The sequence below is a fragment of the Symphodus melops genome (assembly GCF_947650265.1).
Source record: "Symphodus melops genome assembly, chromosome: 20".
In the NCBI taxonomy this organism is placed as follows: Eukaryota; Metazoa; Chordata; class Actinopteri; order Labriformes; family Labridae; genus Symphodus; species Symphodus melops.
Genome location: NC_136710.1, coordinates 8058311 through 8635026, shown reverse-complemented (window position 1 = coordinate 8635026; position 576716 = coordinate 8058311). Strand labels below are relative to the sequence as shown.

The 576716-nt window shown below is 40.7% G+C and overlaps 6 protein-coding genes across 29 annotated transcripts; 1 reads left to right on the top strand and 5 right to left on the bottom strand.

The window, feature by feature from the left end:
• Positions 1 to 62212: 62212 nt before the first annotated feature.
• caap1 (caspase activity and apoptosis inhibitor 1) lies at positions 62213 to 65742 on the bottom strand. 2 transcript variants are annotated; one of them, XM_079371866.1, is made up of 6 exons: positions 65509 to 65742; positions 64214 to 64405; positions 63362 to 63446; positions 63210 to 63267; positions 63029 to 63096; positions 62213 to 62916 (listed from the first exon to the last, which is right to left on the bottom strand). In XM_079371866.1, exons 1-6 carry the CDS (start codon positions 65611 to 65613, stop codon positions 62411 to 62413), a joined length of 1014 nt encoding a protein of 337 aa, XP_079227992.1. In that variant the 5' UTR covers positions 65614 to 65742; the 3' UTR covers positions 62213 to 62410. The 2 variants fall into 2 exon arrangements, with proteins under 2 accessions (XP_079227992.1, XP_079227993.1); XM_079371867.1 differs by having other exon boundaries at positions 64214 to 64408; positions 65509 to 65739.
• Positions 65743 to 97669: 31927 nt separating this feature from the next.
• On the bottom strand, positions 97670 to 270681 carry LOC306841547 (phospholipid-transporting ATPase ABCA1). Its single transcript, XM_079371493.1, has 51 exons — positions 270292 to 270681; positions 268987 to 269111; positions 239029 to 239158; positions 235139 to 235232; positions 234448 to 234589; positions 234180 to 234307; positions 231598 to 231725; positions 230634 to 230831; positions 226891 to 226977; positions 226582 to 226777; positions 218931 to 219070; positions 217741 to 217857; positions 215200 to 215397; positions 212597 to 212802; positions 212144 to 212320; positions 204092 to 204314; positions 199422 to 199643; positions 195520 to 195724; positions 195109 to 195225; positions 194499 to 194670; positions 192632 to 192763; positions 191867 to 192006; positions 190961 to 191098; positions 184176 to 184390; positions 181683 to 181761; positions 178881 to 179083; positions 176250 to 176334; positions 175241 to 175348; positions 175048 to 175080; positions 174313 to 174452; positions 170214 to 170341; positions 166360 to 166458; positions 165472 to 165661; positions 155473 to 155567; positions 154738 to 154843; positions 150262 to 150336; positions 146900 to 147069; positions 142979 to 143156; positions 141468 to 141583; positions 140458 to 140602; positions 134402 to 134525; positions 133050 to 133179; positions 132341 to 132461; positions 127167 to 127229; positions 125609 to 125715; positions 122778 to 122919; positions 121713 to 121847; positions 119426 to 119529; positions 118197 to 118289; positions 106602 to 106845; positions 97670 to 100136 (listed from the first exon to the last, which is right to left on the bottom strand). The coding sequence occupies exons 3-51, from the start codon at positions 239092 to 239094 to the stop codon at positions 100011 to 100013; spliced, it is 6780 nt and encodes a 2259-aa protein (XP_079227619.1). The 5' UTR covers positions 239095 to 239158; positions 268987 to 269111; positions 270292 to 270681; the 3' UTR covers positions 97670 to 100010.
• A 3192-nt stretch (positions 270682 to 273873) lies between these two features.
• On the bottom strand, positions 273874 to 498871 carry LOC306841548 (adhesion G protein-coupled receptor L3). 8 transcript variants are annotated; one of them, XM_079371495.1, is made up of 27 exons: positions 498745 to 498871; positions 497485 to 497568; positions 496599 to 496655; positions 496420 to 496485; positions 463758 to 463833; positions 431106 to 431285; positions 405526 to 405739; positions 375774 to 375883; positions 361609 to 361622; positions 357560 to 358370; positions 342168 to 342524; positions 338663 to 338766; positions 335371 to 335556; positions 333330 to 333368; positions 324600 to 324783; positions 319735 to 319857; positions 318487 to 318692; positions 315861 to 316037; positions 305044 to 305253; positions 302656 to 302876; positions 296083 to 296149; positions 293784 to 293875; positions 286233 to 286401; positions 285704 to 285829; positions 283685 to 283781; positions 279693 to 279818; positions 273874 to 276978 (listed from the first exon to the last, which is right to left on the bottom strand). In XM_079371495.1, exons 6-27 carry the CDS (start codon positions 431158 to 431160, stop codon positions 276029 to 276031), a joined length of 4638 nt encoding a protein of 1545 aa, XP_079227621.1. In that variant the 5' UTR covers positions 431161 to 431285; positions 463758 to 463833; positions 496420 to 496485; positions 496599 to 496655; positions 497485 to 497568; positions 498745 to 498871; the 3' UTR covers positions 273874 to 276028. The 8 variants fall into 8 exon arrangements, with proteins under 8 accessions (XP_079227621.1, XP_079227622.1, XP_079227623.1 ...); XM_079371496.1 differs by lacking the exon at positions 361609 to 361622 and adding an exon at positions 278251 to 278268 and having other exon boundaries at positions 357560 to 358360; XM_079371497.1 differs by lacking the exon at positions 279693 to 279818.
• Positions 498872 to 503830: 4959 nt separating this feature from the next.
• Positions 503831 to 547608, top strand: mpdz (multiple PDZ domain crumbs cell polarity complex component). 16 transcript variants are annotated; one of them, XM_079371486.1, is made up of 49 exons: positions 503831 to 504091; positions 506424 to 506502; positions 508878 to 509044; positions 511795 to 511956; positions 512607 to 512746; positions 512977 to 513190; positions 513959 to 514081; positions 514193 to 514393; positions 514915 to 515008; positions 515689 to 515777; positions 516116 to 516356; positions 517888 to 517974; positions 518212 to 518291; positions 518424 to 518570; positions 518848 to 519024; positions 519469 to 519654; positions 519769 to 519978; positions 520907 to 521065; positions 521373 to 521525; positions 523739 to 524029; positions 525170 to 525281; positions 526135 to 526333; positions 527420 to 527458; positions 528878 to 529009; positions 529388 to 529468; positions 529697 to 529874; positions 530094 to 530204; positions 532450 to 532542; positions 533748 to 533813; positions 534066 to 534137; positions 534850 to 535048; positions 535887 to 536083; positions 536201 to 536292; positions 537286 to 537364; positions 537699 to 537764; positions 538416 to 538511; positions 538594 to 538668; positions 538781 to 538961; positions 539088 to 539233; positions 539854 to 539937; positions 540680 to 540873; positions 542696 to 542843; positions 542922 to 543008; positions 543099 to 543180; positions 543268 to 543431; positions 544688 to 544792; positions 545054 to 545148; positions 546033 to 546156; positions 546240 to 547608. In XM_079371486.1, the coding sequence occupies exons 2-49, from the start codon at positions 506487 to 506489 to the stop codon at positions 546384 to 546386; spliced, it is 6381 nt and encodes a 2126-aa protein (XP_079227612.1). In that variant the 5' UTR covers positions 503831 to 504091; positions 506424 to 506486; the 3' UTR covers positions 546387 to 547608. The 16 variants fall into 16 exon arrangements, with proteins under 16 accessions (XP_079227612.1, XP_079227605.1, XP_079227611.1 ...); XM_079371485.1 differs by having other exon boundaries at positions 503832 to 504091; positions 519466 to 519654; positions 533751 to 533813; XM_079371491.1 differs by having other exon boundaries at positions 503832 to 504091; positions 519466 to 519654; positions 538868 to 538961.
• A 15523-nt stretch (positions 547609 to 563131) lies between these two features.
• Positions 563132 to 568391, bottom strand: lurap1l (leucine rich adaptor protein 1 like). The gene is made up of 2 exons (XM_079371712.1): positions 567169 to 568391; positions 563132 to 564644 (listed from the first exon to the last, which is right to left on the bottom strand). The coding sequence occupies exons 1-2, from the start codon at positions 567385 to 567387 to the stop codon at positions 564255 to 564257; spliced, it is 609 nt and encodes a 202-aa protein (XP_079227838.1). The 5' UTR covers positions 567388 to 568391; the 3' UTR covers positions 563132 to 564254.
• An 88-nt stretch (positions 568392 to 568479) lies between these two features.
• LOC306841747 (5,6-dihydroxyindole-2-carboxylic acid oxidase-like) lies at positions 568480 to 573676 on the bottom strand. The gene is made up of 7 exons (XM_079371710.1): positions 572219 to 573676; positions 571436 to 571755; positions 570538 to 570742; positions 569930 to 570097; positions 569653 to 569832; positions 569143 to 569289; positions 568480 to 569058 (listed from the first exon to the last, which is right to left on the bottom strand). The coding sequence occupies exons 1-7, from the start codon at positions 572571 to 572573 to the stop codon at positions 568871 to 568873; spliced, it is 1563 nt and encodes a 520-aa protein (XP_079227836.1). The 5' UTR covers positions 572574 to 573676; the 3' UTR covers positions 568480 to 568870.
• Positions 573677 to 576716: the final 3040 nt, after the last annotated feature.

Below are 576716 nucleotides of genomic sequence, written 5' to 3'. Positions count from 1 at the left end.
CTTACTGAAAAAGCCCAAAACTTAAAAGATTTTTTTCAAGACCGTACCTTCTCTAAACTTTGTTTCACGACTCACCAAGCCGAATCCATCATCAACCCTGTAAATAGAATAAAAAAATAAAAGGGAGGCAAAGTCAAACTTCTTGTAATAAACTATCAATGATGATTATATAACTCCCTGATATGTCTTGACATGCCATGTGTTCGTTTCCTTCCTCATACCTCCTGATGACCCCGACTCTATTTATGGTAAATATGATGTGATCTGATCTGACTGAGTCTCTGCAGTGGCAATCTCACAGTTAGTAGTGTCACTTATTTCCGAACACAAGAGACCGAGGCTGCCAGCTCTCGCTTCAATCTGATAATTGCCCTGCCCCAAAGATGTGCAATTACAGCACATCATAATTAATATCCTGCTTTCAGGAAATGATTCAACTTTTGTCCTCTCGCTGGCTTTTTTTCTCCTCTCAGTGTACAATTAAAACTGCCACCTGAGGAAACGCGAACGCACAATTACGACAGACATAAAGGAGTGGTCATCATGGGTCAGTGTAATTTCAATACTCATCACAGGTGATAGGTAATATGGTACAAGCTGTCTTGTGGAGTTAGGCCGGCTGTCATCATGTTTGATGTCTTTGCCATCTGATGTTAGAAACAGCACCGGGAGGAAGCCAAACACAGCCATCGTCAGATGAACTCTGGGTAACCTGAACAATTCTGAGGCTTTGTTTGATGGCACTGTTACTATGTGTCTAACAGTACATTTATGCAGTGTCAGGACAACAAAAAACAAAGCATAATACACACTTTATGCTTCTATTTCTTTCATGATTCCTATTTTTTTTTTCTTAATTCAATTCAATAAATCGCCCTCATCTTTTTAGAAGTTGGAAGAGAAATTAGATCTATCCTGGTGGTAAATGCAGAATAATTATCATTATTATATGTTCTAACATGTACTTGGTGATGCATGTGACACTTATCACTCTGTCTTATATAGTAAGGCAGGGTAGTCCTCTTTTCAAATAGGGTGTGTCATTCATTGGCATCCATTTACTGATTATGCTCTTCTAGTAATATTAGCATCATCTGTTGCAGAACTTCTTCAATTCGGAGAGGGATTGTCCCAGACATGCTCTGATAACTGCTTACATATCCCTCCAGTTGTAGGTCAGAATCTCCAAAGACAGAAGCACTGAGGGAATGTTACTTTCAAAGTCATGCTTTTCAAAAATGAACAACTCGGACACGCTGGTGGCGCAGCAGTGGCGCGCGGCCCATGTACTGAGGCTCAGTCCTCGCGCGGGTGGCCTGTGGCCCCATGTCTCTCCCCACTCTCTCTCCCTGATTTCCGCCTCTATCCACTTTCCTCTCTATAATAAAGGCATAAAGGCCAAAAATAAATCTTAAAAATAAAAATAAAAAAAAGAACAATTCTGCCTTCAAGGCTTCTTGTTGTATGTTTATATTTTCATTTTAAGGATGAATACTGTTCTCTAGATTCAGGTTAACATTCTAAAGTAATATAACATATTAAATTCTTTGGGACTGTCTGACCAAAGAATCAGAACATCTGCAGGTACTTAGCTGGCAATGAAATGAAACAGACAAGCATATGTTCTTATTTGCAAAACGTAGCACTGTTGACGACTTCTTCTCATTGACAACTGTTCTAATCTGTTTGTTAACATATGAACAAACTCAGAATTTAAACGTCAGACAAGACGACCTCCCAGCTGTCTGCCAAACCCCAAAATACATTCAATGTAAAATAGATTTTTTTGTGAATTTAAATTCAAAGGTTTAATTGATATCAAAATTCATTAGAACTGGGAAGTGATGAAGGGCAAACATTGCCTTCATGCTAAGCAGATTTACAATGTTTATGTCATGCATTAAACATGCGGCTCATATGCAAAGTCAATGATCTGACTCTAGCTTCACATAGCCATCCTTTAATTGCTGCTTTATTAATATAATATATATGCTGACACTATTTTACAATTCTGCTCACAAACATCAACATCAAAGATAGTTAAGCATCTACCATGCATGACAAAAATCAAATAAAACACATTATTCTGTTTTATTTTGAACTGGCTTACTCATTGATTTTTTTTTACTAGAATCAATCAATCATGCATTAACATTAGTCAAGGACGGGATCACACCCGCACTTACTCCAGCACGAGGAAATAGGTTGCAGCTGCTTCGGAGGCCAAATCAAACAGAGCTGAACACAAACAGGCGGTGCCCCTTCAGTGTCACTGCCCGTAACTCCGGACATTAATGCTGTGTCATCCTGAGAAGTCAAATAATAAAACATAAGTGATGGAGACAAGGATGAGTAATGATCCATAGAATGAAGGGAGCTTCTATGTGCATATGTGTGTTCATTTGGTTGGGTGATAGGAGTTCAGCACATCATTTATTCAATGACTCACTTGTTCTCCGCAGATTGGGTATAATTATACAAGCCTCTGTTCTAAGCATCAACACCGACTTTTCTGTGTGTCATTTGGTGAAATCGGTGAATATAAACCTGGTTTACTGACGGACGGGGGGATGGGGAGGTGTCGGGGCAATTCAGCCAATTTTAGGTTGAGAGCTCTTTAAAAAACAAAGTGCAACAACTACCTGAACCTTCACTTTTTGACTATGAGATTTGCAGTTTTTTTTTTTTCTTAATCAGATGCTTTGCCATTCTAGCTCAGGTCTAAAGCCCCGCCACAAATGATTAGAGGAATGAGCTGTGCTCACAGCAAGGTAGGTACAGCGTGGAACACATAGGGAATGCAAAGTCAATATAATTATGTGCAAAAAGGATCAACAAAATAACCACAAGTTTTAATTAGAAAAAAAAAACAAAAAACAAGATCCATTGCAGTTCTACAATCTTTGTAAAGAATCCTAAAACTATTGTACAAGGGGATACCATGTTGGTGTCACTTTCTGCCTCACTGATTCTGCTAAGTAAACACATGTATGAAGGTACAGTATAACTGGGGATAAATAGAAAGCCATGATGAACATGTCGGTCAAATCCTGGAGCCTTGAGTATTGTTCCAACTCCTAACCAAAGGGAAACTATCAGGTGTTATGTATTCAGCAGTTATTTATTTTATTTTTCAGTATAAACGGAAACTGCTAATATGTCAAACTGAAATGCATTATCTGGAAAAACACTTGCACTAACTGATAGCTATCAGGGCCCATTTTCCTTGGTTTGAAAGGATATGGGCTTTAGTGATTTGATGTGTTTTCAAAAGAAGGAAGAGAGAGAAGGAAATGTGAAAACAGTCAAGGTGCTTTTGGTTAGGGCTAAGGTTCCATCTACCACCATTACATATGAGTAGAACTTTTTACATGAATTACGTTTAGAGTATAAAAATAACAGTGTAGCAACCAATGCCAAGGCAAGTACCGCTGCTCTGATCTCTAGTTCTGACAGTGTTTAGGGAGCCAAACCATTCAGAAAGAGTTTATGTTTTAGGGGGGGGGAAATGGTTTCCTTTTCTCAAACTATGACTGTTTTCTTCACTCTAATTGATTTTCAATTATTCTTTAGTTTAGTTTGAATAATAAAAAATACAAATCTAAAGATGTTCCAGTTGTAACTGTTGGTCCAACCAAACCAAACAGGACATCAGGACTTGTTGTGAACATGTTTTGCATTTGTTGAGCATTTCATGGACGACCTGGTTGCATGAATTATCTGATGCATCACTGATGAAAATATGTGTGGGCTGTACTTTTGACCTCACAAGTAGTCACCACTATAGTTGGCAGCATGAGTAAGATAAATCAGCTGGTTTCAGAACCTCAAATGTTTGTGCCACCAGGTGTTGTTTGTACTCATTCCACAGAATACACAGACAGATCTTGGACTCCGTTTAAAAGCATATCGCACTGAAAAGACTCTGCAGCTTCAGTAATTGGGCCTTACCTCACACCTCTATGAGACTTCACCATCTGGATAAGAAGGCACATGCTGTCCTGTCAGCAAACTCAGGTGTGACCTCCATCTTTGCCAAGCTACTTTTGATGTTATCTCGTGTCCCCTATTAGAAAGTTTCTTTTTTTTCTTTCCCCCAATTCAGACAACTTGATGTAACTTTACCTCCAACTCCTCTTGGCCTAGAATCAAGGTAAGGGGCTTGTAAAAATAGTAACAAGGTTTGACTTCCCCAAGTGGCATTCAAAGGCCAATAGGTGTTTGGACAGACTTTACAGTAGAGATGGAATGGGCTCTTGTCCTATAGTGAATACTTGTAACTCTTCTGAACTAGAGCAATCTAGCAAAGCATTAGCCACTATGTTGAGCATAAATAAATGTAACGACCATTTTTTAAGATTCAGCAGAAAGCTGATTATGATGAATGTTTTTTTTAATTGTATTATTCAAAAATACTTAGAGAAACAGTAATACCCTGCGTACAATCTGTGTACAAATAGATTTCTTCTGCTTTCTTTTTCAGGCTGAACAGTTTCTAAAGACTATACAGGCTTCTTTCAGACTCTGTGGCTTGTCTTTTCCATGCTGGCATGGCTCCATCCGGCCCAGATCAGCCATTCCATCGGATTATCATTGACAGGATGTCTGGACCTGCTGAGTGAGGCACTTTCCCTCCTGATTCTTGATCTGACATTGGGACGGACAACAAACAACTCTTTTCTGCAGGGAGCGCAGCGTTCCATAATCCATACTGACCTTCCCTGGCTGCAATTCAGTTTTATTTTTAGGCAGGCGGAGGAGGAGAAACCGTAGCTTGTGTTGTAAGTTCACAGAGCGCTGAACCTACTTTCCTAGCAAAGCTCCACCTCACTGCTGATTTTCTTTTAAAAGATATTGAAAGATAGCTGATTTTGTTCCTTGAAGCACCAACTTAAGTTTTCTTTGTGACTGAAAAGAACATTGATTTCCTTTTCACATAAGAATACTCTAAAGGAAGTCACATCAGGTTGTAGGCTAATGGATGACACACTTCATACCTGTAGGTAAAGTCATAGAATCGCAGGGCGACTCATGATATAACACAAACCCACCCCTAAGTCATGAATGTCTCCTGTCAAACCAGGCATACACCGTGTGATTTCAGGCAGATTTAAACCTGTTTTGTGACTGGTACAACTAATTTTCAAAATGGGTGAAATGATTATACGTCCTAACTCATGCAGTGTACACAAGACATAAGCTCAGACCACTGAATAATAAACCACCCTGATCATTTTTTTATGCACGTTCAAAATTTTGGTCATGCAACTTGCACACTTGCACAGTAACAGCAGAGCCATGAGCAAATTCTCAAATGCTAGGCCTTTTTTCCCCTGATTAAACCTGCACAAACTGACAGACAGCATCCCAAATCACCATGGCAACAGAAGACATGCCTGTGTAATTGTCTTTCCCGTCGGATCATTAAAGAAACGTCAGGAAATATCTGGAGCCCTCCAGTTGACAGGGAACATTTGTTCTGATTTTGCTGCTAGTAGCTTGTATCAGTGATGCTTGGTGTGTGTGTGTGTGTGTGTGTGTGTGTGTGTGAGAGAGAGACAGAGTGTTTGCCAGAGTGTGTCCTCGAGTTGTGCACAAGGGACGACTAATCACAATATCTATTCACAATTTTCAATGCACCAAACCCGGTTGAACTTGTGCGGTGTGTGTCCTTAACGACAATCGCGTTGTACAATGGGAACACAGATGATGAGCCTTGGTTGCACATCCTAAACACTTTAGTCATACAGTGTGAGCTGACGTTCCACCAATCATGTTGAAGTACCATTAGCTAAAGAAAACAGAAGGCTACTTGGCCTTTCAGAGTGACTGACTATTTTTTACCTATACATTTTGTCTTCTTCTTTGGGGTTTTTGAACCCCAGGGACCAATTTGTCAGTGGAGAGCCGATCATAGGCAAGAGCTCCCTATCCACAGAGATATACGAACCTATCCAGCATGCCTACGTCTCAATACATGGAACGCTTCAAACATAGAACACAACACGACAAAGCTAATCCATTCTTTACTTAGTTAGTTCATTTACCCATCAAACATTGTTTTCCTGTCTTGGATGAACACATTTTTCTCCTGACACTCCGTTCAATCTTCCCACTTGTGGCTACATTCATCTTCAAACTGAAGCTAATCTATTGAAACTAAAAAGATATTCCTCATCATACAGCCTCCTGATGTGGAGAAGGACAATTGGAAATGTTTTGGCTTAATCTCCTCAGTTTCTTTGGATGACACAATAGTTAAAAAGGCATGCAGTGTTAATGGATATGGCTGTTTTTTTTGTTTGTGTTGTTTTTTTAATGAAGCTCTTTAATTATTACAAGGATTCCTCCGCTATTTGCATACCTTGGTGGCACATCAGGGATTGTGCCTGCAGCAAATTAAATGAAATTCGTGACAAAGATAGTTTGGGGATTCATATTTTGGAATGGTAATATCATAATAAGTAGATAAGGAAAAAAAGGGTAACTTTACCTCAGTACAATAGTTCTATTGCTGCCGCAGTGTGTGTGTGTGTGTGTGTGTGTGTGTGTGTGTGTGTGTGTGTGTGTGTGTGTGTGTGTGTGTGTGTGTGTGTTAATAAGAGTGTGTCAGTGCACTTTCAAGTCTAAGAGAGTAGAAAGTACAGAAGCAAGAAGCGCAGAACAGAGGGAGTAAATGTTAAAATTACCATATTGATGGATGTTACAAAATAGGGGCTTCGTCTTTTTTCATCAGAATTTCAATGAAGCATAATCATAGTGGTCATTTTCTTTGCTATTTGCATAGTTCCCAGAATTATTCAATTTTTAGGTCATTTTGTCAACAAATGATGACTGAAAAAAAAAAAAAGGTGGGTCATGATGACGTGCCACAAACTGCCACTTGCTGCCGAACATCTAAAGTTCTGAACACTCCAGGTGAAAATCTTTCAACTGCTAAGTGACGATTAAAAAAATAAAGAAAAATCATAATCGCATGTTTAACAAGTCACTTTAAGGTCATGAAGGTAGCCAAGCACTACTTGTGACTCAGATGCCGAAAGCATAACATTACATGATGGTTTCAGTGTGAACAATCAGACAGTTACAAACTGCATCAACTAATGAAGACTCCACACTTTGGAAAATGAAAATATTGTGCCTGAATATTTCTTTAATGTGTTTCTGGCATGACAACTGCATTTGATTAAACAATGGCTTTGAATTGTAATGCAAGGTAATGACCAAAAAAAGAGGGCCATTTTACTCACACTATCTAGGTACTGATTTGGACAACTTTAATTGTTTTGGTTCTTGACTAAAACTTTGTGTCAAAAATAAAGGAATTATCTGCTTTCTAAATGGTATAGTTGAAGATCCAAAGGGCCACGAGTCAGAGTTGAATTTGGGGGAACAAGGACTCTGTCTCTGTATGCTGACCATCTGCTTTACTACAAAGCTAATACACTCAGATTGAATGTGAGGGGTTCATTAAGCACTGCTTAATCCTGTTTCTGTTTGATATATCTTTAAGGAACTTAAACATGCTCATGAGCTATGTTTTTTCTTTTATCAGATCCAGACTAGGTAGGTGGATTCTAGAATCAATCCACAAAGGGGTTGAGGGACTGAAGAGTTTCCAAATCACAGGCCTGTGGGCATGATCACAGCAGAAATAACAACATCAATGTTTTTTTTGGTTCAATTCATGTTTCATAAAAACTATACGGGGTGATTTGGTGAATAACTTTTTGGGTACTAAAGCTAAGAGCTATGCATAATTAGGTTTATTCAACTGACAGGAGGACTCTCTTTGTTTTTGTTTTTTTATCCTTAATGGCTTTTAACCATTATTTGGATCGAACAGTGGAGTAGGAAATTGGGAGTCCGCCTGCTTGGGGGACGAAGTAAGATGTCATATAAGATCAGACCTCTTGAAACAAATTGACTTGACACTAAGCTATCATATACTGCACCAATAAACAACTTGTGTTGTCTTAGTATTCTGGATTTGGTTACTTCCTGTCAAAGATGCAACATTCTTTGTGTAATCGTCATAGATTTCACACCCAAGATTCTGTCACTGGGGTATTTGTTTGAATAAAAATATTCAGTTTTGCCAAGTGTTTAACCTGGCAGCCTTTGATGTTTTCCATTAAACAGTGCTATAGATACCCTCATCTTTGTGTTTGCATAAACTGTCCGTGGAAAGGCTGCTGCAGGTTGCTCGCTAATGTCTCCATAGCAACACCTTGTCATCTGTGTTTAAGTCAGTCTGTGTAGCAGTCGTGTCACAGGGAAATACAGCCTCAGTACCCATCACAAAGTGACAGTGCAATTTACTTTACTCCCTAATCCTGTTTTCCCCTCAAAGCAGCATCAGCACCCTGCATTACAAACAGGAAACTAAGACCATACCCTCTGAAACTTGGTATCTTTTTTAAGTCTGAATGTACACTTTGTTTTTTTGACTGTAAACATAAAGGTGGTGAATTGTCAAAAAGATAGAATGGAGAGTATTTACAGGAGCAATTTCTCCAAATGTATAAAGCACTTGCAGCCAAGAGGCCTTTTTTTTAAATCCATAACACCCTCGCCATAACAAATAGATGAGATTGTTGTCATGGTCTTATATCTTCACACTGACAGCTCGTCCAAACAGGGCAAAGTGAATCTACATAATATATCAATATGCTGCAAAGCTTCAGGAAGGCTCAGGAGATCAATACTTAGCTGCAGGTATTGACAGGACTTTAAATGGTGGCTTCACACAGTGTGCAAACTCTGGAAACATTTTTTTTTTTAACAGTTCACCCATTATCCTGTTGCTGGTTTATTTCAAAACCACAGGCCGATTCATCCAAGGGAGTGAAGTTGGTGGCATAAATGGAGCAAGTTTTGAAGAGTAAAATGTATCTACAAGGCTGTTGCACAAATTGTTTATCCAAGCACTCAGTGGCTGAAATCAAACATGCATTATCAAGAACGTTCTAAATATCCATAATGAAGCATGACTTTAGTGTCTTAAGGATTAAACAACGTGGCAGTGGATGTGATGGCAATCTGGCCAAGCAGTCCAACAGTTCACTAAAAACATATTAAGCATAATTTAATACAGGAATAATACCAGTTTAGCACAACTTGGATATGACTTTCGTAGATCTGTCATTTAGTCATTCAGTTATCAAAGTGGATACATTTACTGCATAGATCGAGACCATTGGTTCCCAACATGGGGTCCCAGCTAGGGGTGTTAAAGTTGATCTTCTACGATGCAGGGACAGAACAAAATCAATGCCGACCAGGGTTGGAAATTAGCATCTGCCACCCACCAAATGCAGGCATTTAGTGCTGTGTCTGAGAATTTGTACAACCTGCCACCCATGGTGGCTTGTAAGCAAAAGTAATGTAGGAATGAATTTTGCCCATGCTAGTTGTTGAACACAAAGTTTTATGTTGACAAAGTTGCCCAATCGTGTACTTACTTAAAAAGGCTGTACAGTCAGTATGCAATACAACGAATGGTAAAACAATGACTTCCAATTGAAAGCCTCTTTTATGGAGCAGTTGATGTGTTGTGATGTCAGTGATGCTTCTTTAGATGTTGCCTGCCTTGATGATGTATTTTCTGACAGTATTCAGTACAGTATTTTCTTCCGATAAAGAGACCTTTTCTGGAGAATTTAACTTTCTTTTTTGTTTCTATTTCAGCGCCCCCCTGTGGTCAAAGGGGAGGGATTGAGAAGTTTTAATCCTGCCCAGTACATGTGGAAGTTTTTTTTTTTTTTTCTTTGTTTTTGTCTGACCCCAAAACATCTCTCATTCATCTTTACATTAAAAGTCTAACCTGCAACTCACAATTAATATATTTAGGTTGAAAATATTAAAAAAAGAAGGAAAAAAAAAAAGGTGTTTCAGCAACAGGCTGTTAATCATTTCATTTGACAGCAACCCTGTGGCAGTGCTGACAGGCTCATAGGATAACTACCTAGAAAGAATCCATCTTCTCTTTGATGGTTGCTTTTGTAGGTTGTAGAGAGGCATCAGTATTACATTCAGTCTATCTCATTACCAAGTTTATACTCCTTTTCAATATGGCTGTTTTCAATTTTAATTGAATTTCTTCTATTATCTGTCAACTGTCAAATTAATTATTGGTGGCAACACTATGCTGTTTGAATTGAATGAGAAATGTGTTAACAACATGAAGCACAATTCCTACCTGTTGTTTACCCATTTTTTTTATTCTCCCCTTAAAAAAAAAAAAAAAAATCAAAGCATGTTTGCATCTTGTTTGCTTTTGCCTTAAACAAAATACTCATGGGTAAGGGTCTGCTGGGATGACCTTAACTTCCACAGTTAAGATTATCACCACGTAATTAATGTTTATGTCATGCAAATGAACACAATAGATGAATCAATGAATTCAAAAAGAGCTGTGTTTGTTTACCCCAACAGCTTTAATTATGTGCAGACTCTGTACACACACCCACCCTGTATCTCAGCCCCAAACCTTAAACTACATGAAAGCTTTCAGCAGTTTCATTTCATTTTGACTTTTCCCTATCTGTTTTGTTGGATGTCCCAGCATGAAGCAGTCCCCGCAGAGCATGATGGGAAAACAAGAAGAGAGAGAAAAAAAAAAAAAAAACATCTTGGGCTGACATGAAAAGGCGATGAGGAGGGAGGAGGAATGTCTCCATCTATAAACGGCGTCTCACACGGTGAGAGCCTCCAGGTATTCCTCTCTGCACTTAAAAAAGCCCAAAACTGACGACTTCTCCCTTTTGCTGCACATGATGCGCGTGTTGCGAGCATCTAAGCACAGGCGTTTTAGGAGAAGTCAACGAGATGCCCAATGGATTCCTGTTGAACCGGCGGCAGCAAAGGCGGTGCTGAAGTGCTCGGGGAATATGGGCTAAGTGGGCTGTGAATGGTGGGAACTGTTTGGAAGTGGAATCTGGCAGGTTGGCGCTGCTATTTGCATATATCTGGATAGTTACAAATGTATAAAAGTTGGAGTCATTGAGAGTATTACAGTCACTTCTATAAACCTGCATGGCTGATCAAAGTTTATGAGGGTAAGCCTTGTCTCTTCTTTTCAGTAAGGGCTCTATTAAAAGCCACAAAACGCTTTAACACTTCCTTTTAGTACTCATTAGCAGAGATTGCTAAAGAAAGTCAAATGCTTCAAGGACTTAGTCTGTTTCACTTTTAGAGCAAGGCATTAACAAAATGCCTTGATCATCCTGATCAATCATCTATTCGTATGCTCTCTGTATTATCGCAATCTAAATTTCTGTTTGATATTCATTAACATTGGGGGGGGGGAACTATAAAAGTAATCAAATCTTCATTTGACAAGATGTAATTTTAGAGCCCCTTTAAGAGACTTGGCTTCATATGGGGCATGATCTTGTTAAGGTTGTTTTAGCAATTTATTTACCAGTTAATTGACTCTCAGCACTTTACGATAATAAACACACAAATTGGTACCTGCCCAGCACCACTCAGCAAACAGAAAGATTGATAGTAATTAGACTTAGAAAATGTTATTTTTCCCGGAGGGCAATTCCGTTCCCAAGTCCACCCAGACCATGCATACTTTCATTAGCAAGTGAACATAAAAAAATATCTGCTGCTGAGCCAGAAATAACCCTCAGAAGTTGGTGGAGACCGAGCGGAGGTTAAAGTATCGAGGATGTTGAACTTGCCAAAATTGACCCTCCAACGGAATGCTTATGTTGCTTTAATGCAACGATAGCTTGGTGCAATGACTGCGGAGTCATTATAAATGGCTTCATGATCATGTGGCCAAATAAACTAACAGAGCTGTGCCTTGACAGTGAAGAACCTTCCTGTCAAAGTGCTTTACACTATGTATCTACAATCATGCGTTCACACACACATTCAAATATCAATAAAGAGCCATAACACATTATTTGAGCAATATGATTAACAATCTTGCCCAAGGAGCAGGGGATCAAACCACCAATCTTGGCGACCCGCACTGCCTCCAGGACAAAACTGCAAGTTCTGAGTTCTTACAACGCACTCATTGTCATTGATCCTCTTTGATAGAGCTTTAAATTTAATAGACTTACCGCACATCTTTCAACTGAGTTATTGCGCAATGATGGTTCAAAAGTCTCTTAAATCTTCCGCCCATACTTTTATTAATTTTAATGGTCGGAATGAACCATCAGTGTTGTGTACAGTCAGTGACTTTTGTGATCGAGAGTATAGCTCTAGCTTTAAACTGCCTGCGGCTACTGCTGTGATTATGGGTCCACATAGGGGTAACAGTTGGGTCCTCGATTCCCCCCAGTGCTACAGTCATCAAAAAAGCCTGGCCTTATTCTGCCATATCCATCTCCCATGTATGTGAAAGCTCTTAATTGATGGATGAGGGCGTTATGGGAAATGGCAGGAGTCGTTATGCTGGTGATTTTCCCTTAAATGTATCCGCCACTTGGCTCGTTGAAGAAGGATGAACGGTAACTTTCTTGGACCTTGAGCAGGCGGAGAGACATGTGGGCCGGTGCTGCCGCATCGGCAGGAGGTGAAGAACGTGATGGGTGGATGATTGATAGATGCTTAAAATGGAAGAGGGACACCTACCTTCTCTCTCATCATGCCTGTAGCCACAGTGTCTTTAATTTGGCTGAAATCAGGATGGGTCTAATGAAAAAGGACTGTGCTCTTTTCCTCGTCTTTATAGGCTTTCTCTATCTCTGCATGCCTCTGTCCCTCCTTGTTACTCGCACCCCACCACTCTCTCTGCAGACCATTTCTCTATTGACAAAGTATACTAATGAAATGTCACCTCTGACAGCTGGCCGAGGCGATTGATGTGCCAGAACTTTTTTCACTTTATTTTTTCCTTTCCCCGCACTCTCTTCCTCACAGTTTCTCCATCGATTGTTTGCCTCTCATCCATTTCACAAACCAAGAAATTACGTTTTTGCCCATTCCCATTTATTACACTGACTCATTGCATTGGATTAGAATTATCATTATATGTCGTGGATGCAAGCATGGTGTGCCATGCCATAATTGACATCGTCGTGTAGGAATGAGGCTGCTTTGAAAAGCTTTAATAAGCAGCGAGCCAAGACAACGCTAAAACAATCAAACACAAGCAGCGGTCCTAACAAGCACAACACCAACGTATACTCGGTGACATCTACTATCACGATTGCTGGAGAACCATCCTGAAAATGTGTGTTCAAAACAAAAGGGTACAGTTTCACCATTATAATACTGTTACCATCAACCTCTTTCACTCTCCATATCTGCACTGGGATTGGTCATTTTTTCCACAAACGCAGAGATCGGAAACCAAGGTAAAATGCCAAAGGCCAAGAATGTTGTAGTGGAAGTGTAATGTTCACCAAAGCTAGCTAAAGGTAGAAAGTTGCACTCCCTCCATGCACTAAACGATAAGACCAAATCAATCGTCTTACACCCTAAAATCAGAGTACATTTGAGGAAAAAGACATTAGGAGACAATATGATTGTAATTTCGACTTCATAACCAACATAATTAATGCTAAAGATGCTTAAAAGCTTTAAAGTGTATTAGAAAACACAGCTACGTTGATGAATTGCTCCCTTTTCAGACTTAATGTTGACATGACAGTCATTGATGCTCAGCATGGGGCGCATTCATCGACTCAAACTGCGTGTAAGCCATAAAGGGAGCCTGCCAAACCAGCCGCCTCCCACCTGCTCATGACTAAAAATTAAATGCAAACTATCTTCAAACATACCAAGACTGCATGAACTCATGAAAAAGGCACACATATTTTTTGGGGGGGAGAATACATAATTCAACATGCCTCCCCTGGAAACCAGCACACCAGTCCCCAGGATTTGGACACACCAGTGCACAAGTCCAGAGAAAAGGCTGTCCCCTCTTCGTCTGCTTGGGGCATACGCAGCTAGGAAACAGTATGACTGTGTGACACTTGAGAATTGCTTTGCATTGCATGCTGAGTTGCATCTCAAGGTGAAGAAAGACGCATTTTTTTCTGCTTCAAAAAATCTTTCTCAAACATGTGAATGTGAGCCATATGGTGGTATTGTATTTACCACACTTTCTAATAATGTGAAAGGAATTAACTACCGGTAAGTGAATACAATGGAGTCAGGCCTTTTGTAACATAATGTATCAAACCTAGGTTATACTGTATGTCAAATTTAACTTATTTTGAACTGAAAATGGAGTCTGTTTTAAGAGAAATAAAATGAGACAATCAGCTGGGAGCTAAATTGGCATTCCCCGGTTAATAATATTTCACTGTGGTCCAACATTCAGAGTGAGTCATTTACAGTGTAAGGCCCTACATTTTCAATTATCACCGCCTTTAAATAGCCGTCTCTTTTAATTAGAAACCATTGTTCAGTAGGGTTCCTAACAGGAAACACAGCACACATACACCAACAGGCTCTATACAGCGTGTACTCCAACCTTCACATTATATTAAAGAGAGGCTGGGTGATATGGACCTAAAATCAGATCTTGATATATATATATTTTTTTTTTCTGAATGGCATAACTTAACATACAACACAAATGACAAAAAACAAATTTGGGTCTGAGTCAAATCCACATTCTGGTACTTTCCAGATGTCACATAGGCACTGTTATTAACAAGCAGATGCACAACAGCATGTACATGCCAAATCACAATATTAAATGACGATTCTCGTTAAATAAAACAAAATACACTTTCTTTCTCCATATTTCTACATATAGCTGTGTTTTTTGTTTTACAGGCGTTTTTTCCAGCTTTGCTCGGAGAGAGAAAGAGGCAGAGCAGAGTGAAGAGAGACAGACGGAGAGGTGAAAAAGGGAAACCGGCAGCTTCACGAAACAAATTATTTTAACACAATATAATACTATCATGACAACAACGATATAGTCTTACCTGATCTTGTTAGAAAATGTAAATTAATATAAAATCTTTAAATCGCCCAGCCCTATATTTAAGGAACAGGATAGAAAAACACATAGTTTCCAAATCCAGAGTTAGGATTAAATGGTTTTAAATAAAAAAAACAACTCTGAATTTCATCTCCAGAAACAGCCATTGTCCTCTGACGTAGTGGTTGACACTTCTGCTACTTCCTACTGTAGCTAATACTATCATCCACTATATGGCATGAAGTTAAAGAGGACATTTTATCCCTCTTTTTCACCTTTTCAAACAGTCCCCTGTGGTCTAAATGAAAAATCTCTGCTGTGCTTTGGTCGAAATATAACATGAATCGAGCACCAGAGAAGGTTTTTGACCCTGTATAAACCAGCTCTCTCGGAACGCTCCGTTTTGGTGCGTGTCTCTTTAAATACAATGAGATCCCCTGAGATAAAAATGTTTTGCTCTAGGCTGAGGGTGGAATACATGGGAGGAGAACTTGGGGAGAGGAGGTTTTTTTTTTTTGTTTCAACCAGAATCCAACTTGTGATGTCATAAGTTGAGAACATTTTTAACTGAGCACTTTTCGCTTTATTGTAATACTTATGCAGACCACAAACAAAGGACTAGATGGACTTATTTCAAATTGTGTGGATCGATAGACCCTCAAGTAAAAGTGGATCCATATGTCATTTGAGCGCCTGAGCTCCCTTTAATAAGCAGCACATCAGGAAAAAATGGCCGCCATGTGAATAAAGACCATTTTCCCCTGCTTTGTAGGTTATAAACTCAGAGTGTAAGCTTGACTGCTATTATATAGTCATACAACAAAAGTCAAGGTCAGGCTTAGAAATAAAAGACATCAGGCAAATGCTGTGTATTCAACACAACTTAATAAGTGAGCATGGACAATCGATAATGTTGTACCTGCAGCCACTCATAAGGATGGGGGCGTCTGTTGATGTTCAGGTCTGATGCTTGCTTTGTGCCCTGAGTTTTTTTTCTCTGTGACTTTTATTTAACCTTGGAGGGATGCTTTGATTTCACAAATAATGTATAATCAAATCAATCAATTTTTCCTCGACTCTTTTTACTGCTGCACATTCATTATCTTCACATACGCCAAATAATGTTGATTCTGAAAAGGAACAATGTCTTCTGTATTCTCCTCCTGTAGTCTGTTCAACATCAGAGATTTATGTCTTAAATGATCTGTTAAGACACATTGCAAATGACATTGCTCTCGCTTTGACAATTCTGCTAATTCAATCCAAAATTTCTATATCATTTCTGTTTCCTGGATTGATTTTTTTTCACCTTCTCTCGGAGGTTTAAAGAAATTTCCCTTCACCAGGGACATTGCTTCCCTTGGATATCTGACTTCATTAAGCGGAAGCGTTTGAAGCCCATAGGAGCCCCGGCAGTCATGTTGATGTCGTCAGAATGGATTGTGATATTTACACAGCGCCTGACAACAAGGCAGAGTAATGTAGTCAAGACACAGCCGGCTGATGTGTGTGACCTTTCAGACATGAACACATTTACACAGCAGAGTTATGTTAAAGTGCCCAAACACACTTTCAATCTAACACAAACAGAGATAAGTGTTTTGGAACGATTCAACACACAAAGACTTTTCATGCTTTAGCTACTTTAGATTATGATTCTCTAAAATCAAATCCCATCAAAAATACCTGTTTAAGTCAACATACGTTCTAATGTGGTAGATTCAGAGATTACATTTTGCTGAGTCAACCAAAACCAGAAAGAGTCTGCGGACCGATGGTAAAAGCTCTTTTATTTGCGGTACTTTGGTATCATGTTTGCAGTAATAGATGTGCAGAACTTGTAGGACAAGAATAACAAAAATAGAGTATCATTTTTTGTAGATTTTTTTTTTTCTTAGTTGTATTTACAATGTTTTTATTTTATTTTTTTCTACTCCCTCATGTTTGTATGGCTCTTCTGTTTACTTTTTTCGGTAAAGCTGACTGTGAGACATGTACAACATCTCCAATGTACCTGTACTGTCCTGTACCTTAACATCTTATCTTATCGATAACGAACTGGCGTTCGATTTAGAAATGAATGGGAAAACTCGACAGCAGCAGCGAGCAGTGTTTTGTTTGTTTTGTTCGGTCCCCCAAAAGAGAGAAAGCAGCACAGTGTGCAGCGAGCTCTGGTTTCTGAGTTCAGAAACTGTCGCTACGACTAAAGAAAAGATCGAATACAGCAGATGAAAACATGCGAGAAACACAAAATCAAAAAAAAAAAAAAACACAGGCACAAATTCCACGTTAAGATAAAGGCAGTCATTACCATCAACAAGGACTTTCACCAAGAGAAGATAGACCTTGGAGAATGCCAATTTAACTACTTTTCTTATGATGACAATGGGTGCAGCCATAAGTTGTGTTTGCGACCATTTTTAAAAAAACAAAATACTTTGTCCTGAGTTCAGCAAATGCTCGACTCAGCCTCAGCTGTTTTAGCCCTCTCAACGGAAATAAGTTCAACTTTTGATCACCACCACGTTTGTCAAAAGCCCTTTCAGACTGTTTTTTTTGACAAAGGTGCTGTAATTAAGCTCAAACATAATGTTTCTGTACATTCATATTGATTCTGCAATCTACTGATTGTCTATTGACGTCTAAGTCTGAATTCACATTGCGTTTCGACGTTGCGGAAGCATGGCACAGGCAGGATTATGCACGTATACACACGAGGCTGCGCTCCCCCGCTCGCTCCAATGATACTCTCTCACCTCTGTTACCACCACGTTGAGACGGAAGACAAAACATCACAGGGGTGTAAATATCACGCTTAAAACGAAAGTCTGAGTGAGGTCACTTTTCACTCACCGAGCCAGCGAAATCAAGACAGGACAGGGCTCCTGATATCGATTCTTTCTACAAAAATGGTGGAGAAGAAGAAACTAATCTGACTCTCCTCTTTAAGGGTACAAGCTTCAGGTCTCGAGATGTGAACCTAGGATTCCTTTCCAAAGATGCCATGTGCTCCTTGTGCTAAAACAATACACAAAGGAAAACAATAAGCACTCGGAGCTATTTAAAAACCGACCTAACGTCACCATCCAGGGAAGTGGAGTTAACTTTGGTATCCTAGCAACAGTAAACAATAGAAAGGGCACTGCCAGCGCGAAAACACCCACTAACGGACACATGGCCCTAGGTGTAAGCACAGAAGTACATTACAAAAGGGAAGAGGATAGAAGATCATGGTTTTGGGTCAAAGTGAAAAAAAAAAAAGAAGAAGAAAGGAGGTTACCTTCATTTTTAATGCTAAGAGAAACCATAGTCATTATCATGCTTGAACGATTCTCCATTTTATCACAATTCTAATCCAAAAAGCATGAAGTTAATGTTACTGTCAGGGCAGAGGGCTGTCATGTTGATGAAAGCGGTCATTCACTGTCACCATTTGACATTATCGTGGGCATCTCAAGCATTTTGTCTGAGCGCTGCACAGCCTGTCAAACATGTGGAGCCCACTATGTGGATTTAGGTGAGTAAATACTTCCGAGAAGGAACCCACTCCTTCAGGTTGGACAGATATGCTAGCACTGAGCAGGCAGAAGGGCTAGCTTATGAGTATAAATGTCAGGAAAGATGAGCTCCCTCTTCCTGCAGTGCAGTCAGTCCCTTCAGAAGCGGAGGAAAACAGAGGAGGAAACACTGCTACGCTTTCATCCTTCACTGTTTCCTTAGTTCACAAACGGCTCCCTCCCTCTTTAATTTATGTTGTTTGCATTTAGCGCTAGGTGCTACACAATAATAATGACATTTTTTTTTTATTATTATTATTGTTTAGTCTCTTTGGCTCTCTCAAAGCGGAGATCACAGGCACATCCTTGGGCTACAGACGGATTACTGTGTAGTGAGACAGCACACGGCAGACATCACATTAAAACACAGACACCTCCAAGGATGTTATTTGCTTGATTTGTTTCTCAGATGGAAACATACAAAGGCAAGGAGCAATGAAAAAAAAAAAGGGGAAAAAAAGTAGAATATAATAAAAGAATCCTCTTTGCTGGGATTTGATTTCTGAGAGGGAAAGGAGGTGTGTGTGTGTGTGTGTGTGTGTGTGTGTGTGTGTGTGTGTGTGTGTGTGGTGCCCCTGAGTGACTTTTTGACAGCTGTTTGTTTTTGAAGAAGCGCCGGGGTTTAATTTATTTATTTCCCTGACAGATTGTGGATATGCAAAGCGTCTTTGCTCCCTTTGCTCTCTGTACGGAAAATTCCTTGAGCCCTCTTTGTTATTCATTGTTTGAACAACAGCAAGACATGGTGTGCAATGTTAACAAACACTTCCTGTCTTCAATGTAGAGACTCTTTAAGGACAAATCTGCCGGAGGGTATATCAAACAGCCCCCCCCCCCCCTCTCTTATTTAAAGTATAATATCATGAGGGCTAATAAAGTGAGTTAATGCGACCTGTGCAAACCACGCCCACCTTTTTATTGCTGCTTAAAAATGAACCGCTTCAGTTGATTTTCCAGGCTTCAAAGTCAATTTGGCGTGGTAATTGAAGGAGATGAAACTGCACAATGGAGTCGAGGGAGCGTGTTGATGAGAATTGATGACTGAATTCGGTGTCTGTAGATTTCTGGAGCAACGAAAAACAGCACAGCGTCACGGGTTATGTCGGAGAGAAGAAGTGAGACCTTCATGGCTGTGTCAGACGTCACACACTGTAGCAGCCCATGTCCACAGGTCCCATTTAAGCATGACGTGTACTTCGGGCCTGTGTCTTTGAGAAGCATGTCTCTCAATAACAGAAAGGTAAAAACTGAATTTTCCGTTATTTTTGGGATAAATGATGTCATGGAAAAACTAACCCTGATGAAAATGACTTTCTTTTCATCAACACCTTTTTTGAGACTTCAGTCAAAACGCCTCCAATTATGATGTGATTTTTGTGTTCATGCTGTTCCCTCCTTCCGCCTGACTGGGAGGAGTGGAGTCAAACGCCACTCTCTCGCTCGCAAAAACCTTGGAGCTGCAATGCATGATGGGATACATTTCTTGGATACTGACCATTGGTTGTACACCAACACCTTGTAACTGACTGTACAGGGTGCAACCATGCTCACTCACCCACTCACTATAATGTATCGTGAGGGATCTGGGATACAGCCTATGTCTCATAAGTTTAGCTGTTGATCCCGTTTTAATAACGTTCATCCTTTTTGTGTCACATATGAAAAAAGTTGCCCCGTGCATTGTGGGAATTTTCAGTTGAGGCTCCAAATTTAGTTCAGCTTCAGTACTAAGTGTCCTGGACCCCCCCCCCCCCCCCCCCCCCTTTTTTTTTTTTTTTTTTTTACAGTTATCTAATAGGCTAAGAAAGCTAATAATGGTGTTCAAAGTGAAGTGAGGCAGTGCTGCAGCTCCTGCTGGTGTGTAATCTTCTCAATATTTAACTCCTTTCCAAGTTACACCCTCGATCTGTCAAACATCTCAATAGAAGCTAAATACTTGAAAGGGGAGTCGTGTTGCTCTGTGAAAATGTTACAAGCTTGCACAGGCTGATGGGAGGCTTTGACTGTATGAACTATATTTACTGTGATCCTCTCCACAGACAGCCTTTATCTGCCAGAGGCTTTATCAATACAGCCATGACTTTTATTAATTTCAGGGCTCCACTGAGGCATTGATCAGAGCGTCTATCTCTGCTATGATCTCATTTCAGGCTGTAATGTGAAACTAAAGGGTCAATAAAGACGTCATTTGAATGTGGATATCGGGTGGTGTTGGTGGTTGGAGAGACGGAAAATGCATCTCTAAGACGAGCATCTCTGGTTTCACTTGCATGTAATTTCAGATGTTATCACAGGGAAGGTTGGAGGTATTTATTTATCATGGACCAGTCCCTTTGGAAGGTCGTATTTTCCTTCCAGTGTTTTATCACACCTTATTCATAATGTTAAAAATCAGTTTTCTTTGTATTTTTTTTTAACCCATTTTAATGTCTAAAATCCATTCTTATATTGAGTTTGATTTTCCTGTTCACACTTGAATATTTAAAAAACAAAATTGAATTCCTGGATCCACCACAAAAAAAAAAGCAGCGACTGTTTGAGCGTTTGTAGAATCACTTTGCCCATACATGCGCTGTAAGTGTCGAACAACAAAGTCGGCCCATCATTATCAATAAATTCATAGTTTAAAGAACCAATAGTGGCATCCCAGTAAATGCTGCATATCTTTGCTTAACATGAAGCACCATGTAGAAGCACTAGCAGCAGAGCGGACGAGATGGTCCAGATTGAACAGTCGACATGAGAATGAATGCTGCCTGTTAAAATCAGAGACTGTAAAAATACGGTTCAGGTGGCATTATGGCCAGATGGGTGGGACTGTATTAAAACGTGAACACTGGAGCAAACTCAATAAAGTATATTATTACTGCATCTTTCTAGTAGATGGTGCTTTTATCAAATGTGTTCAAATTGGAACAAGTTTGAGAATGGGTGGTGCTAAGACTACGATATTCCCTTTTTTCCGGGCCATGCAGAGAGTATTAAACAGTTTAAATAGCTGCTAACTGTTGGAGCGACTTCAATACCCTGCCTAAATCAGAGGCGTATCAGAGCTTATCATATAAACGGTCGTAAATGTATAATAAAAAACAGGGTATTACATCTATTTTTATCTGTGGTTGCTTCAGGTAACAGAAGTTTGATTTATATGGTTGACTTTCACCTGACAAAGAGAGGTGTTGTTTGCTTGTTTTCACATCGGAACCTCCCACACATGGACGTAAACTTTAATTTCCTGCCTAAAGTAGATTTCATTCTTCTTTGCCATGTCACTGTGAACTCCTATTCTACGGAGAGAAAGATTACAGAAAAAAGGAGAAAGTGCACAAAAGCGGCAGACGAAAGTGATTCGCTCAATATTAACCCCACGGCGGATTGATATCACCGCCTCTGTTCGTCTTTGTTATCAACACGACGCAGCATCACATCGGAGAACAAACCTCCGAAAAATATTCCGGGAAAAGAACAGCATTATGTGCGATAACGTTGTAGTGCCCTTTACTCGCAGATAGGGTTTATAATGAGGTAAAAAGGGGGAAACGTCGGATTAATAATACATGGGTCATTTGTAAATCAATGGAGGGGCATCAGGCCAGTGAATAGGCTCGAGGATTTATTCTGATTACAGAATGGCAATAAAGGGCCATTTACAACCTGAATGGGACAGCTAGTAATTAAGAAGCCTGCCTTAAAACAAAGGGAGAAGGACTTCAGTGGGAGTACGCCGTTAACTCCAGGGAGAACCTCTGCATGTTAATGGCCATGCTGTATTTCACCTGCAGTTTGGTGGACAAGACCAAGAAAGGCCAGTGCTCCAGGAAAATGTGCAGTAGCCATCCATCTTATTATGATATTTGGACCGCACTGCAGTATAACAGCACGGGCCTGCATGAGCTTTGCTGCATTGTGAGGTGAAGTTTATCAGAAAGTAAATGAACGGAGACAAAGGGGACACTGATTTTTTTTGTGATGACCTACCGGTTATAATTTAGCACCCCTAGCTTAAAAATGATCCCAGCGCGTTGTCAAAGTGCAGCAGTTTTATACCAATCATGACTCTATCCTCGGGTTACTCTAATTAACTTCCACTTTAGTGTACCAGATTGCAAATACACCAACATATTGACTACATTAGTGTCAATCTGATTTTATCCCCTTGACAGCATGATAGATTAAGTGCTGGTGGCTGCACTCAGCCACCACTTTAATTGGTTTGTCTAAATGTTTTATGAAATCAAGATAAAATTCAATCAATCCCCCAAAACTGCTGATTCATCCTAAAACAGCAGGAGGACATTTTGATTTATATCAGTAGCCAAGGGTGCCGCAAAGGTGATATGTGCCCCAGTCGCAGCAGCTCAAGGTTAAGCAGTGCGAGCAGTGTGTTTTTTTTATGACGTGGGGTGGGGGGGGACCAACGCCCACACACCAGGACAAGGAGAAGCCTGTGGATTATATAGCAGGACATACTGCTGCTACAAGCATGCGGCACAAGGAGTTTTACAGTCACAACATGATGGCTGAGACGTCGAGAAGACAGAACGGGCAAAGTGATCAATTTCATACACGGCGCTGAAATCGACTGTGCTCGCCAGATGAAGCATTTCACAATCTGTTCATTTGTTTTACCATCTGACTTTGAATGGAAATCAATGGTCATTAAGCTTTACCAACCAATATTTGTTTTCTTTAGTTTTCTGCTTGGTTTGGCAACTGTATATGCAATATTGTCCCCAGCATTGATCATGTCATAAATTATCGTATATGTTCAACTTTTCAATTGAATTCAGTGGGAAAAAGTACACGTGTAAAACTTAATGATTATCCATTTGGATTGTTCATTCTCAATACTCTCTACGTCTAAGATTCTGTGTAAAAATGCCACCAATGAATTCATCACCACACTTCACAGTGTCTCCAAACCTACAGTGCATTAGCGCAAGTAAAATGCTTTGTTTTGTCAGGAAATCTTGTTGTGCCATCTGTGCAAGTCGACTAATTCCCTTACCAAAAATTAAGTTTTCAAAAAGGACACTGGATTCAGTTCATCGCATACCGTGTCTCCAATCCCAAGAGTCTACATCCATGATAACTGCCCTCTGAGGCACAGTTACGCTTTGAATGAGTTGCTATGTGCTTAATAAGATGCTAATAAAAGTGAATGCTAACAAGGGGTTATTTAGCTGATGTAGTGAAAACCTTTTTGAAGACCTTTGTCGTGTTGTGGTATGGTCACAAAGGATTTAGCTCGAAACACAAAGTGTACCTAACGGGACGGCCATTATGAAGGTTTTCGTTACAACCCTGAAGTGCTGGTTCGAATAGGAAATGCCATCAGATCAAAAGAGCCAGGTTGTTTTATGCTTAGGAGAGAATAAATGGCTTGGGGTTAATGATGGTCTAGCGGTTTAGATCAAGCGACATGTATGGAGGCTAGTCGTCCAACCAGAGGGCCGAGGTTCTTTCCCAATCTCTCCCGATTTCCTACTCTATCCACTGTCCTACCTGAATAATCAATAAACCTTAAAAAAATAAATAATAATAATAATAACTGGCTCAATCCATTTGTATGGCAATACAGAAAAGTCATGTTGGTGCTACATAAAACAACAGGCTATGTGAGCTGTTTTTTTTAGCCACATCACCATAGCCCAGATTCCATCAACTGTCTATGAAGACGTCACTGAGTTGTGCAATATAAAGGATCTTTAAAAGGAGCACAGTGACAGGGAGGAGGTGCAGATATTTGGTAAAGTCGGGACTCATGTTGAGAAGAAGACAAAAAGTAAGACACGGCAGATGTTTCAATGATCGCTGTGGGGAACTTCCTCCATCACGTTGAAACTCTCTCTGTCTTTGCTTGACTTGATGTTCAGATATTAATTAATCAATAAAAACCAGTGATGCCAATCAGTTTAAAAAATTAAATCAAGCCTAATAGTCAGAGTGAAGGACGTCGCAGGGCGTGGGCCCACCTGAAGCACGCCAAGCTGCCACGTTTGTGTCGTATGCAAATCAAAACGGACAGTTTTCTCCTTTCCTTTCATGACTAATCTACAATAAAAGTCAGTCTGATAGGCTATCACCATCAGTAGTCAGGAGAACTGCACACAGCGACAGGTGACGTCGCTGTGTGCCGTCACAGAGAGCCCGGCATGAGGCTCAGATGTGACGCGCGGAGGGAAACAACGTGAGCCAAAACTATCAACCTCCTCATGATTATGTCAAATATCCTCTGGAAAACTCTTAAAACTTCGATTCGAGTTTTTTAATCTACCTTTGACTTTTCTTCTCCAACTCATATTTTGATTGATGGGGATTCAAGTCCTGGACGATAGCAGGGGACACATTTTACATCTACGCTGACATTTACATTTGATATCTTGTATAATATTATCAGCGTGCTTTCTTTTGCCTGGGTCATTTTGTTTTATTAGGACAAAAGTAAATGAAAAAAAGACCTGGATGAATAACCACTACCATTGTGGTTGATTTAAAGTCTGCAGTGTGAGTAATCAAAGATTCCACTGATTATTTCGCTTCCATTTACGTTGCACAACAACACCAGCCTGCATTGAAAACGTAGCCCGAGAAAAGCTCTGTTTTGTCTTGATGTGATATTCAGTGCGAAACTCTAATTATGCTTTAATGGATTTGGTAATTGCAGATAAATTGCCTATTTTGAATGAGCATTGATGTTTTTATTCAAATGAGATTGATTTCTAATTAAAAGCTAACTGAGCATAAATCAAGAAATGCTCTTGTATTGGAAGCAGGCAAGAATAAAGCATCCACTTTTGTCTCATATCTGCTCATTTTGCAGGTCGGCCCTGTAATAGGAAGCTTCGCCGTGTGTTTGCAGCTGTGCTTCGCCACATGCGTGTATAGATATTTCTCCACAGTGTGACATATGCTATCTGGGATGTCAGATGAAATGATAGGACGGCTGAAATGCAAAAGCCATTTCCCCCTGCTTGTTCCATTGTGCAGCTCAGCCATGTTGCTCGCCTATTGTATGGCTTCTCCCAAGTTATCTGTCAGGCCTAGCAAGTACCCTATTATTTTCTCCCATTTGACTGTCCCCTCTGCCTCTGTGCAACACTTCCGTTCGTGCCATGTGATCAATCGGATTCTTTTGACATCCAGCGAACAGTATCTGGTGATCTGTAATGGCGGTAATGTTTCCTGTCAAAAAAATGGTCCGAGGAAATAGTGGGTGTGTGAGAAAGAAGAGAGAGAGAGAGAGAGAGAGAGAGAGAGAGAGAGAGAGAGAGAGAGAGAGAGAGAGAGAGAGAGAGAGTGACTAAGAGAGGATAAAGAAAAAGGGAGACAACCCTTTATGGGAGATATCACCGAAGTCAGAAGCACATTTTATTGTTGTTTCATCCTCTGCCTCCTCCAAATATCTGCAGTCTTGTCCCATTTCTTTTTTTGAAACATCTGTGAGTAAGACAGAAAGCCAATCACAGAACTTACTGTAGCTGTGTGTGAGTGAGATTGTTCTTTGCAAACTTGAAGGTAAGAGACAGAAGAAGCCAAGAGAAGGAAATGTATAATTCAGCTCCTGCTGTCACTCTATACTGCCCATCCTTTTCACTCCATACAATGCTTCGACGCATCCTTAGCCTTAGACTTTGTGTAAGGCCTCCCACTTCGGTTTCTAGAAATCCATTTTCCAATTGAAAGAACAAAAACGACCCCATTAATTTGGCTGATTTCCATCTCTACCATATCTACTTTGCTTAAGAGAAGCCGAAACTGCTTGCATACAAAAACAACATCACCCTCTGCATTGGTAAGCTTTTGTATTGTCGTGACTGGGTGCATACAGTACGTCTCCTCTAAAGTGTTGTATTATCAGCTGAACGCAGAGGCAAACATCTCTTCCTGTGGCGCATTCTGCTACCTGTGTGGTGAGAAAGCAGGCTGTATAATAAGTCCAGGCTGCATTGGAAATGTTACATTCACTGCATCGGCGCTTGTCACAATAGCAACAGTTGGACGAGGAATTACGGGAGATTGACTATAAGCGAGCAAACATAAACATAGCTGCAACATTCCTAATAATAAAACAAACTACCTCCGAACACGGCATAAAAAAACTTCCTTGTGTGCCGGCTCGCCTCGGAGTGAATCTCACCAGCAGCTATAATGATGTTTTGTGCTGCAGGGTAGTAAAACTCGGCGTGACAATAAAGCACCTGGTGGAAATTTGAATGTATTTCATTATGTCTACTGGAAACACCACATCCTCTTAAGGAAAAAAAATATCATCCAAATACACAGAGCAAACAAGCTTAATCTGAATTTATAAAGAACGGACTGTTGTGTGAAGGATTGACTTCTTGGATAAAAACAGAGAATCATCAATCCAACCTGGTCACCTCTGCTGTCCTGATATATCTGGAATCATTCCGCTAGTAGTTTTGGTTTTAAGGCCTGCAACGTTGTCTTTTTTTTAGTGCAGTTTTCGCAACACTGATCGGCTTTTAACAGCAGTAGGCAACTATTTCCTGGGGGGAAAAAAAGAAAAAGAAGAAAAGAAAACGTTTTGAGTTACCCAGGCTCTCTTTCGTGAGTCTAATAAAGCAGACAAAAAACGGTTCTGAGCATAGTCGAGCGTTTCGTAAGCTAATAAGCTAAGTTGATTAAAATTAATCTTAAAAAAAAAAGTTAATAATTTTAGAGATTGAACTATTTCTTTAAAAGGTTGGTGTGGCAGCTAGTAGCAAACATTACTCACACATTAGGAGCTGGTGAATTGGATTGGTACTGTTTACAGGTGCGTATTAACAGTGGCGTTTCTAGAGTCTGTTGGGGCCCCGGGCAAGAAATAATTGGGGGCCCTACAACCCGTATTTATCACCATTATGTCTGCCAGTGTCCCGACGCTTACTCCTCTTCCTCTTTTTTCTTTTCTCTCTTATAGACAGATAATTCATCTTTTTTTTTATGCTTGACTTTCATTGACTAACTTTGGTTTGAGAGTGAGTGCTGTCACATGGGGCCAACTTTTTGAGGCCCATTTTGAGCAGCTGCTGTGGTTTAAAGTTCGTCAGGTGCCCCCCCCCCACCGGTCCGGTCCCCCAGGAAGTTGCCTTGCCTTGCCTGTTGACAAGCAGAATACTGCCCATGTTAAACATAATTAAACATGACTCACTCTGGTATAATTCTAGTTATTCAATGGAACCATACGGCACAGAGGAATAAGCACTATGAGGCTTTTCAAAAGTGTTAAACAGTTTTAACTCACTTTCTTCGACTCAACTTATTTTTAGATTCTAAAAACTAGGAGGAGTTTCCTTTTAGGTATCTTTTTAGAGCAAGATGGGGTTTTTTTTTTCTCTCTCTCAAGTATGTCACAGGCTTCTCTCCATCATGTTGTGAACGCAGACATATGAGGATATGAGACTATCACACATGCCGTGGACCCTGGAAATGATGTGAGCTAGTCTATGCAGGAGGAAAAGCAGTGAGTTTATCACTTCGTTTACAGTGCAGAAAAAAACACACACACACAGCCACCTCGCCTATCAAGCCCATAAGAATTCAATCAGCAAAAAAAAAAAAAACCCTCAGCAATCTAAAAAGGAAAGAGACGAACATTGCAGCAAGAGAGAAGAAGTATTTTTGGACTGTGGAGGCAAATAATGAAGCTGCAAGCAATCAGAACCAAGCGGGAAATGGCTCGTTTCTTTCTGAGCGGGTTTAATCCTCAATCAGCCAGTCTCAATTTCCCCACTGGTGTGTTTATATCCATCAGATTTGTGAAATGTATTGAAGGTAAACAAACAAAACTACAGCGACAGTCGAGAGAAACTTGTGAAAAATGTGTCATATAAGTAAAATGCAGACATTTTCAATGTCCCCCCCCCCCCCCCCCCCCCCGCCGCATCAAACTCTCCTGTAACCCTCTCTCTTCCACAATGACAGACGAACATTATATCCAAATTGGATCTGGGCGATGCGAGCCTCGTCTGCATCTGGCTCCAAGAGACGCGCACACTCTGAGGCGGTTGATCATTTGTGGAAGGCACCGAAAATTGCGCTGTCATGGTCGAAAAACGCTGAGAGATTAATATGGGGCGCATTGCGCTGCCATCATCTTGCTTTCATTATCAAGTAACAAGCGCTGGAGAGAGAGAGAGAGTGAGAGCGAGAGGAAGAAACAGCTCTAATGCCCAACCTGAGATGCAAGTGTGACATTATGTTGACAATTCAGTGTGTGGATACTGTTTAGACAGACATAGGCATATCAATGCGAACCATTACTGTCTCTAGCAGATTGGCTTAGCTTTGTGCTGAGGTGTAATTGCGCAGCTGTCTGGCATTAGTCCTCCCAAACAAATTGGCCCGGGTAAGACTGCCTCTAAAATGTACCAGTGAGGATATCGTGTGTACGCTTCCACACATTCTCGTCCTGCTTAGCTTTTAACTTATTTGACAGTGATTATCAAAGCATGAACTGGCAGATTTATTCTTCGTGAAATGTGTTTTTTTTAAACAAATAAAGTCAGAATGGTTCTTGCTGACGAGGTGCAGACTCGCGTTGGCACTTCAGGAAGTCAATCAATGTGTGAAGTTGGCTCTACGTCCTAATATGAGTTTAGGTGTTCTGTGTGCAAACGTCCACTGAGATGCGAGGCATGGTAGTGTTAACCTGTTCCCGGTTACATGATACAGAGTAGGGATGGTGTGGTTTTATGTTGAATCTTTTTTTTGGTGCAGATATCTGTCAAATATAAGCAATCTAGCCATTTAATATTAAAGATACCACCATTCCCTTTTGCAATGATTTGAAGGATAAACATTTGAATTTTGACGGGGAGAAACGTGTTTTTAAAGTCAGGAAGACGTGAAAACTCGACGATATATTGAAGTTTGACTCAGATAATTGGCTGACGTCAAAAACGAACTGTTGATAACTCAAACTGAATTACAAGTCATAATGCCAAATGTGGATATCTTCATAGAGTTTTAGGTCACATTGTATTTATGATATGTAAATCACATTCAGGTTATTGTAAATGTTTTTCTTTTCCATTTTGGATGTTAGTATATTTGGATATCCTGAACTGAATTTACGAGTCATATTTCAAATGTGAACATCTGTAATAGATTTTTTAAAGTTACAATGTTGACATTTACAATTACATTATTTTATTCTGATTGGGGTTTTTTTCTGTCATTTTGGAACTATTGGAACTCAAACTAATATTTTAACTAATAACAACTGGATTAGTAATAACTGAAATTTGACCTTTCCACAGAGTTGATCTTTTGTAGGAAGAAAAAAAAAACCCATTGTACAGTTACAGGAGAACAAGTCAGTTTTAGTTTCAGCTCATAAAACTTGATGTTAATACCCCTGGTAATCAGCACATCCTGGATTAGAGAGGGAAGAGGGGAGAAGGGGAGAGAAGGTGAAGGAAGAGGGAAGAAGGGGAATCTAACTTTTGAGGAACTAACAAGGAAGTAAATATCAGTTAGCCATGAGTTAATAATAATTAACTTACGCCATCATCATGAGAAAACAAATGAGAAATGAATGAGGAAAAAAAAACTATGGTTGAACGTGACTTAATGGGAAAGAATGGGCAGAGTATCTTGGGAACAAATGAGGAACCACTTGTTAACCATGAGTCAATGGTGGTTACTAAGTATGTTTTAGGTACATAAGTAAGTGATAAGGAATTAATGATTAACTAAAGATAAGTAAGTTATGAATTAGGAGAGGTAAGTAAAAATAAGTGAAGAGTAAATCATGATTAAGTGCCATTTAAAAGTTTCAGAGGACTCTTCAGAACATTTTTGCTTTAGGTGAGTTTAGAAGTAACTCAGACAACAATTTAAAAGCCCAATCATCTTGTGTTCTGTCAGACTCAGGGGATAACACATAATCCCTGGACCTCTTGAGGTCTCCTGGTTGATGTAGGGGTCGTGCAGGTCAGAGACATAGCGAGGTGCCTGCCCATGCAAGGCTTTATAAAAATTAAAACCTCAGAAAGATTTTATTAGTATTTCCAACATCTGGAGGAGGGATGTTCAACAAGTTGTCACCGACAACCTGGGTTTGATTTGTGTTGGTGCCCATGGATGTCCCATTAAAGTGTCATCGAGCAAAACACGTGTCCACATACAGTAGGTCATAAAATAACACGATGCCATTTAAAGATACTGTAACTCTAAAATAGCTTGGCTGTATCTGAGATGTTTAATTTAATAAGCCAATCAGTTTAAACTTCAGCTAGTAGCCTACTAACCTCATGATTTTAAAGACTTCATGACTCGGAACATTTTTAAAGGGAATAAAGGTAAGTCACTGTAGTGGGTATACAATATTTTCACATTGATACGATGAAAATGGCAGTCTACAGTATGTCTGCTCATAATGCTTGATTCTTAGAGACCAGATGATCAGTGTGTAGTCAGAGTGTGCTAGTCACTGTAGGCAATGGAGAATGGGAAATGATCAAATGGGTTTCTATGACAACTTCAAGTCATCAGTCTTTCAACAAACAAACATGATTAAGCCCTCCCATAAAGTCAGTGGAAAGGATCCTCTCTTTTTATGAATGGACCTTAAAAAAAGAAAAAGAAAAAAATCAAAGTCTGCTAAAGCCGGACAAAAAATAAAAGTGTAGTCTTTGAGAGAAAACGAGACTTTTGTCACTTTTTGATTGGGAATGGCTTTCCATATAAAACAGCAATGAAACGATTTTCCCCTTTGCACTCATAGTCATTACTTGACACACGTTTGTCAGATACAACTCTGAATCACCAGTCAACTGTACATAGTAATCTAGAGTCGGACCTCATGCCTGGATATGAATTAAAACATGCCATTGAAGTCTCACAAAATCTTCTTTTTGAACTATTAAGTTAAAATCCACAATCCTGCAGTGGAATGACACTATCGCGTTGTAAAACTGCACATACAAGAATTTAGAGTCTTCCGAACCTTGACATGCCTGTGTGTTGTTCGTTCTTGCATGCTGCAGCGACCACAGTGTTATAACATGTATGCCGTTTCATCAGGAAATATCTTCTATCTCTGTGACTTCTCAGCCTGGCTCTTACTCACTGGACTGGGCAGTTGGAGAGTGCTTAGTGAAGCGCAGTGAGATGTAAATTCAGAATCTCACTTTTAAAATAGCTTGGAGCATTAAGAATCGGCCAAACTGCTCCCAGAAAACTTTTATCCCAACCTGGTGACGGAAAATCTTTCCTCTGCACTCCTTCGAACGCTTCCAGTGTATAGTCTAAGACGAACAATCGATAGTGAACTGAATCTGGCCACGTTACAGCCTCCATCTTGGATTTAAATGTTTCTCTTCCCACCGTAGACCCCTAACATGAAACATAAATCACAGTGACAGACGTAATGAACATGACCTAGTGAAACTGGAAACAATACAGCACTATTAGCCATTTAGGAATCCATGGTGTCCATCCATCCACTGAGACCACCATTATTCCTCCATCAATGTCATTCAGCGACGTCGCCTCGATTGTGAACTGTCTCAGAATGATGACTGAAGTCTAACTATCATTTAATGATACCTCATCCTATTAAATTAACTCCACAATATCACATTATGATGTGAAAAAGGACATTCTCTTTTGCCCTATTGCTTAATTTCATCACGTGTGCCCTATTCCCTCACCTGTGTCTTACAGGGGTTATATTGCACGCCAGTTAATTGAGTGATTAAATATGTTTAATATCTCTGCATGCGTGGGGGGGACAGCCATATAAATACTTTAATAACAGAGCTGACTCTCTGTTTTCAAGGTCAAGCATGTCGCACAGACCTCTGTCTGCTCCTTAAATATTTCATCACTTTGAAATGAAAAATAGTACATCCAATTTAAACATAACTGCAAGTCATTCTGAGAGGCTTTTAGATGCGCTGTTTACACTTGAAGCAGGGCTGAGCTTTGAGTTGACTGTCTTTCTGTATCACATTTAGATTATTGGTTTGTTTGTCCTCTTCTAAACCCTGAGAAATAGAGATGTGACTTATCACCATTAATGTGTCTAAAGGATGGGCTTATTCTAAAGTAAACAAGGTAAAAAAAAAAAAAGTTTACTGGTTGTATACAGAATCAGCCAACTTCGATTAGTAGAAAAGAGGGAAAAAAAGTTTAAAATTTGCTGTCATTTTGTTTCTTTGGGATTAAGTAACCACTGTTTGATCACCGGAAGTACATGGAATAGTGTCGGACAAATACATTACTCATCTCTAAATTCCCTGTTTTACTATAAAGACTGGAGGCAACGGTTTACTTTTGAAAGGTGAAATGATCTAAAATAAAATATACACTCGACTTAGGCTACTGGATGAAAAAAAAGGACTCATTCAACTTTAAAAAGGGAAATACTGTATGCTCTTCATAACATGATATTCCCAGAATTAGAATCTGATTAAGTATTTCAGTCTGATCCAAAAATGCATTTCACATGTTCATACATGGAGGGGATAAAGTGTCCATCAATCAATGAATTCCTGAGTATAGACAACCCAAAGGGCAGCATGTTGCAGTTAACGTGAGACAGTTAACATTTGTTTTCATGCAGTTTGTTTCATTACCGTTTACTTGGTAATGCCCGAGGGTCTTACTCAGACCATGTCTTTATCCATAAGATTGTAGTGCTTTAGAAAAGGTCCCTGCTCTTAATGGTAGAACAGAGTCGAAGGCAATAAAAATGTGTCCGGATGACACAAAGTAAACATCATTTAACAGAATGTTGATCGACAAGTCTTCATCGTTGCCAAAAGATCATTGAGAGGATTTCCTTATATTGAAGAATGTGAACTCATAACAGAGGACGTGGCATATTTAAAGTCACAGAGCCCTCTCCTCTTGGGAACATGAATGTGTGTTATAGTTAAACTGGTTAGATGGGTATCCCTCTTGTGGTTGTTGAGACATTTAACACTGAATTGTCACTTCTGACACCACAAAGCTAGCATAGCGAGAAAAACCAAACAAACAAACAAACAGTCTGCTTGATTCAATAACAAATATATGAAATGCTAGGTCAAGAATCAATCCTTCCTTCTTCCCCAACGTGCCGTCACTGAAAGTCATGCTAAGGTTAACCTTGGCTAACATTAACACTGATCAGGCCGCAGCCTCCCTCCACAAGGGGTGCCGGCCCCCGCTGTCCAATCTCCATGACCATGCTCACCTCGGTGCCGTTCGATCATCCGTAGAGTGAAGACCCCTGTGTTAAACATTAATTATTTCAAAGGCCGGGGCTCATTTGACTAATCAGCAGTTATGGGACTCGGGGGCGCAGCAGCTTGAGTGGCAAATGCCAATATCCACTCTGTCGGCAGGAGGCGAAGGGGGGGGGGTGACTATGGATCAACTCGCCAATATGGACGAACTAATCCATCATTTTGTCAGCCACTGTCCGAAGGGTGAAACACATGTTTTGCCGATGAGATAAAGCAGAAACGTTGGTGAGAAAGGGTCAACAAGCTACACCTCCCTGATGAATGCATGACCATGCTAACAACGGCCACTTACTGCTTTTAATTACAACAAAGGAGTAGGCAGAGGTGGGGGAGCTGTACCTGTTAGCGTCACTACTTACATCGCACAAAAGCCTTTTATGTCCGAAAAAAACGTGTCCAAAAGGAGTTTGAATTTGTATAATTTGCTTGAGAATTAACAGAAAAAAATCAAGCAAAGGCCACTTGCTAGCATCATCATATCATATTGCTCTTAAGCGCACCTATCGAAACAGTCCAGACTCGCTTGGTTATTAAAATCTCTGGACCCTGATCTCATCTTCAAACTGATCGTGTACATGTTGAACCCTGTTGAATCAAAGTGCCAAAGAAACGCACACAAGTGGCCGTATCTCAATAGTGCATAAATTATATCCCTCTTTCCTAAAAATGCACTCAATTCTATTCCAGCTTCCCACGCTATACAGGCACAGCCTTTACAGAGAGCTTTTAACCGATTGCATTATTTAAAAAGCCACCCCAACGCACAAAAGCAATTTGGTAGAATAGCAGCCCGTAAAATATAGCTTTCAGTATTCAGTCGTGGGCACAAATGGTTTGTCTGTCATCATCACTTTTTTTTCCCCCGTGTGACTGCTTCTGTCCTCTTGTCAGACATGCCACTGCCGCCCCCAAACCCACAGCAAAGAGCGTCATAAGTGTTAGTGCCGCACTACAATGCAATTGATCTCCCATCAGGTGCACTTGAACCCTCTACTCCCCCCACCTCACCCCCCCCCCCCCCCCCCAAATTCATGGAGTGTTTTCTAGGCCGCTCTCCCATTTAGTTTCAGGGAATGAATTCACAGCGAGCAGTGGGAGCTGAAAGTGGCCAAAGACTTCATTATGCTCCCAAAACTCGATGAGAAAAAAACCTTGGAACATGAAAAAGCTGGAACACGTTTCGGTTTTGGAAAAGAAACCAGACCTAAAGGTGGGGGAGAGAAAAACAAGTCTGCCTCCAACTCATCTGGTAGAAAAATGGGGGGGAAAAAAGAAGGAACACTATGCACCTTATTAGAATGCTGAAACAGTCTAACCTTCAGAGTTTCTGGGTTTAAGCATGGCTTCTTGCTCCGTCACAAAGTGGCAAATTAAATCAGGTCTGAGCAGTGACACACCGTGAGAGACAAGTTCAATATGTATGATTTATCTACTTAGACAAATGAAATCACTGTCAGCTTATTCTAGCGAAAAGGTTTCAATGTCTCCTCCTTGGGAACAAATGCAATTTGTATCAAATTTGATTTCCTCAAAACTTTTTTGTTTTTTTTCCTCCTTCCCCCAGTGGCCCATGGGAAAAGCAGTAAAGGGTAAACTCGTAGTTTGTTTCATGCAGGAGAGCAGAAATAGGGAAGGATTCGCAGCTGCTATTGATCTGTAAAAGAGCGGGTCCTCAGTCTTTGTTACTTTTATGAAGGCTGCTTAAGGTCAATGGGAAGTAAGTTATGTATATTTAAATCAATATTGTTCATGTCTAAGTATAAAGAAAGAAGCTGTACAGTACTTAGAGTCACTCTGCTCATCAGAAGCAATGCAGTACCTTTACTCTACTCAGCTCTCCGTTGCAGGGGGCGCTCAACCAATACATGATAAGTTATACACTGAATAGTAGTCAGTACATCATATGGCCTTAAATAAGCTTGAATAATGGGAAAATCCATATATGCATGACACAGCTGTACAGATTCTAGCACAGAATTGCAAAATATTTGTAGTGATATATATGAGAGCAACAGCTACCAAATGGACTTCAAGCTAAGGTTGTTTTGCCAAAAATAGTTAAAAAAAACCCTAAAAAATAAACCCAGATAAAAGATATAACGCTGATGAGTGTTGGCTATGTATCCAAACGTTTGTATAATACTGCAGCAAAGCATAATACTTTATGATAAATGCAGTTTTAATGTGAGATACTACAACAACAAAAAAAGGAGCACTTGGTAATCGTTGTGGTATAATTTCTCGCCACAGGCAACCAAACTAAAAGTTTAGAAAGTGCTGACGGTGGGGGTTTGTTTTGGAGCAGCCAACACTTCTTAGTTTCCAAAATGAAAGCATGCGACGCTCTGGATCCAAACAGCCTTTTTTTTCGGAGCTTCTTAAATGTAGTCAGCCTTGAGAAAGGGGATACAAGCTCAAGCTGAGGTAAATGCTTTGAAATCTGTAATTTTAGAATGGTTTGTTGATATCTGTGCAACCGTCAACTGCGGGCACCGAGCTCTTAAAATTACTTACTGACCTTTCCTTCACATGTTGAATTATACAAGCATTTATCCAGCCACATTGAAGGGAGCGAAAAGAGAAGACCTAACAGATATAATGGCTGATATTTAAGTGCATTTTCCCATTTATCTTCAGCTCAACCAGCCTATTTAGGTCGCCGGGTGTCATCATTTCCTGAATAGCACCCTCACCCTCAGCACCGGTCTGAATGATAACAATGAAAAATGTGCTTACTCTACTTCTGCAATCACCATCACCTCCAAATCCATAGTCATTTTCTCAAAAAAAGAAAAAAAGAAAAAAGAAGGGATCCGCATAAGCTAAGCAAGTGATTTATGAACTTGTTCACACAGTTTAAATACAGAAACCACAGAGAGGAAGTCCAATAATCCATTTATATCATCAGTATATGTCTTGGAGGAAATCTTCTGTCATGGGCTCCTGAATATTTGAAGAAACCCAAACCCTAAACCTAACACCAGGGTTATAGAACTCGTTTCTCAATAATCTAATACAAAACCAGTGAGTTGTACATTAAATTAGCCTTTTATATAAATACACTTGAATCTTTTATCTAAGAAATATGTACATGTGGTTAGAAGGAATATCTGTGTGGTCTGAGTGACTGAAAATGAGGGACAACCGTTGTTGTTTTCATCAAGCAAAACACAAATATAAAGAATAAGACGTACTCCAGGCTTGTCAGCACCACCTACAGAGCAGGCAAAAAAAAAAAGAATAAATGTCACACACAAAAATGCAACATAAATATACAACAGGGTAGCATCTGAGGCTCAGCAGTGAGACAGTGAGACGCAAGGACGGCCCTGTGGAGGACGCTGCCAGGAAAAAGGCAGCGTATACATCCACCACCTGTTCACACAGGGAGCCACAGACGTCCTGGCAGCACATCCGAAGTTTAGTCACCAAAAGGTAAATCCGAAGCAGCTGAGAGGAGCAACCGGTCCTCAAAAAGTACTCGACAGTATGAATTCATCTCGTCGCTAAAGGTAGGAGATTATAAATGGGGGTTGGAAGTAGCTTGAGCAGCTGAAATGGAGTTTCCAAATCATAAAAGAATTCTGTTCTCAGAAATCAAAATACCGTCTGTATTTTTTTTTTTTTCAAATAATCCCACTGCTATTAAAAAAAAAAAAAGTGAAACATAATCCAAGCCTGTGTTTCATGGTTCTTCATGATTAATTAAGGTGCCATTCCTAATGTATTCATTTTCATTATTAACTAAAATCCATTAAATACTGACATGGCAGATTGTTTAAAGGCTGTTTTCATGAGCCAGAAATGAATACAACTGATGCTTATTTTATGTATGTCTCATGATCATGCTACAGAGAGAATTGATAGAATGCTTGCAAACAATGCTGAGGCATGTTGTTCGGTTTACAGAGTAATGCTGATTTGCCTCAAGTTCTGCAACTTTTTTTTTTTTTTTTTTCTTGTCCAAATCGTGCAACAATATATTTGGAAAGGCAAGGACTGTGATGTAACGCCAAGTGTGGAACCAGGATTTTTTTTAGTTCGCAAAGAGCGTCTTTCAGTTTGTCCTGTTAGTCGCTTTTTGTTCTCTCACGACAAGGCTCGGGATGAGAGGTATAGAGTCGAGGAATATAGACTGCCAATCTAGCTGTCAGAGTCAGCGAGCTCCAGATCTCATCTGTAAGCAGCAGCTGGCTGAAGGGGCCGACTCTGAAGCGAAGATAAGAAACGGTGTGAACTTAATCCCCTCAAATGGAGCTTCCATGTAGCCTCAGGAAGTCAGAACAAGCACCCATACCCACAACTCTGTCTGTACGGGATCACTCTGCTGTATAGTTGAATCTTTCATGAGGCTTCTTTCCAGTAAATGCCTGACACAAAGTGCTGTAAACAAAACGCTAGGAGAAAGCTCCCGGTCTAATCACAATTAGGGATATAATTGCTTGCTGGTGAGTATTTGCAAAACAGCCAAGTAATGATTTCCTTTGTATCTGTGGGGGAAAAAAACAACAAAATAAAGCAACAGAAGACGAGCGAGGCAGCAGTTTCCATGGGACCACAGGTCTTTAGAAAGAAAATGTCCTCAAGATATTATTTATTTCCATTGCCTAGAGCTAATTAATTTCATAGAATATATTTACAGTGCAAGTATTCTCACTGACATTTAACACTATGTCACGTTGCACTTTGTTAGCTGAAAACCAAAGGTCTAGAAATGCACACCGTAGACTGGAGGAATAAGGAGTCCCTTGCACCTTATCAGAAGGTAGAATTTGAAATAGTAGAAGACATTTACGCACGTTTGTTTCTCCTCGAACACACAGGTTTTGAAAAAAAAAATAATAATCTAAATCCTTATGAATGTCAAAAGATTTGTTTCTGGTTTCGACTCTAATGCGAGCGTAGAAGTGAACATTTCCTCATCCAGCCCCCAACACTGGCGACATGGTGTTTTTAATGCCATACAACTTGATCCATAAACACGCAGAATTGATGCAAATAGAGCTACTTAACACAACCCAGTTCTTTAAAGTTGAGGGTTATCATGGACACGGTGATAATCACTCTACGTCAAATGTGGTAATGAGAAAGAATTTTATCCATTTGAGTCTCATACCAGTTTTTGCAGTTTCCTGAAGGAGTAAGGACGCTCCATTTACTGCAGCGTAAGTCAGGATTGAACAACTTTAAAAGTGCTTTTACAGGTGCATGTCATTGTAGCTGTGAGTAAAAGTACAACAAAAAAAAACAAAAAAATCCGACTCCTATCTGAGATGCAAAAGCGTTCACATACTTATAAAACTTCCTCCTGGGTTGCAGCTTAATGCGTGCAAAGGTTTATTTGCAGATAATTAAAATTACTTGACAAGTCAGAACAATTAAATCCGTAATGGGCAGTTAATGGATAATCTGCCTGTTGTGGCACCTTGAAAACTCAACTCAATACTCGGTATATAATTAAGACTTAAGTTAGATTAATAATTGCTCTGAGCTTCCACTGCATGCAAGGCTGAATTCATTGCCAGGCATGGAGATAATACTTCATTATCCATTCATCTACTCATCATTAAGCCTTATAGTATCTCGCTTAATACACTGTTTATGCCTGTAGGTGGAATTACGAACACATACTGTAAAGTAGACATCAATGAGTCCTCTAAGGGGTTTCTCTCTGTGGATTAAGCAAACTGAAACATTCAGGGACCTGTGAACAAGTGTGACATATTCACCCCCGCCGGGACTGCTTACATGAAACATAAGCACTGACACTTCCAGGGATCTCATGCCAACAAATCAGCTTGGGAATATCTGTAGCACAGAAGTCTACTCTAACCACGGGAAAGAGACAAGACCACTTTGAATTGCTTCAGAAGTTAACGCCAAAGAAGGGCATCATGGTCTTTCAAAACCAGGACCAAACAGGGCCAACGGACGGCTGGGACTCGGCTGGTAGAGTCGGTCTTCTGTCAAATGGACGGTCGGGGCGTCATTCCCCCACTCCTGCAGCCACATGTCCGATGTGTCCTTGGGCGACACACTTTGAACGCCAAGTTGCTCCTGCTGCTTCGTCCGGCGGACTATGAATGTTGATGAATGGGATTAGCTACTTCTGATGGTTGTAACCTCTGCCCTCAGTTTGTGAATGGGTATGTGTGAACTGCATTATGAAAGCACTTTGATTAGTCAGAAGACTAGAGAAGAACGACTCAAACTCAAGATATTACAATCTGCATCAAAACCTTCCTTTGAGACCATACATCATCCTTCAATATGTATTTACCAAATCCACAGAGATTAATGCTAAACATATTGGTATATTGGTTTGTAATAGATATTTAAGGTAAGTGGTTTCATATAGCACAAAACTATATCGTATATCCTAAATACTAATCCATCAGCAAGGCTTCAAGTTGGTTATCAGAACATACACGTAGCTCATCAGAGACTCCTTAATACGACAACCTTTATATATTATTCAACAAATGATTCCATCTGATGTCTAATTAACAAGAGTGTCTTTCCCCCCCCCCCATTGTTAAACTGTCATTTTTTAGAATGCGGCCCATCTTTCACCTACATAAAGCCAAGCCAGAGGCGTGTCAATATAGTTGCCAATCTCTTGGCTGCCGACGCAGGTAGATGGAAGTTGTAAATCACTAAAGGCAACCTGTAAATTTCCTTATATTGCTAGGTGGAACATAAAAAGGAAACGATAGAGCTGTGACCACGTGGCGACAGGCGGCGATGAGAGAACGCTAGAAAGCAGCTGATGCCAAAGTCAGACTGCGCACTAAATAACCTCATTCCGAAATGAAAACAAACTAGAACACGCAGTTTAAAAAGTGAACACAGTAAGTTATGATAAGCAGATTGGAATCGTGTCCTCAAGGATTAAAATGACCTAAGAAAAGCTCAGAGAAATTTCACTCTGACATCACAGCTCAATACTAATGTTAATACTTTAATGCTGCAGCTGATAAATTAAAAGTATGGATCACGAGCATGGGAGATGGATGAGAGATACCCCGACAGCAGGCCTCAATACCTCCACGGGTTTCCTGACAGAATATCAAAGCTGCCTCAAGGCAAAATGCAACAGGGTTATCTTAACAGCACAATTGCCAAAGAATCTACTTTTTCTGTTATGTGCGAGGAATCGACAAACCTTTTTGTTCCCCCTGGACAATGTGTCGTTTCAGTGTAAGCTGTGTCTTTTAAAAGCAATATATAGTTGAACATTTTTGGAGCGTTTGGCTCTGAATGACTTTGCAATAACAATGCACACCAACAGGTAAGTCTCACATTTCAATAGCAGAGAAATGAACTATTACTCGCTCTTTTCTATACAAACGATAACTGGAATTTATTCCACATAGACGGATTAACAAACAGAAAGAGGCAGAGAGATATTTCTTCTTCTTTTTTTTTTTTTTTGGGGGGGGGGGGGGGCATTTCAAATGTATTTTAAAGACGCCGCTGATGTATGTAAATGAATGCATTCTCACTCATTTTTGTGCATCTGAAGGGGCAGACAGGCTGTGGCTTTGGAAAGACAGAAGCAGTGGCATCGTTGTGAATTCCTATACTGCCCCCTGTTGGCGGTACATAGACGTACACATTGGTGCACAGAAGAAAGCCCACAGTGCTTCTAGAAAATGGCTGGCTGCAGGGATGGAGAAAAAAGTAGCTTCGGCACACATGTTGCTGGATATGTTGTACTTCACAATGTAAATACAAGCCTTTAACATGTCTGTGCATTTTTTTTTTTAACCTTTTAAGTATATTTTTTATCTACTTTGTTCACATTCTAAAGCAACAGAGTCGACGTTTGTGTTTGCCCTTTTGAGATGAACACAAACAGCCGCAGGCTTTGCTTTATTTTAAAGACATGGTGTAATGTTGGGACAAATCTGGTCCTCTGAAACACAGATGGTGTGTTGGGGAGTTTTCATTTTATGTGCTCCATTGTTGCGTATACTGGCTGAGCATAGTGGATAAATCAAACCAATGGCCTGGGAAGAGTCCTGGTCAGCCGCAGTGGGAGAGAGGGAGGAAGGAGGCAGGAACGATGGAAAATGAACTGCTGTCTTTCACAGCACAAATCCAACATTATGGGAAAGCAGTGAAGTGGCACTATAGTGTGACAGCGCCTTGTTAGTAACTTTAGCTTAAGAACTACCAGAACTGCCGCATTTGGCTCCTTTAGGGAGAGGAAGAAAGACAGGGAAGTGAATTAAAAAAGACAAATGGCGTGCAGGAGGAGAAAGAGAAGTGGATGGGAGTGAAAGGAGAGAAGGAGGAGACGGAGGAGAGAGACTCTGCCATGGATCACCAGTCCTCTCTAGTTCAAGGAAAGTTCATTGGAAGACTTGCTCGGATTCATGTCATCTGTTTAGCTGTTCATTGGTCCCTGGGGGACATCTTTCCGCCTCTACAGTCTGTTCAACTTGACAAAAGGTCGGCAGCCTTATCAGATCTCCAGCAGCCAGGAACAGGTTCTCGGCCAAGTTACATACTTCAAATGAAATTCACAATATCAATTATGGATCTCTCCCAGTTAGGACAAAAGCGCTTTGTCACTGGCATAGAGGCATATGACGGTTTGGAGCTTTAGAAGAATAAACAAGCTATTCATTTGGCAGACAGTAACGGTAGCCTCATTACTTACAGTGAGCAAGTGGGCATGCAGAATAGCATAACAAAAAAAATGCTCCTTCTGTCTTTGTCCAGATGACTGAAAAGCAGGAAGAAGAAAAAAAAAGAAAAAAAAGAGGAGTCATATGTAATTGCAACAACAAATGCCAGAGTGGCAAATGGCTGTTGTCAAATGGAGACAGTTTTTCGACGAGTAAGGAGAGGAATTAGGAGGAAGACAGTTGAGAGACTGGAGGGAGAAAGTATCAGCAAGTTTCATTCATTCCTTCATCCGTTTGGGTTGTCACTGAAAGATTCGAAGTGATAGACGCGAGGGCAAATCTGCTGCTTTTACACGCGACGGACAGAAGTATCAAACACTTTGTGAAATGTCTCATGTTTTAGTTAATGACCGTCACGCAGGCTACGCTAAAAGTTAATCAGTAGTTTGAGATGAATTGGCTGTGTTAGCTTTTAAAGAACGCTCCAATGTGAAACCTTTATCTGGAAACGTTAAAATGAGTCATGAGGCTAATGACTTTTATGAAAAGAGAATATTCAAACCACAAAAAAACTAAATAATTCATTCTTTGAATGAAACAAGGATCTGACAACATGGTAGTCTTTAGGTGGTTAGAATACTGCAGTGAGTTGGTACCAAACTCTCCATTTTAGCTAGCTAGCTAGCTAGCTAGATAGATACTTTATTGATCCCGAGGGAGATTCTTAGCAAGGCGGCGTCTTTCACAGTCTCGTCTTCATAGCCATTTTTTATTATTTTTTTTACTTTAAGCATGCAACTTTTTTTCGCGTTAGTTTACTCTGAGCTCCTGCAACAAAAGGCCTGCGTGATATGAGAACACGCGATTTGTGCTCACGATGTTCAGTATTCAATACCTGTGTTTGGAGACGTCGGCCTTCCTGAATCAAAAATCCTTCTTTTTCGTCACTGCATTTCCACCGATTTCGAGAGAGCTCACACCATGGCTTCATCTGATTACGTGACAAAGATGTTAAAGGATGTCCAACATACTCAGGCCTCCATTCATATATGTATGCATATCCATGTATATGCATACTGAGTAATGAGAAAGCATGGCTTCTTGATGGAAATCTTGTGATAAATCAAGACTTTTGCGATGTTTTCATTACAGGCTTTCCAGACCTTGGTAGATTGGAACACACTAAAATGTGTCTTTAATAATCAATAAAAAATATATTGCATATTAGAAAATATTGATGACTAAGCCGAGGCCAAACGATAAAACTTGCTGAGTCTCGGTCTGTCTGTCATCCATTGTGCAAAAATGTTATCTTTCTTTCTCCGTCTACAATAATATTCAAGAAAAATGAACAATATGGTTCCACGACTTAAAACTAATTCATTTTAGTGCTGTCACAAGCCTACAAAGGCAGAGCACCACTGGTTTAATGTGAAAGATCAAATCCGGATAACAATGGAATTTAAAATGTCCTCTGCAGAATTACCATTTTACAGTAGGAGTAGAAGAAGTCAACTTTTTTTTTTTAGGTGCAAGTGTTCCACAAACCAACCTGTCAAGCACTGACAGATAGAAATAGGAATCAGGCCACCTCTTTTTAAAATGGAGCCCCAACGAAAAAACAAAAACAAAGTTGTCAGAGAGCAAAAACAGAGGTAAAGCCAGGAAGAAGAAAATTACTTTCCGTTTTCTGAAAACACACCTTTAAAAAAAACTCCTTCCAGAATGAAGACTTTCAGAAACTCTGTTTAAGTTTTTTTTTTATGTGGATATAGATATGAATGTGTTTCTAAAAAATATGTATGATGTGATTACAGACAGCTGTAGACACTGTCTTTACCATTTTTAAAAGCTACCTGAAGGGAGGCAAACCAGTCTGAGGAAGCATTAACGTTAAGTTATTACAGTCAGTTGTCAGTGTTAATGCTTTGGAATCTTCCATGTATTTACCATAATCTTTGTCCTTCAAATTGCCTCTGTGTAAATGATGCCATACAAGTAGATGTGTTCTTTTCTGCTCTGCCACTACCCACCTTACCCATCCCAGTGCTGACCACCTACCTGCATACAAACGCTGTGTGTACACTTTCCTCCCCCTTACATTGTGCTGCCCGATCAGTGAAATAATCCAAACTCAGAGTCCTGGTCAAACTGACTTTAAAAGAACAGCTTCAAACCACAACTCCAGAAAAGGGAATTACCATCACTTATGTTTGCTTTTAAATGGCAAAATACCTTCTCATGTGCTGCGCCTCACTTTTACCTATGAGGCCACATTACTTTGCAAGACTTTCCTTTTTTTTTCTTCTTCTTCTTCTTTTTTTTTTGGAGTGGGCACATGTGTCATCTCAGGAGAGGAAGAGAAGGTGCAGTGCAGCAATAATTGCTTCCCAACTGATGGATGGCTTCACAATGAGTACAGAATGTTTTCTTGTCTCAGTAACATGGATCACCTCTGTTCACCAAAATCCAAAAAAGCATTTATTGTGTGTTGTGAGCTTCACAAAATTGGAATGAAAGATTTATTGTTATTAAAACCGTAGTGAGTCATAACTCAGTGTCAGAACATAAAACCTGGAGCCTTGAGTCCTTAAAAAACTCAGTTTCACAACATTAGACTTCTTGTTAAAGTCATGTTGGCCATTTGATGGAGAGTTGCACCACCTTCATAGATAAAACAATTCTCTATTTTTCTGGAGGCTTTGAGGCTTTTTCTATGTTAATGCACAGGTTGAGGAGCGCAGCGCGAGCTGACCTGGAAATCAGAGTTTTCATCTTAGAAATGAAACCAAAACTCTCTGTGGTCTCATTAAGACCCGGCTTCTGTCAATCATGGCGCCGTCAAGCCCACACAAAGACCCACTTTTCCAGCTGCAGCTCATAAAATTAGCAAGAAAAACTAGATTTGACACAAACGGCATGAACGGGCTATATATTACTACTGGGACACCTCCGACTACTTCACTTTTTTTTTGTTTATCAAAATCAAGACGACTTACCAGTGTAAATACTACAGGCTGCAGAAAATATAGTGTTGTATATGTTAGGCAGTGACGAGTTGACAGAAATCAGCTCCTATCACACCAGAATAATCCTTTATGGGAATTTTCTGGATGCACCTCCCTCGTCACTCAAAGAACTGCAGGTTTTACTTCCTGAGGGAGGTTTTTACTTCCCCCTGCACAGTTCAACACGTGTAAGACGTGATGAGGAATATAGAGATGATTTGTAGGCATTCCTTTCAAGGTAAATCCTATTCAAAAAGTAGACTGTCATACGTTGTTCTTTTTCCCCCCAGCTGCTGTGTTTTGGATATCACGTCAAGATTTCTGCATGTCTTCGACCTGGAGCCTTTTAATACCACAAAGCAAAAACTAAACTCATACATTATTCCTGTATTTAACAAACTCACAATGGTGGATTACATTAATGTCTATAGCATGGTGTTGCTAAGCCTTGGCTGTCTCAAGAAATTCAATAGCATAATATTCAGCATGGATACACACATACACACACACACACACACACACACACACAGAGGACTACAAACATAAATATACCTCCTGGTTGAGTCAAATGAAAAATGAAAGCTGTTGAAATTAGCCTCCACGTTCGTTTTATTACTCGGCTTAAACCGTGCTTCAATGTGATTAAAATAACAGCAACGGCAGAGAAAGGCAGTGATAATAAAGCACGAGGTTGTGTGCATGTATCATAATGCTTCATTTAGGCACTAATTCAAATTGAAAAACAATATAGGCTCATACCGGTGACATGATTTGCTCACGCTTGTTTTCAGCAAAGGCTTTGCTTCGAGCTGAGAACCTCTTAATTTGAGGCGCTGGGTCACTTTGCATATTTCGAACAAAAACAACATAATATTGTTGACAAAAGACAAACACAAAGCAGGGCGACTCAAGTTTATTTTTATTTCAAGGCGCTCTCTAACAAACGCCGTGGAAACAACAAATTTGTTGAAACTACTTCACTTAAAAGAAATCAAATATTTTTTTCCATCAACTAATTTCACGTATGCGCCCCTGAAAATATCGAGATAATGTCAGTGGGAGACCCTGTCCCTGTCAGATTGGATGGGGGAGGTCGGGGTTGTTAAAATAACAATGCGGAAGTACAGTAGCAGACAAAGTCACTGGGTCTGCTATACGATGCTGTAATGACAATCCCCCCCCCCTCCCCATTGGCATGTATGTGTAATTCGAAAACAAAACCATGAGCGCGAGTGACAGAACACACATACCAGATAAGATCAACAAATAGACAAGAGGTAGCGCTTGTCCAATATGGGCGCAAAGTCCGCTAAACTAAGCGAGTTGCATAGCATAGTTTGTTCGCTCAAAATACTTTGATGTTATATTTGATCTGTGACAAACTGCTTTTCACTTCAGTTTGACAACATGGCTTTTTCAATCTTCACAAGTGGCCAGAGAACGTAGATAAGACTTACCTGTACCTTTAGCCACAGTCTTTCAAGTCTAACACACATACGGTAGCATGTCAAATGTAAGCGGTAAAGTGTTAGCTAAGCATTCAGTTGCCCGTACAGTAGTTTTAACTTTTGATGGTGTTGAACGTTGTCATTAGAGTCAGGTCTTCTGATAATAGTTTAGTGTAGCATTAGCCATCGTCACTACATCACATCAGTCAAGTGAGCGTTCAACCGCTGGTCAGACCTCCATTGAAAACTTCGGAGCTCATCTCCCTACTCGTCTTACTTTTTTACTTTTGGTTGCCTTCAAGCTTGTCTTTATTGCACGATTCATGGCGGGCCATAAAGGCCATTACAGAGCAGTTTAAAGTGACAAAGGATGTAATGTGAACAAGAAGCAGGGAGGCCATTATCACTGTCTAGGGCCAAGCTGTGGTGCCAAGTCCAGCTGGTACCCGCAGCCCCCCGGCAGTGCCCCCACAGTCGAGGAGTGTCCGCTGAGTAACACTTAGGTCTCACAAGTGTCCTGGAGTACCGCTGAACACCATCAGGATTTAATGAGGTGACAGTGCATTGTATCAAAAGCTGGTGGGGGGTCTACTGCTGCCTTCCACTCTCCCCTCATTAAAACCCTTTTAATGGGCTCAGAGGAGGGCAAACCTCCTCTAACTGGCATAACGGTTGTTCAGGCTGTCAAAGAAAATTATTTTTGTTTAAGGACAAACTTGCCATTCAGCACTGAAATATTGATTCGAGGAACTTCAAGGTTGTTGCTATCTGGCAGTACTTTTAATGGATCCGTGTCTCTTGGGCTGATGGCTTCTGGGAACCCAAATAAATAAGATAGAATACAGACTTCCATTTAACATCAAGCAGGTTGACTCAAAGAAGGCACTGATAACATTGCTGACTTTCCATCATCACTTCCAGACACACATTTATCTAAATATAAAAGATGAAGACAAAACAGAAAGACTCAAGTGACAACTGGTTGGTGAATTGGTGACATTCATCAGACAGGGTTGTGCTGGCTTCATCTATGAACAGATAAGATCAACCAAATGATATCACATGTTCAGCAAATATTCTCAAGTTTGTGTTTATTAAGAGCCTTGCATTATTTAAATTGACACCTCCAAAGTAAGCCTAAAGCCAGTCAGGATAAATATGTCCTCCGTTCAGTGTGACAGAGTACGGAAACCAAACACTGGACAAAGAGGGTTGTTTTTTTTTCTTCCTATTTGGTCTCAACTAAAATTAATTACATCATTAAAACAATTTTGCATTCTAGAGAAGGGCAAACGGCTTCTCTCGGATAAATTTGCAATCTATTTGGTAGTTTTGGTATCATAGTAACGTAGAAATGGGAGATGGTAGCTGATGGAAAAGACAGGACCAAATGACCCCTTTATTAGTATGACAGTATTTGCTTGGTTAATGAGTGCAGATTCTTAAAAGCAGAGAATAGGCCAGTGTGATTAACATAAAATGAGATTTCCTCTTCCAGGCAGGCATGGTCACATCCTTATCAAGGTTTGACATAGTGTTGAGTATTCATAAACTGGGTTGAATATTAATATACACAATTTAAAAATGTCTTATGATGATGGGAATAAATAACTGTAGCCACTGAATTAAAGGAGTAATATGTCATACTGACATCCAGCGTTTTAAATAGGTATTGCATTTTAAAATTCAAGACATTAGAGAGAGCTTTCTCCCTCTCAGAGAGAAGCTTCACTGTCTCTCATTGTACAGCTTAGTAGAAATTTGCTGAGGCAAAGGTCGGGTAGAATCAGTTAAATCCGAACCAGTTTGCTTACCGATAGACTTGCTTCAGTCTATCGCTGCAACTCCTGTTGGTTTGTTGTTTGCAAGGCAAGTCGAGGGGCTAGTGTTGTAGTCAAGACAACACTAACCAAGACAAAGACATATCCAAGACCAGAGAGCGCTCCGAGGCCGAGACAAGACCAAGACCAAGACCAAGGCAGGACGAGACAGAGACGAAAGCAAAAGTACCTCTGAAAAATCATCATCTCGTGTTCAGCTGGCCTGTCAGTCAGTTGTACATGTACAGTAACACCAGGAAGGTTGAAGCTGTAACCAAGCGATAAAAATCTAAATATGAATAAATTGATTCAATTGCTCTTTTAGAAATTGAGGCATTTTCCTTCAGATCAGTAAGGACGTGGAAATAGCCTTTCAGTGGGAGCCTTGGGGGGATTGCAGTGAATTGCGTAGTAAACTGTCTGACAACAACTTTTCTCTTACTTCATTCAAACTGTCCCTTAAAGCCCCGTTTCCACTGAGCCGTCTGGTCTAGTTCAGTACAGTTTGGTAAATTATCGATATTGTAAAACCTTTGCGTTTCCACTAAACGTACCCTTATATGGTAAGCTTGCGAGTGTAAGCCAGAGGAGATTGCCGCATTAGCTATGTAGCAGCTGTAGCCTGCTATTAATTAAGCTAAATGATCAAGAAGAACAGGGACTCAGGAAACAAAGGATCCTTTAGGATGAGATTGGTACCCATGGCACCCCAACAAAAGTAAGGACACCCAAATTTTGGGGGTGGTAACGTCAATAAACTGGGCTTTAGTTGTTGACACCATGGCAAAATAAGCCACCTCTTCCAAGTCCATTCTGAGATTCCATTACATTTCTATATAGGTGATTTTATGTGGCCAGAATGTAACACCATGTTCCCTTCAGATGATAAAATTGGAATGGATTAGCAAATACAGACGAGGTAGTCCTAACCTAAGACCCTTCAAAGCCCTTGCTAAGGAGTTACGTGTCACAATCACTTGTAATACATAGTGTTGTAGATTGATGTGGCGCGGCAGAAAATGGAGCCTCTACTGTCAAGTGACCTCTGGACAGTTCTAACAATAAATGCTGAGAAGGCAAAGACTTTGATTGGATATACGCTGCCATTACAATTTCTGTCACTCTAAAATGAAAAACTTCAAGAGGACGACCTCCATTGTAGCGATTCCAGTGACAGTGAAGGACACTTTAAACCAGTGCTAATCTTTTAAAAAAGTAATATGTGAATCGCTCTCCCGCAGACTGCCAGAGTTTGCAGAATGGACTGACATTCAGACAGCCTTGTCAAAAGTCGGGTAACAAAGTTAAGGGATGAAGTTTTTGTTTCTTTTCTCTCTTCCTATTTATCATGTGTCGCGCTCAGTGAAATTGAGAGACGAACCTGAAATCCCTGAATGATTTTCGCACCGAGGCACTTTCTGTGATGTGAGGGGAAGCTATAACTCTTCAAAACAGCAGTTATCCTCGGCAATCTATAAACATACATCATCCGGTAACAACACATTCATCATTGAGTGGCGAGAAAAGAGCTGAGGAAGGGAAGGTTTGCGTAATACCTCTGATTAAATCTCGGGAAAGCGGCACGAAAGTTACATTCTCAAGCAAAATCATTTGTTCTTGGCAAATTAGTGTGGGCAGGTGCTATTATTCTCGCATGAACTCTGGCTTTGGGAAAGAAACTCATCTTTTCAGAAATGGGAGAGTGAAAATCACTGTGAAGTTATTCAATCACTACCAAGTGATTCAAGTAAAATTACCTTTTTGCTTTGTATGCAACTACTGAGCAGCAGTGTGGTTGGCATTTAGAAGAGTGACAGAGACTGTCACAAAGAAGCCGTTCTGGTCCAAAGCAGACAGGCGCATGAGATACTGAAAACTTACGGGACTCAGCGTTGCTGCAACATTTCACTTTTAAAGCGTCATTTACCGCTCCCGAATAACAAATGACCTTTTGTTCTTATTGCGAGGACGAAATGCCACCGCCCCCCGGCTTCTCCTTTAAACGTGTCAAGTTTCCACCAACGACAACCTCGGTGTGTTTAACTGACCCTCTCGTGCAAAAGCGTTCCCGAATGCTGCCGCGACATGAATAAATAAGCAAACATACGCTCATCTCGTGCCCCCCTCACACGGCGTACAGTTCTGAACTCAATTTCACACTCCACTGCCTTCTCAGACAATTTAGACAGGCTGATGCCAGCAGCAGAAAGTGAAGAGACAATGCATTTATTTATCGACTTTTTGGCAGAAGGCAGGATTTGTCAGACTGTGTGTGTGTGTGTGTGTGTGTGTGTGTTTCAGAGGAGGCAAAGTATGCCTGTGTGTGTGCTCATGTGCCCATGCTACTATATATGACAGAGACACATCGGAGGGTGGCAAGAGAAATGTGATTCAGCCCTGAAGAGACGCAGAGAGAGCGTGCCGGAGAGGAAGAGCGAGACAACAGGCATAATCCAGGGGAATTGTTTTTCTTAGTCACTCATCCGGTGTTCGTCCCAGCACTCCCCGCAACGTGTCTGAGGAGGACATGAAACGCTCCACGTCCACCGAGAGACTGACTTCACCCTGAGAATGCAGACTAAATCAGAATGGCTGCCATGAAGTTCAAATACAAGTAGGGAAAGAGTCACAACTTGTCGTTGTAAACGCTGGGCAGGAATGTAGGTTCCAGCTGCACAGAGATGATCCTGATAAAGGCCACAAGCAGAAATACTTCAGTCTAATAAAGTTGGTAAAGTTGCTCTTCATACGACAGATGTTACTGGAACCTTTTGACCTCTTAAAGCACAGCACTTTTTTTTTTTTTTTTTTTTGCAAAAGCAAGACAAAGAAACTGCACAGATATTTTCTTCACAGCTCTCTCTCCAAAAAACAAAAACAAAACAAAAAAAAACCAGAATAAAGTTCAACTTGACCGAGTAGGATATGTCAACAAGGATATCATGAATTAGTCAATCAACAACACCATCATGAGCACAGCATTGTGCAACATTTAGCAAAGTTGCAGTGGCAGAAAAAAAACGTCCCTGTGGGCGGGGGGGGGGGGGGGGGGGGGTCCCGGGGGTCCCGGCTCACGTGATGGTCTGTGATCTCACGTGCTTCAGGAGAAGACGGACACAAACGGAGACTGACAATCAACTCCCTGTAGAAATGCTCACAGTCAAACAGGCTTTCTATTCTTCAATGAGGAGAGGAGGTGAAATGGTACCTCATGTTTACTCACTAGATAAAGTTATGACGAGCTAGCATGCTATGCTTCACTTTCTAGTTTTGCCTGTGCTGGTCCGACAAAGAAAGAACTGATGCGATCAAACTGATTTTAAATCCTCTATCTCCCCGTTCAAGATTGGAGCCGCCAAAGTGAGCTGAGAAATGTGTATATATAGCGTACGCTTACATTGGCATAGCTTTAAAGGTTGGGTTTTCTGAAAGTTAGCGAAATGATATGTCACAAGAGGCCGTCTGAAGTGATGTGTGTGTAGTCGAGCTTCTGTGCCGACACTCCAGCTGGTTTCTAAATAAAGGGGCCGAGCTGACCAGGATCTCCTTCTATATTTACGGTTGACCTCATTCAACCTCCCGTTCAAAACAGACGAGCTCTGTTCAAGTTCAACTCTGCTGCTTCAGTTTTCACCGCACACATTCTTTGCATGTCCTTCAACACCAAGTGAGCGCAATGCTGAAAAGCTGGCCTATCTCTCGTAACCATGAAGAACAAAAAAAACCAACACAGTTTTGTCCAGGTGCATTCTGGGACATGAAGGATCAAGTGATTTTAAACTATTCCTTATTTAGTATTAATCTTTCTGAGGACTACTTTTACGTCTCCGTTTCTACAACATGTTCACATGGGTTGATTTGTGTCCAGATTATTTTATTTTATTTATTTATTTAGTTATTTATTTTAAGTTAAGTATTCTGTTGAAGTGTTTGTGCATGTAAACATCATATCCTGATTTCAGAAACCAGGAAGAGACCTTATCCGGATTTTATAAAATAATAATAATAAATAAAAAATTTTAAAAAAGCCAAAACAAACATTTATTATAACACTCAATAATAATAGTTATTATTCTTAACACTTATTTCTTTTTTAAACTTTTCTCACAAATCAAAATTCCGGCAGCTGAAACTTTACATCTTAGGCGCCTGCACAAAGAAGATGAAATCCGGATTTATCCTGTATATGAAGACGTGAACAACCAGGTTTCTCTGTGAGCATGTTAAAGCCATTGCCTGAATATGATCTAAACCAGTATATGGCTCATAACCGAGACAATCAAGTGCATGTAAACACAGTCACTGTAAGTTAATGCAATGCAAAAAAAAAAAAAAGTGGAGTAGCCCTTTAAACCAAGAGGAATAATTCCACAGTATGGCACCATGGAATAAGATCAGTATTTAAACAGAAAGAGAAGCTTAGAAGAAAAGGAGAGAATGCTTTCTGTTGGGATTTAAAGCAATGAGACCATTACCCGACTGCCTCTTTCCACTCACTCTGTCAGCCTCTTTGTGCACAGGGGGGGAAAAAACAAAAAAAAAGCAGCCTGGGCTCCTCTTAAAACACTTATTTAAGTCCTTCTTTTTGTATCAGTTGCACACACTTCGCAAAGTGACGTCAAGGACGAAACCTTTAAGCTGGCAGGAGGAAAATAGACTGCCTTGCCGAAAAAGAAACTCTGCATGGAAATCATTCAAAGCACAGCCGGTATAAAATATCTGCGTGAGTAGAAGTGTGTGTGTGTGTGTGTGGAGGGGGGTTCAGGTTCACTGAGCAGTTCTTTATCACAAAGACTTTGGGTAATTGACTCCGACGTATCAAATAAACTTCCTCTAAAACTCACAAGTAAGCAGGTATGACATTCTAATGGGCTTCTTCATTAAGTCTTTCAGCAGGGAGTAATGTGTTTGAAATTAATGTGACATTTTCGACTCCAAAGAGTTTCAGTCTTCGGTTATTTCCCTGCGCCTAATACTCGCCGCTGGTCTAATTTATTCACAGTTGTGATCTAATACAAAGCCGTGTTTTTCTAAGCTGCTGGATTCCGACATCTGACACCGAACAAACACGCACATGTGCGCTCGTATCAGCGCGCGGGCGGGATGGGGGGGGGGGGAGCAACAGAGAGCCGATGGGAAATATACAGGTATCTGGTTTGAGCAGAGATTTCACCCTGCACGAGGAGTCACGGGGTCAAATCCTCTTTCAGGCAGTGAATGAGACGTTCTAAGAGCGCGCGTGTGTGCAGTTTGTGCATAGATATTCTTCAATAGTGTGAGGATTAGCGAACAATTTATACGAAATATGCAGAAACTGACAGGACTGCACTTTCTTCAGATGTTAAAGTTCGGATAATACAAAAAAGCTCAATGAATGAAATATCTAAGGACCAGCGAAACGGCGTCGTTTTGTGTTATTAATGGTACTTGAAGTTACAAAAGTGAAAGCGAAGAATGTAGAGCATTCTTAGGTACAAGAAAAGTGGTTTTCAAAAATGCCTGCAGAAAAGGATGAACATCCTCTTTCACTGCAATATGAAGGGGTTGTCTTCCCCAGTTGAGTTTTATCCAACACTCTGCACTATTATCATCATTTCCCACTAAGCAGAAGCTCCCCAGATACTCCCCAGAGAGCGGCATTGAGCTGTACTGGCGCCTTTGCCACGTTACCATGGAAACAATCCCACGGCATGGCCCATTACAGACGCAGACACTTACACATCATTTTAGGAGGGGGGGGGGGGGGGGCTTTCTGGGGAAGATTTCGCCCCGAAATGTGAACACAGCAATAAACCTGGACTTTGTGTAACCTCTGCAAGAGTGGAAGAGGAAAAGTTGTCCGTACAGCTAATTAATTCTTGCTCAATATGAAAAGAACATTTGTTTGTTTTTTTCTTGAAGGAGTACATTTTAAAAAAAAAAAAACGATAAGAAAAGCTCGTCTTTGAAGACAAAACAAAAAAAACGTGTTGCATAATAAAAGTAGAACTGTAATTAACACCGAAGCGTTGGATCGTTTCATCAAGCCAAGATTGAAAATAACAAACAACCCCCCCCCCTCCCCTCCTCAGCCCATCGCCTCAGCGTCCGTGTCCTCCATCACCTAAATGAGGACCTTGATGAGGTTAAGTACAACAGTGGCCTCGTCCCCAATTGTCTCCCATGCTCAGCTGTGGGGAGCCATTATATCTGGAGGCCTGCTCTCCTTTTGATTAAGTCACGTTTTATTATGCCATCTCTGCACCCGCGTAATGAGTCTGCTGTAAGGATGATAAAGCTTTGATAGATCATCCAACATGGCTGTTAGGACTTCCAAGCGGTCTTAAATACATTTAAAGCAGCGGATGGGGCTCACGCTTGATGTTGGAAAGTTGTTTGTTACCTCATAATCATCAGTTGTGGTTGGGTGGGTGGGTGGGGTGGGGGGGGACAAATCAAGTGTGAGCACATTTTAGACATAAAGACAGCAGATAGCAAACCTACCTTGATCAGACATGTACTCAATCATAAGTTGGGTTTTTGAACACAGTCATCACTCACATGTGAGACACTGATTGCTCTATTATGACATATCATTACCGATGTGACTAATGAGTCCCCGAGGAACAGGCTGGGGTGAGGTTATCAATATCGAGCAGCTCTATAATAGGTGGACCTTTGCTATGAATACCGGATGATTCATGATGGATCTTTGGGATTTTACCGTGTTGATTTTTGGAGTGACTCATCACTTCCGTATGACCTTTAATTGTGCAAAAGTGATAGTCGATTCATCTTTGTCGGGAAAATGGTAATATGGCTCTATTTTGAAGTCTTAAGGGCCGCTGCGTTTGCCTTTTACTGATGAGTTTGGGTCGCACCGGATTTGGAAAAAAAAAAAAAAAAAAGTGGCGAGGGAATGTTGATGAATGTTGGACTCACTTCTGACTCACCTTGATTAATTCTGCAGAGATCGTTAATAGGACTGAACTATTTTCGCCTCTGACAAACAAATAGTTCATTTCCTCTGCTCATGACGAGCAGCGAGGCACACATTCATTTGACTTTGACATTTCTGCTCATCAACATGGCAACAGATAGCCGGCGTCTCATTTGTAACCATAGCAGATGAAAGAAACATCCCTCGGCAGTGCATTATTTTTGAAAAGGGCATCGCAAAAAAACAACGTGCAGCCACACACATGAAAAGCCAACTTACCTCCGAACTCGGGCAGCGAACGAGTTGGAGCCAGTCCAGAAGCGTCAGGCACTCGGACATGAAGATAAACAGCCACCTCTTCTCCTCCCAGCATGTGGACTCCTTTAACCAGCAGGCCCAGCGACATCTGCTCCTGCTGAGGAACGTACCAGAAAGGACGTTTTAACATCTGTCCTCAACACACTTATTGAATCTGGGCTGGCTATAACGTTACAGATGTAGAGACTGAACTTTCGAAGGAAAAACTTTAGAGGTTGATTTATTAAAGTAGAAAAACAGAAATCACTATTCAAATGAAAAAAGTAGCCAGAGAAGGGCACATGTAGGAAGTACCAGCCAACTAGTCCACCATTGATTTCTGAGTAGAACAAACTGTTCTCCATACTGACCTTATGTAAGAGTCAAACACTTTTAAAGTAAAACTACATTATGTGACAAATGTGTTAAAAATTGGAAATACTTTATATTGTAAGGGGGAAAAGATGTGTCAAAGAGACATCAACAATAGGGTTTATTTTTTCTTTGTCTAACTTTCTCAATAAGGAAAATGATTATTTCACAATTAAATCAGCTCATTGAGTTACATGGAGAAAGTCTGGAACAAACACAGATAACCGCCTTGAAGGAGTACAGATGCTCGGTCTTTTTTTTTTTGTTCTTTTTCTTCACTTTGTTTTTCACTGTTGAGTACATATGAAGAAATAAGACAAAGACGTAGATGTACATTCACTATGATTTGCTTTTTGGTCTCGCGTACGTAAAGTTGAGAGATATTTTCTTGCACTTTTGGTTGGCTTGGTAAATTTGGGATCTGTTATCCAACTTATTGTTCCAAATTAAAGATGAATGTTTTGTTGAAAGCGGGAAAAAAAAAAAAAAAAAAAAAAAAAGTCATGTAGCAGCTCATAAGAACGTGTTGAATGTACCAACACAAATGTTTACAGTTAAAGAACCGTTGAACACAATTGCATGACGGGTCTCAGATACTAAAAGGAAGATGGACTTGAGCTTGTGTAGTTCTTTTCTGACCTTCTGATGACTCAAAACGCTTTAAGACTTCAGGTCACACCTTCACATTCACACAGCGATGCCCGCTGTGGAAAGAGTCCATCAGTATTAGCTAATCCCATTCATACACATTGAAATACATGAAGCCGCTGCAGCAACGTGGGGTTAGATGTCCTGCACAAGGGAACATCGGACATGTGGCTGCAGTTGTTAGGGATCGAACCTTCCAGTTGAGTCGCTGAGTCAAAGCTTCCTGCCTGCTATAATTGGTATTTTTTGGAGTTTCATTCATTTTTCTTGCTTTTTCATTCGTTAGACATTGATTCCAGTCAAACATTGATTGGCTCTTTACTTGGCCCATGCCACACGCCTTAACCAAGTTTAATGAGGACTACAGTAGTTTGTCGTTTTCCCTAAATCCTGCTGACAATCATACACATGAACCAATAGACTTGAGAGCCGATATCCTCCTTGGGAGAGGTCGTAATAAAGAGAGGAGGAGAAATGCCTGAAATTACACTTGAAAGACAAAGATCACTTCTGACTGTACAGTAAAATAGCTTTTAAATTGCGAAATCACTTTCTCCACACATTCTATTATTATCACAGCAAGGTATAAAAACAGCCAGCTATGGGAAGCATAATGCAGACACAGGCTGTTTGATTATACGCTGTCAAGAAGTGAAACTGAAATAGCACCGAATGACGAAGAGGAGAGTATGGATGCTGTGAGTTGAAGTGGAAATGTGGGGGTAAGCTTTTGTTTGGCTCTGTTTATTGGTCTATGACTCATCCCTATTGTGGAATCATTTGAGCGTTTTTCAGCAACAACAATCTTATCTTTCCGAGTCGCTGGCGCTTATAGGAGTCCAGACATTATCAAGGATATGGAAAGAATCATTAAGGCTGTCAGCTCTCAATCTCAAAGTTGTAAAGCGCCATTTAAAGCCGTTACTGTCACACTATTAAAAAAAAACTAGAGAGGGTTGAGAGGCTAATTTTGACTCTTATTTATACTAGGCTTTACCTCAGAGGACTCCATGCTGCAATGGAGTTAAAAGAAGAGACAAGGCCAAAAACCCCCGACTGAAAGAAAGACAGAAACTCACCAAGCAATATACTCCTCTCTTGACATTCCTTTTGACAATTACTTATGTAACACAATTGCTTGCCAGCTGATGGTGGGAAGCAATCTGACAGTTTTATCACAACTTTGACAAAAGTAATTTACTCGGCTCAGTCCTTCTGTGCTTCTGAGGGAAATAAATCATCCAAATAAAAATAAATAAAGGGCACCCCAGCAGGATTTGACAGTTCAATGTCTTCCAACCTCGGCACAAATGGTGTAGTCTTCACCTAGCATCATAAAAGTGCGAGTTAGCTGTGATCCATCATCCATCGACGGGACGCTTTCGGTGGTCCATAGCTGTTCATAGGACAGCTGGGACTATAACCGTGCAGCTGTTTCAAGCTCAGCTTCACAGAGAAGTGTGATTAGTTTAAGAAACTGGGTTCAGCACGGCTTAGAAGCTTATTCACAGGACAGGGTTTCTTCCACTGCCGTATACTCAGACGTGTTCATAACAGACAGATTTGTTACTGTCAGATGGTCTTACAGTGTTTCAAAAAATATAGCTCATATTAAAAAAAGTTTAAAGGCCTGTGGCACACAGAAATAATGTTTTTTTAACCTCCATATTTCCAGTTCGAGGCAGGATATGATACATAGTCTGGAATATGTCACGTATGGAGGTGGGGTCACGAAAGCCTTTTTAGAGATTTTATACAACTTAATTATTTTGAGTGTTTGCCTTTTTGGATTTATAATCTGAAACTCTCATAATTATCTTGGACGTCATCGTCCACAATGCTTGAAGGACAGTTCAGTCTTTGCATACGATTACAGATTAGGTTGAGCAATCTGCATATTTATTTCAGTGGGAATCGTTCATGTTTGCTAATTGAAGATTAACCATAGATTGCATGGATGTTTAAAAGCCACACAACACTCCATTAGCTGTCGGATGTATTCTCTTCAGGCTTTCAAACACAATGTGTGCGCGAGAAAGCACAGATACCGTGAGGGTTGAGCTTGTTGATCGTGTTGCAGTTGCAGTCCCGTCAGGACTTGGCTTTGATGCAATGTTGTGATATTTGATTTGATTATGCTGATTTGATTGTGCGAGGTCATCCATCCCTGCCTGATGTCTCCGATATCCTTCAAAAGCATTTTGCTTTATTGGCTCGCTGGTCTACACGCCAGAATCTCAATGCTTGTTTGATGGTATTAATGCACCATTTAAATGCAGACCCCGGAGCCGAGGGGAGGGGGAAACCCATGCAGGGAGAGAGCATGCATTGAATATGAAAGTCAGATGTCAGAGGAGTCAGTGAAGGGGAGGAATTTTCTCAGAATGTAGAAACTACACAGGAGTGGAATATTAAATGTTTGAATCTCTTTTCGGGGTTTTGTAGTGCGACGAAACGAAAGGAGCTCTTCTCTCCCAAAAAACCCCCAAAACCTTACAATCATCCATTTCACATTTGATAAAAAGGATTCTGCCAAACTCGGCCCACTTTGACAAAAACGGCAAGCGTTTATGCGCCAGAATGAAGTGAATAGTGAACAGATGTACTGCGCATCTGCGACGATAAAAAAAAATATATATAAATCTTTTTGAATTGAAATTTAAAGTCCAAAATGCGTACGGCAAAAACCACAATTTAAATTATGTGCAAAACAAAGAATAAATCATTTTTATTTCGCCACCGTTTCTCAACTCACTCCCTCTTTTAAATACAATCAAGACGTGTAAGTGCTAACATTCTCCACCATGCCCAAAATGGCTTGCGCTCATTAGAATTGCAAATGCAGGAGAGAACATTTTAATCAAAACAAAACTAAATCTATCATTAAACATCTCGACTGTGTTTAGAAAAACACTGTCTCAAAGTTAAAGAAAATGAAATGTGTCCAATGAGTCATTGCTTGGGGAAATCAATTCATTTAGTCATACAGAGGTGCTAAGTTATTTATTGCCTGTCAGCGTGAGCTGTTAGTTCAATTTAATTTGTTGCAGCAGAAGGAACAGAGACACTGGAGAAGAAATTTAAGCGAACAACTTTATTTATGCGAAACAGGATGTGTTCTTAGAATAATGGCATCCACATTTTTCACCAGCAATTTTTTGTCCCCGCGGTGATTCCCTGTGGTACCAAAGTAAAATGGGACTGACAGTTTATATTTCTTCATAATTCCTTGTGCTTCTACCGCATCTCTTATCATTTCCATTAGCTAGTAGGAACAAAGTCTGCACCTGAAGAAAATGCAGCCCAAATCTCAAACTCGGCCAACTACAGCACATGTGAGCGGTACCACATAATTCCCCCTGACCTTTAGCATTTCAAGCATGCTAGACTATTAGGCATACAGATCAGTTGAGCTTACATCAATGGTCCGAAACCTCAGTTAGCAAAGTGACTACATGCATGTAAGCTTAACGAATGTTTTCCACTTACATACTTCCATCGTGCATAACAAGGACTATATTATTTTTGGAAATGTGGAAGACTTGCTTGTTGGAGAAAGTTTCACTTTTCTTTGGGGAACTTGGATGATGGTTAAAAAAAAAAAAAAAAAAAACTATTTGCAAACCATTCAGTAATGGCTGAACTTGTTCACACAACATTATTCTGTTAAGACTTAGAGCGAGACGATCCAAGATTGACCAAAAAAATAAAAAATCCTCTTTTGTGTGAGCTTTTAGGAATTGCTAAAAATAAACACCCATGTTTGTGCTCGCACTTTTTTAAATTTGTTTTGGTAATTGAAGAAAGACTGTGAAAAGAACACAAACACACCAAAATTGAGCAGCAGTACAAAAACATCCAACTCTTATCTCCAGTGTTTGAAGCAACAGCCAGTTTAAAAGAAACTAATTTACTATTACTTCACGTGAAATAGCTAACAACTGCATGAGAATACTCTCACATGTCCGTCACTTTGGATAAAAGTGTCTGCTAAGGAAATTGTAGAATTGTCTTCCAGAAACATTTACGTTCAAGACTTAAGCACTCGGGGTCGGTTTAAATAAAATAAAGATCAACAGACAATAACAGGAAGAGTTCAACATTACATTAAAGGAATCTTTAGCACTCAAATCACGTTTTTTGACAAAGTGTTATTTAAATTATTTACGAGATGACTGGGAACAACTTTGAGAATAATGATAGGTGTGGCTTTTACTCAGACAGAGGTTGCGTTTGTGACGATAATGGCGATGCCACTCATGGAGCGGCAAACCTAAAGATCTTAATGCAAGTATCATCTCATCTCTGTCGCTCCACGTTCAGCCCACTCGTTTTAAAGTCTGCTTTAAAAGCCTTTTATCTGCTCACACCAAATTGTAATCGGTGTACTAATAGCACTAAAATGACACTGATGAATACTCACCAATTACAGATGCCAAGAGCACTTCAGAATGCTTGTATCCTTTTAAACTAAAGTGGATATTTTCTTTCTTCAAGTCATCAACGAGTGCAAAGACACCCGTCCATAAATACATGGTGAATGATGCAGTTCACCCTCCCCAGCCTCTTTCCTCCCATATAATAACCCTTTTCCATGTAAATACACAGGAGCAGACTGGCTTTTCATCCTGCATGTCATTGTCTCCTTTAGGGTAATGGGAGAAATGGCTGTTTCCTTCTGCATCTGAAAGTAATGGCAGACAAAGAGACAGTGTGCAGTTTATCGAGGCACAAAGCCAGGCCTGAATAAAGTATAGAAAATAAGTCTCACGATATAAAGCGGAGGAATATGTTGGAACATCAAACAAGTGTACAAAGCAACATTCTTCTATTTATTTTTTTTTATTTTTTTTAAGTCCGTTTTAGATTTAATACATGTTTTGAGGGTTTTTCTCTGAATACAATGGAAATTAATTATTTCTTTCTTTCAAGAAATCCATTTTAAACTGAATTTTAAGATGCCATAATGTGTTTTTTCAATGCATTCAGCCTCACGAGTCTAAAAGTGCTGTGGAGAGCAGCACTGCAGGTGTGTCTCGAGCAGATGACAGCAGAGAAGAGCTGCTGGGACCATCTCACTGAGAACTTCCACAACCACGTTGCAGCCCACCTTTAAACTCATCCTTGACTTTCCTGTTGCCTTGACTTTTTTTTTTCTTTTTTTTGATTGTGATGTGAGAAAATTAATCCTCACATTCTGTCCTCTGCCTTCATTAGAAACATCACAGAGGATCACCGGCGGTGTCATTTGGCAGGTAAACACTGCCATCTAGTGACCAGAGAGAAAAATACATCTTTAAAGATCAGTGTGTATTTTTGAGCTCAGACAGGATTCATTCTGTAGATAGAGGTCAATCCTTTAGTGTTTAATATGCACTCACCATTGAGCACAGTCATTCCAATATGGAGCGGTTACATAACGCGGTTTGAGTGGCACTCTCGTCAAACAACAAATATCACACAGAAACAGTCAGAAGTCGCCATTTCAAACAAAAACTACGAATATTTTCAGGTGGGACAAAATTGAAACGCACATAAAAGAACGGTTTCTACACAGTTTTTGTCACAACGGGCTTTTTCCCGTCACTCGCTTTCATCAGCGCCTTTATGGCCCTCGCCCTCATTTCCAACTCCAGAAGCTCCAGCTGCTGAATTGATGGCTGACTTGCTGCCGTCGCACGACCTGAAACAGAACCACTTTGAACAGGCGAGCTCACGTCGACAGGCTGCGGAGGTGCAGCCGCTTCGACGGCCTCTTTATTGGACGCGGGTGAAAACGCTAAAATCTCGCTGACGCTTTTGTCTATGTCGCTCTGGATGTCTTTCTTCGCTGCCGTCGGTTTGGCGCCTGCGAGGGGTTCGGGGTTTGCCCGATCGGGTTTAACAGCTGGGTCAGCGTTTACAGCCTGGTCGGCATCTTTGCGGTTGCTGTCCGCTGCTTTGGCGGCGCCGTCCGCGGCTTTCGCGACGTGCTCCTCTTTGGGTCCCTCGATGTCGCTGTCGTAAGTGTCTGCGTTTATGCTCAGGACGTCACTCTCCTCGCCCGACACGCCCTCTGTAAAAAAAGACAATCACACGAAGACGTTTAAAAAGATGCATCACATCTGTTTTTGAAGTATCTGATTTTAACAGCTTATGGAAGTGTTTGGTGTATTACTGATAATGACCTTGCTTAGGGTCCTCAGTTTTTGCAGTTTCCTTGACACACGACGTAGAATCAACAATATTATCTTGCCTTGTCGGGGGGGAAAAAAAGAAATCAACAAATAAAAATGTGTGGGATGACAACATGCTGGTTACTTTGAATCTGAAGTGACATCTTGAATAAATCACCGCCTGTTCACTCACTGGCTTTCCATGCTCTCTTCTGCATTCCTGTCTCCATTTCCACATGTCATTTCTTCCCCTAGACACAAATAAAGAGTTTTCAGTGGATGAATGAGTGGATTATTTTTCCTTATGTTCGAATATACTGAGAACAGAGAGTCAAATAGTCTTACCTGATAAGATCTGGAGCAGATTCGCGTCTGTGATCGGCTCCAGTTGCTCCCGGCACAGCTTCTTCATTTCCTCTAAACTACAGTCCTGTGAAGGATCATTCGTTTAGATGTGTTCTTGGACTATCAGGTACTGAAATAGCCTCTGAAGGAAAACAGCAGATTGGTAAAAAAAAAAAAAAAATCTGTAGCTTTACATGTTTTGTTACGAAAACAACACTCGCTCTCTCGTCGGTGAGGACACGCGTCGGTTTTAACATGTTTGACATTTCCACTGCACCGATCCATAGCTTGGTCACAGCTATAGATAAAGCAGAGCACCTAGTGTGGACAACTATTGTCTGCCAACCTCAAAGAAAAGTTGGATATAGAAAAGTAAAAGGTGACTTTAAAAAAAAAATTTAAAAAAATGAAATGAACTAAAACACTGTTAATATAGGCAACCGCGGTAAAGAAACAAAAAATAATAATAATGATGAAGGAACAAACCTGCTCATGAAATGATCACAATTACTCAAGGTGCTTTCTCATCCAGAGCTGGTGCTGCTTGTTACACCGTCGACAGTACAAAATATGGCCACGCGTGTTGGAAGACAACACTTGGCAAAGCAAAATATGTGCTTCTTAAAACCACAAACTGGAGGTAAAAATGACGGCACAGAGGAAACTCCTTTCAGTCATTTATGGACTCGAGAGTTTATTTATGGACGTCTAAAAGCGGCATCTCAAATGTTGTGAAAGGAAACTCACACCTCAGTACGACTTTCCCTTTTTTGCAACAAAATGTAAGAAACACTTATGAAGAGAAAACTCTTTCAGATCAAGATTCAAGTGTGTCCAATAGAACACGTTTACCTTGAGTTCATCTGGCAGCATTTTCCGGAGTTTCTTGTCCCCCAGCACACGGAAACACTGCTCCAGCATCTCCTGCCTGTCGCTGACAAAGGCAGTGATGGGCTTGAACTGCAGGCTGAGGTCAAGTCCCCCGTCCTCGATGTCGCTGCCGATCCTGTCCAAGTCTGGGTCAGCGAGCTCATCCTTCAGTTCCTGCTGGAGGAAAAACGGCGTGTGAAAAAGAGAAAACGTGCGACTTGTGAAGAATCAAACCCCGCAACGTCAACTATGTTAAGCTATACAGACTTAAGTCATCTTTTTTTTAAATATATTTTACAGCCTAGTAAGAGTTAGCTCGTGACAACACTTAAAGAACTGGAAGGAAAACATCTTAAACGTGCATTAAAATGACTAAATCAAACTTAGTGACTGCACAAAATAAAAGTGCAGCAACGACTGATCATGCAGGTGTAGTTTTTTTTATCATCACAGCACCCCTGGGTGGGGTTTTGAGGGCACGTAAGGGCTGTGCCCAACACAGGCAGAACAAACTGTGATTTTTAAAACGCAGGATAATTATACAGAGTCCATTTGGATCAGGCAAGTCCAACAGGATGATAAGCACATTATCTTCCAACTTTGAGGTTATAAAGTTTTTTCATTTTTATTTCTTACTTTAATGTAGGATTATATATTTTTTACATAGTTTCTCTGCAATCTTTTTTTTTTAAAATTGTTTTATTTTTTTTCCACTCTTTGGCATAATGCTTTTGATGTCATGTGTGACGCACTCTGCATTACCTTGTTACAATGTGCTTTATAAATAAATGTGCATTGACTTTAACTTAACACTCTTCTTCTTAGCAGGAAGAAAAGGTATAAGGTATAAGGTAAAACAAACCTGCAAAAAGAATAAATAAACTAAGACAGACTCACAGAGAATAAGGAAGTCTGGCACTGATCATGACATTGTAAGCTCCAACAATTATCCAGACTCCTTTCCTACCCACTATGGATGACAGTATTTTAATTACATGCAGGACTTTTAACACATCTGTCTTGTTCTCAGAACCAGAAGAGTTTGATATGAAACGATAATTCCTGCTTGTAAATTGCTTTGAGTTAGAATTAAAACAAACGGTGTTATTGTGTCGCAGCTTTAATTTAGAGGCGACACTAACTTAACGTTTCCGGTCTAATGTTGTTGGACTAAACCGTTCACCCTCAGTGTTGTGTAAACAGTTCTTCATGTCGTATTAAACGGCTCTCTGAGCTTTTCCACATGGCTAGCTGTGTTTTTAGCCTCGTTAGCTCACCTGCGCGTTTGAGTCCGCACTTCTGCGTTTCGCGTTGTCATGTCGCTCTTCACTTTGTGAGTGTTTCCTCTTCTTTTCAGAGCTACTTGACTTCTTTTTCAGCATGTTTTTAAATAACGACACAGTCTCCTTTTTGACACAGATAGGCGCTTGTTGAGAGCTGCTTTCCCTAGCCGGGCCTGAAGTTGAAAGTCGCGGGTAAATTGTGTCATAGGGAAGCGACGCATCTTTGAAGTCTCATTTGTTGGTGACTGTCACCAAGAGCATAGGGGTGGTACTGCATCTTTTTTTTCCTCTTTTTTTTAAACATCAGTGAGAAGGAATAATACTCCCTAATTTGAAGCAACATATGCCTTATACTGTTAAATTAATTATATAAGTCAACATTATGTTTCCTTATTTGCGCCTTCGGTTCATCAGCATCATTTAACCTTTTTCATTTTCAAATGTCCAACATTTATTTTGAATTGCATATTGTCAAGGTTGCATTGAAAATGTTCTACAGTGATTGCCAGAATTATTAAATGGGTATATTTAGCCTCTAAATTGCCACAGTCTCCGTTTCCAGGCACAGCAACAGACCTTCAGTGTTGTGCTATATCACTTTCTGGGAATCTTCTTGCAGCATAAGTCCCAGGTTTTGCGAATGCACCTTTCACTCACACTGAGAGCTGCCATTCCTGTGACCTCTCGAGCTGTTGATGGAAGTGCAAATACATTCAAACTGTATCCCATTATCATTTTACACTTCAAAGCTAGCTGGGATTACCAGTGACAGTCAATCAAAAGTCCTCTTCCTGTATTTCACACAGTCTTGCCATCTCCCAGTTTCCATCTGCTTTGCCATTTCTTCAAATACAGCTGTATCGGATTCATTACTGCAGCAACCTTCAAACCTACAGCGGCTGCTTATTTACATCATTCAGGTTTCACATTTAAAATTGGACAGGAATGTATGCCTGTTTCAAAGGAATTTACAACAGAGTTTGGGTTTGCATGATAATGAATCATAGGTCACATATGTTTTTGAGTCAGGCTGCACAATAACAATGCAAATAGAAGTATGAAAATGGATTTTGAACACATAATTATTTGGACAATGGACACCTGCGGAAATCTTAAAAAAAAAAAAAAACAATAACAAAAAAGAAATCGGTTAATGTAAATAGTTTGGCTGACTCCACAGAAATAATAAACAGAGACTGAGAGATGACGTTATATTTCCTTTATCATTACAACTAAAAGCTTAAAAGGGGATAAATTAAACTAGTTCAGATATAAATCATGTCTGCAGCACAACAAAAAGATATACCGGTAATACTTTTCAGATCCTGCCTAACAGTCATTAAGTTTACACACAAGACAAGATTATACAACAAAACATCCCATCTGGAGCACATTTCCCCTATAAACAACTCTGCTGCCCTCCTTATTACCACCCAGGTAGCCATGCATTTTCTTTAGCTGGACCAGGGACACAGGTCTCAATGTGGTGACGACACAAACAAGCTGTAAATCACACTAATTGGCTTCCCCGCCTTTCTGTGAAATAAGATGGGGGCCAATGCGATGGCTGCCCAGGCGCCATGGCGACAGCTGTCTCCACATAATGCAGGTTGTTATCCTGATGCCATCCGCCAAATTATGCAGGGGATATGGTGGAGGGTGGGCATCGATCACAGTCCCGTCACAATGTGTTTTCTTTGCAACATCTGCTCCCATGTGTCGGGATATCGCCTCGTTAAAAAGGGCAACGATGAAGCTGGCAAAGTTGCATTTGGAAGCCACGAAAAGGAAAAACAACAACACTCTCTCACAAATGAGTGTGTTAATTCTGAGGACGACAGCCAGCTCTAGAAAAAGTATGTTGCAGAGTTTTGTGACAAGATAAATCTTTTCCCGTCAGCATATTATTGCATTACTGAATTGGACAGAGCTCATATAAATGGTTTCATATGCTCAGTCTTCAAAGTGTCTACAGAAAAAAAGGCTCTGTTCTCTAATGAGGAAAGCTGGCCAATCAAGACATGCAAAGAAAAAAAGAGAAGATTTCAATCATTCAAAGTGGAATTCAAAAGCTAGAGGAGATTATATGGAAGAAAAAGCAAGAACATAAAAAAACAAAGAGAACAATATCTTAAATGTGAGAGAAAATCCATTCAGTTTAAAACTGAGGCAGGAAGGGAATGGCATTTAAAGTTACAGTAGATTTTTTATTCTAAATGTGGCACAAGACATGATATATAATGTATTGTCATAATGAATTACTGAAACAGGGAGAAACTTTGAAACAAGCCTCACAAGAAAACTATGAATTAGAAAATAAAAATGCAACAGTTTTCATATGGAGTACACATTCTGTATAAGCCATACTGGGAGTTTGGCAGAGATACTTATTTCAGCACTTCTTGTAGTTTTGAAACACACATTTTGAAGCCATGTTAAATTGTGTGTGAACTCTTCAATCAACACCTGTCCTTGACAAATCCACACTTATTGACAGTGGGATATTTCAGAGAAGAATAACAAGTTCTGTGACAACGGTGATAGAACATTTTTAGCACACCAGACACACACTGAGAGTAAGCCTCAATGACTTCTTGTGTGCCAATTACCTCCCTTAAAAATTTGACTTTTTTCCATCTCTTTCAGGTTAACATGTTTTTTGTATTTTTTTTTAGAGTGATCATGTTAAAACATAAACTAAGAGGTATGAATACACTGGAAATATACATGAATTGTTTGCTGTTATGGGAAATATTAAATGCAGTTTGTTCCAGATTTGCTTTCCAAGACACGTCAATTCATATTTCACTGCTTACTGAAAAGACAATAAACTCCAGAAGGACATCTGCAAAATATTAGGTTATAATCCATATTAGACACTATTCTTGCAAAAATATAATTATCTGTTACAGTAAAGTAAGCGGCCATTTTAGCAAACCAGTGAGCCAAGAATAACTTTCTTTCAAATGTTAAGTTTAGCATGGTCAAAAGGTAGAACTTATATGAATTCACTCGTTTCCAAGCACGTTTATAGGAGCTAAGAAGTGGCTGAATTCTTTATAACCCATTAATTACTGTTATACTACAGCTAATGTTGGCATTTACAGATTCTTAGCTAACATTAGAGTTCACAGTTACAGTTTTAGTTAGCAGTTCTTATAGCCAGGAAGGAATTATGTACTCTCCTAATGTTTTGTTCACCACAAACATTCATCCATTTCTAGCTAATAGTAATTTTTGCTAGAAAGTGGTAAATGCTAAAATTAGTGTTCTTACTTTAGCATAACATGGATTTGTCCCCACTAGATTTTCACAATTAATTTCACAATTTTGTTCCAGTTGTAGCTCATGTGAAAATAACCATCAGAATCTCTACTTTGATATTGCTTACAACCCCAATAGGGCAGTATGACATTACACAAGCTTTTGACCTTCCCATGTACCCTGAACATGACCTTTAAAGGAAATGCTCCCCAAAGGACCCCAAGTATGATCAACGGAAACACAGGAATAACAAAGAGGCCTGTTTTGTATTTAATAGATATAATGGTTAGTAATAACCTTTAACACTCCAGATATCCACATTAAACGGTTTCAAGTTATAGTCTTAAAGTAACTAATAGTACCACATAAAAACAATGAATAATGGCACTAAAGCACCAAAGAACTAATCACTCTGTTTGGCACAGGATCCTAACACAACAGCTCTGCTGCTTCCCCTCATTCTGCAAGTTGTTAACTTAAATATCAATTGTTCCCACTTAAGCAGCAGCTTTTCTCCACGGTGCGGCTCGGCAGCTTGTTAGAGGACTGCAAAAACAAGCCGGTGTGTACACAGTTGCTGTCTTGAGTAATGAAAGCCAAAGACATCGATTAAAAATCTATTCATTGCCGCTCACAGCTTTCTAAGAGAACTGTGGCTCATCAAGAACAACAGTCAGTGCTGAGTGAAGGTGTTTTCAATGGGGGGATTCAAAACAGGCAACACAGGAAAAGAGAAACACTCAGTGTTGCCTTTTGGCTCATACTTGTCAGTTAACGCTCAAGCAGAGGCATATTTAAAATATTCATCAGCCCGTTGAGGTTTGAATTAGACATGTTTAAGTGCTCCAAGTGTGATGCCTAGTTTGAGAAAGACAGATGAGCAGCAGCTTCAAGGGATGAGCATGATTCAGATTTTGAGACAGTGTCGTGTAAAGCAGGGTTTCTTAACCTTTTTGACCTTGGGGCTCAAGATTTTAAGGGCAAGGTAGTCTGGGGCCCAATCGAGTGAATGTTTCTAATTTAACTTTTGTGGTCATTTTTATTTAATAGCTATTTGTGTCACTATGTAGTAATAATGAATACTATTCTTCATTTGTATGTTTTTTAATCAATATATGAACCTATACATAGGCTAATTATGCATAAAACCTTGCACAAGTTAACAAGATCATTTAATTATTTTTTTCTCATATAAAACCATGTTTAAGTGCATGTTTGTCAAATAAGTAACACAATATAAACTTAGCAATAAAAGCAATACAATTAGGTGCTCAATGAAGTTAGGTAGATTTGTTGAAATTAAAAAGAGAATTCTGTTTTGTGTAGTGCTGCCCCCGCTGTTCATAATTTTTTCATTTTAAGAACCTCTCCATTACGTTTCCATTCAGGGTAGTCACCGAGCAGAGTTGAGACTTCTCCATAGACTAGGCTAAATATTCTTCTCCTTCTCGCAATGTGGGCCGACTTCTAACTGGTGCGTTACTGCCTCTGGTGGTCGGAGAGTATATTGCAGGCCAACAATCACGCAAAAATGCAAAAATATCATCCTCTCGCGACCCTTTGAAGGGCCCCATGGTTAAGAAACCCTGGTCTAAAGAACAACAGAGAAGTTTGAAAGTTGTAGATGTAACTTCAATATTGCTTGTCATGGTAGCAAGAAAAAAGAGAGAAGGGTGTAACGAAGAGAAATGAACAAACAATACAGTCACTACTTAAGGTCTATGTACTTTCTCTGAGCTTTCAAAGGCATCACAGATTCTTCATTAGTAAATCGCGTCCAAGTATATCCTACCGTATATAAATGTCTCTGAGTCATAACTGTCTAAAATGAGCGAGAGGCGCAAGTCCAAGCAGCTGTATTTTTGTCGGGCCATGTTTATATGGTGTTTACATAGACGGGGCGGCGGCCTTGCATTTAAAGCTGTTTCGTTTAGCTAATTTGAATTTCCCGTAAATGTTTTTAGATCAGTCTGTCCGTGTTAATTTATGTGCAATATGAAGCTACTTTATGAGTTAACTACAGAGTGCTAACATTAGCCAGCTAACACAACCATGCCGGACATTTGCAGTTCAAGCTAAAGACATTTTTGTCCGCCTCATGCACTTCATAGTGAAAGAGTTCAACCGAGATTATAGTTTGAAGCTAAAGGCCACAGACCATGACGCTGTGTGCTGTCGCTTGATGGACTTTGTATGCACGCCACATTCCATAATGTGCTTGCTTTACCCTCAGAAAATTTGTCACACAGTAATGCATTACTTTGACTAAAACAGTTTTTATGGAGCCTTTTCTCATGAGAGTTGGAGTAAATTCTCGCTTTATTCCTCCACCCGCAGCAGAAATAATCTGAAGAATATCTGTCTTCAATCTGAAGTGTAACCAAGGAAAATAAAAAGAGGCTTTTTTTCACAGCCGGTGTGTGTATTTCGCATAAACCCGCCGAGTGATGTCAGTCATAATCATTTTCCAGCTGTCACTGCAGCAATTTTTCAACAGGCATAAGCCTTTGACTACTTATGCTGTGAAGCTTTGTGTTTAGTACATAACAAGATAAAAAAAAAAAGCACATTTCTTCTTAGGACAGGCAGTGAGATAACGTAGTGGAAGTGGGATGAAAACCACACTGGCATATTTCATCTGCGTACACTTGTGTGAGATGAGCTTAAACAACATGTGAAGGAGTGTGTGTGTGTGGGGGGGAAAGGTAAGGAGATATCTGTAAGTCACCCTATTTGTGCTTCTGCCGAGAAAGAGCAATGAACTTTGAAGCTTCTTTGGAGCACAACCAGCAGCTCACTTGCAAGGTTTCCCAAGAGCTGTGCTCCGTGTGCGTTTCAGTTAGAGAGAGGGAACAAGCAGGGAGAGATAGCCTGTCCGACCAGGCACAGGATGGGATTTGGTTTTCCCCTTGCCTTTGATTCAGTAATTGAGGGCTAAGATTGGGAGGGAAACTGACAGGTTTTTGGCCCTCAAGAGCCAACCCTTAGCCTTGCAGAATCCTCGGGCCCTGGTTCATTCCCAGAGCGCTAAGCCAAGGTTGGACCCATACATCTCTCATTTAATGGAGAACAGAAATGGTGAAAGATGAGTTCATTGTTATCTGCTTGCTTGGGGATTGTCAGGGACTATGCTTACCACCTGGCTGTCTTCTTCAGGCAAAGTCAGAGCAACCTTGCATGAACTCTACGAAGAATCTTCCAGGCAGAAAGGTTACCTGAAGTAAAAAATAAATAAATTTAAAAAAAGCTTGTATGAGAAAAGAGACAGCAACAAATTTGTGCTATTCAAAACATTTCAACACCTTTAAACATCAGCAACAAATTAAAAATGTATCACATCCAACTCATTTTCACATGGTTAATTAGTACGTCTTCTTTATTTGGCAGTGCTTATACTTTCATTATGCACACTGATTTCAATGCAACAAAGGGTTTTAATTTGTAGTGGGAGGTGTACCTAAAGATTAACAAGAGTAAACAGCTATGCTAACTGGTCTTTGAACTTGTAAAATGCTAACAATGTTCAACAGCTTATTTCAACCCTCTGTGTTAGCATGCTAACATTAACTAATCAGTGCTAATAAAAAAGTACAGCTGACACATCTGGGCTAGATGTGTAGCTCAACAAGTAAGCATTTAACTAGTTTATGGATCACATGTTTCTGTGTAACGCCTTAAAATGGCATTTCAAGTAGGTGTCTAATCTCATGTATCTTCCACTTTGAAACTCTCCAAGGAGAAAAAAAGTGGCAAATCAAATATCTGTAGCCTAAATGTTTGCTATAAATGGTATGAAATCATACTGCCTTACTATGAACCACCTTTTGCATTGCATTTTCTTAGCAATAACATCAATCAATGTCATATTATCAGGATTTACCATATAAAATGAAATATACCATATAACCTAAAGCATACCCCAAAAAATCCTGTGGCAGAAATGCCCGAAAACAAGTTTGATGCATCCCAAGGTAGCTTTGAAGGGACAAACTGAAACCTCTAAGTATGATTGACAGCAGCCAAGCCTGACATATTAGTGCCATTTCCAACTGTCAGAGGGATATTTACAGTCACATAAGCCCTGGATTTATCCATGACTAATTTTAGAGCAATTTCTCTCTCTCACAGTCTATCTCTTTAAAGCTTTCTGAGAGGAAATCTAAATCGGGTCAGATAAAAATATATTGCAAGCTGTTGTGGCATGGAGCCACTATTTTTTAACATTAATAAGTAAATAGATGCACACAGTATGCATCCTGCTTGCATTTCCAAAGAGGAGGATACAAATAAGATGCTTTTAATTTTAAGAAGACTGTCACTGATTTGTCTTAATTAAATATAGACCTACATTCAATAGTTCCATAGATGGCACTGTTTCATTGCAGAAGAGAGGCAGGCTCTTTGCTGCCCAGAAACAATGATGCAAAAGCAGATTTGAGTTCACCTTGAGTATGATGTCATGCTGTGACAAGCTTCGAAACCAAGATGTCTGTGGTCCATTACACAGACGATGTTTAAAAGAATAAAAAACACACCATGAGGTGAGGTGTACAAAAGTGCCTTCCTGCCTCATTTGGTTTGTCCCACCTAAGGATGTAAATACTGTAATTTATTATCTATGTGACTCACATGACAGTATACCTTTTTAACATACTGTACAACATGATTCCTGCTTAAGAGTCTGAAGATGGACGATAAAAATGTGTTAGTGTCTCGTGAGGCTCTGTAAAGGGAGGAAGTGGGAGTAACTACTCATGAGTCGGGAGAGTGTCTGCCTTAAATGTCTTTTGTGAGTCTCAAGTGTATATTAAAGCCTCCTTATGTTCAAAATTAACTTCAGCATATTATTCTCATTTTAATCTTGATTGCACACAATGGTTGTATAACCATTTCAATCATGGTGTAATTGATTTATTTTATGTTTGGCTGTGACTGACTCACTGAAGGATTAACCTCAAGGCTGCCTGAAGACTCTTACTAAACTCCAAAACTGAAACATGTGAAAAATACAAACTCACTTATTATTTGTGTGTGCCATCATTTAGTTTGCCTCTTGCAGTTTTACCAGAGTTATACTGAATAGCAGATGTGAGCATGCTAACATGCTAAACTGAGGTGGATACAGGGTTAAAATTAAATGGGACCCGTCTGGAGCTCATCTTCCATAGAAGGCCTCTGACCTCCAATGAAAGCAGTAAAAAAGTAAATATGTAGGAGTCTCTTTATTTTAACAAAAAGCATTATATCACTCTTATATATTTATTCAAAGAAGAAGGTTTGATAAAGAACTATGCACTGCATTTGCGGCTGCATCCTGCTGAAAAAAAGGCCACGTTGGTCTGTTTTGTCTGCATAAGAGCTTAATGTGTCCATTGAATCACAACAAACAACTTAATTGTTGGCCTGGTTGCTCATTACTGTCGTTTAGCTGTTTTAGAAACTGGACAGCGCTGTTTTGTGTCTATGGGGGGGCAGGCGCCTCCTGTTGCACATATCATGATAAAAAGTAAGTGGGTGTTTGTGTTTGCATGTGAATGTGTGTGTGTGTGTGTGTGTGAGAGAGAGAGCGAGAGAGACGAATTGACCACTTAATAAACAGTTTAGTTTCTGATTGCATTTCAAATTACTATACTTTAGTACTTTCTCTATTTATATATTTATTTTTAACATTCATTATTAATGTTGGTTGTTTTAGAGACCCGCACAAAGGTCAGATTATAACTCAAACCTTGGCTGGGTGAAACTGCAAACATTGTACAAGATGCAATCATTGTCATTAGAATTGAGCTAATAGTGAGGCCTGTCTCAGGAGGCTGTTAGCATGGCAGCCCATTATCTTGTTATTCCAGATGCTAGATTGAGTGATGACAGTACAACACTTGTCCTTTATTAATAACATTAGCTGACACTTACATGACTCAACTGATCCTTTTTCACAGTCATTATATTTGCAATCCCACAGAGTCATTATAAACCATGGTTGGAAATTGATGGTTACAAAAGCGAAAAACTCACGAAGACAAGGTTCAAAAGAGAAGCCCAGTTTAACTGCTTTGGACTGTATAAAGCCATTTTTAAAGATGGCATGTTTTGAAAGTTCAACTATTTCATTTTTTAACATATACTATTTATTATTATCCATGATAATTGAGTTGGGTTGTAGAAAAAAAAACACCCAAGGCCCTCGTGGGATAGAACTGGCAGTGCTATTGTTGGCTGTTCGTCATATTAAAAGCCTGATCTCGGTTGGTGAAGTAAGGTCAAGTTATATGGGAGTGTGTCAGCCTTGATGCTCAAAAGAAATCAGCTATATAATGCTTAAATGTAAAACAAATTAAAAAGGACATTGAACTTAGTCTGACACTTGACCTTGGTGGTAAATTGTCCTTGAGAAAGGTATGAACAGGCTCACTGTTCCATTGAAGAGATCAAAACATGAAACGGCTTGTTTAATCTGAGTGTTTAAAGACTGTACATTTGTGAAGGTAAGTCAGGGCATTGGTGCTGACCAAAACTGCATCGTGAGCAAAACTTAACAAGGCTATATTAAGGTTTTTGAACACAAGCGTGCCATACCCACACACACATTATTAAAATAGGCAGGACTTGCAACTTTGGCTGCCTATGTGAGGGGCTGTCATGCGCTGTCAATCAAATGTCCTTCCGCTCTTTGGTTGGAGGAACAAAAAAAAAGCCTCCAGTGAGCAGGCTGATGACTGATTATGCCTGACAATAACGTTTCAAAAGCATCACGCCTCCTAAATATGACAAAGTAAAGCAGTGGGTGTGGGCTGCTGCAATCCCCAAACTACTTTCAACTTCAACTGCAAGAACTACAAAATGCACTGCATCACTGATGCTTTAACTATTGATGTGCTCCTGTCACCGGTCCACCGTGTACCCTCGTCATCCATCACAAGTTCCTACCTGTCTCCTCTCTTTTTCCTTACACCTGTACTCTTTACAAATGAGCTCCCAGGATGCAGCCTGTCTCTCCCACCTATATCAGCCGTTTCACACTATTCTTCACAGTGGAGCTGAAGTGTTTGCTTCGATATAACAGCTCTATATCTGAGCCCACCGGCCAGATCAATAACCAGGATAGATATGAAGCCGATCATGAATTTGGCTTCACTGTAAAAATAAAAAAGCTTCTTACATGACGGAAATTGAAGGCTGTTTTTTTGTTGTTGCTGCAGCTGGACCTATATAAGCTGTTTTCAGATGAGAATTGCAAATTAGAAATCAAATCAAGAGAGAAAAAGATATCATGAGTCACACATTTATTCCAAATTTTGGTCGAGCAGAGGGTCATTTAGATAACATTTCAATATGTGATTTAATATGCTTCTAGCCAATCAGAGCATGTGTCCATTGAAGTGACCAATTTGGATTCCTGTCCGTCTGCCACTATGGTGTAAAATGCAGATGTCTGAGGTGTGAAAATGGTGCCTGGCAGGGATTCTCCCTGTGGTGTTTGGTGTTTCGCACACGTTTCTCTTTTTCACACACAGAAATGTGCCAATTCGCAAAATCGAGGACACATATTCAAATCAGAGAGATGGTAAAACTCTGGGTTCTGAGGTGGGACCTGCTGCTGCCATGTCTGGACTGCACAGTTCTTGATCTTATATGTCCATATAGCAATTTCATACTTTCATGCTTTTATTGATACCTAACAAAGAAAGTATTGTTTTGGCGATGGCTCTTACTTAGCAACCTTTAATTGCAGAATCAGAATTAAAACCTATCGGTTTGAGTATATAGTAATATACTGCCTCGGATAAAATCTGCTCTGAGTAAAGGTTTTACTATTATTAATGGTTCAGCACACAAATCCACACTGATTCACATTTATCTCACACACTGAATGAACTCGTGTCCCAACCATTAAAGACGTTGGAAGATTTAGTTTTCCAGCCTCATTAAATACCTCTCAGCTTGAAATTGGGAGACAATCTACAAATCACAACCATGCACATTTTCAAAGTAGAAAAAAATACATTTTGATATCTTGACTTACTTTTATAGCCTTTTCTTTTTCACCTCAAACATTTTCCCGATGAGTTCATGGTATCAGTCGCTAGTTCTAAGGACTATTTAAAACACGGACCCTGTTTAGCTTTTTTAGATTAAGGAAAAAGATAATCACATACCGTAATGAATCTAATATGACTATTTAAAATGTCTATTGGATGTTGTGTTTGTATGAGTATGGCACTTTCAGGACTGGAAGGGATTGCACAAGCTCAAGCCTTGGCCAACAAGTAATCGTTGGCAACAGTACTGCATGTCACCACCAGCTAAGCAGCTGGGCGTGGCCTCACCCCATTGACATGGCAGATCAGGGCTTTGATGGAACTACCTGACCTATGTCCCCGTGTCCTACACCAGTTGGCACGACCCGCTCATTAGCAGGTCTGAGGGTCCAAACTTGCCATCTGTCCCAAGGCTAAGGTTCAGAGGGACCCCCGCTGTGCCCCATTGCCCTCTGCGTGGCCCGCCCAGTCGAGGTGCCAAGGAGCAGAAGGTGACATTCCAACTTTCTGTCTCTCCCTTTCTCGCTCAAATCCAACTCCATAGCTCCAGTTTATTCTGAGAAAGCTTGGATCTCACCGCCAACTCTGTCTACAAACAGGACGAGGAGAGAGTTTGGTGTTTGTTTACTTTGTTTACAATGTTACACAGGGGAGAGTGCGTCTGCACGAGTCTCAAATCTGCAGCATCTGACTTTGAACGCCTCACTGTGTTTCTGCTTGCATTCACTCCCTCCCTGCACACATTCGACCGTACCCATTGGCATTGTGTGCAGAGGGAGATGAAGATGGGAAGAAAAAAAAAGAAAAAGAAAAAGATGTTCAAAATAAACTGTTTCTCCCCGCAAACCCTTCTCCAGAGGGCGCAAATACTTGATAGAGACGTGCTAGGCAGAGCTCGGCATGACAATGTTCACTCCTCTCGTCTGAAAGTCACACAGACAGACCAAGGCGCTGTGTGGAAAGAGGAGGATGAAGAGCGGTGGGAGGAAAAAAAAAAGAGTGAGAGATGGGAGACAGCGCTGCAAGTCTCCTGTCAGAGCCTGAAGTCTGACTATAGCACAGACGCTCATCTCATATGTCACCCAGACTGAAATTAGGATAGGCTTGGATGGCCATAAATCAGGGACGGAGCCTTTGCAACTGTTGCGGCTATAAGTGAATTTCAGCGTTTAATCACTTTTAATCTCCTTTCTCTGCAGGTACATCTTCCCTCGGCTGGTCTTAAACTGAAAATAGATTTTATAAGGAATGTAAGTAATGTCTTTCAAGGAAGGCTGTTAAAGAATAGTGCCATTTCTTTCCTTCTTTCCATTAGTAGAATGGTTATCCATTTGTTTTCTATCACATTAATGAGGGACTTAAATGTTAAGGGCAGGAACAGTTTGTCCTTACACATAAAAAAAAACAAAAAAAAAAACTTTGTTGGCACGTGACCTCAGTAAGATATTTCCTGCTAAATCATCTGCAATAAATACTTGAGGAACCAGGTTCACATTAAACTTTATGTACGTATGTTAATGTGGTCATTGTTATTGTTGGATTGATTTCCCTCCCAACTTTTATTTCATTTTTAAATCTCTTGTATAAATAAATTAAAGAAAGATTGGAACTGTGAGCTTCAATAAGCAGTGGGCCCCCCTTTTGTGGAAAACTGTAATCCAACATCAGATCAGCACTTTAAATCAGTCATTCAAAGTGCAATTCAAAGACAACCAATGTATCTGGCTTTCAAGAACACATTTTAAGTATTTGAATGATTTATATTAGTATCTTGATAAATTTCTCCTTTTATTCTCTGTTGTTTTGCAGTGTTTAAATTGTCCATATTCGTGAATCACAGAAATTTAAATGTGCTACACACATTTGACTTGAACTAATACTTCCTTTATACTGCATATAGCTTCCTGTAGAGTCGATACTATATGTGTCCTGCAGTAAATACACCAGTTTGATACTGCAATCTCAGTTCTGACCTGAACCACTAGGGGACAGTAACAGAACATCTGATCAATCTGGCCTGTCCTGCTTGATTTCAGCTGGACAGTTCACCAGAAATCTTTTTTGAAAAAAAAATAAAAAAATAATCTTAAACAAAAGCACACAGACTGATTGGTAGTAAGTCTTATATGGTTTTTTCTCATCGGTTAAAGTTGTTGACGGTGTCTTCCCCTAATATTTATGAAATAGAAGAGAAGAAATGGGTAAAGGAGGCAGGAAATACAGCAAGGCACTAATGCTGTGTTGCAGATGACTTCACCTTTGATGCCTCTCCAGTGACTATTCAACACAGCCACCTCTTTGTCTCCTCCCTCTCCCTCTGTCTGCTGTTTTCTCTCCGGTGACAAACTCCACTCTTATATTTGAAGTTTCTATAGCAACCCTGTTGCCGGCTTGGACTCATCAGTTAATTTCCCCAAAGGCTGTCTGACAAAAGGAGAAACAAAAAAACCCCCCCAAAAAAACCTGGGGAATCAGGTAAAGGTCTGCTCCTTCTCCTCAATGTTTAATCTGCTAAATGACTCTCACAGTGGGAACCAATCACAGTGGAGTATCTGTTTTCAATCAATTCAGAGACCTAACTTGCTGTCAACAATTGTTTTTTAGTGTAAAGGAAGGGAAAAAAAGCTTTTTTAAGAAGGTGAATGAAGAGGAGTTTGAGTAAGGACAGGGCACAACCCGTCTTATTGATGTCTTCGTGACAGCAGGTGATGCCTGTTGTGGGTGGAACACACACACACAGTCTTGTCATTGATGGGCGTCCGAGGGGGTCGCTCACACGGCTGGAAATCCGGCAGCTTTTAGGCTCCGACTGTGGCTCCAGAGGTCTTTTGAAATGTAAATCATGCCCTCTGAGCCGCATGCTGGGACATTTCGACTTTACAACCTAACTCACAGTTTTCTTTCAAATCAAAACTACCATGATAGGCCCCAGGAGCTGATGACAACACTGGCGATAAGTTTTACTCTGGAGAAACTGACAGAGCAGTGATGGTTTAGTTTGAAACTAATTAATCTGGACAAAGACGATGCTGATCCTGATGCTTCTCAAAATAGAACTCGACAGGATTGCCAGTTTAACTTGGCATCCAGCATGTAACAGGTGCTGACAGGTAGCTCTGTCACTTGGCTCCACAAATGCTCTTGGTGGGGGGTTTGATCACCAGCTCCTGCAGCCATATCTTGAAGTGTCCTTGGGCAAGACACTTAAGCTAAGAAATGGTCCTGCTTTAGCATCAGAGGAGTGTTAATGAGTATGACTGGATTAATAAAGACTAATGGACACTTTAGAGCAGCTGCTATCAGTGGGTAGGTGGATGTGACCAGCAGTGTTAAAGCTCTTGGAGTTGTCAGAAGTAAAGGTCAAGTCCATTTCCTGACAGTTGGGAGCGTTGTATCTGTTTGCCGCTTCAATTCCAACAATTTGCATGCCACTATATTGATGTTACTTTGGTTCAGTGTTAGGTTGAGATAACGTTTCCAATTTGGGGAAAAGCCATCTTGAACCTCATAACACATCTTCAGAAACCAATGGCTAACATCACTGAGACCACATCATGGTTTTGAAAGTCTTTGGATTCACGTCCTTTGTTTTATCTTCACGACAGACATATTGTCAAACTATTGATTTAATCACTACAGCTCTTTAAGCTAAGCTAGGCTAACTTTGTGTTAATTTGAGATTTAAATGTATCACAGGGAAATATTACGGTAAATTATTGAGGTGTTTATGTAACTTTAGGAAAAGCAGTGTTCACATAATCAAATTTTTAAACATAGAACAATAAGTGATCATTTATGGAGGAAAAAGTCACAATTACAGGGTGTGTTCATTGAGTTTTCATGTAGGTGAACAGCAGGTCTGCTGAACATGAATGCTTTGGCCTTTAGACAGACATGAACAGAAACGTGCACTTGTAAATAAATACGTTTTTCAAAGACTTTTAACTTTAAGATACTCTGCTTTGACTGTGATCATGATCAAGCGTGATCATTGTAGGCTATAGAAAAATAATCTTTCCGCCTTTAAAGTGAACACTAAAAAAAAAGATTATAGTTTTCTCCATCATTTGAAATCCAAAAGCCTTTAATTTGCCTTTTGATTTTTGGAGCCCGCTCACTTGAGATTTCTACCTCACAGAATTGAAGCTTCTTGACAACAATTGACATATTAAAAAAAAAAAAACAAGTAAAGGGACTTTACACACACTTTCACACACTTTACACCAAAGGCCAGTAGATGAATGAAGAATAATTCGGAACTGTGAATAAGTTCGCTCATGAAAAACTCAAAGAGATTTCTTAAACGCCCTCTCATCTCACAACACACATTTTAATGTTAAAAGTAAAAGCCTGAGAAGAGTAGCTCCGTCATAAACTCCACTTGAAAAAACAGTAAAACTTAAGAGAAGTGGCTGCCATGTTAAAATGGTCCAATGATCCAAATCCTAATGCAGTTCAATATTTTGTTGTAATATCGATTTTGCCCTGCTGTTTATTTTTTTTATAAGCTTTTCTACTTCCCTGTACGCTGACAAGAAGAAACATTAATTCAGCTGTGTGTAATCACTGAAGCATGCATTTATTTTTCTCCCTAATACAGCCTAAAGTAACATGATTTATTGCAGCTCAATCATTTTATCTACACCCGTACACAGTTTAAAATATCAGCCTGCTTCTTGTCATAACACATTCGCCTAATAAGTTCAGGTGGAGCAGCCAAACATTCCCATAGACATTGATTTGCAGTTCTCATAAAGAGCAGCGCTAAATGTTTGTGCAAAAGTTATTACTGCTTGGTGTTCGGAAAGCTGGATTTACAAGCATTCAATATTAGAAATGAATTTTGAATACTGGAGGATTAACCAGGGAAATGTTCTGTACGTCATAAAAATGTCTTTCAGGTCATGACCAAGGAGTTGACCAGGACCGAGGTACTTACAGCTACCTCAAAAGTTTTAGCTGACATTGAGAAACACATTCACGTTTGGGGGAGTTTGATCAATCCAAAGTGTGTGCTGTTTTATTGTAACTGATAGAGGGAAAACACTAACAAAGCCTAAGAAATATATATATTTCAAAAATGCACTCTTGCTCTGAAAAACAAATACAAGTTTTGGCACAACTGAAATGTGAATTTAAAAGAAATAAAAATGCAGAATAAATTGATTTCAATTTTAAAAACAATGTGCCTTACAGTTTGTCTGGACAGATAGAGAGAAGAAAAAAAAGATCACATTCACTGTATTTGCACCAAAAACAAACAATGACAAAAATATTTCGCCACTCCCGTAACATTTGCTTGGAGGTTGATTCAAAAGTCAATACATTTATGCCGCTTACTCCGCCTGTTTACCAATGCAACAACGGTCCTTTATAATGTATGAGCTGCTGTCAAAGAACACCAATTATTAAACGCTGAGGTTCAGAAGGAGGCTAAGTTTGCCATTCATCTTCATGATTGTTCTCAGTCAGAACAATTTGGATGCAAAAATTCCAAAGAAAGTCTGCTTTATTTCCAGGTATCTGCCTTCAGAAAGGGCTCTCTCCTGTGCCTGGTAAAAAAAAAAAAAAAAAAAAGAGGGCCTAATATAATCATATCGAGCCATGAAAGAACTTCAAACCAAGCAGAACAGACAGGACTGAAAAGGCATCAATAATATTCCAGTCTAAGGGAGACGGGGGAAGCTTCTTAAACATTTAAAGCCAAACAATTTCCTAAGGAGTCTCATTTAGATGGATGGGTTACACCAGGTAAAAGCTTTGACATTGTCACGACACATCATAATAAAAACCACGATGGAGTGTGTGGCCTTGACACCTCCACCTCCATCTTTTTTGGAATGTGGATGGGCCTGCCACCCAGCTCACCTCTCCACCTGTCAATCACACGTTTCTCCAACACATTAATGACCCTTATTAGGTGGCATGTCCATATGGCACGCTGCTCCGTGTGTGTGTGGTCGTGTGGTAATGTTTCTTCACCTACCTGCAGATTGCTACAGAGACTAGGCCACGCTCTCAGTCGCCTTAGAATCGCAATGCTGACAGAGGAAATATGGCTGTGCAGCCAGGGTGGAAGTGGAGGGGGGGGACAAACTTAATGGACTCTAGGCATCTGCTTCATAGTGTCATCCCAGATGTCCCCTTCTGTCCGGTAAGAGCGGGAGAATGAACAGCGGGCAGAGCCTGATAATCACCGTGTGAGGCCAACCAGGGGTGACCGGGAGCCTCTAAGTGATACTGATAGCACAAGTCATGGTGAACTTCTCACCCTTTAAAAATTGAAAGGGTTCGTCTTTATGACAATCATTTCTGGAGTGTGTGCGAAAGGGTTCTGCAATCCGAAATAAATCCGAGAAGTCAATGAAAATGGCACAAAAATTAAGCTCCTACATCAGTGTGCCTCAAGAGGAGATTGAATTTGGTCAACAACACGGAGACCCCTATATCATTTGGGTAAACATGCAATTACAGACCTCATCTCATCTGCAACCCATCTTGCTTCAAGCAATCTCTTTGGAAGTCACACAAAAACTTTTTTTTGATCCCACACCTTCCGTTTCTGTAACACAAACGGCAAGATGTCCCCACAATGAACCCAGCTACAAAGCACAACTTTAGGGGAAACATTTCTTCTTCCTCTAGTTTGTAGAATTACTAGAAAGGATTTATAGCACTTATATCGATGCCAGGAATTCTGCGAGTAGAACACTGTAAGCATGTCAAAAGCTTGCAATGTGATCAACCGAGAAATATTTTTAAGGCCAGAAAATTTTATGTGAAGTCGGGTAGCATGACTATATCTTGGCAAACGGCAGCGATCCCAACACCCAATGTTTCTGCGTATGAATTGTTAAACAACTGACATCACACATCAGAGTGGAAGCTGCTTAATACATACATTTGAAGCACTGACTAGATTTAGAGCAACAATGTAAAAGCATCGATGAAGTAGTTTGTCCCCGTTCCTTTACAGATTCTAGAAAAGTGTGTTACCATTTTGAGAGAAACATTGTGCTTCCAGACTCTGGTACAACCTGTAGGCTGTTGGAGATGCTGAGGAAATGTCCTGGAACATGAGTTCCTCGTAACGTTTTGCTTTTTGCTGGATTTCGATTTTCCTTCTACGATCATAATCGACTTAATGGGCCCATTGGGGCCTGACTGGTCGCGTTGACCCACGTTGACTGACTCTCAGCTCTCAAGAGGATTTTACTTTGCCATTCCCATGTTTCATTCTCTCGCTCTTTCTCTCTCTCTCGCTAGTAGTTTTTTGTCTCTCATCTACCTGGTGCTGCTTAATTTGCAATAAGAATAATGTGTAATCATCTGCAAAATATCATGTGGTAAAACAGGTTGAGACTCAAAAAAATTATAGACACTAACATTTACACAGAGCTTTTCCTTTAGGTATGCGGATAGTGTGAACCAATTAATAAGAAGTCAGGTTGCTGTTGCTGTAGACTTGCACCTCATGACGCCACCAGCATGTTTATTTTTAGACCACAGCGTGTACGCTACATATTTCTCCGTCTCCCCCCTCTTCAGTCGGCCTCATCCTCAGAGACGACAGCATGCAGAGGAGCATCTCCTCCCCCTCTCTACTGTCAGTGTATTCCAGTGATGTGGGACGCCAAGTGGGCTGGAGCGCGGTAATCAAAGCTGCTGGAAATACAAACATAGAGCCGCGAGGCTGGGACAGAACACTCGCTCTTTTTCTCCCTCACAGCCCAGAGAGCCATTGTGCTCAGTTAGAGGCGATCAATTTGATGGGTAGACGGGTTAGATTAACTGTCTAGCAGAGAAGTTCAGATAAGAACATGACCATGTTGTAACACATGATGATCGACTGAAAATGTGGTTTTGGTTGATAACAAATGACCTGACTCTGACAAGCAAATTAAGCAATTTGTTGCAGAGTGATTTTCAAGACATAGAAGTTAGTTTTGTTTGTTTGCGAAAAACACTGAAAGCCTGACAAGAGAGAATTTTCATGAATTATTTTCATTCAAAAAGTTAGCTGGTGTTATAAAAATGTAAGCAGGTGGTAGAGTAATTTATACTCGTTAGAACTGACAAAGAATACAGATGATGGTGTTTTTTTTACTACAAGAAAGCTCAAAGGCTAATTAAAAATACAATTCATTTTCTTTTACCTCCAGGCATATATGAAAAAAAAAAGGTAATTTTCAACAAAATAAACATGTCACTCAAGCATAAGCCGTCAAGAACAAAACACAAAGCCTGTCACTCCAGCGAACTGGATTCGTGGCACAAAATTAAAGTCTCTCATTCAAGCTGTGCTTCGCCGTCCAGGCCTCTCGCTGCCTCACGGGCTTCAGATGCAGTCAGACATCTCGAGGGCGTAAAGAGAGAAGATGTGCTGAATCCAATAGTCCACGCTCGCCCAGACTTGCTGACTGGCGGGCTTTGCAGAGGGGTTAGAGCAGGCCTTTTGCCAACATTCATCTAGTCTGAAAGGGCTCTCATGCGGATATTTGGTGTGGGCTCTGTGTGGACTTTAACTGAGTCCGCCTGACTGTAGACTGCACTTGCGAGAATTCCTCACAGTTCACTGCTCGGCTGATGTGATCATAACAGACATCAGGTAGCAGAGGCTTGCGCTTGTCTTTGGGAAAAGGTTTGCTACCAGGATTTCAGCTGCTTGTGATAATAGCAGGGAGCGAAGAACTTCTCTCGTGGAAATTTGCCAGTTAAGGAACTGGCTGGCTTCTCATCTGTAGGGGTGTAAATTAAACATGTAATGAAAAAAACCTACAAAAACCTGTTTTAACACAAGTAAACAAATACACAAATAAAGGTATACCTATAATAATGCAAGCAAGCACTACTTAATTAGAATTTAAAAAAAAGATCACTACTCATAGAACTGGAGTTACCAAAACAAATTTGAACAAACTTTGTCAAGTTTGCAGCCACAGACGACAGCAGGCTGACGATACATATCTTATTGTTTTCAGCCGTAACCACCAGCTGCTCATCTTTGTGGCACAGACACAGAGATCAAACAGAGAAAGGTTGTGGCGCCTGTTTGGCCCGAACCTTTGGGGTTTGATCCTGTCCTGTTATAGTTCTCACATTGTCGCAGGAGGATTGTAATCAACTGGCTTTTCCCCACAACAGTTGTTAAGGTGACAGGCGTGTTATTTAAGTCCCCATGAGACAAAAATGGTTTTGCAGGTGTTGATCCAGTGTTCCTGTGTTAAATGTTAATCTATCTGCTTCATATTTTTTAGTACATTTTAAGTCCAACCAGGTTGAAAAAAAAGCTCATTTTGAAGTTTGACCATTCCTCAAGACTGCACCAATCACATTTTGACAGCCATTTTCCAGCCTCCACTATGTTTGTGTTCTCCGGGGAAGATTCACAGGATTTGAAATAATCATTTTAACTTACTGTTGAGTTAAGAAAAAAATTAACTGCTATCAAATCTGAGTAAGCAGCTATCTCACAGCTTTATTGTAAGACTAGACACTCTTTTTTGTATTTAAAGCAGTGGTGTCCAAACTTTTTTTCTTGCGGGCCAAAATTGTCGCGTTAGAATCGCTCACGGGCCACAGGGTTTTTTTGTTTGTTTTTTTTAAATATTGGAAGGAACTTTTTGTATTTTGACCTCTTCAAAAAATAATGTAAATACACAATAACTAATTCCAGTGGGAAACTGTTGTGTTCTAATTTTGTGGAAAGAATAGTCAGGCTTTTATAGGTCTCCCTCGCTAACATGAAAAAGAAAAAAAGAACGAAATATGCCATCTGATGAGGCCTGGGGCCAAAATCTTCTGATTCTTTGATTTGAAGTCAAGGGCCACAAAAAATCCACTCAAGGGCCACAAATGGCCCCCGGGCCGCACTTTGGACACCCCTGATTTAAAGCTTTAAAAGCAACACTTAACCCCAAACAAAATGTACATAACGTTCTCTATGAATATCCACGCTAAAGCACGTCGACTTCAAAATAAATATCACAGCACCTTTAGAAACTGAAATGACCACATGAATATTTCAGAAAGGATATCAGCTAATCTCTTTTTAAAAGATTGTTACGTGAACATTTCAGCAAGCATGAGCTGAGTGTAGGATAAACGTTTCTATAGAAATAGAAAGCGAGAACACAAACTTGTCAGCATGTGACCAGTGGTAATAAGCTCTACTAATAATCTATCAACTGTCTCCTGCTTGCGTCCTCTCTCTAATGTAACGTCTAACAAACCTTCTCCTCAAGGTGCTAGTTGGATTGTAACTATGGTGAAGTCCTGAATCACGAATCACTCGCTATAGTGGAAACCTGGAAAAGATTTATCATCACTCCCAGTTTTGAGACTTAATAAAAACTATTATTAGTGTCCTATAAATTGTCACAATAATATAGACAATACAAGACTTATGTCTATTTGGGTTTTCAGTGAATTTAAAGTGTGTTGAATTCTGAAATGTTAGCATCACAAAAAAGAAGAGACAATCCTTTCATCGCCATCCAAAAACGTGATATTTATTTGTGCTATGCTATGTGTGTCCAACTCTGCCTTTTACAGCAGCCTGGCATCTCCACTAACTCAGGTATTCACAATGAGCACTTCAGTCACTGTCAAAACCCCTAAAAGTCCTTGTCCACCACGGCTCAGTTTGTGCGTCCCAGCATTTGAATTCCCTGACAGAACAAGCTCGGTACAGGAAGCCCACAGAGCGTCGAGGAACAAGCAGAAATGTGCTCTTTGACTAACGCTGTTAAGTCCCTACCAATCGATTGGCCTGGCCTTTTACTGGCACTGTACACGCGCGCACACACACCTACACACACACACACACACACACACAGCAGGTTATTCTTTTCTCTCAAACATACATGCATGAACAAAGACATATCAAAAATGTTCAGACTGAAGTTACAACCATATATGAAACAAAGGATGTTTGAAAGTCCAAACAGCTAATAACCCTTACGCCTTCTTTTCAATACCTTGAATTCTCTGGGAGCCAACCCAATAACACCTGTTGCTATGGATACTATACAAAATACATAATACCTGTTCTAAAATGAATTTCTCTCAATCTTAGTCTTGTGAGGATTCTTGAAATAGGATGCATATTGAAAATGATGACTGTTATGAGTATCAGTATATATGAAACCAAATGACTGACTTCATGCATTTCCTGCGTATGCTGTTGCTCAACGGATTGCTAAAGACGGATGTTTTGTTGAAGAAGCGTACGAGGAACAAAAGTCCCTCACAGCTTGATCACACTCTCTTATAAGAGCAAGGAAAGTTTCAATTATATTTAATTTCCCTCGTCAGGGCCATAGTTTTCACAGGTCTAAATTGATATCGACACAAAGGCCTCAGTATTTCAAAGGAACCAAATAGAAAAATGACTTCCGGCTTAAAGCGCAGCATGGGACCACAGCAAGCCCCAAGCCTGATATGGGACTATATTTCAAACCATGTCCTCTGTGAGAAACCAAACCTCTAGTAACAGCCTCAACTATGGAGAGGTTTAACCGAGACATCAGGCTCGATTAAATTACTGATTAAGAAAACCTTTCTTGCCTCTTTACACTGGCTACCGCTCAAACTAAGAATTGATTTTAAAATACTTCTTATTCTTTTAAAAGGCACTAAATGCTCTCACCCTCGCTTACCTCTCAGAACTCCTGTCTCCATATCAGCCGGTAAGAGATCTTGGGTAATCTTCACAAAACCTTCTCTCAGTACCCAGATAAAGGACAAAGTGTAATAGTTCTATAAAACTATAGAACTCTCTACCTCCAACCATCCGTCTCATCCAATGATGTTTTCAAAACCCGCCTTAGAACATACTTGAACTTAATTGCTCTGTTGGTCTTGTGCTACACGGGACTCAAATAATCTTATTCTGTTGTTGTTGCTTTGTTTTATTGTTGTTTTTTTGTTTATCTGCGCTGTTCAGCACTTTGGATCAACTGTGTTGTGTGTAAAGTGCTCTATAAATAAAGTTGAGTTAAACTCAGCCTCGTGATTCAACATATTTCAATCTAAGCCAGAGGTGTACAGAAAAAAAACTCTGTTCAGGACTTCTAATTAACAGACAAATGTTAGTATTGTGTATCCTCATGGAGTCAGGTGAACCACTGAATCAAAGTCTTGGTGGAATGTTTGCACACATGACTGAATCGTTTCGACTCGACCGCTCACCCTGTACATGTTAAAAACAAAAAGAAGTTTCCTTTTCAAACTTCCACTGGTGAGAGTTAAAGTCTCATCACTTTCTATTTCAACTGCCCCATAGACATGGCTCAAAATACAAACACCATCAATATATCCCTTTTACTATCTCACACACACTTTCGGTGAGGGAAATGGCTCTGAGTGTGAGCAGTCATACGCCCAAACATTTTGGACCATGTTCAACAGTCAATCCCCCTGTACAACTAATGACCCGCAATCAGGCTGAAGTCTGGCCCCTACTTCAAAATCTGATTTGTGAGTCTAAACTCTGCTCCAAATTGGTACAAAAAGGTACTGTGTCCCCCTCGTCAAGTCATTCACTAACAATTGGGGTTGTTACATCAGCATATGCAAGTGATTTCTTTCTGACAACCTACGCTCAAATGTGTTGATTAGCGTTATAAGAATGTGATGATGCCTTGTGTCAGATTTGGCCTTTATAACACAAAGAATAGGGATTATTTCCCTTTCACAGCTGCAGCATTTTGAAGGTCGGACATTTTTTGTGTCCTTAACAATTTTATTTTTTTTTTTCCCCTGATGCAGCGAAGTATGGGGATGGTAAACATATGTATCTCTTTCTTTTTTAGCCGACTGCGCTTATCTGCGAGGGTGCAGGGTGCTGATACTGTTAGTTTGCAAGCTGTGGCAACCCCATTCAGATCTGACTCTAAACAGGGGTCCTCTGTCTCGCCTACTTTGTATTCCAAAGACGGTAAGGTCAAACCTCATTTGATTTAAGGGGGTGTGTGTGTGTGTGTGTGTGTGTGTGTGTGGGGGGGAGATATACAGAAAAAGTCCCTACACCCTGCCTGTGCTTAAATGTAGGGCTTGTTTTGCCACAGGCTTTAGGAACAAGGGACAGCAAGGTGGCTCCTCAAGTGCGGCCCTGAATCGCTCCATCAAAATAAAAGCCTGGGTGAATCATCCAGTGCTCGATGAAGCTGTGCTGATCTGTATGCACCTGCAGACTGATGTGTGTGGTGCATTAATACGTTCTTTCCTGGCTTTCTTTTTAACCCCTTACCATGTGCTGCATTGCAATCCAACAAAAACCCAACGTTTTCCCTCTTTGGTGTCGAGGTCCTTTACTCCCTCCTTGTCGGCCCACCTAAAGCACTCGTTCTTACAGTATAAACAAGGATCACAACCAAGTTGCAGTTTGATAGCGGTGCCACAGCTACAGATTTAAGCATCTGCTCGTGCTCCAGGAACAAGTCCGGGCATAGCTGTTGGGTCGCACAACCCTGTCAAAGTGAATAATGAGGTGGTCTACGAAGCTGAGACGGTGCCAGACCAGGTAGGTGACGTGCTGGGGGCAAAGCACGCTGGGAGCCACGTGGTTCTGCCGACAGGCTCAGCAGCACTTTGTCATCTGCCGAGTTGGCTTGTGTGTTTGCACTCTGAAGAGGTTTGGGCTGTCGGTGGATCGGGAGAAGGCGAAACCCCTTAATGATGTCAGATAAACACCAGGAGCGGAGTAGCATGCCTGGCTTCAAAACAGATTGGAAAACTCTGGGAGGCTTTAGGAAGAGAGAGAGAAAATAGAATCAGCATGAGGCATGGCAGCGTCTGGGCCGTGAACTCTCCTTCAGTTTTCTTTTCCCCCCCTGTCTTTTTACTCTCCTTCCTCCTTCTCCGGCAAACCTTGTTGGCAAAGCGAGCCTCTCCACCGACCCATTAGACAGGAGGTTTTGAAGTGGCAAGAGGCAGCGAGAGCCTGCTCGTTATTTTGCCTCTATTGTCAACGAGATCAGTGGTGCCCTTTCGAGTGGGTGCACTGCTTTCGAGACAAGATTACATACAAAGTCAAGACCAGTGCTGGGACTTCAAGGCAACTCTTTAACCGACAAGACAGCGCGATGATACAACACAAACCAGATGATAGACAAATACCTGGGAGGGGGGGGGAAAAAAGGAAAGGCTACGGCTGTCAGAAGACTCCTCAAAGCATGTTTAAAACACTGCTTGCAAATTCACAAACCTGCCAGATTGATAGGAGAATGTGTGGGTTTTTTTTTAATAGTTGTTCATAAATTGCCTGTCCAAACAGGCTTCATTAAATGATAGACAGGTAAATGGGGCAGGTACAGCTGTCAGAAGACTTGATCAAGCTAATTTTCATTATTTCTGAACTAGTCAATGGAAAGAGAAGGGTATTATAGATGTACGTATAACGTGCATTTCGGGTGTGAAAGGGACCCAGATTTGTTTTGAGCCGTCCCACAGAATACGGTCAAGTGTATCTAGAAAACAGATGAATGAGTCATGAGTCCATGTCAGCTTTGTTGTCGCTTAGGGCATTGTGAATTTACAGTTACATATAAAAACACCAAAATTGCTTCTCAACCAAATCAAAGTTCCTGTGAAAAATGTTACGCTGTGTTCATTTTAGCGACCCTGTGGACTAATGCAGCTGATTTATGCCCTTACGAACCATGCTCTGTAAATGTGTAAGCTTAGATTTTTAAACAAAAATCTCACCTTGTGAAACTCACGAACCATTGGCGTTGGTTTAAAAACAACGAATGATGTTAAATGTGTACACATAACTCGTCGCAGGTAAGGCATGAAAAACAACTATATAGAAATAATCCAGCTTCTCCTTTTGTTGATAGCTTTTTTTTAAGGTCATAAACAGGCAGCAGTCTGATGCTTGAGTGAGAGTGACAGTGAACACTTTGCCAACAAATCTTGTCAGAAAAATCACAAAAGTCCAAAAGTACTATTTTAGAAGAAGAAAAGCTGGAGGATACTATTACTAAATCATATTGTTGTTCAGCATTGGTTGTTGTAAAAAAAAATAAAAAAACGTGTCGAAGAATGTTTATCGGGCTTGATTATACTGCTGATCAAGTTTGTCCTCAAGGAGTCTTTGAACGATCATTTTTCATTGATGTAATTGAGGAAATGTAATAACCAACGCACTACACCTCCACCCCCTAGACAATTGCATTTTTTTTTTTTACAAGCTGAGAGACTCCTAAGGAGACATAATTTAATGAATTGAGAAGCCAAGTAATTCACCACTGATTGCCAAGGTGACTTAAAGAAAGCTAAATTATTAAAATGGCCATAATCAGTCAGCAAACGCGGCAGTTCATGCCCGATAGTGCTGTGACAACCCATCCCACCCACCATTTTCAAAGACAAGTGATACTTACAGTAGCAGCGGTGAAGGAAAGAACTGCTGGAAGTTGCAGAGAAGTGTATGAAGAATGCTGCAGGGCACCTTAAATGGGGGGGGGGGGTGTACAACTCTCAGCCAAATCCAGCCAGACAGCAGGCTTCATCCAGCCCGCGAGATGTTTTGAGGAGAAGGGGAATTTAATATTATACATTACAGTACATATTATCAACCAATTGTTAAAAAAAAACAACAATGCTTTATTGGCAAAATAAGAGATTAATATGGTGTTACAAAACGACTTAAAGGTGGTACTTTGAACTGTCTTCTCAGCAGGGAGTAAACATTAAAAGACGAGATGAGCTGCTCCAACATAACGTACGCTCTGGAGACACACTGTCCAAAAAGAACGTTCGAAACAGAGCGCAGGGTTTTCAAGGAAGATGTAAAGAGCGTCTTATTCGTACTCCATCATCCTTAACGGCTAAGACAGTCTCCAAAAATGCAGAAGTGTGCATAAGTTATATCTATGGATATATTTTATTTATAGCAGGTCCATTTTTAGGTCACTCAAAGGTAAAAGTTGTTGCAGTGATCACTAACAAGTTTTAGCATGAGATGTAAATGCTGTTACTACCAGCTTTAACCAGACTGTAAAAATGCCATTTTAGCTGAATATTTTATTCAAATCCAAAAGTCAGATTACTCACAGGCTGTCATTATCCCCCGGTGTGACGCCCCTCAAGAGGTGGATGGATATTTAAAAAAAACAGGCAACTTCAAAAGCTCTGGACTAAAAGTGCGACATTACTCGTTCATCGTCTGTTTCTGATGCAAACTTTTCAAAGATTTGATTAAACAGAACCCTGTAACAGGATGTGTCACCGTAGCCTCATGGTACCTCAACATCAGCTATCGCAGGTGTTGGTCAGTCAAATATAGTGCTGCGTGACGCACTGAACCTTCTCAGAATAGTCCAAAGCAAAGCTGAATACAAATGACTGAATACCCAGCACACTGATGCTGCTTCTATCCCACGTCAGAGGGGAGACAAGGGACATAGAAATAAGCCCTAACTTGATAAAAACAGAAAAGTCAATGTTAAACGCCCTGACCTATAAAGGTGACAATTAAAGGGAGGCAAAGTGTATTATTAGAAACTGATGCGTCATAGCCTGCATGACTTTTCTATTTAGGCACACTAACTCCACATGCATGATTTCTATTGGGTGATGCAGGAAACATCAGGTCTGTTCAAAACACATCATGTGATGCACGTTATGTTTTTATTTTGAAAATAACAAACCCAGATATCATCATGTGGCTCAAATTAGAAAAAAAATCAGGAAGTTGGATTGAAATAAGTTTTGAGCGTAATTAAGAAAAACATAAGTCTTCAGTAGTTGTCATACTGTCTTATATTGCACAGCTCTTATTGCACAACTACAACCGAATATCTGTGAAAACCAGGAGGAGCCCACAATGTTTTTGTTTGTTTGTTTTATGAACTTCATGAGCTTATAAAGCCCTTGTATTGCATGAAGCCTCATGATGTTTGTGTTCTGGTGATGTTTGTGTTCTGGTGATGTTTGTGTTCTGGTGATGTTTGGGTTCTCATGATGTTTGTGTTCTGGTGATGTTTGTGTTCTGGTGATGTTTGGGTTCTCATGATGTTTGTGTTCTGGTGATGTTTGGGTTCTCATGATGTTTGTGTTCTGGTGATGTTTGTGTTCTCATGATGTTTGTGTTCTCATGATGTTTGTGTTCTGGTGATGTTTGTGTTCTGGTGATGTTTGGGTTCTCATGATGTTTGTGTTCTGGTGATGTTTGGGTTCTCATGATGTTTGTGTTCTGGTGATGTTTGTGTTCTGGTGATGTTTGTGTTCTGGTGATGTTTGGGTTCTCATGATGTTTGTGTTCTGGTGATGTTTGGGTTCTCATGATGTTTGTGTTCTGGTGATGTTTGTGTTCTGGTGATGTTTGGGTTCTCATGATGTTTGTGTTCTGGTGATGTTTGGGTTCTCATGATGTTTGTGTTCTGGTGATGTTTGTGTTCTCATGATGTTTGTGTTCTGGTGATGTTTGTGTTCTCATGATGTTTGTGTTCTGGTGATGTTTGGGTTCTGGTGATGTTTGGGTTTATTCTTGGGTTTTTGTTGTTGTTGGATGCGTGTCTCATGTGTGGATTAATTTTTTGTTGTGATGTTTTGTTGCTGTGTGGGTTGTATTGCTATGTGTATATGTCTTTAAAACAACATTATTATTATATATGTGTGATGAGCCTACTGAGGCTCTGCTGTCTGGACGACTTATTAGTGGCATAATAATGTCTACTGAAACTTAATAACTGAAAGTGTTTTAGTCCCTCCATAAGGATGTTTACATGCTGTACTACTCATTTCATGGGTATCTACTCACACAGTCCCCTTCTTCTACATTATATTTACTGAAAAATGATGTCAAATTCTTTCTGATAGAGGAAACAAGTTATGTTGACTTCACCATGACCAAAGTCTGATGCTAAAAGAAGCAACGAGCACAAAATTAACAAAGTCACAAAAGGATCATTAGAAACATGTGTTCTGACGGTCACAGAGTGAATGTGTCTGAAGTGTCAATGGAAGTCTGACTGCAGCGAGACGAATAGAGACATTGCACCAATTACTAGCTATTCCAGACAGCTTATAAGAAGAAGCCAGAAGCAGGAACAGCAAACTCAGAGTACAAAGGGTGATTACAGTGCGAGAGAGCAGCAGGAACTTTTTGTAGCGCTCACCTGTCACTCCTCTAATCTTCTCGTTCACACAGGAAAGGCTTTCTATCAGGTTCTTGTACTTGACACAAAGATTGGCAAATGTCAAGTAGTGTAACGTATTATTGATCACACTGCATGAGCTGTATACTAACAGTTATGTTTATGAGTGAACTTTATGTAAAAGAAAATTTTACAAAATATATCTTCTGAATTATTGTCCAAATGGAGAAGCTGAGGTTTAGGTTCTGTACTGTACGAAGCAATGACGAACTTTAAAAGTATGCAAATATTTAACAAAAGAACCAGTTTCAGATGAAAAATACCATTTATGTTTTCTTACCTTGTTTATATTTATTTTTGTTTCGAGTGATCACGATATAGGAGGATCAACAATTCAACTAAAAACCAAAAACATTAAACCGAAGGCCTCTGGGCAACGATTGGGACACCGCATCTCACCAACGTGTTCTTAACTGACTGATTTGTTCGCAGCTGTGTTCTTATCTCCGTGTTCACAGGTTGAAAACGCGCGGCTATTGTTCCCAATTAGCATTGGTTAACCAGCGCCGCCCCGTGGCTCTCAATTAGCATAGGTAACCGGCGTCGCCCACTAATGCCCAGCAGGGCCCTGCAGTCACACAGACTCACATGCTGGTAGCAGCAAACAAGCTGTTTTATTCAGCAGTGTGAGTCAGGGTTAAACAGGAAGACAAAAAAAGAAGCACGGGATGTGATAAACATCATTGACGTGTATGCTATCTATTATGAAAGACCACTAAAATTTGTATGATAAATGAAATATTCATTACATATGTGGTTTATGATCAAACAACATAGTGTACTGTAAACCCTGTAATATTACATTACTGTAGATTTAAATTAAATAACAGTCATTGTGCCCGAGAATGCTTGTGAGTGCTTTAACTTCTGTTCTTACATATCAAACATATCCCACAGAAGAAAACACTTATGAATCAAGTTTGTTTGAGGGAGGGGGCGCCGATAGCTCAGCGGCAGCGACAGCGCGCGTACCATGTTGCGAGGATTCGGTCCTCGCGCGGGCGGCCCGGGTTCGCGTCCGGCCTGTGGCCACTTTCCCGCATGTCTCTCCCCACTCTCTCCCCATTTCCGACTCTATCCACTTTCCTATCAATAAAGGCAAAAAGGCCAAAAATAAATCTTTAAAAAAAAAAAAAGTTTGTTTGAGGGATTAAAAAACAATTATAGAGGAAGAAAGAGCGCGAACAAATCAGTCCGCCTCTTCCAAACTCACCTAAGGTGTAAATGTAACCTCTGCTCATAAGCCTGCTAAGTGTTGAACTGGGAATTAAACAGTGTGAAAAGTAACGCCAGAGAGTGACAGGTAATCTTACCTGAAGACTCCAGTGTTAGCGCCTCTGTGTAGCTCCCACCTGAATTATCACCTCTAGCAATGAGGCGTAAAGCTCTGGGTTCTAATTGTTGAAGAAAGACAAAAGGTGTGAGGCTCGAGGAAAGGGAAAAAAAAAAACATCAGCTCAAGTTACACAGGATCAAGTTGGAAAAGCTGAGTGAGATCATCTTCAAACAAATGAAGCAGTAGAAATGCTAATCCTATTTTTAAATAGATCTTTGAATATCACGTTTATTTTTACACTCTTTCTATTCACAATGGACAACACGACACATTTTTGCAAACGGCTTTAGAAGTCAATAAAACTTAAAACGCACGTTTAGGAAACACTGCTTTACTCAATCCAATGTCCAATGTATTTTCTTTGCCCATGTAATCCAAATCTACATGTATGGAACAGCAATACAAAGCTAACATTTACAGTTACAGTTCAACATTATTGAATTTACCCTTCAGTCAGTGACTTTACGGATGCAAAATAAATGAAATAGTTTTTTGTCCAACTAGTTAACAGAAGTAAATACACTTCAATTTGAGGATGTCATGAAGTTCACAGTAATTGATTTTATTTAGATATTCTACCTGCAGATAACTGGCATTCTGATGGAATAAATGAATACACATTATCTGAAAAGATTGAAGGTTAAAAAAAAAGACCTTCAGATTCCCAGGTGTATTACTTGCAGATTCACAGAACATGTTCATGTCGGTGTTTCTGTGTATTAAGATGATTCATAGTTAACACTTTGAAAGAGAACAGAGACTTAAAGCTGACAATAGCTTTCTCTATCACGGTTTAATGTTTCTCAAAAGCAAAAACAAACACTATTTTTCACTGAAAAGAGAGAAACAGAATGTCGGAAACATTTAGCATTAGGAAAAAATAAAACATTGAAAGGGAAGGCAGCAGGCAAAACTAGAGCTTCACATTTTGTGTCGCTTAAAATGATGCCGAGTTGACAACCGCTTTGACCTTAAAGCACACGCGATTTGGATTTCCAAGTTATACAAAAGTCAAATAAATGGAAAGAAAGCAAAACGCACTCAAGGTGTCTGTATGATGGTTTGACAAGAAAATGAATGTATTCTCAGGCAGACAAAACGTCTCCTCTCTTAGGAGAAGGAGCGACTCCACTTATTGTAATGGAGAAATGCCTTACTCACTCTGGTGCATTCTGAATCTAATGGTCTCAGGATGGACGTGTTGGGAACTCAACAAAAGAGAGCCTGGGACTGAACGCTGCACTCAACGTGAAAGACATGGAGCAGGAAGAAAGTTGACTTTTCAAACCAGGACCCAATGATTCATCGGACAAATGCAGAAAAATGCAAACATATAAGCCAGAGTCGCATTACAACATGTACAAATGTTTAATCGTTTGTCTTGGCATGAAGCAGTATTACAGTACAAATAGTTGTCATTTTTCTTTTCCAACAGCAGCGATAGTAATGTGAGGCGTACAAATGGTGTCAGGCTCTCAATGTGAACCAGGGCGTCTGTGAGAGGCAAACTGAAGAGGTATTTACATTCTGAAGAAAGTGCCAAGTCATTTCAACACAGGAAGAAAAACAGATTTTTAATAGTCAGGTCACTTAGATTCAGCCAAAGCTATACAGTGCAATACACAATGTTAAACATAACCGGAATATATCTTAACAACTCTTCCCATTTACATGTGGATATTCCTGAATAAAAATGGCATGTAAAAACATTCCTGAGGTATACAATATGTTATTCATTCCATATATAGTAAACGTTATGTGACTTTTTCAAAATGTAATTCTATGAAGGCATTTCTTTCTCACTAAAACCCTTTGAAGGTACTCTATTTTTTTCACAATAAACACGGGACATTAATGGCTGTTTCCATGGTTTCCTATTGACCATTTGCTAATCCCTCCCCTTTTACAGAGGTTGTCTAAAGGTTGCTTAGTAACTACATGTACTGCAAGCACAGCTTTCACTTTGAAGCTCTTTCCATAGAAACACCAAAAGATGGAAAGCAAAGTGTGAGGAATAGGTTGAACAGAACAGTGCCTTTATCTGCTTTAAGTGAATTGTTGGCGGCATGTCACTCACACTGGTTACCATCTTCATTCGCAACTTTCCTTATAAGGTACTTTATCTTTGATTGTTTCCAAAACACAATATTTCCGCTGGGAAAGTTATGTATTTAGGTGGAAAATGGAAAATGTAATCCATTATATACAGTATACTTTTTAGTTATCCATAAACGGAGAAAAGTCACTGATCTAAAAATTTGCTTTAATAGCAAAATAGCTATATTGAATACAATGAGCTGACTGGTTGTATTTTCATCTTCCAAATTCAATGGTTGTTGTCTAGAAAGATCCTTTTTTTTTTGACTAAAATGATCTGGGTAAATCACATGGATTGAAAAGGAAAACTTGACAGACCATAAAAAGAGAAACTAAATAGGGCAGGCTTTAGCAAACGGTCAATTCCAATAAAATGGTCTGCGTCCTTTAATAATACAACAAAGCGGTCACAAATGAAACTTCTAAATAATATACGCCATCCACACTGATTATTTTTGGATTGCAAAATGGTTTTCAGAGCTCTTCATGTGTGTTTAAAAGGCACAAAGAGAAAATGTCTTCTCTTGAACTGCATCGTGTGTGGAGTGCTTTATTCGGTGACATTCACATTCAGAGTGTATCAGAATGTCTGATCACAAAAAAAAAGGGCTCGTTTCCATTACATCAAGGAAAAAGTGATAAATAAAAATGAATACAAAAATATTGTATATCAATTTCTTGATCTTGATGATTGGCAAATGTGGAAAGATGCGCAAGTGTTGACGAGTGTTTGGTGAACACAGTTGTGCTGCATTCAAGGGATGTGAAGCATTTGTTGCAGACATACGCTGCAGCTGATAATTGTACATGTTTGGCATTTCGCATTTGAGAGAGATCAGTCGGTTACAGTGATGGCGTTCAAGATGAAAACATGAAATGAGCAAACATTCTGTCTTAACATTTAGCATTCGGTTTTAATGTACAATTATAAGCTTTCTTTAATCTTTAAAATAAACACTGATCTAACCTATGAAGCCATAGTGACCTGATTCCCCCTGTTTAAATAAATCAGTGCAAGCTTTTTCTTTTACAGATAAACAGTTCAACCTGAGGTATCCTAAATTAAGTACAATGTAAAACACTGTAATTCCAGCTATCTGTCCTTTCAACCTCCTGAGATAAACGTAAACAAACTCAAAGTTGTTAGAAGTTCAGTCTTTGAACACTAAAGTGTTGATTGCACACTACAAAAATAGTCTTCTACTAAAGTTGTTTTAATCTATGATTTAGTCCTGAAGTAGATTTTTGCACGACAATGTGTCAGCAGAAAAAAAACAAAACGTTTCCTTTAAACTCTTTAAAACACGGTTACATGTGTATCTGATGCAGTGAACCTCTCATTTTTTTCTTTCATGTAGACATTCAGAAGAACAAAAAATGATGCAAAGAGTTTTAAACATTCTTAGGAATAAATAAATCGATATTATAAAAAGGTTTGCGATTGAGAGTGCAGGCACAAAATGGTGATTCAAACTTCCACTTGATCTCTGTTTGTTTTTTTTCCCCTCCTGTCAAATCATCCCCACACAGACCTGTTTGAAGTTTATTGCTTCCCCAGTCTAAGTGCAATGTGTCCGGCTTTTCCTGTGCTAGTTAGACCCTCTCTTCTCGGATGGTCTTCACAGTCTCCAGTGGCAGCTCGTCGGAAATGTCCACTGGGTTGTCATAGGCCGGAGAGTTATTCTCATCATGCTGCTCCCTTGCAAAATTCACAAAGACCTAAAAAAAATAAAAAAATAAAAAAAGCAATGAGGAAAAGAATGTACTTAAAGGAAAGATAAAAACACACACAATCCTGAAGAGCCTGTGGACATTTGTCTTCCCATCGTGTTTATGCTCTCCAACACCCTCTGCCTCGAAAACAAACAGAAATAGTGGCAGGGACAATGGGGTGCATGTGAATGAGTTGCCAGACGAGGGCTATGAGACATCAAGTAAGTGTTCAAGGCTCACATAGTGAATGTCAGTTTGACATCTTTGACCAGCTGAGAGAGAGAGAATAAAACAATCACTCCTCTCTCTGTGATGTCCATTTAATGTCAGAAGAAATCAATCCTATGGTGTTCATAAAAAGCTGTGTGTATTTCATTGTGCTGTAAACATGCTTGTAGCCCAGGCTTTTTTTATTTTCCTCACATTTGCCGTCTGCAGTAGTTAAGCTACACAAACATTTTTTATGCCGTGGTGGGAAAAAAAGCAGCAAAGAGGATCTCATAAAATGATAAGAGCATTGCTATTCCATTAAAAGATTTTCAGTGGCTGTGTGAACATAAAAGGCTATATGAATTACTAGATTTTATTTAATACTTCAATGGGGACAGGAAAAAAAAGTCAGACCAATTCTATCAAAAAGTACTCAGACTCCCCGTGAATTAAACCCGTCTCCTCAGCTACAAGCCTGCCAATAAATAAATGGGTCAGAGAGTAAATACACGTAAAAGATCATAAATGAGGAGAAACAAACAAAAGTGTCCTTAGGGCGTTTGTTTTCGAGAGGAAAAAATGTTTGACAAAATGTTTGACAATGACTCTGATATACATCATTGTCATTACTGCGTTACATCCTCTCTCTTCTTGATGGGAGACATTTCCTTTCTTACAGAAAAGGGTCAAACATGTACACAACCAAACCATAAGAAGCGTCACAGAAGGCCAATCATATTGTCATACCTGTGCATGAAGGATGCATCTGCATTTCATTGCTGAGTGCTTGAACTTGTTCAATGACATTTAAGTTGAATTAAGTCCAATCTATAGGCTCATCTTAAGTTTTGACATATTTACTTTGTCTGGGCTCTCTGAAACATCAAATGGTGGAGTTCACTTTCTAACTTTCTCTTAAATAGAACAACAATAATCAAAATGTATAAAGTGCTGGATGGCAGATCTTTAAACTTGAACAAAAAGAACTTACAGTCTTAATGCAAAAAAGATAAGCTAACTGCCTCTTGCTTCAACTTAAAAGAATCTGCGTTTTTTATTTTCATCCAAGCTTCAGATTTTTATGCTCGGTGTCCATCTCTATGTTAAGATTTTACAGAGCGGTAATTTAAATCTCTGCAAGAGAGGGAATGCACATATTATAATGAGTGTCATTTGAGTCTTTAACACCATGTCATTTAATCTGAACTCCAACGCTGCTTTATGTGTGACCACCAGGTATAAAGGGCTAATCACTTTGATCTCGTGGTTCCAGTTCCCTTAGAACAATTGTAGTTATTAGAACATAGTTATTCCCCCCCCCCCTGTTTCCAAGGAAACCCTCAGTCCCACTTAGAAGCACCCCAGTGAGAACCAATAAATGAATCCATTACAGCAATCAGGAGTTAAAGGCCTTGCTTAACGGGAGTGTTTAGAATCAGCTCTTTCTATATTCAAACCAGGTTTAAAGTAAGGAGGTTTTTACTTGGGATTTCATGGTATCAAATGCTACACTACCGGTAAGTAATTGTAATTCTACAAAAGCGGATTATGTTCCTTTGTTCATTTCAAGGTAAAACAGGCTTTCCCACTTCATGAATTGTATTTTCAAGCAGCATGAACAATTGCTATCCTCTCCACAGAACCACTATATGTTCAAGCATCCTGTTATTGAAATTGTTTATTTGCCTACTGTATATGTAAAGCTTCCTGACCTCAATGTCCGGGCTGCTGGTGGCTATATGGTGTAGAAAAAGCAGCACAACAGTAAGCCATGGAAGTGAGGACCACACTCGGCCTGCAGAACACCCAAGGCTAAAGCTTCAGTGTGTGTGATGCCAGGCCAGATCAGCAGTGTGCTTCAAGGTCACAGTTGTCAAGGCATCTTTTCAGAGCAGAATGAGTAAGAGGATAAGAATGACAGTATCAACAAATACACCCTCTGCCCATCTTTCTCGGCCTCTGACCCTGCCATGGGCTGATGTTGGCTTGATGTGCTGAGGCATGCACTGAATTGGATATTCATTGTCAAGGCTGTGCAGTTTTGCAAAAGAATTTCTATCAAGTCTTTTCATCTAACTTATGTAAGGACCAAAGAGTAATTTGAAAGAAAAAAAAAAAAAGTCCTGACTGAATATTGCGAGTGAGATGACCATGGCGATACGTCCCCTGCATTGTGATGTGACTTTCTTCATAATGCGCTCTTTCTGTATTTAGCCAGCCATCCATTCATGACATGAACGTCATGCACCAGTGCTGTTGAGTGGCATTTTCTTAATAACAGATGGATACAGGCATTAATCACATTACAGAGGGTGCGTTTGGGTGTTTATTTGATGACCATTGAGGCAGAACAGAGGAGGAGAAAGAAATAAATGACCCAATTAACCTCCTGTGTGTGTCAGAGGAGCGAATGCTGAATGTAAAATGGCTATTTTTATATACGACATGTCGACAACATGCTCATGAGGCTACAGCGACTTCGAAAGGTTCTGTCTTTCTTCAGACTAGACCTGACAAAACAAAATGGGTTCACCAAATTTCCCCCTGGGATTAATAAGAGCACTACTGATTCTGATAAACCATATACTGAGCATAGAGTTGGACTTATGAGGAACGAGCACATTCCCTAGGCGTCATAATGTACAAGCACTGAGGAATGAAAGTTGAAATAATAAAATGTGAAACTTGCAATTGTTTTCTGTTTGATTGTTTGGAAGCTGTCCAACTCTGACATAATTACAAGTGCAAGTGCAAAGTGAAAAAAAAGAAGCATTATATTGTTCTGTTGGAATTCGAATAAAATAAAGATATGTATCGCTAAGTCAATACTTCCAGGAAATATAAAACATCTACTCTTTGGGTCTCCAGAAGCCAAAGGGTGACATGTTGGCATTTTGTTTGGGATAAAGAACAACAGGAAAGGTTTGACCCCTGACCCTTGACCCAGGTTTGACCTTTGACCCAAACAATCAGTTGAAAGATGCTAGTACAGCGAGCAGAGCTGAAAGGAACTGTAGGTTTGGTGTAAAGAACACTATCAATAATATCACCTGACCCTTTGTTGGTATTAAAGTGTTACTCAGTGCAGCATTGAACATGAATTTAGAGTAAATAACTAAATAATTTACAATCCATCTTGGCAATTTAAACAGTGATAATTATGGAATACACCAGAACAAAACTAAAAAGTGGACCCAATTACACGTCATTGATTTCTACTTATCACAAGCTTGAACTTTTCCCCTTTATTAATGTGTGTTCAATAGGATCTTAAATGAGGAAATAAAAGGATGTTGTTTGTGATCAAAGTATTTTGATGAATGTTAAATTGTCTTTACCATAGTCCGAGTGTGTGTGAGCATGCCAGCTCCAGATAAAAGAAGGAGCATGATGAGTTCTTACAGTTTAAGTATTTGATATGGTGGTAAGCTGCCGTAAACTAATGCAAATGTTTGAGTTGTATGGCCTTACTTAAAAGGTAAGACAACGTAACGTTATTGCTCTCATCAGAAAAGAAACAAGAAAAAAAGTGATCAAAAATATATGATGTTATTTGCTTTTTGGTATAGGGGGGATTAAATGTTTGAACATAAAGAAGCAAAGACCTCACCCTCTGCTTCTAAAAGACAGTTCACAAAGTCACATTTTCCTTTCAAATGCTCCATCTGCTCTGCACCGCCTCGGCCATCAGCATTAACGGCTGAGCTCAAGGCTGTGTGGATCAATATTAATTGTAGTGCAAGTCTGGTGTTATACTATAGGTCAGGGCTCTTCTCTATAAATCACCGGCTGAAAGGTGACAGTCTGGGTCTCACCAGGTTCTCCAGTCCTCTGCTCTGTGCTTTAATGCCATGACCTCCTACACCTGATATGATTTATTTACTGCCTCTGATCTTGTAAATATTGACCAGGGCCGAATGTAGGGCCAGTTAATGAAAAAGTTAAAAGAGAAATTACACAGTTTTGGAAGGAAAAGCATAGCTCGGTTCTTGAAGGGGAAATCGGGATTCTGCTATAAATCCTTGAGACGAAACCAAAGCTGACAGTAACCACATGTAGTTAAAGCATTTAGCTCCTCGTGAATTCCTATCCTGTCATAGTTGTAGGATAATTGCCCCCTAAAGGGCATGTTTTATTTAAATAATGCTTTAAAAGATGGTTTCATCTTGAATTAGAGATTATCCACAAGGGGATCATGTTGGTAATGAAATGTCTCACATCCCTGTAGTATTCTTTAAGACACATTTGATTTAAATAAAACAGTGCTACAGTAAAAGGGAATGCACTTAAAACTCACATATCTCTTTCTGGTTTCTTTTTTTTTTTTTAGAAGTCAAAGAATAGGCTTTCTTTCACCCCATGGCGGAGTGGACCGGTGACCTTTCTGGACCACTCAGAGGTCATTCTCACCTCCCACCTGCTCATCTGCTGCTGAGCTAATGGCGGGCTTGTAAGACCAGACACACTCGCACTCGCCTCTGAGTGCCTGATTGCATCAGGTCCTGGGGGCCATTTGGAAAACACAAGGTGAAGCCAGACCGTAACATACAGGGCTCAGTTTATCTCGCCAATCAGGGGGTCCAGCCAGTACCTTTGGGCTGGAATATAAAAGGCATCAGATAGGGGGTGTGTGTCTACGTGTGTGTGTGTGTGTGTGTGGGGGGGGGGGGGGGGGGTTGTATATATATATATTTCTGTATCAAAAGAAAGTCTCCTTTCAGATTCTGGATTGATATCAGGACCAGGCAGCTGATCTATCTTGGCTACAGAAACTGAGTGTAGTCCTCATTGGTCACTCTGACAGCCTTAATAGGAGAAGACAATGTGCAGGCAAAGAGAGATGTTTAAATCTTTTCCCGGACTGAGCAGACCTGCATTAAAAGGAGAGCACTTAGAATGCTGAATTCATTGACTGATGACCCAACAATCTGTTAAAGAGAGCTGGCACTCCACTGAATTACTGTGGGACAATAGAACTTAGCCAACTATAGAGCGGGCCTTACTGTTGTCAGTGTCAGAAGAAAACAATCGGAGACAGATTGTGCCGCACTTGCTGCTGTCAAAGATGTAAAACTACCGTTTTTGTCTCAAGAAAATTGACAATTGAAAAATCATAGAACAGTCCTTTTGAAGTTATAAGAAACAAGAACTTTCCAAGCGGACTCGAGCTTTAATTAGACATTTGGCTGAGGAAAAATGTGTCATTACTATGCCTGGCTGCTTTAACACATATTTACAAACAATTAAGTATTAAATTAAAAAAGGTTTACCCAATGTTTGAACTGTAAGTGTGTCTGAGATATTTGTATTTGCTCTTTTCTTTAACACATAAAACAAATCAACTCCATTTTGGAAGAGAATTTATTTGTTGCAGTTTCCACAACTAAAGTTTCTGAAGACAGGGAGATGAGAGTATTATGAGGAGACGACTTCAGGAAATTCACCTATTAGTTTTTGTGTATGTGTGCCATTTTACTGGAGAGCTGAAGAGAGACGGTTGGGCGCAGACGGCTGGGGGTGGCATGCAGCAAACGGCAGTGATGGGATTCAAAACCTCAGCGAGGACTACAGCGCCTCTGTACACGGGGTGATTGCCGACCGGAAATTTAAACAAATCGAATTGTAATGATAAGCAACCTATGTGTGTTGTATTAGTTTTTAAAATTATTTTAGTGTTACAGAATAAATCAAAGTTCTGTGTAAAATAGGTCTGCAGAACTTTAATATCTGAAAATGTAGAGAATGAATGAATTAAACAGTCACATAAATACCCTGATAAATAAGAAGCCTCAAAGCTATAGCATTATATTTTTTTTTAAATAACCTGAAATGTATCTTATTCTATTCCCAGATATTCCCATGCCTCACATTTCTCCCCATCATTGTATTAGTCGCTTACCTCAATGAATGGTAATCATTTTAAAATTGTACAAGAAGATTCTGGAAATTGAAGCCCTCAATTTGTTCTGATGCACTCTCTATTGAGCCCAACTTTAAGTCATTCATTTATACAGTCGGAGGTATTAAAGAAAAAAGGTGGATTTGTATATCATTTTGTTGGCTTTTCAGAAACAAGTTCAGAAAATTGAAGATGCTTCTTAGAAGTAAATGACACAAATTACTTCAAATTCAGGCTCTTCTGCTCAATTTTCCAATGAAGAATTGTGAGCAAATAAATTGAGATGATAGAAACTTCAGTTTAGAACAATCAAAGACTTAAAGACTCGGGGCACAAAACAGTCCTAATATCTGGAGTCTTACCTGATCCAGAGTGGTCTGGGACACTGAGTAGTCCTCCACATGCAGCCTCTCCTGGTTGTTGGTGAACTGGCTGAACATATTGGCTAAAGCTCCCGGCGTGTATGGGAGCTGGTACTGCAGTGTGTTGTGATGCTTCTCCTTCAGGATGCTGCCTGGGAAGGTCTGCTGGACGAAATCTTCCACTGGCTTAAGCTCAGCAGGAGAGCCTCCAACCCTAACAATGACTGTGTAGCCATCACCAAATCTAAAAAAAAAAAAAAAGAACAATTATAATTAAGATTTCAGAACAAAGAAGTTTAATCACAGATGCCAAATTTTTCCCACAACTGGTCCTCTGACTCAGTGCTTCCCATACTTTTCAGCACAACTCTTACTGAAGAACCATGGTTTTATTTTACATTTTTGGAATATAAATTCACAATAATTAGAAAAAATGCAATTTTTTACAGTAGTTTCAGTATATCACGACCCTCCTAGGCAGTCCCAATCCTCACCTTGGGGATCACTGCTCTAAATAATGAACTTTTCTATTTTCCAAGGGTGAGATGGATAAACAGCCAATGTACTGGAAGAAAAAGACAAAGCCAGAAGCAGAAGAGATGAAAAAGCATAATTGGTCTCATATTTCCCACCTTGTCAAGCTCCTGATATGTGTTGGGCTGAAAGTGCAGGTGAGTCACAGCAGCTGACAGAAAAAGCAGCTTGATATCAGGAGCGCAACAAAGTTTCTAGCTGATGGATAAACTTTCAACCCTTTCAAGTAATGGTAGGTTTCAACACAGTCTGCTGCATCAAATGTTAGAGAAAGCATCAATTTGAGTCAAATGGAAAAGCCAAGGGAGATGAAATGGAAATTGCTTTTATATAATGGTGGATAATTCTAAAGGAGCTTATTTTATGGATGGAAACAACAAAAGGCAAGGACAAGGACTCAAACGCAATTCATTTTGTTTTTTTGGATGGCTGATGTAAAATATGCTTTAAGGCACTATAGCATCTTGTTATCTAAAATGTGTGTGGACATTTTGTTTAAAGAAAATGTGTTTGTGGATGTGTCAGCAGGGGAGAAGCATCTGTTAAACAAGATTGATCAAGAGTAAATGTTCTTTGTTTTTTGGGGGGGGTTTGGAGCATCTTGCCAGAGAGGGCTGCTATCATGTGAAAACTCAGGATTTCTAATCTAAAGCTGCACAAATTATTAGTATTTTTATAATAATAATAAACATAAAATGAACATAAAAAGGCAACATCTGTAGGTGCCAAATTGACATTGGGAGGGTTGAGTATGATAATTCAATTCCTTTCTCTGTAAAACGATATCAGCCTGCTATAACAGCTAATAATCCGCTCTCAGAGAGCTCTGTTCGACACAAACACTTTCTCACTTCCAACTCCAAACAAAGGTAAGGTACAGAGAAGGAAGTCTAATATACCTTTAAATATCTTGTCTTTAAGTCCTTTCATGCTAACTGCTGACTCGCTCCCAAAGGCTATTGCATCATCAGACATAATATCCAATGGGTTCTAAGACTGAGTCATGGTTCATGAAACATGGGTCTAGTAGACAGGACTCGTAAAGTAAAACTTTAGAGACACATTGTTTTAGTTAAGCCACAATGTTAAAATCTACCTTGTTTCAAGAAACAGAAAGAAGTTGGAAAAATCCCAATAAATGATTTAAGAATAACTATATTCAACACATGCAGATGGACATAGTTGGCTACTAGCTGGTGGACAGTGTGTATTAAAAAGCAGCTAAAGAGCTGAATATATTCCTCAGAAGTTGAAGAAAGCCCAAAAGAGCTAATGCAAGAGTGAATATTGGATTTACATTTGAGGATGTCCTGAGTAGAACACTCAATGTTAAACATTGTGCGCTTAATAAGCCTCAGAGGGGTAAATATACCGTTTCATTGCAATATGATTATAAGATGTAATCAGTGCTCTTCACTGGTAAAAACAACAAATCAGTCAGTTTTTTCACATCACATTTTCACTGTAGAAAACTATTGTTACATAATATTTTACAAAACCACGTTTTTTTTGGAAAAGTACAATTGATGCCAAGTGTTGAACAGTACAGGTAAAACTTGACAACATGAACAATATCCTGGATATGTTGTCACAGATTCAAATGGGCCACAGCTAAGCTCTAAAGCTAATTAGCATTCGGTATCTTTCCAGTTCTATGCTACGTCTGGTGAGCAGCAAATAAGAATGTGCCTTGTTATTCTGTCGTTAGCGCTCTTATGACCCATTGTTTTCTGCATAATTAATTCCCTAATGTTGGATTCACTGGTGGAACCGTCCATTGTGGGCTGGTACAGAGCAACATGCAACAAGAGTCAGAGGCTCCCTTAGTGGCAATTAGAGATATGGTGAATAAACTGCAGGCCTACACAATCCCAAAGGGAGCGAGAGAGAGGAAGTGAAGCGCTCTGTTGATGCAGTAAAGAAGCACTATGAATGGACTCTGTATGTAGCAGTCCTTTCAGTAACAACATGCTTAACGTCGCAGTGCATGAATAATGTCAATTAGCATAATCTGTGTGTGGGACTGCTTATTAAAACTTACTGTCCTCAAGAATGCACAAGTGAATTTTAATGCCACACCTTAACATTCTTAGAATTGGATAAAAACAAGACAACGACGTGAAGGTTTCCAACACTCCTCAACTTGTTCACCCAATACAAAAAATACAACCATTATTTGTGACCTGTGAGACCAATCAAAAAATATATATATATTGAAGTGGTAACATTATGGATCTCTGACTAAGATTAGTATTTTCTCAGCACTGTGCTTTGGAACAATAGCAAAGGGGATTGTTCAAACTAAAATGTCTGCATAAATATGGATGCTTTGAATTTGGTAATTATGTTAGAGTCAAATCCAACATCTCAAAATGACATAAGAGTGTTCAAAATGTTCAGCAATGAAAGGAATATTTCCTATTTGATGATGCAATACAGCGAGTTACATGCTATCCTTCTGCATCAAGCCCACTGTAAAGGGAGGATCTGAGGATTCTGCTTGCAACTCTGATCTCCTCAGGGGGTGTACACTGCGGGCGATCAAAAGCATCCCCCATGAAACTCTGAGACATATTATGTAGTACACACCATGTTGATAGTACAGCTACGAGTGCCCCTAAAGTATCAGCATGTTAGTGCTTAATTAAGCAACTGCCCTTTAACGGCCCTTCAACCGTTTCAAATTACACTACACACTGACCTGCTCAGCCTCGCTGAGAAATTCGGTTTCATTTTGCAGGGAGTTTATGGTGTACATACGACTTCATTATCTTAAAGTGCAAAGGAAAAGCAGGGTTATAGTTATGATCAGGAACAAGGACTTTGGTATAAGAGCAGAACAATAATTTCACCATCTGAGAACTCCAATACATTTGGTATAGACTCTTGAGCATATTTTTGTACCATGTTATTATTTGGACTATTCATTTGTGTTCAATAAAGCATTACATGATCATTATTGACAGGGTTTTACAGTAGGTTCTTAATTAAAAGAACAGTGTATACTGTAGGAAATAGTTTGGTGTGTTTTGGCGTTTGTGTTTAGGGCTCTAAGCGCAACTGCACTGTAATAAAACACAATGGTATTAACCCCTATCGTTCATCAACACCATGCTGAGGGTGCAAAGTGGACAATGACCTTGTAAGAATACAAAGAACCATGTCAACTGACAACATGCAGTATAATATGACTGTCTTCAACTGTTACCATGATGTTTATAGTGCGTGGCTAAATGGCTGCATTGGTGAGGGTGATTAAAGAGACATTTGTAAGGTTAAAAAACTGCTAAATCTAACTAAACGATCGATCAGGACAGAGACAACTTTTTTATTTGGAAGATGGATTTATATATTTATTTGTATGCAAACCTGAGACATATGTTGGGTTACATGACTCTGCACCAGGTAAAGCTGCTCATCGTGAGAAAATGATGATAACGATAAAGCCATGTCATGTCGCGGGGGGGGGGGGGGGGGGGGGGGGGGGTCGTCTCTGGTAGTAAGACATGATGTAAAAGGATGCTGAAAGCCACTCTGTAATGTCAACAACATATCCAAGATAGCAGATAAATTAACACTAATGATACAATGACCATTGTTGTCTTAATATCGATGCTTAGTGGAGTTTTACGTTTTCTGAGTATTAATACAAAAAGGATGCTCGCATGCAGAGAAAAGTATGAGGAAGCCTCATTACGCGAACAATAATCCCACTGGTTGCACAGCGATTGCAGGACCGAAATCTCATCAGCCTGTCGACTCACTCAAGTTGAATTTTCCAGAATACTTGCTGCTGCAAACACACCAAATTTCTTTAAAATAAAGTGAGGGCTGGGGAGGAAACTGAAAGTCAAATTGAAGTCAGTGAATGTGTTGGCTGTTTTCATTCACAAGTTCAGCTCAGCCTGGGAAATTTAGGGAGTGCCTCAGGAGTTTGCACATGTGCCACTTGCATCCATGTGCCAAGCACAAGCACCCATTGTCGAAAGCCATGACATTTTTTGACGTTTTGACATTATTTTATATCCATTGTTAAATGGATATAAAAAATTCCTTGTATGTGTAATTGTACATGATACTTCTTTGGTAATAAAACCCGATTCTGAAGCACTAGACTCTGCAGTCTGTAATCAGACACCACCAGAACAATATCACAGCTTTCTCAAAGCATCAAGCTTCATCATCATCCAATCAAGAGTACAACCATAATCTCTTTGTGTTTTTTTCTGGCTGCCAGCTCAGGAAATGCGCCTTATCCAAACACTGCCAAGCTGAGCCAAGATGCAAAAGCATTTCTGCAGATATCCACTAAGGCCAGGATGCACTGTGATGTAAGGGCTCGGCAAAATGGTTTGGGGCGACTGTGCGTAATGAAATGCTGCTTGTCAGTGACAGTTAAAGGGCTTATCAATTAGCTTTTCATTCTCTTCCCCCTGCCTACCTTACTTTTATTTCCTTCCTTTCTGCAGCTACGCAGGGGCTTCAGGCAGCACTTTGGGAGAAATATATTTCTTTCATATTCATCATTTTAACTTTTGCCTCTGTATTCACAGCAAAACAAGTTCTTTCATCTTTGATGCACTGTCTTGCCTCTCCTCAAATAAACTCTGACTGTGGAGGGAAATGTTGTTTGGATAAGCCAGAACAAGGCCTGCTGAACACTGGAAGTTTATCACAAAAGCATGTATCTTAGTTATAACAATTAATTATCTTTTGACTGGTGACTTGTGATAAGAAAGCTAACACAGAGATTCGGAAAAAGTTGGGGTTCAGCTAAGAGAAAAAAAAAAAGAATGGATATTGTTTAAGTCACAACTGGCCCACATTGTCACAACTAATCCTTTCATAATATTTTACAAGGGAGATGATACGGCAGCTCAACTCAGCATGGCGGGGACACTGTAAAGCCTGCGCTGCAGTTCTCTCTTCTTCATTTTCATTATTCCACCTCAATCCGCTCCTCCGCCCAGATCTGCTGAAAAGTCGTTCTTCCATGTAATTTAAAACAAACAACAGCCAGACACAGATAAGGGCATGACAGGCAGAAAATAATTCTGCTGCCTTCCTTCATCTGAGGGAGTCTAGAAAGGTCACCCCTCACCACTGCCAAACCTTGTATTTGGGTTTGCAGGGGGGGAGGGCAGGCGTGGGGCAAGAGGTCACAGAGTAGCTTGTGTGTTCTGACGCTTTGATCAGGTGGGAACTCATCCAAAATACATCTTTAGTACCTGGAGAGGGAGCTCGAGGCAGTTTGAGGATGAGGGAGGAATGGGGTAGAAGGATATAATATGATCTTGACACATTCCCAAAAAAAGAGACAGTATTGCAATGAAATGGAACTATAGGACTATGAGCGAACAAATAATGCATTGTAAAAATAAATTTCATCTTTTTAAAATAATTTCAAAAAGATTCTAACTGGTCGTCCTCTTCTTGCCTGAATCTTTCTTGCACATTTTTTCAGTCTTGCTCATTGGTGGTCTTGCTCATTTTAAAAGGTTGACAAACCAACAATAAAATGTTCAACAGCAGTCTCTTTTGTGGCATCATTTTCTTTTTTAAGCTCGAACTGTTCTCGTCTGGCTTTACAGTCTTGCAAACACTTGCTGCCCATAGTTTAAGTTAACAATATAATGTATCTTAAACTGTCTGATCCGTCTCACATTGTTGATTGATACAACGTGCTGGATGTAATTTCTATGTGCTTAGGTCTATGTGTAACGTGTTCCTCATATTTTTCTCCCTCGGGGACTCAAAAGCAGACTTTGACGATGAGAGTCTAAGAATGAAAGTTGGTGGGATAACATGAAACAATTGGAGAGAGTGTGCCATCCCTGTGATTTGTCAAAAGAATCAAAACAGGGACCAGATAACAAAAACATTGCCCCTAACTTTAACACATAGGGAAAACGACCATTATGTTTTCATTAATGGGCAATGAATGCAAAAACACTAGATAATGGTGGGCATGTGCATGTTAACAAGTAACAAGGTAATATTTTCTTTGCAAGTCACACTGAAGAGGAAAAGGTGCTTTAAAGCTGTCACAATTTTGGCCTTGTTGTACTGACAAGAATAAGAAGTGCTAATGTGAAGACTTTGTCAATCTTGACATTGGAAGTAGCATTTTGATGTACAGATTGTAACAAAGCCATGAAATGCAGTTGCACGCATCTAAAGAGATGAATGGAAATGATTACCTTGAAGCAAAGATATATAATGTACAAAAAAAAGAAAAACAGCTTCATCTGTCCTCAATGCCAGTTTTGATTGAGCAGTACTGACAGTTCGCCTCCATCTAAAGACATATTTACAAGATGTTTGCATGCAATATTGCGTTTCAAAAGTAATCTGGCACGAAGGCCATCATCTGGCCTTTAAAAGTTATTACTGCAGGATTTTCAAACATGCAGAGTTCAAGCCAGACGTAATAAAAAACATCCTGAGCTATGTCGCAAATTCTGTAGACCTTGAGGGGGTCAAATATAGATGCAAATACTCGCCTTGAGAATAAGCTGTGATGACTAATATCTGCACAGGAACCACAATCCACAATAAATGATGACTGTACACCTTTGAGTGCACGAGGCTCTCACATGGGTATAGAGCATGTACAGCACACTGCCTGTGTGTCAGTGCTCTGGCAGTCTTAATTACGCCTACGTTGATGTGCATTGTAAACCGTAAGAGTATTATTTTGCCATCAATCTCTGTTGGCCACATGCACTTAAAAGTCATAAACTATTCAGTTAACAGCCCACCTGCAGAGCTGACGTGGACTGAGTGGGACACAGTTTATTAGACTTCTCAACATCAACTTCAGGAGATTGATCCAAACTTTTAGAAACCACTCTTGTAAAAACTCTTCAATGCATTACCTTAATGCATTAAAGGCACTTTAGCCCCTACTTTTATATCATGACGTGCTTTAAGCAAGGAGAAAATGAGAGCACGGGCTGTGGTGTGTACTTACTGTGGGTATGAAGAAGGGATATGAATGATATCAATCAGAGAAATATCCTGCATCAGCTAGAGGGTGTCCTTCCTCACTGACAAGATTATAGGGGAGCTTTGAAGCTGTTTTTATTGGTTCCTCCACTTCATTTGGGTTTACTTAACACCTGGGAGCTTTCATACCAGCGCTCTGCTGTGCTAAAGCACTATTTACAGCCTCTTGCACTTTTTTTTTTTATACTTATTTATTTCCCCCCTACCTCGTCAGCCTTTCCTATATTCCTAGTCGTGTGATTGATTTGATGGTCTGCGGTTCAGGACAGGTAAGGAGGATGTTTTTAACGGCCACCGTGGAACATAATGAAGGGGCTTCTTACAATGGCTGCCCTGCTGTTTGGAATCAGCTGTCTAAATCAAATCTTGAGCCCCTCTCTCACATGCTGACCACCTCTTGGGCAGTTTAAACGAGCTATTTTGGCTCATTTGGGGTTTGATTGATAGACTGAGGCGGGGTTGTTAGAGCAGCAGAGGGGCATCTTGGTGATAAAGACAGGGTCATCACTGAACTAAAGGGGGCAGCACTAACAAGCAATTGGATGGCTGCGTTGGAAGCCTGGCCACCTGAGAGTAGCAGAAGGAGGAATAAATAAGGGTAATATTTAGAGAGGGTTATAAACGAGGAGAGGCGATTGGAGGGGGAGTGAGGGGCTGGGGATGTCTGAGGGTGAGCAATAGGGGGTCAAAATGTGAGAGCTGCCCCTGTGGTGAGAACCTACACTCCTTTCAGTGGCTTGTGATGAGAAAAAGATGGAGAATATGGGATGTGGGGGAAGGGGGAGAGAGGAGACACCCAGAGCTTTGCAGGTCACGCGCTCACGCCGTGTGACAACGGCGTACACCACCTGCCTCTATCACCAACGCCTGCCCCCATTCTATTCCCAACCCCTGCTGTCTGATGGAACTCTTCCCATTTGCAAACCGACAACAGCTTGTGCATTTGTGAAAATCAGCCCACATTATGGACTAGGATGTGGAGGCGAGCGTAAAAATATGTGGCCTCTGTGCTTCGCGCTGCAAAGCTGGATTGATGAGGCTCAACCTAAATGATGCAGGATCACATGCTAAACCGGGATCGGTGGGGGACAAACATGTGGTGGGATAGTGACGAGAAAAGAAAACAGAGAAGACAGTCCTTAATTGCCTTTTCAGTCATTAACAGGGTCCCACACCTCATGAAACATTAATTACACAGAGCGCTGCGAAGATAGGGATGCTTAATTAGAAATTATTCACCGCGTGGCGAGGACTGAGTGGTAGCATTTCAGCAGTGTATAAATTGAACGTGTGAGATCTAAAATAAGAAAAAAAAATCTGTGTCATCATCATGCTTATCTGACTTCTTCTCACTTGTCTGTCTTGTGAAGTGAGATTCCCTTTTACCTGATAGTACATTGAGTGAAGTGGGACATGTGTTAACCCTCCGTTCTCCTCCTCCTCTTTAGTGCTTCGTCCCCACCCCTGCCCTCTCTCCAACATCTCTTACCTATCCTACACCTCCTGTGAGGTTCATAAATTATTTACACCACTCTACTCGTCCCCCTACAGACAGGATGTAATTGACACAGAGGATCTGTCAATTACCCTAACATCTGGGAGGGACTGATTGCTACATCACTCTAGCCCTACTCCTCTCAACTCTCCCTCAGTCTCCCCCCTTTTTTGGTGCTCTATCTACAAAGAGACAGTAGCCAATGACATGACATGAACACTCTTGATGTGAAATACCCTTGACACGGTTGCCCCCTCAATGCTGCTCCCTAATTCCAGTACAACTTTAAAAATAGTCTGCTCCACCCCTTGTCCCAGGTGTATTGATCTTTCTCTCCCAACGATTCGCACCACATATTCCTGTCAAGTGTGTGTGGCTCTCATGTGCCGGTGGAACGTCCTTTCTCTCAGAAGAACACACAAAAGAGTGGTAATAAAAATCAGCAGACAGTACCTAAGGTAATGGATGGGCCTAAATGTTACATGCGGAGCTCGGGGCGCGAGTGCTGGCCTAGGGAAATGTCAAATGAATACCAGAGAGCAGATCCAAGTACTTATATGTGATGGTAGTGTAACACAACACATAAAGCATGTACAAAGACTGTCACAGCTTCACATAAACACAGGGATAGTGAAAGGAGATTTAGGGATTTATTGCTTTGTAGAGAAACAAATTTGAGCTTGAGATAATGGTGAAAGACCCTTGACACTAATATGACACCCACAGACCTTACTTCATTTACATATGCCTGATATAAGGATTGCTGAATGTAAAATCAATGCAATCATGTTTCTAAACTAAAGAAACATATTATACAAAGAAGACTATGTGGGAATGAGAATGTGGGAATGACATTGAAGGAACATAAAGAGACATGTCAGAGTAAACAGTAACTTGTCTTCCTTTAAACTGTTTTAATGATATCCCATTATGTGACTATATCCATTTCTTGTTCAAATTTTTTTTATTAATGACAGTCTAGCCATTCCTGTTGTAGTTCTTTATGCTAAGCTAAGCTAATTATTTTCACCCATCAGCCTACTAAAAAGAGCTCTCATAATATTTCACAATTGGAGGTCGATGCTCTCAGAGAAGCACAAAAGACATGCAACAACAACAAAAATCAGTGGATACCATCTTCAAGTCAGGAACCAAAGAAAATTCTGGCCCACACAAATCATTTAAGGAATATTTACTAAAAGGTGAAAAGGACTAACATTCAAAGCACTGTGTTTTCCTCAAAGTATAGATTTTAAAAAGCTCAATGCACTCCTGCTTACAGTGAATCATTCCTCACTGGTTACTGAAAGTGGACGGAAAGCAGAGAGTATACTGTAACTGTGGTAGCACTCATGTGTAGCCCAATCACATCCCATCCCAAACGTGATCATATTTACAATATCTGCACACTATTTATAGGATGACAGCAATTTCTCCTATAAGATCCTATAAACACATTCTAGTATAGCTTTTGATTCCGGTCTTGAAAAAGGTATTCACTTCTCATATTTAGTTTGATAACACTCGGGATTCTACACTAAACATTAAGCAACTGCAAGCTAATAGTTAGCTGAGAAGAGCTTTGAAACTGAAAATGAAGCGAAGCAGCTACAGCCTGGCTATATGTCCAAAGATAAAAATTTCAACTGTGTGTATAACTATATATAACTGTGTGAGTAAGGTATGCATCTGACCCCTGGAAAATGTAAACTACAGTGTTTAAGTACTCCCATAGTGCTTTCACACTTCTGAACTTTTCGAGGTGAGCTGCAAGTGTGTATGTGAACAGCCACATTATTCACTACATCATTATCCAGAGTTTCTTCTGCTCGCCCTCAGGAATTTGTCATCAGACAGTTATAATGAGAACACAGCAGGATATACAGTAATCAGGAGAAATCACCTCGAGTGAGTGGGTAGGGGGTGTGGGGGCGTCTAATCCCTGGGACAGGTGCACGACCAAAGACTACAAATTCATTACACACACACACGCACGCGCGCACACACAGAGTTCTTTTTGTGACACGTATTACTAGAGGACACCCCCGGCTCCCTTTCCTGTCTCACCTATAAAGTCTCCTGCAGTTAGGTGCATATGTGAACATCTAGATCAGGAGCTTGAGCAGTCCTCCTGATAGTCTCTAGAATCGTATAAGAGTACATCGATGGAAACGACTCTATAATAACACTGATGACGGTGGTTTTGTGTATGCTAGGTCCCACTGGTAGGGCTGTGGTGTCCATCTGTGTGCATCTCCGAAGAGTCCTTCTGAGCTGCAACAATAAATTATAAAGGTCTAGATTTCCCTTTTATTCTTGAAAAACTATAACCTTCTGAAACTTCATTAAAACTAAATCATCTTTTTATTCATGATTTGGTCTTCTGATTATTTATATAGAGAGTATACCCTCTATATAAATAACATATTTATATATAAATAACTAAGCACTTCAGTGGGAGCTAGGGAGTTCTTTCATCTCAATTCAAGGAGCTTCAAAGATGTTCTTTGTTGTAAACTTGGTTTAATGCACTTGATGGTAAAAAGAAAGACACTCACCTGTTCTTCAGATGCTGAATGCTTCCAAAACACTTAAAGCGTCCGTTCACCATGATGGCCATGCGTGTGCACAGTGCCTCACACTCCTCCATGCTATTGAAAGAAAAGGGAAAGAAAGAAGGAGCAGGTATAAAAACGAGATGCTTTGGTCTATTTGGTCTAATTCAGGTACATTTTGATATTTGTCCTCCCCAATTATGCAAATGTTCAAGTCAAGCAAAAACAGTTTTTCGTAATAAAGTTATTTCCTGAGACCTTGTCTTGTCGTTTACAGTTAAAGTTTGGTTTAGAGAATTTTTGAGATGTCTACTTTGACACATTAAAAGGACGACAAATTTTGTAATTAGAGGGGGAGGAAGGGACCATCTGTAGCTCTTATCATCTCATTTTTTCTCCTTTCGGTGCAGGCCTGTAGCAAGAGTCATTTGTAGTTGAGGCGAAACCTGTGAAGCCTTTCTGAAAAATGGTGCAATTAGGATTATGACTTTGTAAAACCTGGTGAATCGGCCACTTAACAAAACACAACCACCTGGTCAGGCCATGGACGATTGGATGCAGTTCAGCCACATTGCCTGGGACAACAACAAATGCTTTTATTTCTCCATGAAGGCAACACATGTTATGAGAATAATCCACTCCAAATGAATGAGATTATTCAGGGGCACTGCCAGGAGCACAAATGATTGAAAAAAAAAATGCAATTTGAGAAGACATTTTTCTTGAAAAAAGTATGTGAATTTTTAAACGCTCTATAACAACTTGCTCCATCAAGTTTAATTTCACACAAAAATGTTGGCTTTGTTTGTTTTTCTTCTCACTTCAAACTATGTCTAGAACTAGCTAACACTACAGAAGAAAAAAGTTGGGAACTAGCTCTGCTTCAGGAAGTGTTGGATAATGAAAAGACTCCAGCGCTGTTATTGACAGTTTCCCTTTTCATGGAAGAAAATAAAAAGTGCCAGTGAGTCAATATGCCCTCACGCTTCATGAAAGCTTTACAGCAGCCTGATGTTTTTCTGGCAGCTGATATTAACTGCAGTGCAGGAAACAATACCTCCCAAATAAAGTGCAAGCCCAATCATTTATAATTACAATACTTAACGCGCATGTTCATTTTATGGACAATTTGGCTGATGTGCTTTCTCAGCTGAAGTGTCTAAATATTTGGACTTGATCTTAGCGAGTGAATCTGTCAGAGGAAATGAATAGGTAAAGGCTGTTTGTTGCACCTGTGTGATGTGAGAACAACTGAGCGTCCCTCTTTGATGATACTCAGGATGCAGTCCCAAAGGAAGCGCCGGGCTTTGGGGTCCATCCCAGTAGTGGGCTCATCCTGAAATAAATACAGGTGCTTTAAAAGAGTTCCCATTATATTCCTACTCACCTCACCTGGGCTTTTTAAAGGGAAACAGATACGGGCAAAGAACACAAACAAACTGTTGCAAAAATGTGCTTTCATTAGAGGATTTTGAGCTGAACCACTCTGAATGTTGTCAGTCAAATTTTACTAATTAAAAGGAAACTTTTTCTTGATTTATTTTTCATGTAGCTACACATCAAACAACCATATCAACGCATGTGTTTTACCTGTTTATCATGTTTATTAAGTATTGTCTTCAGCACTTGAGTACCTGTCTAGCCAACATTCAATCATTTACAGAAAGCCTGAGTGTTATAAAGCCACATAAATGATTTTCTCTCTACATACCATGTAACCAGACCACAGATTATAGTCGTGATCTGAAGGTATTCAGCTAGTATCACAGCTGCAAAAGCCCCAAAACGAAGTATCCCTGACTTTTCCTCCTTTCACACTGGTTTAATCCATGTTAATCATTTGATCTGTTTGTTTTGAAGAACCTCACCATGAAATCCTTGGAAACATTATAAAAAAGGAGGAATGCTAATCTGTAACAAAGCTTCGAAAAAAACCTAGCACCAGCTCAGCTCATTTCTGTGCTGACTGATAAACATTAAACTGCTTCAATGATTGTTCATAAGAGTTTTAATAAATCAGCTCTGTGTTCTTTTTGAAAAGACTTTTACCTGTTGGAAAAGTCTTTGTGACTGATTAAATCTGCTCCGTGCACAACCACGGGGCAACAAAAATAAAGGACACAGATTTAACACACGTGTTGATGCAACACATGAGTGATCGAGAGACAGGCATGTCAGGTAAAAATAAGAGATTTATAAAACTCAAACAGACACGGGTTAAGTCTGGGTAAATTCTGTGTATAAACATTTCTACATAACGCAGACACATACTGTAGCATTCTCCAAAACAGCACAACACACACTTGGTCTCAGTGACCTGCTGTTTCTTTTCCTCGGGGCTATTCTGTCCATGCATGATTAGAGAGTGACAGTACTCGGTCCACTGGCTGGTTTCGTTCCAGGCCTGTTTCCCCCTTGCTTGCAGAGTCTTACAAATCCCAAGGGCTATTTCCATCACCGTGCCCAATGTGTCCCTGTGCAGACCCTATGTGGCACTGCCTCAAGGCTGCCTGAGCTCCCCAGGCTAGTACACAATACTGAAACTGACACAAACACTGACAACACATCATCCCACTGCCTCGAAGTAAGTGCTAGCCTGGCTAAGGCAAGTAAATAAAGAGATTTGGAACATGTTAGCTCGGTGGGCTCCTCACTGATCCAATAAACAGAAAGCTTATTCTGTAAATGTAATTTATTATGGATTATCATTACCTGGCTGATTAGTCATTAAAATGAATTAGCAACATAATCTGACTGATGGCTTCAAATCATGCAAAGCAATGCATTTATTATAGCTAATTCAATTGCATAAACTGAAATGTAAATGTGTCTATAGAAGCCAATATGTCTCTATGTCTTTATTAGGCCATGTGATGTGGTGGGTGGGATATGGAGAGATTTGCACTTATCTGAATGGACAGGTATACTTTGTTTGGCCCCTGTTCAGGAGCCTCAAAGTCCAATTAACGGTGAATGAAGTTTGTCCCTCGCGGTAAAAGGGACATGAATTCCTAATGCATATTAAAGCAGCTGAACTGAAAGAATGAGACGCAGCGTATTCTGAGTCATACCTTCATTAATCTTCCATCAGAGAGAAAATGCATTTGCGCTCAGGTTTAAGTCCTGATGAATAGGTTTTTAATGCGTGCAAACACAGATCTGTGTGCTCTAGGTTCTTCTAAAGGAATTGGTCCTTCCTGGACAAAAATGAACTGGAGTATGACCAGCGAGGGACGAGAGACAAAACCCCTTCTTATCTACGACTAATCCATTGGGAAGTATCACGAGATTGATCGCGGACATGTAGTCCTCTTCTATTTTAAATGAAAAGGAACCCAAATTCCTATGTGTTATCATCGTCTCACTACAGTCAAGACTCAGTGTGCCTGTAAACAACTGTAGTCCAAACATCTGCTCAGCATCAATATTGATCTAAAGCATTACACACTTAAGGCTTAATAAAACAGCAGCGCATCACATTGCCACAATGTACAACAGAGCTGTAAAGATGGAGCTTACCAGGAAAATCACTGAGGGACATCCGATCAGAGCGATCGCTGTTGAAAGTTTGCGTTTGTTCCCGCCGCTGTACGTTCCAGCTGACTTGTTGGAGTATTTGACAAGTCCCAGTTTCTGGATCCCCCATTCGGCAACCTGTTGAAGGACGATATCAAAGTGACCAAACCATTCATGGCATCAAGAGAAGTGTTCAAATAAGCAGTCATCACACTCTTCATGATGGACGATATTTTGGCTTGGATCTGTAATGTATTTGTGCTCTGTGGTTTTCAAGGACGAGACATGACAGCTGGCCTCACTGTAAGACCCTAATGACTAACTGCCGAAGTACTTCACCATTCTCCTTGTTTTCATAAACAACGTGTGTGTCACAATTTAGTGCAAAATATCACCACAATCGTAAATGACATGTTGAGGGGTCACAATAGAGGATATTATGTTTGAAAATACAGCATATGTACGGTCACATCAGGTCAGTGTGGGTTAAAAAAAAAAAAAAAAGCCACATCACAATGGGCTACAGGAAAATGAAGTTATGCTTGCAGCACAGTGCTGAGTCCCCATACACTGGAGCTAAGAGATCAAAGTCCTGGCACCAGGTCTGAGGGCCTATGGTCCCCACCATCCCCTCGTCCTCTTTTGATCTCACTGTTGGGAGGAGAGGGAGGTGCAAGAGGAGGGCAGGGAGGCCGCACAGGACCAGCCACACCACTGGGCATGGTGAATAATGTAGTGCCACAGCCCACAGCTGCTGCTTTTTCTACCACCGACCATTTTCTATTATGTATGGCTTTGAAAATCGAGGTTATCTATCACTACGACGTGATATTCAGCTCGCCTTATACATGCATTCTAGTTGAATAGCGTATTGGTGGTGAAAATAGAATGGATCACTATCAGATGGGACACACACTGTTCTTGCAATACTGTGAATATCAAATGGAAAAAAAAATAAAAAATTGGCTGGATATAAAAATTTTACAGCAGCTATCCATTGTGCATTCTAACAAGTGACCCTTTCTTTGTTGCACGAGGACAAAAAGTATGAATGGATGCGGTGGTTACCATGGTGACGTCCTTCTCCGGTACCCCTCGTAACCTGGCGTAAAACTCGAGGTGCTCTTTCCCAGTCAGCAGCTCATCAATGGCATCAAACTGGGGACAATAGCCCAAGTTCTGGTGCACGTCTCTCATGTCCGTTCGTATGCTAGAAAAGAGAAGGAAAAAAAGAAAAAAAAAATAGATTTTCAGATGGACGTCATTTGTTTCAGACGCAGAGGTGAAAATGTTGTGTTCATTTCCATCAAAGGCAGATAATATCAAATGTACAATGAGAACTGTTTGAAGGCCATAAAGCAGATACTTGTGTTGCAAAATGCTTTTCAAAGGGATCTGAGTTCAACATTGATTTACTTCGAAGGTTGAATGAAGTATCGACACGATCTTCTCCTGATTAGAGAGAGAATATCAGAGCTGAAAGATGCAAAGGCCTGTGTCTCTTTTTGAGAGCTTGCCAAGCTAATAAAGAGCAGCAGAGTGGTTCATTTATCATTCTCTACTCATAGACTCGCGGAAGTGTCCCAAAAAACTCTTCCCCATTTAAACAAGAAAAAGGAAACAAGCAAACGACAGTTATAAAGGAAAAATCAGATGTACATACAGTGAGGAACATACAGTAAGTATTTGAACACCGTTCCACAGTTCCTCTGCTTGACTAGACCATGTGTCAGTTCATGATTTGACTTTTGACTTTGACTTTTTTATTTATTGTCCCCCGAGGGGAAATTCTTTTCCACATAGTGTACAGTAACCTTTAACCTTTCAAACACAGTAAACATTTGACTGTTTCATTCTCTTCAGGTAGAGACATTTAAATAAGTCCAACTATGTTACACACTTCAACTTTTCATTTTTATAGGATTTTTCATAAAAAAAAAAAAAGGATTCCATACATAAAGACAATACAATGACTGTATCCACTAATCCAGCTCTACTGTACTGCTACCTGACTGGCTAGAGCCACTGCTCAGTGATTGGCTGGTGTTCGCTGCCTCAAAAACAAGTTTGGTGCTGGGAGCTTTTTTTTCACGTAGCAATAAAGGTACTCTTAAAAAAAAAAAAAAAACAACAACAACAACAACACACTACTGCATGTTACGAGCAAACATACAGTCACGCTATTAGCTGCATGAATAAAGGCTGGAGGCTCAGAGGAGAGCCAACAGAAAAGAAGATGGTGGCTGCACTTTAAAAGCTAATTAACAGAACTAATTAGGCGAAATACTCAACTTACAAATGCGTTGAATACAAATAAAAAACCACAGTATTGGCCTTATTAGGAGTGGCTTTAATGAGGGTTTATGTACTGAGATATGTTAATTATTGAGGTTTAATGGTGCTGGTGGGCGGATTGGCCTTAATATTTTTGACGAGGCTTGTTTTCTTTAAGCTACATTAAGCTTATTGCCAGCTACGTTTGGCTTCATAGAAAATGTAGAAAGAAGACAATGTAATGGAAAGGCGGCCCGAGTTCGACTCCAGCCCGTGGCCTCCCTCCCGCATGATCCCCTCTCTCGCCCTCATTTCTGACCTTATCCACCGTCTCTCTCTGTCTCTGTGTCTCTCTGTGTCTCTCTCTCTCTCTAATAAAGGCAACAGGCCAAAAACACATCTTTAAAAAAAAGAAAAAGAGAAGACAATGTAATAAAGAATAGGGATGTGTCAACAACATCTGAAAAACCAATCGTGTTTAACTTGTCGAAGTAGCAGAGAGGCCTGATAAACACACACACACAGCATTTTAAAATCAGTTATGCAACTACATCTGAGGAGGTTGACTGATACTGTCAATTAGTTCTCAGTCGTTCACAACAAGAGCCTTCTGATAAACCACTGCTGGTTGTTAGCCGTGCAGCTACTGTAAGCTACAGCTTCGTGTTGTGAGCACTCAATCCCAGATAAGAGACGTTAATTGTCTGGAGATAACTTCTACTGAAGAGCTGCTGCTTCCTCTCTTCTGCCGATCATTTTTCTTGCCAATGCACAGAGACGATAATGAGCTAAACAAAACAAAAAAAAACACACAAAAAAAACCAGAAGAGTGGGTGTTCTCACATCTGCTTTTCTCTCTTTCTAGTTTTATTGTTTCCCCTAAAGGTCTCTCGGATCGCTCTTTCATCTCTTTTACTTGCATTAATCAACATTACCACTACTGTGTTACGCCTCACTCTCTTCAGCTCTCTTCTTCAGCTCTGTGTCGAACACAAAGTCAATTAGCTGATGTTTAAATAGACAGCAAATAGCATCCGCTGTGAAACCAACCACAGCTTTCACTCGACCAGGCTCAGTTGTGCTGCCTTGTACTTTGTTCCTAAAAATAAAGAAGGGAAAAGCATTCTCGCTCAGGTGCCTGAGTCTCTCCTTGTTGGTGTCAATGTATTTTTTTTTTTGGCATGTACAAAGATTTCCACTGACTGATTCTGTGAGGCAGAGACAAAAAAACAGAGCAAGGTACAGGGCTGAGGATGTGAAAAGGGAATGAGAAATGTGAAAGAGGCAGAAAGACAGCGAGAGCAGAGTCTCTAGCATTTCTGAGAATATCGCAGAGAGGAGACATGAGAAGAAGCAAAGTTGAAAAGGCAGAGACGGCAGAATGTATAAGAGATATCGAAACTACCTAGCCAAGAAAAAAAAACAAAAAAAAAACACGAAAAGCCTGAGAGTTCGCAGGATGGAGAAATAGAAAGCTGTGTTACAAAGAACAAGAGGAAGCGAGATAGAGAGTGAGCTATAAAAAAAACACAACAACCCCTCAGCTTGATCCCCATCTGAGCAGCCATGTTGGGTGGCTAATTATGACAAGTTACCTGGGGCTCTGGTGGGAGTTAGCGCCTCACCTGTATCCATTTAGGAAGGCCTCTCCACTGGAGACTGGGATGTCTCCTGTCAGCATCTTAAACGTGGTGGTTTTTCCAGCCCCGTTGATTCCTAGCAAGCCGAAACACTGAAAGAGACCAGAGGGGGAGCTCAGTTTGAAGAAGCTTTTATTGACAAAAAAACGGATAGGAGACATGATGCTTGACATTTAAAATAACATTTATGCATACGATAGAAAAAATTAAAATACAATCTATTAACCTCTTAGTTGAAGCGATTGTTTCAAATGTGTTCATTTTTGGGCAGCGATGTGCAAACACACTGAAGCGTGACTAGCTCAGTGCTGTAAATTAAAATAGATACATTTCTCTTCACAAACAAACACTAAATCAACATGGCAGGCACGCAGGAATAAACACTGTAAAAACAAAAAAGCCTTTCTTCCAGTGTGTAAATTTCGACAACAATCACCATCCTCTCTCTGCAGTGTCTCCCTGATGTTGCTGATTTATTTTTTATTTATTTATTTTTTCCCCACCTCCCTCCGGAGGGCATCTGCATCAGAAAGAGGAAGTCATCTCTGCAGAGCCCCGTGGTCATGTGACCCGCCTTAGGTGCTCCGGCTCTGGCATAAATATTTGATTTCTGTCATTCATTGATCCCTTGCTTGTTTGTGACCTGTGCTTGTGAATGCATAGAAGAGGGGCCGAGCCGGATGTAAATAATGCATGGAAATGCAGTGTGTGATCAGCGGAGCCCCCATGAATGACAATATATTTCGGTGGCATTTACATTGGGCTTTGAGTAAACAGCGGCAGGGAGGATGGATACCAACGGGAAGCCCGTGGAACACGGACGACTGTCAGCATTTGAGATTATGTTTAAATCAGGCTTTCAGAGGAGTGTGCGCGGGTGTATAGGTTTGAGCGGTGAGCATGGCTGCTTTACACGGAGAGTGCATCGCTTTTTTTTCACGAAGGTCCATTAGTCCAAAACTGTGTGAAAGTTTCCTCTGCTGTATCCAGCCAATTTGGTCTCCCACTGGTAATCCCTGCTTTAAACATCGTCGCTCTTCGCTTCACAGATTCTTCCACCAGTGTGCCTGTGTGTATATTCTCCACACACACACACACACACACACATACACGCTTGGCAGTAGCATAATGGCAGAAAACAAGCTCCGATAAGCAGATTAGTGTTCCTCCCAACGCCTTCTCTAAGCAGCCTTTGGAAGATACTTTGATTCCACTTGGAAAAAAAAGGAAGACACAGCCAAATCAAATCTTCGAGAAATAACTGTAAACTGCAAATCAAAAAACGAGAGAATCTCAGCAAATGTCCCCGCTTTTAAACATCAATATTTTGTAAATATTGTCATTAATATTCTAATATGAGTTTGATGTTCATAATGAAGCCAAGTTCTAGTTATCACAAACAACACAAGATGTTTTCTAATATTGGTGTTCCTGGTTCATTCTGAAAAGTATTCGACAGTAAGAAAGTCCTCTGCGAACAACGGAAGCAAACACACCGCAGGCTTGAAAAGGTTCTTGTGGGATGCAGGAACATTTGGCTCACCTCTGCGGCAGGTACGCCTACACATAGCCTGTCCACAGCAGGGGTGCTCTTCCGGGGGTACACCTGCAGAGAGCAGACGATAAAATGAATCAAGCAGCCAGCCGGAGAACGAGAGAAAAAGGAGAGCAAGGTTGGGGGGGGGGGAGCAAATAGCGAGGGAAAGATGGAAGAGAGAGGAGAGCTGGAAAAAATATGGAGCGCTCGACCAGAGCAGCAGGGAGGAGAAAAGATAGAAGAAGCAGGTGGGAAAAAATGAGAGGGAGAGAAAAAGTGAAATTTTTACAAGGAGGCATAATTTGCAACATTTAGAGCAGCCAGATGGGAGAAAGGTATAACACATACATTTGCACAGGGGGTAGAAGAGGCAGGAACTTTAGGATTTGGGGGTACAGTGATGGGATTCATGAGGAATTCTTTCCCCAGTTTGAGTGCCCCCTTAGTACCCTCAGTACAGAGTAAACCAGGTAGAAGTCCAGAAAAAGGGCTGAACACAAAGGACAGTGTTATGTTCGTTACAAAGCAGGTGACCCTCAGCAGGAAAGAGAGCTCCTCGGTTCAGATGGGCTTTGAGTTGAATTATATCAAAACGTTTGTAATGTGAACAAACGCGACACAGCTGTAGTCCTGGTCGCAGCCGCAGACGATTCCTGAATATGGCCCATGTCGTCCCCTACTCTCTCTCCTCCCAACATGTCCTGTCTCTCTTCAGCTGTCCTATCTAACAAAGACAAAAAAGACCCCCACACGTTTCTTCTTGTTAAAAAAAAAAAACTATTATAACCTCGGTCACGATTGGAAAAATGAGATGTGGTTCCAGACTGGAGGTCCAGAGCTGGATGGTAAAATAAGTTGAAGCAAGCAGAGACTGCAGGGTGGGTAATGGTAGACAACAATGCTGACCGACGTTTTTACATCTATTCTCAGCAACAACGCACAATTCCACCTGCCGTCATTTACAAGGCAGCTCTCACCCTCACACACACAAGGAGAACACTGGAATGATCTGGACAAAGAAGAAGTGCATCATTATGCAGTCCTACTGGACAGTTTATTGATTTTCACGTCATCAGGCTTGAAAAAGTTAAAGCTCCAGATAATGCCGAAAAGAGAACCCAATACGGATGTTGCTTGAGACTGTTAGTCTTTTTCTCAGGAGTTTTTTTTTTTTTTTTGGCAAATAGTTCTCATGTTCTCATTGTGAGTCAGTATCCTGCTAAGATCTTGTCGTGTCACTGGAAAATGAGAAGGTGGTTGTTGTTGTTGTTTCACATCTCTTTGCGGAATCCAAACGCTCCCCCGCTGAACAGATTGATCCATTCATATTTGCATTTAAGCTGTGTCGCCAGAGGTGGTAAAAAGACACCCACTTGAGGTGTTCCCGATTTGTTACTTTGCGAGTACAAAAAAATAAACACAAAAAAACACCCTATACAGAAAGTACAAATTCCACAAAATGAGGCGTTTAGCGATTGAGGCGTAACTCCACACCCGAGACTTTGTGAGAGTTTGATACGTTTTCTTTCAAAGTTGTTAAAAAGAAGTGTTGTCTTGCTCGAGCACGCAAGACACGACAAGGCCTTTGTTGTTGCTGCTGAGTGTGACAGTGAAGACACTCAGCATTCAAAATCAAGGACACTGCTGTGCCCCTTTGAGTTACGAAAAAGAGACTACTCTTGGCTGTATCTCTGTGTTTAAAAAGTTGAAAACATAGTTCGCCATGAATGCTTCAAGTGTTTTCTTTTGTGTGTGTGTGTGTGTGTGTGACTGTCAGGGTCTTAAACAGTGAACGATCATTAAAAAAAAGAAAAGTGACAGCAAAGATTCTCTGTGCGAAGGACACCGTTCCAGATCCTCCTCCATTAAAAACAGCCATCTATCCCCTCTGCATTCAGAGTGCTATCAGGCAAATGTAAATTTATAACTTCAAGCCTGACAAACAATGACATTGCATTTATTTCACAGTTGGCACATCAAAAGCTCGTGATAAAAGCAGGAGCTGCATAGATCCGCCATTCTCCGGTGCCATCTGGCAACAGCACCCACTACTTATCAACCTGGATTACACGTACTACTTTTTAGTGATATTTTGCAGCGCTAAAGCTACATCAAAGCAGGAGATACATGTAAGGAGGAAGGCAATTAAAGGATAATTCCCCTCTGACTGGAGCGCCACAGCAGCTGTCACGATAAGCAGGCCGACGTCTAATCAGATGAGACAGATCGGAGGATGTGATGGCGGCAGTTTTGCAAACCTAAAATATAGATTTGGATTGAAAAACAAAACAAGCTTTAAACTCTAAATACTACTGTACAGCTCTGGTAAACAATCTCCTTAAACAGTCACGCTGACATCCTTCTGTTGAAAAGTTCTTGCTAATATGTGGATCTGCTGATTTGTGTCCATCCATTCCACATATTCAAAGTATTTAGGTTATAAGGTGCTATGCGGAGGTACTTTCTCATAGTTAACTGTATGCACCTCGATACTGTATAAAAGCCTGGCCGTCACAGATTTTTCAGTGCTTAAATTAAAAAAAAAAAAAAAATCTTAACACGCCTAGTCTCCTAACTACTATTTCTTCACTTTTCTGCACTCTTGTAAAGCACTTCGAGCTGCGAATAAATGTGTCTAAAGGTGCTATACTGTACAAATAAAGTTTAATTGATTGAATGCTGAGGTGCTAACCCGACAGTATTTGCGGCTAGCTTAGCTGCAAGTCGAGATGTCACTCACTTGAGCTAGCTCCCCTAAAACCATCCCATTGATATCATATCAACGGAAAACCAGACATAGGAATCTAAAGTTTTTTATTTCCTGTTTAAGGTGATATTGATGACCATATAAAGTCTCAACTTCAACATACTACAAGTGTCAATAAACTGAAATCTGCAAGTAAGTGTAGCTTGAATCTAATCTTGAATGTGTATCTCATTTCTTTTTACAGATTAAGCAACATACACACTTATTTTGGTAGTCATGGTAGAACAGTTTACCTCACATCAGAAAAAAACCTGTCTCTCCTGAACCACTAAAACACACAGACAACATAATACCACATGAACATACTCAAAGTATTTCAAGACGCCATTCATCATTTATTAATGTGCTGCCACAAGGTTCACTTAAACTTTCTCTGTCAACTTATCGAGCGACTGGAAGGTGAAAGTGACAGCGCTGTGCCTGCAGAACGCTCACAGACAGACACACTTCCATTACAGTCTCCATCGATTACAGCGCAGATGCTAATGCTGCAGCTAAGTGGAGGCTAGCAGGTGGGTTGCATAGCAAAACTGCTGTTGTTTGGAGCAGCGGGAAAAGGAAGGGGAGGAGCAGGGATTTGACACATGATTGATGGCCTGTCGATCGCTTCAGAGGCACGCTCGGATTTATGACAGGGGCTCAGCCTGTGGCGCATGGCCACCGAAGCTGCGCTCGCTCATTGATCAATTTGTTATCTACACCCCCAAATGGATGGGGCACAGCTGTGGTGGGAGTCAATGCAGGAAGGATCCCGATGTCTTCTGCCGCTGCGCCGCTGTTTTTGTGCCGTGATGGGCCACTGTGTTTCATCTCAGAGAACACCAGGAAGGAGTGTTTGAATGATGACTGCTTGACAAAATTAAAGTTTTCAATGTTTTGACCTTTGCAGTAGAGGTTAATCGCTATCAAAGGCTAACAAACATACAGTATAAGAAGTTATCATGTAAGTTTTTCCTTAAAAAAAAAAAAACCTCTCCACCTCGCAGGTTGATTTGCCATACATTAACCACCCAGATGCTTTACTCTGCACTCGCTCGGTAATTACCCTGAGGAGTCAGGTGACGTCTGCGTCACAATGAGTGAAAGATTAAATGTAGTGAAACTGAGAAGCCGCAGGAGCAAAAGGAGCAAAGAAGGCTGGTGAGAAAGATGCAAAATCGTCCAGCTGTCGGCACCGAAGCTGCTGTGGCGACGCTTCCTGCTGCCGCAATGCCCGCAGGGAGCGAACATCTGCCGATGGATGGAGCGTTAATCTCTGCGGTGTCGAGGTACGCACCGATGCAGCATGCTCGACTTCACCTGCTGCAAGGAGGCAAGGTCAGAATCTGAAAGACTTTATTAATCCCTGGGGGAAAAGCCTAGACCTTTACACGCCCCAAAATCCCTTCACTATGAGAAAGCTTGATGCTCAATGCTTTCCCGACTACTTTGTCCACATGGTGCGCTTAATAATAATGACTGACTCGCTATCGGACGCAGGGCAAGAGCAAGAAGGATGTGGGTACAAGGCATGATCTGGAGGGGACAAAGTCACTACGCCTGGTGTGTTTTTTTTCCGAGCAGATGAAGCGCTTGGGCGGCAGCTTTTTGTTCATTTTTACCTGTGTCCGTACCCATGAATTTATATCATCTCTGATCTGGACTACTGAATGTTAAGTTGATGTAGAAGACTTAGGAAAAGAGGGAAAATACATTTGAAACATTCATGAAACATAGAGAATAAAAGTGAATTAACATGAAGCCCAGAAAAAAAACAAAGAAAGAAACAATTTAGAGGTGTTTAGCTGGTTGCATCTAAAATATATATTTTGTCTTCATTTCTGTATCTATATGTGCTTTCCTTACATTGAACATCAGTGAAGCCAATACACAGTGTATTGCAATGGGTTGCTTTGCTGCTCAAAGCATTCTGGGAAACTCAATAACTTGGACCCGGCTGGCGGTGACACTTTGAACAGCTTTTTACCCTCAACAGGTCATAATCAAGAATCATGAAATTAGAGGTTAAGTAAATAAACCTCATGGACTGCTGGTTGGGAGTTAGCAACGAGTGTCGGCGAGAAGTGTTCTGAAAGTGAGGCCGTGGGCGCTGCCAGCACAAACAACGACGTCAATGGACACATGTCCGCGATGTTAGTGTAGGTTGAGAGCTCACATGGAGAAAACAGATGGTACGAGAGAGAGAGCCACACATCTGCACAGACACCGCCTGCTGTGGACTTTGCTTAACACGATGGAAATCGACACGCAGAAGTATAGTTTCAAAAAAACCTTTAAGTCTTTCTGAGATGTATGTGGTACCAAAAAGAAAAAAAACCCAGCAACTTAAAATCATGAAAATACAACAAGCACAGAAAATAAAGGAAGAGGCTCACAAAGTCGGAGAAAGCATATCATGTAACAGACACAGCACCTTCGTGAGGTCACAGATCCGCAGAAGGTCATTCTGGGCCCGCCCATCATACACCCGCTCACGCTCCCGGGCTACATCGATATCCTCTTCCTCTTCGGGTAATGACTTTGCCGTAATGAGCCTGGCAATGAGAAGTCAACCACAGTTAACACAACACCCCTCATTAAAATTAACATGAACTCGCCTGACAAATTATCCCGGTCAGAGTTTAAGCACGGCAAAACTGTCGCTGCAATTTTCATAAACAGTAGAAGCTGCGGGCATTAGTAACCATAGCAACCAAGCTTTTAAAGCAAGTAAACACTGGAGCAAGGAAAGAAAATGGGTTAGTGTTGGTTGAAAAGATTTAAGATGCAACAGATGTTTTACATTCAACAAATATGAAGGACATTACGGAGTCAAACGGAGGAACTTCCAGGAAATGGACCAGAGCTAGAACAGCATGACCGAGCATTCCCATAGCTGTTTTTTTAACATTCATTTTTGGGGATTTTTCTGCCTTTATTGGAAAGATAAAACATTGGATAGAGTTTGAAATCAGGCAGGGAGCAAGAGTAGGGAATAACGTGCAGGAAAGCAACCACAGGCTGGATTGGAACCTGGCCTGCCCGCTTGTCCACCAGCAGCTCCATTAGTCATCCTTTTATTAGCACCTTCTTCTGACAGTAACGATAATATTAAACAAACAGGTGTTGACAGTCAGTTTTACCTGGGTTTGCAGAAGAACTTATACTGGATGAGGATTGTTAAGGTGAACATGACGACTCCTTGGATGGACATGGCACAAAGGTTCTTTCCCACCATGTCCCAGCTGAGTGGGTCCTCGAAACGGTCTTCTCCTGAAAAGAAAAAAGAAAAAAACTGTTCAAAAAAATCTGCTATTAAAAAAGTCAATACACGCAGAGAAAGGTAAGTAATTTAACACATCATTACTGTGTGTCACTTCCTGTTAATTTCAAGTCCTTATCTACGAGCTCAGACGACGATTTAGCAGAATCTTTGTCAAAACAAAAAGGAATTAGCAGATGTGTGCTCTCTTTCATTGAGAGCCAAACAAATCTTTGTCAAAAGTTTGAGTTTGAGTATTTGTCAGCACTTTGAAGTGTTTGGGAGACATAATCATTGGTAAGAGCAGGCAGTTAAGATGCCACTTAGCCTTAAAATGCAAAGTGTAAAAAAAAAGTGCTGTCACAAATGTTGTGAGAAAATCACTGGTGTCCTGTACTTTCTACGTAAAAGCCTGTCACGGCTAATAAACACATAAGCAAACTGGTGACAGCCCCACCACACTTTAATCATTGTCAATTCGACTCTCAGCTTCTACAACCCTTGAGCCTGAGGGGGCAGAGTTAGAACCCCTTCTAAAAAAAAAAAAAAGAAGAGCGCTTTCATTCTCATTCTCCGGTAAATAGCCCCTCTCCACACTCGCCCTTTTAGCTTGTGATTGCTTTTCTCTCCCTGCTCTCCGCCACCACTGCAAATGATTCCTCAAAACACTATTTCCTGCTTCATCTCTCCACGGGTAAGACTCCTCTTCCTCTTTCATGTGGCTCTTTTGCCTCTTGATGGCCCTTTCAACCAACCCCCCGACTCCACGTCTGCCCCCTTTCTCCTGACTGAATTCAACCCACATAGACTGAAGAGCTCTAAAGGCAGTTCTTTAAACACAATTGTATAGTGTCACTATAAAGAAAAGGCAAGAGGAATGCAAATAAGCTTAAATATCCACACTTACAAGTTACTTTATCCTGTGTTCTACCGCTATACTGCTACTCCTGTGTGGGTCATAGTGACCTGGGGAAATGTACTCCCCAATGAGGTCATCCAGGTAACACTGACTGGAGTAGAATCTTTGTTTAAAATGCATAGAAACTGAGTGGGACTTTTGGTGAAGTCATTATTATATCATAAAATATTTTCAAAGATAGCAGAATGCTAATAATTTGTGCTACCACGAATGCGCTCCACAGTTATCTCCTCAGTTTGAAAGGCCGTCTCCCTGGAAAATGTCATCTCGCAAAATGAATCCCATGTGGGCTGACAGTGTTGGTGGACTCTTACCAAAACTACTGAAGAGTGTGCCCATGGCCTGGTTTTTGGCCATGTCGATTAGCCCTCTGCCCAGACAGAAGTGAGGGAATATCAGCAGCACCTGCTTCACGATGTCGTTGATGCGGGACACATTCTGTTTGGGATATCGCACAACAAAAGAAGAAAAAAAAAACACAGCACACAAATTGGTGGCATGTAAAAGCTTTGAATATTTAAGCCCTGCTTGGGAATTATCCAGCACAAGCCCGACATGTTGACTCGGCGTCTTGACTCAGCAGGGCCGGCGGGGGCAAGAGCTTTGGAATCACCCTGACGCACACGTGGATAATTAACATACATCCTGTGCATGATTTGCATACTGCACTGTTGTGTTGTGGGGTTTTACATGGCAAGCTGAGAGAGCACAGAGCGCCTAAGATCATCTCGCCCTTTGATGTTGGAATTTAAACCGTTTGGGAGCAGACCGTGTGATCTGTGGAGAGTGCACGCATACAGTATGTGTAAACAGAAAGTGAAGAGGTGGTTCTCAGGTAAGCAGATGTTCTTAAAATCGCAACTGAGGGATAAGAAGGGGCACCCAGAGGACCCAAAAAAACGAAAGCGAAATAAAAACACCTACAGGCACTCTGCATGCGTCTGCCTGCTTTTGTTCTATCTGATAGTGCATCAAGAAGAAAGAGACAAACAAACACAAAGCTAAAGCACATTGTTTCAGGTCTAGTCTTATCTTGACAGGGCATTTATTGAGTACAACTTCTTGACCTAATTGCACTGTCCCTTTCTTCACGTTTTCCTCCGGAGGCTACAAATTAATGGAACCCCAAAGTGAAACATGTGAAAAGGAAGTGTAAACACAATGGACAGAGCTGTGATAAACGGGCTCAAATTAAAGGGGAAGTACACCAAGTCAGAAAGTGAGAGAAGGGGAGAGGCAGAGAGAGTAAAGACAAACTATTTCTATGTTTGGCGCAGCTCAACGCTCCAGAAGACAGATCATGCATTATGCATACTGCTTCATTGCAGCAAAGACTTTAAAGCTCACACATACACGGAGGGACGATGTAAATCCATCATTTCTGTTTTTTTTTTGTTTTTTTCTCTCTTTCTCATGCCCGGACAACGAGTAGGTGGAGCAGGAGAGGCGGTGCATTTAGTTAAAGCTGTACGCATGATGACGAGATGCTTATTGCCACAGAATGTTGTCATTGAGATTGTAGCTGCTCTGCCATGTATGAGTTTCACTGAGCACGCTTTCAGTTGAGGAAATGTGCACCACCCTTTTAAGTCGTCGGGACTTTAATCCCTATCAGCTTTAAAGATAAGCACGCTAGATGTCTGCTTATAATTTAAAGAAAGAAGTTCAATGGCTGTTTTGAGGGAGGCTTTTTGTTGGTCTTGTAAAGTTAAACTAGAGGATTAATACCACTACATATAAGTGAATACCAGCTAGCTTTGTAGTTTAAGCAAGAAAAAAGCTCCAAAGCTCCATCTGAGAGCACCTCTAAAACGTACTAATTGACATGTATCTTTTGTAAGCCACTTCCTGGTTCAATCCCCCAGCAACTGATTCCAGCCAAGAAATAGTCAATAGTATGGACCCATATGAAACAACTAATTGCTGTTTGTACACTTGAGTCTTTGGAGAAACCCATACTTAAATCCTTATATACTGTATATATATTTGCTTTTGCTCCTTTAGTGTTCTTTCTTTTATTTGTATTTTTTGGGCTTTCTTTTAGTTTTGCTGGATGGGACAACTGAAGAGAGACGGGGACTGTTGTGAAGAAGGAGTCGGGGATGCAGCAAAGGGCTGAGGTTGGCTCTGAACCCACAGTCTATTGTGCACAGGACGTGTAACTATGTGCACAGGACATGTACCATAACCACTAGGCTATCTGTCCTACTTACAAGTTCAGCTAAAACATCAGAGTTGAATGCTGAAAGTATTTTTAGGGCACTATCACCCATCCAAAGCTGACATGGAGATGTGCCAGGACTGTAGCTGCAGCCACTGCACACAACCTTACGTGATGGGAAACTAACACAAATTCCTTTTGTGTTGTATGCAGCAGTTTAACAGATCCATTTGACTCTAGGCCATCTTGAGATAAATGGAAGAATGCCTTCCTAAGTATTTGTATTCATGTGAAACTGTTGTACACGTCACATGACTAACACATGAAGCTAAGACTATCTTCTCTCCTTGTGACAAAAACACCATCCATTCTGAGATTTTTTTTTTTTTTTTTTGATTTTCCTTTTTGCACGGGTAGGTGGTCACTGGCCTAGTTTCTCTGAGGCAGATTTCAAAACGTGATGAAAGGGTCTCATTGATCACGATCTCAAAGCAAACCTTCATATGTCCGGCAATGTGTTTGACAATAATTAATCATGGCTTTTATCTCCATTTATACGATAGCCAGAAGACTAAAAGGGTGTAAAAGAACAAATTATAAAGAGTGAAAGCGGCTCTAAATATAGAAGGATGTATCCTTTTCATCAATCGATGCATCAGTGTCCATTATATTCATGATAAAGTTACAGATCATACTTTCAAAGCAGAATACACTTTGACCGATTGTTTAAAAGTGGTGGAATAAGCTAGCTGTAGGCTCCAGTCTGTTGTATATCTAAGGAGGAGGTTTGGACTATCATTAATAACCGTTAGCAAGGATTAAATGTCCAACAAATATTTATCCTCAAGATGTCGGCAAACAATGTAAAGGTTCCTGAACACTCCGGCGCATGAACGTCAAGAGCTACGACCTTCAGCTGAATGCAACCCACCTGTCTGGTGGAGAGATGCTATAGCGAGACTTCATTTAAGATCAATACATGAAATAACACATATTCTCGTGACCGGGTGTTCATCAAAGAGATCTAGGAGGCTCCAAGTCAGAGGATGATGAAATGCAGGACAATTCCCCCCCCCCACCCCCCCACCACCCCACCACCACCACCCCCTTACATCCTTGCTCATATGCCCATAAATCTTTTTTTCAAATGGTTGCGAAGGTGGTATAGCCTGCAGGGTGCTTATCTCACCCATATCACTACTTATGCTTACTACCGCAGCACAGCATCATTCATGAAGCCTGCAGTCACAATGAGAGCAGACACACAATGTACGGCTCGAAGAATCGTGTTAGATACTTTCTCCGGATGGTGTTTATGTTTTTTTAAGCTGGTGTAGTTCTTGTGGAAAGACAGAAGCTTTACCAAGCAGCTGATAAGACACACTTTGTCACTTCATGTGTGCATTTTGTGCCATGTCATCGGAAGCTTTTACTGTTTGGATAATTATGTCTTTAGGTTTGAATGATTTGTGTGTTCTTATATTGATTAGGGTCTTTAGTTTTGGGGGTTCTATGTTGATTGGGGTCTTTAGTTTTGGGGGTTCTATGTTGATTGGGGTCTTTAGTTTTGGGGGTTCTATGTTGATTGGGGTCTTTAGTTTTGGGGGGTTTATGTTGATTGGGGTCTTTAGTTTTGGGGGGTTTATGTTGATTGGGGTCTTTAGTTTTGCGGGGTTTATGTTGATTGGGGTCTTTAGTTTTGGGGGGTTTATGTTGATTGGGGTCTTTAGTTTTGGGGGTTCTATGTTGATTGGGGTCTTTAGTTTTGGGGGGGTTATGTTGATTGGGGTCTTTAGTTTTGGGGGGGTTTATGTTGATTGGGGTCTTTAGTTTTGGGGTTTTTGTGTTGATTGGGGTCTTTAGTTTTGGGGGTTTGTGTTCTTATTTTCTTTTGTTTCTTAAGTTGAGTATCTATATTGTTTGATATGTTTCTTTTGTTCTTGGGTTCACATGTTGTTTGGGTCTTTTTGTCTTTCTTGTTTTTTTAATGTTCTATAAAGAAAGTCACTCTCTTGTCAGACTACACGAGCAGATTTTACAAAAGGAGGGTAGAGGAAATTGAAAAAAATCAAAACCTCTCACTTTTGTTATCAAAAGGACAACATATACACCTAAGCCTTTGATTCCTAATATAAATAGATTATCACCAATAAGTGCGGTTGGATTTTGTACAGTGAGCTCATACCTGGCTGCACTGCTACACGCTGACGTTCATTTTGAAAAGTCTATGAGCCTGTGGTTATCTGTGAGCGGCACGTGGTGGAGGTATCGACTCAGGCACTGCTCCAGTCCTACAAGGCAGGCTGGGATTGATGCAATCCACAGGGAGCTGGACAGATCCTGAGGGGGATGAAAATCTCCCATCGGTCTCGAGACAAAACTGGGGCACAGAGTCTGTAACACAGCAGCTCTTCTTTCGCACTCTTTATTTTTTCACTTTTTCTCCAGGAGCAAAAAAAAAAAAACGGGTTGCCGTTTCCCACAAGGGATCTAGATTCGAGCCCTGCCTGAAAAGACGGCGAACATATCGAAGCCTGTAGCTTTACTTTTGAGCAAAATTGTTTAACTAATGCCACTACAGAGGAGTCTCAAAATGATAAGAGGAAGCTTTGAAACGGCAGGATGGTGAAAGGAGAAGACTGGATTGAGCTGTCGTGTGGAGGATCTGCCTTCCTTCTAACTGAGGCACACCGGGGCACTGTGGTATCTACGTTATATCTTTGAGTCTGTTTCATGGAGATATCTCCTCTGAACAGGGCACATGTGGAAAACCTGGAGAGCTGTAACATCTGGTGATTGATGTCAGCCTGTCAGGCTCTGATATCGGTACTGAAATCAAGTCAGATTAGCAGAATGATCATACACGTACCTCCGTCCCTGTCAAGTCTCAGGGACACTATCGCTGTCCCTAATGCCTCGAACAAGAGAGGGGCACAATAAATCCGTCTCTCTGTGCTGCAATTGGCATCGTAGTGGCCATTAAATTATCGCCAATGGCACTTTTTATGAGTGGCACACTCAACTAAGAGTGTATCAATAAATAAAGGGAACGTGGAGGCAACAAAATGGCAACAATGACATTCTTGGAGGTGAGACGTGCCAGACGAAAAGTACAAATTGTTAATGAATGCATGATCATGAAATCAAAATGTAAATGAGGCAGCTTCATTAGGAGATGGAAAACATCCCATGCCATCGCCGGTTGTCGCCGGAGGAAACATTGAGTCAGAAGCAGGCGCGTCGGCGGGGGCCGAGTACGCAGAAGAGAGTCATAACACTGTGTCTGTAGTGCCGACCTGGAGCCGTGGGAGACATTCTGTTGAAGCATCACATGAATAAGCAGCTCGTCAGAATCAAGGGACGCGCTTGTGTCTGCTGACAAGGAATGAGTGATCAGCAGGAGGCTACAAAACGAGCAGAACAAAATAAAATAAAGAAGTGTGGATGATGGTATGCTAATCGTGCAAACAACAGTCATGTCTACCAATCTTAGTGGACATGTTTAGGGAACAAACCAAAGTAGATCAGGAGGAGTTGATAATTTGTATATCAACAGTACCTTTTAGCTGCTGAAGTCCTTCTATTAAGAGCTGAATACTGCGTGTAGCCCAGTTTCTCCTTTTTTCTTCTTATATTATTTAAATAATAATCCAACAGTAAAATGACTGACAGTCAACATCCTCCCCTCACTCTCCTCCAAAGCTCTCCATTTCTTATGCATCTCTTTTTCTTTTTTTTCTTTTTCGTCTCTTTGTCTTTTGATTCCTCGGAGACCGAAGCAGCTTGCAGTCAAAATGAACACTTGCTGAAAGATGGATGAGGAAAGTTCTCCGAAGACCCTATTCTCACCAAGCGATTAAGCATTAAAGAGAATAAGGGAAAATAAATCCTTTGAAAAATCCTCGAGAGGATAAAGGAAATATATGGAAAGTAACAGGTGGGCACACACACTCCACTCCACCCACGAGCGTATGGAAATCTTTTCTTGGAGAACACAGAGTATATATGTATGATTCATGTCAATTAGCCATTTGCTGGTGTAGCTTCAAAATACATTTTCTATAGTGATTGGGGAGCCTGGATGCCTGCCTCTGCTGTTTGACAGGAACTACAGTATGTCGTCCAATTCATGCATGCACTGTATGTATGCGAGTCTCTCCAGATTTTATATGGATATAATGCAAGTCTATGTGTCTGACTACCACTTACATCATCATCAAATAGCTCCATAACAAAGGTGGCGATGCTGCCGTTAATACCGATGAAGAGGTTGATACAGGTGAGCACCACGTAGGCCGTGCTGGGAACACTGAAGACGAAGGAGGCGGGGTACATCATGGGGGTGATAGACCACCTGCAGGTAAGAAAAGACAGTGTCACAAAAACATGACACCGATGACAAATAAGGAACCTCTCGACCTCATCTCGAAAAACCCAATATGATTACTTCAACCGGTGAGCAAAGTTATGCCGACTCAGATTCATCAGTGAGGATTATTGGTGCTCAGGGCTGCCGGTTCATGTCATCACAAGCCTCTTCTGATCATTTGCATCCCCCGCAAGTGACCCACAAAAACACAACATAACCGTAAAAGCCAACCACTATTGCAATAGTTCGGGCTCAGTATTCGAGGTATGGTGAAATGAAAGCTCAATATCTCCGATTTCAGCGTAATATAATTAGGCATTCATAAAGGATTGTCAAACAAATCAAAGGGACAGAGATTTTGACATTTTTAGTGAAGCTTTAACTGTAGACTCTGTAGAGTATTTGAGGTCAGCCATTGATTGTTTTTTTTTTTTTTTTCATGACCTTACCTTCAACCTCATAATATGAACAATCATCTCAGTGGAGTAGACATTGAATTTACAGGTAATGATGTCATAGCCCTGGTGCTATGACATCATAGCGAGGTTAAAATACTGAAAATGTGCTTTACTTATATGAAATTTTGTTTTTCTATATCTGTAAATAAAATGATCAATATTGGCTACTAATCAACCGACTGTTAATAATCGACTCTCTTCACATAACTACACCAATCATCCCTTTGTTATTAAAAAAAAAAAAAAGAATTGACATAAACACTGAGAGAGCAGCATACAGTTAATGTTGAGGAACAGTGTGGAGTTAGCATGACTTAGAACGTCATTTTAGTCTTGAAACGCCATAAATATAAAATAATATAATAACATGTCAGGGGATCTTTTTTACTCACCCGTATAAAACAAGCAGCAGGATCAAAGCTGGCAGGTTAGCAGGAGAAACGTAGGCTTTTTGTTGGAAGCAGAGGAAGATGACGATCACAATCAGGCAGGGTACGACGTAGTTGCACTGTCAGAACAAACACAGGGACACAAACGCTCACAAAAAAAAGTCAACAAGGATGAAGAAACTAATCCTGGAGGCATTAATGACCACGTTAGAGATAGTTTGCTTATACATTCACATTCTCCCTTGTTTTTACTGAATGTCTCAAAGGACGTGTGATTGTTCCTCGATTGTTTTCAACGAGGAGAGAAAGTCTCAGCAGAAGGCGGCCGCCTGAAGAGGCTTGAAGTGCAGCGCCCAAGCGTCGTTTTATATTTCTGAGCACTTTGCATTTTTTTGTGCGGCCCTTCTGAGTGCTCGAGCTAAAAAGACAACAACAAAAAAAACGTTCAACTCTTTACGGAAAGGAGCTGTTGACGTGTCTGGCGCTCGTTTCCAAATCTGTGACATTCCCAATCTACAGATTGTGTCTTGTGCCCACATCCTCTTTGTTCCGTGTCTGACCAGTTAAAAGACGATCTAAATCAGCGCACGCAGCAGTAAAGTCGGAGCTGCGTCGGTCATACAGCAGCCACTGTCAACAGACGTGTTGTCATGGAAACAGGATGGACATGTGGCACAGTTCCTCTCAGGGCCGGAAAAAAAAACGCTCGTTAGAGACGGGCCTATTTCCCCCTTTAATTTTGTATTCAATTAGAAGAATGAAAGACTCTAGTGTTTAATCATGTGCTCCCTCCATCAGACACTGAACTATTGTCAATAATTTAATAACTTTGTTTTTTAAGACTGATAAAGACTTCATAGTTGATCCAATTCACATTTTAATTGTGTTTTTGATATTCCAGCTGCAGGGCTAACAAACACTGTCTTCCACTGGGTGTATCAAGAAACAGGGAAACTTGATGACTACAGTTTCCATCAAAAATTACCCTGGAATATTAAGGAGCCTTCACTGTGGATCTTGACAGAGCCTGCATGCAAATGCAGAGAGCTTCAGGCTACAATCGTTCGAGTGGCTCCTTGGGTACATTTGTCTCCCGGTCAGACAGTATTTATCCACCGTAATGATGAGCATCCTAATGCCATTTCTTTACCAACGATACCTGATAAAATGTTTACTTCAACTGTGCCTCGGGGAGACAGCCGGTGAGCCTGTTGAGCGTAACCAGCTGCGACATTCAGTGTCGATAATGACGCCCCGGTCAATAACTGCAGAGCTTCTCCCAGTGGCATCAGTGTGAAAGCTTTATTATCAATTATACGGGATGGAGATGATTTTCAGACGTAATCTCAGGATGGAAAAAAAAAAACCCTCCAGGATACGAGGAGACTTCTCTGAGGTAAAATGAGGCCTTTGGCATTAATAAACCACACTTGAGCATGTTTGTTGAGACGGCTTCGTGCATGCTAAAAACAAACAAACAACTGTAGCAGCAGTGTGTTTGAGGATGTTCTTACCATATCCCAGACAAAGTTTGCCAACCAGTATACAGTGGGGTTTACTCCACTGACGAACTGCAGATGCTTGGCTTTGTTCACCCGCTCCTGGATGAGGAAGAGGACGAAGCTGGCCGGGATGAAGGACATGGCAAAGATAACGCAGATGGACACCACGACGTCAGTGGAGGATGTGGCGCTGTGATTCAAAAGGGGGGGGGGGGTGGGGAGCAAAACAGGAAATCATTACGGGCGCTTCAAAAAAAAACCAACAACAAGGGACACAGAAAACACGGTGGAGGTGAATCTTTGTGGGTAAAACTTTGTCAAAAAAGTTGCCTTTCTGCGATCACAGGTGTTTTTAGAGGATGTGAAAAATCCTTTTTTAGTGGTGAGCGAAACCGTGTCGAAATGGAAATGAGTTCACACGTTTGCTCTGTTAATGATCAAACTGTTCCCAGTGGGTTTACATGTGCTAAAATATGTAAGCGCTAACCTCAGCGTACTGTACATAAGATGTCTTTATGGAGTACAACACTGTTAAACTAAAATCAGATCTAAATTAAAGTGTTTCATGCCTCCTTTCAAACTAAAAGTCAGTGATTGAAGAGTTATATTTGCTGAATTCCAAAAGTGTTTTTAGGGTGACTCATCCTTTTTCTTACCATAAAACAAGAGAATTAAAAGTTAAGTTAAAGCGGAAAAAGGATCAAAGTCAGGGTCTCCTACTTTAATGGAAAGCTGTATAGCATTGAGCTTCAAATATATGAACAAAAAAAAAAACGTTTTAAAATCACATCAGCCTTCACGGACGATGATCAGCCTTTGTGGCGAGTTCACTAAGTCATAGCTCTTGTTGGTGTCTTTGCCCCCCCGCTGGCCACAACCTCAAGAAGGTAAAAGCCGCTATTTTTCACGGATGTTTGCTTCTTCCTGCACGTTTTTTAACCTTCGCTTCACAGATTCGTATTCAGACGGTCGTAGCTTTGAAAACGTCCTTCATTGTGAACGCTCCATTAGCGTTGGATAAAAATGTGCCGTCCCTTTTTATTGTCCCCCGTCCCGCCCGGTGATCCGCTCTCACAAGACTTCCCGTTGTGTAATTAGCATATTAAATGAGTTACCCTGTGTGGCTACATGGCTGTATTTATCGTGGCCAACCAGACACAATTAGAGCTCATAAATAAAAGAACACACCGCCGTGGGTGCCTCAACAGCATTTCCGCAGGTTTCATAAAGCCGAGTGCACCGGGTGGGTGGGGAGTCTGATCTAACCCTGAATTTGTGAAGCTGTGTAATTGCAGTGAAGAAGAGGACATCTGCTAATTAACTAATAATGCAAGAGCAAGAAAGATGAGCTGTGGGAGCAAAGCCTTACAGAATGTGTTGCTTTGCTTTGGGGGGTTTGTATGTATTTTAATGAGGAGGGCTTCAGGGCAAAGCCTGAACTGTTATAGAGGAGAGGGGCTGAAAGCAGCAAACAATTATCAAGTGTAAAGCTGCAGGCACAACACCCAGGATCATGTTTGTAATATGTAGAATTATGTAACAGAGTGGAAACCATGTCAAAAGAAAAACGGTTAGGGATCAAAACTGCATGTGTTTTGAATATGGGATGTTGTGCACATAATACACAGAATGTGTAAGCACTTATTGTTCTGTGATTGCATCTCAAGTAAAAATATCAAATCCAGGGCACAAGAACTGAAAATACTGTCAGTTGCCAAGTTGGTATTTTTGAGCAGAAACCTGTGATGTGTTGAAACTGGGCCAGAGTGTGACATTTGCAAAGATAATAGAGCAAATCAGAGCAGTGCACTATTTATGGTAAAGTTCTGATTTCAATCAGACAAAACACTTTACTTTTCACCTGCATATATATACTGTATATATATATATATATATATATATTTTTTTTTTTTTACAGGATGTTGGCTCATGTCCAAACTAGCTTTTGGAATAGGTCGTGAAGTGTACTGGAGGGGAGTGTTAATTGGAATAAGCTGGTGCAGTGACATTTTTGGTGTCCAAACTGTGGCGATGTAACAAGTCATTAGACGTGAATTATCATCAGTGGAACAGCTTTTTGCAATTGTCTCTCCTTAAAATGAAGGAGGTGTCAATGAGAAACAATAATTCATTTTAAAGGAGATGATCCTTTAAATTCCAGAGACGCAGTGTCATTATGGGCAGCAGTGGTAGAGTGAATTGTGTTGTTAAGAGGCACAATTAGCACACGACATTACAATTCTGACTGCTACTTTCCAGCAGAGTGACTCTGAAACCCAGAAATGACAACAGGAAAGGAGGCATTTTACCATTACCTTCATCAGCATTAAGGACAAAGATGTAACTCTGACACCCAGAAATTAAAATGGGACTGTAGTCCAAATTCTAAACTTGAGAGAGTGCTGTCCCCCCACAGAGTCGGTTGTGGTCACAATATCCAAAACACGATCACCCGCTTGGATTGGTTTGGAGTTCAGATTTTTGCACCCTGTTGCTCTTAACCAACTTGAGAAAAGAACATTGAGGTCTTAAACAACGGAGATGTATGACTTTTTTTTCTCAACGAGTTGCTTTCTTCATTTGTTGGAAAAATGTTGCTGGGCATCGAGTTTTATTTATTTTTTATTTCCTGATGGTGCCAAGTATCAATGAGGATAAAAAAAAAAAAAAAGTCGAAGAGATCTGCTTTGTTCTGCACTGACGTATGAAAAATATCTTCTTCTCTTGCTGTTGTCAAACTATTTTCACTGGATAATCTCAAACTTTGTCTGTTGATGAGTTGGTGCAGGTTACAAAGTGCTGGGTTCTTTGATCCGACCTTTCGGCTGCAGAGGAGTATCAATCAAACTGAAGAAAAATATCAGTAAAGAGAGGCTGAAAACTTAAAAAAGTATTTTGTTCTCTATTCAAGAAGTCTTCTACTTACCTTATCCTGTTCTGTGGCCTGCACACTTTTTCAACAATGACTGAGCGTCCAAGCTAATCTGGGAATCGCAGTTTAATAAATTGTAGTGGTCACAGTCTACACAGAGAGGCGGAGAGGGAAAAGAAGCTAATCCTGAATCTACCGTCGGCAGGCAATCGTAATTATCTCCAAACCTGGTGCAGCCTCGCTCTCTAACTCAGGGCTGTCGCCCTCACCTGATCACTACATAAATACCTGACGGAGGATCAGGTTGGAGCAGCGGCGGAGGACCGAATAAAACTACTTCTTTGTGGTGATTGGTGGCAGCCACTGCATTGCCTGTATAATGTCAGGAGTTGTGGTTATGGCCCTGCATGGTAATTTCCTTGAGTGGGAACTATTCCAGCTACTTTTGCATTAAACGTGTTGATCGCGATGACGTCCTAGAGCAACAAAAAAAAAAAAACGTCAGATAATGTTGAGGAACGCGTACCAGCTCATAATCACAAAACAAAACAGAGCACAATACACAGAGAGCAGTTAGATCCATATGTTGGGATTTAGCAGGTCATTAATCTCCCGCTCTCATGGGGTGCTGCTGGGAGAAGGCCAGAGGAAAAAAATAGTTTTATCCTCGCAAGGGGCTCCCATGGGCCTCCGAGTCTGTGCATACTCAAACAAATCCAGCGATCTATCCATCTATCTGTCGGTCGTACGCTTTCTATTGTGTCGTCTTTTACTCATCTGTCTCTCCGCTTCTCTTTCTGACACTCTGCCCTTCTCACTCTGCGTGGTTGCTCTTAGTTCCCCCATCGCCATCACTCTCCTTCTTTGGAAAATCAAAAATGTTAAGCGATAACATTTGGAAGCTGCAGACAAAAACTGCAGGTGTACTAAAAACCCTGAACCCAACACAATATTTCTCCTTGTTTTAAAGACTCCTGCACATTAGATTAGAATTTTGATAGGATAGTGATTATCACGCATCTACCCTTTAACCGGATTTGTCTTTTGTTCTGATGACTCACAGTGCGACGTAGGAGAGCTGCGCCTTGGTGAGGTTCAGAGGGTGATTGGACACCGAGATGCCATACTGGCGGGGGTCCTCTCCTGCCGGCAGATTCCCCCTCAGGATGGCGTTGTTGGCCACGCTGAGGAAGGACGCCATGCCGTGCCATGCCTGGTTATAGAACCACACCTGCAGAGGGTGGAGACAAGCGTTAGGGCCAACAGCAGCAAGGGAGGAGAGGCTCGGGAAGCGGTCGCTTTGGATGTTTCCTAGCAACTACATGCGGTACAGAGAAAGGTTGCCTGTTGAATAAGACAGACATTTTAGCGTGCAGGTTATGAAATGAGGATGTTTGAAAAAGTCATGACTGGGGAGCGGAGGGAGAGGAACATCTATAATTTTGTTTACAGCTGCTACTTAGTCTAAAGAAAGGATTTGAGGGAAATATTGAGAGGTAAATTTCGACTTTCATTGACAGTATTTTACCTCAGAAAATGACCATTATTGGACTTTATTTTGTAGATCTATTTCCAGGGTGAGGTTAACCCTTAGCCTTAACCCTAACCCTGCAACACTTGTAGCACAAGAATAAATATTATTGACTTCATCAGACCGTGGAGTTTCAGCTCTTGGCCTTGGTCAGGGTCATGGTGAAGGCCACGAGCTGAAGCCAGAGTCAGTCAAGTTAATCTGTGTCCTCCAAGTGTTACTGCAGCTTTCTGAGCCTCCCTCAAGCCTTTCACATTCCATTCACCTTGGTCGCTCGTGAAGTGGAGCCACTAAAAACTCACTCCGCTTCTTCAAGGATAAAAGTAAGGAGCAGGAAATGAGGCAAGAAAAAGAAAGAAGTTCCTTTTGAGATTGAAACTGGTCAAAAAAAAAAAAAAAAAAAGCTGAGAAAGTTGCATTGAGCAGAAATCCTCAGTGTGATCACATTGAACTAAAAGTTACACAAGTCATGTGAATGAACCACACATTTCACATGTAAAAACCATATTTAGTTTGAATAGACAGAAAAACATCTTCTGTATTAAATATAGTTCAGGTAACAGGCAGGTTAGAAGCTTCGATAAAGAACAGAGAAAAAATGTCTATTCTGTGTTTCCCTTCTCTTTAGACTCTTTGTTTTGCAGTTTTAAAGTGGTAGTTTAAAGGTTCTGAGGGCAGAAGTCGATTTAAGTACGGGTCCATTGAATGTTATGCATGTACTGTATCCCTCTATTTATTTGGAGTATCATGAAATCTGCTGCCATGAAAACAGCGACCCATTTTTTAATTCAAAACCAATTAGATTTTCTTCCATGAAAAACGGTGAAGTTTGGACCTTAGACGGTACAGCACATTTGAACAGAACAAAGAAATGGAACAAGACTAACAGGTGTAAAAAATAAACAAAAAAACTTTTCATTGACTTTTAGACACCGTGTGTGAGATCCTTTAATAGTGTTGATGTTGCTGCTATCGTCTCGTCATTTGTGACGATCGGAACATCGTCACTTTCATCTTCAGATATCTCAAATCATGTAGCAGTCTTCGGATATTGACGAAAACATTGCAGCGAAAAAACATGCTGCCGTCTGCTCAAATTCTTTTGTGCAACTTGCTGTTGAGAGATTTAGAGAGTAGAGGGCTGCTGTGCATCTATCAATGTTTTCTACTCCGTATATTGGTATGTTTATCTCTGTGTGAGCGTTTTTATGGGGAGGGAATAAAGAAAAAAAAAATAGATTTTAGGCCACTTATTGCAACAAAGCATCTCTGAGCAGTGGGGTCAAATAATCTTCAGAGCACTTGTGCAAAAAGAATTCTTCTTGGAGAGAAAGCCATGATTGTGACAAACACGACTTTTTTTTTTGATTTAATCGAAGATAAAGGCTCGCAATGGCGGACAATCTCGATGTGGCGTACGCTGTAGTGTGCTGGGTAAAAGAACACACTTCTCAATTCTTTCTTTTTAATGCGAGTGATTCTCAGAGTCTGTGGCTGCTGGGGTGGAGAGGGGAAAAAGAAAAAAGAAAGAGAGAATGGATGAAAGAGAGCGGGAGTGAGAGAGGACTCCCTGCTGATGGCGCCGAGCTAATTAAGAGTGGATGGTGTTTGAGTTTCAGCCCAACATAACACTGCCTCACGGAGGAGGATATGGAGTACACACACATACTGTACAATATGTGCACACACACACACACACACACACACACACACACACACTAGCATCTCTGTCTGCATGTCTCTGGCTTATAGTTTCCACATCGAGACGTTTCACAAATGGCTGCAGCCCCTAAATCATTTCAAGCGTTGGGGATAAATGATGACGAAGAGCGCACGCTGGTCAGCTCAACACATTCTGTAAGCGGACAGAGGAAATACAAATATTTGATGACAAGCCATGTTTTGCATTTCCGACTTCTCAACTTTTGAGGTTTTCTTCTGAAGAGGAAAATAACTCTCGTCCCTGCACGGACACATAAAGAGTGAGTCATTTGTTTGAAACATCACAGCCTACCACATCTTCAAACGCAAACATACTTAAGTTATGTAAGGTGCAACAAGTGCTGTACTGACCGGCGGAGTGTTTGGAGCTCTTGAGCTTCATTATGTCCCCGTGGTGTGAACATTCGAAAAGAAAACGCTAACACCACGACATTGACTTTCAGAGTACAGTCACTTCTCAGATTGAGGTTTTCGGGTGACTCTTCATCATCGTCCTTGTAAAAAGCATCATCTCAAAGGTAACACAGCCTGACTGTGTTTTATTGGATAGTGTACGCGGTAGCTACACCATCATAGCGCGTCAATGTGTACAGCGCCTTAGCACGCTTCAGCCCTAATGTAACGTCCAGTTCGTTTGACCAGTTTGACTGCTCTGCACGCTCAAGCACGGTACATTTATTGGCCCTGGCATGCTTCCGAGGTCGGCAACATCCATGAGCACAAGCATGGGAGGTTTCATTCTGGAGAAATTGTGCTAAAGCAAGGTACGGGACAACTTTACTAGTGTGAGTGCGCTCTTCGAAACATCTTAAAAGTTTAAGCCTCTGCTTAACATAATGATTTTAACTAATCTGATCAAGATTATCTGAAGAACTGTTGAGAAAAACAGATTGTTGAATTTATTAAATTGTATACAAATGAGCTGTAGTGATTGATAACATGGTAGCTACTTGACTTTTAATTGTGTAAATCAACTTTGTCGCAGTCATGAATAAATCAGATGAGGTCAGGACTTTAGGCGAGTTCGCCTCTTCGGTGTCTCTGCCCATCTAAAACTCTTCATCCTCACAGTTCTCACGTGCACCTGCCTCGTTCCCTCTCAAACGGTCCTCGCATCGCATCAAACCAAGCAGCCGAGCACAAAGGAGAACAAGGCAATTAATCCAATACCTTGACGTTGTCCCTGGTTCCCAGCTTCTTCAGCAGCGTCTCAGCCTTCGGGAAGATCTGATCAGTCACATTATCCTAATGAAAATGAGGAAATACAAGATGGAGGGGGGGAAAAAAAATCACTTAATTGGATGCACTTGGAAAAGTACTTCTGCTCTTTGAAATGCAAAATATGCGGCAGAGGGAGACAAGAATGAAGACTTCCAGAGAGCGCGGGGCTGTGCTGAGCCACTTCTTTCCCAAAGACTTGGGCAAAAAATGGTGTCCCCTGTTATTTTGGCCACTTGTACGTTGTTGGACTGTCTCCTCTGACGTTCCTGTTTTATTCAAATATCCAGACGAGGGACAGCAAAAAAAACCCAAAACATTACAAGTAACAAAAATCGCCTGACGCCCTAATCATAAGGAAGTTGTGTGACTGGAAACCCTAAAGGGAAAAAAAAAAAGGATTATCCTGTGAGTACAGAGTGTATCCTGAATTTTGTTTTGATGTCGGGGGGGGGGGGGGAGTCGACAGGTTGCGTTACAAATCAGCTCAACCTCACTCGTGTTTTTTGTGAAATGAGCCTTCGGGATGAGGGCCTGAGATGACAGGCATGTGATTTCCAAAGTGTCATGTTGATAGCATGCTGGTCAGGCCTGCCATGGAGGCGCTGAGCATGTGTGATATAAATGCTAATGGACCTCCTGTTGGACCCTGCCTTCATCACGGGAGGGGGGGGGGGGGGGCTGGGGAGTAAGGAAGAGGTCTGCGGAGGAAAAGTGCAGGTGACAACTGGGGAGAGAAGTGGGGGGGGGGGGGGGGGGGGGGGTGAAATAAGAGGAGAAAAATCGAGTGAGACATCCCAAGAATGCAAGTCTGCTCTCAGGTGCAAGTGCCTGTCCGCTCGGAAAGAGGCAGAGTGGAAAGGATTAGACAAAAACGATATATCCAGCCCACAAAGACAGATACCTAAGGACAAGGGGATCAGGAGATTACACCACTTGTGTTATTATTTCTATCCCACAATCCTTTACTCAGCCAATCCTTTCGCCACATTGTGACATTCTCAGAAATTTGGAGATATTTCAAGAACACATTCAGAGCGCGTTTCTTTGTGTCCTGCCAAAGATCAAGTCTGCTCCTTTGGCATAACAAAAGTGTTCACACATCATTTCAGTTGAATTCTTCATCTCTTCCCATATTGAAGTTTGAAGGGGGAAAAAAAAAAAAAGAAGCCCCCACTTATTCTAACAGTAATGTTAAATAACAAGGCCTCTGTTCCAAGTCATTACCTGTTCATACACAGGGGCAAAGAACAAGACTCCCACTGGTGTCCATAATGCTTCTTCCAGCAAAACGAAGCAAATCTTCACTTTTTTTTATGTCTATACTACACAGACATTCAAAGTAGCAGCGGGCAGCGCCAATAGACGGCTTTCTTGAGGATTACCGGTGGATGAAACAAAATGAGAAGAGGGAAAGCAGCTGCTGGGGTTTAATCCCTGGCAAACTCCTCCACGTTCAAAACACAGAGATGAGAGTGGTGGGGCTATTGTTCTCGTTGAGTCACCAAACCTCGAGTCATGTTTACGTATCGAGTCCCCAGAGTTCAAGTCTGAGCCACCGAAAAAAAAAAGAAAAAAAAAAAAAAAAAGAATCCCAGTCGAGGCTAAGTTTGAATTTGAATCGAGTCCCCTTTACCGGAGTCTGAGTTTGAGTCAGTCACGTGATAAGCAGATAAATTAACTTTAGCGTCTCACTTCCTTTGCTTCTCTCTTCTCCTTGATGGTTGTTTCGCACATCTAACAGGTTGCACAGCTTGTGTTTATATTTGCTTTGACATCTTAAAAAAAAACCTGGATTCTTGCCAAAAAAAATTAGAACAAAATAAAAAAAAAATCCATTCATTATTAAGTCTAAATCCTCTCTCTACGCTCCGAATCCAAATGCTATTAAAGCTCAAGTCCAAGTGCAGGTCAGAGTCATCAGCGCTTGAGTCAATGTCGAGTCAGGAGTCCAGGGTCTGTAAATGTTGGACTTGAGAACCGTGCTGTCCCTTTAAGAGAGATGTCAGACTGTGGACTGGCTGTGATGTGTACCGCCCCTTTAAGGGAGTTGATCAGAAGCGGGTGTGAAGCAGAGCTGTTGCGTTAGACGTATTGCATTTTTTGGGGGGGCTTTACACAGTTTAAAGGTCAAATAATCTTGGTATGTGCGGTTTACTGAGAACTCACCAAGAAGGAGTTAAGGAGCTATTTCTTGGAATAATAATAGGAAAAAGAAGATCTTGTTTGAGGTCTTTGTAGTGAGATTAAGAGCATCTACGTAAGGCCTTTTTCTATTTTAGATACAATTCCTAACTCTATTAGATACATGTCAGCACCACGGCTCTACTTTTCTCATCATTCCCATCACCTCTTGCAGCAGGAAACTCCATTTCTATCTCCTAAACACGGGAAATGCAATTAAAAGGAAATTTCAAAAGCCTCCTTAGACGTCTGCACAGGTGGCTCAAAGTGCAAAAGCAGGCTACTTCCCGTTAACGTATCACGTCTCAATGCCTGCCGAGCACTCGGGTCTAAGACATTTCCCAATGACAGCGTCGTAGCACTTTAGTAACAGGGAATGCAGAGCTTCGGAAGGCTAATGTCTGGCCATTAGGGTTACATCACCGCTGCTGCACGAATTAAAGTCACATTAGCGTCCACATCCAGGAGACAAGAGAAGGGAGCCCGGGTAGGGATGAGGCCGGAGACGCCTGAGGGCGAAGCAATGTGCTGATCTCAGAGTAGTTTGAACATCCAAAATTTGAAATGTTAATGAGCAACTGAGTGTGTACGTGTGCATCTGTGTGTGTGTGTGTGTGTGTGTGTGTGTGTGTGTGTGTGTGTGTGTGTGTGTGTGTGTGTGTGTGTGTGTGTGTGTGTGTTTGTGTGTGTGTGTGTGTGCGTGTGTGTGCAAAAAGAGCTGAGAGAGAGAGAGAGAGAGAGAGAGAGAGAGAGATTGAAGATAAGGGGCAAGTCAGATGGTGTGAAGTTCAGGAAGCCCTGCTGGAGTAAAAGTGTGTTGCTGTGTATTTGAATTGAATTGAAGAAGAGAAAGTTAGATGTCTGTGAGAATGAAAAGGAGTAAAGGTTTGTGTGTGGAATGTGTGTGTTCTTGTGCAGTCGAGACCCCGATTCCTTGATATATTCAAAGCCATGCAGACAATCATGGCCAGTTTCCATGGACACCCCGCAAAACAGTCAGGAGGAATGTAAAACTCTCTCTCTCCTTTCCTTTTACATTTCTTTCTCGATCGTTGAAGAATTCAGCAGGGTCCAAAAGTCCACAACAAAAGCATCAGCTGTGCCTGGGATACAAAGGTAACTGAACAAAGAACACTTTGCGGAAATTAGCAGCAGCTCATTTAAACGATGGCTAAAGACCTGACAGGGGAAAAAAAATCATGCTGGAACGTCTGTAGCCGGGAAACCAAACCAAACAATCAACGCAAGCCGGAGTGACGGCGCAAAAATCAATCTCATGATGAATCAACAATATGTTTCTTAGCAATGTCTGGATTTATCGTTAGCATAGACACTTCACAAAAATTGGAAATATATCAGAAATAACATTGAGATGATCATATTTAAGAACATTTAATGCAGGGAGAGACCAAATGAAAGACTTTTAGGAGAATTTAGATTTTAAGAAGATTATCAAGAACGATCAGAGCGAGCGTGGTCGACTGTCGATTTTTCCCACAGACAGATGTTAAAGACAGATCTACGTGTATTTCAGTCGTCTCATCATCACAGCTCCACTGCAATCAATGTCGACAACGCTTTCGCTCTGCCACAAGCTAACAAGGCAGCTAAACAACAGAGAATATTCCCCGGCAGCTGGAAAGTTTGCCACTTTATCCTGCCAACTTTTCTCTTGCTCAATTCCGTAGAGGAGAGTTTAGTAGAGAGGGAAGACATATTAAACAGGAATACCTGCTGTTGCCATGGTGCATTGAGGCGGAGTCTGCCATTTTGCAGAGGCGCAATCAGGGCAACAAAAAAAAAAAATCCCTGAAGTTTGAGAATCAGTTTGAGGCTCTGCTTTAAAACTGAGCCCGAGTATGCTGTCAGCCCATCAACATTTTAAATAAGCCAAAGATTCCTAAAACCGGTGGAGATCAACTGATTGGACCTCATAATCAATGCAATGTAAAATCGGGGGTTTTAAATTGAATTTTAAAGTGCTGCTAGCATGACTAAAAGTCATCATTTTACACAGGAATATTTTTCAAAAAAACGTTTTTTAAAAAAAAATATAATACTCAATCAGGTTTGAAAATAAGATAATAACAAAGCTCATTTGAGGGCTCAGGAGAGTAATGATTTTAGGGAGGAGTTTTCGTACTTGGTTCTATGAACAGATCGAAGACCTGAGCATTCATGTCGGAGATACTCACAGAGTATCAACAGGTTGGGTTCAGAGCGGGGTCAATGTTTATTACATACTTGAAATGAACTGAATAGTTCTTTGAGATCCTTGAATGAAGCTTCGATTGCTGCCTCGGTCAGACGGACTTGGGAGTTGACCGCTCCGACAGAGATCCCTCCGTACCTGAAGAGGCCGGAAAAAAAAAGAGGAAAGAGAGGGAGGTTCAAGTGGAGGTAAGAGCGTACAAAATAGCATCAAGAATGTACTAACACGGCCACGCATCGACACAGTCCCCTGGAGAGATACAGAGAAACAACGGCAGAATAGAAACAGTTTGATTTGTTTGGGACCAATCACTCATTGGGTTAAACAAATACCGACAATTAATCATTTTCATCACTGTCATTTTGCTCTGAATGGCTTCATAGTTTAAAATTAACTATATCAAATGGAGGCTCTGCTGGATTTGTCAAAGTACTGAAAAATCATGCAGAGATAGAAATGTCATCACTGTGTGCTGGATTTTGTCCTTTTGTTCATATGACACTTAACTGACCTTCTAAATGAGGACGCAACAACATCACAACAGGTAGTAAATTGCTCTCTTTGTGTCTCGAAAAAACAACAACAAATAAACGCGTGAGTAATCGAATCCAAAGTGCCTGAGCAGAGTCACCGGTCTCTAAAGTGCAAGCAGATACGTGAATGCATCGTGACATTGGGGGAACAAAGAGCCCTTCAAATGACTGCAGTGTACTCAAAAAAAAAAAAAAAAATCTGGAGCGGCGGTCGAAATATTCAAAACACTTTACCTTTTTTTACCGGAGAGTTCAAAAGTCTTGACCAGCAAGTCCGTCATGTTGCGTCCAGTTAAATCCAGCAGAGTGTCTGTGGTGTTCTGAACCCTCTGATCAAAAAGACAAAAGGGAGATAAGTGTGTTGACCTTTGACCTTGATGCTTGAGTGACATTGAGATTATTCCTGCATGAAGTTTTTTTTTTCTTTTTTTTTTCCTTTTGCCACTTGGGGACATAACAGTAAGTTGTGATGTATAACAGCCACATTATTCGTTAACAGTGTTGATGATTTGAACATTTCACAAAGCAGTTGGCTTTTTACACTTGTGAGTTTTCTCCACAGTGATGGCAACGCAACATTGTGGCACCCTTTAAAGCTGTGATTCACTCTGTGAAAGTAAGTTTCACATATTTTGTCTTACTTTGTTCTCTCTCTGCTGAAAATGAGGTCACAGAGGGTGTTCGAAGAGATTAAAAAAAAAGGAAACCAAAAAAATCAAGTGCCAATTATGTGCCAAACAATTTGGGTTGTTCAAAACTGTTGAGTAGGATTGAAAGAACTTTTATCCAAAAGAACTCAGGATGATCCTGGTCCAAGGACAACACTGGAATTTAGAACAAAATGTGAGAAAACCGTCAAGTGTGTCATACCAAGAAACGTTTGCAAGGATGTTGCTGCAATCGACATTTCTCAAGTTCTTGAGTTGCTGCTAAGGGTGTTTTTAAAAAAAAAAAAAGGATTTCGTCCTCGTCAAATAATTCACATAATAGCCTTAAAAATCAAACAAAAATATTCAACAATTATAAACATTGTAAGGAGTTTTTTCCTTTCACTCTGTGGACAAAGAACACAGCATCAAGGTTCATGTGTGGCACTGATAATGTGGATCTTTTTAATCAATTCAATTCTATAACTGGTAATGAATGTTGATCAAATCTAGGTTGAGGTAGGTTGTCAGTCGTCGGAAATTTGAAGTCTGGTCCAAAGGCAACTGGACTGGTTGAAGAAGACGTTTCACCTCTCCTCTGAACGATTCCGTTCCAAACTTTCTGGTGGATGGAGCTAAAAATGTAAGCCTCTGGTAATCATTAACATCATCCTCATTGTGAAGATTACATTTCTAGCTCCGTCCACCAAATAGTTCAGAACTGAAGAAGAGGAGAGGTGAACTTCAACCAGTCCAGCTGCCATCGGATCGAGCTTCAAAGTTGATCAAATCGACTTCATGATTTGCAAAACCACATCACAAGTCAACTGGATTTCCTGATCCTTGATAACAAACGCACCGATTCCTAAATCCAGATCATTCTTATCCAGATTAACGCTTTTGAACCACTTGGTCAAAGAGCTGAGAGTTCAGAATATCATCAGCACGACAGCTGAGATGAGATTTCACATTACAACACAAGAAATTGTGACAAAACACTTCGGGTGATCCTGAAAAAGGAAAAAAAAAAAAAAAAAAGAATCCACAGATAAAGTTTAAAGACTTCTATGGCAATGTGTTGCATGCTCTTTCTTTAACTAAAGTGAGAGGGTAAACTTTTACATCAAGACTTCGCCTGTGTGTAGCGAAGCATCGCGAGCAGGGAGGCTGACCACGGCAGGCGTTACTGCTCAGCCAGCCATAAAAACTCATCCACGAGATACAAATCAACAAAACTGAAGAGCAAAAGATGAAAAAGGGTTATCGCAGGTGGTATGTGTTCACAGAAGCATGGAACACGTTCTCTCAACCCTTATCATAATAGTCAATTAAGCCCGGCTGCAGGAAGCCTGGTGGAAATGTAGCCCCCCGACAACGCTGCGAAAGCTGTGTCTAATGTCAAAGGACCCTAATTAGATGCCCTTCTGTGGATAAATGGGTACATTCAAACATCCAATTAAGGGAGGGTACGACACACGGCCGTGAATACACTCCACGATGTGTGGAATGATACTTCGCGGCACACACTCACACGACACCAAGCTGTTTTCGCCCTGCTTATTTAGAGAGGCAACAATATGCTAATTAGGGGAGTGATCCTTAATAAAGTGAAGACCTCTGACTCCAACGCTATTATGGAATGTACAGCGTAATTATAGTGGTTATATAACCTTCAGTAACAACAGTCAGATGTGCACACTTTGGTTACACATGGTGTTGCAGATGGGACAAAATAGGGATAGATTTGATATGTTGCATCCTGACTCGTGTTGAACAATAACTGAATTGCTTAATATGGGCAAAGTAATCAAAAAAAAGTCCAACAAACATATCTTTTTACCTGTCACTATGTCACGCCTCCTCAGAAGCACCCGTTTACTGTTACCATGAATGAGAGTAACATGAATGGAAGTTTGTTGGCAAATGAAGAAGATAAAAAAATAAGAAGAAGAAGAAGGAGAAGGCGGCGGGTAACATTGAAAAGTAGTTTGAAAAGTTTTTGAATAAAGTTTTTTGAATTGAGCTGAATTTAAGTAGTGAAAAGTCGTGAAGAGATGAAGCATGCTAAGAGGTGAAAGCACACACAATAATCCTGCACTTCACATTGTGCAGTATTAAATGGTCTTATATCACATCTAATCTTATTGTATTGTATGCCAACTATACACACTGGGTTATTAAATCTATACCTTTTGTGTTCACACCTTCACTTTTACTTAAACAGAAACGTTCAGTGGAAGTGTGCAGAGCAGTAGATGTCAAGGTAGAGCAATTCTGCCACTCTGGGACAAAACATTTAAGGACCAGTTTCACATTATAAAGAGTTATTAAAATAAACATATTTCATCAAATGAAAATAACTTCTTAAAACAATTAAAATAAGATATTTTATCATTACAAAGTGATGCTAAACCATGAATAAATCTGATATGTTTGATGTTCTTTCAATATAAGTTATGTTATTTTCACGTTATTGCCAGAGTGGCAGTATAACACATCCGTACAAAACTCCCTGTACGGAAAGTCACTCCGGTGTAACTACACGGTAGTGCTGTTCCATGGTGTGTAGCAGTTGCAGAAAAGGGAAGATGAGATTCGGAGAGGTTAGGCTAAAATAAAGAAGGAGGAGATGAATAAGGGGAGATTAGAATGAAGATCAAAGAAGTTGCTACAAAATCGAAAGATGTGAGAAAAAGAGGACAGGAACATTATTTAAAAGTGAAAAAAAAAAAAGACAAAGAAGAGAGGAGGAGAACTGGAATCACAAGGCGCCAGAGAAACAGAAAGAGAACCCATCTGGCTTATGAATCAAAGATAAGGAGGATGAACGCCGCCGCAACCTTGGCTTATCTCTGAACAAACATGCTTCCTTTTCGGAAAAGCCACAGAAACTTGGAAACAAACAGAACCGAAAATACACTCACTGCTGTGTGTACAATGAATTTATACCCCAAGAATACTGTCAGTGTGGGTCTAATTATTTTGGCCTGGGTCCACATCCCCTTTCAAAAAGACTGAGATAGGAACATTGTGTGGTTTTGCGACACCTGAACAGCTTCAGTGTGTGCTGTGGCATTCCGGTACATAACGACAGTTGTAGTTTTTACAGCTGGGGAAGCAAACAGGGGTGAGGGAAATGTAAACGAAGGAGTAATCAAATCTGTTGAACGAGCTGGCACACTTGAGCTCTGAGGAGATAAGAGACTGCACCATGTTCATATTAATCTTGGCGTCGAGTTGATATCACGCTGTATACCTCAAAGTTACAATTCAAATTGAATGTAGCGCGCACAAAGAAAAGCACTACGCCAAAAAACAGGATCTTCGACCACATCTTTCCACAAGGTGTTGCATCACCCGCCCTCTGACTTTTTTTGCGTGTGTTTCATGCATATCATGTTTGTGTGTGCTTGATGGGGTTGTGAAATCATTCCGCTCATTATATATCTTGATGCGTTCAGAGTGGAAATGGCAGATGGTTTATTGTGTAATTGTCCCATGAGTATTTCAGGAGCTGCTCTTCCTTTTTAGCACCTTTTCATTGTGTTGTGCGATTCTGCCCAATATGATCACATCACAACAATCACGCTCAATTGCGCGCCGGGTCACAATCACTCCGTAACCGACCGCGAGTAACAATTCTGCTCTGGCAATTCGGCAAACGTCCACCTTGGTGACAGATTTTCATCCAGTCCCCCTTCTGTTCGTTTGAGCCACAACAAAGAGAACGCAGTCACCGTTTGCCTCACCTCGCAATTCACTGACCTCTATGCCTTTTGTTTTGTGGGCCTCTCCTGCCTTCTGCTGAGAGGGTGCCTCTGGACAGACTGTTTTACACTAAAATGGATCAGTGGGTTTTTTTGGGGGAGTCAAAGTGACAAATCAAAAGGGCCCGACAGAGAAAGCATGTGTCAGCCAGTTGTTTTTTTTTGCCATGTTGGACTGGTGTGGTTTTGGGAGCTGATGTATCAAAATGATTTCTTGCTAACAGATGTTGTTAGGTAAAAAAAAACAAAAAAAAACGCTCACTTCACATTACCAAGTCTTTGTAGTTTCATTGACAGCCATTATAAAAATTAAACCTAAAGCTACCAACAACAAACACTCTTCATAAACAAACTTAACTGGAAATTCTAGTCGTATTTCTGCTGCAGAGCCATACGCCTTTTTTCACGACAAATGATAAACCAATGCTGAACCTTCAATTGGCTGATAGATGGGCCCAAGGAGAGTAATTTGCAAGCAAGCCGTAGTTAGGCCAGTCTCCAAATGATAAAGACATCAATCGTAATTCGGTGACCGTGGCGGCTTTATCAATTCCTCGGCACGCATGACGGCCGATTCATCTATGAAGGTTAAATATCACCAGTGAACGAGAGTCAATACCTTAGAATTGATAATGGGCTTACTGTTGCCTGCCATTTCCATGGCAACAATGATCTCGCACAACCTCCTGTGGTTAGGTGTCCGTGTTTTTCTCATTCTTGTCTTTTTTCTTTCTGTGGCTTCTCAAGGGCATATTCCAAGGATGGGCAGTATGAAAGATAAAGAAGAGAAGAAGTGGGGAAGCTAGTACACTTTGTCATGATTTATTCAAAGGGGGAAGCTTTCAGGTCAAAGGGAATACATCCTCACTGTGTGCTCGCCGACAGTGGGTGGTCTCTGCCTTGCACTTGAATTAATTTCTACACCCACCCAATGCAATGGGCCGAAGTCTACAGGTGAGCATGCACCAATGATGATAAATGCACATTTCCCCATGCACCTGCATACTTGTCATATTCATTTATTCATGCTTGTTACAATATTTATCAAACACCCTTCCCAAGCAACAACGCTCTCAATCTAAAGACTGCTTTCTATATATGAGCTTGACTGCCCCACTATATAACACTATATATGTTGCTTTTCATGACCTTATACACTGCACTACCTTTCACTCAGTAAATTATTGGTTATGTCCCACTGGTGTATTGCACTTTTCAGCTTAGAGTTGAAAAGGGTTATGGAGGTGTGTAGAGTTATAGGTTGAAGTTAAATACAGTTATTCACTGTCATTACATTTATAAAGAAGTACTGCAGCACTGTGCTTAAAGCTCACTCAGTATTTTGATTGTATAAACTGCCTATGGATTTGGAATAATGCCCTCCTCCGTTTGCTTGGATTCTTCTATTTTCTCCTTTTGTCGCTGCTTCTCATTCTACATTTTGAATCATGTCAGCCATTGTGGCAAACTTGCGTTAGCATTGTTGCATGATAATAACTCAATGTCCTCAAGGTTGTTTGAAAAAAATGAGAGCCCATTAAACATCTGTTTACAGGATTTAGATGGGGCCACAAGCTGTTGTTGTAAATAAAGGGGAAATGATGCAAGAAAATGAAACAAGAAGGCGGCAGGATTTATTCATTTAGTTGTTGTTTTTTTTACTGAGGCCCCACTTTCTTAAAGTAGTATAAGATAAAGTCCTAAAGAAGTTGTGTCAAAGTACAAGTACATTATAAAACTATAGAGGCTGTCAGCATTAACATAATAATTGCAATTAATTCAGAAATGAAGGCTTATTGTTATTATCATTATTGCAATTAATGGCTCGCAGTGTTGTTCCTTTAGATGCACTGTGGATAAGCCTTCCCAGTGTTTCACTGCTGCAGCTTTGAATGTTTCACTTTAAAAAAACTTTATTAAAAGTAACATGAACTATAGTATGTAATCAATCATTTCACTTGTTTGCTGTTCCTTTAAACTGTTTTAATTTAGCTTAAATCTGTAAATGTTTCTTTTTTCTGTGCTTAAGTTAATGCCATTACCTTCAATCTACCAGAAAGTCCTTATTTTATTTGAAAATAAAAGCAGTGTTCGGGACGCTGGCAGCCGAGTTGTTTAGTTCATTATGACTTTTCCCACAGTCTCTCTCTAATTCTGAATGTCCACTTTTCTATCTATAAATAAAGACCCAAAAATATAGTCACTGTTCAATGAAGTGCAGCTTGCTCAGCTTGTGACAGTACACAAATAAATAAAAGCCTCAGGATGTTTATCTTTAAATGGATCATTATCGAATTTGACATGATTGAAAACGGGATCATATATTGAAATTAAGCTATTACCTCAAAAAATCATTTGACAGCCCTATGAAATACCATTCGTGAGTTCAGGTTTATCAATACTTGAAATTAATTTAAGAAGCAGGAAGAAAGAAGAAAAATTGTAAAATAAATTTTTAATAGTGTAGCATCGCACCAGGAAGATACAAAGACACTAGCAGCACCTGAGCTAATGGAGAAGTTGCTGACAGACTGGCTGTATGTCAGGGAAAGGTTAGAAAAAGGGCGCCTTTCTTGTTTGACTGTCTCACCGATCATGCCATAACACGATACCTGGACAGTTTCTACTTTAATGTGGCCCTGGATGGCCTTGTCACAGGAAGGAGCTCGCAGGAAGGCTCGCAACAAGTTCAACGAGGCACTACAGATGTGTGGAGGGTGTGAAATGACATGGTACACGGTGTGGAATATTGTATAGGGAATGTGGAGGTGATTGAAGGAAGAAGAAAGAGTGGCAAATGAGCCCTGCAGTTTCACATGACGTAATTTTGACTTTCCAGGGTTTTTTTTCCTTTAATGGATGTCTTGTCTGTCCTTTTACAGATATATCGCCACAGTAATACCAGTATTAAAGAAGGGCAACGTTGCTGCAATAATGACACAAAACTATTTTAGATACAGTTGTGTGAATTTTCTTACTGGGCCAAAACATGTTTTTTTTTTGTTTTGTTTTTTTAAACACATTTATCATTTCTTCCCTGAAGAAGTGAGGCTGAATGAAGCTTGATTACTTTACAACCACTTTGCTGAATTTCCTTAAAAAGACAGTTTGAACATTTCCTCATTGACATATAAGAGCTGAAGCGTTTGCAAACTTATTAATGATATTAAGCTGCAGCAAAGCATACCATCGGAACCATCTTCTGTGCATTAATATTCCCATTGTATTGTTTGATTTGTTTTAATACGTTTCAAATGCACTGCATAATTAACTGTAATCGTGCTTACTCCCATCAGATCCCGCCTGTAAGAAAAGTGTTAATTGTATTGGATCAAAAAGCTTAAGGCTATGTTACTGTAATTTAACAGCTGATTTAATGTAAAACAATTTATTAACAACACATAATGGTCAATGAATAAACTACTACCTGGAGCTTTAAGTTCATGAAATTGAAGGTAGGATAGGGCATTTTCGAAAACTAGCATGATTTTGAAAGGGCCCACCCCCTCCCCTCTGTGCTCCCTCAAAAGCCACGCCCCTCACTTAAATGCACGCGCACCATTGGTCCAGAAGCGGATTTCAGCTCATGCTCTAAGGTTGGGCTCGGTGCATGCATGGAGCAGAGAACGAGCAGGGAGACAAGGAGGCATGATTGGTTCATAAAACTTGTACCGAGTGCAGACATTGGTCCAAGTTTTTAGGAGTTTAAAACGACACAGCATGGGGGTCGCCGGTGGCGCAGCGGCAGTGTGCGCGATCCCATGTATTGAGGCTCAGTCCTCGCGCGGGCGGCCCGGGTTCGCGTCCGGCCTGTGGTCCATTTCCCGCATGTCTCTCCCCACTCTCTCTCCCTGATTTCCGACTCTGTCCACTTTCCTCCCTCTATAATATAGGCATAAAGGCCAAGAAATAAATCTTTAAAAAAAAAAAAACGACACAGCATGTGAATTATTAAACTATACTGTGTAGTAGTCTTGAGTATACCCAAACTATACTAAAGAAAAAATCTGGAGAAAATGGCTAACCCTGCCTTTAAGCCATTTTCAATGACATTGATGATTGTGTTACAGAATGACGCATCCTGTCTGTTTCTGTCTATTCATTGAAATTGCATAGTTGAAAGACCTGTAAGTGTGTAAGATATTCAGTGAGGCCAGCAGGGAGAGGGTGGACATTATCAAGGGTTGACTTTGGGACAAAGGAGGGTATGTTATGTATATTTTACTTAGATTTAGACATTCCTAGATAGGACAGCAATAATTGGTTTTTCATATATCCTATCTGAACACACAGTTTGCTGCACTCCCATTCTGCTTTTCATTAAAACCAACAGCTCAGTCTGTCTGAGTTCCAATGTCTGCAAATGATTCTGATCGAAAGTTCTTGAAATAATTTGCATGCATTTTGTTTTAGTTTAACAAAGACATCTGTTGTGGCTTACAGATTGTTTGCCAAATAACAGTCTGTCTGGCTTGCTGTCACATTTGAACAAAAATCTATCCAATCTGCGCCATGACTGTGCATTATCACAGGAGTGCCTGTGTTCACCCAAAGCACCAATCAGCAGAGGCGGCTCGTCTGAAGGAAAACGAGGCTGAGTGTGAAATCGTAACTCTGCAGCCAAATCTCACGTATCAGATACCAGAGCTCCCCATCTCTTTTCCCACCTTCCATTTTAGTTATACTACCACAAATAAACACGTCAACATTAGAGGACTGAGAGGAAAATTAGCAGGTTTAGCAGGGGCTTGAATGAGAAATTTAAAACTCTTAAAATGCAGGTGCCTGAGCAAACAGACAAGACAGCCATGTCGGATAAAATGACAGTGCAGTGGAGGTGGCAGCTTCTCTGTCAGTTCCCTCTCAAGCTTAGATTTCACATTATAATTTGGACAAATGCTGTGAACCAGTTAGCTCCAACTGAGACACTACTTTGTCTCGTTATAGTGATTGGCTCAGTCAGCAGGTGGGGGCTGTTCGGCAGGAGCACAGGGGTCTCTAACTTGCTCATCGATCCAACCCTTGATCAAGCCTCTGCAGGTCAGACCGTGCACCTCTGGCCCTCGCCGAAATTGGTCGTGTATTTTGTTCAAGTAATGGCCTATAAAAGATTGGTATTGGCTTCTTGGTGGAGGGTGCAACGCTCCCGTTGTGAGCAGTGATAAGGTAAGGTTCTTTTTAGTCTTAGGCTGGCAGTGCACGTCAAAAAAAGTCCTAAAAGGGGCTGCGAGGTTGAAGGTTGGGTAAAAGGAAACACTGTGGGGATATTTTCAATGAATTTTTAGTATGGGGAACAAGCTGAATCATTCTCCACGGCAAATTCAGTGGACTTTCAGTCGAATCCATTTTGCACCTACTCTCAGGCCCAGCTCATAAAAAGGGAGGCAGCACAAAAGACTGATTTACATTCTGCAATGCAATGCAAATTGTTAGTAAGTACCTTAACGGTTTCAAATCAAAATGATGCTGACTGGGTTTTTCACACTCTGAGCTAAAAGCTTCCACGACAAGCATCTTCCTTTACACAGATGTGTTACTGATTTATAGTACTGTATTTCTTACTTTAAGACCATTTCTCTCCTTGATGCAATATATATATTGGTGACAAACGTACAGTAGGTGGTCAAGGATGCTAAGGTAGCCACGAGCAGTACACCAGGTGGCTCGGGGAGCCTTTAACTGTGTTTATAATAGGACCTCAGACAGTTGGACTAAGTGTCAGGGCATCAAAACTTTAACCTTGATGTCACATCATTGTCACTCACACTGCCTTACCACCCTCGTATGAAAAAAAAAAAGCTTGAGAACAAGAGACTAACCTGAGGTGGAGGGAGCCCCCCTGCACCAGGGAGACAGTCGGGTAACATCATGGTCCGCTGAGGCGTGCTACACTGACAGGAGGGGGAAGGGTTAGACATGCTCCAGTTTCCGTTTAGGAAGATGTCAGTGATGGACTGGTCCACCGATGGAGTGAACCAATCAGAGCCACTGGAGGAGCACGGTAAGTTCCTGAGAAGACACATTAAGAGATGCTTAATTTGTGATTGCTCTATAACGATGAGCATGGTCTTGCTACCTGCTCTTTTGTTAATGTTGACAGACAAACAGCAAGGTCCTTTACCTGCTTTTGTAAAGCGTCTTGAGATAACGCCTGTTATGAATTGACGCTATATAAATAAAGATTGATTGATTGATTGATTTACAGCCTCCCAATCAACATGTCAAATGAAAGGCTGAGATTTGACTAGGTAGTATGTTAAAAGCACATCTAATTCCAATGGACAGGTTTTGATTTGACACATTATGTAAAACTAAATGAGTTCTTTTTTTTTTTTTTTGTAAAGACTGCTAGATAAAAGATTTGTGTCAGTGCCTGAAGAACTCCAGCACAATAAGCCCTTCTCAGCCTGTGATGTAAAAACTCATGCAAACTATGCTGTGTCCAATCTCTGCAGTATTTCCAATTCCTCTTTAACTTTAAAAGGGTTCATCTATTATTTATGAAAGTCTGACAATGATGATAGTTTGGATTTTAAAACCTCCACAGCAATCATTTTCAATGCCCTGGGTTACATTACTCTTCTTTAACCTCTTGCACAAACACATTATGACTACTTGATTCATAATTACAACTTGCAGATTTCCAGTGAGCATGACTGCATAGGCAAAAACATTGTAACATTGTGTATTCCTTACGGTACACTTACGGTATTGGGTTTCCGTTCATGCAGCGAGTCCCAAAGCCAGGAGTGTTCACCAAGGTTTCCACCACCCGAGACACCTCGGCATTATCTGGTAGATCATTGCTGTAAATATCAGGAATATGAAACGTGTCAAGTGTGCAATAAGCTCAAAAGATCACACGCATTCCTTTAATCCAAAAGGATCAGCCAATCTATGACAAAGTGAATGGAACAAAAGAATTCCTCAGTATTTTTTTTCTGTTACAAACAGAAGCTGAAGAGAAAGCTCAGACCACGTCTTCAATGAGTGCAGCCATGATACAACTGTCCTCCCAACAGCTGAATCGATTCAACACCTTAACCTGTGCGGCCCTCACAATCAAAAACATTTGATGTTTGCAACCAAACTCCTTTGAATTTCTTTGCTGAGTCAAGATCAGAGATTCTCAAAAGAGATGAGTCAGTCAAGAGTTGATATGAGCTGACTTCCACCAAGGCGAAGTAAAATATGCCGAGTTTGACTTCTAACATCTATCTCTGGTTTGAGAAGCAAAGATAGTTTGATACTTGATGTCCTGAAATCACTACAGTCAGAGATATATACTTTGAGTCGGAAGAGATATCCTCTGACGCGTGACAAGTTCTTCTACGTTAATAAGCCTGACTGACAGAAAAACACCTCCGAAACGTGTCGTTATGTTGACGCACAGTGATGTGGCAGGGTTTTCATGCCCGCTCATTTTTCCTCGATCTAAAGTGCTTACCATTTTAAACAATTTCCTCTCCGTCTCTTGTCAGTATTGATTAAGATTTTACAAGACCCTTTATCTGTTTCATGCTGCCGATGCACAGGAGTTTCGATGCTCATTACTCCTAAATGTATCTTGACATCTTAAATGGCCCGTCAAGTAATGTTGCAAGAATATCTAAGTATGGGACAAGGTGGCGTCAAGTAAATTCTTTATAATAATGCCGCTTCGATTATCTTCATCAAGAGTGAAGGAGAAATTACTGTCGACTTTTCACTATTTCTCGGGCTGAAGTGTCAACGCATAGATCTGAGCATGAACCTGTAGCAGCCTGTTCAAAACTCACAGTGGACAGTACGGACTCTTCACAGCCTTTCACTATTACCCGAGTGTCCTGTACAGGTAGAAGCCCCGTGTCTCAGTTCAACTATCTTCCCATTCCCATTCCATTCTCATTACTAACCACACACACTCTGCCCTTTATCTTGAGGGTGCTGGGGGAGTTAGAACACAGTGTTTCATAAAGACCATCATGATGGCGTCCTGCCAGCTGTAGCCATAGACCAGCCAACCATGTGGATTAATACAGTGCTCATTGTCTCATTTAGAGGCGTCTCCATGAAGGTCACGCGGTCATTTCCTTGACCACCAGCGAGCGCAATTGAAGTGGTCCGATTGTAAAAATGGATTATGTGCAGCCATCTGTTTTGCAATTAACAACGGCTGGGTTAGCACGTTATTTAAGGTAATAAAAACTATTGGACAGTTCCAAAATGAAGACGTGTGCATACACACAGAGGCAGTGGAACTAATGAATGGCTCATCGAGACAAAATGAAACATCATAGAGGCAAGAAGTGAGACGATACTAGGAGAAAGTCAAATGAAGGCTGCACTTTGATACATTAAGAATAACACCTTTGGTGAGGTGTCTCTGATCTTATGACTAAGTTATGGAAAAATCTAATTTCATTATCTGAAATGACTGAAAATAAAAATACTGAAGAGCTCAGCTAACTTTTCCATTATGTGTCAATAATGTAGTCACTGGAAAGTGGGGTTCAAAGACTCGTGAACTTTGCAGTGGATCATTAAGGATATAAATGGAGCTTGAACTCTCTTCAAAAATCAACTTTAAGAAACGACGGAAATCTACTTTTAATAACACGAGAAGGATTTGTCAAAGTCACTCAAGGGAGAGGGATTAAAAAAAACACATTTGTTTTATAGTTTGCCAGAGGGAATGTGAGAGAAGTATCCAGGGATTCCCAGGGAAACCGAATGAACATGTTAAATCATTCCACTTTCACTGAGATTATTTTTAAAAAGTTTGTCAGGGAGCAGCCTCTGAAATGCCATGAATGAATGAATCTGGAAACCGCTGCTTTTGGAGCCCAGATTTCATTTTTCAGCACCATGGAGAGAGACGGACATTAGTCCATATTTTAGCACCGTGGACAGGAGGACACAGACAGAATGAATGTGAGTGGATAAAAACAGGGAACATTACAATATTTAGATGTTTGGATGTAAACAACAAAAAAAGATTAGAACAAAAGTAAAGTTCTGTTTTTGGTTTGTTCTTCAAGTTTTGATGCCCTAAAAAAAGTGTTTTTAATGCAGTACAAAAACACAGTGGATCAAGTTTTAAACTTCCACCCTAAAAACTTTTTTTGGCGTAACTGAACCTCATCTAAGGACAGAGAATGGTTATAGAGTAAAGGTCTCGTGACACCTCAGTAGTAAGGGTTATAGAGCATTCATAATATGTTTCTCAAAGCAGCTGTCTGTCCCAGGCTATATACACTGATGTGTATTTAATTAATTGAATGTATTTCATTGCATCAGTTGACGTCTTCGCCATAGTGTGAATCAAAAAGGCTCAGCAGAGTAAGATATAATAATTGCTAGTTGTGTAAACACGATCACCGTGAATCAAAATAGACAGTTTCATGCATTTTGAACAAATTCAGACTAGATTAGATCAAAACCAGATGAGATTGTGTATAAAGAAACCAAATTTTGTCCTTTTCATGACATAGTTTTTTTTTTCCCTGCAGCATTCACAGCAGCTCAGATTGAATATTTTCACCTCTATTTTATTTTATTTCTTTTAATCTCTGTTTGCTGACAAGCCGTTTGATAGATATGAGATGGAACAAACAGATGGACTTAAAGTTGTTGGGACATGTTTAAAGAGAACTTTTACAAAGACCTTCTATGGGGAATAAAAAAGCTGCGGGGTGAATCAGCACTGACAGCTTTGTGTCAGGAGGACAGATTATTGTGAATACTGAGACCAGATTGGACGGTTAAGACAGAAGATGCAGAAGATGCTGGTAGTGTAGAGGTTACTACACGCGCCCCATGTTTGGAGGCGATTGTCCTCCAAGCAGGCGACCCCGGGTTCAAGTGACTCGTGGACCCTTCCCTGCGTGTCATTTTACATGACCTATCCCTGATGACCAACTCTAACTGACGTAGCTCTACAATAAAGGCACAATAAGCCCAAAACATGTATCATGAAAAAGAAGAGGGTTCAGCAAGTGTCACATACTCGATGTATCTCGACAAAGAAACGTCGTTGAAATTGAACTGAAATTGATTGAGATGGGAGATTCTTTTCAACAAGCCATCCAGAGTGATGCGTGTCTGTGCGTTGTTTTGATGCCCTTCGCCCACATCGCCCTGCAATAAGTCACGTTTGTACTCAGCGGGTGTTGAAGTCCGCCAAGGCTGTGGCTTGTCACCGAGTACATCCGCAGATTCTCAATGACAGCGAAGAGAGCTGCAGCCAACAAGGCGACAGCGCCCAGATCGATGACCTCAGCAGCAAAAAAAAAACATATATATATATATATATATATATACACAAATACACGTCGGCCATCAAACAGCAGAACAGTGACGTCTTGTTCCTTCTCAGAGACTTTTGTTGCTCATAATTCGAACTATTTCTTGAAGTCTCTTAAATAAACTCTCCCTCGAAGAACAGATTTGGAAAAAGAGTGGGCAATATGTTATTAGTGACACTTTAAATCAGCTGTACTAGTAATTGTTGATGAAAAAAGACGTAAAGGTTAAACATCTGCGCTGTATTGACTTCTACACGATGTCCACATGTGGTTACCTGTAGAAGGTGGTTTGAGGCAAACCATACATCCAGGGTTGCAGCTCCAGGCTGGGATACTCCGTGAATGGTGGGACGATGAGCGAGAAGATCAGAGACAGGCACACGAAAACAGCAGGCAAAACCACCTGAGAGGACAGACATAAGACAATCAGCTCATCGTTTGCTCCAGACTGGAGTGCTGAGAATGACACCAGCTGTCTCAAATCGAATGATCCGTCTCACTGTGATACTTGACTCGGACAGTGATAGACACTTTCTTCTTATTCAGGTGAAGCCATCATGTAGCGTTAAAAGGTCTTCCAGTCAACATGTCCCCTTTTCCACATGCTGCATTGTTTAGCGCTGATAGTCCCGTGGTTATGTTAGTCTGTGGGTTTGAATCATACCAACAACAGTCCACCTCGTTTCCATCTGGCCTCTCTCACCAGATTTTAGAATAGGCTAGCTGGAGAAGCTAATGTTTGCCCCGTTTTATTCACCCTTCTGAATATGTCTCCAGAGTTTCTTGTTCATTACATTTAAAGGAGGGGGTGCTGTTTCACCTTGATTCTTGTGAGTGTATTTGTAAATAGTCACACAGAGGTTTCACTATTGGTTTTTAAGCATAATAAGTTTGAGGGGAAACACACACACACAAAAAAAAGATTTTCTCATGATTTACAAGCAACCAACAGGTTTTCAGATTGCTGAAATCACAGCATCGACATGCAGATTTGTGATATGTCCAATGCAAGCTCTGCCACGCCTGTCCTAAAGAAGAGAGAGGAAAAAAAAAAAAAAAAGTTTGAAATGCCCATTTGTCATTTCATCATTTCGAAATTTACTCCAGCAAGTCGGAAAATCTAAAGTTCAGATTTGATTTTAAAAAGAGAGCAGGAGCAGCGTTCTTGCACTAAGTGTAGAAACACTGTGTTCACTGGATACACAATGTTAAAGAAAAAGGATGACGAGTGATTCAATTGTAGAGTCAGACAAAACAACAACAAAAAAACACTCTGTAGGCTGTATGGGAGATATTTATGCATGTTAATTTGTTTAAGCATGACAGCACAAGAATCAAAGCGAGATCAATTTCATCAGCCCCTCCCTGAGCACCCCCTCACTGTCATCACGCGCTACATAATGACTGATGCAATCAACAACAAGGCAGGGCCGTTGTAATAACACATGCACATTAATATGCTCCACACCGACTTGTTTGGGATCTTCTGCACGCTTTACGAGTTTGATTAAACACTTCCTACATCGCCATCATCACGTGGCCACTCAGATATAATTAGTTTCTCGCTATTCTGTTTTGTGTGTGTGTGTGTGTGTGTGTGTGTGTGTGTGTGTGTGTGTGTGTGTGTGTGTGTGTGTGTGTGTGTGTGTGTGTGTGTGTGTTTTCAAACCAGACGCTGCCAAGCTTCCCCTTATCCTCTTTAACCCCCCACCAAATCCAATCCTCTTTTCTCCGTCATGTAATTCTCTTTTCATTTCATTGCTAGAGCTGACAAAAAGGTCAGCGGGAAGAAAAAGAAGAAGAAGAAGAAGAAGAAGGAAAAAAACACTCGATATCTTTAATGTTTAATCACTTGTAGGTTGGGGCACTCGGCGGCGAGAGGGAAGTTTGCGTACGCTTGATTAATTACAGAGCGTGCAATTTGCCGGGCCAATTCAAGATGCTACAATTGAAAAACGGAATTTACTGCATGGGGGCTGAGGCCATGGAAATGTGCTCGGGAGAAAGATAAAAGAGCAACAATGAGACTGAAAAGCTTAATGGTAGAGTGCAAAAGACAGAACTATTCAACTTCTCTCTCTTTCTATACAAAATAATTGCAGGTGAAGGCTGGTTCTTCTTCTTCCATTGAGGGAGAAAAAGCACACACAAAGTGGAGAAGTCATTACGCTCACAAAGCCGAAGCACTGCCACGGACAAAGCACGAGTTTATCCCAAGTTTGGGGGATTTAAAAAAGCAGATTATATGCAAAATAAATGTAAACAACAGGAACGCTATTAAGACGCGTTTCATTTCCTGCAAAGTCAAATGGCTGATGAGATAAAGTTTGTTTCCTCAGACAACATTAAGTCCAGCCAGTTTCACTTGTAAATAAATCGCTTTATTTTTGCACCTTACGTCACGGCGGATAATAGCCTCGCCTCGGATCATTTGGACGTTCATGTGATATTTTTTTCCTTTCACACCAAATCGTATAACACGAAACAAATACCGAATAAATGTGTGTGGTTCCAGCAGACAAATTCCATGCAAAACAGTGGACAACAATAAAACGGAAGCTAGCGATATAATTGCAATAAAAGACGGCTGAACTAATCCCAAATGTACTTCGAAGCAGGCCGAGAAAGGAGGCTTGTTTTAGCTCCTATTGAGCCACTCCAACACTCCCTGATTCTGACACTGCCAAGGCTCGCCTGTCCCCAACTTTCATTTCCCATAAATCACTCCTTTTGTACAACATGCCATAATCTCCTTTATGTTCCTCTAACCGCTTGTATTGGAGAAGATTACCTCACCGCACAATCATATCTGCTGACAATGGAAGCTGTTGACATGATCGGGGAGAGAAAAAAAAAAAAAAAACAGAAAAAACTCCAGCCAAATGAATAGAGGAGGAGGGGGGGGATAAGAGATGCGCCCTTGCAGACAATGAGCACCCTTGTACGTACAACACCCCGCACTCATCCTACCATCCTGAGCTGCGTCCCCCTACTAAAGAGGGACGTCCAGGACTGACAGTGACTAATGGGGATTGGTGCTGCAGCAAATTACAAGAGGAGCTCGTACACCTAACAAAGGTAAAACATTGGACTCTCTCTCTCTAACACGCACACACTTTTCTCTCTCTCTCTCATTTGTTTTGGGTCTATCAAACCTGACCTCTCTCAGTTCTGATTCTTTTCAGAGTCGTGGCAGCTGTCATATGTGATGGCATTACCTGATATTTACATACATATACCAAAAGATGTCGATGCACGTGTCAACATAATTTAAGTCAGAATGCATTTCATGGGGAACACATTGCGTGCCTTCAAATCAGCTACTTCTCCAAAATTGCTTTTGACTCGTTCAACTCGCATCTCTTTATTGGTTCGGACTTTTCAAATCATTTCCGCGAGAGACAAAATAATCTAGACGTGCACTTAATGAGCTGAACGCTGCGTGTCACCTCTTCATTTTTTCCGCGATCACCTCAAATGCGCTGCTAACAAAAGCGCATGATGAGCGCGCGGCTAAGTGAAGGGAAAACAAATCAGGGGTGTCACTTTTGTCGTTAGGGCGCCAATCACGCCGATCAGGTGGAACTGATGGTCCACTTACTGAAGCCAAAAACAACAAAACACCTTCATGTTGACTTCACTGCCTAATATCAAAGCATCAAAATAAAGGTGAACATAATTCCGCCCCGCGAGAGCGAAGAAAACATTCTTCTTTTCTTTTGTCTTAACTTCTTGGTTTCTTTGCTTCGTCTTTGGTCATTTGTTTGACCTCTTCCCCAGATTACATGTGAATATTTTTAGTCTCTTCACTCCCCTCTGACATGAGATTTTCTACTCTTTTGCTTTCTCGTGTTTCGTCGACCCATTGACTTCACACCTGTCGACAAAACAGATTTTGTTTTTTCCATACGGCCAACTTCTTCACTCATAAAAAAAACCAGGTTGTATGTTAAGTCGTTGTTAAGTCTGTACAGTTATTAAAGATTAAAGCAACTTCAACTTTTAATCTTTTGTTGTTGTTTTTTAAATCTCTGTTGTCTGGAGTGTGTGTTTTTTTTGTTGTTGTTTTTTTTCATCTTTGGGAGTTAAAGCTCATCCTTGTGTGTGCAGTTGGCCAACATCCTTTGCCATTTTGCGAACTCTTCTCTCATACATCCTGCTTTCTGTGCTGATTCCTTCCCTTCATGTTTGACTCCATCATCATTAATGTCCACACATTTCCCTCTTGATTCTAAACTAGCTCCCTCTATCATATGTGGCATTATGTGATATTGAAAGCCAAAGTGTATTTCTTTTAATCCTACCTTGATCCTCCCATGCACCCCTCCTCGTGTAACCCTTCAATTCATCAATATGACGGACTGAGGCCATTACCTGGGCAATGAGTCCCTTGCGGCTCCTCCGGGCGTTGTGGAAGCGCTTGATAAAGAGCGCCAGGAACTGCCTCCTGATCAGCCTCCACCCGGTGATGACCGTGGATCCCCTCCCACTGACGTTGACGTTCCTGTTTAAGTCTGGACATTAAGGCCGAGTGTTATTTATCATGTGTGCGTACGTGGGAAGAGCTTGCTGAGCATGTTTTTTTCCAGCATGGGCTGACCAAACGTGCGTTAAAACCTGACAGCTGTGCTTGCTCATTTCTCAGTATGGCTTTTTTTTTTTTTTTTTTTTTTTTTTAAATATATCACAAATTTGAAAAGGGTTTTACTGTGCGAGGTGACTCAGAAGGAAGAAAGGTGATAAACAAGAGCTTCGAAGAGATCTGGGTTGAGAGTCTGGCACTTTCTAAGAATACGGTTCAAATCAAAGAAAGCACTCCTGTTTCCCAGCAGTCATTAAAATAATGAAGCGTATTCTGATTGAAAACCATTTTCATGCTGAAAAGAATGAATTTCTTTCATCGGAGCGAAATTGAAAAAAGGTGAATGGGCGGGTAAGAAATTCTAAAAAAGGGAACTCTTGTTTGTGCCCTCCTTTCAAATCATCCACTGAGGTGAAACAGTCCGTTTGAAGGCACACTAAATGAAGTTATTAACTGTAGAATAAAAAGTGTGTGTGTGTGTGTGTGTGTGTGTAGGTGTGCGTGTAAAACCAAAAGTGTCTCTCTACCTTCCACTCTCCTTGTGAATCTTTCCTTTAGTTCTGTGAGAGACGGGGAGAAACAAGCAGGACAGATTCATTTTTCAAAGTTCCTTTTTGAAATCAAACCAGTAATCAGCCTCTTGCGCTGTAAATAAAACATGTTCAGTAGAGCTGCCTTCATCAGAGAGAGGAACAGCAGGAGAAACGTGGACAGACTTGCCCGTCATTTCCGAGCCTCGTCCCGCTTTAGAGTGGACGCTGGCGATGCTGTTCCGCTTGGATTTGCGGGAGCTCCTCTTGGAGTCTCTCACCGGCACCTCCTTTGTTGCTGTGGGAATACAAATAAGATATGTTGTTTTGGCCTGACCCAATTTAGGGTTATAAATAACAATAAGAAAAGCTAGCCGCCCTGCAAGGGGCTGCGTTATTCCCTGTGAAAACACAAAACCCAGGTGTTTTATTGGGGGGGAGGGGGGGGGGGGAATCCTGAGTTGAGATAAAAGTGGAGAGGGGAGATGTGTTGAGATGGATTCAAAGAAATTCAAACATAAAAGGAGGTGGGAGATTTTCTTCCTATGAGGTCGACTAATGAGGGATGAGAAGTGGCTGGAATAAGTAACATCTCCCTGTTGAAGTGGAGTCAAAAACGTCTTTGAAATTGTTTCTGTTTACCTAACGGGCAATTTTCGTTTTGACCTCCTCATTTGTTCTAATGCAATGAAGTGCAATGCCTTTTTTTTTGGTCATTTCGTGAAACTTTTCATCCCCCCCTGAGTGTTGCAGGTCGACTGTCTTTATATGTCAGCACTGTGATTGGCTGGAAAAACAGTCCAGGTTGTCCCCGCCTCTCGCCCAATGACAGCTGGATGGATGGATGGAATAATTGACTTGAATGTTTTAGATGTTACATCACTGTTGAAAAGTGTCAAAATAAAGGCGCGACTGCTAAACTCTTCCACAAAGCTTCAGTTCACATGTGAGATTTAACTTTAATACATTCTCCAGCTGCTTTGATTTCCTTGGATTAAACAGATGTGGCAGCATTATGGGTGTAAAAGACACAACCTCTTTAGTCCCGCCGAGCATTCAACAATAAAGCATGAGGCGTCATCAAAGCAACGCAGACACGTCCCGCTGTTGGGGCCTGATTCCAGCTACAAAAGAGACACAGAGCGGACGGGAAGGAGGGGAAGGAGGGGGAATCCAAAACTTAAAGAAAAGTGATTTACCGGTGTCATGGTTGGATTGAAGCCAGTGAACGTTACTCGATATGTCAGAGTCCACTCCGGTGTCTTCAGCCACTTTGAGAAAGATCTGCGAAATGAACACATCGAGTTTAAACATCTGATGACAAGCTTACGTTTTATTCCTGATACGCATCAGAGCGCTATCCACACACACTAAGACTGCAAACTATTGATGCCGTCGAGGGTGAACACTTTGACTTTTACCACAACAAGTGGAGACCAATTGAATTCCAAACAAGGGATCACTGTGGAGTTTCAGAGAATCCAGATCAGGGCCTCCACAGACCCCCTTAACCTGCATTTAAGGGATCCGCCAAATGGTCTCTGAAGGAGCACTTCCCCCCTCTGATTTTATTTACTCACTCATGTTAGAATGAATCCAAGTGACCTCCCATTAATTCACTGTGCTCTTCAGTGTTTGGGTTTTTTTTCTAAACATCTGCCCTCATGTAACTGAAAGTAATTTCATACGGGAAATAAAAACCAACAAAAGCAAACTGCTATCATACAAGACTGAAGAATACGATCAGAGCTAACAGGCTTTTCATAACATCTCGACAGCACGCTTTAATTGTATGACTAATTTCCATTTAGGAACAAAACTTCCATCAGCCCTCAAAGAAGAACCCCGTCATGCAGTGCACTTCAGTGTAGTCGGACTTCAAAAGAGGAGACGGACGGATGAAATGACCTTGTTGTGTCTGAATTTTTAGCAATTCAAAAGGAATTATTCACTTCGCCTGCGGGCCACGAGTGTGTGATTCATGTCGGCGTTACAAGCAGAGCGTTAACCGACAGTCACTCAACTTTATGAGCCGAGACGAGTGTGCATGCCAAACACACTGTGGGAGTCATTTCTTCACGAGGAATACGACTGTGAGCTGTGTGTATGATAACAGTGGCACATTATTACTAATACTTCTTACTGAATTCATCCCGATGGAGAACATTTCTAAATAGTTAGCTTGACGAATGTCCTCCAACGGTAAGTGAAACGTACAAAAAAAATAACGTCATCCTGTAAATTCCTGTAAAGTTTTTCCTTGATGGCCTTCGTCGTGTGTAGGCCATCTCGCTGTATGTTCAGTATAGACTTCTTTTCTCCATTGTTGATTCTGATAAATAAGTTTGACTCATGAGTCCTCATGAGAAAGAGTGGGGGGGGGGCTGAGCTGAGAGGAGATGTCAGTGTTTGATAAATATGAGCCGAATAATTGAGAAGACGACGACGAGTGGCATTTTATCACACATAGACTGTTATCATAATAAGCTAATTATGTGCTGCTTCAGAAAACAGTGGTGGCAGCAACGTGACGCCGTCCCTGTGAACATAACGTTTTTTTCTCTCTCGTTCTCTAAGCCCGGTGGAGAGCTATACCTCTCCATATTAATCAATCGATATTCAGCCTCCTGACGCGTTAGTTCCAGCAAAATGTAGTTCTCACTTTAACATGACAGCGTTTTATTTAGTTAAAAAAAAAAAAAAAAAAGCGATGACGTACGGCGACATGCCTCACAGGGCGCACTACGGACGAAACAAAAATCAAAGGGTGAAAACAGAGCGACACAAAAGAGACCGCATGACACAGTTTGTATTCTACAGTTTTTTAAGATTGTTTCAACTGGCTGGAGAAACGTTCAATCCATCGACCTAAAAAAAAAAAGCAATATAAACATTAAGTTCATCTCCTTCTTGTTGTGAACTCTCTCAGGACTTTGGTGTTTTCTATGAAAACCTTACATCCTGTTCCTCCTGTTCCCTCACAGGTTGACTCCTCCTGCACACATGCAGAGCTGCAGCTCAACATATGAAGTCTGTTTTATCTCCTTGCTTCAAACTAATTGTTTTTGGGATTCTCCAGCTTCGGTGGACATTGTTCTCCACACGTGAACGTAAAGTCAAACTTTTACCGCTTTTCTGCACGATTTTAAAAAAAAACTGAACTATAAACAGAAGAAGAAATTTCCATTATGACTGCAGCTTATCCATGACAACAAAACAACAACAACTGACTCTTAGACATAAAGATGATGAAAGTGTCTGAAACACACTTGTAGAACATCCAGTAGAGATTCTTTCTAAATGAATTGCTCTGATTTTCAACACGACCACTTGTGGTTTTTCTTGATTCGCTTTTCATCTCAAATCATTTTGTTTTCATGGCTTTGGATAAAGCCGTTTCACGTTTCATTATGGGCTGTGCACAACGGCAGAGAATGAGCGTAACGTCACACCAAAAAGTAAACATTCTTGCACTTGTCACTGAGGCCGAATATCAGAAGGAAAAGATGCTTTCTGTAAGTGGTTGGATGAAATAGTGCTCTTGTAATAGTGCTGCCTTCTTCCAAATCAGCTGTACGACCTGCCAAATGAGTTTTCATGAGTTGCGAGAAGGATTGGAAAACTGCACGTAAACATTGAATGTTTACTTGCCGTCTTTGGAGAGAAACAAGGAAAGAAGTAGTGAAAGAAAAGAAGAAGATCAAAACAGAAAAGAAAATAATGGTGTCGATGTCTGTCTGTGTACTTTGATGATCCAGTGTGTGTGTGTAGACCATCTCCTCTCTATGAGTGCATCTTTGGCTAGCTTGCCAATCCCACGCTTGGCGTACCTCCTCCAGTGTGGTGTCAGAGATGCCGTAGCTGGTCAGGCCGAGGTCAACCATGGCCAGGTCGAGCTCTTTGAAGAGCAGAGCGAAGGTCCCGTCTCTGGCTCCACCATAAGGCAGGATGTAGGTGATCTCCTGACCGATGCTCTCCAAAAAGACCGCCTCGGGGACAACGCGCCGCACGAGTTGACCTACAGCTGTCAAGTCTGCCGGGGAGAGAGAAGCAGAAGCACTTACAAAAACAAACGCAAAAATGTTTGACCTTTGAGAGAAGAAAAAAAACACATCACACTATTGCCCCGTTAAGTCCAAAGCCAAAGCCAAATCCAAATCTAATTTAGCAAAGTCATTCTTCATGATGACAGAGCTGCAAATTCTAGAGCAACCAATGCTGAGAACTGGAAATAATACACTTACACACTTAAATACACTTACTTTTCAACATGCTTAAAAAATACAACCTCTGGTAATTTTACATGATCAGCCCAAGAGAGAGCGAGCAGCCGGAGTCGAGAGAGAGCTCCTTTATGTGCTTAACCAATCAGATGAGCCAGCGCCTCTATTGACAAATCATCCTGTTGCCGTCAAACTCTCTGTTTTCCTCTGTTTTGCTGTTGCTTTATCATTCAGTGTGGAAGAAATGAATCATCCTTTCCTGAACATGTAAAATAGTTAATTGCCTGATCAAAGTCTTGAATTAAATTAAAAGAATTTCAAATGTGTCGGTGCCTAAAACGACTCCTTTTTTCAAAGGGAATGGATAAATGGGTTTTTTTTGTTTTGTTTTCTGAAAAGTATCAAATGGATATCTATTGTGACATCCCTGATCCAAACCTGACGTTGATGAATCTTTGCTGTATTCTATTGAGTTTTAAAACCAGCCGTTGGAAGGAATAAGATCACAACACACCTAATACATAGTGTGACCTTTAAGCGCACTGAGGCTGATCAGTGGACATAACTCTCCAGCCTCATCCATTCCCAAGTCTTTGTGAGAATCAATCAGGACAGTGTTGCAGAACACACCGCATCCATTATTGATCCCCAACCTCTCATACATAATTACTGCAGCTTAACAACCAGCGGCATGGTGCTTTATGAAGAAGTAACGGGATCGGCTTCACACATCACACTGAATTATTTGTGAAAGTGTGTTTGTGTGTGTGTGTGTGTGTGTGTGTGTGTGGTAATAAAGAATAATCTGCTGTCACCAGGAGAAGTGAGATTAATTTGATGATATCACCGTGTCTTGTATTTAACACTGATGTGTGTGTTTATCTTGAAGGAAAGCAACTGTAGCTTCGCGAGTTTTCCCCAGATCAGGTCTCCTGTCTGTCGAATGATCCAAACAGATCAAATCTGCAGCTGCATACTGTATGTGTCACTTTGACACTTTCTGGTCTTCTGCTGCTTTTGTCTGAGCAGCTATAGTTAATATCCTCTTTGAGTATGAATAAGAGGTGAGAGGAGTTTCGAGACAAGTGCATGTTAGACATGTGGAATAAACACTGCACATGCATCACACACTTCTTATAAAGGCTCCAGCTATGACAGATACTTACATTTGATTGGCCAGTATTGCCGTGCTTTTAGTTTTTTAAGTAAGGAAAGTAAAGAATAATGCAAGATAATAATGAGAGGTCTCTGCAAAGTGCTTGTTTGGAGAAACGCGTTTCATTGGTTCACCAATTCAGAGAGTGATGAGTGCGAGCACCTCCTGGTGAAATGTCCTGTTCTCAGTCTGCTTAATGCTTATCAGCTAGGAGCCGCACTTTTTATTGATGTTTTTGCTAAGCAGGTTTTTGGCAGAACTCATCACAATGAGATGTGCAAGGGTTAAACTGGAACAGGAGAGTGGCAGTGGGGGAGCGAAACAACGAGCTGAAATGCTTCATAAAGTTCGGGCTTGGGTTCGATCGGGTGAACAGCAAGTTCGAGAAAAACAAGTGTGTTTGTGGTTTGCTGCAAATTAGAGAAATAATTAGCTGTGTGTTTTTGACATAATATGGAATGCATGTGAAAATAAAACACTAAAAAACTCATCTTACTCCCTCCTACACTCAGAGGATGTGTTCCTGGGTGAAGATCGGATGTTGGATGACGTAAAAAACTTTTCCAAAACTCATAAATATTAGTTTCAAGTCAATTCTGTAGTGAATCTGAAGGATCAAACGACTGCTGGCTTTACTGAACTTTTTTTTTATTTTTTTTTTTAGTTGCAACACATCTCTTGAAGAGTAGACTACAGCAGCTGGAGCCTTCACCTCTCACACAGATGTTAGAAGCTTAAGAAGTTGAAAACACAACTTGCTGCGTCCTGTTGATTTCCTCACTGCTGGATTAGACTTTCTTTGATCACCCATTTGCAGGAAAGTCGCCATGACTTGTAAAAAATGAAACACACTTGAACACAATTTGTTTATGCATGTCATATTTTACATGTTATCTATAAGCTTTACTCCCTAAACAATAATTCCATCCCATACCGATTCATCATTTAACTGACATATTCAGATGCACTGAAAGTTGGGTCCTTGTAAAAGCATCTCCGTAAGTCGGAATTTGTGAAAAACATCTATGAGCTTGAACATTTTTTTTGAATAGTGTAATGGAAGTTCAGTTTTCTTGTGTTACAGGTGCTACGTTGCGGTACCTTACTTTTTCCAATAGTGACTTACAAGTTGTACTGCACCTTTGGATTTTTGAACACTCTAAAAACTTCTTTGCATTCAGCAGAGGTTGGAAAAAATGTTTTGTCAGGTGGTCATCCTTACGCAGGACTGGAAGGAAGAGAGGAAGTTTTACCTGAGGGTTCGGAGTTGTCCCAACTCTCGCTACCGATCCCATCATCTGGGCTGCCGTCCCTTGAAGTCAAGACTTTCTCCTGTTAATCAGAATGGGATTAGAAAGGCTTTTAATACGGCTCATCACTTCAAACAACTCCTGTCTAACTTTAATGGAGTAACGGATGCCGTCCACACATTTTGATTGAATTGAACGCACGAGTCATCAGGTAACGGGGTCGACCTTTAACGTAACATGAAGTCACAATCTCTTCAGTCTGAAACTAAACCCACAATTTCACAAAGGGCTGACTAAACCTGGCTGCATTCACATTTATGGTCCAAAGATTAATCACTTTGAATGAGATGAGAGGATGATCAAACTTTGCCTAGATCCGTTTCTGAGTTATATTGCCTGTGTAATTGCAAAATCTTCCACTGAATTACAAAGTCGTCATATTTGGAGAGGTACCCGTTCTGCCGAGCCCACAAAGGTGTTTGGATGTTTATATATTTATTTCGAACAAATGACTCTGCTCACCTCAAAGAGCTCGCAGACTAATGATAATTGCTCCGGCCCTGCTGGCATCAGTGCATCTTGTTCATTTGCTCCTATTGATTAAAACTAAGTGTGTGAGGAACTGTTGGCGAGCAAATGCGAGAATCACCCCTCTCCCTGGTGACAATTAGTATCATCCAGCACGTAGGCGTTTGCCAATTCTCATGCTGGGAGAGACTAAACACAGATCATTATAGGGGGAGGGTGGCAAGAGAGAAAGGGAGCGTTTAAGAGAGTCAGACGAGTCAGAAGAGGCCCGGCTCAATAATAGACTGCAGGGAGGGGACCGTTGTGTCAAAGGGGCTCGCAGCTGAATTTCATTTCGTGATACACACAGACAAAGAGAATTCTCCCCTTTCGATGTTAGGGTGTTCAAGACTGTGACATCACACTGCCAATTTTGGCGTCTTCGTAGCTATAAGCACTCGTGAAATACCTTTTAGGATATATAATATCAATATTGATTTATTTTGATCCCTTTTTTGAATCTCTTAATTACAGAGCGATTTTTCATCAATGAAAATCTGTTTTGTCGATATAAAATATCCATCACTCAGGATATCATCGTGTTTTAAATGTAATACACTGCCAACTGTAGAACAAAAGTAGTGGAGCAACATTAGCATACACTAGGAGTCTGTTTTCAGCCAGCAGATTGTTGGCTCTGACTTTGTACTGTCTGTAGTTTGGAGCTGGGAAGTTTTACTGAAGACAGTTGTACATATTCTTTAGCCAAAACAATCAACTAAAGGAAGCTAAATGGTCTTTTTTTGGCTCAGAAGAACTTTAGAGAAATAATATACACCTCTTTTAGTTGGCCAGTACAAATGAGCACTTCCATATAGCATTTGGTCAATTTATCACTTGTTATTACAGTAAAAGTGCTTGGTGCAAGCCCGACTTTGCGGGGCCGATTCTTAAATACAAATAAGTTTGGAAGCTCCTCATCTTGGATTATCAGGGGGCCCTCACCAAAATGTCTCTGGACGCTAAAACCCATCAAAGTACCAACATGTGTGGCATGCTTGATAGCTGCGAGAGCAGGTAGCTAGTTTCACCATTAAACTCAAATGGTGTTTTATCATCCTAACTTATTCACGTAACCACAAAACTCCTAAAAAAGAAGAGTAAGCTGCATGTGTGAATGCAAGAAGTCCCATTTTTTACTCCAGCTTTACCCACACTGTTCTCTGGCAGCCCTTTAGTTCTTCTCCAGTTGAAGTTGGGCTGAGATGACTCGAGAGCTCAGCAGGAAATCCTCAGGAAAATTCACATGTGCACGAGAGGGAGTGGTCACACTCAAGTTATCCTGTGTTCTTTGATTGATACTGTAATTCAACCGAAGAACACAGGTAGATCCTCGATGTGTTGTATACATTGTGTTAAAAATGTGTTTTAATGGTATTGGATGTCTGCTACCTCTGCCAGATCTCTCATTTAAAATAGATTTTAAATCTTATTGGTACTTCCTGGTTAAAAAAGAATAATAGCCAATTGATTTGTAAGCCCAATCAAAATGTTGTTTTTTTTTTGCATTGTTTTTTGCGGGTGTAAGCCATCTTTGTTGTTTATCTAATTGTCTCAACTTAGTTGTCAATCACAGAATTAATTCAGCCCCATTTTCAATAAAGGATTGAGATTGGTCTGAAAAAGGGGCTTGTAAATCTGTCAGAACAAGAAGAGGTCAGACACATCTCCAATAACATATGTCACTTGTGCTTGCAGATTATTCCCGTTCCTAGGCTTGATGGAGTAGCTTCTAAATTAAGCCCATATGTCCAAAAAAGGACCAAAAGGTAACGTCTGAGACAAAAGGCTGCTGTACTCATCGACGATGGAAGAAACTGCAGATGAGGAGAACAGCTATCCATCTGTCTGCTTCCAAAAAAATGTCTTTTGAAATTGAGGTGAAAGGGCTGAGCAGTTACCACAAAACACACACGCTTTTGTTCGCACCTCTTTGGCCTGACTCTGTATGATTCCATCACGCTGAGATGTCATCTTCTCAGTCCCGTCTCGGACCAGAGTGAGGTAGTAACCGCTGCCAAAACATTTCTTTAGGAAGAGTGAGGAGCCGCAGCAGCGCATCCTGCCGTGGGAAATGATAGCAATGCGATCGCCCAAGATGTCCGCCTCGTCCATGTGGTGTGTAGACAAAATGATGGTCCTGCCTGAAGAGAAAAGAAAAAAGAGAGAAACAATGGATGACGCCTGACAAAACTACAATAAGACTGTGCACTGTTTGTCCAAAGTGAAGAGAGAGTCCGCCAGTGTGTCGAAAGCAAAGAATAAAAACACTGGACTGCAATCTTTCAAAAATAGTAAAAGCATGGACAGGAAATCAGAAAATACGTAGCACTTCTGGAACAATCTTCTCTTTGGACCTTGTTTGTTTTGACAGCGTTCTTTATGAAATGGTAGCTTGACAAGAAAAGAATCCACAGATCAAACACGTTCAAATCAAGCTAATTTCACAATCTGTCTCTGCTGTTATCTTCTTATTGCCAATTCTGCTGTGTTTCTTTACCCAAGCCTCTCTGCATGGTAACAAAGCAAACTCCGGAGGAGAGCGTGGGTGTGAATCTGGGACAAATTTAAAATCACGATAAAGGCCACCCTAAGCCTACTTTTCAGCTCTTCTGAGAGTACATTTCATTTCAGCTCTCCCTTTTGTGCTGTGATTTATTTTTGATTCGAGGGGCATCAAACTGAGCACAATTGCAAAAACAACTGCAGCATGCTTTGGAAAGTTATTCACAGGTGTTCCAAGCCTTTCATATCGTGCTGCATCAGATAGCACATATTAATTATCACATACCCCAGAAATCAGAGGACAGGACGAGCTGTGTAATGAAGTCACAGCATGGTCATGTCTATGCTGTCAGCATGAAAGCAGTATCACACAATAGTCAGGTAACTTTCCAGTTATGTGGAAAATCAGAAAACATTTAACCTCATGCATGAACCATTAAAATGACAAAGGCGTAACCTGCTTGGTGATCATTTACTCTCTCATAAATCTGGTTTTTCAAGACAATTACATGTTTGGTATATTTTCACAATAAGACCAAAAGAATCAAAAAGAACAATACAACCTGGAATTGTTGGCTGATTTGTGGAAGGTAAAACAGTGTGCTGATCTGCTGGTGGGTTTGGAAAAGAGTAAAACCACTTTTTAATGGGTTGTCATGATATTTGGGTCAGATATTTTTACAGGTCCGAAAAGTGATCCAGCCGACTTGGGTAACGCCTCACATATTGTATCCTCTAGTGACTCCATTAAGATTTTTTTGGTTTTTTTCACTTTTACAGATTCACATTATTATTTCATATTGCTGCAATCAATACCAAAGTTATCTCTTGATCCTCCTATCCTCATGAACACAGCTAGATAACACTAAAGCTAGCCAGAGACGGATAAATTGGTGCTCAAAAAGTAGTGGAAGATAAAAAAGCTTGTTGGATTCCTTTTGGATTTAGGAGAAACCTGTTGCACACTTCGTGTAAAACATGAAGAACAGCAAGTTGACAAAGAAACTTTGAGTTATATCAAATATGCACTTTAAAAATACATATTATGTACGTATTGTACTTTAGATATTTAAGTTTCCAAGAGGGTGAATCTCAGGGCCGTTTAAATCCAGCATTTTATAAAAAGTCATTTTCAGGCCGGGCCAATAATGTAAAAATACTTAAGTCTTTATTTATATAGCGCTTTTAAAACAATTAGTTACAAGGTGCTTCACAAATGCAAAAAGTGAAAATAGGAAAACATACACAAAAAAACACGTGCAAAAGTGTACTATAAAGTGTCATATAAGGGGCCTCTGATAAATGTGCTGACCACCTGTTTTTCAGAAAACCAATCATGGCAGGAAATATCTTACTATGGTGGGTTTTTTTCTTTTTTCTTTCCATCTCATTGAATTAGAAGGCTGAAATTGAATTGTCCAAAACTATTAGCTTAACTGATTACATTCTCCTCAGCCGTGGTTAAACTTTGTGATGAATGCTACTGTACTTACGAAATGTTTGCAGAAATATTTACTTCAAAAAGATACTCAACATGATGAGCTTTTTTTCTTTTCTTTTCATAGGTTGTTGGTTTACAGTCAGTCTCATAACATTCACATTTTTTTATTGTAAGAAAGTTGCCCTTGTTATTGTGACCATGTTCAAAATAGCTGACATTAATATATAGTTCAAGGCACTGCTATGCCACAGTACCAATACAATGGCTATGGATTATTAGCTATGGGGAGGTATCATTTTGAAACAGAAGTTTCAGTTCACATCCATTTCCACCCGAGCTGACAGGTGTGCTACATCAAGCATATTAATCCCCAAACACGGCGAGAGGATGTCCTCTCAGTAAGTAGCTGACTGGCTGCAGTTTTCCCCCCTTTCTGCTCTGAATTTGCTGGTGTTTATTGGACAAAGGTCAGGTGCTCTGCTGAGCTTGGCGGCTGAGTTAGTTAAATTTGTATCCTCGCAGGTCACATTATCCCCAGGACAAGGACAGACTCAGAGGTCATTAAGCACAGACCAATGCAGCCATTTTTCCCAGCCAACTATTTCCACTGAGTCTTCCCACTCCCATCAGCCTCCTCTTTTTTGTAGCCTGCCACCAGCTGAGCTGCTAAATCCATCCCTTCTTAGTAAAGTATTGCTGCCTTTTGATATGCCAAGCAAGTCTGGATCACTCTATATACCAACTCCAACAAAACGCTTGAGTTGAATGAATGCCCACAGCCTGGTCAATTTAACATATGGGGTAATAAAAGCAATGTTTATGAAGGGGGTGGGCTGAGGAGATTGCTTGAGGTTTATTTTGACTGAGCCAACTCATCCATACGAGATGCTCAAACACAGGTTTTTTTGGTTGTTTTTTTTTTTTGCAGGGTATGTGTGTTATATGTGTTAAAAGAAAAAAAAATCAAATTGCACTACATCATCTATGAGATGGGAGCAAAATAAATGTGTTTGGACTGCAGATGGCCCACAAAGGTATTCTGATTTATAGTGTGTTGCTGTGCATTACAGCACAAAGTGATATATCAAATGGAGTTGGGTGTGTTCATGTAAATGGGAAGTACTCGCAATGTGCCCAGCAAGGCACGGCTGGAAATCTGGCTTTTGTTATTTCGCTTCCTTCCCTCTAAATCAAACTGATAGAAATGAATTTCACAGTGGTTGAGTTAAGCCGCCCAGATATTATGTATAATGGCTATGAGATAAATTATTGGAGTGAACAGTATTAACTGGAGTTTGTGGCAGTAAATTCATCATTAGTGATACCTTCTTATGCTTTGAGGTGTGTAGGCTGGGCTGGAATTGATCCCAGCTGACAGCTATTCAGGCTCACATTCACATGTTTGGGCAATTTGGAGGCAACAATTAAGGGGTTTTTGCCTTCGGGAGAAACTACAGCACCTGGAGGCACCATGCTGGGAAAATATGCCATTCATTAGATTTTAATATATTCTGAATTACTGTGGTACAATTTAAAGCCTGTCCATTGGGTTTGAAGAAAAAGATATGTGAAGCAACCAAATACAAAGGAGGACTGATGAAAATGAAGCTGCTTCTCAACTTAATTCTGTTTGATGTATATTGCTTTAGAAACTCTTGGAGAAGTTACAAAGAAAAGAAAAGACTGGGCTTGTGAATTTTTTTTTATACTTTTGACACTATTTTGTGCTTTAGGTATCAAAAAGCGAAACATTTCCTATTCAAATCCAATCTAAATGTGTTAATGAGCATATTTATAAACCACACCAGTTGACCATAGGACTAAACATCTACACATCATAACACCCCAACAACACAAGAAAAGCACTTAGACCAAATCAAGAAACAAGACAATCTATACTAAAAAGTGTGAAGACCAAACGGAAAGGAAAAAGGTGTTATACAACTCTCATACCAAGTCAAAGCAAAGGAAGAGAAATGTAGATGTTTGGTTTAAAATCCCTAAGCTTTAATTTAAACCCCAAGCAGAAGAAACTGCTCTGAAGATCATGTCGACGCAATATTAACATTTTGATTTTAAAACAGATTCAAAGTATCGCATCATGTTTGCCAAAACTGAAATGAAGCACAGTAGGCCTACCCTCCATTTGTTCTACAGATAAATAATAAAATATAAACGGGCCATTTCCACTAAAACCTTGTTCCAGCCACCCAATCATGTTTTTGTATGTTGAGCGTGACTTTTCACTAGCTTCAGTTTGACGCTGTTGAGCCTCCACAGCAGGAGAGACATGTAACATAAGCTAATGGCTATATGTCACTAGCTTACGTCACAAGATGAAAAATCTTTCTCCTTTAACTGCTTCAGATTTCTTCAAATTAAAGAGCATGTTCTGAAACACACTTTAGTGGTTTGTTCTGGCCTCAGGATGAACTCGGACCTGGTTATTGCAAGGAACGGAAAATGATTTGTTAAAGGTTACACAGGCTGAAATCACACTTCTGTGTTATTATCGCGCTTAATTCTACATAAAAGTTCAAAATTGCAGCAATTGAACATCTACTGCTTGCTCCTTCTCCACACATCCCAACCTATTTTATTTTAGAGGTTTGATTTTAAGCGCATTTTCATTTCAACCCAAAGAATCTTCATGCCCCGCCCCTCCCCCCCAATCTTATGAAAAATAACTTACAGAAGATCCCATAAAAGAAACAAAGGCTGATGCATTTTTACACCATTTGTACTGCAACATTGGCTTCAACCCTACATTAATTTGTAGTCCTGGAAAGAATGTATTATGTATGGGGATCCAATTTTTCACAAATGCCTCGGAAACTCTAAAAATGCATGCAACAGCAATCAGAGTCCACAAAAAGATGAAGTTGCAACAAACTTCAGCTCAAATATTCTGTGTGTACGCTTATTCCATGTAAATCTGAGACGAACACATATCTGTGTTTGTGACGTCACGATCAATCTGGCCTTCTTAATTGAATATAGAAAGACAATCAAGTAAAAGCCTCCATTCTATGGCTATGATTCTTTAAAGTCATTTCTATCAAACAATACACATCTGTGGTTTAGTGTTTGATTCAGAGGTGTGAACAGTGCAAAGAGTGCCGGCAAACATGTATATATATGCTGCTTACATCTTCTCAGCTCCTGTGACTACATCATGTCTTATGGTAGCGTACATGGAACATTAAAAGTGTAAACGGTGAATGTGTGAATTAAGGTGTCCAGTCCGATAACATATTATGTTCGGTTTATGGTATTTCAGAGGTGCAGGTGTGCATTGTTTAACTGGATAACCACACATTCAGTTATAACTACTAAGTTGAGGGCTGCTGTTACAAGCTGCTTAAATGATGAAGTCAGTGAGTCAGGTGGAGAAATCCATTTCATTAGCCCTGTAGCATTCGGAGCGTCACGCTTGTGTATCATGTGGATCGCTGTAACATGTCATCGGGATGTGGCAGTAAAGCCCGTGTGGTGCACACATAAGGGAACAGAAAAGCAAAGCAGTCTTCTTAATGAGTTAAACTGCTCATTTACAATCGATAAATCAGGTTCTATAAAATGATGCTGTCGCAGCAAAAACACACAAGCGCCGAATGTAAAAAATCTATTATGTAGTATGACTGCTGTCCTCAAGGCCCATTTTATAACATAATGAGTGGGGTAATTCCATAGTAATCAACTTCCAGTAATGGATGATAATTAAAAATTCATAATTTGCTAATTTCCACTTTAAATCTTCACCTTCTACGGCAATTTTCTGATGACATGACAAAAGAGAGTGTTTCCTATTGATGAGTCGATGCACTTAGCATCCAAATATTAAAGTGCACTGAGGGTTCCATTTAGACTGGAACACATGGACAGTATCATCATGCTCCTTTGTACCTTGACAGCAATTTGAAGACCACATAGGCTCCAGCTAAACTAAATCAAACCAGTGTCCACTTAAGGTAATCTTGTCAACATGTCTGCGTAAAAACCCTGCACACTTAATTAGACACCAAGAACCACTGCTTCAGCCTTTAGCCCCCCCCCCACAATTAAGGCTGCTCGTGGCCTTTTTTTTTCCCACTTAATGACAAACCTTAGCATCACTGGTGCAAATAAGAGTGGAGAGGCACAAAACACGAGTCACTCAAGCAGCCAGAATGTGGGTGTTCTCATTATAACACAGTTATCTCCGGCCTCCCGATTGGAGAGAAAGAGCTTGATTAGAGAGAGAAGCTAATGACACAGTGAGGGCGGGATGCCACTCAATGCACATTAAACATTTAGACATCTGTTGAGACAATGTGTTACTATAATGTCCGTGCCCTGCTTACAGCCACAAGTAATCGCAGAGTGTATAAGGCCAGAGGAGCGACACGCTGACTGATATGGCAGACAATTAGAGACTCTGTTAAATAGCAATGTCAATTAAAGCGTCGAAGATTCACTTGTCTTAACTTCAATCTGTTCCAGCACAAATTACTAATTCCCTCCACCCACGGCAGGGTGTCGCAGAGACAAGGAATAAAAATAAGAAAAAAATCTCCCCTCGGCTGCTTTGGCTGTTTTATCACCTCCCAGGCTCTCATGCTGGATACATTACAGTCTTGTCAGTAAAAAAGTTCACCTTGAGCTTGGCTCGGGTTTGGAAAGTTTCGAAGCAGATCAAACGTGAGCGTGCGTTCAGGTCAATTCTGTAAAAACATAGGCAACTTCAAAGTCTTTAGCTGAGCTTTGGTTCCTACCACTGATCTCATACCTTGTTTGTACTTTAACAGCAGTTCCCAGATACCCCTGCGGGCATAGGGGTCCACTCCTGCGGTAGGTTCATCCAAGATGACGATTTTTGAGCCGCCCACAAACGCTATAGCCACAGACAGCTTCCTCTGCATGCCACCTACAAGAGAGAACAACCTGAATGAGATTTCTCTAAGTGATATATTGCATCTTGGACATGTGCTGGCATGATGGAAAATGTAAAAAATTGCATCTGACTCGAAATGGAGACTCATCTTTGTCCTGCCTAGCAGAAAATTCTGGCAGTAATCGGAGAAAAATCCCACACAGCCATCCTTCAGCGTTAGGTTTCAGATGTAAAGTGGACACAATATTGGGAGCTGATCGCGAAATAAATGTGTTGAGATGTACCGCTCTGGATTTTATTGTCTTTTGCATGATGTACAATGATTGATCGCGGGGAAGTAGATGCACCCTCCTCGGGTTATTTGGGGCTCCGCTTCTCGGAGCAGGCTCTTCAAAATGCATCCAACGTAGTGCTAATGTAGTGGAAATGTCAGCATAGATCAACCCTGAAAGTCATATTTCAGTGATTTTGCTCACAAGCAATCCGTGACTGGGGACAATTTATCAAAAAATGACTTGCTCCGTCCCCCCCACCCCACCCCACCCCCATACAATGAATTACAACCATGTGACACACAGGTATGCTGAGACAGGCGCATGCACATGTGCAGGCAGAAAAAGAAACGACATGGCAGGGAGGCTTTATTCTGAATAAAAAAAAAAAAAAAGGATCATCTACAGATGATGTTTCTTCTCAGGGGATGTGACGTTTGCATTTCTACATAGATTCAAAGAGACGCTGAAACGGATACAACCACAACATGTCATCGTTCGCCTGCTTGCTTGCTTGCTTAAGACACACCTGACAGGTTTTTTGCGAGATCGTGCCGCTTGTGTGGTAAACCGACATCCTTAATCATCTGGTCCATCTCGATTTTCACCTCGTCGCGACCGCGTCCTTTCAGCCTGGAGTAGAAGTAGATATGCTCCTCTACCGTCAGCCTAGGAAGAGAAAACTGCATTATAACACTCGTTTTGATCGACAGGTGAGAACGTCCAAAGAGGTCGTCGCCTTCCACTTATTCACATTCAAATGCTAGCTACATAGTCACATCATATTTATGCATTTTTAGAGATGACGAAACCAGAAGTCTGAAATTAAGCTTACAGGTGAGAACACAATTTATCATAAAGTCTACCTCCCTGCATGAATATTTGAACCCTACTTAATATAGATGCTTTGACTGTCTGGGATTAATATTAATGAAAGTCATTTGCTCGTGCTTAGCTGTAATTATGATGTAGGACTTTAGTGGAGTTGCAGGTAATCAGTTTGTGCAGAGAGAAGAATAGAGGGGAGTCAAAAGGTGAAATTTAAACATGGTGAGGAGTGATGCTATTAGGAAAACATTTAGTGGACAGAGTGAGCTAAGTTCTTTTTTTTTTACACAAAGGGAAAGTGATAATGATGTGTTGATGTGGAACATGAGCCCTTGTTATGCATATGATTAAATTGCTCTGTAATCATCTGCTTCTTTTTTTCTTTTCTTCCTCCAACCCCTCAGGCAAAACTTGATTAGACCAACGACCAGCTGAGTGCAAAGACAGAGCAGCTACATTCGCTCACTCGTTGAATAAGACGTTGTGCTGCGGGCACATTCCCAAGTACTTTCGGATGCTATCCATGTCAGTGTGGATGTCATAGCCGTTGATGAGAGCTGTTCCCGATGTGGGCGGGAAGAGTCCAGTTAGAATTGACCTGCAGAGAAAAAAAAAAAAGAAAAAAAACAAGCAGTCAGGCACAGCTTTCAAAAGAAAGTCAAGCTTTCCTTTTCTTAATTAAAAACGTAAAGAAGAAGAATATGGCTGCCAAGGCGCTCAAAAGGAGAACCTGCGACTTGGGAACAGCTGGTGGAACATAATGGTGAATTAAGATTTATTCCCTGATCCATTGAAACACATTTTCTAAAAAGATATTGTGTCCTAGTTGATCACCATGTTTTAATTAAAAAGGACTGAAAGTAGGACGACGTTTTCACGAGTTAGAACTTTTGGCAAACAGATCAGGGCCGTGTCGAGACAGGTGGCGAGGTGCTATTAAAAAAAAAGGAACGGGAAAATAACATCTGCATGACGTTTTAATGTTATTAGTGTTACGGCCTCCTTTACCAAAAGGATTAACTTACGGCTCAAAACGTGGAGACAGAAAACAAAAAAGAAAGGCGCACAGTTGTTGAGGTTTTAAACAAAATAAGGAACTCCTCTCCCAAAGTAATGAAGGATAAATAAGAAACCAAAGAAACAAAAGGGGGCTGGAGACCCGGACAAAATACACAAAAGCTGATTACAAAAGCAACCACGTCATGGGCCGTCGCTCCCGGCAACTCCTCCTACAACTACCTCAGAAGAAAAGATTTAACCTAAAGACTGAAAAAACAGGACTCCTGGTGACATCCAGCCCAAACTATTAATATAGTCTTGACTTGTGTTTGGAAAAGCAGTGAAAATGAGGAACGCAAAAGCTCCTCAGCACATCGCTGCCCAGTGTGTGTGTGTGAGCCAGCTGGCTCCTCTAAATACCTCCTCCTCCTCCCTGAGCACAGACTGCACTCAGGTGTGCAGGAGGTGAAGGAGAAACAAAGACATGGAGTACAGGGCCGCACGTGACAGTTAGTAGAAGTAGATATAAGCAGTGGAGAAAAGGTCAATAAAAGCTGTACATTTATGTGCATGTGTACTCTTTATACCCCTCCATTAAAAGTCAGAACCCCCTGGTGGGACACCCCGGTCAAAAAAAAAAGTCTATATTGAACTGGTTGTGTCTTTTCACTCACTCAGTAGCCTCAGCAGAAGACTATCAAAGCACCATACATAAGATGATACACTTCTTAAAAATCTGAAGACATATCAAACTGAAGAACATTAAATAAGAACTGAAAACATGTCTGTATCCAAAGAAAAGGGACACTGTGTTGTGGTGTTTTAAGTGTGCAAAAATGTAACTGTAACGCTGCTTTTCACAGACAGAGAGGCACTGTCCTTTAAAAAAAAAAAAAAAAAAAAAGCAGGCTGCAGAGAACTTCAGTGTGTGACAGAGTCCTTCCTCTGTCCTTCTCTGTTATTGTGCTCTGTTCTGTTTGCTTACAGTTGCTCTAAGCGGATGTCTTCCCTTCAGCCCTTAGTCTTGCATCACTTGCTCTCTCTCGCTCATTCTTTCTGGGCCACTGGCTTTCGGTTATTTCTGTCATCCCAAAGCCCTTCCAACCTTTCAACTCTTTTCTAAACTGCAATTAGATGAGTCCCGACATCAACACAACAGCTGACTGTGTGTGATAAATGTCCTCTCGGAGGATGTCACTCTGACAGCAGCGTTGCTGAATTAATGTAGCAACAGAACAGTCTGCAGTTTGGACTTAGATTAGTTGCACCCAATGACATAACATGAACGGCGCAGTGCCAAAAGAACGACAGAGAAAAAGAGATTGCAAACTCACATTGTGGTTGTTTTTCCGGCTCCATTGTGGCCGAGGAAAGATGTGATTTGATTCTCGTAGAAGTCGACGCTGAGTCCGTCCACAGCCAGTTTCTTTCCTGTCTTGTAGATTTTAACAAGATTGCGGATTGACACCCCGGGTTTCATATTTGCCGGCGATTTCTCCAGATACGCTTTAGAGAGGCAGGAAAAACAATCATGAAGGATGACAACAAAATTGACACTCAATAACATTGTTGATATATCAGCACCATTTTCATACTCTGGAATAACACTTAACAGTATTTAGATAATGCAGCTTACAAACAGGCAAAATGCTGCACTACTCCTTTTAGTTATTCCTTCTATGTACAAATATTAGGCCTCCAAAAAGTAAAACCATGACAGCCGAGTAGTAAAAGACAAAAATGAAGAATTGCTTGCTCTCCTTTTTTAATTAGTTTTTGTAACATACTCGTACACAGAGCTCTATTATCACCCAACATGACAAATAAGGCGCTAATGTTCCTTTGCGACCCATTCCAATTAACTGGAGGATCGGACGAATACACAACAACTGGGTGTGAAACACTGCTGCTCCACACCACAAGTGAGATTTCATGGCTGCTTACCGTTGTGTGGAGAGGAGTCGTTCAGCAGGTCGGGGTCAGACCGAGCCACTGAGGCCGTCCCACACCAATAAGACGCAGTGAAGGGGAAGTACCACGGCTTAGGGATTCCATATTGGCCTGGGATCAAGTGCAGTGAACGTTAACACATTTTAATAACAGCATGGCTGCAGGGAAGATGCTGCTTTACAATGTACGTTTCCTCTTGACAGCTTGGCACAAATCCTGTCGTCTTCTAATTAGAGTCGATGGGAAAAGCATTAAGACTATCCTGCAAGGAGTGCCGCATTGGCGTTCAGTTAAATTAAGAGGACGCGATCTCATGCAAGAGGAGTAATTAGATCACGACATTTCAGCATATTCACGTTTTTTCCTCAGGTGGTATGTTGTGCACAAAAAAAAAAAGTGAAATACCTGGAAAGACATTCTCGATGTACCAGGTGAGCGTCCAGTAAATAACAGCGTCAATGAGCATCATGCCGATGGACAGGATGAAGGTGTAGCGGTCCCCCTCTTCTGGACTCTGGTTAATGTTGCTCCATTGAATACCAATGCCTTGCACTTCATACTTGGCAAAATTCTCGCAGCCATAGCCAAAGGCGACGCATGACAATAAACTCTGGGAACAAAAGACATGCAAGTGAGTAGTTCAAGAAGTAATTAGATTTACTTGCAGCATGTGTTATGCTGATATTTTCATGAAGACTTCTTCTATGTATTCTATTTTATGGGAAGTTCCTTTTCAGAGGACGTCATTGATTATGCATTATTCAGATCTTGATTGATGTGTTGCTGTGTCGGTGACTTATCAATCACAAGCCAAAGCTTTAGCTCCTAATTTCCACATACTCTGTGTGCACAGCGCCGTACGCCGCCATTCGCTGCCACTCTAGCGTGCCAGCGGCGCCACTTATGCTCTGCTCCGTTTCAAGGACGCTGCCGGACTATTTTCTGACGGAGTAGGCTGACAGCACGTCAAGCTGGACGGAATGGAACAACGTGGACAGGAGGTCGGACAAGGAAACTCACAGAGCGTCCGGTCAATTTGAAAATAAAACGCAATAGACAAACTCACAATCGTATTTTCCACCGCTTTACCAACATTATGTCAAAACAGGAACACCAAACGAACAATAAAGTAACCACAGAAAACAATGCAAGTTCTGTGCATTATCGGAGAGAACTTGTTTCCAGCATCTCATTTACAATGTTTTTCCTGCATGGCGCAAAAAACTTAATTCAAAATAGGGTCATTTATCCGACTTGCTGCTCAGCTTTCAGGACCTAGTACAATCAACCCCGAGTGTTCATTAAAAATAATGCAGGTTCAAATTACTTGGGTTGGGCTTCACTTTTAAAACAAAGAAGCGGCGTCAAATTCTTCAATACAGCCTGTGGTAAGTGTATTTTACCGACGCCATTATTGTGGGAGATACACAGTATGGTTACCAGCACAAGGTCATATCCATAACTGATCAATAAACTATTGCTGCAGACACAGGGACATTATCTACACGGGCATCAGCTGCTATAATTGCTGTGTTGCCTTTGTGAACATCTCAAAGGACTTCAGCCGAGAATGAAGATGGAGTCTGGAATGTGTGTGCAGCAAACTAAGATTTGTTGGCTCTTTCATACAGTAGGAAATTGCAAATGATGCTTTGCCCGTGAGACATCATCTGCCATGGCCTATCACTCTGCGTTGCCATGTTGCCTGCCAGCTGTTTTATTACGCCTCATTTGCTCGCAGCATTTTCGCTGCGGCGGGAAGCCTTTTTCTTGAGCTTCAGAGACAAACATCATGAATACCGTTCGAACTGATGTTTAACTTCCAAGCCGAGAATCCGAAAAGCTCTGCAGTGACGCCAAATATCTAGCCTGGCTGCTAGCACTGCTGGGCTGTTCCTGTTTTGTCCTCCGCTGTCTGTCTACTGCCAAGCAATCAGCAATGAGTCAGTAGATGAGGGGTGACAGCAGGGCTACCGGGCACCCATCCTTGACCTCTGTATGAAAGGCTGACAAAACGACAGGAACCACTCCTTTGGCTTTTGAGAAAAGGGCATGAAGTGGGAGACAGACAAAACAAGCCCTCTCTATTGAACTGATGTCAACACACACACACACACACACACACACACACACACACACACAGTTACTGTTCAGCTGGCTGCTGAGAAAGAGCATTGTTAAGAGGAAGTTTAATAACGGTTCCAGCGCTTTCCGAGAAGCCGTTTTCCCGGACGTTTTTGAAAAGGGAGAGCTGGAGTGACGGACAGACTCACAACAGAGACGTGTGTGTCTGGCTGCAGAAGGCTTACATGAAAAACTGTGAGAGAACAAAGTATCTGTGTCTGAAAGCAGTTTTCTCTGGAATTGGATTTTGCTTGAAAATGCCATAATTAGTCCCAAAATCAATGAGATGAATTGTGATCGAGTCATCTTTCAAGAAAGACAAAATGACTCTCTTCTTGTTGTCTCCAAGCTTCTAAAATGTGACAAACAGAAGCTGTTGTGTATTTGTGATTTAACATTTGGACAGAAAAGACCAGCAATATAAAGCCATTTCATGTCTGGTTGTAGCAAACTCTCAGTCGATTTTCTGACTTGTCATGTGCTATGTGTGACGCCTAAGAATAATTAGCAGTGTATGGTAATACCTGGACATATATGCATACAGTAATTCAGCTGCCAGATGTTGAAGTAGTACAGAAACTATTTCAACTATTGCAGTTTTAAAATGATCGTGCAGGAATGACAGTTTCTCTCAGGATTTCTCGAGGACTGACAGAACGATTGAACGCATTTCTGCGATTGCATAACATTATAGGAACTCTGGGCTATCGCTTTTGTTGTGTCTCATTAAAAACTATGCACCGTCTTATTGTGACCAAGTACTGCTTGTCAAAATTCAGCTGATCTTTCCAAAAGCTGTTCTGATTTCAAAACTTCATTATCAAGGACAGTGCAGTGGAGGGGGGGGGGGGGGAATTGGTATGCCTTGGCATGGCTTAGTTTCATCCAAGCTGAAAGAGAGAGAAAAACCTCTGCAGCACACACACACACACACACACACACACACACACACACATCTGTGATAAAGTGTAAGGATGAACTGGATAGTGGTTTGGTCAGAGGAACATTGCTCATGCTAATTAGAGGGCTGGAGGGCTATCCATCTAGCTGGAACAGGGGAGAAAAATCTCTGCGCCAGGGGAGCACCTCGCACTGGCACTGTGTGTAGAGATTAAATAAGGTTTGCTGTGCTTTATATGTAAAATACTTCCTAACTTGCACACAGTCTGCAGAAATGAATAGACTGCAAAGTTTTCAAAAGGAAACTATTGACACCGTTTTAAAGGATTTATTGTCAGACAAGCTTTTTCAGCTCACAGGTTGGCACTTGTCGTTGGCTATAGCAAGAATAACAACGAGGAGGAGGATGGAAACATTTAATCGAAAGTGATTTTCATCGGGTTTCTGTGTTAGTTGTTATTGACTACTTTTATTTCCATTTTATACATCAAAACCACATTAGGCAGTTTATCTTGGCCACCAGCGCCTGATGTCACGTTGTTGCGGGTGACAAACAGGAAAAACAATCTTATTGGAATTGTGGGACGATGCACTTGCACACACATCAGTGATGATTCGGAATGTTGTCCGTCTTTGTCTGCAGAAAGGACAGCTTGTGGACAAATGACAGCGGCACTGTCATAAAGGTCACGCAGACGGACTACAGTGAAAGTTGAGCAAGTGCACTATTTATCTTTATCCCTTAAAGGGAAGGAGAAAATCGCAGACTTCCTCACTGTGTGTCTGTATAATCTCCTCTTTGTATGTTCGTGTCACTGGAGTACGTCCACCTCCGGTTAAAAATGTCAAGTTTGTGCCAGAATGTGTCCAAACAAAAGGGAAAGAAAATCAGTAGTGATGGAGGAACTATTTAACACACTTCCTAAAAGCTTGAAATTTCACCAGACCTCTGAATTCATCTTGCTGCGACACTTCACACCTTATTATCAAGAGGATTGTGCAGGTACGACAGAGGCAAAAATCTTAGATATTTTTGACACTATGACAGACTCGTCTTCCTTTCATAACAAGCAGCACAAATCAAGTCAGACGTGTACCTGTTTTGACCTAAAAGGTAAAATGATGAGGAGCAAACGGCTGCAATTGTGTCATAGTAGGATCACAGTGCAGAAACATAACAGAGGGAATGCAACAGAGAACTGAGTGAGAACTTCTGTCTCACAACAGCTTTTGTGGGGGGGGGGGGGGGGACATAACAGTTCTAGAGCTGGAGATGAACTCACCACAGCAACCTTGGCTCCTATACTCATGACGTCCCTCCAGGCGTAGCAGAGGACGTGTGGCAGGTAGAGGACAAAGTAGATGAGGCCGCCGCACGCCGCTGCTAAGTTTGCTTTGGAGAAGAAGACGCTGATGAAGAAGCACTGAGTGATGGTGCTCAGGCAGAAGACGAGCAGGAAGACAAAGATGACAGACGGGTCGCTGTATTGCAGCACTTGGCCGTACTGTGACAAAAGAAGCAAATGGAAGATGGGAGATAAAAAAAAGAAAGAAAAAAAGACAGAAAATGTGAATTTAAGGTCAACACAACCTGAAAAAGGAAAGAGGTTAAATGTTGTGCGGAGGAAACAGCGTCAGAAAATGATTATCGTGGCTCATTTATACAACAGTGCAGAGTAAATGAGATTTAAAACGGTTTTTCATTTCAAATTGTTGCATGTTTTTCTGATTTTTCCTGATTTGTACAGGGATCAAATTCTTGTTCAACGTCTCACTCTTTTGCTCTGCTGGTTGTAAGGAGGATCCTTCTCTACTTTCAATGAGGGCTTTTTTTTTTTTTTTACATTCTTAAGCCAGGTTGGAACTAAATAGAAAACAATGTTACAAGAAGATGTGTGATGGTTGATTTAGAAACTAAATTAGAGACTTCTTGCAGTACGTCTGTTGAGTCCACAATGATGGATGAAAAAAACCTTGTTAAAAAGTAGTGTTGGAACCTCCTTGAATCATTTGTTCAATCATGCTGGATCACCTTCAGTATTAGTGCAAGGAGGGCAGCGCTGACAGCCAGTGGCAGCACATTGGACACTGCCCAGCTAAGCCAATAGATGGAGAATCTCATGCCCATGATCCTCACAGTCTCCTTAAGCCTCGCCTCTTTCTCTGCGACGACACCCTTAACGATCATAGCCACTGAGTAGATCCAGGCTAGAGTCATGTATAATGGGAGGGAGCGTGCCAGAGACCGGAGGAACCTGAAGTATGGAGGAGCCAGATCGGACAGGACAACAACCCGGTTTACATTTGGTGCTGACACAAGCTCTGTTTACTGGACACCTTATATGTAGCATGACCTCTGCACCTAAACCTTTTCATTTATTATCAAGTAAATTTCAGGAAAGAGTCAGACAGAAGGAGATGAAAGTCTTTTGGGCATCTCTTTTGTCAATGAAAACCTGTTGCTTCGAGGCTCTACTTTATTTCCCTCATCAAACATGGGGACATCTGTCACTTTTCACAGCTAGCCTCTGGTTGCAGGAAGGAGATTCAACCTCTTGAGCTTTTTTAATTCATAAGCTTCCATCAACTAATCATTTGACCACTTGGGGGCCACAGTAAAAGGCCATCAATACCTCATATACATTCAAAACGTTTACGTTTGCAGCACGTCACCACAAGAATGTGTTGCAGTAGAGGTAGCTTTCTTGGGTAATTAATCTTCGCTCTTCCTTGTTACCCGTCAATCTGATACCCCAATTTAGATATTCTATGCCCTAAATAATATTTCATAAATATGAAAATCTTTTTTAGAGTTGTGTCCTCTTATACATTTAAGTATTGGTACAACATGTTCCTGTTTTCCTCTGCTTTGATTTTCCATGAAAGCCTGAGGGAAATACCTGTCATTTCAGCTGCTCAATGCTACACTATGAACTAGACTGCAGCTGAATTTGGCGGCTGTTTGGTGCTCGACAGGCAGCTTAAAAAAAGGTTCAGAGTTGCTGTGTACACAGAGGTGTGCAACTGAGCCGAAACAGTAAAGGTGCGGGCAGTTAACCCAAATAATGAGCTGAACGACGTTTAAATGCTCTTCAGCTGAGGGCAGGCTGTTTATAAAAAAATATGTTCATCCCATTCATCACATGAAACCAGTCAATCAATCCATTATTGACAGAGAGACATTGATTCTTATTTCAAACCCTCTCTAAATTAACACCTGGCTGAGAGTCGATCAAAGTGTAATCTATAAGCACTCTGACAACTATGGGCTCCATCAACACATCACATTTACATGCTTCTTTTTCAGAGACATTCAGATACAGATTTCCTGTTAAAGTGAATTGTAAGTACTCTATCAAAAGGTAAAGAAGTTAATGTGCAGGCAGACAGGTTAATGTGTATAACTGTTTGATGTTGTTGCTCTGGGAGTTGGACTTCATTAGACTAGATATTTGATGATGGTAGAGTGGACATTGCTCTAAAGATGTGAACTTTAAGCTGTGGAATCAATCATTTGAATTAAAGGTGCTCTTATCTTTCTCAGAAGTGTGGTCTCGTTAAAATAAAACACAGTATTCAAGATTTAAAGTGAACTGAAAGTACGTCTAAACTGGATCAAAGCACAGAGGTTAATGTCATGCTCCAACACGATCCATGTTTAGCTCAATAAATCCTCATTTGATGATCTTTTTGTCCCTCATCCATGAGTGATTGACGACGTGTCAATAGCTGTCTTCCAACTGTGAAGGTGGTCTCTCTCATTTGCATTCTTTTCCTCACCGCGCCGCGTCAGTGTTGTTTCGGACAACATATTAATCACGTTTTAATGACTGAGCGCAAACATGACAAAACATTCGGGGAGGTGGTTTGAGGTTGTCTAAACAAGGACATACTGTTTGAGAGAGGGAACACGCATCACTCACTGCGGTTTAGTGGTCGTCTTTATAAGGAGAAACCAGATTCAGCTGGGTTCTCTTTCCTTTTTTTGGGGGGGGGGGGGGGGAGAGGGAACAGTGTAAATACATCTGTTTGGATGCTAGATCATCCACACAGAGGCTTCAGGTGCACATGACAAAAAACCGCTTGTTGTCACACCTAATCCAGATACAGCCTTTAGATAATTGCCATTTGATTTGCTATTATTATTAATGTGCTAAAAATGGCTGTGAAATTATCATTTAGAATGGGCCTGTGATCTGAATACACATCGCACATGCGGCCGCTCCTCCAAGGCACTCGACTAACTCAATTTATTGTTATTAATGTTTACAAATTGTTGATGGCTTGCAAACACATTAGGCTTGTGGGAAATTACATTTCACCCAGCTGTTCAAATATCAGTTTTTATTTACCAGCCACATTTTCCAATTAAACTACAAAAATCGATTAGGCTGTTTTAAAATAAGCATCCTTTTTTATTTCATTAACAACGCCTACAAAAGAGGGAGCGGTAGAAGGATGTGCTCGATCTAAACGAGAACAATAATAATGCGGCTGCTGCTCCGGCTGCTGCTGCGGCGGCCGGCCACCTCAGGCACAAGCGCCTTTCCTTCTGTGGCGACTGAGCTCACGGTTGCTTTCCTAATCAATTCTTGCACAGATGATCATTACAGCACATAAACATGTTCATTATATCCTACACAATCATTGATTCGACACATGGATTAGAATAGAAACAACTGGAGGGAATGAAACATCCAGTTAATGGAGGGTGTTCCCAGAATTAAGACATTTGCTGAATAAGAAAAATGTTAACAAACTTAGTGCACATTACTTATGTTGGTCACACTTTCTTTAGCCTCTGTCCTGGGAATAACACCAACTCCATTTTGCATTTTGTTCCAAAGTTATTCCGATGATTGATGATGTTAGAACCATTAGAAGATTGTACTTAGGCTGCATTATACATCATGAGCAGTATGATGCTGAGATAGGCTTTGGTAGTCAGAGGTTTTGTTCTTTCATTCTGTTCCAACCTGTGTACATTATGCATGAGCTAAAAAGCTGGTAAAATCTCCCAGTAACAGTAAAAGTAAATGCAGCGCTTTGATGAGTTGTTTCAAGTTCATATTAGTTCTGACTTCTGCTTAAGTCAGCACAAGAAACGAGCCAAATATTAATGTTGTTTGTACTTGTTTCACACAGCGCCAACACTTCATCTATCACACTTTCTCGTACAACTCCGAGCGGTGTTATTAGAAAAGATACAAGTCAAGACTGCAAGTAGTAATTTGGTGCACAAACTGGAGCACCCGTTTGAACGGGAGGCCTTTGGTTTACCACTTACAGATATTCCCCTGCAAATGCAATATTGTAAAACAGTGCAGAGCATTACCGAAAGACACTTTCATTGCAATTGGAGAACTATAAAGTGCAAATCAGTCACTTATCAAATCACGTACCAGAAGCCTTTTTCATGTTTGAGGAGCAGTCATAGTGGTGATGCAATAAGAGGAAATGCAAGACAAGTGGTTCTCCTTTGATTTGAATTCAACTGAAACTTTGAAGCATGCATGGTTGGAAAAAAAAAAAATCATTGAAAATCATTTGAGGACTGATTCTAGGTATGTTTATGTATTGATTGATTGATTTTTTGTTTTATTGATGTGATTAAATACTCCAAAAATACCAAAACACAAAGCATTAACAATGTTTTTAAACTCAATGATGACAAACAAAAAGCAACTGAAGCTTAGGACCAGTGAATATGATCTGTTTGGATGCATTCAGAGGCTCTATCTCTTGATTGACCTAAACATTACTCATTATCATAGTATTATTAAAACGTTTCAGCCATATTGAGGATGTTCAAATTGAACAAAATATTCAACGAATTTAGTGACGTTCCCATTATGGGGAACTAAGAGAAGTTTAAAAATTAAAGATTGATGGCTGTTTCGATTGCATGCTTTGTGTTTCGATACTTTACACTGAGGGACTCTTCTCTACTGACCTTCACCATGACACTTATGAGCGCACAGGGAACTGTGAGCAGGATTATGTTTTCTGTGAACCTGGAGGACCAAAGGGCACCGTTCTGAATGCCGACAGCACGCAGCACTTCCTTGAGCCGGAGCTCCTTCTCCAGTACCAGGTCTTTGATGTTCATGCAAACGGTGTACATGAAGGCCAGCACTAAGAACATGGGGAGGATGCCTCCGATATTCTCGATGAAGCTGGGTGTAGAAGGGAAGCAATCAGAAATCTCAGCAGTTCACTTTGACAAAGCGAGTGTAGTACGTTTGTTTTTTGTAGGTTTAAAATCTGCTGTGTGAATGTGGGTACTCAATGAGAGGCTTGGAGGGACAGGGACCGTATGGGTTATACAGGTTGCAATCATCTTGACTCCTGCGATACATTTACTGTATAGTTGTCCAAAATAAATAATTAAAAAAATTAAATATGTAGACAAATTCCCTGCTGATCAGTGTCTGATCAGATCTTACTGTGTCAGTACTCTCTCCTCACAGTTTATTTTATTTTATGAATGAGGGTAATATGAGCAGAGCTTTTTTTGGCCAAAGAAGAGACTGAATGTGACATTAGAGAAGTTAAAGTAGTCAAAGAAGAGGCACTCAAAAGACAGGCATGTTGAACAACTGTGAAAACTGCTTTAGAGATGAAACGTGAAAAAAGGTCAAACTGAAACCAGATTTTTCTGAAAAAAATAATAATAATACACCAATCCTGTGCTTTATCATTTTGGAGCATTATATATTCCTTGGATATACAGATGTGTCACTACATGATTGTCTTGACATGTTTTGCAGAATTACTGTATCATGATTTTACCATTATCCTAGGCCATGTATCGTAATACGTCTTAAGACATAGCAACACATCATAACATGTCGTAAAACACTGTGACACATGGTCACACATTGTAACACACCGTGACACATTTTATCACATCCTACATAAGTTACCATGTGATCCCCCACCCCTAAACATCACATTTGACTTTCAGGGAGTGTCATGAGTTATTTTTTTCCACTAATTAATGATGTTTGGGACAAAACACATTCTAACTGGGAATGTAAATAATGTTTTGAGCTGCAATCTAAATAAGATCTTAAAGGCAGGTTATTGAGTATTAATATGGACTTTTAAAGGTTTCTTTTTGCGGGATTTAAGTGGAAAAAAAGAAACAGAGTTTGCAGACCAAAGGAAAATAACTCCAATCACAGCCATATACACAGTTTCAATGCCAATGAACATTTATTTATTTTTATACCGAGCTAACCTTCATAAACTCGGTGCATCGGCTCAATCAACCCATTCAGAGCTGCACCTCATGCCAGAGATGATGTATGATTTGATGCTGTTACAGCACAATGAGGTGATATTAAACCAGATTCATAATGCCACCAAAATGCCATGTCAATATCTTCTCTCTCCGCCAATAAAACAAAGTGCTTCCTTTGCTTTATTAGACAGTGAAGGAGGGATATCAAATGGATTTTGACAAAGTATGGATTTCACATTTCACTTAGGCTTGCATTCCATAAATACTGACAATGTAATGCAAGCGAAGCACAGTGAAGCACGGATGTGAAGATGAAGCACCAAATAAAGGTGCGGTAATTTGCAGAATGCCTTTTTGGAGCAATTGAACTAAAACTATTGATCAAACTACTGAACAGAAGCGCAGCACATTTGCATGAAATGTGTAATCTATTTTACTGTAGTCTAGTTATTTTTAATGGCTGTATTAAATCCCTGCAAAGTGAGTGCAAGTTCCCTCATTAAGTTACATTCCATAATTGCGAGGTAGCCCTTTATAGAGAAAGTTTTAGAGGGTGATTAATTACAGTTTCATATTTGTGGGGAAAAAAAATTAGACTTTGAATTTATGGGATAAATGTTACTCTTTGTACCTTTAAAACTGGGTTCCAGCAAAACACCAATTTAAGACTTTAAAAATAGAATTTGGTGGCAGAACAACTGATGATTAAAGTTTTGGTTAAGGTTTTGTTTGGCAAACACAACAAAGAGATTCAGTTCGCTCCACTGAGACCTCAGAGGAAGTTCAGTGACATAGTAGAACTTGAACGGTACAAAGACTCATTTTTAAAGACACTTCCCCCTGTCCTTGTGGGATGGATCCATTTCAGACGAAAGCAGCAGGAAGGGATTGGTGGGCATGGAGTTGGAGTTTCTAAAAGTTGAAACCCCGTCAATATAAAAACGAAATCTCTGATAGGATTACATAAACAGACTATCCTTGTTGAACCCCCGAAGATTCAAGCATACTCATGAAATAGATACACTTCAATGAATGAAGCTAGCTCACACTTTGGTATCTTTTCTTGGGAGGCGAGCAGCCCCAAGTCACAAATGTGTCAGTATGAATCCTAATTCCGTTATTATCTCCTCCTGATTCTTGCCTAACATCTCTGTAACAGTTGACAGACTGTGTGAGTTAACTCCTTCTGCGACTTATAGCACTGGAGGGGAAGAGATCAGTCATGCACACCATGTCTGACACTGACAACCTTGCCACGAGATGCTCCTGAATTATACATACGCTGATCGATCAAAGGTGCTTAAGTAATAGAACTCCGGGCGGGATTGTGTTGCAGAGCTCCAGTTACGTTGGCTGTCTGACCTAAATTTAGGGAAGCTGGAAAACTGATTTCTCAGTAAACCCGGAGATAGTAGAGCACAATCTCCCAGGAGGTTGGTATGCTAGGCTTAAAGGGGGGTAAAAAAAAGCTACTTGACTAATTTTAAGCAGATACACAGTTGAAATCAATGGCTGGCTGTCAATGAGCTATTTGTTAAAAAGGAAAAAAGATTTCATTCAATGTGGATATTTCATCGCTGGTGTGGTGTGAAACTCTGTTTTCATTGAGTGTAGCACCGTTTTGGGAAACAGCAATGAGTTTAGAGATTATTAAACAGTTGTAATAGTCAAATCTAAATCACCCAATAATAAAAGGAAATGCATCATACAAACATTGATAGCAATTATTCCCAATGCAATTGGGGCACTGTCCCGCTGATGTGTTGTAATGTAGCTGTCATTGCTGTCCTGCCTTTTGCACTGCAGATGTCTGTGTGTAAGTGTTGTTGTTGGTGTTCTGCTTGATGTTTGTTTTTTATGAGACCAAAAACAAATTTCCACACTGTGGACAATAAATGAAATAAAATGAAATCACGGACTGTATAATGCATGGATGTGCTCTCAGCGACATCACTCTTTGGTTTCTGGAGAAGCTTGAAAGTGGCCAGGAGGTCGTAGGAAAGGCATTTTCCAGCCCTAAAGTTTGATCAATTTAGCAACAGGAAAAAAACAAAAACCCATTTGATTACTTTTAACATCCTGGCAAAAACTACAGCACATCCTGTGAGGCAAATCACCTGTTCCTCTAATGATGCAAATGTATGCATACCTGTTTTAGCCTCGATATCGTCAAATGCCATCAAAACATAGATTAAGTAACCCACTCAACCCCTTGTACTTTTTTCCCAATAAAGAAAATGATCTGTATTGTCAAAAACCTTTGAAAGCATCAGGCGCTAAACAGGTTGTGCTGTAAAAAAATGGGGATTTTATTACTGGCTACGATGGGAAATCATCAGGTTGACACTTGATTGTGATTCACTGATATCACTGGTCTTGCTGAATTCTTTAAAGAGATGTCAAACCATGTCTTGAACTAAACTTAACTTGTTGCTGCTGCATACTTTCACAGTTACTTTCCACACAGACTGTTGTGAAAGGAGCTACACGTGTATATGTTCATGCCATTGAATTGTCTTGTTTATAGGCACTGCTCATATTCCAGTCCAAGAACTAAATATTATGTGGCATACAAAGTGAAACATTAAAAAAAGGATTGATTAGATTTTACAAACAAGCCAAAGCCAATAATTGAATCCAGCTTGAAATAAAAACTCATCTCTTAGAAGTGCTAAATGAATTGCTTTAGCTTTTCATGCTGCATTTTAAAGTACAGTCAACAAACCTTTTGTTGAAAGCTAAAACTATATTAAATTAAGTGGTGATTACATTAACATGAACGCTTTCAATATAAGCCATTATGGAAATGGATGGAGTCGTGTTTCATATAGAAATGTGTTAAAATTCAAGGTTTTTCTGATCCTTTTTCAGGACTATTTCTAATTACCTTAAACATTACACATTTTTTTTCTTTTGTGCAATTAAATTGAATGTGACTAAAAGGTAATTTAGTTTTAATACCAACAACTTCACAACTTAAACTGTGAAAAGTTGAAACGTGTTAATAATCAGTTTGACATTTTAAAGTCACTTTGTTAACAGTGTTTACGCAATCAAGCCTACACGGACTTGTGTTTGTGGTAATGTTTCAGCATCACAGCCTTAAAATGTCAATCCAGCAATGAGGAGGCAATCGAGACATTATCTGAATATATTCATTCAAAGGAGCCGAAGGAGGAACTTCATAAACACTGCAGCATCGGCCACCGGGCAACTACCAAATGCTTTTAAATGCCAGCTCTTGGAAAAATTGGAATGGATCAAACAAATATTTGATATACTCTCTTCAATGCTCTTCTCTTATGGTGCATTTGGCTTCAACACTAATTAACGTTGGGATAAGGAACACTCAGGCTTTGCATTCTGGCCATTTAGTGTCCACTTAAGTGTATACCACCGATGTATCTGTATCTATCTTTTTTTTGCCTTATCAGCATTCAATATAACTAATATCACAGTGTCTAAGTCTAAGACTTAGTTTTGCTGTCTAAGTACTGAATACTGCTTTTGTAGAGTTTTGATTTGATTGATACAAATTATTTGTGCTCATTTAAAAAACATTCAGGCCTGAGTGCTGAATAGACTTAAGCTTGTATATTACATTTCTAGTCTCCTCAAAGAAAAGCCAAAACACTGCAGGTCACACCGAGCCATTCACAAGCATTCACGCACCGATGGCAGAGGCTGCTATGTAAAGTGAGCATCGGTATTAATCAGAATCCAATTCATGCACATTTAGACGCCACAATCGAAGCAGCGGGAGAAACATGAGGTTAAGTGTCTTGCCCAATAACACATTGACATGTGACTGCAAGAACTGGGAAACCCTCGATCATCCAGTTTAGAGACAACCAACTCTACCACAGATCCATACCAGCCCCAATGAATGACTAACAATGTTCAGTGTAGCAATGAATTCATGAAAAACATCAGTATTGGGATCAGTTATCGGCAGCATGGTTTTTTATGTTTGTTTGTTTTTTTTACATCAGAATCAGTATCGTTTTTAGCAGTGGCTTCATGGAACAGGATTTTTCAGTGTCACTTCAAATGACTAAGAGGCACCGTGATAATGGACTTGGACTTAATAAGCCACTGGAGATGGACAAAAGCATATTTCACATGTCCTTCATTTGAATATTCCTCACATCCATAGCAGCACTCGCTTATGTTTTACTAAAAGCCGCTTTAGATCTAATGGCAAGGCCTGTGCGAGAGCTAGGGACCAATTGATAGAGAGCACAGCCTTTGTATTAAAACAAGAGATGCCTCTGATCCGAAGCATGCCATGGTGCAGACACCGCTGATAAAAGAAGCAGTTCATGTGCTATCAGGCTCCTTGCGAGGGTCAAGCTTTATCCCCCAGCGTCATCGCAGGTCTGTGCACAATGTGAAGCAAAACAGTGGGAGCTAATACCGTTTGGTTCTCTCGGCCAACAGGGTCAGCTTCGGTTGAAGCAGCGCAGATTGTTCAAGGGTGCGTTGCAGCCAAACTAAGAGGAACAGAAAAGGAAGCCAAAAAAAAAAAAAAAAAAGATCTGAAATCTATGGATGGATTTCACTCCAATTTTCACGAGCATCAGTTTGTTGCTACACCTTTTGTCATTTTCAAGTAAAACTACAACTGCATGCTCGCACTGTAGCACTTTGGTAAAAGCTTGTATTAAACAACAATGCAAACGCGTTTTCTGTTTTACTCAAACCAACCGGGTGAAGAGCTTTTTTACAATTCCAAAGAGGACATCTAGAGGATTTAAAGTGTGGGGTATTTAATGGCACCTTTAAGTCACATTAGACCAACATGTTCATCTGAATGCACAATGTTTTTTACTTCTTTGGGAAGCCAACAGTGCAATGTTGAAAATTAAAATTATGACCACAGAGGTCCATCCCCATCAGGCCCCTCTGTGTCCTAGAGCTTCTTCCTTTGTGTGATTTCACTCTCAATTATTTATGGATGAAATAGCAGTTTTCACCTTTTAATAATTTATAGAAATGCCCAAATGGCGAGGCAGGCGAACGAGTAAATGGTGGAGGGACTGAGGATGCTGCTGCACTTTATGGCTTCCATTTATCTTCTGTAATTATTAATCTTTTATTTTTGGATGATGAAACAGAGGCAATGGGGCTGACGATGGCAGATAAGCTCAAACATAACTACAGTAAGTTAAACATGAAATGATCTACCTATAACAGCGCTGTGCATTCCAGGAAGACAGGGGAATCTGATGCTAAGATTCACATGTACTGGACACCAACATAAACAAAGCTTCAGAGATAATGTCAGTCTTCTTTAGCGTGCAGTGTTCTCACCTCTTAATGTACAGTAAAATACAGTGGATGATTCAATGCTTTAGCTCATGAAAAAATGTCAAAAAATCCTCTCAGATGAATCTCTCCACAGGGCACGATGTTCAGCTCTGCAGTACATTCCTCAAAGTAGGACTTCTCAAACTATCACCCTCTGCATGCAAAACCAAGTGCACCCATTAAGCTAGTAAAAGAAAATATAAAAAGTCTGTCTTAAACCTGGTTTAATACGGCAGCAACAAAATAAAGTCCAACGCAGAAGAGCTATGCTTAACCATGAAGCCGGCATGTGCATATAAAAACAGGAGGAAGCTGGCACTTGATAAAGAATCAAGTAGAAACAACAGCAGACGAATGCTTCGCTCATGTCCTCTAATTCCATGTCTTCTTGATAAATATATTGCACAAAACACAGCACCATGTTTCCAACTATGTATTGTACCCAATGCATCTTCAGTATGAAGTTGTCATTTCCATCCGTCTTCGTGTTTAGCTTCTTTAAATACGTTGATCCAAACACCATCTGAAGGCTGCCTTACTGTAAATTCTGCGCCATCTGAAGCACATAACATTTTTAAATTGGATCCCTAATCTTTGGAACTGTGTTTTTCCACAGGGGTGCAAAATACTTTGCGCCTACTGGTATACATACTGGCCGTATTGTGTTGCTCTCTGGTAATTACCCTCTCTCTTGATGGCATCACTGGGCTTTTCCCTTTAATAATGGAGATGATAATGTTGTGTGGATAGGAGTCATTTTTCCCAGACTCGGAGGAAATCTTGGATGTGGAAGATGAAGAGTGTTAGTGCATCATTTCTGTCCCTTGGTAAATGATCTACATTATAGGAGTCAGTGTTATCAGTGGATACATACACAACACACATGGTGCCTGATGTCAATCTTTAGCCCATGATTAAGCTATTTGAGAGCTAAGATCGGGTATGTTGAGGATAAAAAGCTTTGGAAACACAAGGATCGGAAAGGACTCACGGTGGGCTGCTTAAATAATTCAGTGTTCATCAACTATTCAGGAATTTCCTGTGGTTTCACTAAAATCAATAGTTTTTGCCCACTCTTTCCCTCTTGTTGTCTTCATTCACTTTGTTTTCTGTTGCTGACCCCGGACGCTTGGTTAAATCTATTCCAAAGAAATGTCACATTATACTCCTTAGACATTATTAGAGGAGGTCCACATCTTAGTCCTATAATCAGGTGATTTGTGTTCAGCAGAAGACACTTCCAGAAAGGCTAAGCTAGACAAATAGGAGGGAGCATACTGAAGCTTCCAAAGAGAAATCTAAAGAGTCGGAGTGACTGATAAGACCATAACTTCAGTATGTGGCGTCAGTTTGTGGCAACTCCCCAGAGTGAGTATACTTTCATTGCTGTAATACCTCCTTTCTCTTCCACTAATCACAAGGCTGACAGATAAAGGAATTTGTACTTACCCGTCATCCACGAAGCAAGGATAAGGCATTTGCTGTGCAAAAACACCGAGGGGTTGGGTCTTTGTCGTCTGTGCTCGTATAATGCCGTGGTCCATCATGTCCTGCAGGTAAGCGAAGCCTCCCCATATATAGCGCAGGTCGTTAAAGGAGTTGTCTCGGGCCCCGGGAGCCCAAGACCTTATTAAAAGCAGACACACAATGATTTGTCTTAGCAAAGGGCAAGTAAGCTATAACCAGAACGTTGAGAAATACTGTCACAACATCATGACTGTTCTCCGAGGTTTATATGTTTGACAGTAAACTGTAAAAGACAAAGAAAGAGATCTGATCTGTTTAACAGCCAGAACAGTGTATAACAATAAGACACATTAGGTTTAGTGTTCATTTAAACAACAACAACAAAAAGTACAGAGATAAGAATTTGTTGGCACAAGAATTAGCTGTGTCACCTACCTTTCTTTCAATATGACGGTCTGCTCCACCTCATCAACGTCCATTCGGATTTTGTATTTGACGTATGGAGGGAGTTGGCTGGAATCCGGTTGGAGGTTTTCAAAGACAACGCCAGCCCAGAACGTATCATTCTGCAGGAGCTCCAGGGCTTTGGTCACCAGAAGACTTTCATCTGAGGCTGCCTCAAACTTATTCAGGTCTAAACACTGTGGACAAATACACAAGGATATAACCAAAATATGTTACTGTTTCATGTAGATCTATAGTAACCACATGATGGGAGTAAAACATGGAGGGCATGAACTCGCTGGGAAATGGCAGATGAATATTTAGAGAAAAAGTGCCACCCAGCTATAAACCAAACCATGTAGCGTCTAGTTCCAAATGATGTGGAGCTGTCAGGGGTTCGGGAAATATTTTGGGCTTCAGACAAGTAAATGAGATTCAGTCTAGCTAGCACTCCCTGTTCTGTAGCTTTGTCCTCCTGTTTCATGAGACGATAATGAGCTAGCCTTCCTGGGAGGCAGTCACACCTGACAGCTGTCCGCACATCTCGGCGCCGCAGTCCTTTTCTCATTTCTCCCCCAGGACTGTCTGGTCTTTATTCTATATCGGGCTATGACGGGAAACATACTCTCACAGTAACGACTTAAATTCAGTACAGTCTGGATATCGCAGCAGGGGACTGGTAAGTTCATTCAAAAGTTTAGACAACTGAGGAAAATATGCGGATGAAAAAAAAACCCGACATTCACATAAAAATTATTGATCATTGTTTGTCGTAAACTTTTGGAACTGTACTGCCGCCTTTTTGACCAGGACATGATGATAAAGATATTTCTAATCTCAACAAACCTTTTCTAGTAAATAAAGATTCACTAAACAAATGCTACTAATATTATAAAAAATAGTATATTCAAATTATAATTTTCTTTTAAATCAACAAATAAGATCAAGATTGGCTTAGTTTATTGTTTTAGAGCATGTTCTGCCTTTTAGGTAACATATCTGCTTATAGCTTTGATCATAGTGAAACTGCTCACTCTTCAGGCCTAGACAGATAGAAACTAACTTTTATACTTTGACTCACTATATAAGAGGGCTCTATCATAAAGTCTCGAACTGTCCCTTCCCTGAGCATAGCAATTTCCATTACGGCTGAAAATAGATTACATTGTCTGAATTTCATTGGCCATGCAGGGCCAACCCCAGGGGTCCACCTGCCATCTTACCTGCCTGTGGATTGATGGCATGTGTATGTGTGTGTTTGTGTGTATGAAAGCATTGCAGGGACTGTGGGGGGGTCTTTGTACATGTGTTTGATCACACAGCACAGAGAAAGAGGGTTTTCGCTGCAAACTGTGCCACAGATCAATATATCAATGTCAACAGTGTGTGTTCCTGCACCACTCTGTTTGATGCCTGCACACATATTGTCAAGTCCATAACAATGTTTTTGTTTTTTAAATGATTATCGTGGAAGCATTGTAGAGCAATGTGTGTTTGACAGTTTGCGAAGTCAAGGCTATTAAAGTTTAATGAATAAAGAGCAGAGCAGAGCTCTCTGCTTATTCTCTAAAAACAAGATAAAAGCTGATGAAGTGAGCAAGATAAAAAGATACACAGATGTCATGGGCACTATAACACAGACAGTAACTGTGTGTCTTACATGCTGCAGCACTGTGTTGCCCTGCCAGAGTTGTGTCACAGCCACAATCAGAAAGATATAGGAACAAATTAAGGAGCAGCAATTATGTCGTTGGTACCAACGTTTTCCTATATGGCTTTCTTAAATCTTTAGATTCAAGTATGTGTGGTAACTGAACACTTAAATTGTTTCATAGTCGCTATGAAAATCAATCCTTTTATTTTAAATTTATAAAATGCTAATAGAGTTTTTCAGATGGATTGACTCGTCTGGATCTTTTCGTGCAGCTCCTGTTAGGATATTTGGCTCATGTCACCTTTGGCCCCCCCTGGAACATTTTTAAATTAAAGGCCGTTTCTTAGCTTGTTAATAATAATCTTATTTCACACCCACACCCATCAGTGGTTACTGGCGTTACCAGTTACATTTAAGAAGTAATCAATCTTTTTCTGATGGTCTTGTTTGCTTTTTAAGGTCGTAGACATCTTTGTTTAATTTCAGTGTGCTTCATGACCAGTGGAAACGTTTTAGCAGGAGCTTTAAAAAAAAAAAAAACGCCCACAACTAGAAAAATATATCTACTACATTAGAATCTCTGAACTTATTTTTAAAGACAGGCAGTTTTCTTTGAGTACTTTAAAGTTCATGCAGTTCTTGTTCTAACAGCATCTGTAACCAGAGAAACCACATGGGTAATATCAGGTGAACCAGACAAATAACAAAGAAGCGAGAGGCTAAAGGAGAACAATGGCGGCAGGGCAGAGAAATGTATTAGCAATTTCCTCACCAGTGAGAGTTTTGTTTTAGAAAATCTCAAATGTCAAAGAACAGCCAGTCGTTTTATTTTTTTTTTAATCCAATTTCTCACTATGTTGAAGAGGTCACCAAACCCTATGGTGCATTCGTGGGCTAGACGCCAGGTTCACAAAGTGCAGAAAACAAAACAGTTACTTACGCCGAGGAACTTGGAGAGAAGCTTCAGGATTTGGGTTGTGGTGTTGTACATGTCCCGCCAGTCTCGGGGCGGCATGTCGGATGGACGATCCTCTGGTGGCCCGTTGTACAGGAAGTTTTCCAGGAGCTCAGCAGTCCACGCTGTGCCCTCGAGACGCTGGTTAAGGGCAACGGCAAACACTGGATTGGCCAGCAAAGTCTGGAGACAACAGAAAAAGCACACAGGTTGTAATATCTAATCAGAATGGGTGGTCAGCTTCACATCACTTTAATTAATACTATTTTGGCATTTATTTTTAAATCAAATTACAGATGGCCTATATGAAAATCGTTATCTCTTAGATTTGTACTTTTAAAGTTAGGTCCTATACTACACTGTATGCACATATCTTTACATATTTCAAATACTCATTTTACTGGATGGGCATTTTAGTTTCTTACTTTATCCATATATAATGACTGTCCGGTCGTATACATCTTCCCTATATGCATATTTCTTTCTTTACAAAGCCCACATTTTCCCTTGAAGGAAAAATAAAGTATAAGCAATTCTGATTCCTCCATCACAGGACAGAATAATGTCTTTGGCCGTGAGGTCCAATGAGAGACTGCTGTTGAGCCAGCGTAAGGACATCTCAGACCCCCATGCTGGACCCCTGCAGTATTCCTTCTGGACAAACAGGTTGGTGACTGATGAAGTCAACAGACCCACTTCTGCAATCATTCAATCACCTCCATCACTGTTTTGGTTTGGATTCGCAACGGACAATCATCAAACTGCCCTCCATCCAAGACTTACACCAGTCCATGGTCAGGAAACATCATTTCAAACTAGGCTGATTATGGTACCAGAATTTAAACCTCATATTAGACTGATCAATCCGTTGTTCTTGGTGGAGATGAGTGTGAAAGTAAAACACAAAATCCCGCCTCCACAAAAACATGGATGTAAAAATACAAAGAAAATATGCACGCAAAAACCAATTTCCTTTGTTTATATGACAAACGTTTGAAACAGACTCAGGCCAGGTCATGAATCAAACTGTAATGTCTCTAATCTTGCACTGAATTAAAACAATATACTGATGTGGGAGCAAATATAACCACACTGAATCCCTTTATTTCATCGTGAATAAGAATTACATGAATATGTATGTATTATTGTTGAGTGGAATAAATAGTTCTGAGCTGTACACAGTAGCTCTGCATAATGAGGTTATTTCACTCCCACCTGTTAGATTAAATGTGTTGCCCTTTATTTAACTGTTCCCCTCACTCCCACCCAGGATTTCTATCATTTTAAACTGCTGTGAAATTCACCCTGAATGATTAACATAACACTGAGTGTTCCTGTAATGACAGTCTAACTCCATAAACTCAAATTGAACTGATTAAAAACCTGTCGAGTACACAAAGGAACGCTGAAAAGGAAACTGAACCCACTAAGAGAAGTTAATTAACTAATCAAGTCATAGCCAGGAAAAGAGAAAAATGAAAAATGATCCCCTTAATGTTCAAAACGAATCGTTCCAGTAATTGAATGCACCATGTTTGGGGGAAGTGGAGGCCAGTGTACTCAGAGTGATTTCAGTGTCAAATCAAGAAATCTCTCACTATTGGTCTGAATAACAAAGATCCAGTTGTAGTGTGCTAGAAATTTCTCTCTCAGAAAGAAAGCGTGCCCCTGGAAAACTGTTTGGAAATCTGACGTGACTGAATAATGCAGATGAGGACTAATGAAAAAACAAACAGCTCCAGAATCCTCGGTCATGCAGTATTAACTTGCTGTTACTGTTACCACGGCAACCGGGGCTGTTGCAGATTTGACCAGGACTGAAATATTTAGATTTTACATCTAAAAAATGTCAAAGCTGTATTTTTAAAAAAGACATTTCATTACAGCGTGTACCTGCTTTCAGCGCCACATGTTAAATCTACATTCTTAACTGTAGTTGCGGTGGTGATGGTAATTGGTCCATAAGCGTAAAATGTGTCTGCGACCTTGAAGGACCTCTGAAGATGACAAACCTCCGCAGCCACCAGCTTCGTAGTGTGGGGCGGAGAGGGAAAGCGGCGGGCTGGGAGAAAATGAAGACAAAGGAGGATTGCCGGCCCATTTGTGTAAAGGTTAGGGCTAGGGTAATGAATACCCTGGCTATATGGAGCTCCCGATGTCTGCTTCCCTCCAGCTGCCTATAAGCTCATTTGGAGTGACACTGGAGTAATGTCAGTGTCAAGGAAATACTGCGAGAAGCAAAGAGGAAGGGAAGGAGAGAGTGAGGGAAGAGTCTGTGTCCTCTACCTTCTATAGATAATCCTTTCTGCCAAGATGAAAATTATCCTGCACTTATCCATAATTACTTACCTCCCTCGATTTCCATTCCTAACAGACGGTGCAACAAACTGATATACACGTAACGTACATTCTTACTTGCACTAAATATATGGCTCATCATTTTCTTTTATTACTGATTTTCTCTTCAGAACTGGATTGGACTTTTTTTGTTTTCATGCATTCAAGAGTTATTTGCCTCAGCCTTACCCGCACTGCATTGACTTGAGTGCTGTCTTGAAGGTAGTCCCAAACACGTGGCCCGAGCTCATCCCACAGATCTGCCAGTTCTTTTAGCATGGCCAAAGCATTGAATGTGCTGTTCGCCTGGGAAAAAAAAAAAGATAAACATTTAAAGGTGTGGGCATTTTTCTTTTTTAGATGTTAAGAGATATGTTGCAATTTAGTTAGGTTCCATTGTTATGCACTACAAAAGCAAAAGGAGACCATAAGAATAAATAATTTCTACATTTTTATTTGGATGCCTGAAAACATTACAGCAGGGTCAGTGTGACTGATGACCATCACACTGCAGAAACGGCTTCATTCTACATTTGCAGATGATCTCAATGGGTGACATGTGACTGCTAAAAGCACTACCTCTGCATGTACAGGACAAATGCAGTGAAAATGATAAGAGATACTACTCTGCCCACCGGGGACGCCAAAAACAAACCAAACTGAAAGTTCCTCACAGAAGCTTTAAACAGTTATTTTACCTTCCACTGACAGGGAGAATATTCACTGAGCAGCTTCTGTTCGCCTTGAGAAAATCAAGACATGAAAGCACTTCACATCCACACATTGCAGCTAATCCCCGGAGGAACTCATCACATTGCAACACCGCCAACCCCCCCGTGGTGACTAATGTAAATGGGGTTGTTTACCCCCGAACACTGACTTGTAAACAATCCGACTATGTCTGGAGTAAAAGGGGTACTCCTCCGCCTGCACCGGGCCTCTTGCTGTGAACTCATTATGCATTCGCAATGCAAAAACCTCACTGCCTGCATGTTGTTTGCTTTGTTCACGGAGTTATCAAAATGATGCTAATATCTTGGAGAAATGTCTTGTCATGAAAATACATCAGATTCACTGCAGCATCCTGACAAATGATTGTATTGTTTTCATTTTCTTCCCCAGGTGGTAATTTTGTGTGACATCGTTTGTTTTTCTTTCCTCCACTGAAGGCTCCTTCTCATTTCACACAGTTACTGATTAACTTTATTGCTGAATAACTGAATTACTTTTCGATACATGATCCTGAGCATACAGGATATTCAAACTTTACTCCATCAAGAGGAGATATCCGTTAAGACTAAACCAAATCGACTACTTTTCAGGAACATGAGAAGTCCTTTGTGCGCACGTAAATATGTTGCATTTCAACATGGACTTGCCTGCTTCACGATGAGGCGAGCAGCAGGCGTATCAGGAGCATAGAGCACCTTCCCCTGCAATAACGGCCTGAAGGTGCTCCAAATCACGCGCAGGCCAGGTGTGCCCTCCAGGGTGTCGACCAGAGTCTGACAAAAATCATCTGTAAGAGAGAAGAACAGAGGGGAAAAGACTGGGAAAGTCAATGCACAAGCAAGAGAACAGCACTGGAATTCTGCATCTTGTGGGTCTTTACTGAACGTCTGCTCACTGGATAGTAGAGTGGAGTAAAGCTTGGTAATACCAGTAAGAATTCATTGAATTTGCAACAGGGAAGAAGAAAACATGATAAATATTGCACATGAGCTTGAAGTATATATGCGGCTTCCATAGAAACCTGTCAGACCGGTATGAGAAAATATTTAGATAGTGGGAGTTAAAGCACAAAGCATACATCTTTAACTCTGAAATTAAATTCATAACTTAACTAGAAACATACAAAATATTGAGAAAACCCAGCCTAATATGGCTGTAAACTGAGGAAAGTTACATGTAGCTTCAATCACAAGCAACAATGATCCTAAAAGCTGACGGATAAAACATTATATGAGGCAGGAACAAATAAACAAAAGTGCTGATTAGAACATAGCTCAACAAATTTACAGCCCCAAAAAATATTAATCACTACATTTGAGGATTAAGAGTTAAAACTTTTAGACGATACCAACCACTCATTATTGGGCTGGTGCATCTCTGTAGTTCTGCAATACTCCGCCAACAAACAGAAGATGGCACCACCATTTGCCTTCAAGAGTGTCTTTTCATCATCCTTTCCCATAAATGGTTCGACAACTCCACCTTGTGGCCGAAGGTTTCATACGGCGACATTTACAATAACCTTATTAAATCTCCAGGTAGTACATATTTGACCCTAACCATTTCTGTCGCTAAGAGTCTTTATTTTGTAAGTTGGTGTCAATAATAAAAACCATTGACAATTGAAGCTAGCACCCTGCAACTGTAGGCTACGTTTGTTTTCACCCGAAAGGGGGCGTGGTCACTCTGGCAAGCCAGAAGTGATGTTGGGTTGCTCTTAGGAATTGTTAGGTTGGACTGCTAGTTAGCTCACAGTAGGCACACAGAGGTTCATGATAGAGAGCAGTTAATAAGACAACTGATCAGTCCAGTGCGTCTCCTGCACATACCTAATCTACTTGAAAGAAATAATATTCTTAAGAATATCCTTCCTGAGTTCATTAATTAAAAAAAACTCTAAACTGTTACTGTGATGTTAGTATGCATTACCAACCAGAGAGTTTCAGAGTCAATGTATTTGTAAAAAGTTTGAAAGTAAAAATTCACAAGCAGAAGAAAACACAAGCCGAGAGTTCAGACCCGAGTGCATAAGGACAAGTTTGTGTGGAGCAGAGGCAAAAAAGTGAAGATGCACAGCGGCGGTAAGATCATTACTAATTTAACTTATCTGCCAACGTAGATATTGTCAGGTTGGGAGAGTGATGAATAGGTTACATAAGGACCAGTGCTGCATGCAACCTTATGCTTTGATTGTTGTGGCTTTGTTATGACTGAAAATATGCGATTCCTGCTGAGTGGCAGTTAATCAGACAATCGATCAGTCCAGTGTGTCTGCTGCAAATCAATATGACCGTCTGCCTTTTTGATTTGTAGCTAACTGTCCCTTTGTTGGACACCTGTCATTGTATTAGTGCAATCTCCTGTCCTTTTCTTCACGTCTCTTCTGCCAAGACTGCAAGAAAACTTCCCACCGTCTAGCACTCCCTCTCATCTCACCAGGGCGACCCTTTCTCCCATCAGGGAGATTTTAGCGGCCATTTTCAGTGCAATTAAATGTTAGCCTTTCTGCCTGCTGGCCAGCTTTCCCAGGTGCTCCTGGGAGGTGTGTGTGCGGGCAGCTAATGGCTACCCCTTAGTATGAGTCTGACCAGCTGTTCCCTCCACAGACTGCACAGATGCCACTTTCCAGCAAATATAACGCGATGTGTGCGCACCATGGTTCAGTAGTTTTCTGCTATTAGGGGTCTCTGAGAAAAGAGACTTCATATTGTAGGATCTCTAATATTTGACAAGAAACAGAAACTCTGCCATCTATGACAAATACAGTAACATGAAGGTCTGGAACAACGAGGAGGTCTCAAATAGAAATCTAATCATCATTCTAATAAAGGAATGTGAAAAGGAAAAGTTACTCTATGGTCAAACTTTTTGACCACAGGTGACATTTTCACAGGATGTAAGAACATCTCAGCCTTTTCTTTAACACAAGCCTGTTTCAAACAGGAGTCTTAAGCCTCTCCGTCCGTGTCAAAGGTAAACAGACAGAGTGGTGAGGAGGAGTTATTCCTCCATTAGGCCTGTAGCAATAGCAGCAACAAACATGTACAGGATGGTACAGCTTGGTTTATGTGTATGTAAAACATGCACTTTTTTTTATTTCTAACTTATTTCACTTTTCATAAGAGACGCCTTTTTTCCTTTCTCCCTAACACTGTTTGAAAACGATATGATGGCGCTGTGGTAGCAGACTTTGTGTATAAAGCAGCCTCTTTTTATTTCCTTCATACTTAAAACCTGCAGGCATGCTTTCTCGAATTATATAGTAATCTTGATTAAACAGCCACTCAAAACCTTGTTTAAGTGAACCTGAGTATGATATACATTTACAAACTCTGCGGCCTACACTACTGTGCATTGTGTTTTGTTTGTTGTGTTCAACACATTAAATCCCTTTACGTCTCTGCACATACCTTATTACATACATTTCTTCTCATCGTTGAGGAGATTATGAAAATAGACAAACAACAAAATGAACCCTTGCATTCTGGTGCCAATTACAAACACAAAGAATCGAGAAGTCTAGTCAGCTATACCGTATGAACAGAAATGGCAGGGTCAAATGCATCCCACTTACACACCAGGTATCTGTGTACCAAGGGAAAGATAGATCTGGTTTTGATTTTCTGTGTGCTAAAGGGAGCACCATGATAGAGGGTTACACATTCTCGAGAGGCGTGAGCTGCGCGGGTCTCTCTGACAACAGATCTTTACTTTATTACAAAGCAGAGATATGAAAGAACAAGGGAACCTGTTCTCTACATCAGGTTTAGCCACAGTCAAATAATTGCTTGGAGCCTCAAGTCGGCCCCTCAACTTACCTGGCAAATTTAATCAATTTGAGTTGCACCCTCGAGATGGGGCTCAATTCAGCAATACAGTGGGACAGTGCAGTCAACACGCACGCACGCACACGCACACACACACACACACACAGTGTCTCGCACATGCAACTCCATGTGAAGACTTGCACACTAAGAAGGATATTACTCTCGATTCTAATTATTCATGTTCCATACCAATGCAATGCAAACTCAGACAGACACACACAAACACTGCATGTTCATAAACCAAATTGTAAATGCTATGAACACAGCATTTATATCAAGGCTTTTAGAAAGAATTAAAAAAAGCAGCATTTATATCAAGCAAGCAGGATAAATTAAGTGCCATCTCACAGAAATCCAACAGAGAGTCAAGTAAGCGTGAATAAACATCACTCCAGTTAGTATCTAATCAGAAAGAGAAAAAGGGCTGCTTTGACATTCAACAGTTGGAGGAGAGTAAAGATCAACACTTATTCTGCCAAATACTGATGTAGCATATAGCAAGACAACCCAATTACAAAGGGGAGAATAACATCAGTGTTGAGAAAATAAGGAAACATCGAGAGAAAAGCAAAGAAGATATTCCGACTAGAAAAGGGAAGGTTGTTTTTAAACCTAAAAATGTGTTTATTGGAAGGGTTAGGGTTGATGTTTGCTTCCAGTACTGACTTTTTTTTGGTTGGGCTTTAGGTCAAGTTTAATCAGCAGCTTTTCAGCTTTGGCTTATGGCACTTCAACTGTTCTGTCTGCAGGGAAAAGAGAGCCAACTTTCTTAAATCCTCCATATGGTACAAAATAGCGACAGTGAGGGAAACTCTCTACAATGAGCTGTGACTATAAAGGCTTCCACGATCGCATATAACATATATCTAAGCAGATTTATTCAACAAAGTACAACTGACATGCTGAGTGATGTCATCATTTCCCGCTTCTGCCAATCTGCTGGGCAAATTTCAAAAGCGGTAACAAGTTAATTTACCATCATGGAAGAACAGTTAACTCTCAAGCTATTCCGTGTGGTGACTCCGAAGTTTTCCTTTTGCGGTCAATGATTAATTAAGAAGGGAACATTTCGGTGTCGTTAAGAAGACATAAGTGTTGGCCTTTATTAGTGTAATTCCACTATTCCTTTGAGTGTTCTTTCGCATTTACAAAAGAAGTAGTAATTGGCCATTATGCAGACGCTCTGCATCTTCCACATTCACTTAAGTGTACATAGAGCGACACAATAAAATGCCAAGGCAGATCCAAAAAAGCCATTAGCATGCTAACGGAGATGTTGGTGCTTTTTTTCGTTTTGTTTTTATGGATGATACAATGTTTTTGCTCATTTGCTCTGGCACTTGCATGCAATTCCACTTTACAGTGCAAATTTATTTCCAGGGAATAGAGGGCTTCTTATTAAAATCTAATTGTGTGAGGGTGTCTCTGAAGAAAGGCATTTAATGAAACAGGAATGTGAGGTCTCTTACGAGCACGAGGCTGCAGGAAGTTAAGCTGAAGGGATAATTCAAGGGGATTTCTCGGCACGAATAAGTCATTGGTCTTTAAATGTTCATATGCATTAAATCTAAGTGAATTCTTCCGCGAATTAATGCTGCTAGTATGATTTCAGCACATTTCAGGAATGTTTTACAATATAAAACCAAATAAGAAAATACATGTTAGCTAATAATCCTGTATATGAGATGAGCATATTCATATTGCTAGAAGTGTGAAAGTTTCATTTATATCAAACTTTCTTTTGTAAAAAAAAAAAAGAAAAATGGGGCAGCATTTAAATGAACACATTTTTATAAAAAAATAAGTGTGTATATATTGGCCACAAACGTTCTCCAGAATTTTAAAATCAGTCATAACAAACAGAAATTTTATTCCCATGCAGGGTAATCTTTGAATATAAAACTACAAAGACTGCAACAGTTACATAATGATAAAACGTTGAACTTTTGAGGGTCAATCCCATTTATCAAAACAATTCACAAGACCAAGACTCAACGTTCAGGTCTCCTCAAGTCCTTTAGATGAAAATATAAAAAAAACCTGACATTCAAGTGAAGAGATTTTCAGACTGCTGCCATTCTGTTAGGATAAGGTCATCTTCTCTCATCGATTGACTTCAAAACACTCCAAAAAGGTGCCAGCAAGTCCAAGGTAGCACGAAATGACTCAGAGTCAGCTGTCTACAATGATACTGTGAAAGCAGGAGTCAAGTGTAACTCAAATTTCACCTACACGACAGCAAGGAACGCTTAAAAGAACAACAGCATTCTGAACCATGTTCGGTAGCAAAATGTTTCCTTTAAGAATACCAGACTTCACTGTTGTGAAAGCATCATACTGTATTTTGCACTACTGCTTTTGGCCCTACCAGGACTCCGTTTACAGCAGAGGAACTTTAGGTGGACCTAAGTACTTTCCTACTGCTGGAACCAGAGTCTAAAAAAGTTAGTTCTCCACGCAGCAAAGGTTCCTGCTCTGAGGTAGAAGAATAGGTATGCATAACACTCAGTGTCCTCATTGACGCAGCATGAATATCACGAATAAACATTTCAGAAAAGTATGAGTGTTTAACAATCAGAAAAACATAGACAGTTAGGTACAGCTACTGTGCACTCTTGTCATTTGTTTTTATTTGCACTTAAAGGCAGCCTTTAATTTCGTATCACATCTGATTGAACCTAAAATACTTTATTATTCTCCTGCACAAACTTTCCAAAAGTACTTGGATTGGGCCTTGCATTGCTGAACACTGCTGGTTGGTGGTGTACACATTCGGCTTTTTAAAATATCAACAAGCTCATTTTCCGTTTCATAGGTCTTCTGAGCGTGTTGAACACACAGACATTGGTGGGCTGGGTGAACATTTAAGTACCTCCCACTGAAAAACCCAGGAACTTTTGGTGGAAAGGCAGCAAAAAAATTGCTCAAGAAGAAGTTGTCTTAAGCGTGGGTGTACTGTTCCTGACTGTTCCCGTAAACTTACAGGGCCATGAGTAATCTTTCTTCTGTTCTTAGAACTGACTGATTTAAATTACAACCATTTTTTTATGTACAAAGTGCGTTTTTCACTTTGATATAAAGTCGTCGCCCATGAGACAGAATCACACTTTGATGCCGTAATGCAAGCAAAGCAGAGTGCACTGGGTAGGATCAAAGGGTGAGTCATAGCAGTGATCCTTTATTTCTTCTATCCACAAATCTTTTAAAATCTATATTTCCTCCTTTTTCAGTTTAATCCTTGAAGCAATGAGATGGCTTTTTCCATCAACAAGCATACTGACTGTGGGTGGTTCTGTTCATGTTTCCAAAACAGAGTGAATTCATACAATGCATTCGTTTAATTCAGCCACCTGGAATACATACTGTACAGCACTGTTCCAGGTTACTGTGGATGTTTCCTGCATATCATTAGAAGCATAGGAGACATAGACATCCTGGGATTTACTTGACATAATGATTAGGACAGCTTTAGAAATGTTTAAATGCAAGACTGAAAACCATCAATGCTGCCTTTTCTCAGAAATCAGAGCCGGGTTCTTTGAAATCAATACCGCATTGGGGAATCTGGCAACAAATGCTGACAATATGGCTGCCCGGGTGGCATTCTCGAACTGATTAGCACAAAATACCAGTTTAGAAGGCAAGAAAAAGTGTTTCAGTGACACCATCTGTCCTATGTGAGAAGTTTGGGCTGCCATATGTTCATATTTAGGATGTAATACATTCTCGCGTTGTGACTCTGCAAAATCCAGACAAAAGCATCAGTTTTCCACTTGGGAGAAGTTGTTCAGGACTTTTATTCTCCATTAAGAAACAATATTATGTCAGGGTGGGGAGTGCACAGCTTTCGAATGGAATGAGAAGAGCTGATTTGATTGGCTGATTTGATTCGATTGATGCCAGCCCCCAAACACAGCCGCCGATAATGAATTCCTAATCAAACCCAGTTTCCAGCTCAGGCAGAGGGGCCAACTGTGCCACAGGTGCAGGTTTCCTGCTCGTGCACACGTAGGCACATCCTGTGCACCCTGCACTGTGTACTATGCACTCTTCATGTGTGAAATTGGGGATAGTTGTTCTATTTTTGTCGTCTCAGTGCTTGTTGAGTAAAACTGGGTTTTGCAGTAAATTTGTCTTTGCAGGAGCATTTTACTCATCATTTACTCCAATTGTAACACATCTAACCTAGATAAATGCACCCTGAGACTTGCAGGACTTTTTCTTTATGCCACAGTAGCAATGGTTCATTAGGTGTCAAACTGGTCTCTTTAACGATTTGTCAAAACACAGTTCTGATTTGATAAGTATGACTGAAGTCTTCTGCCTTCTGATCAAACAGCAACATTACCAAGTAACTCACTTGTTTCCAAACATATCATTCATTTTGTCCATTGCCTAGTCATAACCACAAACCGAACTCTGAAGTGAAATGTAGAAAAAAAGAACGAATGACAAAAACTGCTGTACTGACCTGAACTGTTCCCAATTGTGGACAGTAAATTGTTGTACCTCATCTGGCCAGATGAGCGTGAACTGGTGGAAATGTTGGTGGAATTGACATCGGACTGCATCTCACACAGAAGCATATTCATGCTGCCCATCATGTCCTTTTGGAAATCCAATGAACTTGCAGCCTTAAAGATCATAGAGTTCTGCAACCTGGCCACCTAAAGGACGAAAAGTCAAGTATTGGGAGAAAATTTAAAAAAAAAAAACACCCAGGCCAGAACATTAGTCATGGATTCCTTTTCCACTATAAATGACAAATAGATTAATGTACCTCCTCAAACACTGGCTGTGCGTCTTGTGTAGTTTTCCTCAACAGTGTTGCTGTGTCTATTGCATTAAGATCCAATGCGGCCGGAAGCTACAGAAGATAATAAAAAAGGAGTTTACAGCTTTAATACAAATGACACTGGCGTAACAAGAAACCAAACAAGTACAATGTCCTAATTTTACTTCAGGAATATTTGATAATGAGATGTTTTTTAATGATCCCTTGCTTAAGTATCACATAGGAATGGTATTGAGTGAGGAGCCAGAATCAACAGTCTCAATTGTACGTTTTAACTGGATATATTGTGTAACATCCATTATTAGAGAAATAAAAAGACCTATTCTTCATACGCCTGTCTGTTAGAGATGCTAAATGAAAGCTCCTTTGGGCATCTTGACCTGCAATGTGAACTCTTCCATCCGCATCCTTTACAGTGGTTAATAAAAGTAGCTTTACAAGTGACGAGTGTTACAGTGACATTCTAAAAGGTATGTACAGTGTGTGTCCAATTATGAGAACTGAAGGACATGCCCTTTCAACCGCTGTCATGTTCATTCATCAGGTGTCAAGTAGAGGCAAAGATGAAGAATGTATGGGCGTTATTGATGCAGAAAGACAATTATTCGGGAGAAATGAAGGCTAAAAGGGGAGACGAGGAATAAAAAAAAGGGGGGGGGGGGACAGGATATAAAGCACAACAACAGTTTCCCTTAGATCTGTTAGCTTAGCTCAAAGTACACTGTCTCAAAGTGTCATTTGTGTCTCATCTTCTCCATCAAGGTAAGCTGATTGAAAAAGTAATCGTTCATAATTACAGTAGTGGACTGTGGCTCTAATTTTACATATTAAAAATAAGTGAACTGCAATTACGACGATTCTCCATAAGACTGGGTCAACGACGTTACTTTGGTATGACATGTTGAGTTCCACATACGTTCAAAAGTTATTGCCTTTCTGTGGATTCTCAAATTATAATCCAGAAGCCTAAAATATGATGTTTTCAGAGCCGACGTCTAAATTTAACTCAGTGATAAACCAAGATGTCCTCCCTTGTCCCTGTCTCTATGTTGTTGTTCTTATCACAATCATTCAGCTTCGTCGAGCTTTAAGTGTGAAGGCTTGATGTTCTCTTCCATCCGTTTGCTCTCGGCACTCAAGAGTTTCTCCCTCCTATCTTGTCTGGCGTCTCTTTTCTTTTCCTTTTTTTCCCTCCTTTTTGAAAATGCCTGTGGGCTTTAATTGTTCAAATGCTCCCACCAACGAACTTCCTGCCTTATCACTTATTTATCGGAACTGCTGTCCCGTATATTTTCCCTCAAAGATACTGTAAACTGGAAGAGAAGTGCAGTCTTTCATCATCCCAAAGGAAACTCAGAGATTTAAAAGAATTCAGGAAAACATTGGTTCTAATAAATAATTCCCGACTGATTGCGTGCATTCGAGTAAAATCACTTGAAGACACGAAGGTGCACATGAGCGTGACAATTTTTAAAAGCTCAGACAGTGTGGGAAAGAAAATGACTTCTCACTTCAAATGGATGAAACAGGAACACACTGAGATGATGGGGGAGGAATAAAAATGCTGAAGTGTTGTGGTAAGGTTTGGCCTTAAAGTGTTTAGCGTCTTTTCACTTTCAAAGACTCTTCTTCTTCTGTGTACATCAAGGAGCCAGACAAGCAGAAAATTTAATTTTTAAATGGTTAACCTCAATTTCTGGCAGAGCCAATTGAGGTTAACTGTGTTTTTGAATTCAATTATACAGGATTTTATAGTTAGGTAACAGAGCGTGCACCTACAATACTTTTAAGCTGTAATCAAGCTCATCTAAAGAGATTGTAGCTGGTAATCAAACTGAAATTAATAGAGATGCCTCTTTAAAAGCTCAAAACGCACCACGACTATCAGAATGAAGCTGAAGAAGATTTTTTATATAAAGTTATTTTTCATGTATGAAACCACAGAGAGAGGTCACAGATGAAATGACCATTGCATTCTTATTTTTTAATGAACCACAAAAAAGATTCTGGATGAGTGATGCTTTTCACTGTTAAAAAAAAAAAAACTCCAGGAGGATTGGGGAGCAGATGGCCCAGGGGTTAGTGCACATGCAGTATGTAACAAGGCTTAAGTCCTTCAGAGCGGGCAGCTTAGGATCAGATCAGACCTACAGTATTCCACGTCACTCTCCTCTCTCTCTCTTTGTCTCCCTTTTCAAAGTATAGCCACTGTCCTATCTCTAAATAAAGACATGAATGGTAATAAAGCTTAATAAACCTTAAAAACAACGAGGCGGATCTGGGCAGAGACAGCCTGGTTGTTAGGTTGCACCAAGTGTACAGAGGCTTGTGTCAAACGGGTTCAAGTCCAACTTGTGGTTCAGTTCCACTCTCCCCCAAGATTCCTATCTGTCCTATCAATACAAGGCAAGAAGCCAGAAAAATAATGTCTGTTGATAATAATAAATAATAATGACAATAAAATTGACAGGAGGATCAGATATTTTGTTAGAGATTAACTTTGACACTCATCGGACAAATGTCCACAGGGGGGCGCTGCACTTGACACAAACTAAAAGTTCCTCACTGGAGCTAAGTTTTATTCCACATGACGTAATTCTAAGTAATTGTCTTTAATGACTGGAGCACAGAGGATTCTAGATACGACTTTACATGGCATTTTGGAACACCATAAAAGCCCTGAAATACCTGAGAAAAGTAGTTTTTATGTGGAGTAAATTCCACAATATGGCACCCGATTGTTAACCGCATTTGCATCAACTACACTTAGAACAGGGCAGCTGAAAGTTCTCCCTCCATGCACATGTCTTACCCCTCCCTAATGAGCCTGAAAGGATCCTCTTAAGAAACCATATTGTGTCAGTTATTGTGGGAAATATGAGGTGAATGTGTATAGCCTTAGCTTTCTCCAGAGTTAAAGGGATACTTCACCCATTTACATGAAGCTGTGTATCATTAGAAACATGGTAGTAGTGTTGAATGGTCGTGAATCCAACCCTCATTTTGCCCTGAGACGAGAAAAATGTGTTTTTCTTTGCTTGAAAGTTTTCATGTGATGCAAAAAGCGTCATATTGCATTTTTCCCCATTTCAACACTACTACCATGTTTCTAATGAAACACAGCTTCATGCAAATGGGTGAAGTATCCCTTTTATTAAAAGTTAAAAATGGAGAGAGGCAGTGACGCCAGCTGAAAAAAAACTTGTAGTGCCATTGTCCAAGTTCTAGTTATTGGAAAGGCCTGCAAAGAAGCCTGAATCTGAAATGTTTTTCTTAAAAAAAAAAAAAAACATTATAAAATGTCTTAATAAATAGGGGGGAAAAAAGAATCATTTAAAGACTGAGTGAAAATCTCAAATGCATCTTTGAGATATTTTCTGGTTGCATCAGTCGAAGCAGAGGCATCTCAAGAGTTTCAAATTGTCATGTTTAATACACGCTCGATTAGCCCAGACTGTGTGAGGAAAACTTGCTGGAGAATGCTGGATGAGGGTGACCTTGATGTGCAGGAATTTGGACTTTTCAAACTCAATCACAGCCTGTATTAACACCGCAGTGTCCTCATTAGGGCAGTTAGTGAAAACACAGTTTCCGATTGCATTCTCTCTTTATTTTCCATCAAATTAGTCCGCTCTTGTCCTCTTCATGACGTTTATTTCCTTCAACTCTCATTAAACTTAAATCAGAGAAGTTGTGATCATTTTTGGACGGCTGCATGGAAAGCTCACCTCTGAAAGCACTTTCCTCCTGTCCAAGTTCTGCAGGAAAACTTGCCGGGTGTTAATCAGCTGCTGTGGAGTGAGGGAGCAGCTGACATTTTGAAAAGCCTCCTTTTCAGCTTGGCTGCTAAATTGGACATACTGATCCAGATCTGTCCCCTCACACAGGATGCTCCTCAGACTGCCTGGCCGTGGGATGCCCGTCATCTGGTAAGAAAAAGAAAGAACGAAAAAAAAAAACAACAACTGTGGTAGAAGAAGACAAACAAGAGAACTTTGCATTGATTTATTCATGCACTGTGTCCTTTGTGTCGTCGTGAAGGCTGATGATGTGCATAAATCACATTTCAGAATCGGAAGGGTTTTTTTATTGAAATCAATGTTACTATGCAAAAACACTGGCAGTGTCACTTGTAGCAGCAGTAAATAAAAAGTGACACAATCACACACACACATAATTCTCATGATACCAGGCGGTATGAATGGCAGTGGCATTAGCAGAGGCGGTAGAATGGATCATAACTCTTTTTTTAAGAACTTGTACATTCTGGGCACAGAGCTGTAGCTCAGCCCACTGCAACCATTAGAACGCCTCAGACACTGTAGGGATCTTTTAATCAGTGCACATTGTATTTAAGCATCCTTGTCAATGTCAGGGAAGCATAATTAACATCTCGCAGCTCATCTGATATCACTTGGTACATACAGCAGCATCAGTTGGGGAACATTTAGAGAGACGACAGCCTCATCGCAAGTTTATTTTCATCCAAATTACCGACTGAAAACATCTTCAAACAGCTCAAATACTTTGCTTTGCTTTGATTACACCTGTCAAGACAAAGAGTCCCGCAGGCGCTACTTGGCCAGGACACGTTGTATTCCTAAATGTTCAAGCACAACACTTGTTTTCAAGCAGGCGGAGGCTGCTTTTGCGTCTTATAAAACACAAGCAGTGTTGAGAAATTATACTCACTGGGTATAGTTTGATCTGTGCATTCATGAGGCCTTTGACCACCGCTGGCGGCACGGACAAACTCTCTTCCAGATGATCGGAGAAAGTCTCATTGTCTCTTAGGACAGTCCTCAGGATCACTGGTTGAGCTTAAACATAAAGATCTGAAATTAGTGCAAAGCAACGACAGACAACCAGACGTCATGAAATGCAGTGTACAGCCATTCTCTCATGTAAACAGGAGTCAAATGATAGCAGGTTTGAGATGAAAACAGGAAGTCCGAATTGCTAAGTTTAAGCTTCCTTGCTTGCTCTATGCATTTCTCATATTTTGCAGCCAGAACTCCCCCCTTTCTTTCTCTGTACCCATTCTTCATCTATCCTCCTTTCACACTCCTCTTCACAGTTGGAGAATGGGTGCATGGGGAAAAAATGCCGCATGCAGGACTTGTGTCGTTTGGCCTCGTGGACTCCTATGCCAACCATGGAGAGAGCCTGTGGTGTAACTAATAGGACAGCAGCTCTTCTGCTCTTACAGAACGTCGGTCTAACGAAGCACAAGAGAGTTTATGCTGTTGTTGAAAGGACAAGGTTAAAGATGAAAGCCTTGTCTTCAAGATCAGTGTCGTGCAGCAGCTCAGTGCAATGCTACACTTTCGCAAGACACAACGGCTATATGTATTAAAATATGAACTGAAATAAAAAGAAACCCTTTGAGTTTTGAGCTTGTGGTTAAAAAGGGAAACACGAGGAAAGCAGACTTGATTTGGTTTTTAATGTGTCAATAATGCCTTTTCGATGACACCTGTAATTAAATACTTTAATGAGGGCTGAACCCTCGAGATGCAGGTGTGTGTGTGAGATGGGAATATTTGTTTGCTAAACATGAAGCAGATTATCTAACAGCCATATTCACATATTTAGCTGCCCACAGTCAGTCTGCTCTTTAAAGAGTCATTTTTAAAAACCAATTGACATAGCTGGAATCTCACATACCGTATCCATTTAACACTCTAGCGTGTGCTGGTGAGGAGATGAAGGAGGTTATGCAATTTAATTAGAGCTTTAAGGCCTTCAATGAATGCAACACATGCAAGTCAGCCGATGAAGGGGATGAGAGGACGGAGTGAGGTATATTGAGTAAAGCAAGAATCAATTAAGATAAAGGTTTGCTAATTATTTATTATTCCTGAGGGATGTAACAATACACCCAACTCGCAAATATAATACGATCCTATACCAAACAAACAATTCCAGTGCTCTGTTCACGATGTCCTCTTCGTGATTTGCTCATCAAATGGAAGCTAAATTAAAAAGAAGTATAATTCTTCATCATGAGACAGGAAACATTTTGAATATATATCTTCATATGTCTTGTCAATTAAAATGAACTTAATCGCTTTTCATTTTTAGTACCAAAAAAAACAAAAAACGATAAGACGCACATCTGATTTTGGCGGGTTTCCCAGAAAGGCAAAAAGTTGAAACCGTCGTCCTGCATTGACGTCCACAACGTGCAGTTTCTGTTCAGCTGTGTAGCTCTTTTACGACCAACGCTTTTAGCTTTCGCAGCTTTCTAACTTGCTATAGTACAGTAGTTGAGCTCTCAGCGTCGCAAGTACCGACTCTGCTCGTCATACGATCAGTTTAATATACGAGTCGTTCAATCAGAAGAGAACTCCATCAAAAATCCTTCTTTTATCTCGCATCATAACATTCTTATTTGTCCCTTTTGTGTACCTCCCCAGGAATATATGCACCATTATCTTTCAGGATGGTACTTTGAGTTAAATACGTAACTTGATGCAGAGCTCAAACTCTTGACACGCTCCCCTGATTCCCTCTAAATACACGTTATTATTCCTCTCATGTTTGCAGGACGATGAAGGGGGCAGATGGGGTCATATTACAGGGTTGTAGAACACGCTAGCGAACACTGTTGCCTTTCTGATTGAAGAGACCATCCGAGTCTTTTAATCAACTCTTGGTAATAACAAAAAAGGGACAACACAATCGCCTTTGCCATCCTCGTCTTTTGATACGACTCTATTCCCCATTCTTGTCAATGACCTTTTGTGCTCTCTTCTCTGACAGAGAATGCCGTTAATTATGCTCTGACTTAGATCACTGATGGATTTAATCTTGTACTTTACAAGCCGGCAACCCCAAAATGCAAATGGACCCACAGGAAGGACCCCCCCCTCCTCTTCCCCCTTTGTCTTTTTGCAAATTAGGTAGCGCATGAAAATCTGAATATCATCAGGCTAAATGAGCCTAATGCAAAGCAGCAAGTTATCAAGACAAACGATCTGTCACACTGCATGGCAAATTGCATCATAAATAATGGCGCCATTGTTTTTGAGGGATAAAGGGGAATAACAAATCCTCAAAGTTGTCATCCACATGAAGGGGATACTTTCCTTGATGGAGAGCAGTTAATAAAGACACAGCAGAGGGATTGTTGTCAAGGCTCACTATTGCATATACCAATTATATCTGGAGCCATTACTCAGAAGTAGCGACACATTTCCATCAAGAAAGACCAATCCATAGTTTGACCTTGTTGCTTTACAGTGATTGTGAGTGAAAATGACATCTCTTACCATTGCCAGGGTCGGACTGTGACAGGACTGAAGACCACTGTTCAAGGTCGTCCGCCAGCAGCTGAGCCTTACTTAGAATCGATCTGTCCACCACGAGAGTTTGCAGCTCTATTAACATCCCTGCAACGCTGATTAACGGAAAAAAAAGACAAAAATAAAATTAAAAAAAGCTCATTGTTCCTCTTAAAGTGTAAATTCTGTGAAGACATTCAGTCACATTCCCATGTATAACCTTAGAAGACAGTGGAGGATATATCCCAGTACTCACATGGAGTTGTTGAAGTTGTTGACTTGGCCCGGCGTCTCCCCGGGCGTTGGATAGTTCAAACAGGGATTGTTGATGTTACATATCATCCCTTGAAGCCAGGGCAGCACGCCAGCCGATGGCATGGCTTTATTTGGGTAGTGGCCTGAAGGAATAGGGATGAGTGCATACAGTTTGCTTTTACTCGGCTGCAGTGCGAACACATTGTTGCTTGGAGGTATCGACGCACAGCAGAAGTTAGCAACTACCCAGGTCATTACACTTCCTGAACATTTGGACGGAAACATTAGCCTTGAGGTATGGCAGAAACGCTCGTGCAACCTTTGCAGCTGTTCGACAGGTGTAAAGTAAATAGCAAAAAGTTTGTCAAAATGTTTTGTAGAAGTGATGCATTCTGACGCATCGAAAAAGCAGTGAAGCTTTAAAAACAACTACAGATCTTAAGTCATATTTTAGAGAGCACACTGAAATTGCACAAATACACTTTTCAGAAGTGAAACGTTGCACGTGTATTATTGCCATTTAGACACTGTGACTTGATTAAGAACAAGAAATGACCCAGTATTACCCAGGACGTTGAAATGTGTTACTGTGGTATCAAAACAGGTCTTCGTGAATATTATTTGATTTTGATGTGAAGTATGATCTTTAGGTTTAAAACACTGGTATCCTGACAGCCCCGGCGTGTACTCACATTGGCCTTTGTAAAGCGGCTTGTTGGTGGAGCGCACCCACACCAGAATGAAGAAGAGGAACAGAGGCCATATCACTTCTATGACCAGACGCACCTGCACAGGGGGGATAAATCGGGCTCATTTTAATAATTTGCGTGTGAAATACATGTGTATTAGTTTCATCATTTGCATGGTGTCACAGAAGTTCAAACATGAAACGAATCGAGTCAAAGATACGAGTTGCAGGTAGATTTGTCACCATCTCAAACAGAAACCTTTGAGGTGTTCTGGTTGTGATACTGTTTCTGATGGACTAAAGAACCTAATAGAGCTGCGTTTTTCCCTTGTGTGTGTGTGCAGAGCATGTAATAGTCCACATGTTCTTTTCAGTCTTACTGCGAGTCTGAGCCTGACAGGATTGGAATATCAACCTCTATTTGCCATCACATACTCCTTATCCCTTCTCACCACGTTTATTCCTCTTCTGGATGAAGAGCACCGACCACCTTCTTCACTTTTAATATACAACTACTTTATTACCTGACAACTCCAAGCACCCCTTGTGACATGCCTGGTTTTTATTTTAACCTCAGGGAATGGGTGCAGAGAGAATCGTATGAAAATGGATCACCTCAAGGCTTTCCTTGTTCACAAGGTATTTTCTCATATTTTTCCCTGTCAGTGTGCCGTGAGGGATGTTCTCGAGACAAAGTACCAAGACCTTAGGGTTTGGAGGTTATTTCTGAACAACCCAAGGTTATAGCAGGTTGAAGACACACACCTACAAGCTTATTCTTTACGACTGCTATCACAGAGGTGCAGTGTCTTTATGCATGATTCACAGAAACGTGTGCCTCTGAAAGCCTCGTAACGTTTGTGCAACAGCAGAACTTCACTTCATCATCCTTGCGCCAGAGGAAGTTTTATCCACCACTGGTGGCTTCCAGTGAGATATTACAATGCCGCAGCTCATCTTTCTTTGACTCTTCAACCCCACACTTTATGCCATGTAGGCTTTTACGCCTCCCTTGGCACACCATCACTCCACAACCTCATGAGCCCTCTCCGCGAACCTCAGCTGACCCTGTCCGCCTGCACTCAGCCCTCCAAACTTATGTCTGGAGGAGTTCCCCACTTAGAGCCGCCACAGACACAGTTCCTGATGGCTCATATTAACGGAAATAATAAGGGAAAACGTCTATACTGGAGTAGGCAGATGTGAAGTTAAGACAATCATAGCAGTAATAAATATGTCAATGCAATACAGTCACCTATGGTTTAAAGTAGAGTTTCTGCAGTAGAATAGAAGAAGGGTAAAACACTTATTTGATTTATTTGGGTAGACATGCATAGGCTGGATTTTCAGTTTTATAATTTTTTCAATGAACTGCAGATGGAAACATTGAAGAAGATCCCATTGCATTTATTTCAAAGAAACCAGATAGAATTTCTAATTCTGTTCCTTAATTCCCTCCAGTGTGTGCGTCAGAGAGGATGTAGCTCCGCTCAGAGAGGATGAATTATCATAATGTATTCCACAGAAAAAAAAAAGGCATCGAGAGTGGAACACAGAGATCACGGGGACTTTCTCGATGTCTGGCTCCCCAGGCATTCGCCATCGGACACTGCCGTCTTTGTGAACAGATAATCTCCTCCTATGAAATTATGTGAAATACTGGACCATAAAATCAGTTTCATGCCTGTTATAAAACCTTAAAATGCTTGGTGAGGCATTCGTATAATTGGTCATTAACCTCCACAAGCCCTCCAGAAGCACCATTGTCCTTGCTAACTCCCACCGGTTTTGTCTAATAACAATATTTCATGTTGACTTTCACCAAATATCACACATTCCAAGCACAAAACTGCCACTGTCCACTTACATATTTCAGGAACAAGTAGGCCCATATTTCATCCTCATACAAACAGATACCACCCTGTTCCTTCTGCTGGCTGATACAATTAACTTTGGGAATGTTTCTAAGATTCAAAGTTGGAATCAGTTGAAGTTGTCACTTGAGTTATTCTCGGAAAGTATGAACTATGATGAAAGCTGGGTTTTTTTTCCCTTTTATGAGAATCTTTTCTGTTCTATTCCAGCATCAGACACACTGCTGTTTCTGGAACCCCTAACCAAACAAGTGGGTGGATGTGGCTGCTATTATCACTGAGAGGATATACATCAGAGAAAACACACTGCAGTTCTTTGTTACATCTATATCTCCCTCTGAAATGACTCATATGGCTAACTGGATTCCACGACAGCTCGCTCTGACCCTTGAGATGCTGTCGCGGCACAGGCTGGAACTGTTATCTTGCCTGCGTCATGTGACCTCGTAGTCACCACAAGCTATAAATTCCACCATATGTCATTGGTCGTTCATGTTCAGGCTTTTTTTTTCTGTTTTAAGAATGAGAAATTGATGAGCGCAAAGGGACAATCCCTAAGATACTTAAACCTCCACAACAGTTAAAATGTTCCAACAGTCTTATGTTATTTTATGTGGTTTGCACTTATCTGAGACAATGTCCATACAACTGTTTAAATGACAAATTCAACTCAGTATAGGGATATATTTGGCACTTAATTTCAGCAAGAAGGTTCACGTAGGAGGCTGACGCGATTTCAATGTCTACAGGTGCACAAATTAAGAGTCACAATCACAACATGGGTTCATACCTTTGGAATAATTTTTATCGAAATAAACAGTCACAGTTGTGAATACATTTAATCTTGCCTAGTGGTTAGTGTGTGTATGTACAGAGGCTTCAGTCCTTGAGAGCAGATGGACCGGGTTCAAATTAATTTCTTCTGACTCTATCCATTGTCCTATCTCTAAATAAAGGCATAACAAAATCTTTGGAAATCAATAAATAAATAAGGTAATTTGTTTGTGTGATTTCTGTCCAAAAGACAAAAAATGTTGAATATGCTTTCAAATGTTTCCTTTGATTTGAAAAAAAAACATGTTGTGTTTAAGTAAGTTTGGAAATAAGAGGATTTGACATAATACGTAATCACACCAGGCAGAAATAATAAGAAACACACAAAACACAACACCAATTATCCGTAGAGAAATTGATATATTTTCGTACTCTGGAAATCACAAGTTCAAAGCCTGCACACACGTTACAGTGTTACCAAAAGTTCCATTAGAGTTGCTGTTTCTGTTAAAGTGAGTCTTACAGTTAAAGCTCTAACATAACGTCTGTCTGCTGAAAACGGTTTGCGTGAAGGTTTGTAGAGTCACTTGAATGAAATCACAAGTGTAAGCACTAAATGCAGTGTGACTGTTTGGAAGCAGGTGGAAGCATCAACTTGAGTCTAAATATTGACAGTACAGTAGTTCAGGAACAAAGATGGCTTGAGCACACTTAAAAGTTTGCAGTAAGTTGATGTATTTGTGCTTTACTTTGGATGGTAAGAATTTAAAAGTTTTGCAAAACTTTTGTAAAACACTGCTGAGGACAGGAAGTGATAGTGAGCCAGTAAGACGAGCCAGAAAGAGCGCTTGCCCTTCAAACAAAGCATTCTACATTGTCACTCCCTATCCCCTTCTATTAGGCCGCAGACTGCCTTTGTTAGAAGTAAAATACAGGCAATGTGACAAAAAGTGCACAAGAGATAGATCTCTAAAAATTGAAGGTGACACTTCAAATTGGTCAGCATTAAGCTAAGATTGTTCTTGTTCTCTAGTGGGAGAGTTGAGAGCAGCTTACCAGTATTTCTGTAGGAGACGGTTTTCATTGTAAATCCCTCCTATTATCTACCCCCCCACATCATGAATAACTTACTTGCCCTTGATAAAAACAACCCTGGGACCATATCCTCGTTTTCTCTCCTTTGCTGACCAATTTCGGCAGATCTACGCTGATTTGTGAGAGGAGGGGTTTGTGTGCACAATTGTACCTTTTGTCTCTTCCGGAGAGTGAAGTTCTTCCACAGGAGCAGAGTGAACTGCGTCAGGAGACCCATTACAGCTTATCCTGGCAATATCCTGCCAACGCGTAGCTATGGCAACTGGCCCACTTAATAAACCCTGGAGGGAATAAAAAGCAGAGTTTGGTTTTAATACAGAGGAGCAATGCATCTTGGGGGAGTGCCACTAATCATTCACTTCCCCCGGCCTTGGGGCTTATGGTGCAGCACCTGTTCTAAGAATTATTATCACCTGCACTCAGCACATCTCAGGATGGGGCGATGTGTGAGCACGGGGAGGTTACGCAGCTTGGAATCCAGAGTAAGAATCTTTATTCATGTGGTTGTTTTACTTAATGTACTGCATATAAAGCTATTAGCACAAGCCAAAATCTCTTTTCTTTCCTCTTAAAGGGGGATGAGGCAATGTAAACTGGGCTTCTTGTCTCATTAACCACCGCTGTGCTACAAATTCTCCACCAATTAATTAATCCTTTTTCTGGAGCAGAGGAAATACAAAAACTTCACCGGCAACTACTTCATAGTTCTTTATACGCCTCAAAGACTGCTGTAAAATATTTATCAAAAGTTCTGTCAACCACTGCACGCTGATTACACAGATAATAAACAAATGGCTCTGAATGGCATTCTTACCCTGCTACAAGTGTAACCTTTATTCAAGACAGCACAACTGGCAGTCTCTCTTTTGTCGAGAGCTCATTCCTTGCTTCTATTCATTTCGACAACAAAGTTAGCAATGTTGATGAAGGATTTTACCAAGGGTTTTCAAATGCTCAAAAGCTTTAAAAAAAAGAAAAAAAAAAGAACTAGCTGTTAATACAGGAATGAAACAAGCAGTGTAACCTAGCTGAGTTTAAAACATGCTGTAAAGCATCTCCACTGATACTCTGCAGAGAAGCCAGAGGTTACAGGATGTGAACAAGGTGAGGATAGAGATGGGCTTTTTAGCCCAAGGCTAGTCCTGACAAATGTGCCACCTTTTAACGCTCCATTTCCTCTTTCTGTACTGGTTCCATCTCCCCTCTGTGTGTTTACATTATTTACTGCTTACTTCATGGATGTTTTATCTACTGCCATGGGAAAGTTGAGTCTCCCATGCTAACAAATGGACAAATAAGCACTGTAATCAACAGCACTATATTGGTGGGATGAAAAGGACTCCTATTTTTCTTCTCTTTTTTTTCTTTTTTTTTGAAACACATTTCAATGTGCCTAACAAATGTGTAATTTGAACCTCTGGCTGGAGGCTTGGGTACAATGGCCAAACTTTTAGGCTTTGTGTAGATCTTGAAGAAGAGCAGCAAATGAGTTAGAGCTAACATGAACTTTTCATTTAGTTTTATTACTTTTAAGCAAAGTAATCCCACATAACATATACCTGACCTACAAGCCCTGGACCCTCTCGTCAATGGTCTTTCCTGCATGGGTACTACTGTCATTATTTACTCCAGCTTTCATTCCCTGGATTACTTTGTAAACACTTGGGAGGAGATGTTGGTTATGGAAGTGAACAATTGTAAAATGGCCCGAGCCGAGCACAAATAGAGGCCCTTGTATACGCATGACCACTCCAGCTCCATCACTGCTTGTATAATTGAGTATGTACTTCATTCACTTGCACAGCTCTCAAGTCTCGTCTTTTGAAAGATGTAATGCGTAAAAAGAAGAACAGCTCGGTACCACCTCCACTCTGAAGTCACATCAAGCATGAAGGGTAAACAACATCTCCTCGAATACACTCAAGCCATATGTCTGAAATGTGCGTGAGAAGTTGTGTGTACAAAAGACGTGTAGAGTGTGTGTGTGTGTGTGTGTGTGTGTGTGTGTGAGTTTTGTGGAAAAGCCTAGCTCAAGGACTCTTTTTCAATTCAACATCTAAAGAAGAGATAACAAGTAACAAGAGAGAGGGCGTGATTGTGATTTGCATTGCAGCCACAGTCCTCCAGAGAGAAAAAAAAAAAAAAACTTGCAGTGTGAAGACTGTTTTCCAGATCATCATTCTAATATGACTAGAAGCACACAGAATAATTTAAATTGTTTTTTTGGTTTTTCTTTTTTTTTTTTTGGGGGGGGGGGGGGGGGGGTTCTCAAGATTGTGGCTATTAGGCACTGGCATCAGCATTTCATTGTGTCATTAGTTCCAATAAAAGTCCCATGAAAGCACCAAGGAAGGGACACAATGAAGAAATAGGAAAAAGGAAAGCATTGAGAGAATATCAGAGCTGATGCATGCGGTGCACTCAGGGACAAGACACAGCAGTGTGTGTGTTTTTTTTTTCCTGCCCCCCTTGGATGATCGAAAGCGCAAACAGATATTTGTCACTGAGCATGGGAGCACAGGACGACAGAGAATGCTGGCCAGATCTGTTAAGAGGGGGGCCACTGCAACGATCTCTATCCAACTCCATCTCGGATCCTGAGCTCCCCTGCAGCCTGGCCGCAACAGGAGAAGCTAGGTTCAAGGCCATGCTTATCTATGGTTATCTTTGTTTTAATTACAGGTGGGGCATCATGAAAAGCTAAATGCATTCTACTATGGATGATAGTTTAAGTTTTCTTCTCATGTAATTGTTTTGCAATTTAAATGGTCAGATTACAAGGTTTGCAAAAGATATTCTAAATACATAACTGTGTGTTTGGATAAACATCCAACAATATAAGAAGACAGACAAGTTTCTGTGTCAAACTTTGTTGCACAGCTTACTACCTCACTGCTGCAGCTACTTCTACCATATAAGGTTTTTTGTAAGGGGGGGGGGGGTTTAAATCGGGAGGATTCTGACACTTCAACATACTTTGATAAAGTTTCATCTGGTCAAGAAACTGAAAATAAAACTGATACCTCTATGTGGCGAGAGCATCAGAAGAGTATTGAATATGTCTGTATCTGTATTTTAATCCTCATCATGTCAGCCAATGGATCGATGTTAAACAGAAAACATTTCCACAGAAGAGATGAGAGATTGATAGATACTTGATGGATTAAGAGTGAGGGACACTTTACCTGGGCGGGTGGACTGAAAGCAGCAGAAAGCATCTCCACACCGGCGCAAACGCGTGTGTGTATTTACGGGCGCTTTGAGGAGAGGGAGGAAAAGCGATTGGTACGTAAATGATCCAGAGTGACATTTCCGACTGGTCTGTCCTGTTGTCAACAGTGCAACCTGTTTAATAGACGCAGCACTATAAACAGAGTGGTAAATGTGTGAAGTTGTGCTGAATTCTCCTGCATTATGAGAGAGAGGATGGCAGGAACTGAATACTTAACTTGAATATTCAATTCCAACAATCCTGTGGTGAAATTTAGGCCACACAATTTAAAAGAGCATATCAGAAGAATGCAAACTGCAAAGAAATGCATGCATGCATGCTTTTAAATCTGAAACCGTATAAAGAATATATTTTCACTGTGATTAAAAATTGCATTTCTGTATCAATAACTCCACGGAAAACTTCTCTTCAGAAATAACAAACTCAGCCCAACAGGTTTTAAAGCTGTCTTTGAAAAGTGTTCTGCTCCTGGCTAGCCTCTTCACAGAGGACTGCAGGTTACATTTAAGGAGTTTACAAATGCTGACCTACTTTCATGGCAAAAAAAAAAAAAAAAAATCTAAACAGCCTTAGAAACTTTTCAGACCCCACAATAATCCCATTCCTCTATGTGTTCACATGGTATGTTCCACAACAACATTTTTTTTTTTCTAAAAATGTAGCTCAATGCACAGTGTCTGCTTGAGAGAATGTGAGCCTGTGAGTCACCGGCTCTGAACACGCAAACCTGTGCATCTGTTTCTTCAATTCAAGACTGACGATCTACAGTTCTGGTTTTTTTTTGGCTGCTTCAGTTGAAGCGATGCAGCCACAGATTCAGCTCACAAGTTTCAGCCACAATCTGCTGAGTTTCATAGTCACAACATCCGCAGGATTTCGACAGCATTCACTGTACTATCTACAGCCGGTGGTACTGTGGCTCAAAGCTGACTTATTCTGGCTATCAGCACCCTACTCTCCCTGGGGCACCTTTCTGGCCGGTCCCTGTGCCAGCTCTGCCAAGCTGATAGGAAAGCGAGTTTATTAACCCAAAGACGGATCTTGATTATCTTTTCGACACTGAATTCTTAGCTATTTAATTTATAGTCCTCGTGGACACTACTGAGTCTTAGAGGCAGTTAATTTCATGCCTCAGCCTTTCTCAGACATTTCTTGTTTATTCAGACTTATTTACGTTCTACTGTGACACGGCAGCACAACTACAGGTACTTATTTTGCTTCTCAATCATGACTGGCCTGAGAAATCAGTGCTTCAGCACCTGCACTTGTTGCAGTGGGAAGAGTTTAATGGACAAAATAAATGAAAGTTTGCGTTAAGAATCAATTGAAAGAGTCTATAACATGAAGATTCATTAAGTTGATTGATTTCAAAAGCTTTTTCATGAAAAATAAAGTCACTTGTTTTTTAAAGCCATAAATAGGAGTGTTTGTGCAATAAATACCACAGACTGTAGTACAGCCCTACACACATTAGCATGGCAAGAATTTGAATTTCTCATGAACTGGCTGTGATATTTTATCCTGCAGACTATTTTGTTCATTTGGTTTTGGGACGGTGGATAGACATGGAAATCAGGTAGAGAGTGGGGATTGGCATGCACATGTTGAATTCCAACCCGACTCGCCTGTGTTGAGGACTACAGCCTCCATCTATGTTTTTTTTTTTGTTTGTTTTTTTTTAAAGATTTGTTTTTGGCCTTTTTGCCTTTATTGATAGAGGACAGTGGATAGAGTTGGAAAGGGGGAGAGAGTGGGGAGAGACATGCGGGAAAGTGGCCACAGGCCGGACGCGAACCCGGGCCGCCCGCGCGAGGAGCGAGGCCTCGCAACATGGTACGCGCGCTGTCGCTGCCGCTGAGCTATCGGCGCCCCCTATGTTTTTTGTTTTATTAGTTTATTATTTCATGGACAATCCCATTTACATTAAAAGGAGCAGCTTTAGCCTTTGTGGCTAATTTCCAGCTGTAGTCCCCGCCCAGTTGTGAATCGGCAACCTGAAGTTGTGACGCACGTACTAACCACTGCACCACCAGCGCCGCAAATATAACGTTTAGTGTTTCATGTCGACAACACTTATGATGTGACTGTGACAAACTTTAAGTGCTCGGAGGCAGGTCCTGTGTGACATTTAGGGGGACAATATATTTACAAAAGTGTTGTCAAGGTGTGTCAGGAAAAAAATGTTTTTCAAAAATACCTTTAAAAAAAAAAAAAAAAAACCTTCACTGTGTAAGAAATGAAAAGATGAAAGACAGCAAATGCAAGGTATATGAGACAGAAGTGGAAAATAAATAAAAGAAAGTCATGGGAATTTTAGATCAAAATCAGTGTTTATACTGTGTGAGAGTTTTTAGTAGAAGCACAAAATACTTCTTTACATCTCAGAGGATTCAAACCTGTGATATTGGCGTCTGTCAGAGAGATATCACTTATATTAACAAGTCATTACGGGGCAATTAATTTTAGAGATGCAATATTTCTCAGCATCTTGTTTCAGTGCTTCCTGGATCAAGCTGTCAATCTTTTTTAGCAGCTAATTACTCATTCATTAGAAACAAATGAAAATGATAGATAAAAAAAGATAGGCCAAATGTTCGCACTTAATCAACCATTAAGACATGTCATTCAAGAAGAAACTTTTTTCCTCATCCGGTGTACAGTAGAAATTGAAGCCACGTGAGACTCTGACTTGGACTGATGTAACGAGTAGTAAAATGGTAATCATTAGCTTGAGGCTAAAGTTCAGCCTTTCGCCTCTGACTCAGCAAACAAGCCGTGACAATATGAGTGTTCAAACTTCCTGAATAATAACTACATCTCGAAACCAAACAACTATTTTCACATTTTCCTCGGTTAATTTGTAAAACAAAGATCATGAAACATTAAAATCCCATATTTCCTTTTCAGCTACGTTGTTTCCATTTTTTAAACACAGTCATCCTGCAGACGAGTTGATTAATACGCTTCCAAATATCAGAAGCAGTTCTCATGCCGCTCTTTTGTTAATTCTTTTGACGAGACAGAGGAAAACAGGGAGACAAGTGTGCGGATACCCATGCCAGGAGTATGGAGCGAGCTACAATAACAACAACAGAAGAGGAAAGACAGCATCACAGCCGGTTTGGCTACAAAGTACGTGTCCTGTCAGAGGAAACAGTCAAGAAACCACCTACCTCTGAGCTGTTTGCTCGTCACCCGTCAGCACATCTTCAGGCCGAAAGATGGATTCAAACAGTTTAACTTCCAAACTCAGTCAGACAAAACAGTGCACTTCTACCATCTCTTCCTCTCTCTCTGTACACACACACACACACAGACAACACAGTCCCTGCCTCCCTCTAATGGCTCCTGTTTCCTTTAACCCAGAGTCATAATGTATGCAAATGACCTCTGCTGAGCCTGTCGCAGCGACTGTAGCCACAGTAATACTGCAGCCGGGGACGCACACAGGTGGTGTACATTACACAGCATGTTCCCTTAAGCTTGGCCCTGTAGCAGGAAGCATATGTCTGCCTCTCGTAGTCCTGTCGCTGTCACCCGAGGAGGCGAGGGAGGTGAAGAAGAGCACTGGCCTACATTTGGCTGGCCTTGTTTTTGTTTTGCTGGGTAGTTCGGAAGCAAACTTTGTTTGTAGTCACTTGTTGAATTAGCTCAAATGAGCCAGGAGCTAATTAGTCTGAAAGCTTACCTTTCTTGTTTAGTGTGGTGTTAATCAGAGAGGTTAGAGACCAGATGGGATCATGGGGAGATTATTTATTTACTATTAGACACCATATAGCCTAGTTTAAAATGTTGACAAACTTAATGTATCACATGAGGGGGGGTAAGTGTGGAGTCAATGGGGTTTTATTGGGACCATATCATTTGGTAACAAAGGCAGCTGAGAGATTATTATGTGAGGTGATAAAGAATAATACCACAGGTGCACTGGGATATATAATTATGTAAATGAGGAGGGTGTGTAGACAGGAAATACACAAGGACACTTCAATCAGGAAGAGTCTTCTGAGTGTATCAGGGTGTATGATGCTAGAAAATAGTGCCAGTACATTCTTCATAACAGACCAAAGCAAAATCAGGGCGCTGCAAGATCTTTTTCATTTTCCAAAGGAAATCATTAAATTACCTTGATGACATTTAGTCGTACAACCAAAAAGAGTTTATGAAGAAAGCCTCGAAGCTAAAACATTCATAAGTGACTTTATCTTGAGGTTTTGCAAACTGCCACAAAAAAAACACATTTCTGTCACTTTCATTTACAGTGGGTTCACTGTGACTTGCTCATAAGGTGTAGGTCCGTAGTCTAAATTCATTACACACACACCTACACACACACGGAAGTCAGGTGAAACCTCCACTGCCCAAAAGTAATTGCTTCAACTAATGAAGTGCTGCCGCTCACAGGCACCAGCACGCCAGAGTACACCGGCTGTTCCCAGGTCAGTAAACCCGGTGTTTGTTCAGCACGGAGCACATTTGCAAAAACCACTGCCTCGTACTTTGTTTCTCACAGACCTTGAGAAATAAAAGAAAACAAGAACACAACATGAACATGACCTGAAAGATCAAACAAGGGTCACAAACTGAACTCAACTGTTCTGGACATTAATCGAGTAATCGGATTAGAAAGATTGTGTGGTCAGACATCTTTGTTCCAATAAATATCAACTTTTTTTTAAGAGCAATTATAATTAAAACAATAAATACAAGCTTTCTGTGTATTGTAAAAATGTGGCAAAATATTTCCAATAGATAATAGAATACGGTATAAGAAAAGGAAAGAGTTGTAACTTCTCCAGGCTTAGCTGAACTTAATATCCTGGCGCTGCGTCTGAGTCAAACCTTAAAGGATGTGTGTGTCAGTCGCTGCGATTATATCAAAGAAGAAAACTCAATCTCTGCAGCAACTAAAGAGCAGAGCATAGAAAACACAGATGCTCAAGCACAAGAAATAAAACAACTGAACATCAATAAGTCTACATAAATTCGAATTATAAAGTACTTGGTGCCTTTCAACATTGTGCTGTTTGGTTGTCTGAATCCGAACGAAGCCTCTGCCTCAAGGCATTTTAGAAATCAGGGTACTCGATTGATTTGAGGAATCATTTCAACCCAACTCAGCACGTTGTTGCTCTTTAAGGAAATAAAGGGAAAAAAGTGAAAGGATTCCTGACCACATACACATAAATCCACTTGTCTCAATGTGGACTTGAACCCCCTTGACCTCCTTTCACCTTACTTTGTGCACTGGGGCACAGTGATGTTGAAAGAGAGGAATCCACCAGATGGGCTCTGAGAGTGACAAATGAGGTCATATTTTCATACTAGATGCTTTAACACCTGCTAGCACCTTCTGTAAGAAAGTGTAGCCTGAGCAAGAGTGTTACAATAAAAGTAAAAGAGTTAGTTAAGACCCTTCAATTTGAAATGTTTGTCTGAACAGATTTCTAGAATGTTAAGAAGAACTATTTTGGCTCAAACACCTGGACTTCAAAATACACAGCAGCGGGGTTTGGACCACTGGCACCAATGGCGTTGGACCTTTTCCATTGTATTCTGCATTTTGTTTTTTACAGCATTTGACACCGAATGGCAGGTTCTCATTTTGGACCAGCAGTGTTAACTGAGTTTTTGGTCATCCATGCTCAGTGAAATGATTACATGTTGAAAGCAATGTTCGGTATAGCTAAGTATTTCCATTATAATTATATATATATATATATATATATATATATATATATATATATATATATATATATATATATATATGCTTAGCTTAAGTCTGCTAAGTGTTTCTGTTTAGGTGAACGGTTAAATAGAACGGAGCCATTTGAATCAAATTTCAAAGTCTTTCCCAGTTTTCAGATGTTAAAAACCAAGCAGGAGAGACATGTAGTCTAAAGTCAGCTTTTCCAACATTTCACTAAACTTTCCTAAATCCAAAATAGCTTTTGGAGTAACAACTGGGGCTCGACCTCTTACCTTTGACCAATTGCATCACTCGTACCGTTATGGTGAACTATAGTAAAGTAAATAACCTCTTTCCACACAAACTACAGCAATGAGCAACACACCTCTTTACAAGCCTCTCTCTTTTTTTTTGCCTGCTCAAGCCAGGATGTCCAATGTGATGCCTATTGAGAGCAAATCTGATGTAATACAACTGAGATTTCCCTGAGCAGCAGCTAGCTAGTTAGCTAGCTTGTGTCCTTCTGCCCTTACTTTGCTCAGTTTCTCTGTCCCTGCTGACGAGGTGAGACTTAAACACACAGGTGCTTATTAACCACACTCATCAGGACAGACTGGACAGAGATAACCATCCCTATTGAGTCACAGCTGGCATTTTGACTTTTCATTCTGCCTTGTGTCTTTGGTCTTAGCAGGTGGAGAGTTGTCCTGGGGAAAAGAAACCCAGAAAAAGTAGAGAAAAACAAATAACAGCCTTCCTCGACAGATGCTGCTGCCTCTTCCTGACTGCTGGCCATGGGTACAATTGTGTTTGTTTTGACTTCAGCCAGCACAGCCCACACAGACTGTGTAGAGGCAGAACAACACCTTTTTTTTATACTGGTGTTGTCTATTTTGACATCACCACTGCAAGGACTGCAGCAAGAACATGGTGTGAGAAAAACAACACCTTGAAATATGGACTCACAAGGCCATTAGATTCAAGCAGAAGATCTGTTCAATCGCTTCCTCTAAGCCACTTCTTTAAGATTCCACAGATAGTGATTGGATCCCTCACTTCTTTATTATGCGATAAGACTAATAAAATCCTAATGGTTTGAGATATAGATTGACCAAGCAGAAACCAAGGACTTGGACACCAACAGAGAACAGCACATCAAGTTCCTGATAGTGCTGTATACAGTTACACTGATCAAGACAAACAATATTAAGTGGTGAAATAGCTCATTTGGAACTGCAAAACTTAACTTGATGAAAAGCGGATATCATTCTAATTTAATGCTTGTGGGACTTTGGGTGAGTCCCACCCCAGTGTGAACATTTTAGCAAGCAGCTTTGTTCAACTTCAGTCATCCAAGGGGGTTTGTGTTCAGTTGTTTCCACTGTCACTGGCAATCACCATGGAAGCTTTATCTCCAGAATGAAGCCAAAAGACTCCAGCTGCAAGTTTAAAGTTGAGTGCTGTATGGCTTTAGTGCTAGTAAAGACAAACTAGTAAAGTCTGTATTGCTGCTTAGCTCAAATCAGGACACGTCAGTCTGAGCAAAATCTTTAGGACTTAAAAGATTGTTCTGGTAGCCTGTCATAATGTTGTAAAAGGTGGACGTTACCATCACAGTGAATTTAAAAACATCTGTTCAAATCCCTTTTTTCAGTACCTTATTAGAAAAAAAACCATGCGCCCGTGTTAATGTAGGTGGCATAATGTCAATCTTGAAATGTTCAAGTTCCCATGGTAACTCCTTTGGACAGCAATTTACAGTGACATAATTGTATTGCCTCTTGTTGAACTATGATAGGCTGCATAGGATCATACTGTGTGTATTACAATGGTGGCTTGATGGGGTTTGTTATGGCATTCACAATAAAATGGAGCACAATCTGTCAGGCTTGCTTTAACTTTAGAGGATATTGCACCAAATGGGGCTACTTTCTGATAGCTGTAATAAGTTATCAGCAAGTGGATATGTTTAACATATGAGGTATACAGTACAGTATGGTTGGAGGTACATGGTTGCTCACACCCTGCCTGGGCCAACATTGGATGTTCCTGGCAACAGAGCATGCAGTGTTTGGGAAGCTGGTAAGACCAAGTCAGAGAGGTAAAGAACATGTTTTTTTTCCTCTCTCTTTGAGCAGGTGGACAGCCTGTGATAAATGGGCTAACAGTCCTCAGCCAGGTGTCTGCTGCCATACTGGCACAGAGAACTCCAAAAACAACAGTGCCAACCCAGGTGTTTGCCAGCATATTGTTATGGGCAAAGTCATCAATGGTTGTCATCTGCAGTAGTTGCTACTGCACCATCAGTTTGGCTAGCTGGAGCACTAAATCTCACTGTTTTTTGAAATTGTCGTCTAACTGAAAGGTTGTTAACAAGTCGTTTTGAACTTGGGTGCAACTCTGTGTTTCTGAGAGTTATCAATAGCTGTATTGGATGATAGTGGGTTTTTGCACTGGTAGCCTTAGGATAGAACTCAATGCTTTATCATTTACATTACTTTGCATAAGATAACTGCTTTTGTTCATTGCCTAAAGCTGAAACAAAATCATCTGTCCCCTTACATGTGATCCCTTTTGGTAAAAATATATCTGTGTTTTATGTTTTTCAAAGACAACTGATTTACAAACCATTGGGGATTGACTTACAACCATAGGGTTACTCAGTCAGACCTGTGTTTTAGAACACTTTCAAAAAAGGAGTCTGTGGTATCATCTATCATATTGTTCCAAGCTTTTAACTCCAGGAAACATTTCCCAAATGTAACACTTTTTCAAAGCAGAGACTGTAGAGACAGTCCAACATTAGCACAAAAAGATGAAAACAGCACTAATGAGTACCTCTGCTTTTTATCTGTATCCCTAATGGAAATACAAGCAATGTCTCACTGTTGATTTGTATGCCCTTCGCGAGCTGTGAATACCTAATTTTCCATCTCCACAATAACAGACACTATGACAAGCTTAAACTTCCATTTAAAGGCAAATGTCAACCATCAGGTTCCAAAGAGAAGGTCTAGACAGCGTTTGTGCCTAAATATGTGCACGTCTCTATGTCAGGCACAGTAAAAAAAAAAAAAAAAAGTTTATTACTTCCCTTTAAAAGCCTCTCATCTGGCCCAACAAACAAATTCTCTCATTGTTGTGCTTGATGATTAAACAGGTCATTATGTCAGAGAGTCACAGACCGTCCTCGGGATTCTTAGACTGTAAATAAGTTAAAACACATTGACTTGGGAGTAACTGCAGAGTAGGCCGACTAGCAATTTATTTATTTTTTGTTAAACAAGAAAGGCAGAAAAAATTCTTGATGACATATGAATATGTGACATGAATTAACTTTGACTACTGCCTCATGAATTTCCTTTAAAATAACCCAACAAAGTGAAGTGTTGCCCCTAGTTTTTTTTTTTTTTGGGGGGGGGGGGGGGGGGGGGGGGTGCCGGGCATAATGAAGTGGCACACATGGACACATTTTTACTTAGATGTTTTTTTTTAAATATTGTTTCCGCCCTAAAATGTTCTGTTAAAAACTATCTTCCATGACTCAAGTAACTACATTTTTTTTTTATAAAAAACCTCAAAGTAAAGGATTTACCTCAAGGCTTGTTAAAAAAACAAAACACTAGATAGTTTATTCTGAAGTTGAAATCAACATTTGTACAGTACCACATGTAAAAAAAGATGAATGAGACGGACAAAGAACTACCGGGAAATGTGATGTTTCCAACTCCAGCTGTGACCTGCACATGAAGGCATGAAGAAACACTGCACTTCATTATGTAACAACTTTCCTTCAGTATCAAGAATATATTTAGGGCATTGACATTGTTCGAATCACCTCTCTGATCAGTCACTTGTAATTTTATATGGTTTGAACATAGAGCCGAGTTGTCAGTATACAGTCATCAACTTTAGAAACAAAATTATGCAGAGGTTATTTAAAACCTCAATGACACAGCTTCACAAAGAAACCATTTATCGCTGGGCTGTTGTCATGGGTGGCATTATTTTGTGCTGAATCTTTCATGCCCACCTCCAATGACATTGCCAACATTGTGCAAGTGCTAGCAAATCATTTCTTTACAAGGCAAAATAAAAATAACAACTGATTGCGTATTGATTTCTACCAACCAAAACAATTAGGAGAAGGCATTCTGTCCCTGCAGTGTGCTTGGAACTCATTGTGACTTGTAGAGATAACAGAACCCTATTTTGCTGTTTTGTCAAGATCTTCCACATCAGAAAGGATAATGAGGTCACTGGATGTGTTCTACCCAAGGCCCTTATTAAAGTAAGAATGGTGTTGGGCCTGCATTGAGGCATGTCTGAACAAGGGGAACTGCCAAGAGTGTGTCATATCTCACAAGCACACAAAGGCAGGCTGATTTTGGAGAAGTAGTTGTTTAAGGAAAATGGCCATATTATCTATAGCCTTGACACAAAAAAGGCCCGACTGAGATAGTGATGATACACCTGATGTACCAAAGAGAGGTTTTGTTCCAATCAAACTCATCCTTGTGACATAAAGCAGCCTTTGCAACATCATCAGCTGTCACTGTGGGTCAATGAGGAGAATACATCCTTACTAAGAGTCTAAAAGGAGCAGTATCTAATAATGCAAATAGGGCACTCTGAGGAATGGAAATTTCGGCCTCTAATGGGTAGGGACACATCTCAAATCAACTTGTTAGTTTCTATCTTTCTTTCTTTCTCCTGCAGTTTATTTTCATCCATTGTGTGAGTGCTTTGGTTCAATATCTAATTATGCTTCCAGAACTGATAAAAATAGCAGTCCTTGAGTTGGGAGATGGGACGCTGTGTTGAGGAAAAGAAAAAAAGGGATTGTCTGATCAATGACACTTTGAGAAAAACACATTTGGGTTTCTCATTATTCTGCGTAAAAAGGACTCGCAACAATGGCGAATTCATAAGAGGCTATTCAGATGATGTTCAATGTGAATGTATTTTCAAACTCTAGTTTGGGGTTTTTCTTATTACACTGTACACATCTTTGAATTGGATGTTATTTATCATACTGTTATAGCTTGGAAGTGAATTAGTGTTTTAATTTGGTGAGTAGTGTGCTCTGCCAGCTGTTTATGGTTCTATCCACAAAAAAAAAAGAAAATGTTGCTAATGGAAGGTCATGTTTCTGTAATAAGCACTCCTCCAAATCAGACACAAATGGACATGTAGTCATGTCAATTAAAACAACAGTTAAACAAGCTGTTCCTGTTTCTTTATGGTTTTTGGAAAAGGATGGTGCCCTTCATTTAGCTACATCATAATGAAACCAAAATAGGCTGAGAAGATGGGGTTGTGACAAAATAAAAGTAAAGTTACTCATATCAAGAGCTATCAAAATTAAGACTCATAAACAGCCAGGAACATTTAATTTTTATCCATTTGTTAAACTAAAGAATTAACTCTGATTATTGTAAAAATAAAAAAAATAGTGGAAATGTAGAAGGCACGGCATTAACACTATTGGTTTATGTTGTATGTTACTTTTTTAATACAGTTTAAATGTTTGCCTAATTTATATATTAATTGTTGAATAATGTGTGAATCATCATTTATTCTATTCATTAATTTATGAACAACCACATGTGACAGTGTAGAAGGCCCCAATGAAGTGTGAAAGCAGTGTGATTATGAGACATCACATTTAATCCTTGAGGATTCGGAAATGAAGTACTGCGCAGATATTTTACAAAACCTGAATCGTTTTATTAACATACTATTTTGAGTTGTAGCTTTGAGACAAGCAGCAGCTCAGGGTGTTGTTGTGGTTTGATTCGTCTGATTGGGACTCACAAAGGTTTAAAAACAACAATATTTGCACTATGTGCCCCTGTTGGACTTCACTACGTGGCAGCCAAGGAAACGATAAAAGCTGTGAAATCGTTATTTTACAATTTATCACCCCTGTATATATGCTCACAATAAACCAATTATTCCCCTTATATGGAAAAAATAAGTCATTTTAACTTTTCAACTTGCAGTCAAGCCCGATGTTTCCAAAATAAAACAAACCAATATAGCTCCACAACAAGTGAAAGTTGGACTCATATGACCACTAAAACCTTCTTTTGAGTTAATTTACACTTCTAACTTTGCTGCACAGTGTTTGGCATTATGACTGTATGGGAGATGGAAAAATGTGTCAGTGTATACAATCTACATTCAAACAGATTACAAAAAATAATTTACACAGCAGCAATTTGATGTCCAGAACCAATCTTGAATGTCCATTCAGTGCTACACATGTCTACACATGAGGTGGTTAAGTCATGCCTTAACTACCTCCAGGGACAACAAGCTAACAGGTCTGGGAACCTCTGGTGTACAAGTATTTCACATTGTTGTTGTACATTTAATGTCAAGAACTATCAACTTGCAGTTTTTCATCAGTTTCTGCTTGTAGAAAAAAAAAAAGCCCATATCTTTACCCTTCAAGTGACCCCAGGCGTGTCGAAGCCAGGTCAAAGATTTTTTCTATTCAGGAGTCCTATGTCTGAAGGCCCGAAACAGCTGTCTTCCCAGGATTTGTGAATCAGGATTTATCAGGTGCCATGTGTAAAAAAAAAAAAAAGAGTCATTATGCAGTGCAAGCTAGACATTACCTCACCATCAAATGCCACACATCCGCTGTTCTCCCCAACCTTCTCTTTACACAATATGGCACGGCTAACACAAACACAGATGTTACAAATTGATCTCAGTGTGATGTTTCAGCCTTGAGCTTTAGCAGGGAGTACAGGAAATTGACTTGTATCTTTTCATGCTGTATTTGAGAACAAGAGGCTTCTCTGATTCACCTCACTGCATGAGGGAAAAGAGTCGATACAAGGTGGATAAACGGGCTGCAGGACGTTTGCACGAGCTGCATCAGCCCTGGAGGACACTGTTTGTAGCAGCATCCACATGCAAGGCATTTGCCCCGCGCTTTAAAAGGGCCTTACTTTCTCCACACTCCACTGGCTACTTGAAATGCAAAGATAAGTCTTGTCCAGTAAATATATGACATATCTGCAATGCACCAGATCTCTGCACCAGAAAATGAGATAAAGCACTGCAATATCCAGAGAAGGGAGTTTTCTGGAACTCACATGGGAAAGAAATCTTTGTTTGCAAACTATAAAGGTTTCATAAGATCAGATTTCAACACGTGTTTTATAGAACAGCCTTCCTCTTATTTATGACACTATTTTTTAATGCTGAGCTGTAAAAGTATCCTTGACAAGTTGGTAAACTGTCACAAAAGCATAAAGCAAAAGGTCAAACTCATAAACATAGTTAAACATTCTGTTTATACTTAATGTTTAACACAAATACCTTGTTGTGTAAGCATACAAGGCAATAAAGCTGATTCTAACTTCTTACCATCATCTCTTACAAAGTTCCTTTCTTGAAATATTTGTATCTTGACTTTAATACTATAAGACTGTTGGTGACAATTCATTTCTAAAAGGTTTGACCTTGGATGCACACCTTCCAGTGCAGACAGCTCAGGCTGATCCAAACTGCTCTCTGTTCAAAGTCTGATTGGCATTTCAAAAAACAGTCCATCGATTTGCCCAGGTGATTTCCTGAACTGTGACATACTCGTATCAGGACGCTTAAAGGGATACTTCACCCATTTACATGAAGCTGTGTATCATTAGAAACATGGTAGTCGTGTTGAATGGTCGTGAATCCAGCCCTCATTTTGCCCTGAGATGAGAAAAATGTGTTTTTCTTTGCTTGAAAGTTTTCTTCATGTGATGCAAAAAGCGTCATATTGCATCACATGAAGAAAACTTCCAGGCAAAAAAAACCTATTTTTCTCGTCTCAGGGCAAAATGAGAGTTGGATTCACGACCATTCAACACGACTACCATGTTTCTAATGATACACAGCTTCATGCAAATGGGTGAAGTATCCCTTTAACCTGTGGCTCAGTGTAAGAGCAGGCAGTCTGTGCTGACTAAAACCACCCTGTTATAAGACGTGGCTCACCTGTAAAACAGATAGTGAACAGATGCTGACCAAGGCAAAGATGGTAACCACACAGACTGGACCACATGCCTTTAAAGTTATAACCAGAATGTCAATTGTTTCCCTGAATTCACAGTCGAGCACTGAAATCCTTGTGTTACTAAGAATCCCTCTCTGTAAATAGATCTGCTCAGGCAGCATGGCCTTGGTAAACACATGGGTATCCCACAATGAGTGATGATGTTGTCCAATAGACCACAGGATATGGAATGGGCTTTATCTATGGAGCCTAGAATCTGTTGTGTCAGCTCTGAGTTTGTGGATGAAAATAGCCGAAGCGACATGGTCGTGTGTTTTTTTTTTTACCTGGCCGGCCCGCAAAAATAGTTTAAATTCATTTGGGGTTTTCTATAATCTCATTTAAGTTATGTTTCTGTTTATCAATCACAGCTCCAATCAATTCACTTTTTTGATTCCAACTACCAAAATAAAAGATGTCAGATTTTGAAATAAACATTCGTCAGTAATCTTTACTTAAGTACTGTTCATACTTTTTTGTCTAAGCCTGCTTAGTTTAGTTTAAGATTAACTTCAAGTACCTACAGTTCTCCTCATTGGTTTTTAGTTTAGGAACTAAAACAACTGAACATTTGTCCTCAGTTGCCTTATGATTGCCAACAAGAAGGGAAAACCAAGGAGAAGCATTTACCTGAAGTTTGACTTTCCAAAATCCTGTGTTCAAATCCAGACCCAAATGAACCCTTCATCCACATTTCTTCACACTAAAGCCTCTGGCCTGACAAAGATATTTAGCCCTGCCACTCTCTGGATATTGGATATGTCACCCTCCATTGCCTGTACCGTGGACCAATGTCAGACTCATTTTGCCTCTGGTGATTTTTCCCAACCATGAGAAGCACAATAGCTTTATGGGAGATAGCACTGTCCATGGGGGAAAAAAAGTGAAGACAAGGTTAGCTCAAGGGGGAAATCTCTTCAAACTGCCACTAATGGTGGCATATCAAGCAGCAATAATCCCATATGCAGTACCGGTGTGTGGTACAGCATATATTCCTTACATTTAGAAGATGATGCATGGGTTTAGTATTGTCAAGCCATGAAACAACCGTGATAGAGCCAAGGTCAGCGTCATATCTACTCTCAATAGTTCCTCCATGATGCCCTCAATATTTCATACTCTTTCAGCATTGAGAAAAAAACAAAGTCAAGGCTCATGTAGCCAAACTGGCAACAATAAGAAGACTAACAGTAAAAAAAAAAAAAAAGAAGAAGAGGACACAAAGGGTATTACATCGCTAATGGTAACAAGCAATCTGGCATAACAACCACTGCATGGCTGCCGCCGTATATATTTCACCAGGGGAAGGGAACTTTACATGAAATGTCAGAGCAAACATTGACCATGACAGTCTGACCGTTGAGGTGATTTATTATTGGGCTGGGATAATGGTGCCACTCATGGAGCCTCCAGAATATATCTGAGAGTCTCCCCCCAACACCCTTGGGGATAAGGTTGGGATGACTGTGAATGATGCGAGTGATGACTGTGAAGATGAATGACTGTAAGCGGAGCCAAGCCGGAGCAGCAGGGAGCATGCTATGTGAGTTCATACACTACCTTCAAATGGGCAATTTCAAGTCCGAGAGCCAAGATCAACCCTTCTGCTTGTGTTATTGTGCCATCAGGAGCAGTGTGGTAGAAAATGTTTCTACTGAGGGAAATACAATTTGGTTGTAAAATTATAATAGTGTTAATAATTACTGGTTAAATAAAGAGATATCAAAAGATCTATCAGGGCAAAGCTATCATAGGATATTCATAGAGCATTGTACTCAGTAGTTATTCATCTTAAACCAATTAACTTAAACAGAAATTAAATGAAAGGGAGACAGTAGATTTAAATTAGTTCAACTACTAACTGTGGCAAGTCTGATGCTGCTTCTTTTACAATTATGTGTTCATCCAGAGCTCCTCTGTCATTTCAATAGATGAAACAAATCAAGAACGAATTAAGTGTGGAGCTTTAAAGCTATACGTTTTGATTACCTGAAGACCTGCAGCCTCAGAGGTGGCCAGGCAATCTATTTCAACAGCTACACCCGATTGCTAGCTTCATGACAAATATCCAATTCAGCTGCTGAAAAAGGGTAACACGTGTTCACCCCTCACTGCATATCATTCAATAATCTACGGCTTTAAGACGCCTCATCATATACACAAGTTGTTATTTTTCTTTATGGCTCAAGCATGTTGCAGCACCAAGTGCCATGGAGGCGATTTAGGGGAAATAAGACAAACATTGACACATGGATAATAAAATTCTGATGAAATGATGAATAATTGAGGTACATAGGACAAAAACCAGAAGGCTCCTTGCATATTATCTCTCCTCTATTACGTCATCTGTATGTGCATTCATTTGACAAACTTGAATTGGCTGAGGTTCAATAGTGGACAAAACTAAACCTAAGTGTCTGGTTGTTAAAAAAATAAATATGTATTGAATGAAACAGTGTTCACACATTTACACACAGACCTTCACAAGGAAACGATCCAAGCTGTCATCCATCTATTAGCTTCAAGGGTAAACAACTAATCAAATCCCCCGCTCCATAGAGTAAGTTGAGTTGTTAAGACTCCTCTTAGTATTGATCTACAAGCATGTACTATAGGGGAGGGAACACACATGCGCCTCCCTTTGTTTTTAACAAGCGTCATTCAGTGGCTCATATCTGTGAATATTTCAGCACTTGGAGTATGGAGACTGCAGGTGCCTTGACTGACAATCAAGAGGATGAAGTGAGAGAGACTCATAGAAAGAGGAGAACATGTTCCAGCTGCAGTGCTGAAGTTGTCTGCCACTGTGGTTTCTGTCATCAGTATTCTGGGTCACTCTGAGATCCTCTTTTATTTATTTTATTCCGTCGCTCGCTTCCCATTCACAGGGTCTGGGGCTTTTCATATCACTCTCTGTGATGGAATGTACCCATTGTTTCCCCCTAGAGATTAAACTCCATGAAATGTCAATTTGAAATAAACTGTGAAAAAAGTGATTCAATCCAACCCAAGCACTGCGGGTGTGTGTGTGTGTGGGATGGCAGCAAAGTGATGGCAGTGAGTGACTTAGAGGCAAGGGGGAATGGCACGTGCACCAAAGAGTGTTGAGAGGTAGAGGTTTTAAGATGTCTTTTTTTTTTGTGTCTAGGGACAGAAGAAGTAAGAGTACGAGTGTCAACGTGTCGTTAAAAGCGTTTAAAATTTCCTGGACTGAGCTGCCAAGCGATTCCCTCAGCAAACTCAGCCATCTTGGAAAAAAAAAAAAAAAAAAAAAGTTTCATTCCAGCACATTTTTTGCCACGGGCGATTGGAAGAACCATCAACCCAACGCATTGTAAAGTGCCACAGGAAGCTTGGGTGAGGAAGGTTAATGAACCCACCTTTTCCATCATCCCGGTGGGCGTTTTTATAGGAGAAGAATTAATTACTTGTGACAAACAGACCGGTGCTTGGACGAGCTGCCATTTCTGCCAGGCGGCCTGTGAAGAAAAACATTTTTCCAAAGCCGTTATATTAGCAATAGACTAGCTGACTAATCAAGGCCCTGTGCAGAAAGCTCGAGTCAACACCGCCAAAGAAAAACCAAAGTTCAGACACTCCAAGACTTCCCTACAAAACATGACTCGACATAAAAAAAAGTTTACAAGCTCAGACAATGATGACAGGCTGTATCCAGAGTAAAACACCGCACAGTCTATGGCATGATGCCTCTCCTCTCAGTGGGGGAAATGACAGCCTCTGTCCCCACTAACTGTTCATAGGGAAAGATGCAGTGCTCCAGGTTTGCAGCAAGATGCTCAGATACAGTGATGAAATAATCTGTTCCCATCCCCCCCGTTAGCAGCGTATTGACCCCATTAATCACATTGCTAAACGCTGTTTCCGTTTCCGGATCAGTCAGTTTGATGAACTGTTCACTGGCTTCACGCATCAGAAAGTGCCAGGCTCTGAGTGGGGACTATTAAACTAATGAAGAATATGGAGTTTTAATAATTAATATCATGCTGGCTTGTGATTGCATTCATTGTTCCTAGCAGACACAATGGAGACATGATATTGCATATAAATGGAGCACTAGCTGTATAACTAGATAATATAAAATAAAACATATAAGATCACAGAAAGACACTAAAGGAAGCTGTTCTAAATATCATATCGAGTGAACTACATTTCTTTGACTATCAGTCCACTGACTATCATTAATACACTTTAGGGAAAAAAAAGTGCTTTGGTGGACGAACACTGCTCAAGCTCCTTTTAAATCCTTTGAGCTGGCCAAAGAGAAGTGTCCCTGAAGGAGATGATTAATCCTCACATGTGATTCATACCTTTGTATAATCCTGAGAGAATAAAAAGCGGGAGAGAGAGAGAGATGTGAGCCAAAGGGAAAAAAAATGATGAGAAATTGAATGTGGATCTGACATCAAAATAATGCAGAGCAGGTGATTCAGCAGAGCTTTAGACACTGCCGTCATTGAGAGCCCTGAAGTATAGCTACATCAAGACAATTAAATAGCTATCCATTCTCCCTAATGGTCGCATTTGGTGGAGGAATGACAAATTAGAATCCAATGAAGTTGTACTTATTATAGCTGGATGCTTGCCTTTTATTATCTGCACAGTGCCATCCTGAACTCACAGATAAATTACCCAGAAAAACACAGCAGTGAATTATTTATCATCTGATATTGGATAACACTTTTAGTTGAAACTTTCATAAGAAAAAGGTTCAAACTTTGTTTTGAGTTGACTTATCCTGGCATATGAAGTCAGCAACTTTGGATAGGGGGGCAGACATGTTATCTGTTGTTTTAATATGGCTTCGTCATTGCTGAACACCTGTCTTATATCCACCAATAATAAGACATGTAGTTTTCCGAAGCAGCCAGGTGAAAGCAGGCCTCTTCAAGCTTATTCACTTTCAGCCTCCAAAAACCCGAGCCTAAAGCAATAAAAGATGCTGTTGTTTGAATCAGCCTGCCATGGTTCAATATTACCCATGGCCCGGTGGCCTGAAGCCAAAAAAAGGATGCTACTGAGGTATTGCAGAAACATATTCCCATGTGGTCATGAAGTTTCATCCCCATATTGACAACTCTGCCAGCATAGCGTAACAGTTTGAAGAAGTATTTAGAATACAGCTCAGAGTACAAGGCACAGACATGTTGTCATTCTAGAGCTCACTTAAAGTCTGAGGCAGTTCATAACACAACCGCAGCGCACACAGATCCACCATACATGGATTTAGGTTGATGAAATTGCTTTTCTAGATTTTTAAGTTTAAAAAGGCATTTTTTTTATTTGACATTGTATCGGGCACCTTGGACTTCAAAACTCGGGGTCGATGCTTAAAAAGAAGCATCTCTCCAATAAGCCTGTATTTACTTTTAAAGGCATCGGTGTTTATGACTTTAAAGAATGAAACCGCCATATCTGATCAAATCCAAATGTCAAGGTGATACAGTATGAAGACAGCATTAAAATGAAAATAAACAACCTAAAGAAAGCATCCATCTGCTGGCACACATGTTCAAGGACCAAATAAGCCTGTAATTTCATTTCCAGCATATCAAACAGACAATTCAAAAACACATTCAAATGTACGAGTTAATCAATCCACAGGCGTCTCGCTGGCCAGTTGGGAACCACACTTAATTGACAGTATTTGTGAAGGAAAACTAAATGAGCAATGGCATAGATTGCTTTTAAAGCTCTTTTAGTGGGACATGCATAATTATGGAAACACAGACACAGATGCTCTGGGTGATATGATGGCATCAGAAGACTCACTTAATTTAATGCAGGCACATCATTTGTCCTGTGGGAGCTCTATCCTAATACTGGAGCTTATTGCAGGTTTAGTAAGATACTAATTTCTGTCATCACTCACATTAAGGACACTGCTTGCATAGGACGTTTATGAAGGTTTGATACTCAATTGGTTCCCAAGAGGACCTGTCTTTACATAAACCTGCGTTTCCTTTTTGCAATGTTGTTATTAAAAGGAGTATGAACGTTCAGTTAAGAAAATCATGCAATCATCTTCATGAAAGAAGAAACAACTTCATAGTTTTAACCTAGAAGAAATTAATGTTCTTAATCAAACATCCAAAAAGCAAATAACAGCAAACAGATCTTCATGAAACTGTTCAACGTATATTAAAGTGTGAGTAAACCTAAAGTATATATTAATGGTGCCAGACATTCAGCAGCATTTTTTCTAAGATATTACAATACCTGGAGAGGCCTCATAACACTTTCTAGCCGGTTGGCCATTTGCTGTCTTAAATTGCTCCCAAGACAAGGCCATCTGGTTCACTCATGTATGATCTACTAGCAATGGTGTGTTGTCAAAGGCTTGGGAGACTTGTCTTGGTTAGTCCCTCTGGGGGAGGAGAATACCACAACTGTCTATGGGATCAGATATAAATGAATAGCTGCACTGCTGAAATTGAAATGGGCCTTGGTAAGCTTGGTAAGCTCTGGGGTCGTTACTTTAAGTTAGATGGAAGAAAGGGGATTTTGACTGAAACTCATATCTCAAGAGACAATGTAAGGTCACGGCTGTTGCACTGATGTCACCGTAACGTGCCGCTATTTGTAACACTGGATGATTTAGAACACTGCTCTAAAAGCTTTTTCTGACCAGAGGAACTTTTTCATAGTTCTACAAAAGATGGAGATCTCCGCCCCCTTTTGTGTTGCGCAAGAACTGGAGAGTAGATCTCAACACCAAGTTCAAAGGGAATTTTTCAAGCCACTACTTCAAGGCAATAGCTCTCAAAGTACAAGAGGTGCCTTGACATACAGTATGTTGAGTAAAATGTCTGGTCTATGGGCGAGCCAAGGTTTATTGGACCAAATGATTGAGCCAGTGATACACAACTTCATCTTATGCAAATACCCTTAAAAACTGAATCACAACACCTACAAATGGACCAATCAGCTTGTCTCCTTTTCAACTCAGTATCAATCATGCAACACCTGACACATACAAAAACCCAGAGCTACAATCAAAAGGTTCCATTATTTTGTTGTTGTTGTTGTTGCAATACCAGTCGCTATATGGATTACTTCACTGTTTCTATTGGCAGTCCAAAAGAACCCATTGGTTCTGAAGAAAAACAACTGTCAGGTTACTTCTTTAAATAGTGTCATGCTTCTGTTTGGAAGCTACTTTTGTGATTAGACGATGTATTAATGATCTTCAGTGTCACAAAAAAACCCCTGCACAAAAACATACTATTGACTTCAAGGGACAGACAGGGATCCTCCAAATGAACATGCTAATGTCTAATCATTAAGGACGCATTAAAGAATGATTGAAGAAAAGTTTAGTCAGAGATAAACTTTAAGAATGACATCCTTTCCAATTTGTCTGCCAAGCACTAAACATCCAGGCCCATTATCAACACACTTCAGCTGGGTTGAAGGCTTGTGTTCCAACCTGCTGTTTATTTGAATCAGTCATTCCTAAAGCTGACAAGTGGCTCGAGCTTTTGATGTCAATGCGTGAAAATACAAACAGCATGAAAACTGTCAGTGGCAGTGTGCTTGCTCGGTTCAGAACATACTTCACTGGCACCGTCAAACAGGGTAGGTGTGACCTGACAAGCTAACGGACCACAAACGCAGGAAAGCTGTTAGTGTGAACCAGGGAGCTGAGGAAAAGGAAATGCCTCCTCAATGCAATGCTCTAGCTGAATACACAAAAGGGACTTGAGGACTCTCTGCTTAAAAATGCAGCAATATGGTGCAGTGGGAGGCAGAATCCTCCCTTAAACTGTAACAGCCTTGCATTTCCAAGAGTTCCAGTCCTGTTGATACTTGAGGTGTTTACATCATTGTTTTGCATTTTTTTAAACTAATTTCCTTCATCTTGAAAAGCAAACTTATCACAGTTATAGGCTCAGAAACGGTCCCTTAACAAAAACTCCACTTTAACCTCAACAAAATAACATTTTATGATTTACGAAGGGTAAATCCTGCTGCTCTTGACTTGTCAGTGAATATAACGGCATTCTATTCTATATTTCTGCATCGGTTGCATCAGCATCCATGAAGCAATCACATTCTTATGTGAAAAAAATACACATGAAAAGTGAGTCTTATACACCTGCTCAATGAAAATACACTATGCACAAACATGATTAATTAAATCACTTTAAGCTAAAAATGAGTCCAGTCTAACCAAAGTTAGATATAAGGCCACATCCACATGTGATCTTACTAAACCTGTATCACTAACTACACTGTAGTCATTGAGACAGTCTTTTCAACAGTGTAACCCTGTCAAACTACAATACGTCATTCACTACAGTATGAGATCAAAATCTTGGAGTTCTAAAAAGTCAATAAGAGCTTCTGCTGCTGTCTTGTGAAAAGGTCTTCAGAGTTATTACAAGTTTAAATGCATGACTGTACACACCATTTCTGACACAGGAAGCTTAGTTTGACACTTACAGTAAGCATCGCTGGTAATCTGTCACTGTCTGTGAAGCACAGTGTTGTGTAGGTCAACCACTATTGGGCAGAGCTGAGGCACAACCAGCCAATCGCAGCATTTACTCGGCTAAAACAGAAGAAAATTATCTCATGAGTTAAATTGCTCGTCCGGAGGCAACTATGTGTTTGAACAAGAACCAACTTTGATTCAAGTCCAGGCCTCTCTGCTCGGTCAAATAGCCATGGTACCTGCATCACTGCATTCAACTGGGATCTTGAAGTATTCATGATGGATTAATAAGAGCAATACCTTGATTTGACGCAGTCCCTAATTAACCATTTGCTCTTAATTTGCCAATTCAAATGATGACTTATTGGCCTTCTTATTAGCAAGTTGTGACCTGAACATACATTCATCATAAAATGACTGACCATGATTTTAAAAAGTCATGCACACATGACTTGATAATTAACAGAAAACGCCACTACCATGACACCAATTATTTTTGCTGGCTCGTGTGTCTAATGTTCAAGTGTCTCTGGCGCTTGAATCATTTTCAACACATCATTATATGTTCTCTTATTTTTGTCAGCCCTCATTTCATTCTTCTTTGATTTACCTTTGGTGCGTAAAAAATGTCTAAAGAAACAGTATACAGCTGCAACTCCGAACAATAAATCATGGCGATAACAACTTACTGGGTAGAAATATATAGCCTCCCTCCCAAATAAAGTATTTCAAACAGAATAACAGCCATTAAGTGTGACATTTGCACAAGGAGACCCTCAGCATAAAAATCTACTGTACTACAAAAAAGGCTTTTCCTCCCTCTCCATCTGTCTGACAGTTCAATTTCCTGTGCAAAGCTTTAATTTGGAGCATCTTCTCTATACTTTATCTGGAATTCAGATCTTACAAGGTCACCCAAGCGTACAGAAGAAAGGGCCATTGTGCAGATATTCATCTGCAATGTGATTTCTTATTTTACCCTTGTGCCACCGACAGCCCAGAGCAGAGCAAAGCTTGTTTGGGGGGGGGGGGGGTCACTTTTATCTGCATTCCCTTAAAACAGCCAGTGGGCATTTAGTTTGACAGGTGCTGCTCAGAACACTTACACCAAACGTATTTAGTTACTAAAGGCCAGGAAAACCCTGTCAGTCCCAGTGGACTACTTCTTATCCACTGGGTTGATGACGGAGGCAAACGTATCCAATAAAACACTTCTGCAGCATGAAGCAGCAAAAACACTGGAGTTCAAAAAGGCACAAAAGCAAAATATCTAATAAAATACAATCTGTAGGGTTACACCAGCCATATAGAATGGAAAACACATCCGTCCACCACTCACTCACTCACACACACACACACACATGCAGACACACGCCCAGAAAAGGAACCAGAACTAGTGCTTTATTGATTGAGGAACGCGCTCAAAGTAATTGCCTTAGGTCAATCTAGCCAGATAAACTGTTTTCTTGCTTCATTAAAGGAAACCACAACTTCTCCCTCGGTCATTAAATGTGAGTTATTGACTCCGGGTCCCATGACATTTTGATACAAAAGCAAAGTCCCACAGATTTGAGATAAACCGATTGTGTGAGCTGCCCTTTGTGTTGTAAAAAATGACTTTATCAAACCTAGTGCCATTTGGTTTTTGCTCCCGTGGGTCTATAAATGAATTTATATCCAAACGAGATAGATGGATACGCCTCACAGCTTGCTATCTGACCTGGGAGGATTTGTAACTGCAGAGTCATGTGTGCGTTGTTTTGTAAAATGTCTAGCATCTTCAGATTTTTTTCACTCAAAAAGATTCAATGTAATCGACATAAACAGCATGAAAAGATGAAAATCATTGTCATCAATAAATTGATTTCAGGGAATTTAAAAGAAAATCAATGTATTTCTTTGGCACATGCTTGAGGTCGATCAATCGCTGTTATCGATTCACGTTATCGTCAAAGTTTCATTGTTGTTTACATTGTGCGGCTGTGGGTGAGTCATCGTCTCTCAACGGGGAGGTCGAGGGTTCGATCCCCAGTTCCTGCAGCAACACGTCCGATGTGTCCGAATTAGCTAAGATATTACGTTCACATAAATGAGAGAACATGATTCACAACCGTAAACCCCTGATCAAGACAGCCTTGGATATTATAGAAAAATAATATGTTGGTTATTTCCAGGACATAACGATGCTAAATGTAAGCTGACCTATGGATGAAAGAAATCATCGCTTACAGAATTTGTGTATAAACTCTCCATATCTGTTTAAAAATATTTGTCACAGTTAAAACAGACACGGACCTTTTTTTGTTCATCTTTTAGTGGAAATGTGTTTGAATTCTAATTATTCTCTTGAGGCGCTCACCAGAGACTGAACAGTAGATTTTTTTGTTTTGGCTTGAAAAACTTCAATTTAATTCCGAAGACGTGAGGAGGCAATTTACCAACATCTTGAGCTGCATGTGTAAAATAGTTGTTTTTGTTGCAGGTCGAAGCCAAAGCTCGAGTCCATGTAATATTCAAATCATATTTGACAGAGAAAGCTCTGAGTTTGGGACAGCCCTGGAAAAAACACTTCTAAAGAACCTTCTAAAGACAATATTAATCGTGCTCTGAGGAACATGTTTAATAAACAATGGTCACCAACTAATGTATGGATGTGAAGTCAGAGAGAGAGAGAGAGAAAGAAACAAGTACAATTATTGAATAAAACAGTAGGGATAAATGACAGTTACAAATGCAAACAGACACGTATTAATGGAATTTTTAATGCTCGACTCAGTGTGCAACTTCTGAGCGCCATGGATTGAAAATCAGCAAATTAAGAATGTGCAAGGAGAGACAGGCAATTAGTGAATTAGATGCTTTGTTCAAAGCCTGAAATCAAACCTCTTAATCATCACAGAAATCCTCACACTCTCAGATACAGACTTTTTAAAGTGTGGCACTCAGAAAGACTGCTCCCGAGTGAAACCGGATGCAGCCTGCACTTCTTCAGATTAATAAAATGCTAATCAAGTTAAACACAATAATGTCTCGAATACAAGAATGTGATACCATTTCTATCTAAAGTTATAATCTCACAGAAATTGAGCGTCAAGATCCCAGAGGGTATCTTTGTTTCCCCAAGAAATCCAAGACTCAACAAGGCACTTGCTGAGCGACCCAATTAGAATACACGGCTCTCGATAGCTTCATCACTAACGTCTATCCGCCGATTACCATGAGCTAGCATATACCCGGTGTTGGTATTAGCATCCAGCCATATCCGGCTCCCGCCATGAAAGCAGATGTGTACACATTAGTGAGAGCATCCCTTTAGGAGATCTCATTAAATTGCTGGATCACAGCAGCGTCCAATCAACAGTATCCACACAGGAACCAGACAAATATATTTTTATTATCTTAGCGGGGATGCATGTAGAGCTGATTTTTTGGTTTAACCCCGCAATTAGGAGCGCAACAGGGAGCCTTATCGGGGTTCTCAATAGCCGAGTTTCAAGGAAGCTGATTAGAATCGAGCAAGGTCACGAGATTAATGGATCAGTGGGCTCATTAGACCACACAGGGTGATCCGACAAGCCGACAACCACGAAAGTGCACGCTGTTCTTCTTTCTTTTCTTTTTTTTTTTTTTTTACTTTCAACCCAACTAGTGATCAAAATAAATACAGTTTGGACATGTAAAAAAAAAAAAGAACATAACAACCAGCGTCTGTATATGTTCATATGTATATGTGAAGGATTCGAGATGCTTGTGTTGCATCTGGGACCAGCACACTCAACCTGCTTTGACGCTATCGCCAGAGTCAATCTACAATATGCTGATTCTATCATAATAAAGAAAATTGGCTCAATCCCCAAGGAGAGAAGCCCTAATAGAAAATAATTCTGCCCTTGAAACACTCTGGTCCTGGCTTTGATTAGATGATGCTATCTTTGTTTAGACTTGAGCATCTGGGGCAGGGCCTTGTGTTCATATATTTAATTAAAATACCATTGCCTGCACTGACAAAGGATACTTATCTCATCAAAGTGTTCACCCTGGATTTTTTCTTTTAATTCAAAAGATTATCTTTGGTGATTGGCCATAGAGGTGGAAAGGATGGGGGCGACGGCGAGTATGGAATCTATTGGCTTGTCAGAATGCTGGCTCGTGTGCTGTCCACCTTGACTGCAGGCCAGATATCAGCAATACGTGCCACCTGGCTCAGAGACAGGACTATTTTACCTCAAACGCTGCAGTTTTATCATTCATCGAGAGGTGTGTGAGAGCATAATTACGCCGTCATTATGCTTGTCACAACTTTGCCACAACCAAATTTGTATCGCCGACCCATCCAAAATGACCTTTGAATGCCACAACAAGCCTCCTCTACTACACTCCACCCGCCTCTGGAGTAAAACAAAAACAGTGGGAACACACGAGCAAGAATAATAGGATACGATATATATTTATAAGTTGGAATGACAATCAATTTTCATGGATAAACTTTTGGTAAACGGTGAAAAAACAGAGGTCAAGCTAAAATAAACAGTACAAGAGATCATAACTCAAAAGGTTAAATTCAAGCAAAGATATACTGTGTAAAATCACTATGATTCAATCCAAGGTTAAATGTGAGCACGCTGCAACATCTCCACTCATGTCCAGAGTGACAGTAAACAAGACACAGCTTACCTGACTTAAGAGCTTTCAGGCCGCTGAGGCCAACAGTGACTGTTGAAGTTATGAAACAGGTGAACCACACCACAGTGCAGCAGTCTGCCTGGTTATGGACTGTACAGCACACTCCACCATGTGACCTGCAGTAACACACACACAAAAAAAAATCCCCCGACAGCCATTAATGCTTTCCTTACAAGCACACACCTTCTCCTGTGGCCTCTGCACTGGAAATGATCCTCCAAATTAACTCACAGAGGATTTTTGCCCAATGTCACGTAACATGTTTGCTTGTGACATGAGGGGGCCTGTTTGCTGCTCCCCGGTGGGTAAGTGTTGTGATACTGTCAGGCATTAAAGGGGTACGAGGGCTTTAGCTGCTTATCCCTTACGTCATAAAAACAAGGGGCATGATGAAGTGTGTTTACGAGGGAACTAAAGTGACAGTGGCAATTGGGAGGAACTATAAGATACAGAGCAACGCATGGAAGACATGCAAAATGTAGTTAGGTTGATATACAAGGGATTCATTTCAATGTATAACTGCACATGACAGAAAGTCCCTCAACTCCAGTGAAATGTTCTTTGAAGTGACAAAATCACACGTACAAAAGGTTCATTTTATTAGTATACTGCTTCTATTTCCTTCAACCCATGTTCACGTTTTAATAAGTGAATTCATTAAAGCAGAAAACATGACAGTGAACTGAATTTATTTACATTTGACTCATAGTCAAACATAAAATGAATCAATTCCGAACAAGACCTGTTTTGACAATTTTTTAAAACCCCTAAACAAACTTATTTTCATTCTTGGAAAACAGCTCTGAAAATATTTGTCATGCAGCACTCACTGTTTTATGTTTTGTTTAATTTAAGGCTTAAATCACTCCAAGGAAGATTTGACTTGCAGATGCTTTTCACAACAATGTGATTCTTGTTTTTCTCTTATCCATCTCAAATATGTGGGTGTTGCCAGTCCCGAAAACAATGACTTAACCTCTGTGCTTACAAAACGTTTATTTTTCCTCATTCGTAAGTCAGGGTAAATATGCTCTGTCTAACGCATTTTAATTATGCTGTTAAATCTCATTTGAAATGACATTAATGAAAAGAAAAAGCAAATCAGAACAGAAACAGAACACCAACTACAAATTTGGTAAATTGCAAGACAAACTGAAATGTTCAATCTGAGTCTGGCGAATAATGTTAACTCCTATTTGTTTCAGGTTAGGTGTTGAAAAACACAGAGGAGGAGCCAAGTGCAGGAAACACAAAAATATTTCTTATACTAAAAAAAAAGGCAAAATAAAAACTTACTTTTCCAAAAACCAAATCCAAAACAAGAAAATGGGAACAGGGAACAGGAAAAATCCTACGACAGAACAGAACAAAAGACAATGAACTGACACAGAAGGTCAGAATCACTGAGACTAAATAGACACAGGTGAGGACAATCAGGGTAATCAAGACAGGAGGGAAACACAACAACACTGAAGACCAGAACTATTATACAACTCAGGAAACTCTAAGAAACATTAACACACAGGAAACAATATTACAGACAACAAAGGACACAAGGATACCAAGTAACACAGGAAAACAACATTAGGGAATAAATGAAATAGAACTCAAAACTCTGACAAAACATAAAGAAAAGTTTTTGCAAAACAAAGTTTTTTCACAGACTCATTTCGAGTATCCCAAGTAAAAACAGCCCAAACTATTGAAAACTTGGGTCTGAAAGATGCAACATTTACACACAAAGGACTGTATCTTAAATCCATGTTATCTTTATTCATAAAGTTAAAAAAAAAAAAAAGTTAAAAAGGTTTTTTTCTGTTCTCGGCAGATGCTGTCAAGTTGTCCCGATTCACAAAGCTGAAGATGACATTGATTCACCTTTCATTGGAATTATGCCAGCCATTTGTACATTGATTTTCCAGCAGGGGGGCATATTCTCTGCAGTATTCCCATACAGTGTGGTTCACACAGATCGCAGGTGTTTTCTAAGGACACTTTTTCCTCATTAACTCGCAGACAGCGCACACATGCAGCCTCATACACACCGGAAAGGATTTTAATCTATATTTAAAGATGGCAGAGAACAGTATTCCAATACCGTCTCCTCAAGCAGACAGCTCACAAATGGACACTTGTCCTTATCAGCACATCCACATTGCTCTTCTCTCTTTTTTTCCCACCTCGTGTTGAACTGTAAAAAGGATTTCCTGTGTAATTGGGTGTCATCATATAAGGCCGCGAAATAGCTTAAAGTGGTGTTAAACCCAGAAAAGATCAAAATCGTTTCACATATACACACGTAACGGTCCACGCAAACAAATTGTGAGATTCTGAGTGCCATTTGCAAAGTGCCACATTTAAACACATCCGATCGCATCGTTTTCAAACAAGCTCGTCCAATGAGTTTGATTTGTACTTTTACTTGGTGAAAGGGGATCGAGAGGGGATGCTAGGTAACAGTTTGGTGAAGAGGGATTTATGCAACTCGAAGTCGGCAGCCCTTTCTGACAGAAGCATCTATTATTGTGTATGTCTGTAAAATTAACCTTACATCTATATCATAACCTGGTAAATATACACAGAGACTGTATTTAACATAAGCTGTGTTCCTTAAGTATTACTGAATCTCTAGAAGTACATTTAGCTGTTGTGTTATCTTTCAACTAAAACACAAATAGTGGAAATCCAAATCAGATTAAATCCTGTGTATTGATTTTTTCTTTTGAAAAGGGCTTTTACTTTCAAAGCATTATGTTAAACACTAAAGCAGAAACATTCAGCAATTAAGTAATTCAGTCTAAAGTCTGATAAAAATTGAGAATTGAAAATGGATATCCTCTTGTGCTTGTCAGGAAGTGTTCAAACATGGGTAAACAGAGTGAATACAAGGATACACTTTGACTGTAAATATAATACACTGACTGCAATCTGCATCCCTTTATGTGCCAGTAAACAGCTGTAGAGCATTAGAAGTATCTCAAGCCGATGGGAAGTGAGCTGCAGTAGCATTTTATGCAATGCCAGCATGTTTCTGAGCAGCGTCCGGGCCTGCGGTGGCTTATGAGCTTGCATAACATCTCATTAATAAAGAGGATGGAGGCCAAAGTCACATCTTCAGCACATTTCATGAACTCGCTCGAGTTTGCAAATGCCAGTCAAAGTGATGCGACGATGACAGCGGGTGCTCTCTCTGTCCAATCAAGCCATATCTCTGAGTGAAGATCCTGGCCGCAGCGTACGGGCCAGAGCAAACAACAGATCTCTATTCTGGATGGAAGACTCTGGCTGAGATTAGAGGGAATATCTCTGTATTATTCTTTAAACGCAAGATGTGATCACATGCAGTTCTTCATGTATAAAGCGAGACAATATTTGAGCTTCTACCTCCAACAACAAGTTTACCTGCAGACACGCCCACTACCCGACCAGCAAGTAGCTCAAGTAAACGTCCGACTGAATGAGAAAGACGAGCCTTATATTTTTATTTCTCTTAATATTGAGCTTACAGTCCTCCCAGTGTGCAGGTTTGTGATCATGTTGGAGGTCAGTAATAAACTCTTTCCATTCTTCTTGGTAAACAATCCTTCAATGCAGCTTTGACTATTCCTGGCTTTAAATACATCACGAACGAAAAAACATTTGCTTTACGATATACTGTACATCGAGAGCTGCAGAGATCATTAAAAGGGGGAACTAACAAATTCATTATATATATTTTTTTTTCACTTGGGGGCAAAAGAACAAGCGGTACATTTAATAGGGACTAAGTTTTAAACATTTTTGTGGTGAGCTTCATGGCAAAAGTTGGATTATTAAACATTTGGTCAGACACTGAGGAACAAAATAATTAGCATTAATGAATGGTCAGTTTATGCATGTCAAATGTTCCCTCTCCTTTTAGCACTTCCTCCTACTCCAAAGGTTAAAGGTGCAATCAGTAGGGTTAGTGGTGAAATTTTAAAGTCCGAGGAGTGGAAATATTCTATCACATATTTTCTGAACTAAATACACACTTTATTTAAAGAAAAAAGATGCGTCACTGAACACTGTTTGGAGCTAAAAAGCTACCAGCAGAGTTATGGTTTCACCGTTGTTGGACCCCCCACCACAACTTCTCACAGAACATGTTGTCTTCATACAGTGTTCAAGGGAGCGCTGAACATATACCACCCCATCTAGAACCCAAATCCAAAACCACATAGTGCACCTTGAATATCTAACTCTGAGGTGTCTTAATGTTTACTTTCTTCCAGAGTAATTTAAAGGAAGGCTGCGAGAGCCCTTGTTTTTAAAAGGATCAAGTCAGCAGCTGGGGAAGGGAGATTTCCGTCTTGAAATGTATGACAAAGCTAAAAGAAATGAAAAGGGAAGCGTTCACATTTTCTTACTTCAATAGAGATGTATATAAAGATTTTTGAAGCTCATTTCTTGTCTTCCATTGTGGAGTAACTTAATGAACCAACAGGGACAATGTGGAATAGACTTTGAAAACTTACTTTGTAGGATGTCTTCATGTCTTCTCTCACCGTAGTCAGTCCTGATGAGTCCTGCTCAGCCTACCTCACTCATGTTAAAACACACAGTATCTGTAAAGAAGTCAGTGGTTACACCAGCGATGATTTTGAAATATTTATTACAGCTTATGAAATCACTGCTTTCTATTGTAAAGCAGACCAGAGCATACAGAGCACATCCACTGTTGCTGGGCCAAAATTCTTTTGGCACTAAAATGGACAGAGGGCTAATGAGGGGTATTAACTGATAACTCAACCAAAAAGAATGTGTCGTTCCATCATTGGGAGGTCCTTCGCTGTAATCGATATAAAAGTGTTCCAAACCCCGGACAAAACAGTAAAACTTTTTGTCACATCTAAGTGATGACTCTTAAATTTGTATTTTATTTGTTGTCAAACATGTTTCACTGTTACAACAAATATTAGTAATTATGAAACACTGTGACAGATAAAGGAATAAATAAGAAGCTGTATAAAAAAAAAAAAAAAAACGTTATCTGTGCCACTAAACTTTTGATTTCAGTTCAAACAAATAAATAAATATTTTCTCCCAGTAGAAGAAAAGAAAATCACTTCCAGTTTTTCTCACTCCAAAAGCTCTTTCTTTAATAAGTCAAACAACGGTCATACTTTTTTTGCACAAGCACTCATCAGAAGTGCTCATCAGTTTTCAATTTGTCCTCTCTCTGTGGAGCACAAGCTTTCCCTGGATAAAGATGCAGACTGATCTTTGAAGCTTTGTGAGGGACACCTCCTGTTGAACTTGTTGGCCTAATCCCAATCCCCACACTCATAAGACTCCCAAACTTTGAGGTGTGCCAGTGCTTCGGGCTGTCCAGTGATCAAATCACACAAATCGTGTGAAGGCTCCGATGTAGATTTTGCTATATGACAACCACACAATTTCTACAATTGTCCATTTTTGCTGACCTTCCTGCAAGACTTACAGAGACTAACTAAGTGATATAAACGACATGATTGTCCGGCTCCCGACCCAAACTCGGCAAAATAATGTTTGTATATTGAATTACTTTTCTCAAATATTTAAAAAAACAAAACAAAATGTAAACCAATCGGAGATGGTTGGGACAAGAAAAAAACAAACAATCCATCAGCTTCAAAATGAATGTAGTAATTTTAACTTAATATTGATAATTGTCATTATCAATATTAAGTTTTTTAAGTTGTGAATGTTTTTCAGTTAAAGATCCACTTCAGACATCCAATAACGGCATGACTTACTTTTGATAGTGTGCTAAATTCTATACAATGTAATGGAAGAAATACAATGTTTTGCTAAGTTTGTAGCATGGAGCAATACGCGTGTCGAGTTCCTAATTTTGTGAGGGTTTGACGTTCAGTCTGTCGGGTGGAGATTGGGATTGGGCAATTCTGTCTCATTGACGAGCGGTCGATCGGAGCCATCTAAACTGTAAAAAAAGAAAAAGAGGGGAACCAATCAAACAGGAACAGAAACCAAACGTGAAACAAAGCTCAACTCGACACACAAAAACGCCTGCATGTTAAGTGTTTTGTTGTGATATATAATTTTTTTTTTTTTTTTAAGATATTTTCCTTTCTATTCAGGTGGTCACTTTTTGAAAAGTGAATAAAAAACAGAAAACAGGAAGGAAAAAAAAAAACAGAGAGAGATTGGTACCAGAAACCAAGAGAGGCCAGCACAACAGAACAAAATTGCTCCTAACCACTACATTTACAGAGACGAAGGGTTTGCTCGGAACCAAAAAAAAAAAAAGAAAAAAAAAAAAGCATACTATAATGTGCAATGCTAGTTATCTGTACAATTACATAGAAATATCTCATAGTTCTCTTATTAGTTTTTTCTCCCTCTTTAACAATTACAGTAAAATGAAAGGAAAAACAGAACAGCTATGCTTGAAAGCATACAATCAATAATTCCTTCATGGCAATTGTTCAAAATGTGTTTTGTTTTTTTGTCTTTTTTTTTCATTGAAGGGACACTTTCAGCAAACAAAATGTGCTGCAACTCACCAAAGAGGAAGAAAATCTTTCAAAAAGTCAATATAGACAGAGAAGTATAATAAAATAGTCTTTTTTTTTTTTAAATCTCCCATTTACTCTGGTGCAGTCTATGGTTAAGACTTGTATAGTTTCGGGCTGTGCAGTTCCTTTTTGAGTGTCAGGCTATATCGCTGTGACCTAGAAATCCTGTGTGGGTAATTGTCTCTTTTCACACTAAGACAACACACGCCAAACCGCACAGGGTTTGCGAAGAGAAGGTGGGGGGTGTGGGGGGGGGGGGCACAACATCAACAGACTCTGCAATGTCTAACGGAATACAGTCACATTTTAGCCCCCGAATGTCGCAACTATCATCCTGTCCGCAATTGTACAGTTCATTGCTTCCCCTCAGTTAGTCTGGACACGCAATAAAAAGAAAGGCTACCACTGCCGACGACTGATGGAAAAAAGAGACATGGAGGAGAAGAGGACTACAGTAACAAGAGGGACCCTGGAGGAGTGTGGGGTTGTTGGGCCTATAGGCTGGTGACCAGGTGTGATGGCTCCTGGTGGGCTTCTTCCGGAGATAGATCCTCTTTGTTTGGCGGCACAATGAACCCGTCACTGCTGCCCCGCCCTAGCTGGTAGTAGGAGTGCAGCTGATGGAGGTGGTTACCCGAGCCCAAATTGGGCATGCTCTTGTAGTATACGTCGTCTGAGCTGGCCTCAGGGCTCTTGGCGTCCCCTCCATCCTTGGAGCCGTCTGCAGATTCGGCAGACACGTCGGGCAGACCAGAGAGCATGGGCATGCTGGTGTAGAGCGAGTCTCTCTGGTGGTTGTGGATCGGGGACGAGCTCTCGTCCTCTGTGTGCTCGTTGGTGAGTAAGGGGAAGAAACTCTCGCTGTTCTCCTGGGGGATCCTCCGTCGAGAGGACGAGGAGGTGGTTGCGGACGAGAAGGGGTGGTGTGGCAGCGGGAGGGGAGGCGGCGCCGATTGGTGGAGGTGATTGTGAAGGTTGTCAACCGCCTGCAGGGATGGAGGCGGTCTTTGAGGCAACAGTGGGGCGTTCGACTCCTCGCGTATTAACTCCAGGCCGAGGCCTTCGTCATGGTGCGGCCCAAAGGTCGAGTGGTCATCCAGACCCAGCGCAACATTCATGCCCAACCCCATCCCTAAGCCCATCCCGTAGCCGCTGTCCTTGCCGCCGTTGCTAACGTTGTTGACCAGCTTGTTCATCAGGTTCCGGTTGTGCTCGGCTGAGCGGTCGTGGGAATTGTTGAGGTAGGACGGGATATAATTGGAGGTGAGCTCTTTCAGGATCTTTTTCTCCAGGGTGGTCTCCTTGTGGTTGTAGCCCCGGTCGATAATCTGGACGCAGTCACTCATGTACTCGGCGCTGGCGATGCTGTAGCTGTTGCCATGGTTACCATTCAGTGGTAGAGTATCCATGACACTTGTATCCCGGGCATTGTTCAGGATTCCCTCTGGAAAGACACACATGGGTTGGGTGGGTGGGGGGGGCAGAGTGGGCGAATGAGAAGGGTAATATCTGATGGGATGTAATTATCCCAGCTAAATGTCAGCCTTTTTTTTTTTTTACAAACAAATTACGCCAATCAAAACCTGCAGCCCTTTTATTCTCAAATATGTCCTGACCCTACCGCTACCTCAGAACATAATGTCACCCACATTTCTACAAAGTGCACTCTGTGGACATATGACCCTACAGAATTTGGATTAGGTAACACAGAAAGCACCAAATGTGGAATAAAAACCTCTCTACTGATAATTTAGACATCACACCCACTTACCTTGTTACAAAGAAACATTGTCTAAATCCCAACTGTACTTTTCATGACATTTCTCTATGGCGGTGATGAACACACTGATATATGGGCGACACACAACAGCAAAAAACACAGCACAGAAACACAAAGCAATGCAATCCATTCAAGCACGAACGAAAATAGCCATGCATGCAACACTAACACATTAGCAACATTAGCAACAGCTGAAAAATGGAACCCCTGCCATATTGTCCCCGTATTGACCATTGCAACGTAACACATTTCAAAATGGAAACCTTATATATTCCCGTCTGCTTTTTTTTGTGTGTGTGCGCAAAAATAGCTGAATCTCAAAACAAGAATTAGTTAAAACATCTCAGTTCAGATTTTCTGTTCTTGCTGCTGCATGGAAATTCATATTTCATAAGTTAATGCTACCGAAGAACAAAGCTAATGTTTTAACTGGCGAGGACAAGGCCGTATACATAGGATGACCTCTTCAAAATTTCAAAGGGCACATTATCTTCGACCATCAAGGAGGGACTAGATTGATCAAAGTTGGCGGTGAAAAAACAAGTGCATGCACGAAGGCACCGGTGTTAGGCATTCACTGAAGAAGTACAGATCAATTGATATCGATGTTCCTTATGAAATGTTGAGGTGAGTCTGAATGTTGATTGTAATTGGATTAGCTTCGTCGGAGTGTGATAAAAAAAAATGAGCTGATGGATATTTGCCTGTAAGAAGCTGAAATCTGCTTTTGAGAGTCATCAATAAGCAGCAGCAGATGTGATTTCAAGTGATTTTTACAGCTCTACGAGAGGCCTTTTGTCACAAAAGAATGCTCTTACTTCCAAAGGGAATCATGTTTTTTTTCTTTAATTACCCCTTTGTCAGCATTGAGTGAAAAGAAAAGTAAAGCCAAAGTCAATTACATTTGATAAGCAATGTTTAGTTTGACTCCCATACTTGTCTCTCTGTAGGGCTCTTTTAGGGACAGCATGAGGGGAAGGAAAGAAGAAAACACAATAAGCATAACAGTGACAGGTTGAAAGAGAAAATGTGCACATACAGTATGCTGATGAAGCATCAAGAAAATGTCTCTGAAATGCAGTTTCTTTAAAGTCACCATGCAAATTTTGCAAGAACCACATCACATCTCTCGACAAATAAAGAAGAAAAAGGACGTTTTGATATATCTCATGGCAGGATCCTTGGGGTAAAACATGGCAGTGGTACTTGTGCGTCAAAAGCGCTAGTAAATCTCTGAAGCATTAGCATTTTCATCCTTTCAGATATTTCTTTTACATCTACGGCAATGTAAGTGAATTATAGCCCTCTGTCACCAGCCCCAATGCAGTGCTTGTATTGCATACATAAATTATCTCCTGATCAAAGCTCTCTGAGATTTTTTTTATTTTTATTTCAGTTCTACACAAGTTTCTGAGTTTTACAGACTTGCAGAGTTAAACAGTAACTTCATATTGACTGCAGAGGGGTTGAGATAAAATAATAACAGCTCTGCTAAAAGAAAAAAAGATGACTAAAATACTCAGACTTGTACCAGAATAAAGTTGAAAGAAAGTTTCTTTAAGAGAATTGGGACATATTTGGAGCATCTATGGTTAAAAACCTATACTTGTGGTAAAAAGTACTACTTACTTTACCGGTGTGTTTATTACATTACAAAAAAAAAAGAACCTACATTTTGGATAAATGTTTCAAATAAACAGCACAATTCAACAAACAATGTCTAACAAAGAACTTGTTATCCTCTTTTTGTTCATTCAATTTTTTCTTTTTTATGCAATTAGAAATTTTATAACATGACATTCGTCACAAACAAAAACACTTAACGATCTGAAAGGAGCATGAAAAGATAGAAAGAGTAGCCTGCGCTAAAAAAAAAACCCCCAGAGAGACAGAAGACACGGCACACAAGCCTCACTGACAACATTAGAGCACATTTAAAATAAATGACTGGGGATGTATCCGGCTCTCTATGGGCACCCACTCTTGATCCTTTTTACAACATCTTTGACAGCCAAACATCTTGGTCTGAATTATGTAAACAGAATTCATGGCCCATAAAGAAGTCGAGATACACCTCCAATGAAAAAAAAACAAAAGCAAAGCTAAACTGAGATAAAACTAATTTGTTCAATGCTTATGCACAACATCTAAAGCAGTGTTTTTTTTCTTTATCAAAGCCCCGTAAAAACCCTCGAGGGGAGCATAGGCTTCCAGCTAAGTCAAAGTCCATTACTTTTAACACCCTAGTCATAAAGTTTTTTTTTTCTTCCTGTGCAGGAACAAAGATGTGCAGCCTCATAGTTTCTCCAGGACCCAGACGTGAAAAAAAAAACACTGCCCATGCCACTAAGTTAAAGAATGAAAAGAAGCTAGCACACCTTGTGTGTTGTACATGCCCAGAGGGTTGTTATAGACTGCCGATTCCCCAAGCAATGTATTATAGGGATTGTTAGTGCCATGAGGACGTAGGAGTGCATTAGGAATAAGATGGTTAGCCATAGCCCCTGGAGCAGCCAGAAAGAGACAGAGTGAGAAAGGAAAAAAGAGAAGAGAACAAGAGCGTAAAGGCAGAAAAAGGGGGGAGGGTAAAGATAGAAAAAGATATAGAAGAGAGAAGGAGAGAGAACATACATATCAGTTTGGCAGATGCAGCTGAGCAATGACAGCCATTTACATCTAAATGATCACATGATCATTAATGTGAGGGGTTTGAGACAGAGCTGAACTGACATGGCTAATGGGACCGATGAAAGTGTGTTAATTGTATTGTTAAAGCCAGCCGTTAGAGTTATGCTAGTTTGTGTGCCCCACATTCAGCCAGTGTACACATGTTAACGCACATCAATTACAAAGAAGCATCGACAAGGCCAACAAAACACAAAAAGATAAACATTTCTTGACTCAAACAGGACACAATACAGTCATGAAATAACTGTTTCGTTTTAAATGAAAGAAGAGAGTATTGAAATGCAAGTGTCTTTTTTGTGTCTGCTTTTATAAAACAAGTGTCCCTAACTGGCTCACAAGCTACACGAGTGATGAAAAAATCAAATCAAATCAAATCAAATCAAATGAATGAAACTACATAAAAAAACCCCAACTGTTGTCAGAAGTGCATGAAATCAGTAGAATTTCTGGTTTTGGCTGAGGCTAAGTCCCCGAGCGGTTCTCCAATTGAATAAGTTGACAGTTGAGTGAAAAATACAGAATGATAAGAAGTTATTTTTGGCTTTTTTTGGAACAACAAAGCTCTTATTTTACCTTTCACTTATAAACCTAAAATGTTAGCTTGCAAAGCTACTCTCTTACACATGCAAATGTTACTCAGTCTCAGTAGAGTTACACTTGAAGATGACTTTTAAATGTTACAATTAAGGTAATTGTATGTTTGCTGACTTATGCTGGCAAAGCAGTCAAATGAAGCTAGGCTGTAATAAAAAGAGCAGGTCCTATTTAAGATAAAGTTTGTTAATGAAGCTAACACATGCTAGTGGTACTTTCTTGATTTCAGGTGAAAGTGGAAGCTGAGATTCATGCCCACATTTATATGAATGCCCACATTTAAAATATGAAAAACAATGTAAGCTGAACAGTAGCACATGGTTCTTGTGGAAGAAAGAAAACATAATTGGTGGTATTTTCTAACTTGCTGAAAGTGCTAGCTAGCTAAAGTTTATGAAACAGGCCAGTTGTTTTTCAGACCTGACAAATCTCCTTTAGCTGCCTGGAATTAAGAGGCCTTATTTAGTACATTTCTTTTTCTTGGGGACAGAGTATTTTGACTTGTAAACATGCCACTACTATCATTTTAAAGCTCTGTATGTGCAGAGTGAGAATTCAAAGCATGGCAGTCTTAGTACGGCGGAGGGTGAGTGAGGCCGAGCAAATGGTGAATATTTTTATTGCTGGTGGCATTGCCAATCTCACCAGCTGAAGAGGTTTAATATTTCCTTTTCTCCAAAGGACAAAGTTCAAATATGGAAGACACTCTTATGTGCCATTGCTGAAATAACCTCTGATAGAAGCCACATGTCCTCTCTTTAGTTGAGATGGTCATTACTTTGGCCCTGCTTCGCTTCTCCTGCACAAACAGGACAGAGGCTCATTTACTATTTATGCTGTGCTTGTCCTCAGATACTTGCTGCTTGGATCCAGCCTGAATGACTCATCAATTTCCCAACCACATTCAACACAGCGGCGCAACCTTCACAGCCTGAGCTCCGTGATTAGCTTCAGATTTGAAGGCTGCAATCTTAAACATGAATGGTGCAGATTCCCTGATGTTTGTTTTTCCGGCTGTTCATAAAAAATAATTTATTTCCAAGTGCTTGAATGCATTATGCTGAATATCAAGTTTGCTGGAAATATTTGTGAGACACATTTATTTCCTGTTTGCAAGACTTTTTTGCCTCCCCTGTCAACATGATACGATTCTATTATTGTTTTTTAAATTGAAGCATCGTGTGGATGATACAGGCATGTGCTCCCAGCATGCATCACACCAGAGTGGGTAAACACATGTTATCTTCTGAGCACACTGCAATTATGCACTCCCACCCCAATACTTTGAATCAGTCATACAAATGGAAAAAAAAGGCTCAAATATCACCTCGTGGCTTCCCCCAACTTCTCAAAAATGAGGGTTGCAGTTTTGAGAGAATACTCATTGCTGAAGTATTTTCTATCTTGAAAGATTCTCCCTAATGAAATTTTGAAAGAAGCCGATTAAGCCTAATCTTACAGTATAATCCAATTTTTCTTCCTTTAAAATATTAATTAGGGTGTATTATTATTTTGCCTGGGAATCACAATGTTGTTTTGATTTTAAAAAAACTGTAATTTGTTGACGCTTCCTCTGCTTGCCCTAATTACAGTGTATTCCATCAACACCAGCCCCTTGTGAGCTCTCCCCCAATGACAGATCCCCCACTTATTGTGTCTGCATGTAATAAATTGGACAATTTCCAAAAGCCACACTGATTGCAATAATTCTGAATACTGGGATAAATTGAACATGCAATGCTATCGAGTTGATTGCATGGCTGTGCTCTCGAGAAGGGCGCTGCAGGAGTGTCAGCTGCAGCCTCTTACTCACACAACTGTGCGTGTTTGCGTGTGTAATGTGGAGGCGACGTGTGAAAAGGACAAATCAGCCGAATATATTTACTCCTCAATATGTAATTCCTTAATAACAACACAGGAGCAGCTCTGGATAAGTGCAATCCCATGCGCATCTGTTCTTTATGATACTTGCGATGGCTGACACACTCTTGAACTCTTACAAGTGCTGTGTCTAACAGATCCAGCCTGGTATGAAGCCAAGGGGAATAAAATTGCATTCATCATTTCTATCTCGGCTTTTTTCTTTATGGAAGATCCATGTAGGCTTGTCTTCAACTCGCGACCTAACGCCTCGATTGCGCCTAGTTCGAGTCTGCATCAGATGATGGTGTGCTAAGCTGAGTGCCTAATTATTGAGATCTTGACACTTCCTCCCCGTGTCGAACATGAATCCATCATTGTAACTATGCATTAGTGTCTATGGGAGCGGGCGCTCAGAGCAAATTTAGAGAGCAGAGGAGTGGTGAGGAACTGGAGCTTTCTATCAAGAGATGGGATGAGTAGGGGAGAGTGTCAGGGAGGGATGCCAGCCAGGACGTTTTCACTTCATGTCAAATGTAGTCTGGTGTCTATTTTCTGTGAAACCTGAGAGACTCTGAAGTTAACTCTATTCTCAGAGCCGCTGTCAAATGCATTATGGGGAAACACTTTTTTATTAACGTCTTCCTGAGAGGGAATTCCACTGAGCCGATTTTTCAAAAATGTTATTCAGCACTTGGGAGAAAGCCCAGTTTTATTCAGGGACTTTTGCATAAGGTTTGCACCATGTTGAACTGTTGGCTGTGTAAATGAATATAAGCTATATTATCAATCCAGGTGTTTTTGCACAATATTTTCAATAACTAGACTTTGATTGTTCTTCACAATAAAAAAAAAAAAAGGTTTTCAATTTAAGAAGTGTGACACCAAAGATGGATTTTATACTTTTTAATCAATGCCTTGTCGCGTTCATTTTCTCTCAACTGGGCAGAAATGTCTCAATCAGAAACAGCTATTAAAAAGATAAACTTGATTTAATCAAATGTAGGAATTTTGTCATTTTTTTAAACGTTCAAACCCTGACAAAAAATGTCTCTATTGCCTGAAGTATATTTGATTTTCCTTGACTTGAGATGAACTTGTGATTTATGTTCAATGGGAAAAAAGTAGAACTTCAATATGAAAAAAAAAGAGTGACGCTTAAAGTCTAAGGTGAAAGCCCATCTACTGTGGAGTCATTCAAGTAAATGTCTGCTGTGGGACCAAATACCTCTGTTGAGTGATGCGGAGCTGTTGATGTCACCGGTCATGAAAGAAGACTCGGACTGTTTTCTGACCGTGTCATTCCACATTCGGCGGATGCGGCTCTGCGGAAGAAACGACATGTCAGAACTCATCGGAATATGAAATCTGAACAATGTCAGCAACACGAACAAAAAAAAAAAAAAAAAAAAAAAAAAAGTTAAAGAACGCAGGCGGGAGAAATGAAAAACAAGCAGACGTAAAACGCTATTTTTAGAGGTATCCTCTCCTACTTTCTTGCATACAAGACATGCTGAGACAGAAACATAGGCTGTCAAGCCACTAATGCAGAATCTAAACCACAAAACACATCATCTGTGGGGATAAGTAACCTCCAATTAAAGATGAGCCCTTGGACTTGTATAGGTGAAGACAGTAATAAAGACATCAGACATGCTCTTAGAATCAGTGTCTCCAGTTGCAAAAAGGCTCAATCCAAGAGGGTTCATCGTGGTTAATTATGATGGAGTCCCATGGGCTGTTGCACAAGCTAAGGGTCCGGATATTCAACCACAGAGCTGAGTATCCTGTGCCAGAAGGGCTTGGCAGAGGAATCGGATTCAAATAAGACCAGTTTAGTGGCAGAAGAAATAAAGTAAGTGAAATGTTTTGTCCTGAAAGGGAAACAACAGTTCAGCTTGAGCCAAATCTTGTTTGTCCTCGCTTGCTAACATACATCATAGAGGGTTGATAAGACATGAAATCTACAACATGGTATTTTTTTGTTCTTTTTGGTAAAGGGACTAAATGTTCGTATTACAAAATGAAATAATTTAACTTCCTCCCTGGAATAGCTATCATGGGATTCTTCACGTTTTTTCTCACTTGTCACATACTTCTTTTTTTTTGCCCACGCACTCAATCTATACTGCACCCTCAGACTGTACGTCACACCTCAGGTGACAACCAGCTCAAATATTCAAACACACACTGTCACAGCACATCTCATTAGCATACTGTATGTCATGTTATCCTCAGCGCTGGAGACACAGATTGGATGAAAATGACACTGCTGTTTTCTTGTGTTTTCTGGACGGAGGAAAAATCTCGAACCGCTCGTCGCCAGCGGGTTGGAATGTACTCTGGTGATTACACATTCACTCCAAGTTAGTGATAAACAGCCACGTCTCTCTGAGTGTTTCCATTCCTGTCTTGCTCATCTGAAGAGACTGAGCACGAGGTTAGAGCGGTCTTGTCAAAGCACTGTGTATAATTAAACACTTTGATCTGTATGCAGAAACCGGCGTGTATCGTGGGTTGTCACTGCATGCTTTGACTCAAAGGACTATTTATAATTGAACACTGGAAGCAAATCGCTCTCTTCGGAATGAATTGATGTGATGTTCAATTATAGTGTATCATGGCAATTCATCCTATGCTTCATGTCAATGTGGGAGGAATGCATTACCAATTTATTTTGCGAGGAGAACGACCACATAGGCACTGCATTGGTAGATTTCGGTAGAGACAATTAAATCTGCATCTGTGAGCACTTCCTTACAACGCTGGAGCCCAACCTTGGGTAAGTGTGCAGCTTGCTCCAGTGAAAATGAATGGCAGACGTGCTTAAGCTCTACAGCCACTACGTTATCCCGCTATCACTTCCAAACATATGGTGTACATCCTTGGAATCAGTCATAGAGACCTGAACAGCCAGCTTCCTTTAATTAGCCAGTGCATTTTTGTCAACTGGAGGTGAGGGAAAAAAAATTAGATTCATGTAAAAATGTAGATACTTTTCTTTAAACATTTTAAATCGATTCATAACTTCCACAAAAATGCATCTTTTTAAAAAATTATTATTATTTATTAAGTAATTATTATTTATTTTTTTTTTGGGGGGGGGGCTAATCAGCAACTTCCTGCTAAGTGGATAGCTAGCTCTAGCAATGCACATAAACTACTCAGATTACTCAAAGCATGTATCTGTTTTAGTTGGAATAGGGAGATACTGTCATTAGATGAAGAATGAAAAGTGTCCAACAACCTGTGACCCAGTCGAGTATCGTCCCGGTGCACGGGAGGCGGTGCCTTTTCCTGAGCCGATGGAGCTGTCCACACTTTTGCCACTGCAGCAGTGAGTACGGAGGCATTTTCCGTACTCTTTACGCACCTTTGGAATCCAAGCAAAGGGTCAGAAAGGGCTCATGCATTTGAGCAAAAAGACCAAATCCAAGGATTATCTCCTTGCACTTCACTATTGCGGCAAAAAAAAGGACAAGTGAAGGGAGACAGCACCAGCAGACATCAGTAATCATCCCCTGCAGTCAATGATCACTTGTGCACTACAGTATGTTAAGGCTGGGTGTAAACATCTGAGCAGCTGCTGTCTGACTGTTCCTTTGTTTAGTTTGTGTAATTCATTGCTAAATAAATGTCCAAGAAACTAAGATGATATAACATTTTTTTCAAAATTGATTTCCAGTCTTTAACACAATTACATGCACATGCATTCTAGGGAGCTATTGTGTTGTGCTTTAAATGATATGTGCTAATCTCTATGCTGTATAATATACCTTCTTCTGCAGCACACAGTGGAAGATGAAGATAAACATTCCCTGCAGGGAGTTGAAGATGGTGAACAGGTAGGCCATGACCACCGTGCTCTCGTTGACATACATGAGACCAAAGGCCCAGGTCAGGCCCAGCAGGCATAGCAAGGCTATGGCCCCAATCACCCATGATCTGGAACACACAAACAAGAGACTTTGAAAACAACTGACAAAGTTACTCAACTTCAAAAATAAAATGCTTCACTACTACAGAAGAAATGATGAAACATGTAATGTGTAAAAACGTCATAAACAATCAGTGCAGGGAATTCTCTCGACCGGTTTTCCTCTGAGAGGGGAAAGAGTCCCAAAACAAATGAAAAGAAAAAAAAAAGGAATGACTATGGATTTAATCTGCATTTTTCTTCAGTTACCGCTTCCTTTTCTTATTTGAACTCTTCAAGTGATGCCTCCTTTTGAAGTCATAAATTATAATAAACTGCTGAATCATATATAAGGTAATGGAGGTGTGTATAAATTTAGGTGGGAACAAATGTGGCGTTTTCATCAGGGAAGTGTTTACACGACTACATTAAGTTTGGTTCGCAGTGCCTGAAGATTTGGAAAAGTGTTGTATAAACTCTAACTCGAGCTGAAAAGGTTGAATGGAGATAAATGCTCCGGAGAGCGCAGAGTCTATTAAGAATGAACGGCTCCGTCTTCATTGCAGGCGCACACTGCACAGACAAGTGGCATTTTTCTTTCTTCACCTGCACCCTTTTGGTATTTTGGTGACTTCCTCGGCATAGCAGAAGGCGAGGTGGAGTCGAGATTAATATCTGCTTCTTGCTAGCATCTGTCAACCACAAAAGCCTGCACGTGAGAATACCTTCGAGTTGAGTCGATTAAATGCTTCAAGGGCCGTCAGAGGAAGGCACTTATATTTCCCTTCTGTGGACAGAAGAGGTCAACCTGCAGCTGGCAAGCTAAGTACAGTAAACTTCTTCATAGAGTATCTCTTGCAAACTCATTATTTCGTGTTTTTTCAATTTCAATTTCTCTGTAGTTTATAGCAATACCTACAAAAGCTTATGTAAAGCATGTAAAGTAGTGACATATGAGATTTCCCATAGGAGGGACTTATGTTCCTCCCTTGCTGGCCCATTTGAGTCGGTGTATATCTTCACCTGTTGAGCATTGGTTGAAGTGAGATGCCAACATATGAACGTTTTTACAATATATTCTATTTTACTGTATATATGCGTATTTCTATATAGAGTGCTTATGTTTATTGCATGGCCTTGTGGAACATTCTTTACATTTCACTGCACATCTGTGGGAGTATGTGACAAATAACGATCTTGAATCTTTTGCCACCGTCCTTTTAACTCGCTGGACAACGTGATGTGAGGCACACCAATGGCTTTCAATTTTTTTCTGAGCAGAAGCGCCACATAAGTCAATCTTCCGTCACTCAAAGAATCGCTTCCATTTTCCATCTCTGTTGGCTGGAGCAATCTTCTAAACAGGAAGTCATCAGAGTTACTCGTATTACTAAGGAAGATATTATTAGGTCACGTCCATTTTTGAAACAACTACCATTTCAAATAGTTGCATCTTTTCTAAAATTTCAATTTCCATATTAGCATTGCAATGTTTACTTTAACCTTTCCCTTGCTGTCTCTTAATGCATACTCAATAACAGCAGAATGTTTCCAGGTTGTTAAGGCTTTTCATTGTCTCTCTTACTCTTCGGTCTTTTCCTGTCACCTCTGGTTGAGAATCTTTGCACTCCACTTACATTCATAAAGTGAGTGCTCTGATGTGTAGATTGGATGTAGAATTCAACAGACAAATGTGGTTGCCATATTCACACTGAATCACTTAGATTTCTTTACAGTGCACTTTGAAGATCCAGGTCGGTGCGATTGAATACTAATCTGACTTGTCACATCCGTAGGCTATGTATATCTAAGACAGGAGTGCTGTGTGCACATTAATGTGTCCGTCTTCAACATGACGGAGTACTTTACCATAAGACATTTGAATAATTCAGAGGGTCTGGTAGATGGACTTGAGGAGTGGTGAAAGATGGCATTATGGGGGAAAATGGCCCTTTTTTGTTTTGCCTTACTTGATCTCTGGTTCATAATCCTGATAGCTAAGCAACATGAACAAAACAACAAAAAGAAAACAGGCAGAAATAAATTAAATCACAGAACAATGGGATGAATGTGTGTAATCCAAAATGTGAAGCCATACAGAAAATGTGCACATTTAGACATTAAGAGGTAAACAATACACAAGGAAGGACAGAACATGGGGTTATTTTGGCAGAGAAGATTTCGGCTGCATTCACAGCCTCCACATTCAAACGTTGGGACGACACAACACATTTCTGGAAGGGGTTGAGTCACAGGTAACTATAATTATTCCAGTATACACAAATATCTAGCTCCTCTCATAAATGCTGGCAGACCTTCACATTTAAGCCTTCATAAATGGGCCAGGTGTGCAGAAAAATAAATGATTTATGAATTCACCCAGGCACCCATTAAACATAATTTTCCCCGAGCTGTCTTAATGACCTGATGGTAGAGGTACTTCATCAAGGCGATTGCCCCCGGAATGGACACAGAAACACAAGCAGTGAGCACAAAGGGAACTAAATATTGTCCTCAAACTTGTGTCAAGTTTTTGTTCGAAAATCGAGGCAGATAGAGACTCCAGAGGTCATAAGAAACGCATCCAGTACGACAGGATATGAGGAGGCTGTGACTCATATCGGGCAGGGCTTATCTTCTTCTGGAGTTATCAGATAAATATGGGCATGCATTTGAGAGCGGCATGGAAGGAGCCTTGAGGCACTAACTTCTGAAGCTGCATAACAGTCACTGAAAAGCAGAACAGATCTGTTAGAAAGACAGAGGGGGGCACTTCAGTTGAGGTTTTATCCCGTCTGGACGATTCCTGCTTGAAATCTACTTCAATAATAAAAGTTAAAGAATCTCTCAGTTCAGATTTCTGGCATCCAAAATGTAGACTCTTTCCATCCTTTTCTGTCTATCTTTATTTGTGTAACACCAGTTCATAACAAATGTAATCTCCAGAAAAAAAAAAGAGTAGTTTGAGCCCTCACTCTTTATTCTATTATTTACAGACACCCAACATTCATCCAGAATGTGTGCAGCAAGGAATATTCTTTAGGTCATATGTCTATATGAACACTTTCCTTCCATATTGGCTGCAGCCGACTACTTACAGGCTTTGAGAGCTCTAAAAAAAGAACTAGAGAAGTAATCGTTAGGAAGAAACACCCAAAATGGGCCAATCAAAGCAGAGAACTGCTTCAGACTACGGCATCAAATTACCACCAATTTCCTTCCGAGCGGCTTCATTTGCAGAGGTGCCATTCCTCGCAATGTCACAGATCATTTATGTATGAGATTGCTATAGGTCAATTCAGCCGGCTTTCAATCTGCATGAAGTCATGTACAGGCTGTTTCTGAGAGGAAGCGAGAAAGGGCTCTGATCTATCACACATGGTGTCAATCATTCAACCAAAGGTGTTCTTAAAATGCTAATCACCTCCAAAGAGTTTTGAGACATCAATAGTGTAAAATTTGATGCAGTTAGAGACCGTCTTTATCTTTAACAGGATTCTGATTTGAATTTTATATTTGATGTTTTTTTTTTTTTTTAAATCAGTTTTGGTATGAAGCTGTGCCAGAGAAATGTTCATCTTTAATCCATCACTTTCTAAATAAGTCGCTATCAGAAGCCAGTTTGGTATTTAGAGTCGCTATGATAAAAAGTCACGTTTTTATCTGTGAATCACAGCACAGTGGCAGCTGCTGTCTCCATTATAGGGGTGAGGAGGGAAGAAAACACATCAAACACAATATCAATTCTACTCTACACCCTTTACTGAGAAATGTAGCATCTTACCAGTGCCATTCTACAATAATACATCCATCATAATAACGGTAGCTAAAATGAAGAAGGAGGGAGGGTGGGAAATGGAAGATGATGAAAAAAAAAAACAGAAAGATGTTAAAGACAAACACAGCACAAGATATATATATATATATATAGATATAGATATAGATATATAAAGAAAGGCTGGAATGCTAATCAAAAAAGAAAAAGCACAAGAAAAAAAAAAAAAAAAACGTGAAAGAGACATGAAACATTCATGTAAAAACAAAGCAGTGTGATGAAACCAGAACAGAAAAAGTGACATCAGAACATAAATGGGAACTGAATTGCAGAAAGATAAGACACAAGAAGACACACCTCATTAAACTAAGCTTGAAGAACTTAATTAACCTGTGGTATCGACAACATCAAACCATTTCACCTTGATAACTCCCAAGAAATCCCAAAATGAAAAGAAGAGAAAGAAGTCAGCGCTAAATCATCTGCTGTGATGTTTGGATGACAGTTTTATTTCAGCTCATGTGAAAAACTGCAAACAAAAAAAAGGCTTTATTCCTCCTACATGCCATTTAAATCTCGTTTATGATGAAACAAAAGCAACAGTTCAAACCAAACAGCCAAACGCTGAAGCTAGTTTTCTTCTTTTCATGTGCTCGAGCGGCGTCGTGTTGAGTAATGGTCTTTGAATTTAAAAACTGTGTCAGATGAATGAGAGCTGACAGAAGCAGTGCAGCTTCACATTAGTTTCCAGTGGTCATCTGAAACACTGCAGACTGTTTGGAAAGTCAGTAAGAGTCGGGGTCAGGCGGTCAGCTCTCAGCTACATTATGGGAGGCCGGTGTAATACATCATATGACACTGAGAACACCGGCAGTCGATATTTTGCTGCAGAACAAACTACACAATGTATCTTTGCTAGCAGAGATGGGTATTATATATAAATTGACATAACGATGTTGACCAGATTTACAGCAATCTGCTAAAGAAAACCAGCAACTATAGACTTTAGGAAAACTAACTGCAGTATAAATGTTGCGTTTCTACATCAGCACACATTTTAAATATAAACCTTCTACAGTATTTAGGATTTTTACTTTGTTTGTAGTTTAGAGTTTACAAAGTCTAGAGAATCTTTTTCTGCTCTCAGTAGCAACATTTAAGCTAGCAAGCCAGTCAAGCGGCTAAAGGTGGTTTGTTTGTTTGAACCTCAAAGGTCGGACTATTCACTGTGTAGGTTTACATTTTGGTCACGTGTCAGTTTGTGCATACTGTGGGGTTTAGGGAGGATGTGCCTAAATGACTGACACACTCGTAGCAGGTCTGCTGTTGGTCAGAACCCCCCTTTGAGCAAAATTATAACATTGTTTCATGGGTTAGAAATGGTATCTGACAAGAGCATGTGTTTAAAAATGTAAGGGTCATCTAAATAGACACGTATGTTACTATTCTATTGACAATTCTATGACTTTGGGAGTTGACTGCAATGTGAGCACAGGTCCTACTTTTGGTCTTTCTCATGGCAGCAGCACTTAAACAACCCCGGTTTTGCTCAATAGCCTCCTGCGAAGAATCTGTGATGGAAAAATACATCAGCAAGGTGCGGTGTGACGCAGCGCAGCTAAAGCCGGCAATATCATGCTTGCAGAAGATTGTTTTTTTTTTTCTGTATCACTGTGTGGAGAGAAACAGGGCAGACAGGATCACTGTGCAGAGATACGACCTCTGATGTGATGGCACAACAAAAAAACAGCCAGATCGTCGGCCATAAAGGAGACTAATGTGTCCAGAGTGGCTCCAAAAGAAGAAAAAAAATAACCTGGCAGACAGCAAAAACAGAGCAGAGACCCTTATCCATCATAGCAAACAGGCAGCAAAACAACTTTACACCATCTGTTGAAGGAGTGTCCCTGACACCAGGTAGCCGGGGCTTACGTCAAAAGCAATGACAGAAAAAGCTGTGTCATCCTTCAATGGTAAAGAACATATACTTTACTTTAAAAAAAAAAATGTATACAGTGCCAGACTGGGTCTCAAGAGTGTAATGTATGGATAATTAAATAAATACCTGGAGCTTTAACGCTACACTAATCAATATTTTAAAATCTAATATTGATCACATGTCTACTTGTGTGTAAAAGGTTCACTCAGAGCCCCTCCCCTTCTGAGACGAGATCGGGAGATACACCACGATACAGACAAAATGAAACAAAACAAAACAGTCGATTGTCCCCTTTGGCCAAATTGTTCTTGGACTCAGGTGCCTCCCAAATTGAGCTTCTTCTGTAGAAACACCAAAAACAAAAATAAAAGCAATAAAATCAACTGACATTTTACAAAAAGGTTTAAAAAAAGAAAAAGAAAAGATGCATGGAAAATGTTAAAAGGACTGACACTATTTGCAACACTGTTCATTAGCCCTCCTTATAATTGTTATAGGAAAATTTTAATAAAACAGATCTTGCCTCTTTTAAATGATGCAGTGGAGCTTCATGTACTAGCACACTTTGCTCTTACAAATATCGTGCTTATAGGTGTATTCGCCTTCACATTCATACAGACTTTTTTTTTTCCTTAACAGTTGTTTAAATCATTAATGTTTATCTAGCTTTCCTCACTTTTACGTGCACTCTGAGAAAAGTTTGCATCTTGAGTTGTATCGCCTGTCTCGTCCCTTCAGGTTTCATAGTATCTGTAAGAAGCCAGGCACAGGCAGATAAACCCACATGGAACATTATGAATATTCATCGTCGGCATGTTGACACCCAGATAACACCAGGTCAGGTCTGTCAGATTGTCCCCTGGCCTTTCCCCGCTCACAGACATCAACAATCTTCAGATAATGACGGCGACGTAACAGCATATCTGTTTGATTCTAACCCTGCCTGACACAACCTTTCAGCATAATGGGAGGTGCTTACCTTTTGCAGGCTCCGACTCCCAGACCCCTTGGGTTGGCTGTTCACAACCTTAAGTACTTCTAATGAGGTTTTCAAAATATCAAAGAGGAAGGCGAGACAGAGTGAAAAGCTCGGGAACACTTGTGTGAATAAAGACAGCCAATCTGAAATGTTGCTGTTTTTAGCAGGCGTTCATTAAAGCTTCTATGAGGAGTTTTTGAGCTGGTTATTAAACAGAGTGAAATGAATATTGAAACTCTATATGAGCTGCATAAGCAAACAATATCATCAGGGACACGACTAATGATTTCTATAATGCTATTAACAAAGTTTACATTCACTGCAGGAGGGAAGACGCCAGACAGATCGATAGATAGTTAACGGTATAATTTTTTTTAAACCACATATAAAGATTAACTGTGAGTGAAACATTTGAATATTAAAGGACAACCAGATGACATCTGTTGTGAAAAAGCACTTTGTTCACAAATACAGGACAAAATTCAGCGAGATAAGTGGTACAACTTTTGTCAACCGGGGCACAAGAAACATGTACAAACATGTCCAGTAGCTCTAAAGTGGAGGAAACAGGAGGCTCAACCTGAGTCACACCAGACAACTCAGCTGGGTTTTTTTCACTGATTTTCAAACATTCTTTCCATCTGCAACAAAAAACGTCAGTGCCGGAGCTATTTCTGGACGGCTTTAATGGATATCTGGGTGATCTGAGTGCTCTTACTTGATGTTGTCCAGGCAACCGGAGTCTGGTTTCAAGATGGCCGTGTGATGGAACATCTTGTAGAGAGCGATGCCCAGGAAGATCACGTTGAGCTGAGATTTAGAGAGAGAGAGAGAGAGAGAGAGAGAGAAAGGGGATAAAGATTTCATGTCGCAGCCCCGTTCAGTTAAAATCAGAGCACTTTGTTGCACAAAGCTGGAACGCCCCAGCCCCAGACTTGGTTTCCCACTTTGCCAAACAGAGCGCAAAATCCTGTGGAACCTCTGTGGCACTACGGCAGACTAAACAGGGGGGAACGGTGAGACAAGACAGCTGCATTTTTGTATGAGGGAGCCTTTCCATCTGACTTAGTCACACTTGTCTCATCATATTCACACTTAGAGACAACCACAGGGAATAACTGCCATCGCTGCCGCCGCTGCTACTGCTGCACTCCTATTTCTTGAACAGTGTCTATATCTTGAAAAAAGAAATATATACTTGGCATTGCTTGAAATTTCCACTTGAAAAACTTTCAGTATCTCTCACATTGTGCTTGGAGCTATTTCACAAGCAAATAGAGGAAGGGTTTAATTTTATTCACACTGTGATGAGCCCCTTTCTTGCTGTAAAATGGGACACTTTTGTATTCACCCTCCTGCTCTGTGCAGGAGTTCCTCAAGTATTTTCAAAATAATAGTTTCTCTAAATACCAGATTTCTTCATATCATTTTTTTATAATATATATATATATATATATATATATATATATATATATATATATATATATATATATATATATATATATCTGGCTGAGAATCAAACACAGAATTTCGAGCAAATTCTTGTTGAGTTGAACTTTAGCAGCTGTATTTGCCAAACATATTTAAATAAACCAGGCAAAAAAATGGTCTATATTATACTGCGTGAAAAAAACCCAAAATATTGGCACATCCTTTTTTTTTAGCCAAATCTGGTTACAAAATGCTGCCCTTTACATAATGATTCCTCAACAAATAACAGTCCTTAGTGCACTTTCTGTACTGCAGCTTAGAGGTGACATTTAGCTAATCTGACAGTATTTGAAGAGCTAATCGTGCACAATAGCAAATAACAAAGGGATAGAATCTGACTCCTAAGCCAATTTTCTCACATAGATATTCTCATTTTTTACAATCTAAGAAATACAGGGTTGAGTCAGGAGTCACAGACAGATGTGTTTTAAATGTTCACACTCAGGTAGCGCTACATCATGCTAATAATCCACGTGTATGTTATGGTGGTTTTTGTTATTTTATCTCTGTTCTGTTTGTGTCTTTTTTCCCCCACCTGGTTCTGGATCAGTCCTGAGTCAAGACATCTGAAGTCAGAGCTCATGTGTTCGGCCTCTCACACAGGGTTTTTGTGTTAGCGTTAGCTGCTCTTAGCGGCCCCAAATTTCAAATTTCCCCCATTGGGGCATCAATAAAGATTATCTTTATCTTTTTTCTTTTACACCCTTCTTTTGAAGTCAAACATTTATACACAATCATCCGTTCGATAAAGTAGACGGGATTAAGTTCTGCTCGACAAAATATTGTCTTTCTTAAGGGTATAAATCTTGATTTACTGTTTCTGAGTATTCATTATGATGCTGACTGATAACTTTGAAAATCAGGGGCACATCATTTATGCCAAAGCAATATTTATAGCTTGGCGTTAGCTTAAAGGCTAAAGATAAACAGCACTCTGACACCAGATTTAGAGCAGTTAGATCAATAAATTAGCTCCTCAAAAAAATAAAAAAAAGAGCTGTCCTAGTTGGGAATGAGTCAGAAAGGGTGTGTGTGTGTGTGAGTCCTGCTTCATATTGCTTGTGTATCAGTGTTCCAGTGAGGAGAAGCGGCAAGGGAAAAAAAAAAAAGGTAGTGGAGTTGGAACAGGAACAAAATCAATCATAATCGCAGTGCGGATTACTCCAACACTGCATACTGAGCAGAGTTCACTCTCTTTCTCTCCGTTTCTCACTAACCCCTCTACTACATCCCCCCCTCCCACCCCCCCACCCTAAAATTGTCTCAGCCTGTGACTGCAGCGCAGGGTGACAAACTGCAATATATTCTCTACACCCCTCATTCGTTTCTCTGGATGGCTCTGTGCCTGCGGTGGCGTATATGCTCAACAGGGCGGGGGGAAAAGAAGGGAGGATAGAGGCTGGAAAAAAAAAAGAAGAAGGGGATCTCGGCGGAGCATTTAAGCGCCCGACCCGCAGGCTAAGTAGGGTTAATGAGGAAAGTCGAAGAGGGGGTGGGGTGCGGGAGAGGGGAGGTGTCATGCTTACCATAATTATCAAGGTTGCTGGTCCTATGAAACTCCAAATGAAGTAGGTGTCCAGGCGAAGCCAGCAACTGCAATGAAAGAGAAAGAAGGAGTGAGGTGAGGGGCGAGAGAGACAGACAGAGAGAGAGAGAGATTTGAGGTTATGGCTTTATACTCCTCCTCAGAGGATATACATCAAGAAGGAGGCAGAAGTGACACAGAGGAATAGGCTCTTCAAAACACATATCGCCGCAAGGGGTTTAAAGAATTATGACCAACAGTAAGGATTTGGTGGAAAAGGGGGGTTGTCGCGTCAGCGGCAGCAACAATAATGGACTCTCATGAGCAGAACAGTTTCTGAACAGTCATAACTGTTTGCCCGATGCACATGTTGGATGGTCTGCCCGGCGTGTTCTTATTTACAAGACTACCATAAGAAGACTAGGTGTGCTTCTTTGGTCCCTTCAAACCTACATTACAATGAAGGGAACAGAGGATCAAATCTTTGTCCCGAGGACCTTTTAATAATTCTTATATGAGAAGTGAACTCGGGGAAAGAACGTTTAAGTTTGCTGCTCCCTTTGCCCGGACTGAATTACAAAAACTGGCCTCGTTGGATGTTTCACAAGGATTTAAAATTAGTTGGAGGCCAGCATGTCTGATGTAGATGTTCCGCCTGATGTATTTCCATTTATGGTTGACTTTGTCAAACATATGCTGGTTTACACTTATGTATTTCACGTCATGTATCTTGTCTTACGTGGGCACTCGCACACTTTTTATCGTTCAGCCACCTGTCTTGGCCACAGACAGAATATAACATGGACGTTCTCGTGAAACGATAAAGGTTTAAGGAAATAAAATACATGTTATCAAACGCGTCTTAAAGTCTGAGAGTTTAAAGAGTAAGCAGAGTTTCAATCATTTCTTATTCGATTTGTCTGCTTAAGGTCTCAAATCACCATTACAGATGATCATTTATGGATGATTCAATTAGTCCACAATTGAACCATAATTGCATCACTCCAAAGGAATCAGACTGACCTTGACCCCGACAGACGCACAGATGTCTCTCATGTTCATGTTAGCTGTGATGACATTGCAGCCCTCTTATAATGAAGTCAATAATTGAATAACATGATATCATGACCCAACGTTTCATGTCAAAACATTACAGAGTCTCGGTTCTTTCTTTTCTATGTGAGGCTAAATGTAGATCATGAGCAGCAGCGTTGGTTGGTGGAAGGTGACAAAGCTCCTTTGAAATGGCAAAAGAAAGAAAAATAACTTGATTCATGACCTGTGGTTGAATTATTAATCTTTTAATCTCCCCTGCCGCAGTAGATAGACGCCTCCATTTTTGGCCACTGGAAAATTACAGTTCAAGCAGGCACATTGTCATTCAGACTGACAGGGAGAGGAAAATGGAAGTGGCAGAGAATTAGCTGTAATTCAATAGCATTTTAAGGCAATTTGAAGCACATAAGGCACTCAACAGGAACAAAAGCTCAGCTGAAGTGAAAAGTGCAGACAAAATACAAGTCTGAAAAATAAGGCACAACGCTTTGAACTGTGCTTGTGCAATGCCCTTTTTTCATAAAGCTTTCCTGAGTCAATGTAGATGTAAATATATTACCTCAGAAAAAAACAATAACTCACGGTATGATTAAAGCTTTTCTGGCCTTTCTTTGAGGATACAAAATGAGGCATCTTTACTTTTTAAACACTCAATATCCAGCCTAAAAAATCCCTCCAACAATGGACATGTTTCACTTTTTATCTTTGAAAAAGACGATATAACATTGAATGAGATGTGATGAGACAAAAACTGACTGGTCCTTTGTTGTCACTGGGGCTTGATACGTCTCCCCCTCGCTGATATCGCTGGATAAGAGGAAGCAACACAGGAAAAAACATGTATGCATAACAAAGTGAAAGAGCGCACACAAAAAGATGCACAACATGCGAAGACACTGTGGCAGCTCATCAAAGCTCTCGCTCTGAACGTCGCTGTTATAAATTATGCTGAAGGTTCTATTGTCTGTATTTTGCCTCCTTCTTCTTCAGATCATAGAAAGATTTAAAGACCTGGTGGGCGGTGGAAGCTGCAGGCTTTCATTTCTTTCTCCCCTCAACCTCCCCTTCTCCACTCGTGTCATGGTTTCATTTGGCTTTTGGAGCTCTTCTAGTTGTTTTTAAATCTTGCCTCGCAGATTTTTTATATTTTTTTTTTACTTTGTGCTCTTTTCCTTCAGTAACTGAGCACTAAAAGCCCAAGTCAAAACACAAGGCTTGCTCGTGCCAACAGCTTGTGCTGAGTATTTTGGCATTTCGTGCCACCAATCTGCAGTGATCTGACACAGGCTGTCCTCCGAGCCAAGGCGGCTTAATCTGCAAAGATGTCTCTGCAACAGAGATAGTCATTTGGTTGGCGTGATAGCAAGCTGATGACCAAGTGAGTGAGTGAAGCAATGTGAAATATTTAGGCCAGAGATATCACTCACAGCTCTTTGATGCAATCTGAAGGCCTGAAGCACATTCTGCCTTGAAGTATGATGTTTAAGGCGTTTGCACGCTTTTTTTTTTTTTTTGGAGACATAGATTTAAAATACTCTGTGGTCTGGTGCTGTTATGAGCATTGTTTGGTGACTTGCTCTTTTGTTTGGGTTATGTCAATCTTGCTAAACGTGGTCCAAATGTTGGTTTTAAGCTAATGCACCAAGACATAAACAAGTAGAAATAAAGGAAAGAAGACAAAAACGACTTTCAAGAGACTCTTAAGGTTCCACAAACTTATCATGAAAGGGTCAGTTGACAGACACTAAAGGTGTCAATAGGTACATTTTTGGTGGCCTCGATAGCTTAGGTCCTGTTCCCCCCAAAGAAGCATAATTATAAAAGTATCATATAGTTTTAAATATGAGCTGCACTGTCTGCTAATCTCCTACCAAAATAATACATACATTTACAGATACCTTCAATGTATGTAACTTTTGAATTACTTAATCACAGTTCTCATCAAAGTTTAATGTGAGAAAGATAGGAAGTACTGGAACCTTTAGGTCTGCTGCTTAATTATTCTAACTTCAAAGTCTTCAGATTTAAAGCTACAGTAGGGAAATGACAAGGTGCTAACTTCCAACAAAGGCTCAACTCATGGAGCAAAAATAATGAAAAAAGCTCTTATATTCCAAGGCTGTGAAAAAGTAAGAGTGAATCAACATAATTAAACTCACAGCAAGTAAATGATAGCTAATACCATTCAGCCTGCAGGAAACACGCTAACAGTAGCACAGCTAGCTTGGTCACCTCTGCTAGCTAAATAGGCTACCTCCTGCCTTGCTGCTTAACATCAACACGCAAGTCAGTAGACCAAGTTTAGCTGTTTTTATTTACAACATGTTTAACGGTTAACCTTTGGCAATACCCACCATCATTCTAATCGAACCGACTGGATTACAATGAATAGATTTATGAATCGTATAAGGGGTAGTACTTTTGTTTGGTTTACAGGTGCTGTGAGGCCTTTTTTTGTTTCATTAGAGAAATTACACAGGAACACAGCCTTGTTTTGCTGACCCATGAGAGTACAAAGAGTAGAGAGTCTTGCTCGAGGACACAATTAGAGTGATCACTTAAAGTTGCTGAATGGAAATCTTGCTTTTTCCTTTCCTGAGAACAAATATTTCCATTTGAGCTTGAGCTTTCAGTGTCTTTACCCTGTCACTGCTCATTTTTTTTCTTTTTTACATTATCACACAACTTGTTAGACATTTCTTCCAAAATGAGACCACCTATGATAACGCCATAATGGTCCCCTCATCAATTTGCAATGAGATTTTGCACCTTCCCCCGCCTTCTGCTATTCACCAGGTGTCACACCTTGTCCCTTCCCTCATCATTCAATGGCTGCGTATAATTGTTCCACTGGTAGCGGCCTTTAATTATTCACGTGATGACACGGCTCAGGCGGTGGCAGCTATCACCTCATCCATCATCAAGAACTATGGCTCCACCAATTCACAAATGCACTGTCTACCAGTAACACTGTGTGTGGGCCCTTGATGATAAACATCATGGAAGCAAACTGCTGATGCTGGTCTTCATTATTTTCAGATGGTTTTGAGATTAACAGAGAGGGATGGAGGGGCATCCTCTTCTCGACATTGCAGTGCTTTATGGACCACTTAGTGTTCAAAGAAGAGTGCTGGGAAATTGTATCTGATGAAGCTTTAAAAGAAGAAATGTAAATATGGAGTCCATGTTGCATTTGTTTGTTAATGTCTTATCTCTTCTTCCCTCTTTCACTCTACATCCTCCTTTTCATACTCACTCTCCTTCCTTTAAATCTATCCCTCCAAGTGCTTGAATTTGTGCATCCTAAAATGCCAGAGACATCAACCATTACAGCCAAACATTTATTCAGCAATGCACTCTCCTGAAGTTAGCATTTTTCACTGTCGGAACAATGTCAATTCAGCAGTGGGGAAATGTTCGCAGCATGAGTAACCGTTCTGCTTCATTAAAAGTTGATGATGATGAGCAATAGCTATCGGAGCGTCATTTGCAAGATTGCTGAACACAAACAGTTGTCATGTTGTTAGAGGGCTTTCTGTTGCTGTAGAAACTCGCATAATAGTGGGGATCTGCCTTTTTTTTGCCAACTGAGTTAGCCACCATAACCCTGCCTGACATGTTGCTAATTTGGTGACACACATATTTTAAAACTGTAATTGTTGATATCAGGAACAATTAAAGTAAGAAATGGTAGATTATGAATTCATTCTTCTCAGTTAGCGGGTTGCACATACAGTGGTACTGTTAGTAGGTCTTACATAGCCCAAGTGTCAACTCTTCACTACATTTGTGTCGTGAAAAAAAAAATCCCTTTTCGTTTGTAATAAAAAGGCAGGTAGGCGAGACAAACCTCTCATACTGTAGCTCTCCTCTTGAATTGAAGTTTGTGTTGACTATCACAGTACCAGTTTGCTGTTAATAATTAAACCTGATGCAACATTTCAGGAAGCATAGTAAAGAGAAGTCAATCACTATGTTGACGACGTAAAGTATATATTGCAGTTTCTCCCAAAGACTCAGGCTATTGGCTTTTTTTTTTAAACTGCATCTTAGTACAGCTAGGGATGGTGATGTAATTTAACAGCTTAACCAGAAAAGAAAAAAAATACATATATTTAGATTTTAGCACTAACGGCAAGACAGACAAGGCCAATGTATTGCTCCAAGCACTTGCATTAAAGAAGCAAAATGTAACTCTGACACGTAATGTTTAAAATGGCTACTAGAATCCAAATTCAAAACATTGGTAAGAGCTGTCTCCACCCGCCCCCTCTTCCCTAGAGCCAGCTCTGCATCAGTTTCAAAGCCTTTCTGTGCTCCAACCTCTCTCCATTATTCAAAAGCGTCTCCAATATTTATCCTTGTTTTACGATGTTTCTGCTCTTGAAGCTTATTAGAAAAATGTCTCCCATCGCTGCAACACCCAGTGGTTTGCTGTTTGCCTGGCAAACCGAATGAGCTCCAACACAGCTGTGTGGGGTTGCATTAAAACATCTCCCCTTCTCTGGTCAAAACAAATACAGACCATTCAAGAGCAGAATTGATATCAAGGAGGAGGACATACTGGCTGCTGTGCTGTTAACAGGAAAACCAGCATGTTTCCTTAATGTCTGATGAGATACAGTCGTAAGGTCCTTTTATGATTGAATTCAGTAAATATCTCACATACGGGACCTTTAAACTGTAGAAATCTGAAACAGTTGTCCGTAATTCTAAATATAATATTTGAACTGCAAATTTGGAACCAAAGTATGAAACCTTTTAATCATCATGGAGCTTTTTAAAATTACCTTTTTACTAATTTACTTTATTCTGGCCAAGCTTTTATCAAATTGAATAAATTATTGATTGGCCTCTGATTTTAATGGGGGTTAAGATCCTGACTTTTAAATGATTGTATTTATTTGTTATCGAGTACTTTATTGATTACAAAGGCATGTATGTAACTCCTGCTTTGGGGTACTGTAGGGGGGTTGGTGTAAAGCCTTTTGCATTGTAAATATCTTGTATTAAGAGTAAAGCACAACAATGTAATTTATTTTTGGAGTTCTTTTAGATTGGGGGCTCAGAAAGGTTGGATTGTAAAGGGAATCACATGCACGTGTCAAAATCCACGATCGCTTGCTGCCTGTTTTAAAGAAATTTCTTATAAAATGGTTTTTTCCAGGGTTTCACATTGCCTATTTTTTTAGACCTGGCAATCATTACAGAGAGAAGAAGAACAGAAGACAATTAAAGCTGTTTTCACAGGCTAAGACACTGTTTAAGACTCGTCCATGGAACTTGGCACAAAATTCATCTGGTGACATGGACAAATGCACTTCTCTTTAAAGCTGATTCAAATGTGCTCTACAGTAATACATGGGTTTGAATTCTACTCAGGAAAAGATTCAAATCAATTCTTTTCTTAACACAGACTATCTCAAAAATAAAAGTTGAAATGATAATTTCAGCATTTAAAAAATGAAGTCAATTCTTTAGCAGCTTTCTGGCATATCTTGAATTCTAATGTACTCACACTCGTTCGGTGCCGTAACTACTGTAGTCCACTGCAGCAGAAACGGCCACAATTAGCGCTGGAACTCCGTAGCCCACCATGTAGAAGTAGCGGCGACGCGAGTGCTCGCTCTCGAACACCTCCACCAACATGATGTAAAGCTGCACACCCTCCAGGAACATCCATGTGAATGCTGCCAGGAAGAAGAAGTGAAGCAGCGCTGCGAAGACGGCGCAAGCAATCTGGGAAAGATTTAAAATACATGTGCTTAGAAACCTTCAAGTCAAATCACTTTGGGGTCAATTTGGATTCCCACAAGGATTTACTGCAATGCTTGTGGCCACAGTGTGACAAGAGTACTGTGCTATATATTTTCTGACCTCTGCACGTTTGTGTCTTCCCAGCCATTAGCATTACTTAGCTTTGTTTGGCTAACGTGATTGGATGTTTGCCTGTACTGACTGGCAGAGGGAACACTACAGCGACTAGCCCATGTGGTCTTGTTTGCTGTAGCTGGCATGGATGAAAGAGAGATATGAAGAAGCAGAGTCAACAGTCCAAGAGCCATTTGGAGCTCATTGCTTTTTTAGAGTGCGGCCAGGTGCTCTCACATAGTGTGCAGTCAGAGATACAGCAGTCTGTCATTCGTGTGTATTCATGTGCCTTCTCACTTCCTTACAATAATAAGACCAAGTACTTACATGGATTGATGTAATTATCGGCACAGTTGAACATAACTAGCGTATTTTGTCACTGAGATGGATTCAATTAAATAACTAAAAGGTTGAGTGGACATTAATTGCAGTACAGGAGAGTGATCTTAGAGTCTGGTGCTGTGAATCACACCCATAAAATGTTATGGAAGGGAAAAGGTGTCGGGCAAAGCATTATCTTTAACTTCGTTGGGAAGTAGTTTTGGAGATCAAGTATGACCTGCGAGTTTTGATTTGATACGTTGTAGTATTCAAGATTGATTTGTTAGAATGAGGCTTGTAAGTATGTTGGGGACCAAATGAAAATTAAAGCAACAGCAATAAATAACTGTGATTATTCAAATAAGCTATTATCTGAGATTTAATCCAGCGGTTGACCCCATTATAAGGTTATGCTTACTTTCTGGAGATGAGTGAATTTAACTGCACATTCTGCCTCATTAGTAAGCAAAAAAAGGCATAATTCACAGAAGCTGTAGGAATAGAGCCCTCCACTGCTCTGTACAAATGTAATGACTCTGTATTTGTCTACAGTGTGAGTTCTGAGCACACACACTTGAAGATAACTGTGTAGTGACAGTGTGCCTCCAATTGCTACAACAGCTGAGCTCTTGGAGGAAAATAATGCAATTCAAAGCACAGTTATTATACTAGAAGAAGGTACAGTTTATTGAACAGCGTCCTCCGGTTTAATCTCAAGTGTTGACAAATTACAAAAACGGCACCAGGAGGTGAATTCATGTCGGTGAGTGTGTACCATCTTTGAGTGATCTAGATACGAGGATGTGACAGTGAGTTGGCAGGTGTGATTGAGCATGTGTGAGTAATTTCAAGCACGTCTTTGCTTCTTTGCTGCCAGGAGGAGGGAAGAGCCTTTGTTGACTGAAGACCAGGCAATTCATTTCCTACAGTTTTTCATCTCAGTGATTTTGGCAGATTTTTATTTATTTATTTTTTAAAATCATGGCCACTGGAAGTCGACACAGCGGAATATCATGTCATGTGTTCGTGCCTCGGATTCTTTAGACAAAGTATGGTAAACATTCTTTGGTGAAAATACATCATGTATAGCCTTCAGGAAACACTTAGCCCCTGGTGACAGTGACACACTTAATTCAAGGTTGTGTAAGGTGTAGAAAATGGCACATCTTCATTTTCAATTTAGAACGACAACTGCAACTACAACATGGTCATAATACAAAAAGTCTAAAGGAATGTTGCTATCAATGCATTCAGTGTCAAAATCAACTCCATAACTCCAGATTACCTGCTGTCATTGGTGTTTAAGCTTTAATTTCTTCCAACACGCCGTGTCTTGATAGTGGTATTAAAGAATGAACACGGAAAATACCCCAATGTTTCTTTTTTGGCTCAAAATTAGCAGACCTTACAGTAATCTAAAAACATAACAGTAAAAACTTTATTTTTGTCTGAGCAAGCAGACAGGTAGCTTAGCTTAGCATTAGGTAGTAGAGAAACATCAATCCTTTGCTGTTCTCAAGCTCAAAGTTCTGTAAAAATTGCCTCAAAACAATCATTTCTGGGTTTTTTTTTAAATTATTGTTGGCACCTTCCAACATGCTAGATTATCAAAATATTACTTGACACATGTTCTATTGAACGTCTATGACGTCATATACTTGTAATTAATGATTCTGTTCATTTTTAGTTTGTTTATGTTGTCTATGCTTCTTACCGGCTGGTCACCTCGGTTGATCCCCACCAGGAACAGGGACTCAGCGATGAACAAACAGATGCAGAGGTTCTTGTGGATGGTGTTGCGATCACTCTGGAGGCCACGGAAGAAGCAGAAGGTGAAGAGGCTGATGAGCAGGCAGACCAGCGACAGGAGGATGCCGACCCACGTGATGACATCCAGAAGCATGTCGTGAATGGGGTCTGTGTTCTGAAAGCAAGGCGGGAAGAGATAGGGGTTAGAATACACAAGTCGTAGACATAATGTGAGAATTTTAATTTTTGAATTACAAAACCTTTTTACTTTTAAAATTTTTTTTTAAGGAAAACGACTGATAAGGTCATGAACAGGGATTTTTAGTTAATGGAAAAAAAACTAAACATAAGCCAATCAATGGTAACACAAAAGACTGTACAATTCAACATTCTGTCCGAGCCCAAAGCTGTTACTTTCAGAATAATTTGATATTCGTTTTATTTTGGGGGGCGAAGAGCAGTCATTCAGCGCTCCAACAAACCACAACCGAGCGGGCCACAGGTGGCTGATATGAATCATGAATTAGTCTGTGGGAATCAATCTAAAATGCTCCCCTGTTGTTTCATTTTGTACGGGCAACAAAGTGAAACAAAGTGAGCAGTCCACGGGGCCACAGGTGTCGAAGACAGGCACAACAGGAATGCAATCAAACCACAACATGGTCAATAACTTTCACTGTTGATTTTGAGTTAATTTCCTCCTTTCAAATAGTTATTCACCACCAATGCTAGTTTTGGGCACTAAAAGTCTTTCGCTCACAATAAATCTGTGGCTTTACTCGAGAGATAAGGATCAACAGTGAGTCCAGAGTAGCCATGAAAGAGAATTTACATCAGTCCATAAAAGCTGCGTGCACATAGGGGTAATAGGCAGAAGTGGGGGGGGGGCAGCCCAGGCTAAAATAGCAACATCTGCAGAATGACTGACTTCTGTGGCCTTAAACACATTAAAACAAACACATCAGATGCATTATCCCGCCAAGAAGCTGCCAAAGATTAACATCTGGGCCCCTCTAGAATAGTAGCTTCATTAGCAATGTGTAATAGGTGACATCTTGTCAGTAAATTTACTTTCAAACTTAAAAGGTCCCATGACTTTCTTGCTTGATCAGCAATGTTCTTGCAGTCTATAGCTCCTACAGGGAGTTCTTTATGGAAAAGGCATAGGTGAAGCTCAACCACAGTGATAAAATACAGATCAAAATTTTATTTCAAAATAATTAGCATATAAAGTGGGCATGACTAAGCATTCATTAAAATGGTCAGCTTGAGAGAAAGAGGATGAGAAAGCTGAAATAGCTTGAAGTTATTAAAACAGTTACTTTAATTCCAAAAGTCAGTGCATATAATTAGCTAAAACGCAGATTGCCAAAACCTTTGGACATCTGACATTACTCCCAGTAGATATGTATAAATGATGGATATAGTTGTAGTTAGAAATTAATGGATAATAGCTTTCAATAGTTGGCTTAAACAAGTGAATAAATGGTACAGGTGGTTAAGTATGATGGATACATGTTGAAATAATAAGATACAACAAGTGGATGAAAGGTAGAAGTTCTAAATAGGTAATTGACAAAAGGTTAATACATTCAATTTCAGCTTCTGACAGTGGCAGTACTTTTATAAGATGATGGGTTTGGTGGTGGTCTGTAGGGTTTTGTTTTCTTGACTTGACTATATTTGACTGTGAGGTTGTAAATGGCCCAACGATATGAATACATTTCTCTAAAAGGTTTTAAATTGTCGAAGAATAACCAGAGCCCCAGATTGTCTTTACAGATCACATGTGGTCAAATGAACAGCACTGTCCAATGACAATTCACCATCCTTCCGGGGGGGGGGGGGGGGGGGGGGGGGGAGCAAAGACTTGCCAAGACAGATGATAAATGGTAAATGGACTTGAGCTTGTATTGCACATGTAGTAAGACCATCAGACGCAACTTATCCCATTCACATGCATTCGTACGCCACCGACAAAGCAAAGGCGGCGAAGTAATTCTTGTCTTGCCCAAGGAAACATTGGACATGTCACTGAAAGAGCTGGGGATCGAACACTCGACCTTCCTGTTGAGATATGACGACTTTACCAACTGAGACAAAGCCGCCTCTCAAAGATACCGAAACATGAATCAGACTTCCTCTACATGCCTCTAACGTGTGCAAATAAATAATTAAATGATAAAAAAACAAAAAAAAAAAAACAAACAAACTATGGGACAGGCATCAGAGTGTGACATCTTGATTAATTAATTAAAAATAATCACTGCATCCAAACACTTTGGTCAGCTTCGGAGGCTTCCTAATTTCCCAAAGGGATAGTCTTTTTTTCAGCCTGCTGGGCATTGATTTTAAAAAATGGAGGGGAAAAACATAAGTGGATGGGAAGTGGGGAGGGAAGTTCAAAGAAATACGCCAACCTCTTCAGAAATGACAGTTATCTCTCCTGGGACTTCAGGATTGCCTGGGTGTATTTTGTGTAAGTTTTCAAGTGATGATTTATTTTAAACACGGAACTACTTAAAGATGCTTAAAGGCAGACAGTTAATTAGCTTTGACAGGCTGAAAAGAAAAAAAAATCTACACAAGTGCAACAGCAACTCCCTTTAACTTTGTTTACACCGAGCACTGACACTGTATATTAACCTCGAGACTTTGGTTGTTTGATGTTTGATTCAAAGACTGTGCCCTGCAGCAAATAATGCATGACCCGGAGCTATAACGTCAGAGAGAGTCCAGAAAAAAAATAAAAAATGTTTGCTCATGTTGAGAAATACGGCCGCAAAAGCACACTATAAGTCTAATATGACTCTCAAACAAGCACCTCTTTAAATCATACTTCAAGCGCAGTCAGCAGTATTATTCGCGGCGGTGAGTGAAGAGATTGACCGCATCAACATCGATGGGTATTTTTTTCCCCCTCTTTCTTTCTTATTTATCTTCCATCCCCTCCATTCAAAGTGTGTGTGTGTGTGCGTGGGGGTGGGGTGGGGTGGGGGGGGGGGGGAAGTATTGCACAAAAGCCTTGTTTAGTGGCAGCACTGCTAACACTAACAGAGAGGGGGAACAGATGCTGATCATTAAGGGGCTCTGGTACAATAACAGCCGCAGTGCTCCTCGAGTCTGGGGAGAGCGCGCGTTTGATTTTCCTGCCTGATGAGCCGTTGTGTATACGTTGGGAGGGTTGGCAAGATGTTATATAGAGCAGACCTGTGTGTGTGGAAGTAAGCATCAGTACTTTAGAGGCTTGCCCACACAGTGGAAGGCAACAGATGTTGATGTTTGTGCTTGCATGTGGCATATAAGTCCATTTTCTGTGTTCCATACGTATGGATGCGGTGGGTGGTACATTTTGAAGGTACCCTAAGGTCTCCTGGGCTAGCGAGCTGTGCAGTGCCTGCAGGCTCTATCCATCACAATCTCACCTTCAACAGCCGGGTCGGAGAGAAAGAGAAGGCCACAGAGGAAGAGAGAGAAAAGGAGACAAAAGCTGTAAAAACAGTAAAAGAAAGGCATGGAGTGTATCTACACCTGGGTGATGGATTTACTGCAGAATGATTTCTTTGTTCTGGGAGGTGGATGATGGCTGAGACATCGCCAGGAACAATGTCTCTGCTGGAGAGTTTCCTTTATACTGAGGGGTTCTGCCCAGGCAGGATGGCAAATGATGTGATCTGCAGAGCCTCCACACCTAACCTCACACGACAAGCCTCCATGATGGGAATCAGTATCGAGGTCTCTAAAGTGGGCAGACCTAATTTGCTCTGAAATTCACTGGCTGTGTCGCAGGGGGCGGCCGAGTCATACAGCATCCGTGTTACTTAGCGGGGCGAGGCGGGTTTGTGCACATTCCATTTGTCTTCCAATCTTTCTCTGCTACATTTTTCTTTTCATTTCTTAAACACACATATTTTTCATTCCAGACGGATGCCCGAGGAGATTGGCTCTGCCCCTGATCTGCTCACACAAAGCACAGAATAAGAGTTCCGGGCATTCAAGCGTTCTGACGAGGAGGAGCAGACGAAGCAACAAGCCTCTTTGCAAGCCATCCTGGTCATCTTGGCCGAGCCATCTGAACCTGACATACGCACTGAATTACCATAACAACCAAAGCTGAAATCTCCTGAACAAGTCCAATGAAATGCGTAAGAGGTTGAAGTGCCAAAGAGAACAGCGTAGCAATCTTTTATACCTCAAAGAACCGCTCTGAGGCCATGAAGCCAATCCAATTAAAATGCATAAATCTCCCTATATGCCTCCAGAGCCGGGCTTTGACTCATGAAATACAGTCAGGCAGTGCAGACAGTTGTGCTAAGGGGTAGTGGCCCCACTGCAGGAAGTCATGTGACAAGTTCACCTCCGGTATGGCCGAGGATTTATGATCTGCACTGGGATGAGGAACAGTTGCAGAGAGAGGGCGCATGAATCAGGGGTCCTGGAAAAATTGTCACGTTTTTAAAAAGGAGTGGAAGAGACATTCCAGTTAACGTCGGGAGAGTTGACATTCAGCACATGCACCGAATGTCCCACTGTGTTCAACGTTACAATACCAATGACATAACACCTACGCAGGACTTCAGGATGCTATGGTTCTTTATGCTGTCGCCATCTTTCCATTTATCCCTTCCCCCAATAAGTGTATGCTTTATGAAGTGTTTCCTTTGCTCTCTGTACTGCGCCATGCTTTTGTGCAACATCACACAACAAATAACCTTGAATGTCCTTTCCCGTCATAGTTACCGGCTGATGGCGCCAGTTTGGGGATGTTCTATACGGACAGAGATGAATGGTTCCCAGATACCACCCTCTCCATCATGCAGTGGGATGTGCCATTGATTTATATTTACTGGTCTGTCGGGAGTAGTGCCACTTACCTGTATCTCAACGCCTCCCTGGGGCCAATCTAAGCACACCCATCGTCAACGTAAATAATGACTTGAAGGTAAAACCAGAGCAGGTCTGTATGTCTTGCATTGGGGCTTGTACTTTAGCCCGCATTTTAAAATATACATTTATTTCTAACCAAATGGCCTCAAGTCTTCTTCACAAATGGTTGACGTAAATCCAAAAGGGAAGAATCCAATTAGGACCCCGAAGAGCTCATATGAGCATGACTAGTAATAGACTTCAAACATATGATTAAAATGAGTGTTTCTTTGTGACAGTCAACGAGATTCGTCTTCTTCTGAGGCAAGACCAAGAGATCCGGAAGGGTTTTATGCAACTAGTAAGGTAAATCAGATCATCCAAACAGGCTGACGTCACCACTGCCTCGTTGTCAGGGCAGGATATTGAGATAAAACCATCAAGTATGAAGTGCTCATGCTGTGACCAAGTCAAAACCACCAACTGAAAGGCTATACCATGCCTTACAATATCTAATCAAGTGGAGTGAATTTATATGCCAGTACTTTTCTAAACATCTTACTTTGCAGTAAAATGACTCAAGGCCCCGTAAGAGGACATCTCAGGGTTGGAATCATTTGTGTTCTTTGCAAAGTCACATGAAAGTACACACCCACACTCACATTCAATAGCTCAAACAAAACCAAAAAATCCACTTGACAATCATTTTGGGAAAATACAAAAAGGAAAAAAAAAGAGATACAAAAGAGTCATATAATCTCTCGCACGCAGCTGCCATCTGTGAGTACAGTTTTAATTTGTTTATGCGGCTCAAGGCGCCTCTCTCGGCTCGGATTGAAGGATCAATCAAAGGCATCAGCTCTCCGGCTAGATAGTTCAAAATTAGCAAACAAAGAGCTCAAGTGGCGACGAAGGCAGTGGTGATGGCACTCGATGCCCTTGTGATCGTTTAAGTGGCGGTTACCTGATCCTCTTTATCTGACAGATACTCCTGAAAAATAGGAGGCTTGGTTGAATTCTTGCCAGACCGCAAGTTGAAAGAGATATCACATTGGGATATTTGGTTCAGAACATTGCATTAGAGAGAAGCAAGGCTCGAAACATATTTAGAAGCATGCAATTCTTCGACCTTGATTCACTCTTACATTTGAATTGGTAATTATTCTAATGCAGTTGTGTTTGCAGAGGGTGACCTGGTGGCATCACCTCAAATTTGATTGGATGCCTCTCACCGCGCATACAGCCCACCACAGTCAGTTTAGGATAATGGGGTGTATGCGTGGTCAAAAGGCTGGACTTGAATTCATACAGCTTATTAGGCTGAGGTTTGAGAGGCAGCTTGTGTTATTTGTGGCATTTTAATACAGCATAGTTTCTTTTGTTGGAACCTTCACTGACTTTAGAAGATATATACCATTCAAGTGTGTATGCTTACTATACACCCCCCATTATATGGAAGTGCAACGATTAGCTAACTGATTGACTAGATGTATTATAAATCCCACTGTGAACGAGCGTGATGTTTTTCCACTGCTGGGTATTACTAATAATGTAACATACACGACATTCTAGTTTAAAGAATGATTTTGTCTACATAAATGTATGGGCAGTTCTGACCCAGCCTGCACTCACATCAATGTCAGCTGTCCCTGCAATTAAAGATACTTATTGTTAAGTATATCAGTGCATATTTGATAGTTTGGTTGGAAATACCTGGTCTGAAAATAGTTGGGATTTTGTAGGCTGCCTTTGTGGAGCGTGACGGATATGATTTGTGATTAATGAACAGTTTGATAGTAACTCTTACCCAACAACAATGTGCCGTATGCCTACAAAACCAACATTTCCAGACAGACCCCTTTTTGTTATTCTTAGGTAGTTTAAATTACCGTCAAGGACGAAATGACAGCGCTCACAATACCACACGCACACAGGAACATTTTGCCACCTCTAATATGCGTGAAGTATGTGGCACTTTGAATGCAATTGTAACTCCATGATAAAAATGTAATGCCACAGGCAGTCAGCTTATGAAGCTGAACATAAAGATCTCTGAATCTAATGCTGTCATTATCCCAACTAACATTCGATCCAGCAGCTGAGACCAAAATCCAACAAGATGAAAGATTATGGTGATGGTGTCGCAAGCCTCGGTTCTCCAATTGTAATAACAGCATCCTCGTCTACACTCTGAGATGCCACTGAGAAACAAACAAGGTTAGAATATAATCTGTTGCTCTGAGGGTAATGAGTAATAACAATGCAGAGATCAGCAGAGGCATGTTCTGTTGCCATGGATACGAAAACAGATATTCTCCTCAATTTATGACTCTCTCTCTCTCTCTCTCATGCACCCACTTCGCACACAACACATTGACAGTTTGTCAAATAAAAAGCCTCTGTATCTCCCGTTTAGCGGCTCCTTCCAACAAACTGCCTTTTACAACATCCAAGTGGAAAAGATAAAGAAATAGGGAAGAAAAAAATCACTCAACAACAGGGTGTAACTACTGTCCACTTTCCTCTAGTGAATGCAAGCATTCCAAAATGTTAGGGATTGACTTGACTGAAAGCCCCCTTTTACTTCATCCTTTTTCTTTCTTTTTCTCCCTTCTTTGCTTTCATCGCGTCAAGGCTTCCATTCTTTGCGACTCCCTCTCTATTCCAGACTCGGCTGCAGCCCTGCAGAGAGCTTAGTGGGTCCAGAAGTCATGCTGCTCGGTGACAAACAGTAGCTCTCTCTAGCTGGAGGTAAACCGCGCCATGCGAGCCCTCTCTTCCATTTGGAATGTTGTGTGGGACAAAAAACTGTGAATTTTGGATTTAGCTTACATTTTTGTGCATTGTGTCTTTGTGTTAAAAAAGAGAGAGAAAGAGTTTGACGACGGAATAAAATGAAGGTGAAGAAAGGTCAACCGGTTTAATGGGCGAAGGCCAACTGTGACAGTGTTCAGAGTTTTCTTTTAATAGACACTCAGAGACAGATTCCCGACCAGATACAAAGAACTACTCCGCTCTGTCAGCAGCTAGTTCCTTAAAGTTCAAGTGACAGAAATAATTAAACCGTCCGTCAGGCACAGCTTCTTCCCTGACCGCCAATTCAAGTACCTTTTCACCCGTCAATTCCGTGGATTTTGTCATCTCCAACACCCTTGTCACCTTCCCTCTTTTTTCCAGATTTGTAAGAGCTGCCACCAATAATCATTCCACACAAATCAAACAGCAAAATTACAGTTTACTTGTTTTTGTTCTTTTTAAAAAAAAAAAACAACTTCCATTAGCACCTCCAGGTAAATTGCTCTCCTGCCCTCCACATCACACTTTAGTAGTCATTTCACTTTGCTCAGTGGCTACTCTGCAGCAAACAAACAAATGGTGTATTGAGAGAATGCTGCAAATCAGGGATACAATGAAGATGTTTTCCTTATATCAGCTCTATATTTACATTAATAAGTAAGTGTAGCCATGCATACATAAAACGAAGCAAGTGGAAACGGCAGGGAGTAAAAACAAATCTTGATTTCAGGATTTGGGTTCATCTGTATGAATCCAAATATGAATAATTGAAGCACTTCTATAGTTTCAGAAAAGTATTTCACTTGATAAGCTTAGCATACAAGCTGCAAATATTTTCAATTTTCAGTTTGTAAAATAAATAAATAAATAAAGAGAATCTAAGGTATAAATACCATTTGAGAGTTGCTGGTAGGCGTAGGATATGTCTGAAACAAGAGCCAGGCTAGTAGTTTTCCTGCTTCTTGTCTTTGTCATTAGCTTGGCTAGCCTAAAGCTATCAGGCTAAGCTAGATTTAAAGCAAGAGTCAAAAGAGTAATTTGTGGCAAGAGAATAAACAGCTCGCTAAATAAAAAAACATTACTGTGTGTTGCATATTTTAATTGATTAGACAATATTTCATTTTTTATGCACATGAAACATGTGAGCTCTCACATAAAATCCTCTTACACCCATAGTCAAAACCAAAGAGGAAGTCTGCCATATTTTTTTTAATGGCTCAAATTCGCGTTTCACAGGTTAGCTATTTGAATGAACTCCTATAAAAGCGTTTATCCGATGGACACAAAGTCAATGTCTGTGTGTTCATGACATGTTGAAGATCTCTCGTTGTGCTCTGCATGTTATTTCGTCATAGGGCGTTTTTTGTCCTACATGCTCGAATTTTTTTATGCTCATTGGGCATGTCAGGAGCTACATAAAATCATCTTACACCCATACTCCTAACCCAACAGGAAGTCCGCCATATTTTTTTGAATGCAACAAGAATGGCCGAAATTCCCGTTTCACAGGTCAGCTATTTGAACGAACTCCTACAAAACTGTTTATCCGATCATCGTAAACTCAGTGTCAGTGTTTTCTAGATATCTTGAAAATCTCTCGTTGTGGGCGTGGCCATGGCGTACCATCAAACATTGATGTCTCGGCGCACCCCTATTTTACCTTTCTGAAAAGCCTCCCCCTTAGAGGTTTTTTTCTTTGACATGCATGATACGTTAATAATGTCAGGACCTACAAAAAATCCTCTTGGGTCAAAACCCAACAGGAATATTTTTTTTTTGAACAGCTCAAATTCGCGTTGTCTTTTTTGAAGATTAGTAGAGGTTGTCTAAAGTTCGGAATGTGGAGCGCTTTCAAAGCCTAAATAACTTGGTTTGGTCTTTGACTGAAAGCAGGAAAGATTGTTAATCAACATCCTGTTGTTATCGGTTTCTCCCAGTCATTGGGAGCTCTCTGACATCTGTTTTTCCACTTAAAAGGTTGAGTTAATGCTTTTCAACATTAACTGGAAGATCCTGTTAATTATGGTATTCCTGAGGATGCAGAATATCACAACATGCGGATTATACGGTACATTAAATTTTATAAATGAGTAGCAACTCAGTAGTGCTTATGATCTTAGTTATCTTAGCTAGCCCAACTAGCTTCATAGTTTTAGACATTTTTTGTGAAATATTGCCAAAAAAGATAACTGCAGAAATGTAATGTATAGCAAGTTGAGTATTAATTTTTGAGTTTTGGAGGTCAAGATGTTTTTAAAAAAAAACAAAAAACTTTCTTCAAGACCTTCAAGCCCAGACTTTATACTTCGTTCATCAACTTTTACACAGTTAACACATACTGTAGCCAAAACATGTTAGCCACTTAAAATCACAGCATATTTTACAAATGTTATTACAAGTCAATCTTCTGGGAAGTAGATCATGACTACTTAGAGGCTCCAGATGCTTAAACGCATCTGTTGTTTTGCTGCTCTTATCCAGATAAAGGAAATTTAAAGGACACTCAGTGTGCTTATTTTTCTGACTCTTTCACTCTTGCGATCTGGGACCTGAACATGTGTTTACTGTTGAGAGCCACTAGCCAATGAACAGACATTTCTATGCTTTGAAGAATGCTCGTCATGCCAAAACAAGCATTTATTTGGAAAGAAAAATGCTTCAAAGGAATACTCTAAACTGCTGCTCTTAAAGGCTTTGTGCACAAAACAGCACCACGGATTGGAGCCCTTCATATATTAGGGCTAGTTCACACATTGGCTCTTTGAGATGGCCACAATCGATACCCACTTTACAGAGACTGGGTCATTGGTTCAAACTGTATGAATAGTGTTTGTGTATCGGCACTTTAAATGTTAGTCTAAAAAGTGCTGTTAAGGTCAAAAAACTCTTCAGTCCATTTCACCTTGTGCACTAAAAAGCAGCAGAAATAAAAAAAGACTTAATAAAAGAGATGCCTTTTGTTTTACAATGCTTAACACTCTCCTGACCTTACTTTTCTTGTCAACCAAATCATCTTTGACTGGACCGGCTGAATTAGAAAGGATGGATCAATGTGTTTTATATCTCTCTGGTAAATTGAACATTGAAGCAAGAAAGGAGGAGAAAAAAAAACTGGCCTACCTTGACATCCACATGGGCCATTAGGACGGCGAAGTTGGTTAGATGGGTGCAGGAGCATGTGGTGTGACTCCAGTTGGTGTCTAGCAAGCGACAGTCCTGTGTCGACCAGAAACCAGTCATGGTTCTCTTGGAGTAACTCCAAAAGGAACAGTTGGGGTTGAAGTTCTCCTCAGATGGCTGTGAGAGGTTGGGGGAACAGAATTAGAAACAATGGGACTTAAAAAAAAGGGAGTGCACAGAGAGGTTTGCCATGACTTATCCATCAGTGATTTCTTTTTATATTCCTCTTTGTTTGCAAGATAAATACATCAGAAAGCTAATTTCTCCTGCTGCTGTGGGCATCAATTGGAAAGCGATTTGTTGTTTAAGTATCATCCAGCATCGAGCGGCCTCATACCTCTTTTTCATTGTGTGATTTGACCTTTCTCTTTAACTTTCCCTGGTTGTGAATAGTCGCCACTGTTTAATGGGAACTGCTGCTGTCTGCACCCGGGCGATGGCCGTTAACGACGAGCACGCCGCCCTGCTATCCCGTTGCCATTTTATAAAAAAATAATCTAAGACACTGAGAATGGGTAAAACAAAACATAACGGCTGATAAAAAATATCCCTCTTGAGCTCAATTTCTTTTGTCCGGCTCTGCAAACAAAGGAGATTACACACAGCTTCCAAGGTTAAACATATCCTTTTTTTCCCCCCTTCCTTGAAACACGACAAGGAGCTGTAGTTCCTCATAGTTTCACACTCACTGCAAGGTAATTAGCCTAATAAGGTTTATCCTCTGTGAATGTAAATTTGCAGCTGATTGACTTTCCCCTTCACACATCCAAAACCCTGTGTAAAATATAGCACAGCTAGGAGATAGGATGACCCTCCGTCCCATTAATGGCTTTAATTGGGACCATTAAGTGGCGAGGCAAGGAAGCAAAACAATAACTAGAGGACACATCATCATCCCAGAAGACCAGTGATCCGAACCATCACGGTTGAGAGGAGGGAATTATTGTGAGAAGACAGAAAATAAGAAACACCGTTGACACTCTTTGAGGTTCATTTTGAAGATATTACTAATATTTATCTTATTCTTGTTTCATGTCAATCAATCAATTTATTTGATATATAACCTCACTTACTTGAATTGTTTTATTTTACGTTGAGGTTAGAAATAAGATTTTAGTTTGAGGCTTCATTCTAACTAGTTTGGGGCTGGTAGTCACTCTTTTTTGTCTCTAATCTTTACGATTTTATCACAATGACAGATACTCATGAAATAGTTGCAACTGAGAGCTGTGGGAAAACCTAGAAAATCTAAATAATCTCTGTATATGTTAAAATCAAATGAAATGAATCCCAACAAGGTCTGAATAATTAATGGATAAAAAGAAAGGTTCATAATAATCACAAATTGTCTTTGGTTAAAACATAAATCAAGCTGGGCCAGAAAAGTGGTTCAATAAAAAAAATCAATTAAAAATTATTCATCCCTGGACAAAGAATGAGCAAATGTTGTTGCCTGCAGCCACAACAGAGCTTTAAAAGCAGAGACAGGCCAATCAGTGTTCCCTTAACAACATCTCTGATTGGTCGATCAGTTTACCAGAGAAAAGGGAGTTTTTGATGTGATGGAGCAGGGCTCTTCATGCATAACACAAGTGTTGTTCCCAATTCATTTAAGGAGCCATAATTATATTTGTTATTTGATACAGTTATATGTAGAATCTACAGTGTACAGTACACAAAACACAAACTCCAGGTTTATTTAACTATGAGGTGATATAGAAGCAGTCAACGCTGTAGCTCTTATGGGGCTCTCAAGTGTTAAGCGCAAAAGAAAAGCTGGTGCAGAAAACACTCTTCTCCTAAAGGTCACTGTTTTATTGAGAAGACTTGATCTGAGCAAGAAAAGGGTATAAAAGCATCAGTGCCCCAACATTAAACCAACAGTAAAATTACTGAATCCAAATGACTAATTTCACTTAAAAGAGATGAGTCAGGCAGTGAGCAGCAATAACTGCGCTGACGTCGCCCCCTGACATTTTCCCACCATTTACTTTTTACATCTCTGAGCCTCCGTACTGTTACTCTCTATCCCTCTTGCACTCCGCCGTTTCCTTTTCAGCCATCGTTGCTTCCTTCCAGGTCCCTCCTACACGAGACCCGCTGCAATTCTCTCATGGTTGTTCAACATCCCGATTATTGCTGAAGGCGGCGTTTGTAGACAAAACAGGGATATTTCGAGGGAAGCGGAGTGTGGAGAAGATAATGTAGCCAAGAGGGAGAAGTCGCGACTCCAGGCACTGACTAAGCAGGCTCAATAGGACTGATGTTTGTTCAGGAGATCAGGCTGCTATTTGTTCTGACTGAGAAACAAACACATTCATCGGAGGCATCACCTTGTGAGCATCATAATCACGTTTTCCACACCGTTCTTAAAAAATAAAAAAAAATCTTGCTTTGAGATGGGACTGGCACTTTTTTTCGGTTGCAATTCAGGGACAGACAAGATTTTGATAAAAGGGTTCTTTCAAAGAAAATTCATCTAAGTAATAGAAAAATGATATTCAAATGAAGGGGCGGTCACATCAAAGCAAAAATCACGGCTCAGACAAAAGAGACAGAAAATTACCTGTAGGTGTCTGATGGTGAAAATGACAGGGTCAGAGAGGTAGACTTTGTTAGAGTCCTTGTTGATGGCGGCTGTGATTACTGGGGAGTTGACAATGACGGAGTAATTGGTCGCCATCGCTTCGCTGCCCGGTTTCATGCTGGCGTTCTCCGTGGAGAGGTAAACCCCGATGTGTTTGTACAGGACGAATGCTATCCTGATCTCACCTGCAAGACGACAGTCAGGGAAAAAAATGTTTCATTTATTCTTTTTTTTTTTTCACAAGTGGCACTTGAAAAAAGAATCTACAAATATAAACGCTACTTTTCAGCAATAACACCTATTTGTCAAAGGTTTTTCCACCAAGATGGAGGATTTTCTTTCATTCAAACACAAAAAAAATATCTAAAAGGTATATATGTGGGCAAGTTCAAACTATTCTTAAAGCTGCCGCTGACACGTCCAGCTTTTAAAATCAACACTTGAGGTGCTAAAAAAACAGGGAGGTTGTTGATTCAGCCATTGAAATGGACCAGAAGCAGACAATATCCCTCCTGACATTCATTCAAGTCAAGATTTGAAGTTAATAGAAGCAGCGTCAAACCTGTGCAACAAAGAAATGTCTTTATAGACCTGCCTTAACACACAAGCTCACTGTGACCTTGAGACAGAATCAGAGTCTGAGATCACTCACCCAGATGAAAAGAAAACTATTTGGGTGCTACAGCACTGAATGGCGGGAAAAATATCCGCCACCGTGCTACAGTATAATGATCCTCCTGGGCCTGGCTGGACATGTTCTTAGTCATCGAGCGGAGAGGGAACCAGGCGCAGCTGGAGTTGATTCTGATTTGCATGGGCTGATAATAAAGTCTAAAAATGGGGCTGACGACGGCTGTGCATTGTGTCCAACTGCCTCATTTACAGTTTAGAGGCAGTGCTCTAGTGGAACTAATTCTACAGCCAGGGTGCTATTTGAAAAGTGCAGAACGATTGGTGTGCTTTATGTGCAGCACAACCAAGGATTTCAGAGGCAAATTGACTGTTATTCACAGGCATCAGTAATGATATTCCTACCAAAAAAAAAAAAAGTCCCTGGAGCACCATGTAATGTCATGCCAGTATGTGGGGGGGAAATTCTTTTTCAAACAATGAAGCACAATTGTGTAACATGTAGCCTTTAAAATGTGTTCATTTACGTCAAATCTGAACGTTACACAAGCCGAACCCTTCGAAACGAACAAAATAAAAAGGTTCGAAAGGTCTCACCGTTTCTCCCGTGCTGCTTGAGCGTGTTCGCTGACAGGTGGATGGAGTTGCCATTTCCTCCAGTTTGTGGGAACTTCAGATCCAGCAAATTCCCATCCGTGCTCATCCTCGCGACCTCCAGCTCTGCACGGATCAAATCAGCCATCAATAAGTCTGTTTTTGCACGGGGCGGTGGACAAAAAGTGTTACAATCTGCACCCCTCGATTCGTGTTGAAAAAGAAAAAAAAGCTGTTTCCCATTTATTCCAACGCTCAGCTTTTTCAAGTTTTCTCCACTAAAATGTTCGCTAATAGACCGGGCTGTTTGGAGCAAAGAACCGTGAAGACACAGATGTGCTTTGTCTCTATTGTTTACCACACAGTTTTATTACATTTGTTATTTATTTGTTTTAAAATACAAATATTTGTAAGGGTAATAAGTGCTGCAGAGAGTGTTGTTAGCTATCTGCAGAGACACAACCAGTTTAAATATTACTAGAAGGAGTTTGCTTTAAGAATCCAAGCATGTGTGACAAGCTTTAAATGCAACATTGCATTTATTGATTGCAGAGGACGAGAGGTGAGATTGCTGCTACAGGCCTCTTAATCAAGTTACCGTCAAGTGTTCAGGTGGCATTGTTTCCTCTTAAACTGTAACAACAAAGGGGCGTCTTTGCCCGTTGTGTGAAAGGATGCCTTGATTTGAGGGGATCTTTTTGTCTGGAGGAGCGTCGAGAGCGAGCGGCACAAAGACGAGATAAAGACCGGCTTGTAAAGACGAGCTCGCTGCTGCTGCTCGCTGCGGCGGCTCAACAGCTGTTGTGTCTGAAGCAAAGGCTCCTAATTTATGGTTGAAAGACTCCGGCGTCATAAAGCAGAAGGAAATGAGCTGCTTATAGGAGCCTGGGTGGAATGGAAAAGAAGAAGAAAAAAAATCTGTTCCATCAAAGTTATTATGGCACGATACAACTGAGTTTAATAAAGCAGTCGAGTGTGCTCCACTCTCGAGCACCGGTGACCTGTGTGAATACTAAGTGTTCAGAAATGTCACATGAACTCTCAAAGCGCTGAGGTGAGTCCGTTGATTCACTGCCAGGTAGAGGTGCAGAGAAGAAGATATGAGAAGTGCCCACTAATGTGGTTTGCAGGTATAAACGAACAAGCTGCTGCGATTGGCTCATCATCATCAAGGCCTTGTAAGTCCAGATGCTAAATAAAGTTTAGCTTGATAGCGTATACGACGTTATCTGATGACAAAACAAGAAATCCTTGCTTCCATGGTCATGTGTAACGGTGATTAAATATATTATCAGTTGTGACATGGCTGTGTTAAATATGACTGCTGCCCATGCTCAGTGTCATGGCCTAATAATACAGTGAATCAAACCGTTTTCCAAACCAATACTTTGTGTCATCTCATTGATTTGTAAACGCTCCTGTGAGCCGGTTACGCAACGGACAGAAATAAATATTGATCTTATTTGATCTGAAAAAGCAAAAGAGATCATTAGTGACAAGATGATGAATTCCTATCCAGTAACATTTAGTGCTTTTTAACTAATGCTGGGGGCAGAGATTAGCCTTTGATGAGATGTTACACTGTTGTGTAATTCAACAGTGCGTGATACGTTTGAATTCAAATAAAGCAGGATGAGACCTGTGAATATGCATGCGCAGGACAAGAACATTCAAAAAATGACGACTACTTTATATGACTTTGTCCGCGGGGATCGCCGAAATCTACACAACCCAAAGTCAAACGCCTTCTTATAAGTGTGTCGATGTACATTGGGTCCATTCCCACTGCTTTGTAACGGTGCCATTCTGGATGTGTGATGATGTTCTGAAAACAGGATGGAGAGCTCCTGCACCTGGACTGTTGTGATGTTTTTGATCTCACAGAACTTCTGTGTTTTTTTTATTATCTTGACGAACAGAGTTTTTGAAATCCACGCCCTCCCAACCATTTTTGCCATTAGCTCCTTGGACCTTTTCGCCTTTGACCTCTGAGGGATGCAAAATCGAAGCGTTTAACCATTTGCTTTGCCTTAATACAAGTGTCTCATATTTAAATGTAAAGGCATTTTCTTCATAATGACGACTCATTTTAGTCTGAGGCTATATAAGTTAGTTTCAAACATGACCAGTCCACTTCAAACATCTACACTTATACATTCAAGTACACTGCATTTGCCTCATTCTTAGGGCCGTGATTGCGAGGGCTACATATAGATGGGCAGGCAGATTAGCTTGTGAAGGAGAATCTCAACCTCAATGACTTTCTCATCACGTGTACGGAAGCAGAAACGTGATCAAGCCCTGGTGAGGAAATCAGCTGGTGATGTGATGACACCTCTGTCTTTGATGAAGGTTAGCGCCAATGAAAAGCTCAGAAGAGGCTACTTTTAATCCTCCCTTTGCATCGAGGCTTCCCATCTCTTAAAACAATAAGAAATAAAACCTCTGCATTAGAATTCTCTTGCACGTTTTTTTTTTTTTTTTTTTCAAAGGCCAGGGGGTTTTTGGGTGAAACATTCCTATTCAACTTAGCAAAGACAATACCCCAGCAAGCTCACCAATCCCAGGATTCTTGGTGCGCCTCTGGAATAAAGGAAGCATTTTTCTTCCCCCTCTCTGCCTGTCTTTTTTCCCCCGTGTGGTTGTGTAAAAGAGCTTACCATGGGCTTTGGGGAATTTCTTTGATGCCATAGTAGTTGCTGGACCCAGAGGCTATACCTCCAAAGCCTGCCTAAATAACACGCTAATCGGTGGGAATCTGCTCATGAGATTATCATGCAGGGGGAGTGAGGCGCAGACAAAGCTGCTCGACGAGCACACGCGCCTGCATGGTGTAAACACAAACACAAGACACAATGGGCAAGCAAATATCTTTCGGAGCGAAGAAAACAGATCTCATTATGGGCTTGGATCGAGGCTTTCTTTCATACTCTTCGGAGATGCACTTTAAAGCTGGCTCGCCGCTGACATTGAGAAAGTGTCACGGTGGGTGGAAGGCGTGGAAGATGTAGCCTGCACCAGCACACATGAAAAGCCTTAACTTAAGGTGTAATTCAAGGCGAGTGATCAATAATTAGCAGCTGTGGTGATTACCAATGCTTAAACTGGGGGGGGGGGGGGGCTCCTTGTCCTCATTTAACAACTCTGCATGGCGCGAGGGACTGGCTGGAAAGAAACAGAAAGATAAGGCCTAGTAAACATGTCACCAGCCCATAATTAACCAGGCTACCCCTATGTGCTATAAAATCTCACTCCAGTTGAGCAGACCCTCTCAAACGAGCCCAGAATCTCCTTAATGCCCCGATGAATTGTGTGCCAGATACAAAAAAATAATCCGTTTTTATTAATTATCCTTACACTCGCCTTGAAGTCGGTAGACCTATATTTTTACGTTGCCATGGTAACAGGAACTTGGAAAAAAAATCCCCCCCGTCTATATAAAAGAAGAGAGGGATGCCTTATAACATTCCTTGTCTTAATTCCAGTTGAGACTTCCACCACTAATGATGATTCTTCATGGTTTGTGAATGCCATGAATTGTGACTTTTCTGATGCATTCAGTTTGTAAAGTGATAGGTGGATGACAGAGCTCTCATTATCTCTGCTCACATGGTGTTTACACGCACAATAATGAGCGCTGATCCCTGATCCGTGCGACTAGTGGTTAATTCCGGCTAATAATCGACGCGAATATGAACACGATCATTTGAGATAATTGTCAATTTAGCAGCAGCCTGCCATCCGCAGTAAGAATCACTGCCAAACTTAACCTCCTGTGAGAAGAGAAAGCGTTAATCCAGTGACCTTCACACTCGCGCCACGGTCTCAAGAGCTCCGCTGTCAATACGAGAGTGCCCCCGATCAATAGCATGAGGTGAACTCTGTAACCCTTCTTCAAATGGTAAGGCCGGTGAACGACGAAAGGCCCGAGACACAAGAGAATAATGTCGCGAGGAAAAACCTCACAACGACCCACAAACCGCACAATTCTGCTCTTTAAATGTTGCTTTTCATTTCCTGAATATTATAAGTGACAATGCTGTGTTCCTCCACTGAGCAAATTATCAGTTTCCCAGCAGCTTGAGGAGAAATTAACTTAATTCAGTCCAAACTGGTTAACTCACGCAGACAAAGACAAGCAAATTAAAGTGTGCTTTGCTTGCTGGCAAACAACAAAAAAAAAAAAAAGGAAAAAAAAGAAAAGAAAGAAAAACAAACATTTCGATATTTAAAGTCTTCTACGAGAAAAATGTGTGCCAATTGTTTAAAGCTTCACCGTTCAGACTGACATATACAGTGTGCTGAGCCTGGCACCATTTCCTGACTGGAAGTGATCAAACAAGAGAACATTGGATTGTTTGTGAGGTTTTTTTTAATTTTATTTTTATTTTTTTAACGATGACAATGCCTGTTCCTGCTTCATGCTTTGGTAAACATGCTAAGCTACATGTACGTAGCTCGCGCCAAACGCAACCCTGCCCTGGTTCTTTTTCTTGCAAACTTTCTAAACATCCACCGATGTATTCGTAAGTCGAAAATTGACCCCTGATGTTTGCCTCTTCCCTCCATGCAGTCAGTGAAGTCTGGAGAATCTGACATGGTTGAGAAAAGGCATGACTTGGGTGAATTTTTAGGATGGAACATACTGTGTTGACTTTAGAATGAGAAATATTGCCACCCTTTCTGATTTTAAATGAGTCAGCGGGGACTAAAGTTATAAGAAACAGATTGAGTTAGTTAGTTCACCCTTGGCAAGAAAGTCCGCAAGGCATGTTTTGGATTGGCCAGAATTTCACCCTAAGGTAACCTTGATTATGTTTTTTTTTTTTTTTATAGACTCAAATGAAGCGCCATTGGCATGTACTCACGGATGTTGTCTTTGTTTTCCTGCACTATGTCTGTCTTCAGCAGGTTATCCGCCAGAACAAAAGCTCCCTGCTCCACCGTATCCAGCAGCATGGTGGCCGCCCTCAGCTGCTCGCCGGTGCTCAGCTCCTTCCACGCAGCCTGCGCCTGCGGCTCCAACAGGTTGTTGACCGTTTCCACCATAGCCTTGAGAGGCAAAATCACAGAGTTATTGAAAAAAATGAACGGACGTCAGCAGGCCGTTGATGGCTGTTGTGGAGGAAGATCATCAGACTACCAATCAAATACTCTTGGATTGGTTATAAACCAAATTATCTTTTTCTTTTTGAAGCAAACACTCCATGCACATCTTTTTACTGTGTAACTGCCTGACCCTTTTCCAACTGTTGTCAATGGATTGAACCAGCAGCAGCAACGCCTCTATCTGAGAGAACTCTGAAGATGTTTTTGTCTCTTACTTTTTCACCTACCTCAACTTATCATGTTAATGAGTGAGAGCTACAAGACTAGAGGCCAATTCTTCTATGACTTAAGGCTAGAGTCTTTAATTGGTGTGATTAATGTTCTTCCATGCAGACAATCCCAATGCACAAAAGCAGTGCAAAACAATAGCTCAACATTAAGTCACATCGTTGGAAGCACAAGGTGTTTGCTGCAACTTTCCTGCATATTAAAAGCACTTTACACCTTGTACGCCTTCTTTAATCTGCCCACAACAATGCTGCAACTTGTAGGCAAGGAGGAAACAAGAACATTTTTAGAATCAGGATGAAAAATTAAGAGCCATTAAAGATTTAGAAATGCCAAATGCAAGATGTGTAAATGGAATGCTAATTGGTCAAGGGATGGATTTTTATTACAGGAGCCGATGCTCCAAAGGGCGAAACATGCCTGACTAACCTGAGAATGAGAAAAAAGCTATTTCTAATCCAGCAGGTGGTCATAATTATCATAAAAGTATGTTCTCCTGTGAGATAAAAAAAAAAAAAGCAGCTTTGAAAAGGAAATATTATATCTATGGTAAATTGCCTCAAACGTCTTCCAAGGCAGTTTTTACGTACTCGTGACATCCTGAGGCTGGAAGCTAAGATCTTTGATACAATCACAGAATGTCACGCCACTGTTATCTCTCTGGACTTCGCTTTGATCCCCTTTATTAATCAATGGTTATATGTGAATTATGTTTTAAGCATGACACCAAATGTGTATGTTAATAGGCAAAAATCCAAAAACGAAATCATGCACTCTGGTGTGTTGAATGATTTACTGATCAGAAAAAAAAAAAAAAAAGTGAAAATGAGAGTTATGGATTTCTCAATTCGCTTAAAATGTTAAGATGTTTCTAAATGCTGTGATAGCAAGAGGAGCAGGCAGGACTGATTGTGTTCAGCTCACTGACGCTGGCTGAGAATTTCAAATAGCAGCAGCTGGCTTCTCCTCATTCAAAACATACCCTGCACACATTAAACCACCCACACACACACACACACACACACGCACACAGTGAAAGACTGACGCAAGAGCGAACACACACCTCTGCACCTGCCAGTACACAGAAACACAGACAAACTCCATGCACACACACACACACACACACACACACACACACACACACACACACACACACACACACACACACACACACACACACACACACACACACACACACACACACACACACACACACACACACACACACACACACACACACACAGAGGCAGTCTCCCAACTTTGATGTAATTATTCATTATCTGCAGCCAATCTCCAATCACACCTTTTGACATTCAGCCAGAGGCAGAGGTTGATTCACTCTCAATTAAGGCGTTCTTTTTCTTCAGGCACTGACATTTCTCTTCCCTTTGTTCACCATGGAAAGATGTTTTTTTTTTTCTTCTTTCCTAGCACTTCTTAAAACACTAAAGCAATGCTTCTTCAGGGAAAGGATTGATGGATTTGCAGCTTTTTTTTTTTCTCCACATGCAGCGGAGACAAGAACAAGGTGAAAGCATAGCAGCGGCATGGGTCATAAACTTTATAAAGAGGATGCACAGAATCTATTATTAATAAACAAGTTGAAAAAATAACAGAGGGCAGGGTGAGGAGTATGTATTGGAATTAATATATGAATATAGATTAGTCTTCTTTCTGGCCCTTTAGGCGTTTAAGTCTTTAGAATAACAGCAGTAACGTTGACTATCACTCATTGTGCATCATTTTGTTATATGAACAATTATAAAATATGCATAAGGCTCGACAAACTTTCTTCATTCAAACCAGACAATAATATGATGAAAAAAATGAAGGCAAGTCCTGTACTTGAGCATATAGGTCCTAAACTTTCGCTGAATTTCCTCCCCTCTCTAAATAGTATGCTAGATAATTGGACATTTTCATTTCTCAACAAAGACCATGTTTTGTTGTTCACTTTTTCAAACTGTTTTATAAACTTATCCAAGTTCTTTTTTTTTAATAACATAAGTCAATTTAAAAGTCTAAAGATATTAGTTTTTAAAGTTCATCAATGGCTCTCTTGCCAAAATCATGTCAGATGTGTTTATTTATATGTTTTATAAATCAAAACTCGCTAAATCCCCCTTCCTATTTTGTGTCAGAAGATGTCTACTGGCAGCGGATTTTGCAGCCAAGGGCGGATGTAAAAAGTCCATCCAAAAAAATGCCATAATTGATTTTGCATTGGTCCTGCCAACCCCTCCTACGGGATGAAACCTGCAGGTATATTTTTGTCTCTTGACTTGTCTACACGCGGCTGCATTTGAAAGGCGAGCATTTGGGCAACATCATTCCAAAAAAAAAAAAAAAAAAAAAAAAATCAAAAAAAAAAATCACTGGCACTGTCACACGAAGCACAACCTGTCATTATGGAGAAAAACACGTCACTCATCCCTTCCTTTGTCCGTGTAGAAAGTGACGACCCGTGTCCCGGTGATGTTTGAGGTCTTTAATAAAAATCCCTCCCCATGTAAAATCCCAACCAAGCCACGACTTAATGGAAAAAGACATCAAACCAAAGACAGAAAAAGGATCTAAAAGCCATTTTATGAGATTCTGAAGGTTAATGGATGGGTTTAGTTTAATCCAAGTGGACACATACACATCCAAAAAGCTCTTTAATGTAAGTGCTGGAGCAGGTGAAGTCTGGAATATATCGTGAGACTATAAACATGCATGACAGCTCATGTTGACAGTGCTTTCGTTGAGTTCCCCAGTGAATGTGTGTTTTTTTTTTTTTTTTACAGCACACTTGGCTCCTGATAGCTACAGTTTCCACTGAAGTTAGGTAATTGTTTGACTTTGTGGCAAATGTTCCTCTTGTTGATAAACGGATGAAAAGACAGATACTGTACTCTACATTCTGTAAGGGTAAAACTACGCGAGGTCATTTTAGCTTGGCATTAGGGCTAGAAACATGAAGCCTGACATGCTGTAATTTTAAAATCAATATAATGAACTTTTTACACCAGCCTCTTGAATACATAAAAAAAATTATTCTTGGCAACAGACAGTGCCTTTTTTTTTAATCATGTTAATACAACAATTTCCGTTATGATAACAAGGTTATGGATAGCAAGTGGATAATGCATGGGTGGCTGGTGGTTAACGGATAAATAATAACTTGAGTTAAGTTCATAATTCGTTTACAGAGGCTGATGTGTTTTCATGAGCCAGACTTCCATTCCGTTTCTCAGCATCGTGCTATTTCCTCAGCCATGAACGATGCCTTTGTTGGTGTTCCTGCCATGTAATCTGTCCCCATATGGAGAATCTTGTATCTCTCTGTTTTTCATGCACAGAGCAGGATAATTGCATTTTGAAAAACGCTTGGGCTCATTCTGCAAAACAATTTATGGGACCGGTGCAAGGAAAGCATCGTTTCCAGACTTAGTGGTGAAAGCAGAGCGAGGAGAGGTGTGTGTGTGTGTGTGTGTGTGTGTGTGTATGTGGGGGGAGGGGGGGGGGGCAACACACCAGGACCATCATCATAGTCAGTGCAGTCGAGTCGATCTGCTGTTTTACTGTTATTAGCGCACTGCAACGCCATCTGTTAAATGTAGCAGCTCTCTCTGCTGCTGCAAAAGCCCATTCATTTTTTTCAGCTGTTTTATTTCCTTGCACTTAAAAGTTAAATGAACATATATAAATAAAACAAAAAAAAAACAAACGCAATATTCTACTCTCTGGCACATGAGGAAATGCTAATCATTAACCGGACTCACTTCTGGAATTTTCCACTAGGAACAAGGATGATGACCGGGTGTGAAAAGCTGCAGTGCACAGGCCATTTAAACCAATACAGGAGGAAGGAAGGGAGACGTGGACATTAGCATGCTCTTGGCAGGAGTCCAAGCTTACCCATGGTGTGTGTGTGCATGCGTGTGTGTGTGTGTGTGTGCGTGTGTGTGTGTGGGCTTCTATCTGTGTGCTGATTGATGAAATGAACTCTGGGTCTGGGAAATTGATTCTGGCTGAGGCTGATCTTCTTCTCTTCCCTCTCTGGTGTGCAATTCTCCCCAGTCCTTCCTTTCCTGCACACAAGTTGGTTCCTCTCGCTTGTTTTTTTTTTTTTTTTTTCGCGCACTGACGTGAAGGTTGATCACAAAAAAAAAAAAAAGAAGAAGGCGGGTAGGGAAGGACCAGGACACACAAGGTGGGATATCTTGATCTCCCCGTCCTCCTCGGTCTCTATGAAGTACTCTTGGCACAGGTGCCGCTCTTGAAACATTTCTGTATTTCACTCAGCGAGCTTCATCTCGCCTGCTTTTAAAAATCTTCGCCTGTCTTCTCTGACAATCTCTACAAACTTCCACTTTAATATTTTATAAAACTCTGCAGCCAAACAGGGATTACCTCTGTGTGTTTTTTCTGTCTTTAGTTTAACCTTACCATTGTACCACTCCAAAACAGCCCTTCATTCACCTTGACAGCAGAGACAGGCAGATTTCCATTTGAAACACTCTTATATCACAGACCTGCCAAGTTACATTCATTTATGACATCATTCTCGGTTTTGACTGTTCATCTAGATCAGTAAGAGACAGATCTAATGTGTTACATTCTCTATAACATGAAGCTAATGTCAACGAGACAACAGATTGATCCAGATCTTTCCAACCTCTCCACGCCTTTGTTCAGGCCACTTGAGGCGGTCCCTGTTTAGAAGCAGCTGGTTATCTTCATCCTTCGACAAATTGACGACCAGAGAAATTTTTTATCATCTCATTACCTCCCCCGAAACGAGGAGCCTCCCTGCGCTCTGCCCGCTCTAAGGTCATCCTACGCTGCGACACTCCCCCTAGTCATCCTCGCACGCTACGGTGTCGTTTTTAATGAGGGGTCGGAGCGCGATATCCTCCCAGTGTGCTGCATAGTCACACTCCATGGCCCCCACTTAGGCACGAGGTATTATTTGGTGTGTTGAAATGGCTTTCTTTTCGTGTCAGGATTTACTGCGAATGCCACTTCTCTGACTTACTTTGGAGACTAAAATGCCAGACGACAAAGCCTTTTGAACACAAAAGAACATAATCACAATAATTGGCGACCGCGTTGCCGTTGCATATGAAAAAGCTGCTATTAAAAATGACCAAAAGGCATAGGAGGAAGGCTTCTATTTTTATCATACGTGCTCCGAATCAAAGGCAAACAACAAAGACACATCCCTGCAGGGGCAATGGAGAACATAGGGAGTGGATCATTACACGTTTTGTAGCATTATCAAGGCCAAATCCCCCGTTTGCTGGGATTAAATTAGCCAGGACACATGGCAGTATGGATGACTATGAGAACAAGAAAGAGATTCAACAGTAATCAGTGTACATTATTGTTTCATCTGCGTAGAATGAAGACAGGGGAAAGATACTTCATGTCAACGGCATCACACATTAAGTTCCTCGTATCGAAACTCGCTGATCACGCTAACAAAATTAAGGGCTCACTTGAAGGCAAAGGCAAGTGTTAGTTTCCCACTTAAAGCTGATAAAAAATCTGTCTTCATTTCATTAACAAACCAAACTCAAGCCGTGTACATGATGTCCTCCTCGCACACCTGCACTCACACAATCTCCCAAAGTACAGTCTGTTTTCAGCACAGGGACAGCAGAGGCAGGTGCGCCTCATATTAGCTTTGTATTCCTCTGCTAATCCCACTTATGTCGACCACCGGGGCCCTGTTGGAGAAAAAAAAAAAAAAAAAAACATCGCCAAATTTCCCTAATCAATGAAAGTCCCTCAAAGGCTGCGGCGGCGCGTGCAGCCAGGGCCTGTGTTTACCTGAGGCCACAGATGTTTCTCCATTATTCTGCTTCGTCAAGTGAAAGCTCTTCAGCGTTGTTTGCGTTCCTCAAATAGGCGAGGGGACGGGGCAGCAGTGGAGATGCATGGCTGAGTATTGTGTACAGTCATGAACGGAGTACAAGACGCCCTCAGAGTACATTTTGCATTCTGGAAATATGGAGCCTGCAGAGTGCTGGCAAGGACACAAACACGGTTTTTTCTTTTCTTTTTGAGCATAATTTCTTCTTTGTTTGTAGCATAAAACTGTCCATAAATCCATCACTGTATAATAAGTGATTATTATGTTATGATTAAAAACATAGGAGTATTTGAAAAGATCTTTATGATAGGATGAAAATCCATAACAGTAAGACTTGAGATTGTGATTCTGCAGTCTTATCAACTTTTGATTAATCTACATTTTCTCAAATTTTGACATCATACATTAAAAGATTAATGACGTTCCTGTCACGCAAAGCTCTAATGTGTTTTTAGTCTTACAGCTGGGGTAAGCATGTTTTGAGGGGAACTCGCAAAAGTAAGCTTTGAGAAGTGTCGTACTGCAAAAAAAAAAAAAAAAAAAAAAATGTCACAGCCTCTCCCAACCACACAGACACTAACAAGTTTAAAGAAAATACACTGGAGATTTAAATACTTTATCGGTCAGCGGCACTAACGCTGACTTCAATCAGCTCATGGAAAGTGTTGCTTGTTTGGTCGAGTCTTTTATTCATTGATAGCTGCTTCGATGTGAAGAGAATCTTGAGAAATATATACCAGAAAGGTTTTAATCAAATTGCCAACCCAAGCATAAAAAAATAAATAAAAAATAAATAAATAAATTGTGTAGCATTTTACAAAACTAAACATAGAGGGTTAAAAAGTGCAGTTTTCCGCCTGTTCATTGCTTTTTTTTTCTGCTGAAAATGAAGTAAGAATGAATGAAATGACTGAGACTCACGAGATGTCCAAATTCAATACGACTTGCAACCCGGAATATATTTTCAACTTGTGTAACACTTCCCATCTTTAGCATGAAATCAAATGACCATGCTGATGCTTTATTTAGGTCACAACACTGCTGGCATGACTGCAGTCTTACTAAAACATATTTATATTTAACTGCTGTGCCAAACCCAAGACATTTTTCTTTATCGTGAGAGTCGAAAGGTTTCCTGAAATCTGGGATTTGTAGTTTTTGGAAAAATCCAAACATCAAAAAAAACAAAAAAACAAAACAGTGCATAATGAGGTTGTTGAATAATACGCATGTGAGCTGGTGAGATTTTATGACATCTAGGTCACGATTCAATTAAAGTACACAAATAAGACAAAACTACGTTTGAGACAATTGTGTTTTTTGATTCATGATTTTGATTGAAGACTACTGGATGCAATAAATGTTTTCTTTCAGCCTCTGGCCGTTCTTTAAGCAACTCACTTTGACAGAAGCCGTCTGCAAATGTGAGCAGACTCTAAGCAGACACAAACACACATTCCACTTGGAAGTCATTTGCACAATCACAGAACTATACATGGTGAAGTGCTTTTCTGACGGTTGCCTCTGAGGAATCAGACACAATATGAGTCGCCTCACATGAAGCGCATACACACAGAACAACATCTGGCTCTAATGTGCAGCTTTACTGGAGTCATCCGTATGGAAGACGGGGACGGCAGCTTCTTCTACGTTTCTCTAGTCAAGGTAGAACTGATTCTGATGACAGCTCACATGTCACCCATGGGCTGACAAAATCAGCCAGTGGCCCGAAAAATAGCTGACTGAAGCGATATAGACCCCCCCCCTTTAAATTGGGACACACATGTATTATGCATCAGGGAAAGTTATAACATGCAATGACTTTGGCTGACTTAGTAGTTCCAAGTTGACTTGCTGCTCTAATGAGGTCACTTCTTTTGGCCATTAAGTATTTGCCAAGAAAAGTAGGAGTGCTTGAGATGCCTGAGAGCTTCTTTTTTTTGACTGATGCTGTCCACTCATGTTTGGTGAAAAGTAGTGCTGATGTGATGGTTTGAGGGGGCGTTTTTAAAATGATTGAGAAATCTGGGTAATCCACCCAGATATTAGGCATTTAAAAGTTCAGAAATGTAAATGTTCATACTCAGCACGTTGGAGAAAGTGGCAAGAATATTAGAAAATGCAGTTTTCAAGCAGGGAAACTGATGAAATGTGACTTAAACATTTAGAGACTACCACACTGATGGTATTAATGAGGATGCAACAGTTATGATCTGAAACTTGTGAAATTTGACCCTTTGATTTAATAGAACATTTTGAGAAATTATCATGTGCACTTTGTTAAAAATAGAGCTTTTTGGTTCAGGTCAAAAGGTCAAACTTCAAATAAATTGGTGCAAAGTTATTGCAAAAAAAAAAGAAGGTGGGATGGAGAGAGTGGGGGAAAATTTGATCCAAATACCTGAACATAGAACCGGCAAGAGCGCTCTCTTTTCTGCAGCTGCAACCCAAAGAGAATGTAAGAGTTAGCAGAAGGTCAACAACTCAAACGGTTCCACTTGAAGTACATCTCTGCTTGAAGTAAAGATGAAGAAACACAGAAAAATAAAAGCCACTTTATTAGGCAACACTCACTTCACAGAACTTATAAAAAAGGTAACAGGAATTGTTCTCTATCATGGGACAACAGCAGAGAAGCTTGAGTTCACTTGCGTCAAAACAGGACGACACAAAAGAGAGTTTTGGCACTTTAACGGTCGTTCATTTTTTGGGAGGTTTTCATGTGACAACAAAGAAGAATTATTCTTTTCTCTTTGCCTGTGCCAATATTCAAGCAAAGTGAGAATTAACCACAAAATGGGAGGCTCAAAGAAAAGCTGTGAGCGCTGCGGGGAAAAAGAGAGTTCTGATGCAAACAGGGTAGCGAACAGCGCTAACAGCTAGCTCCTACGACCCTCTTGTCATAACAACATTGGGATGCCGTTTGAACGTAAAAAAAAAAAAAAAGACATTAAACATTGAAACCCCACATCGATTATTGTATCAAATGAAAAGAAAATATTCCGTTGCACTGAGTAGGCAAAGTGGCGTTAAGACATGTAACCAGGCTGAGAGCACTGTGCTTCAACCTTCGAAGAACAATCTTCAATACGACCTCAAACTCTGTAAGAGCAGCAGTCTGCTGATTGTAGTTGTTATTAACAAAGCTCGGAGGTCTTGAGGAACAATGTTTTTTATATAAAGTATAAGAAGACAGAGAATTCTATCATAGGTAAGTCTCTGACCTCTTAAAGAAATTATCATTGCTTTAAAAGCCTTTTTCATTCCCTCCGTCCAGATGTTTTTACCCCATTTCCTCTTCTTTACAAGAGAAACTTAAGACTACAGCAGTTATCTCTACGGCAGCAGTGTCCTCTTACTTGAATGCTGTTCTTTTATGAGAAACCTTCTTTTCAAGAGGCGTTATAAACTCTAGTTGCTCCTCAATGTGAATTTACTCATTGCATTCCCTTCTGAGGCCCTTTGGCCATCTTTACTGCCTCCCCCTCGCCATTGGAGGAAACTGGCACTAAAATCTCAATGGGGACATCTGTGTCTGTTGCGGGCAATGAAATAAAAATCCGTCTCGGAAAAAAAAAAAAGAAAAAAAGAAAAAAGCTATCTGGGAACAGGTGTTCGTGTTTCTCGACAAGTGAAGCCGCTCCAGCAAATTAACGAGCGACATTTTGGATTTCACTGATGTTTGCTTTTCTGTTGGCTGCTCAGCACACAGAAATTATTATTTTCGCTCGCTCTGCCTGAGTGCCCCGCATCGCTCTCTGCTGGGGATTGGGAAAGAAATGCATTAGCTTCAGGTTCGGCTAAAATGAGAAACGGTGCACTCCCACGGCTCCGATCCTACCAGCTGAAATCTTAGCCTGTCCCATTAGTGGAAATCAAATGGCAAAAAAGCGTAGTGCTTTAGACAAGCATGCTATATTGATAACATCTTTTTAACTAATCAAAGTGAAACTGATAGCATGATACTGGAGGAGGAGAGATGTTTGAGTTTCCGCTGACACCGAAGGTATTTCTTTTTAATGCAATCGCCCTGTCGGAAAATCAGGGATATTATTTTATCTGACAGCACGGGGCCAAATTGCAGATCATTAAAAGAATACCTACTGTTCAGCTTGAACTAAATTAAAGTTCTCTTGAAAGTGGGCCTCCTATTTAGGGAATTTAGAAAGGTTAAGGAGCTTCAACAAAGTTTTTGGCTTAAAATTGACACTTCTGAGTAAAATCGCTCCCTTCATGTTCCTTCATTTCTCGTGTTTTCTAAAAGTCCTCGGCTGATTTGAGCAGTGCAGACAAGCAGGAGCAGAGGTCACTACTCCTGCAGGTCATGTTTGTCTGGCCTGTCAGTTTGTCTGGATTTTATTTCGAAGTCAAACAGAAGTGAATAAAGGGCCGTTTTCATCTCTTTTTTTTGAAGGTTGTAGTTTTGTTTCTTTTTTCGATACCTTGTTGAGGCTCCGCGCTGCGCTGTCTTTGCCGCCCGGCGTGAGGTTTCTCAACTGCACGTCGAGGAGATCCACCAACTGAACCATGGTTTTCACCGTGAACGTGATGTCCCCCGCCTGAAGGTTACGCTTCGTTTGCTCCGCCAACTCTCGGGCAATGAGTGCAGCTGTCTCTCCGGCTTTCAGCTGTGAAAGAGAAAGAAAAAAACAAAAAACTAAGAACATTGTGATTGTGACAAAGAATTAAATATCTGAACTGGCTGAGAAGATTCCCCACAGATTTGCAAAAAATGAAAACAGAGTCTTCTGAATTTTGTTCGCATTCAAATTAACACAGAGAAAAACAAGACACGTTTCCAATGAGCACGTCGAGGCCCTTACAATGAATGCTGTTAAGCCTTTGTATGTTTCTTTAGCTGCTGTTGTTGTTTTTTTTTTTTTTTCCGCACACATCTTGTGTTGTTGAGCTTTGGCTCAACTGCGTGTGCACTGGGGCCAATATTATATCCGGAAGCAATTATGAAATCAACTACAGCAGGGATTTCCCCAGATAGCCTTACACCTTTATGAAACTAACGGGAAGCCCTGCAGCACGGGGGAGGCTGTGTATGCTGTACCATAAAGTCTATATATGTTGGACAGATCCTGTTTGTTTTTCTAACGTTTGAAAGCTTGTAAAGTTTTTGTGGCTTTGGATTGGTCGAAGACAAAGAAGTACAGCATTGTTGCTTACATTTGTGTGCATAGTCTTTTGTTGTTCCCTGATTTAAGACGAGCAAACGATGAGCTTGTAACGTCAGTATGTGTGTGCGACATCAGCTAGTTATTTGGATTCTAGAAACCTTTTCTCTGGTGAGTTCAATTTGAAAACATACTGTTGAAATGGGATTGGAGAACAGGACAGGTGTCTTCTGCCAGCATCATAAACCGGTCAGTGTGTTCTCAAACATGTTCGCTTATCCTTGAGGCCTCACGCAATATGAACAGACATTAAAGCAAGAGGCTTTAAAATCTGAGAATGAGTCAACAGGAGATGCTAAAAAAGCCACATATGGAATCAATATTTGACAGAATTAATTTAGCTAGCTAATGCTATTTTTTTTAAACTTTTTTTTTTTTGAAGATTTTGGTTGAAATTGTCTTTAGGTCCTGACAGGAATGATTAATTCATGTGCTCTGAAAAATAAATGAATGCAGCTAGTGAATGCAAGTGAGGGTTGAGGCTTTTGAGGGAGCACAGACAGGAGGGGGTGAAGACAGCCAGGAGGGATGCTACTTCTTGAAAATGACTGACCCTGCCTTAAAGACCAAAGAACGGTAGAAAGCCTTTGAGCGTGATATCACGTCTGTGGCTGTTTAGTTAAAAGCCTTTGACAGCTTCAAAAACGGCTTGTTTTTGTGATGTGAGCCAAGTAGACCAGTGATATGTGAGTGTTTTGTTTTTCCACTGAGAACCCTCCTTCTCCATCTGATTGTCTATTATGTCTGAGACCAAAAAACAAAAACATTTTTTATACTGCCATTAATTATTCTAAAGTTTTGTTTTCAGCAGCAATAAAAGATCCCATTGTCTACCATCAGGAACACTTTCTAACATCTTACCTTGGAGCTTCTGAGGAATCTGTTTTTGTGGCTAATGAATCTCACCACAAACCCTAAAAGGTCCATTTACATTACTGCTTTGTAGTTTGCAGCTTAAATCTCAAGCCGGCTCTCTCTACCTATTAAAGATAAGAGGTGTCCCTTGATGTCCGCCATCTCTTACTTCTAAGTCTCTAATTGCCAGAGATTTGAATAAACGAGCTGTATCCAACATCTATATATATAAATGTATATTTTGGTGAACCACAGCAGAATTATCTACACCTCAAACTATAAAAAATAACTTTTTAACACTTTGCATCCAGACATGCATACAAAGTTTAATTGGCAATAGTTGTCTACTAAGCTGTGCAGCCAGCTTGATGAAAAGCTGAGCTCCTTTTTGGTCCGATTTCAGAGTTCATAGGTTTAAGTTTTAACAAACATGTGAAAGATGAAGCTCAAATCAGGCACACTTATCCCTGCTGTCATCTCCTGTACGTTTATCAGTAAACGTAATGCACGGGAACGAGCCTTTTGGAGAATTTGCTTTGCTCCATTTTCCCCACCCTGCTCTCGTCTCTTAATGAGAGGAGCTGACGACACAGCTTGAGTCGCTCTACTGTAATGTCACCTCTTTGTCTGTTTGTATGGAGAACTATCTGGTAATGAGCAGCTTCACATATACAGGATATACAGGCTCTGGATATAAAATGACAAAGGGGCAGACACGTTGATCTTCATGAAAGCCTTTGCAGTCTCCAGTGTTTTTTCACTTGCTTATTCCTCTTTCCTGTATATTTAAACATGACATATTCAGATTCAAAGAACCAATGTTGCTGGTTTTATGGATAAACAGTAGCCCCTCTCGCTAATTTCAAAAGAGCAGCCTGTTCGTGAGCTTTACTGCACCTGATCATTTCTCTCCCTGCCATTCTCCATCCATATCTGCAATCCGCCCTTTGTTTAATGGGCCGAGCTCAGTGCTGCTGAGTAGATCATAAGCATTATAACATGCACGCCTCAGGGTCCTCTGAGTTTAAGGGAGAACATTTTCAACATTGCCGGCAATTTATAACCCGCATCCCTGATCCTCACTCGCAGTTACCTTCTCCCCTTTTGATTTGATTCCACTGCAGACGTAGGATGCTTTAGATGGGGCTTTGCATAATAACTTTAGCCACACAAATGGGCTTCTGCTTGAGAAGACTGGGATGCAAATAGCTGCTGTATCATATCGAAAGATGGAGAGTGGTCTGGATGAGCTGTTACACAAAGCCGCCCATTAGACTTTGGTGGTTTGGCGTTGGTTTTCACTCTGCACCCACTGAACCTCCCACACCAAGCACACATAACCCGTAAATTGAGTAAACCCTCCAGCTCATCTATTACATTAATTGAACAATTCAAATGAGACTAAGAAAACATGAAAACTAAAAGCCTCCGAGTCAATGGGAAATAAGAACACTCTTGGTTTGCATTGTGCGCCGTGGCAAATGTTACTTAAAACAGGCCAATAGTTCACACTTGTTTTTAAAACAACAAATTAACACATCGAAATAACATCTAGAGTCAGTGCCAAAACCGTCAGGCCACATTTAAGCCTTTTTAAACCGCTGTTTTGGAAAAGACAATTTGCACGGATGTCTTATCAGAAAAGCAAACCAACTGGGACGTAACTGTGAATTTATTTTATCGTGCAGTTTGGTACCTTCTGGCTGATGAGGTTGACCCATGGGGAGGTGCAGTTGCTGAAGTCAGGTCCTTGGGGGTCCCAGTATCCCTCTGGACCAACGCACATGTATGAAGCAACACCTTAGGAGAGAGAAGACAAAAATGGCTGAGTGAGGAAAAATACATCGACTATACATTTGTGTTGCTCCTTGGTGGTAGAAGCAAAGCCCAATTCCCCATATCCACAGGGAAGCAAATAGTGTCATAATATTATGCTACTTAATTCCAGTTTGTAAGTCAAGTAAGTGTTTAGCTATGGGACAGCTGTCGTGCTGTCTTTCTGCTTTCCAATGGTATGGCAACTGAAAAGAACGAGTGAGAATACGGAGGGAAATCGGGCCACATACAAAGATGAAACTACATATGTGGACATACAGTACCTCCAGAGACAACAGTCAGTACCAAAAGTCAACTGCTTCCTAGCAAAGATTAGGTCGAGTGAATGCTAAACTAGCATGAGGTTGGAATTCTCCTAGCCAACTTATGACATATGACTTAAAACCTGGAACATTAGCATTGTAGCATTATTAGCATTATAACATTATAACAGTATTCGAGCGTCCCACCTCGGGCGTGACTTCAGAGGAAAATGTCGGCTATGTGAATTTAGTCAAAACAGAACTTTAACCCGTCTTGTTTTAATGGTCAGCAAGTGTTCCAGTTTCATATTTTCAGATTGAATAGAACCAGATGAGAAAAGGACAATTTATCAGTTACCTCAGTAAAGATTTTCCTAAGTGGTATATGGCCTCGGAATCATATTTCAAGTCTCAAGCCAATGCAGCTTCATATTCATTTGATAAATTATTGTCCCATTAAAAGGCATAGGGCTATAAGACACTTAAAAGTTCCTACCATGGATGCCTGTCAAGCAGTGGATGTTTAGCAATCAGTATCCTTCATCCTTCATACTACGTAAATATACGTTTACTTAGGGTGCCAAAAATCCCCCAAGATGACCAACGCCCAAATGTCAAAATTGAGGCTTCATTGCAATTGTTACCACTTTTTGCTGCTCTGTCCATTTCTTTAATCGTCTTAAACTTCTTCAGATCACTGGATACTAAACTAGTCAGTTAAGAACAGCTACAATAACAAAAAAATCTCTTTGTGGATAATCCCACATGTTTTCTTAGCCATCTGACCCTTTTCCTCACTACAAACTAATGGACTGCACACCGATTTCAAGGCTCTTAACAATTGCCAAATTCCCCAAACTTGGCCAAGAAAAATAAATCTACCCAAAGAAACACAATTCTTAAGTGATTAAGTTAATGGATGTAGAAAAATGTAATTGGATGGTTTTATCTCGTAGTGAATGGAATAAAGTTATTTTACATGAGGCCAGCCAAGCTCACCCAGACAGCGTCTGCATTTGATCATTAAAAGTCAGACAGTGTCGGCATGTGTGTGACAGTTCAAACTCTGGTATAAAGAAAGAAAATGCTCCAAAATAGGTGCCAATTAAGTCGGCCATAGCTGAATTCATCAGGAAAGGTCAATTAAGCTGGTTTCGAGAAAAAAAATGTCTCTGCTGTCTGAGACGTGGTTGTGGAAATGACAGACTTTTAATGTTCCATGTGGGCTTTTGTAAAAATAAGCCTCCAGATATTGGGTCAAATTAAACAGCGTGACAGTCGTCTGCTGAGTCTAATTACATGAATTTTAATTAACACATTAAACGTGTTTATTCTTGGGACATACAGCATAAACCCATAGTTTTTGTTGGCTTGTTTTATTTTGAAATGACTCCAATGGATTTATTGTGTTTAAAAACTACGTCTTTGACTTGTTCTTCACTGTACCTCAAATAAACCTGTTTCTATATTCTCCCAACTGTCATCAGCAGGGCTACATGCTGACATTAAATCGCCCTTGCTTGTACTCAGATTGAGGGTGTGTGTGTGTGAGGGTGAGACGGCCAGCATTAACAGATATAATTTTTGATTGACATATAATTTCCTTCCCCGGTCCACCTTGGACAGCCTTATGTTTGATGGGTTTATAAGATAAGGGAGTCTGCATTTCCGTCTATATTGAGAGGCAGGTGAAGGGGGCATGAAAGAGAGGGATTGAAGGGGTGGGGTGGGGTGGGGGGTGGGGGGCAAGAGAATGACAGCAAGTAAAGTGAGGTAGATGGAAGGGGGAGAGGGGAAGCTTGAGGAACTTTCAAAGTGTGGCAGGGGAAGCTCCCGCAGCCGTGTTTCTGCTCGGCGGTGTCGTGTGAAGAGCGGCGGCTTTGAAGAGAGCACTGAGGGGAAGGGGGGTATGTGTTGCTCTTATCTAGCCATATGACGGCTGTTAGTGAGGTCTCGATGGGTGCTGGCGGTGCCCGCTAATGAAGGCTGCAATGTATCTTTGTGTATGTGTGCCTGTGTGTGTGTGCTGATTGATGAAATGAACAGCTTCGAGCAAGAATCGAGGGTAAGATGTCACTCCCCAATCTAGGGTGACTTGCCCTGAAAAATGATCAAAAGGAAGTTTCAGAACACTCTTTTCTGGTTTCCTCTTTTTTCTGGGTTTGAAATAATGAATGAACACAAAAAAATGTGGTTTATTAATGCAAAAACACTGTTTAAAGGCTGAAAGCTACAAATAAAGGTTTCTAGGTCACATTTCGGTTAAGTCTAAGCTTCAGTTGTTACCTCCTTATTCACCTCAAAACTCGATCCTCTGTGGTCGCTTCTTACGAAAATATGAACTGCTGCAAAATCAGCACTGTGGAAGGAACCTTTTTAATATAAAGTACGAGCCATTGATTCTTTAATGCAAACTTGACTTAATTGATACTAATACAGAGTTTTCAGCAACACTGACACCTGATAGCTGGACAGCTCTTTCAAAGAGCATAACACAAATTGTGTCCTCATAGAGTGTGTAGTGTGTAGAGAGTGTAAGTGGTTGAGAACTAGTGACCGTTTCAATAAAGAGGTAATGCTATGCTCGCTTTATGCTTGCACCCGCGAGTCGGGAATATTGGAGTGAGGATGGAGGGCAAGAAGCGAGGGAGTTACGGCACAGGGTTTTGCAGATGGCGATATCCAAACAGGAGTTTTGACATCCTCACAGAGTGAAGGGATGAAGAAACGACATGTGAATGCAAGATTTTATCAGCAAAGTTGTTCATGTCCAAATAGAGGATTGTTAGAGGTTTTGAAGATACACAACGTTTCCAAATGGAATGAGCACCCATTTATCCAATATGGATGCTCATCAGAAAAAAACAAAAACAAAACCCCAATAGACCAAAAGAAAAATGAAGCTTAAGTGTCCAACAATATAGTCCCCATGCAGTGTACTGTCTGTGTTGTGAAATTGGCATAACTAAGTACTCTAAACTGGTGAGGACTCTCATCGTTTTCTGTCAAGATGCCTAACCAAATAAAACATCTGTCCCCTCTGACATACTTGATCTATTTTTCATCAATGTGTTTGTTCTACTCTGGTTTATCCCAAAGACTAAGTAAAGAAATGTGCGTTACCTATGGTTCCAGGTGGACACGGCATCTTGGTTACCGTCCCCTGCTTGGTCTTGGGCCAGGAGATGTCCATCATCACCAAGGGGTTGCAATACTCCACCCTGATGTTGGGAAGCTTGGAGGAAGGTGGCGCATGATCGTCGGCATCTTCTGGAGCCAAACCCTCAACCACTGTGTGGACGGGCGCCGCCACTGTGGTGGTCGTCCGCGGCCATGGGGCCATTGCAGTCGTTGAAGCTGGCATCCTGGTAGTTGTAGTCCTGCCTGTTGTGGTTGTCAGGGTAAGAGTGTTGGGCCGAGTAGTGGTCCTTGTTGTCATTGTAGTTGTGTCCATGTAGACCATAATAGAGGAGGATGTTTCTGGTAAAAGAGGAAGAAGGAACAACAATGAAATTATGGAATGGCAAAAATTAATGTCTGGAAGGGATATATAAATTTAAGGTCTAATTTTACAAAAAAAAAATGTTTTGATGACAGGTGACAGTGTGACAATACATACATTCCTCCTTTCGATGTGACAATTTAAAGGAGGACAGCTCACTGTAGATCAATCGGAAACAGCAGGTGTTCTTAAAGTTGCATGCATGGTGTCTAATATTGGACCCCACTAGCTATGCTATTACACTCACACCACACACACTCTTACATCAGTGCAGTCTAAATAGAGCGGTTGACAGCATATCTCTGCGAGTCAATAACAGGGTTGTTGTAGCTACATGTCATTTCTGGGTCAGCCGGGACGAACTAGAATCACTATTTCCTGGATGCGACTCTTCCCTGCGGTTGCCCTCCGGGAGGTTCTTGCTAATGACGTTGTTTACCTGAGCTGTTGGAGGCGAGACCCATCACCACACCGACATTCACACATCAAATTAACATGCGCCAAACTCACTGTACTCCTTTTTCTTTCCACTTGAATGAAAAAAAAAAAAAACTTCATGCACCATCAATCGTACCATCAACTGATCTTTAATATTCCTTCCCCTGTGCCTCCCATCGGGAAACAGTGGCCCCAAATTAACTTAGCTGCAAGCTTATATGAATGCGTTGACTTGGTTATGTCAGAGGTTCAGATGACACAAGAGGTGGTTATACTGTACTTCCTGATTTATCTTCATTAAATTAAAAAAAAAACAACAACAGGCATTTACCGTAAATTTCGGACTATAAGCCGCTACTTTTTGTCGCGGTTCTTAACACTGCGGCTTTTAAAACGATGCGGCTTATTTATGGATTTTTCTTGCGGGACAATGAGCTTGTGCCGCAAAAACATTTGACTTCATCACATCGGATCTTAATATCAGTCCTTTTGCGCTTTATGCACGCACCCTCATCATGGAAAACACACAGAGAAATACATATGATGCAGCTTTCAAGTTAAAGGCGATCGAACTGGCTGTCAAAGAAGGAAATAGAGCTGCTGCACGTAAAGTTGACACTGACAGCGACAACGAAAAAGAGACTAAGGAAGTGAGTAATGAAGTCATTCTGAGGCAGTGAATGGATGGAGTTTTTCCTGTGAAATATATTACGGTAATCTTTTTCATCAGCCGCGTTACAGACACTGTTTGATAAAGGATTTACAGTAGGCTTCATATTTGCGGATGTTACCAGTAGTACGTATTTCATTAAAAGTAAAAAAAATTTCTTTGTGTCACGTCTTTCTGTGTAAATAGCTCTTGTTATAACGTGGACACCTGCGGCTTATAATCAAGTGCGGCTTATATATGTACAAATACATTTTTTTTACCTATTTTTAGCCGGTGCGGCTTATATCCAGGTGCGCTCAATAGTCCGGAATTTACGGTATATATAACTGTGTTTTAAAGGGTATTTGTAATTCTCCTATTGCTTGAAATACTGCACTGATATCTGTATATGTCATGATGTCTTTAAAGAGATCCTTTATCATAAACACACACACACAATCTGGAGCCTTTGCGAAAAAGCAATTTGAGAAAGGCATTGTCTCCGCCTAATGTCGAGATACAATCAAAATGACAGAAGTGACAAATGGTCCCAATCTCTGAATGAAAAGGGGAACAAAACAAAATTTAATGAGGGTCAATTTAAGGATGGCAGGTGTAATGGACGTCACACTTGCAGGGAGAGCTCAGATAACAGACATCGCTGCCGAAATCCACTTCACTGAGTTTCAATTTGCAATCGGACGCGTTCTCTGAATGGCGAATTTGAAAGCGGTGAAATAAGACGGTATAAATTAGTTCCAGTATTTGGGAATCCTTGGGGCTTTAATAACACAGACCAGACTACCATCAGCAGTCAATGCATTCAACGCTTAACAGCATTCAACGCCAGCCAAGGTTGATTAAACGGGTTGCCGCCACAGCAAGAGTTCCAAGTTGATTGAGTACTTGTTTTCTCTCGCGAACAAAAGGATTTGTTGTGTTTTTAAGATCCGCAGGTACCGTGGACACTCCTGCGGAGGCACTCCATCAATGAGGTGGAACTATTGCACCAATCTCATTGAAATGCAACGTGAACTTAAAGCAAACGGAGCCTTTTTTTTGACTATCAAATAGCTGGTAAAGCAGGCCGTAGAACTTCAGATTTCACTCACAGATGAGAAACGACAAATAAGCAAAGCACAAAAGGGGTAAATGTTAAGAGACAATCAATAGAGCTTGCACAATATGCCTTAACACCGGGACTCATTAATGCAAACACTGGCAGGCACTCACTCAAACACAAACCCTCATCAACCAACAAAATCTGACACTAACACCCATCAACAGGCCTTTAGAAAACCACATGAATACTCAAATAGGTATTTAACATTTCCACAAGCCACCAAGATATCGCCATTTACATTCTATAACCACCGTTAGGCATCAACATTAATCTGAACCTCAGCATCAGGCTGAATCCTTCATCTGCATCTGCCTTCAGCAGCAATGATCACGTTATTACGGGGGAAGACATATCTTCAAGGACACCAGTCTATTTGTTATATTATTCATGATAGGGCTTATAAATGTGTATTTGAGCAGAAGAGATGATAAACTTAAAATAGGTCTCACCAATTCTAAGGGTAAAAGGAAGTAAAAGGAAGGGCTGTCAATTTAGGTGTAATTGAAATCAGCTGCTGGTGCTTAAACAGCTTACAGTAAAGGAGACCATTAGTGCACCCCATGGAAATGTGATGATAGAAATTCACAGCACATATTAAGGTTAGAAAGGGGTCACAGTGCAGAAGCCAAGATAAGCTAGTGGCTTAAAAAGGTGTTCAGGCGGCCACATTAGGATAAGGGAATTTTTGTGCTGGTCAGGCTGGCTGGTAGAAGAGTGATTCTGGTTGGGTCATATTTTTGCTGAGGGATTTTGAAGCTTAAGAACCCCCCAAAAAATGCAGACTGATATGAGAATGTAAACTGTGCAGGGTAAGGGGACACAAAGCATAGTCTTACAGGTAGACAGTTTTAAAGCAGTTTAGTCAAACTAGAAGTGTCATCCATTGACTTACTTAATGTTAACCCTTTTTGTAGAGAAATTAAAATAGAAATATTTATAAAACAATTTAAATTCATTCTCAAGTCAAGTAGCAGATGCACATTTATATATCCTCCTCTATTTCCTTCTGTGTGTATGTCTCTTCTTTGTCTCCCATGACTCAATACTGGATGGCACTGTTGCATTCTCAAACACCAGCGTTTCAATGTGTGTATTGGATAGCACCTGTGTTGTAATCACCATGTGTCTGTCCTTTAATCTCACTGGCCTATAACACTTGTTTACAAAGATCTGTGGGTGGCACCTTTACACCAATATTTGAAAAAGGATTGTTACTTCTGCCTTTTAACACTAAGTGAAAGGTAAACACAATACACCCCAAGAGGAGACAATATTTGCTGCTACTAATACTATCATTTAATGTGGTGTCCTGTCACAAACCGCATTGGACACTGCTGATAGCGACAGTGCTAATGCTAATACTTGGTTTATCAAAAGCACAATGAGAGACAACGTTTGTTCAGAAGCAACCCTAAGATATCTCAAAGATACGTCAACATATTGCACTTTCGAGGTATGCTAGCAGAGGCTAACGTTAGCCACCATATGCTACTTGTAACAGCAGGCCTCTAAGTGCTTTAACTAAAAGCCCCAGTTTACTGCCAACAAACATGTATGTTTTATGATGTTGTCGCACTGTTTGTTTATAAAAGACTTGAAATGTTCTTTATTGTCTCCAGTGCTACATAGTCTAACTTTCAATTGATTTCATTAATCTTAACACTGCATTAAATAATAATATAAAGATATGTTATACCTGGGTAATGTTTGAAGTAATATAACACTATAGAGAAATATGGCCTGAAGAAATGGCCAAAAACAGCAGGAGGTTAATTCAAAGTCACGTGGAACCATGACTAGAATGTAATTCTCTGCTTCAAGTTGATCCTGTTGAGCTCAGGGTTGAATTATTTTCAACTCACAGCATGTTAAATACAGCTGCAAAGACACGCGCAAGCGACAGAGATCAGGAGTAAAAAGAAAGAAAAAAAAATGTCCTTGAGCAAACTTGTATATCTTTTCCATGATACAAGCACAAAAAAAAAAAAAGGGAAGGGAAGGGAAAGCCAGCAGCACACAGTAGCCACAGTCTGCCGGCACTTTCGCCTTGGAGACAGCACAAGGACATTTTGTTTTGCTTTGCCAGCTTTCCCTTTCGATCCAAAAGGATAAAGAGAGAAAGAAAAACTGGGTTCAAGAACGATTTGAACAAGACTTTGGTATGCTCAGAGGGACCCATGGGTGACCTTTCAGGAAGATGTGAATGTTAATTTGGTGAGAATCTTATAATATATACTCACAGCTTTTACAACCTTTAGTGGGCCCTCCAGTATATGCAATTTTTTTTTGCACTGTATTGGCTTCATTTTTCTTCACTGGAGGTGGCTGCTTGGTTTAGTTCAATTTAATGACACTCGAAATACCTCAATGAATTGGACTCAAAATCAGAAGTAGCCCATCTCTGGTGTATTCAAAGATCAATACATTTTCAAAGGCAGTAAAAGGTTGAACTAAACCAATTTAAGCTGTCAGATATTTGGGATTTTTTTAAAACAAGGGGCTTAAATTGTTCCTACTTTTAAGCTGGTGACCTTTTCATTCATAAAAGACACGAGTAAACTTCTGTGGGAGCTCCAGCTGCCTCTCATCATTTACACTCTCCTTCTATTATACCAACTTATCCCACCCAAACCAAACATATGAAGTCAGTTTCCACCACATACAGTGCTTTGTGCTGCATTTCAAAGCATTAATTTCTGACTAATTAGCCTCTCTCTCGCGCTCTCTTTATCCCAGGGCTCGTGGCACCCACAATTAGATAAGCCCACTCTACTTCACTCCAGGAGAGAGAAAAAGAAAAAAGAAAAAAAAAAAAACCCGGCTATTATGAAATGAATCCGGTTTATATGACTTGCCATTTCCCTCACCCAGAGCGAGCGAGGGAGAAACTTCTGCAAACTCCAGATCAAAAGAGGTGGAAAAGGGCCTTCGGGGGTAAAAATGAAATGAGCATCAGACAGGGAAGTTGTTCGTCCAACCTAATGCTGTACCCAATTATTACATCATTTTAATATTTGAACCTTTGTGCGTGGTTACATTTTCAGAGGGCACTTGAACAGACTTGAGATGAATTGGGCAGTCTTTGTATGTCACCCATTAACTGTCGACCAGCATGTTTATAGCTTGTGAAATGGGATGTCTTGGTGCTTTTTAGAGCCTACTCTAAGTCCAAATCCATGCTCATGGCGGTGAGTGGATCAGAAATAAATTACAAACTTATACTTGTTTCATTTGGCTCTTTGATCTTTGGGTGCTGCTTCCACTTTGTAACTCAGTCTGCTTCTCTTCGGGTTATGTTGGATTTCAGACTTCACTTCTTTTTAGGTACATGCAGCGAGGGAAAGTGAACAGTCTTTGTTGTGGACTACCTCGAAATGTTAGCAATTCAAACCAAATTACCTTTTTTTTTTTTTTTTTTTTTTAAACTTTTTCAAACCAAACTTAGACTTTTTTAAAAAAAATAAACCTGTACTTATGTTGTTGTTGAAAACTGCTATATGAAATAGACTATAAAACAAATTTAAACAATAATATAGCAAAATGCAACATTTTAAGGTAATGGTATGCTTATTTAAAGAAATTGTTAACGTTCTTAGGTAAACAGGTGACACATTTTTAACGCCAAATATTGAGAAGGAAATGATTTAGCAAACTGACCAGGTGCAGAATTAAATGCTTCTGTCTCACAGAAAGAAAGTCGCTGGTTTGAATCCCCTTCAAATGAGGCTATACTGTATGTGGGGAGGTTGCATGTTCTCACTGTGCTTGTAAGGGGTTCACTCAGGTGACTCCAGCTTCCTCCCAGAGTCCAAAGACATGCTTGTTAGGTTAATATGAGACACTAACACTGCCAGGGCAAGTGTGTGTGCCTGGCTGTTTGTCTTTGTATGTTCGCCCTGTGATTGACTGGCGTCCAGTACAGGGTGTATCTTGCCTTTTGCCCAATGACAACTGTGATTGGCTTGAGCTGGATAAGCAGTTAAGATAAGGGATGGATGGATCAGATAATGCATCCTAATGTGACATATAGCCTTAAAAAAAAAATTAAAAAAAAGAGATTGAAAAATGAGCACATTTGTTTCTCTGGTTTTCCAGTCATCAGCTAATTCAGCATTGAGTCCTTCTTAGTCAAGACAATGATCCATGACATAGCCGGTTAAAAAATGGACTGTACCATAGCAATGTTGCTAACAGTCATCATGGTAGGAAATGCTTCGGTTAATTTCAACATCCTGCCATGTACTCACGTCACCCAAACGAGAAAAAATGAGAGCAGAGAAAACCGGAAACAAACAAGATCACGTCCAAATCATCATGAGTCATACGGAACAATTTTCGGCTCGTATGGCGAACGTGTACATCGATGAGTAACATCATCATTATGTTCATCACCCTGCCCAACAGCTTATCAATTCCTGCATATTTTCACATGCGATCCCATTAAGATGCTACACGATCCTCATTGTTGAGGAGACTGACCCATGAATCCATTAGAGATTGCAACTGGGATGCGGTGGTTGCGGTGAAGGAGGGTTTTGCGGTAAACTTATGCAGCCAGACGTTCAGTAATGCTTTCGATATCATCTGACATGACGCGATCCGTAATGGATGGGAGCTGTGCATTGTTTGGCAATTAATTTCTCATTCCCGAAAGCTCTCTTGCCGGGATTTGAGAGGGCAGCTACGGAGGTCACACAGCTCTGGGAGAAGCATACGTGCTGGGCTAATCTACATGCACACATGGAAAACAGGCCCGAAGAGACACTCCCAGTGTTCGAGTTAACTGACAGAAGAAGCAAAGCCTGCTTGCACATTCACTACAGTAAAGTGGTTTCAGGTGAATCCACAATGCAGATGTGCAGAAAATGCATGCTAAATAATAGGAAAACTGCTTGTTTATGCAGGCATATAAACTAATCTGCATTTGAGAAGGAGGATTTTGCTAAATCGATGTACTCATGGCTTTCAAATATTTTCAAATAATCTCTAAACCCCAATTGAATGCATTATACAAATCTGACATACATCTTTCTAGTGATAATACAACAACTCTCCTTCTAAGCCAAAAGTTGGATGTCGGATAGACTTTTATTTTTAGAGTCAAAACTCAAACTTCCCAGGAGAAGCAAAAAAAAAAAAAAAAAAAAAAGGATAAGGGTGTGAGTCCATCTGAGAAGTGGATTTTAGACTCTCTAAAAGGAAGGCACACTCAGTCATGGTTTCACCATTTTTGGGAAAAAAAAAAACCTTGAGGAAGGCTTTTAAAAAGACTGTCAACCAGGAGTCGAATGGGGCCAAATGGATAGGGCAAAGCTGTGCACAGGTGCACAGGACACTGCCAATAAAGAGAGCAAACGACGCTTCACAGGGCCCCAGTCAGATTTGGTCAGCTGATTGGCCCAAAAAAAAAAACACTTTGAGATTGTGCGTCAGCGAGCCTGCTAGAGCTAATGTGGCTTTTTTAAAAAAAAATGTTTGGGGGGGGGGATTGGTCACAGTACAAACGCAAAAACACAAACATCAGGAGGAAAAAAATAAATGACGAACAAGAACCGACACACTTCATTACTGAGCTGGAGTGGTGAGAAAGTTATGGTGTTACACCCTAACATCAAGAGTTATTTTAACCTTTATGAACATTAACAAGTAAAGAAAAAGATCCCATGACAGTGTTTCCCTGTCCTGTTCATCAAATTGAGAAATGTAGTTTACAACTTGTGACCCCCCCCCACTATGTTCTTGTTGTTTTTAGACAGAGCCAGTGCTCTGATTGTTCGACTTCAAGCTACACAAACAGGAACGTTTGTCACATGGAGCCAATCAAGTGAGCAGCGTACACCGACATCTGAGTGGTCGGAAAGTTTACTTGAGAGATTTGTGCTAAGCGGAGTCAGAGTCAGACTGTACGTCTCTGTGCGTCGATGTGCTCTACATTGTAAACATCTCACTGTTGTTACTGACAGAAAACCAAATTACAAACATTTACTCCCGCTCGTTGAATAAAATCGTGTTCAGGTCATTTTAAATTTGGTTAAGATTGAGCTCAAAACGATTGACTTCATCAGACAAGAATCATGGAAAACAACACTGAATTCCTCTGAAAGCAGCATTACTCCTGAAAAGGATTTACTCAGCCTGACATAGTGACATGTTGCATCGACTTATTTCACGTGATTGGGAGGGTAAATTGAAAACAGGCGGTTTTTATATTATACTGTTAAATAGAGGCAAGAGAGGCATCTTTGAGATATCCGAGACTGACGGGGATAACTCATGGATGAACAGCCAACAATGTAAGAGCTGATTTAGGGAAGCAAAACATCCCGCTTCGAGCTGATACAAGAATGACAGAAATGTGTTTTTCTTCCCGAGTGTATCATGATGTTTCTCCCTTTACAAGTCTCTTGAGTATAAAGTAAAGAATACGTGTGCTTTTGATCAATCGAACCGACTATTTGAGGAGTACGCTCTTCTAGCTTAAAATAAACAACTTGTATTTGGAGGTCAGGACAAAAACAAACCTGTACCTAATAATCATCTTTCGACACAAATTTACCATTCGATAGTGGTCCGAACTTTTTTTTAAATTTTTATTATAAGTATGCTTTCCTCTATTTCTGCACACGTCAGGAGAGATGGATGGGCTGTTGGCCTTAACTGAAGGATTGCCTGCCACCTCTCTCACTACGCAGGTGATCTGTGTATGATTTCTGGATCAAGGCAGAGCCGCCGAGGCTCATGATGGATGGCCAGTCAGTAAGGAGGGACGACGGACAAAATCATGTGATATATAATGGGGGTATCAGAAAGAGGGAATGAACATGCCATATTCTAAAACCACTTGAAGCATTGAGCTCGCCTTCTCAAATTGACATCATTTTCAATGTAACACCAGATCAGACGGGGGGGGGGGGGGGGGAGAAACGACATACACTACACTAATATGAAAACTGATTAAAATATTCTCACATGAGGGGATATGTGAGAGAAAAAAAAAAAAAAATCAAAGAGTGTCTGCTGCAGAAACAAAGAGCTCTCTGTTTCCATGCTAAAGATCTAAAGCTGCATTACTAACAGAGTCCCATTGTGTTCCAACATTAAAGGCTTTGCAAGTAGACTGTGCATGTGTACATGTGTGAGAAAAAAAAAAAAACATTCTTTACGAGCACACTCGAAATCTTGCTCTTTTCCTGGAAGAAATTTGCCCTCTGCTCGAGGTACACCAGTCCTGCGATAAGAGTGTAGCCTGCAAATGAGCATGCAGCCTACATTTCTAAGCCTCGACTTCAAAAAGGGCATCATGCAGCATGCAAAACACTTTTTTCTTTTTTTCTTTTTTTCTGTGATAGAAGCATCAAGTTTGAACTACCACACACAATTTTCCATGAAGCTTTGCAATCGAGACAGAAAAATGTTTTCTCGTGACACGTACCAACTGAAGGGTGTCACTTGAATTTATTAAATTGCCTGTCAAAGTATATCAATTAAAAGACATGACAGATACTGGAAGGCTACAGCTTGTGCCTTTAAGAGCAAAACTGAGCCACTCAGATAATCTCCATCAGACTCTGCCAGCTTGCATTTACTGCTTAGACACTCTTAATCAATTTAGCATGTGTCAGGCTCCTCCAAATAGAGCCAAGACGGGCATGGGCGTCCAAAACATCGGCTGTTTCGGCAGTAAGGTCGGGGCAGCGCGTCTGCGAGCTCCCTCCAGGCTGGCAGAGCTGGCACTGTGCCCTGTCCAGATGGCAACATGTGGCAAGATTACAGGGCTGCCAGACTGCGCGTGTCTCTATGACACCAACTGTGCCTCATCCTATGAACCAATCACCATCCAACAAAAGAGTCAGCACTACAGTGGAAGCCTTCAGGCGTCAGGGAGGACTTTTTTTTTTTCTCAGAGACTAAGCAAAGGTCCCGTAGATGTTCCTGTTTGAAAAGATACTGATTGTTGTATTCTGTAAACGGTCCTCGTCACACTTTGATTTGGATACATACATATCTCAGAACAAACACAGTCAAAAAGTAGTCAAACATAGGATGGTAAGATTTTAGCTAATAAAAAACACTGTATCTACTGCATGTAAAAGTACACATTGTATAAGCGGTGTGGATTTGCATCTGATGACAGCATATTAGTGTCGCAACAGCAGGTGTGTGAAACTGAGGCAAATTGTCTCATGTGGCTGCACTCGCCTTTGCAGGGTTGTGGAGTTGATGCAGCTATGCTCACTGTAGCGGAAAGCTCTGAGGTCATTCTGGCGGATAAGGGGCTGGGATTAATTTCTTCATTCAAGTATAAGGAAATAATATGCGGCGGATTTAATTCATTTCAAGTGCGAGAAACTTATTCAGTTTATATTTTGGGATAGGACGGCAACCAGTATAGACTTGTGTAACACTCTCCAAGGCTAAAAGTAACAGCGTAGAGAGTTGCTTAAAAAAAACAATGATTAAATGATGACCCTGAATGGGAAGTTAAGGACAAAAAACAAAAAAAAAGTGACAGTTCTTCCTGAGGGACGATGACTGACTGTACCATGACTGCAATCCATCCAAGAGCCTTGAACACATTTGACTGAAAAGCAAAGATGAAACTCTTATGGCGTCTTGGAATGCCAATGGCTATCACCTGATAATGGTTTGTATGCCTCTGGAAGGCCAAAGGCAACTAGTGGAGGCCTCGAGTGTGGCCAGCGGTTTGCAATTAAAGACCTCAAGTTCAGATTTCCTGAAAGCATTCCCTGACTAACAATTCATGAAACGAGAACGTCTAAGAGCACACTGTAAGCTGTGATGGCATGATGATATTTGTTAGAGCTCAGTCACCGTTACATGGCTGCCTATGTAGAGAAACCAGGGAAAGCGCTGACACGGACGCTAGACTAAACATCACTGCAGATGGGATCATTAGTAGAACATAATTTAGCTTATTTTTAAAAAAAAACGACTTAAATAAAAGTGAGGTTGTTAGTATAACGAGCTGTTTTCAGCCTGCTCGGCCCTGACCGGTGACAGGCCAGTCCTGATTTGGCGAGCTCATCAGAAGAGGAGATAAAGGTTCGACATGCAAATGAAGGCGAGCCATCCTGAATCTACGTTTCAGTTATACTTTTGGTTGGTTTATGTTTGACATAACGTGCATGTTCAGACTGAACACCAACGTGTTGGAGAGACAGGCTGGATAGATTGTCTGATTGTCTAACTGGCTTTTTGTTCGCCTGGTCCACTTTGCATACACTTAAAACTGAAGACCGTCTTTGGACCGGTTTCATCCGACTTTCCACTCAGAGCTGCAAGCCTTTACAACCCGCTGGTAACGCATCCCATTGGGTTAGCTTTAGCTTTCATTGATTTACAGTGGGAATTATTTATTTATCTTTGGCAGTATAGATTTGAAGAACTTGGTCATAGACATTTGGTATTTAAAGTTCTGTTCAATAAGTCCGCAGAATTTACATTTTCCGATCAGACAAAAGTCAAATTTTTCCCATTTGTCCAACGTTCCTGTTTGCTGAAGTGTATTGAAAGACTGTAAAGTACAGAATGTAGTCCTTGGTGTCTTTAATTAAGTTTTATTTGATTGAATATTTTCAAAAGACGATCACTGAGCAATTCCTTCCCAAGTTGTCCTTGTACAGTCAGAATTGAATGTGATCGTGTTCCGGGGTAGATGATAAAAAAGCTTTTATCTGTCTCCTAATAGCAGTCTTTGCAGCACCATTTTTCATATCACCAATTCACTGAATTTAATTATCAATGGAGTTAGAGGCTCAGATCATCTGTCCTTGAAAACAGTCTGGTTGGGAGTAAAAAAAAATAATATTGCTCTCTTCGCTCAAAAGAGTTCAGAAACTGTGGATATTATCACAGAATTATTGCAGGTGAGTGTTGGAAAAGAGAGTGAAGTATAGATTTCTTTTCAAAAATTTTAAGACTTTTTTGCATTTAACAGTTTGTTCTTTTTCTTACGAAAGACTGTAAGAATACTTAAAGATTATCTGCAGAAGAGATTGAAAATACAATCTGAGTCCTTGATGTGAGATTTCAGATATATTTTTTTTTTTTTGTTCCCCAGTTTCTGCCGATGCTTCCCTGTAGCGTGTGCTGTCCCATGGCCCATGTGGTTCAGCATAAGGCGTCAGAGCCTCAGCTGTGGGCCTGGCCCTGTGTCTGCTGCTCTGTTGCACATATACTATGCTCCACTGGTATGGCAGGTCATGCGTGCTCATTGTGGTGGGAGCACAAGTTGAACGAGCTTGTGTTCAAAGCAATCACAGAGCGACATCTTTCAGGGAGTGTTAACAGGCCGGATGTTCATGACACTGGATCAAATTCCAAATGATCATGTTGGCAGCAAAGGCAAGTGCCAGGCTGGCTTTGGTCTCTGTAGAGAGCTGGCTTGCTGGTTTATATATGGTGCAGGTTACGAAATGTTTACAGTCTGGCTCATTTTCTTTCAAATATAGACCTCCGCTTGATTCCATTAAGATTGTCTGTTTCCCTTTTATATGGCACATAACAATTTAATTCAGAAACCTCATCAGAGCAGGTTTTTAAATACCCTAAAATCTCAAAAACAGGCTAATTTGTTTGTAAAATATACACAGCTAGGAACTCACACAGAGCAAGCCTGCATGGTCTGTTTGTGTACTTGGTCTCAGTTGCTCAAATTAAATGGTTTATTACTCCGCAGTCTATTCAATCATTCTTTCATTAGTTATCAGTGTGTTTATCTGACATTTATATTTGTTCTCTGACTCCATCCATCCACTTAATGAAACTTTTTATTGTCTATATTCATGCAGCAGCCTCTTTTGGAGGGCAGCCGACCCAGGACAACAGCAGCCAAAATCAAAAGTCAACAACTCAACAGGGGCTTGAGATGTTGACTGACCATTTCAATTTGCATGTAAATGTGTGTGATCATTGTGTACCACTTTTCCCCCCCCCCCCCCACAAAGTGGTGGATAATTATTTAGCACAGAAGGCACATAAAAGCTAATTTCACCATCTTCAACGGCGATAATTTATATTTTGGGAAGCTGTTTGTCATCAAAACCAAACACTGTAAGCTTGCCCAGTAAATGAATGACTATATTTGAAGGTTTGTTGAAGCAGGACTCAGTGTACAAGAAAGAGATTTGGGGGTGGAGTGGCAGCCAGCTGAGGAAAATAAATTAAACTGGCAAGAGGCAGGTAGAGAAAGCCTCAGAGGAGAAAGCTGAGGCAAGGACTTCACAGTCAAATAACTTGTGACATTTCTGACGAGAGCTGTTGATGAGATAGCGTGAAGAATTACCTCGGTGTGTCAAAACCGGTTCATTTTTCCGTTTCTTGCTTTCCAAAGAACCAATTTATAAAAAGAACAATGGAGTGGAGAAATGAGACTTTTTCAAAAGAATTCCAGGAAGTTCAACATGAGAAATGGCTTGTTCCTTTTCAAAGGCAACACTAAGTTGGTAAAAGATCTGGCTTGTGGCTGAACAAAGTGTGACAATACTTAGTGTTTGACTCAATGCGTCATAAACATCATTACAGTTAAGCCTGTTTTTATGCCTCGGGGTTCTTAAATTGTTTAATGAGAATTGATAAAGATAATAGAGGCTGCTGCTCCCTTATTGGCATCTTTGTTTATTTTCCAATTTTCTCTTTCTTTTTATCTGAACGTTCGATTGAATTATCCCTTTTATTTTTGAGGCTAATTAAATACACCACAATGACACATTGAGCAACAGTCCACATGGGCAATTATCACCAGCCCACACAGCCTTGAGATGCTACATTTGGAAAACATATATCTGTTATTGCATTGTTTTTTTTCTTTTGACCAAAATGGGACAAATATGAAGTGTTAAGGGACGGCTATGCCAAGCTGTTATTTATATTTAAGTGCGAGGTAGAACAAACAACATGTTGAGCGAAAAATGTCGTTTTAATTCTGTGGGTTTCTGGTCAAATGGGTCATTTAAAGAGATCAAATAGAATTTGTTGGGAAGATGTCTTGGTTGGATTGGATGGACTTATTCCTTACTGTTCATGCAGATAACATGCGCAAATGTGCATGTCGATGGTTGTCACTACCTGTCTGTCTGGTAATTGGTCATTTTTGCCCATTCCTTTTAGTAATTATTTATTATGGCTAGGTTTGAAGATTGCTGATGTCAAGAAAAGGTTACTGGATCAATGAAATCAGTGAAATGAAATTGTCCTCTTAGATCCAAGAGAATGCATTGAAAATGTTGTGTAATCTAGCTGGCGTATCTATTTTAGGATAACTTTCCTAAACCAATGTTTTGCACGGTTGGATGGACCAATGTCATTATCCTGTTGCAGAAATGATAGTGATTAGAAAGTATGCTTTGTTCCAAAACTCATGCATGAAGAATAAACCGTCAGATTTGCCTTTTTCATATTTTCCCAAAGAAAAAAACACAAAAAAAACCTGTTAAAATACTGATGTGTCCAGATTGTCAAACACCTCAAAACTGAGTGTGTTGAATTTTTTCTATTAGCTCCATTAGTTAGGTTTAGATAGAGGACTAAGTTTTCACTGAATGTAGAAAAGACACAAAGCAGTAGATCATGTTGACACTTACCCCAGACTGAGTCACACACAAACACTTACAAGTTAACAACTTAAGAGCTTTCCATTGACATTCGAACACATCTCACCTACTTTGAAAGTCTTGCTAAGATTTGCAGAGATCACAAGGAATGAAACTGACAAAAGAACATGTACCATGGAAAGATAACCTATGAGTAAAGAAAAAGGAAAACAAAAAAAAAGTTGGTCTTACCTAGCCTGTTGTCTAATGCTCCAAAGTCCAGCGAGTACTTCACGACATGGTAATTGTTCCAAACGTACAGCAGGTTGTCCCTTGGATTATAATCCACAGCAGCAATGTACTGATAGGAGTTCGGGAAAGGGATGTCTAGAAAACCATCTTTACTCAGCTCTGTGTTGTAGATGTAGTCAATCTTGTTCCCCGTCGCCTCATTATCGTCGTCCTCGTACACTGACTTTACCACATATAGGATTCCACAGATCATGAAGGCATTGGAGGCCGAGCGCTTGTCGTAAGCTGTGTCCCAGGTCCCCTCGACTCGTAATGTGTAGGGATTGAGTTGGCTGATCACAATCCGCCCGTTGTTCTGCTCGGTAGCATAAATCACCCAAAGGCCATTTTCGTCAACAGCCAAATCAATGTCTGACTTCCCTCCCCAGCGGTATGGAGAAGTGTCGTGGTAGTTGGCGTTGGCAATGATGGCTTCGCCACTCTTGATACGAGTCCGCAGGTCAAACTTGACAATGTTGCGCGTGCGTTCCTTATTGAAGAAGAGTGCGCCATCGTAGACCACAAAGCCTGTTCCGTCGACACGATGTGGGAGTTTGTAGGTTGTCGTCGGTCTCCCTGCGATGAAGTCTTCTTTGGAGGAGTATTCGGTCAACGTGTCGGTACGATAGGGTGTCCAGGGCATGTAGTAAATCTTATCAGAGGCTTGGAGAGGGTCTTTGCACCAGGCTCCTGACTGGTGGTCTGATTCAAAGAGGTGCTCGCTCTGGTACACCCTGCGCAGAAGCCCTGGGCACAGGAATACTGAGGAGCCAAAATAGGGGAAAGACAAGTACAGAGTTACATTGGCAGGTATTAGAAGTCAATAAATGACACAGAAAGCAAATGCAACTACAATGTAATTAAAATCTGCGACTACTCTTGCATGACGGACCAGCCACCTTCTCTGTGTTTGGAAGATCAAATTTAGATATAATGCAGGAAACTGATAACTGATTGTCAGACAAACGAGGGGTTTATTGTTCTAATTGGATGAAGTCAATGAGTTTTGGTTTTTCCTATGTCAGTTAATCACAATTAAACAGCAAATAACTGCACAATCACACTCCACTTCTATTTTGGTTTCAATAAGTTCTTGGAGTTTTTTTTTGTATGCCTCAGAGTCTTAGAGCAATTTCTTATTGTGTCACTTGAATAAATTAAGTGAGGCTTATCTACTCACTGAATGTAGTCGACACTGTTAACACTTACCACATACTGACTGACTCACAGGCACTTACAACTTAACATTTATTTCTTCAGCCTTCACAGAGATGGTCTGTACACATCCACTCAATCAAATATAATAATTATAATAAAAAAGGTTTCATTCTTTTCTTTTCATTGAAAACATCCTGCAGGCAGTTTGTAATAAACAGACTTAAACACACAATCACAAAGTTAAAAGATTTTGACAAATAGCTACGCTGTAATTATTGGCTGAGGCAGCCCTGTAGGACAAGGAAAACAAAAGAGAAAAAAAAAAAACAACAACACAATAATTACATCATCTATATAATGATTTGCCTGTCCATTATTTCATCCCAATGACAGTTTTAGTCTGCGGCATGATTTACAACACCCCACACAGTAAACTAATTATATGTGAGCTGGTTCGTTCTCAAATCTGATAAAGCTAGGCCCAGGCAATCCAGCTGGAGCAGGTCAATAGTTGGAAACGTTTGTGAAAGCTAATTTCAGTTCACTGTGGATTATCTTGGACTGAGGCAATTATAATTTTCTGTCTAAGGAGATGGAGTTTCTACACAGACTGTTTTTATACAGATATCTCATTAAGTATTCAAAAAAAAAAGAGATCTATTAAAATCATTTGACAAATGATAAATCTTTGCAGGGTAAAGCTTGACACTATATACAGGAAATACTAAGATTTCAGACAATAAATCATGTATAAAACCACAGTGTGTGTGTGTGTGTGTGTGTGTGTGTGTTTGAAGGCCCTTTTCACAATAATGGGCCAACAGCCTGACACAGCGCTGACAGGTTTTAGCTGCAGATCCGTTGAGAGGAAAAAGCAGCACGCTCCGAGGAGAAGGGGGAGAAAGAGACAGCGAAAACAGAGCCTTCTTCCCCTTGTAATCTCTCAAGATTAAACATGTTGTCTACCTGCGGGTGAAAAATGTGGCGAGATGCATCCCGTTGACATAGCGCCTTGGCACACATCTCGGCGGTTGCTGTGCTAAATGCTAAGAGGGCTGTTCCCATGGTTGGAAGAAGATGAGTTGTGCTAGTGAACAAGGTCAGAGTGGGCAAGCTTTGAAATGACAGCACGCTGGGCTCTGAGGAGGTTGTAAAATATGCTTTTTAAGGCTGTAAGCAAATAGATGGCGGAGCGGGAAGAGGATATTAGAGAAGTGATACAAAAGCAATCATGGCTTTCATGGGGAATTGCACAAAAACTGTTAACGTGGCGGCACAGCCATCTCTATAAAGTCATCTCTATAAAATGTCTCAAATTCCCCCCTTCACCTTCATTGCTCATTCTCTTTGCCACAGATTCCAGAGATGTGTCATTAATTAATGACTACTATGAAACTTCAACATTTATTGCGCGGCTATTAAAGCGAGACTCTTGACTCTCATTTAATGATTCCATTTCAATCTTTGACTTTAAATTCAACTTAACAGTTAACGTCTGACAACGGGAAATATTTCATGCAAGAAGGTAACGCAAAGAAAGACAATTCTCTTGGGGCACAAGTGAAGATTTGGCACATGTTTTCTTGAACATCATGCAGTGCTGATAAGGTAAGAATATGACCGCTTTGATCTCCGGTATTGACTGGTAAGTCCCTGAAGGTTATAGCCATCATCATGTTAGAGCTATAATCAAAAATGCTGACAGCTTATTGGACAAGCTATTGATCACCCTTGACTTTAATTTTATTCAGCTATAAAGCAAAGATGGAGAAATCTTCACTTATAGAGGGGAATAAAAACATCCCAGGGTTACAGGATTACACTGGAGAGCAGTCTCTAATGACCTAGCTCTGATGATTGTCATATATGTGGCAAAGTCAGAAGAGCTGTCAATCTGTGCTACTGATGACCAACACTGATTGAAGGTCCAGTTCCGATGTTTAGTGTTATTGACAGCCTGTTCTTACTCCACGTCATAAAAAAAAAAAAAGAGCAGCCAGTGGCCTAATCCTTCAAAAATAGATCCTCGAGGTTGATCTGGAGCTTCACTTCTGGACACTGGATGTCTAAATAGTCATTTTTTATTGTAGCAGTCGCATGAAGAGTTGGGGCGTATTCTTGGAATTGGAATCCAAGTTTAGCTAGATCATTCAAAGAAGGGGCACAGACACTAATAATAATTATAATAGTTGGTTACGAAAGGTTGGCGATGCTAGCTATGAATTGTCTTTACATTTATTATTTATTATTTTATTGTACTTATTGTAACCCAAATGAGTTGAACATAATTAAACTGAAAGTGTTTTATAAATGTACAAACCAATTAGGGACTACAGACGGAAATAAGCTATGGCTACGAGCTGGCACATTTACATTGTTCATTCATCGTGCTCTGTCTTCATTTTATTTAAAAATTAATAAATATTTACAATGGTTTTCATGGATAAAGTGAGCGTTCTGCTATTACAAATAGCAGTTTATTAGTTAGCTAATCTGCTTGTTTTCGCCTGACTGGATGCCGAATTGATTGTTTCTTTATTGTGGAACTTAACTTAACTGCTGAATTGGTATGTTTTGGAGTAAGAAGGGCTGGTTGTTCCAAGCTGCAGTATGTACAGGACTAAATCCAAGGGAGATTTGGCTCACTATGTAAAGTATATTTCTAACACTGTCTCACCAAGCAATTTAATTTTCCCCATGAATGACATGTTCAACCTCACCAATGAACCAGACAATTCGCATGAATCTACAAAATGTCATGCCTTTGAAAACCCCATCACCAGACATATGCAAGCGTTTACTCAAATGAAAATGCAGATGAAAATAAAAGAAGTTATTTTCATTTAGTTACCTTTTTGTTCCACTTCTATTTTTAGGCATGAAGGGAAGAGAAAAGAAGAAATAAAGAACAGATTATTGATGTTGCTATAACTGGGAAAAGACTTGTAAGTTCATACCAGTAACATAATCATTCAAAAAGAACACAGGGTTAGTGGGTAGGCACACAGAACATTCAATCACAAGCTTTACACAAGCAGAATAAAAATGATCCTGTAGGATAAAAAGACAGATTAATCAGGTCTTTAATTGTACAAAATGTGTGTTGTCATTTTTGGCAGATGACTGTGTGATGAGAAGATGACAAAAAAAAAAGAAGCTGTAAAAACATTTCCACAACAGTATAATCACCTGAGCACAAGCCTTGAGTTAAAAAAAAGCACCTTTGCATATCACTGCTGTCGACTTCAGCAGATAATTTGTCACTGATGACTTCGACAGACTGATAAAATTGTATGCCCTAAATAACTAAGCTACACATCCATCAAATACTGTATAAAACAATACAGGCATTTTTTTTATCAAGGTCTTTAACAACTTACCTCTAAAGGGACATTCTTCAACATTCTTGAGACAAATCAGAAAAAAACAAAAACCTCTACACATCAACTTCACAAGACAAGGGTGTAGTGGGGCGATGTGTCTATAAAAAACTTCAAAATGATCTTCTGCACTCTGTCTAGGGTTACTGTTAGATACGTTCATCTTTTCGTTAAACATTCTTGGTTCCCCATGTCCGAAGTGGGTGTAATCATGCGTTTAGTCGCAAAATGCTACGCTATGCAACAAGCTAACTGCAAGCTTTGGTATTATGCTTTTTCATTGGGGAGCTAAGACTGAGTGGCTTTGGTGGCGCTTTTTTAGGTTTGTGAAAAAAACATGTGTGCAGCTGCTGGAATGAAATGGACTAAATCAGTGAGACTTAAAAAAAAATAAAAAATAAATATTGCTTAATTCACAAAACCAAAATAATTTGATAAAAAGACTAAAGTGCGATTTTGAGATGAGGAAATGGTGCCTTTTCATCAACAGTTATCAATTTCTGATGACACTTAATTGTTTTATCTTTTGTCGATACTTAATATCAATGTGTAACTTTAATACAAATGTATGTTGTGCAGCCTATGGAAATATAACTTATTACAAATGAAAACCTGCAGGTGTATTGGAAGTGAAAGAGCTGCCTTAAATCCAAAGCTCAACAGCAACACAGAAATCCTGTGAAAATGCTTCTGTGGCTATTACATCTTAACTCCCTCCACACTATATGTATTGCTTCCTCTTGTGGACAAGCTCTCAGTCAGTCATGCCATTTTGCCGGTCCTGTCCCTTCCCCTCCAGTAATCTCGGTTCTAATAAGAGAGGATTAACCTCTCTTACCAGGGCTTACAAGAGTCCTCTACTCCAAATGGAGAGTGCAACAGACTGAGGTATGGAGGTCAGCGGGCAGGGGCGGGCGGGGTAAAGTTTGAAAGATGGGAAAGTTATTAGAGGAGAACAATATTAATGCAGGGCGGCGAGCCAATGAAAAAACAGCGAGTGAGGGGGGGGAGCTGTGTCAGCCGAGGGAAAGGGCAAAAAAAAAAAAGAGAGAGAGAAAAATAATGGGGAGGGGAGCAGCTTTCAACAACTCGTCTGTGTCTGTCAGTTGATGGAATTGTACCGTGGTAGAGCGCAGGACCTCCTCATCAACAAGTAAACACTCCAGCTGTCATTGAAACTGGGCAACAGTAGCTGCAGGCTACATCTGAATCATCATTACTGGCGACTCAAATTCGCCAATAACTCGCAAATGCGCATGGACCCCATAGATCAAATCAAAGTAAATAGCCGAACATCCGAGATCGAAGCCTCCTCACCTCCCGTGAGCGGCGGGCCACACACAACAGGGACCACGGGGGTAGCCAGCGTTTCTGATTGAGCGATCGCTAACAGCGGCGAGGGAAGGGGAGGGTAATGATCTAGAGAAAAAGGCATTAGCGACGGGGATGTAAGACGTGGTATACGAAGCAATCGCCCAGGGGACATGGTGTGAGAAAGGAAGGGAGGGAAGGATTCGGATGAAATCCCTGACAAGGAAATACACTACTCCCCGGGCTACTGTACAGTGTGTGGCCTTGTGGCTTGACCTGAGAATGACTGCGAAAGCGACAAGGTCACCCGTCATAATACTCAACAATAATTTGTTCATGTCGTGTCCAGTCGTATCTCCCTTACAAAGCCGGTAAACTCGGAGATATACCTGTGATACAACCATCGAAAGGATTGATGATTTGGCATTGCAAGGAGAAGGGGGGGGGGGGGGGGGGAGAGATAAAGCAAAGTGAGACACAGAATTGATTCATTTGAAAAGCCGCTTTACTCCACCCTACCAACCCCATTGTGACCTTAATACGATTTTGGTCACGGCCGTCATTGAGTCACTAAAAAGCACTTAGCGCTCTCATCCTCTCAACCGATCCCTCCCTCTTTCATCTCCTCGTCTTCCACTCTGACATCTGAGAAGACTGAAAGTATCAAAATATGACGCTGTACATATTACTTTTAAGTACACCATTTATTATATCCTCTGTCAAATACTCAAACTTAAACTTAAAGGGTGTGTTGCTTTTTGTTTAAATGTATTATTCACAATGTTTTTTATAGATAAAGTGATTTGGGAAAACTGCTCATAATTCCGCCTTTGCAACAGGCTGTGCACTTGGACATGCCTCCAAAGACGGTGAGGGCCCTGGCACGTTTTTCAGAGGAATTGACTTGACCAGCTGTAATCACCCTCTCTCTCGTCTTTGGATGCCAAAGCAAATCAGAAGGAGGAAAAGCTATCATTGGCGAGGAGAAATCCAAACCCCCCCCCCCCCCCCCCCCCCCCACTCCCCCAGGTATTTTCTGATATCTAGGATAGATTTGCAATTCACTTCTTTACCGACAGCCAGCTTTGCAGACATGAAAGACGCCAAGTGGAAGCAGTCTTAATCTTCTGGCGACTGAGAAGCATTCTGGGGGTTTGCCTTGCCTCTATTAAAATGCGCTTTAGAGAACTGCAGGTCCATGGATTAACAAAAAAAAACAAAAAAAAAACACCTTCCTTCAAATAGAAGAATATTCCTATTTAAAATACACCTTGTGTGAACTGTCAACCATTGGACAAAAGCGATCACGTTAAAGTGCGTTTGTTAGTTAGGTTCTTTATTCTCAGGTAGAACTGGTCAGAAAGAGCGATGCAATCTGAAAGAACGGACGGCTTCAACAGCAGCAAGACGGCTAAGAACAAACGTTTCACAAGGAAAAACGAATAGGGAAAAAAAAGGTAATACACTCATATAAGTATTGGGAGAAACGCTTTCAATCTCCATTCAAACTATCTCAGACTGTGTGATAGTTTCAGGGAGACTTTTACCTGGTTGAAGAAATCTAACGCACCTATTGAAGGGGTTTTAGCAACAAGTTTGTCAAGTAAATAACAATAATAATAATATAATAATATTACATTTTATTTATAGAGCGCTTTTCAAAAACTCAAAGACGCTTTACATGTTCAAAACAAATACAAGTATACAGGATAAATACACTGATGGTTCTCTATTGTAGCTCTTTGTGCAAGTTTTATTGTTCTACTGCAAACATTTATGGCTGAGATACTTTGACGCAATATATGTCAAAGGAGGCGCTTTAAAAAAAAAAGTCAATGTCTTTCATTCATCTTTCTCTGAACACTTTTAAAGATAATGTTCCTACAAACATCTCGGCGTCTGTGAACATTTCATGATCTTTTAAATGGCCTATCTAAAAAAAAAAAAAAAGGTCTGTTTGATTTTATGTCAGTTATGGAAACAGCCAATCACACGACGGTTCTTCCAAGTCAGTAAATTAAGCGGATTCATAGCTTGGCCAGGTTGGTTCAGAGTGTTGGAAATACGGTTTTGTGGTAAAATAATAACTCAGTGAACCGTGTTCATTCAGCTTGTAACAGTTTGGCTGCTGTGCGGTTCACGCTGCCAAACACACACACACACACACACACACACACACACACACAGCTGGAAAAGGCAAAGTGGCTGATTGTGCAGCTCACCTAATTGGTCAAGCTGCCGAACCAAATTTAATTTAATTTGACGACGACATGCGTGATGTTTTCATGGTTATAAAATCACGTTTTGGAAAAGAAAGTGCAGTCAGTGCATGAAGTGTGATGCATTATGCAGAATTGTATATGAAGCACACTGCTGTTGAGTCATAGCACACTCGGTGAAATTCAATTATAAAGCCCCTGCATAATGAAATTATTCTAATCCATATTGTATTTGTGAATACAATATAACTTTAAATATAATTCACACCTGATAAGACACTCTGCATACTCATTGTACTCTCCTCCCTGCTTGAAACACGCTGAGCTGCTAACAATGGGGACCTTTAGCGACTGCGAGCGCCGACCCCGTCGTGTGAGCGGCAGCTGTATGGATTTTCATTTGAATAATTAACGCTTCCCAATCTCACACTAATGGCTGAGAGGTATCAGAATGGTATCATTAGCAGCTAATAGAGATTCATGGTGGGATGACTGCAATAGTTTTTGAAATATCTCTCCCCTCGCTCCTTCTCCTTTTCTCCCCCCCCCCCCCCCCCTTATTCTCTCTTTCGACCGGCAAGTTGCAAACCCCCTTAACTCCAACCCATCAGCTTTTTAATTAATGACGCAAATTACGAGGCTTTGAATAGCATGTGCCTAAGGATGGGGGAGGACGCGCAGGCTTCCATCTCTCTCTCTCTGCACACTCTCTTCATTTTTTTTTTTTTTTATCGTTTCCCTTACTCGGTGCTCATGAGTCTCTCATACCATCATTACAGGTTTCATTTCTCAACACCACCCCCCCCCCCCCCTTTTTTTTTATCTTTCAACCACTTGTCTGCTCTCTTTGTGCTCCTTTCCTTGTGCTTATTCAATCTCCGTCTCTATCATTCTCTCCCTACCCTCCTGCTGGGAAGCCGCTATGCTATCTTATAACCTTGACAATGCAGGATGCTGTGTTCAGTGTGTGCGCGTGTGTGTGTGTGTGCTTGTTCTTCTGAGAGTGTTTGTTTGTCTCTCTTTGAGGGACAGGTGCAAGGACTTGGCGACCGTCCAACCCGCTACCCACGTGGGAGAACAACCAACAGAGGGAGGAAAGACAAGGCAAAACACTATATATATATATCTTTTTTAGTGGAACATCATGGCAAATGGAGCAGACATAACCTAATTGCGCCTCCTAAAATATGTCTTGATTTCGAAGGACCTTGAGATTATGGAGAACAGAGGGGTGGGGTGTGTGTGTGTGTGTGTGAGAAAGAAAAAGAAGGTGTTTAGTCTAGTTTAGCCGCAGCTGAGCTCCGGTAAACGAAGACAGAAAACCCGAGGAGATGGAGAAGGATCTTTCACTGGTAGGATGATCATTAAAAGGAGAGACCCCCTGATGAGAGCAATCTCTAATTAGTGCTATATCCTTAACTTCCTGGCTCCCCAACTCGTCTACAGACATGTGTCTGCGTCTGAGCGCGAACATGTGTGTGGTGGTGGAAAAACTGGGATTCAAGCGTGTGCTGCATGACTGGAAGTGTTTATGACCATTACGAGAAGCTTGTTCTGCAGGAATCGTTCCAACGAATTAGAAGATATTTATTTGAATCGAGCCGTGAGACAGTTTATAACCTAATTTATGTCTTTTATTGAGCAAAACAGCAGCAGGCAAAGAATAAGAACCTGATAGATTGCAGCAGCTTATTCAGCCATTAGTGGGAGGAAACAGTTTGCACATGTAAAGATTCACCCCTCTCACACAGTCATTTGTTCAACTTGGCAATCACAGTCTCCCTGTGCAATTATCTCACCTCTCCACTGAGGACGCCATCTTTTTTCTTTTTTCATATGTTCATTATGAATACAGGCCTTACAAGGTATTACATTACAACACTTTAACCATGTGATGTTAATAGTAAGGCCAGCTAGTTATTCTTGACATGCTATTCTTATCGGGGTGGTTTAATGTTAAGTAAGAGCCAATGAAGTGTTGTTTGTAGGAGTTTTATTTGACCAGTATAAACACCACATGATCATCGTTTGATTTTTTTAAAGTCGTCTGTCATCATCATTTCCAATTGCAAGTAAAAACGCCCCATTATCAGTTTCTGCATCTGCACGTTGAAGAATTAAGTCGGGTCCATTACATTAGAAAAATCCGATTTATTCAATTAATATAGGTATGAATCCTGTGACTTGAGTATGCCCTCATAATGAATCTCCCGTTTCGATAACAGAGTGAAAAATGGGAAAACATGGATTGCTGACATGTTGTTGGATTTGAAAAACATGACACTTTGTGCTCGAGCTGGACTTTTGTTGTCATCTAATAATTACACTGAGACAAGGAGATTTTTTTTTTGTGAGGGGTTAAAAATGACAGTCTTAGTTTTATGCCATATTTACGGTGGCAACAGGAGCCAAAATGGATTCAGGTATAAGTAACTAAAGTGTACTTCTGCTTCAGCTTACATGTCTGATCTCTTCATCCCACATTTACTATGTATTGTTTTATTTACTGTATATTGTTTTATCCTCTGACCTTGTAAAGTGTCTTTAAGTCTATGAAAAGCGCTGTACATTTTTTTATTATTATTGTTATTATCCTTTGAAAAAAAAAAAAAAAAAACAGTTCATTTTAAGCTGTCAAACTTACATTGAGCAGTAGCACCACTAGCTCCAGCCTCTTGCTTTTAAACATCAATAACCCAAACTAGCTTTCGAGCTAATGCCTCCTCTTGTAAAACTGGCATGTTGTTCTGGACTTTTGCTTATTTAATGATCTCCCAAACCAAAACCCACAGCTTATGTAAGTCTGCAATCACGAAAGTCAAAACGTTAACAATAATGGGTTTTGCATTATTGTCATTGTGATTTTAGTTTGATTGTAACCTGTAAGGTGTAAATCCAGAGCTGTCTGCAAAGCTTGTTTTGAAAACAAAGTGTCATGACAAGATCGATCTCTGAACTCTCATGTCGGGACACCGGTGTAAATCTGGTATGAGATCTGACAGAAAGTTGTAGTCATCGGGCTTTCTGTGTGGGTGAGGGAGTGGTCAGCTGCCACTGAGCGATGTGATGCCATTACAGGCCTCCTTCACACACGGGAAGATGAGATGCAGGTTGCTCAGGATGGGGAGAAGGAGAGGGGGGGAACGCTGTCTGAACAAGAAGGCTAATGGTCAGCGGCATTTCTGCAAGAGAGCGCAGAGGGCGTGGTTGTGTGATGTATTCGCTGTCACGGTGTTGACTCCCACACTAGACTTGATGAACGTGGATTTGAGAGCTCAAGGGCGAAGAGCCACTGAAACTGCACACAATCTGCTTAGTAGATTTACTGATAGCATCAAGTGGAGTGATCTACTCTTTGAGGAGCTTAAAAGTTGCAACGAGATTATCCAAGAGAGGTAGTCTGCTCATGAAGATGGTTTAATTAGACAAGTAGAAATCGTTTCACGTTCCACTGACATCACGTTTAGGGTACGTCTAGCTGAAATTAATCTGTACGAAAGTGCTCCAAAGTTTGCAAATCGAAAAAAAAAAAAAAAAAAAAAAACTGGCAACAAATCTTGATCATTTCTCAAATGGGAGGTAACTTTAAAGAGACAATGAATGGCAAACACCCTGAATCACATCTAAATATATAGCTTAAGTGCAACTTAAGCTACGTGCTACTGATAATCGAGAGCTGACATTAGCAGTGAATCTCTTGATGGTTTGATATTATGGAACAGGAAAGGCGTTTAATCCTAACAAATGGAAATGTTCGGTAGCAAATGGTAATTTTTCTCTGAAAGTTGTCGAATTCTAGTAAAAGCTGCAAATTGATTTATGTATGAAACTTGTCAAATTGCTTTAATGAGGGGATTAATTTCCTGTAGTTATGTTACCTCGTTTTTGTGACGATAGCTCGGCATTGGTGAAATACAGAGATTGTCAGCTGTTGTCTGATGACTTTATGTAAAATACTGCCCTTATGGCCTTTTTGTATCTTCACTGTAAATTGTCTTAACCGGTGAAACGAACAAAAGAGGACAAAACATTATGACAGCTTTTGAGTTGACCGGCCAAAGCATTACGTCGGCGGAAATGGTCCCAATGTTTCATTAATGACCCCGAATCCCAAGATGTGTGCAAACATTTAAACAGTTAAGAGACCCTGGCGTGACACATGACCAATCGCAGGGTCCATATCACAGCCATGAAGTCCCATCCTGGTCACACAGGTGGTGTTTACCTTCAGCGTGACCACTGCATAATGGGGCCCCCGTAATGACACTACATTCAGCCCAAGCCGCACTGTTAGCAACAGCCCTGTGTACACCATCGATTTCATGGCCTCACCTGCCAACACAGAAGGACACAGACTGGCGGCAGGTGCTGGCTAAAACGTGCCAAAACAATCAACTTCATTATGAACTTGTTTGGTGTGTTATTATTAGCAAAATGAATTAAAAACCAATTAGGATAAGTTGGAAGTACAAGGAACTTCACAAATGACATGGTGAGTTTCTCTGAGGAAGGAGATCAGGATTATACCGTGCAACGCTCAAATCGCAGAATTGATTGCATGATTATATGTCCTGACTTAGCTTCCAAAGTGTGAGCTATATCTGACAAGGCTGAGCTGGATCCCACTGTGCAAGACAGGGTTTTACATTGTCCTTATTAGCTGCAAACAGTGGGGGGAACGAGTGGCTTATGTATAGCATCAGACTGCCAGCAGGTTTTCTTCCTTTGTTCCGCGGCTCGCTTCTCGTCTCTGCCTTCCTTCAGTCTCTCACTTTCTGTTCACCTCATCTCGCATTGCATACTGGGGGTGTCAAATTTGAAAAGTGAACTGAACAGCTTTACCCGAAAAGGATGTGTAATTACCCCCTTTCAAATTGTTTTTTTTTTTTCTTTCTCTTTTTCCCCTCTCTCTCAGGAGGTTCGGTTTGACCGCTCGCCTGGACCGAATTAGCAAATTTGCCATGGAAACTACACAGAAATATCTCTCTCCATCTAATTACTGGAGGGAGAGGATTTAAATACAAGCAAGATTGCAGACCAACAACAGAATGTAAAAGGGTCACCGAGGGGGTGTTAGCATTTCATCATTGCCAAAGCACTTGGTTGGCGTTGGGAGGGAGACACAGTTGTGTTGACTTCTGATGAGCTCAACCTTTGGAAGGAGCTAATGAAGTTGCACCGAGAGAAAGGGGGGAGGTGTCAATAAGGCACGGAGGGAAGAGGCAGGCTTCTCTCGGCTGAACCCATGAAGGCTCAAGGTAAGAGGGCGGGGCAGCGGCACATGTCAGCCATTGGAGCTCTGTCATGTTTATGAGTCATCATAAAGGGTCAGCGCATCGCTCCTGCCTGAGGGTCGCTTTACTAATCTGCAGAGTGCATTGGGAAGCATGCATATGCTGCAGTAGTGCAAAGGCGAAAGGGTGATGGGGAAGATGAAAAATGAGTGTACTCTGATGTACATGACTAATATGGTTACATATAAAAAGCTGCTACTTTTCAGCTTCCATATTTTGAAATCCAGTGTGTACTCTTTTACATTGGTATCAGTGATACTCGCCCTCCCCTGCTCTTCAATTTTATGCTATTTCCCTGCAGCTAATATTGAATAATTATGCAGGCAGCAACTGAAATGAAAACACAATGGATTGCCCCATGCTGTGACACTGCCACACCGCTCAGACACTCACAGTTGTAAATGTTGTCTTTTTTTTTTCCTTCTCCCTATTACAACTGATGGAGTGGATCAAATTGCAAATTAATACAATCAATATAGTGTCTGCGGGCCATGTGTCCTCCGATTTAGCACACTCTTCTGGTGTTATTAACAGCGGATCTGATCGTCCAATCTCGTAGGCTTATAAAGATATCGAGAAGAGAGCTGTAATTTATCCTTTAAAGAACAAAAAAAGAAAAAAAAGAAAAGAGGAGCTCCTCAAGCGGAATACAGATTAAAAGCCGTCAAGGAAGGTGGTGGTGAAAAGGAGGAGGGGCGGCTGGATTTGCGAAGTTGGGGGAGCAAGACAGGGATATATGGGGTAAAAGGCAGCGAGAGCACTTAAAGGACAAAATGTTAGTGAAAGTGAGGGAGGACTTGGGAGAACAGGACTATTAGGACTGAGGGCTTAAAGCTTGTCTGTGGAATACAGAGTCAGAACTCGACAACTGAAGCAGAGTCCAAGTCACGGGTGGCTGCTTCTCTTATTAGACACTCAAATCCTTCAGTCCGTCTCAGGAACTTGGAAAGAAGACTTGTGTTGAAAGCACATCCAGAATTGAGCTGCTGTCTCTCCAAATCATACACTTTCCTTTACGTTTTTTAACCAATGTATTTGTCGTAAAATAACTTTTAAAGGCATTTCTTAAGGATTTTAACTGAAAAATCCAACGATTTAGTGATTTAGTGCAGAAAAGGCACAGAACTGTCGCAGAAGCGGTCCAGTCCTGCTAAAGGGATATGATTGCTTTGTTTAGGAGAGAATCCGCTGGGCCGCCACAGATGAATTGCATTCACACCCCGCAATAAAATGTGTCTCAAGTGACTGTTTTACACTTTGCCTCAAGCTCAATATACAAATAAACGCCTACATGACTTCTGCGATGTTTATGCTTATGCCAGCAGAATTCTTTATCCCACGATGGCTCTGGGCACCATCGACACTTACTCCAGACAAGGTGCCCCCGTTTTTTTCCTTCCCTGGTGCAAAACTAATAGGCAGCCCCCATGTCACGGTAACAAAGCTGCAGGAAGCAGTTTTCCTAACTATTCAGCAGACTGTTTTGACTTGGCTTTTGTTAAGGAAGTCCTGTATATAATTAAAAAGAAAGTGGAAGTGGGCAGACAGCAGAATGGGAAAGCTGTGGACAGGATAGTTATTATAAATTCAGTCACAAACATTGGCGAAGGTTGGCAAAACCAAGCCTGTACTCTGGACTGGAGCTGTTTTGTGACCGTCTTCAATCTTTTACTGTTGGAAGCCTTTAGGTCTTGGTCTGCAGCGGAAGCATTGTTGTCCGACGGTGTCCGAGGGAGCTTTGGTTGTGTTAATTGAAAATATTCTGAATGTAGATGGGACACAGCCAGACACCATCAGCTATCACCTCATCAAGATTTAGCGTCTTACATATCTAATAAACAAGACACTTAAGAAATATGGCCATTCAAGTGGAGCCAACAATCTGTGAGACGAGGTCATCTCTCCATTTCAACTCCATTCTCTCGTCCAAAGTTACTAATTGGACTGTCGAACAACTTTCACTCTGAAAAGGAAGTCATAGGCCTGCTATCCTTTCTAACTGCTGACGACATCAGCAGCCACGTACAATGGTGCCAACCCAAGTAATATTATCCGACACCGTAACTAGGATTGGGAAATGAAAGGGAAAAATCAAGCCACAAGGACGAATGTGGTTTTAACATTTGTAAACAGAATATTACATTGCATACTTGCATTATAAGCCAGTGACCTCCCAATCTGCCGTCACGCAAAGAGAATAGGTTGCCTTTAGGGGGAAAGAACTAACATGAAAAATGGACTCTAAAACTATGAGCCCCCCTTGTAAAGAGAATCATTTCATACAACCAGCTTGTATTGTATTTTGACGAATTGCTAAAATAATGATGCGTCGTGTTAAACATCGCAGTACGACAAAACTCAGGTCCACATTGCCGTAGGCAGGTTGGCAATGTTTGGTGAAAAAGAAAACAAAGCCTCTCTCGGTTTTCATGCGAGTAAGTGGAAAATTTGATCTGCAAAGAGCTTAATGGAAAAATGTTGGCGCAACATGTGATATTTGGCAGCGAAAGGAATGCTCACTTAGTATTTGAATACAGACGGGAACTCAATCAAGACGATTGATTTAAGTCGTGTTGCTATTTATTGCAGCAGCTTCAGTTGAGTCAGTGTCTACATGGACGTCGAGCAAAGACTCTGACACTCAGAAGGCAAAATGTGCTCATAGCAGAGAGACTGGTGCAAAAGAGCCATCTGCTAGAGCTGGATCACAGGTAGAAATGATTTTTACTCGGAAACATGAAAGCTCCTTTGAGGTAAACTACTGAGGGAGCCATGTGAGGACATCAAATTGTTGATAAAAATGATGGGTTTGATTTTAATTTGAAATAGAGTTCACTTGAACCTAGCAGCTGCAGACTAAACCAAAAAATGACCAGTGATCCAAAATTTCCAGTGACAACGTGTTGGAGTTTTTGGCAGGCATAATTATCGTGACTTTGGTTTTTCCACTTTGAAGGTCGTTATAAAACAATACTTCAGGTCACAAGGCAATGTCCATGCCACTTCCTCTAGCCTCACCTGAACTTCCTCTGTGAACGTGTTCATCCTGTCACCCCATGCTGCTCCTTCCACTCCCAGCCCAAATGTTTCCATTCGAGCTTTGTGCATGAGCCTGGAAGCTTTTTTCTATCGCTGCACTAATTAAATCTTTTTTTTACCATTATTATTATTTACCCCCTTCAGAGATGCCTCACGAGCCTGAGCTGAACTGAAGCAACAAGTATGTTTGGTTTTGATGAAAATTCAACCGCTCATCTTTGCTCTTATACTTACAAAGAGAAAACAGAGAGACTTGAGAATCAGACATGATTCCGCAAAGATATTACATTTATGTACGCTGAGAAACTTGTTGTGAAGGTGAAGACATAAATCTTCAAATTAAAACGTATGCAACTTTCATTTCAGCAGCTTGTTGACAGAATCCCTTCACAGCTGTGCTATTCTGGATGACAAATGTGGTGGCTTATCATTTGGCATTTTTGTTACCCTAAAGCCACCAGAGACTCTATTCAACAAGAGCTAATAGATATATACTGTAATTTAGCAATTATGCAGATTAAACCAGGCCTCTAAAAAAGAACGAAAATTAGTTCAAATTCAAAACCAAAACACATTTGTTTAAGTTTCTGTAATGATGAACTGTAATGACAATGTGTTTCAATTGGTCATGGTAATATTTTTCTTGAAAATACTGCAAATGAATGTGCGAACCAATCACAGGGTAGATACTGAGTTATTTCTGACACAGTGTTAGCTTGTTCCAGGGTAGCAGTGTTGAGTGGTATTTTCAGTTCGAGCAATCACTGGTCCTTTTTCAGCAGCTGGTGTTGAGCATGAATTACTGACTTTAGCAGAGTAAAAATGTAACACGAGCTTACGCTGCAGAGGCTCTTTAAGTATAAGAAACACAGCTATTGGAGCAAACAGGGGCTTCTCAGTTAACGTGTCGTACAGGAAAGCATTCTCCTTAAAACATCGCTCGGAAACTAGCTGGGGTGAATATTTTGAGAAGGCAGTCCTTATGTGAGAGCGTCTCTAGTTCAGAATCAAGCGCTCATATATTCTGATTTTCACATGAGCAACTGTTGTGTGTGGAGGCAGGGACATGTCAATCACAAATGTCATCAGCCACACCTACACAGTATGGACATAATGTTTTAACATCAACATTTGGAGCTTATTTGTTTTTGAAGTTACCAGTATGTATTTTTCCCTCACGTTTATGAGGATGCTTAATGAGACTAATGTTTATTATTGTGTGTATGCCTTTTTAATACTCTCAGCCGTGTTTCCAGTGGCTTTCATGCGTCATCTTCCTTCATCGTCACACAGCCAAAACCCCGATGAAGATGAAACTTATCAAATATAGACTCAAATAAGCTCAACAAGTTCTCCAAATAATTGATTCCATGTAGATTGGAGAAATGAAGCGTCAATGTTTCATCAGTCATAAGAATATTCAACGTTTCATCAGAATGATATCTTGTACATAAACACACACTGGTAGACTATCACCTATTTTTTTTTTTTACAAACAACACTGTCAATAATATTTCCTGTACTCCAACAGGGTGCTATGTTTGACAGATCACAGGAATCATCACCTGTCTTCACATCCCTTGCTGCCACTGCTGCGTCTTAATCTGTTCTACTCAACTGGATGACACATTCGAGATATTTTTGGGCATCTGGAACATTACTAGCATGCGTGATGATTGGCTTGTTGATGAGTCACTGCTGTTTATAGGAAATGAGAATGGATAAGAGCATTAGGGAGGTGCAGTCGAGCGTGGAAGAATGAAGGAATACATACTGTAGGGCACACATTCATATTGGACTTCCAGATATTTGTAGGTTCCCGGGCAGGGGTCAGGAAATACATCTGGTCCGGCCACGACAGCACACTGGGTCCGGTTATTACATCTGAAAGAGAAGAAAAGGTCTGTCAGAGCAAACAGCAACAATGGCCTCACCAGACAATCTTGTTCTCCTAAATGGCCAGAATATACAACTGCATATTAGTCAGATAATTACTTGTGGGTAATGAAGTTTAAAGTATTACATTCTGTCGCAGAGATTATGAAGAGTAAGAAGCTCCATTGGTTGAGGAAATTATTCATCCAGTCTCTTCCTTTGAATACAAAGGATTCTCTTAAATACACACAAGAAGCAGAAAATAAAAGGAAGTTCTATACTGACCAATAGTAGGACTAGTCAAAACAAATGTATAATGCTTGTGATCCTCCAAAGTATGTACAAGAACTCCTGATGAGTACCGTTCTGTTGGACATTTCATTGTATAATGACAATTAAGACTTTCTATTGTATTGTTTTCTGTTGTGATGGCAACCATAGCTGGGATGTTTTTAAGCTAGCCTGAATTGCAAACTGGAGATTTCAGGTTTGCTCACATTTGCAATGACTCGATAGGGGGAGAGCTATCCATATAAACTGTCTCCATCTTAATGCCGCCTACGTTCATAGTTAATTTAAATAACACTATATTTTGAGTGACATCATGCAAGTCAAATATCGCCTGCTTTATTTTTGATATGACTTGTTTGTAAAGGGACGATTATTCCTTGCAAATTTCAGAAACAAACTGATTCAAAGGAGTTCAAATACGACATCAAAGCAATGAAGAAAAAACACATTATACAAGGACGAGGTGATGCGATGAATGTCCTGAGTTTAGTTTTTCAACTTAGTAAAAGCTAAAAAAGGTTAAAAAAATAATAAAACTAAATTGTTTTTAACAAGGTTGTAAAACTGTAGAAATATTCATTTTTTAAACTGATTTTGGAATCACCTTGATAGATACTAGTTTAGCACTGCATTTAAAAACAATATCTTTAACAGTGGTTGCAGAGTAATACTGTTCAAGTCGCTTTAACTGTTATCCTACTTTCTTTCATATCAGTGTATAAATGGTGTTAGTATTAATTAGTTCAACTTTGTCTTATCCCTGGTTAATAATCTATGTGAAAATATGTTGGAAACAAATATGTGTCAATTGGGACAACCTTTCTTTTTAGGTTCACGAAGCACTGCTACGGCTAAATTCCTGTCTCTACTGAGACGTAGAGTTGGACGTCATGGACGTAGAGCCCATCTTTAACCCATGTTACAGGTTACATTCTTATTAACACATGATGGATGGCAGCAGCGGTGGAGAGGAAGAGGGGGGGGAGGCACAATCAACTGAGTGCGAAATCAGCTCCAACGTGAAATGTAGGTCTTCATTAAAAAAACACAATTATGGTGCCGGTGGTGTCCTCATGTGCCGTTTTGTTTTTGGCAGTCATCAATCACAGCCCCGCTCCTTATGCACGAAGAGTGACTCGCCGCACATAATGGCAGCGCTTATCTCACAACATGGACTCTTGAACGTTTTGACGGGTATTGATCATGGGATTGCGAAAGTGAGAGACAGAAAGTGAAACTGAGAATTGATTCTTTGGGAGCAAAATACAGGACGGACATAAACAGGATCACTGTCGATCGAATCGAAAGTCGTTCGGACGACCATTATCTTCCAATATATAAAAAGGTATTTATTCCCCAGCAAGGCGTAAGTCTTGTGAAGGTCAAGTCGGGGTCTGACACAATGATTCATACGCCACAATTAAAGGATTCTCTACACCTTAATTAACATTGATTGGCTGCCGACTAATCAATCGAACCAGTGAGGGACAAGCAAAAAATGGGCCCCATCTCATTCCAAGCCGAGCCAGTAATGAGATATGGTCTGTCAAGCCTCTCCCATGTGTGCTTTATGGGTTCATGAACCCATCCCCCCCCCACACCCACTGCCACTCACTCCAGTCTTCTGTCTCTTGACTGTCCCTGCAAGCGAAGAGTTAATTCCCAGGCCGTAAATGCCAGTCAAATAAATAAGGGGTCAAGCCCATGAAACTGAGAAACAATTATAGAGGCCTTATACAGCCTTCTGTTCTCTACAGCCTTTACTCCTTACGAACATTTCTAGTTTATTCTATGGTGAAGTGTGTGTGTGTGTATGTGTGTGAGTACGCGTGTGTGTGTGTGTGGGTGGGGGGGGGTTTGTAATCAGCGAGTGAGAACACAAGTTAAGATTAAGTGTCACATGAAATTAGAAGTGAGGTGGAAAGAAGAGGCGAGGGATTGGAGCAGCGACGAAAAGAAAAAAAAAAAACACTTACATGGATGGACAAGTTCTCGCTTTATCACAACTTAGAAACAGACGTCGGCTAACTTGCGGACGTGTCCAAAGTTTAGCATGCAAGTAAAGAAGAAATAGCATGCTGGGTTGTTAACGCCAATACATTTCGAACAAGTGAAAAAAAAAAAAGATGAAGAGGGTTTTCAATTCATATTTTGAGTTACATCACGTCATGTGTGGGAGGAGCCCCTGCTCTACCACAGAAGAAACCCCAGAGCGGTTCTTAAGTGCTGCCACATTGTGTTTTGGACTTTGCCTCACACTCAGGAGTACAGTTAAGATGAATGTACAATATTGGTGAAATATTAAGTGTAATATTGGAACAGAAATGAGGTGCGTTGTTTACTCAATAGAAAGTGTGAAAAGTCAACAAAAAAATATCTGAAGCTCCCAGCTGACATGGATATGGTTTTTATTCTATGATGATGCTGCGTTTTTAAATCACAGTTTGACTTCCTCTTACGGTTTGAAGCATCATGAAGTCTATTTAAGGTGGATTGAAAAACGTAATCTCAGCCACAAAATTGATCTCGGCTTCATTTGAAATCTCTTCTATCAGTTTCTACCTCTGCATGAATAATAATACGTGCTGATCAGTTTTCTGTTTGTATCTTGCAGGGGGGTGTCGGGTGGGGGGGAGGTGGGGGATAAAATAAGGTGGAAGAATAATTACAATTAAAACGGATCAATAAGCAGAGTGGGAGGGCGATCGATAGCAGGAGAAGCTGCGGCGTGTCACGTGCCACAACCACTTCACAATTACCAATTAGGGGGGTAATTAGGATTTCATCAGACACGTGTCTGTGGCGTAGCCCTTTGAACTGGCAGGGGAGAGGGAAATAGATCCACATTTGAGCGATGCATTTAAATATGTATGGTGTTTACATGTGCACTATAGAAGGAAGGAAACAGCAGGTGGGTTGGAGCTTCTACAAGATGAAGGCTCTCATTGGCATCTTGCTGAAAACTCGTTTTCCACAAGATTAAAGTAAAATGTGTCATTTCAAAAGCATACATTATTGGTTTATCATTTCTAGATGATGACAACTATCCACTGGACATATATGATAAGGATAGGATAGCATTACATTGGGCCACATGTAAGATTTTAAAAGACTAACTCAAAGTCAAATATGTTTTTTTTTGCCACCAATGGACCATTTTTACATCCGCATTCCTGCGTTCCTCTCTTGCAGCTTATTCCTCCTGTTCTCTCGTCTGCCATTTGCTATAACTGGCAGATTAGAGCTCAGGCTGCCAGCTGACGAAGGGAGATGTGGCACAAAGCGCAAGAGCCCTATGTAAGCACAAACTGTAATGACTATAATCGCCGACTGATCCCGGCTGCTGCCTCTGATGAAAGGTGGTTGACACCCCTCAGTTTATTGACCACTGAGCAAAAAAAAAAAAAAAAGAAGAAGAATGAATGGATGTGTGAATAAATAAATCAATGAAAGGAAGAAGGAAAAAAGTAAACAGCAAGAAATCTAAGATAACAGCTGCTGTCAAAGCTAGACAGATGTGTCAACATTGGAGAGTAGGAGAAGACAATTGGTGTTCACCGCTGTTCTCTTTCACAACTCAAATGATTCATATCAGACAAAGAATAGCATCCAAGTGGAAGAATGGGATGGTTTGCCAGCTTTTAAAAAAGTTCAGGATGGAAAGAAATGCATTGCTGAATCTGCTTCCAAAACGGAAAGTGGCTTTGAGAGCTTTTGACTGAAGCCTCATCAAAGAAGTTTGCTTGAAGTAAGTCAAATAAGAGCGGAGATGGTTCAAGCTGGCGTTCGGCATGGGGGGGAGGGGGGAGGGGGGCTTCTCTCTCTCTCTGTGGAGTTCCTGCACACTTCGGATGTTTTTAGATGACACAGTTCCTGTCAAGGAAACTCAAAGTCTTCCATTTACTTTCAGTTAAGAAGAGCAAACAAGGAGTCGCCCCCCCTCCCAAAAAAATAATAAAAATAAAATAAATCTATCTATCTATCTATCTATCTATCTATCTATCTATCTATCTATCTATCTATCTATCTATCTATCTATCTATCTATCTATCTATCCATCCATCTATAGGGACTCGCAGTGTGTGTGCATTGACAAAGTGCATGTTGGTATTGTTTGATTCGTGTGCACACTGCAGAGTGTGTGTCTGTGCCCGCCTGTGTACACACTCATAAGGACTTAGTATTTGTAAGACAAGGAGAAAAGTAAGCGAGGGAGGGGAGTGACGGACGGGTCAATATCCCCGTCTCTCTGTTGGGACCCATTATGCTTTAGTGATGGTCTTCGCCACCCACGGTCGACTTCATTCATTATCTTTCCCAGCTGCACGCCGCAGCATCCATCTTTTCTCATTTGGCCTGTCTCCTGGCGCCACACACACATGAAAAAAAAAAAACAACAAAAAAAACAGCAACCCTTAAAACTCAAACAAAAAACCTTCAGAAAATGTTACCAAAAGACGGCAAAGCACTGGTCTTGAGCCTCTGCATTCCACTCTTGAGAAGAATTATTTAAAAAAGTAGCTGCTGAGTGTCGATTAGTGTGGCTCTTTTACAGAGGAATTATCAGTCAAAGTCCCAGTGGAGGTCCATTGTTCACATAGAGAAGCTCGTTCGGAAGCATATGCATCAAGTTGCTATAGAATAATGCATCATTTATATAGGCCCATTGTTGGGAGCTACTTTAAAGATAACTCGAGCTGGGGATTATCAAACAACACTTTAACAGCCATGCTAATGCTCTTTTTAACACACGCTATTGAAGCCAGTGAAACTAAACTGGCTTTATTAACACATCTGCTTTAGTGCTGTGGAGCAAAACTTGACAAAGGGGTGTTTTAGAAGAGAATTATGCCAACAGATATATTTTATTCATGTTTTGTTATTCATTATGGAAATGGAAGGTGGCGAAAGCTTTTCATTTCATTGTAACATCTGCTGTAGTATCATATCCACGATGACCAGAGAGAACAGAAAGTGGAATAGAAAAAGGTCATGTGTGCCAATATTGATGAAATGGTACAGAAAGGTTGTATTTGCGGTGCGTACTTGGGTTTTGTTCTGGGCCTTCCATTGATCGGGGTTAGATTTATTCTGATATGAAATATAAGGGGATATGTGTTGGTTTTCCATTAGTAAAGAAAGTTTACGAAGTTAAATTCCATGGCGGTTACTCAAGTTCAATCTGTGAATCTATTGATCAAACCAAAGCCACTGAAATGAACTGCTTTCCATTGAATGTTAAGGCCTGAAAAGACATTTCTACAATGGTAATGGACTCTGGTGATATGTCTTGTGGAGTACTTTTACCCTTGTGAAAATGTTGTTTTTTTTAACAGCCCTTTGTGTCTCCAGAGGAAGCTGCGTGAAGTCTGAGAAGTTGCCTCGAGTGCTTAACTCTACAAGTTTGAGAATAAAGCAAAAACTCTGGAAGAGTGAAGTTAGAAAAGAGTGAGCTTACCAGACCTCTGTAGCCCCCTAATCTCTGCTTGAGGCTAGTGGCTCAACTCTACATTCCCTGCTACGAGCAGAACACACCCGAATCAGGTTGCACAGTGGGTAACGTAGGCCCCAGGTTTAGTTACAAAGGAGAAATAGATGGAATCAAAAAAAGACAATACCTGTGATTCTGTCTTTCTTCCTTAGAATATCAAATAGAGCTGCATCCAGCGCCTATAATCATTGTCTCTATTTAATCCCATGAGGTAGACCTGTTTATATTATCAGCCTTAAAACCATGAGAACCCCATGTGTGGTTATCATCATCGTCTTCTTGTTTGGATTCTTAAAGGATACAGGAAGGGAGAACTTTTGTTTGCAATTGTGACAAGGCACAAACAACGATAGAGAAACTAAAATCCTCAAAGAAAAATTGCGAATTTAATCAGTGAATTTTGAAAGGTAAGCATGGAGTCACCAAAAATCAAAATCACAAAGAAACAATGAAAAGATAAAAGTCAATGTCAATAAAATATCATGGAGATGAATCAATAAGTCTTTAAATTAAATTATTTGTCAAATGAATACCATGTGTTTTCTCTTTTTAGATAGAAAACATGTATTCAAAATTACATTCATACCTGTAGTTTTGGATACATCTCTACTGAGTAACTCTCCCACAATAATCAGGGGTTAAAAGGTAGAGGCCAACATGTTAGAGGACTACAGCTTTCATTCAATTCCACCAACGATTTCTGTCACTATTTAAAAGCTGGCATTGGTAAGAAGAAACCTTTTACACTCACAGATTCTATGCGAATCTTAAGGGTGATCGATAATGCAAACGTTAAATCAACCTGCCCAGAGATGTTCTGCACCTGTACACAGAAACATACACATCTATACGGTGTACATTTTCTTTAAAATGGCACGCCTGAATCCCCTCGACAGTTTCCGTTGTTAATGCTAAGCCTCGGAGCTCGCTTCCAACATGGCAGGAGAGCCGCTCGACGTGGATTAAAATGCAAAAAAAATGAAAGAAGTTAGGGAATAAATGTTTACATTTACACAGAGTCAAAGTGTGGGTGAGGGGGATTCAAAGTGCATCGCCGAGGGAGCTTCCTGTTCAAATGGAGACGTGAACATTCGTGTGAAAAAAATACGCAGGCACCTTCATGTTGAAAAAGATGCTGCCAAAATGTCAGGTGCATTCCAGATTAACACATTGCAGCCTTACCTGCTTACTGGGTGGCATATGCATACAAAATATCTAGCTCTGCAGCACTGTTTGTACAAACAGTATGGGTGACAGAACATCAGCTATATTCTTTTTTTTTAACAGGATTAACTACGTGGAACAAAGCAGAAAGGAAAGAAGTGCCAAGTCAGTATGTGTGTATGAGTGTTTGTGTGCATAAAATATATGGATGACCTTTATCAGGCTCTATTAAGTATGGAATAAGAGTTTCATTAGGGATGGTCAAACAAAGGTCGAGATTGATCATCTCCTATGAACTGCTTCCAGTGTTTACATAAATTCAGTGCTAGTTTTCCAAAAAAAAAAAAAAAAAGAGCATCTCTGGCTTTCTTTTTTTTTTTTTCTTCCCCAAGCATGACAAGCATAATCCCTCTCAGCCATTCACACAGATTAGTAGCTTTCATAAGATTTTTACATCACACAGTTCTCCTCTCTCTCTCTCTCTCTCTCTCTCTCTCTCTCTCTCTCTCTAATTTTGTGTTTGGAAGATAAGCCGCACTTCATCCAAATGCAGCAACAATCGGAGAGAGATGCAGCGGATGAATTGTGGGGTAGATGATCAAGGATATTTCTTGGATATTTAAAAAGAAAGAAAGAAAGAAAGAAAGAAATCTCCACTCACACTGAGAATTTATAGACGGAGGCTATATATGGATTCATATATGCTTGGAAAAAGCCCAAGAGCCTAAAGTGAACACTTGATAAACACATGCTTTTTTCTGTTTCTGTGCAGTGTTTGGGGCGAGTGGGCTCTCTCACTGAGGTGATGACTAAAATAATAACGGAGGACAGAGAATGGGCTTGTTTATGGCTCACGATGATGGATGAGACACATATAAACAACAGTCAAAACTTTTTCCGATTCTGATTCGTTCTATTTGTACATTCCCCCGCGCTCACTGAAGCCCACACCGAGAAAAAACTCAGCCTAGTAATGCTTTTCTCTTTACACTCCATGCGCTTCTTATTGCCACTTACTTTGGAGGAAAAATAAATGTTCCCGACATTTTCTCCTTTTTTTTTTTTTTTTTTTTAACACATTTGAACTTGATGTGCCACTATGCTCAATATTAAACAACGATGTCAGCTGTACAGAAACAGCTTGTAGGGCTAAGACTAATAATGTACACAGCAGTGGTCACGACGAGTTCAAGTTGTCGATGTTCAGTCCTTCGGCGAGCTGGAGCCCTCGAATGCAGCGCAGAAGTAAAACTCCAGACTTTTCAAAACAATGGCTTGTGTGCCATTTGTTTTTGTTTTTTTCATGCATCCCAAAGGCCACTGCAGGGGAAAGAGTGTCACTGATCTCTGGTGCTGTTTGTCCCTATTTGAGTTTTTTTTTTTTTTGCATTATTAAGGAGAGACGTTTGCCCCATTTGAAACACATGTTCCTCTTGCAAAAAGTGCCAGAGTCCCCAACGCAAAGATTCTTTTTATTTCAGACGCAAAACCAAGGCAGACTGCGCGGTGCACGACAACTGTGAGGGTGTGTTTGCGTTTGAATATCTTTACCACTATATGATTGCTGTGGCGATTCCACCCTAAATGTTATCAGCGGGCACACTTTCAAGAATCTGGCCCCCGAGCCAACAACTCATCAAAAAACATATCTCAATAGTGTTCTCCTTTTTGAAAACATCATGCTGTCCGAGTCATGGAATTGTAGGATATGTAGTCCAAGTTTGGGTATTTTGTGATTTTGATGTCTGGAAGCATCTCAAACTTTTCTTGTATCAGGAGATCACTGTTTGAGTAACTCTTTCTTTGACCAGACTTAAATCACTGCAAATTAACATGAAGTTAAATATACATCCACCATTTCTCTTTTTGTCAGACTCGTAGAAATAAAAAAATAAAAAAACTCCGGACTCATTAAACACAAAGTTGACCAGTTTGAGCTTCATGCTTGGAGGATAATGTGGTCTTTTCCACCAAAAATAGAAAATAGCTGAGATAAATGAACTCAGTTTCACAGACTTGTTTCTGGGCTGTTAGTTTTCAGGCAACACATGGACCAGAGGGCAGGTCTGGAGAAAGGTTATCACCTCAGGGGATTCACTCCTCCCTATGAGGAGCTTTGCTACTGAGGAGGATATTATTTAGCTCAGGTTTGCTGCTGTTCTCACTGAGGTTTAAACCATGGGTTGTTTCATCGGGGCAAGTTTTCACTGACACCACTGTGGCTGACCCTGCTTTTCTTTTCTTTTTTTTATGCTTTTTTATGCAGCATGTTTATGCTAGCTTTGATTTTTTGTTTTTTAATAATAAATGCAGAACAAAAATACAGCTATTTGTCTTGGAACCTGTGACACATAATCCAGCTGCAGACAGATCAAACATGCTCAGCCAGCGTCTTTGAAATTAATCCATCTGTTTCTGTACCACAACAGGTATCAGGTGATAGCATTTCTCTCTCCACCTAAAAGGTCAATCCGTGATTCTGCACATGCTGCAGACATCTATCTGGCTGTGCACACTGAAATTCCATTAACGTCTGAATCTGGCACATGCTGGAGAGTGCAGGGGGAGCTAAGATGCTTCCAAATCCAACATTGGGGGGGGGGGGGGAATAGAAAAATGACTGATCCAGATAAATCGGGTAAAAAGTGCTTGTAGTGCAGATAGAGTTTATACTGCGAGTGTATTGTTTGAATTACAGCATAAAAGCTTGGCCCTGTATGATAATTAATTTAGATGAGCGAGTTCAAGAGTATTCTTTCACAAGTGGTAATATAAAACCATTCTTTTTGAAGACAATAGATCTTGTGTTGCGTCTGAAGCCTCCTCAACCCTTTTTTTTTTTCATACATGCATTCACGAGTGCAGCCGATGTCCTTTTGTCTGGATGCCAGGAGATATGGATCTTGAAAATCGCGCAGCTCAAAAAAATAGCGAGCAAAAGAATAATGTTTCGTTTTAAACGTGACAGCAATTCCACCTTGTGCCAATAGAAGTTGAAATCTTTTTTCTTCTTTTGCATTGTGTTTTTTTTTTTTTTTTTAAACTTGTGAAGGAACTGAATCTTACTCGAATCTTGACTGACGTCGTTTGTTTTTCCAAACACACCGCCAACATAATCATCCCTCTCTTGATGCAGTCTTAACTAGACAAATAGCCTTGAGTTGTATGTTAATGATTCCAACACCATACAAGCAGAGATGTATGATTCACATGATTCAGCAGCTTGATGGTGGTTCATTAATACACAGCATGGAGTTCCTGTCAATAAAGGTCCCCTGACAGCTCCTGTTTAAAACAAGGCAACTACAACTGACGGACAACTGAACATACCATTTTTGACAGATTTTAAAAGGTGCGTTACGCTGAATTTCCCATGGGGCAGCTGTATCTCCGACACTTCCAATCTATGAGGAACACATCCGTTGTCTCTTTCGGGCTATTTTACTGCATGAGAGAAGAATTTAAAAGGGAATCTAAATGTTTTAAATAAAGGTCTCAACCTGGAAACTGATATGTGACTGGATGTAATTTGTATGCATGAAGTAATTACAAGCAGCAGGTATTAATATGGTGTCAGGAATCATTACCAAGAGAAATTGGGTGAATAGAAAAGTTATTTCCTCCAGCTTCAGGACAATAGTTAATTAAGACATGTTTTGAAATGTGTTGCTTTAAAAAGAATGGGCTCTGATTAGAAAAACGCTTCACTTCCAGATACCCACAAAACCTGCTGATACTGACATTCAAGTCATAATGACATCTTTTTTTTTTTTTTTTTTTTTTTTTTTGGGGGGGGGGGGGGGGGGGGGGGGTGATACATGTCTCCCATTAAAAGTAAGCAAATAAATAACGTGTGATTTAAAACAAGAGGCGTCTAATCTGCCGGTATGTAAATCACGACGCCCACAGGGTCTCTCCAGGTGCCTGTAAGGAGGCAGAAGGGAGGATTGAAAACGTGCAATAACTTCCCGAATCGATTTGTTTGCTGGGTGAGGCTTATTCACCAGGGCCTGCCCGTCTAATGATTTACGATTTCCAGGATGAATTTTTCTATTCTTGCCAACAAATGATGCTGCTCCCCTATCTTGCCGGTGACGCTTGATTTATCTTCCTGCAAAAGGGCCCCTCGGGGATTCTGTGCCTGTAGGCCCATTTTTAGGCTGAGGCTCATTCCAGGGAGGATGTGTAAAAGTGAGGATTGGGTAGTATCTTTTTTAACAGGCAGAGTCGTATGAATATTAATGTGTCACAAATTGAAGAAAAATGATAATGTGACGGGCAAGGTGTGATTATGACATATGTGCATCAGTGGCTAACAGTGGTTGAGGTTGGATATGTGTGTGAGTGCTAGGAGGGTGCTTACAAACATACACATGCATGGACACAACCAATATAGTCTTCCAACAGCCTGAAGGAATCCATTCTGAAACATTCCAGTGACAGGCTCCATTGAAGTGCTGACCAGGCTTAGCCTTTTGAACCAATCCTGCAGAGATTCTAAGCCCATCTCAAGAGCATCTCCACAAGCGGCAGATTCTCGTGCCAGATACCCAGGGGTCCTACTGCTGTGCTGGCCTTCTGATGGACAGGCAGGGGATGGAAAGAAGAAGAAGAAAAAAAAAAAGGAGTTGCAGAAATGCCACCAGTCTGACTTTTTCGAGGCGTCGAGTCGTGTTTGTAAGGCACAAAGAGCGACGTCTGCTGCTGCGTCGAGTCAAAAGGAAGATGCTTTGGGGAGCTTATGTGGCTGCATGCTCCGCACAGTGACAACAAAAAGATTCTAATCCTTCCCTCGGATGCTTATTCAATCTCTGTTTGGAAAGATTGGAAGAAATTTCTGAGGTTTGTCTGAATAAAGAAAACAAAACTACTCAACCAACACCAGAATAGAATAACGCTGCATTGGCTGCATTTATAATCTACACAGAAATCAATAGGCAGACTGTATCACTGATCCCCACCTCTCTCTTTCTCTCTTCTCACTCCCGCTTTCACACACACACTCTCGCACACACACCAAGGCCTGCCTTTAAGCACAGATTTTTTCATTTCCAGTCACTGTCACCATGGTAACTCCCAATGTCCGACTAAGGCCAGTATGTGCTTCCAGCACTTTCCTTCTTCAAAGCCCTTTTTCAAAGACTAAAACTGCATTTCTTCGCTAACAGTCTCCCATAGTGCTTTGCTTCTGGGAGGGTACTCAGCTGCTAATTACACCGTGTAACAAAGAAGAATAGGTACCTCTATTAACGACCACTCTATGTGAAAAAGCATAAAGTTAAGTCATCAATAAATCCCTTTTTAGCTGCAGTTTTAAATAGAAAAAAAAAATTAAGAAAATCTAGAATGACCTTGCAGTTTTTTACCCATCCATTTCAAAACTATATATCGACATCAAACCTTGTTGAGCATTCAAAATGGCCGACTTTGTTCCAATGAAGAAGAGTGTCTTGGCAGGGCTGCCGGAGCGACAATCAAATATTCCTGTGTTGACCGATCGATGCGAGCCCACCCTCCTGACCTTGCTCATTCACATCTCAATAATGAAAGACGAGCAGGGGTTATGAGCAACCTCACTGCTCTATACAGGAGGGGTCAGCCGTCGATAGCTCGGCAAGGGTCCAGCCCCGCATTGGCATGCAGGAAATCACCGAGGGTCTTAAGGTATTGTCCTGAAGGAGGCATGGTTGGGATTAAAAGATTGGGCTTGACTGGACTCTTCCGTCTCTGTGTGTCAATACGCCCAAGGTACTGTCAGTCGCCGCTTACGTCGAAGGGGAAAGTAATATACTGGCATCTGAATGTGTAAAGGTTCAAATCCAAATTCAGTTGATGGTTGTAATGACCAAAAATAAGATGTGACTTTTAGAACATTTTTTAGCAAGATCTTCATGAAGGTGGTTTCAAAAGAAGACATTTGTGGTAAATGGTTGAATTAGTTCCATTTTAATTGACTGCCCAAGAAACAGATCTTATTTGAAATGTAACCAATAATGTACAAACAGCTATCGTTTGAGTAGTTTGAGACTAAGCAGACGTTTTTAAATGCAATATTTTTCTGGCATGTTTTAACAAAGGGAACTCTCAGGAGGTGATCTGAACAGTACGACAATCTCCAGTTTATGAAACGTCCCAGAGTTAATGAAAGAATGGCCATCACAAGTCTCCTTCTTTATCACAAAAACTTCCAAACCAAAAGGATATTCAACGAGCAATAGTATTAAAAAAGGAAGAAGCATCAGTGTCTGAGAAAAAAAATATTGAGAACCAAACATCTATGACCAATAAATTCAGTGCAAAAACCTTGCATTCTGTTTGAAAAGTTGGAAGCTTTTAAAAGGTGTTCAGTTCAGAGGCCCTGCTTCATAAAAACTCTGGGTGACTGCTTCAACTTTAAGCACCGCTTTGGTTTGACAGAACAGGAGTGCGAGTGATGTAAATGAGGAGGAAACAAGAAGTACAAAGACTGATATAGCCCTGTCCCTTTCCTGTACTGGCAGAGGTGACAAGTCATTCCTTGTTTTTCCACCAGACGCAGGCACCACTGTCCCTTTGAATTTGTCAGTGGATGCCAAGTTATTTAACTGTCTTTTGACTTCTCTTCCATACCAACAGGTCTCCTGAGATGCAGCCTCGGGAGGGGGAAAGGAGGGCGGAAGTCGCATTCTGGTGGAAAAACAAAGTCTAGAGTGTGTCATCCTGTCTGTCGGTTTCTGCTTGGCTTGTTCCCCAACTGTGGTTTGTATTTGGTGTCAGCATATGTTTGAAGCAGAAGATTTATTGCAAAAGGCTTTGAAAAGTGACAGATTTTTGGAACGTACTCTGTTGTTCTGTTGTACCCAAAACACAAAAAAGTGTCATCCTCTCCTAATTCCATCATTTCTGGGATCTATTATTGGCGTGAAGCCCGTCTCAAAAGGCGAGGATTAGTGGGTAGGCAAGCTAACTTTGGGCTGAACACTCGCAGTTCCTCACAAAGACGTCTCAAGTTCAAACCAAGCTCTGTTGCCATAGTTTTTAATGCCGCATTCCACACCTCAAAGACAATGTTTTTGTCCAGGCTTGTGAATAAATACCTACTATAAGACCCCCTTTATACCAATCCACTGTCAGGAAAATGGAGGAACCATTTTTACTCTGGCTTTAAAATGATGCGTCGATCTCCAAGACATAACAGCTAACTATTTCTTGCAATTGGTGACAAGTTTAAGTCACAGGTAACAAGCAATAGCAGCTAAATAATTAATGTAAATGTTATTGGTTCCAGTGATTAAAAAATTATTTGACTAACATTTAAATGTACACTGACTCTTTACATGGTAGGAAATATCCTTGAATGCTCTCGAATTATTATTTCCAACGAATTCAGCCAACAAAAAAATGTTTTTAAATTCAACTTTTGTATGATATAAGAATAGTAAATGAAATAAGCCATAACATACCCTGGAGTATCTCAATATTGCATGATTCTCAAGCTTTTTGTATTTCTACTATTCCATCTCTTTTACTTTCTTCGTTTTTATTATTTCATTCGGCTGCCGCAACCTAATTTCCCAACTGCAGTCAACACTTCCAGTGGATCTTTTATTTAATACACTGCTGTCAATACCATACTGTGAACTTGCATCACGTTGAAAAGCCTCAGATGTAACAGTGAAAGGAAACATTTGCGCTATCGTCTGGAAATGGATAAGAGGAATGTAACGAAAATAAATAATGACACAATGATGCAGCAACTTAAGGTCCTTTGAAAGGCAAATTAAAATTCTGAACGTGTAACTAATCAAAGACTACAAGATGTCCTGGTTGCGAGTGAACGGCATTGTAAACAACAGCATGAGGGAGCAGTGGATGTAAGGTAAATTTCATCAACTTCTCAAGGTGACATTTGGAACTTCATTCTGTGGTGAAAGTCGCAGCAGGTAAAAAAAGAACAGGGGTGCAGAGTCGGGTCTTTTATCTTCCGTTTCATCCTTCTCTCAGGCGATAAAAAGTTTGCATCTCACTTCCTTCCTTCACCCCGTTTGCTTCTTTTCCACAGATACAGCCAACTGCCCCCTTTTATTTGAATTCTTGAATGACTCCTAATGAGTCAAATCTGAGTTAGATAAAATTATTTTGGAGGTTCAAAGTTAGAGATAACGCCTGACAATGTCGATGTTTTCATTTCATTTTTGGACAATATACAGGCCAGTACCAGAGTCGAGAATCCTATTTAGGTCGAACAATGAACTGTGTAACCAGAAATTGAACTTGAAAGGTTTATATCTCTAAAGAATTAGTTGCCTACCTGCAGCCAAGTATCTGACCAGATACTAATGTGTTTTACTTTGGCCGTAGTGAAGGGACTATATATCTATTTTTAGCCTCAAAATCTAAAAGAAAATATCAGTAATTTCCCAGAGGTTTAAGAAATAGCCTCAAACAAAAGCTCAAATAATTATAGTTTGAATAATTTAATTAAATGAACATAATCTACACAGGTCTCCCTTGAAAATAGTCTTAACGTCAATGGGAATTACCTGACTAAATTAAGGTCACATATGAAAACGTAGACAGCTATCAATCCCTGTGTGTGTCCATATTTGTCCTGCTGGTTGGTGTTGTTTCGCAGTTTTTACATTGCGAGTAGCCAAGCTTTGAATTTGTGTTGCATTTTTTGGGATTTGTCCCAAACCCAACTCTTCAAATTTGTAGATAAAAGCTGAATCAAAAGCAGCTTTCTGCACCGCTGTACAGACAAGCTTATCACCGATTTCAATTCCACTGCAAGGTCCCCAGCAAGAGCCACTACACTACAGGCTCTCATCTCCCCAAACACATCGACGTGCGTGTATATGGGAAAATGAGGTCCATGTCAGCACCCACAAAAGCCTTTCTCTTGCTTTATACGCAGCACTTTTGAACATGTTCTAAGCGAGTGGTGAGAGGGTGCGGCTACAAGCTTCACTCCTTTATGGACTGGCATTGCTGTGCGGCAGCTACAAGCACTCGCCTTTAAAAAAGCAAAACACACACCATAGCGAGAAACGGCCACGGTCCAGTGGCTGAGGAGGCCATTGATGGAATTAAGGCTCATGAATAAGAATGCAGCGCAGGGCGAGTGAGAGCTCTCCCGCTGTGTAATATTGACATGCTCCCCAGTCAGAAAATAGCCCAGCGTAATTAGCTTTCAAAAGAGGCCAAAAAAAGGAGAGGCCACTACAGACACAGAGGAACCCTCGACAGGAATGCATGCCACTCTGAATATAAGTCAGTGGTTGGGCGAGGCGGAGGGACAATCATTCACATTTAATGCAGGACAGACAAAAACATGGTGCATGCAGAATGTATGGAGTCACCTGACTCTTCTTTTTAGTGGTTCTGTGTCAATTTAATACAATTGTAAATGGTATGACGGACAAGGTTCTAAGACGTGAAATCACTGTGTTTTAAAGTAATGTGCATATAATGGTCATGTGATTTGATCAAAAGCTTCAAAACAGAAATTTCTATTGTTTTGTCAACACACGTTTACTAGATTTCAGAAATGAAAAATTCAAAGTTTAACTTCAAAGTCAAAATGAAAGAAGAAAAGCAGAAATAGATTCAAAGTTTGAATCTAAGTATCTTGGAAAGGAATCTGCTAACGGGGGTTATGTGATATAGTCAAGCTGACGTACTGCAATTGATGCAATATGGTCTATGGTCTAAATGTAGCTTTTATAAGCTTAAATGTAAAAAGGAAATGCATACTCAAATTCATTTGACAAATTAAAAAAAAATACCAGTTAGTACCTTGTTTCTTCTTATTATTTTATGAAAGGTTACATACATTCTTTTTTCTTTATCGTACCATTTTAGCAAAAACGAAGACTTCTCTTGACTTGATCTCGATTAGTCCGTAAAATAGAGAACACATTTCAATTCAAGATGAGTCGCTGGGTTGCTTCTATAACAGTGACAAAGGTTAATATTGAGAAGTGAAATGTTTAAAGTGTCTCTAAATGCCAGTAAATGAGGACATAATTGGTGATGAATGGCCAATTAGCCTAATGGTGATTATCAAACCATTTGAAACTATGTCAGCTATTTAAGAGACAAGGGACACAAATTAAATGAATCTATTAACATGAAATCTAAATGCACAGCTATGAGCATATTGCTAAGTATTTCCATATGGATTACTGGATATGTACAGAGTTCAAATGGTACAAACTATGAATATTCATCTTCTTGGGCTTGATCAAAGTGAATCATTTAACCGTACTATGAAACATTGATTACAAGGGTGTCATCAGTGTTTTAGCTTAAAGATTGAATCATTATGTTTTACCACACATTCCATATTAACCATTAAGATGGGTCTAACAGCAGAGAGATCAAAGAACTGGGTAATTGGGCAATTTGAAATTGTTGGGATATTTACCAAGACTGAGCCAAAGACTAGTTTAAGATCTAATAAGATCCGTCAAAGGTCTGTCTTTCTAGATCCCCAATGGTATCACCTTTATCACTAATTTATTGTTTTTGACACTTCACCTGAGACTTATGAAACAGAACACAAGATAAAATCTATTTCCAAGGTTGAATGAAGTAAGAAGGGAGAGCAATTGGTAGACTAATAAAACAGGTCCTTTGCAAGGTTCTAACCAAGTGCAGCCATCAGAGAGTCACGAAGGAAACAAGGTGAAACGGCTCCTCGTCTCGCTTCCTTGGTTTCCTCCCGCCAAGGTTAGAGGCCAAGTGACGTGAATGTAGATTCCATTTTCACAACCCTCTCAAGAACAGCACCCTGACACTGTGGATTGTGGCAACTCACTCATGCCCAGTGTAAGCCCATTATAAAGAGAGCTATGTGACACAGACACAAAGAAAAAGAGACATTCTAAGTGAAATTAGAGAAAGTGAGACATTGCAAGAAAAGTGCGAAGGAGGGCTAAAAGGATTCAGAGTCGAACAGTAATTGAGAGGACAGGGAACGAGACAGGGAGAGTGGGAGATAGCAGGATTAAGGGAGGTAGAAAGTGACTTGTAATGCTTTGCTGAGCAACGGCTGGTGGCTTTACCAGCCGTTGTTTGAGTGCGACTACAGGACTATCAAGGAGTCAGTTTGAAGCCATGTTCAACACCAAGCTGAAAGACAAACATCAAGCTTCACATAGAGGCACACGAGCCGATCACATATCTGAGAGATCCATAATGAATACCGTGAATCCTAAATAAAGGGGAAAAAAACAGGATGCTTAGCCCTTTGTTTGTTAGGACTAAAGAGGTTTAGCCTGGTAAGCTTGACAAAAAGCTGCACAGAGCACAAGATGAAACGCAAGGCACCAACATCGAATCAATCAAAGGAAAACATGATTCACCACAGTTATTTCATGTCGTTTAAACAGTGAAGGTCATTACGCTATATTGGAAACAAAGGATCTGATGCTAATTGTTTCATGGAAGAACATTATAAAATTGGTCGATATTAGCATGATTGGTGAGGGAGTTGTTCAAATTATATAGATAGAAGCCGAAACACTCAACACTTGTTGGCTATCATTTTACCACAACCAAGCCTCTGAAGGAGTCGCCTTCTTAGAGACCTCCTGTGATGGAAATACTCCAACACAAGTAAAAGACCGTACTTGTAACTATACCATAATTGCGATTAGCATTCTGATAAATTGATGAAGGCATTGATAGTGCAGTGATGTTTCCTGTCAGTGTTAGAGAATGACATTTTATTACTTTAGGTGTTTGAGGTTTTTAATGTATTCATGAGTTTAGAAAAAGAGCTCAAACATCGCCCCCCATTGATACCAACTTCTGATACATGTTTGAGGCTAACTGATTATGTTTAAAGAATTTTGACTCAAAGCTATGACTGAAATGGACATTTAATTTACTAAACCTGGACCTACAAAGTCTGAGAAGTCGTCATCTGTGACTTCAACTAATAAATACATGGACTAAGAACAAATCTAGGATTGCTGCCAAAAACAAGACGGTCGGTATCTTACGGTTAATCATGATCTTCTCAGACAGTCATATCTGTCTGGGAAATTCTTTTGTTCTCTAGGCGGCTTGAAATGAAGCATAGTGTGATGACGTCCTACCAAAGGAAGGTTATTGGTCTTGTCTGTGTCTTTGAAGAGATACTAAAAGTTTTATTAAGTAAGACACTGATGCACAGTTGCACACTGACTCTGCAGTAAAATGAAACGAATTATGTATTGTAATATTTTAATGTTTGCCTTTGTTTCATTTAAGTGATTATTAAGATTGGATCCAATTAGATAGGCTTACTTTTATACGCGGCGATAGCGCCGCTGCTGCCAAAACCGAGGCTGAAGCAGTTTGTTTAAGCTTTTTATATGATTGCATAAACAGACAATTCCACAATAATCCTGTTTACACGGCCATCCAGAAAGAGTTGTTGATTCGTTCTCTCAAAAGATGAATTGCCTCCTCTCTCCCCTATCAAAGTTAATCAAAACTATTACACCCATAATCTGGCTGCAGAACATTAACATGCTACTTAAACTGCATTCTAAGTGCAATGCAGGTTTTGGAAAGATGAGTTGAAAGGACGGGTTTGACTCGCACAGCTGTTGGCCTTGGTAACCCTGTTTTACTCGGCCAAGGATACAAAGAAAAGATCGGAAGGAATAATACAGAGAAAGATTGTTCAGTGATGTTACAAAAAGACAGATTTTTAATTGAGTTCAGAGTTTTGTCCAGTGATCTGTCACTCAGGAAGTCCTCACCTCTTAAACCTAATGTTCTTTTTGAGCCTACATTTGGAGAATACCTTGTTAGCATGGTTGAACAGAGTGCTAATTGAGCAATTACTCTTTAACAGTGTGGCCCTATTGTTCTCTGAATTGTTCTTGGACAGTATGAACACCAAACAAATTTAACAAGAAAATGAATTTCATGACAAAGTGTAATTAAGTGTTGTAAATGTCTATTTTTAATTTAATTTATTTTAAGAATTTATTAATACAATTAAGATTTTTTTTTTTTTACATTATTATCCTTTTCATACCTCCATTTCATCTTTGTATGGAAATTAAATTACATTACACATTTATTTTTACTGTTTTGCTGCCAATAAATAACAAAATACCAACTACACTGAACAGTTGACACAGTTTAGCTCCCAGTCCATCTACGTATCTTCTTTCCTTATGATGACTTCTTCCAGTTACATGCTATAACCTAATGACTGAAGGAAAGCCATCAGAGTGGAATTGTTTCTCTCAACAAATTGGTAGGCAGACGATAAAACAGCTACAAGAACTTTTGGAACTGGAACTGGCTCCAAAAATCAGCAATGAATCAGCATTACATGATATTGTTTCAGTTCTCTTTTTTTATCTTGGGGGAGAGATGATGAATAGCCAGGAATGTTATTAAAAAAGGTCAGAAGAAGTTGCATGCCCTCTCTGTGATGGAAGAAAATAAAAGATCCAGGGCTTCAGGGCAGAAGGAAGGCGATAGAGAAGTAGACATCAAATGTGTCTGTTGCCTGTACTCCCACCTGCCAATTAAAAAAAAAAAAAAAAAAAAGTAGAAGAAGCAGAAAACTCGAAGAACAAGGATGAAAGACTATGGAGCGCAGAGAAGGGCAAATATCAAAAAGATAGAGGGAGGGGAAAAAGCCCAGGCGGCTCCCTACACTCTGACTAACCACCTGCTCCTGTCTGAATTAGCCCTTTCTTTACTGTTTGCACTCATCCAAGTGAAACTCACTCCCCTTGCTGACAAATGGACTGAGTCTAAACCCCATGTTTAGTGAGCCACCACTGAGACAGCTATTAATCTGACACCAGAAGATCCAATGGCCAGGCCAGGGCTTTATGAGGATCATATTAGGGGCTGAGGTCCTTTCATTTTATTTTGTGAAAAGTCCAAAACTCCTGAAACTGTTGGCAAAGCACTAAACTTATGGTGGCATAACGAAGTCTATGGGGCATTTGGGCTGAAGAATCCAAAAATGACTGCTCTTACAGTCGATTCAAACCACTGGCTTGGTTGGGATCGATTCTGTTATCTCCTGGGAGAAAGCAATTCAGTTGGTATTGAGAAAAGGCCTGGAGTATTTTACATCTCCCAACACTTCCTTTTCACAACAAATTACCACAGACTCTTGTATGGCCACCACGTCTTGAGGCCAGGTCTGGCAATACGCCAGATGCTGCCAGCTCCACATGTACGGCAACTAATTGGGCAGAAATGAATGCTGCATATTCCATTAAAGAGGGTTTGAGTCAGACAGGGGCTGAGAAATGAGACGGAATAATGATGATCTCAGGTGATGTCAAGAAAAACGTCTGGATGTGGGAGAAATAAACCTCTTTGATTTAAGGCTTTATGGAAAGAGGGTTACGTAAGGGCAGGAGGCAAAACATGCACAGATGGGAAGGCGGTTTCAATTCGTATCAAGTAATCCACGGAACTTTGAAATGTGTTTGTTACCTTGCATGTTTGCTCCAAAGGAAAAAGGAGTCGTTATCTCCCCTTCCTGTCAGAGCCTTTATTAATATGCTTTTGCATATTAATGCAGGCTGCGATAAACCACCCACTATTCTCTATTTGTTCAAACTATTAAAACAGGCAGTTGTTCCCCCGCAGCGCTCATCGGTCATGTTTTTGTTCGGTAATTGTCAGGTGCTCAACACATAATTGTATCATGGAAAAACAGCCTGTAACCAGGAGTAAGCAAGACAAACCAATGAGTCCTGCATAAACAGAGAAAGGCTGAAAGGAGCCGAGTGCAACGAATGCATTCAAAAAGAAGAATGCACTGCTGTTAAAACAATGTAAACGTAGACTTTACATTATTTTTCATAGTTAGGAAGACTAAAGACGGCAGGGGTAGTGGATCTTTACACATAATGAAGTACCAGACATCCCCTTTATAACTATCTGCCGAATGGAAGCTTTAATTTAAAGCAGAAACCTGCGTGATATTTGCACTTCAAAACATGAAAGTCATGCATTAATTCATCGAGCAGCTTATTGTTTGGGGAGTTAAATGTTTATGCATCCGGCGACTTAAGACGAGGGAGTCCACTTCAGAGAGGTCTTTTGAGGTTATGAATGAACAGTGATGGCATTACTCCCAAGTCTGCTCTGCCTGATAAGCCCCGTCTTAATGTCAATGGCAGCGTTCTATTTGTTTTTTTTATTAAAGAGTTTATTAAGTATTCAAAGCTATGATATGAATATGCATGCGCACTTAATAACAACTTAGCGTGGAACTCCCTTACAGCTCGGGGACACATAAAAACAGTTTTGAATGAAAGTCAAATAGCTTTTTTTTTTTATTTGGGTCAATCTCCAAAAACAATGGCTACTTTATTTCCCACAATGCAAAGTGACAACACTGTGCACAAGCTCTTCCCTGACTTTAATACAGCACTTCTTTCCAACCCCATTTTGACAGTTTTTAAGTCTGGGTTTATGTTGTTTTTTTATTATTATTATTATTAATTTTTAGGTTGACTCAGCCAAAGCTGGAGCAGCCCCAGCGATATCATCAGTATCATTTGATTAAACTTTAGAAAGCTCCCTCCAGTGCCACAGAAAGATTGTCTTCCTTGTGATGGGTAAAGGCGACAATGTTAAATCAGTGATACTTTTATAATTCTCAAATAGCAGTGGTAGTTGACTACTAATAACTGAATGTGGTCAATGAATACAGTACTTCCATGTAATAAATGTAAACATTGAGGAACATCAACATAGACCATATTAAGAGTTGAGCTATTTGGATGGGAAACAGTGATGTAAAGCATCTCCATGGATACCTGAAGAGATGCAAGCAGCAAACATGAGGAATCTAAGTGGCAGTTGATGATGTTAAATGCTTTCAGTTGTACTTTGCCATTTTTTTGATTAGACGCATGGCGACCAATTAGGATAATTGGAGTGGTGTTTGTAAGAAAACTAAATCAATGTGCAGTGATAGCTTTGACATGTTTTCCTTCCTTGACCATAAAAAAAGCTACTTTGATGGTGAATTGTTTATGAAGCACAAAGAGACAAATAACGGGCAGCCTTCCATCGCCTTATTAGCCAGCCGACTCGTGCTCGCAGTCTAGTGAAAATGGTGAATCAGGATAAACTCCCTTTCAGCTTTATGGAACCTTGTGATGGGCTACTGGTGTTTTGTTGGGAGAAAAACAAGCACATCTCATCTTACCATTCAGACATGGCAGATATGTAGAGGGAAGAAGTAACTGATCCCAGTCACACAACGAAGCAGCAGGAGCAACTTGGGGTTGAATGTCTTGCCCAAGAAGGCATGTTGCAGGAGCTGGGGTTCGAACTCCCAACCTCTTGGTTGACAGACAACCGAGCAAACCAACCGAGTCACAGCTGCCCACCGACTGCTCAACAGATTTGAATCTAAAGGAATTCAAAACAAATAATCCTGAATTTGCCACTATTATTTTATATCAACACATACAAAAAGACAAATCACTTTTTTGGGTGACATACAATAACTTATTATTTCATTTCAGATAAAAACACTGTGATGTGTTTCACCTCTACCAAAGATAAAGGGTGTGTCCCTTTATTAAATTCAGCTAGCATCTAGCATTTGGTATATGAAATAAGGTATTCTAGACACACTGACGCAGTGAAAAAAAAGGAATCCAAACCAAGCCAAAGGATATATGGAAGTAAATGAAACAGATGGTCACGCTCTAATATCCAGCACCTACCCACTGTCAGAGCTGAGGTTATGGAAGGACAGGTCAGCATGTGGTTCAACTTGAGCTGCTCCGAGCAACAGCTCGCATGTTTGTGTTTTGTATACTGATAAATAAACATATCACTTAGCCTGATTAGCTAATCCCCTTTTGTGTGTCAACTCTAATGTGTCATCCCCTGCTTTTTCATTATGAATACAGATTACTAAATTGATAGGAGTTTTATTAAAGTGTCGGTACATAGCTGAACTTTCATTTGACTTTGATTGCTCAGTGCTTTTGGCAAAAAGAAGATGCACGAATCAGAATCCGTCTCCTCTTCCCGGAAAACCCGTAACATCCTGCTCAAGATGAGGGGATTTAAAACCAAGATGGGCAATAGAACCAGAGGGGATTCTTCACTTAATCCCACTCTCCTGCTAAAACAAATATCTCATCAAATCCTTCAACTCTGAAATAAGGTCAAAGAGCCAAGGATAATGAGAACGGGAACGTATGGGAGAGATCATCGGCAAAGGAGGAAGGATCCTCCCATCTGCCTTCCCCCTTCTTAACGCTCAATCATTCTTGTCCCTCTGTCAGCACATGTTTTCATACTGACGGGAGGGGATTCATTTGTCTCCAGCTTTTGCTGCTTAAGTGTGCTGAGGTAAATAATGGCTCGGGCCCCCCCCACCCCCCGCGTAAACATCATTAACATGAAGGTTGTCAAATGTCAGCTGTCACCAGGGCAGCAGGTTGATATCACAGGTTGTGCTAATTTAGTTTCATCTTCCTCATGAGACTCATCAAGCTGTGATATCTATTAACCTTCATCATTAGTGTCACATGCATTAGCACAAATACTAGCAAAGGAAATCTTTTTTTTCTTTGTTTTGTTTTTTTTCCAATCTTTGTTCCTTGAAAAGAAAGGTGTGATGACAAAACGGTGGGAAGAATCCCCAAGAGACTTCAGGGAGAAACATAAGTAAAGTGGTCCAGAAGACAAAAAGGAGAGTTTGGAACTGTGTGTATGTGTGTGTGTGTGTGTGTGTGTGTGTGTGTGTGTGTGTGTGTGTTTGTGTTTGTTACAGGGGAGGAGTTTGATCCTTCCTGACCTGCTTTTCTCCTTCAGGGGTCATGCACAAGCCTGCCACAATGCTATCAGCTGTCCCTTAAGGTGTCTGCTGAAGTCTACTGAGATATAAGGTGATATATAGCTTTGATATAGCCTGTAATTACTGGCCGTGAAGGCCACACCGCCTTGGGGAAACGGAACAAAAAAGAAAAGGGGAGCACAGGAAAAAAAGAAAGAAAAAAAAAGAAGGGAGGAGAGAGACACTGAGGGCTCTGATGAGAAAAAGGGTCAGTGTTGTTTGATAGCACAAGTGCTCGGCCTCGCCGCTGATTTTACACAGCGGGAAATGGAACCCTGTGTGCACAGCTGCCAAACAAACTCTAAAAAACTAACCTGCAAGGCAAAAGCAAGGATTTATTCAATCAGGCTGCGGTATGCAAATGGCCTCCAATTGGGCTACAGTAATCCTTGCTGGCGTGTTTCTATTAGCGCCATCTAGCTTGCGACATAGCACCACCTATGGTTGACATGTTTATTCAGGGGCTTTGCATTCTGCACAGCCATGGTGCTGCATAAAAGAAACGAATGGCTAATGAAAGAGAGCCATTCATTTTATCCCGTCACAGCATGGCGTGAGACAACCTGCATTTTGAGATGCATTACCGGACTCTCGAGCTCTGCGGCGTGCTATCATTCAGGTGCAGGGTGCTATTAGCGCCCGCTTAAAAGACTTTAATGGAACAAAGAAGGAGATGAGCACAGACCTGTATAAGAGGCTAAACTGGACGAATGTTGTGCTGGGGTTTGATGGCGGAATATCAATTGAGTGCTCTTAAAGGAGGCATTGGCGGAGCGCAGAGCGGGGAAACGGGCTACCGAAATGTATATCGACAGCTAGCGAGAGCCGGTGACATGGCCGGGGATTTGCCGATGATGGATGCGAGGCCTGGCACACGCAGAATAAGCCGGCAGCAGCGTGGCTCCTCTTCAGACAGGATGTGAATGCTAACTAGCGCTCGCCAGTCATCGCAACTTAACTGGTGCCAGCAGGAGAGGCAGGTGGTACACAGGCTCGAGGGGTGGGGGTGGGGGGGGGGATGCCACCAGTGCAGTCAAAAGCATGATAATTCAATATTGAGGTAATGCTGAGATTATTGCGATTTAACCAATATTTATCCTGGTTCAATTAGGATTCATATGAGAGTAAACATAGTCACATGACCAAATAACACACATTTTACAATTTTACAAGATGGGTCAATACAATAATTCAAGCATTCTTCACGAATAAGAAATGAGAAACTTCTTAACAAACATCAATTGAACCGCAACTATTCCCATACCAGCTTAACTTCCCAAAGAGATTTGTTTTTAATAAATCACACTTATTTTCTTCTGGCTCGTTTTGAAACATCATGAGCAGTTTTCTCATTTGCCTGCAGCTGTGAGTGAAGCCGTCTTTCCCTTTGTGCATTGTTAACATTGTTAATTGATGTTTTTTTTTTCGCCTTGTATTCTTAGTTTAGTCACATTTCAAGTTTAAAGACAGAAAACACTCACCACCTGCTTACAATCAGCAAAGTAGGACACAGCTGCGATTTCTTTAAAAATGAGGAGTTGTTTTCAAAATCTGCTGGACTCATCTTCTGCTTAAAGTTCAGCCAGAGTATCCACACACGTTTCCTGTCACGTTGTAGATACATTCTGTTTTTCAGTGCTAGAACAATAACATCATTTATACTAGTCATCCTGTCTGAAAGTAACAAAGTCCTCAGAAAACTGTCAAAATTAAGCACAGCTAACAACATCCACAACCATACTGCATGTAGCTTATTTATTTACTCTTCAAAACAGATCATCGCATTCCGTGACAACATCAGATATTTTAAATGGCACTTTGTGGCACGTGTCGTTCTGCAGGTAAAATTGGACTGTGGCTAACGTTAGCAGCGCGAGCACCACCACCTGACCAAGATTCTGCCAAATTGCTCTCGTCTTACGAGATGACGCCCACTGGCGATGTTGGCAAGGGACCATGGCGAAATATAGGAACGACGAGTAATTCTGGTGGTCACCAGTGAGGTTGACAGCGTTTAATTGTTTACTCGTCTCATGGTGCACACCCCCAAACTACGCGCCTGTAAAGGTTTAAGTCTCCCTGGGATTTGTCTTAAATCAGTATTGATTAGGTTGGAAGTAATTACACACAGAGACTGGTAAAGCAAAAAAAAAAAAAAAGTACAACTGTGTGAAATTTCCATCGTGAAAAGAACGTCAAACTTGCATTCTCTCATTTTCTGTCTCCCTTTTGTTTTTGTGTAGACAGCCACAGCCTTGTAATCAAGCAGCTCGTGGAAACCACAATTATTGGGGAAATCAGGTTACTGCGAAGCAAGTAAACGCTTTAATCACACTATTACACTATTTGGGTTGTTTTCCAGTGAGTGTGCATGGAAACATAGCGAATAATCAATAGACGGGGGAGAAAGCCGGCAGGAAAGTATGAGACGAGGACGGAAAATAAGACTTAAATATTAATGAAAGAATGGGCTTGTTTAACTGCTAATATTGACTTTTTTGGAGATTAGGCATTGTACTGAGGAAAAACATAATTATCTTTGTTAAATATAGGAATTACTTTAGAACTGTTTCAATTGAGGCTTGCAGGCTATAAATCTGATCAGACATTTAAAAAGACGAAAACCACCCTTTAGGTAAATGTAATTTTCTCACAATGTCTTGCAGCTAGTTTATTTTTTTCCATCCATTTTTTTTTTTTTTTTTTTTTTTACTGTGGTAACCTCAAAAATGTCACAAAATGCATCCAAGTCAAATCTTTGTGCCCTGGTTTTGACTCCCTCTTTATAAGATGTCTTTCAAAGGCTCTCTCTGTTCAAATTGCTTGTTTCTGTTTTTCTCTTTAACCCTAATGAGCTTAGCTGCAGGTGCCAAGCAACGGCTCTGACAGCTCGACAATGAAAAAGTCGGGGGTGGCATTTCGTTTGTTGTGCTAACCTCTGCATGCTAATGTGTAGCTGTTGTCGCTACAGCCACAAATATCCTTGAATGCTCTCACCCCATCCCTTATTTTGGCACCCGGCCTCACCACACGCTCTCAATCAGTACCGCCCACACCTTTTCATCCACTTTGCAACTTCCTCTCCCAAGACTAAATGCCCTAGTGCTGAATCAGGTTCTGGTTAGCTTCTTTTTTTTTTTTGCATCGTTAAAACGCCCCCAGTAGCGACGAAATGCTAAAAAGACTCGTCTTTCCTTGGCACTTTCCTGTTTGTTTTGTGTTCTTGACAGTAGCGGGAGCCGTCGATTCATTCCTGCAGGGATTTTTTAGTCTGAGTGGGCGTCCGGAGAACAAGGGAGCTACAGGGTGCATCAATTATCTGACAACATGTTTCAAACCACCCCTTTTTTTTATGCCATCAGCTGCTTTTCACACAGCTGATTATCTGAACTCTTTGGCACCAGACTAAAAAGCCAAGAGCAATTGTTTGATAAAGCCCAAAGGTCCATTAGCAGTTTCAAAGCAGTCTGTCCTGTGTGGAGCCAAAGAGTTTGGATTTGAGAGAGAAAAAAAAAAGCAGGCTAATGCTAACGCAAAGAGGCGATTCAGATCAAGTTTGTCCTTTTTAAGTGCTGCATTAAATCAATAAAAGAAACAAGATGGACGATACATCCAAACACCCTAAGCTCTCCTTCGTCTTCAATTCGGAGCTTGTGAAAAAACCCTGAAACCTGGTTGATATTACCTTAATGTTCGCAATCCATTATCGATGCAAGAAGCCAAAGCACAGTAAGACTAAACTCTTGCTGCTCTGACAAATAGGTCTTCATGTTTCGCTTTCTGCACAACGGGGGCCATAATTCCATAAACAGTAACACAAATCCAGGGAGGACGTTTGTATTCATAACATGTCAGAAAACCCATTTAAGACTATCTGAGGGGCCGAACCTTTTTGGTGCTAACATCGAGATTGGGGAGAGTAAAAAAATCCGATAGCGATACATTGGCGGTAAACTTTCTTCGATCCGTTTGATCTGCAGAGATAGATTTATACGTACGTTTATAGATTTATTGCGTTGATCCCTCAAATGCAGTTATTTAATACTTGTCTCAACTGGAAAGCCACTTTGTAGAGTGATGTTGCTTGCTGTAATCCATTTAGCGCACTCTGCTGGTGAGAAAGTGAACTGCGAGTGTAATACAACGATACAAAAAAATGAAACGCTAATAAATTAGCCAACACTAAAAGTCACTGGATGTTCTACTATCGGCTGATATTATTGGCTGATCAATTAATCGGATAAACTGAACTTGAACTAATTGAACTTTTTGTCACTTTGGCGATATAAAAGTAGATGTAACAATCGAAAAGTCATGTTCTTTTGTTCCATAAAATAAATGCCCGTTCCTGATGCTTTACCACCACTTTTATTTCCCTTCAACTTACACTTCAAACAAATGGCATTCATTCCTGGTCCTGGTAAAACAAGAGCAAATATTTACAGCCACAACACTAAATTCATCCAGCACATAGCTCCTCTGTCCGTCTCGTTGTTCACGTAAACCTCGGCAGTTATGACGGGCTATTTGAATTCCAGGAAGCACTTGGCCGAGGCAGTGAATTTCAAATGGCTTCTCTCTTGAAACCAGATGTGAACAGATGTGAAAACATTTTGTCAGGGGACAGTGCTCTAAACTGAGAGAACAATGTTTTTTTGTGGATTTTTTTTTATCAGTTTCTGAATGTTGACTTAAAACTTAAGCATTTGAGAGCCTTAAAAAAGAAATACAAGAACTTTGTGTATTTGTGGTTTGGGTCAAAAACGACGTACTGTTTTAGGGTTGAGATGACAATCTTTTAAGTGTTAGGTTGGCTTTACATTTGACTTAACATGTTTAGGAACTGTCAAATCAAACCCCAAACTGCATCCTTACCTTTGTGACATGATCTTGTACGCATCTGGCAGGTAACAGCGCGTGTTCTCCATCTGCGCTGGGTCTGCGTCGCAGATCTTGTCATCGGTGCGACCGTAGTTGGCGCTCTCGATCATGATGACGTCGGTGCCCGGGCAGCGCAGCTCAATGGGGTAGCTCTCACATGACAGCTCCCTCCTCACAACCGCCATGGGGATGGGTGCTCGACTGAAGGCTGCAGAGGGAAGAAACAGAGTTGTTTTAATTGCTTTTGTTTTTTTTTTTCACTTTGTTTTTTTTTTTGCACTTGAATTTGAACAACTTCATCCTGGATTTAAAAAAAAAAAACACTTCTGCACTCCTACAGGAAAACACAAGAACAGACGGGAGGATGTGCAATCTAAAGGTCGCACACTGAGACATATGAGATGAGGTTGTCCACCCTGGTCTAAAGAGCGTGGGCGGACAAGACGCTCGTTGTTTGGAGTGGGAGGATGAGCAATACCACAGAGGCCCTCGAGAGGCAAGGGAGGGTATTGGAAAAGAGAGAGTGTGAGATTGACACGGATCAAACATAAGGAAAAAGACTTGGTGTTTGCGTTCGTCTGAGAGAAAATAAACATTCATTACACGAGCATTCGAGTGAGAAATTACAGACAGAGACAAAGAAACAGAGCAGAGTGTGTCTTATGTACACTGGAACTATTTCCTTCCTCGAGTAGGTTTTTTTTTTTTTTTATCTTAATAGCTGCTTCATGCTTTGTCTTTCTCGCGTGACACAATGCACTTCAGTTAGCTACACGCAGCCAGGAGCCAGAGGGTCAAAAGGTGTTGACTGAGCCTCAAGCCAAAAGCCCAGAGCCTGCTTGGCAACGAAATCTGCTGTTTATCCGCAGAGCCAAAATGGCCGGGAGGGCGAGTGGCAGCAGTTGGGAGGTTGGTGTTTTCCCTCTCCTTGACACAGGCGCACACACGCACGCACGCATGCAGAACCACGCACGTCGTCCGCCGAGGCTCACACTCGAGCATGAGCAGGGATGTGCACCACAGACTGGAAGAGTTCTGTGTTTACAGTGAGGATGGGAAAAACGGGCGAGAAACGTAAACATTGGCCTGAGTGACTGCAGCAGGAAGTGAGGCAGTTATAGATTTTTTTTTTTTTTTTTTTTTAAACCCTGTTAGAGCGGAGCAGAGCGTGTGAGCAGCGAGAGCCACCGTGAGACGACGTGCAGCACAGACGTTCATCAGTGAGGACAGATTTGGACAGCTGGACAGATTCAGGGGAATGCATCACCTTAAATCAGCAGAGGGATTTAAAAGACACATTTAAAAACAAGTAAAAATGAAAGTTTAAGTGATTTTTATTTTTTTTAACAGCCACTACGTGAGAAGATTCGGTAATTATGAAGATTTGTTTTTTGAGCAGGTCCAAGTTAGATTTACTTCATTCAGCTGTGTGCAGACTAACATGGCACGTCCTGGTTCTCTTCCATTATCCCACTCAGACTGTGTGGTCATTGTTGACACAAACCCTAAAAAAAAAAAAAAAGGTAATCTTACCGCCACAGAGGACTGAAGTGTCTTTAAGCTTTTCGTTCGGCGTTTTAAAGCCTGAGGTGACACAGTGACAACATGCTTACTTGACAAACAGGACGTGGCGTAAAGAAATTCAGCAAACAATACAGACTCGGCAAATCATTCCAGAAAATAGAGCTGGAACGTTAAGCAGAGAGATCACATAGAACCAGACAAAAACAAGGCGGAGCTAAAAGAGGAGCAAATATTTGAACTGCTGGCAAGAAATATATAAATATATTTTCATGTCTGCCAATGAGACTCTTTACTCTTTAGAGTTGGACAGATGTTTGCTTTTATTGTTGGACTATTTGTTTTAGGGTCAGGGTTTCCGCTGGTGGTGGAGCTGGAGTGCATTATTTATGACATGTAGATTTTTGTTCGCTGTGGTTGTTTCAATGTGAAGCCTAATGTGCTTCCTTTTCTTTAAGCTAGGTTATCTTTAGCATTTCATTCACTTGAACGTGTCATACCGTGGCTACAGCCCGCCACAAAAGAACGCCTTTCAAGTCCGACCCCTACGCGATCTGCTCCGAGAAACTAGCAAACGACAAAAAAAAAAAAAGTCATGTGACATGTAACATGAACAGAACGAGCACACTGCATTAGCTGATGCTTCGTCTCAGGCTTTCTGAACTGCTATGGAAAGTAGAGCAGAGCACTTAAAAGAAATAGATGAGGTTCTCAGGACTCTAACGCGGCAGCTCAGGAAATAGTGTGGCGTGAGAAGGCGTGAGAAGGCGTGAGAAGGCGTTCACGTGACGGAGAGAGCACGTGAAAGAAGCGAGCGGCTGTTCAGAATTCAAAAACTTATTTCCTTATTTAAAACTTTTTTTTTTTTCGTGAACTAATACCAGAATCATTTGCTGCCATATAGACACAACTTTGGTTGAATTTGCTCTGGTTTAAAGATTTTTAGCTCTTGATTATTGTTTTCGATGCATATTTTTTTTGTACACTTATATTTTTATCTATTTTAATTTTTCGCACTGTGATTTTCTCCTGCTATTCTGCTTTGCTGCTGTAACACTGTAAATTTCTCCGCTCGCAAGATGAATAAAGGATTATCTTATTATCTTATCTTAAAAAACTAAACTGAGAGCAAACGACCGGCCCATAAAATAATGTTAAACATAGAAATACTGTCAGATTATTAACATCCCCTCTCTGCTCCCATTCACCGCTCACTCTCTCCATGTCGCTCAACCACTCAGTCACTACGCTTATGTTTGACACTGATCACAGCACGACGGAGCACTCAGGTACAGGAAGAAGAACTCTGACGATCTGGAAAAGGGAGGGTAAGACGTTTGAGCCTCTGTGATGACTTGTCATTAAATGACAAAATGTTTATGTTTCCACAGACTGTAAATAAGAATGGACGAAGCCTGAGTGACGTCCGCCATCTGCTACAGCGTCACTTTCAGTCAGCCTAACGACAGGCTGAGAGCCGGCGCTAAGGCGGCTTTAAATCCTCGCGATGAACCGTTACGTCGCGCGCCCGCACGTCAATCAGGTTAGCTAACACGCCGTTTAAAAACAAATTCCCCCCCTGTACAGTGTTTGCAAGTGATGACATTAACTTATCAGACAGATTAGCTTTCTTTGACATTCTGCTTTTAAAGCATGCAGCTTTTATTTATTTATTTTTTTGGGGCTGTCCTGCGTCTGTGACGTCCAGTGTTCCTGGAGCCAGCCTCAAGCCGACAACACACCAACTGCAGGATTTTTTGCACTTCCGCGTTGGCTCCATTTTTCGAGGCCCGGAGGTTGTTGCCCACTGACTGTCCAGTACATTCTCCAGAAAGGCTGCAACACATGCAGGCGTGAATGTTGGAGAAACAGAGAAATGGAGACGCCGGCTTTGCACTGCATAAACTGTGTCTGGAAATCTGTTTGGTGTTTGTGTCTCTGGCTGAAGAAATAACTCACACTCATTTCAATGTTTGAGTGTTGAGTTGGTTTGTACTAACTATTTCTCCCCGTTACAAAACTACTGCTTGACTATGCATAGGTTGAAGTCCCTACAAAAGGCCTGAAGTATTATGTACGATTAAACAATAACGCACGAATAGTTGTTGCTTTTGAAATGTCCACTATCCGTTTTCAAACGGAACATTTTCACGCTTGTTGATCCTATTTGATAACGATAAATCATGTTGAGTCAGACGTCACATTCTGACTTTGAGTCACCCGGGCACAGGTTTTCATCTAACTGTTTTCCTCTATGCATAAACGATCTCTGACATTTTCTTTTTTTTTTTTTTTTCAAATGTCAACCCAGGTTACTCTTCTAATCTTGCCCTGAAAATTACCAAAAAAAACAAAAAAAAACTGATGAGACAACCCAAAGGTGAGGAGCAACCAAACAAACAAACAGGGACCTTCAGTCCTTAATCACTTCACTTGTTCTTATAAATCCATTAAACCCAACACAGTAAAGCTCACTTTCCACTGAATCACCACAGATTGGAATAATTGTATTTGTTCTGGTGATGAAAGCCATCAATTATCTTCCTCTTAATGGGGAGATTTATTCCACCCCCTGAAAAAAAAACAAGAAAAAACCGCACAAACTTCTTTGAAAGTGACAACCATGGAGAAATGAAATAAGACTTTGGCAGGTGCACTTATACAAATGACAGAGTCGTAATTGACACTGAGAGAAGAAGAGTGATCTCGCTCTGACTCTCCGTCTTCGAGCTTTTGTCGCCATGTTTTTGTCTTCTTCTGAGAGCGCTGAAAGTGCAGAGAAGAGGCACAAACAGCCTCTTTAATGCTTCGGAATAATATGAAACTTCATTATTTTGATCTGCATCATTTTCTGTGCCTTGAATCCTTAAGAAAAAAATAAAAGTTGAATAAATGCCTGGATCCTTAAGAATCTGCATTAAAAAAAAAAAAAAAGCCAGTAGAGAGCATGACAGCGTCAACATGGGCACCAGCAATCCCCTAATGTAAGCAAGCCAACGCATGCCAGCCATGTCTCGGATTACCCGACCAGTCAACAACTGTGCTGTAATTACATTTGTGCCCGGAGGCGGTGATTGATAGGGCTCATATTTCTCTGGTTTCAAGAGCCAGCGTCCTGCCCTGCTCACGAGCATCGCTGTGTACCTGAACATGTCATCCACGGAGCTATTGAAAATCAAAATTGTCTTATTGAAAGTCTTATCTGAGTTCCATGTTCTTTTCAATTCCTCTTCCTCTCGCTCTCTGTATAAAACTTTAGAGCTTTTTTATATGCAGTGCGTCTCTTTTTTCCCCTCTGCAGATTCTCCCTTGATAATTCCTCCGTCAAGCGCCGAGCTCAGAACTGGTGGGGAGGGGGAGAAATAGGAAGAAGTAGTTTGGGGTCATGCCGGATGCTTTCATTACTTCCACACTACAGAGCAGTGTTATTCATCAGGATGCTCGCAAATGACATAACTCACAAATGAATATTTAAAAAAAAAACGTAATTACTCACCAAAAAGGGCAACAGAAAGGTCAGGGAGAGAAATGTTCATTTGGAAAATGTCGCTCCCCCGCAGAGCCTTTAAAAACCAACTCCGAGGGGGGACATGCTTTGGAGTTTGGATTTTTTGGGGGGTTTCAAGTGGAAAAAAAAGAAAGAATGAAAAGCTCACTTTTTTTGCTGTCTCAAAGCATAGCTCATTCTTGGGCCAGTCCGACCAAGTAAAGAGCAATTACCTTCTCAGAACCAGCGGGCAGTGAAGTGCACACGTAGCACAGTAACAATGACATTTAAAAGTCATCATTAGGAACAAAACAGGGGTCCTCGGGGAGCGTTGTATTGCATTTCATCTCCCAAGAAAACATGTCAGGGTGAAGGAGTTAAGGTCAACCACCGCGCATAATCACAATGAGTCCGACAGAGTGGGCCAGCAACCCTTTGGGGTGAGGACGCGTCCAGGCACTTGTGACAGCTCTCAACGGGAGGAACATGCCGTCACATCATTTCTAAGGCTTCGGCTCATGAGTTTAAACTCAAGACGCAGTGGATAATTTCCCAAATAAATGACAAGGCTTTCCCCATCGGGCAGCCGGGAGAGTCTGGAGAAGGGCTAAAGGCGTTATCCCGGAAAATGGAAATGAATGTGACTTTGAAATATCGTCCGTTTCTCAAAAGGAGAGGCCGATAACACTGGTACAACGGAGAAGTGAAAGTGGGAGGTGGGATTTGGGTTGGGCGTTGTATCTAAATGAAGTCTGACTTTAGTGAATTAATGGAAGATAGATGGAAGAGAAAGGGAGGAGACAAGGAAGATGATTCAACAGATCAAATGTCTCTTTTTCCGCGGAGAAAATCGCCGGGTGGGTCCGTCCCATAAGAGGCTGGTGGTTAATTAGCGAGTGTATCTCGATACCGTTATTTGATTAGACCAACGGGAGCCTGTCACATCCACTTCCTGGTTTGCACTGAGGTGTCTTCTAAGAGGGTCAGGTAATAAAATAAGTAGCTTGCAGGCGTATTTTGCAGTGAGAGGGGGAAGATCTGGAGGTTTGCAACCCTGGGAATAAAAAAAAAAAAAAAAAGGGACAGCATTATCAATAATGCATGAGGGATTATTTATCTTAAAGTGAGAAACAGTTCTGGCAAATTGTTCTCCCAAGTAAATTAGGTTTACATATGGCCCAAGGCAAATGGAATCTCAAAAGGCTTTTACACAGAGTGCAAAATGATCCAGGAACTGAACTGTCAAAGAACTAGCTGCAGATACAGCATAGAAGAAGAGAACAGCATCAATAACACAGAGCTTTTTGGTGCATGAGGCAATTTGGGGATTGGAATTTGCTGCAGCAATTCGTGATTGCATTGCCAAGATGGCCAAAAAAACTTGCAGAAAAGTTTATCAGCTGGAAGAATTTGGTGTAGTAAGGTGGGTGTTTTTTTTTTTTTTTGGGAAGCGCACGCAGCTGTATGACAGATAACCCCTCAGCAGTGATGAATCTATTAGCCGCCCACGAGAACAATCTTGACGAATTCCTCAAAATCGACTTGATGCCTTCTGACACTTTGACCAACGATCCCGCGAAGCACAATTAGCATTACTCATTATGACAGGAGCCAGATATCCGTTCATCGCTCCGCACGGACGAGCCATTTGTTTCTGCCGACACGCATTCGAGCGCATTAATTGGCTACACACCGCGCGCTTGGTAAATCCAGCAGAGGGGAAAGAGTGATGGTGTTGACGTGCGGGGCGGGTGACGTGCAAACGCAGAGTTTGGATGCCGTCATTCAAACTGCCCATGCTTGGGGGGGCGGAGGGACCAGAGACAGTATCAACCTCCTCACATGGCGATTATTAGATTTTTTTTTTTTTTTTTTAAATGGGATGCAGCTTCCACCTCACGAAATCCAAAATACAGTCGAGCAGCAGTGTACTGCTTTCTTCTTTCCCTCTGTAACAATGTATTGACACAGCTCAAGTTAATAACTGTGAAAGTTAATAAATTGGCTGCTACAGTAGACAGGAATCTGCAGAGCACAGCAACTCCGCCTCCCTCCCCCCCCCCCCCCCTCCACGTGATATACCTCCAGCAGACAGTAACCTCATGTTTGTGCACACACGACTTACAAATACAAGTAGCGTGCCGTCACTCCATAAAGGCTTGATTCACATACTGAGAACACGGGTGAAGTGTCTTCTTTCCATCAGGCAAGCACTTTCATTTAATTAATCACTACTTCAATTCATTAAGTGCATCGTCTTGGCAAAGAGAGAAAAAAAAAAAGAGGCTGTCATTGGGTTAGCTTTAAAACCACTTCAGTTTGCATACATAACACTGTTAGTTTCTTTGGTCAAATATTCTTCAGATTAGAACAAATCTGTGATTTATTTTAGTGTCGTTTGAGAGGCTCCTTTATTAATCAAGCATTTGATTAGCAACAGACGTGTGGAGAAGATACTGGTTTCTGGGCATGTTTTAATGTTATCGGAGGATATCGGGCGTCCGTGTCACCATAGAAACGCACTCTCACCTGCTAAAACGCAAACTGCCTAAAGAAGAAAAAAAAGGAACGTGCTGCTACTGCTAACCGCTAACAATCGTAGAAGCGAAGAAGAGAAGTGGCAGTTCAATCCTGCAGATTTTATTCAAAGTGAGAAATTACAACTGAGTGGACTACGGTATTTGTAAATCAGACATAAGGACACGAGGCTCGAGTTGAAAGGTGCTCACACTACCACAGATAAACCGTTTCATTAGCTTGCGGCTAATGTTAGCAGCTACTGCTAAGTTTAGCAAACAGCACGGGATGGCTCATGTTGATTTGAAATCCTGCTTCACTCTCGAAAATGTTTGGAAACCTAAAAAAAATAAAGACATTGTATTTTACCTCCTCCTTCTTTTTGCAGGCCCATTTAAAGTGTGGTCAGACGATACGGAATTCTGCATTCATACATACAAATTCAAGTTTTAGATTTATTACGGCGAGTTGAAAAAGGATCAGATTTAAAGAGACGCGTTGGAACAGATTCAGAAAATGACTTTAGCTGCTATTTAATGTTTTTGTCATCATTTTGACAAAGCCTTGGTCGGTACCCAATTTTCCCCTCAAAAGTGTAAACAGAACAGAGGTGTCTGCTCTGTTTCATATCAACCGAGTGACTATTTGTCAGATTTCGTCCAAGCCGGAGGTGAGTCTGCGGAGCTCCTGACAGCCAGCTGGGCTTTGTTCAGCTCCCGTCTCGTCTGATACCGGATTGCTTTTTTTTTTTATTCTCCCCCGCTTCCTTTCCTTCTCTCTCCTCCTATCCCCCCCCCCCGCCTTTTCTTTAACCCATCCACATGAGCCAACATTACTCAAGGGAACATCTCAGCCAGGACTAATGCACCTTGGCCCCCACCTACTGTACAATGCCTCCTGGGCTAAAATGAACACAATCCTCCGTCACGCATACACACACAGGAGATACACGCAGACACAATCACACACACAGCTCCCAGCGCAGACATGACTCAACATGCCCCTGTAGTAACACGTGCCCTGATAGTAATTGAGGTCAAAGAAAAGAAACAACAGGCCGATTTTTCGGCTTGTGCGAGGGGAGAAGCGGGGGGGGGGGGGGGGGGGGGGGGGGTCTTTTCCTCACCCTTCTTTTACCACACATTATCAGATGGTATTGCCTAACAGCGCACTGGAGGCAAGAGCCGGGCTAAGTTTAGCGTGGTGAACTGAGACAAAGTGCAGAGCAAGTGCTCTAATCGGAACCTCTCAGGAAACGGAGGCTGCTCAGTGTTAACACAAGGAAAACACTGAAATCCAAGGGCCGGGGAATCAATATGGAACAAAGTGTGCGTCTGTTCGAAGACATCCTGAGGGAGCTATTTTGGTATTAGCACGTTGGTGTTACTTCTTGTAGTCTTGTAGGACGAGCCAACATTTAACAACAGCCATTTTTTTTTAGAGGAAACAATACTTAAGTTGTTGCTGGATTAACATCATTTTTGCTGGACTGTCCACCGAAGCTGTTTGGCGAACATGACCGCATTTGTTTTATTCTACTTTAGTAAAAATTTAAAAATAAGAAAAGAAAAATGTACTTTTTAGGAGTATTGTGAATTATTTGAACATATTTTTTTCAGCATGTAAGCAGTAAATGATCTTTAAAGAAGGCACTGCGGTTAAATAAACTTGAAAAGGACGATAGCTTCCACAAGATTAAAAAAAACAAAAAACGAGCTGACGTGTTTGTAAGTCATTTGTCGTATGCATATTGTGTCACAGCAGCATTACATTGAATCTAAGCGTGGCAGAATTAAACTTCCAATTTTCAAACGCTGGTTGCAGATGTGTTTATTATTCAGCATTTATTTGCTTGGCTCTAAATTATTCATCTGTTTTAGTAAAACGGCTTAAAGTTTCCTTGTAACCACTGTCAACTACTAGCATATTCAAAGTCTTGTTTATGAAGTCGTCGGCACTTTGTATTTAACGCACTGGGAAAACTAATTAACATGTATTAAAAAAACTTTGTTGTGTGTATATTTCCTAAATGAGTTACAAAATGTTCCAATGAGAGGTGTACTTTGTCTTTAGTGTCAAACTGTTTGTAATGCATACTCCTCTGTCTTAAGGAAGCTTCATTCATGTTAACACTTGACTGCCCCTAATTTATTGCCATGGCAACACAGCATTGTAAAAGCTCCGATAACAGGACATACAGCACCAACCAATATCAGAAGACCTTTAAATGCCTTCTCCTGTAATGAAAAGGAAACCAGGCTGTCTAAATGGGAGGGGTTGTTGAATTATTAGAGGTGTAATAATGGTGCAATGGAGGGCACACATAAAGCTGAACTCCTCAAAGCTGTCTGCGTCGGCACACTGTGAGCGTCTGCCTAGAAAAGCAAGATAAACCCAACACACACTTTAAACTGAATCAATGGTATTTAAAGTGGACAATAATTCGCTGCAGGCATCTCAAAACCAGCGGCAGTGGAGTAAGCATAGCAACGCAAGTTACATATAGCACAATATTGGTTGTTGATGAAATATTTTGTTCTCGTCATCACAAGGGTAAAAAAATAAAAAATAAAATGCGGCCTTGTTTGGAATTTGTTGTCGTGGAATGTCATTTTCCAATTTCCCGTATTTTGAAGGCAAAAACAGAGAAGCGGCACTGGCATTCACAGCGTCCTTGTATGAACTGGCTATATTTTTGCTATATATTTTAACTTGCTATATATTTTATCAGAAGAAGAAACAGTCTGCCAATTCAGAAAGGTGCAATTTAAAAATATATATATATGTACAAAATTACACCTTGACTGAACTCTGTGAATTACATTTGAGTGATTTTTTTTTTTTTTTCTGTTGCAAAGCAGTTTGGAAATAAACCCAATTCTCCTTCCTCTTCTCCAAGTGTATTCTTTCACAGCAGTGAAATATCCGAGAGGCAAATAGCATGAATTAATACCAATTAAGTCTCAGTGCTGTAATGTTTACTTACATAATGAAGAACAGGAAATTATTTAAATGACTAAATTAAAATGTGATTTCATGCATTTGCAATTGTTATAACAAAGACATTAGTTGTATATTACTCGTGCCAGTGGAGGAACTTTTCCATGGCCAAACATAAGAAGAATACAGAGCATGTGCATACATAGATTCTTGTATGAGTGTCAGTCCGATATATGAGATTTTCCACATACCTAATGGATGATGCACATATGTGCAGCATAAGATGCACATTAAATCCCTAAAGTGAATGGGTAGATAACAAGGAGATGAAATGGGAAAGCCATCAGGGGTGGGGGGAGTTGCCCTATAAACCATAAGAAATCAATGGGTGGTGCAATCTGATGTGCTGGGTGGTATTACCAGATTAGTTTGGATTTAACAACCCCCTCCTTTTATTGCATCCTATGTGATTTGTTCCTTCTTTCACATGTGTTTGTATGCAAATGTTTTCACTTTGAAACATTATTCATTGGGTGGAGGGTGTCTTTTTCCCCAAGGGGGAATCTTTCTATCGAATGCACCTACGCAAGTGAGCTACTACTACAGTCACAGGTTTTCATCCATACAGCTTCCCTTTCATGTAAAAGTTAGGCTTTTATGAGTAACTTCTATACACTCCGTTTACTGTTTTTTGATCAACAACTCCTGTAATAGCATTTTTGATGAATTAAAGGGTTAACAGCAAGAACTTGAGTTAAGCTAGAAGATTGTGAAATGTTAATATAGTCCTTTAAAAGACACAAAAACAAAGGTCGAACTCATGAAATATACTCTGGATGCCATTATGTCTTCTCCGATTGACTCAACCAAATATTTGGTGTGTTTAAATGAAAACACATTTTTATATGGCTGGTGCCATTCTTCTGAACTGAGTTATTGTCCATCGGTGAACTCGGCTTGTCTTGAGATAATACAATCCATTTCAAAGGCCCTTGTAGTGCTCAAATTCTTCAAATGTTTCAGAAAGAAAGGAGTTACATTTCAGGAGGGTCAAACAAAGTCAAGAAATAAACTTGTTGCAAAGCACAGTAAGCATTGGCACATCAACAGTCAAAAAGTTGAACATAAAGGAATGAGCAAAGGGACTATGTGGGTGACATCAGGGTAAAGATGGATTTTTGAAGAAAGGAACGGTGGAAAAGTGGGATGAAAGTTGGAAGGACAAGAAAGCAGGTAAAAAATTTTAAAAAAAAGGTGTTTGAGACAGAAACGTGGTGTTAAAGATAGAGGTGAATGTGAAAGCAGTGATTCCTCAAACCACCCACGGAGTGTGAAGTAATCACATTCCACGTGTGCGCAATCACAGCAGCGCTGCTGGAATTAGCCTGGGTGGCTACGCTGCCTTTAAGACACACAGCTACAATGATCTCCCTTTGATCGTGTTTTTTTTCCCTTCTTCTTCTGCATTTAAAGTGACAGGTATCAGACACGCGGGTTATTGTGTGGAGATAATGAGCACTGAATATGGATGAGGCAAGATGTACACGATGCACACGCTTCGAATCATCTGGCTGCAAATCTTTACATGAGGCATGCTGGAATTCGACAACGAGCACAAGAAGCATGAAATAGGAGGGAATGTAAGATTTCTGGAAACTGGTTTCACACAAGCAGGTGTAAAGCTGTGATGTGTGATATAATGTCACGTTGAGACAGGCTTGCACCTCCGAATTCAACTCATTTATTTGGAGGAAAAAAAAAAAACCTGTTACAGCAGAACTTCAAGCTTCAGTGGTTGCATACAAAGTCTAAACTTTTGCAGTTCAGTTCAGTTTTTTCTTCATGTATTATCTCCATAAATGTGCGGAGTCAAATTGTCAGCTTGACTTGTTGACGATTTTGCTGGATTATGGCTCCATCATAACCACATTAAAAAGCTTAGGTGTAAAGTCATTTTTAACATAGGTAAGGCTATATAAAATGATCCCCATTCCATTAGGTTTAATAAAATGACTTCGCTGACTTCATGATCTTTTCCAGTGGATTATTAAATGGCTTGTGTTGCCTTACGGTTTGTTCATCTGGTGGTATGGCATCAAATGTCACCAAAAAAAAATCAGTTTAAGAAAGTCATTTCTTGGAGCTGATTGTTCATGTTATGTGTCAAAGGGATGGGATGTTTAATCTTTAAAGGGCCATGTGGTAAAAAAGGGTTGAGAACAACTACTCCAGGTGATATTAGCAGGAAGTGTATTGATTAACATGGACATCAAAGCAAACAATAGTCTCCCTTTATGGCTATGAGCAGCTCTTGCTTGCACTGAAGTCATGAAAATCTGAGTTAGGGTCGATTATGTGCACCCTCAGCCTAACCCATTTGACATATTTATGGCTTCAAAAATTGGGTGCTCGGCAATAAATCCGGACCTCCCAATTAAAGGGCCACCCTTGGGATCTTCACCATAACCCCACACAGAATACCCACCATTGTATTAACTGAGAACACAAGCAGCTCAGAAACATCTGCAGTGGGACCATTAAAAAAAAAGAAATGGCGTGCCATATTGTTTGATGCCGTCGCTCGCTGTGGAATGACATCGCTCACTCTGCCTCTCCAGTTTCAAGCCTTTCCTCTGTCCATCTCGTGGCAGAGAATGGAGAGTATTATCAGAGTGAAAAAGGATCTCTTTCTCTCCCCCCCGCCCCTCCTCCTAAACCCACCAACAAATGAGGGGCAGTGGTCACGGAGGCAGCATGCGTGCGTGTGTGTGTTAATGTGTGTGTGCGTTGGGAGTGGGAGGCGGGAGGGGGTGCACCACTGGGAATGTGCACCTGCAATTTTTTTTTGATTTGACACAGTTGGTCTTTTGTCGGATCTCAGGCACAGTGAGATGTCTGTGAAAGTAAGACCCCCCCCCCCCCCCCCCCCCAAAAAAAAAAAAAAAAAAATTGACGTCTTCATGACGGGATTCTCCATCTCAGTTTGGAAGATTGTGTCAAGAACTGGGTGGAAATATATTCCACAGATGACACGGGTGATCTGTAGCAATTCATACATAAAAACATGCATATCTGAGGGCTGTCGAATGTGACAAGCAGCAGATCCTTTACGGGAAGGGGAACATGTATGTACATCTTTCTTTGTTGGGTTCTTTGTTATTCGTCACGCAAGGTTTGGAGGAAACATTTTTAGAAAGTTGTGAAAGAGGTAGAAATGATCTTCCACTTCAATGAAGATATATCATAGAGAAACAGCTATGAGCAGCAGATGTTTGCGTTTCAGTTGGGTGTGACGAAGAATAGGTTTCATTTTCTAAGAACAATAACCAGGAGTTGAATTGATAAATCCTGAAAAGTCCTAATAAGCTCTGGTAGTGGAATTTTTTTTTTTGTTAGAGGTTGTTGCCAAAACTACTTGAAATGAGTCTCAAATTGAAATATTACTGTCTGTATCGGAATTGTTTTGCCATTCATAATCTCTGTTTTGTTTTTTCAAGGGGAGTGAATCATCTTAAAACTCTTGTTGAAACACCATCTAACTCGTTGCTGCAAGATCGAGCGATTAATCGAGTTAGTGGATTCAATGTCATTATACAGATATTATATATATAGAGAAATGATGGAGATGAATGAACAATAATATTACCCAAGAAGCAATAAACCAGATAAGCAGAGTTCAAGGCTTCGTTGGGGAGTCTATTTGGTCAGCTTATCAGTGATCCATAGCCTGAAGTGACGACTCCTCTCGTGTCTGACAGCTGTAGTGCGAGTGTGAGTCGAAGCCGTGCCCTCTGAGTCGTGATACTGTACATCTGCAGAGGATGCGGGACGGGGCCCATAAGGAAGATTTGTGTTTGTGTGTGGAGGAGGGCAAGCGAAGAGGAAGATAAAGGCAGGGAATGCGTGCGCGTATCAGTGTGTACTGTGAGTGCAGTACATAAAATACATACACTACAGTGTATTTTTCCATCCTGTATAAAGCGTCGGGACTGTAAACTACTTGACCTTGGCTTTCGTCCAAACAAGAAGGCTACACTGAAGAGCTATCATTACTCCAGCGCTATCCGTTCCCTTCTCCCCTTCCTTTTATTTTAATGAGAGCACAATTAATAAGGAAATGGAACGGCTTCCCAAAGGAGGCTCCACAATGGAGGCCTTCTTTTGTCAATGGCCGTATTGAATTCCCCTACAAGGCCACTGGGCCATATTGAAGGCCATCTCTAGTATCACCCACACCTCCCCTACACCTTCACCACCGCCGCCACCACTTCTCTTTTCTTCCTCCCTCTCTCTTATCATCAAGGTCTCATGGGCTAATCTGTGCCACAGTATCATTTGATCCCACCCCCACTGGTTCACTCTGAATGCAGACTTTACAATTCTTCAATATTGATTTGCTGCGATAAAACCACCAGTTACTGTGCATGCTTGGTTTATTCAATGACAGAGCAGTGGGGAGGGAGGGAGAGAGAGAGAGAGCAGGGTCATTAAAAGGCACAACTGCGTCTGTGTTGAACTTTATTTTTTAATCAAAAATGCTGAAAGATCTCTATTTTTTTTTTGTTTCTGTATGGATGCAATAAATAACCAATCAATCGTCAAAGCTTTTTTGTTTTTTAATTATTCCCCGTGTTGGTCAAATAAAGGTGCTGTCGCTTCAGCTGTTCCTCTGAGCTGTACAAAAGAAGGCACCTTTGGTTTCCTCGGCAGCTCTGTATACCCACTTTACTAGCGGCTCACTGAAGGCTATGATGAGGATATACTGACAATGTACGAATAGACAAAGGGAAGGATGTTCTCTCTATACTTTTTAATATTAAAACTTAAGAAGATGGTCTGAATTCAAAAGACTTCTTTGTCAACAGAAAATTCAAGTTCATCTTCTCTCAGGGAACTGGAAAGACACAACGCTGTTTAAAGTTCAATTGAGGCACATGGAGCATAATTGAGCGCCTCTTAAGTGAGATGCAAGGTTCAATGTCATGAACAATGACAAAACCCCTTCAAAAGTCTCCACAAGGTCAAACACAAAGATAGCTAGCTAGCTAGCATCGACCTTGTGGACAGAGAGTAACAAAGCCTGTAAGAAGACTTAGACGATGAAGAATCATTAGCCTAAAAGATAGCTATGCACAAAGAGTGGAAACGGCTAGCCCTGCATGTCCAATGCTAATATTGATGCCATGCTAACTTACCCTCATTGAATGGTTTAAACTACTGAATTTATCATCTCCCCAAAAACTGAAGCGTGAACTACAACCAGTGACTCGTTCATTCTACTTTTTGGCTAGCTGTTAGCTCAATTTCTTTGTTTTATTAGATTTGTTTATCAGTAGCATGTAACCAACATTTTTTTTTCTTTTTACAAAGACATTTTCTGAGGCTGTTCAGCCTTAGGAATTGCAATTAGGGAACAATTTTATAAATTCAAGCATCTTATCAAAGCTGGAAAAAAGTAAATCAAGTTCATGTATCAGGTCAAAAGTTATCTTGGATGTTGGACAGATGATACAATGAACTGTTGTAGATAAAGATTTGCACCACCTTGCCAAATACATCCACTTCCAAACTCTCCTTCTACAGACAAATACACATTAAAAGATCTATCTCTGCATGTTATTAGCAACATGTGGCTTAGAAGGGGAAGATTCTAATCTGAATAATTAGCAAACATGCAAATAGAATAGCCTTGAGGCGTATATTGTAATCATGTACCGCTGCAGTAACAATTCATCATGTTGAAGTGTCGGGGAGGGGGAGGGGGGCTCCGACAGCTTCCCTATGTACATGGTCATAACCTCACCCATGATTGTGCCAATCCGACAAAGCTGATACATTTGCATATTGTTCTGTCTATAGCAACGTGTAATCATCTGCCTCGTCTTTCACAGCATCTCCTGTGTCATCACAATGCAAATATGTCATCTGCATGTTGGATTTCTTTTGAAAGGCGGAAGGATAAAAAGCATACGTCGCTTGTACAGATTTCACACCGTGACTGGAGACGAAAAAAAAGTCATTAATTTCACAAATTGAGAAACGCATAGGTCGCTGCATTGTGTTTCTCCGTGTGCTTCCTGTTTGCCCTTCCTGCTCCTCGCTATCCGCCCACATCCCAAATTACTGCCTGACCCCCGCTGTTATGCAGTATGGGAAACCCTGTTGGTGTTGCACGCCCACCATTTCTGCCCTGTGCGCTGGTCTGCCGGGTCACTTAAGTGAATCTCTCTCTGCTCTCCCAGAATGCACAAAACACACCCAACACACATTATGCAGCCTTAATGTAAACCAGCATCCACCACCACTTGACCTCGCTGTCAATATCTGTACTCATTAAACACCACTCGGCCAGCAGCGAGTCTACTTTAAATGGCATCATTCAGCGCTTACCTTATTACGCCCGTGTAACTGGGCTCAATGAATGGGGAGTCGAGGAAACGTATTTGGAAGATATACACAGGTCTAAGTCTGTACACCTATAAAACATGCAGGGGTATTTAACCCCACCCTGCCATTCTTAATGTTGCTGTCATTCATTCCTCTTGGGTTGCCAGTTCTGACAGCAATTTGGCAATGTCAAGCAGTCGCTGGGGATGCCACGGGCAGAAAAGGCCATTCTTTTATTCCCCCATATCAAGCAGGTATTGATTTTTCACTCATTACTGAAGAACATAAAAGGGTGGGGATTTCTCAGCGCCATGCCAAATGCCACACAAAATGTAACCAAGGATGGAAACTGAATACAAACAAAAGCTCACACCACTTGTATAAAATTGTGATTCTTGCCCAAGTGTGAGACCTGATAAAAAGCATTTACAAAAACAAAAGAAAATCATCATGCAGAAAGAAGCAATGGAATAACCTGGAATCCAAATGACAGCTGCAGAGGACAGCCCAAGGCTAGGTATAAAAAAAAAAAAATAATAACAAAAAAAAAGTTATTTTTTTCATAACTGCTACACTATTATCTGTTTCCAGAAACCTTGTGTAGTTTATTGGGGGGGGGGGGGGGGGGGGGTCATAATCCATTCCCTGGAAAAAGAGAGGAAAATAGAAAAATCTGTTAAAGCATTAAACCCAAGGCATTTTAGAGAATATCATCCAAAACCATTTTCAAAGCAATCAAAGTTTGATGTGAAATTCAAGTAAGAAAATACTTAGGGAGTGCATTAAGCAGGCAATAAATTTTTTCTGTTTAATTAAAATCTGTTTTTCTCAAGCCCTCTCAACTGAAATGTGTCATCTCATCATTCCTTTCTTTTAGGCTGGACTGGGTTTTTGTTTATCATCCCGTAAGGTGCTATATTTTCATGCGAATGAAGATAAAGTGCAGTGACTACGCACTCGGGATGTGCTAATGTCAACTTGCAGAGGCTGAAGTTATCAGTCTCCGCCTGTTTAGCACTTCTGTGGCCTTGCCTTGACATTTATTGCACCAGTATGTGCATTAACTTCTTCATTCCGAGCTGAAGTTTGAAGCTGTTCTACTTATCCTCTACGTCCATACCAGTGTGAGGGAGGCATATGATATAATAAAACTCGTACTTGACTAACATCAACAAGAAAAAAGGATGGACTTTGTTGGACATTTCAGCATTGTGGTCTGTAGTCCGGACTTAAATCTCTCTCGGAGCAGGCAATAGATTACGATGTGAATATGCAGAGACATTCATGGGCCCCAAAGGATGGGATCCCCCGACATTTCCTCAAGCTTCACCACCAGCTTTCTGTTTGTGGTCCGCTGAAATATCTTCAAAACTGTTGCATGGATTACCGTAAATTTGGTTAAGACATTTATATCCCCAAAAGATAAATTACTTTTTTCTACGCTCCTGACTTTTCCCCTCGTGGCATTAAGTCTAACTTCCAGTTTGTCTGAGACTTTAGTTTATGCAACCCCTAACCCTTTGAGAGACTAATGGAGCTTTCCGATGTTCGTCCTACTTCACATATCACACAGCTTAACCTGCAACACTAAAAACACTACAAACTAAAAACACTACCAATGAACAAAACCTGTTAAACATGAGTATGTTTATTTTGTCCCTGTGGGAAGTTTGCTATCCAGCTCTTCACATGTTTAAGCTACACATAAAGAGAAATCACTGCTTTAAGGTCCTCTGAAACATATGTGATTACACAGCGTTGACCTTGAGGATTCATTTCCACTGTTACATACTGTGTGTGTTGTGTAATGTCTTTTAGCATGTCCTTTATGCTGTGTATGACATGCACAGCACGTGTTCAAAAACACTGAATAAGTCCGAGCACAATGCGGTACATTCAAGACATGCAAATAGATCTGCAATGCTTTTATTCGAAATACACAGATGTTGAATAACGGAATACACTTTGTCTACTTGGATCAAAACCGACAATAAGAAGCATGAATCCAATTGTAACCTTCGTCTGGATTTTAAATACTTGATAAAAATGTATCTGGTGATAAGAAATGTCTTTATGGAAAACTTTTTTTTTTTTTTTACGAAAACTGAACCATGCCGAGTCCAAAGCCATCGTAACTAAGATTTTTAAATATCTCTGGATTGAGTTGAAAGTCTTTATTTGAATGTTGTGTTGGGAATCAGCTTGTACTTATTTGGTTTTCCGATTTCCTTAGCCGCCCTTTCGTAACTATATTCACCCCACACACTAAAAATCTAAACTCTGATGGAGGTCAATAAAACTCTTTCCCTTCTACTTCGACCAAAAACAAAATAACTACCTCATTTTCATAAGTCAGCGTGACTTCATACACACTTTGTAAGACACTGTTCAAAGTTATATGCTCCATCTATTAATGCATGCATAATTCAGCCCTGCTCTGACGCCTATCTGCAGCTCCAAGTGAGTGATTGACATCCACCCACTCCAAAGCCCGCTCATTTCTTCTATGCTTCAAGAGGCGTCTCACAGTCACAACAAAACAGTACATGCCTCAGTGGGCTTTACAAAGAACTTCCTCCCGCTTTGAAATATGAGCTCAAATAAATCATTTGTTTAATTAATTAAGCAAATTAGGCAAATCCAGGGATGCCTTGGCGGTTGGAGACGGTGCCCTGGCACAAGGAGATTAATTAAGTGGATCGGATACAGGAACAGGGAGGGTGACGTCAGGGTTTTTATGTCGTTGTTGTTGTTTGGTTACACACAGTTAACCTTTGAATAAGGCTGCTGATGCCTCAATGTAAGGCGGAGGGTGTCGGTTGTGGTGCATGGTGCCAGGGATTAAACTCTGTGTAAAGCGTTAACACACTTATGACTATATCACGCTCTTCAGAGATTTTATTTCTTTACATTCGGTCTTTCTTAGACCCTGTGCACTGCTGCTCCCACCTGACCTTGATCCACGGAAAACCAACCAACACACACACGCCTAATGTAGAAAAAAGAAAAAAGAAAAGAAGAAGTAGCACCTTGCACGTCCAATTGAGAATGACCTCCACAAAAGATTTCTATTACGACCCAAATATGTTTGCTGAAAAAAAAACATGTTTACAGCATGGTACAAAATAAATCGTTTCCACCTCTATAGCTCGTCTCTCTATTAATAACAACTGTCCAAGGACTGAAGGTTTCTATATTATAACCCACCTGCTTTACATATCAAGCATTCATTTATTCACAGCTAAGGGCGAGGTCACTTTGAGTGACAGCTGGACACTGATAGACATCAAGCTCCTTTTTTTCGGTCATTTAAATTCTAGTATGATACGTCACATTTTAACTTGAGTCATCAGCTCTCGAATAAGAATGGAGTTTTGTTTTTGGAGGCGCTCCGGAGAGGACGGTGAAACTGATGGAGACGGCTTCTTTGGCAGCGCTCTGCTCCGCTGCCGTAGACTGGACTGACCTAAAGGTTCACTGACGTTTTGTTGAATGTTGAAGGTGTGCTTTGGTGAGGATAATGGACGAGACTTCAATTCTGTTTAGGTGGCTTAACCAATCAGAGCCCTTCTTTGCTTGTGTAAGTGTAACAGGTCAGCTTGTTGCTGGCGTACTTTGGCTTCAATTTTGCACAATGTAAGGGGACGAAGACACACTTAATAGAGCTCTTTGAGTATTTTTTAAATTGCATAGTTTTCTTATATGCAGCCTGCTTCTCTTAATGGAACACTTTTGGACCCCTTCTGAGTCACCGTACACATGTGCTGAGCAGATGCCTCCCCGTCTCGTCCATCCCTCATTACCTACCTTACCCCCTCCATCCTCCCTCCTGCCTCCATGATGACATCTGCTTTCAGACTTGATGTATGCACTCGTTCCTGACCATGAAAAATACACGTCAGACTTCACGCTTTCGTCTCCTCCATTGGTTCGCGAGCCGCCATCCATTATAGCCGCCGTGTCTCCAGATTTCCACGGGGCGGTATTAGTGGGATGAATATGAAATCCTTCCTGGAGCATTTTTGCATGCGCGGAAATGCATGATTAATGCGCTGCTCAGGCGTGGCCGGAGTGTTTGGGACGTTGCTTTTCTACATTGTTATTCACGGCTACTAAAACAATGACAAGGATGGCTTTTCACTTATTTTTCAAGCCAGTGCCTGCGTCCGAGAGAGAAGCCTTTATTAATCTTGTAGGACACACAAGTAAGGAAGACATGCAAGACGGTGCATGTGCGCACACACACAGGAACCAAAGACCCGCCCACACACGTCCTCATCTTCAGGTCCTTCACCTTCATCCTATCGTTGGCTCTCTTTCATCTTCCTGCTGACACACTTGTCCAAAAATATTTCTCCTCATCATCTTCGACCAGCCGACTCCTCCTGCGTGATTCACGTGTGATCGTCACATCTGGCACTTCCATGTGTGTCAAAAGAAGCCGCTATTCCCTCTGTGTGTGTGTGTGTGTGTGTGTGTGTGTGCGTGTGTGTGTGTGTGTGCATGCCTGGGCCTGAAAACACAAAAGGGACTGTGAAACCAGAAGTAGGCTAGCATCCCCCGGGGTCCACATCTCCAACACTCTCAGGGAGACACATGCACAATGACGCTGTGCTGAATATTCCCACTAAAGCTCCCACAGCTGCAGAACAATTCACCAGAAACATCTGGTTGAGTCTGCTTTTTGCAACACTGCTGGGCTGGGTGTCAAATTGTTCTTTTTTTTCCATAAAACTGTCAATTTTTTATTTATTTTTTTCCTCAAGGGATTTCAACCACTTCATCTGGTGTTTAAAAAAAAAAGCCTTAAATGCTCCGATGTTGTTCTAAAAACCAGAGTTCGATGTCACCAATTCCCGTGGGATCAATGAGTGATTGATTGTCCGAGTGTGTCAGACAAAGCAGAATGATTGATTTAAGGGACTGTGGAGGCTTTCTTTTTTTTTTTTTTTCATCAACGCACGTTTCAGCTCATTTGTCAGAAATCATGCATGCATTGCTGCCTCTCCAAAACGACTAAAACAGCTGTTCAGATACACGTATGGCTTACCATATTTTCGTCTTTTCAAACTGTGTTGACAACACAACTAAAAGCAACAGCAGCCCTAAAGGTAAGGAATCGAAGCCACTCATCCAGAAAATGTTTGGACAAGTAGTTGTGAACTAATTCTAAATATATTACCTCATATAGATGGGTTAAAACATTTTTGCAATAGAAGCTTGGCTACATGGAAAATTAAGCCCTCAAAATAGAAAAAATGTAATTTGCTAATACTATTGTTGGTGTGTGGATTATTTGCTTTAAAAAAAAAAAAAAAACAACATTTCTTTGAACAAAATGGTGACATGTTTAGTTGAATGTCCATCCCATATGATACTTTCTAATTGGCTGAGGCTAGTTGCCTTGGAGCTACACTTCATCCAGCCAAATAGACGATTGATAAATATCTCTCTGATCCTAAAACGTGTGTAAAATAGATTGGTGTGGATGCTGTTTGGGGATGAAAGATGTCCAGTTAAGAGGACAGTGTTCAGTTTCAAAGACCTGTCTGACGGTGCGGCTATCACGAGACGTTCAGACAGCAGATTCACACGGGCAGGTTGAGGGAAGCTTACACACCGTGTGATTGACACGTCTGTTGTAGGCAGCACGTTCGAGTCAATGCTAATCAAATAAGAGGTCAAGAGGTTAAAACAATGAGGGACCAATAACACTGACCGCACAGAACCCATTTACTTTATGGTTCTTTGCCCAGTGATATGCTTGTCTGTGCGTGTGTGTGTGTGTGGGGCTCCTTACAGTGTTTGTTGAGGGTATTCGAGGGCAACCACTAGATTAGCTGTTACTCTGATTTAACTGTACAAACAACATAGAAGGACAAAGCATCCGAAGCAGTGGGGGAAAAAAGGATTTTCTCCCATTTTTACAGAGGATGACTTTGTAAAGAGTGCAAAGGAGGACAACTTTTTTTTTTTTTTTAACCAGGCTGTGTCAGAGAGCAGTCATCATATCATCTTATATTTTATTTCATTTTATTTCCTGCTATTTTGGCTTCATTTCCCATGTTAAACGTTTTTTTTTTTGCACCTATTCACCATGACAAATCACAAAAAACTGATTTCGGATCAGGCGCACACACACACACACACACACACACACACACACACACACACACACACACACACACACACACACACCACACACACACACACACACACACACACACACACACACACAACACACACACACACACACACACACACACACACACACACACACACACACACACCACACAATCTGTCTCTGTGCAGTTAAAATCCCAGCTTGCTCATCAGATATAGAGCTCGGGGGGGTTAGAGGAGTGAGGAGTGAACATCAGTCCCTCCAGTCAATATAAGTGCAGTCTGCACTCAGGTCAGCACGGAGAATATAATGTAGTCAGACAAACCTCACATCTTTAACTCAAGTACGATCTGGCAGATTAAACTAACACAACTGCTTTCAAAGAGTCACTTGTGCTTAGGTAAATACAGACATTTGAATAATGTTTCTTGGGGCTGTGGGGTTTGTGCAATATCATCAAAGTGTTCTAACATTTCCCTACAGTTGTAATACAGGGTATCTTATTCTATTGTATCGTTCCTGCCATAATATGTCTGAGCAGATTTCATCATTTCATTTGGAGTTTGGAATAATTAGCTCCCCTGGCACATGATCAATGGTCAGTAGTTCTGAGTTGTAGTCGTGGCCCAAAAGGTTTAGGAATAAACCAGTCATCATGGTTTATTTAATGTCTCAGTCATTTTGAGGGAATTTTGACAAAAATTGGTTAAAAAAAGGGATTTTTTTAAAGAATAAATGTAATTTAAAAGAATGTCTAGCCCTGCTTTTGGGTTGGGTCAACAGTTTAGCATTGCCCATCGTATTTTTAAACAACAAATGTAGTATTTCCTGCCTTCCATCGTCCCACAATAGAATGTCTGTCCTCTCACACCATGAAACACCCCATTTTTCAGTTTTTTACTCAAGCAAGAGACTAAAACTAAAGTTGCAGATTCACAACTGGCCGGGGGACGAAGGCTGAAATTAGCCGCTAAGGCTAAAGCTGCTAATTTCAATGTAAAAGGAAAGTGTCCATGAAATAATAAGCTAATAAACTAAACTAAAAACATTTAGTTAATAAGTCACTCAAGGAAACCAGGAGTCAGTTACACTAGCTGGACAACATTTGTACTCCATGGGAGGCTACTTTCCATTCATGTTATTCCAATAGCGAGTCCTGAAACTCCATTTAATCCTCCTCACTTTATGGAAGGAGGCTAGCGTTAACCGTCTCTGTCTTCCATGGCTCCAGTTGTCGTGTTGGCAAATGACGAGACTGTGAAAACTCGGAACCACAAAGTTTGAGCCTCTGATCTTTGTTTAGTTTTTTTTTCACTCCATGATGTCAATCAAAAACATGAGACTACATACAGACTCCCCAGTGTCCTGCAGAGACTGCTAAATCAAAGACAAAACTAAGAAAGCACCAAAAATGATGCCCCCCCCCACACACACACACACCCCCTCTGTGAAATGACTTCTGTCTAACATGAAGAACAGCAGTCATAGCCCTTCAAGACACTATTATTAAGACTGTCAATTTAAAACAAACAGGGTATATGACACAGAGCTGCCGCCTGTCCTTTCTTACGAGCATTAAGGCAAACTACAGATGCCATAAGTGGGCTTTCATTAGCACTGGATGATGAACTGAGTACAGCAGAAAGATATTACAGCACAAAAAACAATTCAATTAGCCTAAAATCTCCCATTAATGGTTTTAGCCATGTCAAATTAACATTGTTACGGGCTATTGCCCCCCTCCCAATACTCCCTACATCTACACCCAAGCTGATCACCCCATCTGCACACACACACACACACACACATCCAACCACCACCACCAAAGAAGTCTCTAATCTGAATTTAAATGACTTCATTTAGCCTCTGAAACAATCCACAGCCAGAAAAAGAGAAAGTCTGCAAAACCAGAGTGGTTTCCATTTAAGGGAAACGGGGGGAAAAGATAGACTTAGCGACTTAATCTGAAGATCTTAATGCGTGAAATGATTAAAGAGGTCTTTTTTTTTTCCTCCCCTGCAATTCTTGTTACACTTAACATGTGCTACAAAGCCCAAGCAGTGTTAATGATTCTTTGTAAGTCATTTCTGTTCATTACCAACACCAGGAGAGGAGGAGACGGAGACGTGAGAGTGAGTGAGAGAGAGAGAGAGAGAGAGAGAGAGAGAGAGAGAGAGAGAGAGAGAGAGAGAGAGAGAGAGAGAGAGAGAGAGAGAGAGAGAGAGAGAGAGAGAGAGAGAGAGAGAGAGAGAGAGAGAGAGAGAGAGAGAGAGAGAGAGAGAGAGAGAGAGAGAGATCTTTAAATAGGTTTGAAAAAAAAAAAAAAAACCTGAAACACAGGGAGTGCAAATGAGAAAAGTGGAGACAAAAGTTTCAGGGAGTATTGTGGAGTGAAAAAGTGCTAATTAGCGGGAGGAGAAAGAAGACCAAAAAAAAGGCAGAAAAACTCAAAGACTTCTGGATCCCAGAATGAGGCACTTCTATGGCTAAAGGATAAAATTCTGTTCGGCTTCAGAACAAATTGAAGGAGGTGTGTTCGGCGCATCCACCCACGCATTCAAACACAGACAAACACCAGCCCTAATGAGCTGAACTCACCCAGAGCGGCTGGTGCGAAGAGGCTGGCGAGGACAAGCAGGCGTGCGGTCCACATGGCCTCCTCCTCTTACCGCCCGCTGCTCAAAGTCCCGGTTTAGGTTCAGTCTTTAGCTGGCAGATGCCGGATTTGGGGTTCCACCTTTATGGCACGGCTCCCTCCACTGGAACACGGTCCAGAATCTGTCAAAGAAATAAACATGAAGTTAAGTTAGCTTTAAGAAAAGAGGTTTTTTATTTATTTTTTTAATCAGGGGATAAACTGTGTCGTTTTCCGGGAAGACACACAACAGATGGATCGATCACGGCTTTAACATCCTCGTGAGCATTCCTTATGGCGAGTTGTCATCGACTGACTGGGTGCAAGTTGCTCGATCTCCAGTCAGATGAGCTCGTAGCTCGGGTGTGACTGCTGAAATCCATAATGTATTTTTGGGATGTTCTGTTGTTGTTTGTTGTTCATCGATGTGTTAACTCCCCCGCCCTGACAACAAATCACACCCACAAAGACGCAAAGGAGGGGGCGATGAAGCTCACGCAACTTTTAGAAGACAAATGTGCGCGTGTGTGTAGTACAGTATGTATACTCCATACCTTGTGTGTATTCTCGCAGGGCCTGATGGTAATTGATATAAGAAGCTCTGCTGTGTTTTTCCTTTCCTTTGGGTACAATACAAACTTCAGTTGTTGTTGTTTTTTTTGCATCTGTGAATATTTTAGCACGGCAGGAGAAAAGACTTCTGCGCTGGCAGGCTTTGATTCCAAAACAAAAACAACGCCTGATTCACTTTAAAGAGCCTCAAAAGAGACAAAGCGAACTTTGACCTCCCACAAATTTCTCAGGAATGCCGTCACATAGCCTTTTGATAAAAGATGGGTGACGAGATAAGTCCCCAAAAGTGAACCTTCATGCTAACGGATGGGAGATAATGATAAAAGAAAAAGAACAATTCCAATCATATTTTCTTTAACAGTTTCTGTCAGAGTTAGCCGATATCATGAAGGTTTGTGTGACTGGAATGGAATGTGACTTAGCGTGTTGTTACTCGATTAAATGTGTGTTGGGTGGCAGAAGGGGTGAGACAATAATACCAACATATTTGTCCAGCACATACTCTGGCTGCCGATGACATCACCAGCGCAACAAGTCTGAACCCGCAATGGGATATTTTGGCTTCAATTTGGTCAATAAGAAGAGGTGTGGACTTGACGTCCATCTTTATACATGATGTAATATCCCTGCTACTCACCAGCCTCTGACTGAGGTTGTTGAACTTTTTTGAGCTAAGCTAACATACTTGAATGAGAATTTTAAGTGTAATTTAATGGAATGGGAAAACTAAACAATGGTACACAAAGTTTCAAACTAAAAAATATATATATTTTTTTTTAAAACCCTCTAAACCAAAGTAAATACACAGAAAAAAACAAACAGTTAAATGAGGATACATCTATTCTCAATCTATATTCTGATGAGATTATCTCCATCAAGCCCATATCATGCTATTAAGGTTAAGTCCGCTTTAATGATTAGGCAATCCAAGCCCCTCTATTATCCACTATCAGCCATGATCTGCCGCTGAAATATAATCTCTGCAAAATGATACAAGCCACAGAGTGCACACACACACACACAACGCTGCCATCCCCTCTACACAAGCATTATCCCGCCGCACATTAGGAATTCTATGCTGCATTTAATATTGCTGGGAGATAATTCCATTGTGGGATGCTGGGAAATCTGGTTACAGAAGGTCAAAACTAGCACGCTGCATCAAAGGACAAGACACTGGGGAGGTTGACTGGCATTACATTTTAAATACACCTCTTACAGGCATCCATAATGGAGTTAGGATTTGACTTCTTTAAGTCTTGAAATCAAGCTCCTAAATCGAAAAAAAAAATCTTCCATTAGAGTAATCTGATCTTTTGGAGCAATTATACATAGGTTTTCAGAGAATGGCGTGTCCCTGCATAAACAGACCATTTGAGTAATGTTAAAAGGTTAAAAGTCATTTTTTTCTCATCAGCAAAGTCTTAGCAGAGCGGAGCAAAAACTAGAACTCAGAACAAGTCTCCTAAGGCACAGCGACTTCACGTCTTTTTAAACATAAACGTAATGACAGGGCTTTTAAGGCGTTAAAATAGCAATGTGAACGATTCCTTTTTGATCAAAGAAACATCCTTGTGAGTAAACAGCGCTTTTAATAAAACGCTGTGACAGCTGCCTGAGAGAGCGAAATTAAATATGACATCAAATCAGATAGTGTGACTCCCTTGACAGGAAAAAAAAAAAAAAAAAAAAAAAAGCAACACATTATTCCTGGAATAATCGCATTTAAATTCACTGTCCAAGCGGCAAATTGGACTTGAAGTTTATACTGTAGGACAACTTCTAAATTGGTGGCAGGGAACGAGACAAAAAGGGAGGCAGGGGGAACGACAACATGTTAAAAATAAATATTAAACTCACTTGGTATCTGGCTTTTTTTTGTTGTTTTTTTTGCAGGTTTTTGCACCCCAAAAAAATTCAAAGAAAAGTACCAAATGATAGCAGGTGTTCATACAGTGAAAAGACAATGATAACGTGTCGCTTTCTGTGTGTATTTGCGAGACTCCGTGTGTGCCGTATCTCACAGCACAGCCGATAAAGACAGAGTACTTGCACAGGTGTTACTTAGAAATTATCACATAAAATGAAAAACACTTCGCTATCACAGTTGTTAATTTGTTCTCGAAAGAAAGAAGGAAAGAAAGAGGGAAAAAAAAAGCTGTGGGCTTAGGTACATGAAGTGCTATCAACCGCCAAAGGAACACATCATAAAATACATATTTATGAGAAGGGCTTGGACCAAGTTCAATGTAAGAAAAATGAGAAGACAAAAAAGACGGAGCAGAAGTCCAGCATTGCCAACTTGTCTTGTATTCCAGAAGGAGCTTCATGATACATTACGGTGCTGACGTTTCAAGGGTACTTGTTCTGAGGGGGAGGGATTCAGAATATCTCCCTTAGATAAGCCGGCCAACATTTTAGCGGGGCCCGAGCGCCGACCCCGGCAGCTTCTGTTCTCTGCCACATCAAGGAGACTTCTTCCTTCGCCGCCTCGCTGTCTCCTGCGGAACTACTTTTTCTAATCAGCGCTGATGTTGTTGTTGTGATTTCGGCGACGGTGCGAGTGCCAACGGGGCCCCAGATGAAACCTGACAGATTGAATTAATTGACTTTTCTATCTAGTTACAGCAAAACTGAGACAGTTGATACCATTGGGGGTGGGAGGGTGGGGGGGGGGTGTAGTCTCACAGCAATAACATGACTGAGAGAAAATACAAATAAGAAGCCAAGAGCGTTAAGGGAAACAAAACCGATTAGCATGATTTAAGCATCCAAACATAAGCTTGTACATGACAAACTTTGCATTGATTCATTAATCATGTGCGAAAATTATGACAAAAACACTTCTCCGGGAAGGTGTCGGGTTGATGTGATTTTTGGCGGTAAAACCTATGAAGGCGATGTCGACGCGCTGCAAAATATCACCGGCTGCCACGGCATTGATAACACTCCTGGTCTCCTGTCATTGGGTGAGAGTTAAATGTGTAACGTTGCATGAGGCAGGTTGTATGACTGTGATTTGTCCTTAACACAACGCCTGAAATAGATCATTTCTAGCAAGTGAAATATGTCTTGGTATTTAGTGCACGATACCTGTTTTCACTTAAGTGTGGTTTGAGTCCATTTAATATCTTTGTTATAACCTATACAGTAGGCACACACAATGAAAACACGTTTCCTTTTTTTTTTTTTTTTTTTTACGTCTCTGATGTGTAAGGGTGTGCCAGCAGCCCAGTGCAGTATGCCATTTGTTTTCCATGCTATTTGCACATCCTTTTCATATTTAAATTCACAACTACCAGTTTGCATCTCACGCACTGTCTGCACTGTGATTGCTGGGCAGCAAGGGCCGAACTCTGCTCTATCGCATAAAAGCTAATGCAAAGGAACAAAGGGTTCATTAGGAAACTCTGCCATTATTACCAAGCACTGTTATTGGTGCGTTCACTTTCTGATTGCTTTCAATATCAACCATGAATCTTTAGGCAGCATGTTTGTTTGTTTTCTTGGTTGACTGGTTGAAAGTATAGACTATAAATGCCAGGGGAAGAAGCCTGAGTGAGGTCACCTATTGGTTGCTGATGGGTGCTTCGGAAATGGTGTCCAGTTCAGCCACAGGCTTCGTCATGAATGACTTTCAAGCTTTATGAAATCAAAACTATTTTTTTTTTTCCTTTTTCATCACAAACACAGGTAACCTCCACAAAGCACAGAATTAAACAATACAACACACAGCGTACAGCGTGGGCTGACAGACGCATGACTGAAAAGGCCGATGACCTAACATGGTTGAATTGTTGTTTATGTGACCTCAGTATCATTAAATCTCCAACCTTATAACAGGAGATACTGTGGTTAGCGCTTCGTTAAGGAACTTGTGTTTGGTTGGTGCTTCCTGAGCTCACCCGTTACACGTCAAAATAATGTTATTGAGCAGATATATTTTTCCAAACACAACACATAAAAGGCTGTCACGTCAGCATGCAGATGTTCTCATGCGACGTTTACCCCGTGGCAGCGGTGAGAGGCACTGAAAAATACAATACGGAAATCGTTAATTTTCCCATTAGCTTCGAAGGGCAAAAAGAGGAATTCCAATTAATTTCAGTCTGTTTCATAATCAGCTAACAACTCCTCACAGAAGCTTTAACCCTATGTTTTAATCATCAATTAGTTCATAATTATTTTCCAATAAATCATATGTAAAATGAAAGCCTTTTTTTTTGTGTAATGACAAAACTGTTATTTTTGTTTTTTTTCCTGACTGAGAGTCAGAAATCACATCCTACTTTCTGCAAACACATCTTTAAGGGTTTCAGGAAAAATGTCAAACATATTTCTCTCTTCGTATGGCACCTGAAGTATGCCGTACCTGGAACTATTTGATCATACTTGTAACCAGAAATAACCTCCTCACTTCAGAGTCACCATCTCTGAACGTAAAGAAAGCCATCACACTGATGCACATCCTGACCTAAGGAAACCAAAGATGATTTCCATTAATCAGGACTCGTTCCATACAATGCCTCTGGAACAAAGTGAAACTTGATCCTGTGTGTTATCTGATGGGGGCACGCTAAGTATGATGTTACTAGTCACGCCTGCTTGAAGCCCTCCCACAAAACAATAATGTAATGAAGTGTGATCGTGTTGCCGGGTTAAGTAGCACGTCTTAGATTTTCAACTTGTTCCATGTCCAGATGCTTATCGCAGCAGCACGGCGGACTGGAGGTAATTTTCATGAGGCAGACAGTGTGTTCATGCAAATGAATAAGATGAATATTAATCATGCACACTGTCTGCATACGGTTTGATTGATGAGCACTCACTCGGAAATCTTAAGAGATGAGCCGAGATGATTAAAAGTGAGATGATCCTTCTCCTTCCACAGTGATGAGCATTATTTTTTGACACGCTTGGGTTGAGTTTCCCCAAACACCACTGATGGCTTTAAAAGTGAGCGGTCATTTTATTTAACAGGGGGGAAAAAAAGAAACAAAAACAAAAAAAGCAGAAATGTCAAAATCATGCTTTTTTAATGCGAGTTGAACAGTGTGAAAAACTGAAGGTGAAACGAGAGGGCTCTTTTCTTTAAATGTGAGCATCCCTGGAGCTTGACAAGGCATTCACTCATACAATTGGTTTTCCACGAGGGACCCCAACACAGCTAGCCAGTGACAGGCAGATAATAGCGCTAACTTTAGCCGCCGCAGTCTCTGAATGGCCCTATATGATAGGCTTGTTGAGTGTGACTGATGGCTCAGGTTAAATCATGGGACCCTCCCTCCTCCACGTCCTGTGTGCAAAGGCATCGCAACTCCTCCTGTCACACAAAACAACCTTCCAACTACAAAACAATAGAAAAAAAAGCAATCCATTAGGAGGAAATTACATGGCTAACACAATAAACAAAACAAGCTGAAAACAAATGGAATTTAACAGTGCACATGCAAGTGAGATGGGTTACATTTACACAAAGAGGAGAAATAAGGGCCTCAGCGGACGTAGAGCTGAGGTGAATAAATGCAGATAGATGCAGCGTTTAAAGGCAGAGAAAAAGGCGCCTTGAGACAGCTCTCCATTATAAAGCAAAGCTCAGACGCTATCCATTTTCTATGTCTTCCTTCATCCTATCCTCTTTTTTTTCCCCGAGACATATCTCTCCTAATGCAGCACAAATGGCTGCCGGACAAAAGAGGAAGAGGCGGGGTAGCAGGCAGGAGAGGAAGGAGAGAGGGATGGACTTTTAAGAATCGGGGAGCGGAGGAATGTTAAAGAATGAAAGATGGAGGATAAGCGAGAGGGAGGTTTGTTACAGAACAGAGATGGATGAAATGGACAGAGGGACGAATACAAAAACCGAGAATAAAAGACAAATACTGGAGGTGTTAAGGAAACGTACATTAGCTGATATCTGAAGGTCATTTATTGCAGTGTGAGGGAATCCAATGTACAGCCTTCAGCTTTTGACGCCTATAGTGGATCAGGTGGGCAGGTTACCATGACAACATTACCTGTTAGCCATTAATCACCTACCGGGAGTAATTGGCATGCTGTGCCCAAAAACACACAGTCATTATGCGGCCAGCTTCATTTTGGATGTGAGCTAAAAGCGACACATTATACGAACGCGGAGGGACTCAAATGGATTGTCCCTAAAGCAAAAATCCACCCAATATGCACTCGTATAACATATATAACATAGACGAAGATATATAGATTTAACACACTGTGACCTCAAAGGTATATGCCTTGTAGTTTATAGATTTCTCTTTAGACAGCTGGATCTATGTATCGCCAATGAATTGTGCTGACGTGCAACTTTCAATGATACAAGATGACAGTATTGGCAAGGTTATGGGTATGATAGATCTGTTGGAGAAAATATGACCTCATCTACGGTGCCAAAGGTTTAACAGGATTTCAACATGAAAAGGAAGGGCAATGCTGTTCAATCCAAAACTCTAAAAACTACCACAAATAGGCCTACACACATTCATGTTTTATTCAGGATGACCCAATATACCCAACTGTGATTTGTTTGAAGCTTTAAGTTGAAGCGAGCATATTACTAAATCAAACTTTGAGTGAACATGCCACATAAACATTAAACCTGCTTTAAAAAACCTGTTCGTAGTGTCACTGTAAGCTGGTTAGCATACCAAGTCTAAACTGGTCAAAATGAAGAGTTGCTTAAATTTGACAAATTAGTCATTTTTAGTTTGTTAAATCTGCAAGCTTAACTTTGGCAGTGAAGATGGTAAATAGATTCCAAAAGAGACGTTATAATATTGTATTGTTAGCCTGTTCGCGTGCCAATTCTTTGCTAAACTTCGACGGTGAATGTTGAGAAGATTATCTGCAAGGAAAAAGCATGCTAGTGTCTTTTTTTAGCATTAGCATACATTTAGCATACTCAAAATGCATGCCATAGATGGTGAATGTAGCAAACGACCGATTTAATATTAGCGCGTTAGTGATGTCAATGATTTAAGATTATTCTGTTTGCTAAACTTAGATGCTTAATGTGCTGAGCTAACTATAAGTATCACACATATAGGCATTGTCATTGTGCGATGTTAGCATGCTAATATAATTTCATCACGCAAACAAAAAATCATTTGTTTCGTTATCAAACTTATTGAAATATGTTATAAAATTGGTTTGATTTTTGTGTTGTAGCATGCTAGAACTGTTCAAAGTAAGCATGTCAGTTATGTGGTTTGGTTTGCAAAAAGTATGAGCCTAGCTTGACTGTTAAAGCTGGTAAACACACTGTTTTAATAAGGACATCATTATATCATTGTGAGCAAGACAGCATTCTGATTTTAGCCCCAGCTATAAAGTTAATGTGCAGTTATTGTAGTACGGCCATAAACTTTGACGAGGCTTATCTGAATGTGCTAATAAACACCTGTTTCTTATTGAGGAAAAACATGAATGGCTGTCCATCTACAGCAAACCTCTTTTTGTTTTCCATATGGGCAGCATAGAGAACGGTTGTTAACCATATAAAGCACTTTTTTTTTTTCGGCACACAGAAATACAGCACAAGTGACACCCTTTCATGCATGAAACAAAGCCCAACTGGGTCTTTTTTTTTCCTCTCAGTTCTGCAATGTTTAGAAGGCATCTGCTCCATTTATTTTCTTTTTATTTGTATGTGACTTCTCAGGTCCCAATTTCCCTTCATTTTGTATTCCCTCTAACTGCATTTGCATAATTTTCCAATAGACACTTCATTCCCTGCCAGATTTGAGAAGAGAGGGGTAAAAAAAATTGTACACACACACACACACACACACACACACACACACACACAAACAACAGCAGCAATTTCAGCTCAGCCCCTGCATCAGGGGTACAGCAAATTCCAATGTCAATAACACTGATCCCAATGGCGCATGCATTTCAATATCATTATCTGATGCTGAGCCAAGTGCACGGAATATAATGAAAACTTAAAACATGAATTGTATATCGTCCCTGGCTAGGCAAATGCAATGCACAATAGCAGGCTACATTATGTATCTTGCTGCATGCACTCAATACAGACTTGATTACGGTGTTAATTCTGCCTTCCATCTGGTCCTGCATGCCTGTGTTAGTGCTTTTTGACTGAAAATTGGTATCGTGTGTCTCGGTGGCATAATGATTGTGGCGAGCGCCAGCGATGGAGAGAATATGTTGTAAATGGTCTGGAAATGAGAGGTATGACTGTGTTACGAGCAACCACAATGGTCACGACCACAGGGAATTCAAATGGGTTCCACCTGGACTCTGCTCATAGCTCAATTAGAGGGAGAAGAAGGGGGGGGGGGGGGGGAGCGAGGGACAGATAGAGAGAGAAAGAAGGAACCAGGGAAATCCAGCGGTTGGAACAGGTGGCAGGTGTGCTTATGAATCCATCAATGCCTCTAGATGTTCAATCTGGACAAACAAATGACTAACAGAAAGAGATTCGAAAAGTTTTTTTTCTTAACTTCCTGTTTTGTGTTACAAAAGGAAACGGCCTCATTGAGATCCTATTGACCTCAATGACCAAACATTTAAGATGTACTTTACAACCTCCACTGATCAGAATGATAACTTTGTGTTGCACCTTGTAAAGAAAGCAGTGAAGGTATTATTTTTGAACAGAGTGAGAAAAAATGATTAACTACATGTATTGACAAGCCTTCTTTATTAAAGCCTATCTGTTGACATTTCAGCCAACAGTGTCCTTTGAAAGAACCTGCTCTACCTGTTATTGTGTAAAAAAAGAACTGGTCCAGGCAATAGTCCTCAATCTGCAAATATCAATATGAAAGTGTGAACAAATAATCAGTGCAATATATTGTGCTGCGAGACAGTATTGATTCACCGCTGACTGGAATACATTATTTTATGATCATTTTTATTTGTCCAGTCTTTCAGGCAATATCTTTTTCTGTGAAACTACAAAAAAAATCACGGTAAAAATAAAGCTACCATCCCGTTAGAATCAGTCTGGAGATTGCGAAATTATTGTCTTACATATCATCTTGAGAGTTCCTGTCGGTGATCCATGTTTATTTCATATCAGCTGTGTTGTGTTTTTGTACTGTGGGTTAAATTTGGTTTCTGATTTCAAGATCATATCACACCAGTGTGCTCCAACTCTCGTTTCATTCAGAGGCTTTGGTTGAGGTTGTTTTCTTTCATTTTCAATAAATCTGAATGACAGGAAATCAGCGCGACTGTGAAAAAGTTTGCTTAGAAAGCTTAAGGAGTAAGTATCAGGAAGACGTTGGTTGAAAACACGAGGCGAACGGCATGCAACAAGTATTTACATCGACAATAATCCCTTTTTTTCTTGTTGAATCACCAGGTTAGTCGCCGGGTGTTTTCAGGTAAATGATCACACAAACATAGCTGACCCAAGGGGTCAACAGTCACAGTGTTGGCTCCTTTTGTGTTGTCTAACCACTTTTAGAAAACACTGGCTGAAATATGAGAGAGCTTCACTTGTGAAGACCTCAGTGACCCCCTTGCTTTCCGAGTGATCGATTAGCAGGCAAGAATAAACTTGTGAACGCCTGCGAGAACCCAAGAGGAGAGACTTTCTTTTTAACTCGAATTTGAAAAGTTCAGAAAAAGCGAGAGAATGTGGATAACACTTGAAGGTGTTCAGAGGAATACAACTGAAAGTCTTCTTATAATATAGCTGTTTTTGTTGTTGGGTTTTTTTTTTTTTACACTTACACAGTCAGCCCACTTGAGTGAAAAGAAACAGCCCAGAGTACATTGGCAACAGCTGCCAGCCAAGCCAAGGTGGTATGAACCATTTCCGAATCATTATGGATCAGGTTGCCCTGTGGAGCCCTGAAACTTGCCAACTGCTCTTCCTGCCTTTCTCTAGTCCGACTTATCGCAAAATGCTCAGAGATAATCATCTATAATTTGGTATTTCTGGTTTTTTTTTTCCAAGGCATGGAGAAGAGAGCTGCTGTGCTTGTAGAATATGTTTGAAGTGCAGAGAGCTGAGAGGCTTTCGGGTCCCTCAATCCTCACTCAGGGTAGCCGAGAATGGAGTTTGATGAAAGTGTGATTGGTCTGGGCAAACTTCCTCATGGGGTATGTCTCCGGACAAAGAGAGCAATTCTCTTCTCTCTTGTCAAGGCAAGCGCTGTAAGGTCTGACAAATCACGGCTGGTCTCTGGGTGCCTGGTCTTACCTCGAGTTCTGAAACTTGATGAGAAAGCTGGGGCCTCGGGGTTAAAAAATCAACCTCAATCTAAATGTCGACTGACTCTTCTTCATCTTGATGTGAGGTTTTCCCACCAGCATCCCATGCAGTACTTACGCACCTATGCATTACACAAACCCTGATTTCAATTAATGTAGGAGTTGTTATAGACTCAGCAGCTGCAGCTCTCATGCTGAGCAATTTACTGAGTATAAAAAAAAAAAAAGCCATTTAGGTTGTACCGGTCTATTTCACTGGATGCTGACTAATTCTAATTAAGTCATTAAAGACTTAGTTCAAGCACAAGTCTGAAAACACATTGGAATAAATGAAGTGGATCGGAGACGACTGAGCGAGAATCATGTTGATTTTATGTCATTGTATTGTTATTTTGGATGTTCCACAAACACGAACGGTCAGTAAATCTAGTAATGGGGAGGTACTCTGTGACCTGTGTGCGCTCTTGTGTTTTTATGTCCTCGGACACATTTCAGGGAGAGGCGTGAAACACACGCGCACACACAATCCACTGACTGACCTTGCCCTCTTGGCCGAGCGGCAGAATGTGTTTGGGTTGGACTCGGCAGGCAACCTTTCTAAATCTAAATGCAGAGGTCCTCTCGGGGTGAGGCAGCCACATCACGGCCAGGGGATAGTCAGAGCGAACGTCAGTGTACAGGAAGAGACCGCAAACCGCAGCTTTTACAGTGCCTCGATTGGCTCTTACACTCACACACACACACACACACATATTTGACAGTTACAGACTGCTACATTGGACTGTTAAAGAAACATTGTTAAAAACACACCATATGGATTCAAATAAGGGGTTTGGATGGATGGACCTGGAAGGCCTAACAATTGCATTGTGATTGGACTGGAAAGCATAATAATAGGGTTTGCACCCAGATCCTCTGCAGAAAATGCAATATTGTGTGTTTGTTGGCAGCGGCGATGCACTGCGGAGAACAGTGCAAGTGCATAAGCACCGTTTTCTTCTATGACAAATACTCTTACACAGTTGCTCCTTTAAATTCCTAACCTCCTGCTCTCTCGGTTTCTTCCTCCTCGGCAGCACTAAAATGCTTAAATTGACAAAACACAGAATCATGGCGACTTGTGACCCAGTTGCAAGTCTTAATTGTCCCCTGGTGTGATGTTTTTCGCCACTTACGCCATGGCCACAAACACAATTTGGCCCCTCTACAGAGCGGATGAAAGCAGGGTCAGTAATTGCTTTCGGCTTTGCAGAGTACTACACCCCCCCCCCCCCACCAAATAAGTGGACATTTTCGCGGACCCACTCGGAGCGCTCTCAGTTTTTAAATGAGATTGCCTCTTGTTTAAGCAGACGGGATAAAAGGGATCTCGTTCGGTGGCATGGGCCTTTTCCCAATCAATAACAAGCGTATCAATGCTGGGTGGTCTCCAAAGCAACCTGTATTTAATTTGGCCCCCAAAAAAATTGGCAAGTAGGAGTAGTGAAGTCATCCAGTTAGTTTGCAACGCCAAATTCGTTTATTTTCTTAACTCAATTAAAAATGTATAAATGTCTTTGCATAGAAATTCAATTAATGGGAACATGTATTTATTATAAATCAGGGCTATGACTCTAGGAGTGGTAATATTGGTCGGTCCTTTGGTTAACTACTTTTGTTAGGAATTAAGTCTCTCAATGTCTCTCAAATCACACGCAAATCCACCTTATACATTCTATTCTTTAAGGAGATTACATTTCATACCTCAAGAACCATTGTATGGCTTGGAAGATAATGTTTCTTTTGAGTTTCATGTTCCCCTGTGATAACACCTCAGATCAACATCTCTTATCATATACGTGTTAAAAACACTATAAGCTAAGTTAGTGAACTGGAATGGAGCATTAATTGTGGCGCTAGCATTATCATCAGTCGCATCACAGTATGTAGATGCTAGCTTGTGCTGTTCATGCCACTGTGCCTCACAGCTGTGAGCTTGGATAGAGACTTTTTTTTTTTATTTAAGCAGGAGTGACAACCCCACCACTTTGAAAGTCTGCTACATTGCCTATCTCTGTTCCAATTTTTTATTCATTGAGAAAATCTCAGAGTTGTGTACTTACTCAAGCGTCACTGTCAAATACTCTTGACACAGATGCCAATCTCACTGTGGCCTCTTTTTTTTTTTTTTTTGCATTGCTGATGATTCTCTTTGATCCAAAACCTCACACCATCTCAGACGGATCAATATTGACCCATTTCTGGGGAGTCCTGTAAGCCATTTTTACATCTGGATGTCCAACTCTCAAGTGACTTGGACTTTCCATCCCATATCCCTTTCTCTTTAGATTTCTCTTATTTCATTTTTACTCCAGTCCAACAGTGAAGTGTTTTCAAGCTGCACAACAGACCATCAGGAGTGTGTAGGGGACCTTTAAAGCAAACTCTGAAACTCTATCCTTCCCACAAGCCCCCCCCCCCCCCCCTCCCCCCCAAACCATGGCCCCCCAATGTGAAGCCAGCAACGAAAGGCAGAATTCTGTTTTCTATATCATGAGTCCATTTCAATGTTGTTCTTTGCCTTGGAAACAAAGGAAAGCGGGGTTTCTGGGACTCTCTACAAAATCTGGCATGCAATCCCTGGACCAGTTGGTGACGGCACGGGGGGGCTGGGGGGAGTCTGGTGTTGGGGGGAGGGGAGGGCTCTTGCTCTGACAGACATCCAGCACACACAGCTGATGCCCCAGGCTGGCAAGTCTAATACCATCATCTGTGTGAAACAGTACTGGTGGATCTAATATTTATTACCCAATATGTCGCTGGGGAGGGGTGATAATATCACAGCAGCAGCAGCAGCAGCCAACGCCACAATGCTCATGTGAAGAAAGCATCAGAATGGATGTAGTTCGGCAACTCTTGGCAATGCTGGCCATGCAAACTGAGTAATGAGAAGAATCACTTCTGGGATAATTATGGTCGTCTCTGATTAACAGATGACTGAGAAGTCCCAGTAGAGAGAGGCTGCTTTTCCTTTAAAAATCTGCTACCATCTTGAGTTTGAGACGTTTCCTCAAAGTTAATAGTGGCATCCAAGCTGAGATTGAAAAATTAGTAATGTGATGCAGCCAATTCGGAGACTTAAAGTCATTGGAATGGTAGCTCTAACTCACTTATATTTAATCACTTGAATGGTGTAGACTTGTCTGGGACAGTACATACATCACACAACCTACTTTACTCGAGAAGTTCTCTTCAGTGCCGGTTTAGTATCACTCACTGCAAACGTAACCGGGAGGGGTCTTTGAAACATTGGGAGCCAGGGAGTAGAAACTCAACGCCAAACCTCGAAGTCGACTTTGATTTCAAATTGAATAATTTTTTTCCATTATGGGAAAAAAACATGGAGATGAATGTAAAGAATATATCTGAAGACATTCTAATTTCTTTCTTACTGTTGATTCATGGCATTATCCCACAAAGAAGAATATCTCCACTTAACCCTTGTCCACGTGTCTAATAGATGGACTAGGTTACATGTTACTTCATTAACGTGTACATGGTTTACTTTTAATCCAACATACCCCATCCTACTGCAGGAAACACTCTAATGCACCAGATGTGTATTAATCTGCTGAGAATAATCCTTTACAAATGCACCATTTACTCCCACTTGAGAAACTAAGCATTTAAAATGTAGGTCTTTAGGAGGAGATGTGAGACTTAAGGCTGAGTGTGACGGGCAGAAAGACAAGCTAACGCAATGATGGATTTGTTCATGGGGCCGTAAGAAAGGTATAATGCTAGCCATGTCCTTTAAAATACAAAATTGGTTATTGCTGGCCTTGCTGTAACCTGATAACTCAAACATAATGCAGTCAGGAAACTTGGTTTCCCTGAATCAGCGTAAGGGATTGAAAGAAAATTCATTCTGAGAGACAGATGAAAAAAAAAAAAAAAGGATTTCACAGGCATACTTTTTGTTCATTTACTCAAAATTAAAGGTTTGTGTAGAATTTTGTTGAAGTCAGGCAAAGTCAGAGAATAATGAAAACCTGTCAATATTTTCCCAGAGCAAATGCTGAATCCTCAGCCGCTCCTTAAATAAATACTACAGGCAATACATTTTGGTTTCCTTAGAGCTTTTTGGGTAATCATTATAAGAAGCGTGTCTCTGATTTCCTTGCTCCATGCCTGGTTTCCCTTAATAACCCGGATTTCTAAATGCATGTAAACACAGCGAGTTTGACCGTGAGATGAGTTTCCCCCTCTGGTTCTGCTCTGCTGAAATCTCCCAGCACAACATATCCTGATGCCTGAATTTTTGAACAGACCCATCAATGAGAGTCATGCCATTCATGCTTTTGACACATCACAGCCTCTGATGTGATTGATGATTGCAACATGTACTGCTCTGCGTTTTTTTTCTTTTTCTGTTGTCTAAACTGTGTAGAGAGAAAAAAAAAACCCACGAGCGTGAATTGCAATCATTTCTGCTCCAATCGCTGCAGCTTTATCTGCATATAGGCAGCATCTGCTTTGACCTCCCATAATGCCTCCGGAGCTGATTCAGATGTCAGCCAAAACACATTCCAAGTCTGTGTGTGTGTATATATTTGTGTGCGTTTATACCGGCACCATTGTGTTATAATCATAATGCCAACATTACAATAGATTCCTCTGAATCATCATGAGGGAAAATAAGGTTCACAGAGGCTAATGCACAAGGAAGGAGTAAAGATAATGTAACAACTCTCGAATAAAAATAATACAATGAAGCAAATGTAATGTCAGAGGAGAAAGTCAAGGGGTATGCACATTTTACAGTGGAAGCTTAAATCACACCACAGCAACACTTTGGTTCATTCTCATAATCTCAATGTTACAGCCATCTCTAAATGATTTTCTAGAAGTGCTTTCAATGACCACATCGTTTTAGTTTGGCTGCTTTGAACACACTCCCCCCACCCCACAGCTTTTTCAGCAGATAGTCAGTCAAACCCATGGACCTGTCATCAGAACGGAAAAGGCGCATGTTAAGTGGAGTGACACGGAGAAATGTCCTGTGTTCGGTCCGACTCTGCAAATCATTATTCAGATTGAAGCACACCTCAGCGATCCCAGCCTGAATCCACGCACTGACGCTCGCACCAAATGGTGCCAATAACTCACTGCGTTTGAGGGATTTCTTCCGCGCAAGCTGATGCTGACAGTTTCTGTGACGGTCCCCGAAGGATTCAAATGGCTTGAGTGAGACGAAGCAGTGAGTGGAAGTGTGTAAGGGAAGACGGAGACGGTTTGCGACGTTAGCATTCATTTAGAATCAGTGGACCACAGTGATCGTGATTTTATAAGAGTTTTATCAAAATGAGTTTAATGCTACTGCTGCTGGTTAGCGTCTCAGCGACTGTGAAACAGCAATTAATGCTGCACATGATGTTCCTTGAAACGCATATACGCTTCATTTCTTATCATACTGAGTTGCTTTCACAGGAATGAATGTTTTAGCAAATTTAGCTATAGGCCGAAGGCAATACAGGAACAATACAGGAAACTGTGAGGAATCAAATAAATTGGGTGTTGAATGCATTTTCACCGCAATAACAAGGGTGCTTTGCTAACTAGCATGCTAAAAAGAGAGAACACATTATAGAAGAGCACGCCAACAGTTGGAAACATCAGCTTGTTTGTTTGTTTGCTTTTTTACAACTAAAGTGATACAATTCTTCGCAGACGTCTCTCTATAATGAGTCAAATGTTTGTTTTTGGGGTTTTTTTAATTGTAAGGCCAAGAGGTTTAAATAGCTAATTGAAGAAGCTAACGTAAATGCTACCTATCTTCAAGCTAATAAAACCAGCCAGCTGTCATTTCTGAAGGCAAATTCAACAGAAGCAGTCTGAAAATCTAAGACTGCTTATTATTGAAGTCTAAAATCAAGTAACAAATGTAAAAATGTAAATGTAGTTTGAGTCACTAAGATTTAGAACATGTCACATGTGATGCGTGATATCAGAAAAATAAACAGGCTTAGAAATAGAAGCAGGAAGCAGCTAAGTTATAGCCTAAATAACCGTGGGCACTTTTTTTCCTTTTTAGTTTTTACAAATTCAGGAGTACTACCTCAGAAATGAAACAAGCTGAATTTCGCCACGCTTAAATGTTTACTCTCCTGCTGATAGGCTCAACACAAGAAGGGAACCATAACCCTCTGGCTAGATTTGGTGTTTTCTTCCCCCCCCACCTCCCTTGTCCTCATGTGGGTTTTTGAGCAGCTCAGTTTTCCCTGAGCTGTTTGTCAGTGCTGTGCAGCTGCAATCAAAACACGCGGGGTGCACATGCCAAAGTCAAAGCATGTCTTCATTCCCATGTATCCCATCACACCACATCGACAGCATGACCCGAGCATTAAACACCAGAGCACAGTTATTAAGCCAGGCCCTGAAACCTGACTCACGTTTCATGCTAAATTGAGTGCGAGCAGCATGAATGCACATCTGTGTTCGTATGGAACGAGTGCATGATGGGAAACAAGTGTTAAACGCATACCTCAACTCGGTGCTCTGATGGATAGCTCTTCAGCTGTGAGTCAGACTTGCAGATGATATTTCCCACAAAATAATCACAGCAACACCCTCCAGGTCAAAAAAAAAAAAAAAAAAAGAAAGGATTTAAATTTTAATAATGTGTCATATTTGAACGATTGGAAATGAAATTACTCGGGGCCTGCAGTCTTTCACAGCACTCCTTTATTATACATCTGTAAAGCAATTTATCCGTTATTGCTTTCTAATAGGGCAACATATCCCGGGTCACGTCTTCAAACAGAGCGGGGAAAAAAAAAAGAAAAAGAAAAAGCGGTAGTGTATGAGCTCAAAGAAAGGGACGCAGTTTGGGGGTGTTAAATTGTTTAAACATGCATATAATGTATCGTCCGCTGTGTGAAGCTCGCCCTTCCGCTGAATGAATTATAAATACAACAGACCTCATGCAAGTGTGAAAAAATGAAGCACTTAGCACTCAGAAGAGTGTCGTCGGAGGGTTCAGAGTGCCATATGGCGTCATATCCTCTTTCAGCAGTGTTGTGTGTAAACTGATGGACAGAAGGAAAAACTCAAGCTGTCCCAGGCAGACGAATAAAAAAGGCAAAGTAGTCTCACGTCGTTGCCTTTAGTTAGCTAAAGTTTCTTTTCTTTTTCCTGAGAGCTCAGGAAAGGTTGCAAAGATTAACACACTTCTGTACACACTGTGCAATACTAAGGAAGTCCTTATTGTCTTGACATTCAGATCCCAAAGAAATACTATTAGATATTCAGCATTCTCCATCACTGTCTCCACACAGGTTCTTTTAGGCTTTAACAAATGGTCAGGCTCCAATCTGACAACACAATAAATGGTGTTGAGTAAGTGGGATATCAGACAAATCCATCCATGACAAAATGTTATACCTTGTAAATATGCATGTATTCAAATTGTACAGCTCTCCAGGTCAGATGATGACGCGCCACGCATCTAGCATCCAAAAGTCTGGGTAAAATCCTGCCTTTGGTGCTCCGTGTCACAAAAAACGAGTAATACGTCCCAAGAGTCTCCTAACCAAGTGAAGCACATCGATCTGTTTTCCTTCAGGGAAAGAAAAAAGATTGGGCAATAACGCTTCTAGTAAGCCATTTTGAGAATATTTCTGCATCGTTGCCCTTGTTTTGTCTGTACAGAACGGTCATTAAGCACAGTCAAAGTCACTGAGTTTTTATCAGATTCTTCTCCTACCCAAACAGATCTGTTCAAGGTCGAAAGGGGAGAGCGCTCTCAGGCGACCTTTAAGAGGATGCCGCACAGGAACTTTTCTGTAACGCTCGACTTTTTCTCGTCTTCTCGGCGGTAGTTGTCGTGCAAATAACGCTCTCTGCTGGGTTATTGATTGGTTCCACAGATGCAAACAGCAGGCTTAAATGGAAATGTTAAGTCTGCATGAGAGAATGGTAATATGATCCGATGAGCTCTGAATGGAAATATAGTCCATTAAATATGTCCATAAATCCTCACTGAATTGACTGTGTACCACCAACATACTTTAGATTCAGAGTTTCTAAAAAAAATAAAAATAAATACTTAACATCAGTCTGTAGGTCGGGACAACGAGGGATTTGTCTGCGAAAAAAGATTAAACCAAAAAATGATGAGAAAAAATGATTCTTTCCAAGATTTTGTTTATCCTAATGCATCTTATATAACAAATGTTTTTTTTTAAATAGATCGCAGAGCTAACAAAAAATGTCTATATAAAGAAAAATAATAACATAATCACATTTTTGGAGATTAAAAATGGCGACCTCGGAGTTCCATGCAGCCGATTTAGGACTAAAAAGAGACAAATGTGCAATTTGATGCCGCTTCGTTCTCAATCACCAGAGACAGAAAGAACAGGCAGAGGAGCCAATAAGCTTATTATTCAATCTTACCGTTAACCTCGAGAATTCTGGATAATGGTTTCCAGTTCACTCGACATAAGCTCTTGAGAAATTTAAGGACAAATGCCAATTTTCTGTCTTTATAGGACATCAAACAAAAGAGCTAGAAAAAGTACAGCAAACATCCATCCTGTGGTCTGGAAACAAAAAAAAGGATTGCGATGTAACATCAATAGATTACTGTAATCCAGAACAGAGGACAATTCAACAGAAAGAAAAAAAAATGTGCATAACAAGGATTAGGGAGACGGGGATCCAATGTGGGATGTATGGGCATAGAAAAAGTAGAGTTTGACATGATGGAGAGTTTATTTAGATCGTCCTGATCTTCATTAAACTAAAAAAAGGAAGCTTCTCTCGGGATATAAAGTAAAGCTTTCTGTCCTCGGGTTAGAGTCCTAAGGGACACTCCCAGAGGAAGTTTGCCAGGTTTTATCGCACACGGCTCATCTTCAAGAACTTTATCTAAGAGCTGACTTTTTCAGGAGGCAGAGGAGATGTCTTGCAAAGTATTATTTTTACATTTTTCATACACTGTTGTCACCTTATCCCAGTGGGAGAACAAGTGAAGTATTTCTTTTCTCAAGCTGGATACCGCAGCTTTAATATACTGCCTAAAGTCTGCATCGGTTCAAAGTTTAGGTAAAGATATAAATATAGTTTTCTCTGTTCCTTGTGGTCGTTTTATGTCCAGGCTGAAGTGCATCTATTTAGCTAAAAGCACAAGAAAAGGCCGGGACCGTTTTTCAAAAATTGATGACGGCCTTGCATAAATTATGCACACTTTTGTCCTTGTGCCAAACAGTGCATCTACTGAATAGTAATTACAAGAGGGACTTAGGGATATGAGTATGCAGAATATGAAACACATGCCAACGTCCGCTGTCATCTGTGGCCAAATCAAGAAAAAGAGTCAGGGCTGTAGTACACAAAGACGGGCAAAGATATGACAACAATGGACGCAAATTGTGGTCCCATTTTCTTTATAGAACTGATTTAAGTAAGATGGAATCTCATCTGCGGTTTGAGATTTTAAAACATTTGAAACCACCAACGTCCTGGTTGTCAGATTCTTTGACATCAGCTGAAGGATTTTGCGCCAGTTTCAGTTCTGTCCCTGCATGTAAATTCAAATCCATTCTTTTACCGTCATGTTATGTGGCTTGGCCTGCTGCTGGACATTTACAACGATTCCATGTACAATTTTTATATTTCATTTAGGCGGAGATACTGCGGCTCGATAACTCAATAAATGAGGCCGTTAAATGTTCACTCTTGGGACGAAACAGTCGAGCTGCATTTTATAAATAGCAATGAATGCAAATCTTTAAAATTGTATTTTTCAGTAGCCACTGAGGGACCGCTACACGTTTGGCTATAACTGAAGACGCTGCACACATTCTGCAGATAAATGCCTTCTAATTAATATAGCATAGTAATAACAATAATGATATAAGCCACTGATAACTAAAAAGGGGGTATAAGGAGATGTGAAAGCCAAGTCAAACCCCTGGCATGAAGAAAGCAGCAGAAGGTTGTTTGCTAGTGATTTGATATAAGATTCAATTAGCTTGAAACGCTAATCTGGTGTCCTCACTTTGGCAAGACAAAAGGTGGCCAATTTCACTCTTCATAGACGCAAGTAAAGGGTAATGTGCTGTAACTTCTATCATATCAGTTTCTGACTTTAGAGAGATGTTTTTTTAGTAACAATCTGTATATCCAGGTTTGTTGTTTGGGGAAAAACAACTAGCCTTTTTGTCTATTCATTGAAACGTGACGAGCAATCAAAATATTAGTCAATGTATTATTTGCTTTATTTCTGATTTAATGAATGCACTTCTTATTTTCGTATGCTAAAACTGCCAGTTAGCTTAGCATTAAGACTGGAAGCTATACCGGTGGCCAAAGGTTGCAAAATACACCTACTAGATCCCATTCTGATTGATTAGATATCTGCTTTGTCTAAATGTACTAAAAAAAAGCTAATTTCTAAAATATAGATGTATTCATAACACATCTCAGCTAGCTAATTTAGTTAACAAGTACAAAGTTTATTTTTGTTTTAGGTCTATTCCTTGCAAATAATATTATGTATGCAGATTTGGTTTGAAGACATTCCCTCATCGTCCATCTTAATGAATACCAAATGAATTTACTGGATAAATTAGTATTTGTGTTTCGTGTAGAGCTTCTTGTTAGTTTCTTTTGTAAAATTCCACTGGTGATATGTTTCGTTGTGGAAGGAAAAGAGGGTGGTGGTGGTGGTGGTGGTGGGGGGGGGATTGATTGATTGATTTATGTTAATACATTCAGTGCCGATGACATTTGTCAAGCTGTTATATCAATAGCAATGCTGACAGCAACAATGACTGCTCCAAAATTACTGGCGGATCCCAAAAATAATAAGACACACAAGAAAAGTGGCACACAAAGAGATTTAATTATGCAGAAAAAAAGGAACTTTCACAATGTGCATTTGCATTTGTCACTTCTCTGTGATTCAAGACAGAACATTCTTGTCTTAATTCCCTCAAAGAAGATGTGATCACAAAGTAAAGTGAGATTGACTTGGTTGAACACACACGCACACACACACACACGCACACACACACACACACACACACACACACACACACGCACGCACGCGCGCACGCTTAAGCATACACTCTCCTGCACACATCTGCTCGTCTGTGAGCCTGTTGGAAACTGTCACATGCCTGGCAGGTTCTGTAACTTGGGCAGATGGTACAGCACAATTAGGCCCACCGAATCTCTCAATCATTATCCCGTACGCCATATGAACAATCCTGTTCTTAGCTAGCTGCCTATTTTAAAAAAAAGTGTCTTTGTCCACTTTGAATTCCGGTTCCTAGTTTGTGAATTGTCTTGATTCTCAGATGCTGGAAACCATTTGTGTCCCCTTGCTACTTTTTTTTGCTTTTGCAGTGATTCTTGCTACCCTCATTTTCTGCGTGCTTAAATGCCAACACTTTTTTGTAATTTTTCCAAATGCACTTTTTCTTTTTTCTCGCTGCATCTCCCCATTGATGCCTTAAATATGGACCGTCCCCTCCAGCACGGTTTTCTCTCCCCTTTCTCTGCCTTCTCTCTTGGCTTGTTTAACCACTGGCCTGAATGCAAGAGTACAGAGTGGAGACAATAGGCAAGCGCAAGTGTTTCATTCACACCAAATTACTGAAAAAAAGACACACAAAAAAAGCATTTTTTCTGGAAATTTACAGAGGAGCACAATGAGAGTGACACAGAGGAACAAGATATCCCCGGCGTCTCACGCTCAGTCCCATGTTCAGCACACAAAAGAGAAGAAAAGCGATCCTGCGTCCACGACACCGGCGGAGACTATTAGCAGGAGCTGGTTAAACAAGGATTGCTCTAACTGAGGAGCTAACAGAGACGGGAAACATCTGCTGCTCGCGCTGAGGCCCTTGTTGGCCCCTGAGGATCCTGCCTTTGATCAGCGGCCCTCGCAAGCCGCTCTCAAAAATCACACTGAAAAGAGCAAGACGGCCGCGCGGAAAAAAACACGCAAGCGTAGCTAACAGTTCACACCAATGGTGCTACTTAGGAAGGAAATTGGAATATAATCTTCAAAACATTTGATTCGCTTAACAGCATAACTGGTTTGCTCCTTCTGGCTAGAGAAGAAAAAAAAAAAAAAAAAAAAAACTTGCAGGACTATTTTTCCTTCTCCTGCATGAAAAATATGACAGATCCTCGTTTCCAACGGAAGCAAGCCAAACACCTCACTCAACAGCGGGCGAGACACCACCTTTACACTGCCAATCCCGCTGTTGTATTTCCTCCACCTGTGACGGGAAGATGATTCACTAGGTCTGCCAGACTGTATCGAGGGACTGTGTGTACTGGGGCGTACTCACTGTCGGCACAGGCAGAAGAGAAGAAAAAGAAAAAAAAAACACACACACACACACCACCTTCTGCACTGTGACCTGCAAATGCAGCAGATAAAATAATGTGGCCTAGGAGCAGATGTATCATACTCTACCTACTCAGGGTGGGACAATTCACCAATTCGAATCAAGGCATCGGGCCAAATGATTATGAGAAGGCAGAAGGGAAGCGAAGAACTGAGTCACATACGCAAGCAGAATGTTAAAATCACTGTCAGCCCACATGAACGTTCGAGCTGCACCAGGAAAGCAATATGAGAATCGCAGTTTGAATTGGATTTTTCCTTCTTTTTTTAAAAAAAAAACATGCATGTATATGGGATTTTTAATGTCTGTATCTTTGGCCATGGAATACACGCTCTGTGCTGCTTTCACCTGAATATATTGTCTATGTATAATGTATTGTATATATATATACAAAAAGCACCGGGGCAGTTATTTTATTGGGTGACAGAAATGGAGTGTAAGATATAAGCAAGTAACATGGATTTTTTTTGACAAATAATTTAAAGTTCATACCTGCTCAAAACTTCTAAAACAACAAAAGCAACAGGGGGGAATGCTGCACAATTTTTTGATTATTTTTATTGGCATTATCTGCATGCAGTCCTTTTTAAATTGTATTATTAACTTTAGTTAATACAAACTGCTTTAAAACAAAAGATAGTCTGACAAACCTCTTTAAATGATTGCCAGGTAAATCATTTTAAAGGAAGTTAAATTGTGTGTTTTTTAAAGATTTCATTGTAAGTCCAATCTCTGCACCACACATTTCAGTATCACTAACTTTCCTAAACCATAAATCACATGAAAAATAAGAGTCCAATCTTTTTCAGCCAGGGAACACCTCACTCCCTTAAATCGATCGAAATGAATGAAACAGATTTCACTTGCATGTACGAAGAGTGCAAAGAAATGGAGAAAAGATGTGTAATTATCGAGGCCACAAGAGTTCAAAAGTCTTAATGGGATGACTTGTGCACGAGCCAAATGAATTTCTCTTCCTGCTCTTGCTCCACGCCACTTCCAGGTATTCATTATTCTAACCATGGAGAACATCCTGAGGGTCGTGCCGTGTTCTAATTCTTAATTAACCGTCCAGAACGAAAAACGTGGACGGTGATGACCCCTTACCGGTGAAACAGGACCAGTTGGAGTCTCGGGGCATTACTCTAACTCAGGTTTGTTCCCTAATAAAAGTCTCCTCAAACGGAGTTAGGGGTTCCGTGTGTCACGGATTTGCACGAACTGGGTCATGCTTTGAGAAAGGCAAGTTAGAGCCGGGCTGGAGGCGAGGCTTTTCAAAAGATACGGCACGACTGGGAAACACCTGTGGACTCTTTGGCTTATGGGTAACCGCTGTAAAGATCCCTGTAGGAATCTGTTTATTTTGTGTGCCAGCCTATGTGTCAATCAAGGGGGCAAATACAACAAACGAATAATTCCCAGCTTCATGGCTAATCTCGACTAAAGCTGCGTACCTATCAGAGGTATGTTTTGACACTGCCTTTGGGATTAGTCATGTGTACACATGCGGCACACATACATAGCGGGGCATTACCGGCACTTGTGGGGAATACAAAAGCAGCAGCGGTGACTAAATGTCTATGTTTGCTTTGTGGAGATCGGGCCTGCCCTTGGTGTTACAACACGGGCCACCTGCAGTCTGGGAAATAGGTTTTCTAGAGGGGGGGAATTAGAGGATTCTGATGAATGAACAAGACAGACATGAGTAACCCTGCCCAATATGCTGCTTATCTACGTGCTTATGTTGCACAAAGGCGGCAGAGATAAGCTCAGACATGCCGGCAGAATGAAGGAATTGGGAGAACAGTGGAAGAGAGGGCCGTGAGGGTGGGAGGGGGGGGGGGGGGGGGGGGGGGGAGTCGAGAGGCAAGAAAACCGACCCAGGTCAAGATCTACAGGAGTGCGGTCAGTTGCGACAGAGCCCGGATGCTTTGAATTGCCAAAGAACAGTTAACCATTGACTAGAGGGACTAGTCAAGCTCCAAAGGCATGGGATCCATTTCATTCCTTGTTATTCTATTCCAGAGAGCATGAAAACAAAGCATAAAGACATTATTGGGGCCTCTGCATGCCCTGGGCAGTGACTGCAACACTAATCAATGAGAAAGAAAGGCTTTGTGGTTGGTCTTAGAGGACTGTGATATAATGCTGCTGTGTGTTGGTTTCTGCGTCTGTGCATGTGGACACGCTTATCCCATCTATTAGAGTTCTCTTGGAGGCAGGTGGTCTGGTGTGTAGCACCAAGAATCACAAAGCAAAGGACAATGGCGAGCTGTGATTTGCTTTACATTTTAAAATCTGAAGGTTTCAGGAGAACAATGTGTGCATCAAAGAAACCAAAAGGCAAAGTGCCACACTGTCTAACTTGCAAACAGACGTTTATTTGCAATACTCCAGTCAGACGTCCCTCAGGAAAACGTTCAATGGGATCAGAAGCCGTTGACTCCAGCACTCCTGATCAGTGTTTAGCTGCCTTCCAGAGAGTTCCATACGTTCTTTTAAAAGCCCTGCCTGAGAACTTCTCAATAAGCCACAAGTGACAAAATTGAACTTCAGTTGTCAAGTACCATAATTCCCTCCCAGGTGTATATTACGCAATCATCCACAGCGCCAGGGAACAAATCCCATTGACTTGATTCCTTTTTAATTATTCGACTCGACAATCCTTTCTGCTCCGTCTTTTCTAAACCGGAGAAAGAAATAATAATAGAAAAAAAAGAAAAGAAATTGCTTTACCTATTTAAAAAAAAAAAAAAATCTCTACCTTTTGAGAACTGCATTCCTCCAAGCTTGTCAGTTTCCATTGACGGGAACCTACCTTCAACACTTATTTTATTTAAACGCAAGGAAATGTGGCATCCAACACAATGGGCTTTTACCGAGGTAAAATAATTGCCTAAATGCAGTGTGACAGCAGAGGTTGATTCATTCCGGGGAAAAAAAAAAAAACATCGCCTGTTGTGAGAAAGTGTTGACAGAGCAGCAGGAGACAGCGAAAAAAAAAAAAAGGAGGGAGAAAGAATGACACGCGGCGCAGAAAGGGGCAGGGTACAGTTTCCATCACCCGACAAAACACGACATATTTCTTTAAAAGACACAGTGTTAAGTTAGGCTACTACTGCGCGCTGTCAATACGGACGTTCATCATCGGGCCAGCCGCAGTCAATATATTGATTAAACCATCCATCATTAAAACTCTACAAGACATTATTTCTAATTAAAAAGTATGTCATAAATTGTGAGCTTTATTGCCATGGCTGGGGTTGTAAATAAAATTCGAGGGAGGGCGGAAACAGATTGCAGCCCCCTGTCCGCGGGTTAGAGCAAACCGTAAAAAAAAAAAAAAAAAAGGGGGACAGACGGGCGTGATGGCAGCGTTGGGACGCGGAGAACGCGAGGCTGACAGGAGGGAGGGGCTCGGCTTCGTCTCAGATAAACAGATGCAAATCAATCATTTCCTCCGGTTGTGTTTGCGTCAAGACAGGTTGCGTCCTCTCGAAGAAGGGGCGAAGGAGTGGGTCATGCATATGGAGGACAAAATATGTCAATTAATTTTTAATTTTTTTTTCATAAACCACTTGGGAATATTCAAAAGGTGCGTCGGTCGTCGTCTTCAGAAAATGATGTCTAATCACAAGCAGTTGTGAAAATCGAAGAAGCAGCATCGCACAATTGGGTTGGGTGGCTGGACGGCAGTGACAACGCGCTGCTTTATTTATTTATTTTCCTCCATCTGTGTCTCCATTATCTTATGCTAAACAACAATTATGCTGGCGAATATGCAATCCCAGGACATTATTGAATGATTCCGGTTCATAAAGAGGCCATCAGCACGCGGGGAGTGCAGCCAAAGCTCCGATATTAGACAGGCAAACATGGACCGCCGCTTTCAGTCCTAACAGAGGACACTTCGCTTTTGACAACTTCTGATTACCTCGGCGTGTTCGCCCGGTTTGTAAGGCGCTGAACTCCCCTGACAGCAAGTCGCCGACTGTTGTTTTTTTTTTTTTTTTTTGACAGGCGCAGAAGGATGTCTGATTTCACAGGTAGCAGCCGAAGGAAGGGGGAGGAAACGGGAGGGAATATAGGGGGAAGAAAACAGTAAGAAAAAAAAAAAAGGCATGTCATGCTTCCACTGCCAACGAAAGAAAAGGCTGTGCAATCATTATTCATCTGCCTCCCTTTCCCTCTCCTGGGTCCATTTTATTTTTATTTTTTTTGGTCCTAGTACCTGCCATCACACAGGAGCATCTTTGACCACACAAGTGCCTTCTGACTGTGACTGGAAAATGGCAGACGGGGTTTGGGAATCATATTTGGTTAACTGATAGCCAGACAGGTTCCTTCGCCAACACGCAAGCAAGTGGCCCCGGTCTTGGTGAGAGACAGAGAGAGAGAGAATCGCCCCCGGGGGGGGAAGGGGGGGGGGGGGGGGGGGGACGCAAGAACTAATGAGTGAGCTAAAAAGGACAAGATGGAGTGATCCTCTATAAAAAGACCAGCAGTAATCTCTTCCTCTACTCTCCCCCTTAATGTCCTGAGAGATCTCGGCTCCCTGCGTAAAGCCTTCTGCCTCCGCACATCAAACGGAGCTGATTAGAGCTGCACACCTTGCTGGAGAGCTGAAGCTTTGGACAGGGTGCAGACGGAGTTCAAGTGTAGAATCAGTGTGACCCAAAAAAAAAAAAAAAAAAAACAGACCAGGAAACACTCTTCAAGTGTAGCAGGCGGCTCTCTCTAGTGAAGATGCATTTCAAGACTGTAAACACCGACTTCAGTATCCGTTTACCGTATCTCGAACCCGACGCCTGGAAGCTCAAAATCGCCTCGGTGTCTTTCAAATTAGGGCCATTGCTACTTTTGATTCTTCTGTCGCGTCAGATGATATCAGCGCAGCCCCAGAGGTGCGAGGAGCGTTTGAATCTAATCACCGTCAACAGATCGTCTTGTTCGTTTTGATTAGCATAAGTAGCCACGATTAGGAGGAGCGGGGCGATGGAGAGTCACAGTGGGAAGAGGAGGAGAGGTAGCGCTGCTGTGTGAGTCCACTGTCAAGGGTTGCCGTTTTATTAAGACACCCAAACTGTCAGGGCAGGTATCAGGAGAGCGAGCCTGGGCCCATGACTGGCCACTTGCACTTACAATCCCAGTAACCCCCCCCCCCACCCCACCCCAAATCACCTTTCTCTCCCCTGAAAATAGCTCCCTCCAAATTTACCATTCTTGCTGTCAGACTTTCGGAGGGGGAGGGGCGGATTGGCCCGTTGCGGATTGGACTTTTACCTCTCCCAATCAAGACAAGCGAAACGTTCACCTGCAACAGGCCCCTTCTGGGATTGAGGAGGTGGGTTGTGACAGGCAATAACAGTGTGAGTTTATGTGTGAGAGGGAAAAGATCGGGAGGGAAGGAGAGAGGGGAGAAAGAAAACTACAACAAGTTGTTACCAACAAAAAAAAAAAACGGGTGGTTTTGCAGAAATCCCTCCAACAAAACAATGTCTGAAAGAATAGTGTGCCACGGAAGTGACTTGTTAGGGGGAAAAGAAAATATAATGCGAGTTAAGTGAACTTTGCATGCTATGTTTGGCATTTTTGTTACATTTTGAGGAAGACAGTGTCAGCAGTTTTTCTCTTTAACAATACTGAATGCTAAATGTCTATAAATGAACACTGAACAGAATATGAAAATATTGAAGATATCCCTTTTTTTTTTTTAAGTCTTCCACTTGTCGATTCAATGGAACTATAGGAGTTATTACACTGAGAACTCAGCAGCAGTAGCTCAGACCGTAGAGACTGGGGTTTGGTCCCAGTGTGGACCACATACAGGAGTTGTTCTTGAGGCTGGTGAAGGCACCGAACCAAAAACTGCTCCACTCTACCAACGCATGTCCACAGGTCCGGTTAGTGCATGCGATTTCGGGGTCTGTGTGTGTGAGAAGCAAGCACCTAAAATAACGTTTAAACCCCAAATTTAAGGGATAAGGGATTAATAAAAGTATCTCAAATTCAAGATACACGACTATTTCTTTTTGAGTAAGGGACTAAGTCAGAGAGAGAGAGAGAGAGAGAGAGAGAGAGAGAGAGAGGGGGGGGGGGGGGTAGGGCTGCAGAGTGCATGAATATTGTATAGGAATGGGTGGGGTGGGTGGACATGCACAAACATCCCAGCAAACACCACATTAAGCAGCTGTGCAGGCACATTTTTATATATAGTCATAGTCCAGCTGACAGAGACACATTCGCCGATATAGTATGACCACACACACACACACACACACACACACACATATAAATATCCTGAAAGCCCCCACTGCTGAATTATTAAGGTTACAGATGCCTTAAGTGCAAAAAGGTTGCTCAAACAAAAGGAAGTAATTGCAGCGGTGCTGCATTCAGGCCCTACATTAAACTGCGTTGATGAATCCTGAAAGTGCTAAATTAGCCTAATGCGCTTACGTTTCAGGTGAGTGCATCGTCCCAGTGAACAGTTTTTTTGTCCACATCGTGCAGTGTTCATTCCCAATTTCAGAGCCAACATGAGATGAATAAGTGACGTGTTTATGCAGACGCAGTCTAAGGACTCACGTGAACTCTCCAAAAGACAGAAATGACCACCAACGTGTCAAACAGCCGGTCGCCGTTGTCAAGGCAACAGCCGGTGTTGCCTTTATCAGCGTTGCACTACATCAAGCGATGTGTTGCCCTTCGGGGTAATTAGGTGATTTAGTTGATTTTTAACGCCCTGTCCGGTGTCCTCGAAGCCAGACGGCTCGGGGTGCTGACCGCAGTCGCCCAAGTAACAGGAGCACGGCAACAAAGACGTGCAAAGTCGACTATCTCCGGACAGGGTTTCAATTTAAAGGACACTGCTGACGTGGGCCAAAAAGGCCTGCTCACTCCCTTTTCCATTCAAATGAGGCGTTTTGCATGGTGTGGAGAGGTCTGGGCAGGATCACACTATGAAAACAAACGGCAGGGCTTTAAGATAACAGAACCAAAGCTTGGCAGGGCTAATGTCATCACAGGCCATTATGGTCAAACTAACATGAATGGCTGATGCCATGGGCAACCATGTTGGGTATGCAAAGTATTTCAGGAGGATGTAAAGGTTTGTTCTCTTGGAAAAAAGAAAGCTGGCTGTTGGAGATGTGTAAAATCAAAGCTCTTTGCTCCGTAATGACTAAAACAGAGAGAATCCAGACGTCTTTTTAACATGGTGCGAAGACAGCTTTTATTATCAGGGGTGCATAATCACTTTGAGTTTCTTTCTAACTGTTTGACATTAGTCCAAAGTTTATTTGTTTGCTTTTTTGTTTGTTTTTTAAACGGTAGAAAATGGATGGATGGATGAAAAAATCAGGCCTGAAGGGAAAAAGAACCCAATGTAGCTTCTTCTTTTGAAACTATTGTAATGAAAGCGATTGCTCAATTTGGAACAATCTGAGTTGTTTTTAAAATTGGACTATGTTCAACTGAAACAATCCAGGGAAGGGTCAATCAACCCTTGCAAGCTGTAGGTGTGTGTTTGTAAATTATAAAGATTTTATTTTAGTCCTTGGCAGGAAAAAAAAGATCTCCCTGATGGAGATGCCACGTAATCTAAAGTGAGCGCAAATTAGGTTAAAAAAAAAAAAAAAAAAAAGCAGCTACAAATGAAGGTTGTGATTAAACGTCGGAGAGCGTTAGGATGTGTATCGTCAAAGCGATCCTTAGCTTTTAATTCATCTGACATCTTTCAGCACTAATACAGCGTGTGATCGGTGAGGAGCGCCAGAACACCTTCACGCAGCGTGACGTGTGGAGGGGAAGCAGCGGGTTGCAGGACGAGTGCTTGGGATGTGTTTTTCGGCACAGAGCAGAGGGACCGAGGTTAACGTTTGAATCAGATTTACTCTTCATATGTTTATAAAAAAATAAAATAAAAAAAAAGGCACACGCCAGCAGCACGCACAACTACCGCCTGCTGCTCTCAATGTTATTCAAATGACGCCACTATTCTATTTTCACCTTGCAACTAATGTGACCGTTTCCTCCCGTGTCAGCAAATTTACTGCCCTTTCTTTTGTGCCGGAGAGGGATACGCCATCGAAGTGGCAAATTAATTCTAAAAATGGGATTATCCCGGGATGAATGTGTGGGTGGGAGGTAGATGCTGGGGATTGAGCTCAATTATTCTCCCTCGGAAATCTCCCATCAAATCTCCTGAAACAGTGGCACTGAGGATGATGAGCCCCCCGAGGCCTTAACGCAAGAAAAAAAAAAGGTGAAATGACACATTTCTCCCACGGTGGCAAGTTTTTACGCCTTGATCTTGTAAATACGAGGCTGTGAAACAACATAAAAACATCAACGGGGGGGTGGGGGGGGGGGCCTCGAAAAGCAATGTAAACAATGTGGCCAAGAAATAAATATTCAGCGCTGTAAGGGAAGTGGTGAGGAAGAAAATAGACAAGGAGGGGTTGGGTTGGATGGAGGGGAAGCAGGGTAGATGGATGTAGCCGAGTGTGTGTGTGTTTGTTTGGACGAAGGAAGGGAGGAGGAGGAGGAGGAGGAGGGGCGGTCGTCGGCAGGCAAACCTATCATCCACAGAGCCCACCAGTAAACTCTGGAGGGCAAACAATCTCCCTAATTGAATTCAATCCAGGCTCACTGCAGGAGGCGCCGAGGCTGGTGGCTCCATTAAGTATGGAGAGGGGTTGGTGGAGGTGGAGGGGAGTGTGTGTTTTCTGTGTATCGACAGGGTGAGGGAGGGGAGGCTTTTTTAGCCGGCATGACAAGTGAGCGAGGAAAGGGAAAGCAGATAAAGTACAAAATGCAGAGAGCAAACGTGGAGGGTTGCAGACGACGAAGAGAGAGAGAGAGAGAGAGAGAGAGAGAGAGAGAGAGAGAGAGAGAGAGAGAGAGAGAGAGAGAGAGAGAGAGAGAGAGAGAGAGAGAGAGAGAGAGAGAGAGAGAGAGAGAGAGAGAGAGAGAGAGAGAGAGAGAGACGAGTTGGTGCATGAAGGTTTTGGTGGTTAAGAGGTGCAGGCGGGTGGGGTCGAGGGTGTCGTGTGTGTGCGTGTGTGCGTGTGCGTGTGTGTGTGTGTGAAGCAGGAGACTCGAGGCGGAGAGAAATGGAAGCCAGCTGTGCTTTTGCATGATTACACTGAAAACATCATTTGCATCAGGGAATGAAATCCAAACACACTCAGTAGATACATATGGTTACCAAAAAAAAAAAAAAAGACGCCCTCTTCGTTGCTGGCAGCAGAAATTAAAAGGCTTACTGATGTCCCGCAGATTTGCATATTAAGACGAGTACCTCGCATGAATCATTTTCATAAACATCCTAATGCACGAGAGAGAACGGGCCCGATTGGCCCACATGGGCGCTCGTCATGACAGCGCTGCGCTGGTAATCTCGGAAAGTGAGGAAATCAACAGTACCTTGATGCAAGAAGGAGTTTGATTGGTTTCAAAAGTCCTGCATTTCACTTCCCAGATGATAAAAGAATCTTCTGTCCTGTAAAAAAAAAAAAAAAAAAAAAGAACAAAAAAAAAAAGTTAGGGGTCGGATCAAGATAGCTCTGCAAACAATTATGTGTTCACGATACATGACAGGGGACATAATTAAAAAGAAGTCCAGCAGGAGGTTTCGATGACTTTGAGTCAACTCAGGAAAACTCGTCTGAAAATAATCACTGTTCAATGCCAGAAAAATAAGTGGTTTTTACCCCCCCTGACAACAGCATCAAAAACAAACTTTATATTTCGGTCACTTCTGGGTCGGCCCTCATTAAGTGGCATCTTCATAAATTTTTCAGCTGTTGTCCCTGTTGTTCCCACACTGGAATTAGAGTCCCGGTCGCCGCTGTATGAAACGCTATTCAGGTCACATCAGCTTTTAATGGCTGATTTATTAGGGCCCAACAGGGGCTTGGTGATGGGCTGCAGGACAAAGAGCCTGCTTTAAACTGCATTAACACTGTGCAGTAAATATCCCATGCAACATTAGCATTTTGATGACTGCCTCCCCCCAGTCGCCCTTTTGCGTCGTCTCACTTCCCCTTACACACTCTTTTTTTTTTGTTTTCGCTCCCCCCTGCTCAGCCCTCTTCGCACTTTGAAACAAACACACATCTCTCGCCCTCTGCTTTCTTTCCGCCTTCGTTACATTTTCTTTTCCTCGTCGTTTAACGGAAAACCCTTCGCTGGGCCGATAGTCCGCAGGTGAAGCGCTTTCTCCGTTAATTAAACGAACAGACGCACGTACAGTCGTTCCGATTGTGTTCAAGCGGAACAGAAAAGGGGATTTTTTTTTTTTTTTCTGAAAACCGTGCCACCTGACTCCCTTTCATCATTGTGATGCAAACTATCTTTGCGTGGTTTCTAATCAAATCTCACCTGCAAACCATAAAAGAGGAGATGAGGACCAAAGCTCTTGTAATTAAGGCGTCGATAGCAGGTTAGAGGCTTGAATAATGAGCCAACGTTAAAAAGAGGATTCATCCGAAGAGCTGTGTTTATAATGCTAATCAAGCAGATATTGGATTAGACGAGTCTTTCTTTTTTTACCTCGACCTGTTTGGGTTGTCTATCACATATCCACATGTCTTTTTATAGTACCTGCACATGCTTTAAAGTACCTTCCATCTCCATAATAAGGCAGAGACAAACAAAACAGAAGGAGAAAAAAAAATGCATCTTCAGGTCTGGTTTCTCTGCAAGTCTGTCACAAATCAGAGCCACTCGGAGTGAAATTGTTCCACTTTCATTGTGAAGTGATGCAACAATAGAAGAAAAGAGAAAAAAAAAAGTCAATTGTACTGCCAAACTTTCAAATATCATCCAGGCACAATGGCCAACAGATCCTGGCCTCTTCGCAAGTGCTGGGGACGTGGTGCATCAAATCTGCTGTTCAGTATGTTTGATCAAATTTGAGACTTTGACGGAGAAAGCAGATGCCATAGTTCAGTTCAGCTGAACCAGCGGAGCAAGTTTGGTCAACAGAGCATCTGCCAGTCATTTACCAAGCGTGGAAGTGTTTGGAAAGGAACACAAATCGCACCATATTGCGGAAATGCAAACGGCAAACTGTTTGCACAAAGGGAGAGACAGGGATCACAGAAAATTAAAATGATGAACCAAGCAGTTAAATGGTCCGCAACCGGCTTTCATCATCAGCTTACACTTGATGTAGATCTGATTTGCGGTAATTACAGCAATTGTACAAACTCTAATTGAACATATTTGTGCCTTTTTAAACACATATTCACTGCTCCGCTCACTGTTTGAACCTGCTCTCTCTTTTAATGATCCGTCTTCAAGCACTGGCAGGAGTTGAGAACTGAAGCTTCTTCAAAGGGTTTCTGGACCAGAGAGACGTACACCAGGCAGTTCCAGGCACTTAAGGAAAACTCGTACCATTACCACAAGGACGTTGAATCTGAAGGTATAAAATTTGTCTTTTCAGTATCACAGATGGAGGACCTAATGTGACACAGTGAGATAGAGCCGCTTTTCTGGGCCGAGTTGTTACTGCAACAAGACACTAATAAAGAGGAGTTTCTGGGAAACACTGAAATAAATACACATGAACAACACACAATGACCATGACGTAAGGCCCTATGTGATGCAACTTTGTATGAAAAGTGATATACAAATAAAATTTGATTGATTGATTTGCATGAATTAAGGTAGAGGCCTATATTCAAAGTATGACTGTAACAAGCCCAAGTCTGTAATATAAATCGTTATCATCATTTTATTTTGGTTAATCTCTCAAAGAACACTCAAAATTAAACGTGAACATGCCTCATTATTGTTTATAAAGACTAATAAGCTCTCATATAGCACGGTTAATACTAGTGAAAAGCTATTTATTCTTAAAATATTCCAATTATCATGGCTTTCACATGTGGTGGATATAAAGTTAGCTTAACTTGGTTAAAATGACAAACTGCGGATAAATCACATCTGACATACCCTCATTCTACTACTGACAACTCTGCACTTTAGTAGCTTTAGTAATTGTAACATAAGCTAACATAAGTAAAAGCTAACCATTAAGATAATATTAAAACAAGCTAACACTCATGAGCTAATATTAGTGCAATACAAGACGGTGGTTGATGTTAAGTTAATTTCGGCCCAGGATCTTTACCTTTAATGAAGAAAATACATTTGAAGAACTTACTCTCTAAATGAAGACATTGTATCGCTCAGAATTGTAGACGCATTTAGCTCATGTTAGCTCAAACCAACGATAGAAGCGTACCATACTATCAGCTAACGTTATGATGACCTTTAACATGAATGCAAGCGAGACTAAGTTCAAAGTTAGTATCGTCGTCCGAGGAAAATCGGTTTTGTGCTTTTTTTCTTTTTTTTAAAGGAAAAGTTCAAAACAATGCCAGAGGTTACATTCAAGTTTCAAGTTTTTGTCATTATATTTTCTTGTTAAATATTACTATGCTACCGGCTAGTTAGGTCAAACTATATATAACATGATCTTGTGAATTGGATTTGTTTGTTGTTGCTGATGAATAGGTACAGCGATCTCTATATAATGACATCATATTGAAACTTTCTCCTAAAGAAAGTTTTAAATGTCAAAAAAAACCTTCTGGGACATCATTCGGAGACTACACAAGAGTGGTATTTTGGTTTTCCATATTTTGGTCATTACCTTTTCACTGTCTTATCATATACAGTAGGTTATATCAGTATAACAGAGGGCAACAAGCACTGTGAAAGAGTTTTGTTGCATTGCCAAGTGAGCCAGCCAGGATCACTCAATCTCTGTAAGTGAATGAATCCATACTGCAGAAAGGCACAACTAAAAGAAAGGGCTCGTATAGCAACTTTAATACACAAACGCAACATGATGCACAAAAGACGCCTTTAGCTTTTCTTCTTAAATCACATTATCTACTGTACTCTGTTTTTTTGGACTGGAAGGAGTGTTTGGGAAATTACAAAATGATGAAACACAGGCTGACTGGCCCGCTCTCGCTGCTGTGAACTTGCACCCAAATTTGATTTCACACCCCAAATGTGATTCATTGTGGTACAGTGTGCTGGACATCACTGTTGACTGTGCTCACAAGTGCAATAGACCATGTTGCACAGCTTGCCTAACAGTAATGTTAGCTGTATCACTGCTTTCCTTCCATGACAGATACAGATGATCACTTAAATGTGTTCACTTTAAAAGAGTAAAAAAGGAATGATCTATTGCTTTAAAAAAAGCTGTTGTGTTCTAAAGACGTTAAATGACAAGCATTGCCTTCAAAGCGTACAAATATATGTGTTGACCTCCCTGTTGAAAAAGAGCTTACAAAATCTCTTTTGATGGTGTTTGAAATCATCAAAGCTATGGCCTTAGTTGACTTAATTTCAATTATATTCATGAAAAAAAACAGACAAAAAAGTCTAATACGTTTAATCCAAAGAAGTAATGAGACACGAACAAAAGAAAGCAAAATAGTCGGGGCTTTTTTCCACAAGTGCAGGGCTGCACTTCTCTACTGAAGAGTCAAAAAAAAGGAAGCAGACCTTTTCTTTATCACCCAAATTAAATGCTCCGAGTGGCTGCTTTTCATATTTAAAAAGAAAGAAAACACTAACAACAGCAGGGGGAAAGCTCCAGAGGTTGTGTACAAAAACCAAAACCATAATAATTATCATCAATTTTTTTTTTTGGGGGGGGGGGGGTAATTTTTTGGATTGGATGCATTCACCGTCTGCTCGTCTACAGCCTGCACTGGCTGTGCAGCTGTTGGTTAACTTCAGCCTCAGGCTTCACACTGTTTGAAAGGTAGACAACTAATCATGATAAATTTACAGGGGCATGATTTGGAGGGGGAAATGGAGGAGAAATAGAGCAGGAATTTAATTGTTCTAAAGAAGCTGCGTATTGATTCGGTGCAGCGAAAATATAAGCGGTATGAGAACGAGCATGAGAAATTAAATACTCTGCAAAGCTGCTTTTTTTCCCATTGAAAGCAAAGGAAACAGTAACAATGAAGACAAATATGGAAGTGTCAAACTTAACTTTAGAGCTACATTTGATGCCTACAATATGCACGCTTTTTTTCCTGTCTGCTGCTCTCGCATGTAGTGACTGTGCAGCTGTTGGTTACCACGGCGTCAGGCCTTATGCCCTTATGTATAAAGGAGAAACACTGCATATTGTTTCAGTCATCCTTGAAATGTATTAGCACCAGCTTTCCATTGTGTGTGTGCTATTAGGAGACAAAAGAACACATGATAAAGCAGTGGATGCATGCGGCCGCTGTATGACTGATCCAAGGCGACAGCCTGTGGTGTGTCTCTATAAAAGCATTTACAGAGGCACGGCACCGTGGCCCGCCGAAAGCTCATCAAAGAGTGGCTTATTTTATCAGCCAAGTGGAAAATGTGCTGAGAGAGAGCTAGAGAGGGAGAGAGAGTGGGGGAGCTGCAATAGTGAGGAAGTCAGCGAGAGTAACAAAGCTATTGTGCCCGTCGCTGACCCAAACAGCCACGTTACAGTCGTCGCAGCCGCTCACGACAAAAGCTGTAATCGGCAGTGCAGGGCTCGAAATTAAAGGGCCCTACGGTTGCAACACTGCAACTGACAAGTCGGCCTGTGCACAATGAGGCCAAAGGAGAAAGAGATATGGCTAATGAACAGAAGAGAAAAAAAAGTACTGAAATGGCGGCATCTTTTACAAGAGAAGTCAGCCTTGAGTAACCTACATACTCCTGTGTGAAGTGGAAGTGCTTATTCGACGACTTGCAGCTGTTTCAATGCACACTTTCAAACGAGCTGCTCTCAGCAAGTGAAATAACCGGCTTCGTAAAGATTTCGTTTGCACCCTCAGGTAAAGTGCACTTCTAATGTAACGCGCCGTGATGGGCTTTCAGCGAATGGGACTATAACACCTCGTGCAGTACAAGAATTTGTCTGCACGCAGAAAAGAGTTTCATTCAGGCGGACGCCGTGAAACCAGAGGGGGGGGGGGGGGGGGGGGGGGGGGGGGGGGGGGGGGGGGGGAAGAGTATGAATTCAAGCAAGTCCTCGCCATTTATGACATTTTTCACTTAAAAAAAAAAAAATTAAAAAAAGATAGCATCACTTTTATCAGGTAAGTAATCACAGCCAGGTGGGGATTTCTCATTCAGAAGGTTAGGTCAATGGGCCGCGTTTTTAATGCACAGGTAGGCAGCAATCCTTCCCCGAGGGTCACATTAAATTCAGGCGAGCTGATAACAATTGACTGAAGCTGTTGGCAACTGCAGGGAGATTATGTATACTTACTCATTTAAATTCTCTTCCTCTTTCACTTCCTCGGCGTGCTTCTCTTTCTCACATTTCTTCTCCCTCTGTGATTATCTTTATGATTTTCTCCGTCAGTCCCTATTTCTCTCTCACGCTGTGGCATGCCGATGAGAGGAGGGGGCGAGGGATGTACAATGCTGAACGCTGTGGTCCTTTCCCCTGCAGACTCTCTTATACACGAGCCCTAATTGGCTTTAATTCGAAAGAGATGTAGCTTAGGATGTCAGGCTGTGGCGTTCCATGTATAGTGAATGCATGTGTGCCTCGCGCCTGTATCTCTATGTGTTAAAAATTTAAATAGAGACATCCATTTGAAGGTTTATTTGGATATGTAGGCAGACGCACGTGTTTGAATATTTATGTAAATATCTTGTTTTTGTCTCTCTGCCTGAGATTGCTACTTAAGCCAAAACAAGGTTTCTGTTCTCGCATGATCTTACTCAAAAATCCCAGCTCGGAGACGATTCTTAAAAGCCTTAAGGTGCTCGATACTAAATGCATGAAGCCTACTGTCAAAAATAAAGCCGCCACAATGCCATACGTATAGTGTACACGTGGAAATGTCCCGCTCTCCTGGGATAGGAGAGCTGTTTACCTAAGCAGGAGAACAGCATTATGATAATCACGCTCGTCTTTATTTGGGGAAACATACATATTCCCACCACAATGACCAGCCTTGCTGCGGAACATTAAAGTCAATAGAGAGGAAAATTGTTCGGGTGACACTTGTGGGACTTGACACCGTAGGTCCTTCGCGAGGGTGCACGCTGTTTGCATGTACAATCAGCCGTTTAAGCGATTCTTCCGTGATGGTGACGCTACATTTGTTCTTGTGAAGGGGTTACCGGCCAAGGCCATGGAGAGAGGCACAGAGACGAGGAGGATGTACTCGAGATGAGAGGAGTGCTGCCGAGACATCAAAAGAGCGCGTTATATTGAATGGATCATAAATTACATTGTGCTCTCGAAGCATACTAAAAAAAAGAATTGTGATTCTTATTAGTGTAAACCAAGGCTTTAGTTCCTACTCCTTTGGTTCTCAATGGGCCTGTGCAACAGTTTGGAAAGATCACAGAACCTAAGGTTGTTTGTTGTTTCATAAATAATTCAACTTGATGGAAATGACTTGTTCATATTTGAGACATTAGCATTCTAATGGCAGCTGTCATTTTCATTGTTGATTAATGCGCCTTTCCCCCCCCCCTTCAAGAAAACGGTTGAATGTTTCAAATTACACGCCTCTAAACTTCCACACAGCCCGGGACGATGTCCTCTTCTCTGTTTGTTTTTGGACAATGGTCCAAAAGTCCTCCATAAGTTCTGATCTAACAAATATTCTAATTAAAGAAGCTAGTTCGAGTTTGTTTTTTTCCAAAAAAAGATTTTAACATTAATTGGTGGCCTCGGTTGTCCCTATGTATTTCCTTTTGATTGATTAATTAATAACAGCTCATTTATTCTGCTCTGTTTCTAACAATAGCTGCTGATTGATTTTCTGCTACCATTTCAGGACTAATGTATATCAAGCACATTTGCTCTAAGGAAACGAACAAAAGCATTTCTCCTCTTGACTGAAAAGCAGAAAATCTGCAACTGATTGAAGCAGCGTATCGAGTTACGAGTAGTTTACTTCTCAACCTTGTTTCCATGTGAGCCTCAACCGGTCTTCTGTGCTCCTCGCCCTCCCGAGCCTGACAAATATGGAACTTGACCCTTTGTGAATTCTAAAGCCGACCTGCACACTCAATATAACCTCAGCATAGTTAACAGGAGTGAGGTGTGTTTCCAATAAAGACAAGTCTTTGAGTGTGTGAGTGTGTGTGTGTGTGTGCATGTGTGTTTGTTTGCATGCTCTGAGTGAGAATCAAATTGCGTGTTACTCTGTATACATGTCTATGTCTTGACATGAGCCAGTGTAACCACATGTGTTTATTTGTTCTCATATGGCTACTTTAAAGGTGTGCATATGTGTGTGTTTGTATGGGCGTGCAAGGGTTCAATAACCATGTGTGCAGCAGGGGGGCTCTGGAGTGTCTCAGCACCCCAAGGCGCCAAGGACACGGCTTGACAGGTGTGTGTGGAGGACCTAGAGGTCTGTCGGAGCAGCAGCGGGGCTGCAGCACAATGTGCCCATTCAGGCCTGGAAGGAGACAACCGAGATATCGCAGGACCCCTGTGTGGGGGGGGGGGAGGGGGGGCCAGTCATCTGGGGGCATGTCAACCTTTCACGGTGACTACAAAGAAAGACATAAGTATAACTGCATCAACACAGTAATGTGCTGTGTGCCCCCACGCTGGGGAGATACCCACTGGTATGTGACGGATTTAGGTTTTCTATAGTTTCTTCAAGGAAAACTTTGACTATTGAGGCTATAAATTGGGCTTAATGTGGGGCCACAGGTCTTCATAGGTGACAAGAGGAGAATAGCAGTGACCTAGAAAGCCGAATAGTGGAACCCCTTAGCTGACTGGTCAGTGCAATAACACCAAGCCCGTTCAATAGGCAAGGCAAGTTTATTTATATAGCGTTGTTCAGACAAGGCAATTCACAGTGCTTTACAGACATAAAAACAGAAAACATTTTTTTTTTTAAAGTTTATGGAAAGAATGCAACAGAAATTAAAAAAATAAATAAATACAAATAAAATAAATAAGTAAATTAAAAAAAAATTAAAAACAAAAAATAAAATAAAAAAATATAAATAAAATAAAATATATAGTTTATAAAGCACCCATTTTAAAATAAGTTCAATGGCAAGGGGTATGACATTGACTCTTTCTGTCTGAACTGTCAAGCTAGAAATGTAAATATGTTTTTATTCTTAAGAGAAGTTAGCTGATGTACGAATTTACTAACACATTCAGCATCTCGGTCTATACAGCTGTGATCTCCCCAATTCCCTCGGCACACACATTCTGTTATAAAGGAGCTTAATAAAGCATTTGGTGCCAAACAGTTGTGCGATGGATCCGGTTGATCTGTGCTACATATTTGAGATCAGATTTGCACCTCTGCATTAGAAAGTACGTTTCCCCAAATGTAAGAGCGATTCCGGCCACCCATTTTTTTCAAACCAAAAAATACAAAATCCAAGAGCAGACAAAACCGATTGACTCGTTTCCAATTTGGTATTCATAACACATTAACAAGGCTGAGTGCATTGGCCATTCAGGTGATTTAATTACCTTTAAATTAACAACCAGAAGGAGAAACACTGGTACATGTGAGTGATTTAACAGCTGAGACATCACATGCCCATTCGCTGCATCATGGATACACACTCAAACAATTTCCAACACTTTGTATCATCTAGATGGACAGATCCAGCATCACAACAGCCTGCCATACACCAGCTAATGGTGGGATGTGACAGGAATAGCCAACTTTTTTTATAGGCAACGAGATTTATATGGATGTGATGTCCATACTACCTTAACACATATCTGATGAGAGCTTTTAAAATGCACACATTGCTGCCAGCACTGCTATCCATGCAGAAAATTGGACAGCCATCCTTCAGCTCAGACATAAATCTGTGGGGTAGCAACACGCATCAGAGAGCATTAAGGTACAGAATGAGTCTCGGCTGGAAAAAAAAAAAAAAACAGTATTTGAATTGAGAATTAAAATAGACAGGGTGGGATGGACTTTAAAGAATAGACGTTTTGTAAATGTGACGCTCAAAAATATGGAGGTTTGGTTATGGAAGTTTGCTAAAAGAAATACGTTTTTTTTTTAAAAGTACTGCTTTTTATTTGATTTTGTTTTAAATATGACATTTGTGTCATCTGGTGTTTATTGGCAAAGCAAAATGGCCTTGATGGATGTTGTTGGTTAGATTCAGATGCAAAGCATATCCAAGATCCTTTACCTACATGAGTAGTAGCCATACAACACAAACCTGGGTTGTGCGCACTGACCCCTGAGTCCCAAGGCTATCCGCCCACTAAATCACATTTGTAGAGTCATATTAAAAACGTAACCCTGAGGAGGGTAAAAAGGCTCAGCTAAAGAATGATGGGCATCTTTTCTATTGCTGAAAAGCTGCACAGCATTATTCTGTACTCGGGGCTGATTTGGCAGCATGGAGTGTTTTAATGCGACTTTATAGACTAAGAAACGTGTTTGATTTTTGCCTGGGCACGAGTGAGAGATAAGGGCCATGATGTCATAATGTCCATTGCAATGGGCAAATGTGACAGAACCGAACACATGAGGGAAAACAGTGGCTAGACTTGGAGCTACAGCTCCACATAGAAAGATAGATGTTTTACTCTTTTTGCGGAAGATAGAAAATGAGTCTGTGGGATAATCTATGGCAGCTAGATGTTCTGACTGTTCTGTAGACTGAAGGTCATTCAATCACAGATGTGTAAATATTGATTATCTTATTAACTATTGTCTTTCCCTCGCAATAACAGAGTGGCATTTGCCAAACCAAGCCGTGGCTTGAACTTTATATATTTCTTACCCTGATTAACCCTAACTTAACATATCTTCACCATGGTTTAATAGTAAGAACCACAACCTTTTCTCATCTTAACAGTGTAATAGGATGTTCAAACAGAAGTAACATCACCCTGGCTGAGACGCCTGTGTTAATGTTAGGGAGGTTGGAGTGAGTTTTAACAACTAATCAAAGTGTGTACAGAGCTGCTAAAACTAACTTTTTTGTTACTTTTTGTATTTTGTTAATTTTTCTTTTGAGCATTACGTTTGTGTTTTGTGGCACCAGTAGTTCAGTCCACAGGGACTTGGGTTGGGAACTGGAGGTTTAAGTCCCGGTGCGGAGTGTAAAAACTGAATTTCCCCTTGCCGGATCAATAAAGTAAATCTTGATTTTTCCTCCATGCCTTCACTTCTCATATGGCTGCACTTGATTTATTTCACTGTAAATAAATTTACTAGGCCATCCTTACAAATAGGGTTTGTCCAGTTTTGTTCAGTTTATATAGAAAAGGCTCTGCTGAGAAAATGTTAACGAAAATTCAATCAACCACACACGTGAAGTCGATCGCCTTCATTTTAGTTATGCTTCCTAATCCTAACCAACTGTTTCTCTGACTGACAAAACTCTGACTATACATATACTTTTTTCTTAACTCTAATAAATTTGTATTTCATTATACTTTTATTTTACCACAAGAAAATCCACTGAGATTTAAAATCTCTTTTTCAAAGGTTTCTTGGCCAGGACAGGAAGCAGCAAAAAGTCTACCGAAAACAGCTTGCAGTGATACTAGATATGAAAGAAGTAAAATAGCAAATACAAAGATCTAACACAGTCATAAATACATCAGGCATCTAGAGCCGGATGTGTTTGCCTCAGAGGCAACAACACATTGAACACTCGAGACCAGCTGGTTTAGTTCCATAATAGACCAGCAAATGTTGAATTAAAAATGGCACTAATTGTCTTCAAGGTTCTTTTAAAACGGTCCAATATTGACATTCTTGCTTCCTGGGATGATGGATTAGCACGTGGCACTTCTGACTGATGAGTTAAAAACTAAAGTTCAATGAACAAGACGTGCCATTTATGATCGACCCTGTAGCTGGAATCTTTTCCTGCACCAAGATTTTGAAAATTGCTTTAACCCAATCATGCCAGAGCCTGAGCACAGTATGTTCGATGCCTTCCCCTGACTATAACTGAATCATGTTTTAAGGACACAATCCTAACCAGATTAAGAAAATGCAGGGAAAAGAATTGAAAACAATGTTGGACAGGGTCTTGCAAAATAGTGCAATATTGACATTCTTATCAGGCGATGGGTTGTTCAAATGTCCTTGTTGCATTGTTTTTCATGACTCATCAGTATGCAGGGGTTTTCATCATGTCAGTTGACTTGGTGAAATGGCAAATAGCCCCTGTTGTTGGTGTCAATTCCCAGAGCAGTAAAAGCAATCCATTTGGCCTTCCTGCTTTTGACCTGTTATGGTTTGGCATGCTGTTTTTGTACGTTCTTCTAGGAATCAGGTCGGGGGAATCAAATTTCATTTTAACGCGGCATAATAATTCATTCCAGCCATCCAGTGGAGGTAACAGTATAGCAGGGCACCAAATGGCAAATCTTTCCACTCGTCTCAGAAGCTATATAAGGTGACAGTAAGTATATTTTCTGGTTTCTGTTACCCGGGTCACCTATAGGTCGGGAATGAGATTTTAGAATATGGTACACAGGTCATGAGATCGGTTCAGCACATTTTGCAGGTCTTAAATTTTGTATGTGGGTAACGAGTCTGAAAACAAACTGCTGGTGCATGGTAACAGACACAAGGAGACAGATGGGCTGTCGAAGTGGGGTTTCTTATGCATGACGAATTGCCGCATCTGCTGGTGTGACTGTGTGAAGCACACGGACAGAGGAAGTTATCGAGAAAAAACGCGAGGGAAGCTCCGTCCTGAAAACAAGCAAACAAAAAGCCAGCCTGCCGTCGTTTTCCAAAAGGAACTGATCTTTTTATAGTCCCGAGTCATCTGCGGGAGCCAAGATGGGCAGGAATCCATGGGGACCTTAAGGGCAATCAAGGTGGCAGTCAGTCTCCCGATACACAGGTGGGGCGACATTCTGCCAAAATAAAGGCTTAAGATTACTGGAAACAGCCACTGAAATGGACATGAATCCTGAGGGGGGGGGGGAGAGACGGAATGACTTGAGAGGATCAATCCAAAAGCCTGACATCACCTTGTCATTAAAGTTACAAACAGCCACACCGAAAGGGTCACCAAAGTTTTGTCAGATGTCAAAAAAGAACACAGAATTCATCAAAACCCCCCCTATCACGCTGAAGTGCTCGTGTGGCCTCTTTCCAGACCTGCCTTTCATCCTCTTCAATTCAGTGGTATTTTTCTAATGAGATCAGGATGGCTTGATGTACATACTCTCATCGTATTAAATAATAAGGAAGGAGGAAAAAAGCCATGCATAAAGCTCCCTTGTTTGCCTGCAGTGCAACAAAAGTAAAGGTTACAATTCTCTCTCTCTCTCTCACTCTCTCTCTCTCCAGCATGTCCAAAGATGCAGAGAAAAATCGATGCACAAAAAGCACTTCATCCCTGCTCAATTTCATCCTTTACTGCCAGTATAATTAAAAGTGGCTTCTACGGACTTACCGATCTGAATTTCTTCATCAGCCTGGAGGTGGCCTGCTCAAAGTCACCCGCGTTGGAATCAGAGGAAGAAGGGACCGTTTCTGCGTCACACGTGCGGGGCTCACGTTAAAGTGTTTGGTGGTTTCGACGTATCGACCACGGCTCTGCGGCGATACGCGAGACGATGCGGCACAGCGGATAAGAACACAACATTTAGGAGAGACGATAGCAGGGGGTTATATTATATAACTCCGTAATCACACAAGTTCTGTCAAACAATAGGAATAGGAAAATGAGTTACACGAGTCAACGGCCTAAATTTCACAAGTCGTTCGCTCAGCTCAAACCTTCAGAGCAACTTGGCGAGGCTCAATCATTTTAACAGACTCTTCCAAAGGCGGCGGCCTCCTGCACAGGTAACACCAGCTGAGAGACAGAAATTAGCAAATTACCTGTGTGTCATGACAGCATCTAAGCTGCTGGACCAATTATTTCTGCTCGACTGCAACTGCAAAGGCCTCTCTCCAGCTGTGTTTGACACAAAGCTGGCTTAGGGAGGGCTTACTACTGACCAAAAACATAAACAAGATTACAGAAGCCTAACATTTCACAGCGCTCACGGGCGACACAACGGAACTCCCAAGCGAAAACACGCTTTTGACACTTTTTTTTGGGGGGGGGGAATCTGGCAGCCGACAGAAGAAGCGGGACGTCGTCTTTTCCGCGTCTCTTTGCGAGAAGACCGAGCTGATAAGAAACGGTGAACAAAGCAATCTGTGCTATCGGCGGCGATCAATAACGGGGCTGTTCATTAGTGGAGACTGTACGGCAGCACACAGAATCAACAGAAGGAGACACAACAATGGATTAAGTAAGAGAAACTGCAAGCGAAGGTGTAATGAAACTGGATTACAGATAACTGCTTAACTCCCAGCATTCCACTGATGACTTCCAAGGCAATAACTCCACCTCCCTTATTAATCATTATGGGCAGAAATTCCATAAAGGGTTGACCTCCTCTGACCCTGAGTGAGCTCATTGTCTGGTGGCATGCTGCAGCTTCATAATTCCACGTGGACTAGCATACAACTGTGTTAAGCTATTTGCTGTATGTCAGCCTGACTTTTAGCTACATTCATTATGTATGAGAGGGTAAAAGGGGTCCACGGGAAGATTATAAAAGCTTAACATTCTGATGAGATGAATATAGCTCTCCATCGTTGCGTGCATACAGTAGTGAAGCGGCTGTAATGCAGCAGTGGATGTACACATAACGTTTCTATCTGTACGATTTTATAGTCTGTACACATTAAAACCCTTCAACAAATTAATATGAGGAAGAGTATTCCTGAACCAGCCACCTTAAGAAAATGTATATCCTGAGCTTGTGTGGCGTGCTAACAAGGGACTGCAACTATGAATGCAGCCTATGTCGGGAGATGGAGTAACAATGTGGAGAACAAGACGGGAGTGGATGTCAATTGCCTGGAGAGGACAATCTGACATCTCAACTCCCCCTGTCTGTCATTCTGTCTTCTAAATGATGTATGGTTGTTATAAGGCACCGCACACAGCCAGCAGATCCACTCAATACTACCATGCCGAGGAATGCTATAGAGAGACAATGGGGGACCTGTGATTCTTGTTATGGAATGACAAAGCTCCATGAGGGTGAGCGAGGAGGAATCGGGCTTAAAGAAAAATTGGGAGTAGGGGGGGGGGGGAGCTGCTGGAAATGTTGTAGTGAGTTTAGATTTGTAAATCAAAACGTGTATGGACTTGTGGAATTGGCAATCGCCAGATGACTGCACAACCACTGCCCCACTTGGGCCAGTTAAAAGTCTATTACGCCTCATGTCTTGTTTTCCTGTGATATTGGTGTTTTGTCAGTGATTCTTGTGAGAGCATCTCTTCAATTACAGCTACAGCATCAACATGTTATAATCATCGTCGTTGAGGGGCAGACTGTTACAGTTCAACGAAGACCCAAATGCAGAATTAAAGAGCGGAGGCAGGACATTGAACATTTAATTAATATTTTAGGCAGAGTAGCATAAAGTCCATTCCAAAATATGAAAAAACTAAAATCAAGAGAACCAGGCCAGAGTCATCAGGGAGAAATCCAAAAAGGGCAATAATCAACTGGCTGGAGACAAGGCAGGCAGCAACACATACAACGATCTGACAAACAACGGGGAGATTGACCAAGTTTATATATTGAGGGTAATGAGCAGATGAGCAACAGGTGTGTGGCAGGATCTAGGAGGCTGACAAGATGATTGGCTGAGATGGTACAGGAAATGGGTGGAGACTATGAATTGAAGGGAAGGCTGGCAGGTGAGCAGAGGAGTGAGTGCAGGGAGGCGGGGTCACAGGGAGCAGGAAGCTCCAGCAGAATCCATGGCACAGACACTGCCGCGACTGTCCCTCGCTACACTCGGATTGTCAACTTGGACCAGGGGGGATGGTAGGGCAGGTTTTCTCTCATCAACTTGTGTGGTTAAAAGTTTCCCAAACCATCAGTTCCTGGTCGTAAGCGGAGTAAAAATCAACATTAAAAGACGAGAAAGGCCACCAGACCATGAGCTAGACATGAAGGGTTTACAGCCTGGACGTCAAAAGCAGCCAACTGAGGAGGAGCTGGAGGAGAAAAAGTTTTTCGTTTGAAATAAAACTACCTTTACTTCAGACTGATTCTTTCCTTCAGTGAAGGTGAATTCACGACCTCTTGAAAGCAATGTTCCTGTGTCAGGGGTTAGAACAGTCGGGGCGAGGGATCTTGAAAGGCCACTGGCCCAGATGACCAACATGTTTTTTTAAGTGTTGTTGACAGGAAATGTCTTTTTCTCAACTAAACCCACGCATCCCCGATCAGCAGCCCAATGCGTTTGCCCTTTAATAGAGGAAGGGCCTAAATGTTGCATCGCTGTATGTTAAGCTTGTCCCAGCCCTTAAGCCAAGGTGACAGCCCCCCATTTTTTTTTTTTAGCTTTTTGGCCCCTCGCTGGGGGGGTGGGGGGGGGGCTTCCTTCCTGCCTGCACGCCAGCGGTGTTATCTGCTGCTTATTATTTGGCTGAATGAGCTGGAGCGGGGCTCACGGGGCTCGCTACTGACATAATGACTGATTACAGTCTTGTGGCTCCCCATCTAAGAAATCCCACGGTTGCCAACGTTGCGCCGTGGCATCACAGGCGAGACCGATGTCGGAGCGAATGGCGAGGAGAGGGGGGGCAGCTGGTCTTTTCCAGTGACAGCGTAACTGCCATCCAGTCCTCAAGCTGTCATGGCTGACAGAGATGCTTGTGGGAACCTGGGTCATCAACCTACTTGTCATGAGGCACCTTGTTAACAACCGCTTCTTCTTACTGAGAGGCAGAAATGGGAATAACCGGTTATTTCCAACCCCAAAGCAATACTCTTTTATGTCTTACTTCAACACTTCCACCCGGAGAAAGGCTTTCCATAGTAATGCATACAGACATTTAGCCCATTAGGAGTAATATGCGACCATGCATAATTCACAGCCTTATAAAGATATCATCCATCTTCACGTACGAGTGTGGTTGCAGGGCGCATGCAGGTGTGACAGCAGCCTAAAAACAATGCAAGACCATTTTCTGTCGATAGCTCCAGTTTCAACAACAACAAGGGAAGCCTTTCCGTCAGCACTTTTTCAAACGCTTGCTTTCAGGCAGTCAATTAAGTTCAAGGTGAGACCGAAGAGAGAGAGAGAAAAAAAAAAAAAAAGTGTTGTCATTTAAACCGTTTTGCTCCACTGGGGCGGTACATCAATTCAGTCATCTACTTTTTTCCCCAAAGGTGACAAAGGGGTTGGCAGGGAAGTTTATATTTGCCAGAGGATACTCACTTCTGCTGTCACTACACCAACCCTGGGATAAAACAGGTGTGTAAAGATTTAAATGCATTGCTCCTCATGAACAGCAGCTCAAAAAAAAAATAAAAATAAAAAGAGGGAGTTGCACTCCACTCTCGAGTAAGCTGGCTGAGGCAGAGGGTTCCACCAGGTTCCAGCCCTCCTCTCCTCCAGTCCTGAATCCAATCCCATCATCGATTTGGAAAATCAATTTAGCCTAAGTCACAAACACAGGGGGGGGGGGATGCTGTAATGCTGGAATACATTTTTAAAGCACAAGTGGAAACAGATTTTGATCGATGGAACGAATACACTTCAATTGAGCGCATTACAAATATGGCTTCTTTTAATTAAGAAAAAAGGAAACAACCATAAAATGCATTAATCCTGAAAACCGTTTCATTATCCACCTGTGCAAATCTTCTCAAATATGACTGGGCAGATGGTCTGAAAAGTTTAAATGGGTATTTAAACAGGATATTGTAAGCAACATTGTGGAAGGTATTGATGCGCTGAAGGTTAAATTATTTTTCTGTCATTTTTGAAGATGTCAACATGCTGGGAGAGCGTCGATGGTAGGATCAGATGGACAGGAGGATCAGAGTCACTCTACGCTGATGAGCGTTTGTTGAAAAGACAATCAAAAAGCAAAACAGCATTGCACAACTAATACAGAGAGTCACAAAATTACTGAAAGAAAAAAAAAAAAAAAGGGAGGGACAAAAATGTCGGCAAAGGAGCAAATTAACTTCGGAGGGACACAAAATTACAAATCTCAAAAAAGGGAGAAGGTGCAAACGACTACAAAGCCGTCCCGCTGCAGACAAAAGTAACTGGCAGTAAGTCTCTCTCACGTCCACTAGCCAACTCCACATTAGCAGCATCCACTTCATTAGACCAAATTCTTTCACCAGCTCGGGCTGGAAAACATTTCATTAAACTATTCAGAAAACAACAACTTGCACAATTCCAAAAAAATTGTTGAGGCCTGCGCGACTCTGATAAAAACATGATGATGGAGCTGACGCCGAGTGTGGCTCAGTCTGGGACAATGTTTTCCAGATGAATGGAATCTCTACCTCAACTGCTGGCGGTGGTTTCAGTTCAGTCCTGTAATGTTGTGGCTGCTGTACCTGTTGCAGAGTGACAATTATCCTGACATTATTATTTTTTTTTTTATATATATTTTTTTTATTATTATTATCATTGTCACGCGAAAACATCCGTGCAGATCACCAGCAGAGGGTGTAATTCATCGTTTAAAAAGGAAACCCTCTGTTTCACACATGCATCCCCACAGAAACACATGATACTCACACGAATGTTGCAGGACAGCTGAATACTAAAGAAACAGCAAAAATATATATCCACAACCAAAATAATTAAAGAGGTGAATGCCAACAAAAATGTGAAACAATACATTTGATCATTTCTCCTGGGAAGGCCAAATTCCATAGGGACGGGTCTGCTCCAAAATTACACAAAAGTACAAAAGTATTAATATTACAAAGAGAAAAAGATTGAAAAGACGCAAAACAACAACAGAGAGGTACAAACAACTATAAAGAGACGACGTAATTGATCTACTGTTCATACAGCCTGGGGAGCTTGTTGCCATGAGGGAGGGTTGGGTGACTTTACACTTCCATGTCAAGGGGCTAATTGTCTTATATTATCCTTCATGAAGAGCCACGGTATCATTCAAGTTAAACAGGAAATACTAATATATATATAGTGTGTTCCAGTTTTGCAGATACAGCAGTCTCTGAAGAAGGAAGCGATCTTCATTTCTCTTCGCTGCTCAATTAGTGGTCCGATCAGGAGGTCCCAATGGTTTAGGGAGGCGTAAATACTAACCGTCATTTCCATTCATTTGTATGCGGCTGCAGGTGCACTACCTTATTATGTATTCAAGCCCAAACCTGCCTCCCAAACAGGCCATAAATTAACTTCTTTTAGAGCTTCGGCCTCAGAGAAGCATTGCATCTTTGTTTGAAGCCCCTTTACTGGTCCAGAGTTCAGAAGGGAAGAGAAAGAAAAAAAACATCTTTGAACAAAGCAACGCCATCAATTTTGGAGGAAAAAAGTTGCTGTCATATAGTAAAATGCGCATAGACAAATGTATCAGATTTTACAGAGTAGTAAAGCGGTTGATGTACTGCGGCTCTGTCAGGCTTTGTCAGTTTGATAGCTTTTGGGTACCTTTTAACACCACCAAGTAGGTCGTAAGAGTGGCTTGGATAGCTTTAAATGCTAAGTTGACATTTTTGGTCCATATCTGCACTCCAGCCGAGAGAATGTGTCCTTTGTACTCTCGGGTTTTAATTTTCCTTGGGCCTTTCTGTCTTATTGAGGCTGCGGTTAACAATGATATACAATAAACGACGTTTTCAGAATACAGATGCTATACGGTTGCTAAAAGCGTCAGTGCAGATTCCACCAAGTCAGGAGCAAGTGATTTGATCTCTGCACTGTTCACTGGTCAGATATACTGCAGAGTCCCTTATCTGTGAGCAGTGTTCTTAGAGGAATCCTGGTTGCAACAGAGAGATAGCGTCTCCCTCTCTCCATTCTTTAAAATGAATGCATATCTGCATCTGCAGAAGCGACTTAATGCTCTGCGCTCACATCCTCTTGGCATGCAATCTTCGCATCTCCGCCTGCAGAAGTTGTAGAGTGTTGAAATGCGTCTGCTAAGTGTTTTGACCCCCCCCCCCCCCCCCCCCCCCCCCCCCCGGGGACAATTTAACTACATGTCAAATTAAGGGTGGAGGGGTGGCTCGCAGAAAATGAAAAACGCTGTTGGAAAACATGACATGTTTTTAAAGCGCACTGTCTGTCACTGGTCATGGCTGCATCTAATACTGGGCTTGACAATGTAGCAGCCTTGAAGGCCTTTATTACAATCGAGTGCGTAAATTAAAAGAGCGTGCTCGTGGAATTCAGAATGATCCAGGCTTGGTTAGCTCTTTGGGTGAACAGTAAAGTAATAAAAGTCACTTTCAACTCATTTCACTGTCACCCAATGTTTGACTACATCCAAACCTTTCTTTCTAATTCATTTCATGGTATTACCAGTAACCAGTACGTGGTGTTTAGTTAATTTTGTCCAAGAGTTTGCCCTTTCTTCTGCTCACTGGAGTGGTATAATACCCCCTGCAAATCTGCTACCACTTAAACAGGCTCAACAACACACTTAAAAAAGACATGTTTTCTCTTCCTATCCTGTGTGGTTATTTTGCTAATCACAGACCCAAGAGAGAACTGTCCTGGAATTCATTTTGATAATTTTAATTATGATGGTAAATACAAGATGGTATCAGGGAGAAATAATTATTGGGTTTGGCAATTTAGCTAAAAACAGTCTTTATTTTTCTCAAAAAACGCACTATATTCATTTCTTTCTGTGACTTGTCTCTTGTCAATTCTACATCACAAATATTCAGACGCCTTCGTTTTGCCATTTTATATGTTTCATCTTTTAATCCCTGATAATCTTTTGATTCTCAGTGTCAGCTGCAGGAGGGTGTGCCACCAAGGAACATATGTGCCAGACATTAAAGCTGTTCTTAAACCAGTTGACGCATCTATCTTCAATTGTGTGTTTCCGGACAGCAAAATGTGGTTTGTTTTTAGCATGACCTTAGCATGCAAAATGCTCTCGAACATTGGAGTCACTGTAAAAGAGCTCCACAGAATCAAGAAAGTAATTGTCTGCTCTCATGTCATGAGGATGTGGAGATTTCAAATCAAGTATAAAAGATTATTCAATGATTGAAACCATTCCCTTTTCCTGTATTGGTGCACAGTGAGAGTTCCCTGGTTAAAATTGAACAAAAGTCCAATCAAACTACAGCTCTGATGACAACTTTATCTCTAGTTACGACTAAAGAGAGATATAAATTGATCAACCAGATCAATTTGTTTATTATTTCAAACATAGGAAATGTCCGAAATCATAATGTGACACCCTGAAATGTAATGTCAGATCAACGGTCCTCAACCTAAAGCTATTCTGTCAATGGTATTGAGGCTAATGCGGATCTATTTGGCATACAAATTACTTTAAAGATTCTTCATGTTTTTAACCACTGAGTCCTTTTCTTCTGAGTAACTAACTGCTCATGTAAGAACACTACATGGAGGACAAAGGTTCTCCAGAGTTTTGGAAGGTGTTCTCCTATATCTTCATTATGCGTCTTAAAAACTGTTACAACTTTCCTCTGAATAGGAGAAATTATAACGTGCAACAATTGGATGCATCAGCCATTAACCTACAAAAAAGTACCAAAATGGCTGTCTTCCAAACCAGCAAATACCAAACAGTGGCTGACACCATGTCCTTGATTCAACTTAAGAGTGGATCCTAATTTAGCTCATAGAAATAAAATATTTTTTTATAAATTTCATAAATGTGTGATATCCATTTTTCATGTAAATATTTGGAAAATCACTCAATCTATATATGCATGTAAAAAGCTTGAAAGGATTTGAACTAGATTCAGGTTCAGTGTACAGAAAAAGTAGTGGCCTTACAGTCCATCATTCTGTGAACGAGGTCAGTGATTGGTCGCCATGGAGACCGCCAATTTTGCTGCTATTGAAATCTAATCGCACTAATCGCGCATTAAACTCCAACTATCAAATAAGTCAAAGCTTACTGAAAACCTTTGCATACCCAGATTGGTTAAACTCCGATTTGGCTATAAAAACACAACTTATCTTGCTTTTTAGCAAGAGTCCTTGTAAAATAGATGGAAAACAGGAGAAGTATGAACTGTGAACCACAAATAATCCACACTCTCTGCTCCCGAGAGAGACGACTACTTTCAGGGCGAGAAAATATGAATCCAACATCTGAAAGAGTGTGAAGCATATGACCTTGAGCTTTATATTCAGTTGTATAAAGCAAGGCCAGATCCCTCAAGAAAAAAAAAAAAAACATTTAGAAATAGATGTTTAAAAAAAGCCTTCATTCACTCAGTGATTCTGCTGAAGACCAACCTATCAGACAAAGCTATCACATCTTGCTTTTACTACATGACATCTTAACAGTGGAAGTGTTGAGTTTAAAGCTATAAAAGGTGCAGTTTGTCTACAAAGAAAACGTACACCTTCATTTGCAGGTTAAAGATGTTGAACATAGGAAACATTTACCTCTAAGAGACTTTCAATATCTGACTTTGAAGAATGGTTATCCAAATTGAAACGCCAGTAAAAGCCCCACCGAACATAATATGAGCCATGAAGCCGTACCCCACATGAGCTAACCTAATGAAGAAAATGAAAGAGCCCATGTCTCTATTCATACCACAATGACAAATTGGATTCCTCCTGGCTTTTAAAATTGTATCCAAAAAGGTAAAAAAAAAAATCAAATCAAATAAATGGAACCGTCACACGAAAAAGGAAAATTACGAGCTTGAAAAAAACTGCACTACATCAATGAGGTTGAGAGAGGCGACATCACAAACTGGTGGGGTTACTCTGGAGGAACAATACATGAAGGGGAAAAAAGCATGCTTTTTATATCAGCGAGGGCGACAAATTAACACACATTGCTGTAATGGAATACAAGACGAGGAACAATGTGAAAGCACAAAAAGTGTCGGACTTAAAAAAAACACATGATGGAATGAGTCACTGCATGCAGACAAAAGCAGCCTTGACTAACTCATTCATGAGGCTGTTAATGATTCTGGTAAAGTGTGTTTTTTTCAGGGAAAGGCTTGGCACCAGTTGTGTGAAAGAAAAGAGGATGTAATTGATAAAATGCAATTTTTTTTCTTTTTTTTTTTAAATGACTTTTTGCAAGAGTTAAACAACTAACTTGTGGAAGAAATTGATTGGGATAATCCACAAAAGCACTCCCCCCCCCCGCCATCTTTCCTTATCTCTGTTTCTTTACCCGATCAATATGTAGCACACGCTCTCCTCCTACAATAGGCTGCAACGCAACAAAAGTTCATCTAAGGCAAAGGGATAATTATTTCTCTCCATACAGCATCCTCCTATCAGGTGTCACACCAGATGCCAGGTTCAACGGCTGTTAAATCAAATAAAAACCTCGATGATATTCCACGAGGAGCAATTAAGCGAATCAAAACAGATGAAAACAAAGTGAGGATTGACAGAACTGTGGAGGCAGGAAGTGTTTAATATTACAGTGAGTTTAAGCAAAGGAGAAAGTAGAGCTTTGTACTGTTTGGTAGAGGGGACTGCGTGTGTGTGCGTCTCATCTGCTTGAGGGCACTTCTACCAATGCAGATTACGTGACAGATGGCACTGCAGCTCTGGATAAAATGAATGTAATTGTCAAATAAGGACACAAGCGACAGTAATGACTTTCGGAGGTGCATGATGAGAGTTAGTCACTCGTGTGAATCACACAAACCCTTAACAAGATAACACTCGTGATAAGACCATCTACAAGTTATGTCATTTTGGACAAAAATCAACAAGATTAGCCAACCACGTTCAGAGCCTCGGATTGGAAAGGAAAACATCAGATCTGATTCAGAGTGAGAGGCTCGGATACATTGTCACTTTCATTTTTTTTGATGTTGAAAGACAGGCTGATGTCCTCACATCAAAGCATTCAGTACAGTGACCCCTCAACCCATGCACTTCTTTCAGACAGAAAAGCATGTCTTGCTCAGCATTGGGGGGGGGGGGATTTTCATTCCTTTATGTGAAATAAATCAAGACATCAGAGCAGTGATATTTACTGCATATACATACATTCTGACCACACACGTAAAAGAAAAACAACAATGCAATCACATGAAGAGGGATGTTAAGTTCAATATGTTTGACATTTTTTCTTCTTGAATATTTTATCCACACTCACATCATGTAAAATGCATAAGCTCATACCAGTGCATACATCCTCCTAACAGCCCAGTACATTTTGAGCAACAATCTGCAACAGCATGCAGGCCTGCAGAGGTACATTTCTGCCATTAAACACCTTTTTTAAAAAGACACAATTTACTGACAGCTGGAGTCTTAGCCTGTAGCAGAAGCTCAACAAATTCCTTTTGAGCTGGACAATATTCCTGTAACAAAACTTAATTCATCTGATCGCGTCAAACGTGCAACTTCTATACAGAGCCATTTTTACATGAAAGCATGTTGTTTCAATCACCAAGTAAGGGATACCAACACATCTCCTCTGCCTTTAGGTTCGATCTGAAGCTCCTATGGTTCGAACAGGAAATTAAAATGTTCATAAAGGCTATCAATATGTCGCGCGTTGATGAGCGCCGATTGCACCTGAACGCATCGATAACCCATTTAAAGTAATTATGAGAAGAGTGCGTGCCAATACTGACACGACGGAGCGCGTCAACGCTGCTGCAGGGTTTCGTTCATTCATCAATTCAGGGGCTTTAATATCGCCCCTCAGCTGAATAATCCTGGATGTGCGCGCATGCATTTTGTAAAAAAGGAAAGTCACACTTACCGCGGATTTAGAAATCACTGGTGCAGAGGAGACAGCGCTCACGTCCTTCCAACCAAAGTAAAAAGCGATACATTCACTGTAAAGTCTGTTTGCGGGTGTCGGAGAACCGCTTCACGCACAATGCGTGGAGGAGAGAGAATCCAAATAGTTCAATATCCTCGTTAAAAAAAAAAAGAAAAGAGTCTTGTTTAAATGTGCCTCGCGTCCACAATCCCGAGTGTCCCGGTGATGTCGCGCGCAGTAAACAAGCAAGCTTCCTCGCGGTGTATCCACTGGTACTGTTTGTGCCTTCCTTTTCTGTTTTTACATCCCCTTTATGGCACGAGGCGTCCCTTCTGTGCGGGGGGCTACATCACGTCCCGAACGCGAAAACGACCTCGCCACTCACGCGCGCACACATGCACGAAAATATCCAGAAGAATTTGGCACACGAGGGGCATGTATAGTTAGTGGAAAGATTGGTTGGTTTAAGCTCCCGCAGGTGAGAAAAAGAGTCCAAGTTGTTCGGGTCCCTAAAACCTGAGCTCTTTTCTGCGACTATGACAAACCAATTGTGCGCACTGGCTGGGAGTAATTCTGTATGGAGACCAGTGAAAGGTGAGAGGAAAAACTCGGATGTGGATTGCCGCTCTCGCCATATACTCGGGCTCCACCTAGCAGAGATAACGCGCTACAACCCCCTTTAAAAAATAAATAAATAAAAAAATAAAAAAAAAGGATCTCTTCTGCTAAGCTTTATCTAGCCCGGGGCTGGCAGGCAGACCTATGTTATATTGCATTCTGTCTGTGTCTTAGACTGCAATTTTTATGTGAAATCCACTGCCTGTTTCTCTCAAGAGAATGACTGCTTGGTGAAAATATGGCATATGAACTGTCCATCAACAGTTTGATTGAACTGTTTTCTTTAAGGGACATTGTTTGCTTGCATTACTCTCATACTACTGAAGATGCGTTCAAGGTCCCTTTCCTGGTTCGATCTTATGAACTTACTGAGGGCTGTTTTCATCTCTATGTATAAAACATAATCATGCACCTAAAAGTACTTGATAAATATGTCCAGCCACCCCATGTGTTTCACATGGGGTGGCTGGGCATATTTATTTAAATGTAAAGATCTAAAACATTCAGGAAAATCTGGTGATAAACTAATGCAAAGAAATGCAGACTATTTTTTAGTACAGAAAATGCAAACACTGTTCTCTAGGGAGAATATTGATGATTGTCTGGCTTTTTCACAGGATGTCCTAAAGATGAGTTCATGGTGGTTTTTTTTCTTGCTGCAGTCATACTGATCAATTTGCTCAAGGCTGTTGAAGCTCCACGTTTTACATTTTGAACCAAAAGCCCACAGATGGGGGAGTGCACTGTCTAATTTACACAAACATGATAGCAATGTTTCTGCACATATATGTTACCAACCCATTAGTACAATGAAGAGTAATGAAAAGAAGAAAGTATCCCTTATCATGGGTCTAGCTCTTCTGTTGCTATAGTATCAAACTCATGATTACCCTTTTTCTTTTTTTTTCTTTTTATAAATCGTATTTCTCAGAAAGCTTCATTGAGATAAGAATCTCATTCACATCAATACATCTTCAGATGCTTCTGTTTTAATTGAAATTCAAAAAGACGCTTCAAAATGTAGAAGCTGTTTTTTAGGGAGAATTGCCTGATATGTAAGAGTTGACGTCCACGTGGTGTTCACATGTTCATTCATATGGAGGATTTTTTTTTTACTCGACTCGGAAGAGATTTGATGTCCAAAAGATGAAACCAAAAGTACCGATGACCTTTTGAAACGCTGCGCCAGCTGCACATATACCAGCTGGAGGCAGCGTGCCTAAATCTCTCAATCATCCCATAGCTCAATTAATCACTTTAATAATCCTCATTACAATCAAACAATAACAAGTAATCATCCAATCACTCACCCAGTGTTTGGCTAATGAGCCCGATGTGAACACAGGCCTGCTAAAAGCATTTCTTTTGTACCTGTTTCCTGACTCAGAAACACCTTGAAGCTTTTTACCCCCCCCCCCCCCCCCCCCCCCCCCCACACACACACACACACACACACACACACACACACACACACACACACACACACAACCAATGCAAATGAATTACCCCAGGTACATCACGGACCCAAGCCATCTCCCACTACACTTGTATAAAGCAGATAACTTCAAAGTGAGACTTTAAATGCTGTGCAATAAGAAGTACAAAAAAAGCAGTTAGCCACGAGACGAGGACGACGCTAATACTGGAGACGCACGTGCGCTCGCACACTCGAAGAATACGAGGCAGATTCAGATCGACTCCTTTTGATCTCCCCGTATTGCGCAGTCGACGGTATAAACAGCCTTCGTACCTCCCTGGCTCAAATGGAGAAGCATTTCAAAGACATGGAAATGAAGGCGAGTTAGACCTCCCTACATCTACTTAAGCTGAAGGAAAACACAGGAGATCATAAAAGTGATGAGAAGCGTCCCTGAACCGCATGAAAATATATCAATTACCTTTTTTGGAAATGAAAAATGATGGTAAAGTAAAACTCCCCAGAAAATCATGAATCGAGAATTCCCATTGAAAATACTAAAAAGGGGACTGTGAGACAAAGAGCTCAAAGCGTCGGTGTAATGACCTTGAATAAGCTAACTGTAAGAAATCAGACGTGTCAGATTTTGTGCTGATAAAAACATCATCAGCTGCAGTACAACTATCTTTGATTCCACTATTACCAGTCTAGCATTTACAGTAAGCCGATCAGCGCGAGGATTTGTTCTTCACTTCATGCTAGGAGAGATTTAATACGGCACTAAGTGTCCTCCAGGCAGAGATAACATGATTGCTGTCAGATAACAAGCTTTTCAGTTCAAATCAGGGAACCTTTCAAGAGTTATAGTAGATCCACTTTCGGATGCCTCTTAAGAATTGCGTAATTAAAATGGGTTCAATTTTTAAGGTGAAGTGTTTTTACTACTTCAAATTCAAAACCCACACATCAACAAATTCAAACATCCACTTTATAATGTTTGTTATCAATATAATAAAAACTGTGTGTTTTAGTCTCTTCTTTAATACTGAAATCAGGAGGGTAGACGAGTGAATGTCAATGTCTTGGCTTGTCTGCTGAATGTGTAGGCTACCAAAGGACATTTGTGTTTGGTAGACTAGTCTTTGTTGTCACGATGCTTCGTGGCAATAAATCTCATACCGATGGAAAGCCTGTTGATTTCCCGTTTCAATGGGGCCACATCTGTAAGGAGCATGTATTTGTGGGATGAGCAGCAGAGCCGAGTATTTGGATGGCGCCGGTGACAAACTTGCCAAATCTTCTCTGAACTGTAAGTTTTAGTATGTCAATTGTCTGACGATGATTTGAATTTAAGTAAAAGAAAAATACACAGGGTGCAGATAGCCTAGTGGTTCAGTAGCACTCCATGTACAGAGGATAAAGTCAGCCAATCAGGTGGTCCGGCTTCAAGTCTGACCTGTGGCTCCTTTCCTGCACGTCATTCCCTTCTCTCTGTTCCTTGTTTCCTACTTTATCCACAGTCCTATCGAATGAAATCACAACAAGTACTGATCCAAATATACGGCTGCTTGTCATGTTAGCCATTTGAGCAGATTTGATTCTGTGGTACATCTTCACAACATTTATCTGTTATGGTAAAGGAATGAAACTTGACGAGGCAGCGTCAAGTTGAAACTCCTGCAATCCAAAAACTTTGCAGAAGCATTAAAAAAACAAAAGTCCTCAAGTTATGCTTGTGCTGAAATGAGCCTGTTCTGCTTTTATGTCGTACTTGTACTTAAATCTAACACTAGCAAAACCATATAAAATCTGAATGAATAAAATTATGCAAAGGAAAAGGAGGGAAATGCTAAAAAGTGACGTTCTGAGCCGTTCAGAGCCTTTTTTTTAAGAACCAACCCATTTCAATGTCAGTTTCCTTGTAAACAACAACATTTCTCTTCGAAAGCAATACGTATAATAGCATATGTAACACGCTAATGCTAAGTATCCAGCTGCCAAGAAAGGATTTACTAAATACAGAGAGTTAAGCACCTGAGACAGCGTCATAATTGAACGCTGTAAAGTGATGCACAGCTCCATAAAAACCTCTGTACAGCTACTCACCATGCTGTTGGTAGAAACTCCTGCCAAATATAAAGCTGTTCAGGAAAATTAAGGCTTATGGGGACAGTTGTTGTGCAAAGTGAATCCAATAATGTAGAAGCTATTTTCCCTGTTTATCCATGCTAGCAAGCCTAGGAATTATCATCTCCACAGTGCTGACACTTACACATGCAGCCGTGCTTAAGGTGCTCAGACAACGAGACACTGTTGTTCGGCTGTTTGCGAGGCGCGGCGTGGATGTGTGCTTGGCTTAGGAAAGTGGGCCGTCGGGAAAATAAAAAAATCTAAGATTTGTTGTATTAAGTACAAAAAATGTATAAGGAGTACAATGCAAGATGAGGGATTGTAATAAACAAAGTTCACGTACATAAAAAGGTGTCATTACCTTCAAAAAAGGACAGTGTAGTAAAGATCCCCATTTTGTTTCCTTTCACTTCCTCCCTTTTTCCTACTGCATCTCCTGTGTGGACACTTCCTGGTTTCTCCTTATCCCCTCCCCCTTGATTGGTTAAGGTTTGCGCTGTGTCACTGATTGGCTAGATTGAATTCACCTGTTTACTAGTCGTTTAAAACAGCACTGCTTGCACTCCATTTGGATCTTCATATGGTACATTTCATTTATCATCGTTTCCTTTGGAAGGTAAATATCAGTAGACTTATTTATGTCTAATATGGTTTTATTTTGTCTTTCTGCACTGAGGTTCAAACATCTTGTGTGTTTTTTTTCTGTTCCTCTTGTTACCTCCGAATCCTTTGAAATAAACCATTTTAAAAAATATTGTGTCTCTTTGTTGGTAAATGGCATCCTGACCCGATGCCCATGGTGACAGCGCCTTTCTTAAGAACCCTTCAGAACGGACAGAGAAGAACATTTTACCTGTGACCTCCTTTTGCAGCACAGTACAAAAACGGTGCCAACTTGGTCATAGGTGATGTTTTCCAAAATGTTATCGTCACATTTATAAGATTAGGTTTCAACGTGAAACCGACCATGCTTTACTAGCAGGGTCCTATTTGCACCTTTATTTTTGTTGTTTTGATCACACACAAAAAAAATAATCTATCTGGAAGTACTAAACATGTGACTGTGAGGATCTCCAGACTCAACAGGTTGGAGTTCAGAGTTACTCTTTTAGTGGTCACTTCTCAATCCCTCCTCACAACTCCCCTTTGAGTAGAGTTCTCCTGACATGTTTGTCAGTTTAATTGATTTCAGATATGATGATATATGTCTGTCTACATGGTGATTTCACTAAACTGACACTGAACATTTTTTTTTTTAAAGAGTAACAGCTGCTCCCAAAAGTTACGGTGAACTCTGATAACTTCTGTGACATATTTGTTTTTTTCGGTAGAAGCTGCAGCAGGCAGTGGAGTAAACATTTCCCTGTTTCATTATGTGTATATCAGAATAAACATACAGCTATGAAGGGATCCCAGTATCACAGCTTCATATCCCATCCCCACCAGCATGACCTCCAAGTCCACCAGTTACACTATGCTATACAACAATCATTTTCAAGAGCAATAATTAACACATATTGCTTGTCTCTTTTTCTGGCTACAGCTATTTATTGGCAAAAGTCAGAAAAAGTTCTCAGCCAGTTTATTGACTTTATGACTTTTGACTACTTAAGCAACACTACGTCGAGCATCTATCTTAAAAAGTGGCGAGCAGAAGTTGGAGATTCACCCCGAGGTCAGGGAAGATCACGGTTTGGGTTGGGAAAAAAAAAAAAACTATTTGGTGAAAGGCGGAGGAAGAATGGTCAATACAGGTCATATTTTAAAGTCTAAGTACTTGGATCGAGACAGAAAATGATAACTGCACATCAGGACTTACATTGAGAAACATCGGGGTTGATTGACGGAATGAAATCAGTGCACACTGGTACAGCCAATAGGCTCCCTAATGTTTTGACTAATCAACCCTCAACAATCCCCTGTGGGTTTTACTCGACTTCTAACAGCATCACACAGCTTCTTCCTTTCTTTTTAAGTGGCATCGACATGATGCACAGTGACAGGGGAGTCTCAAAATACACAGCATTAGATCTATCGGACTGCTTTTTACAGTTCACAAAACCTCTGCCAAAAGATTCATGACTGACATAATAAAAGGCTTTACAATTTGATTTTGAAAGGCACCACAGATACAAATAAAGGTCTGATGAAGTTCCTGAACCTAAGCCTTTGTTTTTTTTTAAATAAATATATTAGTGTTGTACTCATTCACAAAACTCTTGAACAGTTGCCGACATGTGAGCTGCAAGAGCGTGAATCCAAACAAACGGGTCATCGTCTCTTCATGTGAAGCTACTTCATACGGTTTGTATTCCTAGCTGCCGTTTATAAGTCAGGTGACATGTTAGCATTGACTTACAGGCAAAGACTGTCATTAAAGCGTCGGATAAGTGTCCCACTGTGAAGAGGAAACTCAGGAAGGTGCAGACTGTCCGGACATGCGTTGTTCACGCGTTAAAAACAGCGTAAGTTTCCTTAAATTGGTGACGCTGACGAGTCGAGGCTTTCCCATCAAAGCAGAAGGCTCGACCAAACAATAGCTAACGTTTTGTTAAGTTAGCTGCTAACACAGTTATTGATGACTTTAACCATTACTCCTTCACATTCGAGCCGTGGCAGCCCACCTTAACACTATTTCCAGGTCCTGATTTGAACTTGACAAAGACAAGTACAAGAAGGTAATATGTGTTCGTCTGCAATGACCTCGTTTGTAGGCGTTTCTTAACGTGTCGGGGTTTGTTTGTTTGTTTTTTTAACTTGTGTGCATGCAGGCACGTGACTGCCTACTGCCAGTGGGCACAGCATGCGTGCCCACGTCCAGCATTACATCAGCTGCCATAAACCGAGCAACACCAACGTTTCTCTCACCCACTGCTGCTTCGATTCAGCAGGGGAATATTTAAATGTGCTGCAGAGATTCCCACATTTTAGAAATAGATGAGGCAGAGAACGAGCCTTTACAGCTGCAGACTGTAGAAGCTGTTGACTGACATAGCGTAGCTGCACACAACGGGCTGATTCTGATTGGTTGTGTTTGTGCATCCGTAGTAGCCCTTTTTTTAAATTAAGGAACTCTCTTTTTTTGATACGGTGTCAAATACATGCTGGATTCAGCTAAAGAAGATTTTGAAAACTTTATTCCCTCACAAGATACCCCCCCCCCCATCAGTATATCGGCTGCTATCCACTTGAGATTAATTAGAGTCCTAATGAATTGCAGTGAAATGATTTTGACCACGCTCGTAAAAAAATGAGCGGATAATTGAATGGTCTGAAATTAAAGTCGGATCGATAACTCTCTGTGCTCTGTTGGATGAGCTGAAGTGGGGCTTCTGTGTCTGCAGCGAGTGCGTGTGGGAGCCAGGCTAGATATGCACACCTACTGACATGTAGGCAAAACTTGTGTGTGTGCTTTCCGTGTGGGACAAAAAGAAAAGATGATCAAACTTTCGCTTTGGCTGGAACTGCTTGTGTTTTAAAGCTGCTGGTTTGGATATTTCATATCTGTAGATTCGTTTGCAAAGCTCCTGAAGCTCGTTCCTTGTTTAGTTTGCACCACTATACCTCATTTGGTGGTATTTTTCCACTAATAATATCTTATTTAACCATACATAAACTCTTCATAATTACAAACCGAGAACGTACCTGATACATCTAATTATGATAAGAACAGCTGTTATATTAATAACCAACATATCCACCTGCAATGTTTCTGCAGGTTCCTTGAGATTTGGGTCAGACAAACATGACAGAAAAATGATTTTATCAGGAAACAGAGCAGCAACGCCTGTGGAAAAACCACAAAGAAAAAACAGTTTGTGCTAAACAAGAGGCTTCCTCAAATCAGCAGAGCTTCTCATGGTCTCACCTCATTTTCGCAAAACGTGCAAAAAATCTGCAGTTTATTTAAAAAAAAGTTATAAATATGTTCACGGTGTTACAGGAGGCCGTCAAGTTATCTGAAGGTACGATGGGGGAGGAGAGATCGCAACAACACGCAAAGAATGACCCACACATCTACTTCTCCAGTTTCACGGTCGTCATTGCTTTAAGTGATTTCCAAACACACCTCTGTTTGAAACCGGATCGTGGGACAGTGACTGAGTTCGGCAACTGTTTCTGACTGGTTTATGTGTTCACTTCTTTGTAAACTACACTGAGTCAGACGCTCTTCTTACCTTGAAGCGAGCCTGAAGTGTGAAGGCGTCATTAGCGGGATGAAGATCTGCTGATGGGGATGCAAACTGTCGAACAGAAAAAAGAGCAGACAACATGAATTCCCTTTTGGCCAATACGCAGACTGCTACAGTTTGTTTGATAATCAGTAAGTCACACAGTGTTAAAACAAACTCATTACCTTTGAAGGGCTTGAAGTGAAGAGAAAGTCAAAAAAGGAACTGCTATCAGGAACAGTCTACACAGAAAAGCGCAGAAATAAAACATCCATGTATGATTCCATCGTGGCAAACAAGTCTTGTGTTTGACTAATTGCTTTACTATCACTGTAAACGAATAGTTAAACACTTTTGAAAAACTCCTTTTTTTACTCCTTTCCATTACTTAAAAGAGAAGATCAATATAAGCCTCATGTCTGTGCGCTACTTAAGGAAAAGGCAATTAGCTTAGTTTATCATAAAGACTGGAGGCAGGGGAAACAGCGAGCCGGGCTCTTTCCGAAGTTGAAAAACTTGTGTAGCAGCACGTCTGAAGCTCACTAATTAACACAGTGAATCTCACTTGTTTTTCCCTCCTCCAAAACAAAATGTGTTTGGGCGTCAATTCGAGACAAATAACTGGGAATTGTTATTTAGGGAGCATATGATTTATAAGGCAACAAGCTATAACAAATTAATGTTCACCCAGAAAAACAATATTCTCTTACCCCTGGTATAGAATGAAATTCATGTAGCTAAATGTAAAACACAAGCACAATTATAAATGGACAAAATCCAATCCAAATCATAGCCCACAAAGGGCATCTATAAATGTATGAACATAGTTCTTTGTTCTGCTTTGGTTTGCTAAACAGAGTGCTCTCTATTATCCTCTTCGATGGGCGTCACGGTAGCCTGTACCTGGTTAGCAATGAGCACCCACACTGTAATCATCCCTCAGCATTTGTTTCTCAGTACTTCACAACAAAAAGAATCAACTAGGTCAACTCCTGCAGATATCTTGGTATAGATAACATGTTTAACACGTCAATCATTTATGTTCTTGTTGACAGCAAATACTTTTACAACCTTAGCATGTTGCGGTCATCTCTCTGTTCAATTAAATCCTGCTTGCTCATCTGGTGGGGACTCAGATGAAGGTTATGGGGAGGACTGGAAAAAGAAAAAAAACATCATTAGATTTGATAGACTTTATTTGGCATGGACATCACAGATACATTGGACAAATCAGATGCAGATTTGAAGTGTTTTAGCATACATGCTAATTCTCAGCACCTGTTGACAGGAAGCCAATGTTATAATAATGCTTCTTATGGCCACATGGGTTGTGCAATTACATCATGTTTATACGTTTTCAGTTGTGCAGTGTGATGCTGATTGTTTGCAGTGGTAGGCTATATGTGCTTTTCTGTTTATGTGGATTGTGGGTTTTTTCTGGTGTTTTCTTTTATATATTATACTTTAGAGAAAACTGATTATTTGCAGCACTTTGAGTCCTAGAAAAATGTCCCCAAGTGGGAAATAAAGATACTGTCAATAATTATTTTTAATATTCTTTTCCGTCTGTTTTTCCTGTTTTTAGGATGACTTTAACATCTGCCTGGGGACTACAGATGAAAAATAGTCCTTTGGCTAATTCTGGCGCATTTACAGAAATGTTATTAATGTGCACTGTCCCTGTTTTCAAATAAACGTATTATTAATAATACTGTCAATAATTAAGACTGCAAAAAGACTGACAGTAAAAATTTACAACCAAAAATATTATTTTGTGTTTATATTGTCCCAGAGAATCAACTGGTCTTGAAAGACTACAAACCCCACAATCAAAAGGTGTTGTTAAATCCGAAATGAAAAAATAAAATATGATGCTACTTTTTTATATATCTTTATAAACATAAAAACAACAAACAAATACAAGGTGCTAATAACTAAGCAAGGGGGTTAAGGTCTAAGCATATGAAACTAGCATATAACTAGAGTTTGTAATATTATTTAGCTTACCAGGCTAGCTTACTTAGTCCCTCTGCTTCCAGTAAAACTGCCGGAAAGTTTACTGTTGAAAAAGTAAAAGGTGTATTTCCAAAGTGCTATTTCTTCAACTCAAACTTAACAATTACTTTAGTTTGTTTCGCTATCAACACAAATTATGGCCCAATACATGGATATAAATATTTTGTGAAAATATGCCATAGAAGTTGTCTAAAGACGAATTGTTAGCTAGCTACGTGCCCAAAATTACTAAGAGTTTTTTTGTTGTTGTTGTTTTGCAGCTAGCTAGCTTGTTACAATACACCAATTTGGCGATAAATGATGATGAATGTTTACCGTAACTTGCACTGAGCTGGCCGGAAAAGGCTCAAGTTAATTGTAACGTTGATCCGTATCTGCTGGTTTCATATTTAGCCCTCGGTTTGTTAACGTGTAAATGAGTCATCAAAATGTTCTGCTGCCCCCATGTGGTCAAAACATGTTAGTGATTTAGCCACAGTCTCTACTAAATATGATCCAGCAGCACATAGACAGAAAAAAACAATATTGTGATTGAACTTTCTTTATCATAAGATATATGCATTCAATCAGCTTTCATAATTGTATTGTGTAATATACTGTAAATAAAAAAGGTGCACATCAATTAAATGTCTTCTTTGCATCTTTATAACTGCATTAAAATTTTAGGAATTTAACAAAGAAAAAATGGTTTACAGTTCAAAAAGTTCACATGACGATTTGTTTAGTAATCATCTTTTTTTACAGCACTTGAAGAAAAAAATTGTGTCAAATGTGGTGCTATGGTACATGATCACAGCAATTTATTGCATCCTGTTTATTGTCCTGCCTGTCCAAAAAAAAAGTTGGGCTGGTATGCAGATGGTCATGTGCATCGCTACATTTAACATCAGTCATCAAGAAAGAAGACACTTCTCCCAGAGTTTCTTGGCAACATTTTTTTCCACCCTGTCACACATACAGCATGGGTGTCATTTCCAAAGCAATTAACAAGCATTTTCACAAGCAACACCAAAACATAAATCATCATGACAGATAACCACAAATCTTTGGATGCTTTTTCTTTACAGCTCGGTGTGAAATTGTCGACAAAAAAGTTGAAACAACCAGATTTGGACTGCATGTTTATGATAATGATAGGTTTAACTTTGAATTCTGGAAGGCTGAATACCAAAACTGTATGTAAGGTAAGATAGGGTAAGTTTATTTATATATCACTTTCCACGATAATGTCATATTGAACAAGAAGGTTTTCAGCTTGGATGCAAAGGTTTCAACTGTTTTAGCACACCTCAGACTCTCTGGCAGTAAGTTCCAAAAGTCCAGGTCATGAAAACCAAAAGCTGCCTCAGCCTGCTTTGTTTTTATTCTGATTGACGCGACATTTGGTGTTCACATTCCTATAATAGAGATGCACAAGATTGTTGATTTTGAAAGCCCTATGACTTCCTGAACCTAAACAGGAGTTTCAAAAACCTCCAAAAGCTGACCCTCGGCCCCTAACATTAAATTACATCTACAAATTTACATTCCTACAAAGAAAACACTTATTGATTATCTATGACCATCACAACATACATACTCGACCCCTAACATTAAATTAAATCTACAAATTTACATTCCTACCAAGAAACGACTTATTGATTATCTGTGACCATCACAACATACATACTAAAAAAGTATAAAGCCAAGCTATCACTTTATTAAGACCCTCAAGACCTTCTGACACAAACTACCTTTCACTATAGCATCAGGACAACTGTTTCCAGGTCTGAAACATTGAGTTGTTCTTTTTTGATGAGTAGGATGAAGAATAATTGGCCCTACATTAAATTACCTTGATGAAGTTTAAAGCAGTCTTATAAAATTGGGGAGAGATGTAATAAGTAAAGAGATTGCCATAATAAAACCATGAGACCCCTTGTACTACGCGATTATTGTTTCATTATTTTCCACCTAGTCCTATCATATGAAAATCACGATGTCTCATTCTTTCTGTGAACCCTTTTACATCAATTGGGATGTCACCGTTTCAAAGGCTATTTGAATGTTGATGGATTTATTGGCAATAAATCAAGAAAGGCAGACAATGCCAGCTTTGCCTCTGCCAATATGGCTCAGTCATTGAATTTGTGATTCCTTCAGGGGTTTTATTCTTTATTATACTATATGACTTCATACAGCTAACTGGTATCCAATAAAGCAAAGCTCTGTCAAAGAAAATGTGAGGTACTGTACCGGTACATTCATTATGGCTGAGAAGGTTGTCATTACACAGCTACATCACGATGACCTTCAGTAATCACTTCCACTTTTAAGCCCCACTTTAAATTGCAATCAAGTGTGCTAACGTGACTAGCACAAGGTATAAGCCAAAGGGTTTGACAAATCTGATCAGTGTTACTTGTTTGGTGAAAATAAAAATCCCTGTTTCCAAATGCACAGAGGAACATTTAAAAGTGTTTTTTTTGTTTTTTTTGCGGACAACCAAAACATATTCACTTTTTGTCATAGTGAAGGAAAGAAAACGGACGGTATGTGCTTTCCTGAGACTAACGTGAAAGATTACTTCTTCAAAGAACAAACTACCCACCAAAAATTCCTTTTTGTACTTATGTTTCACGTTTTCGAGTATCCATTCTTCACTTAAGAATTTATCTTGTATCTCCTAGCCCCGACATTTGAAAACAAATATTTGTACATTTTCCCATCTTACAGGACATGCACATTACTTTGAAATGCTGAAGTATGGACTTACAGATTGGTGTTTAACAGTGTGAGTCTGCTTGACTTTTCACTCTTTGTCTTTGTAAATAATTATCCAAAGGATATAGTCTAGACCTGCTTCATTTTTTTTAAACGTTAAAAATGTAATGTAAAACTGATTTAAATTCCTGAGGTGCATTTGAAAGGAAATAATGTTTATTTGTAGTTTGTATGAACCACACACAGGTGTTTCTGCTTGTCTGCATCGTGTCATTATGTCATTATGGTGTGCTTTACTTTCTTCTACTGCTTTCGTTAATGTCATTAATTACACCTGTAGTCACAGAGAACGTCTCATACTGACCACATGGACTAGATACATGAGATTTATAGCACAAAAACACCTTAAGCTTCAGATTAAACAGATAAATTAGGCTTTTGTAAAGTGTTAGGTACAAAGAAAGTTAAACTGACCCTTACGTCCCAATAGTCACGGATGTCATGGAATAATAAATAGTCTGTCTTTGATTGGCAGGTTGAGAATACAAAAAAATGATTCAGATGCCCAGTACTGAGCTGAAATAGTTCATTTTCTTTTCTTTCTTGTTCCAATCTCTCGTCTTTGGCTGAGTCAGACCTCCCACATGAAAGTGGCTTATTGTCAAAGTAAGAGGGAAGTTACTGTGTGGATAAGAGGGAGGTGGAAGCAAAGATATAAATGGTGAAGGGATTTAGTCGGTATCAGCTCTGTGAAAGCTGCTTGTATCCTTTCCCCCCTTGTTGAAATGACTTCTTACAGAGTGACCCTGCTCTTGTCTGGATGTCTTGATCCATGAAATGTAAAAGTTTTAAAGTCTTTTTTTTTCTTTTAGCTCAGTGGTCATGAAAAGTTTGTGCCATCTACCTGAGCTGCAAAAAACTGAGATTAATACAATCAGAGTATTGCTTTATTGTTGCTGCTAAATTTGAGTCATGAGTTAAAAGGCAACAGCTTCTATACTGGTGTGCATTTCATTTTGAGTAACGGCTCATATCAAATTTGATAAGCATGGCGATTTGCCGTCTGAAATAGAGTGCATAATCCTATAAACAGGAGATCTGGTTTTATCAGCATCCTGTGTCCTTTCCAAGGTGCTTTCTGAGATTGAAAATAGTTTACTCTCCAATCAGTAATGCAACTGCACCAAGATTGATTAGTTCATAATAGTGGGTGTTTTGATACCTTCAGGATGTGTCCACGCAGTTCTAGATAGAATTTAATAAGTACAGTGCTTTGCCCCCTTTAGCAAGATGAACTAAATGTGTTTTCAAAATGCTTACTCGTGTTATAGCAGGATGAGACATACAAGTCCTGCCTGAATAACTGATTCACCCACAAGCATTTGTTCACGATCTGTCACAGCAAAGAAAAAGAAAAAAAAGGTACATGAAATGTGACTCCCAACAAAAAGTTCATGTTAATTCTGCTAAGAGTGCATGTCCTGCAGTCATAACTGTTAAAATAGCATTAGCATCCTGCATTTAGGATTCAAGTATGGATGATCTGTTCAGCAATGACTCAACAAGAAGAAAACGATTATTCTTTCTTTTTATATTTTACAGAGCTCGGCATTTTGCTCTAGGTCATATAAACAATGCACTACTGCACATGTGACACACTGGCATACACCAAATGTCCTTGAATGGCAGGCAATCATTTTCAAGGACTTGATTCAGCCTGAGACAATACACCATGACAATACCACACACACACACACACACACACGTACACACCTCCATGCCAAATAAACCTTCACCATGACAATTTAGCTTATGAAAACTGTCTTAAAGGTGTTCTCCTTGGTGGGAAATTCGCATTACATAAGAGGCATTAAGGCGAAAGGAATTGAGCACAAGAGGGAGTGCTGTTCTATAGAATATCTGCACTGCTGCCATTCTTCAGAACACTCCCTCTTATTTAATAGAGTTTTTATACAGTCACCTAACAGCTTGTAGTAAGACGTCATGAGCAACCACATCTCAATATTAAACTGGATATAAACATTTCCTGCATTGATACAGTAACTGATACCAGCACTGATACCAATAATTATACTGATACCAGTAATTATAGACCCATGTACCGGTATAGTGCACGGTAGAGGCCTGCACTACGGTACTATGGAGTATACCCACTTTTTTTCAGTATATAGTAGGCTATACTTAAAAATGTCCTCTGATCCAAACTCTTGATTTATTGACAATATTTTGTGGTCGGCCTGTGCTGCAATTTTTTCAAAGGATGACAAAAAGGATGAGCCTCCGCTCTCTCTCTCTAATTTGCTAGTAGTAGATAGATAGATAGATAGATAGATAGATAGATAGATAGATAGATAGATAGATAGATAGATAGATAGATAGATAGATAGATAGATAGATACTTTATTGGTCCCGAGGGAAATTCAAGCTTAGTTAGTTAGTGCGTAGTAGGCTACGCACTAACTAAATATGCAAGAGCAGTCTTAAAAGCCACTGTTTTCTTTCCACATAGACCTTTATCCTTTGGTGGACTGGCCACTTAAAAGAAACATTTTGGGGGAAAATTAACAATAGCCTATACCCACTTCTTCAGGCACCAATGTGCGGGTATGCCAATGTCAAATTCAGTGTAAGCTAAAAAACAAAAAAAAAAAACTAAGCTGTAACTGAAGGGCTGAAATACCAATACATTCAATAAAAAAAGGTACAAATAGCATACTGGAAGCCAGGCCTGATATTTGAGGCCTAGTGCCAGGGCAACCAGCAAGCGGCGCTTCAGTCCCAGATTAACTCTCAGCGGCGCTATCGCTGAAAATGTCCATTGAGGCTCGAGTTACACTACGCCCCATCTTTAAGCCCCAGTCAGAGCGCCGTTAACCACAAGACAACAGGGGATAGGATAGGGGAACTGGCCGTCAGGGAAGTAAAGCTCCACACACTCGTAAGTGATTATTTCTGGACTACTTTCGTGTAAAGACATTTAACTGAGGATTTGGAGATGTGTAAGTAACGTTAGCGCTTCTAACGGTCGCCTTTTGTTGGCTGCAGTGTCGCTAATTAGAGGGAAAGGTTCTCTGTGGGTCACTTAGCAACATGATTTAAAACAACTACCGGGGTCACTATTCGGACGCACAGTATGTTCCGTACTCTTTAAAATGGGCGTTTTTGTGCCCCAAAACCAGTTAAACCATCTTGACTTTTCCACCGTTTCTCTCTCTCTGGGAAGCCTGTTGCTTCTCTTCGCTCCGCGCACAGGAGAAAGATGGGGAAGGAGGAGGAGGAGGAGTTGAGAAAAGCGGATTTTCCAAAGTGCCATGGCGACTTAATTCAAAATACCAGCAAACTGCGTTGTTTATATCAACCATAGACCTACGTTCACAATACCAACCACGTTATTACGAGGAGCACGTATGCGTTATATAGAACTTCACCGACGTTAGCTATTTATTGGAGAAGAGCGGCACGATAAAAATGAAAACCTGTTATAATTAGCTATTTGCAGCTAACAAGAGTTTACGACGACTGTATTGGAAGAAAAACGCTCCATTGAAATACAGACATCTAGACTGTATAAAATTGAGTTCGTAAGGCATTCAGTGAATCATTACAAGCCTCTGTTTATGTGCAACCTACGTGAATCACTTCGAGCCTATATCCGCTTTAGTATAACCTACATCTCCAGCAATGTTACCTTGAAACAAAAATGGACCACACGTCCGTGAACGCACCGTTTCTTATGACCTTCCATATATTAAATGTGCACTGTGTGGTTTTGGTGGAGAAACGTGAAAGTCTGAGAAATGTTGGCCTGTAGATTCTGTGGATATGTTTAGAACTGTATGCAAACTGTTAGAGGAAACTGTCTTGAAACACTGAAGATAAAATACTACAGGATAAGTTATGGTGGGGGGGACACAACAGTAAAACAGTAACAATCTTGGAAGCCTTTCACTTCCCAAACTTTAATTTGTTCACTGTTAAATCTACATAGTGCACCTTTAAAAGCTTGAAACAAATGTATAAACCATTTCTCAAGCATCACATGTTGTCAGCAGATCGTATTGGAATATGTTTTGATGTCATGATTTGTGTTTTTTTCCCCCAGAACTCGATTGACTACATTCAGGTGGCTATAAATGCATTTGAAGGGGTTGCAGTAGAGCAGTGATAAAGTCATATAAATATACTGTAAAGATTGTTCACCAGAAGTGTGGAATTTTACAGCAAGTTATCGACGTGGAAAAAAATAAAGGAAAACACACCAGCACATCTAAGAACTATTGCTTTCACTGACTTAAACAATGCACTATAAACACGATGATGTGCAGGTCTAAAATAATGAATTAAAAACCATCACGTTTGGAAAACAAACACACGAGGCAAATGAAAAACGAAACACAGGCAAATGTTGCTGGGATCCGTCAGCCACACGCTGAGGCTATTTTTAAGACTGTATACAGGGCTTTCAATTATCCCACCAATCTCCTTTAATCGTGTAATGTCTCCCTGGCTTATGACATGCTTGTAAACATAGCCACTTCCAAAGTCATGTATGACGTGCCTGAGATGAGAGTTGACAGCCGTCACAGCATTAATGTGCGTTTTGGTCAAATAAAAGAAGACGTGAACACCTTCATGGCTTGTTAAGACATGTCAAGGCTCTGTGTTCATGAAATGATTATTTCTGGTTTAAGCCGCCTATCAAACATATATAGAGCGTTCCGGCAGATGTTAAAAAAATCTTCTTCATTTGATGGATGGACGGATCATTTGAATGTTCAATGAAAATACGGACGAGCCTGTTTACGCAGTGCCATTTATAAAACAAAACTTAGGCCCCACATTCACAGAACGAAGTCTCAGGAATGTTAATCAGCAAACGCCAATCCATCAATAACAGCAATGCGCCTGATAAAAGGGGAATTCAAAACCCTGCATTGGATTTATGCTCCAGCAGCCTCTCTGCACCATCACGCTGGAAACTCAGGGAAAAAAAAGAAAAGCCTGCAGTCCTTCAGCTCAATGCTACCTCTGTGATGTTTTTGGTGAAGCATTCTTAAGAGATAAATATGGCCCTGACTGAAAGGGAATAAATCCATTTTCCCTTTCATGTTGACCTTTTACGATGGAGAGTGTTTAAGAAGTGGAGTTCAGAGGAGAATCAGGCTTTAGTTCCTGTTTGTAAAGAGTGCCTGATGGAATTTATGCCCTCGTACTCGCGTCTATATGATTGTTATGAGAAAAGATCTCACCCAGCATGTCGTTGTTTTCAGGTCACAAATAAGGGAAGAGTCGTTGTCCATGGATATAAATCACAACCGACTGGATATCTAAACATGATAGAAACAATGGGTAAGTACACTTTTTTTCTTTTTTTTGTATTGCTTTCTGACAGTGAGATACAACCTAATTATTATTTACATTACTCAACATTCCAGTTGCTGATTCAAGCGGTACAGATAATGAAGGAACAGATCATTTTTAATGCAAACCATAAAATCCTTCATCCTACTTCATCCATCCTGTTGTAAAAAAAAAAAAGAATCAATCAATCTTTATTTCTATAGCACCAATTCACAACAAATGTCAACTCCAGGCGATAAATAGCAGGGCTGGACTTTTTTTAGTTTTTTTGTTTACAGGCTCCATAATGTGTCGTCCATGAGCAGAACGTTTAGAAAAGTAACAGTGGCAAAGAAAAGGGGCCTCTTCCCAGGTAGAAACCTCGAGCAGAATCCAGTCTGCTGTTGTCGAAGATATTCCAGTTGTGAAATTGTTAAACAAGGAGTGTTTGCTTATTTTTCTGATAAATCGTTTCCTTCTTTAACAGGCCAGACTTGAGTGCCTCAGAAACCAAAATACAAAGCTTTAGTCAGATTATTTACTGCTATAATAATTCGGGTCCTTTTTAAAAAAAATTTTTTTAGAGTTTTAATCATTTTTTTAGTCTTAAATCAGCATTTTTTACAAAGGGATTTGGCGCGGTCACTCAGGGAGTCCATCTTTGCTGGCTCTGCATCTGCCTTTGGCTCCGGCTTGGAGTGCTTCTCCACCAGTGTAAGAAGCCTCTGGATTCAGTTCAAGGCGTGTCGACTGCCAATGTTGCCATATCTGACAATGTTGCCACATACTTGATTGTTTGTTTGTCCCCGTAGAGATTTATATGTCCAGCTGTCAAGCTCGGAGCCAGGCTTGGTTCTGCCAGCTTCTTTCTTTAATGCCGCAAGCTGTGGTCAGTCTCAAGACTGGCATGTTGACCGAGAGCTTACCGACACTAGTGTGTGAAGATTGTGGACACGGGCGGCTGGATGCATAAATCTTAGTAACATTAGGACAGTTAAAGAAACTAAGACAAATAAAAACAATTTAAAAAAGCTTTAAATGGAAGAAAACCGGTACGACTGGACATTTCTTAACATTATCCTCTGGTCTGGAGACAAATCTGGGATTGAGAAGAAAAGCATTCTGGGTAACCATTTGTGAAGCTGATATCCAGAACTTTGAACTGGAGTGAATTATAGACCTCTTCAAAGTGGAATTCCCAACGAAATAAAGCAGTAATTCAAATTCAAATGGTTGCTTTTCTCCCACAAAGAACTTGACAGAAAAAATAGCTGTGGCTCAACATTACCGACTAATCGTAAAAGCAGATCTCGAGCGCTGTCCGTGCCGTGTAAACATCCCAACGACCCAGTTCAAAACTTCCCTCTTGAATCGTTTTGCATGAAAGTTGTCGTATGAGAACATAAAAACACACAATATGGACCTGTGATCGTTCGGTTCGTCCCCGGACTGACTCATCCCGACTTTAAACCTGCTGTAGCCACACATACACATTGGAGACACACATGCATGCAGCGCTCTGGTGGGACTCCTCATTAAGTCCACTAAGTCAAGATCACTGACAGTGTAACATCCACCTGCATGGGAGCAGAAGAGAGCAGGACACACACAAAAAAAAAACCATCTGCTCAGGCTCCAGTGTGGCCAGCTTGTTTACAACCTTTGTTGAAACAACAAAGTGTTTTAAGTGCAAAGAGCGCTCTGGACCTCGTGCACGCCCGATTAGGTGTTAGTCACAGCCGGTGAGCTTTTGGAAATTGCTTCATTTCGGTTTTGATGACGTCGGGCCGGCCCATCCGCTCTAACAAGCCACTCCGGAGTTGCTCGATTGCGGGGCTTAGGCAGGGTCCAGCAAGCAAACTGCGTCGGCCCGGCTCCTTTTATCTTCCCCTTCTGATACCCATTCTTTGCTGCCCGTGCAAACCCACCATCAGCCCCGCTGACAGGAACGGAAACTATTGCTGTTTCTGCAAACGAGCAGCAGCCTCGGAATGAGGGGTTTTCTTTCTCGTGGTACAAAAACCTGATGGTTCGGGATTTCCAGATAGTAAGGCCTGCCTGTCCCCAGTCAGCCTTAGCTAAACCTACAGGTCTGTGCATTCTTCTTTTTTTTAACTCTTTATTTACACGCCATTGTTAAAACATAAAGAGAGAGACAGAGAGTAAAGGCACACGCCACATTGTAAGGCTTATTGTATATTCTTAAGAAGTGAATTCAAATCAGGATTTAAATGTAAAAACGCGGCCCCTGTCCAAACACAATTCCCTGTCCTGCTATCTCTGCCGCCCATGTGCTGATAAAGCCTCTGTCCTCATCAACTTCCCCACACCCTCTATCTCTCCCTGCATCCACTCCCGTCACTGAAATATGCGACGGCTCGCAGATACCCAGCGTGCCTTGCAGGCGGTGGAGCGTCTCCAGGCCAAGCTGAAGGAGCGGGGGGAGGTGCCCACGGAGGAGAAGCTCAACCTGCTCAAATCGGTGCTCCAGAGCCCCCTCTTCCACCAGATCCTGGCCCTGCAGAAGTCAGTCCAGCACCTCAGAGACCAGGTGAACTTTGTTTTGTTGATGCCAAAAAAAGAAAAAAAAACCCTATTATGTGTAAAAGTTATGCATGTTGTATTTGCTTGTAAAACAAAGCAGAGCTCATTAGAGAACGCTTAACTGGACTGTGAACTTGTTAACTATGAATAACAGCGGCCATCCCAAACGAGCGATGCTACAAAGGCAACATGGGAGGTCATTAAAGGGGGGGGGGGGGGGGGGGGCAAGGTAACGGGTCATTTGGAGGTCTGCAACATTCATTCATTTATAATAACGACAAACTGCCAAAAATGACAGCTGGCAGTATCAAAAGAGTCACATTCATATTTGATGAGAAACACACATGTACTTTTATGGTCATAATGTTGGTCGAGGAGGATAAGTGTGGTCGAGGAAGCCTTTAGGAGAGACCCAGAGCACGTTTGAAAAAAACGAAAAGCGATCACAGCGGTTTTAGTAGTTTTAGTTGCGAAGGGGCGTCGAGGCGTTTTATAAAATGACGCACTGTACAATGAAAGGAGTTCGCGGTTGTGTAATTATTATTATTTTTTTCTTTTTCACAATGGCATTCTGATTCAGTGAAGGGTTTGGATGAGGGCTCAAAATTTGAATTTCAAAATTTCAAAGGTTATTTATGAGCAAATGTTCCATCTCAGAGTCTCGTCTCTGAACCGCAGTGGAGCACAAAGATGGATTTTTTTTTTGCACTAAAAAGGCCCGTGCCCTTGGGAAGGTGCCCATTTCATTAGACTAATTCAGCATATTGAAGTGCCCATAACTGGTTTGGCTGAACTATTGAATGCATGATTGCAAAGAAAGTAAGACTGTGGAGCTCTGAACAGCTGGTAGGGAGACGAGAAAACAACTGCAGTGACCAGTCATGGTTTCGATGAACATATGGGAGAGTTAGCATATCTCAGGAGAACAGAACAACTCCTCACCTCGGTAAGGTTGGGATATGTTCTGTACTCGTCGACCAAAGATCGCTCCCGCCTTTATCGCTGCTGTTTCCCTCGTGGCCCCCACTGATTCCGTTTTTTTTTTTTTTTTTACCTTGCGTTGAGACACTGACCCTCTCTCCCACTTCCACTCTCCCCATCCTCACTAATGTTTCAGCCGTGGCAGAAATTTGCTGTCAGGGTTCAAGCCAGTGTATCACACGGCAACATGAACAGAGATAGTCGGTGCAAAGTCAGGGTCTCCTTTTCAGGCTGATTCTCTCCGTAGAGAATTGAACATTCGAGTGGAAGGAAAGAGCTCTTAAGTCACAGCGGAGAGGGGCCAACGGAGAGCGTTTGAGAAATAGAGACGAAAATATGTGAGCTATGCAGAGGGGAGGCAGGGATGCTGGAGCTTTTTTACCCCTGGTGGAATTTAGATTATAAAAGCCCTGCTGGCGTTTATGTGGAGTGGAGAATTTAGCCGATTTCATAAGAGCTACATTCCTAAGTGTGTGTGCAGATATACGTGTGTTTGTTTCACAAAGACATACGTATCAAGAAAGCACTTTCCTTCAGATCTTAAAATGGATTGAAGGATGTTGAACAGGATAACTCAAGAGCTGAAACAAGTCTTTATTATGTTTTCATGGAGGGAGTGCACTCCCCCTTCAACACGACCAAATTAGAGAGAGCCAGACACATGAACACAGACGCACACTGTCCGTCAGTCTGGCTCTACTCGTTAGGCCCTTGCACAGGCTGTGTCGCTATGGCGACAAGGCCCCCCACTCCTCCAATGAGAAACAATCCCGCGGTGTGAAGTGGGGCAGAAACAATTTCTTAAATGTGCAAGAACCAAACTGGAACTTTAATCCTCTTAGCCAGGCCCCAGCTAACAAAGCTCAAGCATGAGGACAGCAACTTAGCAGCATGCTACGCTAACTCAGCCCCGGCCCATAGGGGTTGTTTTGGGTTTTTTGCAAGCGTGCTGCCCTAATGTGTCCTGTCCAGTGTGGTGTTGTTTCTCAGGATTAATCTGCGACTGTGCTTAAAGGAAGCATTGCTTTACAGCGCGTCGACGCCAAGATTTGAATGTTGTGCGGTCGACTCCTGTATGTGTATCCACACGAGTTCACAAGGGCAGCTTTAGCTTGGCCGCACCATATGCCAAATGGTGTGTTTATGAAATGATAGCAGTGTATAACGTCCGTCCTTTTGAATCCAATTCAGTTGCTCATAAACGTTATGCCCTTTGGCTAATGAAACTGGGGGGGAAAAAACACTGTTTTATGTAGTTGTAGCTTTCATGTCATTCATCTGTCACACAAGTAAAGTCATCGCACTAATTAAAACCCGAGCTTATTAAGGCATCCAGATGGCCAGTGATGCTGTCCCCCCCCCACCACCACCATGATGGAAATATTGTATTTGGAGTCGAGTCATTGTTGGAACATCAGCTAAGAGTCATTATCTGTTGAAGGATTAGGCAGCCATGGATCCAGCTAATCGTGCTGGGATAACCAACGCTCTGGCATCCCAGTGGCTTCAGACAACCACACTTTACTGTAATGCTGTCTAAAATTAAATTTGCGATATTTAAACGGCAGCGCAAGAAATTGATCATGTTTTTTCTTCCAACTTTTAATTGTATTCTGTTGGATTAAAGCCAGCGATTGATGCCTTCTGTAGAGGCCTTTTTCTGCAGTAAAAAGCTGTTCCTAAACAGATATTTAGTAAAAGCGTTAAACATGGGCAGTTTTCAACATCACTCTCTACATCTTTATCGTTTTTTTTTTTTTTTTTTTTTTTTTACAGGGGACTGTGCCGCTCTCACGTGGGAGTGACCTTGGGGATCACGTCATTGCGGTCAAGCCAAATGGCGCCCATGTGTCCTGCTCAGATACTCCAGCTGCCGCATACATCAACGGCCAGACAGCATGCGAGGAGTTTGACCGCATTATTCAAACCATGGCACAGGTACGGACATCTGGCAAATCCATGCGTCTGCGCTGTCTCTCTTTGTTTCCCTGCCTCACACTAGGGGGGCGCTGTTTGTAAAAAAATATTTTTTTTTGAATGATATTCCCGTGATGTTCGCTGATGGCGGTCCGACACTTAAAGGCAGGGTTGGTCATTTTTGTATGTCTGGAAAAAAAAATCTCAATCCTGCCTTTTTAAAAACGTGGCAACCTCAAGGGCGTTTTTAAAAAGTTTGACCTGATGTGAGAAGTTGCACTTTGTAGGAAATATTATAGATAAATGTTAACAAACTGATTTTCAAAAAAAACTCATTTTCATTAGTTGTTGCTGTAAATTGTGTTTAATAAAATCTGTTTGAATAGAGAAAATCAAAATCAGTCAAAGTTGGTGTCAGTACTCTCTTAAGGTGGGAAAGTATTGTTGATCCTGCTCATGTGACCATTTCTTTCATTGTTTAAACAATTAAAAAAAAGAAGTCAATGTTCCTTTTTTCCACTTTTGCATCGTAGGTGAGAAGAGCTCCGTCCTATGAGTTCTTTTCTCTGAAGGAGCTCGACGTAGACGTCGAACGGCTCCCTGAAGCGTTGACGCTTTAGTGAATCAGTGTAAAGCAAAATATTTATGCACTGCTCGTGTGTTTGTCCCAGGGTCGCTATGTTCAACATGTGGACCTGGAGAAGCCCGTGTCAGGGGGTCTGGGCTTCAGCGTGGTGGGACTTAAGAGCGAGAATCGTGGAGAACTTGGGATCTTTATCCAGGAAATTCAACCAGGAAGTGTGGCACACTGGTACGTCCTCCTTCAGCATTGTTCAAAGAACAGAGAGAGAGAGCTCCAGACTGATTCCACTGAATCATGAAAAGTCTGCGTTCCACGAAGTATCCATCATTTGCCTGTTATGTTGAAAAAGGAAAAAAAACTCCTTCGTCTTTGAATGCCCTCATCACGCAGTTCTTAGAGTTCTCTGAAACCATTTATAACTCCGAGTCACTCTTTCATCCTGCTTCTTTCCCTTACAGTGACGGGAAGCTCAAAGAAGCTGACCAGATTTTAGCCATCAACGGCCAGCCGCTGGACCAAACAGTGACCCACCAGCAGGCTATCTGCATCCTGCAGAGCGCTTCAGAGAGGGTGCAGCTCGCCGTGGCGAGAGGACCCATTCCTCAGCTGGCCAGCCCCGCTGTGTCTCGCACGCCTTCTGCCGCTAGCACCCTCTCTGCTAACTCCAGCGCGGTACAGACACTGCACAGTCTTACACTTTTATTTCATGATTGTGCACTTGTAAACGATTTGAGGTTCAAGGCTTAGTTATGTCTGTGGGGACAGAAGGTAGAAGGAACAAACTCTAAAAAGAGGAGGAGACGTCCCACTCTACATGTATCACACATGTACTTCAATCAGACACACAGATAAAGACACAAGTAACCATGGACACATCACAGAAAAGAAGACACTGTGAACACAAGTAGATATTGGAGAAGGGGTAGTAATAAATAAGTTTATACTTCTTACTATTCCTTTTCGGACATGTTAAACTTTTTAAATGTTTTGCTGGTTAAGTGTTTTTTTTAAATTTCATATCAAAAAAATTAAATAAATATATTATTTTTTTAAACAAAATGAAATAAAAATATGTATGCTTTTTTATTTTATAACAATATATACATGTATACATATAATTCTTTATTTTTTTTTATTATTATAATTTTATTTTATTTTTTCATTCGTTATTATTTTGTTATATGTGAAGATATATATATATATATATAAAAACAATAAATTAAACATAAAACAATAAATTAAAAAAATAAAATATTTCTTTAAACAAAACAAAAAAAAGTTTGCAAAAACTGCTGCTGTGTTAATGTTATCTTACTTTCATTTGAATGTCGCTGTTTAATAACGATATAAGAAAGGCTATCAGGTTTATGGCTGCATCATTTAACGAAAGAGTTGAAAATAAGTCATTGATCATCTTCATTGTTTCTTCCCTTCCACCAGTGGCAGCACGTGGAGACAATAGAGCTGGTTAATGACGGCACTGGCCTCGGCTTCGGTATTGTGGGAGGAAAAACAACGGGGGTTATTGTCAAAACCATCCTTCCTGGAGGGATCGCAGATCAGGTGATGACTCTTTAGTTGACTGTAAGCCAGCGTAGAATTCGTCTGTGTTTTTGTTTGTTCAGTACTGTCACATTATGCTACACATATGAAGTCATGTTTTATCGACCTCAGGATGGCCGCCTGCGTAGCGGTGACCACATCCTGAGAATCGGAGAAACAGACCTGTACGGGATGGGCAGCGAACAGGTGGCTCAGGTCCTCAGGCAGTGTGGCAACAGGGTGAAGCTGGTGGTCACCAGGGGTCCTGTGGACGAGGCGCCTTCTGTCTCTGCTGTCATGCCCGTCGTGCTCCCCACTGTCACTGAACAACAGGTGAAACAACACGACGTCACTTAAACAACCCAAAACAGGGAAGCAAATTCTCTGCAAAGAAAAAAAAAAAAAGCATGTCAAAATGATAATTGATTACGGACACACACAGAGTCATCGACCGAGATGAAAACATTTCACACCTCAAGTTCAGCTTTTTCATCTTCAGCTTTATTCTGTCTGATACTCGACAGTATGAATCAATGAAAATAAAGAGGGCTGAAGCCTGCATCGCTTGTGACTCACACTTTGGAGAGCAGGTATTGCTTTCCTGTCTCAGTAACAGCGATTTCATGGCTATTTTCAACACTCAGCTCTATTTAAGTATGAATGAATTTCAGTGACTCACTCTCCAAATGACAAAAATATTCTTTCCACTGCACACTGTGAGTGGATGGCTTACAGGTTCAAAGGGCTTTTTATCAAAGTTGAAAAGTTTGTTTTGTTGACGGAGGAATCAGCATTTACTTTAGTGTGTTATCAGTTTGTGTTGCTCTCATCTAATTTATTCAATCTTTTCACAGGATGAGGAAGCTGAAGCGTTTGATGTGAGCCTGACTAAGAACACACAGGGACTGGGGATAACTATCGCTGGATATGTTGGAGATAAAAATTCAGGTCAGAAACTTCCGAATATATATATATAAATATTTTTTAAAACATTTCAATTTTGTGTTGAATTCTTTTTTTTTCTTTGTATATTCAAACTGAACTGATGTGTTTTCCAACCTACAATCATTAGAACAGCTGTGTAATAAAAATAATTAAAAAAAAGAACTTTGCATGTTGTGGAAAACCAGTAAGATCTCCCAGATCTCTTAGCTTATTGCACTCTGGTAACTTCGTTCCACACAAAAACCCAGAAAAAAAGCTCACGCTACCTTTCTGTCATGAAATCATAAAGTTCATGTTGGACTTTTAGACGACGACGGTTCATGTTTCAACCACAGTCATGGTGTCCAAGAAACAAAACCTCATCATGTATTGTTTTGCTTTATTTTCTTCCTTGTCCACCAATAAAAACTTGCAATCAACTACAGCGGGACAACAGCCACCTTCATATGTAACTTATTTTATTCATTGAAGAACAAAATAACAAAACACTAAATTGCGAGGGGGAAAAAAAAAAAGGTTCACATTCTATTTTTTCCACAAGGTTAGCATATGTACATTAGCTTACAAATGCTCACATCGTGAAACATCTGATGCTGTCCTCCTTTGGTCCTCTGAAATGTCCTTTGATGATTGTGTTTGTCACCTCTTGAATATGTTTTTTTTTTTTTTTTTTGACTCTTCAGAGCCCTCTGGTATTTTTGTAAAGAGCATAACAAAAGACAGTGCAGTGGATCAAGATGGGCGTGTTCATGTCGGAGACCAGATTATAGCTGTGAGTAGCCCAAATATGACATTAGCATGAATCACTAGTGTGTCTGTGGTCAGCATCAGGGAAGGTTTGATAATGTCTATTTAAATCATTAAGTCTACGTAGGGCAGTCCTTCCACACCGAGTATTGCACAACTTAAAAGATTAAGTCAAAGTGTTTTTTGTTTTTTTCTTGCATCATTGGAAACATTAGTCAATGTTGTGTTGTTTGTCTTTGTTCCTGTGTATTTATATGTCTGCTTTAAATGATAATGAGCTTCTGCCAAATAACAATGAAGACCTAATCCAGCGTTTTCCTGGCCCGTTTCACCCCTGCACTTCCAAATGATCGCCCCCTGCAGGTCGACGGTGTTAACATCCAGGGATACACCAATCAGCAGGCAGTGGAAGTGCTCAGACACACGGGCCAGACAGTCCATCTAAAGTTGATCCGCCGGGGCTTCAAGCCTGAGGAGATCCCCCCCGCTGTTACCCCCGTCGCCACCGTCCTGACCCCATGCACCACCACCGTCCCCGTCCCCACCACCTCCGTCACGACGGAGCTGGAGCTGGACAGCAATAAAGCCGAGGAGGCTGTTCAAGGTAGGGAGGAGAGAGAGAGTGAGAAGAATTTAATGAAGGAGTACAAAATCACAGTTTGCGTCTAGTCATCATGTCAAAAAAAGTGTTTTTTTGATGTGTAAATTAATTCACGACAGGGTTTTTTTAGTTTGCAGTGATAAACGACAACTACGGTAATTGAAGTTTCATTCCAATCAACAAAAGCAAAATCCAACAGAACTTTCTGCAGCTTTCAGTTTGTTGAGCTATTTTCAAATACAGCAACATTCATGTCAACATCCTGAATTATTGGGGATGATGGATATGCCATTTTGTAAATATGATGTGTTCAGTTGTTTTAGTTTTCCCCTCTTAGACAGCTCCTCAAAAGCAGCAATCTGGTACAGCGACGTTATCGTCCATCTTTGTCTTCATCATGGACGACGACACCGGTGTCTCAAGTTAACATAAATGTAACCATTTTGTTGTCGAGTGTCGCCTTTCTCACCCAACTATTTCAGTGCATTGAACAGAATAATGCACAACAGAAAATTGTTAACTTAAAAGACGAACAAAGTCAAAATCTGTTTTTTTTAACAAATATTTTGGGAACATTTATATTAGTTTACTTTTTAAATGTCCAGCAGTCCAAAAGAAAGAATCCAACGCTTCTCACATGGCATCCTTGCAACAAAGAAAAATAACATCTTGAGTTTCCTCTCAGGTCTTCATGATATATTTAATTTTCTTAAATTTACTGTATATATTTTGCATATTTGTGTTGAAGATAACGCCCAAAAACATGCAGTATAATAGCATTTATTACTTATAAAGAACCAAAAAAAGGCCAAACTATTATTAAAACTATGACATGAGCACGCTCTTTTGAAACGAGCGCAGAGTAAAGAGTCATTTCTTTTCACCGTGGTGTTTTTACCTTTGGCGTTCTCTTGGGATAAAAAGTAAAGTTTTGCGAGCTGCTAGAATATATTTAATTTAACTAAGCGGTTAGATCACAGGTTCGGATGAATGTGCATGTTGAAAGAGATTTAACTACCAGTGAAATTGTCAGCATTAAGTTTGTTTACTTCTTTTTCACTAAACAGGCCAGTTAGTGTTCATTTTATGTGGCCATTTAAAAGCTGCTGATGTACAGACTGCGGCTTGCTGACGGCGTGCGTCCTAATTTCATGGGTGACCAGTTCTGAGCCCTGTGGAACTCCAAAGACATAAAGTACCAGGATCATTAAACATAAGTCCTTGAGTGATTATGGAGTCTTGCATGTCCTCTTCTGACCAAATGGGAAAAATGAGAGAAGTTTCTCTGCGAAGGTCAAGGTCTTGATGAAAGAGCTATAAATGTGAAACTATTTAAAACAAATATTGACACTTTTTTTTTTTTATTAAATAAAAGGACATTTTTAAGGTGAACTCAGCAGTCATCTATATTTCCATTTGTACGAGTGCTGATATTGGAGAACAGATGTGTCCTGCACTGTCACTGTGTCTGTGCTGCTGCCTGCTTCTGAAGGCTCACTGTCCATTGTGTGTGTTTTTTTTGTTTTTTTTACAGTCGCCACAGATGAAAAGGCGCTCCACACAAAGAGTGACGGATCGGATGTCAGCCAGGCCACAGATCAGTTAACAGAAGACAAACATGGTAGGAGGCTGGATCTCTCCTTTAAGTACACATCTGACAGATAAGGGGTTAATGTTGACAGGACCACACACACACTGGGAGGAAATACTAAGATGGGTGCTGTCGGGTGCTGCACTCGTTCAAAGTGGTCGGACTTCATTATCGCTTTGGAAGTAGTTCTATGTTTATGTAGCATTGCTTGCTGGGAATAGTTTGATTTTGCACATTCAAGCATGTATTTTGTATTGTGATTCAAAGGGATGAATTTAACATCTATTGAAGAGGAGGAACTCATGACCAAATGGCAAGAAGTTCTGGGTCCAAGTAATGAAGTCGTAGTAAGTGAATTTCTTTCTCTCATTCATCGAATTAAACGAACCAGAAGTATTTGTCTCGTCACTTGCTTTTCAGTAATGAACAGCTCATGAGTGCTCGATGTAAAGACTAACCTGAGTGTGTTTGAATGGCAGGTGGCTCAGGTGGAGAAATACAGTGAGAGCAGTGGCCTGGGCATCAGTCTTGAAGCGAGCAGCGGGCACCATTACATCCGCTCTGTTCTACCCGAGGGTCCCGTTGGCCGCTGTGGCAAGCTCTTCAGTGGAGATGAACTGCTCGAGGTGTGTAAGCACAATATTTGAAAGAAAAAAAAAAAAAATTAAAAACGTCTACTACGAAACGCAGTTCAAGCTTTAATAGACGTGAACATCGTTTGGTTGAAGTGGATTCAATAAGCCACTCGTTTTCGCTGAAGCAAAACAAGTTTGGTGAAACAAATAACTTTCATTTTTCCCCCTCACATAACGGATGAAACAAAAGACGCACATGAAGCTGCTCTACCGAGGTTTGTTTGTTTTTCTCAATGAACTAAAGGGTTCTGTGTGTTTATTGTCACAGGTCAATGGTATATCCCTGATTGGTGAGACCCACAAGGAAGTGGTCAGAATCTTGAAGGAGCTTCCCCTCTGTGTGTTAATGACCTGCTGTAGGCCCGCCCCTCACCTGCAGACTGACATGGAAGCTGTCCAACCAGAGTCAGAGGACAGCGCCACAACCACAACACCAGCACTGAAGGTACTGTACTTCCATGAGCACGATACATTTTCAAAATAATAATACATTTTTACACATAGAAATGTAGAGACATGAGTTAAAAAGAATTTCAATCAACCATGTTATACTTATTATATTTCTTCTAATTACCAGCTATAATGACTTAAAACGTGTGAGCAGGGAGAGGCTGAACTCTAGTGGGGCATCCGCAGCAGCAACATTTGCTCTAGATGTAAAAGCACATCAGTCCCTTTGTGAAGAGTATTTTCATCTCTCAGGCTTCATCTGTGATAATGCACTGAAGCTAGAGTATGGCAAAAGGTATTTCCCTTTTATCTCCTGCCAGAAAGCTGAGCTAGAGACACAACTGGAGGCAAACAGCCGATGGGGTTGGGAGTGAAGCTGAGGGAGGCATGCTGTTATAGTTACTCAGAGATTTTGGGCTTTTTTCCCCCCCCTCAGCAGAAACAAATAGACCTGAGCAGCGTTGTGGTTGTTGAAGACTCAGAAGGGAACACAGCAGCAGTGACACGAGTCGAAGTCAAAGAAGAGGCAACAGGATCTCCTTTGGCGATGTGGGAGCTGGAGGTCCAGAATATAGAGCTCGAAAAAGGAGAAACAGGACTGGGATTTAGCATTCTCGACTACCAGGTGGGACATTTTCCTGGAACATTGGTTTCATTAAAAAAAAAAAAAATGGACCTGTATGTATGAGGAACATCGTCTGAAAAAAACCCAAACTTTTCTGGTCTCTCCCTGCTACAGGACCCGCTGGACCCCACTAAGACGGTGATCGTGATTCGCTCTCTGGTTCCGAACGGCGTGGCCGAGCACGACGGCAGACTTCTGCCGGGCGACAGGCTCATGTACGTCAACAGCACGGACCTGGAGAACGCCAGCCTGGAGGATGCCGTGCAGGCCTTGAAGGGGGCCAAGCTCGGCCCGGTCCAGATAGGAGTCGCCAAACCACTTCCTGTAAGAACCAGAATTACTATCCTTACTTTCCCCCCCTCTTGCTTGGAATAAATCCTGAAACAAAATGTAAAATGTGATTGGGTGGGGATTTATTTATTATTTTTCCTGTTATCTGCACGTCATGGGTTTTTCACTGCATGTACAAGTGGCTGTGAATCAGGTCGTCTTTTTTTTTACCACGTGACTCAGTATTCCATCATGAGGTTTCGGCTTACAAGGGGCATGAATTTTTCATGCGGGAAAAAAACTGCGGCTGCACAGTTAAGCTTTCCACACATTGTTCTTTTCTTTTCATGACCAAGTTCAGATTATTCTTCCAAGAGCGCAGAATCTCGGTTCAATTCCTACACAAACAGGCACCCGACTAAATATCCACTCCATCTAATGTTCATCGCTCTGGGAACCTGCAGAAATTCTTGCATTCTTTCAGCTTAAGAGCTGCATTTCTCTGGTATTGAATCGGAGACCTCTGGGCTGCGCAGGTTAGCTGTACGACAGAGCTGTTTGGAAGAAAGCTCTCTGTGGAGCTTCCACACGCCTTCCCCTCTGGTGCATGGAACGTGCTTCTACCGGGGTATTTTTGTTGTATTGCCTTTCCTAAGATTCGAGTCAGACAAGAGTAATCCTCCCAATATGCACTTCTTTCTCTTTCTTAGAGCGGTCTGGGCTGCACGCTGCACTCAACTCTGAAGAGTTCATGTGAAATGTTGAGCGTCTTCTCAGCTTGAACGCAGATCAACACTTAACTCTTTGCATAGTCTGTGAACGTCTCTCTTAACTCCTCATCCTCTTTTTCTCTTTTTTTTCCATTTCATACTAACATTTGTAGCTGCTTTATATCTGGAGCGCAAAACAACAACAACAAAAAAAAGCAAAAATAAAATAACAAATAGCCGGAGACACTGAAAGAATCTCTCCACTCTCCTAGGATTTAGGATATTCCCACTCTCCACACCCATATGGTGAGCAGGAGATAACCTCTTCATCATCCACCATCCATTCATATGCCTTCAACAGTGTCAGGGTTCAAGAAGGAGAGGAAGGAGGACTGGCTGAGGGCGTCGTTTACCGAGCAGAGCCTGCATTGGTTAGTTAGCTTTTGGGAACAAAAAAGAATATAGAAATACACACACACAAGAATCAAAAACATGAAACATGGGAAATAAACAGTAATTAGCATGTCATGTATGAAATGTACCAGGAGAGGTGAGCTTGCTTTTTCTTTTTATTTGAACAGTAAGCTGTATTATGTGCCATTACTAAGGGCTACATTAGCTAAAAAAAAGTTTAGCATGATTGAAGGTAAATATCATTTTGCAAATGTTAGCTCTCTGTGATTGGCTAGTTCAAATGGAGCAGCGTGTGTCTTCATCTTCTTCCGTCCCTCCTCACAGATTGACACAGGCGAAGGCGACCTGTCGGATGACAAGGCGTTCGACCGCGCTCACTCGAGCGTCATGGACGACACTTTCCAGGCGTCCATGATCGCTCTCCACGGCAGCACCTGCAGCGCCGACCTGCACTTCCTGCACTCGTCTACACCCAAGGTGAACAACCCTTTCTCTCCCCGGCCCCGCCCCCCTCCGTGCAGTAACAACCGAAACCGAAAAGCACATCCTGAATGTTTCCCTCGTTTTAATAGACAGTCCCAACAACAGTAACTGCCCTTTCATGTCGAAAAGGTTGTCATTATGTTTTGTTTGTGTTGTAATTGAAAGCTTAAATGTCATGAGAAATGGTCGCTCCATTTTGTTTGGGCAGTCATAACAAGACTTGATTTTGTTGTTCTCTGACTTTTGCAGCTGCTTTTGTTGCTCTGAGTGCCCGAGAGCAGCTCCCCAAATGGATATGAAATGATAAGAAAACACACCAAAAAAAACAGCGAGCGGCCACAAACTAATCTTTCCTAAGTGTATCTGCGTGTGCTTCCAGTTCTCCCAAAGGTCACAGCCGACCTTATTTGTCAGCTCTTTCCTCGAAAAATTTAAACTAAAACAATGCATCCTGGAGGGACACGCATGGCACACGGCATTTTTTTTTTCTTTTTTCAAAGGCTTTTTTAAATGACTCGGGGATTTCATCGCAAACAGATTTCAAATGTTTGTATGAGGTCAGACAGCTCAGTCTTCTTGTCATGATGAATCGTTTTTCCTCCCTTAAGCTCCGGGGAGAAACTGCAGATAAATCTCAGCCTTACTTCAGTGACAGTAAATGGTGGCTCAGCTTTTCAGACTGGCAGACTGTATCTAAGATGATATGTGTTTTGAAGGGATATGGATGGTTTTTGTTCCTGTCTGGTCCATAACTGTTTGTGGGACAACAGTCTAAAGGTCAGCGGGGAGTTAAGGATCAAATAAGCTCGGCGAGCCCACAAAGTCGGCCTCCGACGTTACCGTCGATGAAACACCGACAGCTTCTGTTTGCTCGTGATCACATTGATAGATTGCTGTTTTTCGCTTCTTTGCCTTTTTTTTGGGGGGGGGGGGGGGGTGCTCGTTTGGCTTTGAACAGAGTTATTCATGTGCGCACACACGAGTTTATTCTCTTCAAGGCCGAAGAAGAAAAAAAAAGTTCCTTTCAGATATTTTCTGAGCTGCTCCTGCCTTATCTTCGTATTTAAAAAAAAAAAAAGGACTGTGCCCTTTAAAAAAGAAAAAAGATTAGATCAACCAGTCCAAAGATATCGTTCTGTGAAGCGACCAAAAGTTTCACTCTGCAAAGTTTGACCAGTGGGTGATATTTGAACATGAATATTTGGATTGTTTCCAATGGTGCGGTTTGAAAACTGAACATTTTACTGATCTGATATCTTCCAAACTACTCGTTTTCAAACTACTTTTTACCCACGATAAATGTTATGTGCACTTTTCAAAGGGTGTGAATAGAACTCTAGCCCCACAGATACAAACGTTTTGAGCTTATAAACCCCCCCAGAGATAAACACAAACTATTCCGATTTGTTTTATCGATACCTTTAACCTTGACGCCTGTTGCGCATTCAAATCGCTTCCGCTCCAAATGCAGCCAAAATAGCGTCCATATTCCTCCACTGCCGGTTGATGCACTTTCAATACATACCTAGGAACCTTTTGCAAGCATTAGTTTGTCATAGGACCAGTCGGAGACGGAACAACATTCATTTGATGTGCTCTTTTTATGGAATATGCCTCCTTTCAAATAAACATTCTCAACTTAATTCAGCATCTACTTGAAAGTAGAAACACAAAGAAAAACGTTTTAATACTTGGAAACAAATTCAGGCGTCAAAGGGTTAAATGTCATTCCTTTTTTAATAATTGATGTCGTATAGATCTCTGTAAATAATACTCACACTTTTAAATGGAGCAGCCCATGTATGTCATCACCTCATTTGAATCAAACATTCACATTTCGTCGTGTTTGGATGTTGACGCCCACCTGAACTTGCACATTTTACATTTTTGCCAAACATTTGCACTTTTTTTTTTTTCCCCAAACACAAGGGCTGCATTAGCTGTTTGTCGAGATTACCGCTCAGTGTGTTTCTAATGATGTTTTAAATGGAGTTCAAGTAAAAAAAAAAAAAATCCATTTTGTGCTCTACGAGTGCGAGATCCCCAGTAATTCGGCTGCTCTCTATTGGCCACTGATGGCTTTTCTATGGCTCATTACAAAAAGGGTAGGACGGCGATTGAGCGAGATGAATCCCCCCCTGTTGGACAATTGTCTCTCTAGCAGAGTGGAACGTTCGCTCAGCTTGCTGTGCTTTGTTTTACCCCAGCTGACAGCTCGTCTCGACTTGTCGGAGGAGCATCCTGGCTTGGCGGCGGCGTCCGGCTTGGAGGACGACACTCAGGCGTTCTCTCCAGAGAAGTCAGCCCCTTTCTCCCCTCCTCCCAATCTGAGAGGTCACGCCTCTGATCTGACCGCCATGCTGAGCGGCAACCATCAGTACCAAGCGCAGCATGTGAGCAAAGAGGACGACGTTGAGAGCTTGAACTCGTACAGCACGTTTGCTAACGTCTCCGCGGAGCTGCCTGCGACTTTTGGAGAAATAAAGATTTTGATGAAGGTAAAAATAAGTGTATTGCGAGCTGTAGATGTTTGGGGTGACTTAAAAACAGAGCGAGCAATCATTATTCAGTTCAAACGACGGATGATAACTGGTGATTGGCATGCAGGGGGAAAAAATCCCATCTTTGAAAAGGTTAAAGAGATAAACTGAAAAATTATCCTCTTTGAAAAAACTCTTTTTCAAGGTAACTTCCACCCTCTCCTCTTTCAGAAGTGAACTTCAAATATTATAAAAAACAAAAGGTCAGGCTTTTCTTTTTCCATTAATTAAACATTTGCTGCATCTACCTGTCCTCTAAAGCTGTGAAGATGAGCTGTGAGAGAAACGTCACAAAGACTAAATCGATAAAAATCCCCATACTGATGATTGCAGTCGTTCATGACTTTACATAGAAGTTCATTTATAAATACATTTCTGTCTGATTGTAAACTTTCTTCTACTGTGTGTGTCTCTCTTACTGTTAGCATTTCATGTGCCTTTGCCTGTATAAGTACAGCAGTAGTGATGAAACGTGATGGTCCAAACGACGAGAAAAGCGCTATATAAAAAAATATACATATATATTTGTATAAAACAAAAATCCGCTAAAATACTGACCCTTAAGAGCACGACAAAAAAAACAAGAAAGAGCATTCACCGGTGGAGACGGAGACAACAAACGGAGCAGATTTCACATTCAGTCCTGCGTTATGAGAAACAAGGCATGATGGGCCGTGGAGCTGCCTGCTGTACAATATGAGCGTTTTCCCTCGTCGCTCTCCACGATCGAAAAACTTTGAGACTCTTTTTCACATGGTGTCCCCGTGGTAAGCAGGGTCTCCACACATACAACGCACAGACAGAGGGAGACGTGTGGCGTCTGGTTGTTAATAAGGATCCCCGTATGCTTCAGGAAAGACTTTAAGGTGTGTGTGTGTGTGTGGGCAGATTAAATATGTTAGAGAACAATAAAGTGGAGAATAAACACAGGCCATCGTTTGAGAGGTGAAACGATATAGCAATATTTCATCCACCTATTACCTACAGTAATATTGTATTTTAAACTTCACAAGCAGCAGAAGTTTGGGAAAGGCTGCTCTTAAGTGTCTGTTCATCTTGTTTTCTGCTGAATAACCGTGTGGAATTATCTCCTTCAAGGACGAGGACGTCACTGTGAAAGAATCGACAGAGGACGACGACAAGGAGGCGCTGACCTCAGGGAGCAACTTTGAAAGGACTATCACTGTTGTCAAGGGCAACTCCAGCCTCGGTTTGTGTTAATTTCTTTCCCTTTTTTTTTTTTTTTTTTTTTTTTTTTTTTTTTAATAGGTTATTTCTTCTCCGAATTCACCAAAAGAAGTGTAAATGAGGTTGGCCTTTACGTTTTGTGGCAGATTAGTTATGAATGCCAGATGGGGAGACTGGTAGAAAAGATTTTTGTTGGCTGCTTTCCAGTCTGAAAGGGTAACTTCAGGTTTTTTTGTTTTTTTCTCTTTTTTTGCATTTCAAAACACATCGAGGGAACTGCGACTGACTCAGAGAACACTACCTTCTGAAACACAAAAAAAATGCTTTTTTTCCTGAAAGCCGGCTCAATCCTGCCTTAGTTTTCCTTTTAGTAGTCTTTACGGGTTTCTATTACCGTTTTGTTTATCCAACCTTTTGTTACACTGGATATGTTTCCTCTACAAAATAAAAGACGCTGCAGTTATTTTTAGGATCTTCTCAAAAGGAACCCCTGAGCTCTGAGGTTGAGTTAAAAAAAAGTGTAGGAAATGTTGAGTATAAATATGTTATACCACGCTTTCCAGTGACTGTGAATCGAAACCAAATGGAGGAGTGCTTTTCTAGTTTCAAAGGTAATATGGTGGATAAGGGAAAAAGGCTTCTTTTACTGGATGGAAAATAAGTAATGACACTATAATATACCATTACATTAGGAGAGATTTTGGTTTATTATAGAGTTTAAATGTTTCGTGGTTGCATTGCAGTTTGATCTGTACTTTAGGAGTCATGATTGCTCCCTTTAAAATGTCCAAACTATGAGTTATTTATTCACATCAAATTCCAGGCTGAGTGTGTAACTGTGATTTTTAATTGTTTTTTTAAAATCTACTTTAAAGGGATGACGGTGAGCGCCATGAAGGACGGTCTGGGAATGCTGGTTCGCAGCATTATCCACGGCGGCTCAATCAGCCGCGACGGGCGCCTGGGCGTGGGCGATCTCATCCTGGCCATCAACGGGGAACCTACAGCCAACATGTCCAACGTTCAGGCCAGAGCCATGCTGAGACGGCACTCTCTCATTGGACCGGACCTGGGGTGAGAGACTGCGTAGTGAGAGTTTAGGACAGCAGTGCAGACACGACTGTGCAAACGTGAAAGAAGAGTCACCGCTCTGTACTGATTGATCATGACTTTTAAAGCAGCTTTCATATAAAAGTTATTTTACAAAGTAAAAACTGAAACTTGTGTCTCGAAGTGGACTCCTTCTCTCAGACAGGATCCAAAGAAAGTACTGGAGCTCACAAATCCCTGAAGGCAAATATATTTAGGTGGAAATGACAAACTCAGAGTCCACTGAATTATTTTTGAACATCTAAGGTCCTCCTATGAGAGCACTCACCCACAGGATCACAGGAGTTTCCTCATACTCTGAATTATGTGTTTGGAGCACCAACTTTGACTTGTAGCAACATGAATGAAAAGTAATGCAGAACAAAATTAAGTTTTGATCAAGAAGTCTCTCTTTCTTTTTTTCTTTTCTTTTTTTTTTTTCCATCTGACCCGTAGTAGTTTGAGCGTCTATTGATCATAATTAAAATCGGTTTATTTTCTCTAATGACCTTTTATTCTTCACGATGCTGTGGATCATTTCATTCGAGACCAGTTTGCAGTCGTTCTATAAAATTCAGGAGAAAAAAGTCTCGGCAAACTTTGACTTATTAAGTCTGAAGTCTTTTTACTGAACTTTGGTCACACTGCTGTTTCCATGCTTTTGACATTGTTCTCAGCTAATGATAAATGAACAGTGCTGCTGAGTTATACATCTTTTTCTTCATTAGAATAACTCCAAACACAAGCAAGGGTGCCAAACACTGATTTTAAACCATTTATTTTTCAACACGTTTTTTTCATGATGCCCATCTTTAGTTTGTTTTGGGTGATTTTTCTTTTTCTTTTTTTTTCAAATTGAAACATCACTAACCCTTGACAGTCTTTTCAAAAACACCTTGAATCACTGCAAGACTGATTGACTCACCTGCTCCAGTCATATGTTGCACAGATGGAGTTTATATTCTCCATCCCCCGGTGGTTGTGGTGTTTTCACGCGGTCTGCATGCTGAACTAAACGTGGCAGTTGTGTTAGCTTCTCGGTGCTTAAAAGCAAAACTCTTCACGTTCTAGATCTTGTGCCACCGAGGACGATCTGTGCCCATTTTATGTGTGAGTATGACTAACTTCCACGCAGGTGGCGTTTTTTTCTCTTTTTGCAAAGAAGCCGCCGTCTTGATTGTTTTTCTCCATCTGTTGTTGAGCTTCATCACTGTCAGTCGAAGAGTTTTATCCAGACACTGAAATAGAAAGTGAGTTTATTTAAGTCAGGAGGAAATGCTGTTATAGAACATTTTCTTTTGGAACTCTTACTGGTGAAGAAGCTAAAGTTGATATTCTTGGTTTACCGGTTCATCTTATTGGGATATATCTGACATTAAAAATGTGTATCAATACATGTTAAAACACATTTTCACATATACACTTGTAAAACATATCGAGATCATTTCTGGACGACTGCTCCAGGTGTCAACAAAAGAGCGGAAAAAAGAACAACAACATACGGTAATGCAGCTGGTTAAATTCGTACGCAGAGATCGGTGTGGTCGCGTGGAGACAAGTCTATGCACCGTGCAGCAGTAACAAGACAGAAACGTCACCTCCTATTGGCTGGAGGTGAATTCTTCCTGCCGACGAAATATGTGAGGAGTGTTTCAGCACCATTAGTCAAATCAGTATCTGGATAAATCTTGATAGACCGCATCACTTACTGACTAAACTTCTTTGCTATCATCTCTGTCACTAACCTGTTCACTTGTTATCTTCATTGTTTTGTTTTGAACCATTAGTAACTCACTGTATTAGTATTATTTAAAGCGTCTCCATGTCTCTCACAGCATGACGTCCACTCCTCCATTCCATGACTGGACTTTTAATTTTCCCTCTCTGTTTGCACGTCATCACCTTCCTAAAACCAAATCAAGAACTCTGTTTCACTGGAATGTGTCATCCCCCCCCCCCCCCCCCATCAGAAACAACCTCTCCCTCTGACACGATTGGATATCAGACCTTTGAGTGGGTGTCACTCCTCAACAGGTATTAGAGAAACCTGTTCATGATGTAATGATCAGTGCCCCCCGTCAGATTTGTCACGCTGTAGATATTTCACGATGGCTCACGTCTCCTTTGACAGTCAGATGTCAAATGAATTGCGCCGCACCGTCCTTTGCACTGCTGATATGGAGGATTTATTTGAGAGACAGTTGGTTCAGCTTTACTGAAGTCTCTTGTGATCATATATCATACGCAGGAGAAGACGGACATTTGATCAGAAAAAAACCAAAACAGATTTAATGGAAAAAAACAAGTTTCATGAAAGCGGGGGTAGTTTGATAGCTTTCAAATCCATTTGCACTTGAATGCAGTTCTCCATTTGTGCTGAATTACAATAGGAGTTCATAATGAGTGGGTAAAGGATGTCAAATGTATTGTTTTTAAGAGGTGTTTGATTCATTTGTGTGTGTGTGTGTGTGTGTGTGTGTGTGTGTGTGTGTGTGTTATTGTGCGTGGGTTGGGGCTGCTGGGGTTCAGCATCACATATGTTCCAGCAGAGTACCTGGAGGAATACAAGGCCGGCCTGGAGCAGACTGCAGACGAGGTCTTCACCGAAACCGCCTCAATCCCAGACTCAGATCCAGCTCCAGTCTCAGCTCCATCTCAAAAGTATGTCCTCAGAGACGAGAGGAAACAAACCAACCGGTTTGTTCTGTGCATTCAGTGTGTCGCGTGACAAACGTGCGTAATGTATGGACCTCCTTGAAAAGCACTGGGTCATCATGCAGTGTTTAGGTGCATGTGTGCTAGCAAGCAGGATTCTTCTTCCTTGCCACCCTTTTTATGCTTTTAACGCCACCAACTGGCAAACAGTGGTACGTCATTAAACGCAGTAAACAAGAACGTGCTCGTAGCTTTAAAGTGTACCCATCATGTTCTCAGACCTGATTGTTATTTTATCTTGTGCGTAGAGCTTTAAGGAACCTTAACACTTATGTGAAAAGTAAATGTTTGAATTAAATCAGACTATTCCCTCACACTGTGTAGAGATATCCCTAACCTCCCTGAAAGAGAAGATGGTGAAGGAGAGGAGAGCGCCTCTTACAACAACTGGAATCAACCCAGGAAGTGAGCACATAACTATTTATGCTGAATATCTCATTTTGTGACGTTCACCTGAAATGCATGATTACAAATACACAAGCATAAACTACTGAAACAACATGTTACTTTGGAAGCTGTGGATGTCTGAGATAAGATTCTGTTAACATCAAAGAATTCACTGTCTTAACAGTACCAAGCTCTGAAGTGAAACATGTTCAAAATTGAGTTCTCTGGTTGTTGTACCTTCCTCAGAGTTGAGCTCTTCCGCAAACCCGGCAAGTCCTTGGGTATCAGCATCGTTGGAGGCCGAGGGATGGGCAGCCGGCTCAGTAACGGAGAGGTCATGAGGGGCATTTTTATCAAGCACATTCTGGAGGACAGTCCAGCTGGACAGAATGGGACCCTGAAGACCGGAGACAGGATTGTAGAGGTAAAGGAGGAAGCCACAGAACCAATCCACTTTTTAATGATTGAGCACTTGACTGAAATCACACAACAACTTTGGATTTTTCACTTCAGCCGCTGTTTTTCCATGTTCATTTAAGACAAGGTCATTTTCGGCAAACCAACCAGCCCTGAACAAAAACCCTATTCTGAATGGAAATGTGTGGATACCGGACAGACTTCTTTTCCCTGCTGTCTCCTTCAGGTGGATGGCGTGGACCTAAGAGATGCAAGTCACGAGGAGGCGGTGGAGGCCATACGCAGGGCAGGCAACCCGGTCTCCTTCTTGGTCCAGAGCATTATCCACAGGCCGAGGGTATGTCTGTATTTTAACACCAATTACTGCCAACTACTGTGTAATCAAAATGTTCAAAATGTCTTCATTCTGAAGTTTCTTTGTCATGCATAACAAAGGTCGACACCAGCCATTTGGGCACTTTCAAACTAAAATTAATGTTCAAAATAAATTCCCTGCTGTATCTGGTTTGCTTTTAAATGATAAAAGCAGTCCTTCTGAAATCTTTTGTTAAAGCAGCAACAAACCCTGCGTGGCATTTTTAAAATATATTAGCAAGTTGAAACCTCTAAGTACCACATTCATTGAAAATCACAACGATTCACAACATCGTCCGCTGTTCCAAACAGCCCTCGGGCTTTTTAAAGCGTGACTAAGTGGTTTCCTGCTGGGGCTGTATCTGGCTTTGTTCCAGTATCAGATCTCTCACAGTCACCTTTTTTTTTTTTTTTTTTTTGTGCATCCTGAAATATTCCCTCATGCTTTCCTTAACATTCTGGTTACTCATCTTTTAGCTTGTGGAAACTCATAATGTTATAATAAGGCACATGGAGCAAGGCGAGAATTCATGGGCTGCCAAAAAAGAATTATACTAAACTGTGGTGGCGAAATATGCAAACTCATTACTATTATCATGTTGTTTTCTGCCATTGTGAGTAATTCTGAGGGCGCCATTATGCTTTTAAATCCCACTACATGCCACACTCTTTGGCAGCAAACAGCAGACTTAACTAAATCAGCAGCTAACTGCTAAAAACTGTATGTAGCATTTGTTAGCTTAACGTAGCTGTCAGATAACTTCCTGAGGCGTTGATTAAGGACAATAAAAGAGCTACAAGCAGAGAATGTGACAAAAATACTTGCTCCTAATCTGCTGTTAGCTGATAGCAAATTGTTTAAATGTCACTTGAACATTTCCTATTTCCTGTCTCAAATCTGCTAGTAGGCTACTAGCTTTACATTTAGCATCTAGATTTGAGTTCCTCCTCTTCATCTCATTTGAAGCAGACAAAATAAAATTTCAAAAACATTCCTCCCTTCAAAAAAAAAAGTTAGTATCTGATGTTCCCCAAGGTGCACTTTTTTTTTCATCTTCTATGTCATGAGCCGCTCAAATCTGCAATCTGTGTCCCTCCACGCTGCTTCCTCAGCCTGAGTCAATATATAGTCCAGCTCCGTCACCTGCTGTAAAGAAACACACTGCTGCGTTCACATGCATGCCACATGCCACACGTCAGGTAATCTGTCCTTCTTTGTCTCTCATTTCTGTTGCAGCCGCTATCCATCACGGCTAATCTTTGTCGCCTCACCTTTAGTGCCTCCTTTCTCTTTTAGACGCTCACTCTCTCTTCTTAACTGCATCCTTTACTTCGACACGCACGTCATGTGAAGACCGAGGAGAATTGGAGTTGCCTTCTAGGAGAGAAAAAAAAAAAGCTGTTTTTATTCTAAACTGGTGACTTTTTATTCCATTTTAAGACGTTTTTAATCACACAGGGCGAAATCAATTTTTTCTCACAGTAGTAATAGTAGTAAACCTTTTGTGCCAAAGGTGTGTTATTTAGATATACAACACATATTCAGACTTAAGTACTTACACATTTTAATACTGAGGGTTACATAAAATGTCTTCGCATCACAGAAAACCGGATAAGAAAATAGTTCGAGCAGATGTGGGGGAAAAAAGGTGTGAAATTATTGAAAGATTCAAACTGTTTCCCGTGGATTCTAAGGTCATTGTCTTGAGCTGAGACTCAATTGAAATGTATGACAAAAGAGTGAGTAGCTTGATAAATAGGATTTTGATTGGACTGTAGCGCTAAGTGCTTTAGGCAGGTCAGTTATGCGGTTTTCAAACGCAGCCCACCTAGAGAGTATGATAACATATCCTCGCTGTCTCCCTTTTAAGTCTCCAAACCCTCTCTTGTAAGCAGTGAATAATCTCCAGTTAGCCCGGAGGAGTCTTTGAGACATTTTGTTAAAGCGTTTCAGAGAGAGAGCCTTTGCTCTGATTTTTTTTTTTTTTTTTTTTTTTTTTATGTGAAGGGAAAACGGCTGTCCAAAAGGAAGCGGCTCGCTTTAATGGCTTCTCATTTAAATAAAACCTGAGGTGCCACTGTCCTCCACACACACTTTCTTCTTTTTATTTTTTCTCTTTTTTTCTCCCAGATGGTCTCTGATTCAATTTTCGTCTGATCGTCTCAGCCATCATTTTAAATATGTGTCATGTTGTCAGCTTGTTGCTCCTCTTGTGTGTTGCTTTTAGAAGCCGCCCCTGCCCTTTCTGAAGCTTAATAGCCAGTGTGGATCGAGCCTTCGCTGCACTAATCAAACCCTCTTAGCTCCTGCACTCCCCCAGGTTAGAAAGCTACTCCATGTCTGTGTCTGCCTTCTTTGTGTGTCTTTCGCTTGAGCTGTACTTCTTTTTGTTAAAATGTGTCAACTTTGAACTTTAAAGGGGACGTATAATGAAAAAATCACTTTTACAGTGTTTTTGAACATTTATTTGGCTAACTTCAGTGTCAATCGACTCACAAAATGTGAAATAAATCCATCCAGTGCTTTGTTTGTGGTCTGCTCAAGTCTTATCACGCAGAGAAAAATACTCCGTTTCAAGTTTCTGATGTCATAAGTTGGATTCTGGTAAGAAAATAGCCTCCCCTCCTCTGGTATCTCCACCCATGGAATCCACCTCCAGCCTAGAGCAACACTTTTGTGCAGGTCTGCCATTTTTATTCTCATTACAGAGTAGTGATGTCTACAGGGAAAACTCAGGGGGGTCCCATTGCATTTAAAGAGACACACACACCAAAACGGAGCGTTCTGAGAGAGCTGGTTTCTACAGGGTCACAAACCTCCTCTGCTGCTTGATTCATTTTATATTTTGATCACAGCACAGATGTTTCATTTAGAGGGGACTGTTTGAAAAGCTGAAAAAAAGGATCCCCTTTAAAGTTCTTCACATTGACGCCTTCTGTCCCTTTGTTGCCCCAAACAGGAAGTCAAATAATAGCACAGGCTTTGACTTTAACTGTGTTTTATTTTGCTCCTTTCTCCAGCTTTGACAACCCAGTTTCTGCCAATTATCCCTTAAACACTGCCCCAAGTGACTTAACCGCCAAAGTAAAGAAAAAAGAATTCCATTTAACATCTAGCACCCAACAAAAATACTCAGATATGAGGACGTATAACCTAAATATGTGTTTTTTTGATTGCTAAACTTTCTGGCAGAACTGAAAGCTTCATCGTTGGGATCAATGGTGAAGCTTGTGTGTATGTGTGTGTGTGTGCGCGTGTGTGTGTGACTCAGATCTTCAGTCTTCACCTTCAAGTTAGCAGAAGAAGATGCGAAAATGTTCCTTCATTTAAATCATGTGGATTATTCTTAATTGGTAACGTCGACAAACAGGGTGCATACAACTAGTGTTTTGAGTCTTTAGGAAGATGTAAAACTTTGTGCAGTTTTGTATATGCATGGTGTCTCCGTCTGTGCTCTACAGCACACTATGAAGCACTGTTAACATTATGAATGTGCTTTTTTTAAATTCTTGTTCTAATACAAAGCAGGCGTCAAACACAGATTCCAGCGAGGAGAGAGCTGCAGCTATGACGAGGGAACACAAGGACAAGGTTTGTGTTTCTTATTATCACCAATAACATCCTTCATCAGCGGTTTGCATTTGACACTGATTTAAAAAAATAATAAGGAAGAAGAGATGTGGCCCAACACGAAAGCATTATCAGAACTTTTTCTTCCTTTTTTTCCCCTGATGTAAGATGTCGATGTTGTCGTACTGTAGGGCACATGTGCATGTTAATAGACGTAGCTTCGTGTCACAAACGTGTCTTCTAAAGTTTTTGCCCTCTGTCTCTTCTCTGTAGGAGGCTGACAGTCACAGTAGACTTGTCCTCTTCCTCTCTCCAACTAACCCTTTCACTCCTACCCCGTTTAAGGTTTGTGGGTCTCCGTGTTTGTGCTTTCTCCCTTCCCTTTGTGCGTTTGTTTGTACAGCTACGTTTCCGTACCGCAACGCAGTTCCTGTATTGAACGTACCCTAACATGCTGTACATGCATACACACCTGTCTGTGTCCTAACACGCCCCCCCCCCCCCCCCGTCTCTGTCTGCTTTTGTGAAATCAGAACACGTTTTGCCCTTTGCTTTCTCTCTTTTCCTTTGACAACGTAACAAAATCGCCTTCATGGTCAACTAAAGCACATTTTAGAATCAGATTTTGATGAAGGATCGGTTATTTTCATAGTAGAAGAATAACAAATTAAACATGATTTGTTGCTCTTGTGGTTTTCTGGTAAGTGTAGATGCACATTTCTGAAAAGTGATTGTTTAATGGAAGTGGTGATTTAATTTGAAGTAATTACATTGGTAATCATTTAGTGATTAGATCCTAATCTAATTTATGTCAGTTGCTTAATAAGGCTATTTTTGATTCAAACATACTCTGCTCAAACTGATGAAGCTGTTGATGTAAACCATGCATACGGCATCTGGTCCATTACATCAACAGCTCTGCTGTGCCTTCCTCCAGCAAGAAAAAAAAACTTTTTATCAAGCTGATTCAAACTTAATCCGCAGATAAAAGTCTTTATTCATCCATCCTGACTCTTACTCATAAAATATGCTCTGAACTCCATCTGTGGCGTGACAGCTGACGAAGCGTGAAGCGGCGAAGGCGGCTCCCACCAGCACCATCCTCCCCCTGCCAGTGGTGCCCCATGTGGGAGAGACCGATACCGACACGCTGACGGAGATTCCTGACAGGCCGGCTGCTCAGGCAGAGGAGGACAACGAGGTGGAGGAGGAGGCGGAGGTGGAGGAGGAGGTGGATGAGTTTGGATACAGCTGGAGTGAGTTTTTTCTGTTTCTAAAGTTGATACTTTTGTATTTGGTTTGACACTGGTGTATCAGAAATGAAGAACAAGGTTGATAACGCTGCTCATGGATATGATGTCTTTACTGCAGCATGCTTTTTCACATAAAAGCCACTAGAGGTCCCCAAAGTTCCACGTCTGTCTGATAACCTGCACCAAAAAAAACATCTACACCCGACTCGAAACATTTCACATCGTGCCTTTGAAGGACTCAATGTCCCCAAAAAAAACCATTAGCATCCTTTAAATGCTCTTAAGTCATTGGAGTACAAACTCATCGCTTCAAGGACAACGGTCAGTTTCATTCAGCTCAGGCAGCCAGCATAAAGGACAGACATCCAGCCTCTAAACACCTGGGACTGTGGTGTGTGTGTGTGTGTGTGAGTGAGTGTTGGTCCTGCGGGGATAAGATTGATGAGGCTGGGCCCGGGGATGTGAGTTGTGGAGATTAGTACAGGACTGATGGTTCAACAGTGGCAGGGAGCCCAGAACAACACGAGCATGTTTGGTGTGAACAGTGGCTATCTTAACACACCAGAGACAGGAGCTGAGGTAGGAGAGAAGACAGGAGAGCGAAGGGAGAACAAGGGGGGGGTTGGTTGGACAAAGAAGACCGAGACAAAGCAATGGACATTTACACCTGAAAGCTTTACTTTTTGTTCTGGTGCATCTTCCTGAATCCAACGACCTACCTGCTCAATATTTCTGAGCGACATCACATGACCTGACATTGACATTGAAGACCAAACAGGACACTTTCCAGCTGTGTTGTCTTTATACATCTGTCTGTCTGTCACCTGTTCACTTCTCTCAGAGAACGTAATCCAGCGCTACAGCAGCCTCCCAGGAGTCCTACACATGATAGAGCTAGAGAAAGGCAAGACGGGCCTGGGCCTCAGTCTGGCAGGGAACAGGGATCGCTCACGCATGAGTGTGTTCGTGGTGGGAATAGATCCCAGCGGGGCGGCTGGCAGAGACGGACGTATGGTCGTAGGGGATGAGCTCCTGGAGGTAAAGATATTTGACTCCTCAAAATTATACAATCTGGACATTAAAGATGGCATGCTTATTCCGCTAAAAGGATTTTGTCGTCGGTTTTTAATACATTTTATTTTTGTGTCTTGTTAGATCAATGGACAAGTCCTCTATGGCCACAGTCACCAGAATGCCTCCTCCATAATCAAGAGCTCTCCATCTAAAGTGAAAATCATCTTTGTGAGGTACAGCATATACAAGAACACTTGAATCCTCCTGTTCAAGCTGCTAAAAAGAATCCATGGCAACAGCAGCTACATATCGTTGACTCAGACTGAAAGCAAAGTGATGTTGTAATGCCGTTAGAAATCCAATAGAGGGCACCATTGTATCTCAACAGAAAGACATAAAGAAGAGGCAATGCAATTCATTCACGCAAATCACAAATCTGCTCCAATCTTCCTGTTGGAGCAGTAATTACAAACAATTTATATTTACAAGGCTAAGAAATAAACATTTAAACGTAAGATAGAGTACTAAAGTAAGTAGATAGAATAATAAAATAAGGAGATAGAATACTAAAGTAAGGAGATAGAATACTAAAGTAAGGAGATAGAATACTAAAATAAGGAGATAGAATACTAAAGTAAGGAGATAGAATACTAAAGTAAGGAGATAGAATACTAAAGTAAGGAGATAGAGTACTAAAGTAAGGAGATAGAGTACTCATTTTTCATTTTAATCTCCTACCATCAAAGCCTAAAATGGCTCGAAATTCTAGTTTTTAGAAGGCTTAGTTTACGTTATACTAAAGATTAAGTGTGCTGGTGTTTATATTAATGCTGATTTTTTTGTGAAATATTCCCACAATGCAATGCACACAGAAAGTAGCAAGCTTTTTTGTGAACAGTAGCTCAAAGAAAAAATTGTAGGATTGTAACATTTCCTTTAAGTATATAACAGTGATAGTCGATGAGTGGTGAAACAGAGTCTATTGTTCAAACTATGAACTGGATTTCAGACTAAGCAGCTGACATACCAGCAGTCAGACACATATGACCTTTGACCCTCCTCCTAACAGTCCTTTTCAGGATCACAGTACTTAACCTTCTATTTACCTCACATCCCTTTCCTGACCCCCCAAAAGCACACTGTCATCAACACACGTAAATCATGTTTTGCACTGTCATGAGGCAGAGGAGCAGCCATTTACGTTGAGTTATGACTCTTTGGATCAGGAACACGGAGGCGCTGAACCAGATGGCTGTGGGACCCGTGAGGGATCACGAGGGAGACGCAGCAGAGCCCCAAACTGAGGTACGACTGTATGTGACCACACACACGCACACAAACATTCTACACAATGGTGGACAAAAACCAAGCCGATTTTGGATGCTGAAACTTCCCATGATACTTTAAACCTACAAAAACTTTTTTTTCCTTTTTTTTTTTGACCCAAATAAAGTCCGTTTTCATTTGCTCAGAGAAGTCTCTTTGTGTGGTCCTTGAGGTCCATGGAGGGCCGTTGTGTCACTCCTGAGACAACCAAAAACCACAAACGATGTTGTCGAGGCCCAAAGACACACACACACGCACAACCGTTTAAGTCGCTTACCTCTTACTGTACCAACTACTGCATCTTTACATACAGCTTGAATCTGCTGCTAATGGCGAAGCCGGCACTTCAGAGCACGTGAATCACATCATAAAGCTGAAGGTGAGACACGCTGGACCACCCCCCCCCCCCCCAAATACACAAAAATACACACCGAATTATCAAAATTCAAACAATAGTAGTGAGAAAGTCAAGAGGAATGCAGTAATGAGGGGATAGTACACAAAAAAGGTCAATGAGGTAGGACAGAGAGAGAGAGAGGACACGGTAGCAGTGGAGTCTGACAGACACACTGACAGGAAGGAGAAAAGAGAGGCAAATAAAAAAGTTAAAAGAACAAAAAAAAAAACAGTGAGTGGGAGGTAAACATTTCTAGGGATGTAAAAGCTCAGTCCATCAAAGGAATAATGGATGAACAGATTTTAAGCTCTAGTGGCGAAGCTATTGGAAGTTTTATTTACCAAAGGCTTGAGATGTTTGAAAAGATCGCACTGAACAATATCAGCCGAAACACTTCTTGTCCTGGAGTAGTTGCTTGTTTAAACATGACGTTAGTATCAATGCAGCGCTCTGATATGAACTCAGAAGGGGATCATTTCTGACAGTAATGACTGTTTTCAGGAGCTGCTCTAGCCCCATTATTTAGCACAACGTTACAGCTACATAAACAAAACCAGCGAGTCAGTCTGCACGCAGGTGCACGACACGTTTACACGGTTTTAATTCCTATTATGTTGATTTTTTTTTTAATAGGATGAAGGAGGACATGGAATCACCTTCGTGGAAGGAAACACGGAGAGCGGAGTGGAGATTCAAAGTATCTGTGAAGAGGACGGACACGCAATCAAAGTTAGTTTTTATAAATGATTTCTCGTTTTTGTTTACGGTTTGCAGGTGAATTCTAACGCAAAGTTGCACTTCCTCCCTGCAGGAGGACTGCATGAAACCAGGGGACAAACTCCTGACTGTGAATGGGGAATCAGTGCTCGGCTACTCTGTGGAAAAGGTACACTGTTCAAGTGCAGGGTCCTTTCAGATGATCTCAGTAACGCTTGTTGGAATGTAAATCGAAAAGACGATGAGATGGAGTCTGATGAGTAAATGCTGCTGTCTTTTAGGTGAATTCTCTACTGAGAAAAACCAAAGGTCCAGTGAAGCTAACCTTCTCTACATACGAGAACTCCTCCTCCTTCTCCTCTCCCCAGTCAACCTCCCAGGACGGCGTCCTCACCAGCTTTCCCAGCATGCCTAGTGCCACAACGACTTCACTGACCCAACCAGAGTCAGAGGCAGCCACTAGTGAGTCTCCTTACATTTAACCGAAATAAGTTGATGCAAGTTTGTTGTACTTTTATTGCACAGGTAAATTGGTTTTGTTTTTGTATTTTAATGCATACTTTTTTTTTTTTTTTTTAATTGGTTTAGGTTTGAGCCGCTCATCCACCCCGTCCACTCTGACCTGTGACCCAACAACCTGTCCCATCATCCCAGGGTGTGAGACCACCATTGACATCTCAAAGGGCCGCACAGGTCTGGGCCTGAGCATCGTGGGAGGCTGTGACACCCTGCTGGTACGAAAAGGAAAAGAAAATAGATTTTCAATTATAGAAGATTCAATCGGAACGATGAACAGGTTCATTAAATGAGTATTTTAAACATTCCACAATCCCTTTGTGAACTGTAATGTTTAATTCTACCTGCAAGTTACCAGCCACTTTGCCACCCACTTAGAATCTTAAGTGGTGGTATAACAGAAGTTAAAAATAGTCATGGCAGCTCAGGAATGTAGGAAATGATGTTGTCACAGCCTTCCTCCTCCTCCTCCTCCTCCTCCTGCCGTCCTCTCCTTCAGCCCATCCATTCTGTCTGCTCAGTCAGGCTTGGGAGGGAGCTGCTCTTTGTCTGGCCTCGGCCGCAGCAGACAATATCCAGCCCTGGAATGTAACCTCTGCACCCCAAATGACACTCTCCCTGGAACACAGAGAAAACACTGTGAAGCCATAAAGATACACACATTTCAAATAATGCATGGATACTTGGTTACTCCATTTTTTTTTTTTCTTCCACAATTTACTGTCCTTTTTTCTTTTTTTTCTCCTTCGACATAAACAGTTACTGCTCTTACATCGTCCTCTCCAGCAGTTCCTGTTCACCCTTCTCCTCCTCTTTTTTTTTTTCTCTCTCACTCCAGGGGGCCATCATTATCCATGAAGTCTACGAAGAAGGGGCAGCTTCCAAAGATGGCAGACTCTGGGCAGGAGACCAAATCCTCGAGGTGCGTTGCGGTGCAATGCAGTACAATGAGCATCACATCTGACTTGAGATTTAAAAAAATAACAAAAAAAAACGAGGAGGCTGAGTGAGACGTGGCCACCCCGGGGCAGTTTAATGAAGAAAGCACTTCGAACCCAAACAAGTGTTTGCTGTAAAGTGAGACAATGCACCGAAGAATACAATGAGTCAAAAAGACAGAGTTGAGTAAACAGCAGTGTGAATCCGGTTTGTTTTACATGAAGAGACAAGTTAAGTACACCAGCTCAACTTGGATTTGCCCTCTGTTTGACCTCCTGCTTCGTCACAGAGGGAGGGCAGGGGTGTGGCTCGGGGAGTTTTAGTCACGGTCGCTCAATCTGAAAAACCTGAATTGAAAAGACCACATGCACACACACACACACCCTTAAGACTTAATTGCCTTCTAGTATTCCTTTCTGTCTCCAAGCCAAGCCGATATGTTTAGAAAAGAGGGTCAGGGAGGGAAAGGGAAAAGAGCAGTTTCCCAGTCTTCAGCTATCCAGCTGGCTGGGAAAAATCCTCCTCTGCATGCTCATGGCTAAAGCTAACGGGCTATTCCCCTCCATTGATGTAGGAAAAAAAACATGGACGTCACACTTTGAACTGATACTTGAGCTTCCTTAAGACATAGTGCCAAGCAAATTGGTGTTTATGTCATATTATGTCATATCCTTACTTGGAAACAAAGCCACATTGCTGCATTACCTCCTTTCCTCTCCTTACAGGTGAACGGCATCGACCTGCGTGCGGCGAGTCACGACGAGGCCATCAACGTGCTGCGTCAGACCCCGCAGAGAGTCCGCCTGACCGTCTACAGGGACGAGGCCCAGTACAAAGAGGAAGACCTTTGGGACTCGTTCACCGTGGAGCTCCACAAGAAGCCGGGCCAGGGACTGGGCCTGAGCATCGTGGGGAGGAGGTGAGAGAAAAGTAGCACTGCTAGCGCTCCTGTTTTTTTTTTAATCGGTATACAGAAGGATTTATAACAGCAAGCCTATTAAGCGTGAAGTTAAAAAGATGCTTCTTCAATGAGGATCTTCATGTTTTTGCAGGAAGTTAGCATGTTCAGCTTAATCTAAACTTGTAATGGTAATAGAAGTAGAATGACGATTAAAAACATGAGGAAAAAAAGAGATAAAGAGAAGCAGCAAGAATATACAAATAGAAGTAATGAGAAGTGATAAAAAAGTATCATGATATAATCAACAAGTAGTGAAATAATAAATCGATTTAAGAGACAACATAAATGTGTGACATTAAATGCATTAATTCTCTTTTTTGATGCAGATCTCGGGACCAGAGGTAATGTTTTTTTTGAAAAGGCCTGTAGAGTTCATTATTAGTGTGTAGAAAGAGATCGACCATCTTTAGGGTGCTTGCTTTTTGAACCCATAGATTCAGTCGGTTTAGTAAACAGGAAGTGATGTCAGTCTTTTTTGGCCCAATAACTGAAATGCCACGCTGGATGTCGTTAGCTCACTTTAACTTTGCGTTTTCCCCTCACTCACCTCAGATGTATCTCTAATGAGGAATTCCACATATTCTTTACTGTAACGTTAACAGGCAAAATCTCACCCATAAAATCAACTGTCTGTACCTTCAGCTACATTTATGGGTTACAGCACATGGGGGGCGGGGCGCAGGGGGGGGAGACATGCTGACAGCCTGTTGCCGTCAGTTGTGCGTGGCGTTGTGATGGATCTCACCCCTGGGATGATAACACACAGGAATGTCATAAAGCATACACATGAACAGCCTTCTATGTGTGTATAGCTGTTAGGTGAAGAAGTCAACCTTTATGTCGCTGTAAATCTTTGTCGCTGTCAGGGAGGTTTTTCTACGCATGGAAAATAAAATAAAAAAGCACAAGGAGAAATGCTTAGTATAAGGAAAAAAAAGGTAGCAACGTAAGAGACACTCTAAAACCTTGGGCTAAAATGGAAAGCGCAAGCTAGCAGTTAGTGGTGGAGCTGTGACAGCCAAGTGACTCTGGAAGTTTGGGATGGAGAGAGAATGAGTTCCTTCGCTTCACAGCTTCTGCTTGTGTTACTTTTATCCACGTGGAGATTGGCACTCGGGCTATAAAGAGACCACAGCAGGGATGTGCTTTCAGATACAAGACAGAGACTCGTGTATAATTGCACCTCTGTTCGCTTTTAAGCTGGTGGACCAGGGAGAGGTGGAGATAAAAGATGGAGGTCGCCTTTCAAATATGAACCTTTGTTTTTTTTTCCTGCTTTTTCGTCATTTTCCAATCACATCCCTGATTAGTAGGGCCTCATCGCACACATTCTGGTTTAACAGACTAAAGCATCATGAGGAGAAAGCGTGGGACAGTTGGTGGCAGTTACTACAGACAGCTCTGGTTGGTGTAGACGTCATTCTTAAAAGTGTCCCCAATGCACTGAAAGAATCAAGGAAAAGCGGTATAGCGTACAGACTTGCAGGACTCAAGATGGAGAAGACATTTATCCAGGTCACAGCTGGGGGGGTAAACACAAGCTTTTCCAATTAAATATTCCATCTTACCAGCTGTTCGACCGCAACTTTCCAAGGGCCGTAAGCCATGTTAGTGCAGAGGTCTATTTGGGGAAAAAAAGGGGGAATAACCTGGATCAATAATGTACCCTCAATTACAAGTTCAACATCAGGAGCCAGCGCTAAGCTCACATACAGTAGACAAATATTCAGAATGACGACGAAAAGAGAGCAATAGATGTCATCTCATCTTTTCCAAACAGGAACGACACAGGAGTGTTTGTGTCTGATATCGTGAAAGGCGGTTTGGCAGACACCGATGGAAAGCTGATGCAGGGAGATCAGATCCTGTCAGTCAACGGAGACGACGTCAGAGCCACAACTCAGGAGGCTGTGGCCGCTCTGCTCAAGGTATACATGTATAGAACAGGCCATCGGGGGGTGGATTATATGGAGGTTCAATTCAACACGATGTGCTTTGTGTTTCAGTGCTGCGATGGGCCAATAAAAATGGAAGTCGGGAGGTTTAAAGCAGGCCCGTTCCATTCCGAAAGACGGCTGTCTCAAAATAGTTTGGTACTGTCGTTTTACATCACCCAGTTAAATGTTGTGTTTGAATAGATATTAAGTAGTCATTAAACACCGGCCTGATTGTCTGTGTTCCAGATGAGTGAACAAGGCAGCTCAAAGATGTCCTCCCAGCCGTGTTCAGACTCTGGAAACCTTCCCGCCGACGCCGAGAAACTACGTAGGAGTCCAGATTTTTTGAACGTTTGTACGATCATTGAAAGACAATAAAGTCCTAACGCGTTTGTCTTTTTGACTCCCCTAACAGCCGCCGAGCATCAGGACACCCGAATGGTCGAGTTCACGAAAGGTCCCGATGACTCTCTGGGCATTAGTATAGCAGGCGGCGTCGGCAGCCCTCTGGGCGACATACCCATCTTCATCGCCATGATGAATCCCGTGGGAGTGGCGGCTCAGACGCAGAAACTCAAGGCAGGAGACTTTACACCTCCCCCTTTTTCACAACCTTTATTTTTTTTTTTTTATTGGTGCTATGCGGTGACAAACATGGTGAAACATGACAAGTAAAGTACAGAAACAAGGAGAAGGGATTTAGACAATACAAGACAGAAGAGACAGGACAACAGTTACAAAGTAATGTAGAAAAATAAGTAAGTGAGTTAGTGCAAAATAAAAAGATTTCAATAGACAGCAACTAGCACAGACAGTAGAAAACTATACAAGATGTAATAATAATAATAATAATAATAAATAAATTAATATAAGAAAGAGAAAGGGGAAAAAAACAAGTGAAAAGAGTGGGCTAGAGAGAGAAGGGGAGGGATAGAAGGTGTTTTATGAGGTGTATTTGAGAGGGACAATGTGAGAGTGATCAGTGTGTGTTGAATGTGTTGGGGTGTGTATACCAAATGTGATGATAGCGTTTAGGTATGGATTATGTTGTAAGGTTTATTGTCTGCAGGACAACTCCTCACAACCTTTTAAAAAAAAAAACGTGCATAGCAGTCATTCTTGTGTGGGATTGGATGTGAATCTCAATTATTTGCAGCGACGTCATTCCCACTCATTTTATACGCTTTGTGAATCTCAAGTCTACCAAAAGGTCAAGAGCTCGCAGCCTTTAAGGCGTTGACCCCTCGCAGTCAAATGACAAATGTATCTCTGTGTCACGCACGCTGGAGGAGGACAATAGCTCTTGCTCACGTCGCTAATGAATCTCCCACTCGCTCATTCAGATCAGCGAGCCCACAGAAGGGCTCAGCGAAATGAATAGGGGCAAGTGTTGGATCGCATATTCATGCCGCTTCATCTTGTCAGCCGGGAGAAGAGATGCGAACGCTGCGTAACTGAGCTGAAGAGAGAAAGAAGACCTGCTTTTGAGTGGTGTGGTGAATGAAAACTTCACACTGTTTTAGCATCCTGTAATCACATAGAGTTACCCACACTATTCATGTAGAAGTATGAGAAGGATAAAAAAATAAAATAAAAAAGTCTCCCCTGCTGTGCCGATGCTTATTCATACTTATTTTAGGAGCAGAGAATAGTTATGTGAGCATATTCATTATTTTAAAAGTAGGTCATCCAGCAAAATAACCCAGTGTCTCATCTGCATGGAAAGTTTCCAGACTTCTCTTGGAAATGTAAATGTTTCAAGTTGTTATTCTTTCCTACAAGCCTATTAAATTTGTTTTTATTCCTGATTTTTTTTTTTTTTTTTTTTTTTCCAGATTGGTGACCGCATCGTCAGTATCTGTGGAACCTCAGCCGAAGGAATGAGCCACTCACAGGCGGTCGCTCTACTCAAAAACGCCACGGGCACAATACAGCTGCAGGTCAAACACACACACATAATCTCTCACCTTCTCTCTTCTTATTAGATAAACATGCAGACCCAGTTAGATAAGTCTGCAATGAAACATCCTCTGTATTCCTTTTATCTTGACTCTATCTGTGCATGAAGAGTGAACAGTCAGAAGGCTACCACCGGCAGACTTTGAAGTACCATAAAAACTGGCGTCCTCCTTCACTCCATCAATCTTTTGTCTCGTCCGGCATGCCATAAAAATGTGTTTGTGTGTTTCATGCGCCCGTAGGTTGTAGCAGGCGGTGACACCACTGTGACAGGACCCTCCCAGGAGCAGGCAGCTGGAGGTCTCACACCCAGCTGCATCTTCCAGGACGATCTCTGGTATAACCTCAGCGTTATAGTGGGAACGACCGCATCAATAATTATTGTAGTTATGTAGCGTTAGGGTGTCTAAAGCCTGGCGCACACTGTGGGGTTGTATAGTTGTGGCAGAATGTCAGCTCACACCGTATGACTGAGAGCTCATTGAACGATGAAAAATCGCAACAGGGAGTTCACAGCTGTCGATAAAACTCCCCACAGTCGGAGTTTGAGCTCAGGTGATGTGTAGCTCAGTTTGCCTCATATGTGTACGCTCAACAACAAACACAAAAACAACGCAAAAAACGCTCCCACTCTACCCCACACACACACACACAAAAGGAATCAGAAATAATAACGGGCTCGCGGGTCAATCGTAACACATAAGAAGACACACGGTGCTTGTTTGTGCAGGCACATGCTCCTGGCTCAGCTCTTACTGTTGCGAGTGTATTGTTGTCATATGACCAAGATTTCAAACATGCCAGAAAATCATCCAACCAGTGGGCAGCAGCAGCAGCTTAGGCAGTGATTGGGCCTTTTGCCCCACTGTACACTGCATGACTTCAAAATCACTCATATAATATTTGTCTGGCTTTAGGGACTGTCCCTAAACTGTTTCCAGACAAAACTAAAGATGTTAGTGTGTGAGTTTCTGTATTTATTCACTTCTTAGAGGGCTGTTTTTAAAATGATTGTCCCGCTTAAATAACCCGTTTTTAATTTTACAAGACCATCTGTTGTGTTAATGAATAGATTGTCTTTTTTTATGTGCTCTGGGAAGAATAGTAACTCATTTTATAATCAATAGGGAAACAACATCCATATACTGTACTTCAACTTGTTTTTGAAATATTCACATATTAATGGATTAGGGACCAAAACTGTCCTTGTCTTTCCATCAGCCCACCTCAGTATAAGACCATCACTCTTGGACGAGGACCAGATGGATTGGGATTCAGTATAGTGGGAGGGCACGGCAGTCCCCATGGAGACTTACCAATTTATGTCAAAACAGTTTTTGGAAAGGTAAGCGCCAATTTCCCCATTTTATATGAAACACATTAAAAAAACAAAAAGTGTATCACTCACGAGTGTTTCCATGTGCTCAGGGAGCAGCGGCAGAGGACGGCCGCCTGAAGAGAGGAGACCAGATAATGGCCGTGAATGGACAGACCCTGGAGGGTGTCACTCATGAAGAAGCTGTTGGCATCCTGAAGAGGACCAAAGGGACTGTCACCCTCACTGTGTTGTCATAGAAACACACATTCAAACACTGTCTTCACTTTGTTACTTACTCTCCTTGTCACACATGAAGTTATTCCACATCAAGAAACTTTTTTATGTAGCACCCTACGCCACAGGTGGGATGTCATATCGAGCAGAAGACTTAGCAATATGTCACAGCTAGAAGATTCATCTGTGGATATAGTATACACACTGAAACATGAACTATACACTGATAACCAGAAGGAGCCTGATATAGCGTTCAACACTGTAAAACACATAAGCCTGTATTATACGTATACCTACGTTCAGAATGAGTTATAAAACAGAATTTATCACACGCTGTTTGTAATTAAGGAAAACATTTATTGAGTAGTTAATGTATCTGGAAGTGGCTGTAAATAGTTTAAGACACAGCATAACTCATGTTACATTCCATGGCTCTGGACTGAAGTATTAAGATGGGGTTTTTTTTGCTGTTGTCTGTATTACATTTAATGGCTTTTGTGGTCTGTTTTTATGACAATTTTACAACAGGGAGGGCCCCAAAGTAGAGACATAAGATTTCAACAGACAAGCATTTTTTTTTATTGAGACTTTTAATAGTCTGGGGTCTACTTATGGGGGGAAACATCCCACTAAATTAAGAGCATAAAACAGAATGAAAACACTCCTGGGGCAATCAACTGATTAGTAGGATTTAGCTAATAGCCATATTAGCTGATAATAGCATTATTTGTCTCTTTGAAATGCCCTGCTGTTGGCAAGTTTTCTGTTGGATTTTCCTGAAAGCCTAATGCTGCTTAAACTAGTGTTTATCAACTTATCATGAAGTGGCCTAGAGAGCATTTCTTTTAAATGCTGAAGGCAAAAGGACTGAGATATTCAAAACATCCCTGAAGGAAAGATGTGAATTCCTTGATGCGTGGTCCTGAAATTTGAAAAAAATGTTGTCAGTGCACACTTAAGGAGAAGTGTTTCTGTGTATGACTTATTCACTGAACGTTAGTGCTGCTAACTAGTATTGCTATCTTGTATTGAAGAGACAAGCGGTCTAGAGGTGTTAAAAGGTCAAATGTTCATATAATGGACCTGAGCTCATTCTGACCTTATTATTTACTCAAATATATAGATATGTGTGTTATGTGTCCTAGCCTTTTCAGAGAACTCGGTGTGTTCTCTAGAACTGTCAATGTGACAGTATTGAATTTATTCACACTGAATTAAATAAAGTGACCTTTGGACTCAATCGTATGTTGTTTATGTATCGTCTGAAGTCTGATTATTTGTTTTCGAGCAGACTGCAATATGAGCACCACTACAGAAAACCAGACAAAAAAATCAGTTTAAACATAATCAAATCCAAGAAGACTCACATTTTTTTTATATACAGAAGAGTGCCTGTTAATGTGAAATATAATAAACAATCGTAGTTGAGCTTTGGAAAATGGGCATCTCTCCAAGTGCACCAGCTGTTAGTCAATGTAACTACTCCTTACAGTATACATTTCATGAGCAATGCATCACTTCATTACATTTTTTATCAGGGAGATAAAGGCATGTATTGTAGCTGCAGGTCATGTTTAAATAAAACGGGAAAAGAATGTAAATCAGAGGCTGAAATGATAAAATAAGCGCAGATTTGTCGATGGAAGACAATAGTGCCATGTGGAGAGGCACTTGAATAGGCTGCTGTCACATGAGACTTCATAAAGCCTGGATAAAGAGACTTAGCTCTCCATTAAAATATGGCATCCCATCTGTTTGTGCGCTGACAAGCACAGGTGCTTAGCAACCAGTCACATGGTTTGTGTGGAGACCTCGGCAGTAAGTTCATTTAATCAGTTCGTTAATGCAGAACACGGAGGCCGCTGATTAATCAGACGAGTAACTAAGACCATTGAAGTCATCGCTAATGAGGTCTGAACCTCTGGGTTGTTGGGGAAGTCCACTGTGGTACTTTTTCAGTCGAAGTAGTACATACTCAACTGTTGGGTGACTCATTCACCCTGTGGTCACATCCATACATAGAAACATCCTGCTCCTGCTAGCTAAACCACAAGCAAGACCTCTGTCTAAAGCGTGGTAATGGTTTATAGTGGTTCACTGTGCTGTTTGCAGGGAACAAAGAAGAAGTACATCAACTCAACTTTTGAGAGACCTTTTTTTTTTTTTTTTTACTCTAAGGTCAAGATCCAACAGTTTCATACAGCTGCTAGCCAAACCACAGGCTTTTTTAAACACCAGAAAGGTATTGCCTGTTTTCGACAGCTGAGCCTTTTTTAATCACCTGTTGGTCTAACAGCCCCTATTGGGTTCAGAGACCATCCACCTCCCAAGACTATTCAGGAGAGGTTGGTTATTAGTATAACGGTAACAGTTCAAAGACTCAACTGTTGGGCGACTCCTTTACCCGTTGGTCAAGACTCAACACAGTGACCTGCTGCAACTTTTTGCTGAATAACAAGAAAGCTACCTCCTCCACTTGACAGTTGACCTTTCTTTAGGCCCCTGTTGATTTGACGGCCCCAGTATAGAAGCACTGATGTGTTTCTGGGCTGAAACTGACATAACCACAAGCTAGTTGCATCCTGCTCTTGACAGCTGAGCTTCCCCCCAAGCACCTGTTGTTTTAATAGCCCCAGTGGGAACCATCGTTACCCAGTCCCCCTCTATATTCAGGAGACGCTGGTTGGTGTACCTAAGGCTTGTCTGCACAAGTCCTTTAGGTCCCATATCAGATGTTGCCACTGCGTCGTGCTTGGCTTGAATGCTGGCAAATGGTGTAAGATTTTGGCAACAATGGCACCAAAGATAACGTACTTTACAGGACTGAATTATTAAGATGCCATTAAGGATTTTCCCACGATCAAGACTTCTTCCCATAAACATGAGTCATAACAAAGATACTTTTTATGTCCTGTCACAAGCAAAATAACTGAAGAGCGTGGCCCACAGCCTAAGTTGCAGCCTGGGAAATAAGGATGTCTCCTTCAAATAGCTCAGAGCATTATCTCTGTGACTCATTCTCGCTCTGTCGAGAGGTTAAATAAATAGAGACACAAAAATTAATGATTGGACCATGATGACTCAGCAAATATGGCTGCATCACCGCGCAACTTAAACGCGCAATTTAAAGCTCATTTGCTTTCTGCGAGAAAGTGATAGAGATCATTTCAGTGACAGCAGAGCAGATCTTTTTCAGGTTTGAAAGCAGTCTTTGAGTAACACTCTCCACTGTCTTTTTTGTCAAATGAATAAACATATACATATACATTATACAAAGTGGCTGGTCTGAGGTAGCCTTCACATACACAATGTATCCTAGTTGCAAAGGAAATATGACTTTTTGCCAAATTCAAGTTCCATTCAATTATCAGAAGAAGTTGTTTTGATGAAGCTAAATGAACGATTAAATAAAATAATAATCTGGCATTGCTTTTATCTGTGAAGTGCTGAATGCTTCATATAGAACTATCGAATAAAATAAAGATCACACTCAAAGTCATGTTGATATTTGGGACAATACCATGATCTGAAATGTGATTTTTTTAATGATCCCTTGAACTGATGCTCATATCTGAACATACAGTATAGCCACATAATCGGGACATCTTAAAATAACCAATTACTTACAAAGCCATACTGATATACCCTTCAGCCACAACTGCACCTTTTGAATAGCCAACAAGCAAACAAAATGCTAACACCATAGACAGTAAATAATAATGGACAAAGCCTGAGAGATGGTCACCCATCTGTTACTGCTGGGGACTTTGGAGTCCAATCAATGCTCATCACGATGCAGAAAAGGCTGTCTCAGCCTAACTTTTAGTCGACCTAATTACAGGCTAAAAGCTGGAGCTCTAGCGGACCTTTGGCGAACTGCATGATTTTTGCAACCTCCGCATTGGTTTCATTTCTTTTTTTACACAGGAGGATGGCGCTTGGCCAACAAACTAGTCTTAAAATGTTGAATATTAAAAACATGCTAGCGTAGGTTGAAGTCTCGGTTTACAGAACCCTGTGCCATGCTGTAGACAAGTCTTGCTAAAAACTGGCAGTTTATCCTACAAGCATGTTGTCTCCTGTCTGTCCTAAGAAAGTGAGTATTTTTATAACATGTACTGTATTTATTTGATTTTCTCAGAAGGTAAAATCATTCTAAGCCTGCTGTGACATATCAAATGCACACAAAGTACACTTAGAGCTTTAGGCAAACATGCTCAGTTTAACAACATCAGTCACCTCCTGAGTTCCTGATCCGCCTTGTGGACTCCTGAGCGTAATGGAAATAACTCTGCTACCCTATGCATAAATCAAGCATCTTCTATTCATGGTGAGTCTTTGTGTTTAGAAGAACGCGTCGTCTTAAAAGGTCAGTTTTCTGATCCTGTGCTGACAGTGGCACGCTCTTGCATACACAAACTCGCAAACATGATTAAATTTCCGCTGTGGAAGGGGAGTCAAGTTTCTGCGAGACTGAACACAGCTCTTTACTTCATCAGCTTTGAAGGGAAAAGTTACTCAAAACGCTTTCTGAGGCAATCATTTGACCTTCCCTTCACAGCGACTCTGTGGCCTCCAGTCTTAGCTGTCAAAAAGATTAGCACATGACAGGCGTGTACAGTTTCCCGCATTGTTTGAGTCAGCATACATTATTTGCTCTTAAACAGGCCTTTCTCTGGAAACAAAGGTTAAACTAGAGACAAATTGGGTGTTGATATTTGGTGACAACAGAAACTATCCACAGTAGACAAACACATCCACTGTATATTTTAGGGATGTGCTGCAAATTGGCCTCACTAAATGACTAATAAACATTGGAATGGGAGGCTGAAGATGATGCAAGATCCTTGTTTTTGCAAGAGTAATATGTATGACAAAACAAACTGAAGTTATGATGAACCAAAGACAATAAGTCTGAACCTTTAGAGGCAATGCTATGATAGATGGATAAACAAGTCCTTAAATTAAACTGGGATTTAGGAATAATTGCAAGAGAAAAAGGGGCAAGTAAAATCCTTCGCGTGACAAATTTTACACAGCCGATGCTTATGTGGCATTTTACACATCTTAATCTGGTTTCTTTTCCAGGTCAAAAACAAAAAATAAAGGCCATCCTTCCGTATTTTGAGAGTAGCAATCATATTTTACAGAGTAAACACTCAAGATACAAACAAACACATACTTTCCTTCCTCTCCATAACCTAGAATTATACGACAGTCATACTTTGTAAGCAGGAAGCTGGATGTTTGCATGATTTACAGTTGGGGTTTTCTTTATTACAAGGAAAGCTAGAGCTCAGCACAAAGTCTGGCGCTCCTGTTAAAATAAAGCCCGGAGTTAACCAAAGCAGAGATGACATCATGCAAGATCGGATTTCCTGCTCACCTTTGGTGTGTTTGCACAAAGTGGAGTTTGAAGGCTAAGTCTCGTGTTTGCACAGACAGCAGAGTGCATGTTCAATGAGGGAACACCAAACACTAACATTACATGTTTGGTGTTGGCTCTTTAACTGCACTTATCACATGTTGGCAATACAAACAGTCTAGTCAGCTCAGACTCTTAACTGCACAACAGACAATGTTTTAATGACCCATCTTAACTGTCTGACCAACCACTCCATAACAGGAAGCCACTGCACCCTGTCTAAAGCACACCTTGCGTGTTCCTGATGGTATGTTTGCATTTCAGTTACAGCCTCAGATTACATCATCAGGCTGAGGCCTGATAAGACAGTGTGTAGTCAGGGTTTTATGAGCTGTGTGTAAAGTAATGCAGTGACACAGACGCTGGGAAATGTGTGCAGAGTTTAAGGATTTAAGAAAGACCTGTGTTTGCTAGTGTGAGGTGCACATGTTCGGCCTTGTGGAAGGACCCTTGTCCTTGCTTTGTAATTAACAAATAAAAACAGGACCAATGGTCTTCAGTCCTGTCGATAGATCTATAAAGACCAAGGTACAGCAGTGCTTTGGGCTAAGTTATAGCTAGGTATAGGTATGCTAATTTACTCACAAAGACAACAATATCATGCTTATGTTTATGAAGTATATATTTATCTTGTTCCTTCATATAAGAGGCATTAGCATAATCATTTTACCAAAAAGGGTTGCTATCGCGTGCATTTAGCTAGCTCATCAAGCCAAATGACGTATTCAGGAGCGGGTTGCACATTTTTTGATGATCCACCAAATAGTTTCGTAGATGTAATTCCAGGTGACGGAGAGTCCGACCTTTTCATTGTCTCAGTCGTGCAACCAGGTTATCTAAAAACACAGCAGTGCAACATACCGAAGGTCACACAAACACTCTGCTTGTTCCACATTTGTTAATGGTCTGTATTGACCGCCATCTCTCTGCACTGCTGGGTTAAAAACAAAGGCATTGTATTGATTTCAAAGCAGGATGGAAAAATGAGCTTGTGATGAAAGCCCATTTACGCCCCTGGCTCTTGCTGTGATTTAAGTACATTTTCCACTTTCATTCAGGGAACCTGTCTGTGCTATTACACCGAAAAAAAATGTCAAATGAAATGACATCCCATCAATAACCTTTTTTCCCCCCCTGAAAGTGCTACTTGCCCAGACTTGAATATCTCACTTTTGATTCATGATTAGTACCTTTTAAAATGCTGAGGATGACATTTTTAGAGCCCCTGTTATTTCTTCCAAAATTAGACCCAAGTCTTTAACCCCTATTCAAAAGAAGGTTGCAATTATTGTGTATTTTAAGTCAAATGGAGGGGTGACAGAACATTTGAAGCTGAAAACCTAAGCTTTTTACTTTTATGTTTACATCTGTTGACCCTGAGAGCCTTCTGCAGACTATGATCTGGCATGCTACCAAGTCATTACTTGGATCATGAACCATTGGCTCCTCTCACCCTATAAGTATTATAACACAATCTTGATTAAGACATAACATTCAGCCTCTGTGAAGTTATCAAGCACCCCATCACTTTAAAGCCTTTAAGGTATATTTTGAGCTTTTGCACTGCTCTTTTATCATTTTCTTATCTGTTGAGAATCTCAAGTAGCGCCTATTAAATTCCAGACAACATGGGTTGGGTGTAATGTTCGGATTTCGAGGACATCCTTGTAAGGTTGCATTTTCAGACAGGCACACAAATCGTCTCGACCAAATGGTTAAGTCTCCACAGTATAAGGAATCTGGAATTTTCCTCGGGATCAATAAAGTATCAATCTGGACACACTGCTAGCTTAAAAATGTCTACCTTTTTAAAAAAAAAATCCCCTTCAAAAACGTGTTTTTTGTGACCTCTTAAACTATACACTACACATCCAACCTTCCTGTTCTCTCTTTAATTTATTACTTCACCTCGAACAAGAACACAACAGGCTGAACCCAGACCTCAGCAGGGCTTTAAAACATGTTTATATGACCCTGAGCAGGTGAATGTATCCTGCAGCCCTGCAGCACATGTCTGGTTTGTTGCAGTTAAAGAATTTGCAGCAACTGCACATTGTTCCTCCTCTTGAAGACCACAGATGCCAGATAGTTTTGTAAGGGATGGCTGTTTTTCCTCTTCCCTTTCTTGGAGATTCTTTACACAGGTGTAACCATGTCCTCCAGTCATTGTAAAACAAGGCAACGAGGGAGCAGAAACACGTTTCCGTTTGTATCGTACTGCCTCCAAAATCAATGCAAATTTAACAACTGCTGCTAAATGTGCACCTCTGGGCAACTGTTGCATTAGATTCTATTGATGGCAACCTGGTTCACTTTCACAGTAATAATAAGGAAGAAATGCAGCTCAGTGACAGTGTTGCATAACTTGAATACAGTAGATGAGCACACATGCATGAGTCTGGCTCTTTTTTCTCTCCAAATGCACCCAAGGGGAAAAGAGCCCTCGCAAAACTGTTTTTGCACGATGACAACTATGGAACCCTAACGACTGGTATTCTGAAATGAGCACCTGTCAATCATCTGACAAAGTCAGGAACAATGTAAAACAGCTTGTCTACAAGTTTGTTCCGACCTTGTCTTGGAGGAAAAGACTCCTATAGATGCAGCTATTTCTCGAAGAGTTGCAATGCTAATACAAAACAGCTTCTCGTAAAAATCCCCTAAAGACCAATTCATTATCTCTTACAACAAAAGAGCTATGCAGCAGCCTTAAAATGGTTGGTTTAAGAGCAGAAACTTTCAGCGTATACCTTTAAAAAAAGTTGTGGGAGCCTGTAAGGCATTCATCAAACAAAAGCTGTAGGGTATTTTAGTGAAAACTTTTCATCAGACTTGCACGGACCTGTTATTTTCAAGCAGCCAAGTTGATGTATGCTCTCCTTATATGGTGCTGCCTCTATCTCTTTTCCTAAGGGTGAATCAAGTGACGGGCGACACCATTCATCAGCATGTATGACTATATAATCAGATTCATTTTAGCTGACCTTGCTTGGAGGATTTAATTAATCACTTTGAAAACTAATTCAGACACTAGCGTTGTTGTCGTTGTTGTTGTAAGAGAGTAATAAAGTCAGCACATTTCTCTATGTTGATGACGCACAGAGAGTGAGCTGCCAGCAGACATGGCTGGAGGGCTAAGCTAACACATGGCATCATTAGTGGACCCTCTCACATAACTTGACAGGCTTCATTTCACTGAGGCAAGATCATCGACATGCGTCTACATCCGGTGGTAAGAGCAGAAATAAATGATTGTCAAAGTAACCCTGTGGTTTTCCATCCATTAACGATTGGTGCATTGATTTCTACAAAGTGCATCGTGTTTAAAAAAGTTAAAGAGCTATAGGATGACTGTCATAAACACTAAGTTTGTTCTGTAATGAGTTTAAAATCCAATTTTTCTTATAGCATAGAAATGATAAATGATGATGAATCAGACCTCTCCAAAGACAAACCACTTTGTTGTGAATGTATGGCAATGAAGGAGTCATTGCTCCCATGAATGACTTGTGATAGAGCAATCCACAGATCTGTAAAGCTAATCTTTTTGTATGTAAATGAAGTCCAAGTCCTCTTTAGTTCTCCAACAAGCCATTCAAAACATTATGAACTGGATGTGAACTGAATAGATGCAGGTTTCAAAGTTTGAAAAAAAAAAAAAAAAGAGGGGGGGTTTTAATCAAAGTACACATTCAACAGAAATTATAAATAGAAAACAAGAAATATCAGATCTACATAATTGTACTGAAGCCTTGCAGTCATGCGTGTGCCCTCCCAATGTTTTCAGAAGTGAGCTGCAGTGGAATCCCTGCTATGCTGCACTGCGGGCCACGAGCCCCAGATTCACCATGACTTCAACTCCAGCCTTTCATAAAGAAAGTGCTTCTTGTTGCAAACCAATAACCTTGTAAGTTACTCATGTACATGTATCACTTAGTAGATTTGTGTTAAGTGTAATGCTCCAAATACACTGTTTTCGTGCAAGACAATTTAAAATCTTGAAATTTAACTTAATTTAACGAATATAACAGCAGATCAAGCAGTAAATGTGTGTTATAGTTATCTGGTATACAGTCTATCTCTCTAAGGTTAAAATAATGTCAAAGCTTTAGACATTTCTATTTTAGAGTAAAAGGATGAGTTAATGTTCCTGAAAGCCATTAGCGGGGTAATTCACACCTGAACGGATTCACAGTTTCAAAGGTGATGAAGTCTATCTTGTTCTTCTAGCCTTTTTACCCTATCAGCAATCTGCTCTGTCATTTGTCTCCATTAGTGTACACCATCCTCACCTGTGTAAGCGAACAGAGAAAGTGGAGGAGGAACTAACATTCAGCCATCTGACTACATGAGCAGACAGGCTGTCGGAGAGTAATGCACCGGTCGTTTTCATGATGATCTGTGCAGAGGCAATCATTAACACAAATCTGCCTGCGGCTTCAACACTGTTAGGTCAGTTATCACTCTCCAGTTGCTGCACTGTCTGTTTTTTAAGCTGATGTCATCTTGGCTTGCATGAAACTGGACTATAAAAAATAGCATGGTGGCCATTTTCCACTGATGTCATTTTGAGGTAGTTGTGTGTTGGGAATTAAGCATATCTTTATCATATCATTATTCCAAGGCTGAATATCAACCAAAATACAAAAGAAAGTAAAATAAAGGGGGACATTTTGTCTTTTTTTTTTTTTTTTTGCTAAAACAACATAAATGTGTCACAATCTTCTGTCAGTCAACACTCATTTGTCCTCTTCAAAGTGCAATTTTGGAACAGCGCTGTAAGGTAGCTTTGCTTTAACGTAACCTCTGCTGTCGATACGTCGTATTCATAATGATTCCACTTTGGCTTTACATTCCCTGTAAAAGTTGTTGCCTAAGTGTTCAATTTGTGTTTCTGTTTATCCATTGGCTTGATTTTACTGTTAATGCGCTTTTTAACTTGATCTCAAAAAGTGCTAGCCGAAATGGTATAGCTTTATCAAAGAAAAGCATTAAACTACGAGCTCAAACTTCTAGCTAACAAACATTTGTTATAAATTCTCAGCATCCCATAATCCCAAAATGTATTCCAAACCCCCACCAAAAAAAAAAAAAAAAAAAAAAAAAAAAAAAAAAATTCTATACTAAAGAACAGTCGATGAACCAAGTTACAGTAACAAACTGTGCTGTAGTCTATGTCCAGTCTATGGCTGTAACCCCTCCTGGACAGCAGACTCTCCTGAGACCTATCAGTAACAGCCTGCTAAGAGGCTTTCCTCCCCCAGCACAAAGAGCTGTCTGTTAGGCCATAGAGGCATCCCAGGAGTCAGCCGAGACAGGTGGCTATCCCCACAGGGTATGTATGTGGGGGCTGGGAGGCTGAATGCTGGAGTAATCAGAGACAAGTCAAGACAAAAGCTTGGTGTTATTTTAGCAGTGTGGGTTTCCAACTGTTGAATGTCTGGGTTAAATGTTGCTGGAGAGGAACACCAAAGGAAGGAAATAAGGGACATGTTCAATTTGTCTCACTGTCATAGTGCTTTTCAGAATGTGTTTTATTGGGGGTTTTTTTCTTTTACAGATGAACACCTTTATTTATCTGTCTTTGCATCAACTGAGTAAATTAAAATCAACTTAAGGAAACTATCCAAACATCCCCTCCAATTGTACAGCCTAACCCTAAATGTCCTTCTCTTTTGCACACTTTCAGGTAGATGGGGCTTGATGGTAATTTTAACCAACATAAATGACTCTGCAGCTCTGGATACAATCCAAATCCTGGTCAGGTAGAAATGATCTTGTGTTTTCATTAGAGCTCTGGATTTGAATGATGGGGCTTTAAGTCGGCGCCAGTGAAACCTTACCAATCCTGCATCCTAATCCTTGCTTGATATTAGTGCTTTACCTTCTCAACATGAGCACTTAAGGGATATCGTTAAGGTCACCTGTGAATGAGATGCAGAGGACGGTTTAGGTGGCAAATTTTGAGGTTTTACCTTGGAAGGCCCTTGGTACCTTTTTTGACTCATCAGTGCCAGCATGCAGGATTGCATTAATTTATGAAACACTCTTGTTTTTCTCTATTTTTTGACTCACTTGATTCCATCATGGCATCGCATGAAAAAAAAAAAGCTGCTTTGTCTATTTTTTAGGAATCAAACTGAAGTTGCTAAAATATATACCATGTTGATCAAATGGAAACACTCAGGACTGAGAATGTATACACTTATACGAAAACTGTATGAGAGTTAGGAATTGTTCTCAAACAGCTCTGAAACGACTTTTGAAGAAAAGATAGATACATAGAGAATAGATGAGAAACGTATGACCATGCTGTAAACTACAATATAAGTCACTGATAGAGTGCTTTGAGCAGAAAATGGGAGGGCCTAGTCTTGCACTACAGTTACTGTTGAGTCCAATACTTTGTCTTTCCCAAGAGGATCACATCTCTTTCCCAGGGATGATGAGTTAATGGGAGAGTGCAGACAGAAGGACTAGGAAAACGGAATCCCACAGTGACCATGGAGTTGTGATACTGTTGTGTACAGTAATGATAGAAGAGCAAATCCAAGAAGAGGTCCAGAGCTCATACAGGCGAAAAACTGCACAGTCTTGCACTGATTAAAAAGCTTGAGGCAAGAGTAAACTAATTGTAAAATTCTTAAGAAGAACTCTTTATTGAGACTTGGGAAATCTCAAAAAACATTTGGAGTACACACAACAAAAAAGGGTCTTTGACAAATGTTTTTTCCCTTGTGGCTGTAGTTCACATGTCTTTTGAATTGAGAGGTGGGGGCTGTAAAGATGTTAGGGAGTATTATATTTGGAGAAAAGAGGAGGCCGAATTAAAACAGAAGTTTATATCTAACAGGTTGGTGGAATATCCAAAACGCTTGACCACAAAGTCGTTAGATCAATGTTTTTTGACCTCTATGGGTCAATCAATCGTAAAGCTTTCTCACTGCCCCTCGTTTGACCTGGATGAGTGTCCGGGGAATTACAAAGCATCCACAGGGAAACATTTTGGTCAACCATGTTTGCCAACACAGGGGTAACCCCAGCAATGCTGCTTTAATGACACAGCGTCCTCTTGTTGCCAGGAAACGTTTGAAAAGATTGTTGACCTTTTGGCTTCATCATGCCTGTTGCCGGCAGGGTTTCTCAGTGAAATAGCTTCAAAACTGGTGTGGAAATATCTTATGCTCATTGGCAGTTTGAGTATGACAAAACAAGTCAAATACATGGACATAGCTGGAAAAGTTTTCAATCTATCTGAAATAATCGCATACACTGTAGCACCCCGGTTTCCGTAACGTTCAAAGAAACCATGATAACATACTTCTCTCAGTCTCTTTCATGACTCACAACTGTTGCTGTCAAAGAGCATAACAAAAGTTCAAACGTACTGGCAGGGTCAGTGCCTTCTGTAGAACTCCCTTTGATTCCTAATATAGTCACGGAAAGGCTTCCTGGCTCAGATAGAAAGAGAAAAGGGGAGTGAAAAAAGGGGGGGGGGATCAAATGGGATAGAGGTTTGTTTTGTTCGCCCCTTCCTATCTGCTGAAGGTTCCTGGCTGATGTAGCTTGGTGTTTTAATCTCAGCTGGATCAACTGCCAAAGTGTGGTCAGGAAAAAGAACCCCAAAACAGACTAGAAGTGGAGAGAAGACAACGCTCATTTAAGGTTAAAATTAAAAGGTTATACTAATGATGACTAAGTGGCCAATCCTTAGTTGCTGTAATAAAATAACAAACTTTGAAAATGTTGACATTGGCGGTGGTCACAGTGTAACTGGTTCAACCAGTCCATCCTTACACTGGTAAATTATCTCACCAATCCTCTGATGCTAATTCATTAACACATGAAGAAATGGATAGTTTATTTGGTAGAGCTTTGTATGTAGAAACTATATATTTTTTAATATTTTTCCGTCTTCTGTCATTCAGACTTGTGTTGCAAAAATGTGCTGAAACTATTAAAGGCTTTATCAATCCAAAGTAAAATGCATATTCTAAATATAATAGTCTGTTCATATCCCCCTTCACACCATCACACTTCCAAATAACTGGTACAAAATAGTTGTAAAACCTAAGTAGCATTGCCCCATTATAAAAATATCTAAAATAAAAGTACTGTGAAGTGAAAACCTGAAGCGTAAGTCTCAAAATGAGTTTTAAAAAGAATAATGTTGAAGATGATGATTTGTCCTCTTTTTCTTTAAAGAAAAAAAACATTTCTCAAAGCATTGTTTTAGGTTAGAGGGCATTATCGCAAATAAACAGGGAACAATGAATGACTATGAAATAAGATGGGATCATGATGGCTGGTATTGTCTTCTTTTTGTTCTTGTGGGGGTTTTTTGTGGTATGTTAATGGCTTGGGATGTGATGTGTAAAGGAGAGAAAACAAAAACAAGATGAAATAAAGAACTGGATTTGATTTTTTGTGAATTTAAATTTAAATTTTGGCAACACTGAAGATATGAATTTACTCAAATGATACAACTAAAGGAACATGGCCCAGAGTTGGTCTCATGGGGCTATTGTAAATCTTGATTGCTGTAACTACATCTGATAAATAATCAGGCACTCCCTCTGTTTATGCTTTTTAAAAATAACCCCATGAACGATGAATGGAACGCTGCCGACCAGCCTGGAAGCTAATATGTTCTCAGGCTGGGTCTCTGGCAGTATTTGGGTTTCTCAGATGCTTTCTGTGTGATGTTTACAGAAGCTTCCAGAGGGAGCTTTTTTTCTACATCTCAGCGTAGCTATTTTATGAGCGCTGGGGCAGCCATTGTTAATGTTTAATATTTGCACAGATGAACACAGTGTCTGTTCTGAACAGTGGTTCCCAGCAGCAGAAGAGTTTTAAAAGGCTCTTCAGACGACTGAATGCTCCTTGAAGATGTCAGCTCCTTGAAACTGGAGTTTCCTGACTTAAGAGGGAGACCTATACGACCTTCTCTTATGTAATAACCAAGTATATGTGCTTGGTCTGAGGTCCATAGCTATCATCGCATCAGCAGTGCAGAAAAACTTAAAGGACAACGTCAGGGTCACGTCAAACGTTGACATTCATTAAGTATTTTTCCGAGACGATACAAGATAATTATGCTATGGAACAAGCCTTATTAAGTTTGCCTCAGCTTCATAAATCTCCCAACACGGAGCTCCCCATGTCTGGAAATGTAATAAGGCTGACATGGTGGATCTAATGTGCGTCATCCATCATGAGTATAAGCATAGGCATGGTTGCTTGGCACACAGACCCATTGCAAACATTTATTAAGTTCATCATAACCCCCTTTAATATAACAGTGACTTGTGAAGAGATCTCCAGTCCATTTAAGGTTGTTAGATAACTGTGAAGCACACCAGATGCCCAAGAAAGAAATCCCAATTAATCCAGAGTCAAGTAACTTGACAATGGTGTACGTTTACTGTGGTATCTGCTTCCTGTCTGGCTCGTTTGATCCCCCCCACTAAAAACCTTCTCCACTAACCCTGTATCCGGTATCCTCATCTGGTAGCATGGTGACAGTTTCCCAGATACCAATGGTATTGGTTTCCCTTCATCTTGTGGCACAGGCCCAACCACAGTGTTTAATTTGTTAATGGATCCCTGCTGGAAGCTGCTGTCGTGACTGTGCACGAGTGTAATTACGTGTACTTGAGTGAAGGAACTAACCATGAGAAAAAAAATACATCAATGTTTTGCACTTTGAACCAGCTGATTTTGCTCGCTTTCAAAAAACCTGGGTGTCATTCACCCTTTGGAACAGGGCGTCTGGAAGCTGACGGAAAAAATTCTGCTGACTTCATTCTCACTTTCCAAGAGGAACAATTATGTTGCAATTTGACTCCTGACTTTTAATAGGAAAGGGGAAAACTGAGGTTTAAGTTTTTTTTAGCGGGAGCAGAAGTTACTCTTTCCAGAACTGACAGGAGCATTTGTTAAAAGACGACACTTATCACAACTTTTAGCTGTGTCAACTTGTTCTCCCTTTTATGAAGGAAATGTACACTTCCGAAGCAAGGGAAGACAACTCCAGTTAATATGAAGCGTTCCATACCTCAGAGGAATTTTGACTCATACTTATTGCAGCAGAAACTTGCTCAACCTGTTGGGTGTCCAATTATGTCAAGGCCACTACCTTTCGTCTTAACCTTTTCCCTGGAGGCACAGAAAGCAGATTTGACATGGTTGCATTTGCTAGGATGTGACATTTTGAGGAAGTTTCGACAACTTTTTGTGTTTTTAATTGAATCGCTGACAAGAAGGTCATGCTGCCATTCATAAAGCTCTGTGGTTTAGTGGTCTGGTTCAGCTTGACAGGGAGCTTAAGCTTACCAAAGCCTCTGGGAGGCCGAGATAAGGAATTTGCAGCATAAAACCAAATCAAGCAGCTTTGCGCTTAGAGTGAGACAAAGTTCCAAGTATGCTTAAAGTGGTTGGATGAAGTGATTATATCTGTCTAGAACTAATGTAACATTAAAGGCATTCATTGTGTCCAATCTTATTTTCGGCTTGAAGATTTCAGGACAATCCTTCATTGAGATTTCACAACTGCTAGTTCCATATAATACGAGACAGCTTCATGGACCAAGTCAATAACTGAAGACTAATCCGGAAAGGCAACATGTCCTGAGACAAGTCCTAATGTCAGGTCTGAGTCTGAGAACTCCTGATACCGTGCCCCATGGCCATGCATTCATTTGCAAGCCAAAGAGACCGAGCTTCTCATCTTACCTATAATCACTTTACCTGCATGGTTTGTCTGGAAGTTCAATTATCACATGAAAGATAAGACAAGCCAGATGCAGAGCAAATGAAAATAGAAAAAGAAATATTCTGTTCAGCTGGCCATTAAATTCCAATTCGGTGTCATTTTTGATTGGTGTTAAGTTTCACAATTGTTTGAACTCACAGCAGACACTCAAGAGTGTTCTGCATACAACACTTTATCCTGGATATTACACAGAAGTCTTGATAAACCTCACCACAATTTTCATTCCTTTGTTAATGGCCTGGGAACTTAAATTTGTTCTTGCAAATTTAGAATCATCTTCCTGTTTTCCTTTTTATCAAAGCTAAGTGCTGTGGCGAAAGAAAGAGAGAGAATAATTAACGAGGGTCATTTTCGACGCACCATTACACAGGGCATCAGAAAGCATGACTTCATTGCAGAGAGTTGAAGCCTGATGTTAAATTTACCAAAAAAGGAAACCTCCATAATGTTCATTTTCCATCTCATTAAGATTCAGTAATGGGGTCTGTGAAATGGTTTTGTCTCTAAAAATGTTGAGTTATACAGCAGTTAGTATGTATGTGTTCCCTTAAAAACGTACACAGTGTGACTCAGAGGGAAATCAATATATTATTTCATTTCCGCAACAACAAAAAAAATCCAAAAAAAGGAGGCAGTGACAATACAAAATCAACACGAGTTTAAAGTTAAAAAACAAAAAAACAAATTCATGTACAGTAATGTAAATCCCTCATTATTATTATTTTTTTTTACAACAGAGATTTAAAATGTGCCCACAGAGCAAGCATGTGTTTCACATATTTCCAACACCAACAAATCTACCATCTGCTCTTCATGAGGTTTCCCCCCCCCAGGCTTAAATTATCTGCAAGACAATCAAATCACTTTGGTCTTTCAGTCAAGCGTATGTGTTTTTGAATGTGCTACTAATCTCTCCTGTGTACATGTAAACACCACTTTTTCAGGATGGAGTTCAGTTTAGGAACTCCTGTCAGTCACAATGTGTAAAAAACAATTAAAAAAAACATCTATGAAAAGCTCAACTTTACAGTAGGCAACACACACACACACATTTGGCATGGAAACAAATTGCACTTGCTGAAACACTTAAACTTATCACTGTGCCACTTAAAATAGTTAATCTCTCAGATCACACAGCATGAAATGCCCAATTTTCAAAATTGCGCCTCAATCCTTATCTACTCCTTTACTCGATGGTTGACCTAACACAGTTAAGTTAAAATGTATACAGATAAAAAAGGTCACTCGCTGTTCTGCGAATGTTGCTACTGCTAATCACTCCTTCGTCTTTACTTTTAGGCTACAATGTTTTTTTTAATTGTAAAATAAATAGCTGAGGTACTGCATAACTCCAAATAAATACAGTGTTGTTTCAAAATCGAGCACCCTTTCAATCAATATTCAATTAACCTGCATGAAACTCTGTTAAGACATTACGTGTTGTTAAGAAGTCTCATCGCAGTGAGTGTGACATTAAGTGGGAATGGTTTTTGTGAGGTGTGTTTTTATGATGACATAAGGAAACTGGTTTCAAGGTTCAAGGTGTCATGAGTCTTTTTTTTTTTGTTGAGTCGTGCCAACACCTTTGCTGTTACTACACTGACAAAATACAAAGCATGTGAGAAAAATAACCTGATGGCTGTGTTGATACGTATGTCAGTAGTCTCTGCAACCACCATGTTAAGCCTTATATTATCCAAAGCAGTAGTATTCGTCTGATTCCACCCTGAGTTTCAGAGGCGACTTGCTGAAAGCATCTCCGTCAATAACTTTTGTCTCCACGAAACTGTCCAGGTCTGTTGGTGACGGGTTGTCCGACAAGTCCTCTGCTAGCGTGTCCAAGTAGCTGCCCACAGACAGACTATCCAGTCCATCGCTGTTCCCATCATTCAAGCTGTTAAAGCTGCCTCGCAGTGAGGTACCGTCCTGGCTGTCTGACAGGCTGTACAAGCTGCCCGTCAGGCTGCCCTCTTGGCTGGCGACGCCTCCTTTGTCTTCCATCATCCATCGGATGGACTCGATGCCCTCATTGATAGACATCAGCTGCTGCATCAGCTTCCCATCGATGGCTCGCAGATGTGCCTGTGAGCAGAGAGATATCTCTGTGAGGTCAATCAATCAGTCATTTCTTGGAGTGGAAACCTCAACTAGAACTGATGATTCAACATTGAAAAGGAAACTATCAACATTTGCTTTCTTTTCTAAATATGAGAACATTCATTCATCTGTGCATTTAGCAAACAGCTAGTAAGCCTAGCTGAGCATAATGGCAATCAATGACTGGACTGGTTCAGTGTTAAGATAATAAAATGTACTATCCAGCTTGTGTTTGAAAACATCAACGAACAAGTGCTTTCTAAGCATATAGCTTCCATAATATTTGTGATACTCTTGAAAGTCATTGTTCCCACCCACATAATCACTAAACTATAACCTTTTAATTTAACAGTTATTTATTTTCAAAAAACACATCTGTGATTATCTGCTTAGCAAGAAAGTTCGGATGTGCAATTCTTAACATTTTAAACTACTCCTTTAACACAGCTACTGCATGAATCAGTCTGCCTGCATTAATACAAATGGGAGACAAACAAAAACTAACAAAACCAGTGCTTTAGTCATCACTAACTCTTGTGGAGAAAATAAACTCTTCATATTGTATGCAAAGAAGCCGTTCACAAGCTTAAGATCACACCACATGATTGTCAAAGGCAGAATGAATTTGGGCTTAGAAAGAGCCAGATTTTAAAAAAAAATCACAACTCCATAAAAAAAAAAGAAGTTGGAAATCTCCCTCTGCTGATGGAGATCATGTGATGTGAAAGAAAGCTCCAATTCAGACACAAAATAATCCTTGTGGTGAGTTTCCTTTCTCATCTATTGTTAGCATTCTTCTGTCCTCTCATTGCCAGAACACTGTGTGCTATTTGTTTAGACTATCAGGCTGTGTTGTGAACAAAAAAAAGACACCGGAACAGTGACTATGATACCAGGAAATAGTTTGCATTTAGATCTGAATGATGTGATGGCTTAACACAGTATGGCTTTTGATTTTAGCTCCCTGCCTTGACAATCCATGCCATTGACTTGTGGTGGAAGTGGTCAGCGTATGTAGTCATTCAAAAGCAGCCAGTCAGAATGACAAATGGTTAACAGACAGCTGCGGCAGCCTGCGAGGTTCATAAAGCATGGAGGCAGATGATGGCAGACAAGGCAGGCCCAGTGTTTTCAGACAGCTGGCTGTGTTTGGAGTGGATTAGCCACCATTCTTCATTTAGCTCGTGTTACTGCCCCGTGTGTTTGCTTTGCCTGCATTACTCCCCGCTTTATACACACATGGAAGCTGAACAGATAGAATCATCTTGGAATTGTACTCCAGGGTGCTATCTTTGTGTTAGTAAGATGGCAGCAGTAGTTCCAAGTTGTGTTATTGGACACAAAAAAGTGTTATATGATAATGACTGCACCTACAGCAGCATGTTCAATTCACAATAACTTTTATTAAAAACAAATATGGATCTTGTAAGTTTGCGTCTACTACATTTGTGAAAATCAAAACAATAAATTCCAGATAATCAATTGCGGAGGTTTCAGGTGGCACAACAATAAGGTTAGATTTCTAAGCTGACAAGTGGCTGCCAATCAAGTCTTTGAAGTTAGTTTAACAAAGGCAGGTTTTGTTTTTTTTAATTCTTTTTTAATATGACTACGAAATTCATGCAACTTGTTAGATAATGTGACATTTCACATTAGAATAAAACCTAGGAAAGGTCTTTCTATATAAAAATAAATCGAGCCACTTATAGATGACAGCCTTTTTGAGTCATCAGTGTTATAAGCCATGAATCAGCTCTACTACAGTCTGTAAAAGTCGGTCAACCAGGCCATCTGCTCAGGAGTCTTAATACCTTTGGTGACCTTACTTCAAATGGGGGGGGGTGCTTTTATCCAATAATGTTGTCATTTAGAAGTGATTATATTTTGCAGATAAAATCATGTAATGGTGAAAAGGAAGTTCCACAGGCACAGTTGGCTTTCACTGGGTTTTTTAAATAACAACAGAGGGAGGTGAGGAGGCTTCATCCACAAAGATCCCTGCTGACTGTAGGTGTGAATGCTGTGAACAAGACGTACTGAGCAGAGCTTTTCAAAAAAACAATGACTCAACACCCACTACTGAATATTTGCATTTCACCAACACTTGTTGATCCGTTAGCCTATCATGCATCCAGCAGAGGTATTTCCTGTGAGCAAGGCTTATTAGTGGCCAACAACAACAGAACGCTTAAGTTTACCTGGAATTATAACAAACTGAGTAAGGGGCTTTTATTAAATGTATTTTAAAGTTGCTGGATAAATAAATAAATAAAAAATAGGTGGGGCAATAGTACAGTTCGCGAACATGCTTGTTATTATGATACAAGCCAGATAAATATTAAAACAAATAGAAATGAGTCACTTCAATTGATATTTGACATTGTTGCATGTGATGTGTTTGGAGTATTTAGTCTGTAGTTGTTTAAGTTGCACCTTATTTAAAGCTAATGGCCAACTCTTTAGAGTCCACAGCAGTTCGTTGAAGTAAAAAAAAAAGACAGTTTCTTACCATTTCTTGTTTCAGGAAAAGCATTTTGCTCTCCAGTCTTTTCAAGTCTGCAGAATGACTGCACAAGTTGCAGTCCACTAAGTGCGTCTCGGTCGAAGTCTCGTGCTGCTCTTTATGTTTTCCTCCAACAAGTGAACGAATGAGACTGTCGGGGACTTTACGGCCCAGTTTTGTCTCTATGTCTTTCAATTCAGGGAATACGTTATTATCCTCGTCCATTGTGACCCGCGCGTGGGGATTACACGTCCTCACTGTATGACCTGAAAGCAGGCAGAGGAGCAAATCACACCGCGCGAGCTCTGGTTTACTCCAGGTGATCGGATAGAGAGACGCGCGCGCGAGCTTGTCCGAAGATAACCAGAAAGTTGCAGCACGCGCGTGCCCTTCGCGACTTTATTCCCCCCAGCTCACAGAGAGAAGTGTCGAATCAGTTCACATTTACATTAGATTCACCCCACCATGAACAGACCTCCCCATTCAAGAGTCCCACCAGTGGTGAAACAGTTTAACGAGAACGTGCTCTCTATGGACCCTCCCATTCATGAAACCAGACACCAGACAGGTGAGGTGATACCGGGTAGCATGCAGAAAACGAGTCCTGTATTCGCTGGAGCTCATTACTCAGGGGCATGGCATGGAACACTGGCGCGTGTAAATGGTGTGTTTACAAAGATATGTTGGCTTATGCAAGAGGAACAGAGAAAGACTACACAACTAAAATGTGCACATGATTTCACAAGCCTTAACTTAAGGTGGGAAAATCTATGCTTAGTCAACATCCAGTTTTAGTGTAAAATCAAACACTTATGATAGTAAAATTTAATCGTATTTTAAATGTGGCGAATTTCTTTTGCAACACTAAAAATGTAAAAACAGACAAGCATTCATTACATCTTTCACATTCATTTCGTCTTTTTGTGACAGAAAGCAATTCTAAAATCTATTTTATTCATCTTACGGACTCTTCGATTCATGGCCTATATCATCTATGGTTATTTAGATCAATGTATTCAAATATCTAAATAAAAAAAATCTCCCTTGACAAGAGTATTTCACGCAGTTTCATTAACAGAGTTATTGCACCCCCTTGTGGTGGCAATGGCTCATTTACACGGGCACAATTACAGTCTTTTTTGTTATTGTGCAGCTAATCTAAGCTTTTTAATAATAATAAAAAAAACAGGAAGTTCTTTATCCTTTTATAAATCTATAGAGTTGTCTAATGATGATTTGTCTAGCATTTATGTGACTTTAGTTGGAATTTAAAAGTTATAAATACTTCTATAAACAAGATCCCCTCACAGGCATCACTGCTATCACACCCACACTTTGGTTGTCCATGTGCACTTTATTTCAACACATTTAACATTTCCATTTTTTTTTTCAAATCTCAAAATTTAAAAAAAGTGTATATTTGTCAAGCCAAAGTTGTAAAAGCTAATGCAAATATGTTACTGGTTCAATTACAATAATGCATCTTCAATCAGTGTTTGAATTGTTTACATCTGTACTATTTGATAAGAAAAACAGACTACATCAGCTTTCGAAATATGGACATGACTGAAGCAAGAAGATCACTTCCTATCACAATGTAGCATTCGATATTCTACTCCTGCTCGTCACCAGTGAAAACAGATTCAGGTTAAACAAACAAACTTCATGTTTTGTTAATATAAAAGTGGAGAGAAGAGGCATGTAGCTGTTATACTACTGATTGGCTATTTTTGTCGTCGTAGCGCTGGTACTGATCCCCGAGCAGGGGCTGGTGGCCGTCCATCTTGTAAGACCTGGCCCGCAAGGCACATGTGGTGGCGGCAAAAATAACAGCAACAACCACAAGGGCAGCAACTATCGCCATGGTGATGATTTCAGTCAGGGTGTAAGCTTGGCCTAGAATGATTTAAAAGAGATTACTTTAGGAAGACTGAAAAAAGACAATCTTTGGAACAAAGGGGGGAAAAGAGGGAGAAATACCTGGCCATTGAGCTTCGTAAGTGTAACCAAGATTATCAGGGGCGGTCACAAACATCTCAGCGTTAGTCACTGGTGGCCAGAAAGGCACCATGTTGTACCCTCTGTTGTGACCAATGGGGGCCATTTCTCCAGGAAACACAGACATATCTGTTGAAAAATACTTGGAGTTAGCAAAAGAGCTTTATAAAAAGAAAACTGGCAATTATGTCAACTAAAGCTAAAAGTAAGCCAAACCCTGCTCACAATAAAACTACATAAAGTAAATATTCAAAGTAATAGAAAGAAAAAAGAAAAAAAACAGACAATTTTGTCTAAAAAAGGTCTGTTAGCCTCGAAGCTAATCATACTAAAATACATTTATTTTGCAGGCATTATTAAAGGAAAGTGAATGTTATGTCAAGGAATACTTTGGCCTAAAGCCAAATAGCTAGCAATACAACACAAAGGAATACCTGAAACTACAATTGAGGTCTTATAAAAAGGAAACAAAGTATTGTTTTGTTTAAACACCTGGCGCATGTCTCCTTAACCATTCATCAAATATGGCGTCAGTAAAGGTGTGCAGAAGGACAAAGATGGGGTCATTGGGTGAGAGGTGAGTTGTTCCTCCTGTCCCGTTCAGGAACAGATGAGCCAGGTTGTGGAGGGTCCTCACCACTGGGTCGTATTTCCCCTGGGGGGTGCTGTAACCTTCAGATAATAACATGAAAATGAATAAGAAAATGCTTGTGGAAAAAAAACAACAACTATATGCAAGATGGACACAAAGAGGAAGAATTTAAGTCACCTTCAATTGCATTTCTGAAGCTTTCGGAGGAGGTGGAGTAGTAGGGTGGTGTGTCAAAAGTTGTGACCTGCAGACATTCCTCCACGTCTTTGGGCTCTGGGAGACGCTGCACCATTGGCCTGTCAACATTTCCTGCTGGGTTCCTTCTGATGGGATTAGTCTCCGTGCCTGGAAAAAGGAACATCGGACTAAACTTCCCTGCTCTTCAACAACAGAGAGAATCACTGCAACGTCACAGCAATATCTCCTGGGGGGGGGGGGGGGCAACGGAAGCAGGGACAGCACTACATCGAAAAAAAACCACAATACTATATGTCGAAAGAAATAGTGAAAGGGAAGGAGGAAAAAGGACAAAAGAAAAGGGAGATTGAAAATAAAGAATAAAAAAGAGAAGAATAAGAGGATGGGGAAAAACCCCCCCAAAAAAACCTTGTACTAACTTGAATTAAGCACACACTCAAACAGGGCCTTTGTAACGCCCTCAACATACAAATTGTCTTAATATTACTTCCTGCTTGCTACGTTGTCTTTGTCTATGCTGTGCATTGTATTGTCAATAATAATAAAAAAAAGCAATATCGCCTGTGGTAAATAAACAATGGTCTTACTGTTGCAGATGGTTCCCAGTGTATCATAGTCCTCTACACTCTCACAGACCACCCTCCACTGAGAGAAGAGAGAGTTGGGGCTGAGGGAATTCATGTCGAAGCTGCTCCTGGCTCCCATCAGGTCATCTGTGCAGATGTCACATGTGTTGCCGCCGATGGCAAAGTTCCAGTAGGGCAGGGCAAATGACGGGTTTTGTAGCATGGACTGGTTGGTTTGAATAAAGAGAGCATACAAAATATGGTTAAGGATAAGATCTGGAACATAAACACGTTTTTTTAACCTGCACGCAAATGTGCATTCTCGTTGCTGCAGACAGAAATGGGATATTGAAATCATTTACAAACTGGAACTGGAAGATAGACACTTCTCAAAGTGCCCCTTTTCCTCACTTTGAATGACACATATCTACTACTCTATGTTCAGATAATTACAATAAAACATGTAAGGTTCTTTGTAATGCTTATACACAGGACAAGTCAAATTATTCACTAAGCTTAAAAGGTCATTCACAAGTGACCAAATCCCATTCTGAAATGAAATTCTAAAATTTTTAATCTAATAAATCCGTTTCAATCTGCTCACTAAACCAACTATTAACGACTGGAATAGAACGTTGTTAAGCTAAAATCAGGTATTTTTACTCACAGTTTCTGTGCAAAGTAAACCAAAATCTAGAAAAGTGTGTTTTTGGGATGAATAACCTGAGGCATTTTGTTGTCAGTTTAATTCATTCTTAACCTAATTTGAAACGCTAACCCATTTGTCAGTGTGCTTTATTGTCAGTTTCTGTGGGTCACAGTGAGTGGGTGGGTGAAATAAATACTGCATGCTCAAGTAAAATAAAAGCTACCAGAACAAGAAAAAAAAATGTAATTCACACAATATTAATGAAGCTACCTGCATGTCTCGCTCCAGCTGCAACAGGTGGTATCTGTGCCAGGTGAGAAAACCAGGCCCCTCATGAGAGAAGTCCACACCCCCGAAGCTGGGCTGTCCAGCGCCCAGGAAGGTCTTGCTGACCGAGAAATAGTGGGACCATACGAAATAATTGTAGATGGTGATATTCTCAAACATTGTGTTCCCTTCGGGCCCGAAGATCTCAGGGTAGCGCCGCGTGGTGATCACAATCTCAGGGTGCACTGTACGTTTAGCCTGGTCCAGCGCTTCAATGAACGCACGCTTCTCCTCCGGGCTGAGAACCATCACGTTTCTCCTGACTATGAAGATTATGGGAGAGAGAAAGTGGATTATCTGAATATGTCATTATTGCGGAATCCGGATCACTATTGAATGACTGCAAGTGAGGTACAGAACATGTTCTTAACAGTTTCACTAATGTGTCCTACTGTCCCCTTCTTAAATAAACTGAAATGAATAAACTGAAATGTATGTCAAATAACACTGTCCCAACGTTTTATGTGCTTCTCTTTCCATTAAATGCGAAATATTTAAATTAAAATGTATAATAATCTTGTCCAAAATAAATAGTTTGTACACAACTAAATGCAAAATAATTTAATTCTGCGCACCACGTGGCCACTAAACGCACCTAAGCAACAACATAGTATTCCAAGCAACTCAACGTTTACAAGGTTTTGCTTCCATATGAAATTAAGTTCATTCAACACCATTATTATAGAATATGTCCAAAGATTTACCCCCAGCACCCCCCTTACTTACCAACAGAAACCCTCTGATCACAGTTGACCCCTGACCATCCGGTTTTGCATCTGCCGCAGCTAAACCCGCCGAAGTTGTTGTTACACTGGCAGGTTCGGTTGAAGAATCGGATGGGCCATAGTTCTCTATCATCCTGTCCGTCGTGGGGGTACTGAGGGCCGTGGGGGCTCGCGTCCACGGAGATCAACACGCACTGTCCGCGCCCAGCGCTGGCTCCGCACGGGTCATTGGGGAGTCCGATGGGCGACGGACAGCAGGTTCCGGTCCTGAGTCCTTCAGGTGTCACACACTGTCGGGGGAACTGAGCGCTCACCACCGCAGCACCCACAAGCACCAAAAAGCAGCACCGGAACATTATCCACACTTTTACGCACGGCCGCAGCTGCTTTAAAGTCAGTTTAACCGACTGTTTACGCACCTTCCTAACTCTTCTAGAAGTATCACTTCAACACATCAAGAATAACTTTCTCCCTCTGCTAATTGTGTGTGAAACTTCCCCTCCAGTGCGCCAAGAGCCCTGCTTGTATTTTCCCCAAACCAGTGAAGCGTCCTTCTTAAATACCGGATTAGCGCATGACTAGGTTACCCGGATTTTCTGACTCCCGCGTGATGCCATCACATAACATCGTATTTCCTACTGGGGATGGAGGGAGAGAAGGTATTGTGATCCATCATGCACTGCATTATTCTTCTAAAATCCCACAGGACTTCTGTAGTTCAACAACACATTTGAGTAAGTGTGACTGATCGTTTATACTTTGAAATTAAAACTCAAATTGTAAAGAATGAGGAAGCCTTTAACGCATGTGAAGTCTAACAATTCTGAGCACTTTATGGACACTGAGTGAAAAATCACTTCTGTGAAGTTATAGGCTCATAAAAATGCAGGCCATGGCCCAAAACCATGTTTGCAGAGTTAAAATAATCATGGTTCTGCTGCGGGCTCAGAAATAAAAACATGACATATGGTTCTTGTTTACTACTTATTTTGAATGTGCTTATTGTCTCAGTATACTCAAGAAATCCCCCTCACCCCACAAACACTATAAAATGCCAGGATCTAATCTCAAAGGCCTCAGAGGTTCATGTGTGTGCTCAAGAGATCCTATTTTGGGTCATTTGACTTCTCAGGAAGGCCTCCCTCCCTCTCCCAGCATCACCACCTCCTTTCCCCAAACCTCAAGGCTGCGTGTGCCGCCATAAGCACGTGAGTGACCTGAGGCGCATTTACAAAGAAAAAGAAATCTGTTCTGGATAAGCCCTCTAAGAAAGAAGTATTCCTTGTATAAATTTAATGTTTGAAATCACATGAAACAAACACAGGAGGTTGAAAAGACATAAAAACACATTTGTCATGAAATAGTTTTCCTCGTTTAACAGTCTTGAACGAGAACTCTTGAAATTATTCCTTTCTGTCGTTTACTGTTCTATATCTATGAGGCCAATTCACTAGCAAGGACCACGCCACAAACACATACGTTTGAGATATTTAATGACAGATCATGTGAATGATGAGACAGATGAATGTACTGTTAATATTTTGATGTTGGGGGTGGGTTCCATAGCGTAATTCTGCCCGAGCTGCTAACGGCCCAGACTGTGCCTGGAATAAGACGAATGAGATAGAAGGATGAGCATGGAAGTTGAGTGGATGAGAGGAAGGAGAGGGTGGGTCGTCGAAGAACTGAGACAAACAGGTTGGAGTGGGATGGCTCAGCATAAGGGGCTTTGTCAGATGATTGGAGGTGTGGTTTGGGCGCAGTCCTGCTTCGGAACCTAAATCAATATATGTAACTCAACAAAATGAAACTGACATGTAATCGAAATGGGTACTGCGGTCCAGTTGTCTCCTCCTGCCCCATCCTTTTTAGAGCAGATACTTTATACTTTATTGTCCCCATGGGGACACAGCAGCGTCACTGTTCAAACAGACGGGACCATTCATACACAAAACACCAGGTATGTCACAAAGTTAGAGAACAATCAAGAGATCCCTGTTCAGCGAGGCCTTTTGTTTAGGGCCGCTATGACATCCGGGATTAGTTTCCTCCCGAGGCATGCCATCGCAGCGAAGCGTGCGCCGTCTTGTTAAAGGGATACTTCACCAATTTGCATTCAGCTTTGTATCCTCATGTTTTTGACCCATTGGAGCTATTACAGACCATTGGGTGGGACCTCACTGCCAGAATCTAAAAGCAATGTCTGCCATCTTGCTAGCAAGCTATGCTAACAGGCTTTGTGCAGAGAGCTGAGAAGAACTGACAATGGCGAAAAAAAAAAAGCTTGTTTCAACTTCAAGCTTATATGGATGAAAGGGGATTTTGGAGGTCTTGTGCTCCAGCTGGGGCGGACTGGTGGTGTTGGTGCTCTCACTGTTTGCCTGTGGACACAGACAGAGAGTCTGATTGCTGCCAGAAATGACCAAGATGCCAATTCCTTCTGGAAGAAATCTCAGAATTAGTTGAGGAAATGGCTGTATGTGTTGTAGACAGACTGTAGATAGAAGACTTCTGCGGGAGTGGCCTGCGGTGCTGTGCATTCTGGGAGTTATTGCCTTTCATCCACATGAGCCAAAAATACACTTTCTGCCTTTTCTCGGCCAAGAAGGCACCAACTTCCAATTTTATTTCAGATTTCATAAATGATCCAATTTCAATACAGATCCATGTTTCAATGGGTGAAGTATCCCTGTAATTTGATGCGCAAGAGGGTTGCCATGTTGCTGACACAGAAAGCTCTGCATCAGTCTATTGTTCTAACCTCTCTATTTTTCAAAAGCATCTACAATATTAATCTTAGTTCTACTAAATTGGTCTTGAGAGCCAAATGGCAAACACAAAAAGTGACTAAATAATTTCAATAACTGTCAAAAACAAACAAGAGTGGTGTCAAATGTTACATGTGAAGAAGCTGCACCGCGGCCAAATCACCCTGACGTGGGTCAAGGGGTGTTCAACATTACTTACAGCTCCAACTACAGTTACGATTTTCACAATTTTGAAAGTTGGAAATTTTCCATTATAAATAACTGACCTATGACATGAATCAAGTCAAGTCATGAATCCGGCCTGGTAAGAGTCCATATCTTTCTCAAGCCACTCATCCAATTTGAAAGGCGGGCTTTATACAATTGTGCCTCCGAGCAAAGGTTGAACTAACTCGTGACATGACATCATCAACATTTTTTTCAGACTACGTAAGGCTTCTCCAGAGGACATTATTCACAATTTTCCCACAAATTAAGTCTCTACAAATGACCGGTTCCGTTTTTTTGTGTGTAAAGTGTGAGGAGTTATCTCCCGCATAAAAATAACTTTCGAATATTGTTTTTCAATTTTGATCAATTTCCTGTGAGAGTCATGTTTTTTTCCCTGTGCTTACCTTTAATGAACTGCCTGGGCAAGATTTATTTGAATTCTCCCTCGATTTTCAATCCAATTCATTTTTGCTTTACTGAAGGTTGAGGAATCAGTCTGACCAAAACATTTTTTTTTAAAAACTCTCTGACTAATGTGAATGAGCTGGTAATAACAACGGCAACATCCTGATTATTCTGGTTGTCTAAACTTATAACCACAGGACTTTTTTCCTGCAGTGAAAAATATGAATGGTTGTTTTTGTTGACTAAACATACAGCACAAAACCCAAGGAGTTTTAATCTAGATGAAGATCAGCCTGGGGGTTTCTTTCTTTAGCATTTAAAGCCTTATTGTCTTAGACTTGTAAGGTTGCCGAAAGGGCACCAGGTAGCATAAGCAAAGCTGATGGGTAGCAATAATTTCTTAGAAATTCATTCACAACAACTCTGGCCCTTAAATATTTTTTTTTGAAAGGGATCAATACCCCCTAAAACCAGTGAATAATATACAAAGATACAAATGTTCCCTCATCAAATTGTAAAGATCAACACTTTTTGAGCAAAAAGCAAAAACATCATGTTAGCCCTTTCTTTCACTGCAAGAACCAGGGATTTGAGTATGAAAAAGAAGCCACTAAAGTAAAATACTGTTCCTTAAAAAAGGCAAAACAGCTGCAAAAGCGGATAAATGAAGGCAGTAACGAGGAATCCAAACAAAAATGCTCAGGTAAAAAAAATGTGCGATATTTCTTTGCTAACTTACATTTTACCTGTGTGATAGGCTTTAATATTTATCTTAAACGTGTACATTTGTTTGACAGCTCATTTGTTTTCAGATCAAGATTTAACAAACAATTCAAACAAATGGAAGAAGCAGAACTTTGATTTCTGTCTTTTCTAACCCAATTATCAACTTACAACACAACCCTTCTGAGCCAAAAGGACCGCAAGGTTGGGAACTAATTGACCAAAATGTAATGTGTTATTGTTAAGTCATTCAAACTAATTCCATCTTGATCAGTTACAGCTATTCTGTACATATTGGTTGAATCAGTTATTCTTCTATGAAATGAACACTTTTCTTCCTATACTTTCAGTTGGCCGACACATTTATCACGATACGGTCACTTAAGCAAATGT

Bases quoted from the DNA above. Each gene is read 5' to 3' on its own strand.
- lurap1l (XM_079371712.1), bottom strand. From the start codon at position 567,387: ATGGACGAGGATAATAACGTATTCCCTGAATTGAAAGACATAGAGACA. The intron at 564,645-567,168 runs GTAAGAAACTGT...CTCTGCTCACAG, and splicing joins TTTTCCTGAAACAAGAAATG to GCACATCTGCGAGCCATCGA.
- LOC306841548 (XM_079371494.1), bottom strand. From the start codon at position 431,160: ATGTGGACCGCACGCCTGCTTGTCCTCGCCAGCCTCTTCGCACCAGCC. The intron at 333,369-335,370 runs GTATCGAAAAAA...TTTGGGTTGCAG, and splicing joins CAGCGCGGAGCCTCAACAAG to CTGCAGAAAAGAGAGCGCTC. The intron at 305,254-315,860 runs GTAGGCCAGTTT...CCTTGCTTTCAG, and splicing joins TGGCCCATGTGGATGTCAAG to AACACAGACCCCATTCACGA.
- mpdz (XM_079371476.1), top strand. The intron at 532,543-533,747 runs GTTAGAAAGCTA...TCTAATACAAAG, and splicing joins TAGCTCCTGCACTCCCCCAG to CAGGCGTCAAACACAGATTC. The intron at 543,009-543,098 runs GTACTGTCGTTT...TCTGTGTTCCAG, and splicing joins GGCTGTCTCAAAATAGTTTG to ATGAGTGAACAAGGCAGCTC.
- caap1 (XM_079371867.1), bottom strand. From the start codon at position 65,613: ATGCTGAAAAAGAAGTCAAGTAGCTCTGAAAAGAAGAGGAAACACTCA. The intron at 63,447-64,213 runs GTAAACGTGTTC...GATCCTTCACAG, and splicing joins TGCTGCCAGATGAACTCAAG to GACTGTAGTTTAGAGGAAAT. The intron at 63,097-63,209 runs GTGAGTGAACAG...CCCCCCGACAAG, and splicing joins GAAGAGAGCATGGAAAGCCA to GCAAGATAATATTGTTGATT.
- LOC306841747 (XM_079371710.1), bottom strand. From the start codon at position 572,573: ATGTTCCGGTGCTGCTTTTTGGTGCTTGTGGGTGCTGCGGTGGTGAGC. The intron at 570,098-570,537 runs GTAAGACCATTG...TCCTTTTTCCAG, and splicing joins ACTGGGAACCATCTGCAACA to GCACGGAGACTAATCCCATC. The intron at 569,290-569,652 runs GTGTTTAAACAA...ATTTTTCAACAG, and splicing joins GTTAAGGAGACATGCGCCAG to ATATGTCTGTGTTTCCTGGA.
- LOC306841547 (XM_079371493.1), bottom strand. From the start codon at position 239,094: ATGGGTCTCCTGACGCAGTTCACTCTGCTCCTGTGGAAGAACTTCACT. The intron at 175,081-175,240 runs GCAAGTCTGTCC...CGTCTCTCACAG, and splicing joins ACGAGGCTCGGAAATGACGG to AACTAAAGGAAAGATTCACA. The intron at 132,462-133,049 runs GTAAAACTGACT...TCTCATTGCCAG, and splicing joins AAGTTCTTCTGCAAACCCAG to GCTCATTACGGCAAAGTCAT.